General features: G+C 25.8%; 4 protein-coding genes across 6 annotated transcripts; 1 reads left to right on the forward strand and 3 right to left on the reverse strand.

The window, feature by feature from the left end:
* The first annotated feature begins 1,937 nt into the window (after nt 1-1,937).
* On the forward strand, nt 1,938-485,383 carry LOC122503861 (dachshund homolog 2-like). 3 transcript variants are annotated; one of them, XM_043614607.1, is made up of 12 exons: nt 1,938-3,597; nt 195,190-195,326; nt 230,654-230,861; nt 235,486-235,554; nt 278,884-278,960; nt 282,694-282,864; nt 294,429-294,644; nt 355,949-356,032; nt 469,415-469,561; nt 470,486-470,788; nt 479,763-479,849; nt 484,102-485,383. In XM_043614607.1, the coding sequence occupies exons 1-12, from the start codon at nt 2,846-2,848 to the stop codon at nt 484,152-484,154; spliced, it is 2,304 nt and encodes a 767-aa protein (XP_043470542.1). In that variant the 5' UTR covers nt 1,938-2,845; the 3' UTR covers nt 484,155-485,383. The 3 variants fall into 3 exon arrangements, with proteins under 3 accessions (XP_043470542.1, XP_043470544.1, XP_043470543.1); XM_043614608.1 differs by having other exon boundaries at nt 1,939-3,597; nt 195,196-195,326; XM_043614609.1 differs by lacking the exon at nt 479,763-479,849.
* LOC122503862 lies at nt 177,004-178,837 on the reverse strand. Its single transcript, XM_043614610.1, has 2 exons — nt 177,766-178,837; nt 177,004-177,683 (listed from the first exon to the last, which is right to left on the reverse strand). Exons 1-2 carry the CDS (start codon nt 178,556-178,558, stop codon nt 177,208-177,210), a joined length of 1,269 nt encoding a protein of 422 aa, XP_043470545.1. The 5' UTR covers nt 178,559-178,837; the 3' UTR covers nt 177,004-177,207.
* LOC122503858 (disintegrin and metalloproteinase domain-containing protein 7-like) lies at nt 402,411-409,513 on the reverse strand. The gene is made up of 24 exons (XM_043614605.1): nt 409,330-409,513; nt 408,956-408,992; nt 408,589-408,788; nt 408,399-408,491; nt 408,040-408,314; nt 407,828-407,957; nt 407,589-407,742; nt 407,383-407,503; nt 407,098-407,253; nt 406,891-407,023; nt 406,713-406,814; nt 406,476-406,631; nt 406,288-406,398; nt 406,123-406,209; nt 404,936-405,076; nt 404,447-404,566; nt 404,245-404,343; nt 404,040-404,177; nt 403,868-403,963; nt 403,654-403,803; nt 403,433-403,558; nt 403,036-403,117; nt 402,748-402,825; nt 402,411-402,671 (listed from the first exon to the last, which is right to left on the reverse strand). The coding sequence occupies exons 1-24, from the start codon at nt 409,387-409,389 to the stop codon at nt 402,610-402,612; spliced, it is 2,907 nt and encodes a 968-aa protein (XP_043470540.1). The 5' UTR covers nt 409,390-409,513; the 3' UTR covers nt 402,411-402,609.
* LOC122503859 (disintegrin and metalloproteinase domain-containing protein 7-like) lies at nt 410,117-416,906 on the reverse strand. The gene is made up of 22 exons (XM_043614606.1): nt 416,752-416,906; nt 416,266-416,302; nt 415,916-416,115; nt 415,732-415,824; nt 415,373-415,647; nt 415,152-415,281; nt 414,908-415,061; nt 414,698-414,818; nt 414,424-414,579; nt 414,199-414,331; nt 414,026-414,127; nt 413,749-413,904; nt 413,558-413,665; nt 413,392-413,478; nt 412,897-413,037; nt 412,658-412,795; nt 411,520-411,618; nt 411,325-411,450; nt 411,154-411,249; nt 410,950-411,090; nt 410,708-410,842; nt 410,117-410,386 (listed from the first exon to the last, which is right to left on the reverse strand). The coding sequence occupies exons 1-22, from the start codon at nt 416,839-416,841 to the stop codon at nt 410,282-410,284; spliced, it is 2,823 nt and encodes a 940-aa protein (XP_043470541.1). The 5' UTR covers nt 416,842-416,906; the 3' UTR covers nt 410,117-410,281.
* Nucleotides 485,384-576,716: the final 91,333 nt, after the last annotated feature.

A 576,716-nucleotide genomic window follows, 5' to 3' on the forward strand; every position in this document is an offset into this window, starting at 1 on the left:
GATCCTTAAAATAGAGGATTGAAAAATAAGATATTTTAATTATCTTAAAAGTATAACTACAATGTAATTTAAGATGCTTATATTTTTGCAGTGTGTTAATAAATAAACAAACTGTTTACTGTTGATTTAAAAGTATCAAATTATTGCTACGAATTGATAGCAAAAATGTGGATGAAATTAAACATTGACTTAAGCTTTCGATATCAATTTGATACATTAGTTTAGTTTCAATTTGATATACTTTTAAGAAAACTGTGTTATATATGACGAAATAAATCCAGACAAATATTTTCAACATTTCAAGATGTATATAAGTTTTTGCTTCAGTTCGAGTAATTTCAATTACAACTTTATGCCGCTTTAATGCTGCGCGAAGAGACGATGATCATGATGAGGGATTAATAATAAGGAAGTTGCGTGCTGAGATTTATCCGGTGGTACAAGAATCATTTCTGAATATTGAACGGTATATAGTGGTCAAGGTATATGTTAGGCCCAGGGGGGGGTCTCTTTCATTCGGGGTTGCACGAGGTCAAGGGATCAGCTGTCTGGGTTGTATAAGTGTACACGTATGTTGACCCTCACTCGTGATGAATCTAGGTCACGGGGCCGTTGTAGGGTTGACCAACCAAAAGAGAGGAGCATAGGGGGATTCTTGGGGCTCCCCCCGTATCACACTCCCGTGATTATCTAATCGAGGAGCAAATGCCGTCCCTCTTTATTTTAACTTTGTTTCCTTCTAATTGTCCGCGTTGTCCAAATATTCATTGTTGCTGTATATTTCTAATCTTTTGTTATACTTATTCTTGCGTTATGCTGCATATCAATCCGTTTGTTATTTCTTGTTGCTGCATATCAATCAGTTTGTTATTTCTTGTTGCTGCATATCAATCCGTTTGTTATTTCTTCCGTTTTTTAAGGATATCAAATTGAGAAAAAAACGAATCAAAACTAACGTTTTGATTCGTTTTTTGTATCAATTTGATATTCTTAGAAAAACTGTATTTGTGATGTTCATATCAATCCGTTTGTCATTTCTTTCTGCTCTACATTTCGGATTTTATAAATTGTACACACGATTAAAGTAGCATTTTTGAACGCCGCGCGCTATTCAGTATAGGTTAAACGACCTCTTTAGTTTCCTGTCAAATTTAATTTAACGCAGCTTTGATTCAGCTTAAAACCCGAAAATCTTGTTAACTTTGTTGAGATATTTTGTATAGCGCACTTTATATGTGGTACGTTTTCCTTTGTCATTTTTAACAAACAAAATACTATTCACAGGAAATTTTCTCAAATACACATATGAGGTTTACCCATTAAAGTTTACAGTTTAGAAAATGATTTTCGTTTGTGTGCTTCTGAAACTTCAAGTTCGACAGTTTATTTTCTCGATAAGTTAACGAACTTTGTAACTCTCTTGTCGTCTATATGCGGATATAAGTGTGTGTGTGGAAGTTTTTAAAGGGAAATTGGCTCCTTTCATGTGAATTAAAAAGGAAGAAATAAAAAGTGAGTTCTATATGTGAAGAACAAGGAGAAGGGTTGTTTTTTTGAAAGACTAGATTAACTGGAGAATTGGGTCTGGTGGTATGTCGTCTTCAGAAACAACGAGTAGATAATTCCTCTACTTTATTATCCGGCTATGGGGGGCAAAAAGTAGAAACAGCAATGCACAAGATGCCGAGTGCATGAACGATTCTTTTCGTGAGATACAACGATACCAAAGTTTGTAAGCAAGAAACTGCTCTTCGTTATACGTATATGTATATAGAGGAGAGAAGGACGCCTTGGGAGCCGCACAAAGATATTAAGTACCCATACCTATAGTAGGAGGATTGGGACGGAGAGACGAGGAAGAAAAGGAAAGGAGTGGAGAGTACGAGAGGAAGCGGAGTTACCTATAGAAGAAATAAGTGCGCGCGTGTAATGCTGATGGCGAATATGGTGGAGAGGTGCCAGGCCCCCGCGCGCGAGCGAACGATCGATTCGAACGCCGGCGACATTCTTCGCCGGCGCTCGTAGAGACAGAGAACAGTGAAGAGAGACGAGAGCAGAGAAGAGAAGTCGCGAGGAAAAAGAAGAAATCCCCACTTGGGTATACCTTCCAGTCGTACTGTCCTCAGTTCTTGTGTTTGTGTCGGTACGTCGTCGGGTTGGCGAGAACAGTAGTGGGGAATGTACATCAGCAGCCAGCGGTCGTAGGAAGGTTTCAAGGGCGTTACCAATGAGACTGCTCCAACCAGTACCAGGCATTCAAGCCTCGCTCGCTCCGCCAACCGGGTCGACGAGTGCGCGCACAACACGCCCATCCTCCCCGTCCATAGAGCTCCTACTGATGTTTTTATTTATTACATCTGTGACTGGGTAGGGAAATACTCCCAACTCGACCAAGAGAACGTTTGCCACTTTGAGAAGGAACGACGCGCGTCCCTGCGAGTTACCGCCGCAGCCGCCTCCGTCGTTTGCTTTGCTCGGCGTTAATACGTTTGTTCGTTCGGTAGTCGATATTATCGTTCCTTCCAATACGCGTTATCAGTGCAAGGAGAGATCAGATCATCGACCTCGTTATCGATGACCCCATAGTTAATCGGTTCCTCCAACGTTACCGCGATGTAAATACTCAATCATGAACAACAAACAGTGATACAGTGCGGAAGTTTCGTGACAGTGCAATTCGTATATACTAACAGTGAACGTGCGTTTTTGTGATCACAACTTTTTTTGATCCAATCGACGATTTTTTGTGTTTTCTTATATAGTATGCTTTGAAATTGCATTGGAATATTTATTAAAAAAGCTACTTTACCAGAAAGTGTATTAAAAGAACTGAAGGATTTACCTGATGGACCACGGAGCAATGGATAGCTCTTCTGAACACAGTAGTCGAGCCAGTCCAGTTACTGGTAGTCCAAAGAATCCACACAGTCCATCAGTTCAGCAGACTCCACAGCAGCAAATTCATAATTCCCATCAGACACCTTCTTCACATCAGCAACCTCACCCTAGAGATCAATTGCGCGATCATCATCGTCTGCCAACACCTCGATCACCAACAAGAGGATCACCACCTCAAAGTTTGCCACTAAGTCCACCGCCCTTATCGGCCGGTGTCGCTCCTCCAGGCATGGTACCACGTATGCCTGGTCTTCCGCCGCCAGGTTTGGGTCTATTGAGCCAACTTGGTGGCATGCTATCCGGCCATCATGGTTCTCCATTGGAACTTATGGCTGCACATCACGGTGTCTTGCCACCCAGGTCCTACAACAGTCCACCACCAATTAGTTCCAGTGATCCAACTGCTAACGAGTGCCAAATGGTTGAATATCGTGGTCGAAATGTTGCAGCCTTTATCATTAATGGTGACACCATGCTCTGTCTGCCACAAGCTTTTGACTTTTTCCTAAAGAATCTTGTGGGGGGTCTTCATACAGTGTACACTAAACTCAAGAGACTCGATATCGTGCCATTGGTGTGCAATGTGGAGCAAGTTAGGATCCTTCGCGGTCTCGGCGCTATTCAACCAGGAGTTAATCGGTGCAAACTGCTTAGCTGCAAGGATTTTGACGTTCTCTACAGGGACTGCACTACTGCCAGGTACAACCTTTAGATCTGTTTCTACATTCGGGACTATTTTAGGCCTATCGACAAAATTTGTTCTTGAAGAAAGATTTATGAATCTTCAGAAACGAATATTAAGAAAAGTGTATCTGGTTTTTTTCTAGTAACTATTTATACTTCTGTAATGCCCCATAAGGAAAAACTAGTATTTTGGTTTCAAAATCTTATGACCTAAGTGATTGACTATTATCTAGTTTTCCATTGTAGGGCAGTATGAGTATAGATAGTTCTAAATCCATAGTAATAGATAGTTCGTTGGTACCATTCGTATATTACTCTTTTGAAAATCGTGATAAAATCTAGATCATTAGGAGCATCCCTTTCTTCTACTGGACACACTGTACCCATTTTTGGTTCCCAAAAATGGGTACATTTTTGTGTCCAGCAGAAGAAACATTCGAACATTTTTCTTGTTCCCTTTCTACTGCTGGATCCCATTTTCAAAAATGGGTACAATTTTTGGGTTCAGCAGAAGAAAGGAACAAGAAAAATGTTCCAGTACGTTTAGTGCAATTGAAATACGCAAATAAGTAGATGTTAGAAGTATAGTAGAAGTAGATGTTAGGTGAATTGTTGCCTTCAAGTGAAATCAAGATCGTATTGTTGAAAGAGATGAATCGTGACTTCTGGTAGGACGTTGTGCCTCGTGGCAATCACGCGGAAATCAACATAAAAACACAAAATAAGTTGATGCTGACAATCGGCCCTCGACAATTCCAAAGTCGCGCACTGACAATGAATGCAATGCCGAATCGATCATCATCATAAAGATAAAGAACTGCAAACATGCATCTTCCTGGTTCGTTGACTTGTTTATAAAACGGAAGCTCGAATCCTCGCATACATTAATAACACAAGGTGTCGCCTCCGGGCAGCACTTCGTCTTAGCTGCTTTCGCTCTCCAGCTACCAGTGGGCCGAATAATATGCTTTAATTGTACACCACCTCCCGCTTCTTCAAAACTTAATCATCGAGAGAGAGCCCCCCACTTCAAAAAAAAAAAACCTGACCCACTTAATCTTTCTCACACTAGATATTTAAAAGCGATAGATCAATGTTAGTCTTATCGTTTGGAGCTATCTTGTTGGTCTGATCTTCCTCAAGGATATATACAGAAAGACACTCTTAATCCCTTTTCGTGGTTCTTTCCTTTTCTCTGCAGAAATCAGAACTAAGATTGATTTTGGCAGAAGGTTTTGTTAGTATTACAGAAAGACGGACTAATATTGTTAGAGCCTAATTAGTAAATAAATTTTTTATTTAAAAAGTGCGGTATTGTTGCTAAAACGTCTATATTTACGATGCTGATGTAACTCAAAGGGAACGTGAATTCACGGCACGTGCCAGTGTTTCTAGGATTGTCACCAGAATCCGGCGCCAACAGGTGTCCCTTTCACGGTTGTTTCTCTGAATGAATCAGTTTCACAGAGAGAGGAAGAGAAAGAGAGTGTTAGTGTATATGTGTTTGTGAGTGAGCCTGGTTGTTGTACAAGCTTATCCCACCCACACGCGAAACTACAGACGAAACGGAATGGTAAACGGAACGAGGGGATCTGCAATTGCCTGTGAAACTTTTGTCTTCTTTCTGTAACTTTCGATCTTGTTATTTCGTTGAAATTAAAATTATCCGTGGGTATAATGAATATTTTCGTGAATAATTTTTCCCACTTTTTGTTAGGTAGTGTTAGGTATAGTGTTTTTAAATTTTTAAGTTCGAAATCGTCCAAGTTTAATTGAACGGATTTGACGAAACTTGGAGTATTGGACAATAGTTTGTCAGTGGGCAACGCGCAGTGGCAGTCACAACGGAAACGGATTCAACGCGACACAGTGAGGGAGAGTGAAAGAGATGGCATGAGAGTGAGAAAAGCGTAGGGATAGAGATCCAAATAATCCAGAGTCATGAAATAGAACTCCGCGGGCCGTCGGCTCGTGCGGGTCTCGCTTTTTTAGAGTCGTTGTTCGTTTAGATCTCTGTGGAATTTTTTTTCCTTTGCTTAAAAATGTTGTAATTTGTTGAAGTTATATTTTAATACTATGCACTCGTAGAAAATGTTAGGAATTTTATTCTGATGAAGAAACATCAGCAGTTTTCGCATTTAAATTCACTGTTAATCTGAAAGTAACAAATTCATGTTAATTGATACCAAAAATATGGATGGAATCACGAAGTGCAACAAACTTTTTGTGGCAATTTTGATGTTGGTTTGTTACTTTCAAGAAAACTGATGGATACTATATGCAGCATTGCGTCAGCAATATGCGAATATTTTTCTTCTCTTTGATAATCAGAGGAACTTGCAGATTTCTAAAAAATCGAGATTCACTTCGTGGGGAAATTTTCATGATATAAATCAAAGCTGTAATTCAATTTAGAGAATGTTTCTTCTTTAGAATATGGATGATACAGATACGGATGATATGGTTATGGATGATATGGATGATACGGTTATGAATGATATGGATGATGCAAAAATTAAAGGAATATTCCAAAGGGTTGTTTTTTTTGTTCAACACCTTGTTTCGATGTATATATATTTATACGCTTCTGGCGATAATTATCGATTGGAAAAATGTTTGGACAGGCAATAAAAATTGGATGATGAAGAGGCTGTGGGTATATGGCCCTCGTGTGTGGTCCGGTCGCGTGTAAACGTTGGCATTGTTACATTCTGATAATGCACGGTAGCATAGCGTTTGAGCATGGTGCGCTTTATACTTTGGTTTTACCTACAAACTACACGGTGAATCTGCACGTTCTCTCATTGCTGCCCCACCCTGCTATATATGCTATATATATATGTACACACACTTTTACAACGATCCGCCGCTAACAGCGTGCAGCCGGAACCACAGCGATAATTCAGAGGATTTTTCTTGCGGTTTAGAACGCGGCGCCGGGTGCTGTATACTTCAACAACTCGAATCCAGTATCGGAACCGCTGTGTCACATGTTTTGCTCCGAAATAAAAAGAAAAAACTCGATTACTGCATGCGACTAAAATTATATCTGACAGAAAGAGCTATATAACATAATATTATGAAGTGCTAACCAAAAATACAAATACAGAAAAATAAATTATAAATTCATCAAAATTATGTCACTTTTGTGGCATAATTAATAATAATCCGGATTTTGATGAATAAGAAATAAGTATCGACAAATTCAAGTTTGAATTGCTATAAATTGAATGAGATTCAATTGATCTTGAGAGAGAACATGGACTGCTTTAATTATGCAAATAAAACTACAAGCAACCACCGCGCGCATCTTGATTATCTTGAATATATTCCAAAGAAATAAATGATACAAACGTTAGTAACTAACGTTCGTGTAAAAAGTTATATTTGAATACATATCCGCATAAGGAACTAATTGAAAGCCTGTTTAAAATAATAGTTGAGAATGTGAAATATTGGCACGCACATATGATAAGATAATTACATTAAGTAATTGATCATTGCGCCTTGTATTCATTAGACTGATAATCAAAATATACTCCGATGCTCTTGCAAATCAAGCAGATTATTATTAATTGAATACGACATTATTATTTTGTAAATAATAAATTTTCTGCACGATGACGTACCGTTGGAAAAAAGACATATTTTTATCTTTTTGTTTGTACTATATCTAATAAGTATTATAAAAACTTGTAAGTTATATAAAAAGATAGTATAAATAAAAAGATAGTATAGAAAAGATAGTATAAATAAAAAGATGGTACAAAAAGATGTAACATACATCGAAAAGAATTATATATATCAAAAAATGAAACCCTTTTTGTAACAATAATAATTTGTCCTATATGGCGCGCGCGTTATATCAAAGAAAAAGTATATCAGAAGATCAATTCTCCCCAATGAATAAACGGCCAATCAGACCGTAAGTTTCGGCGTGTTCGATAGGATGTAACTACATGCTTAATGTTATAAAGTGCATATCTGTATCAAAAGCCTATAGCCAACAATGGGAGCATATGAGCTCTTCTAATAATATCATGCGCCTAGAGCTCCGCACTCTCGCAATGGTCCACAAAAAAAAACCGGGGGCAGCTGCCATAACTGCGATATACACTCGCATCACAAAGAGAAAATATGAGATATCTGTTATGAACAAATATCTATATCCCGAAGGAATATTATATTCTTCTACTATGCGCGCCCATAATTTTGTCTCTTAAGAATTATCCGCATGTGGGGCCTGCGGAAAATTTATATCGAAATGGTGCAATAAAAGATAAAGTGGAGAAAAATTTGATTATGCTATGTTGATTATGTGAATGGTAATCTTGTATATTTTGATGATTTTAGATCATCAAGATATACAAGATTGTAATATATGTTCACAGTTTTTTTAAGGATATCAAATTGAGACAAAAGGATCAAAATTGTTGCAAAGCAACAATTTTGATCCTTTTGCCCAATTTAATATTCTTAGAAACACTGGGTTTTGATGATCTGAATAGTAATCTTGTGTCTTGATGATCTGATAGTTGTCTCGATGATTTGAATAGTATCTTATTTCTTGATGATTTGATAGTAATGTCTGAATGATTTGATAGTAGTGTAGTCTTGATGATTTGATAGTAATATCCTGATGATCTGAGTAGTAATCTTTTATGATATCTTGATGATCTGAATAGTAATCTTTTATATCTTGATGATCTTAACAAAAAGTATCGGCTAGGTTATTTCACAGACTTTCTTAAGCTTATCCGACGGCTACCGGAAATTAGCACGTCCGTTTTGTATATCCTTGTAGAATATTCCAATTTCCGGTAACTACTGGTCATCAGTGACAAACTGAACATACGGATGCTGTCGTATAGGAAAATCTTTAAAAATCGACGAAATGGGAATGAATCGTGAAACAAAATTTTTCGTGATAATTGTTATTACACTGCAAAACTAACTATTCTAATATACATTGTAGTCACTTTAAAATGTTTAAAACATTTATTTTTCCTACCATCTTAAAAATCAATGCATTTTAAGATACTTTTGATAACTTTCTAGAAACGACAAGTGCGTATCTTAAAATAAGATGCGCCTTCTTTTTGGTGCGTATATAGATTTAAATTTCAAAAAATAGGTTGTGAAAAAGTATACCAACTTAGTTAAAAATTTTAAAGAACGGTTGTGAAGAGGAGTAACAACTATATAGTTAAAAATTTAAAAAAACAGATTAGTAAGGGTACCAAACTATATTTAAACATTTTAAAGAACGGATCCTGAAGAAGAGTTTCAACTTAATTTTAAAGAATATGGATTGTTAAGAGCAACAACTATGTAGTTACAAAATTTAAAGAACGAATTTTTTTTAAAGAACCCATTTTTTAAAAAAATAGGTTTTGAAGAAGACTGACAACTTTGTTAATTTTAAAGAATGGATTATAAAGAAGAGTACCAACTTAGTTAAAACATTTGAAGAGTGGATTGATAATGTACCGATTATATGGTTAAAAATTTTGAAGAGTGGATTATTAAGGGTACCAACCGTATTTACAAATTTTAAAGAACAGATTTTGAAGAAGAGTACAACAACTTAGTTAACAATTTTAAAGACTGCGGATTGTGACAAGTGACAATTATATAGTTAAAAATTTTAAAGAACTATATATTTAAAAATTCTAAAGAACGGATTGTGAAGAAGACTATCAACTCTTCAACATTTTTAAAAATGTGTTTTGAAGAAGAGTGTGAACTTTAAAATTTTAAGGAATGGATCATATAAAGAAGAGTATCAACTTAGTTAAAAAAATTTAAAGAGTGGATTGTTAGTGTACCAACCATATAGTTCAAAATTTTAAACAGTGGATTATTAAGGGTACCAACCGTATTTACAAATTTTGAAGAAGATTATACCAACTTAGAAATTTTAAAGAATGGATTGTTATAAGAGTACCAAGTACATAGTTCAAAATTTTAAAAAACGGATTGTGAAGAAGAGTATGAACTTAAATATTTTTTAAAATGGGTTACCAACTTAGTTAAAAACTTAAAATAATGGTTTAAAAAGAAGAGTACCAACTTAATTGAAAAATTTAAAGAGTGGATTGTTAAGAGTACCAACTATTATATAGTTAAAAATTTTAAAGAACCGATTGTGAAGAAGAGTACCAACTTAAAAATTACACAGAATAGATTGTGAAGAAGAGTACCAACTAATATAGTTAAAAAATTTGAAAGAATGGATTGTTAAGAAGAGTATACAAAGTATATATACATATCAGAGTGCAGTAACTGTGAAGGTGGGCTGGAAATAAATATTAATAATAGCTTCTTTCTTTTTCTCTTTTACACTGTATATCGCAGGCGTGTGTGCATTGTTAGGGCCATTACGGGAGCCAATTAATCTATGCTCAATTTTATAATTAAATGGCTAATAGCGCATGGAATTACAGTCCAGGGCCGTGCACTCCCACGTATATATATACATATCCCTGTTCCGTTGTAAAAGAGCGCATCATTTTCTTTGAAAGAGGAAAAAGAATCCAGAGATTATTTAGAGAAAAGTGTACGTATAGCTCACTGCGGGAATCAGAAAAGGAAAGGAAACATTTTGCTATTATTCTTTTTACACACACTCATCACAAATCTTGAAAATCTACATTCATATCATACAGTATAGTATATATATGTATAGTCTGTATATACAGACATATTGTAATTAGAAAATTTTTGTTGCGACCGATTTATGATTGTTCATTTGACTTGGTTAGGCAAATTAATTAATATAATTGACTTCAACTCGTTAAGAGGAATACAAAAGACGCCGCATTGTTATCTTCAACGTGCGTATTATGTCGATGCACAGACGCGCAATTATTTTATACACACTCTTTTTGATATTTATCTCTATGCCATTTCACGCGTTTCTCATTATTTCGTATATATATCCTTGCGGAGAGTTTGTATAAAAATGTCTTTGTTTGGAATAACTTTTTTTTTGTAATTTATTTTTTCGTTGCCAATTTAAGAGAACGCGGAGATTCATTTATCGATCGTTAAATATAAACTCTCGAGATACGCCTGTAAACACTAATTCCTCCCTTACAATCGTTCTTAATTCTTGGAAAATTAATTGAAAACACAAATTTGAACGTTTTCTTTTTCGTTATAGCCGAGCAGTTCTGTTACCGCCTCTCCCTTGACTTACTGTAATTCCCGGTAATTAATAATCTGCAACAAGTAATAATAAAGCTATAGTAATCCGGCTGCTGCCTTGCCGCAGCGAGAGCGGTGTTCTTAATTCTGGATAATTAATGCAAAGACAAACAAGAACGAAACTTGGCTCTTTTTCTCTCGCTCATTTCAACATTATTATAAAGTTGTCTTTATCTTTCTTGTTCTTGTATTTTACTGTGGAAAATAAGGTATAGGCCTCTCGCGCCCCTCAAATCAAGCAGGAAATTCGATAAAGCTGTCGCACGATTCGTTGATCATTTTTTTCCGAAAAAAATCATAAATACGATTCATAAAAATCGTATGAACGAAGGGTTGTCACAAAAACTTAATTTTTTCCCCTGATTTCGAGACTCAACTTTTAACTTTTTCCCTGACCCTAAAGAATTGTAAACATTTTCGAAAACATCAATAACTTCATTTTTAAATAAATATTTAATTATTTTTTTTGCACAGGAATTAAAATTCTTCAAAACGTTCAAATAATTTCTTGTATGGAATTTAGTTAAATTTTTACAGAAATTTATTAAATTAAAGAATTTTATCACAATTTTTGAAAATAATTAAAAACTTTTGAAGAATTTGATTAAAATTTTTTAAAAATAATTTAATTCATGAGAAGAATAATTAAAAATACTAATTTCTGAAAATAATTGCATTAATGCGAAGAATTTTATAAAATTTTTTTTAAATAATTGAAATTTTGCCAAGAATTTTATTGCAATTTTTGAAAAAATAATTGACATCTTGAGAGAAGAATTTCGCTACTTGTTTATAAAAATAACTTAATTCTTGACAAGAATTTTTTAAAAATTTTGAAAATAATTTAATTTTTGCAAAGTATTTTATTACTTTTCAAAAGAATTAAATTCTTGTGATAGATTTTTATATTTATCAAAATAATTGAATTTTGGAAAAGAGTTTTATTAAAATTTCATAAAATAATTAATTTTATGGAAAAAATTTTGTTGTTTTCCAAGCTAATTGTCTGAATTAATTAAAAACTTTTAAAAATAATTGATTTTCTGCAACGAATTAAAATTTAATTATAAAAATAATTGAATTATTTCAAAGAATTTTATTATTTTATTGAATAATTGAATGTTTCTTAAAAATGATTTCTTTCGTCGAGTTTTAATAAAATTTTTAAGAATAATTGAATTTTTCGAGGAATTTATTAAAAATTATATTAAAAATATTTGAAATTCTGCAATGAAAATAATTGAATTTCTAAAAAAATTTTATTCTTTCTCAAAGTAATTGAATGTATTACATGTTTGTAAAAAAAACTTATAATTCTTGACGAGAATTTTAAAAAAATTTTGAAAATAATTTAATTTCTGCAATATTTTTTATTACTTTTCAAAAGAATTGAATTCTTGTGATAGATTTTGATATTTATCAAAATAATTGAATTTTAGAAAAGAATTTTCTAAAATTCCTTAAAATAATTGATTTATGGGAAGAATTTTGTTGTTTACCAAGATTATTGAATTCTTTTGTAAAATTACCTAAACATTTTTTAAAAATAATTAATTTCCTGCGACGACTTAAAAGTTAATTTATGAGAATAATTGAATTATTGCAGCGGATTTTATTGTGTTATTGAATAATTGAATGTTTCTTAAAATTGGATTCCCTTGTTGAGTTTCAATAAAATTTTTAAAAATAATTGTATTCTTGAGGAATTTTTTAAAAATTGTATTAAAAATAGTTGTAATTCTGCTATGAAAATAATTCAATTCCTACAAAAGAAATTTTATTCTTCATAAAAATAATTGAATATTTTCGTAGAATTGTATAAAAAAATTTTTTTCAATAATTAAATTTTGTGACAAATTTTATGAAAATAGTAAACATATTGAAAATAATTGAATTGCGGAAAAATTTGGAAAATAATTGTAGTTCGCAAAGAATTTTATTAAAATTCCTAAAAGTAATTGAATTTCAATGAAGAATTTTGTTATTTATGAAGATAATTGAGTTGAAACTTTGGAAATAATTAAATATAATATTAAAAAATTCTTTCTTGTCAGAAATAGAAAAATTTTTTGAAGGTTTTGTATTTGAATTCGTGATAAGTTCATAGTTTACGTGTCAAACAAAAAAAAAAAAACAAATTCGGAATTTTCTTACGAATTTTAAAAATTTAATTTTTTTCAGTACTTTTAATAAAAATCCCTGACATTTCCCTGATGACCAATTCTACTTTCCCTGACTTTTCACTAAATTCCCTGATTTCCCCGACTTGTGTCAACCTTGACAAAAAATGGCAATCGAAATTATATAGAAAGTGATATCATCTTCCTTTGAGTCAGTTCTTTGTCAGCAACCATACGAAGATATCATAATTTATTACAAATTTTATACTTTTTGCACTTGGATCTATAATTATATGCGGAAAAAAGATATAAACTAAAGAAAATGTTCTGAATTGTATTTTCTGAGGACGATTATGCCTATTAAATATAATTAAGTCTGTCAATCGTTTATAAAATCATGAGGGCAATAAATACAATCTTGCATATATGCAACAAAATGTTTCTTAAATGCTTATATGTACGCTTTTTTGTTTTCTTCAATTTTCTTTGCAATAATCAGGCAAAATGTTGTCATGATCCAGTATGCGAATGAAACATTCAAGAAGCCGGGACAGGATAAACGCCTAAGGTGGAAAAAAAAGGTGAAAAAGAAATGAAAAGAAAAAGAATAGGGATATAGAATCGAAGAGAGCGGCTATAATCACGAGATTCTTGATGGCGAGATACAAATGCAAGTCATTCGGCTCTGTATTGTATTGCAATGGCGCCAGGCTCCCGTTCTGCAGATTATTTTCTCCTTCCTCTTCATACCCAATACACATTTGTCTTATTGTACACGGTATACAAATACATATATACATTTAAATTTGTATACATATATATTCAAATACATTTAAATAATAATATAGATGAATTTACTACAGTAGCGAAGATTTTATCCTTCGAGAACAAATTGAACGGTGTTTGGTTTCTGGCAAATCTACAAATCACGTTTATGACTCTTCACCCGGTGAAAAATTTTATTTTAACTAAATATAATTTATTTGAGTTAAATAAAAGTATATTTGTCTCAGAGTCTACTTTTTGCTTTTGAATTAGTAAATTTTACTAATAAATTAGTAGAAATTACTATTTATTACTCAAATTTACTAATAAATTAGTAGAAATCACTATTTATTAGTAAAATTTACTAATTCAAATTTAGAAAGTGTAATATTTACTAAAATATAACTAAAAATATTTACTAATTAATTAGTAGAAATTACTATTTATAACTAAAATTTACTAATACATTAGTAGAAATTACTATTTATTAGTAAAAGATTTACTATAATAAATTAGCAGAAATTACTATCTATTATTAAAATATTTACTAATAAATTAGTAAAAATTACTATTTATTACTAAAATTGACTAATAACTTAGTAGAAATCGCTATTTATTAGTAAAATTTACTAATTCAAATTCAGAAACTGTTTTAAATAAAAAATTTCATTAATTAGAATTATATTTTTTTTAATCAAATGATATTTATTTGATAGGGTTGGCATAGGTCAGAGAAATTAGGGAAATGTCAGAAAAAGTCAAATTAATCAGGGAAACATCAGGAAATTTTATCAAAAGTACTGGAAAAAATATTTAATTTTTCGAATTCATATAAGAAAATTCTAAATCTTGTGTCCAGCATCTTTTAAAAATATTATAAAGACTTAATTTAATATTAAACTCTTTCTATTTGTATAACAATAATTGAACTTTTCAGATTTGAAATTGAACGAAAATTTTGAAAAATTCATCTTTAATAAAATTCTTTTAAACAATTCAATTATTTGAAAAAAATGTAATAAAATTCTTCTGACAAGATTCAATTATCTTTAATACAATTTTTTAAAAAATTTCTGGAAACAATTCTATTCTTTTTAATAAATTTAAATTAAATTCTAGATATGAATTGAATTATTTTCAATAAAATTTTAATTAAATTCGTTGAAAAAATTTGCAAGAATTCAATTATTTTCATACATATAACAAAAATTCTTTGCAGGAATTCAATTATTTTTAATATAATTTTAAATTGAATCGAATTGAATTTCTCAAAAAAAAAAAAAAATGTAATATTATTTTCACAAAATTGCCATAAAATTCTTTAAAACAATTAAATTATTTTCAAAAATTTTAATAAAATTCTATGTAAAAATTAAATTACATATTTCTAATTCAAAATTATAAAAAGTTAGAAAAATTACAAATGGTAGGTAATATAAAAGTTGATATAAAAATTTGTCAAAAATTTGAACCTTTAAAATTGAAAAAATTTGCAATTTGAACTAATTAGTACAAAAGTGATAGAATATTCTAAACATTTTTTTGTTTTATTCTACATTGAAGAAGATATTTAAATAAATGAAATTATTTTTTTTCTAAGAAAATAAATTTAAAAAAAACCATTTTGCATTATTATTAATTAATTTTTTTACAATAATTTGTAACCAAGTATTTTTATATTTTTGAATGTTTAATTAATATTACTAATAAAGATAGAATTTCAAAAAGTTTTAAATTGAAGTATCAGAAAATTTTAATTTTAAAAAATTTTAATTAAAAATCCTGTACTAGTTAGTTTTTTGAATCATTTTTTTATTCAATTTTTTTTTAAATTGAATTTTGAAGGAACTTTCTGAAAAATTATTAAAAATAATTGAATTTGTGAAGAATTTTAGTTTTAAATTCTAGAAAATAATTGATATTGTGAAAATTTTAGTTCTAAATTCTAGAAAATAATTGAATTGACATCTTGAAAATAATTTTCGAAAAATTACTGCAGCAATTCTCAATTCTTTCTTATAAATTACTGAATTTCAAAGGATTTGAAATTTGAAATTTTTCCAAATCTTAATTCCTATGGAAAAATAATAACAATGATTAAATATTTATTTGAAAAATAAAACTGATTATGTTGTGAATAATTTTACAATTAAAGATATTTAAAATTTGAATCAGTTAAAAGTAACTGATTTAGAAGCAAAAAGTCAGTCATTATAATTCAAATAGTAATGTTTCTACTGATATTTTGTTAAAAATTACTGATTTGCTTTTAAAAATAACTGATTTTTCTGTAGATTCTTTTAATCTAATTAAATTAGTAAAGTTTAACTAATTTTTCAGTTATTTTTTTTTTTTTTTTTTACTGAAAATGAGTATTTTTTCACTAAAAATCAGTTATTTTTAACTGATTTAAAAGAAAACAGTCAGTCACTGATTGTCAGGTAAAACTATGATTTTTAACTGATTAAAATTTAGAGAGTGAATTAAAATATTTTTGAGGTCAGGGAAAAGTGAAAGTTTTGTCTGGAAATTAGGAAAAAGTCAGGGAGAAATAAAGTTAAATTTTTTTGGCAACCCTGTTTGAAGCAAATAAAATTTATTAATACCAAATAAAATTTATTAATATCAAATAAAATATACTAACACCAAATAAAATTTATTTGAAAACAAATAAAAAGTTTAATTGGCTATGAGTCAAATAAATCTTTTTTTTTTCTAGAACCAAATGAAATTTATTTGAACGAATCAAAATTAATTTGAAAGTTCGAAAGAAATAAAAAAAAGGCTGTCTGAGTATAATAAATCTTTTCTCCGGGTGTTTATTAAAACGTTTGTTTTATTTAAAGAAATTGACTTTTCGATCGAGGATGAAATGATGATAAGCGTAGAGAATCGATTGTTTTTTATGGACATATATACCCAGTGACCTATTTTACAGCAGCTGACTAGTAGAGAGTAACCCTCGGATGTGAGATATCCCCTCTTATGTCATAGCGTCCCCCATGGAGATGAAAACACCCTCGCTCCAAACTATACACTAGGTCGCCCTTTTCATTTCTTCGGAGGACTATCATCATTACCCCAAAAATTTAATCCCTTCTTTACTTTGCTGCACTGTTATTTTTGTTGATGCAGTTTTCAATTTTCAAATTAAATTCATTGGCACGATACATACTAATCATTTTTTACTAATCGATTATTGACATTCGTCATTTTCATCCAGTGGGGGAAAAAAAGAAGATAAATTCACTCAGAGCAATAAAATTGTGTGGCGCGCGGGAATTTCAAACACACACACTCACACACAAACCGGACCAATCAGAGAGCAATTGGCCTCTCTTGCGCACACAGCTGTCTGCGATAACTATGGGAGGTCCATAAATCCTATCCAGCAACAATTTCATGCAAAGAGCAATTCAAAGAAATCGTTTTTGCAAACTGGTGCTGGATTCTGGTAAAACTCTTTTCTCTTTGCGCGCGCTCACGTATATAACATCAGGCACACTCGAGTTACAACCCTTATTATCAATCTATATGTACGTGTTTCCATACACGTGTGATTAGTCTGCATACATCAAGTGTATATTTCTCCTCACGGTCTAGAATCTCTCTTTCTCCTGTTGCTTATAGTTCGGCTCAAATTGATGGATCAAATTTAACATATTATTGTGGCGATGAAATATTTATTCGCGATTGTTTCTTGAGAATAATCATTCTTTAAATCTCTGAGAAAATATCTTGATGTCCACGTCGAGATATTTTCTCAGAGATTCATATGTTTATAAATACAATATAAAAGGGGGTGTGACAATCCATGAAGGTATTTTTAAAACTGCAGCTAGGCTTCGCACTCATCTACTAAAACCTACTATTTACTACTTTTTTTTAAAAGTTGATTAGTTTTGCTAATATTTCGGTTCTTTTTTAGATCTCAGCCACTAAAAGCTACTATTTCTGTTTTTTTTTTTTTTTTTTTTTTGAGAATTTCCACAACTTTAAATTCGCTAATACTAAAAATTAAAAAACTATTCCAAAAAAATTATAATCAAATTCTTTAAAACGATTCAATTATTTTCAAAAACTATTCGAAATTCATTATTTTCAATATCTAGTATTTTCATAAAATTTCGCAAAAGAATTCAATTATTTAAAGCAAAAATTGATCAAACTCATCCAAAATTCAATTATTTTTATAAAAAATAAAATTTCCAGAGGAATTCAATTAGTTTAGAATAGAATTTTCAAAAAAAAAAATTTCGAAACAATCAATTATTTAACAAAATTTTTATACAATCAGAATAATTCAATTATACTTTCACTAATAATAACATTTTTCATGAAAATAGAATTATTTAAACAAAATTTTGATAAAATTCTAAGGATGAATTAAATTATTTTCATAATTCATAAAACTCATAGAATAATTTCAATTTTTCTTAATACTACTTTAAATGAATTAATCGAAAAATTCAATTATTTTCATAAATAAAGTTTCCCAGAAGAATTCAATTATTTAAAATAAAATTTTCTTAATATTTACTAGATTTCGAAAGAATTAATTATTTAAAACAATTTTTATAAAATTCTTATAAAGAAATCAATTATTTTCAAAAATATCAAAAATTTTTCTCTGAAATTCAATTCTTTTTAAACATTTTTTAATAAAATTTTTTCGCAATAATTCAATTATTTTCATTAATAATGAAATTCTTCTCAGGAATTCAATTATTTTTGAAAATTTTAATAAAATTCTTAGCAACTGTTCAATTATTTGCATAAATAATAAAATTCATCGCAGGATTTCAATTATTTTTAATACAATTTTACAGGAATTGCTCAAAAAATGTAATTAATCTTAAAAATTTAATTTCAATTCCTTAAAAATTGATTATTTAAAAAAATATTAAAATTTTTAACAGGAATTCATTCATTTTTAAATATTTTAAATACAATTTTAATTATTTTTTTAAAAATAATGTAATTATTCTTAAGAATTCAATTATTTCCATAAATAACAAAATTATTCCCGAAAATTCAATTATATTTTGAGGCATTTTAACAAAATTCTTTGCAAAATTCAATTATCTTCATAAATCACAATATTCGTGACAAGAATTCAATTATTTTTAAAGGTAATAAATTTCTTCTAGGAAATTAAATTATTTAAAAAAATTCTAAAAAAAAATCGTTCGCATAAATTCAATTATTTTCATAAATAATGAAATGCTTTTTAGATATTCAATTATTTTCAAACAAAAATTAATAAAATACCACACAGACATTCAATTATTGTCAAAAATTTTAATAGAATTCTTTGTAAAATTTAATTGTTTTTAAACACTTTTCGCAATTCAATGTTGTTTAATATCAACTATTTTCATTAAATTTCCAAACAGAAATCAATTATTTAAAAAAATTTTTGTAAAAATCTTTGTGAGAATTCAATTCTTTTCATGAGTAATAAAAGTTTCTCAGAAATTCAATTATTTTAATTAGAATTTGCATAAAATTAGTCGAAAGAAATCAAGTATTTAAAAAATTTTATTGTTTCTTCGCAAAAATTAAAGTATTTTTACCTATAAATATTTAAATTCTTTCATGAATTATAAAATTCGTTGCAGGAATTCAATTTTTTAGCAGGATAAGAAAGAAGTAAATTTTTTCGATGAAAATTTGTAAGTCAGTAAAATAAAATATAGAATTGAATTTTAGTAAGTTTTGTGAAGTGTCTAAAACGAGTTATTTTGGTTGACAAGTTTAATTTTTCGATAGCTACTTTTTGATTACTTTTTTTTAGTTTGAAAGCTACTTTTTGCTACTTTTTTAAAATTAATTATCGAATGCGAAGTCTGAAAATGTTTTTGATGTATTTTTGGGCTCATTTTCTCCAACGTTTCTTTGATATCCTCAGAAAAACTGTGTTCGCAAAGGAAAATATACGTTCAAAGGCCTCATTGACACATTGCGCATATATATACATCAGGGTTCTCAACATTAACACAATTTACACGGATTATAGAAACCTTCTAACTTTTTCTGCCTGTTAACACATCATTCGTAAAAATATATCTAATAAAACTAATATGTTTTGTGTGTCTTTATTACCCCTAACAATGTCGAAAGACTTGAACATGTGTATTTAAAGAAATTAGGCATCAAAACATGAAAAGGACAATAATCATCCTTGCGTCCCGACAAACTCTATACTCGAAACTTTAATTTCTAGTGATTCGTGAACGTATGGCATATCACACCCCACGAAAAAGGGTTTCGTGTGCACGCCAGCCACTCCAACTCGTTACACACGATAATTAAACAACTCACGAGACCTCCAAAGCAGTCAGGTACGATCTTATATAGTTGCTGTTAGAACTTTGGAGGATTTCAACTGGGTAAATGTTACCGCGCATTTCCTGCTGTTATACTTTCGACATGAATACGATAGCATTTCATAAAAGCGAGTAAGAGCTTTTCTATATATACATATAGTCTTTATGGTTTATTTAATCCCATCTGCTTCAAAATCTGAATTTGAAGACAAACTGTTCTTGATTTTTTGTCGCATATTCCATTGCAGTGCGTTCATCGCAACCTAACTGGTTTTTTTTTTTATTTGGATAGTATTTTTTGTTGTGTGTTTCATTACAGTGTTTGTCACTTTGGATATTTCGAATGTTTCAAAGAAATTAGCATTTGGATATTTTATGGACGTTCTTTGGAAATTGTGATAACCGTAAGATGTCCCATAGGGATCCCAGATGTGAATTTAAATTTTTGGTTTTTGTTTGCACCACATTCTTTAAGCATGACAAATCTTTGTCACACTTTGCCAAACTTGGTGCCATATTTCGCCATCCATTACTTCCGTTTTCACGCGTGTATGATGTCCGCAGGATTTCCTGATGGAACATTCGTTGCTGTTAGGCAAATTCCACTATATACAGTTTAACATATTCCATTACACAGTTTGCCTTCCACTATACTGTGTAATAAAATATATTACAAGAGCCTAACAGATAGTTATATACAAATAGTGTAAAAACAAAACAAATATACAAGTTTCATGCGCACAAACATGCAGTTATTAGAAAAAAACTTAGTTTCCCTCTTGGGTGATAAATATTAGTTGTAATCTTCGTCCGACATGGGAGAGACTTGCTTTCTTGATATGTATATATACAAAATGGAGAGTAATCCAGAGTTTATTCAGTTTGCGTGTTGTGTGCTGAGTTTGGTGCAAAACGTCACGCGTCAATCAAAAAGCCCTAGGCTGTGCAGTAATGATCCATATATACATATTCTTGATGTCGAGGCGATCTTATATGTGGATATATACCCGATTTAGCCCTCGAATTGTATCTAAGTGAAGTCAACTGTGCAAGTAGTCAAGCAACCTTTTTTCCAAAACATCTTTACACGCGTGCGGTCCGTTCGCGTGACGCACGCATACGAATACACTTAATACACTTCATACACTTCATACACTTCATACACTTTATACACTTCATACAAATTTTATTTTCCTATTCACATTCGCGCAAAATCATTTTCCAACCATTCCCTTATATCGCAGAAAGGATATACCAGTGTACACATAAAATTGTCAATAAATAAAGAAATGGTGTACGAGAATTAAGTTGTAATTTAATGGCCGGATAAATTCTCACAGCCGGGAAGGGGAGAAAAAGAAGTGATATTATATTGCCGTCCACGCCACCGTCAAGGACGTGGACCACCATAGAATTAAAATCGTGAATCATTAACGCTCGTTAAAAAAGCACTATCACTGAACGAGCTAATAAAGAAAGAGAGAGAGAGAGAGAGAAAACAATCAATTCTTTTGATGCAAATGCAACCCCATATATACAGAAATGGAAAAAGAGAGTGATAGATTATGGGCGGCGTTAATTTCATTCGGATTGACCTTGGATCCACTAAATTGCCTCTCATCTCTATTAAAGCGAGTCCAGAAAGGTACAAGGCATTCCAAAAGTTGATATATATATATATGTATATATATATAGATACAGCATAAAATGGTACTATTCACAATCAGTGTGATGACTATAACAATATAGTGTATCGAATTGGACAAAGAAAGGCGGCGCGAGACAATCCGTCGAGCATAACAAACCTGTAAATAATACAAACTGATCCAAATCGATAGATACGGGTCCCTGAACCGCAAAAACGAAACATGTCCCTTTTTTGCATCAACTTTGCTTTTTAATGAATTTCTCCTATTGTATGATGAATTGTATAAATTTTGTACCATCTTCTCTTTCATATGAAAATTAGTAATGCAGCCAGAGAACTTGTTTCCAATTACCGAAAGTTGTGGTAAAAATGAAAAGAAGATAAGGATGAATGAAAAAATAATCTCTGCGTGTGAAGATTGTAACACACATAGATCATTTGGTAAACAGGACAAGCCTTGGGTGTTAACTTTTTTTTTGTAATTCAAGAGCAATCGAGATAATCGTGAACGATCTGTAATTATATCATTGTTTAAAATTACCCACCGACCGTTGTTACGGATGAGCTTTGTGGTGGTTGCAAAAGAAGAAGAGCCGAGGTGTTATTAGGACCTGACATTGATACATCCAATGCTGCGTTCCCAAACGGATTGTATTGAGTTCTATAATCCAGCTTTGATACATTATAGCCCTCTGCGTATATGGTTTGTACTTTTTTGTTAGTTTGAAAAAGAAAAGGGAAACGAAAAAAAGACTCGAGTGATATTTCATGTGTGCTGTATTCTTTATATTGACAGTCTATAATTTTTACAATTGGATGACTTGAGAGGATAAAATTTGTGCGCGTTGAGATTTATCACTTGAGCAGGATATTATTTGTAGCACTATAGTAATGTTGCAATTTGTAGTACTTGTAACATTGTAACTTTACTGAAAATAATTAAATAATTATTTAAATTTACTGGATTTACTGAAAATAATTTGTGGCGTTGGTAGGATTGTAAAGTGAGGCAATATTATTTGTATGGCATTAGGAACATTGCGACATTGCACAATATTATTAGTATAGCATTAGGAACATTGCAATATTATGCAGTATCATTAGTATAGCATTAGGAACATATGCCAAAAATTACAAATATCATTTGTAGCATTTGCAACATTACAAATAGCATTAGGAACATTTGCCACATTGCAAACAACATTTGTAGTATTTGCAACATTACAAATAGCAACATTACAATTAGGAACATTTGCTACAAATACAAACAACATTTGTTGACCAAAAAAAAATTAATTTTGTTCTTCCCCGACTTTCCCTTGAATTCCAGACAAAGTTCTTACTTTTCCTTGACACTAAAGAATATTTTGATTCAGTTAAAAACTTATGAATCAGAAAAATGTTCTATTACTTCTTTTTTTAAATAAATATTTAATTATTATTTTTCCATAGAAATTAAAATTCTTCAAAACATTGAAATTCGAACTTTTTTGAAATTAAATTTAAAAAAAATTTTATAAAACATGAAGAAATCGATCACTCCGAGTCTTCGACTCGGAGCAATCGATATCTTCATGTTTTATAGAATAATTAAAGAAAACAGTAGGTAATAAAATCATTATTTTATATTATACGAATATTGTTACTGTAACTTTATGAAAATTATTTCCATCATTGCAATTCAATTATTTTCTAAAATTTTTAACTAAAATTCATTTTTAAATCAATTATTCTTTTTAATAATTTTTGAAAAATTTCTTAGAAAATTTTCAAATCCTTTTGTTTACAATTCAATTTTACAAAATTTCATCGATTGTTCGAACTTCGAAAAGTCTTCAATATATCAAAATATAAAAACTTCAAATAATTTCAAAAAAGTTCTGTTAAACTTTTTTAAAAATATTAAATCTACACAATTTTCAGTTAAAAATATAAAAAATTCAAACTTTCAAATACTATAATTTGAAACCATTTCGAAATTCAATTATTTCTAAAAATTCAAGCTGTAATACTTTCTCTCTAAAAGTTGAATTAGTAAAAATGTTTATTAATTGGAATTAGTGAATGACTTTTTGCTTTGAAATTAGTAAATTTTACTAATTTAGTAGAAACGACTAATTATTAGTAAAATCTACTAATTTAAAAGCAAAAAGCACTAATTCAAATTAAAAAACATTTTCACTAATTCAAATTTAGAGAGTTGAATATTCAATTATTATCTAAAATTTTAACTGAAATTCATATTTAAATAAATTTTTAATAGAAAATTCTACGAGATTCCAATTATTTTAATACAAAAATAAATAATCTATTAAATAATTGAATGTTTTTTAAAATTGAACTCTCATAAAGAATTTTATCAATTTTACCAATTTCTAAATAATAAAAATTCTTTTTTCCAATTTTAATAAAATTTTTAAGAATAATTTCACTTTTCGAGAAATTAGATTAAAATATTGTATGAAAAGTAATTGAATCTCTGTAAAAAAAATTTGATTAAATTAAGAAAAGTTTTAAAAAGATTTTGAAAATAATTAAAATTTCGACAACAATTTTCTTAAAATTTTTGAAAATAATTGAATTTTAAAGAAGAATTTTATTATTTATAAAGATAATTGAAATTTTGACTGAAATTTTTTTTAAACTTTTGACCATAATTGAATTTCTGCGAAGAGTTTTATTACTTTTGAAAATAATTGAATTCTTTTCATGAATTTTAATAAAATTTTTAAGAATAATGACATTTTTCGAGAAAATCCATTATTTTTTAATTAAAAATACTTGATATTCTGTGATGATTTTTATTATTTATTAAAAGAATTGTAAACCTACAAAGAATTTTATTATTTATGCGCAAAATAATTGAATCCTTATAAACAATTTTATCATTTATATTATTGAAATAATGAAATTATTGCGAAGAAATTTATAAAAAAAATTTGTCAATAATAGAATTCTTGTGAAATTTTTATTATTAAATTCATTCATTTAAAATTGAAATTTTCTAAAATTTCCAATTGAAACCTTTTTTATTAAAATTTTTGAAAATAATTGAATTTTCAAGAAGAATTTTATTATTTATAAAGATAATTGAAATTTTGACTGGAATTGTTTTTAAACTTTTGACTATAATTGAATTTCTGCGAAGAATTATAGTACTTTTGAAAATAATTAAATTCTTGAGACGAATTTTTCTAATAATTCTTTTTAAATAATTGAATTCTTTTGTGAAATTTTACTGAAATAGTAAATATTAAAAATAACTGAATTTTGATAAATTATTGAATTTAATTAAATTTCTACAAAGAATTTAATTTAAATTTTTGAAAATAATTTAATTCTTTTAAGAATTTAATTAATTTTAATTAAAAATGTATTGACAATAATATTTAAATTCTAATAAATAAATTATAGAAACGCTTTTTCAAAGAATTGAATTCGTTTCATGAATTTTAATAAAATTTTAAGAATAATTACATTTTTCGAGAAATTCCATATTATTTTTTAATTGAAAATAAATTATATTTTGCGATAATTTTTATTATTTATTAAAAGAATTGTAAACCTACGAAGAATTTTATTATTTATGCGCAAAATAATTGAATCCTTGTAAACAATTTTATCATTTATAGAAATAATTTTATTGAATGCGAAGAAATTTATAAAAAATTTGTAAATAATGGAATTCTTGTGACATTTTTATTATTTAATTAATTCATTGAAATTTTTGTAAAATTTCAAATTTAAACCTTTTAAAGTTCATATCTATTTATGAAAATTGTAAACGCTACTCTTTTAAAATTGAATTAATTTTGAAATATTTAAGTAAAATTATATTATTTAATTAATTCATTGAAATTTTTGTAAAATTTCAAATTAAAACCTTTTAAAGTTCATATCTATTTATGAAAATTGTAAACGCTACTCTTTTAAAATTGAATTAATTTTTAAATATTTAAGTAAAATTAGATTTCAGGAATAATTACAAAAACTATTTAGAAAACAATAATTTTTCAGGAATCCGATCAGAATTCCCTGACTTTTACATGTTTTTTCAAGGTTTATAAAATTGCCTGACATTTCCAGGTTTTCAGGTTTGCGTGGCAACCCTGATTTGTAACTTTAGCAGCATTCCAACTTTATTATCATTTGTAGCATTTGAAGCATTACATATATACTATCATTTGTAGTATTAGTAACACTTCAAGCATTTTTAGTATTACTAACATTGCAGCATTTCGCAAAATCATTTGTAATCAGAAAATATGAAAATCTACTCTTAATAATTTGTGTCATTTCAAACATTGCAATACTTTATGCAATAGAATTTATAGCACTTGCAGTATTATGCAATATTGTAGCATAGCAGCATATTTACTCCGCAGTTAACGGAAACATTTCCAACTTATGTTTCAACAAAGTTAGAAACGCTAATCTCTCCACTTTCTTTTATTATCTTAATGTCTCAACTAAACAATAAGATTAAATGTTTCATGTCAGGGAAAATATCACGACACCATCTTCTAATGAGTTATTAAGAACAACTGTCACGCAATTCTTTTCGCAGAATGATGTTCTATGCGCTCTTTGCGTGTTTCAATTATCGAAATGTTCAATTTTATGCGATTATGCGTATATTTATTAGGATTGTTGGCACACGACATTCGCATATAAGGATTAGAAATATAGGATGAATATAACTATACGGAAAAATAAATTAATGTACGGAATATTTACAAGCCACTTATAAGTATATCCTATGCTTGTAATATTTACCTGATATAATGAGGTGCCACGTGACAGGTGACGGTTTGAACATTATGTAATATATTTCTCGCAGAGAAAGATATAGTGAATTTATCGAGAGCATATGTGATAGTTGGATATCGGTCTTTAAACTTCTCGCGCTAATTACACGCTTGCGGCGATGGATAACATTTTTAATCGTGACACGTCCAGATGCTTTGTGATTCATCTTTCAATAATCGATGCGGATAAATCTTTGAATTACGCGACCTGTGCGGTCCTTCGCTCGATGATTATCATATGTGACAGAAAAGTTTGGAACAACTTTGCTGTTCTAACACCAAAAGTTGTAACGAAAACAAAAAGATTGCAAAAGGACCACAAACAGAAAACAAAAAGGAACGTAAAAGTTAACAAAAGGAAACAAAAAGAAAACAAAAAGAAAACAAAAAGAAAACAAAAAGAAAATCAAAACAAAAGAAAAGATTAAAGAAAAAGCTACCAAAAGGAAACAAAACTGCAATATTGGACGCAGTTTTTTAATTTCATAGAATTTGCTTCGTTGAAAGGAACAATCATTCCGAAAAGGGGATTAAAAATTGGTTAAAGAGGTTGAATTTATACGAAAGGCTCAAATATCGTTTTATGATGAAAAAAAGGAGATAAAAGAAGAGAGATGAAGAATATCCAAGTGCATGGAATATGGTATATACCATTTTCGAGTTTAGTTACATATTTGCTGTCGGTTTTATCTGAGATCACCCTCGTGCGTTCCTTTGACGCGAGTGATTCGAGTCCGGTTATGAGTGTCCAACGAACGAGAAAGAATGGAAGAATCGAGGGATTCGCCTTGTTGGCGTGGGTATTTCATTTGTTAGTTTCATTGTACCCGCGATTGGAGTGAGTCGCCACACAAGGCATCATCCCTTTCTCTTATATGCACCAATAATAGCTGCGCCTCTTTCTTTTATCTTTTTAAGTATTGGCCCTCTCATCTTCTCAATCTTGTATATATAATATTGCGTCAAAACATATAATAATCTAGGGCTATTTCTTCCAAGTATTTTTATTCCCGCCTGAAAATGAAAGTATGATGAGTGAAAAGATGGCGAAATATGGCACAAAATTTTGCAAAGTATTGATAATCATGGTTAAAAGTGGAATATAATTCTTCGCAGAAATTTAATTATGGTCAAAAGTTTAAAAAAATTCCCGTCCAAATTTCAATTATCTTTATAAATAATTATATTCTTCTTTAAAATTCAATTATTTTTAAAAATTTTAATAAAAAAAAAGGTTTTAATTTGAAATTTTAGAAAAATTTCAATTTTTAAATGAATGAATTAAATAATAAAAATGTCACAAGAATTCTATTATTTAGAAATTTTTTATAAATTTCTTTTTCTATAAATGATAAAATTGTTCACAGGGATTCAATTATTTTGCGCATAATTAATAAAATTCTTTGTAGGTTTACAATTCATTTGATAAATAATAAAAATCATCGCAGAATATAAAATTACTTTTTAATTAAAAACTAATATGGAATTTCTCGAAAAATGTAATTATTCTTCAAAAATTTTATTAAAATTCATGAGAAGATGGCAATTATTTTCAAAAGCCTTCTTATAATTTATTTATTAGAATTTAAATATTATTGTCAAGACATTTTTAATTAAATTTAATTAAATTCTTAAAAGAATTAAATTATTTTCAAAAATTTTAATTAAAATCTTTGTAAAAATTTAATTGAATTCAATAATTTATCAAAATTCAGTTATTTTTAATATTTACTATTTCAGTAAAATTTCACAAAATAATTCAATTATTTAAAAAGAATTATTAATAAAATTCGTCTCAAGAATTTAATTATTTTCAAAAGTAATATAATTCTTCGCAGAAATTCAATTTATTATAATCTAAAGTTTAAAATAATTCCATTAAAAATTTCAATTATCTTTATAAATAATTATATTCTTCTTCAAAATTCAATTATTTTCAAAAATTTTAATAAAAAAAAAAGTTTTAATTTGAAATTTTAGAAAAATTTCAATTTTTAAATGAATGAATTAAATAATAAAAATGTCACAAGAATTCTATTATTTAGAAATTTTTTATAAATTTCTTTTTCTATAAATGATAAAATTGTTCACAGGGATTCAATTATTTTGCGCATAATTAATAAAATTCTTTGTAGGTTTACAATTCTTTTGATAAATAATAAAAATCATCGCAGAATATTAAATTTCCTTTTTAATTAAAAAATAATATGGAATTTCTCGAAAAATGTAATTATTCTTCAAAAATTTTATTAAAATTCATGAGAAGATGTCAATTATTTTCAAAAGCCTTCTTATAATTTATTTATTAGAATTTAAATATTATTGTCAAGACATTTTCAATTAAATTTAATTAAATTCTTAAAAGAATTAAATTATTTTCAAAAATTTTAATTAAAATCTTTGTAAAAATTTAATTGAATTCAATAATTTATCAAAATTCAGTTATTTTTAATATTTACTATTTCAGTAAAATTTCACAAAAGAATTTAATTATTTAAAAAGAATTATTAATAAAATTCGTCTCAAGAATTTAATTATTTTCAAAAGTAATATAATTCTTCGCAGAAATTCAATTTATTATAATCAAAAGTTTAAAATAATTCCATTAAAAATTTCAATTATCTTTATAAATAATAAAATTCTTCTTCAAAATTCAATTATTTTCAAAAATTTTAATAAAAAAGATTTCAATTGGAAATTCTAGAAAATGGCAATTTTAAATGAATGAATTAAATAATAAAAATTTCACAAGAATTCTATTATTTACAAATTTTTTTTATAAATTTCTTCGCAATAATTTCATTATTTCTATAAATGATAAAATTGTTTATAAGGATTCAATTATTTTGCGCATAAATAATAAAATTCTTTGTAAGTTTACAATTCTTTTAATAAATAATAAAAATCATCACAGAATATCAAGTATTTTTAATTAAAAAATAATGGATTTTCTCGAAAAATGTCATTATTCTTAAAAATTTTATTAAAATTCATGAAAAGAATTCAATTATTTTCAAAAGTAATAAAACACTTCGCAGAAATTCAATTATGGTCAAAAGTTTAAAAAAAATTCCAGTCAAAATTTCAATTATCTTTATAAATAATAAAATTCTTCTTTGAAATTCAATTATTTTCAAAAATTTTAAGAAAATTGTTGTCGAAATTTTAATTATTTTCAAAATCTTTTCAAAACTTTTCTTAATTTAATCAAATTTTTTTTTACAGAGATTCAATTACTTTTCATACAATATTTTAATCTAATTTCTCGAAAAGTGAAATTATTCTTAAAAATTTTATTAAAATTCGTAAAAAGAATTTTTATTATTTAAAAATTGGTAAAATTGATAAAATTCTTTATGAGAGTTCAATTTTAAAAAACATTCAATTATTTAATACATTATTTATTTTTGTATTAAAATAATTGGATTCTCGAAGAATTTTCTATTAAAAATTTATTTAAATATGAATTTCAGTTAAAATTTTACATAATAATTGAATATTAACTCTCTAGAATTAGTAAAAATTAGTATAATATAAAATAATTATTTTATTACCTACTGTTTTCTTTAATTATTCTATAAAACATGAAGATATCGATTGCTCCGAGTCGAAGACTCGGAGTGATCGTTTTCTTCATGTTTTATAAATTTTTTTTTTAATTTAATTTTAAAAAGGTTCGAATTTCAATGTTTTGAAGAATTTTAATTTGTACGAAAAAAAATAATGATTAAATATTTATTTAAAAAAGAAGTAATGGAACATTTTTCTGATTCATAAGTTTTGAACTGAATCAAAATATTCTTTACAGTGAAGGAAAAGTAAGAATTTTGTCTGGAATTCAAGGGAAAGTCGGGGAAAAACAAAATAGTTTAATATTCAATAATTATCTAAAATTTTAACTGAAATTCATATTTAAATAAATTTTTTTTTGGCAACAAATGTTTATGGATAGCACATTCAAGCTTAACACAAAAAAAAATGATTTCTTTTACTTTTTCAACTGTGGCCTTTATTTTATTTCACGTTGATGAATCAGTTTGCCGAGGTCGAGATTACTTTTGTGGGCGGATTTGCTTCTGTCATAGCTGCTGAGTTCCAGGTAGAAATCTCCGATGTTCTCTTCCCCTTTAAACACCGATATATTCCATATATGATATTCTCATCTTGATTTAAATTGGAATAAGAATTTCTCGTTCTAATTGGCCAAATTGACAATAATTTAAAATTTGATTGTTTCTCATCAAGTTATGCGAAATTTATGCAGAAAAAAAGTTGAAGTATATAGTAGTTTCTAAACTTTATGAAAAGTTGTGAAAGGTATTAAAATATAAAGAGGTAAAATATTATAAAAAGGTTAAAAAAATATAAATAGGTAAAAAAATACAGAGGTACAAAAATCTAAAAGAGTAAAAAAATATAGAGGTAAAAAAATATAAAAAGGTAAAAAAATAGAGGTAAAAAAATGCAAAAAGGTAAAAAATATAAAAAGGTAAAAATAATAGAAAAAGGGAAAAATATAAGAAGGTAAAAATTATAGAAAAAGGTAAAAAAGAAATGTAGAAATTGGTAGGAATTTGTAGGAATAAAGTAGGTGGACTTTTAAGTTTTTAAGTTTGCGTGTATTCGCTGTTGACCTCAAGTTTCTATATATAAAGTATCGAGTGCTTTTGATCCATCAAGTGGGGTAATCGTCGCCTGAGCTCAGTTTCAATGCAAAAGTGTGAGAAATAGGAACAATCTTTTGATATGTCATCTGAGTTTAATTTACTGACCCACTCGACATGCTACACCCTATATGATTGCGCCTTCGCTTGGCAATTACAATCAAACGTTGACTTAATCAGTCAACATCTTTTTATGAAAAAGAGTTGTTTATGGAAATAATGTTGCAGCTTAGGGGCAAATGCGCCTATCGAGTTCTTAATCTCCATTTGCGCTTATAGCGGTGAAATTTTCTTTTCCTATTTTTTTGTTTTTACTTTTATATAATATATATTTATAATATTAGTCGAACTTGTCGTACTAATCACATACAACATAGTTTTATAATTTACAATTTACAATTTACAATTTACAATTTACAATTTACAATTTACAATTTACAATTTACAATTTACAATTTACAATTTACAATTTAAAATTTACAATTTGCAAATTAAGATTTATAATTTAAAACTTACAATTTAAAATTTACAATTTAGTACTTAACAATTCTTTTCTTGAATAATTATTCAAGAAAAGAATTGTTAAGCACTAAATTGTAAGTATTCTTTTCTCCACATATTTTTTTTTTCTCTAAGAAAAGAATGAAGGAAAGAATTATAAGAGACGAATAAAGAAGAATTCTTTTCTTAATTCTTTTCTCTCTTTCTTGCTCTATTCTTTTCTCTAATGATATAGTGATTTATGCAATAATTCTTGTGCATATTCTATATTCTCTTTAATGATTCTCCTTTATGCAATAATTCTGTTATATATTCTTTTCTGTAATTATTTTTGAAAGTCATATATAATTAATGTTGATATTTAAACAATGTTGGGACATTTAAAAGGAATACATTTTGACCACCATAAGCATAAATTGACTTCAATTTTAAGTGGTTTGAAATACATTAAATGAGTGTAATTGTAAATCGATTTATGAAGAAAGATTATTATCTTATGTCGCCAACGAATCGAATCAGATCTATTTGGCAATTGTGACAATTAAGAGTCTGCCTCCTAATGTAATTATGATGTGATAAAGTTCTATTTGAAGTCATTTGAATAATATTTGATAGTTTTGAAGTTAGATTTATCCAGACTATATCAGTTACTTTTTCGATGATAAATGTCTTTTTTGTTTCTTTCTAATCTAAGTGATTATTATTAAACTTTAAAAAAAAGATCATGAGCCCCTTTCTTTAAAAAAAATTTACAAAAATTGTCATGTTTTGTAAGTTAGAAAATCTTTTAGTTATGCAGAAGAAAATATTTTCTACTTTTTGCAGACTTTGGAAAAAATTTACTTTTTTGAAACTTTAGAATCTTTTTATATTATTTTCGTAGAGTTTATAAACTTCGAAATTTTTTTTACGATATAACAAATTATAAAATAACTTTTACTACTCACAAAGTAAAATTCAAATTGTTTGTAACATTTATCAACTTGTATCTGCTTTTCAGATTTTTAATATAGTAAATTTTACCATTTCTAAAAAAGTTAACTTTTCTATACAAATTTTTTTCATTTTCTTCAAAGGTAGTAAAATTTGTTAACTTCACTACTATAATTTCCAGAGTAAATTTTACTATACCTGTACTTTAAAAGTATTTTCTAATTTTTATAAAGAAAGTTTCTGCGGAAATAGTAAAAGTTATTTTGGATGTAATTTTTCATAGTAAGAATAAAATAATAAATAATAATAAATTATTATTTAATATTTATTATAGAAGTAATTTAATAAAAATTTATTGTTTTTATTTTTTAATCTCTTGATAATAATTCTAATACTTTTTTCTTTTCCTTTTGTTTCAGGTGAGTTAAACAACATGGTTTCTGTCTATTTTATTTCGTAAGTAAATATATATTGAAATATATATAATTATATATTACAAGTAAAAAATAATTATCAAAGGAATAATTTAAAAATTTCGATACCAGCTCCATAGAGTGCTTTTCGAAATAATTACTGACAATGTCACTAAATTTTTGAACGTTAGAAAAAAATTGAATTTTTGTTATTAAAAAATACTGATATTACACTGAAAAAAAATTTAGTTTATTTAAGAAAACGATTATATTTCTTGTTTATTATCAATTGTATTTTTTGCTCTTTCTCGAAAAAAAAATTTTTCGAGAAATATTAAATTATTCAATAAATTATTTTTTTTTGTATTTAAAAGAAATTAGAGCATGAATTTTGAGAAATAATTAAATTTTGAATATTCAATTATTTTCAAAAGTAATAAAATTCTTCGCAGAAATTCAATTATCTTCAAAAATTAAAAAAAAACTCTTCAAAATTTCGATTATCTTTGTAATTAGTATAATTCTTCTTTAAAATTCAATTATTTTCCAAATTTTTAATAAAATTCTTTGCAAACTTTCAATTATTTACAAAAAATTTCGTCAATTTAATGATTTTCAATATCTACTATTTAAATTAAAATTTTCAAATGAATTTAATTACCTACTTATAAATAATTGTAATAAAATTCTACGCAAATATTTATTTATTTTCATAAATAATAAAATTCATCACAAGAATTAAATTATTTTTAATACAAGTTTAATTTAATTATTCAAAAAAAATTGAATTATACTTTTAAATTTCCATAAAATTATTCTCAAGAACTCAATTATTTTTATAAATAATAAAATTTTTGGGCAGGAATTCAATTATTTATAAAAATTTAATAAAATTCGTTGCAAGATTCAATCATTTTCATAAATAATAAAACTTTTAACAATAGATTTCAATTATTTTTAATAAAATTTTAAATGAATTCCTCCAAAAATGTAATTATTTTGAAAAGTTTTGATAAAATTCTTCAAAAAAAATCGACTGTTTTTAAAAATTTTGATAAAATTATTGATAAGTATTCAATTTTAAAAAACAATTAATTATTCTATCAATTACTTATTTTTGTATTTAAATAATTGAATTCCTGTAGAATTTTTTAATAAAAATTGATTTAAAAATAAATTTCATTTAACATTTTAGTCTATAATTTAAAATTAAATGCGTGACTAGTATAAATTTTTAGAAATAGTTAAATTTCAAAAAGCTTTTACATTAAAATTTATTTAAAATTTTCAATTCCTGTGGAAAAATAAATAAGTATTTATAAATATATTTATTTTTTATTGAACAAAAATTATTCAAATATAAATAATTTAATTTAAAAAGTATAAAATTAAAAAATTTTAATTAAAATTTTCCTAATATATAGTTAAATTCTTGTGAAAATAAAAAATATACATTTAAATTTTCAACTTATTGTACATTTTTTCAAGTTTAGTTAAAATAAATTTTGTTTTTAAAAAACTTTATTTTTTACATTTAATAAATTTATTTTTTACATTAAAAAAATAATTTTGAAATACAATCGAATTTTTTATGAATTCTAACTAAATGTTTGGAAAATAATTGAATTTTAAATGTAATAAAAATTTAGAATTGAAGTTATTACCAGGATAAGATAAAAGGTAAAAATTTTTTTATGGAAATCAGGAAAATGTCATCAGGGAAATACAGAACCAAATTTTTGGGATTTTTCTCAATCGACTAAAACGATTTTTCAGTCGTAGAATTTAATTTTTCAATAGATACTTTTTTACTATTTTTTGCAACCTTAAAGCTACTTTTTGCTACTTTTCTAAAATTAGTTATGGAGTGGGAAAGAAGTATTGGAAAAAAATTGGTCGATTATGATAATTATGTAGAAAATAGAAAAGTTGAATTTGTCTTCAGTTGAATACTAAACGTTGGAGGTCCGTATTCGTTTTGTGGTTGTAGATATTTGTCGAGGGCATGAAATCAGAATAAATCTTTTGGTCCAACGAGGTCGTAAGAAGCAAACGACCCTATACAATCTTGTTTGAGAATAAAGACTTGGTAATTACTAAACGGCGATTTCTCTCTCTCTCTCTTTCTCTCTCGTTCTCTCCTTTTCATTTTGAGTAGACAGTTTCACGTGTTTGAAATTACAATAAATATTAAGGGCCAATTACAAGTCATGTTTTTACAGATGACAAGCGAACGCGAGTGTATATATATGTATGGCGCCGCTCAAGAAATTCTCTTATGGGAGCATAATTTTTGCAATTGGCAATAAATATCAAGAGCGTCGCGACGTCTCGAGAAAGCATTTCACTGTTATGATTTTGGATGAGAGAGAAAAGGGAGAAAAATATAAACTTGAAACGAAAGCAGACTTTACTTGTTGTTTACTCAAATAACATATTCACGAATTTTCGTCTTGCTTTCAACGGAAGTATATATGCGCATATGTATAATATTGGTTTGAAAATATTTTTCCCACTTTATATATGTTAAAATTTGTGATGGTGAGATATAAATTAAAAAATAATTACCATTTTGCAATGTGTAATTTTTGTTGCGGCTGTTCTAAAAAGGCAATGAATGAGGTTCTTTAAATATCTCTTTAAAACTTTTATTTACACAATATAGAATGTAGCATAGTTCATTGTCCCAAGTTAACCAGTTTCTTTGTTGCATCAATTAATCGTCTCGTTAACTCAACTAAGTATCTGGCTAATGTAACAGTTAATTATATTAATTAATGTTCTGTTTTATATTTTATAACCTACCTACTTGAAATAATAATAAATGGCCTATTTTCTACGAGTTATTCTATTTGCTGGTTTGTCGATAAGATTTCAATTTGTTTTTAAATTGAAAGGAATCATGAAAGATTTGTACTGGACTATCTTTTTGGTTTAATCTTGAATTTACAGGCTTCGCATTCTTTTATACTGAAACCTACTATTTAGTATTTTCTTAACGATTAGCTACTATTTGGATACTTTTTTTTTTAAATTTTTGACACTAAAAGTTACTTTTTTCTCTTTTTTTTGAAAATTTTAACTACTTTGAATCCGCTAATAGATGAAAAACAAAAATTTTTTCTTATAAATTTTAATAAAATTCTTAAAAAGAATTCGAAAAAATTTTATAATGTTCCTTGAAATAATTCAATTATTTTCGAAAATTTTTAGAAAATCTTTTACAAGAATTCAATTATTTTTAATATCTACTATTTCAATAAAAATTTCTCAAAAGAATTCAATTATTTAAAAAAAAAATGATAATGTAATTAATAAAATTCAATTAATGTCATGAAAAATAAAATTATTCGAAGGAATTCAATTATTTGAAATACGATTTTCAAGAAAATTATTCGAAGGAAATCAATTATTTGAAATACGATTTTCAAGAAAATTTTTCGAAGGAAATCAATTATTTAAAATATTTTAATAAAATTGTTTGAAAGAAATTAATAATTTTCTAAAATTCCCGTAACATTTGTTTATAAGAATTCAATTATTTTCATAAATAATAAAATTCATCGCAAAAATACAGTTATTTTTAATACAATTTCAATTAGGTTATTCGAAATAATTTTATTATTCTACTTAATTTTCACACAATGATTGAAAAAAATCAATTATTTTCACAAATATAGTAAAATTTTTTACAGGAATTCAATAATTTATAAAAATTTAATAAAATTCTTTGTAGAATTCAATTATTTCATAAATAAAAAAATTCTTTATAAAATTTCAATTATTTTCAATTATGTATTTAAAAATTTCAATTATTTCCAAAAGTTTTAATAAAATCCTTCGCAAGAATTAAATTATTTATAAAAACTTATTAAAATTTGTTGCAAGAATTCAATTATTGCATAAATAATAATATTGTTCACATGATTTTAATTATTTTTAGTAGAATTTTAAATAAATGCTTCAAAAAATGTAATTAATTTCAAAGGTTTTTGTTAAAATTGTTCAAAAAAAATTATTTATTTAATTAAAAATAATAAAATTCTTCTGAGGAATTCAATTATTTTGATAAATAATAAAATAAAATTCTTCACAAAAATCTAATTATTTTTAATACATTTTTATTTAAATTATTCGATATAATTAAATTAATCTATTTAATTTTCATACAATGTTTCAAAAAAATTCAATTATTTCCAAAAATTTTAATATAATTGTTTGCAAGAATTCAATTAATTTCATAAATAATAACATTCTTCACAGAAATTCAAATTCAATTATTTAAAAAAATTTAATTAACTTCATTACAAGAATTCAATTATTTCATAAATAATAATTTTGTTCACATGATTTAAATTATTTTTTCTAGAATTTTAAATAAATTCTTTGAAAAATATAATTATTTTCAAAAGTTTTGTTAAAATTGTTCAAAAAAAAAAAAAAATTATTTTTAAAAATAATAAAATGTGTCTTAGGATTTCAATTTTTTAAAAATTTTAATATAATTTGTGGTAAAAATTCAATTATATTCATAATAAAATATTCTAATGAACTTTAATAAAATCATTTTAAAAAATTCAATTATTTCCAAAAGTTTTAATGAAATCCTTCGCAAGAATTCAATTATTTTTATAAATAATAAAGTTCTTCACATGATTTCAATTATTTTTAGTAAAATTTTAAATTAATTCCTTGAAAAATATAATTATTTTCAAAAGTTTTGCGTTAAAATTCTTCCAAAAACTTAATTATTTTTTAAAAAAATAAAATTCTTCCAAAAAATTAATTATTTTTAAAAATAATAACATTCTTCTTAGGAATTAAATTATATTCTAAAATTTCCAAACATTTATCTATAAATTATTATTCAAGTGTAAATAATTTAATTGTGAAATTATGAAAAAATTAGCTTTTTGTAAATGTTAATTAAAATTTTTTGAATATAGTTAAATTCTTGTAAAAATGGAATGTATATATTTATTTAAGTTTTCAATTAATTAAAAATTTTGACACGTTGAATTAAAGTAAATTTTAAGTTTAAAAATAATTTATGATTTTACTTTTAAAAATTATTTCTAAATATAATTGAATTTTTGAAGAATTCACACTAAAAGTTTGGATAGTAATTGAATTTCATAAAAATTAAGAATTGAATTTATTACTATAGGATAAGAAAAAAATATTTTTTTTTATATAAATCAGGAAAATGACAAGAAAATAAAGAATCAAATTTTTTTTGACTTTTCCGAATCTACTAAAACGAGTTTTTTAGTCGTGAAAAAATTTAATTTTTTGATAACTAACTTTTTTTACTGTTTTTTTCAGTCTCAAAGCTATTTTTCTAGAATTAATCATTGAGTGCAACTTGGCAATTTATTTTTTCCTTATTTAGATGTTTTCGCTTTCGTTTTTTTTTCTTTATGGAAGATTTTTACACTGAAAAAAAATTTATTTGATTCAAATAACCGATTAATTGACTATTATCAATTAAATATTTACTTGAATCAAATAATATTTTCTGGAGTCAATTAAATATTTACTTGAATCAAATAATATTTATTGAAGTCAATTAAATTTTATTTGAACCAATAATTTCAGTATTTGAAGTAAATATATGAATTGAACCATTTAATTGACTTCAATAAATATTATTTGATTCAATTAAATATTTAATTGACAATAGTCAATTAATCGGTTATTTGAATCAAATAAATTTTTTTTTCAGTGTAACAAATTAATTTAAAAATTTAAAGTTTGTTACTTCTATAATTAGTGGTTTACGGTTCGGTTATAATTTTTCCTTTCTTGTTGCGATTTTTAAAAAGTGCGGTTATTTGTTTCTTTTATTGAAATGAAACAAAAATGGTATTTGTTTCGAATTTTCTGCGTGGTGAAAGTGAATAGAAGAAAAAGGCAAATGTAGATGAAGCGTAGCGAATGACTTTAAGTATTTTGATACCCGCCAAGCTCGAAAAATCGAAAAACAAAAGAAAGAAAGCGGCAGCGAGAGACGATTTGTTCGCGCGCCATGGGGTCCGGACTTAACGAAAATAAGCCAACTTCTCACATAATTCACTAGTGAAAAAGAGAGAGAGAGAGAAACCCGCACCTTCGCCGCATATCGAACGAATACAAATAGAAATCATTAATGGTTTTTGTTTCAAGAGAGGTTCGGCCTCGGCGAAACAGTAATGATGCGTTAATGATTTCGCCTTCCTTGTTCAACTCGAGTTCTTCAGCTCTGATTTTCTCTATTTGCACAACGGATGGTGAGAATGAGATAAACGAAATCTCACTTGGGCGCAGCTGTCGAGAAGCTCCAATTTTTTTTTTTTTTTATCTTTCTTTCTTTCTCGTTTTCTCCTTCTCTTTTTATATTTTCAACAACTAAACACACGAATCATCTTGCAAAACGAAGAACGATTACTCGAAATCCACTCAGCATATATACATTTTAAAGTCACAGGGTGACGGAATACCTGAATCTTTTTTTTTTTTTTTTTTTAATTTTTTTTTACTCGCTAACCCAGCGGCGTATCGATCAATGACACAAACATTTCGAACAATAAGACCCTGTTTCTTTATTACAGTCATCAGTCATTCGGTATAAATATTAAATTCGCTAAAAAACTCGCAGTCGCCATATTTGGGGTCGAAGTTGCATCGTCAGGCACGTAAACAAAAGTTTATATAGACGGGCAGCTGACCGATACGTTGCGTTGTCGATTTCGAAGGGTTCCCGAAAAAGCCATTTCAAGTTTCTGATTCAAAGATCGATCGAATTGATAGTGAAGCTACTTTATATGTGTTGATTGAAATCGACTGCTGATTGGAATCGCACTTGTTTTATATGCAAAATATGTATATGCAAATTCCGCGACACATGTGTGTGTGTGTGTGAGTAAATTGCCTTTCAACAGCTTATTTTTCTTATTTTATGTATATATACGTATACATATTAGACTCACCAAGTGAAATCGATTTCCTGTCACAAATACTGATCGATTTTCCTCTATTAGATTTCTATCTGAAAATATGTGACATTTTCGATATTTTTAATTCCTTGATTTATATTGAGAGGTTTCACTCTTTACTAAAAAATGGGTTTATAAATTATTGTCGGGCTTGTAATTATTTCTTGTCATGTGTCTCTTTTTGAAAATGTCATTTCCTTTCACCTTGGGAAGAAATTATATGGTTCTCGTTAGTCAAACTTCGCGCCATTTACTCTCATATCTTTGCAATCTAAACTCTTTTTCTTCTGAGTTCGAAAATTTATCAGAAAATTCCGAATTTTGTTGTCCAGCAGCCTTTAAAATTATATTGAAAAGATTTAATTTAATTTTAAACTCTTTCTATCTCTACAAAAATAATTGAATTTTACAGATTTTAAATTGATTCAAAATTGAAAAAATCACTAATTCTAATCACTAATCACTAATTTAAAACTTAAAAGTAACGAATTGCAACGAATTGATACTAAAAATGTGGATCAAATTAAACGTTGATCAAAATTTTTTTATATAATTTCTATACAGTCAGGTGTCAATTTGATAGTTTGTGTTTTCAACTTTATTAAAATTGTTCAAAACAATTTATTAAATTATTTATTTTCAAACAATTTAATAAAATTCTATACAAAAATTAAATTCTTTCAGATTCAAAATTATAAAAAGTTACAAAAATTACAAGAGTAATATAAAAATTTATAAAAAAAATTTAGCTTTTAAAATATAGAAAAAATTTCACCTATCAATGCAAAATAAATAATTAAATTTTTAAGGAACTTTCTGAAAAATTATTAAAAATAATTGAATTTATGAAGAATTTCTAGTTCAAAATTCTAGAAAATTCGTCGAAAAAATAATGCAAGAATTTAATTATTTCCATACTCACAATAAAATGTTAAAATGTTTTAATAATAAAATTTCTTCGCAGAAATTCAATTATTTTCAATAGAACTTTAATTAAATTTCACAAAAAAATTCAATTATTTTTAAAAATTTGTATAAAGTTCTTTATAAGAATTCAATTATTCTCAATACACTTTTAATTGAATTCCTCAAAAGAATTTAATTATTTTCACAATATTTCAATAAAATTCTTTAAAGCAATGAAAAAAAATTTCAAAATTTCAAAAAATTTTTAATAAAATTCTATGCAAATTTTAAATTATTTCAGATTCAAAAGTAGAAAAAGTTACAAAAATTATATAAAGTATAATATAAGAATTAACTATAAGAATTAATTTTTTAATTAATTAATTTTTATTTAAATTTATAAAAAATTTTAGCTTTTAAGGGCATTTGAACCTTGATGACGTCACACATGCTTTGCACAAACTGTAACGTCATCAAGGTTCAAATACCCTTAAAATAGAAAAAATATCACCTATTGACCCAAAAAGGTGGTAAATAAATTAATTTCTAAATTCTTTTGCAATAATATCACAAAAATTTATTTTCCAAATTTGAATTAGTAAAAATTTAAACTATTCAGAACAGAAGTGATAATATAATTTTAAATAAATAATTTAATTTTTAAGGAACTTTTTGTCTTTAAAATTTAAATTTGTTATTAGTTGGAATAACAAATTATTTTCAAAAATTTTAATAAAATTCTTTGAATCGATTCGATTATTTTTAACATTTTTTTTTGGTTATAAAATTCTTTGCAAACATTCAATAATTTTCATAAATAATAAAATTTTCACAGGAATTCAACTATTTAAAATAGAATCTTCTTAAAAAACTTTCGAAAAAAATCAAATATTTGAAAAGTTTTTTATAAAATTCTTCTCATGATTTCAATTGTTTAAAAAAAAATTAATAATGTTCTTCCCAAGAATTCAATTATTTTTATAAATAAATAAAATTTATAAAAAATTTATAAATTAAATTCTTATCAGAAATTCAATTATTTTTAAAAATTTTAATGAAATTCGTTGCAAAAATTCAATTATTTTCATAAATAACAAAATGCTGACAGGAATTGAATTATTTTTAAAGATTTTTAATCAAATCGGTCGCAAGTTTTCAATTATTTTCATAATTTATAAAATTTTTCTCAAAGATTTAATTATTTTAAATAATTTTAATAAAATTCTTCGCAGAAATTTAATTATTTTCAAAAATAATAAAAATCATCGCAGGATTTCAATTATTTTTAATTTAATTTTAAATGAATTTTTCGTAAAAAGGAAATTATTTTTAAAAAATTATATTAATATTCTTTGAAAAAATTTAATAATTAAAAAAAAATTTGGTATAATTTAATCATTAGAATTTAATAATTATTTTTAATACATTTTTAATTAAATTTCTTAAAAGAATTGAATTAAAATTTACTAAAATTTTAATAAAATTCTTCATAACAATTCAATTATTTTAAAAAATTTTGATAAAGCTTTTTATAAGAGTTCAATTTTGAGAAATATTCCATTATTAAAATGTATAATATAATAATTATAAATGTTTTGAATAATTTTATTTAAAAAATTTCAACAACAAAATGATTGAACTTTGTAATTTTGTAATCTTTAGAAATAGTTCAATTTCAAAATATTACCTACTTTACATGGAAATCATTTAAAACATTTTCATTCCTATGTGGAAAAAACAAATAGGTATTTAAAAATGGTTTTGAAAAAAATTTTCTATTTTTGAGTGTAATTTAATTTAGAAATTATGGAAAAATTGAGTCAAGTTTAATTTTCCGATATCTACATTTTTTACTACTTTTTTCAGTCTTAATTGCTACTTTTTGCTACTTTTTTAAAATTATTACTATTGAATACGAAGCCTATGTTTCGAATAATTGCACAGTTAAAGATATTCAAAAATAAATGTAGTTCAAACATTTTCTTAAGTCTAATTTTTTTTAGAGTGAATTAAAACATTCTTTAAGATTCTGGAAAAAAGTCAAAATTCCAACTGGAAAATAGTGAAAAGTCGCAGGGAAAAATGTAGTCAAATTTTTGTGGCAACCATGCTTAAGTATACAACATTAATTTTTTATAAAAAAGAATAAATTTTTTTTTTTGAAAATTATAAAAAAATTTATGAACGAAACACATGTACATACTATAAGCTCTTTGAAAAAGTCCCCGCATGAAAATTAGCGTCAGTTTATATTTACTCTAGACTGCCCATCGCCATTAAACAAACCCTTTTATGTCTGAAATGTATGCTTCACAAACGATTTTCTATTCTACCCCCACCTGAAAAAAAATAAATGAAAACTCCGCCTCTAAATTCATAGTTACAATATATCTCTTGTCCGTGTTTGTGTGACCCTCGTCCGATATATGTATATGTGTGGACGAGTTGTAACACCAGACTTAAAAGGGACGAGACTGATGTTGAAAAACCCTTTAGATCGTTTCGTATCCAAAAAACGAAACATCGAACACACGCCTCTTGCAATTTCCCCCTCCTGCTCTCTCAATTTCTTTTCATGAAAGAATGTAGTCCTATCATTCAGTGTTATTTTGACAAACTTAAGTTGTATTGTTTTAACTATTAAACAACTAATATGAGTATACTTTCATTTTTTTGGCCGCCCTTTTCTACAGAGGGTCCTTGAGACCTTTCCTCAAGTGTATAGAGAAGAGACCGATCCTTGTCGTTTTCTTCCACGCTCCCTTCGTTTCAAGTTCAAAATGTACTTAATTAAGCGGTAAAGAGGCATTTTTTTCTTCACAATGAACTCTTTTTCGGTTCCAAGTATTTCTGTTTTCTACTCAATGGAATTATGTCTTTCATATATATATATATTGCTTTTGGTAACAAACCGTTGGACGATTCAACAGCTGGATAATCGTGCGTGCAATTAGTTTGGTTATTATAAAGCGGAGACGCTGTGTTTGCTCTTGAGATGAAATCTTATAACCAAAGGGTTATATTATTTGACGCCTTAGCGCCTGTCTATTCATCGGCGAGAAGTGCTTTCTTAGTTCTCAATTCATTGCCATTGATTTATTGTTGTGCCCCTTGAAAATTCGGTTGTGATACAGTCTTATAACAATACAGGTAAATAAGAAATATTATAACAATGCAGGTAAAGAACAATTATTATGGCAACAATTATAAAGATAATAATCATTATAGTTGCTATGGTTATATAAATCTATTTAGGATACTCGCATTGGTATCCTAAATGGAAAAAAGAACTTGAAGAAGTTCTTTAGTTTCTTTAAGTTTCTATAAGTTTTTTTTAACTTTCTTTAAGTTTTCTTTTCTTTTAGACAAATCTAATTGATGTGAATATTAAACGAGGTATAGTAAACAATAGTAACAATAAAATAACAATTAAAATAGTAACAATAGTATAGTGAAAACAATCCATTTGATGATAGTGGAAGAATCTTTTGAGCCGATTTCAATAATGATATTGCTATTGCCGTGTGAGAATACTTCAACTTATTGTTCCTTGAACTTCAGATTTTATGAGTGCTGCATTTGTTTTCCTGCTTCAGGTTCTTCGCTTCTTGTAAGTTCAAGGCTTTTTTCAATCAATGGAATAATTTAGGCAAAATTTTTTGCACGTTCTTTTCTTTATCTCCTACATAGAGAATTAAAGAGTCTATATTTTAGTGATACACTCACAGGCCTCAGACTCACGCGACTATATTGATACACTTTTCGACAATTATTTCTTTAAACAAAAGCCATTATTTAACCGAGAAATTTAATTATTAATTTATTTTGTAAACAAATTTATTCTACGATTAAGAATAAGCTGTTTGTAAGCTTTAAGACGATCCACTATAACTTTACATTTATTTGTTCCTTGTAAGTCATATATAAAAATTTCTAGAGCTTCATATTTATATCTATAGGTCCTATAGAAATGTTACTAGAGTTTCTTATTTATTTGTAAAACTTTATAAAAAATTACTAGCGTTTCATGTTTCTTTGTAAGTCTTATAAAAAATCATTAATTTCACATTTGTTTGTCAAGTTTGGTAAAAAATTTACTAGATTAATGATATAGTTTCTTTATAAGTCATATAACAATTTCTAGACTTTCACATTTCTTTGTAAGTCTTATAAGAAAACACTAGTGTTTCAGATTTGTTTTAAAGTTGTATAAAAAAGTTACTAGAGATTATTATTTTTTCGTAAGTTTAATAAAAAAATTACTAGAGTTTCATATTTATTTGTTAAGTTTGATTGAAAAAATTACTAGAGTTTCTTTTATAAGTCTAAAAAAAATTACCAGAGTTTCAAATTTATTTATAGGCCATTAAAAAAATTACTAGAGTATCATATTAATTTGTAAACCTTTTATGAAATTATTAGAATTAGATAATTATTTATTTGTAAGTCTCAGAAAAATTACTATAGTTTTTATAAAATATTATATAAAAATTACTAGAGTTTCATGTTTCTTTGTGAGTCTTATAAAAAATCACTGGAATTTCACATTTAATTATAAAGTCTTATAAAAAATCACTAGAATTTCACATTTATTTATAAAGTCTTCGAAAAAAGTTACTAGAGTTTCTTATGTTTTTGTAAGTCTAATAAAAGAACACTAGAGTTTCATATTAAAGTTATAAGCTTCTATAAAAAAATGGTAAGCTGTTTCAAATTTATTTGTAGGTCTTTTATAAAATTACTAGAGTTTCACATTTATTTATAAGTCCTATAAAAAAGTTACTAGAGTTCTATATTAATTTGTAGGTCTTCTAAGAAACTAGTAGAGTTTCATATTTATCTAGAGGTCTTATAAAAAAATTACTAGAGTTCCATATTAATTTGTATAGGTCCTCTAAGAAACTACTAGAGTTTCATATTTCTTTGTAGGTCTTTTTAAAGATTACTATATAGTTTTAAATTTATATATAGGTCCTATAGAAAATACTAGATTTTCTTATTTATTTGTAAAACTTGATAAAAAAATTACTAGAGTTTCATGTAAGGTTTATAAAAAATTCTTTGAATTTCACATTTATTTATAGGTTCAAAAAAAGTTACTAGAGATTCTTATTAACTTGTAAAACTTAAAAAAATTACTAGAATTTTATACATCTTGGTATGTCTTATAAAAATTACTAGAGTTTCACATTAATTTGTCAAGTTTGATTTAAAAAAATTACTAGAATTTTATATTTATTTGTCAAATTTGATTAAAAAAATTACTAGATGTTTAAATTTATTTTTAGGTCTTTTTAAAAAAAATTACTAGAGTATCATATTAATTTGTAGACGTTCTAAGAAATTACTAGTGTGTCATATTTATTTGTATAGGTCTTCTTAAAGATTAGGAATAGAGTTTAATTATCTAGGTCCTATAGAGAAGTTACTAGAGTTTCTTATTTATCAGTAGGACTTAATAAAAAATTACTAGAGTTTCTTACTTCTTTGAAATCCTTATAAAAAATTACTAGAATTTCACATTTATTTCTCAACTTTGATAGAAAAATTACTAGATTACTGATAGAGTTCCTTTGTAAGTCATAAAAAAATTACTAAAGTTTTTTTATTTCTTTGTAGGTCTTCTCAAAAATCTCTAGAGTTTCACATTTATGTATATAAGTTCTATAGAAAAGAGACTAGAGTTTCTTATTTATTAGTAAATCTTGATAAAAAATTACTAGAGTGTCATGTAAGGTTTATAAAAAATTCTTACTATTTCACATTTATTTATAAATTATATTAAAAAGTTACTAGAGATTCCCATTTCTTTGCAATTTTGACAAAAAATTACTAGAGTTTCATATTTATTTGTCTAGTTTAATTTAAAAAATTACTAGAATTTCTTTTATAAGTCTAAAAAAATTACCAGTGATTCAAATTTATTTATAGGCCATTAAAAAAATTACTAGAGTATCATATTAATTGGTAGGCCTTCTAAGAAATTACTAGAATTTTATTATTATTTATTTATTTTATTTTTTGTTTTTTTTATTTATTATTTACTTTTTTTTATTTTATTTATTTTATTTATTATTTATTTTTATTTTATTTTTATTATTATTTATTTTAGTCTCATAAAAATGATTACAGTTTCTTTAAAAATAATATAATAATTATTAGAGTTTCATGTTTCTTTATAAGTCTTATAAAAATTACTAGAGTTTCAAACTTGTTTGTCAAGTTTGATAAAAAAGGTACTAGATTAATAATAGAGTTTCTTTGTAAGTCACATAGAAAATTATTAGAGTTTCATATTTCTTGATATGTCTTATAAAAATTACTAGAGTTTCAAATTTGTTGGTGAAGTTGGGTAAAAAAGTTACTAGATTAATAATAGAGTTTCTTTGTAATATAAAAATGACTTAAGTTTGAAATTTCTTTGTAAGTGTTTTAAAAAGCCTCTAAAGCTTTACATTTATTTTTAGGTCTTGTATAAAAGTTACTAAAGTTTTCTATTTATTTGTAAAACTTAATAAAACGTTACTAGATCTTTTTTATAAGTATCTTATAAGAAATTACTAGAGTTCCCTATTTATTACTAAAATACATATTACTGAAACATATAGTAAAGATTAATTGTGCAAAAATTTGCATCAGAAAATACTGAGACGGTTTACAGAACCTCTTTTGAATATGGATGATAAAATCCATCTAAAAGTGGGTTGAAAGTAAAATTTATTTTTTAAATATATACAGTGAAGTTGGTATACTAGAGAATAGTATAGTTTCTTTAATTTAAGATTTGAATTATATTTTCCATTCAGATTCTTTTTTTTTTGCAATTCATTGAGAATTACTTTCTGCAAAAGTATAGCTGCTTTGTGCGCTTGACTGCGCTTTCTATACGCAGAGGTATAACAATCAACACGTTTCCCCTTGGTGGAACACTAAAGCCGCACACAGCACCAATTCCGTTATTTCTTCAAAATCAAAATGCAAATCAACAATTCTCGTTATACTTTCATACTTAATCAGCTTCATTAGCTGTAATGATTATGCAGTAAGAGCGTGATATAATTTTATGAATCTCACGATAACTAATTAGTATATACCACAATGCGAATAAAAAAAAGCATTGCAATAACTCACAGTCGAATTCTCTTATTTAATTCTCTATTCATTATTTTATCTTTGTTTCCTCGCTTCTCCCATCGCACTTCCTCATGTGCGGAAACTCTTTCATTTCTCAAAATATATGTAATCATCATAAAGAAAATTGTAAACAATTTGGTTTCAATTAAAATCATTATTCAAACCTATAAATAATAATTACAAATATTTTTAATATAGTTTAAATAATAATTCGAATGATGATACAAATAATGTTTGGAAGAATCAAGAGTAATAATTCTAGTTCAGAATAAATCGAATTATTCGCAAACAGTTTTTTGAAGGATATCAATAAATTGAGATAAGTTTGGAAAAAAGTTTGTTTGAATTGGAAAAAACGGATCTGGGAAAGATTTAAAATATGCAAGAAGCGAGTGTTTAATTTCCATTTAAAAGACGAATGAGAAATGAAATGGAAAGAAATGTAAAATTCATCAAATCATGTTGTGAATTTGTCCTCATCTGAATGGACTCTCGCGATTATAAGATGCGGGTATAAGAGGCTTTTGTTGCGCCTTTGATGGGTATATATGAGAATACAATGGAACTTGGCATTAATTAATAAAGAAATTAGCATCAGCGAGGTTACCAGGCAGCAGTGATTATGTTTTAATGATAGCAACGGCAGCGGCAAACTATTCCGCACAATGTCGGCTGCGTGTCGAGGCGGACAGGTATCCGAGTAAGATCTTCTTCTTCTTTTTCTACTATTTGTCTTTCCTTTTCTTGCGGATGATGAGCAAAGGGGAACTTCGTGAGTACCGGTACACTATATTCCTCCTCCTTCTTTATGCTTTTCGTTTCATTTTATCACAGACACTGAAAACTAAATTTTATTCCGGTACTTTAAATTCCCGCGCCTATTTAGTTCTTCAAATATCTCCAAAATTTAAACTGAATTTTTTTTCATGATCATTATTTATAATCTTCTGGAAATCATTGATAACTTAAAAGTATAAAATTGCAACGTACACGAAAAATGTGGATCTAAAAAATTGATCCAAATTTTTGGTATCAGTTTGATCTATACCATTCACTTTAGTATCAGTTTGATACTTTTAAGAAAACCGTGAAAAATAATGAATTATAAAATTTATTTTTATTCGAGCATTTTTATAAGCAAAGAATTTATAAAATACTAAGCGGATGGTACGTTCAGGTGCACTCTCGATATACTGGTTGGGTAAACCATGAGCGTAACTTTTATTGCAAATGTTTAGGTGACGATACCGCAGGTACAATTATGTATACACAATTTTCTTGTTATTATGATGAGCATATTACCGACCACACAAGTGGATTACAATGTAAGAAGTTGCTAATTAAAAGAAGAACGCGAAGTTCTGTATACATTATATTTGCCTTCCTGTGCATTTATGCAGTCACCTTGGCCTTCGTTTTTCATGCGCGCACCTTAGAAAAAGAAAAGAAAAAAAAATGAGTAAAATGCGTGCATGTCACGCAATGCTCATTTTCTTCATCAACAAGAACATAGTTGATGTGTTGACGCACTATATCGACTGCCTTGACGCGCTAATCGTTCGCTCGTGAATTGAAACATATTTTGCGCTCATCACGTGCCAAGAATGCAACAACGGAATGTCGCGCGCGCGAAACCATGACCGCTCGTAAGAATTATTATATGATTTAACTTTACAAGCAATAAAAAAAGAAATTCATCAGTTTATGACAACTAGCCTTTGGTATATTGCGCAACAATTATTGCGAGTCCTACGTAGGACTCAAACTATTACTTTTTTTCTAAAGTGTCAAATCAATACTAAATTGGATCAAATTGATAGAAAAAATTTTAATTAATTTTGTATTCGATCCATATTTTTGGTATCAATTCTTTTTCTTAAAGATTGTTGAGACAAAAAACGAATCAAAAGTGTTGCGAAGCAACATTGTTGCTTCGCAACACTTTTGATTCGTTTTTTGTCTCAATTTGATATCTTTAGAGAAACTGGGTTATTTTTAAAATTTAGTTGACAATGGCATTTATTTCGTTAAAAACGCTACTATTTCTTAAATTGAGATTTTAAATATCAATTTATTTAGAGAAAATTAATTCTTAAACTAATAGATTCTGATTGTAAATAATTATAAAATTATATACGAACAACTTGAGATTCAATATGGAAACGCTATTCTCCACGTGAGAACGCCAAGGTCACCGCAAGATGGCACTTCAGTTCTTTCTTGGAATTTCTCTTGCCACCTGGTGGCGAACTTGGCGTTCTCAAGTGGAAAAATTAAACCCCCAAAGATTTTTCTTTTAATTAAAAAATGTTATTATGAGAATAATTTTTTTTTCTCTCTCGCAATGAAAACTTAAAATTTTTAATTTCCTATAATAATGAAAAGAAAACTTACAGCTAAATATTTGTTTAATTTTAAATTTAAACGTAATATTTCGTATTTCTCTGTTGAAAAATTATTTGTTGCTCTTTATATTTTTATTGTTTCCTTATTTATTTGAATAGTACAGAAATGGTTTTCGCTTTATTACATTGTAAATTTTTCAATAAACAAGCAAATATTGTGAAATTTATAATTTTGCCGTTTATGATTGTTATTGGCGAACGAGAATTTATATACATATACTTTTTCCTTGCTTTCTCTAAACGACTGGAAGTGTTTTTTTTCTGGTTACGTAAACGCGACGTTTTCCTATTCCTTTCCATTTGACACGCATTTAAAACGCCTTGATTATAAATTTGCGCAAATGTTTATTTGACGAATTTTCTAATTACATACATACTTCTTGTTGAATTTATTTTTTGTATTTTCTTCGTGTATTTATTTCGTGTTTTTTTCGTGCATCACTAATTTATTAATATTTTCTGATTAATAAATTTTAAATTTCGCGCCTGAATTTTCGTTAGGAGAAATGAAAATTCTTGTCATTGCGATGATTCCGTATTTGAAGAGTTCTAACAAGTGACAAGTCGTGCAAATAAAAATAAAAACGAATGAAGATTTGATAGAATGCGGAAATTATGATATTTAAAAGTTTGAGTCACTAAAATTCTGTTAAATGACATTTGGACTAAATTAATTTTCAACAAGTTAAGATCTCTTATGAATGAAAAATCTTAGCCTCTAGTAAATATTAGATAGAAATTTACTAGGCAATTTACTTGCAATTTATAATTAAAATTTGTTTTAGATATAGATGTTAGTTTTATAGATATTAATTTATTGTATAAATTTTCCTTCGTTTTGAATTTCGCGCCAATGCAGTTCGTTAAATGTCCGCCTAGATGGCATGAAAATTCTCTCGTAAACGAAATAAAGCAGTGAATTCTTTTCGTCTGAGTCTAAATAATAATATTTAAGAATACACTTCTCATATGTATAACAATGTTTAAATTTTAAATAATTTCCGAATTATCAAAAAAACAGTATATTAGATTATGACACTGATTTCTTTTGCACTCGAAACATTATTCATTTGACATATATTATAAAAATGAATGCAAGAGAGCGTTAAATTCATTTTACATCTGCATAATCATAGACTTTTATTTAACTTCCTTTCTTGTGGGTATATGTTTGAGAATGTTCTCTTGGGCATATCATTATATATATATAGACGCTCAACACCAGTGGTCTAGAGTGTGAGGCGCACTCTTTTGTTGCGTTCTGGCATTTGATCGAGTGCAAGTAAAGATCTCATGTGATTCTTTTGTTTCTTTCTATATATGCCCGGTGAGGTACGTTACCCAGTAATTAGCGATTACATTAACTATCTCATCGACCAGTGTGTGTTTTTTTCTTTCGTCTCTCTCTCTCTCTCTTTTTCGCTGCAAATAACGACTTACATGCGGGAAACCTGTTTGTCATTGTAAGAGCTGTGAGCAGACCGGAATCGCATGTCAGCGATATTGCACTATGTATATATGCATTATGTATTATACAGTAAACTGTACAGTGAATAATTTTTTCTTTCGCGTTAACTGTTCTCCTGCGTTCTGTTAACGTTCTGCGCTCTGCCTTTCGTATACGTATATAACGTGCGAATGTGCATGATAAGAACGTGTCATGCAGACGCTTCAGTTTAAGTACCTATTTTACCTTCGGGTTGTTTTTCAAATTCATGGAATATCTCTACAAATTGAGTTATTTTTGTAGTTGTACTGTGTGGATGAATCTCCACGAAACGGTAACTTTTGACTACGGTATAACTTTTTTTTAAATTAATTTTTTTTTTTTTTTGAAAATTTCAATTGCTTGAAGATCCGAACTTTCAATGTATACGAAGAAGCCAAAACTGTAAAATAGGCTAATTTAGAATATCGTATTAGTTTATAGGCCTTCTAAGAAATTACTAGAGTTTTCTATTCCTTTATAAGCTTTTTGAAAAATCACTAGAATTTTATATTCATTTGTCAAGTTTGATAAAAAAATTACTAGGCTATTGATAGAGTTTCTTTGTAAGTTGTATAAAAATTACTAAAGTTCCATATTTCTTTGTAGGTCTTCGCAAAAATCTCTAGAGTTTCACAGTTATGTAAAGGTCTTATAGAAAAGTTACTAAACTTTTGGTAAAAATGATTACAATTACATGTTTCTTTGTAAGTCATAAAAAATCACTAGAGTTTCAGATTTATTTAATAACTCTTATAACAAATTTACTAGAGTTTCTTATTTTTTTGTAAGTCTAATAAAAAACACTAGAGTAACATATTAACTTGTAGGCCTTCTAAAAAATTACTAGAGTTTTATATATCTTTGTAAATCATAAAAATTACTACAGTTTCATATTTCTTTTTAGTCTTTTAAAACATTAGAGTTTCACATTTATATATACGTCTTATAGAAAAGTTACTAGAGTTTCTTTTTTAGGTATAAAAAAAATTTCTAAAGTTTCAAATTTATTAATAGTGGTCTTTAAAAAAATTACTAGAGCATAATATTAATTTGAAGACCTTCTAAGAAATTATTATAGTAAGATAATTATTTATTTGTAATTTTCAAAAAAATTACTACAGTTTTTTTTTAAATTACATAAAAAATAGTAGAGTTTCATGTTTCTTTGTGAGTCTTTTGAAAAATCTCTAGAGTTTCACATTTCTTTTAGATCTTATAGAAAAGTTACTAGAGTTTCTTATTTATTTGTAAGTCTAATAAGAAAAAATGCAGTTTCATATTAAAGTTGTAAGCTTTATAACAAAAGTTATAAGAGTTTTCTATTTCTTTGTAAGTCTTATAAAAAATTAGTAGAATTTTATATTTATTTGTCAAGTTTGATAAAAAAAAATACTAGGTCAATGATAGAGTTTCTTTGTAAGTTATATAAAAATGACTAGAGTTTTATATTTCTTTGTTAGTCTTCGCAAAAATCTCTAGAGTTTCACATTTATATATAGGTCCTACAGAAAAGTTACTAGAGTTTCTTATTAAATTGCAAAAGTAGATAAAAAATTATTGTAATTTCATGTTTCTTCGTAAGTCTTATAAAAAATCACTAGAGTTTCACGATTTATTTATAAGCCTTATAAAAAAGTTACTAGAGTTCTTATATTTTTGTAAGTCTAATAAAAACCACTAGAGTTTCATATTTATTTGTCAAGTTCGATTGAAAAAATTACTAGATCATCATATTAATTTGTAGACCTTCGAAGACATTATTAGAATTAGATAATTATTTATTTGTAAGTCTTAGAAAAATTACTACAGTTTTTTTAAATGATATAAAAATTACTAGAGTTTCATGTTTTTTTGTGAGTCTTTTGAAAAATTTCTAGAGTTTCACATTTCTTTTAGGTCTTATAGAAAAGTTACTAGAATTTCTTATTTATTTCTAAGTCTAATAAGAAAACTACAGTTTCACATTAAAGTTGTATAAGCTTTATAAAACAAGTTGTAAGAGTTTCAAATTTATTTGTAGAACTTTTAAAAAAATTATTAGAGAATCATATTAACTTCTAGGCCTTCTAAAAAATGACTAAAGTTTTATATATCTTTGTAAATCTTAAAAAAATTATTAGAATTTCACATTTGTATGTCAAGTTTGGTAAAAAATGTTACTAGATTAATGACAGTTTCTTTTTAAGTCGTATAAAAATTACTAGAGTTTCATATTTCTTTGCAAAGTCTTTTAAAAAATCTCTAGAGTTTCACATTTCTTTTAGGTCTTATAGAAAAGTTACTAGAGTTTCTTATTTATTTGTAAGCTTTCTATAAAATTATAAAAATTTCACATTTATTTGACAAGTTTGAAAAAAAATACTAGAGTTTCATATTTATTTGTAAATCTTTTTATAAATATCTAGAGTTTCACATTTATATATAGGTTGTTTAAAAAAGTTACTAGAATTTCTTATTTATTTGTAAAATCTAATAAAAAATTACTAGAGTTTCAGGTTTCTTTGTCATTCATAAAAAATCCTTAGAGTTTCATATTTATTTATAGATCTTATAGAAAAGTTAGTAGTACATATATAGTGACATACAGTGAACATTATTTCTGCAAAAGTTTGAAGCAGATTTGAAAGTAATTTTTAGTTATTAAACAGAGAACAATAGGGTAGCAAAAGTAACCATCACTGATTGTAGAATCGGCCGCTTAAACAAAAATAACTCAATTTATAAAATAAAAATTCGTTAACTTTCTTTTGAAATTGCATACAATTTGAAAATGAAAATTGATGATTTCCTTTTTAAAGTTGATATTTGGATTGAAAGATTGTATATCAGAACGGGAAATAATAATAATATAAGAGCAGTGATGATATAAATTCACGCGAGTATCGTTGCATGTGGATTTTTTTTGGTTCTCAGTGAGGCTGCGTGATACAAAGAAGAAACACGAAATCACATGTAAGAATAAATTGTTCGTTGTTACAAGTGTTTTGCCTGAATTTTCTCCGCAGGCCCAGCTCTTAATATCTTAACAGCAAGAGACCTCGGGAGTTATGGTTACCGTAAATAATGCTACGGCTGTATGGTAATGGCAAAATACCTGGCTGGAGATCGTGATTGCGTATGACGAAGAGATATATAGTTATAACGACTTTGCGACGGATCTGCAAAATTCCCCCAGTGCATATAACGCTAATGTTTTTAATGTTCATCCCTTCGAGCTCTTAGCATTGTTCTTCGTTTCATAATTCTCGTATGGAGAATAAAATTCCGCCATATGTCTCGCACTGTAATTGGTCTAAATCTGTTTGACAAAAAAATTGTATTGTATACAACTTTTAAAATTTTTATCGCTCCATAAGAATTATTTTCTAATAATTATTTTTAAAATTATTTCGTGGATGATTTCTCCTATACTGAAAGTTAATTTTGATATTTTAATTTTTTGATAATAATTACAATAGAAATACAATATTCTTCTCTTTTTGTTTCAGGTGAGTTGAACAACATGTTTCCTGTCTAGTTTATTTCGTAAGTAAATATATATTAAAATATCAAGGTTACCACAAAAACTTAACATTTGTTTCCCCTGATTTTTCTGACTTGTGGCAGCCCTGAATATTTATAATTACATATTATAAGTAAAATATAATTATCAAAGAAATAATTTAAAACTTCCGAAAATGGATGGTTAATTAGTGAAAGCAACTATTGGGAAATATATTTATAAATAACATGCAAAGGTGGATTATCAAAAATGAAAATTGGATAAAGATGGAAATTTCATCCTCATCTGGACCCTTTTTTCTCTCTCGTGATTATGATGATATAATGTGAAGAATCCCATGTCGGTAGGAATTCAAAAAGCGCCAATAATGGAGTCTTTTCTTTCATTCCCTGATGTACAATCGCGCCACGGGTGTCATTTTGTGTTTAAAAAAGGTGACCGATTTCTCACCCCCGTTTCACTCGACGGGTAGTCTTCATATATGAGAGAGAGACATTTTTACCAAATACGGTAGTGGTGCAAGTTACTAACGGCACTACTATATCTCTGAATTTCAAATGCTCCTCCTGTCTTTCTTTTTCTTTCTTTCTTTCTTTTTTTTTTATTACAAATTGTTTACGCCCCGATTATCGCGCTAAATAGGTATTTGGATTTTACGCATCCCCGAATTACTTGTACCATTATTCCAATAGAATTGCACGTAGGACCAAACGAAATGGGCCGGGGGTCTGTTATCCGGCGATGGTCGAGTGAGTATATACCTATTGCACAAGGGGCAAAATAAGAGAGGAAGATTTCATATATATATATATTATCCGGAACGCTACTGGTATCAAATGCTGAATTTAGAAAATTTTGTTTCTTTTCCAACTAAATGTAATTTAATATTTTTCGTTTTGAAATTTTTTTTAGCTTAAAAAACGGGGTTTGGGAATCTAATGGTTTAATTTTTAGAAAAAACTGGTCTTTAAGTCGAAAGTATCAAATTGCAACTGATACCACAAATATTAAATAAAAAAATTGAGTCTAATTTTTGGTATAAAAATTTGATCCAATTTTAAGAGTGCGCGTCATAAACATTCTTCGTGTAGGCAGTATAAAATTAACAAAAAGACAGTAGTGAACTTAAGATGCGGAAAATTGTGAAATCAAGATGGTGGTTGAAATACAAAGACAAATTAAGTGTCTTCTAGAATGGCAATATGAATGTTACGATTGCTATAAATGTAAATCAAGAGATAATGAAGGGAGCTTCCTCTTCCTGCTTCCTTTAATCGTGCTGTAAGTCTAACGCATTGTTAGTTTGTTATTGAATATACGAGAGACATAAAACGAAGAGGCAGAGCACTCGGCGTGCCATGCCATTATTTATTGCGCTAATCTCGAACAAACGCGTACCCACTTATAATACTCTCGTGCGAGCAGCACGCACGAGTACTCCGTTACGCGTTACCGGAAGTGACGATGCGATAGCGAAGGAGCAAATTTTTTTCAAGGAATTTAAATAATATGCGCAATATTTTGACATACGCTTTAAGGATTTATTATCCCTCTGGGAAAATGTTCAAGTTTGGTTCTAATCAGGAAAGATGAAACCGGATGAAACACACACAATGTGACTTGTAAGGAAATATAAAACTAGTGATTTTTTATACGACTCAACAAAGACATATAAAACTCTAGTAATTTTTTATTATACAAGAAAAACTAAAAATTTTTTTCTGTCTGACTTATACAAATAAACATGAAACTCTAGTAATTTTTTATTAGATCTACCAAAAATTAGGAAACTCTAATAATTTTCTTATAAAACCTACAAATGAATATGAAACTCTAATAATTTTTTATAAGACTTATAAAGAACTGTAGTAACTTTTCTTTAGGACCTATAAATGGATGTGAAACTCTAGTGATTTTTTGTAAGACTTACAAAAAAATAAGAAACTCTGGTAATTTTTTGTAGAACTTATAAATAAACTAGCCAAACTATCCGCGCGCAAGCGCGCGGGAATGTTGTATGGGGCTGCTTATTTTAAACAATTTAAAAAATTTTAAAGAAATAATTATTATAACCTAACAAAGAGATTTAACTAACTAAAATTCAAATAATTTCACTCAATGGTCTCAATTTAAATAGAATTTACATTACTAGACTTAAACTATGGCTAGAACAATTACAATTAGTATCTGGGTCATCTTTTGCATTGCTTATTTTATAAAGCCATTTTAAATTAAATACTTTTTAAAGAAATAATAATTATTACACACTGAAAAAAGTTTTACTTGAAATAGCGATAAGTTTCTCTAGAATAACGAAAGTATTAATTGAAGCACTGAAAAATTTCGCTACTAAAGTGAAATCTGTAGTTCATCCAGCTAAATATTTTTTGCCGTGCATAACGAAAAAAGAATTAAATTAACATCAGATTTTCTACATTAGAAAAAAAACGAATTCAAATAGAAATTAATCATTTTACAACTTAACCAAATTCACCCCAGAAATCACTGAATTCGATAATTTAGAAGAAAGTCAGACAAAAGCAGGGTTCCTACAGAATCTGGAAATCAGGGAAATCATGGAAAAGGCCTGGAATTTTTAAAAGTTTCTAAATTTTTTCAGTTTTCCATTTTTTCTCTTGACTAAAAATTCAAATAATAATAAAGCTAAATGGCATAAAAGAAAAGAAAAAATAAAGAATTTTGAGAAATTCGATTTTTCGGATTTTTGATAATTTTTGATAATTTTAGATTTTTTACCAAAAAGTCGAGACAATTTAATAAGTAAAGTATTTTCCAAAAGCACAAAAATAATGAAGCTAAATCCCATAAAAGAGAAGAAAAAATGTTGAATTTTAAGAAAATCGGATTTTTGAATTTTTTCGAATTTTTGATAATTTTAGATTTTTTACTAAAGAGTCGAACTATTAAATAAGTAAAGTATTTTCCAAAAGCACAAAAATAATGAAGCTAAATCCCGTAAAAGAGAAGAAAAAATGTTAAATTTTAAGAAAATCGGATTTTTGAATTTTTGATAATTTTCGATAATTTTAGATTTGTTACCAAAGAGTCGAGACAATTTAATAAGTAAAGTATTTTCCAAAAGCACAAAAATAATGAAGCTAAATCCCATAAAAAAGAAGAAAAAATGTTGAATTTTAAGAAAATCGGATTTTTGAATTTTTGATAATTTTCGATAATTTCACATTTTTTACCAAAGAGTCGAGACAATTTAATAAGTAAAGTATTTTCCAAAAGCACAAAAATAATGAAGCTAAATCCCATAAAAAAGAAGAAAAAATGTTGAATTTTAAGAAAATCGGATTTTTGAATTTTTGATAATTTTCGATAATTTCACATTTTTTACCAAAGAGTCGAGACAATTTAATAAGTAAAGTATTTTCCAAAAGCACAAAAATAATGAAGCTAAATCCCATAAAAGAGAAGAAAAAATGTTGAATTTTAAGAAAATCGGATTTTTGAATTTTTGATAATTTTCGATAATTTTAGATTTTTTACCAAAGAGTCGAGACAATTTAATAAGTAAAGTATTTTCCACATTAAAAAGTTTGACATTAAAAAATATATAAAAAATGACAATACTTAACCCACAAAATTAAATTTTCAAAACAAACAAATGAATGCAGATAATTTGCTAACGGAAAGGAAACTTACGATTATTATAATGTATGTATATGTATATGTATATTTCTATTTTCTATCAAAACGTATAAAAAACAAAAGAATAACTATAACTAACTTCAAGTGTGGACAGAGATCCGGAAATCTGGAATCACGACGATTATTATATATAATGTGAAACTCTAGTGATTTTTTATAAGAATCATAAAGAAATATGAAACTCCAGTAATTTTATATCAAGTTTTGCATATAAATAAGAAACTCTAGTAACTTTTCTTTAGGACCTATAAATGGATGTGAAACACTAGTGATTTTTTGTAAGGCTTACAAAAATAGAGAGAAACTCTAGTAATTTTTCGTAGAACTCATAAAAAATGTAAAACTCTAGTAACATTTTCATAGGTCCTATAAATAGATGTTAAACTCTAGTAATTTTTATATGACTTAAAGAAACAAAAGCAACTCTTGTTTTTTATTGTAGAACTTATAAATAAATGTGAAACTCTAGTAATTTTGTATCAAGCTTTACAAACAAATAAGAAACTCTAGTAACTTTTCTATAGAATCAGAACTAAATGTAAAAATCTAGTAATTTTTATATAACTTACAAAGAAACTTTTTTATTATTCTAGTAACTTTTTAAATAAGACTTGACAAAGAAATGTAGATCTTTAGTAATTTTTTATAAGACTTACAAAGAAATAAAAAACTCTAGTAATTTCTTGGAAGCCCTAAAAATTAACATGATACTCTAGTAATTTTTTAAAAGAACTACAAATAAATGTGAAGCTCTGGTAATTTTATTAAACGTTAACTACACAACATAGCAAAATATGAAACTAGTGATTTTTTTATTAAACTTACAAAAAATACGAATCTCTAGTTACTTTTTTATAGGACTTATAAATAAATGTAAAACTCTAAAGATTTTTTATAAGACTTACCAAGAAACATGAAATTCTAGTAGTTTTTTATCAAGTTTTACAAATAAATAAAAAAATCTAGTAACTTGAAAAGATTTACAATAAAATATGAAAATCTAGTAGTTTTGTATGATTTACAAATAAACTCTATTATTATTCTAGTAATTTTTTTATCAAACTTGACAAATCAATAGGGAATTCTAGTGATTTTTACAAAGCTTACAAAGAAATATGGAACTCTAGTAATTTTTATAATTCTAGCAATGAAACTCTAGTAACATTTTTATTAAACTTGACAAGCAAATGTGAAACTCTAGTGATTTTTTAAAAGATTTAACAAAGAAGTATGAAACTCTAGTAATTTTTTATTAGGCATACAAAGTAAAACTTAAATTTCTTTTTGTCTGACTTAAACAAATAAACATGAAACTCTAGTAATTTTTATTAGATCTATTAAAAATTAGGAAACACTAGTAATTTTCTGATAAAACTTACAAATGAACATAAAACTCTAATAATCTTTTATGTGACTTATAACGAAGCTCTAGTAATTTTTTATAATACTTATAAAGAAGCTCCAGTAATTTTTCATCAAAGCTTTACAAATAAATAAGAAACTCTAGTAACTTTTCTATAAGACCTATGAATAAGACTAATGAAAAAATATGAAACTCTAGTAAGTTTTTTTGTAGGACTTATAAATAAATGTAAATTGCATGAAAATATTGCAAATATTTCTCGGCAACGTTACATGGCAATATTACCAATGTTTCCTAATCAATTTTGTCTCAAGATTATGGTCAAATGTTGCGCTATTTGAATATTTATTTAAAATTGAATATATAATGAGCGAAAAAAGGAAAAAGTACTTTAAATCAGTCTGGGACAACTTAATTATTGTACAATGTATACATTTCGTGAAATACAAAAGAACTGAATGCTCAAGTGTTACATGGACGTTAAATTTAAATTTAATGGCTAAAAAGAAGAGTGGGAGAGGGGGGGGGGGGCAGAGAAGTTTCCCTGAGGCGTGGGACGGTAATAGTGTTTAAAACGCATTATTCGTTTCAATTTCTTCTCTACTTCTCTAACATCGTATGCGAGTCGCTTTTCTTTTCTCGCGAGAAATGAAATGGAAATGCAATAAAAAGTTGTAATCGAGCCTCTGAGCCGTTTTCGCGACGAGAAAAATGAGAGAAATGGAGTTTGCAAATGAAAAATATCAAGTATAAAACATAGATACACTTGGGAAAAGAATACAATTTTTAAAAGTTCCACAATTTTCAAAAAAATAATAATGCGAATTTGTAATTTGACTTTTGATTCGATTTTGACTTTGACATCACCTTTAACTTTCATTTTGATCTTCGATTTTGACTTTGAAGGTCAAGTGTAAGTTAAAGTTAAAATAAGGACAAAGTCAATGTGAAAGTCAGAATCGAATCGAAAGTCAAATTACAAAATGGCACCCCAAGTTTTAAAAATATTTTAAAAAATACTGGCAAAAAAAAAAGATTAAAGATGCAAATGACTTTGTAGTAGGAACTCGTTTTTTTATATTTAATGTAAAGCATTTATAAAATGAGAGGGAAAAAAGTAAATTTGGAAAGGCGCGTAAATCAGAGATCCGATGAAACGGACAATTTGTTGTGAGCGGACAGCGGCGCACTTTTCTCTTGCAGTTGATCGATTTCGGAAAATCATTTGGTCGACGTGAAAGTAGTCGAGGGTGAAAAAAAGTATAAGGGGGAGATTTGCGAAATATCGAACATCGAAACATGGACTTTCCTTTTTGATTCAATTTGTCAGTATGTCCGAGGGGTTTGACCACCAACAACCGAACCGTATAGAGAGAGAGAGAGAGAGAACGCGCCCACCATTGGATTGAAATATCTGCGACGATTTACTGGCAAGATATTGGAAATAAAATGCCGGACATATTTTCTACGAGTATAAATCCTATGGTTCACGATCAACTTCCCTATATTATAAATCTCTCTGCTTTCTGGATTTTATAAATCCAGAATTTCACTGTTCACTTCGCGTTTCTATATTAAAAAAGAAGAATTTTTTTAATTCTTCCTCCTACCCCCAGGGTTATGCAAAATTAATTCCCAGAGGAATAGGATTTCGAAAAATAATTCTAAAGACAATTAGTTGGTTTAATATTTATAAATTATTTTTGAATTACAGTCAAATGTAATCAAATAAATAATTAACAATATTTACTTTATTAATTTAAAAAATATTTTTTGCAAACCACTGATTCGTCTAAAATTAAAAAAGTTATAAGTATTTAAAAAAATGAAGTCAAGGTTGGACCTTATAGTCAGGGTTGGACCATATGTTTGAAAATCTCATAATCAAAATATCCGGTAAAGTGAAATGATGACATTTATAACGTTACTAAAAACGTTTTTTATCTTTCAGTTTCTAAGTCTCAAAAAAGGTAACTATAGTTTATCTTTGTAAATATTATAGAAAATTACTAGAGCTTCTTTTTTCGTAAGTCTAATAAAAAGTCTCTAGAGTTTCATATTAAAGTATGTCATAAAAAAATTGCAAGAGTTACATATTTATTTGTAGGTCTTTTTAAAAAATTACTAGATTATCATATTAATTTGTACGCCTTCTAAGAAATTACTAGAGTTTCATACTTATTTGCAAGTCTGTTAAAAATTACTAAAGTCTTATATTTCTTTGTAGGTCTTCTTTAAAATTACTAGAGTTTCATATTTATATATTATAAAAAATTACTAGACTTTCAAATTTTTTTCTTAAGTCCCATAAAAAAGTTACTAGAGTTTCATATTTATTTATAGGTCTTATAAGAAATTACTAGTTTCATACTTATTTGGAAGTCAATTAAAAAATTACTAGAGTCTCATATTTTTTTGTACGTCTTCTTAAAAATTACTAAAGTTTCATATTTCTTCGTATGCTTTGTAAAAAATTACTAGAGTTTTATATTTATATTTACAGATATTATAAAAAAGTTACTAGAGTTTCACATTTCTCTTATAATTCCTATAAAAAAGTTACTAGAGTTTCATATTTCTGCGTATATTTCGTAAAAAACTACTAGAGTTCCATACTTTTCTATTTGTTTTATAAAAAATTACTAGAGTTTTACATTTCTTTGTATGTCAGAAAATAAAATTTTAATTCATCATTGTGAGTCTATAATAAGAAATTACTAGAGTTTCATATTTATTTGTAAGTATCATAAAAAAATTACTTTGGAAGTGATAAAAAGAAATTTCTAGTTCTTCTTCTATAATAAGTTTAATAAAAAAATTACTAGAGTTTCATTTGTAACTCTGATAAGAAAAATTGTTTTTCTTTATAAATTCATTAAAAAATTACCAGTTTCGCCCTTTTTGTAACTGATAAAAAATCACTATACAGTTTTGTTTATCCCTCTAATAACTTTTCACTTATTTTAACACAAAACAGATATCTAAAATCATAAAAAAGAAAAGAAAAATGTGAAATCCATTTTTTCTTTTCTATCTTGTCATTTGATTTAGCTCGGAATATAACTGATGTTTCAAGAGCTCAACAAGTCGAATAAAAAGCTCATAAATAAAGAGGAGGAATTCTCTCCCCGCTTTGCGAGTATAACTTGCCGCCCTCTTACCCGGAAATAACCCTCCGCGTTTCTGCGAATGTGCCCGCGGACACCTGTTGCTTCCATGAAAACATCGGGGCGAAGAGAAATGAGAGAAAAAGAAAGAGAGAAATGTCTCTAACACAAACACACTCGAACACGAACACATTTATTTAAGTACACATAGTAAAAGTATAAATGCAGGAATGAAAAGAAGTGTGCGAATGAACGACAAAAAAAGAGAGAGAGAGGGATGAGGAAAAATACGAATTGCCTCCAAAGTGTCGCGATTGCCAGGACGTGACGTCTCCCCTTGTACTCATCTCCGGTACCCCATTTACTGCACGCGGGGGTAAGCGAGAAACCGTGAGTAATGTTTCTCCATTTGAGAGTGAGAATTTACAGAGACACGCTTTTTCCAGGACATTAAATGCCTACAGTTGATTTGCCCAAATATACAGAACCACAATCGTAAAACTTGTTCAACTTTGTATTTATGCCGAAGAAAAACTAATTGACTGTCTAATACGATTAATCCATTGAGAGTTTATTTTATTTTTTTCCATGCTTAGAACAACTTTTAAATTTATCAAAAATATTTTATTATTATAATTGTAATATAATATTAACTCATAACTCTTTGGATCCATAATGCTTTACAATTTGTAAACAATAAGTAACGTTAAAACAAAAAAATAAACACAGTTTTTCTAAGGAATACAAACTCTAGTAATTTTTTATTAGTCTGACAAAGAAACTCTAGTAATATTTATATGAGACTTACAAAGAAATATTAGACTCTAATAATTTTTTATAATAGGTACTTACAAAGAAACTTTAGTAACATTTTTATGAGACTCACAAAAATATATGAAATTCTAGTAATTTTTAATATGAAATACAAATAAAATTTGAACCTCTAGTAATTTTTAAGAAGTCCCACAAAGAAATATGAAACTCTAGTAATTTTTATGTAAGTGACTCAGGCTGGAGTCCCGTTTTGCGTTGCGTTTTGTAACTAGCCCATGAGTGCAAATATAGCGAACGTATATCTTCATCTCTTTCACACGCATGGCCTAGTTACAAAACGCAACCCAAAACGGTTCCATGGGACTCCACCCTTAGAAAGAAACTCTTTTATTAATCTATTAACATTTTTTTTTATCAAACTTGACAAACAAATGTGAAATTCTAGCCATTTTTTATAAGACTTATAAAGAAATAAGAAATTGTAATAATTTCTTAGAAAGCTAGTGAATTTTTATTAGAATCAGAAAAAAATAAGAATCACTAGTAACTTTTTTGTAGGACAAATAAATAAATGTCAAACTCTAGTGATTTTTTATAAGAGTTACAAAGAGACATGAAACTAGTAATTTTTTATTTTATTTACATGGAAGAATTGGAATTTTTTTAATAAGCCTTAAAAAGAAATATGAAACTCTAGTAATTTTTTTTGTTTTTACAAAAAAATATAAAACTCGAGTATTTTTTTTAAGTTTTACAAAAAAATATGAAACTCCAGTTTCATATTTATAATTTTGTAAAAGACCTACAAATAATTTTGAAACGCTTACAACTCTTTTTTAAAGCTTACAAAAAAACTTTATATTTCTTTGTCAAGTTTAATTAAAAGAATTACTAGAGTTTCTTTGCAAAATTAAAAAAAAATTACCAGAGTTTCAAATTTATTTTTAGGTCTTTTAAAAATTTCAACCGTATCATATGTAGGCCTTCTAAGAAATTACTAGAGTTTCATACTTTTTTGTAACACTTAATAAAAATTAACTAGATTTTCATAATTCTTTGTAATTCTTATTAAAAAATTTCAGTTTTTCCTTGTAATTTGAACTAAGAATTACTAGAGTTTCGTGTTTCTTTTTAAGTCATATAAATTCACTAGAGTTTCACATTTATAAGTCCTATAAAAAAATTACTAGAGTTTCAAACTTCATTGTAGGTCAGATAAAAAATTACTAGAGTTTCATATTTATTTCCGAGTATCATAACAAAGTTACTAGAATTTCATATTTTTTATAAGTCCTATAAAAAAGTTACTAGAGTTTCTTTGTTAATATTATAAAAAAATTACTAGAGTAGTTTCATATCTTTGTAAATCTGACTAAAATTTCTTTAAAACTAGACTTGGTTGTATATTTTTTAATGACTTTTACGAAAGTTAAAAACACATATGAAACTCTAGTAATTTTTTAGTAGACTTAAGGCCAAGAAAGTAGCTAAAACTATAAATCTACTAACATCTATATCGTAATTACAATTCCCCTAGTAAATTTTTGGTAACATTCAACACATTCAATCCTGAGCCTGTACTTCTAAATTTGTTACCTCATTGAATTAAATTTATCGATTCTATACATAGAAAATTTCAAGTTACAATATAAATCTACAATATAAATTCTCTCAATGAAAAGTTTCTTTTCGAAAAATATTCGATCATCAAAGAAGATAATTTTAACAGCTTCTTCGTTTTGTTCGCATTGAGTTTTGCGTGCGAAAATGGTTTTGAAATTGAAAGAAAAGTTTCCTTTTTGTATTTAAGAGTGAGAGAGTCACGAGTGGCATCAAAGAATTCGAGTACTGTATAAAGTTTCCAGAAGGAAACCGATCTCAGCCGTGCGTCGTCTTAGATCGTGCGACAGATATATACGCGAATTGGCATTTCGACGATGTAAGAATTGAAGATATATATATATATATTTTTTTTTTTGGTTTCTTTTTCTAAGAATAATAAACGAGTGTGTGCTTGAACAAATCCAAAGAGCCTGAGGTATTATAACACTTAGCAACCGTTACTTGTCGCCCTTCTATTTCAGGTAGCTGCGTATCCTTGAAGAGATAGATACGATTTGGGCGTAATCCGTCAAAGAGGTCTTTCAACGTCCGCCAGAGGGTTTTATCTAAGATCTCCATTAAAGTTCAGTTAACGCCCTCTTGTTTGGCTCTCTCTCTCTCTCTCTCTCTCTCTCTCTCTCTCTCTCTCTCTCTCTCTCTCTCTCTCTCTCATTTTTTACTTTCTTTCACCTACTGTCTTTTTTGCTTTCCCTAATTTTTCTCTCCTTCTCCTTTTTCTACTATAGTAGAGAGAAAAAGGATTCGCCGATTCTAAATATCAGTAAAAAATTTGTATACAAATTTGTATACAAATTTTTTACAGATATTTAGAATCGGCGGGTGTTTGATAAAAAAGAGAAGATTTAAGGTCGCAACTCTTTAAAATTCTTGGAAGCCTTATGATTCCCTTTTTTTGTTTGACATTGCGACTTTGGAAGAATCGAAAAGTCCTGTAGGTTTTAACATTTTTTTCTGCGCCCTTCTATCACTGGCTTTTCTCTCTCACTTTGTCTTCCACTTGAAGCTGCGAGAGTGGAGAGTGCGAAGCGTGAAGGGTGACATTCCGGAGATTTTGAGGATTTTCCGCGTGGATTTCACGCATCGACGGTGACCCCGGTGTATTTTTTTTCACCCCACGGTTGAATATATAGAAGCCACCCTCACTCAAGATTTCCTATTGTCGGTATAGGTACTTGTACCTATCGCTTATCTTGACGCCGGTTCTTATCTTGTATCTTCAATTTTTCGTTTCAATTCGATGGGACCCTTGAGACGCGATCCGTCATCAGGATCTGTTTTTCGCAAATTTTTTTTTTTTGTTTTTCTTCACTTTAATTTTCATCGCACAGTGTTTTTCTTAATTAACTAAAATGTGATAAATGTCTTAGGGCTGTTGTAGCAAAAAAGTTTAGAAAATGATTTAAAAAATTATAATGTAAAAGATAACATGATGTGATGAGAATGTAAAAATTACTATATTCTGAAAAAAAAAATCGTTTTAGAAGCAAATGAGTAAAAAAAAGAGTTGTAAGGGAAGGAAGAAGGAAAAGAATAGCGAAGGAGCAGAGAGAGAAAGAGGAAATTAAGGAAGCTCACGCATAGTAATTAAAACCTTTTGAATAAAGCAAACGCAATTTCCCAGCCCGACTACTCGCTAGGTTATATACGAAATATAGACTGTTTAATTTCGCGTGTACTTTCGCGTACGCGTACATGTATTACGTATATGCGGTACTCAATACAAGGGTAGTTGGCAACCCTTCCTTCTTAGATGTAAGCCCCCTCGAAGCTCGAGCCCCTATCTACTACCGGAACCCCACAGCACTAGAACGTATCGAGTTACTCTGGAATAATTCTGTTAATTATGATTTGGAGTATGATTTTCTCGTGGCACGAAATGTATGGCATGCTAGCGTATACGATCGTGCTCTTCTCAAGTACATAGGATTTACCTTTCATATCCTCTAGCTTTATGAGAATTTTCATCAATTTTATCTTATATATATGTATGTATTCTTTGATTAATATTTCTAGAAACTCGCCATTATAGCTACCTTTATATATTATAATGTACATAATTTTATAGAATATACCTACAATTTTATTAGAATATACCTACAATTATAAATTAAATTATACCTACAATCGTAAATTATATCACACCTCTACTATTTTAAAATATATATCATTTTAAAATAAATATTTACCTGCACAAATTGTATTACACCTTCCATTATAAATAAAAATTAATGTACAAAGAAAAAGCAAACTATGAAACCGTTTACACCCTAAACCACAAAAGTGATTGAAGAGTACCCTATTTTTAAAATTAGAACTATAGATTTAGTCAATTTTAGGACTTAAAGTCATAGTCAAAAGTGGGCTAGAAGTAAGAGGTTATATATAAAATTACTAGAGTTTCACATTTACTTATAAGTCCTATAAAAAGTTACTAGAGTTCCATATTAATTTGTAGGTCTTCTAAGGAACTACCTCTTTATAGGTTAGGATAAAAATTACTAGAGTTTTATATTTCTTTATAAGTCTTTCAAAAAATCTCTAGAGTTTTACATTTATTTATAGGTCTTATAGAAAAGTTACTAGAGTTTCTTATTCATTTGTAAAACTTGATAGAAAATTACTAGAGTTTCACATTTATTTATAACTTATAAGTCCTATAAAAAAGTTACTAGAGTTTCTTATTTCTTTGTAAGACTAATAAAAATTACTAGAGTTTCATATTTATCTCTCAAGTTTAATTAAAAAAAATGACTAGAGTTTCTTTGCAAGTTTTTTAAAACATTACCAAAGTTTCAAATTTATTTGTAGGCCTTCTAGAAAATTACTAGAGTTTCATATTTTTTTGTAAAACTTATAAAACATTACTAAAGTTTCATGTTTCTTTGAGTCTTATAAAAAAATTTCTGTTCTTCCTCGTAAATTTAATAAAGAATTACTAGAGTTTCGTGTTTCTTTGTAAGTTGTAAAAATTCACTAGAGTATCACATTTATTTATGATTCCTTTAAAAAAGTTACAAGAGTTTCTTATTAATTTTAGGTCTTCTAAGAAATTATTTCTATATAGGTTAGAATAAAAATTACTAGAGCTTCATATTTCTTTGTAAGTCTTTTAAAAAATCTCTAGAGTTTTACATTTATTTAAAGGTCCTATAGAAAAGTTACTAGAGTTTCTTATTTACTTACAAAACTTGATAAAAATTACTATAATTTCACATTTATTTATAAGTCCTATAACAAAGTTACTACAGTTTTTTATTTCTTTGTAAGTCTAATAGAAAATTACTAGAGTTTTAAATTGTTGTTTGCTGCTTAGTTAAAGATTAATAAAATTACCAGAGTTTATATTTATTTGTCGTTTAATTTAAAAAAATTACTAGAGTTTCTTTGAAAGTTTTAAAAAATAGTTACCAGAGTTTCAAATTTATTTGTGTCTTTTAAAAAATGTTATGAGTGTCATATTAATTTCTAGGCCTTCTAAGAAATTACTAGAGTTTTATATTTTTTTGTAAAACTTAATAAAACAAATTACTAGAGTTTCATGTTTCTTTGTAAGTCTTATAAAAAAATTTCAGTTCTTCCTTGTAATTTTAATAAAGAATAACTAGAGTTTCGTGTTTCTTTCTTAGAAATAAAAAATCACTAGAGTTTCACATTTATTTATAAGTCCTATAAAAAAGTTACTAGAGTTTCATATTTATTTTTAAGTCCTATTAAAAAGTTACTAGAGTTTCACATTTATTTATAAGTCCTATTAAAAAGTTACTAGAGTATAATATTAAGTTGTAATCCTAGGACTACAAATTAATTCTAATTTCTTTGTAAGTTTTATAAAAATTAGCTTCTTTATAAGTCTTATAAAAAATTATTAGTTTCTTCTTTCTTTGTAAGTCTCATAAAAAATCACTAGAGTTTTACATTTGTTTGTCAAGATTAATAAAAAAAAATTAGAGTTTATTATTTCCATGTAATTCTTATAAAAAATCACATTTATTTGTCAAGATTGGTAAAAAAGTTACTATATTAATAATAGAGTTTCTTTGTAAGTCATAAAATTACTAGTGTTTCATATTTCTTTGTAGGTTTTCTTAAACATTACTAGATTAAAAAAAATTACTATAGTTTCATATTTATTTGTAGGTCTTTTTAAAAATTACTAGAGGTACAAATTTTTATTTGAAGGTGTAATTAAAAATTACTAGAGTTTCATAGTTCTTTGTAGGTCTTCTTAAAAATTACTAGAATACCATACTTTTTTGTTAATTTTATAAAAAAATTACTAAATTTTGTTGAAAATTAGACTTGGTTGTGTGACACACTATAGCAATTTTATTTTGTTCCTATAAAAAATATGAAACTCTAGTAATTTTTTACCAAAGTTACAAAGAAATTTTAGGTCTTAAAAAAATTACTAGAGTTTCATATTTATTTGTAAATCTTATTAAAAATCACTAGAGTTTTATATTTATTCGCCAGTCCTATAAAAATTACTAGAGTTTCACAGTTTTTTGTAAGTTAACTAAAAAAATTACTAGTTCTTCTTTGTAAGTCTAATAAAAAATTGATAAATTTTAATAATTCTTTGTAAATTTGATAAAAAGTGGCTAGCCCTTCTTAGTAAGCCAATTTGAAAAATGACTGCAGTTTTTTTATAAAAAATTTTTTTAATGAAAATTTCACCTGGAATACTCCCATATATGGACTGGAATATTTTTTTTCCTTAAACAATTTTTTTTTTATTTTCACCGCGCAAATTATAAGTATTGTCTGCCGAAAAAAAGACAGTATTTCAGCAGGTTCAATCTAATATTTTTTGAGAGAAGGTGAACGAATATTGAGACACAAGTCGCTGTCATGAAGACTGTCAAGTTTTTCTTTTTTTTTCTGCGGCACAATGAATGCCTTGGAGAACCATCAATGCGTTCGTTGTAATTTCCATCGAAACTGAAACGAAACCCTGTAATTACACTCTCTTTAACATTGTACGTAACTCGCATTTAAAATTAAAATATCGTTTTAAATAACTTTTGCAAACAAAAGAGATATTCTTGTCATAAAACATAAGGAGAGAATTCTTTTTTCACTATTTTAAATATTTATTTTTTTATATTAAAATTTATTTATTTTTTTTTATATTAAAGTTCATAATTTTGTTATATTAAAAATATGAAAATAAAATTGAAGACTAGAAAGACTATATAGAGAATTTATAATGTAGGTTTGAGAGAATTAATAATAACGTTAGATGAGAATTCTATATATATAGGAGGTCGAGGAAAAATTATTCATCTCCAACTGGGCGTACAATTAGATGCTAATGTTACGGTTGAACGACAGTCGAAAGCCTAGATTTTCTTGAACATATATATATATGTATATTCACACAAAGGCACCAATTTAAATCTCATAAATGGAGAATCGCGCAATAATTGCAAAGTTCATAAAGGCTGCCGTGAGCCGCGTAACGTCTTCGCGGACCAGTTTCCTTCGCTGCTTATCCCACTGCACGAGCAAAACGAAGGGCGGAGGCAATTTACGTTGATATTTATGCCTTGTCATAACCGAGTCTTCTTGGGGGACGGATTCGTAATGCTAATCCCCCGCGTGCCAGGGGGTTGTTTTAATTGAAATCTTACTCTCTTACTCATATTCACGCATCTAAGGTAAAGCGATACGCGACTCTATTAAAATATATGTCTATGTGAAACGGTTAATAACTTAATTGGATTATTATTCTTTTTTCTTCATATATATTAAAATTAGAAATTTGTTATATTAAACTCCAAATTAACTTTGGAAAATCAATTTTTTACTGTATTAATTTGAATTAAATTGTAAAATTTTACAAATTTTTTGTTTGGTTTTTCTTCGGCTATCAGTGTATTTACTGTTTAGATCAGAAATTTTTGTAAGAAACAATTAAATAACTATGCTGCAGTTCAAATATCCTTGAATGTCGTGTAAAAAGTTACTAGAGTTTCATATTTATTTGTATTTTTGAGAAAAAATTACTAGAGTTTCACATTTCTCTTACAAGTTCAATAAAAAAGTTACTAGAGTTTCATATTTATTTATAGGTATTATAAAAGATTACTAGAGTTTCATACTTATTTGTAAGTCTGTTAAAAATTACTAGAGTCTCATATTTCTTTGTAGGTCTTCTTAAAAATTACTAGAGTTTCATTCATACTTCTTCGTATACTTTGTAAAAAATTACTAGAGTTTCATATCTATATCTACAGATATTATAAAAAATTACTAGAGCTTCACATTTCTATTCACATTTTTTCTATAAAAAAGTTACTAGAGTTTTATATTTATTTTTAGGCCTTTTAAAAAATTACTAGAGTTTCATATTTCTTGGTATACTTTGTAAAAAATTACTAGAGTTTCATATTTATATACTTGTAAGTCCTATAAAAAGTTACTAGAGTTCCATATTAATTTGTAAGTCTTCTAAGAAATTACTAGAGTTTTATATCTATCTAGAAATCTTTTTAAAAAATTACTAGAGTTTTATATTTATTTGTAAGTCTGTTAAAAAATTACTAGAGCTTCTTTATTAGTCTCATAAAAAATTACTGGAGTTTCCTTTTTAGTATTATTAAAAAATACTAGAGTTTTTTTTTACTCTTTTATTTGTAAGCCTCATAGACTTGTTTCTGTATCAATTTATAGTGATTTTTTATTAAAGTTACAAAAAAATATGAAACTCTAGTAATTATTTAATAGACTTACAAGAAACTAGTATTTTTTATTAGAGTTTTAAAGAAATGCGAGTCTAGTAATTTTGTATTAGACTTACTAGGAAGAAATAGTCTCATAAAGAATTACTAGATTTTCTCTATAGGTCTTATAGATAATTATCAGATTTTCATATTTATTTGTGAAGCTTATCACTAGAATTTCATATTTATTTATACGTCTTATAAAAAATTACTAGAGTTTCATATTTCTTTATAAGTCTTACCAAAAATTCACTAGAGTTTCAAGTTATTTTTGTAGATTTTATTAAAAAATTACTAGAGTTTTATATCTCTTTGTAAGTCAAAAAAAATATTTCCGGTTCTTCTTAGTAAGTCTAATAAAAAATTACTAGTTTCATGATAAACTCTGAGAAATAATTACGAACCGTTTAGTAGGTTTATTACAAAATTACTTGAGTTTCATATTTATTAGTAGGTCTATTAAAAAATGACTAAAAATTAAAAAGTAATTAAGAAATAAATATTAATTAAATTACAAGTGAAAATTAATAAGTAATAAGTAAAAAAAAAAATAAATAGTTAAATTTGATGGTAAATTTGAAAATTTTTCCTCTCGCGTTAGTTTACGGAACGACCACGTGTTTCTAAAATTATTAAAATTTTGTCATTTATACTTTATTAGAAACTAATTTATTATATATTTATTTAATATATAATACACATTACATATATTATTTTATTTCTTCAATAATATATAATTTAATATTCTTTCTAAATTTAATATACAAAATAATTAGATATTTGAAAATTAGAATTTTAATAATTGAAAATAAAAATGAGAGAGAGAAAAACCATCTCCCAAGTAGGTATCCCCACTCTGAGTCAGTCAATGGCTAGACTTTAGTCAGACAGGTCCAGACAGGTCGGCGCAAAATTTTCAAAATTTCCGTCGCCTCGCGCGTCTCGTTTGACCACGTGTTTCTAAATTTCCATTTTTTCAAACTTTTAATTTTTTACAATTCAGTGTTAGCTTCGGGAGTGTTTAAACTTTTTTAAATCACGAACGTTAAAATATTTAAAGCAAATTTTTTTCCAGTCAACACGTGTTTCGGGAGTGCTAGAAAATTTTGTGTTCAAAAACCTGACGTCGTATTGTAACATCAGATAAATGTAAAGGTTAGATTCAATTTTCTATTGTATAATTAATTTTCATTAGTGTTTATTAATTAATTATTTTGTTATTATTAAATTTTAAATTATAAACTATAATTATTATAAATTATAATTAATATAAATTGTAATTAATATTTATTAATAAATTAATATTAATTATATTTATTAAAAAAATTAGCAATCATTAATTTTGAATATTATTTTATATCAAGTGGCGTTTTTGCGAACTTTGGTAAAACAAGAAAAATTCTGTATTTGGCAGTAAAAAGAAAGTCTTATTTTTAAGGCTGCAAGGCAGTCTTAAATTGAGATGCATCTGTTCTTAAATTAAGATTTACTTTTTACTGTGTTACTGGATATTGCCATAAAAATTGCGAAACGAACAAAATATATATAGCTAATGGAAAAAAAACATCCAAGTCCATAAATCAAATAGAAAATTATCCAAAAAAAAAGTGTTAGTGTCATAAATAATTCAAGGCCTGATTCGCAGGAAATATGACACCCTTTTTTTTCTTAGTATCCCACTCGGCGACGGGGTTGAGGTTAAGAATCTAATCTTTCCGCAAAAGGGTTTCCCTGATAGCACCTGAATACTTCCTCGCACCCCTTTTAATACTTAATTCCATTTTCGGCTAATTGGACAGTTTTATTAAGGGATGCATATTTCAGATGGTCTTTTTATTATGTCTATTGGGAGTAAAATCCTCGGGATTTTTAAGGTTGTGCGCGAGTATAGAGAAGGCTTTAAAAAAATTAGGTTTTGACCCTTCGGAAAATATTAGCATGTCTCAGAAAACGTCAGAGGGGAAAGAAGAGTGAGAGAGGGAGAAGCAACAACCCTTTATACCCAAGGCAAAATTTTATCCCCTCTATTATTCCAAGGATTAAAAGTACGAAAGTGTAATTCCTCAGGGTTGAGGAGGAACGTTTCTTTTTAACATTTTTCTGAAACGACGAAAGACGGGGACGGATTGTCTCTTCACTTTGGGTATATTGTATATTGCAATTTTTATTTTCCATGATGGTTTGAGTCTGGTTTTATTTTTGTGTGTGTGAGTGTGTATGTGAGAGAGGGATGAAAGAGACAGTTTTGGATGAGCGCTCCGAAAAGAGCGTTGTATAAATTTTAATAAGCCTCGGTTTGCCAACCCTTTGAGTCGCTGGAAATTAACGAATTAAAAGTTTCACTCGTTTCGTGAGAAAGAAAATGGGAAATGACGAAAGGAACGAAAATTGGAATGGGGAAATGGATGAAATTTCGCGCTTTTAGTGGTCTCGCGGTTGACATTTCGACTCATTTTACACGATCTTCTCTCGCACAATTAGACAACTTCAAATGAAGCAATTTCGAAAAATTGAGCTCTCCCTCAACTAACATTTTTTTGAATGACTCATTTCAGAAGTAATATCGTGAAAATTTTGGTAATTCTTTAGAATTTTTATCATCTTTTGAGAGATAAATAAAATTAACATGTGTTAATTTTATTTATCTCTCAAAAGATGATAAAAATTAAACCGAACTCGAATTATTTTTATTTATCCAAATTTTAGTTAAAACTAGATTTGGTTTTGTAATATTCTTGTAATTATTTGATTTTTACTAGAAAACTTGTAAAAAAAATACAGAACCCTAGTGATTTTTTTTAATAGAGCTACAAAGAAGAATGAAACTCTAGTAATTTTTTATAAGGCCTAAAACTAAATTTGAAACTCTAGAAATTTTTTATCAGACTTATGAAGAAATATAAAACTCTAGTAACTTTTTTTATGAAACTTATAAAGAAATATGAAACTCTAGACATTTTTTATTAGAGTTACAAAGAAGAATGAAACTCTAGTACATAATTTTTTATGAAGCCTAAAAATAAATTTCAAAATCCAGTAATTATTTTTATTAGACTTACAAAAAAAGTGGAACTCTAGTAATTTATTATAGGACCTAAGAATAAATTTAAAACTAGTCATTTTGTAAGACTTTTCAAAAAATTTAAAACTCTAGTAAGTTTTTTAATCAAACTTATAAAGAAATATGAAACTCTAGTGATTTTTTATTAGAGTTACAAAAAAGGATGAAACTCTAGTAATTTTTTATAAAACCTAAAAATAAATCTGAAACTCCATTAATTATTATTATTAGACTTATAAAAAAATAAGAAACTCTAGTAATTTGTTATAGAACCTGAAACTAAATTTGAAACTCTAGTAATTTTTTAAGACAAAAAAATACTAAACTCTAGTAATTTCTTTACCAAACTTATAAAGAAATATGAAACTCTAGTGATTTTTTATTAGAGTTACAAAGAAGAATGAAACTCCAGTAATTATTTTTATTAGACCTACAAAAAAATAAGAAACTCTAGTAATTTATTATAGGACCTGAAAATAAATTGAAAACTAGTAATTTTTAAGACTTATAAAAAAATACTAAACTCTAGTAATTTTTTCGTCAGATTCATAAAGTAATATGAAACTCTAGTAATTTTTTTTGTTAGACTTACAAAAAAATATGGAACTATAGTAATTTTTTTATTAGGCTTACCAAGAAATATTAAACTCTAGTAATTTATTATAAGACTTAAAAATAAATTCAAAACTCTAGTAATTTTTATAAGGTTTAAAAAAACATGAAATTTTTTTTATAAAAGTTACAACGATTTTGTAACACTAGTTCTTTTTTAATAAGACCTAAAAATAAATATAAAACTCTAGTAATTTTTATAATACTTATAAAGGCTCTGTACTAATTTTTTACTAAGTTTTAAAAAGAAATAAGGAACTCTAGTAATTTTTTTTTTAAGTTTTACAAATAAATAAGAAACTCTAGTAACTTTTCTATAAGACGAATATGAGGCATTCTATGTGATGTAATTTTTTATATGACGTACAAAGAAATTTGTAACTATAGTAACTTTTTTTTATAAAAGCTTCAATGATTTTGAAGCTCTAGTGATTTTTTTATAAAATTGACGAAGTAATATGGAACTCTAGTAATTTTTTAGATGACGTACAAAGAAATTTGAAACTCTTGTATTTTTTTTGTCATACAAAGAATTTAAATCATTTGTTCTATCTGCTTATTAACAATAATACAATAACAATATTAATTTTAACGAATATTTTTAATTCTCCGCATATAATAGGAATTTCTGCAAATAAAAAGTAAACTTAACTGAAAAATCAATCCAAAGGGGGAAACAAATCATTGGGGCAGAAAAGAACACGATCGGTCATTTATAAAATTAAATCCTTGAAATATTTGAATCGTACAAAATCTGATCCCATGAATGCTGAAGGGGCAATTGTACAAAATTCCATTGGGGTGAGTTACATTAAAAACCTTCGTAATTGACTAATGGAATTTTAAATTTAATCCAAACAATTATCGCTACATATTTCGTTTTAGTAAAACTAAAAAAAAAAATTTAATTAAAAAAATCACATTTTTTTACACCTCTATTGTTTTTTAATATTTTTAAAATTACGGTATCACTTTTGTTATTAATAGTTAAAAATTTCTATATTTATTATAACCATACAGAGTGCGTTAATTTTGTTATATATTTTGGTCGAAATTTATATTTTCATTCTATGTAAAACATATTTTTGTTATATACACGTGTACAATGAATTTCATAACATTCATGAAAGTTAAAATTTGAAAATAATGAAAATATTTTAGAGTAGCATGCGTATATTATTCACTCTACCGCAAAATACATTGTTTTTTATTTTCCCTTTATTTCACCTTCTGTTACGTATTTTATGATCTATTATATTAAGCGGTTTCCTGAACAAAATCATGTTTTATGATTTTTTCGTTTTTTTTTTATTTTATGCCAGGACTTTTGCATTCATTGTTGATTATTAATTTAACATTTTACATCATACATGTTTAATGCTTATACATTGAATTAATTTACGTGAAAAAAAATATAATTCACCTGGGTTAGAGTTTATTGTATATAGAGGAGCAATATGTAAATAATTTAATTTAAAAAAAAAATTTTTTTCGACGGTTAACGGTTTTGTTTTTGTGTTTAATCAGGAGGAGGAGAAAAAAAATTGGTTTATTATTGAAATACATTTTGTTTTAATATTCCATATATACGTTCGTGTTTTGTAATATTAATATTTATTTATTTATTCTCCATTGTATACTTAATGCAATTTTGGATCCTACTATAATTTAAAATTGAAATAAAGAATTAATCGATATTAATTTTTGCAAAAATTCATATATTCCCGTTCGTGATGTTTGAAAATTATTTTTATTTGTTTTCTCGATTAATAAATAGAGTGAAATGTTGATTCTGAATTTTGTGGTTCGGCAGCATTTGAAAATATTGAAAAGATTCTATTTTTTTTTTTTTTTATTTTTTTTCTATTTTCTCTAAAAATAATTGAACTTTACAGATTTGTAATAGAATTTATTTTTTGGAAAACTATCGAAAATTTATTGTTTATAAATTATTTTGCGAATAATTTTTCTTTAAAAATTTTAAAAAATAATTGAAGTTTATAAAATTGAACATTGAGAGTATGAAATAAATATACGTGTGGTTGATAAAATGTTGCCCTGAACTTATAATTTTTTTTAGCGGTCGACGTTTTCTAACTGTGTAGCCAATTTGCTTTTCATGCCGATTTATTTTATATTCGCTTGGGCCAATGATGACCGAGCGCGTTTAGTCTAGTATATTCATGTTTACAACCGATTCAACGAGGCCGATCGATATATAAGAAAGATCGATCGGTTCTTCGCGCCTATTTACCTCGATTTACGATGGTCTAACGTTCTTTTCTTTATTCTTTTTGTTACAGGTAAGGACTACTTTTGATTTTGATCGGTAAACACAAGAGAGAAGCCACTTTGCTTCTTTATAAAGAACATCTATTTAAAGGTATTTATTATAAAAAAAAAAAAAAAAAAAAAAAAAAAATACATTTGAATTCTATCAATTTTACTCGGATTTTTTTTTAATCGAAGAAAAGTGTTAAACAAAATGCTCTATTTCGAATGCAAAAATTTAAGTAACTGAAGTAAAAGTTTATTTTAATTCTTTTAGACTAGAAAAAAATTTATTTGATTTGAGTAAACGATTACTATTGTTTTTTTTTATAAATCGAATGATTTGAAAATTTTTAAATAATACAAATGTATTATTTAAAAATTTTTAAATCATTCGTTTTGATTGGAACCAAGAATTTCAGTATTTGAGCGTAAATACGCTCAAATATTTTTCTTGGTTCCAATCAAAGTCTGAATTTTTTTAATTCTAGAAAACAAATAACTACGAAGTTAGTTATTAAATAAATTTTTTTTCAACGTAGAATATGAAAATTTAAAAATCAAAAGTTTGACTATATTTTCAATGAAAATAAGGGAATCATTACAAACATAACTTCAAATTTTTTTCTTCCTTAGGCACCTTTCTTCAGTGTGCCGAAGAATCAAATAAAAAAAAATTCTATTAGGGAAAAAGTCAGGGATTTTTATTAAAAGTACGGAAAAAAATTAAATTTTTAGAATTCATAAGAAAAATTTTGAATTTTGGTGCCTTTTTTGTTTGCCTCAAAATAATAAAATTCTTCACAGAAATTCAATTATCTTTAAAAATGTTTTTAAATTCTCGTGAAAATTTCAATTATCTTTATAATTAGTAAAATTCTTCTCTAAAATTCAATTATTTTCAAAAAAATTTTTAATAAAATTCTTGGCAAAATTTCATTCATCTTTATAATTAGTAAAATTCTTCTTCAAAATTCAATTATTTTCAAAAATTTTAATAAAATTCATGTCAAATTTTCAATTATTTTCAAATATTTTCCTCAATTCAATGATTTTCAATATTTGCTGTTTAAATTAAAATTTTCAAATGTATTCAATTACCTACTTAAAATAATTTTCATAAAATTCTACGCTAACATTTAATTATTTTCATAAATAATAAAAATTTCATAGGAATTCAATTATTTTCAAATTTTCTATTAATTTCTTTCATAAATAATAAAATTTTTTATAGGGATTAAATTATTTCTATATAAATAATAGAATTCTTTTTAGGAATTTAATTGTTTTCATAAATAATAAAATTCATCTCTGAATTTTAATTATTTTTTATACAATTTTAATTGCATTCCTCGAAAAATGTAATTATTCTTAAAAATTGTATTAAAATTCCTCGAAAGAATTAAATTACGTGTTTAAAAAATTAGTTGATAAAATTCTTATGAGAATTTACTTTTAAAAAACATTCAATTATTCAATGAACTATTTATTATTATATTTAAATTTTAAATAATTGAATTCTCGTAGAATTTTTGTAATAAAAATTTATTAAAAAATGAATTTTTCTTAAAATTTTATATAATAATTCAATATTGCAAGCATTATAGCTTGAATTTTTAGAAATAATTGAATTCTAATATGTTTTTTAAATTAAAATCTTGAAAAAATTTGTTTTTATTGTACTTTTAAGTTTTAACTGACAATTATGTAGAATTATTTTGTTTGAAAAAGTTTAATTTAAATTTTTTGTAAATTATTTGAAGTTTTTATTTTCAAAATTAATAAAATAATATAATTGACGATTTTCCGAATAATCGAAATTTCGTAAAATTAATTTGTAAACGTATTTAAAAATTCTCAATGCAGAACTTTTTCAAAAATTATTAAAAATTATTGATTTTAAGAAGAATTTTATTTAAAAAATGTAGAAAATAATAAATTGAATTGAAATGATGAAAATAATTTTGAAGAAGTTACAATAATAACAATATTCTTATATTATTAAGAATATTGTTCTTAATAATATTCTAAGGAATATTATTTATTATTATTATTTATTTATTTATTTATTTATTATTATTTATTATTATTATTCTTACAAAATAAAACAAAAATAAAACAACATTCAAACATTCATAAATGAAATCTCACTTTCCCTAATTTTTAACATTTCTATTATTATGTGTACTATTTTTCTAATCAAGGAGGGGTCATTTGAATTAAAATCTAAGAGCCATTTATCAGGTAAACCCGATGTATTATTGAAAATTTCTGTATGTTTATATCGAACTACATTATAAAGAGGACATAACGACAACATGTGTATTAAATTTTCTTCTTCTAATTTACAAAAGGGACAGAGATTATTTATTGGCACTGAATATTTAGTTTTTTTAACAATAATTCTTGGATTATATACATTTAAAAGCCTGATTTGTGCCCAGATTCGCCTATAAAAAAGTGGAATTCTCTTGTTAATATATGAGTCACCCGTTGCATGCAATGGCAAACATTTCCAAATTTGACAACAACTAGTTGTTTCAATATATTCTTTGTCTTCTCTTCTCAAATCGTCCCCAAACCTCTCGAGCATTAAATCCGCCATCTCGGCAATTTTTGTTAATGAATAAGTATTCCAAGTATTTTTGAAATCAGATTGGTCAAACGTTTCCGAAACCTTCAAGTACCAATTTAACTCTACGACATGTGATCCTGTCTTAGCAAATCTTATTAGTTCATCTGCGCATATCCTAGGGTATCTTGTCTGGTCCATTTTATTTAATTTTTTGAACCATGTTAAAATTGTTTTAAAAATTAGAAACTTCAATGGCATAGTATTTGTCTCAACTCGAACAACTTTGTTTGGACTGTTTCTTGGAATATTTAATAGTTTTTTTAAAAAAGAAATTTGTAACTGTTCTAAACTATCCAAGAAATCCAAACCCCAAACTAAGACACCATAGGACAACACATTTAAAACAAAACTTTGAAAAAGGTTCTTGTAGGTTTCCCAATTGTCCGCTTTCAGATTGTGAATAATTCCCAAACAAGATGAGATAGCCAGATTGGCTGTAGAACCTACTTTTTGGTTTTCAGGGTCAGGGAAAAAGTCAAACTCTTGTTTGAAAATCAGGGAAGAAATAAAATAAAATTTTTGTGGTGATATACATTTTTTCCTCTTCTTGAGAATATGAGGGAAAATGTGAAGAATTATTCTTATTTTGCGTGAAAAAAATAAGAATAATTCTTCATATTTTCCCTCTTGATGAATAAATAAGGGATATTTACATTATACATATAATAATAGACAGGAACTGGTGTTCGATCGATCTGTAATTGAATATCATCATATCAGGCAGATTCTTCTTCTACACGTATGACACGTATGTCTCGACATGAGTTGTTAAGAGTTGTATATATATATGTATATATATATATATATTTTTTTTATGTGTATGTATGTATATATGATGAACTCCCCCTATCGTTGAGCGTGCTATTTTCGATGGATGCTCACTCGATACGATACGAGACTGGGGATGAAGATAAAAGAACAGAGTGGGTAGGACGTGACGAGACAATGGATCACTGGTCCACTAGCCATAATACAATCGCATCAGCATCTCGCCGTATTGTTTGCCTTGCTTTGATATCAGCCTCTGAGCTTCGATCTCTCCTCTCCGGAACTTGAATCTTTTCGCGATCACCGTGAGGCTTCTGCCTCCCAACCACTCTCACCTCTCTTTCATTTTTTTCTCTTACTCACTTACTCCCTCTTACTCTTTATTTCTCTCTCTTCCTCTCTCTTTCTCTCTCTCTCTCTCTCTCTCTCTCTCTCTCTCTCTCTCTCTCTCTTGGCACTGAGGGTGACGTTTCTACCGCAAAAACAAGCCTTTTTCTTCGCCTTTATTAGAAAAAAAATCTAAAGCGCTTTTTGCATCCCGACCACTTGAAATCAGCCTACAGTGGAGAAAAAAAGAAAAATTAAAAACTGACTGTGAGCGAAAGAAACAGTTAAATACAAAAATTTACACTGTACTTTCACTCTCATTTTCACTTTCACTTTAAAACTTTGATTTTCACATTCATTGCAACAGATTTTTCATTATTTTCACTTTTATAAATTTTTACTTTTATTTTGATTTATTTTGATTTTTGTTTTTACTTTCACATTCACTTTGACTGATTTTTATTTTCACTTTTACTTTCACTTTGACAGATTTTTATTTTCACTTTTACTTTCACTTTGACAGATTTTTATTTTCACTTTTACTTTCACTTTGACAGATTTTTATTTTCACTTTTACTTTCACTTTGACTGATTTTTATTTTCACTTTTACTTTCACTTTGACAGATTTTTATTTTCACTTTTACTTTCACTTTGACAGATTTTTATTTTCACTTTCTAATCAATGTGAAAATGAAAACAAAGCAATTATAAAGCTGAAAGTGTATTAAAAATAAAATTCTATCAAAGTGACAGTGAAAATTAAATTATATCAAAATGAAAATAAAGGTGAAAAAAAATCTGTCAAAGTGAAAGTGAAAATAAATTTATAAAGCTGAAAGTGAAATTAAAAATAAGTCCATTAAAGTGACAGTGAAAATTAAATTATTTCAAAATAAAAATAGAAAAAAAATCTGTCAAAGTGAAAGTGAAAATGAAACTCGAAGGTAAAAAATAAAAATACATAATCAATCCCTGGAAAAATTTTCGAAAACCTAAAGAATTTGAATTTTGAAGTTTTATTCACATTATTTCTCATTTCAAAAAATAATTTAAAATTTTCATTTTTTTATTAATTAGTTAATTTTATAAAGATTTAAATTTAAAAATTTTTGTTAAAAATTTAAAGTTTTTAGAAAGTTATTTAAAATTCTAAAGAATTGTTTCTAAAACAATTATTTCAATTCTTTTTTTTCTAATTTCATTGAATTTTATTGAATAAATTATTTAATAATAGTATCTTCATTAATAACAAAATTCTTCACTGAAATGTAATTATTTTTAGGAATTTTAATAAAATTCTTTGCAAAATTCAATTATTTTCATAAAATTAACAATATTCATCACAACAATTTAATTATTTTCAAAAGTAATAGAATTACTTCGTAGAAATTCAATTTTTTTCAAAAATCCTAACGAATATCTCGTCAAAAATTCAATTTTCTTTATAAATAGCAAGATTTTTCACCAAAAATCAATTATTTTCAAAAATTTAAATAAAATTCTTTGCAAAATTTAATTATTTTCAAAAATTTTAACGAATATCTCGTCAAGAATTCAATTTTCTTTATAAATAGGAAAATTTTTCACCAAAAATTTAATTATTTTCCAAAAATTTAAATAAAATTCTTTGCAAAATTTAATTATTTTCAAAAATTTTAACGAATATCTCGTCAAGAATTCAATTTTCTTTATAAATAGGAAAATTTTTCACCAAAAATTCAATTATTTTCCAAAAATTTAAATAAAATTCTTTGCAAAATTCAATTATTTTTATAAATAATAATATTCATCACAAAAATTCAATTATTTTTAAAAGTAATAAAATTCTTTGTAGAAATTCAATTATTTTTAAAAATTTTAACGAATATCACGTCAAGGATTCTATTTTCTTTATAAATAGCGAAATTTTCCATAACAAATTTAATTATTTTCAAAAGTAATAAAATTCTTTGTAGAAATTCAATTATTTTCAAAAATTTCAACGAATATCTCGTCAAGAATTCAATTGGTTTTATAAATAGCGAAATTTTTATTATGAAATTTAATTATTTTCAAAAGTAATAAAATTCTTTGTAGAAATTCAATTATTTTCAAAAATTTCAACGAATATCTCATCAAGAATTCAATTTTCTTTATAAATAGGAAAATTTTTCACCAAAAATTTAATTATTTTCCAAAAATTTAAATAAAATTCTTTGCAAAATTTAATTATTTTCAAAAATTTTAACGAATATCTCGTCAAGAATTCAATTTTCTTTATAAATAGGAAAATTTTTCACCAAAAATTCAATTATTTTCCAAAAATTTAAACAAAATTCTTTGCAAAATTCAATTATTTTTATAAATAATAATATTCATCACAAAAATTCAATTATTTTTAAAAGTAATAAAATTCTTTGTAGAAATTCAATTATTTTTAAAAATTTTAACGAATATCTCGTCAAGAATTCAATTTTCTTTATAAATAGCAAAATTTTTCATGAAGAATTCAATTATTTTCAAAAGAAATAAAATTCCTTTGGAGAAATTCAATTATTTTCAAAAATTTTAACAAATATTTTGTCAAGAATTAAATTTTTTTTTATAAATAGCAAAATTTTTCACCAAAATTGCAATTATTTTCAAAAAATTTTAATAAAATTCTGTGGAAAACTTAAAAAACTTTAATTTTGATTTTTGATTCACATTATTTCTCATTTCAAAAAATAATTAAATTTATTTACAATTTTTTTGTTAATTAGTTAATTTTTTTATTTAATTTATTAATTTTTTATTAATTAGTACCTTAAGGGGATTTGAACCTTGATGACGTCACAGTTTGTGCAAAGCATTAGTTTTAAATCTGTGACGTCATCATGGTTCAAATGCCCTTAATTCTATAAAAATTTAAATTTAAAACTTTTTTTAAAATTACATGGAGAGAAAATAATGTTAGAATTTGTAAAAGTATTTCACAATTTGGGGAAAAATATGACAAAGCGAAATTTAGAATTAAAAAATACTAAACTTTAAAAAAAACTTATGTGAAATTTAATATAATTATATGAAATATAAGAGTTTTAGTAAAATTTTAATATAACTACTAAATTTCGTATTACTTCTTTAACTGTTTAATATTTTCTTTGTCAAAATTTCGGTTTGTTTCAGTTTTCCCAAATTGTGAAATACTTTTAGAAAATTTAATATAATTTTTTCTCTGCGTAGCTAATTTTATAAAAAAATTTTGTTTAACTGATTTAAACAAAAAATTATTTGCTTCATGAAAATTTTTATTTAATATCTAACAAGTAATCGGTTATTTGAATTAAATACATTTTTTTCATTCTGCGCATATGTCAGTGACAATAAACAAATAGCAAACAAAAAATATAAAACGCATATTCTTCTTGACTATACGGAAATATACATAATTATATTGAAGAATAACGACTCAGATAAACAAGTGAATGATAGCAACAAAAATGACATTTTAATGTAATATAAATTCTTATTGATAAGAATTGTTTGTTAAAATGTTACCATTATACAAAATATTTAAAAAAAAATAAACTGTTTTGCAGAATTTTTTTTTACCCTTTCAATTTCCATTTTAATGTATTCAATAAAGATTTTGTAATTGTATAGTATGTAAATGGATAATTTTTATAAATTTTTCTAAAGATAATTTTTATAATTTATAACTTATAATTAAATGTACAATATATTAAAAAAAAACACCACTAAAGAGAAACACTATTTCAAAATAATGGAATGCTTTCAACTATAGCTATATAGAGGGTAAAAAAATGAAACATAATTGAAATTAATTTTTTACCGTCGTTTAACAAAAAAAAAGTTGATGAAAAAGAATTATTGATTTAGTTTATTGATAATCTTAGGCATTAATTAGAACCTTTGCATTTCATAAAATTAACAGTCTGGCTTTTTTTTTAAAAATCGGAATAAAAAGTTGATATCAATTCACACCAATAGCAATTATATTATAATGAATATATTACATGTCTAGGAATTTGATTTTAGATACAATTTTTAATCCAATGATTGAAATAATTAAACATTAAAAAGATTTAATAATAGTTATTATTGTTTTTTTTATATTTTAACTAAGACGATCGAGTGAAAAATTCAAATATTTTTTATTATTATTATTACTACTTTTTTTCTATTATTAATTATAATTGCTATTGCTAATAATAACAATTTGATTATTTTTTAGTTATTTATTTACTAATAATTAATTATTTTTACTAAATTCTGAAAAGTCAGCCAAGATTTTACTAACTAGTTAAACAAAAATAATGTTTAGTGAATCTTAACTAAATTTTCAGCAGTTAGTAAAAACAACCAATTATTAGTAACTAATTAACTAAAATAGACTATTAAAATAATTAATTAGTAAATAAACATGTAAAAAAATAGTAAAATACTAATTGAATTAATTACAAAAAATTTTGTTGCTACAATAATAATATATGTAAAATTAAAAATAATATATGAAATAATAGGAATAATATGTGAAATAAATAAATTGATAAAAAATAAATAAGAATAGTGAAAAGAGGAAACAAAAGGAAACCAAAAAAGTAAAACAAAAAACCCAACAATGAACAAAAAAAAAGTGATCGACTTTGATAATGAAGACGCACAAGGAACGATTCGAGGAATCAATAATGAGAATTATTAGCTTACTCATGGCATGAAAGTTATTGATTTTTTTCTGACCTCTGAGAAATTGATATTTTTAAGCCCCCAATATTTCGAAGTATGTGTGTCTGTTTTTTTTTTTAATTGCAAATTAGATGACCATCGTAATCAAATATTAAATGACTATTCATAAAATAAATAAAGAAAAAAAGGAATTTTTTGCAACTTAATTATCTTCGTCGCTTAAAATAATACAAGGCAACATAAATGAAAGGAAATCGAGAGTATCGATTTATGAACTGTCATAATTTCTGTTTTTTTTTTTTTTTTTTTCAAGAATATCCTTTGCTGGAAATTTTCTTTTCATCGAGCAACTCCATTCTATTCACTCGACATTTTTTCCAGCATACAATTTGTAAAATCTATTGATTTTCAATAGATTAAAAATAAATTCTTTGAACATTCAATTATTTTTAATATTTTCTCTCAGTTTAATATTTCATTTTAAATTTCAATTATTTTGAAAAATTTCTATTATTTTTTATTTTTTTCCCAGCATACAATTTAAAAAATCTATTAATTTTTAATAAATTAAAAAAAATTCTTTGAAAATTCAATTATTTTAAATATTTTCTCTCAGTTTAAATATTTCATTTCATTATTTTAAAAAATTTCTATTAGGTTGTTTATAAAAATTCAATAAAATTAGAAAGAATGGAACTGAAATTATTTTAGAAACAATTCTTGAGAATTTTCAATAACTTTCTATAAACTTGAAATTTTAAACAAAATGTTTAATTTTTAAATCTTTATAAAATTAATTAAGTAATAAAAAACTAAAAATTTAAAATTATTTTTTGAAATGAGAAATAATGTGAATAAAAATTCAAATTTTTTAAGTTTTGCAAAGAATTGAATTTTTTATGAAAAATTTTGCTATTTATAAAGAAAATTGAATTCTTGACGAGATATTCGTTAAAATTTTTAAAAATAATTGAATTTCTACAAAGAATTTTATTACTTTTAAAAATAATTGAATTTTTGTGATGAATATTATTATTTATGAAAATAATTGAATTTTGCAAAGAATTTTATTTAAATTTTTCGAAAATAATTGAATTTTTGGTGAAAAATTTTGATATTTATAAAGAAAATTGAATTCTTGATAGAATTTTGGAGAGAATTGAAAATAGATTTTTTTCGACAAAGAAAAGAATTGTTTTAGAAGCAATTCTTGAAAATTTTAAATAACTTTCTAAAAACTTTAAATTGTAAACAAAATTTTAAATTTAAATCGTTATAAAATAAATAAAGTAATAAAAAACTGAAAATAAATTAAAATTATTTTTTTAAATGAAAAATAATATAAATAAAACTTTAAAATTCAAGTTTTTTAATTCGAAAATGTTTCTAGGGATCGAGTATGTATTTTCATTTTTTACTTTGACTTTCATTTTCACTTTCACTTTGATAGATTTTTTTTTCTATTTTTATTTTCATAGAATTTAATTTTCACTGACATTTTGATACTTATTTTTAATTTCACTTTCAGCTTTATTAATTTATTTTCACTTTTACTTTGACAGATTTTCTTTCACCTTCATTTTCATTTTGATAGAATTTAATTCTCACTGTCACTTTGAAAGACTTTTTTTTGAATTTCACTTTCACTTTGACATTTTTATTTTCACTTTCACTTCGATAGAAAGTAAAAACAAAAATATAAAAGTGAAAATAAAAATCCATTAAAATAAAAGTGAATGTGAAAATGAAAGTAAAAAGAAAAATTCAAAAATGTTAAGTTAAATGAAAAATCTGTCAAAATGAAAGTGGAAATTATAAATAATTTCAAAGTGAGAGTGAAAATGAAAGTGAAACTAGAAATTAAATTAGGTAATCTACCCCATGGTGAACAAAAAGTTTATGGTTAATTTTTTTTCGATACAGGATTAAAAAAAATTATTAAAAAAAATTAATTATTAAATTAAATAAATTATTAAAAAAAATTATTCTATCCAAATCTATTTTTTGAATGAAAATATTGTGGAGAATGCCCGATATAATTTAAATGTAGTTTATTTGTTTACTTTGTTCACTTACTAAAATTAAAGGGAAAACAAATATTTAATTTCTAGTTATCATTCTTAATTCTGTAAATTTCTCATGAAGTGCAAAAGGAGGGAAAGGTGGTGGGGAGGAGGGGGGGGGGGGTTGTTTGAAAGCTTTTAAAAGATCGGAGGCTTCATTTGAGAAATCTTACAGTGCTCGCGTATATACAGCAAAAACCCCGTTAGCTGATAGAAAGATTAATTACTTCCGAGTCTTGAAATGTAATCACGGAGTTTGAGGCTTTTGTCGACGAATTTTCAACCCCTTTTCTCTCTCTCACGCTAGGCTGAATTTTGTTATTTCGTAACTAATTCTCATCATCGAATATCTCTTAGCGATTTTGAATTCAATGTTGCTTTCATCATTTATTTCTCGCGTAAATTTTTGGGCCGATTTGGCAAAAGGAAAATTTTCCTTCAAACATATACTAAACATGAGACCAAAGTGGAAAATGGGGTGTTTTTTGGGGTGGGGGGAGGGGGGAAGAATTGATTTGTGTTTGGTTAAAGGCCAAGAAAGCAAAAGCAAGTCTTCGAGAGATTAAACGATAGAATTCCAGATTCTCCCCTTTTCAGAGATGAGGAGAGAGATTTGCTCCTTTCCTCTTTCTCTCTTATCCATGTTCCGGAAGCTGATCCCATCCGAACGGCTTCAAGACAAACAAATTAGTACAATTAGAATCCCTCAAAGAAAATTGATAAATTCCTTCGAAACAATTTCTCGACTCATTTCACTCGCCCTTTTGGTTCCTTGGTTGTCTTCACTTTTGGCAAATCGGAAAAGACGGCGAACCGTATAACGAATAAATATAGGAATGAAATTAGCGACAAATTGAGAGTTCATTTTTTATTTTTTCCAAACGTGTTGATTTTAACGGGGGGTTTTTTTTTTTACTGAAAACGGGGGGAAAAATTAATTTAAAAAAAAAATAATCATTGGCAAAAGTTACAGCTGGTGTAACAATTACTGTTGGGGTCCCGCAGTAATTGATACACTCGTAGTATAATTTCATACACTTAACAAAATTCAAAGTAAATTAAACGAATATCTTCGTTTAATTAAACGAAATTAATTTTTCTGGGAACAAAAGTTTCAAAAACGTTTGTTTTTGAAATTTTTTTTTTTTCAGAAAAATTAATTTTGTGTAATTTTGAAGAGCGGACGATTTAAGGGATGAAAGAACGTCCTTGCGCGTATATTATCGACGCATGTTATTCAAATTAGATTCCTTAAGGCAAAGGTATGGGCCTCTTGCAGGGCTTGATGTAAAGCTTGAATAATTTTCGACGAAACATTGGTATGTCGTAGGTACGTGAAACGCCGCGGGGGTAAATGCCCCCCCCCTCCCCCTCTGCCCCCTTCTCGATATCGCGGCGGGGACACGTTCTCATAACCAACGCGGCGTGGCGGTGTGTATCATCATCATCATCCAGAGAAAGTTCCTATACGAGATTACTATGTTGCAAGGGAAACCTCCTCTTTCTATATATCTATATGTATAACAAAACCCTATATTTAAGTTCGCGGCGGGAATTCTGAATTTCAATTTAAGCGTCAAATTAAGACGCTTAAAAGTTTACTTCAGTCAAACACACCAAACTCTCATGGTTAATTAATAACAATTCAGTGGGATTTTTTTTTTAACTAAAGACTTATGACTTTCCAGAAAATTTTAATTTATTTTCAAAAAAAATTCTACTAAATAAAAATTGGAGAAAAAATATGTTTGAAATTCTCTCCAAAATTATATCGACGAATAATTGCAACAAATAAGCTTTTTTCTTTTTTTTTGTGATTTATAAATAACAAAATGCTTCAATAAAATTCAATTATTTTTAAGTTTAATAAAATTCTTTGCAAAATTCAATTATTTTCGTAAATAACAATATTCGACAGGAGAATTCAATTATTTTCAAAAGTAATAAAATTGTTTGTAGAAATTCAATTACAATTTTCAAAAATTTTAACGAATATCTCGTCAAGAATTCAATTTTCTTTATAAATAACAAGATTTTTCACAAAAAATTCAATTATTTTCAAAAATTTAAATAAAATTCTTTGCAAAATTTCAATTATTTTCAAAAATTTCAACGAATATCTCGTCAAGAATTCAATTTTCATTATAAATAGCAAAATTTTTCATAAAAAATTCAATTATTTTCAAAAATTTAAATAAAATTCTTTGCAAAATTTCAATTATTTCTAAAAGTTTTTCGCAATTCAATGATTTTAAATATTTATTATTTTCACAAAATTTAATTAATTGAAAAAAATTTTTTGATACGATTTTACGAAGATATTAAATTATTTTCATAAAGAATAAAATTTCAATTATCTTGGAAAAGAACAAAATTCTTCCCATAAAATCAATTACTTTAAGGAATTTTAGTAAAATATTTTTCCAAAATTCAATTATTTTAATAAATATCAAAATCTATAGTAAGAATTCAATTCTTTTAAAAAGTAATAAAATACTTTGCAGAATTTAAATTATTTTCAAAATTTTTGAAATATTCTTGTCAAGAATTAAGTTATTTTTATAAATGGAAAGCGAAATTCTTCTCAAGAAGTCAATTATTTTAAAAAAATTTAATATAATTCTTGGCAGAAATTTCAATTATTTGAACAAAATTGAATAACATTCTTCACATGAAGAATTTTAAAATTATTTTTTTAAATTTTAATAAAATTCTTCAAAACTTTTCAATTATTTTTATAGATTGTGTTAAAATTCTTTAATTGAATAAATTTCTGTAAAATTTTAATTGAATTCCTTAAAAGAAATTAATTATTCTAAAAAGTTGTTAATAAAATTCATCATAAAACTTGAATTTTAAGAAACATTCAACTATTCAATAAATTATTTCTGTATATTTAAATAATTGAATTCTCGTAGAATTTTTCAATAAAAATTTATTTCAAAATGATTTTCGGTTATAATTTTAGATAATAATTGAATATTAAAAGCAATAGCGTGAATTTTTAGAAACAATTGAATTTTAAAAAGGTTTTAAATTAAAAACTTTGAAAATTTGGATTTTTCCTACTTTTAAATTAAAAATTCTGTTACTATTTTTTTCGAAAAATTTTAATTGAATTTTTCTTTTTTGATTTAGGTATTAGAAGTTTTTATTTTCTAATATCTATTGAAATGAAAAATTTCCGAATAATCGTAATTTATGGTAAATTTAAATTGTAAAGAAACGGATTTGAAAATTCCCAAAAAGAACTTTTTTCAAGAATTATTAAAAATAATTGATTTGAAGAAGAATTTTAGTTCAAAATTCTAGAAAATAATAATTAAATTTAAATGATGAAAATAAATTTGAAGAAGTTTGAGTAAGAATATTTTTATATAAAATAATAATTTTATCACTATGTTATTATTAATTATTATAAAAACATGAAGAAATTGATAGCTTTTTTTTTACGTTTTATAATAATATTCTTATAAGTTGTTGAATTTTAAATAAGTTTTAATTTAAATCCTTTGAAGAATTTTAATTTCTTCGGAAAAATAATAATGATAAATATTTATTTAAAAATGAAGTTATTCATGTTTTCGAATAATTTGATTTTTGAAGAAATTTGTAAATAAATGTAATAGAAATTTTTTTGAGTATCTAATAATTTTTAGAGTGAATCAGAAGATTCTTTAGGGACTTTTTAGGGGCAGGAAAAAATTAAAATTCTGCCTGGAAATCAGGGGAAAAAATTAAATTTTTGTCGTAACCCTGTAGTTTATAATTTTTTTTTTGTAGTTTATAAGTAAATGGTAACAAAAGTCGTAAGACTTTTGTTACCATTTACTTATAAACTACAAGAAAAAAATATTTATACAATTTTTAATTTATAAAATTGTTGCATCACTTGGGGGTGAATAAATTCCGACAATCATTTTCCCTCTTATCGTATTTCTTCTTTACGCATTCATATAAACAAACGTAATAATTTCGTACAACTAAAAAGGGGTTGTGTTTTGAGAGAGTAAGAGAGACTTTGGTATGCACGTAAATGTAGTTATAAATAAATCTAGGAGCTCTTAATGTTTGGCAGTCTAGTCCAATGGAGGGTGAAAGAAGAAAAGCCGAGGAAGAGAAACTGAGAATTGAGAATGAGTAAAAAGGGGGTCGCGAGAGAGAGCGAGAGAGAAGAGGTGAAAGACGAGGGTGAAGAAGAGTTGCTCTTGGGGGGATTCAACGCGTGTCGAGAATCCCATTCCCTGTGTTTGACTGCTCGTTTCTAGTTCTCTAATTCGCAAAGATGAAACCCCATATTTTTCATCCATTTCACTCACTACATAAAAGACAAGAGAAGAAAAAATTATTACCAAAAGCTTTTATGACTATTAATCATACTTTTTAAATCTTCTTACTTCTTACATTACACGAAAAATGGTAAACAAACATCGTGCAGAAAAATATTTATTTTAAAATAAACATAAGAAATTTTCTTTTTTCAAACTTTTTTTTTTAAAGTTCGAATATGAAAAATAATAAAAAATAATAAATTCAATAAAATTTTGATTTAGAATTTAAGAAAAGTGAATTTAAAAAAAAAAATTTGGTTTGTCTCAAACCAATCCTTTTTTTTTCTCTCGGCTGTATTTTAAAGACACTTGGAATAATTTTGAAACCGTGCGTGACTCGTCATACGAGGAAAATAATGAAATAATTTTTCAGTTACAGCAATAAGAAAAAATGAAGTAAAATTCTTTTTGTCGAGTAATTATACATTCTTCCATCATATGCAACTGCACGTTCGTAATACGTGTTGAAAAGCAAAAATTGTAATTAATATCCCAAGATTTTGGAATAGAAAACATTTCCTCAAAATTAGGTAAATTAAAAATTTTTAATTAAATATATATTTGAAAAATACAATCAATTTAAAAAAAAATTGCATAAAACTTCTTCAAAAAAATAACTTAGAAATTGATTCAAATTTTTTTTATATGACCCTTTTTGAATTTTTATTTTTTCTAAAAATGGATTTCAAAATCCACGAATTTTTAAGAAAAATAAAAATTCAAAAAGGGTCACAATAATTTCTGACCATTGAATTCCTCAGAAAAAATTAATTTAAAAATAATTTTGTTGAATGTTTAAATTATTTTTTTAATATAGTTAAAAATATTGGTGTCCCCTCTCCCCTTAAGAGGAGTAAACCTATATTTTCAACTATATGAAGAAAATATTTTAAATATTTTAAATATTTTAAATATTTAATAAAATTATTTTTATAGTAATTTTTTGAGAGGAATTCAATGGTCATAAAAAAATTGATCAGAAAATATTTTGACCTTTTGAATTTTCATTTTTTGAGAGAAATCGGGAATCAAAATTGATGACTGAGTGAAGAATCGCCTAATTATAAATTCTAAAATTCTAAAAAATAATTATTCTTCCACTTGGAAAATTATTAAAATTTTTGTAAGTAGTTAAAATGTTATAATTTTTTCATAAAAGATGCTTCTTAGCATTTTTTTTTTTGCTCGTTGGTAAATAACTTGTTTCTCGTTGATAATTATTTATAATCTTTAAAATTAATTGCCTTAGAGAAATTAGTGTGAGTTGAAGGTCCTTGGCGTTTTGTTGGTGAGGGCAGGGGGGGGAGAGGGGTGGTAAGGAGTAAAAGCTAGTTCTTGCTGACTATACAGTGAGGCTAAAGGCGAATGTGCGCTCGTTCAGCGCTCTTCTCGTAAGACGGCTTCGAATTGAATTTACAAACTTGCAGATTGGATTCCAACTTGCCTATTATAGGGTGCGTCTGTTCCGGTTAAAAGCTGGGGGCAAGGGAATTAATGTCGATACGCTACGCGGAAGGTCGGAGATTACTCTAAAGGCTCCTTTGCTCATTGTCTTAGGCGCACACCTTATGCCGATACAAACGATTTTCTGCTTGTGATGTAATTATTAATCATGTGCCGCTCTTATTCTTTCACTTGTTTTTTTTTATTTTTTCTCTCTATTTCTCCATTTTTCTATTTTTCTTTTTACTTTTTTTTTTGTCGAATGTCTGACTAAAATTGACTTTTACTACTGATTCCAAGTCTGACTGAAATAACTTTTTCTACTGATGCAAAAACAAATAAAATTTTTTTTTCCAAGTGATAGCAAGACTGACTAAAATTTGCCTTTACTACTAAAGCAAAGTCTGACTGAAATTTTTCTTTACTACTGATGTCAAGTCTGACTGAAATTTGCCTTTACTACTGATTCAAAAAATCTAAAATTGAAAACACTTTACAGTGTACTAAACAATAAAGGCAAAAAAAAGCTGTTAGTAAATTTCACTACTTGTATTAAATTTAGATTAAGTCTGACATAAATTTGCTTTTACTACTGATTCAAAAATTTTGAAAATTGAAAATTTCTTTCTTTCAAATTAAAATTTCTTCGGAAAATACTAAAACTAGAATTGAGATTTATCACTGATTCTGAAGTTTAAATAAAGTCTGACTGCAAATTTGCTTTTACTACTTATTCCAAGTCTGACTAAAATGTGCCTTTACTACTGATTTAAGAAAATAATTAAAATTTTGACATGAATTTTCTTAAAATTTTTGAAAATAATTGAATTTTGTAATGAATTTTATTAAAATTCCTAAAAATAATTGATTTTTATCGAAGAATTTTGCTATTCATTTATAAAGATAATTGAAATGTTGAAATTTTTTTTTTAGATTTTTTGAAAATAATTTTAATCGAATTCCTCGAAAAATGTAATCATTCTTAAAAATATTAATAAAATTCGCCGAAAGAATTCAATTTTAAGAATTATTTAATTATTCAATAAATTGTCCAGTATTCAATTATTTAAATAAAAAAGTATTTAAATAATTGAATTCTGCTCTCTAAATCTGAATATGTGAAAATTCACATATTTGTACGTTATAAGTCGTCTTCTCGATCAATAAGAGCATATACACTTATAATAAGTGAAATTTCACTCAGAATAAGTGAAAAATTGACTTATTTATAAGTGTATATGCACTTATTGATCGAGAGGACGACTTATAACGTACAATAAGTGAAATTTCACATATTCAGATTTAGAGAGTGGTAGAATTTTGTAATAAAAATTGATTTAAAAATTAATTTTAAATAAAGTTTTAGAAAATAATTGAATTTTGGAGAAGTTACTAATATAATTGAAATTTTTAGATATAATTCAATTTTGTAATGCCTTCAAATAAGAATCTTTGAAAATCAGCGAATTTATTTATACTTTTAATTAAAAATTCTATAAAACTATATTTTTGGCAAAAAGCTTAATCGAAATTTTTTAAAATTATTTCAAGTTTATTTTCTAATGTAAATTTAATTGAAATGTTTCCGAATAATTGAAATTTCACGTAAAATTGAATTTTTAGCAAATGAATTTAAAAATTCTTAAAGAAGAACTTTTTTAAAAATTAAAAAAAAAAAATTTATTTCAAGAAGAATTTTAATTGAAAATTGTAGAAAATAATAATTGATCAGTTAATGAATTTCAAAAGGTTTGAATTATAAATTTTGAAAATCTTAATTCCCATGGAAAAACAATAGATCAATAGTGATTGAATATTCATTTAAAAAAGAAGTTATTGACGTTTGCGAATAATTTGACCTTTAAAGAAATTTGTAAATAAATGTTATAGAAATTTTTTTGAGTTTCTAATAATTTTCAGAGTGAATTTAAATATTCTTTTGGGTTAGGGATAATGTCAAAATTTTGTCTGGAAATCAGGGAAAAAGAAAATTAAATTTTTGTGGCAACCCTGTAATATATTTTGTATATTTTTCGAGAATTGAAAATTAGCAAAACAAAAAAAATGCATCGAAAATATTATGTTGTTGAAGATCAACAGAATTCTTGGACTTGAAAAACAAGAAGAAGAAGAAAAAATTGTCGACCAAAGTTTCTTTTTGACCGTGGAGAAAAATATCATAATTTGGATGTGCGTAGATAATAATAGTGTATGCCGATGCGTCACGCCCACGTGGAGAGAGAGAGAGAGAGAGAGAGAGAGAGAGAGAGAGAGAGAGAGAGAGCGAATAACATGGGAGCGACTGTAACATACCTACGCAGAGAGTGCGGGCAAAGATGTGTAATTGCATTACCCATCGAATTCGGTTACAGTATGGCGAGTCTGATGCATAAAATGACGAAGAAAATTCAGTTATAGTTCCGCTTTACAAAGCGAACGCCGTTGATAATGTCGCGCACGCGGGTCACGCATTTCGCGGAGAAATTGACAGAGCTTCCACATCGAATTTCACTTTTGCCAGTTCTCGAGTTTTCTCCCCGAACCTTTTCCAATGGACCTGAAATCTAATTTTCCATACTCACAATACAGAGAGTTCTATATTCGTATATTTTAAGAGGAATATACTTTAACCACAATTAGAGGATAGTTGATGATGAAGGAGGATGAGAAAAATTACGAGGCATTGCTTCAGTGAATTTTCCCTTTACCACTTGTGGGATTTTTTTTTTAAAGTCTGACTGTTATTTACTTTTACCACTGAATGCAGAAAGGGAAAATTTTCTATTTCTTTAGCGTGTAATTGAGTGAAATTATTAATAAAGACTGAGAAAATAATAAACTGCCTCGCTGGAACTGACCTTTACTACTTTAAATTTTACATGTCTGACTAAAGTTTACTGTTACTACTGATCTAAAAAATTAAAATTTCGCCAGAGATTTTACTTGAAGAGAAAACGAGAAAAAAATAAAAAAAAGGCAATGTCTTGCTTGCGATTTACAACAGGTGCGAAATTTAGACAATGTCTGACTTAAATTTGCTTTTACTACTGAGTCAAAAATATAAAATTTAATTTTAGACAGTATTTATTTTTAGACCAGTAGTAGAAGTTAGTTCTAGTAAGAGATTTCCTACTTTTTATTTTCTTAAACTTGTAAACTAAAGAAATTTTAAATTTAAATTTTGGCATCAGTAGTAAAAGTACATTTAAGTCAGACGTCGAAATTTTACATCAATAGTAACAGAGAGTATCAGTCAGACTCTTTTTTTTAAACTTCGTATCAGACTGAAATTTTCTTTCACTTTTGTGAATTTTTACATTGTCTGACAGAGATTTCTTTTACTACTAATGCGAAATTTTGCAATGTCTGACTGAAATTTACTTATACTACTACTGTCAAAATTTAAAATTTAAACTTAAAAAAAGTAAAGAAGAAAAATACAAAACTTTGAAGGAAATTAATTACCAACGGGAAAAACACTTACGAGAACTTACTGTTACAACTTATGGGAAATTACTCAAACGTCTGACTGATATTTACTATCACTACTAATTCAAAAATCGAAAATTAGAATTTTCATGCAGTATACTTCAGGATGAAAAAAAAACTAAAGAACCAGTAGGAAAATGCGTTACTCTTGGTTTTTACTACTGCTTGGAAATTTAGAATTCAATTAAATAATTAATTTTTTTTTTTTTTTGAAGAAGAATTTTAACAAAACCTTTGAAATTAATTAGATTTTTTGAGCAATTTATTTAAAATTCTACTAAAAATAATTTAAATCATGCGAAGAATTTTATTATTTATGAAATAATTGAATTCTTGCAACGAATTTTAATAAATTAAAAAAAAATTGAATTCTTGCGAAGGATTTTATTAAAACTTTTGGAAAAAATTGAAATTTATAAATCATTTTATGAAAATTTAATAGAATTAATTAAAATAAAATTCTATTACAATTGGATTTTTGCAATGAAATTTATTTTATTATAAAAATAATTGAATTTTTGTAACAAATTTTATTAAAATATAAAAAAAAAATTGAATTCCAAAGAAGAATTTCATTTTTTTTTTAAATAAGTGATTTCTTTTTAGCAATTTTAACATTTTGGAAAATAATTTTATTTTTTGACGACTTAACTTAAAATTGTATTAAAAATAATTGAAATTCTCTGAAGAATTTTTTTATTTAGGAAATAATTGAATTATACGAAGAATTTTATTAAATTTTTATAAATAATTGAATTCATGTGAAAAATGTTACTATTTGTGAAAATATTTGATTTTTTTTAATCATTGTGTGAAAATTAAATAGAATAATACAATTATTTCGAATAATTTAATTAAAATTGTAATTAAAAATAGCTGTATTTTGGCGATGAATTTTATTATTTATGAAAATAATATTCTTATAAACAAATGTTACGAAAATTTTAGAAAATTATTAATTTATTTCAAATAATTGAATTCCTATGAAAAATTTTATTATTCTTATGACATTAATTGAATTTTTTTTGTTGAATTTTATTAATTAAATTATCATTTTTTTAAATAATTGAATTCTTTTGAGAAATTTTATTAAAGTATTAGATATTGAAAATAATTGAATTCTTTTGAAAGATTTTCCAAAAATTTTCGAAAATAATTGAATTTTTTCAAAGAACATTATAAAATTTTTTCAAATTCTTTCTTAGAAGCATTTTATTAAAATTTTTGGGAATATTGTTTTTATTTCTACTTTTGGCGGATTGGGAGTATAATTAAAATTTTGAAAAAAAGGAAAGAGAAGCGTTTAGTTTAGTTGATTACAAACGTTGATCCTACATTTGTTTTTTGATACATAAAAGTTGAAATATTTTGATACTCGTTTTTAATGCTGACGGATGTGGCGCGCAAAAGGTTTTTGGGCGTAACATTTCCTGTAAAGGATTTGGCCTGACATTATATGTGTATATATAGAGAAATTGACATGGATATCGCCCCCAAAGGGCGATAGAAAATAACACGCGGGACTTTACGGTCGAGCACCTGACCATTTCTCACGACACGTTTAGCACCGGTATTAATATTATCCTGCATCACTTGTACTTCAACAATGTACTTTTTCACAATATATAGCACAAACATATACATAAAAAAATATATATATAGATATATGTATGTGTATATAATATACAAAAGAAGGCGGGTGGTCGTTTGTTAAAATAATAAGCGTGCTTCGATGAATATAAAACCCTTTCGGAGAATGGCTCTTGTCGTTGGCATTGTCCTGTCTTGTGGGCAAAATTACGAACTGTAACTTCCTTCTAATACTCAAAGGATTACCATCGAGATCAGACATTTATGGAGATTTTCAAAGTCCTCTTATTTTTATTTTTCTCTCGCGCATGATAAGATGTAACGAAATACTGCAAAGCAGCCTCTCTATTTTATTGACAATTTATCGTCATATTACACTGACCTTTGAATGAATATTAAGTTTTTACTATAAATTTTTTTTTCATCTTTCTTTTTACAATTTTTTTTTTTTTAATATCTACACTCTTTTTATACTTTTGTATTTTTGGGAAATTTTTTTTAATTTACTATAATTATAGGGATTGTTACTTATATAGACACTAACCTGATGTTTTTCATTCACTGACTATTAAGAATTAAATCGAATAATAAATAATAAATAACTTAATCAGAATCTATTGATTCTGATTTGAATTTGAATATTGATTTGAAGAAATCTCTGTAAAACTCGGTTAAGAGATCAAAATTTTATTGGAAGTAGTTAAAGACAGTTCCAGTCAGCCAGAAAATTTTGTTATACTTTTTTAATAAGAATGTCGAAAAGAAAGTTAGAGACAAAAAATTACTGATTAGATTTTGGCATCAGTGGTAAAAGTAAATTTCAGTCAGACACTGTTAAAGTTTTTTTACGAAAAGTGAAAGAAAATTTCCGTCTGAAACAAAGCTTTACAAAAAGTCCGACTGAAATTCTCTGTTACTACTAGTATGGAATTTCGGCGTCCGACTGAAATGTACTTTTACTACTGATAACAAAATCTAAAATCAGTAGATAAAGAAAATTTATAGTCAGACTTTTTTAAAAATTTAGAATCAGTAGTAAAATCAATTTTAGTCCGACATTCTCAATATTTCAGTAGTAAATGTCAATTGGAGTTCAAGTATTTCTCAAGGGAATTTGAATTAAAAATTTTTGAATCAGTAGTAAAAGTAAGTTTAAGTCAGCCATTTTCTAAATTTCTTACCAGCAGTAATAATAAGTCAAAGTAAAATATTTGCACTACTGGTTCTTTATTTTTTCCTTATACTCAAGTATACTGCCGAAAATTCTAATGTTCGATTTTTAAATTAGTAGTAAAAGTAAATTTAAGTCAGACTTTTGTAGAAATTCGTGTCAATTCTAAAAGTCAGTTTCAGTAGATAATTTTCCCATTAATAATTATTTTAATTCAAAGCTTTACATTTTCCTTACTTTTTTAAAGAAGATTTAATTTTAAATTTTGACAGCAGTAGTAAAAGTAAATTTTAGTCAGACATTTTTAAAATAGGATAGGAAATTTTTAGTCTGACTGAAATTCACTTTTGCTACTGAAGCAAAAATCGAAAAGTTCAGCTTCTTTAGACTAAACTTGAAAAGGAAGAAATGAGAAAAATTATACGAAGATGTCTTACTATAATCGACTTTTACCACTGATGCGAATTTTTAACAAAGTCTGACTAAAATTTACTTCTACTACTGGTACGAATTTTTGACAAATTCTGACTGATATTTTCTCATAGTACTGATGCTAAATTTTATAATTTTTTCTTCAGAATATGATTAATAATTAAAAATGCAACTATTAGGAAATGTCTGACGGTATATTATTTCTACTACTGATGGCGAATTTTATGCCTGACTTGAATTTACTTTTACTACTGAGGCAAAAGTATAAAAATTAAACTTCTTTAGACTAAACTTAAAGAAGAAGGAGAAGAAAAGAAAAAAATAACAGGAAAATGTCTTACTATAATCGACTTTTACTACTGTTACTAATTTTTTACCAAAGTCTGACTTGTATTCACTTTTACTACTTTAACTTTTTACTATTTTTTTAAATTAAAATTTCTGTAAAAAAATGCATAAGGAAGCGAAAGATATAAGAGGAAAAGAAAAAAAAACCTGGATATATTACAGAAATTGACTTTTACTATACTGTTACGAATTTTTAACAAAGTCTTAACATTATTCCAAAAATTCAATTATTGGCAAAAGTTGTAACAAAATTCTTATCAAGAATTCAATTATCTTTAAAATAACAAAATTTTGTACAAAAATTTAATTATTTTCAAAAAATTTAATAAAATTCTTCGAAAGAATTCAATTATCTTCGTAATTCATAAATAAAGAAATTCTTCGCAGAAATTCAATTACGGTTAAAAGTTTAAAAAAATTCTCTTCAAAATTTCATTTATCTTTATAAATAATAAAATTTTTCTCCAAAATTCAATTATTTTCAAAAATGTTTCAAAAATGTTAATAAAATTTTTGTCAAAATTTCAATTATTTTAAAAGCTTTTCTCAATTCAATCAAATTTTTTACAGAGATTCAATTATTGTTAATACAATTTTAATTTAATTTCTCGAAAAATGAAATTATTCTTAAAAATGTTATTAAAATTCGTCAAAAGAATTTTAATTCCATTTTTTACAATTTGTTGATAAAATTCTTTATGAGAGTTGAATTTTAAAAAACATTTAATTCTTCAATAAATTATTTAGTTTTGTATTTAAATAATTGAATTCTCGTAGAATTTTCTAATAAAAATTGATTTAAATATGAAATGCAGTTAAAATTTTAGATAATTGAATATTCAACTCTCTAAATTTGAATTAGTAAAAATGTTTTCTAATTTGAATTAGTGACTGACTTTTTACTTTTCAATTAGCAGATTTTACTAATAAATAGTCGTTTCTACTAATTTAATGGTAAAATTTACTAATTCAAAAGCAAAAAGTCAGTCACTAATTTCAATTATTTAGTAAACATTTTTACAAATTCAAATTTATAGAGAAAGTTTCATAGCGCGAATTTTTAAAAATAATTGAATTTTGAAAAGGTTTCAAATTACAATCTTTGAATGTTTGAATTTTTCATACTTTTAATTGCAAATTGTGTAGATTTAATTTTTTTTAAGTTATTTGAAGTTTTTATTTTCTAATATATATTTGATTGAAAGAATTTCCGAATAATCGATAAAATTTCATAAAATTGAATTGCAAACAAAAGAATTTGAAAATTTTCAAAAATTATTAAAAATGAATGAATAATTAATTTAAAGAAGAATTTTAGTTAAAAATTTTTAAAAATAATAATTGAATTGAAATGATGAAAATAATTTTGAAGATGTTAGAGTAACAATATTCTTATAATATAAAATAATAATTTTATTAGTCGGTCATTTTTAATTATTATAAAACATATATTGATTGCTCCGAGTCGAAGACTCGGAGTGATCGATTTCTTCATGTTTTATAACAATTTTTTATAAATTGTTTAATTATTCAGAAAGGTCTGAATTTGTAATTTTTGAAAATCTTAATTCTTATGGAAAAATTATAATGACTAATTATTAAATTTTGTAGCATATAAATGTAGTTTTTAAAAACCTGGAAAAATTCCTTTTCTTAATTTGGAAAACCTGGAAAAGTCAGGGAATTTGTAATGAGCAAAACCGTGGCAACTCTGAAATATTGTCACTAATGAAAGAAACTAAACGTTGATGTAAAAGTTGAAAAAGAACTTGAAAAGACTAAGGCGGAGAATTTGTCTCCCTTTCTACGAGATGGTTTTTCACAGTCGGTAACAGCTTTCTCTTTTTCTCTTTCTCTCTCTGAATATGGTTGCGTCAACTGTGTAATGCATTTTATTTATTCACAAAGACAAATACTCATTTACCAAGAAGTGTCCAAGGCCTATGGTACGTTTCTCTTTCCAAGAAGAGAAAGAGGGTTCCATAAGGGTGAGAGGGGGGAGGGAAGTGAAATGAGAGCTTGTGTCAGGGGAGTATAGACAGACCCTTTCCCACTGGTTGGCACTCTGTTCCAAGCCGAGTGCCGCCGCGTCTTCCAGCTTCTAAACTGTAAAGCGTAATGCCACAATCCCTTTGATGGGGTTTCTGTAAATGGAGCTTGCAAGAGACAGAGAATGTCCACCAATGGGCTGCCGAGTGGAAACTGGAAAGGCTATGTAGCCAAGTCGCAGTCAGTAGTCTTTGAAACGTTTGAAACGCGGGCATTTTTAATTTCCGAGGATTAGCAGTTTTCTCTCTCTCTCTCTCTGTCTCTCTTTCTCTCTCCAAGGGGTTCGCTATCCGGTCGAGTTAAATAAAAAAAAAAAAAAAGATTGACTTTTTTTTCTTCTTTTTTCAAAGTTTTTACCGCTTCTCATATATGGTTCGTGTTCTTGTGCTAATCTTCTTGGTCCACAATTCGAAATGAAAGTTTCTCAAATGAGGTTTTTGGTGGAATGATTTTGAAAATTGAAGCGCGGGGAGAACCCCTGCTATACTGTCCCAGCGGCAGCCTTTCATCAAGACTTCATTAGGTCGCGGTAAATGTATTATGACTTCTGATTGAGTGGAGCCACAATATATGAGGGCCTTTGCACGTCAGCATTGTACAAATTTCTCTTCCATTCAACCTTTTTGTCTCCCTCTCTCTCTTTTCCACATAGAGTACATTATATAATTTTCCTCTATGCACTATTGCCTTTCATTTGCTCCTAATTATTGTGTTGTCAACATTCTTACATGTTTATACATATAGAAACTAATTGTTATTGGTCTTGAAAAGGAAATTCGCTTAATCATAGTTTTCATACATCTAACCTAATTTCAATTCTATTCATGTTTATTCAATGCGTCGAACAAATAAATTAATTGCTTTTAATGATAATAACCAAATAGCACAACATATGACAATAATTTGCGTCAATATTGCAATAGTTGACAATATTGCTCTGAAATATTTTTCGAGGAAATATTGATTGTTTTTTATCAGGAGGCAATATTAACTATAATCTGATAATTCTGTATTTCATTCACATCGTTTTTCTAAGGATATCAAATTGAGACAAAAAACGAATCAAAATTGTTGCGAAGCAACGTTTTGATTCGTTTTTTGTCTCAATTTGATATCTTTAGAAAAACGGAGCATTCATTCATTCTGTTCGTAGTTTAAAGTTAGTTTTCGTATACACTTTTGTTTTTTTGTTTTTTTTTTCTTAAAAAATATTAATAAATAATATTTTTTCGATTCAAGAAAGAAATTAAATTAAATGAAACAATAAATTTTCATTTTTTTTACAACTTTTCGATGGACGTTAAATTATTTTAAATTAAAAATTATTGTTTGACAAAAAATTTTAATCAAAAAAATGTTCTGTTACATTTATTCACGAATTTCTTTAATTGTAAAATTATTCGAAAACATCAATGACTTCTGTTTTAAAGAAATATTTAATTATTATTATTTTTCCACTAGAATTAAGATTTTCAAAAAATTTTAATTTAAACCACTTTCAAATTCAACAATTTATTAGAATATTATGAAAAAACATATGAAGATGACCGAGTAATAGATGGAATTTTTAACTAAAATTCTTTTCTAAATTAAGTTTTTTTTAAATAATTTTCGAAAAAGTTTTTTGAGAATTTTTAAATTCATTTGTTTACAATTAAATCAAATTTTCAAAGATTTTAATGTAAAACCTTTTCAAAATTCAATTATTTCTAAAAATTCATGCTATAATTGAATTTTAAAAAGGTTTCAAATTAAAATCTTAACTTATAATATAAAATTTTAATTAAAATTCATTTTTAAATAAATTTTTATTATAGAAAATTCAAAGAGAATTCAATTGTTTAAACTTAAAAATAAATAATTTATTGAATAATTGCATGCTTCTTATAAATGAATTCTCATAAGGAATTTTATGCAAAAATTTTCAAATAATTCAATTTTTTTGACGAAATTTAATAAAATTTATAAGAATTTTTATATTTTTTGAGGAATTTGATTAAAATTTGATTAAAAATCATTTGAATTCTGCGATGAGTTTTATTATTTATGAAAATAATTGAATTCTTAAAAAGAATGTATTATTTATGAAAATATGTAAAAAATTTAGATATTTATGAGAATAATTGAATTATTGTGAAGAAAATAAAAAATTTGTTATTTGAATTCATGTGAAATTTTTATTAATAATTAATAAATAATTCAATTCTTTTGACGAATTCCAATAAAATATTTAAGAATAATTACATTTTTCGAGGAATTTCATGAAAATTTGATTAAAAATAATTGAAATTCTCCGATGAGTTTTATTATTTGTGAAAATAATTAAATTCCTAAAAAAAATTATTATTTATGAAAATGTGTAAAAATTTAATTATTCATAAGAATAATTGAATTTTTGTGAAGAAATTTATAAAAAAAATTAATATTTGAATTCGGGTGAAATTTTTACTATTTTTGAAAATAATTAAATGTTTGCGTAGAAATTTATAAAAATTTTGTTTAAATAATTGAAATCTTTTGGAAAATTTTATTAAAATATTAGATATCGAAAATAATTGAATTTTAGAGAAGAATTTTATTATTTATAAAGATAATTGAAACTTTAATGAGAATTTTTTTAAATTTTAGAACATAATTGAATTTCTGCGAAGAATTTTATTATAAAAATAATATATAATTTATTTGTTCCTAATTAAGTTTACTTAATTTAATTAAATGATTTACTTGCCTATTATCCGTTAAATCATTATTTGAAAAAAGCAATAAATATTTACCTGAACCAAATAATTCATTTTTTCCATGGAAACTGAAAATAGTAATTTGCATAAAATTCAAATTATTTCACTAAGAAAAAAATATAATTGACTCAAAACTTACTAAAGTTTTTTCTCGGTACAAATAAAAATTTTCTTTGCTTCAAATAGAAATTTTATTCGATTCAAGAAAAAAAATTTATTCGGTTCAAATAAAAAATTTATTTGATTTAAATAAAAAAATTTTCTGTAAGGTTTAAATAAAAAATCCATTTGGTTCAAATAAATATTATATTTTATTTGTTTATTTTATTTATTATATAATATATATTATATTATTTATTTGATTCAAATAACTGATTACTTGACTTTTATTTATTAAATATTTACTTAATCAAATAAATTTTATTCGAGGCAATTAAATGGTACTTGCTTCAAATACTAAAATTATTAGTTCAATTACCATTTAATTGACTCAAAAATTATTTGATTCAAGTGAATATTTAATTGATAATCAAGTAATCGGTTTTTTTTTATCAAATAAATTTTTTTTTCCAGTGTAACTTGATATTACAGTAAAACTTTTTCAATAAATAAATTAGAAATTCGCTTTCTGATGTTGTTCTTAATATTGGTGCTAACCCGGCTCTGACTAGTAGCAGAAAAAAAACATCTAAAATGAAATTATCCTTTTTTCACTGCCACCAAAATAATATCATTGAAATTTCCCCTTCTGCATTAAATACATTTGTCAGTATAATTGTTTCTGTCTTTTATCCATTATAGATGTCATTAATTGAATTAAATTGCGAATTTAATGAAATTGAAACGAAATAAAATATCACGAAACGAAATATCGATTTCTAAAGTAAATTTTTGCCCATCTGCACTTTCATTCGCGATGCTTCTCATCGTTGGTATGATGGGAGAAAAATGGAGAGGGGGTTGGAGAATGAATAAAAAAAAAAGAGGAAGAAAAAAAAAGGTGAAGGTAGAGTAAAAGTATTCTTGGCAAATATTTCCGTTTTTACGTGTAGCGTTGTTCGGTTGGCCGATGAAGAGTGGGAGGTGGGGGGAGGGAAGAGAGAATGGAGATGAAGAGAAACACGAGCGAGAGAACGGCTTGGGGGAAGCGAGAGTTCTGATTTCATTAGGCCCCGTGTTATGCGATTAATTAAGTCGCGAGCTCCGAGGAAAAATAAGAGGAAAAAGAGAGTCATACCGCTTTTTCGCTCTTTTCTCTCATCCTTCTTTCTCTCTATCGCTTCGACATTGAAGGGAGAAAGAGAGAGAGATAGAGAGAGAGAGAGGGGGGGGGGGGGGTAGAAAAAAATTAACTCGAGACATTCCACGAAGGCAGCCCTGTCAGTATCAGAGGGTAAGAGAGAGGGTGTTATGAGCAGTCCAGGAACAGGAATAAGCCTCGGCGTTTACCCAACTCGGTGCGAATTAACGACCCGAGCACACCTTTATCCCCATGTTCAGAAATATCAATGTATATACAAACTCACATTGTTCAATTACAATTTTTTTTCTTTTTTTTTTTTTTTTTTTGCACAAAGAAAGTCGATAAATTTTTCGACTTGCGACATTTTATTAATTAACTGATTTTATAGTGAGGGAAAAATTTATTTGATTCAAATTTCAAATAAACGATTATATTTGTCTCTTAACAAGTAATTTTTTTTTAATATCAAATAAACGATTACTTTTTTATTATCAAGTAGATATTTATTTGATTCAAATAAAAGATTATTTGTTTATTAAGTAAATATTTATTTGATTCAAATAAACGATTGTTTTTTATCAAATAAATATTTATTTGTAGCAATTTTTTCTCACAGTTTTTCCAAGGATTGAAAATTGAGATAAAAAAACGTCTCAAAGTTGTTGCATTTCAATAATTTTGATGTTTTTTGTCTTAATTTGATATCCTTGGAAAAACTGTGAATTTATTTGATTCAAATAAACGAATGTTTTTTAGCAAATAAATATTTATTTGTATCAATTTTTACTCACAGTTTTTCCAAGGATATCAAATTAAGACAAAAAACGTCTCAAAATTATTCTTGATTCTTTGAATCAAGTAAATTTTTTTTCAGTGTATGTTGAGAATAATAATAAATAAAAAATAAATAAAGAGATTTCGTTTTACGCCCAAAAAAGATATACTTGACTCAAATAAATTATTTATTTATTGTAAAGAAATTTTAGTTGGTTCAAGTAAAATTTATTTTTGTCAGACAAATTTCATTTGGATTACCAAATTTTTATCCGAAAATAAATTTTATTTGTGCTCAATAAACTTTTTATTTGAAACAAATAAATAATTTAGTAGCTTTTGTGACAAATAAATCATTATTTGACTCAAATTATATTTGGTTTAAAGTTTAAACAAATTATGTTTGGATTAAAAAAATTATATTTTGTTTAAATAAATATTATTTGGTTTAAATAAATATTTGATTTAAACAAATTATATTTTGTTTAAATAAATATTATTTGATTTAAATAAATATTTGATTTAAACAAAACAAAGAAAAGGTCAGGGAAAAGTCAGGGAAAATAGAATTAATCCGGGAAATAAGGAAAAAACCAAGGATTCTTATTAAAGTACAAGAAAAAATTAAATTTGTAGGATTCATAAGAAAATTCTGAATTTCGTTGACTTTTTTGAAAATTTTATTAAAATGCGTCGAAAAAATTCAGTTATTATTGAAAAATTTTTTGACAAATTTCTTTATGAGAATTCAATTTTGAAAAATATTCATTTATTCAATAAATTATTTATTTTTCTATTTAAATAATTGAATTCTCAAAGAATTTTCGAATAAAAATTGATATAAAAATGAATTTCAGTTAAAATTTTAGATAATAATTTTAATTGAATTCTGTTTAAAATTATTTCAAGTTTTTATTTTCTAAATATTTAATTGAAGAATTGACGAATAATCAAAATTTCGTAGAATTGATTTGTAAACAAATGAATTTGAAAATTCTCTAAAGGAACTTTTCCAAAAGTTATTAAAATAATTTTTAAAGAATTTTAATAAAATATTTGAAATTAATTACAATTTTTGGAAGAATTTTAATACTTAAAATTATATTACAAATAATTGAACTCTTGTGAAGAATATTATTATTTATGAAAATAATTGAATTCTTGCAATGAATTTTTATTACATTTTTTTTAAATAATTTAGATTCTGTTAAGAATATTATTATTTACGAAAGTAATTGAATTCTTGCAACGAATTTTATTACATATTTTTTTTAATAATTGCATTCTTTTGAGAATTTTTATTATTTATGAAAATAATTGAATTTTTGCAACGAGTTTTATTACATTTATTTTTAAATAATTGAATTCTTTTCAAAAATTTTATTAAAATTGTAGATTTTGAAAATATTTGAATTTCAGGTAAGAATTTTCTTATTTGTAAAATGTAATTGAATTCTTGCAAAAAATTTTCGACATAAATTACATTTTTCGAGGAATTTTTTTTAAATTGTATTAAAAATAATTGAAAAGCTATGAAAAATTTTTATTATTTTTGAAAATAACTGAATTCTTACCATGAATTTTATTACATTTTTTTAAGTAATTGAATTGATGTGAAAAATTTTGTTACTTGTAAAAATAATTGAATTCTTGCCAAGGATTTTATTAATTTTTTTGTAAATAGTTTAATTTTTTTTTTAAATTTTATGGAAATTTAAATTATTATAAAACATGAAGATATCGAGCACTCCGAGTCGAAGACTTGGTGTGCTTGATATTTTCATGTTTTATAATAATATTCTTAAAAGCTATTGAATTTGAAAACGTTTAAACTTAAAATTTTTTGAAAATCTTAATTCCGATGGAAAAATAATGATTAAATATTTATTTTAAATAAAACTATTGATGTTTTTTGTGGCAACTCTGCAAATTATGTTTTGTTTAAATAAATATTATTTTGTTTGAACAAAAGATTATTTAGTTAAAATATTATTTAGTTTAACTTTAAATAAATATTATTTTGTTAAAACAAATATTTGGTTTGAACAAATTATATTTGATTTAAATAAACTATATTTGATTGAACAAAATATTGAACAAATATTTGCGATTTAAAAAAAAAAAACATTTCCCTAGAAGGCATTGCAGAGAGTTTTATCGACATTTTTCATGAATTTTTACAAGAAGGCCGTTTATAATATAACTAAATTTATGAACGAATAAAATTTCTGAACGCACTTAGAAGTGAGTCTATATAAGTTGCATTTACAGCGATAACTATAGCGATTACTGATAATAGCAGAAATGTTCGAGAGGTGGTAAACATAATATTCACTCTCTACCTATATTTATATAAATGTATGGAAGAATATTTTGCTATAATCGTGAAAAAAGAAGCCAATGAGAACTATCCAGGTGCAGCCAGAAGCGATAACCATACCGCTTATCACCTGTTATTACTTGTGTCGAATCAATTTAGCGTTTAACGTTTTCTCGGTTTCGATTCATTTTATGTACCGCGACAAATACACTTAGGGAAACTTTAATGTCGATAAGCTTTACTCACTATTTTTCTGTATATATCTCTACAGCTGTCAAAATGAGTTCATATTATCGTATTTCATTGAAGTAATTATTTACGTACGATTGGAATTTAATTAATTTTTTTGTAGGAAGTAGGAAAAGATTACTACTTGAAAAATTAGCAGTTTTTTTAATGAATAGGATACCAAATTTGAACCATTTTTGAACCAATATTAAACTAACACTGAACAAATACTGAACCAATACTAAACCAATACTAAACCAATAGTGAACCAATACTAAACCAGTACTGAACCAATATTAAACCAATACTGAACCAATATTAAACCAATACTGAACCAATATTAAATTAACACTGAACCAATACTGAACCAATACTAAACTAATATTGAATCAGTACTGGACAAATATTCAATCAACATTTAATCAACATTGAACCAATACTGAGCCTATATTGTATCTATATTAAACCAACTTTGAACCAATATTGAACCAATTTGGTACCAATACTAATCTAACACTACACTGAAAAACTGTTAGTACAGCAGTTCCGCTATTGATTGTTGTGCAGCGCTACTTAACTTTAAACTCACAGCTCTATCAAAATTAGGCTAGTTGCTCTCCTAAACTTGACTACCAATGGCGTTGGCGAGCGGCTGCTTGACAAAAAGGTCAGCAGCTCTATCAAAAAGGAGAGTTGCTCGCCCAAAAAGGAGAGTAACTCGCCCAAAAATAAAGTGAGCTGTGCGTTTCTTTTTAACGCAGCAGTTCACCGCATTGGGCGAACAGTTCTACCAACAGTTTTTCAGTGTAAATAAAAACTAATATTGATGCTGTCTCAGTATTGATTCAATGTTGCTTCAATATAGGTTCAGTATTAACTTAGTATTAATTCCTTCTGTATTGAAGCAACCTTGAACCAATATTGAACCATTATTGGAACAATATTGAACAAAAATTGTAATACTGAACCAATTCTGAATCAGGATTAAATCAATACTGTACTAATAATGGTATTGGTTAAATAATGGTTCAGTTAATTCATTGTTGGTTTTAACATAGGTTCAATATTGGTTCAGTATTGATTCAATATTTGTTAATTGTTCGTTCAGTGTTGTTGTTAATATTTAACCATTGTTAATCAAATATTAAAACAATACGAAACCATTGTTAATAAAATATTGAGAAAACATTGAACAGCATTGAACCAATATTAAACCAATACTGAGTCAATATTGAATCATCGTTAAATAAATATTGAACCATTATTATAACAATACTAAATCAATATTGAACTCATATTAATTCAATATTGAACCAATATTGAATGAATATTGAACAATTAGTAAGCCAATGATAAACCAATATTAAACCAATACTGAGCCAATATTGAACAGCATTGAACCATTATCAAACCAATACTGAGTCAATATTGAATCATCGTTAAATAAATATTGAACCATTACTAAAACAATACTTGAACCTATATTAATTCAATATTGATCCAACATTGAATAAATATTGAACAATTAGTAAGCCAATGATAAACCAATAATTAACCAATATTAAACCAATGCTGAGCCAATATTGAACAGCATTAATCCATTATCAAACCAATACTGAGTCAATATTGAATCATCTTTAAATAAATATTGAACCATTACTAAAACAATACTTGAACCTATATTAATTCAATATTGATCCAACATTGAATAAATATTGAACAATTAGTAAGCCAATGATAAACCAATAATTAACCAATATTAAACCAATGCTGAGCCAATATTGAACAGCATTAATCCATTATCAAACCAATACTGAGTCAATATTGAATCATCTTTAAATAAATATTGAACCATTACTAAAACAATACTGAACCAATAGTAAACCAATATTGAACCCATATTAATTCAATATTGAACCAACATTGAATCAATATTGAACAGCACTGAACCAATATTAAGCCAATACTGAGTCAATATTGAATCATCATTAAATCAATATTAAAACATTATTATAAAAATACTTAACCAATATTAAACCAATAACAAACCAATATTGAACCAACATTGAATTAATATTGAACCATTATTAGGCCAATGATAAACCAATATTAAACCAATACTGAGCCAATATTGAACTGCATTGAACCAATATTATACCAACACTGAGTTAATATTAAATCATCATTGAATCAATATAGAACCAATACTGTGCTAATATAATTAATCTAATATTGAACCAAAATTGAACCAATATCGAACCAATATTAAACCAATATTGAACCAATATTGGACCAATATTGATACAATATTAAGCCATCATAGAACCAATACTGAACCAAAATGAAACGAACAGAAAACCAATAATGAACCAATTCTCACCTAATACACAGTTTGCTACTTTTAAAAAAATGTATTCTTTAGCTATAAAAAAATAAACATCAAGATAAAAAATGAAAATTTATTCTCATCTATATTTATAAAAGAAATGCTCTCTTTTTCTCTGTTGTGTTGGCTTTTTCTTTTTATGCAGATAGAATGGTTACGCGCAGCTGCGCGTCTTTCTTGATGGCATATTTGACACTATACGAGGTTATACAGAACATAATTTTTATCAACTCTCGAGACCCAGATGCCGGAAAGCAAAGGCAAATGGAAGCCGCCAATTGACACGAGGCTAGCACTCTAAGTTTCTAAAAGAGAAAAAATTATTCATGACTCGCTTTTACAGACATTTAACCCTCACACGATGACTTCAGCCAAGTAAGTTTTAGTAAAGAAGAGAGAGAGAGAGGTCTTATTTTACGGTTGACATTAATCGACTTTGAAAAAAAGAAGTGCTCATGAAATTAAAATCGTTTTCATGATTAGATATATTAGAGAGAAAGAGAGAATATTTTCAAACTTGGACATTTATAGTTATGGATCTTTTTTTTTTCTTTCTCTGTATCAAAAGAATGATGAAATTTCCTTTTTGGCTATTCCTGGCGCCAAATATTTTACACGTCTGTGATTTATTCTTGTATATAAAAAATTGTCTGTTATTATTTTAGAATCTTTTTTATTATTTTGTTTTTTATTCAATTTGTCAAAAAGAGAGTTTCATTTTTCACCCTTGTTGTTTGATTCATGTTTTTTACTTTGTAACATGAAAAATGATTAGTAAAGAAAAAAATAGGAATTTAATAAAATTGTGAAAAATGGAGTGATGAAAATGAAAAGTACCCTCGATGTGAGAAAATTCACTTTTTCAGAATTGGCTCAATATTGGCAGATAATTTTGCTGTGAAAAAAGTCAATTGTTTGTTTTATTCTCAATTTCAATATCGATACAAAATTTATAAGATAATGTTGGTGGGATAAAATATGAATTATCGTTTTGTTACATTATTGGCACAATATTGGCTTAACATTGGCTGGTAATATTGATAAAATAAAATTTTATTGCTTGATATATTCTAAATTGGAAAATTCCTTTTATATTGACTTAATAATAATAATTTAATGTTTCTGTGGTAAAATGCAATTGTTTGTATTCTAAATTGCAATATTGGTTCAATTGTGGCTCAATATTGACAATTAATGTTGCTTGAACAAAAATTTTATTCTTTTGTTCTTCTATATTAGAATATTGGCACAATGTTGGCTCGATATTGTCAGATAATTTTGCTGGAATAAAATTTTACTGTTTGCATTCTTTTATTTTATAATATTTGCACAATATTGGCTCAATATTGGCAGATAATGTTACAGGGATAAAATTTAATTGCTTGTATTCAATATTGCTTTATTGGCTCGACTTTGGAATAGAATTATAATTTTTTTTTAATTTTTGGAAGAAAATTCAATTATTTTTGATTTTTATTGTAATATTGGCTCAATCTTGGCAGTTTTTTTTCTGCGTTACTATAATTATTGTTAAAGAACAATTAGATTAATACTGTCGGGCATTTTACTCTTAAAAACTGAAAATATTTACCAGTACAGTAAAATTGGTGCATTATTGGCTCTATACTGGCTCTATACTGGCTCTATACTGGCTCAGTACTGGAAAAAGATATTTTCGTAAAAAATGACCTCGGGGCTACAATTAAAGTTGGAGCAATATTGGCGCAATATGGTCCAACTGAATAAATGTAATTATTGAGAAAAAAATGGAACAGAATATTTTGCAATAAAAAAAAATGCGAGTGTACCTTGGATTTGAGGTTAAAATGGGCAAAATGAAAAAAAGGTTCTGATGAATAGAGTGGAATTCTGATATAGGGCTTTTTGCCTTTAATCAAATGAATTATCTATCAGTCTGCTTTTCTTTTTTTTATTTCTCTCTCTCTCTCTCTTTTATTCATTCACGCAGGCGCTTTTTTGCCAATTGCGTCCTTTATCTCGACTCTCTTTCACTGAGGTGATCTGATATCGGATCGAGACTGGAGGCAAAGTAATAGCAGGTGCGATTACGCAAAAGCGTGCGTACGCACCACTCACTAAAATGTCATTCCCACTGCAGCTATAGCTATATACGTGTATAAAGTGAACGACAGACGGACGTTCAACCAGGCTTAACGACTTGGCACGCACGAAATTTAATCCACGTACATATATGCGTCGATGTATTCGTATATATATATTAAATTCTGTTTTTATGCAAGTGTAAATACGTAGCAATTGGGAGTGCATATATCGCTCCTTCCAATTAGCAGGTCCGATTCGTTTCGTTTGTAGAAAAGGTCGCATTTTTGACGCGCACGCATTCGCGACACCCTCGAAGGCTTTCCTATCTTTACATGTTAAGGGAATGACTCAGTCAGTATTGCAAAAAAAAAATATATATATCGAACCCTTAAGGGAAGGGATTTTCGTTCTAAACCTGGGGAAAAACGTAAGGTTGTTTTCAGATTTTGTTCCCAAGGAAAAGTGATTCAAAGATTTTTTTTTAATTATAATTATAACAGTTATACAATTATAATTATAATTTTGTTATAATTATAATTATAGTTCCAATGTAACAGTAATTACTGTTACAATTCTAATTTATTTATAATTATAACGCTTATAATTGTTAACGTTTATATTTCTAATTTAGTTATAATTACAGTTACAATTATAATTATAATGATAACAGTAACAATAAAATTATAATTATAATAATTGTGATAATAATTTAATTCTAATAACAGTTACGATTATAATTATAATGTAATTAAACTAAAGTTCTAAATACAGTTGAAATTATAATTTAAAGCATAATTATAATTTATTATAACAGTTACAATTATAATTAGGTTCAGTAGGACCGCGGGTTTACTTATGTACAGAAATAAATAAATAAATAATTAAAGCAATTGTAATTATAATATAATTACAATTGTTATAATTAAAGTTAAAATTATAATGATAACAGTTATAATTACAATTGTACCTAATTATAATTTAAATATAATTACAATTACAACAGCTACAGTTTTAATTTTGTTATAATTATAACAGTAACAATTATAATTATAACAAATGTGATTATATTAATCATAATTGTTATAATTATTATAATAATTGTGATTATAATTTAATTATAATCCTAGCTACGATTATAATTCAATTATAATTATATTGTAATTTTAATTATAACAATTACGATTAGAATTTAATTACAATTAAGTTATAATTACAATTATAATTATAATGTAATTAAAATAAAGTTCTAATTACAGGTAAAATTATAATTTAAAGCATAATTATAATTATAACAGTTACAATTATAATGAAAACAGTTATAATTACAATTGTACCTAATTATAATTTAAATATAATTACAATTACAACAGCTACAGTTTATAATTTTGTTATGATTATAACAGTAATAATTATTATTATTTTGTTTTAGAAAAAGAAGAAAAATATTTGCACAATTTCTATTTTTAATCTTATTTTTGGAACAGGATTTTCCATAGGAATTAAGAAATTCAAAAATTTCAAATTTATCCCTTTTTTAAATTAAACAACTTATAAAAGTATTGTTATAAAACATGAAGATATCGATTGCTCCGAGTCGAAGACTCGGAGTGATTGATTTCTTCATGTTTTATAATAATTAAAGATGACCGAAAGTTAAAATCATTATTTTATATTATAAGAATATTATTACTCTAATATCTTCAAAATTATTTTCTTCATTTTAACTCAGTTATTATTTTCTAGAATTGCAAATTATTTTTTATGAAAATAATAATTGAATTCCTTCAAAAAATTTTATTATTTATGAAAATAATTGAATTTCTGTAAAATTTTTATTCTTTATGAATAGAATTAAATGTTTGCATACAATTTTATTAAAAATTTTTTAAATAATTGAATTCTTTTTGAGAAATTTTTTTAAAATAGTAGATATTGAAAATCATTGAAATTAGTATATTTTTTTAGTGTTTTCAACAAAACTTTAATGCGCGAATTATGTTTCTAGTTATAATTTAATTAAATTTAAGTTCAAATTACAGTTACAATTATAATTTAAAACATAATTATAATTATAACAGTTACAATTATAATTAAAACTATTGTAATTATAGTATACAATTACAATTGTTATAATCACTATTACAATTATAATTATATTGATAACAGTTATAATTACAATTGTACATAATTTTAATTAAGTATAATTATTATAATTACAATAGCTACAGTTATAATTTCATTATAATTGTGAAAGTTATAATTATAATTTATTTGTAATTATAACAATTGTGTTTTGAATTGAATTACAATTTAGTTGTAATTACAGTTAAAATTATAATTTAATGATGATTTAGTTGTAATTACACGTATACGATTATAAATTAATTATAATTATGACAGTTATAATTGTAATTTATTTGTAATTATAACAATTGTGTTTTGAATTGAATTACAGTTTAGTTTGTAATTATAGTTAGAATTACAATTTAATTATGATTTAGTTGTTATTACAGTTACGATTACAATTTAATTATAATTATAATAATTGTATTTAAATTAAAGGTAGAAGTTATCAAGTTATTCATTTTCTATAATTATAATAATTGTAATTATAACGTAATTATGAATATAACAGTTATAATTATAATTTATTTAAAATTATAACAGTCCTAGTTATAATTTATCCATAACTATATAACACTTCAGTAATTTAAATTTAAAAATCTATTAATTAAATTTAAAAAATTTAAACAAATGATTCACTTTTCAATCCGTTTGATTTATTTTCGTCATAAATAGGTACATAGTATTGTAATTTACAGTTCACACTAGAATATTAATGATTATTGGTTTGGTTTTTAAAACTCTATACGTGATTAGAAACTGGGTCATAATTTCTGGAGCAAGCACTTTGTTTGATACGTTCTGAAAAAATATAGTTTTGATTTAAACGATTTAGATTATATTGAATATATACTCGAAATTAATACTATTCATTTGACTTACGACAAATATTAACAGATGTAGGATTATTAACGGCTGCTCTAATTTCTTGAGACAGTGGATGTCTGTTTCCTCTTTCCTCCGACCAGATTACATCTATGAAAATATTTTCAATAAAAAAAATACGGGAAAAAAATGATAAAAAGTAAATTATATTTTCTTTATCATTATTCATTTTGCATTTTTTTGTATTTATCATTTTTCGAGTGTTTAATCAATGAAATTAATTTTTTTCAAAAATTTTGATTAAATTGGCTTTTTTTCATCAAATACTTTTAGTAGTAAATATTTATAGTTTAAATACTTTTAGCAGTATTTATTTTTATTAGTTTTTGTATTTTTTATTTTATTGCGAATTTAAAGGAAATTAGATTTCAATTTAATTATGAAACTTTTTTTTTATTTATAAAAACTCACCACAAATTGAATAGACTTTGTTCAGATATTCTTCTAATTTTGCTTTTTCATCGGCTGTAGAATCTAGAGTATCAAAAGAATTTTTGTTGTTATAATATTACTATTTTTTTATTATAATTGTATTATTTATTATAATTTTGTATTGTAGGAAAAATATTATACAAAAACGAAAAGAAAAAAAAATATTAAAAAATATCGAAAACGGTTTAACGAACAAATATTAATCAAAATTAATTTAAATAATAATAAATAAAATAAAATAAGTAATTTTGTGGCAATTAAATTTTCATGAAATATATTTTACCATTAATTATAAATGTTATAATTTTATATACTTCATTTTGCTAACAATATTAACAGTATTTGTATCATTATTTTTAATATTATTGTTAAAATTATTGTTAGCATCATTATTAATATTATTATTAACATTATTACTAACATTAGTATTACCATTGTTATTAACATAGTTTATTAACATTATTAAAATTATTACATTAATTATTATAATAAACATAATAAACACAATAATAATAAAAAAGGGTAGATTTTTTAAAAATAATTATAAAAAAAATTAAAATAAAAAAGGGGTAAAATTTAAAAAAATAATTATTATAAACACAATAATAATAAAAAAAACGAGTAAACTTTTTGCCAACAATTTTTTTTTTATAATTTTAGTTTATTCTTACTTTGTTCTCCAAGAGCTTGATTCGAGTAAAATACAGTCAGAAGAAGAAGAAGAAAAATTTGAAAATGACTCATGTCGATTGATTTATTTATTTACTTATTGTCCTTTCTTCGGTTATTATTTTGTATTTTTTTGTCGACGATTTTTTTCAAGCACCACACTATAAAAACCTATTTATATACCCAATTTTAAATGCCTCCATATGAAGGAACATCGATTAAGTATTCATGCTTTTATGTATACAGATGTTTCTGCTCCGAAATTGAAATTTATGTTCATTTTTTCTATTATTCACGATTAGTAGAACAAATATTACAAAATCAGTGTTGAAATTCAAAAAAATTAAAAATTTAAATTTCAGAAAAAGGAGATATTGCATATATATTTTGTTATTCACAACAATTGTTCTCTAGATTAAATTAATTTTTCTTTTGTTCAAAAATAGAGTAGAAAAAAAAAATTTGCCTTGCAATTTTTTTTTTTTTCTAAAAATATGGAATATGAAAATTATTTATTTTTGGAATAAATTATCTGAACTATAGGCACGTTTTTGAAATTAATATTTTAATTTAATTTAAAAGAATCTAAATAATATATTGATGTAATTTAACTAAATGAATTAGTAATGAAATGAGAGTATTTTTCGACTGTCAAATTTTTTTTCGCTTCTTCAATAAAATAAGAGAAAAATAAAAAAATGGTGAAAATTTATATCTGATGGTTTGCAATTAAAAAAAAAGGTGAAAAAGTTTTATCAGAATGAAGGGGAATTATTATTGGGACGTAATCCGAAATTCCAATGGCATGACGAATTGACAGCCACAAACGGGCATTTCCATGATTTCATGTGGAATTATTGTTCGAATTCAATTCACAGTGGTGTGGCATTCGACGTCTGGCAACTAGATTGGAAGGTGTGAGAGTGTGGCAAAATAAGCTGTCAAAGCTTTCAGCGAAAATTTCGCGGGGCATGAGAGAGAAAACTTTCACCCCTTTGGACACCGACTAACCCTCCACTCTTCTTTTCTATCTATATCTCTTTTTTCCGCACTCTCTGAAACACTCGAACAATTTAGGACTTTATTTTTTTTTCTGAATAATTGTTTTGAAACCCGAAAAATTGTTTATTTAATTATTTAGATTTATATTATTTTAATAATAATAATTTTTTATTTTTGGTCCAAACTCGATTTTTTTATTTTCAAACTGAAAAAGAGCCTTTAACCCCTAACGCGTGGTTTTTTTTATAATAATAATATTTATTAGAAAGATTCAATTATTTTCAAAATTAATAAAATTCTTCGCAGAAATTCAATTATTTTCAAAAAATCGAAAAAAATTTGTCGTCAACACTTCAATTATCTTTATAAGTGAATAGCAAAATTCTTCGACAAAATTCAATTATTTTCAGGAATTATAATAAAATTCATTACAAAATTCAATTATTTTCATAAACCATAAGAATTCATCACAAAAATTCAATTATTTTCAAAAATTTTAATAAAATTCATCATAAAATTTCAATTATTTTCAAAAATTTTTCTTAATGCAATTATTTTCAATATTCTACTATTTTAATAAAATTTTCCAAAAGAAGTCAATTATTATACAAAAATTTTGATAAATTTCACCACAAACATTCAATTATTTTCAAAAAATCGAAAAAAAATTGTCAACATTTAAATTATCTTTATAAATGAATACGCAAAATTCTTCGACCGAATTCAATTATTTTCAGGAATTTTAATAAAATTCATTACAAAATTCAATTATTTTCATAAATAATAGTATTCATCACAAGAATTCAATTATTTTCAAAAATTTTAATAAAATTCATCGTAAAATTTCAATTGTTTTCAAAAATTTGTCTTAATTCAATTATTTTCAATATTTTATTTTAATAAAATTTTCCAAAAGAATTCAATTATTATACAAAAATTTTGATAAAATTCTACACAAACATTCAATTCTTTCTCAAAAAAATAAAAAATCCACAGGAATTCAATTATTTAAAATAGAATTTGTATAAATTTTTTAGGTAGGTAATTGAATTTTTTTTATAAATTTTTAAATTTCTTACAGGGATTTAATTATTTTCATAAATAATAAAATCATTCGGAGGAAGTCAATTATTTTCATAAGTAACAATATTCATGACAAGATTCAATTATTTTAAAAAGTAATAAAATTCAATTATTTAAAAAAATTTTAATGAAATTCATTGCAAAATTTAACTTATTTTACACTAATATTCAATTATTTTTTAAATTAATGAAAATATCACGGGAATTCAATTATTAAAAATTGGATTTGCATAAATTTTTTCGAAAAAACCAATTGTTTTAAACTTTTTTTTATAAAATTCTTCGCAAAAATTCAATTATTTTCATAAATAATAAAACTCATTGCAGAATTTCAATTATTTTTAATAAAATTGTAATCGAATTTCTTAAAAAATATAATTATTCTTAAAAGTTTTATTAGAATTTGTCGAGAGAATTCAATTATTTGAAAATTTGTTTATAAAATTCTTTATAAGAATTCAATTTTGAGAAACATTCACTTATTCAATAATTTTTTCAATTTTAGATTTAATAATTGAATTCTCGTAAAATTTTATAATAAATATATTGATTTAAAAAAAATATCAGTTAAAGTTTTAGATAATAATTCAATTTTCGAGAATTTACTAATAATTGAAATTTTTAGAAATAATTCAATTTTGTAAAGGTTTCGAATTGAAATCTTTGAAAATCTGAATATTTTATATTTTTTATTAAAAATTCCATGAAACTAATTTTCTTCAAAAAGCTTAATCGACATTTTTTAAAATTATTTCTAGTTTTTATTTTCTAATGTATATTTAATTGAAGAATTGTCGAATAATCGAAATTTCACCTAAAATTTAATTGAATTGTAAACAAATGGATTTGAAAATTTTCAAAGAAGAACTTTTTCAAAAATTATTAAGAATAATTGATTTAAAGAAGAATTTTGGTTAAAAATTGTAGAAAATAATAATTGAATTGAAAATACTTTTAATAAAAAAAAAACGGATAAAAATTGATAAAAACTAAATTATAGTTTCTTTATCATTTCTCATTTTTTTGTAATTATTATTTTTCGAGTGTTTATAATAATCAATGAAATTAATTTATTCCCAAAATTCTTATTAATTAACCCTTTTTAATTGAATACAAATATTTGTTCAAATACTTTTATTGTTATTTATTTTTATAAGTTGATGTACTTTGTATTTTATTAATTTTTAGAAATAAATGAATTTTGTAAAGGTTTTAAATTGAAATCTTTGAAAATCGGAATTTTTTATACTTTTTGATTGAAAATTCTATATATGGAACATATTTTCTTCAAAAAGCTTAATCGACATTTTTTAAAATTATTTCAAGTTTTTATTTTAATCTTCAATTAAGTAAATATTTAATCATTATTATTTTTCCGTAGGAATTAAAATTCTTCAAAACATTCAAATTCAAACATTCAAACATTATCCGTTTCTTCATGTTTTACAATAATATTTTCATCAGTTATTGAATTTTAAAATGTTTGAATTTAAATGTTTTGAAGAATTTTAATTCCTACTGAAAAATAAAGATTAAATATTTATTTAAATAAGAAGTTATTGATGTTTTCGAATAATTTTACAATTAGAAAAATTCGTAAATAAATGTAATACAATATTTTTTTTTTTTTGAGTATTTTAAAAATAGAGTGAATCAAAATATTCTTTAGGATCAGCAAAAAAGTTATTGTCTGGAAATTAGGGAAAAGTCAGGGAAAAACAAAATTTAATTTTTGTGGCAACCCTGGTATGGAAAAAGAAAAACTATAAACAAAGCCTCCATATGTCCACCTTTAGGGACATAAAAATAATTTCTGTTACACCTTCTTTTTTTTATGAAGAGAGCCATATTCGTTCGCCACCCTAGGGCCACTTAAATACACGTCGACACACCGGTGATTTCGATCCGCGAAGCCGTAAATCCGGATTAAAGCGTGCTACAACTTCCGGAAATGACCCTTTTCCGAGTAGAAATATTCCCGAGTTGAAACGGTAATAGCTCATCTTTATCCTAAAAATATTGCCTGCAATTTACTTAATATACAAATAAACTTCTAACATACAAGAAGGAATTTTATTTTTCTCCATTGGAAAAATAAATCGAAAAAAAAATTGTTTCAAAAAAAAAAAAAAAAAAATGAACAACTGTTATATACATTATCAAGGGAGAAACAATTTGTAGCAAAATAAAATGTTGACATACAGTTGTGTTTTACGACAAAGCTTGGGATGGACATTCCATAGACCTATACCACACTTGTAATTTGTAGATGGGTTGTCGGACGGTTTTATTTGGGCATACGCGTATGGTAATTACGAAAATGCCCGATGCGACAATAAAATTCGTGTTATTAAAGCCGACTAAAAATTTAATAGATAGCATCACCATTTCGCGGTGGCGCGTGTTGTCGCTATAAAGAGGTGCCTTTTTTTTTTTTTTTTTTTTTTTTTTTTTGATCTCTTTATCAATTTTATTGTCTGCTATTAAATTTTCTTTTAAATTCTTAATTAACGGATTAGCCCAACAGGGTTGTCACGCTTTTGCTCTTTTCAAATTCCCTGACTTTTCCAGGTTTTCCAGGTGAGAAAACGAAATTTTTCCAGGTTTTTAAAATACATTTCTATTTTACCAAATTAAATAATTCCCTGCGATTTCCAGACAAAACTTTGACTTTTTCCCAGAACTTTATTTTTAAATAAATATTTAATCATTATTTTTTTTTTGCAAAAATTAAGATTTTCAAAAATTTTAAACTTTGCTACTGTAACTTGTTAAAAAATTATTTTCATTATTTTGATTATATTCATTTCTAGAATTTTCAACTAAAATTCTTCATTAAATCAATTTTTAAAAAAAAAATTTTTGTAAAAGATCTTTGAGAATTTTCAAATTCTTTTTTTTCAATTTAATTTTACAAAATTTTGATTATTCTAACATTCTTCAATTAAATATAATAAAAATTAAAAACTTGAAATAATTAAAAAAAAATTCCATTAAACTTTTTGAAAAAAAAATTAATTCTGCAAAATTCTTAATTAAAAAGTATTAAAAGTTTAAATTTTAACTGAAATTCATTTTTGAATCAATATTTATTAGAAAATTCTGGGAGAATTCAATTATTTAAATACGAAAATAAATATTTTGTTAAATAATTGAATGTATCTTAAAATTAAAATTTCATATAATGAATGCAATCAACAAATTTTTAAATAATTGAATTCTCTGGACAAATTTTAATAAAATGTTTAAGAATAATTTCATTTTTCGAGAAATTCAATGAAAATTGTATTAAAAATAATTGAAATTCTGACAAGAATTTTATTAAAATTTTTGAAGATAAAAAATTATTATCCGAGTCTTCGAAAAATAAAATAAAATCATTATTTTATATTACAATTTAAAAATATTGTTACTGTAACTTCTTCAAAATTATTTTCATCATTTCAATTCAATTATTATTTTCTACAATTTTCAACTAAAATTCTTCTTTAAATCAATTGTTTTTAATAATTTTTGAAAAAGTTCTTCCTTGAGAATTTTCAAATTCATTTGTTTACAATTCAATTGAATTTCAGGTGAAATTTCGATTATTCGGCAATTCTTCAATTAAATATACATTAGAAAATAAAAACTCGAAATAATTTTAAAAAATTTCGATTAAGCGTTTTGAAGAAAATTAGTTTCATAGAATTTTTCATCAAAAGTATTAAATATTCAGATTTTCAAAGATTTCAATTCGAAACCTTTACAAAATTGAAATATTTCTAAAAATTTCAATTATTAGTAAATTCTCGAAAATTTAATTATTATCTAAAACTTTAAATGATATATTATTTTTCAAATCTATATTTATTAGAAAATTCTAAGAGAATTCAATTATTTAAATACAAAATTGAAAAAATTATTGAATAAGTGAATGTTTCTCAAAATTGAATTCTTATAAAGAATTTTATAAACAAATTTTCAAATAAATTTTTTTGTAACGAATTTTATTAAAATTTTTGAAAATAATTGAATCTTGTGATGAATATTGTTATTTATGAAAATAATTGACTTCCTCCGAATGATTTTATTATTTATGAAAATAATTAAATCGCTGAAAGAAATTTAAAGATTTATGAAAAAATTGAATTATCTACTTAGAAAATTTATGCAAATTCTATTTTAAATAATTGAATTCCTGTGAAATTTTTATCTTTTTGAAAAATAATTGAATGTTAGTGTAGAATTTTAGCAAAATTTTTGTATAATAATTGAATTCTTTTGAAAAATTTTATTAAAATAGTAGAATATTGAGAATAATTGAATTAAGAAAAACTTTTGAAAATAATTGTAATTTTAAGATGAATTTTATTAAATTTTTGGAAAATAATCGAATTTTGTAATGAATTTTATTAAAACTCCTGAAAATCATAAAATTTTGTCGATGAATTTTCATATTTTTGAAAATATTTGAATTTTTGCGAAGATTTATATCACTTTTGAAAATAATTGAATTCTTGAGACGAATTTTTAAAAAAATTTCTTATTAAATAATTGAATTCTTTTGTGAAATTTTATTGAAATAGTGGACACTGAAAATAATTGAATTTTGACAAAATTTATTAAAATTATTTTGAAAGAAATTTAATTGTTACAAAGAATTTCATTAAAATTTTTGAAAATAGTTTAATTCTTTGAGAAAATTTAATTAAAAATGTATTGAAAATACATGCAAAGATTTTTAAAATAATTGAATTCTCTTGACAAATTTTAATAATATTTTTAAGAATAATTTTATTTTTCGAAAAATTTAATAAAAAATATATTAAAAATAATTGAAATTTTGCCAAGAATTTTATTAGAATTTTTGGAAAATAATTGAATTTCTAAAAAGAATTTTATTACTTTTGAAAATAATTGAATTTCTGAAAAGAATTTTATTACTTTTGAAAATAATTGAATTTCAGCAATAATTTGTAATTGTTTAAAAATTCAATTTGTTTTAGTGTTTTCAACTAAAATATCTACTTATGAAAATTGTAAACTCAACTCTTTTAAAATTGAATTAATTTTGAAATATTTAAGTACAATTAGATATCAAAAATAAACAGAATAACTTTAGAAAACAATTTTTCTGGATTTCGATCAAAATTCCCTGACATTTCCAGGTTTCCAGGTTGCGTGGAAAATTTTCAGTTTGCAACTGAAAATTTTGTTAAAATACTTTTTGATAATTAGGCCACAGAGAAAAATTAAGCAATGTTTCAAGAAAGGTGCGCGGCGTCTCTCAATTTCGAGAGGAAAATTTTCCAAAATCAGAAGAATGGGATAAAATTGAAAAAATGAAAAATCCTGAATTCTTCGTTTTTGAATTATATCTTGCGGTTTGAATGACAGTAATTAAAGTGATGATAGTCTCCTGCTAAAGTAAAGTGAGTTCATTGTGGTCAATGTTGAATTTAGAGACAAATTGAGGAGTGAGTGGATTCCTTAGACTTTAATTACATCCCTGACTAGTGAATCCTAGTAACAACCGGTTCTTCGCACGATTCTCGATGAATCTCAAGTTAACTAACGGTCGTTGCAAAGATAATTAATTGAAAGGGTCCTGTGAACTGTGGACTTGTAGGCGCTAGGAACGGGTTACTGGTCACCTCGGGCTAATCATAGACCTCGTCCCCTTGGCACCCGACTCTTCATCCCATGGCGACTCGTCGCACTGTAAAGCACCTCCACGGTACAAGGGTGTCTGATTGTAATTACTTTACTCAAGTGCGGTGATTAAAGTTCTCCAGTGACCAGTGTCGGACAAAACCCCCTATAACTACCACATCTCTCCCTCTCTCTCTATATTTTCTCAAATTTTATCTTCACAAACACTTTATTTCAATTACTTTACTTGGAGAAAGAATAATTATACGACGCCTACTCTATTTTTCATTCTTCTGAATTAAGAAGCGATGGTACTTTCTGATATAGACGCGAATAGTCCGCCTGTCGAATGGCAGAACAAATGATAAAACAATGGATCAGGTGTTGAAAGGATACGAATTGAAATTTAAATTGTAATGATGCGTAGGCGAATGGTGGTAATAAAGTCGTCGTCTGTTATTATTATTACCGTAAAATGGCTCAACTTACAGGTAATTTAAATCCTATCCTATGGACAGCGAAGAAATGTAAGGGCTATATATGTGTGTACGATCAGATTATCTGACGAAGCGAGTTTGTATTTGCATAAGTCAGCTTGTCAGTCAGACTGCATGGCAACGCGTTGACCCCCCTTGCTCTTTCGCTGCCCCTGGAAAAACCCTCATCACAATTTCACTAAATTTTACACACCTTTCTTTATTTTATATGATTTCTCACCTACAAACGCATCTTATTTACAAGGTTGCCACAAGTCAGGGAATTCAGGGAAAAGTCAGGGATTTTTAGTAAAAGTACTGGAAAAATTGAATTTTCAAAATTCATGAAAAAACTCTGAATTTTCATGTTTTTTTTGTCTGCCTCGTAAACTATGAAATTACTACGAATTTTAATACAAAACCTTGAATTTTTTCTATTTCAGACAATAATTTCTTGTTAAATAACTTAATTTTACAAGAACTATCATAAAATTATGACTTATAAATTATTTAATGAATCATTTTTACAATTTTCATAAATACTAGATTGATAAAAGAATTTTAGTTAAAAATACTAAAAAAAATTGAATTTTGAAAAAGTTACAAACAATTCCAGAAATTCAATTATTTTCAAAAGTAATAAAATTTTTCGCAGAAATTCAATTATATTCAAAAATTAAAAAAAAATTCTGTTCATTTCAATTATGTCTTTAAAAATAATAAAATTCTTCTCCAAAATGTAATTATGTTCAAAAATTTTTAAAAAATACTCTTCAAAATTTCAATTATCTTTATAAATAATACAATTCTTCTTCGAAACTCAATTATTTTTAAAAAGTTTAATAAAATTTTTTGCAAAATTTCACAGGAGTTCAATAATTTACAAGATTTTTAATAAATTTCTTCGAAATAAATCAATTATTTTCATAAATAATCAAATTTTCACAGGAATATTCAATTATTTAATATAAAAAATTTCAAAAAATTTTTCGAAAAATATCAATTATTTAAAAAGAATTTTATAAAATTCGTCGCACGAATTCAATTATTTTAAAAAAATTTAACAAACTTCTTTTCAAGTATTCAATTATTTTTACAAATATAGTAAAATTCTTTACTGAAATTCAATTATTTTTATAAACTTGAATAAAATTCGTTGGAAGAATTAAATTATTTTCAAAAATAATAAAATTCTTCGCAGAAATTCAATTATGTTCAAAAATTAAAAAAAAATTCTTGTCAAAATTTGAATTATCTTTATAAATAATAAAATTCTTTAATATTCAGTTATTTAAAAAAGTTTTTTTTTAATTCTCGTCAAAATTTCAATTATTTTTATAAATAATGAAATTCTTCACCGAAATTCAATTATTTTAGAAAAATTTGCATAAATAATAAAACTCATCGCAGGATTTCTTTTTTAATTTAAATAATTGAATTCTTCTAGAATTTTCTAATAAAAATTGATTAAAAAATGAATTACCGAATAATCGATTTATTATTTATGAAAATAATTAAATTATTGCAACGAATTTTATTACAATTTTTTCAAATAATTGAATTTTTTGAGAAAATTTACTACTTTTTAAAAATAATTGAATTCTTGCGAAGGATATTATTAGGATTTTTGTAAATAATTAAATTTTGTTTGAAAAATTTCATGGTAATTTAAATTATAACAAACCATGAAGAAGGAGATCGCCTTCTTTATGTTTTGTAATAATATTCTTATAAATTGTTGAATTTCAAAAAGGTTTGAATTTGAATGTATTGAAGAATACTTCGAAGAAATTCAATTACTTTTTAAAAATTTAAACGAATATCTCGTCAAGAATTTAATTATCATTATAAATAGCAAAATTTTTCGCCAAAAATTCAATTATTTTCAAAAATTTAAATAATATTCTTTGCGAAATTTCAACTATTTTCAAAAGATCTTCACAGTTCAGTGATTTTCAATATTTACTATTTTCATAAAATTTATCAAATAATTTAAGTATTGAAAAAAATTTTTGATAAAATTCTACAAAAACAATCAATTATTTTTATAAATAATAAAATTTTTATTTAGAAATTCAATTATTTTCATTGCAGAATTTCAAATATTTTTAATACAATTTTTAATAAATTTCTCGAAAAATGCAAGTATTCCTAAAAATTTTATTAAAGCTCGACTGAAGAATTCAAATTTAAGAAACATTCAATTATTCAATAGTAAAATAATAAAATTTGTTGCAATGATTTAATTATTATCATAAATAAAAATCTTCTAAGGAATTAAATTATTGTCAAAAATCTTAACAAAATTTTTCTCGAAAATTCAATTCTTGTCATAAATAATAAAATTCTTCCCAGAAATTTAATTATTTTCAATAAAATTTTAATAAAATTTTCAAAAGAATTCAATTATTTTCAAAAATTTTCAAATAAATTTTCAAATAATTCAATTTTTGCAAAGAATTATATTTTTTTTTTTTGAAAATAATTGAATTCTTTCGAAAATGTTATTAAAATCATATTGAAAATAATTAAATTCCTTTAAAAAATTTTATTATTTATAACAAGAATTGAATTTTTGATCAATTTTAAATAAATTCCTCGAAAACTGCAATTATTATTAAAAATTTTAATAAAACTTGACGAAAGAATTCAAATTTAAGAAAAATTCAATTATTCAATAAAATAATAAAATTCGTTACAATAATTCAATTATTTTCATAAATAACTTTTAATTCGTCTCAGAAAATCAATTCTTTTCAAAAATTTTTAAGTAAATATTCTGCAAAAGAATTCAATTATCTTCTTAAACAACGAAATTCTTCCCATAAAATCAATTATTTTTAAGGAATTTTAATAAAATTCTTTTCCAAAATTCAATTATTTCGATAAATATCAAAATTCATTGCAAGAATTCAATTCTTTTGAAAATTAATATAATACTTTGCAAAAATTAAATTATTTAAAAAAATTTTTTTTTTAATTCTCGTCAATAATTAAATTTTAATAAACATTCAATTATTGGATAAATTATTTATTTTTGCATTTAAATAATTGAATTTTCGTAGAATTTTCTAATAAAAATTAAGTTAAAAATGAATTTCGGTTGAAATTTTAGATAATAATTTAATATTAAAAGCATTATAGCATGGAGTTTTAGAATCTCGATCAATTCTTGTAAAATTGTGAAAAAAATAATTTACATCCTGCGATGAATTTTATTATTTATCTAAATAATTGAATAGTTGCTAAGAATGTTATTATTTATGAAAATAATTGAGTTATTGGGAAAAATTTTATTAAAATGTTCAAAAAGAATTTACTTTCTGTGAAAAATTTTGTTATTTTTGAAAATAATTGCATTTCCATGAAAAGTAATATTTATTGAAAGTAATTGAATTATTGTGCAGATATGAATAAAAATTTTGTTAAATAATTGATTTTTTCGAAATTTTTTTTTTTTGAAAATTCTATTCTAAATTAATTGAATTCCTGTGGATATTTTATTATTTATTAAAAATTTTAAATAATTGAATTTTGGATGAATTTTATCCATTTTCTTTTAAATAATTGATTTATTTTACGAAATTTTTTTAAAATACTATAGGTATTGAAAATAATTGAATTTCGAATATTTTTTGAATATAATTGAATTTCGAATATTTTTTGAAAATAATTGAATTTCGAATATTTTTCGAAAATAATTGAATCATTTCAAAGAATTTGATTATAATTTTTGAGAATAGTTTTTTTTTATTTCTAGTATTATAGCGAATTTAAAGTAGTGAAAATTCAAAAAAAAAAAAAAAAAAAAGAAATAGTAGCTTTTACTTTTTAGTGGATCAAATTTTGTTGGGGAAAAAAAAGTACAATTACTAACAATAACGAAAAATCGGAGGGGGAAATAAAATATATTTCATAATAGAAATGCCTTTTTTTTCGAGATGAGCCGATTAATCATACTTTAAAAAATTATCTGCTATATTAGAGGCCAGGTCGAAGGGTAGCCCTGAAAGCACGACCTGTTGTCTCACGCAACTACGATTATTACCAGACACGTGAATTACGTAACGGGCAAAAATGACGTCTGGAGATTACGATATTTTCTGATTGGAGTGCCTTGTCACGAGCAATTCTCCGACTATATGTATACTTACACACACTGTGTATAAGAGAAAGAGAGATAAAGAAATAGAGATGGCGAAAAAAAAGAGAAAAAAAAGAAAGAAAAAGGAAAGGAGCGGGAGGTTTCGACCCATGTCAGGAAGAAGTCAGTTGAGTCCGACATGCGAGTGCCAACACGCCACTCATAAAAATACATTCGCCTTGATATCTCGCTCGGTTTTCTGCCGAGCGATGATCGTCATGTCTATACACTGCGCTTCTTAAATGTGCACAGGTATCTTTCGCTGTGTGTATATGTGCGTTTACACTATTGTATATTTGTGAACAATTTGAGAAAATTCTCACATTCGAATTTTGCATTTTTGCAAAAATCTCTTTTTGGCTAAAAAAAGAAAAAAAAAACTTTCGTTTTACTACTTTATAGTAGGCAAATTTTTTCTCGAGACGATTAACAAATGTTCTGTTGTTTTGTACTCTTGACGATTATATTTACGGGTAAAAAAAAGTTGCAATTGTTGTCCCGGAAAATTGTCATTTTTTGCCCCGAATTTTCAAAAATGTTTAAATCAAAAAAAGATAATTAACATTACTGAACTAATTGTGAGACAACAGTTGTCTTTGTCTCCTTACTTTCTATCTTTGTAACAACTATTTTGGTCATTGTCGCTTTTTGTCCCGATTTTTCAAGAATTTTCAAATTTGAAAAAAGTAATATTTAACATCGAACTAATTGACAGAAGAAATTTTTTATGATTGTATTTTTTCTCTCTTCTATCACCTTTGTAGGCAAAGAAAATATTTCGACCCATTTGATGTTCGAGACCATTTTCAAAATATGCCCGGAATTTTTCAAAAATCTTCAAATTGAAAAAAATTCTATTAACAAAATAGTGGCAACACTAAATTTTCTACGGTTGTTCTTTTATTCATTGGCGTTTTCTTTTTGGTGTAAAAATAGATTCGGATAAAATTGGTGTCCAGGAACTTTGTCGTTTCTTGCCCGGAATTCCCAAAAATCTAGAAACAAAAAAAGATTGAAAGAAGAAAATAATTGTTATTACCAAACTAATTGAGAGGCTAACTTTTTATTTCTATTAGGTTATTTTTGTACTCTTTCCAATTACTTTCTAGTGTGGAAAAATTTTTGGCTCAATTGGTGCTTTAAATTTTTGTCAGTTTTTGCCCGAAATTTTTCCAAAAATCTAAAAAAAAGATTCTTAGCAAAATAATTGAGGGAGTAAATTTTTATGGTTGTTGTTTTTACTAATTTTCGATTACTCTTAGGTGCAAACGAAATTTTGTTCCTGGTGTCCCGGAACGTTGCCCATAATTTTCCAAAATGGTCAATTTTATGTGAAATAAAAATTGTCAATTTGAAATTAATTGCAAAAAAAACTACTTTATCACTTTTTAATCTTGGCGACTAGTTTCATGTGCAAAAAATAGTTTTGTCCCAATTGGTGTTCCGGGACATTGGTATTTCTTGCCCCGAATTTCCATTTTTTAAAAATGAAATCTTTAAGTGGGAAAAAAGTTTTAGCCCAAATTGGATGTCTCGGAACATTGTCAATTTTTTGCCCCGAATTTTCAAAAATGTTTAATTTAGAAAAAAAATTATCAATTCAGCAAATAAATAGCGAAAGTAAATTTTTAGTAAATGTTTCTTACTTTTTATTATCGCTTTTAAGTGGAAATAAAGTTTGCTCCAATTGGTGTCCCAGATTTTTTAAAGAAAAAAAAAAAAATAAAAATAATGGAGAAAAATTTGCTATTGTCAAACTAAGAGCGATACTAAATTTTTAATGGTTTTTTTTTAATTCTTTATAATTACCTTTAAGTGTAAAAAAATTTTTTCCGACCCTTTGGCTTTCCAAAATATTGTTGTTTTTGCCACGAATTTTTAAAAATATCAAATTAAAATAAAATTGGCTAAAAACTAAACTAATTAAAAATTTTTTGCTGATCTTTTTCTCTTTTAATGAAAAAATTCCAATTCTCTTGGTACTCAGAAAAATTGTCGTTTTTTTGGTTCCAAAATTTTCAAAAATTCATAATATTCGTTGAAAAAAAAAAATTATTACCAAACTAATCGCGAAAAAAGAGTAAAATTTCTTCTGTATTTTTAAGGACTTTGTTATGATCGCACAATAAACTTCTGTTTAGATTTGAATATTATGATTCCTCTAATATTCGCTATTATAAATAATGATTGTTACTTTTACAATTAGAGGAAAATTTATTATGAGTTTAAATACAATAATTAAATACTAGATTCTTTCCATTATATATATATATATATATATATATATAGTTTTAAGAGTGTAATATAAAAATGTGTAATTCCTCGGTTACCAGCTGTCGTGAAAAACAGATTGTCGACTTGTTTTAACAATCGTTTTAAACCTTCGTCTTTTGTGCTTCCTTACTGCAAATTGTCAGTGTCCTGGAGATATTATTTTATTAGAGGAAGAGAGCGAGGGAATATTTATTACTATCTTTTCACTTTGCATTTTCGTAAAGTGACTATTTTTTGATTTTATTTATCGTATTTAAAATAATTACGCACCCGCAGTAATTGATGCATCTACCCAAGAATTTTTGTTTTTTTATTTATTTTCTTCTTCTTTTTTTTTCTTTTTTAACCTTTCGGTTTAATTTAATTGGTAAAAAAGAAAAAATTAGATTAGAAACAAAAATCCTCGGGTAGGTGCATCAATTACTGCGGATTAAACGGATTAAATTTCGGTTTAATTTAATTTGTAAAAAGGAAAGAAAACAAAAATCTTTGAATAAATATAATAAATAATCATTTTTATTGAAAATAGTTGTTTGTTAGAAGTTGTTTGGGAGAAGGTAAATAGAGAGAAGAAATAAACGGAATGTTTTTAGCAATCGAAATGACATAAAGTTCTAGATGGACAATCTAATACAGAACTAAAGCCCCAGTATCCCCTGAGAGTATTACAAGGAAATAGAGTCGAGAGGATTCTCTTTTTTTTTCTCCTGATGATACTCGTAACATCGGGAAAAGTAGTTCTCGACTCGCTTCATGTCCAAAGAGAACTTAATCAACGGTCCGAGTGTTTATGATTTTTGTTATTGGTGTCATATCACGAGGTCTTACTTATATCCCCCTTTTTTTCTCCCTCTAAACGAAATCGTTCGTCGCGCGATAGAGATTTCGCGCCTTAAGTGCCTATTGCGGGGGGGAAAAAGGCAGAACTTTTTTTTAGGGGGATGAAATTGAGTCGGTCATGGATTACTGACACGATAAAAAAAAACTAAGTTCTGAAAATGTTTTTAACACTCTACCTTCTTATCTCTTCATTTTCGAAAAAGAGTATTGAAAAAAAAAATTTTTTAAACACGACCGATAAGCCTGTTACTAAAAAATACAAAAATATTAAAAAAAGATTCTTTTTTTTGTTTTAAGATAAAAAGATTCTTTTTTTTTGTTTTAAGATAAAAAGATAAAAGTCGGAATGAAAATGATTCGCAATGAAACGTCTTTGAACGTATATATATATATAAAACATAAGAGGCCTTGATGCAGAACCAGAACGACTTTAACCACTTCCTCCGGGCATTTGAATTCCTCGACTATTTACGAAGCGCGAGGAGAGGGGGGGGGGGGGAAGAAGAGGGATATCAAGTTGGAGAGAGAAGTGATCGAGCAAAGCAATCGTGTCGATGGCTTGGCAAATATCCTCTTTCTCTTTCTTTATGTCCCTTTTTTCGCTTCATTTTTTTTTTTTTTTTCTCTTCTGCGTTGTAGTTGGTTGCATCTCTTTCCCTCACTTGTGGTTTATACGGTTCTATGAACTATCTCCCATTCTGTATATATATATATATACATCGAATACAATCAGTAATCAGTCAGTCGCGGACAGTCAATACATATGTTGTCCATTTCGCGTTCAAACACCACAGAAACCACGAGCACGCGTTCTCTCAGGAATCCCTCCAAACGATATATTGACTTGCGGTACACGGAAACTAGAATTTCCAGGCTAATGCACTCTCTGAAGACGTTCATCGACATCGATAATTTCAGAAAAAAAAAAAAAAATAGAATTTAATATTAAAAGTTAGTAAATTTATCAATTCGCAAAAAAAAATACGAAATCTGTTATTAAATTATCAAGAAGCATTGATAAAAATCAGTTATTTTATCAACAAGCATTGCAAAAAATATCGAATTAGTTATTTTTGTCAAAAAAGTATTTAAAAAAGTATCAAATCAGTTATTAAATTATTAAAAAGCGTTGCAAATGATTTAGAAAAAAATTACAGCGAAAAAAATCAATTTTATTCAAATAACTGATTATTTGTCTAGTATTCAATGAATATTTACTTATAATTGTCGATGGTCACAGTCGTTAAGGCACGTGAGATAGTGAGTGTGGGACTTTGGGTTAATGGTTCGATCCCCAACGCCCAGAGATGGTTGTTAATTTTTACTTGAGTCAAATAATTTTTATTTACTTCATTTAAATTGTGCTTTAATAAATAATTTTAATATTTCAAGTAATTTAATTGATTTTAATAAAAATTTTTTAATAAAAATTATTTGAATCAAATAAATATTTATTTGATAATAGACAAGTAATCGGTTATTTGAATTAAATTTTTTTTCAGTCATTATTAACTTAAAAGCAATGCAAGAAAATATCAAATCAATTAATAAATATTCCCAGGAAATACTTTTTTTTACAATTTGTGTTCATCAAGAAAACAGTGGTTTGAGTTTTCGCTTGAGTTATAAAAATGGTTACAACGCGGAAACAATTTGTCTATACAAGATCCATGAGATGGGAGAGTAAATTTCTCATTACAAGTACTTGCCTATATTCTCAACTAGAACATAATCTGATAGTTGTCAAACAAACTCGAAATATTTGCAGCGTTGCTCTATGTTTTCATATATTTGTGCAAACATTTTGCTGAGTGCTGCAGAAACATGGTCATTATATGGGAATTTCTGCGTAAATGGATCTACATATATTGTTGGATAAAATATTCATGTTACATCCGTTAGAAAAATATAGGAATTAACACCGCGACTTTCAAGTGTTCGGTATTTTTTAATTCTAATTCCAAACTTAGGGGCAAATGTAAATTAATTCGAATTCGAATAAATAATAATTCGAACTTCTGAGGATTCGAACAAACAAGTTTTTGTTAAAATTATAGTCAAAGTCGAAGTAAAAGTCAAAATTAGTTAAAATAATGTTAATATAATGTTAAAGTAATGTTAAAGTAATGTTAAAGTAACGTTAAAGTAATGTTAAAGTAATGTTAAAGTAAAGTTAAAGTTAAATTGAAGTAAATTTAAAATAAAATAAAAGTAAAGTAAAGTGAAAGTAATGTTAAAGTAAAATTAAAAAAATGTTAATATAATGTTAAAGTAATGTTAAAGTAATGTTAAAGTTAAATTGAAGTAAAGTTAAAGTTAAATTGAAGTAAATTTAAAATAAAATAAAAGTAAAGTAAAGTGAAAGTAATGTTAAAGTAAAATTAAAAAAATGTTAATATAATGTTAAAGGAATGTTAAAGTAATGTTAAAGTAAAGTTAAAGTTAAATTGAAGTAAATTTAAAATAAAATAAAAGTAAAGTAAAGTGAAAGTAATGTTAAAGTAAAATTAAAAAAATGTTAATATAATGTTAAAGTAATGTTAAAGTAAAGTTAAAGTTAAATTGAAGTAAATTTAAAATAAAAATAAAGTAAAGTGAAAGTAATGTTAAAGTAAAATTTAAAAAATGTTAATATAATGTTAAAGTAATGTTAAAGTAATGTTAAATTAATGGTAAAATAAACCAAAAAATGTTATTCATTACAAATGAGATTCTTTTTACTGAGTTAATATACTCGACGATGATTTAATGAAAGACATTTTTATTTTCATAGATCGTTACTGTGAATGCCATTCGGTATCATTTCTCGGACACATACATAGTAATTCCGGATAGGGTGCCGAGAGAGAACATTGTGTACAGGACATATAAATAAACGGTTTATACGTCTGGGATCTTGAGGACCCTTTTGCGCTTTTCAAATTCCATCTCTCTCGCACCAACTCAAACTATCTCTTATCATATTTTTGTTATGACTCATAAAAGCAAAAGCAGCAATTGCAATCAACAGAAACGGTTCCGTACTTTTAGTATAAATTACTGGATTATCAAAAAAAAAATATATTTCCAAAAAGGTACTAACAAAAAAAAAAAAAGAAACAAGTTTACCAAAAAGAAAAACTAAATAACAGATTATTAGAGAAGCAGAAAGGGAAACGAAACGGAAGGTCGATCTTTAGAACGATTTTCCGGTGAATGAATATTACGGATGTGAAAGAGAACCCTTCTTTTCTATATCACTCGTTTGCATAGCTGCCAGGGCGAGTAATAAATAATGAAAAGAAACGAAATACAAATAGAGACAAGTTACATGGCACATACCTTGTGGGTGTTACCGCGTGTAAAGCACATACACCTACACATCGATTATTATTATTTGCTCATACACACGAGTCAGACTACAAAAAGCCATTTCAGAATGCTATGGGAGCAGTGATTTCCGTTCAAATATAGAGCTCATGCAGTTTATATAGACAAGAATAGCAGGTGTCGAGTTAAACACACTTTTTTTCAACGTTTCTGTAAATTTCTTTTATTTTTTTTTCTACCAAGGAGGAGAAAAATGTTCTTGTATCCTAAAATCGTAAAGAGAAAATTTTTTATAACATTTTCTAATTTATAGGGATTGATAATTATAATAGGAAAATAATTGTTTAGAATGGTAAATTATGAATAACAAATTTTTTTAGCAAACCTGTAGAGAAGTAAAATAATACACACTCGATAATTTCAAAAAGTGTCAATAAAATTCCTTCAAATAATTAAATTACCAGCAATAAATCGAGCGCTAAAACGCGTAGTTAATTTTTAATTTATATAATTTTAGGAACATTCAAATACTTCAAAAATTTCCAATTTTTTATTAAGATCCAATTATCTTATTTTAGAAAATAAAATAAATAATTTAAATTTTACAGAATTGAAATATTTTTGAAAATTTAATTTTTTGGAATATTTGAGCTCTCGAATATTTTAATTAATTATTATATTTTAATTTTTATAAATTTGATTTTTTCTAAAATTAACTGATTAAGAAAAATTTGAATTGTAATTCTTTTGGAATTAAATCATTTTTCATGTATACTTTTTATACTACTTCTCACACTAGCAAATATAAATAAATTTATTCGTTACTCTTTGTAATATTAATTTATTTATCATTATTTATTAATTATAAATAAATTAAAATTCTTTAAAAATTAAATTTCTTAATATTTAAATGCAATTCTTTATCAAATTTAATTATTTGCAATTTAATTTTTCAAAATTTCAATTGTAATTTGATAATTCTTTAATATAGATAGTACTTTTTTAAAATAATGATCTTTAAAAAATTGTTATTGTTATTGAAAACAATTAAGCTTGTTGAAGAATTCCATGACAGATTTAAAAAAAATGGAATTTTTAAAGAAATTTGATTTAATAATCAGTAAATCATTGAATTTTACAAAATTTTATTTCACAACTTTAGAATATTTTACGGTAATCATACTGTTTAAAATTGAGTTAATAAAAATGTTTAGTGACTGAATTTTTGCTTTTCAATTAGTAAATTTTAGTAATAGATTAATAGAAATGACTATTTATTAGTAAAATTTACTAATTTATAAGCAAAAAGTCAGTCACTAATTCAAATTCGTAAACATTTTTGCTAACTAGAATTTAGAGAGTAATTTAACGTTTTCATGTGTTCCTAGTCTAGTGTAAAAACACTATTAAAAGATCGAAAATTCATCTGGCATTTTAACTTCTATAAAGTTTTAATTAAAATTTGTTCTTAGTTAATTTTTAAAAGATTAAAATTTTCAATTTCTTGAAAAAATTGAAATTTAAAAATTTTATTTAAAATTCAGAAAAATTAGACACAAAAATATGGTCTAACCCTGACTAAAAGGTCCAACCGTGACTACTACCCTTTTATGGGGTGTAAATGTGCATCATCTTCTTTAACATTGTGACTTTTATTTAAATCAGATTCAAATAGAATTTTTTTAAATAGAAATAAAATAAATAGAATATATAGACTGAAAAATCTACAATGAAAATATAATCAACAGAGATTCTTGAAATGATTCGTGAATATGGAAAGGTAGAAAAGAGGGGTTTGAATTTATTGGAATCGATTGGAATGCATTTAATTGAATTTGTTCCAACAAAAGGTTTTGAGTGTTTAAAATGCCTGGACGTTTAGTGCGGCCTCGTATATATGGAGAGCAGAGAGCTCTATTTTTATATCCGTTCGTGCAGGAAGTTGGCGTCGATTTTATGAAGGGGACCCCCGGGTACACGATGCACGGGACCCCAATGAAAATAATTATTAAGATTAAGCGGACGTTGTTAGTGCATAGAGACAGAGAGAGCGAGAGAAAGAGAAAAAGAGACAACCGTGACAGACGAGCATCAGATTGGTTACGTCAAATCAGACCACAAACTCCGTAGGAGAATTCTCTGTTGCTCGTCCAGAGGATGCGGATTCATTGACTAGATAACCAGATTTTATTGCGTAATAGCATATATATCGCTGTTGTCCCGCTCATTCCAATTTGCATTATTGCCGTCGAGAGATTCAATTTAAAATCACGAACAATGCAATGAAACTGTATTCACCTATTTTATTATAATTACATCATTTTCTTCCTCTAGAACATCTCAATTAAATTGTATGCTTCTTTGTTTTTCTTCTTCTACTTCTTCTTCTTCTTCTTCTTTTCAATAAATAATCTTCTTTTTTAATTTAGTAAATTTTACTAATAAAATTTATTATTTTTCAAAATAATTGAATTTTTGTGAAGAATTTTTATAAAATACATGAAAATAATTAAACTTTTGCTAAAACAATTATTTATGAAAATAATTGAAATTTTGCTAAGAATTGAATTATTTTTGAAAATAATTGAATTTTTGTGAAGAATTTTGTCAAAATACTTGAAAATAATTGAAATTGTGCTAAGAATTGAAATATTTTTGAAAATAATTGAATTTCTGTGAAGAATTTTGTTAAAATACTTGAAAATAATTGAACTTGGTAATTATGCAAAAGGAGGACTTTTCCTCTCCCACCGAATTCTTCAAAAACTATCTAAATGTAAGTGTTTCCAAAAATGATTAATCATTTATCTTTATAAAATTGGGAAAAGTTCTTCTTTTGCATAATTACCAAAAATTCAATTAAACTTTTACAAAAAAAAATTTATTCCACAGAATTCTTAATTCTTTTCAAAATTCAATTATTTCTTAATATTTATGCTACATAATGATTTTAATATTCAATTATTATCTCAAATTTTAACTAAAAATAATTTTTAAATCAAATTTTATTAGTAAATTACTAAATTCTACGGGAATTCAATTATTTAAATGCAAAAATAAATAATTTATTAAATAATAAAAATAATCATAATAACTGAATAATAATAACTGAATGTTGTTTAGAATTGAATTTTAATTAAGAATTTTATCAACAAATATTTAAACAATTGAATTCTTTAGACAAATTTTAATAAAATTTTTAAGAATAATCACATTTTTCAAGAAATTCAATTAAAATTGTAGTGAAAATTGTCAAATTCGTGCGATGTATTTTATTATTTATTAAAATAATTGAATTCCTTAAAATAATTTTATTATTTATGAAAATAATGGAATTTTTGCGAAGAAAATAATAAAAAATTTGTAAATAATTGAATTCTTGGGAAATTTTTAATATTTATTTGAAAATATAATTAAACGTTTGCGTAGAATTTTATTACAATTTTTTGAAGTAATTGAATTTCAGACAAGAATTTTATTATTTATAAAGATAATTGAACATTTTTGACGAGGATTCAATTATTACAAAAAATAAACAATTTATTGAATAACTGAATGTTACTTCAAAATTGAATTATTCTCATGAAGAATTTTATGAAAACAAAATTTTTAAATAATTGAATTCATTCGTTAAATTTTAATTAAATTTCTAAGAATAATTACATTTTTCGAGAAATTCGATATTTTTATAACTATATCAAGAAAATAATTTAAATATTCTACAAAAATTATTTTTAATGCAATTTTTTTCTAAGGAATTCAATGATTATAAAATAAAATCCATCAGAAAATATTTCAACTCTTTTTTAATTTTTATTGTACTTAATAGTTGTTGGACTGGAAACAAAAGTTTGAGACTTTGTTAGTGATTTGAAATATTGAATAAAAATTAATTATCACTACAAGAAAATTAGAAAAGAATCCGTAAAATAATGACAAACATAACCTAAAATCTTTAGGTTCCTTTCACCCCACGTAATAGACACTATATATTTTTTTCCATATAATTTTATTGACACAAATGATTTACATTAAACAAAGGAAAATTTTTAATCACAGTAATAATTTAATTCGTGTATAATAAATCACTAATCCAATATAAAAATGGAGTATTTGTTTTAAGAAATAAATATAGAGTGAGTGAAAATTGAATTTCCGAATAAATGTCGAGGGGTGGATTTTGTACAATAATTGTTATTTACCGACGAGGAAAGAGAGAGAGAGAGAGAGAGAAAACACAGAAATAATCTCCAATAGAAAAACATTTCCAAAAGTCTTTCTTTCTATCTCCCGACATTTATAATCGGTGATATAAATTTTCCGGTTGGTTATCTCGAAAGAACGTTCACGCCACACGCGGTAACATTGGTCGTGACCGATCGTAATTCCATCCGATGTGCCGGGAAGAAGACAACAATTCAGGGCAGTGAGAGAAAAAGAGAGAGGGTGAAAAAACAATAGTGTGCTTTTCCGCAAATGTGTGAAGAATATAGAGAGAGGGATGATGATTCAAGGAGGAAAAAAAGAAGCATAGGGAGGGGGGAGAGGGTGAACGGGTCGTAAATTATTTAGGATAGTCCATTGGAGGTGTTTTTACCCCACGTCCAATCCAGGGGAAAATTAAATAACAACAAAACAATAAAAGACAATTGTTTCTAAGTTTTATGGCAGTGCTCGCGCCCTCCGACGAGCTGACGAGACGAGAGGACGCTTTATTGCCCTTGGGGTGGTCACACCCAGACCCTCGCGTGCTGGTCACTTTATTTGGGGAGTGTGATTTTCGACGCATCCCACACTATTCGTTTGTTCTCTTTTTTTTTGTTTTTTGTTTTATGGATTTTAGCTCTTTAACCCATCTTTTTTACTCTTGACATTTTCACAATTGGAAAATGAGATTTTTCACCACGCAAGTTTAGTTTGGATTTTACATGGTTTTTTTTTATTTTACTGTAGTTTTTACTGTATTTTTTACTGTACTTTTTATTGTACTTTTTACTGTATTTTTTAATGTTCTTTTTACTGTACTTTTTCTGTAATTTTTTCTTTACTTTTTACTTTACTTTTTACTCTCAAAAATTGAATTAGTAAAAATGTTTACTAATTCAAATTAGTGACTGACTTTTTGCTTTTGAATTAGTAAATTTTACTTATAAATAGTAATTTCTACTAATTTATTAGTACAATTAACTAATTTAAATGCAAAAAGTCAGTCAATAATTTTAATTAGTAAACAATTTTACTGATTCAAATTTAGAGAGTACTTTATATTTTACTTTATTTCTTACATTATATTTTACTTTATTTCTTACATTATATTTTACTTTACTTTTTCATTTACTTTTTACTTTACTTCCTACTTTATATTTTACTTTAATTTTTACTGTACTTTACTTCTTACTTTATTTTTTTACTTTAATTTTTACTGTACTTTATACTTTAATTTATTTTTTATCTCGTCTATAATGTTCTGTCTTCGAACATTTTCTCCAGATGTCAAAAATAAAATTTATGGCGAAAAAATTGTACCTTTATTTTTAAAAATAGAAAGCAGTAAATTGCAAATGGCGGTTGTGTATTTGGTTCGTAATGGTTCGTAACTATTTGGGCGGACTCGTAAAGATTCGCCACGACCCGAAAATCTTCGAATATAATACGAATTGAAAAAATTATATAATTTGTGTAACTTTTATAATTTTGAAATTAAAATAACTTAATTTTTGCATGGAATTTTATTTAAATTTTTGAAAATAATTGAATTTTTGACAAGAATTTTATTAAAAATTTTGAAAATAATTAAATTCCTGTGAAAATAGTATTCAAATTTTTTTAAATAATTAAATTCTTTAAAGAAATTTTGTTATTTATGAAAATAATTGAATTTTTGAGAAGTTTTTTCTTCAAGCTTTTGAAAATAATTGAATTTTGAAAAAGAATTTTATATGTTCTGGCAAATAATTGAATTCTTGAGAAGAATTTTAATATTTAATGGAAATAATTGAATTCTTGCGAAGAATTTTAATTTTTAATAAAAATAATTGAATTCTTGAGAAGAATTTTATATGTTTTGGCAAATAATTGAATTCTTGAGAAGAATTTTAATATTTAATGGAAATAATTGAATTTTTGACAAGAATTTTATTAAAAATTTTAAAAGTAATAATTATTGAATTCCTGTGAAAAATTTTATTCAAATTTTTTAAAATAATTGAATTATCCAAAAAAAATTTACTATTTATGAAAATAATTTAATTTTTTGGGAAAAATGTGTTATATATAGGTACAAAAATAATTGAATTCTTGAGAAGAATTTTAATATTTAAGGAAAATAATTGAATTGTTTGGAAGAATTTTGTTATTTATGAAAATAATTGAATTCTTGAGAAGTATTTTCTTAAATTTTTTAAAAATAATTAAATTCTTGCGAAGAATTTTATGTCCTGGAAAATAATTGAATTCTTGATAAGAATTTTAATTTTTAATCAAAATAATTGAATTCTTGGGAAGAATTTTATATGTTCTGGAAAATAATTGAATTCTTAAGAAGAATTTTAATATTCAATAAAAAAAAAATTGAATTCTTGAGAAGTATTCTTAAAAATTTTTTGAAAATAATTGAATTCCTGCGAAGAATTGTAATATTTCATGAAAATAATTGAATTCTTGAGAAGTATTCTTAAAAATTTTTTGAAAATAATTGAATTACTGCGAAGAATTTTATTATTTACACTAAAATAATTGAATTCTTGCGTAAAAATTTATAAGTTTTTGAAAATAATTGAACTTTTGAGAAGAATTTGATGTAAGTTATGGAAAAAAATATTTTTTATTTATAAAATCAGTAGAATTTTACTGAATTAGTTAATTATTTAATAATTGGTTGTTTTAAATTTTGCATATGAATTTAGCTATATTCAAAAAGTAAAGTTCATATTTAAAAATAAGAGAGTTTGAAATGTTTGTTGTAATAATAAATTAAGCGTAACATTTGCTCTTAAAATATTAATTATTTTTTATTTTCCATTATTATTATTATTATTATTGATTTTATTATCGCAACAATGAAACTAAATACGAAACAAGTGACGACTTTTTGGAGATGAGAGCTGTTGAGATCCTCTTGGCATTTTCGCCATCATCACAAGCGAGCAATAAGAGAGGAGCTTACGCCTTCATCCATATATTGCGGCCACATTTTTATTTTTTGACACTAATAGCCCGCGGTATCGGTCGATGCAGGACTTAAGTCTCTGCGATCGCGCTAATCCGCCAGTCTATATTGCCCATATAAATCCTAAGAACACCAGTGAGAGAGAGAGAGAGCAAAATGGAGGGGGGAACCACTCACTAAAATATTGTATTTTATTATATATGAAGTGATATTTTTGATTTATTTATCAATAACAAAAAAAAAATTGTTTTCCTTTATCTCATTGAATTCCAATATTAATTAATTGTTTTTTCTTTCTTTTTCAGGTAGGTATCGTGTAGAAATGTTAAGAATTTTTGGTACCATGAAAACGTTTTGAGAAAAGGTGTTCACTTTTATTGGCATAATTTATAATCGTCATTGGAGGAGGAAGAAAAAAAAGAGAGAGAGAAAGAGGTAAGACAACAATGATCATATCTCACGCTTACTATAAAAGTATAAAAATCAAAGTGCAGAAATTACATATGTAGATCCGCAATTATTGTTGATGTAATTTTTTTCCTTTCGATATATAAAAAATAAGAACGATTTTTATTTTGCTGCAATAAAATTCCGGTTTCTTTTGATATGATGAGTATTATGTGAAAAAAGACGTGACGTAAGATTCTTATTTTTTTTTCTCTTTAAAATCCGACCTTTTTTCTCGAGAGAGATTTTCTTTATTCCACTCGATACACGAAATATTGAATTCTGAATTAAAAATTTACAGGGTTGCCACGCAAATTTGATTTTATTTTTTCCTGATTTCCACACTTTTTTCCTGGCCTCAAGAATATTTTAATTCAGTCTAAAAATAATTAGAAAAAAAATGTTTAAAATTTATTTTTAAATATCTTAATTGTAAAATTATTGAGAACATCAACAATTTAATTTTTTAAATAAATATTTAATCACTTATTATTTATCGAAAGGAATTAAAATTTTGCAAAATTTCAAATTTCAAATATCAAATTCAAAAATTTTAATATTAAATTAAAATTCAAAGTCCTTTGAAATTCAATAATTTATAAGAGAATTGCTACTGTAATTTATCAAAAATTATTTTCAAGATTTCAATTAAATTATTTTCTAGAATTTTCAAATAAAATTCTTCACTAATTCAATTATTTTTAATAATTTTTGAAAAAGTTTCCTTAAAAATTCAATTATTTATTTAAAAAAAAGTTAACCTAAAATATTTCTGAAATCCATTTGTTTAAATTTCCTGAAATATCAAAAATTGAAAATTTTTCAAATATGTATTCAAAAATACAACTAATTTTTAAAAAAATTTGAATAAAAGTGCTTCAAAAAAGTAACTTTTACAGAGTTTTTATTTAGAAATTTTTTAATATTCAATTTTTCTGAAATTTTAATTGGAAACTTTTTAAAATTCTATCGATATTAATAATATTAATTTAACGTTCAAAAATATAAAAATAGTTGCTTGTAAATTATTAAAGAAAAAGTAATTAATATTAATGCAAAATACAGTTTTTTTCAATATATTTTCTAAGAAAAAAAAAAGAATTAAATAATTTTATAAAACATTTTAAAATTAATTGATTTCTTTACAGAAATTTTTTAAAAATTATGTTGAAAATAATATAATTCTTGCAAAGAATTTTGTTATATGTATGAAAAATAATTGTATTCATGCAAATTTTTTCGACGAATTTAATTAAAAATTTATTTTTAAAATAATTCAATTATTATATAGAATTTTAATTGAATTTATTAAAAATAATTGGATTCTTTACAAAATATTTTTTTCAAATTCTATTGAAAATAATTTAATTGTAAAATAAAATTTTATTTAAATTTATTAAAAATAATTGAATTCTTTCGAGAAATTTTATTAACATTGTATTGGAAATAATTGAATTCCTGCGAAGAGTTTTTCAACAAATTTTTTCAACGAATTCAATTAAAATTGCATTGAAAATAATTCTTATATCGAATTTTTATTAAATTTATTAAAAATAATTGAATTGTTTTGAGAAATTTTATTAAAATTGTATTAAAACTAAATTGAATCTCCCTCGAAAAATTTTTAAAAATTTTTTTCAAATATAATTTAATTATTTTAAAAAATTTTATTAAAGTAGAATTTTTGAAAATTTTGAATCAATTTTAAATCTGTAAAATGCAATTATTTTTATAGAAACAGAAAGAATTTAAAATTAAATTAAATCTTTAATTATATAAAGGTTGCTGGACAACAAAATTCAGAATTTTCTTATTAATTCTTGAAATTAAATATTTTTTTCCCTACTTTTGATAAAATTCCCTGTCTATTCCCTGACCTGTGGCAACCCAATATAATAATAAATAATAAATAATAGTAGGTTCTAAAAAATAGTCTGAAAAAATAGTCCCAAAAAATAGTTCTAAAAATAAAAAACCTAAAAGTTTTTTTTTAGAAATTAATTCTATTAATAAAAAATATTTTTCAATAAATTAATAATAATTTAATAAAATATTTTTAGGATTTTTATTTTCAGGATTATTTTTTAGTTCTATTTTTTAGGACTATTTTTTAGGTTTATTTTTTTAGAATATTTTTTTAGGACAGTTAATTATTTATTAGGATTATTATTTACTATTATTTTTAGAAAATTATTATTATTTAGAAAATACCTTTTTTTTGTATACATACATATATATATAAATTTTGCGAAGGGGAAATTTTCATTAAGACAATTTGAAAATGGTATTTCTTGGGGGAACAAAGCAAGTGGGCGAAGACTTACATTCCGCGAAACGTTGTCTGGACTTCGCGAGGAGATATATGAAACAATGACACGACAGTTTGAAGCTTATGGGACAATAGACAAGCTCGTAAACTACGTCCCCTTTTGTCCAATCATCTAAATTATTCCATAAGACGGGAACGGGTCCTCGATTTAGCTCATAAGAGAAAGAGAGAGTGAGAGAGAGAGAAATTTTGCAAGGGATCAATGATAAAGGGATGATAGTGGGAGTGGATGGCCAGAAAAGACAGTTTACTGCTTCATAACTCGATCCGTGCGAGGACAATCGCCCGTTATGATTTCGAATGCTATTTTGACTGCGCTCACTGGGTGGTCCACCAAACAGAACAGAAACAGAAATATGCTGCTAACTCGTAAAACCGACCCTTTATAGTGCAAACTTGCCCCGAATGTTGTTAAGTTTCTATCAAATGTTTACGCCATCGAAGCTATTTGGCCTCAGTACTTTACGTTTCCTTAGTGTGCATAACGGAAATAAGACGCGTGTGATTATCACTTTCGATGTATATAGTTTTGTAAATTCTTATTCGACTCTCGTTGGTAATAATTAATTTTTGAGTTTCTTTTTTTTTCTAAACCTAAATGTAAATATAAATTTTTTGAAAATGAAAAGCAGTATGGGGTGAATTGTGCAATTTTACAATTAGTCAATTCGAGAAAAATAGTTTGCAGAATGGCGGACGATTTTTTGGTTCGGAACTAATCGGGCAGAGTCGTGAAGATTCGTTCGCGAACCGAATGTGCACGAAGAAACACGAACTCGAAGTTGTAGATATTTTTCCCCCATTTGGAAGAAGAAAACTTGACGATTTGAGTGAAGAAAACTAATAATAATCTATATACGTGGCGGAAAATAAAAAATAGGAACAAATAAAAAATAGAGAAAAATAAGAAGACGAAAAAATAATAGAAAATAGGGAACAATAAAAAAAAATAAAAATAGGATGAAACGAAAAATAATGACTTCTAAAAACTAGAAAGAGATGAAAAGAAAATAGGAACAAATAAAAAATAGGGGAAAATAAAAATAAGAAGAAAGAAAAAAGAAAACAGAGAACAATAAAAAAATAAAAATATTATGAAAGGAAAAATAATAAGGAATACTGAAATTTAGGAAGAAATAAAGAGAAATGAAGATAAGAAGAAATAAAGAATGGGGAAAAATTGTGGAAAATAAAAAGTAGGAGTAAATAAAAATGGAAAAATGTAAATAATACGAAAAAGTACAAATTAAAAGAAATTAAAGGTAGAAAATAATAAGAAACTGGAAAAAATAAGGAACAATAAAAATAGGATAATGGAAAAATAAGAGAAAAAGAGAATAGGAGAAAATAAAAAAGGAGGAATAAAAAATAGGAAGAAATAATAAATACATGAAATTAAAAGTAGGTAGCGATAAAAAAGAAAGAAACAAGAAGAAATAAAAACTGGATTGAAGAAAAAAGAAGAAAAATTAATGAATAGGAAGAAATAACAAAAATAAAAGTAGGAAGAGATAAAAAAGTAAGAGAAGAAACAAATAAAAAATAAAATCATCAGGAAATTAAAAATAGAAAGGAGTAAAAAACAGAAAAAATAAGAAGAAATTAAAATTAGATGAAAGGGAAAAGAAAAAAGTAAATAAATAGGAAGAATTAACAAGAGAAATAAAAGTAGGAATAAGAAGTAAAAAATGTAAAGAATAGGAAAAAATTAAAATAAAATCATCATGAAATTAAAAATAGAAAGAAACAAAAACGAGGAAAAAAAAGAAATTAAAATTGGATAAACGAAAAAAGAAGAAAAAATAATAAATAGGAAGAAATAACAAAAGAATAAAAGTAGAAAAAGCAAAAAATAGGAAAAAATCAAAAATAGAAAGAAATAGAAAATAGGCAAAAATTGAAAATATGGAATATTAAAAATAGAGAGAAATAAAAACAGGAAAAAGTAAGAAAAAAAAGGAAAAATCAAAAGATATAAAAGTAGAATTAGATAAAAATAGGAAAAAATCAGAAAAAATAAAAGTAGGCAGACATAAAAATAGGAAAATGTCAGAAGATATAAAAGTAGGAAGACATAAAGAAAATAGAAAAAAATATAAAGTAGGTGAAAATAAAAATATAAATAATTAAAAAATAGGAAAATGTAAAAATAGGATAAAATTTAAAAAAGTATGAAGAAATCAGAAGAAGTAAAAGTAGGAAGCGAGAAAAAAACAAAAAATAAGAACAAATCGAAATAAATGAAATTAAGAAGAGAAAATTAATTAGAGAAAAAATAGAAAGAAATAAAAAATAGGAAAAAATAGGAAAAATAAAATATAGTGAAAAATATGAAAAATCAAAAAAAGTAGAAACAAATAAAAATCCGGAAAATATTTTTAAAAAATAAAAATAGAAAGAAATGGAAAGTAAGAAAAATGGAATTAAAAAATAGGAAGAAATAAAAAATAGGGGAAAATAAAAAGTAGGAAAATAAGAAATAGGAAGAAATCTCTAAATTACGCAAATTTTTCTCCTTTTTATTTATAAAAAATGTGAGAAAATTTGTTAATTGTTAAAAAAATTGTAATTAAGAAATAGGAAATACAACCGCATTTTATGTATTATTTATATTTCTTAATAACAATATTGTTCAGAAACTCATTCATTTCTTTTGGAAATGAATCATTTTACTCAAAAAAAAAATATTCTGTTACATTTATTTACGAATTTCTTTAATTTTAAAATTATTCGAAAACATCAATAACTTTTTTTTTTAAATAAATATTTAATCAATATTATTTTTCCATAGGAATTAAGAATTTAAAAAATTTCAAATTCAAATCTTTTTAAATTCAATAACTTATATAAGAATATTTTTATAAAACATGAAGACAGCGATTGCTCCGAGTCGAAGACTCGGAGTGATCGATTTCTTCATGTTTTATAATAAATTAAAGATTATCGAGTGATAAAATAATTGTTTTATATTATAAGAATATTATTACAGTAACTTTTTCAAAATTATTCTCATCATTTCAAATCAATTATTATTTTTTACAATTTTTAATTATTTTTTATGAAAATAATTGAATTCCTTAAAACGATTCAATTACTTCCTAAACATATTCGAAATTTAATTATTTTCAAAAAATTTCGCAAAAGAATTCAATTATTAAAAAAAATGGATAAACTTCATTCAAAATTCAATTATTTTCATAAATAATAGAATTTCCACAGGAATACAATTAATTTAGAATAAAATATTTTAACAAATTTCGAAAAAACTAATTATTTAACAAAATTTTTATGCAATTCTTCACAATAATTCAATTACTTTTACTAATAATAATATTTTTCATAAAAATTCAATTATTTAAAATTTTTTTTATAAAATTCTAAGCACGAATTCAATTATTCTCATAAACGATAAAATACTTCTCAGGAATTCAATTATTTTTGAAAATTTTAATAAAAATCTTAGCAACTATTCAATTATTTTCATAAATAATGAAATCCGTCGCAGGATTTAAATTATTTTTAATAAAATTTCTACAATTTTTAATTATTTTTTATGAAAATAATCGAATTCCTTAAAACGATTCAATTACTTTTTAAACGTACTCAAAATTCAATTATTTTCATAAATGGTGAAATTCATTGCAGGATTTAAATTATTTTTAATAAAATTTCTACAATTTTTAATTATTTTTTATGAAAATAATTGAATTCCTTAGAAAAAATTTTATTATTTATAAAAGAAATTGAATTATTGCAAAGGAATTTATAAAAAAAAAAATTTGTAAATAATTGAATTCTTGAGAAATTTTTATTATTTATGAAAATATAATGAAATGCCTGTGTACTATTTTTGGGAATTTGAAATTTAATTGAAAATAATTGAATTTTGGGGAAGAATTTTGTTATTTATTATGAAGATAATTGGGTTTTTGACGAGATTTTTTTTTTTTAATTCAAAAGATAATTGAATTTTATGAGAAGAAGAATTTTATCTCTCTTGAAAATAATTGACTTTCTGCAATTATTTGTAATTTTTCAAAATAGGATTTGTTTTAGTGTTTTCAACAAAAAGAATTACAAATCTTTAAATTCTATTATTTTTAAAATTGCTAATTTTATCCTAAAAAGTTAGAATTGTTGCTAGTAGATAAATACAGTAAAAATATAGAAAATCATATGAATAATAAGTCAAATTAAATATTATGTGGATATAAGAAGTAGGAAAAAAATGAGTTGTAATAAAAAGAATAAGAATTGGAAAGTAAAAATAAAAAGTAGGAAGAAATAAAAAACGGAGGAATAAAAAAATAAGAAAATTGAAAAATAAAAAGTAGGAAGAAATAAAATACGGAGGAATAAAAAAATAAGAAGTAGGAAGAAATAAAAAACGAAGGAATAAAAAAATAAGAAGTAGGAAGAAATAAAAAAACGGAGTGAAAAATAAAATAAAAATAAACTCGGTTGCTGTATAGAGAACATGTGAATTAATGAAGGCATTGTGAACGACTTCAATTCGGTGGTGCTTCGAGGGACATATGAAGCATTTAATAAGCGTTCGTGCAGCAAATTTCTTTTATTGCCAATTTCCTTTGACGCAATGCATCTCTCGACAATGAGTCTAGTGGTACCTCAACGAACTTTTTTCTTTTAAGTTTCTCATCCAAGGTACCTGTCAATTTTGCAAAAGTAACTCTCGCCGTAAATGGCATCGGAATAGTTATCTTGTATATTATAAGTAACCAACTGGACGGTACAAGAGAGATCCTTAGATTCGAACCTTACATATAGTAAGACGTCAGTAAATCACGACTTAACGTTTAACACTTGATGCTCAAGAATGGTCCGGTGACACGCCTCGTCCATAAACGACGACCCACGAATGGTCCACGCCTCACAGAATTCAATTTCCACTGACCATATTGACACAAAGAACGCAATTGATTCTCTCCTTTTTTTCAATTCACCAACAGAACTTTGTTAATGGCAATTTTTATTTCTCCAGTCAATTTCACTTTTTTTTTTTTTGTTTGAGTCAATTTTTCATGTTTGAGTGTATGGATAAAGTACACAATTTTATTCTTTACAAACAATGGAAAATTTTATGTTTTTATGTATATAGTTTATAAGAGATTCTTAAAATAATAGAGATATTTATTGTAGAGAGAGAGAGGTAAAGAGAAAGAGGAAATGAAACGATTAGTGCCTCGGGTGTATTTCGCTTTTAGGTATTGATGCAGAATTATGTTGGAAGCGAGAGGAAGATGTAAACAGACGCCTTCAGTCACTTTTTAAAAAAAAAAAAAACTCAATCGGGAGATATTTTAAGAATGAGAATCTCTTTCATCTAGCAACGAGAGAAATGCAAAACGAGATTTGTTTTAAGTATTCGAGTAAAAGTGTTTTTGTTTCATGACTTTCATGTGAATCGTATATAGAATCGTCTATTGAAAAAAAAAAACTAGAAAACAGACGGGAATTTAATTTGACCGGGAAAAACCGGAAACAAATCGCAGAAATTTTATGTCAAACCGGGAATTTTTTCACCAAAATTAAAAAAAAATTTTATTATTATTTGTTTTTAAAAAATCGCTTTTTATTTCAATTTTTATAGATATTTATACTGTTATCTAAACAATTAGTTAAAAATAATTAATTTGATAATAAAAAATCAGTCACTGATTGTATGTAAATATATTTTCCAAAAATTATCGAATTAATAGAAATTAATAGAAATTTTGTGAAATTCAACTGAAAGTAATTAAATTTATAAAACAATTTCATTAAAAACTTTTTAAAAAATCGAATTTTCAAAGTATTTTAATTTAATAATTGATAAATAATTGAATTTTATGAAGAGTCACATTCTAATGTATTCAAGTTTCTTAGTGCGAAGATTATTAATTAACATTTTTATTACTTAATTTAAAAAGAAATACACACTTCAAATTTTTTAATAAAATTGAATTTTCGCAAAATTTTTTTGAAAATTCGAAAAAAAAAGATTTTAAAAATTTTTTCAATTCTGTTGTTTCAAGATAATTGAATTTTCATAAACAAATAATTAAAAATTTTTTAAATAATTGAAATTTCTTTACATTCTATTAAAAATAATTAACTTCTATTAAAGAATTTTATTTAAATTTTTTGAAAATAATCAAGACAAGTTAGTCACCGTAATTATAATTTTATTTAATAATTAAAATTTTTATTAGTTAATTTAAAAAGAAATACACACTTCAAATTTTTTAATAAAATTGAATTTTCGCAAATTTTTTTTGGAAATTCGAAAAAAAAAGATTTTAAAAATTTTTTCAATTCTGTTGTTTCAAGATAATTGCATTTTCATAAACAAATAATTGGAAATTTTTGAAATAATTGAAATTTCTTTACATTCTATTAAAAATAATTAACTTCTTTTAAAGAATTTTATTTAATTTTTTTGAAAATAATCAAGACAAGTTAGTCACCGTAATTATAATTTTATTTAATAATTAAAATTTTTATTACTTAATTTAAAAAGAAATACACACTTCAAATTTTTTAATAAAATTGAATTTTCGCAAAATTTTTTTGAAAATTCGAAAAAAAAGATTTTAAAAATTTTTTCAATTCTGTTGTTTCAAGATAATTGAATTTTCATAAACAAATAATTGGAAATTTTTGAAATAATTGAAATTTCTTTACATTCTATTAAAAATAATTAACTTCTTTTAAAGAATTTTATTTAAATTTTTTGAAAATAATCAAGACAAGTTAGTCACCGTAATTATAATTTTATTTTTGAAATTTCTTCGCAATATGTATGTTCAATTATTTTCATAAATAGTAAAATTCCTTTGCAGAATTTCAAATATTTTTAATACAATTTTAATCGAATTCCTCGAAAAATGTAATTATTCTTAAAAATAATTGTATTAAAATTTGTCGAAAGAATATTCAATTATTTCTAGAAACTGTAAAAAAAATTTTCACAAGAATTCAATTATTTTCATAAATTTCCATAAAATTCTTTGTAAAAATTCAATTATGTTTAACAATTTTATTCAATTCTCCTTAAAATTTCAATTATCTTTATAAATAATTAAATTGGTCTCCACAATTCAATTATTTTCAAAAATTTTAATAAAATTCTACGCAAACATTTCAAAAATAAAGGGAAAAAATGTTTATACCTAAATTCTATTTGTCAATTAAAAATTTTAATTGCAAATGAAATTAAAAATTTTTGAATTTTTAGAAAATAAAGGACAAAATTTTACTCAAAAAAAAAAAATGTTCTGTTACATTGTTTTTCGAATTTCTTTAATTGCAAAATTATTCAAAAACATCAATAACTTCTTTCTTAAATAAATATTTAATTATTATTATTTTTCCATAGGAATTAAGATTTTCAAAAATTTCAAATTCAAACCTTTTTGAAATTAAACAAATTTAAAAACTTATTTATTTATTATTTTATTTATTTAAATATAAACGGGTGATAAACCCTTTACAAAGTATAAAGATATTGATATTAACAAAGAGAATAAAATATACTTTAGTTTAGAATTAAAAAAATGTTTAAAAGTTTATTTTTTAATAATTATTCAATAAATTGTTTGTAAACAATTTTTTTTATGTTGTATTGAATTACAAGATGTTCGTAATTTTATGACAAGTTTTAATAATTATAATTAAATGTAAAAGAAGTTATTAAGCTTTTAAAATTATTTATGATCAGACATTGAATGGAAATATTTAAATTAAAACTACGAAAAAAACGCGAAATATTCATATTATTTCCAAATTAGAAACATTTATTTTTTTCCACAATGGAAATATTTCAGGGAAATTAAAACTACGAAGAACGCGAAATATTTATATATTATTTTCAAATTGCACACATTTCGAATCGATAATACGGGAAATAAATTGAGAGACTATATATTGAAATTGTAGGTTTGTTTAATACAATACTTTTAAAGAGATCAAAATATTTTTAGGGTTCTTCTCGTGAGTTGAACAGTAGGGGAGAAAAAGCCCACTTGGCCACATGGGGGGACTTATAATCGTTCGTTCACTATACTCTGACCAATTACACTGACATGCAATAACTCACTACCACTATTTTAGCCGATACATCTGTAGCTGATGTCAAAAGAGTTTGGATTGAAAAAAGAAAGATAGCAAATCTACATATTGATTTCATGACTTCATGTATTTTATATAATCAACTTTTTATAAACACTTTTTACGATTTTTTTCCAAAACATTTATTTCCGAATGGCTTCTTCTCAATGAACGTTTTTTATAATGTTCATTTTACCCAATTGTCATATTTCCCCAAAAACAAATTTTTATCTAAATTTTCTTTTCTAATTTTTTTTCAAAAAATTTTTTTCGCAATGAAAAAAAGCAATTATACTGAAATATTGTAGTCTTGACTTATGACTCAACCTTCTTTCCCTATACAGTTGAAATTAACTTGACTGCCAACTATGGAATCTTTAGCGCTAACTTTTTCCTCACTTTTAAAAAAAAACTAACAATTTCAAAAATAATAGAATGTAAAAATTTTTAATTCAAATTTATTTTCTTAAAAATAAAATATGAATTGGATTATAGTTATTTAATATTATTATAACAAACTATAAAAGAATTATTTTTAAAAGTTTTGTTAAAATTCTTCAAAAGAAATAAATCATTTTTAAAAATTTCGATAAAATTCTTTAAAAGTATTCAATTTTACGAAATAGTCAATTATTCTACGAATTATTTATTTTTGTGTTTAAATAAATGTATTCTTGTAAAAAATTCCAATAAGAATTAATTTTCTTTTAGAAACATTTAAATTTAAAAAGAAGCTTTTAATTTAAAACTAAATTTTTAATTCCTGTGGAAAAATAAATAAGTTCTTAAATATTTATTAAACAGAAATTTTTTTCAATTTTTTTTTTAATAGAATTTTAATAGAATTTTTCGAAAAATGTAATTATTTTTACAATTTTTACTAAAATTTCACAAAAGAATTCATATTATTTAAAGAGAAATATTAAAATTCGTCTTAATAAGAATTAAATTATTTTTGAATTGAATTTCTGCAAACGTTTGGAAAAATTCTCTTCAAAATTTCAATTATCTTTATAAATAATAAAATTTTTCTCCAAAATTTTATTATTATTTATTTAATTTTAAAAATTATTTTTAATCATTTAGTCGAATTTTTGAAGAATTCTATTTTTTGAAGAATAACATCGTAATTCTATAACTAAAAGTTTGGAAAATATTTAAATTTCATAACGATTTAGAATTGAAGTTACAAAATTTTTGTAATTTTTCTGAATCGACTAAAACGAGTTTTTTAGTCGTTAAATTTTATTTTTCGATATCTACTTTTTTTACTACTTTTTGCACAGTCTTAAGGGTGGGCACCACCCTTAACTTTGACCCTTTTAAATTTTAATAAAAAAAGGTCGTATTTTTTTCTTTTATTTTTAAATTATTTTAAATTATTTTTAAAAACCATTCTGTTTTTTGGGTTGGTTAAAAAAAGCACAAAAAAATACAACCTTTTTTTGATAATTAAAAATTAAAATTTAAGGAGGTCGTGCCTACCCTTAAAGCTTCTTTTTGCTACGTTTCTAAAATTAATTTCTCAGTTGCGAAGCCTGAAATAATATAAATATTTCGCGTATTTTCATTATTTTAATTTTGAATAAAACATTTCCATATTGTGCAAAAAGTGTGTTGAATTTTGAATATAAATAAATACGGATTTAAATTTAAAAAAATAAATTTCAAAAATTTACTGGACATTTAAAATTTATTTAACAAAATTTGTTCCTCCAAAGTCAGTAATGAGATTTTCTTTCTCTCTTCTTCTTTTGACATTTCATATATTTTTGTCCACTCTTTAATGGAAGGGGAGAGAGGGTGATGGGGTGGTGGGTAGAGATGGAGAAAGCCTGGGGGGCTTGAAAATGAACGCTTAAAAATTGTAATAGCAAGTTAAAAGTCTCATGCAGAGCACAACGCTTTTCAGTACCTCGCCTCTTTATTTTCCCATTATTCAAATATAAATGTAAATGTTGATACAAACGGATAGGTAAATGGAAAGAGAGAATTCAATTGTTCGGCACGGGCGGTACGTAGTAAAATAAAGAAAAAAAAAAAAAGAAAAGTACAGTAGGAGGGGGGGAGAAAGGTCGTCGAGGATTGAGAGAGGAATGGTAGGAAATTAGTTTATAAGGAAGCGACGCGGGAAAAAAAAAGAAGCGACAACACGATCCTCTTGAACAAGCCTCGAAGCGGTACAGTACCCTTCAAGAATCTTCTGTCACCGAATCTAATCAACTTGAAAAGCAATTTGATAAAAAAAAAAGAGGAGAGTACACTTTTTGAAAGAATATGCACTTGATGAATTGTTTTCGATTTTCTAATCGTGTTTTATGTTTTTTGTTGATTTTTTTTTCAGCATGTCAAATTGAGACCCAAAACTGAATCAAAATTGTTTGCAAAACCATTGCAAACGACAAATATCAATATTTATTTATTTTTAAATTCAACTTTTTTTTTACAATGGAAATGTTTTAAGCAAAATTAAAACTATTTAAATACGCGAAATATTTATATTATTTCAGGCTTCGCACTAAGAAATTAATTTTAAAAAAGTAGCAAAAAGAAGCTTTTAAGGGTAGGCACGACCTCTATCTTTAACAACCTTAATTTTTAATTTTTAATTATCAAAAAATGTATTTTTTTTTTTGCTCCATTTTTGACCCAAGAAAAACATAGAATTGTAAAAAAAATTGAAAATTAAATTTAAAAATAGTGCGAGAAAGAAAATACAACCTTCTTTGATCATTAAAATTTAAAAGGGTCAAAGTTGAGGGTGTTGCCTCCCCTTAAGACTGCAAAAATTAGTAAAAAAAAGTAGCTATCGAAAAATTAAATTTGACGACTATAAAAAACTCGTTTTAGTCAATTCAGAAAAATCACCAAACATTTTGTAACTTTAATTCTAATCTTTTATGAAATTTAATTATTTTTCAAACTTTTGGTCAGAATTCTTCAAAAATTCGATTATATTTTAAAATAATTTTTAAAAGTAAAAAAAAAAACTTTTTTAAACTATAAAATTTTAGTTCAATTAAACTTGACAAAATTTCCAATTAATAGAAAATTTAAATAAATATATTTAATTTTTACGAGAATTTAACTGCAATCAAAAAATTTTAATTAAAATTTTTCAAATGACTAATTTTTTTTCATAGTTTTGAAATTGAATAAATTCTTACTTAAAAATAATTTTTGATCAATAAATATTTAAATACTTATTTATTTTTCCACAGGAATTAAAATTTTATTTTTAATATAAAAAATTTTGTTAAATTTAACTATTTCTAAAAAAAATTAATTCTTATTGGAAATTTCTACAAGAATACAATTATTTAAACACAAAAATAAATAATTCGTCATATAATTGACTATTTCGTAAAATTAAATACTTTTAAAGAATTTTATTCAAACTTTTAAAAATAATAATTTATTTCTTTTGAAGAATTTTAACAAAACTTTTGAAAATACTATTTTCGAGGAATTCTTTCAAAATTGTAATAAAAATAATTGAAATCTTGTGAAGATTTTTATTATTTATACAAATAATTGAATTCATGCAATAAGTTTTATAAAATTTTTTTAAATAATTAAATTCCTGTGGAAATTTTTATTATTTGTAAAAATAATTGAATTTTTTGCGAAAAATTTTATTAAAATTTTTGGAAATAATTGAATTTCTTTGAATCATTTTATGAAAATTTAATAAAAAAAAATAAAATTATTTCGAAAAATTCAAAATTTTCTAAAAATAATTCAATTCTTATATAGAATTTCATTAAAACGTATTAAACATAATTGAATCCTTGTGAAACATTGTTATGATAATTGTTTTGAAAATAATTGAATTCCTAAGAAAACAAGAAATTAAATAACAATTTTTGAAAATAATTGAATATCTGCAAAGTATTTCAATATTTACAAAAATAATTGAATTCTTGCGAAGAATTTTATAAAAATAATTGAAAATAATTCAATTTCTTAAAAGAATATTATTTTTTATGAAAATATATGGAGTTTTTCGAGAAATTTTAATAAAATTTGTTTTACAAATAATTGAATTCATGTGAAGAATTTTTTATATTTAATGGAAATAATCGAATTGTTTAGAATAATTTTGTTATTTACTACAATAATTAAATTCTTGCGAAGAATATTAAATATAAGTTTTAGAAAATAATTGAATTTCTTGCAAAGAATTTTAATATCTATTTAATGAAAATAATTGAATTCTTGAGATGAATTTTATAAAAATACTTGAAAAAGTAATTTGAATTCTTTAAAAGGACATTATTTTTTATGAAAATATATAAATTTTTCGAGAAATTTTATTATAATTACTTTACAAAGAATTGAATTTCGCAAGGAATTTTAATATTTAATGAAAATAATTGATTTATTTAGAAGAATTTTGTTATTTATTAAAATAATTAATTTTTTGCGAAGAATATTATAAGTTTTTGAAAATAATTGAATTTCTGAAAAAAATTTTAATATGTAATGAAAATAATTGAATTGTTTGAATAATTGAATTGAACATTATCAAAAAATTTTTGAATGGTTTCTAAAAGAAGAATTTGATTAAAATTTTCGAGTATAATTTTTTTTATTTTCGCAAAGAATTTTTATTTATTTTTGGGTCTCAATTTGAAACGATCGTTTTGCAAACAATTTTGATTAATTTTTGTGCCTCAATTTGAAACGATCGTTTCGCAAACAATTTTGATTAATTTTTTGATCTCAATTTGATATGCTGAAAAAAACTGCTGTTAAGGTACTAATGAGGTAATATTGAGGTATATTATTGAGGTACCATTTTCAATGTACAATATCGAAATGGTGTTTTTGAAGAGCACTGACTGATAAAAGTATAGATTGTCAGTTGGGTTGGATGTACATTCCGAAACGCGAGTTATATACAATCATAGAAAAGGGGGTTGAGGGTTTTGGTAATATTATCCGATATGTGTGTTCTCATGTTTCCCCCAAACATATGCATTGTTCTCGCCCTTCACCGTGTATTGTTACGAGGCCACGGGAGTTTAGGGTGTGGGTCTGCATGATGATGCAGGGTGCATATGCGCTGATAGCCCCATAATGCCATCTCTAATTCCGTACGAGCTGATTTGATTCCGGCATTAAGATAAAGCAACTATCTCTCTCGTGTTTATACTCTTTTGCCAATGACCTCTTTGTTTATCAAAACTCCCCCTCCCCTCTCTCTCTCTCTCTCTACTCTGTGTGTTTCGAATCGAAAACGATTCCTGCAGTCCTATTACCCTCGATAACGTTCTCTCATTATTTGCTCTGCACTTATATCTGTTATGATGAATTGTTGAATAACGTGCGCAAAAATTGATACATTGTCTGTACTGTGATTGTTAGTTTGAAAATGAAGTTGGAAATGTTGGTCTGAGCAAAATGGGGGTGCATTTTTGATAGCGTATCACATGCTGTACTGTGTGTACAATACGGTTCTATAAATACAACTTTGATTTTATTTACATAAAAGCAGGAAATTAGTTGGTACAATTTAATGCAAAGCGGAGAGAAAGGTTTTTGATTTTGAAGATGAAAAATAGTTCAGAGAAATCCTGACGATGAGACTAATTGACAAGGTGTGAAAGGAATGGAGAGAACTTGTGGGGAAAAATAAGTTAGATGAGACGCTGAAGATAGTGAGTCAAAACATCTTGTGAACGGTGCAAATGACGAATCGACTTCTTAATTCCTTTCGACTGGTCGCCTCGAGGGCGCGAAAATCTCCGCAATCGTATAATTCAGAAAGAAATCCGCTTTCCGCTCTGTTGAATACGTTCCTTATTCCTGTCACCCTTATTTTTCAACGCTGACGCAATTTCGATCCTTAGAATTAATTTTCACATACGATAGTTATTATAGTATTTGCCGTACCGAGAGTACCGAGAGTTCTTGTTACCAAGGAGTTTCGCAAATGTTCTTGAGATTATCATATGGCGCACATTGTTACAATGGATCTTTGTATTAGTTTGGGTGCGTCACGTCGGCATGACTACGACGACCACAGAGGTATCGGAGTGTGGCTTGGCACGGGTCAACCGCAAACCGACAACGTCCACGCGCTCTTGGTTCTGTATCAATATATATATATATATATGTGTGTTATGGAACTCGATTCGCATACGCGTGCCTCCGCACCCACGTGTATTTGTATGATGTGTTTGTAACACATCCAAAATGTCTCGCAATGATCAAACCCTCGTAAATCATGTTCGCTTCGAGGTGTGCGATCTTTGATATAAATGATCATTCTTCACTTTCAATGTCGCGTCTCTCAAAATATGTTAACGCAATATTCTAACGAGAGGATAATTAGCTACATGGAATTTGATTATCTGATCTGTCCACTCCATTTCTCTGGGAGTATTTCTAAAATACTTTTCGATCCTTTTCAGAACAGTTTTGTTTCAAGAATGATTTGTTATCCGAAGAGCAGAGGTCGTGATGCTGTTCCATCGTCTCGAAGTCTGTATTTAAGAGTACGGTAATTAGTTCTAGAACATTCGACCTTCCTTTGATGTATTCACCTACGAGGCTTCAGTAAATTAGCATCGAGCAAGAATATTTTCGTACCTGTTCAGTTCGAGTTATCAAAGTTCAATAATTCTTCCATATTTGAAAACTTTGAAGAAATTGGCGACAAATCTAGACAATAAAATCCCTAACCCCGAATACGTCGCGTTTCAAGAATCCCATTCATTTCGAATTCTACATACCATGCGATACCTAGGATCATAGTTTCAAGAATTAAGAAAAGAAAGGCAATGACTAAAAACGAAACTTCTGGCCTAAAGGTAAAAATAAAAAAAACTTTTACCAAAATGTGGAGATCGAGGCTCGAGCCTTAACGGGAATTGCAAATCCAGATGATCAAGATATACGCACTTAAGAAGACGGGGATCATCAACATGTATATTCAAAAGTAGATCGACTACTCCCTTGATTCAGAGCTCCTACCTATAAGGCAGGTGCGCTTGCAGCACGTAATTGCCAGCGTTTGATATTTAATTACAATTTATTCGCAACTCGCAGGAAACCTATTCACTGTCCGATGCGATCTTCAGATCTTCTTTGAAACAAATAATTCCCTAATTATTCCTCCCGCAGCCAGACGAATGACTCTGGCTTTGAGTTATGACATCAAGTTAATTACACCGTTAATTACTCGCCTCGCAAAAGGCAGAGGATTGTTCACACAGAAACCTTTGAATATTTTTCATCAAGCAATCATTAATTTTATTAGACAACATATTTTCCTTCCTACAGAAAAATCAATCTCTAGTTACAGTGCGGTGTTTGAACCCAAAAAAAGCAGTTACTCAAAATCTTCTTTCGAAAGAATGAAAAGAAAGAATAAAAAAATGCGTAAGGAAAGTTATTCCAGAAACGAAGAGTTAATCTTATTTTGCGAGGAGAGAGAAATGAAATAAAAGTCATTTTAGTCGTTACGACATTAAATTTTCTTTTCCAGAAAAAAATCTTGCACGTGACGAGAATGAGTATTACAATAATCGTAATGGCAAAATCGGAGCATAAATAAATAAGCGTCGAGCGTTGAAATCGTAATCCTCCCTCTCTCTCATTGCGCGAGTTGCGGCATAAAAATTAAAATTAGCTCCCGACGAGGTGCGCACCCCAGTGAATATTATGCTAACCCACAAGCAATAAAAATAACATATTGCAACCGAGAGAGGCATAAGTTTTAATCCAATATTACTAAGATAAGTCAGACTGAGCTCCGACTTCAAAACCTCCCTTCCACTGCTCTCCTTTTTTTTTCTCTTCTTCGTCTTCTTATTCTTTTTTTCGATACCCCACCAAGAAAGATTTCTTTTGTGTAACGCACCCCAACTTTACATTCTGCTTATTAGAAAATATTCTTTTCCGTAAGGCCACATCGCGGAGGGTTGCGTCGTTTTATAGTAGCGAGTAAAAGCAGCCGCAGGCTGAATAAATGACGTATCGTAACTTTTTTCTCCTCTTGGTCCACTTGGTTCTTGCGTCTGTGAAGCAAAACTAGCCTTTACGCTGAAAATTGGTGTCTAAATTCTTTCACAAAATGGAAATATTTTACTTCAATTTTGTGCTACTAAAGATTTTTTGCGGAATAATTAAAGGCCATCAGGGGTTAGCACCCAAAGTTTTTGGATATAATGAAATAAGTGGAAGATTCCATCCTTGGGAGGAAAAAAATACACTAAGTTATATGTCATCATTTTATTGTTGTCAGAAGATAAAAATATTCAGGGTTGCCACAGGTCAGGGAATTCAGGGAAAAGTCAGGAAAAGTAAAATTGGGCAGGAAAGTCAGGAAAAAGTCAGGGATTTTTAGTAAAAGTACTGGAAAAAATTGAATTTTAAAAATTCATGAAAAAACTCTGAATTTTGATGATTTTTTTTGTTTCCCTCGTAAACTATGAAATTGCCACGAATTTTAATACAAAACCTTGAATTTTTTCTATTTCAGACAATTATTTCTTTTTAAATAACTTAATTTTACAAAAACTATCATAAAATTATGACTTATAAATTATTTAATGAATCATTTTTACAATTTTCATAAATACTAGATTGATAAAAGAATTTTAGTTAAAAATACTAAAAAAATTGAATTTTGGAAAAATTACAAATAATTCCAGAAATTCAATTATTTTCAAAAGTAATAAAATTTTTAGCAGAAATTCAATTATATTCAAAAATTAAAAAAAATTCTGGTCATTTCAATTATATCTTTAAAAATAATAAAATTCTTTACCAAAATTCAATTATGTTCAACAATTTTTTAAAAGTTCTTGTCAAAATTTCAATCATCTTTATAAATAATACAATTTTTCTTCGAAATTCAATTATTTTTAAAAACTTTAATAAAATTCTTGGCAAAATTTCACAGCAATTCAATAATCTACAAGATTTTTAATAAATTTTTACGAAATAAATCAATTATTTTCATAAATAATAACATTTTCACAGGAATTCAATTATTTAATATAAAAGATTTCAAAAAATTTGTTGAAAAATAGCAATTATTTAAAAAGAATTTTATAAAATTCGTCGCAGGAATTCAATTATTTAAAAAAAATTTAAAAAACTTCTTTTCAAGTATTCAATTATTTTTAGAAATAGTAAAATTCTTCACCGAAATTCAATTATTTTTATAAACTTGAATAAAATTCGTTGGAAGAATTACATTATTTTCAAAAGTAATAAAATTCTTCGCAGAAATTCAATTATGTTCAAAAATTTTTTAAAAATTCTTGTCAAAATTTCAATTATCTTTATAAATAATAAAATTCTTTAATATTCAATTATTTAAAAAATTTTGTTTTAAATTTTCGTCAAAATTTCAATTATTGTTATAAATAATAAAATTCTTCTTCAAAATTCAATTATTTTTAAAAACTTGAATTTAATTCTTGTTAAAATTTTACAGGAATTCAAAAATTTATAAAATTTTTAATAAATTTCTTTGAAATAATTCAATTATTTTCATAAATAATAAAATTTTCACATAAGTTCAATTATTTAATATACAAAATTTCATAAAATTTTTCGAAAAATATTAATTATTTAAAAAGATTTTTATAAAATTCATCGCATGAATTCAATTATTTAAAAAAAAATTTAACAAAGTTCTTTTCAAGAATTCAATTATTTTTAGAAGTAGTAAAATTCTTCACCATAATTCAATTATTTTTATAAACTTGAATAAAATTCGTTGAAAGAATGAAATTATTTTCAAAAGTAATAAAATTCTTCGCACACGGAGAGACCCACATTCGTAAAAATTACTAAAAATGGTTGCAATGACCGGAAATAAGGGGACTTTTAGCATAATGTGCTACAGAATTAGATAAATTTACAAAAGAAATAGATAAATTTGCTACATTGAAATAGCAAGTTTTAATATTTTGTGTAAGAGTTGTAAATGTAGCAAAAATTGATTATAGTTTTCTCTAATTTAATTAGACAAAATCTGACAAATGAAAACATTTTCCACTAAAACCTACGATCCACTGTAGTAATTTTTGGTGAGCAAGTGTGGCTAGCGAGTGCAGTCATATGGCGCCTGCATTTCTATTGGTTGCTAACTTCGTCAATCTCCGTAAATGAGCCGATGCCATCCGATCATTGACAGTGACTATGTTTCGCGTATGTAAAATAAATTTGGATATTATCTACAATAATTAAATATAAAGTGAAACGTAGGTCGTTCGGTATCTCAGAAATTGACCATTATAAATTAATAAACTTTGCATTTATTCCTGTCCCAAGAACTATGTCTTATAGTAAGTTGTTAAAAGTAAATTGCTTTCTCGTAAGTGCTGTAAATTTTCATCATTCAATATATAAGGAAACAAAGATGTATACTTTCAGTGAAATTCGTTGTCGTGCGTGCAGTTGTGTATTAGTGTATTAATTAACCGCGTCTATATATATAAGTGAAATAAACATGTGTGTGTCTTCAAATATATAAGTGTGTGTGTGTCTGTGTATGTAAAAATCCTTCCAGTTTGTCTCCATTAGTCAAGAATTGACGGGAAACCGGCGACAAAAATCCGTATTTTTTCTTTCACTCTTTCTTTCTGCATTTACAAACGACTGTAGTAATTTTACGTACACAATGCTTCTGAGTTTACTACAGTTATTTGGAACTATTGGACGAAATAGTAAGAAACTTTGCTAATTTGGTGAACATTTGTCGGGATTAGTGACTTAGTGTAGAAAATAGTAAAAAATACAAAAAGTCCCCTTATTTCCGGTGGTTGCAATGTGAAAATAGTAAATTCTAGTGTGATTTTATACAAAAATTAGTAATCTCGGTCTCTCCGTGCAGAAATTCAATATGTTCAAAAATTTTTTAAAAATTTTTGTCAAAATTTCAATTATCATTTTCAATTATTATTATTTATTTTAATAATAAAATTCTTTAATATTCAATTATTTAAAATTTTTTTTTAAATTCTCGTCAAAATTTCAATTATTGTTATAAATAATAAAATTTTTCTTCAAAATTCAATTATTTTTAAAAACTTGAATATAATTCTTGTTAAAATTTCACAGGAATTCAATAATTTATAAAATTTTTAATAAATTTCTTAGAAATAATTCAATTATTTTCATAAATAATAAAATTTTCACATGAGTTCAATTATTTAATATACAAAATTTCATAAAATTTTTCGAAAAATATCAATTATTTAAAAAGATTTTTATAAAATTTTTCGAAAAATATCAATTATTTAAAAAGATTTTTATAAAATTCGTCGTATGAATTCAATTATTTAAAAAAAATTTAACAAAGTTTTTTTCAAGAATTCAATTATTTTTATAAATAATAAAATTCTTCACCGAAATAAATGTAATAAATGTAATAAATGTAATAGAACATTTTTTTGAGTTTCTAATAATTTTTAGAGTGAATCAGAATATTTTTTAGGGTCAGGGAAAAAGTGAGAATTTTGTCTGGAAATCAGGGAAAAGTCAGGGAAAAATAAAATTAAATATTTGTGGCAACCCTGAATATGGTTTGTCAAAGATAAGGTAGGTTAGATAGATAGATAGGTTTCAAAGTCATTCATGACAATATCTGCAAATATTTCAGAAATGGATGAACCCATTGGCTCGCCCATATGGGGTACCGTATTCTTGTTCATAGAACTTGGCATTAAATTCAAAGAAAGTCGTTATCAATTTGAAAATCAACTCTTTCAACAATTTCGCTATAAAATTAATTACCATATCTTGTGTTTAGATTATAAATGCAAGTCTGAAAATTTCTCATCAAGCTCATGAAAGTAACCACAACCCTGTCTTAAGGTATGTCTCCGAGCAGGTGCAGGCGCGGATGAGGAGAAAAATAAGCGAGCAATTACGGAGTGTTGCGAACAACATTGGCTTGTGGGGTTGTCTGCCATTAATCAAATTTACAAAGCTACACGCAGTTCGCGAGACAAAAGACGAGGAGAAAGACTATGGAGAGCAGAAAGAGAGAACTCGTTCCTCAAGGAAAGAAGAGCGAAACCTCGACTTTCGTTCTAATGAGTTATCGCGGTTCTCTCTTTCTTTTTTAGTCTTTACTGAATAGAAAAATCTTTTTTCTGTTATGAATATTGGAAGTGAAATAAAATATTGTCGGCTCGTAAAGCGTTTTCTCTCTCTTCTCGTCCATGGTGGTCGATTCTGGTGGTACCCAAAAAAATGGAGGGAAAGGTGGCTTACAAACACAAGGGTTTTTTTTTTTTTTTTTTGTTTTTTTTTTTTAAAGCGGGAGGGCAGTGTCTCTCATTTCAATATTTTCACAATAAATCCGGTCTGGTTTTTACGACTAGTGGAATAAATAATAAAGCAAGGCTTCCTACCTGCGGTGTTGTGCATCTCCGCGAAACTCTTTTACGAGCGCCACGAGCAATAGGTATGTCCAAGTGTCAGATCGAAATAATGAAAGAGGGACTCTGAATGAGTGTGAGTATATAGAAAAAGAGGGTGAAGGGGGGAAAGAACCAATGCCTATAAACTCGCGACAACTTATGGGGCTGGCCTTCAAGAGTCCTATTCCGCTTTATTAAATCGTTAAAAACGCGAATCGCATCCAAAGACTTACCGATTATTATATTGACCATTAAAAAAAAAAATCTTTTTGAATTGCGACTATTTTAAAAATTCTCTCCTTTTCAGAAGATCCTAAATTAAAAAATTTAACGTCATTTCGTCTGGTTTATATATTTTATCTTGGAGGGCATTTGAAGGACCATTATGACGTCACAATTAGTGTAAATTAAAACTTTTTCGTGGTTAGAAAAGTAATCAGAAAAAAAAACCATAAAAAAATATTTTGTCATGAATCATGTAATAAATCTTGACCGAAACTATTTTTTCAACTTGGAAAAAAATTCCCCCCTGCATAGTTTTTAGTACGTAGGTGTAACATCTCTATCATCTGGATACAAAACCCAGAAAATTCCAAACGCTCCACGTCTATACACGCAATGTTTGTAAAAAAAAAACCCCCCTGAAAAAAAGGAAAGAAAATAATAAAAACCTGATAGACTAATAAAAAGTAATTGAAATTCTGACCATTTTGTAGAGTTCTTTTTTTGAAAAGTTCTTTTTTTTATGGTAATGTTCGAAAAAAACTTCTGAAATAATTTATCGGAGTAGAAAAAAGTTTTTTCAACTTTTGCTTGCATTTTTTGATGATGAGTTATTTATTTATTTATTTTTTTATTTTGGGTGTAAATAAACACTCGATAACGCACACGCAATTTTCCCACGAATATGTAGAAGCGGTGATGGAGACATTTCGCTTGCGCCTAATCCCAACCAATCTAGAGGATGTAGACGAGTCTTAGGATTCGTAATCCTGACAATTTGGGTTGCGAGCAGTGCGCAGGATTATCTTGCAAGATTTCTGCGATATCGTCACACTTGATTTTGTTTTGTTTTCATTGGGAATTTTTCTCTTTTTCATTTTTTCTTTTTTTTTTATGAAAAACGAGGAGTCTTTATTCTTTCGGATTTTACTTTATTCTCATTTATTTCGTTTCGTAAATTTGCGCATCATTAATTTTGATTTCTAAAAAAAATTGAATGTTGGAGAAATTAAATTATTTTCAAAAATTTTAATAAAATTCTACGCCCAAACATTTAATTATTTTCATCAATAATAAAAATTATATTCTCTACCGTAAATTTTGATAACAAAAATATTAAATTAGTACAGTTTTTAGAATATCAAAATTGAGACAAAAAACGAGTTTTTTTTGTCTCAATTTTGATATTCTAAAAACTGTAAAAATTCGTTATAATTTAGAATATAATTAGAAAAAAATAATTCCCCTCGGGAAAAAAAAGATAAAAATTTGAACTCACTGCAAAAGTGTCCAGGCAGGCATTCCAATAAATGGCGGATGAAATCGGGACAAATCCAATCTGACTGGTGTTTTCAAATGGGGTGGCTGACACTGGCATATAAAACATAAAGCTCGTAGACTGTATCTATGGGAATTGTATTATCGTAAAAATTTATAATTTGGAAAATATCTTTTCCGAAAGTTGCATGAGAGGCCTTATTGGTGTGTGTGTGTGTGTGTGTGTATACATATATATAGAGAGAGAAGGCAACAATCAAGTTTATAAAGCGGGAAATCGAAAGAGAGGACCTTCAAACCAAAATCGTTGGCGGAAAAAAGAAAGGAGGGCGGGCGCAACACTGAGAAACGATAACGGTGAAAGACTTTTGACGAAAATTGAAGTCGTTGTTATGACGGGAATTGCACGTGACGGAGCTTTACGAGAGGGCGTTATATGCGAACGGTCGGAGACACTCTGACAGCCAGGACAGAAGGACAGAAGGAGAGAGAGAGAGAGAGAGAGAAAAGGAAAATAGTAACTAAAAGAGGATAATTTAACTATTTTTGAAATTTATCGCTGTTTTCATTATTAAGAATCAATAACTATACAGTAAATTTTTAAGTCCAACGTAGGGTTCGACTTTGGTCAAGGTTGGACCCCCGCTTATGCTAATTTCTAAATTATTTAAAATTCATGATTTATGCTTTTTTTCAATTATTTAAAACTCATGATTTATACTATTTTTAAAATTATTTTTAATAATTTATAAAAAAAAAGTTCCTTGAGAATTTTCAAATTCATTTGTTTACAATATGTTGATAAAATTCTTTACAAATAATTCAATTAGTTTCAGAACAATTTTAAATTGTCTAAATTCCACTAACAATTTAAATTTTTTTCAAAAAATTTTAATATCATTCAGCACAGAAATTCAATTATTTTTAAAAATTTTATTTACATTTTTGTAAAGAACTCATTTTTTTTTTTAAATTTTATTTACATTTTTGTAAAGAATTCAATTATTTTCAAAAATTTTATTTACATTTTTGTAAAGAACTCAATTTTTTTTAAAAAATTTTATTTACATTTTTGTAAAGAATTCAATTATTTTGAAAAAATTTTTATTTAAATTCTTGATTAGAATTTAATTATTTTTCAAAAATTTTTATTATGCATTCTTGGCCAGAATTCAATTTTGTAATATTCATAAATAACAAAATTTTTCGTAGAAATTCAATTATTTAAAAAAAAATAATAAAATTCTACGCAAACATTTAATTATTTTCATGAACAATTAAAAATTTAACAGGAATTCAATTATTTACAAAGATTTTAACGAATATATCTCGTCAAGAATTTAATTTTCTTTATAAATAGCGAAATTTTTCATAAAAAATTCAATTATTTTCAAAAATAATTAAATTCTTTGTAGAAATTCAATTATTTTCAAAAATTTTAGCAAATATTTCCTCAAGAATTCAATTTTCTTTATAAATAGTAAAATTTTACCAAAAAATTTTTAACCAAAAATTCAATTATTTTCCGAAAATTTAAATAAAATTCTTTGCAAAATTTAATTATTTTTATAAATAACAATATTCATCATACAAAAGTTAAATTTTTTTTTAAAGTAATAAAATTCTTTGTAGAAATTCAATTATTTTTAAAAAGTTTAACGAATATCTCGTCAAGTATTCAATTTTCTTTTTAAATAGCACAATTTTTTTTACCAAAAATTCAATTATTTTCAAAAAATTGAAATAAAATTCTTTGAAAAATTCAATTATTTTCATAAATAACAATATTCATTACAAAAATTCAATTATTTTTAAAAGTAATAAAATTCTTTCTTTGTGGAAATTCAATTAAATTCTTTGCAAAATTCTATTATTTTTATAAATATCAATATTCATCACAAGAATTTAATTATTTTTAAAAGTAATTTTCTTCATGGAAATTCAATTATTTTCATAAATAAAAAAATTTTTCTGAGAAATTCAATGATTTTCAAATATTTTAATAAAATTGTTCAAAAGGAATCGATTATTTTAAATACAATTTTAATTAAATTTCTTTGAAATAATTCAATTATTCTTTTAGATTTCAGTAAAATTCTTCGAAAGAATTAAATTATATACATAAATAATTCTTCGAAAGAATTCAATTATTTTAATAAATAACAAAATTCTTCTCTGGGATTCAATTATTTGCAAAAATTTTATTAAAATTCCTAATAAGAATTGAATTATTTTTTAACATTTTTGTATTCTCGGACAGAATTAAATTATTATCTTTATAAATAATAAAATTTTTCGTAGAAGTTAAATTATTATCATGATTTTTAGTAAAATTCTTCTCAAAAATTAAATTATTTTCAATATACAATTTTAATCAATTTTTTTGAAAAAATTCAATTATTTTTGAAAATTTTAATTAAATACTTCAAAACGTTTCAATTATTTTTAAATTATTAACTTTTTCCACCTTTAATAAATTTATTTCCTTTAATTGTTTTCAAAAGACTTTAATAAAAATCTTTATAAAGAATTATATTAGTTTAAATTTTCATCAAAATTCCTTTACAGAATTAAATTATTTTCAAGAATTTTAATATTTATTTAATATTATTTTCATATTATAATTCAACACAAAAATTCAATTATTAAAAAAATTTTTTAATAAAAATCTTCTAAATAATTAAATAATCTTCATAAATAATAAAATTCTTCACAGAAATTCAATTATTTTCACTTTATCAAAATTATTGTTAAGAATTCAATTATTTTAATGAATATTGAAATTTTTCTCTAGAATTCAATTATTATCATAATTTTTAGTAAAATTCTTCGCAAAAAATTAAATTATTTTCAGTACAATTTTAATAAAATTTCTCAAAAAGATTCAATTACTTTTAGAAATTTTAATATGAAGTTCTTCAAAACATTTCAATTATTTTCAAAAGACTTTAATAAAAATCTTTATAAAGTTTAAATCAGTTTCAATTTTCATCAAAATTTTTTTTTAGGGAATTGAATTATTTTCAAGAATTTTAAAATAATTCAACACAAAAATTCAATTATTATAAAAAATTTTAATAAAATTCTTCTAAAGAATTGAATAATCTTCATAAATAATGAAATTCTTTGCAGAAATTTTATTATTTTAAAGAATTTTAATAGAATTCTTATTAGTAATTCAATTATTTTCAATTCAAAAATTATGATTTTTAATCAATTAAAAAGAAATTTCCCTTTATGAGAATTCAATTTTAAGACACATTCAATTATTTATTTTCGACTTTTTGCTTTTATGTATAATTGAATTCTCGTAGAATTAGAATTAGTTTTTTTTTTGCTCATGTTAATCATGAAATTAAATTTCATATTTGTTATTATTCAAAATATAACGTTAAAAATTGATTTAATTTGGAAATGTAATTAGTGAAATTAATAAATTTAATCAATACGAAAATTCTAGTTACAAATTTTACTTGTTAAACTTTCATTTCAGTAATTGCTTGGACAATTACAAAAACTTTTACTTGGTGGAATGTTTTGCATCAAAGATGTTTTTGTTGTAATTTCTTTTTGCTTTGAAGAAAATTTTCCCAAGTTTCAATGGTAATTTTTGTTAAAGTTTTCGAAAAAAAAAATTCTTTCCTTGTTAAAATAAAAAGAGAGAGTGAGAGAGAGAGAGATTGAGCGCGAAAATCTCCGAGTATTAGAGCGATCATAAATTGTCAATTTCGAAGTCAATTTGCCCAGGCTTACCAATCGGCTGCTGGTTAATTTCAAGGTGAATTGTGTCCAATATGGGTATATTATTAATGGCCCAGCGAGGGTATATGTATAGGGAATTGGGGGGTGCGCGCAACTTGGACTGAGGGTTGCAACCCCGTTTTCGCGCGTTGCTCAAATCTATATATCGCTCTGGGCAGCGCTCGACGAACCGACCAGCCGTTCAACATTTGTATTTGGTATTCGCTGTGTACGGTACTCGATACTCGGGATTAAACGCTTCACATGCAACGAAAAGTACACTTTCCCTATTTACATTTTATTAATTTGCATAATTACAATATTTTTTTCTCCTTTTGCCTTCCTTTCTTTCTTCTTTACAAATTTACCCGCTCTATAATCAATATTTTATCAGTTGATTTTTCATTGTCAGTTGTATTTATTATTTATACATTTCTGCTTCTTCATTGCTTCTCTCTTTTATTTTCTGTATTTCTTCTCCATTCAGATCGAAAATGTTTCATTAAACTTCGCTCAAAAAAAAAAAAAAAAAAAAAAAATTATACTCCTTTCAACTATTTGCTTCGTTTGTGAGAGAATTTTCATGCCATCTAGGCGGCAATTTAATGAACTAAATTGGCGTGAAATTCAAAAGGGGAAAAATTTATTTGTAAAAAATTAATTAATTAAAAATAAATTTAAAAAAATAATTGTTACAGATAATATCTGGCCCCGGATACAGTAGAGGGGGAAGGAGTTGAAATTTTCCAGAAAAAGAGTCACTCAAAAAAAAATAATATTAATTCAGGAAAAATTGAAATAATTGTACGTTTTTTTACTCCATATTCGCTTCGTTTTTAAGCGACTTTCAGTCTAGACGGCAATTTAATGAACTAACCGCATTGGCGCGAAATTCAAAAAAGAAAACAATTTAATTGCTACTATTTTACTAACAAAAATATTAATAATTAAATAATATCAGGTCCAGGATACAGAAGAGGGGGAAGGGGGTTGAAATTTAAAAAAAGTTTTAGGTATTTTTTAAATGGCCCCCTTTGTAGAATAAGATTTTTTTTTAAATATGATGAGTGATTGATGGGAAAAAATCTAAGAAGTTCTTCAAGTAACCGAAAAATTGATGACGTAATATTTTACCATACCCTAAATATGAATTCCTTCTTTTTTTTTATTCACTTTTTGCACGCGATTCAATATTTTGGTTCGCGTGACACAACTGCGCGCTTGATCGTCATCGCCCTCTTGAGTCAAAATTCTCTCTTTCTTTATTCGTTTTCTCTAATGAGTTGAAGAGGTCTTTCAAAAATACGGTATAAATATTTACTTTAAATTTACGATCATTATTCCTTCAAGTTAATTATAGAATCGCATCAAATTAAATTCAAATCAGAAAATAAAAAATAGTTCCACTATTTTAATTTTATTTTTTATTGTAAAAAATAATTTTTTTTTTGGAAATTAAAATTTTGTTTAATTAAATTTGATTTTCTTTAAATTTATGATTTTTTAAAAATGTTTTTTAAAATGATTTTTTTCTTTCAAGTTAATTATAGAATCGCATCAAATAAAATTCAAATCAGAAAATTAAAAATAGTTCCACTATTTTAATTTTATTTTTTATTGTAAAAAATATTTTTTTTTGAAAAAAAAACTATTTTTTCCTTTTTTTGAAAATTTTAACTTCTTTAAATCCACTAATAGTTGAAATAAAAAGCTAATTACACTGTGCAACAGTGAAAAATTACTTTGTATCGGACCTAATACAACTTGTTCGTCTTGAAAAACTGAAGAAAATGGTATATAATAAATTGCTGAAACACCCCCAAAATTTCATTTTAGAGCAAAAAAACCAATTTTTTGCAGTTCAAGTATAAAATATCTTATAACTTTGTAATTTTTGGTCCGATTTCAACGATTTGTATATCATTTTAAAGCAGAATAACAGGGCTTTCCAATCATTATCGGTATTTTTTGTTATAGTTAAAAATGAATTCAAAAAATTAAGAAAAAGATCGAAAATAGTAATTTTTTAAATAATTTTTCAACTTTAGTACTAATTTTTTGCCTCAAATTTTATTTGAAGTAGTTTTTTTCAATCACATGTTTAAAGAGTATTTAATCCTGCGTCGAATGCAATATTGTATAAAAGAATTCGTTAAAAATTGACTGAGTTATTCCATTTTTTAGTTTTGCAGTCATATTATTGAATTTATGCTTAAGAGAGTATTTTCTTTTTTTCTTACCTATATTTGTTGCTTATTCTTTGTTATTGATTTCTGACAACATTTTTTCAAATTTTACAATGTAGTAAATTATGTTCTTAACATAAATATTAAGTATCTTGAAATCGTTTGTAAATTTTAACAATTTCATTAATTGTGAACTGAATATTTTAATCATAAGAAACAAAGTACAATCTGAATTAAAAATGCTTATTTTTTGTACTTCTTTTGAACAAAGAATCATCAGTGTCTCGTTTCAGAGACCAACAATATTCTGAAATCATGTTTACAGAACTTTTCCCTTGAAAGCGTTTTTCAATATGCTGAATTTCCTGATGGAATCTCTCCCCTTGTTCATCACTGAACTGACCAAGGTTGTCAGGAAAAAAATCCAAATGGGAGTGTAAATAATGGACCTTAATTGACATATTGCATCCCATTTCAGCATATGCTGTCAAAAATTCTTGGACAACATCAACATAGTTGTCACTCCTATGGTTTCCAAGAAAATTAATGCACAATGAAATAAAACTATCCCAGGCTCTTCTTTCTACATCATTTAATTAATCAGCAAACTCTTTGTCTCGCATAATCTTTCTTATTTGAGGTCCAACAAATACACCTACAAAGTATGAGAAAATTAGTTTTAAATATTAATATGTATGCTTACTTAGTATTAAGTCAACGAAGACCACGAATTCAGTTAATATCGTGATTAATGTAATTTATTTCAGCAAAATTGAGGCCTAAAAAAATATTTTACAACCTAATCTGCCGTACCTGCTTTAATTTTAGCGTCACTTAATTTAGGAAACACTTTCTGAAGATGTAGAAATGCTTCGCTATTCGAATTTAAAGCTTTAACAAATTGCTTCATGTAGCCAAGTTTCAAATGTAAGGGTGGTAATATAATATTTTCTGGTTGCACTAGAGGAATGTTTAAAACATTTTTCTTTCCAAGCTGAAACATTTTACGTGCTGGCCATTCTTTTCGATCATACTTGTTTGGTGCGCGACTATCCCATTCACAGAAATAACAAGGATATTTCGTATAACCACCTTGCATCCCTAACAAAATTGTTAAAACCTTTAAATCACTGACAATTTTCCATTCATGGGCAGCATAATTGATGGATTCAAGAATTTTTGCCAATGTCCCATATGTTTCCTTCAAATCAGTTGCATACGCTAAAGGAACTGATGGGAGTTTATTCTCATTATGCAACAATACAGCCTTCAAACCTAAAGAAAAAGAAGTATGTACATTCTAGCTAAATTATAAAAACAATTTATTTTCACCTTATTTTGTTGAAAAAATTCTTACTTTTGCATGATCCATCAATAAATAGTCGCCAGTCCTCTGGTATGTAATCGTGATTTAAAATTGAAAATAACTCTGGAATGTTCGAACAATACACGAGATTGCTACAGTCATTGGCAGTTTTAAAAATTTCTTTAAACAAATTTTTATCATTATTTCTGCAGGAAGTTACTTTAAAATCTCTTTCGACCAAATTCCACTGTTTTAATCTAGAACCAAGGACTTCAGACTGTCTTCCAGATAATTTTAGATCGCGTAAAAGATCGATAAAATCCAGATTTGAAACAAAATGTGGTTCCTTTGAACACGATGAGGGTGGAACATAATCTGTATCTTCAGAAATCTTTAGATCATTCATCTTTTGATCAAAATAATCAGGCAATTCCTCTTTTTCCGCTTTTTCAGTCTTAGAAGACTCAAGAAGTACTGGTTTTGTGATAGTCAAAACATCGGCATATTTTATTAACTTACGCGTTTTATATTGATGACCTACAATATTTGTTTGACAAAAGTAACAATCATCCGATTTATGATAAACTTGATAATGCCATGTCATTGGAACCGAGAAGGGCAAGGAAGTGTGCTTTTCGTTATTTTTGGATTTTCCTATTTTAAGTATTGTTAAACAAAGTAAACATATGTACTCCGGCTCATACCAAGAACTACCGTCATAAGAAGTATTAAATAATTTATTATATTCTTCAATGGCAACTTTGTTGCTTTCAAATTTGTACCGATGGCGATTGTCCACAAAATAGCCACATATATAACAAAAACTATTACGTTTATCGCACATTTTATCTTCTGCACATCAACAAGGAATACCAAATTTTATGAACGAACTATACGTACAATAAAACAATTTAAATGAAATCGAATAAATTCAAACTCTAACTCGATACGTACACAAAATAACCAGTAACCAAGGAAAGAACAATCTGTCATAAATGTCGTTTGCATTTGTTTCAATATTACATATCTAATAGACAACTTGTGGAAATCGTTAATAAAACAATAAATTGTTTTAAAAGAAACTATGTGTAATATAATTTTAGGAAAAAAGTTGTTTCAACAAAACTGAAAAAAAATTAATCGTTAATGAGTATATTTGAATTTTAAAATTTATCTTTTTGTGTTCTATCATTAATACTTAATATTTATATTAAGAACATAATTTACTGCATTGTTAAATTTAAGAAAATGTTGTACGAAATCAATAACAAAGAAAAAGCAACAAATATAGGTAAGAAAAAAAGAAAATACTCTCTTAAGCATAAATTCAATAATATGACTGCAAAACTAAAAAATGGAATAACTCAGTCAATTTTTAACGAATTCTCTTAAAAAATATTGCATTCGACGCAGGATTAAATACTCTTTAAACGTGTAATTGAAAGAAACTACTTCAAATAAAATTTGGGGCAGAAAATTAGTACTAAAGTTGAAAAATTATTTAAAAAAGTACTATTTTCGATCTTTTTCTTAATTTTCTAAATTCATATTTAACTATAACAAAAAATACCGATAATGATTGGAAAGCCCTGTTATTCAGCTTTAAAATCATATAAAAATCGTTGAAATCGGACCAAAAATTACAAAGTTATAAGATATTTTATACTTGAACTACAAAAAATTGGTTTTTTTGCTCTAAAATGAAATTTTGGGGGTGTTTCAGCAATTTATTATATACCATTTTCTTCAGTTTTTCAAGACGAACAAGTTGTATTAGGTCCGATTCAAAGTAATTTTATTTTTTCATTTTTTGTAACACAGTGTTATTCTTAAAAATTTTAATAAATTCTTTCAAACCATTTAATTATTTTCAAAAATTTTTGAAAAATCTTTTGCAAAAATTCAATTATTTTGAAAACTATTTTTAATAATATTTTAATAAAATTTCTCAAAATAATTGAATTATTTGGAAAAAAATTAATAGAATTCAATTAATATTATGAATAATAAAATTTTGCATAGAAATTCAATTATTTGAAATACAGTTTCCAAAGAAAATTTTGCGAATGAATTCAATTATTTGAAATATTTGAATAACATTTTTTAAAAGAAATTATTTTCTAAAATTAGTGATAACAATTGTTTATAAGAATTAAATTATTTTTAATAAATAATCAAATTCATTGCAAAAATTAAATTATTTTTAATACAATTTCGATTTAATTTTTACAAATAATTGATTTATTCCGTTAAATTTTCATAAAATGATTTAAAGAAATTCAATTATTTTTAATACTGAATTATTGAATACAATTATTTTTAATAATTAAATGAATTTCTCGAAAAATGTAATTATGTACAAAAGTTTTAATAAAATCTTTCGCAAGAATTCAATTATTTTTTCAAATAATTGAATTTTTTACAGCAATTCAATTATTTAAAAAAATTTAATTAATTTCGTTTGGAAGAATTGAATTATTTTCGTAAATTAGGTATAAAGATTTAAATTTTTATTTCATTAATTAATAGTTAAATAAATTCCTCGAAAAATGCAATTATTTTTAAAAGTTTTGTTAAAATTCTTCAAAATAAATTAATTATTATTAAAAATTTTGATAAAATTCTTTATTTTTTCAAGATTAATTGAAATAAATTTTATATTTTAAAAAAAAATATTTTTTTTTCTTTTAGAAAATTTATTTTAAATATAATAGAATTTATGAAGAATTCTAGCTAGAATTTCGGATAATAATCAAATTTCATAAAGATTTGTAATGAAGTTATTACCAGAATAAGAAAAAAAGTGAATTTTTTAATGGAAAAATTAGGAAAATGTAAATTTTATAAATTTTATTCGTTTTATTCAAAAATTAATTTCGTAATTTTATTTGTTTTTATTTTTTTAAGTTTATTTCGCAATTCTATTTGTTTTATTCGTAAATTTATTCGTTTCATTCGAAAATTAATTTCGTAATTTTATTCGTTTTATTTATAAAGTTTATTTCGTAATTTCATTCGTTTTATTCGTAAAATTTATTTCGTTTAATCCATCAATAATTATAATGTTCATCACTTAAAAAAATAGATAAAATACAAAATTTACAGCAAACTAATGCAATTTCGTATTTTTGCTAATGATAGAAATTAATTACAATTCCCTATCATCAAAATGCACGAGAAAAGAATTAAAAAAAAACTAAAGATGATTAATCGTGACTATTAATAAAATAAAGTTTGTATTAATTTTCTGCATTTGAGGTATATTTATACGAACACAGATTGGTGTCCGATTATAATGTTCCGCATGATGCAAATATAATTACAGTATAATTGACAGTGTAGGCGCTTTTTTGATTGATTGACTAATTAAAAATTATGTTTTCTCATGAATCTTTTAGTCTGAAAATCGTTTTAATTTTTTTGTTTTGTTTTTTTTTAGTTTTATAGAGAAGAATTTTAAAAAAAATCTTTCGGGGCAAAAGATCCTCGATCTTATATATATATGTATACATAAATCAGTTTGGCATCGAGCGCGCGGCCGTTCTCTTGGAACGCGTGTAGATCCTCGATCTGATATCAAGCTCTAAGTAGATGAGCACTGTGTGTGATTTATAGCGAGTAACTTAATTGTCTTAATTACGCGGTTGCTTCCGTGGAAAGCACGGTTATGCGTACACACTCATGCCATTTTGCTTCTTTTATCATTGAAACTACAATTCCCATTTTTTTTTTTATTTCCGACGATGTGAAAATTTACAACGAACAGAAAAATACTTTACAAGATTAAAATTCATCAAAATAGAGAAAAAAGTAATAGAGCAATAGATACCTTTCAATATGGAATAAGAGAATGTAAAGATAAGGAATTAAAGATTAAAGATAAGGGATGAGTTAAAAAAAAAGACTTCAGTATTAATTAATTTACGTCTTTTGGATTATTTAGCCATTATAATCTTTTCCAAATTATTAAATAATTTTAATTTAATTCAAAATTCATTTTAATAATCATAACCATTAATTTAATAAACACAATAATTTGCATCTTTTGGATTATTCAGCTAAAAATCTTTTCCAAACTGTTAAATAATTTAAATTTAATTCAAATTTAATTGAAGTTTAAATAAAAAAGTAAAAAATTATTTTGAAGCAGTAACAGAAAGTTATCGATCGAAGATAATACAGTCTCTGGTGTAGATGGCGCTTCCGTTGCTATTTCTAATCACCGGCGCTAAAATTTGAATCTCCATCACATAATATCGTGATTTTTCAATTAATTTCAAGAAAAAAAATTCATTCTTCCCTCTACAAATAAAACCAAATAAAACTTGATTATCGTAAATTTAATATTTATCGGAAAAAGCAAAAAAAAAAAAAAAAATTGAGCACCTCTGCATCGTAAGCGAGCAATCTCATAGTAGTCGGGACAGATTTGTAAATCTAATTTTTCATCCCGTCTTTCTATCTTGCTCTTCTCTCTCTCTCCGTTAACGCTCTCTCGCTCTCTCGACTTTTGCCACTCGAGTGCACTGACAGTGTTCGCTCTTTCCTCTCCTCGAAACCCACGAATAAGTTCGCGTTCTCTCTTTTCTTCACCGATTCTTCTCTCTCAGTCTCTCGCACACACATTTTCACACATACACACGCAACATTTCCAGACAATTCTCAGACGGCCGGTTATGCCAGCGTTGATCTCTTAAACCGCTTAGCTTCGAGTTACACCGAAAACAAGAACGCACTCAAACGCTTAACACGCATAATATACGCACTTGTTTGCGTTTGATTTTACACCAAAAGGAAAGAAAAAGAAATTTTTCACTGAATGGTCCACAACAGAATGCGATTTACCTCTCAAGTAATAATCAGGGTTGCCACGGTTTTGCTCTTTACGAATTCCCTGAGTTTTCCAGGTTAAAAAACGGAATTTTTTCTGGTTTTTATAACTACATTTATATGTTACAAAATTTAATAATTAGTCATTATAATTTTTCCGTAAGAATTAAGATTTTCGAAAATTTCAAATTCAAATCTTTCTGATATTAAACAATTTATAAAAAATTGTTATAAAACATGAAGAGATCGATCACTCCGAGTCTTCGACTCGGAGCAATCAATATCTTCATGTTTTATAATAATTAAAAATGACCGACTAATAAAATCATTATTTTATATTATAAGCTACTTCTTCAAAATTATTTTCATCATTTTAATTCAATTATTATTTTTAAGAATTTTTAACTAAAATTCTTCTTTAAATTAATTATTTTTAATAATTTCTGAAGAATTTTTTTGAAAATTTTCAAATTCTTTTGTTTGCAATTCAGTTTTATGTAATTTCATCGATTATTCGGAAATTCTTCAATCAAATATATATTAAAAAATAAAAACTTCAAATAACTTAAAAAAAATTAAATCTACACAATTTGCAATTAAAAGTATGAAAAATTCAAACATTCAAAGATTGCAATTTGAAACCTTTTCAAAATTGAATTATTTCTAAAAATTTACGCTATAATACTTTCTCTATAAATTTGAATTTGTAAAAATGTTTACTAAATAATTGAAATTAGTGACTGACTTTTTACTTTTCAATTAGTAAATTTTACCATTAAATTAGTAGAAACGACTATTTATTAGTAAAATCTGCTAATTGAAAAGCAAGAAGTCAGTCACTAATTAAAATTAGAAAACATTTTTACTAATTCAAATTTAGAGAGTTGAATATTCAATTAATATCTCGAATTTTAACTAGAACTCATATTTAAATCAATTTTTATTAAAAAATTCTACGAGAATTCAATTATTTAAATACAAATATAAATAATTGATTGAAGAATTATGTTAACGATTAAAAAGTTTTTGATGTTGAATTCGAGTTTTCGTTAAAAATTGTTTAATTTTATTATCTAGGTTCGTTTTGTATTACATTGTTTGTTTTATGTTGTTTCGTTATTCTCGCTGGTTCATTTTTGACCTGAACGATGGTTTATGGTACCTTGGCGCCGAAAAGGGTCGCTGCCCTTTGTGATAAATTTTCTTTTGCAGATTCTGGTGGAAAGGGAAATGGAAAGTGAGGGTAACACCTCGATTTGTATCCTTTCAGTTACGTTCGCACCATCTGATGTGAAGGATGACGTCCGCAGGGACATATGGGATATCCTAACAAGGGATGACGCCGCGTGGCATTTGAATATCCCTACAACTAATTTGTTACTATTTCAGTGGTTTTTTGTGTTAACAATTTAAATATAAATATTGTAAATTCAGAGTGAATAATAAACATTTTTTCTACCAAAGTTATCAATCAATTATTTGCCTCCTTATCCACCGACGAGCATTGACGGTCGTTAACAATTGGTGGAGGCGCCGGGTAAAGCTCGTTGCTCGGAGGAGGAGCAAATAAAGTTTAGTAGATTGAACTCGATTCTGTGTTAATTCGTTAAAAGTAAGTGTTAGTGATGGAAACCTCAAAAACGCAAGCACGTGGAGAGATGCCGCAAGACAAGGAGATCGATAAGGGACGGCCAGCTGCTGAGGAGGTGAGTCGCGCGAACAAGGAGTTGGTAAGTCAAAATAAGTTTATTAACACTAATCTTTCGTCGAGACCAACTCAGCCAGCTGCTGGGGCCGATACAGTTCGGGTTGGCCCGACAGAATCTCTTGATGCCCCGGATAACGACCTGACGGGACTTTCTCGATCGGGTAGTGTAAGTGATACACTTCGAGTTGGTTCAACGGTATCTCACTATGCGCGAAGTAACACGTCTTCGATTATGACTAATACTTCTCTAAAGAGAAAGAGAGAGTTAGAGTTAGAAGCGGCCAGAAAGCGATTAGCAGTCCAGAAACGCGTGTTAGAAGAAACGGCACGACTTGAAATTAACGTGATTGATGCGGAGTTAGCCGTTCAGTTGGCTGAGTCGGAGGAAGACACTTGTTCTAATGTTGATTCAACTGCTGTAATACGTCGGGATGAATCAATTCGCGCGTGGATAGAGAGTAACGAAGGAGATAACACTAGACCGAGACAAACAACCCGGGAAGGACAAAGAGTAGATGATCAGATTAGCGTCACTATTAGAGATAGCTTACGGGAATTCACACAAGAACTATCGCAAACCTTTAAAGAAGCGCGTACCAATGCCACTGGCGAAAGTACAACCCAAAATATAATTAAACGTATGTCCCTCGGAAAAAATTTACCCACGTTCGATGGAGATGTACTCGAGTGGCCGGGTTTTAAAAGGTTATTTGAGGAAACCACGTCGAAAATTGGTTATACCGAACAGGAGAATATGGTTAGGTTGAATGAATCCTTGAAGGGTGCCGCTAAAGAAGCGGTCGCATCGTTAATGTTAACGAGTAATCATACCCAACCCATAATGGAATTGTTGGATCTACGATTTGGAAATCCTGGTACAATAGCAGATCGTATAATAAAGGATTTGAAAAAATTACCCATAATACAAGGCGTTAACGGAGATCTAATTTCTTTCGCGACAATAGTTAAAAATTGCGTAGCCGCATTACAGGCAGCGAATCATGTAGGGTATTTGCACAGTCCGGAATTAGTTCGAGAAATAACCTACAAAATGCCAAGCACAATGGTCCACAATTACGCGCACTTCGTAAGCAAGAAGAGTGACTCTTTAGAACCGGCTATGGTAACGCTATCAGATTATTTATTTTACGAAGCTAAATTGGCCTGCAAGGCTGGCCTTGTTCAAATTACTCCGACACCGAGTCACAGTCGCGCCCGCGAGTCTAGTCCGGAAAGGAAGAATACCCGTAAACGAACTCGATGGGATCATAAACCAAATAAAGAAAGGGTTTACCTAACAAGTGAAGAGAACGTCGACACGAATGAAAGTAAGGCAAAATGTGGTTATTGCGAATCTGCTTCACACCGCGTGACTGACTGCGATAAATTTACTAAATTATCTATATCAGATCGATGGAATTGGGCGAGTGAGAATCGTGTTTGCTTTCGTTGTTTAATCAGTAACGAACATCGACAAGGTAAATGCCGCGAAATGGGTTGTAGTGTCGCTAAATGTAGGGGGACGCATCATCCTTTATTACACCGGGTGAAGAACAAATCGGTAGATTCTGAAACGTCAAAATTGCGCGAGGAGGCCTTAAATTCGTCGAGAACAAAACAGCCAGATATATGACTAGGCAATAATAAACGCGTACTCTTAAAAATAGGAAAGGTGCAGTTATATGGACCTCTAAAATCGATTAGTGTCTTTATGATCATGGACGAAGGATCAACGATAACCCTGTTAGATGCTCAGGTAGCAAAAACTGTTGGGATCAAAGGTTTAATTGAATCATTAGAATTAGTTACTGTCGACGATCTTAGAATTAAAGATAAAGAAAGCAAACGAGTTTCGTTTAAAATCAGTGCAGTGGGTAGCAATATTACTCACTCTATAACTAACGCCCGAACGTTAACAAACCTCAAACTCCCAAGTCAATCTTTGGGAAACGACATACTAAAACGATATCCGCATATATCAAGGTTGCCGATCGAATCATATCAAAACGCGGTACCGACACTCTTGATAGGTCAAGACCATTGGGACTTAATCGCACCCATTAAAATTGTTGCTAAAATGCGCCAATTACCTGCAGCCTCGCTTACCAAATTGGGGTGGGTAGTACACGGGCAAGTTCCAGAGAACGCTAATAATACTAGTACATGTTACACGATAAAAGAACTCGGGTTTAGAAAAGAGTCGGAAGTACAAGCAGATGATAAATTACATAAATTAGTAAAATCACATTTTAGTTTAGAGTGTATAGGAATTAGCGGTGCTACTCGCAGAAATAAGTTAGATATCAAAGCAGAAGAAATATTATTAAAAACCACTAAAAGGATAAACAAGGGTTGGGAAGCAGGGTTATTATGGAAGGACGAAAATACTCGAATGCCCAATAATAGAACGGTCGCTCTGAATAGGTTAATGTCGATAGAACGTAAGCTCGATCGGGATCCCGAATACGGAAAACGATACTGTCAACAGATGGAACATCTTTTAAATGCAGGATACGCGCGGAAACTCGAAAACAAAGAAAGCGAGAGTAAACGTATCTGGTATCTACCACATTTCGGTTCCGTTAATCCCAACAAACCTAAAAAGATCCGGCTGGTATTTGACGCAGCGGTTAAATTTGCAGAAACTTCATTGAACGGCAATTTACTATCAGGTCCAGCATTAGTTCCTTCATTAATAGGTGTGCTCATTAGATTCAGAAGAAAAAAAATCGCCTTTATGGGTGATATTCGTGAAATGTTTCTCCAAATTAAAATGCGTAAGGATGACCAAGATGCCCAACGGTTCCTGTGGCGCGGCATGGATCGGATAAACGAACCTGAGACATACGTTATGACTTCCCTTATATTTGGGTCTACCTCTTCCCCCTGCACGGCGCAGTATATTATGAATAGAAATGCTCAAGAGTATAAAAACAAATATCCCTCGGCTGTACACGCGATCCAAAATGATCATTACGTTGACGATTATTTGGACAGTGAGGACACGGTAGAGGAAGCAGTACAGAAGATAAGAGAAGTAATTGAGATACAAGAACAGGGGGGTTTTGAAATCAGAGGGTGGGTCAGTAATAGCGAGAAACTAATAAAGGCACTGGCAATCGAGAAAAATGTTTGTGCTACAGTCGACTTGACAAAGGATCATGTAGAGAGGGCCCTCGGGGTGAAGTGGGATTTAGATACTGACAAGATTTCATTTAATTTAAACACGCAGAAGTTGCCAATGACTACTGCCGAAAAAACGAGACGAGTAACCAAACGACAGATGTTAGCAGTTATAATGTCAATCTACGATCCTCTAGGTATATTATTACCCTTTACCATTAAAGGAAAGTTATTGCTTCAGAATGTTTGGCGTAGCAAAATAGGATGGGACGAAGAATTGCTCAAGAACGAATACGTCCAGTGGCAGGAATGGATTGCAGATTTGACGAAGATGGAAGACTACCGAATCCCAAGACACTACTTTAATACAATGAAAAATCCGGGAAATCTAGAGCTCCACGTGTTCAGCGATGCCAGTGATAAGGCATATTCAGCCGTGGCCTACTTACGATCGACTGATATAGGCGGTGAACACCACGTGTCATTTATTGTCGGAAAGGCCAGAGTAGGACCACTAAAACAAATGTCAATCCCAAGGATGGAATTACAAGGAGCCCTTATTGCTAGTCGGTTGGCGAAAACAATTACTGAAGAAATAAGATTGAACATAAAAAAACGTATTTTTTGGACTGACTCCCGCACTGTCCTTGCTTGGATTAAAACAGATCCCCTAAAATACGAAATGTTTGTTGCCCACCGTCTTGGTGAAATTGACGAAATTACAAATCCAAATGAATGGCGATGGGTGCCTTCTAGAGAAAACCCAGCAGATAGTTCGACTAAAGGTTCCGGAAAAATAGAAAGTCACATGAAAAGATGGATTAATGGTCCTTCATATCTACAAAAGGACGAAAGGTGCTGGCCGAAACAACAAGATATAAAACCCGATGAATCACGTACAGTAGAACTTAAACAAGAATTTTCTGCTGTTCTAAAATGTAACGATGATCGCATACTACCCAATATCAATCACATCTCAAAGTGGCTATGTCTAATACGTTGCACCGCGTGGATACTCCTTTCGCCCCGTATTTGGAAAGGCGAACGAAATCTTCATCTCGACCCAGAACACTTAGAGAAAGCTGAACTATTGTGGATAAAAGAAGTTCAACAAGTTTGTTTCGCTAAAGAATTGTACCAAACAAGAAACAAGATACCATTATCGAGAGATAGTCGGCTTGTTAATCTTACCCCTTTGATGGACGAAAGGGAAGGAATCCTTAGAGTGGATGGAAGAATAAATTCAGCTGAAGGAATACCTGAAAACGCGAAGTCACCAATCATATTAGACGGAAAGCACCGCTACTCCAGGTTGTTGATACAAAGTCATCACGAGAAGTTCGGTCATGCGAATCCTGAGATCGTAGTAAATGAACTAAGACAAAAATATTGGATTTTAGGGTTACGTGCAACTATTAGATCAGTAGTATCCCGATGTCAATGGTGCCGCGTCCGAAAATCGAAACCCCTGATACCTAGAATGGGTGACTTACCCGTAGAAAGGCTAAGGCATCACCACAGACCATTTAGTTTTTGCGGTCTAGACTACTTTGGGCCAATGACGGTTACTGTGGGTAGGCGACACGAAAAACGATGGGGAGTACTTGTCACATGCCTCACAACTAGAGCGATCCACGTAGAGATGGCTTCGTCGCTGTCCACGGACTCCGCCATATTGGCATTAAGACGTATGATGGCTAGGCGCGGAAATCCAAGTGAAATATTTTCAGATAACGGTACGAATATGGTCGGTGCTAATTCGGAACTGCAAAGGTCGGTTAAAGAGATCGATTATGAATTGTTCGAATATGAGATGACGAATCGGGGAATAAAATGGCGCTTCATACCTCCGGGAACGCCGCATATGGGAGGTGCATGGGAGAGGATGGTTAAAAGTGTAAAGATAGCGCTAAACGCTATACTTAATTCGAGGGCTCCGAAGGAGGAAGTGTTGAGCACGCTGCTGACGGAGGTAGAACATACAATTAATAGTCGACCTCTCACACATCTATCAATGGACCACCAAGACCATGAGAGCCTAACACCGAACCATTTTCTCCTCGGTTCCTCATCAGGAGTAACGGTACCTGGAAGGTTTTCTGATCACGATTTATATTCCCGAAAAACGTGGCGAATCTCCCAACGGTTGGCCGATATGTTCTGGGCCCGTTGGATAAGGGAGTATTTGCCCAACCTCGTTGCGAGAAAATGCTGGTCACAAGAGGTTCGAGCATTGGAAGTAGGTGACTTAGTGTTAATCGTCGATGCAACTTCGCCCAGGAATTCATGGCCCAGAGGAATAATAAGGAAGATTATTCCGGGCAAAGACGGGAGAATACGTTCGGCGGAAGTCGAATCAAGAGGTAAACGGATTAGGAGGTCAACCGCCAATCTCATTGTGATAGTTCCTGCTAAAAGTACAGAAAATGTGTCTTTCCGTACTGGGGGGGAGAATGTTAACGATTAAAAAGTTTTTGATGTTGAATTCGAGTTTTCGTTAAAAATTGTTTAATTTTATTATCTAGGTTCGTTTTGTATTACATTGTTTGTTTTATGTTGTTTCGTTATTCTCGCTGGTTCATTTTTGACCTGAACGATGGTTTATGGTACCTTGGCGCCGAAAAGGGTCGCTGCCCTTTGTGATAAATTTTCTTTTGCAGATTCTGGTGGAAAGGGAAATGGAAAGTGAGGGTAACACCTCGATTTGTATCCTTTCAGTTACGTTCGCACCATCTGATGTGAAGGATGACGTCCGCAGGGACATATGGGATATCCTAACAAGGGATGACGCCGCGTGGCATTTGAATATCCCTACAACTAATTTGTTACTATTTCAGTGGTTTTTTGTGTTAACAATTTAAATATAAATATTGTAAATTCAGAGTGAATAATAAACATTTTTTCTACCAAAGTTATCAATCAATTATTTGCCTCCTTATCCACCGACGAGCATTGACGGTCGTTAACAAATTAAATGTTTTTTAAAATTCAACTCTCATAAAGAATTTTATCAACAAATTTTTAAAATGGTATTTAATATTCTGTTGACGAATTTTAATAACATTTTTAAGAATAATTTTATTTTTCGAGAAATTAAATTAAAATTGTATTAAAAATAATTGAATCTCTGTAAAAAATTTGATTGAATTGAGAAAAGCTTTTAAAATAATTGAAATTTTGACAAAAATTTTATTAACATTTTTGAAATATATTTGAAAATAATTGAATTTTGGAGAAAAATTATTATTATTTATAAAGATAAATGAAATTTTGAAGAGAATTTTTTTAAACTTTTAACCGTAATTGAATTTCTGCGAAGAATTTTGTTATTTAAGAATTACGAAGATAATTGAATTCTTTCGAAGAATTTTATTAAATTTTTTGAAAATAATGTAATTTTTGCACAAAATTTTGTTATTTTAAAGATAATTGAATTCTTGATAAGAATTTTGTTATAACTTTTGCAAATAATTGAATTCTTTGAATCATTATATTAAAATTTTTAAGAAGAATTGATTTATTTTACAGAATTCTTTTTAGAACTTGTAAAAATAATTAAATTATTTCAAATAATTTAATTAAAATTGTATTGTAAAATGATTGAATTCTTGAGAAGAATTTTATTAAATTTTTTTTAAATTATTGAATTTCTGGAAAGAATTTTCTTATTTCCAAGATAATTGAATTTTGTTATTTCCAAGATAATTGAATTCTTGATAAGAATTTTGTTACAAAACTTTTGCAAATAATTGAATTTTTGCAATAATTTTATTAAAATTTTTAAGAAGAATTGATTTGTTTTGAAGACTTTTATTAAAGAACTTTTAAAAATAATTAAATTATTTCAAATAATTTAATTAAAATTGTATTGTAAAATGATTGAATTCTTGAGAAGAATTTTATTAAATTTTTTTTAAATTATTGAATTTCTGGATAGAATTTTATTATTTCCAAGATAATTGAATTCTTGATAAGAATTTTGTTACAAAACTTTTGCAAATAATTGAATTTTTGGAATAATTTTATTAAAATTTTTAAGAAAAATTGATTTCTATAGAAGATATTTATTAAGAACTTTTAAAAATAATTAAATTATTTCAAAAAATTTAATTAAAATTGTATTGAAAATAATTACATTCTTGCGAGGATCTTTAACAACAAATTCTTAAATAATTGAATTCCTTTGACGAATTTAAATAAAAGTTTTAAGAATAATTGCATTTTTCGATGAACTCGATTAAAATTGTATTAAAAATTATTGAAATTCTGCGATGAGTATTATTAATTATAAAAATAATTGAATCTGTTTAAAAAATTTGATTATTTATGAAAATAATTGAATTATATTAAAATTGAATTAATTTTGAAATATTTAAGAATAATTAGATTTCAAGAATAAGCACAATAACTTTAGAAAACAATAATTTATTTTCCAGGATCCCCATCAAAATTCTCTGACTTTTCCAGGTTTTTTCAACGTTTTTAAAATTCCCTGACATTTTCAGATTTTCCAGGTTTCCAGGTTGCGTGGCAACCCTGATAATCTTTTTAAAACTTTTTCCCAAAATTTCTCTTTATCAACTGCGGAAAATTTTTGATTAGTTCTAAAATCAACTAATAATAAAAAATTAAATAATAGAAATAAAAAATCCACATTAATAATCATTGTATTCCGGTATTCGGTTCACAGTTTAAAGTTAGTTGTTGTTTGTTTCCTAACTTTTTAAAATAATTTTTCTTTTTAAATATTTTCAATTTTTTAAATTAATATATTAAACATCATTGAATTCTTGCAAAGAATTTAATTAATAAAATAACTTTTTTGAAAAATTCGTAAAACTTTAAATTATTGTCCGACTGTAAATAACAAAAAAAAAAAAAAGAATGATGATGAATGAAATGAAGTTGAAAATTAAATGAAATAGGAATGATAAAGACACGGCACTTATTTTGTATTCAGCTTGTACGAATGTTTAAGATTATGATGAGAGATAAGAGTGAAACAAAATTCGATTCATCATTTATTAGAGCGCTAATTGCACAGAAATGATGTATAATTCTGACATTACTCGTCTCTTTGCTCACTTTTTTCACCATCTTTTTGAACGAGTCAAAGGCGCAAAATTGGTGGTCTCTTCGAATGTGCAACGTTCATTAGGGCGGGTTATGATCTGATCGAACCAGCACCTGTTGGATGAACTTCATAGTCCCACACACGCAACTGGTGCATAAACAGGAATCACAACTTTTTTTCTTTTTTTTTTTTTTATTGAATACGCACAAAAATTTTCCTTTTCTTTCGCGGCAAGAAATATTTTCAAAAAGAGTATTCAAGTATTTCTCGTAAAAATTTCAATTATCTTTATAAATAATAAACTTCTTCATCGAAATTCAATTATTTTCAAAAAATTTAATAAAATTCTTCGCAAAATTTCAATTATTTTCAAAAATTTTCCTCATTTCAATTCTTATTACATTTTTTTGATATCTAATAATTTTTAGAGTGAATCAGAATATTCTTTAGGGTCAGGAAAAAAGTCAAAATTTTGTCTGGAAATCAGAGAAAAACAAAATTAATTTTTTTGTGCCAACCCTGAAATGAATAATTATTATAATTATGTAAATTAAATTTTGAATTAAATTTGAATTATTTAGTGAATTTTGAATTAAATTTAAATTATTTAAATCAAGCTTGTATTAAATTTAAATTATTTAAATTAATTTTGAACTAAATTTAAATTCGATTTAAATTGATAAATTTATTTTTAATAAAAGGAAAAATAAATTTTTTGCGAAACTATTTAAAAAATTTGTGATGTGAGCACCTTGAGAGAGTGCAAGATCCAGAGCAGAGGAAGGTCTGAAAGATAGTTGCTGTTTTCTGAGCAAGGTGAAAGAGAGCTTTGTGTTGATGAGGACACAAATGAAAGTTGGGTATTCCTGTATATACATACAAGTGTGAGCGCCTCCCTGGCGCCTCCCGTTATGAAAAATGAACATCCCTTCCAACCACACAATCTTCTCATTGCCACTATATATACATATATATATATAGTGGAGATTATATTCAACACACCTTCTCACTTTCTTTTGATTTGCCGCTCCTTTGGTTAGATTCAAAAAATTTTAAAGAAGCATATCAAAGGTGTTAATTTCCAGACCCAAAAGAAAAAAGAAATTTATTAAATGGACTAATGATTGTAGTCTATTATTTCGGTATTTTAGATTTCATTTTATTCAATAAGTTTTGAGTTTTATTCTTACTTTTACTTTCCTATTCGTTTTCACTTTTTGACAAACTTTTTATTTTCACTTTCAATTTTATTTTCTCTAAGAATTTTTTATTGATTCACTTTCACTTTGACAGATTTTTATTTTCACTTTCACTTTCACTTCTCTTTGAAGGATTTTTATTTACACTTTCGTTTTTACTTTGACATTCATTTTCACTTTCACTTCTCTTTGAAGGATTTTTATTTACACTTTCGTTTTTACTTTGACATTCATTTTCACTTTCACTTCTCTTTGAAGGATTTTTATTTACACTTTCGTTTTTACTTTGACATTCATTTTCACTTTCACTTCTCTTTGAAGGATTTTTATTTACACTTTCGTTTTTACTTTGACATTCATTTTCACTTTCACTTCTCTTTGAAGGTTTTTTATTTACACTTTCGTTTTTACTTTGACATTCATTTTCACTTTCACTTCTCTTTGAAGGATTTTTATTTACACTTTCGTTTTTACTTTTACAGTCATTTTCACTTTCACTTTGAGAGAAAGTGAAAATAAAAACCCTTCAAAGAGAAGTGAACGTGGAAATAAAAATCCTTCAAAGAGAAGTGAAAGTGAAAATAAATGTCACCGTAAAAATGAAAGTGAAAATGTAAAAAAAAATAAATAAATAAAAAAGGGAAGGAAAAAAGAAAAAAAGAAATATTTAATAAGGAACTATAATAATTGATACAGTAAAGGATAATTTAACACATGTATGACTGCCATTTATTTTTATCCGTGCACTTTATCATACGTTTACCTAAGGACATGTCTAATTGCCTATTTACAGATAGTGAAAGGTACAAGCAATCTTCATGTATATCGGAAATTGTCCAATTAATTTTTCAGCTCATATTTCGAACAATCATTAATCAATTAACTGTGGCATTTGCAATAATAAATTTTGACATTTGCACAATTATTCCCATATATGCTCCCCCTCAGTAATTTATCAAAACCCGTTTTTGATTTATCATTAAAAATATAGAAGAGGCGTTGCCTGCGAGAGTTTATTAACATTTACTTATTGCTTTATCCCTTAGTCATGGAAAAGTCCTTTCTCGAAACGTTCGCACGATCCAAGTAGATTAGTATAATATATATAAAAAATATTTCTTAAAAGAGATTGTCGGCAGTTTTGAAGATCTTCTGCTAATGCCCTCGACATTCATCAGCTTCTCATTTCTATTTGTTGTTAAAATTTTGTCAATTGTAAATTACTTTTTCAATTTATAAACTGAATTGTGAATTATATTTATTTACAATGAGTAAATTAAATTTTACAATGAGAAAATTTGTTTATAAAAAATATACAAGGTTAAGATTTTTGTCTCAATTTGATATTCTTAGAAAAGCTGTGTGATTGTAAAGATTATGAATTTAATGAATTTTATAAAAGCTGATGATGAAGTAAAAAAAAAAAAAAAAAAAAATAGCTGATGAGTGTCGAGATGATAATTATAATCGCGATTCTCGGGGTAAAACTTTACCTCGATGACAGGTGTCTCTAACCACAGTAACTCTCTACCACTGTACAGCTCCAGGCCTGGAAGACCACCAAAGAGAGCCTCTGTTGGTCTCAGTTTGACGGCAAATCATCTCGCAGCGGCTGGTCATCATCAAATGAAGAAACATCGTCTGGACAACGGCGAGTACTACGAAAACGGACATCTCGGTGAGTTTACTCTTCTTCTATAATTTCTAATTTTTAACAAAAATATTCTTTACTTTTTGTTTATTATTATCGAGATAGGATCCACTGTAAAAAATTGTTGGAGAAAATTCCCCAAAATCTTGGTGATGCAATTTTAACTAAAAAAAGGTAAATTTCCACTAAGAAAACTTGGGGAATTTTCTCCAAGAAAAGTCGAGGAAATTTTCCTTTAAAATCTTGTGGAATTTTCCCTTTAGAATCTTGGGAATTTTTCCTTTTGAAATCCTGTGGAATTTTCCCTTTAAAACCTTTTGGGAATTTTCCCCAAAAAACTTGAGACAAATTTCCTTTTAAAATCTTGTGGAATTTTTCCTTTGAAACATTGGGGAATTTTCCCTTTAAAATCTTGGTGAATTTTACCTTAAAAACTTTAGGAAATTTCCCTTTAAAATCTTGTGAAATTTTCCTTTGCAACTTTAGGAAATTTTTCTTATAAATTCTTATGGAATTTCCCCTTTTAAAATCTTGAGGAACAAATTTTTTAAATAATGTTTAATTTTAAAATAAAAATTTAGAATTATTAATTATTAACTATAATAATTTAAATTAACTATAATAATTTGAATTAACTACAATAATTTGAATGTTCAAAAAGTAATTTTGAAGTAATTTTATACATTTTTTAAGGAATTCTTTGAAAATTGTAATAAAAATAATTGAAATCTTGTAAATAATTTTATTATTTATACAAATAATTAAATTCTTGCAATAAATTTTATTAAGTTTTTGTAAATAATTAAATTCCTGTGGAAAATTTTATTATTTGTAAAAATAATTTAATTCTTGCGATGAATTTTATTAAATTTTTTTGGAAATAATTGAATTTCCTTGAATCATTTTATGAAAATTTAATAGGAAAATTGAATTATTTAGAATAATTTAATCAAAATTGTTTTGAAAATAATTGAATTCCTCTGAAGAATTTTAATATTTAATGAAAATAATCAAATTTTTTGAAAGAATTTTATTATTTACGCAAATAATTGAATTCTTCACAAGAATTTAATATAAGTTTTTGAAAATAATTGAATATCTGCAAAGTATTTTAATATTTACAAAAATAATTGAATTCTTGCGAAGAATTAAAAAAAAACAAATACTTGAAAGTAATTAAATTCCTTGGAAAGAACATTATTTTTTATGAATATATATGAATTTTTTTGTGAAATTTTATTAGAATTGTTTTGAAAATAATTGAATTATTGCGAAGAATTTTATAAAAAAAAAACTTGAAAGTAATTTGAATTTCTTAAAAGAACATTATTTTTTATGAAAATATATGGATTTTTTCGAGAAATTTTATTAAAATTTGTTTTACAAATAATTGAATTCCTGCGAAGAATTTTAATATTAAATGAAAATAATTGAATTGTTTAGAATAATTTTATTATTTACTAAAATAATAATTAAATTCTTGCGAAGAATATTATATAAGTTTTTAAAAATAATTGAATTTCTGCAAAAATTTTAATATTTAATGAAAATAATTGAATTCATTAATTATAATAATTTGAATGTTCATTCATTCATTTACTTTTTCTGTCCCTCACACTCTGAAGAATATTATAAGAATATTGTTACTGTAACTTCATCAAAATGTTATTAAAATACTAGATATTGAAAATTATTGAAATTCGAAAAATTTTTGAAAATAATTGAAATTAGGACAAGAATTTTTTTTGACATTTATGAAAATAATTGAACTTTGGGTTTGGAGAAGAATTTTGTTATTTATAAAGATAATTGAGATTTTTACGAGAATTTTTTTTATATTTTGAACATAGTTGAATTTTATAAGAAGAACTTTATTTTTTTCAAAATAATTGAATTTCTGCAATTATTTGTAATTTCACAAAAATATACAAATTTCCCTATTAGATTGTTGAAATTTTCACTATTTTGTGAAAATTTGCACAAAATTGTAGTGAAAAATCTTTTCCCCTTCACTTTGTGGAAAATTTTTTTTATATTTTATCATCTTTCTTCAAGTTTGCAGAAAATTTCACTAATTTATGGAAAATTCCACAAAATCGTAGAAAAAATACATTTCCTCATCAATTTGTGGAATATTCCACAAGAAACCTCAGGGAAAAATCCCCAAATTTTTTACAGTGTCAACTGTTGATGATCGCAAAAAAACGTTGTAACAACTTCGTTAGGATACAAAAATATTTTTAAAAAAGGATTTAAGGGGGTATTTTTTAGTATCTAAATACGCCTTTAATCAAAAATTCCCCTGTGGGTACAAACTATATACAGTCTGCATATGGTCATTGATTAAAAACGAAAAAACGACATTAATTTCGAATATAAAAAAAGCAGAGTAATTTCCATGAATACGAAAGAAGATTGCAATGAATCTGGGATGAAAAAAAAGAATATATATATATATCGGCTTCGGGATTTAATTACCAAACATTGGCTCGTCAATTCGTTCACGTATATTGATGACATTACCGTTGGGTAATAGACGTTGTTCGCGACATAATCAGCCGTTTAACGAATGGGTTCCGCGAACATAAATCCGAAACAGGCTTTAGTCGACTTTTGGTTAAATTTGAATGTGTGTTGTATCATCCTGTATACGCACATTTATAAACACAAATTCACACTCTACGAAATACGTGTTTGTCAGTTATGTACGTTTGAGCGCGCACGTGGGCGGTGTGGGTTGGTCGGTAGTGACTAGGTCCTGGCCAAGCGCGAATGCTCATAAAAGCATTGATTAACTGTTGGTGGTCGTAGGTCAGCCAGACCATGGACTAATAAAACCATGAACTAATAGTACCTCGAACGTCGCCTCGATGTCGTTTGTCGGCTTTTACGTGAGAATAGTCCGTTTTGTCAACGATCACAAACCGTTTTCACTCCCTTTACATGCGAGCCATGAATTGCCATGAATTGCTTTATGGATTTCACGAAAATGAGCTGAAGATAGTAATTCCCTTTATTTTTTATTACTTTTACTATTGAAATGAAAGCGAAAAGCCCACATGGGGTTTTTTTGTTTCATTTCATGATGATTCAATACTGCACAACTAGAAAATTTTCCACTGGTAGTAAGTTTAGAAAAATAAAAGTCCTCAGAAGACTATTCAGTCTTCTGAGGACTTTTATTTTTCTAAACCTAACGTTAATTATTATTATTTTTAATTTATTTCGTCTTCAACAAACGAAAAAGAGGACAAAAGACAAGTCGAAAAAAAATTCTTCCTTCAAGAAATTGATGAACGAAGAAAAACGTAAAGCACTCGATATAATTACGCGTTAGTTAAGAAAACATACCGCACTATAAACGGATATAATAACCGTAAACGATAATTTTCAAAAAGCATTGTGAACGATGTCATACACGCGCCGATAACTAAACAATCCACCCTCAATCTTCTTACCCCGACTCACGATGGATATTTATTTTTCTCATCACTTTTAATTTCGTAAAGAGAGAGAGAGAGAAATAGAGAGACAGAGAGAGAGGACAACATAGATACGTATCATCGACAACGTATGGTCTATTGTATAGTCCATTGTACACCGAGTACCGAATGGATGTACGCGCTGATATCGAGATCGGATCTCGCTTATTGAGTTTATTAATTGCGTTATGGGAAATAGCGTTCACGCTGCCGGACAAAATTGAAAAAAAAACCGAAATTCCCCCCTTTTTTCATTGTGCCACGCGCCTCAACAGCTAATAAATAATTTTCCTTTTCAAAAAATAAAAAAAAACGTAAAAATTATACTACTCCCTATAGGGAATGTAAAATTCAAAATGGCGGATCAAACATGGCGGGTGATTTTGGAAAAGTCGACTTCGAAGCGCGTCACAAAAAATCTTGTTTATTTTATTTTAGTTAATTTATCTCAATCAAACAAGATTTTTTGTTGGGGAAATATTTTTTTTTTTTTTGAAGAAAAATTTATTAATAACGACTCTGATTAATAATGTGGTTAGCGAGATGAATAAGCTTGTTCACGATAGCACATAGTGTATATGCCAAACGTTAAAACAATTATACAATTACCGCCTGGTCGTAATTAACTGCCTACACAGTTTCAACATTTACCCCGCCAATGGTATTAAATTCGTGAGCATACACCAGGCGAATGTATATTTGTTCGCGTAAAATTAACAACAGTTCAAGATCTTCTTTTTCATTTCGTAAAGTAATATAATCAACTGTATATCTTAATCATTTATTACCCATTTGATTTTCATTAATTAATTTACCCATTAAGATAAATTTTAAATAATAAATAGTTATATAAATAAAATGAATCTTTTATTTATATAATTTTATGGATTTCAAAGATATTGAATTAATAAATAATAATAATTATAATAATAATAATAAAATAATAAAATAATAAAATAGTAATACATACTATAAAGAGAAGAATGAAAAAAGAATTTTTAATCAAGATAAATTTTCAGGGTTGTCTGGAAACCTGAAAAACCTGGAATTGTCAGGGAATTTTATAAACCTTGAAAAAACCTGGAAAAGTCAAGGAATTTTGATCGGAATCCTGGAAAATTATTGTTTTCTAAAGTTTGTGTGCTTATTCTTGAAATCTAATTATTCTTAAATATTTCAAAATTAATTCAATTTTAATATAATTCAATTATTTTCATAAATAATCAAATTTTTTAAACAGATTCAATTATTTTTATAATTAATAATACTCATCGCAGAATTTCAATTATTTTTAATACAATTTTAATGGAGTTCATCAAAAAATGCAATTATTCTTAAAACTTTTATTTAAATTCGTCAAAGGAATTCAATTATTTAAAAATTTGTTGTTAAAAATCTTCTCAAGAATGTAATCATTTCCAATACAATTTTAATTAAATTTCTTGAAATAATTTAATTATTTTTAAAAGTTTTTTAATAAAAGTCTTTAAAACAAATCAATTCTTCTTAAAAATTTTAATAAAATTATTGCAAAAATTCAATTATTTGCAAAAGTTGTAACAAGATTCTTATCAAGAATTCAATTATCTTAGAAATAACAAAATTCTTTCCAGAAATTCAATAATTTTAAAAAAATTTAATAAAATTCTTCTTAAGAATTCAAACATTTTACAATACAATTTGAATTAAATTATCTGAAATAATTTAATTATTTTTAAAAGTTACAAAAAAAATTCTGTAAAATAAATTAATTTTAAAAAATTTTAATATAGTGATTCCAAGAATTCAATTATTTGCAAAAGTAATAACAAAATTCTTATCAAGAATTCAATTATCTTCAGAATAACAAAATTTTGTGCAAAAATTACATTATTTTCAAAAAATTTAATAAAATTCTTCGAAAGAATTCAATTATCTTCGTAATTCATAAATAAAAAAATTCTTCGCAAAAATTCAATTACGGTTAAAAGTTTATAAAAATTCTCTTCAAAATTTCATTTATCTTTATAAATAATAAAATTTTTCTTCAAAATTCAATTATTTTCAAAAATTTTTCAAAAATGTTAATAAAATTTTTGTCAAAATTTCAATTATTTTAAAAGCTTTTCTCAATTCAATCAAATTTTGTACAAAGATTCAATTATTTTTAATATAATTTTAATTTAATTTCTCGAAAAATGAAATTATTCTTAAAAATGTTATTAAAATTCATCAAAAGAATTTTAAATACCATTTTAAAAATTTGTTGATAAAATTCTTTATGAGAGTTGAATTTTAAAAAACATTTAATTCTTGAATAAATTATTTATTTTTGTATTTAAATAATTGAATTCTCGAAGAATTTTCTAATAAAAATTGATTTAAATATGAATTTCAGTTAGAATTTTAGCTAATAATTGAATATTCAACTCTCTAAATTTGAATTAGTAAATGTTTTGAATTAGTAAATGTTTTCTAATATTTGAATTATTAATTGATTTTTTGCTCTTCAATTAGCAGATTTTACTAATAAATAGTCGTTTCTACTAATTTAATGGTAAAATTTACTAATTCAAAAGCAAAATGTCAGTCACTAATTTCAATTATTTAGTAAACATTTTTACAAATTCCAATTTATAGAGAAAGTATTATAGCGTGAATTTTTAGAAATAATTGAATTTTGAAAAGGTTTCAAATTACAATCTTTGAATGTTTGAATTTTTCATACTTTTAATTGCAAATTGTGTAGATTTAATTTTTTTTAAGTTATTTGAAGTTTTTATTTTCTAATATATATTTGATTGAAGAATTTCTGATTAATCGATAAAATTTCATAAAATTGAATTGCAAACAAAAGAATTTGAAAATTTTCAAAAAAATTCTTCAAAAATTATTAAAAATAATTAATTTAAAGAAGAATTTTAGTTAAAAATTCTTAAAAATAATAATTGAATTGAAATGATGAAAATAATTTTGAAGAAGTAGCTTATAATATAAAATAATGATTTTATCAGTCGGTCATTTTTAATTATTATAAAACATGAAGACATTGATTGCTCCGAGTCGGAGACTCGGAGTGATCGATTTCTTCATGTTTTATAACAATTTTTTATAAATTGTTTAATTTCAGAAAGGTTTGAATTTGAAATTTTTGAAAATCTTAATTCTTACGGAAAAATTATAATGACTAATTATTAAATTGTGTAACGTATATAAATGTAGTTTTTAAAAACCTGGAAAAATTCCGTTTTATAATCTGGTAAACCTGGAAAAGTCAGGGAATTAGTAATGAGCAAAACCGTGGCAACCCTGATTTTATAAAAACAATTTATAATTCGTTAGCTTCTTAGCGAGACAAAATATATAGAAATACAAAAATCGTTTGAAAATAGAAATATGTATGAAAAACCGTATTGAAAATATCCGTGTGCGATGAGTAAACAGACTGGAAAATTTACACGGCTGCATATCAAAATTGGAGTAAACAAATTTTGAGTGATTTAGCAGTTGATGTGCGGTGATTTTCAAAGAGAAAGCGGATAAAATTTGAAGTCTATTTATACTGTTTGATTAAATAACTCATTAATGGCAAAAGCGCAATGTTGTGGTTTGGCAACAAACTGGTAGTGTGTCATCTATGAATGAGAATTCCATGCTGGATGCTCGATCGCATATATCGAGTACCAAGTAACGCACACCGCAGGCCGCAACAGCGGAGAGTGCAATTGCAGTTAATTTGCTCACTCCAAGTGTGTTTGATTCCTCTAATTAATTGATTGCCGGGGTCACGTTGTGTCGGTGTGCCAATGTATATATACGGATGGTAGTAATCAAGAGGGTTTGCCATATCGCGTTACATTTACGTATATATATATACCTCTACGTTGTGCCTAATACTCCCCACGAAATCACAATTGCAACCCATGACATTCGTATACTACCGAAAAAAAAAATTGTTTGGTGGTACGGTTTAAATTAAAAAATTAAAAATTTTTGCCTAAGAGCTAAGAATTTCTGATTAGTTCTGATTAGGCAAAATCTTGGAAATCATGACCAAAGGCAATAATAGTTTAGGACCAAAGAATGTGGGGTTCTGCTGAACAAAATTGTACACTGAAAACTCAAATCTCAACTGATTTTAATGTTTTCTGTTTTAAAATTCTCAGGAAGGTTTACACTATCAGCCTAATGTGCCACTTTTTAAAAATTCTGTACTATAATCCTAACAATTTTGAAAACAAAAACATTAAAATCCATATTGATATTAGTATTGAGAAGCAGAATTTTGTCCAGCAGTTTGTCCAGAAAATTCAAGTAGATTAGCTATGGAATAGTATAACGATGTTCAATAAAGAATTCCACAATATTAAACATCGGAATGCTTGATCCAAAAAGAAGTAAGTGCCAGTAGGCAGTTGACAAGTCCCTGAAGTTTTAATGGAATTTCACCGCGCAAGGAATCAAGAGATCCGACCGAGCGAAATAGTCATTTATGTCCTTAAAATTGAATATAATCAACGATTTAAGTCTTAACTTGTTGTTGGAGGTATAAAATTAAAGAGGATGTTAAAATTAATTGTGATTACTGCTTTTGCAGAAAGTCTACTTATTACTAGCAGCAGCCAGGTAATGAACATATTTCATGCGCTTTGAAATATAGCTGAGCGAGTTAATTTCTGTTGCATTTCACTGGCGTCGTCATCAATCCACACAACTTGCGGTCATTTGTGCTCCTCTCTTTTTTAAAACGAAAAGAGAGAGAGAAAGAGAGAGAGACCCTGAAAATGATGATTCGTTAATAACGATCTTCTCATTGGCGTTGAGTCTTCGCGGTCTCGTTAAATGGCGCACAGACAGATAGTAAACGTCCTCGAGAGATTCCTATATACTTACTCCTCCAAGTGTGTTTCTTTGAGATCTTGTCTTTTGGAAAGAAGAAAAAAAAAGAATATTTTCTCGTTAACCGGATGAGAATCGCTGACGTGAAAATCAACTAATCAACGAAGTATATACTGGTAACCGGCGTGACGAAGCTGTTTGAAAAAAAAAGAAAATAGCGATTGGCGGGGAAAAAAAAAGGATTGAAAAGGAGAGTGAGTGGAATGGGTATATGGGATATAGAATAGTGAGGGATCCGTGTACTATGTAAACACGGCTTCCCGATGTGCGCGGCATAGCACACGCGCGTCATCGCTCGTCAGACAGCATGAAATTATAAGCGCATGTTTTTGTTGGACTCTGTTTTCAATAAAGGGGCCAAACATTATTTTGTCAGTTAATCATTGGAGGTTTGCTTTCCCGGTGGGCGGCAACTTTAACCACATTCATTCTTCACGTGTGTCGTATATAAAAGTAATTCTCAGAGCGACGCCGCGCCATGTTGCGGACAAAATTAGTACAAATGCGCATTTCATTTTCTTTCGAAAGGGGAGATTATTTTGAGATATGCATAGGTTGAGATTTACTAAACTATTTCAGGGTTGCCACAAGTCAGGGAAAAGTCAGGGATTTTTTATTAAAATCCCAGGTGGAAAAGTTAACGTTAGCTAATGCTACTAACGTTAGACTAACGTTAACGTTAGTTAGACTAACATTACACTAACGTTGACTAAAGTTAGATTAGTTAAATACTTATTTAAGAAATCATAGCGAATGACAAAAATATTTAAAAACCTAAGAATTTATATATTTTAACTGCAGTCAACATCTTCAAATAGAAAAATAGTGTGAGGCGAAGAAAACGAGAGAAAACGATTTGATTTGTAAAAAAAAACAAAAATTGTCTTTAGGCATTTTCATATATAACGAAACTTTTTTTTTTAATCCGGGACAATTTTAATTATGTGCATATCGCGGCCTTGAGGATGGCACGAGATCGTGTGGTTACGGGAGAGCCTCCTGTTTTCTAAATCAAGTTCATAATTGACGCGCGCGCGGTGAAAATAATTAATGAATTCACCGCGAAAGTCGAGATTGAAAAAATTCTTTGGATATTCCTCACGATTTCATGGAGTATATATAACATTGTGTATAAATACAATATAGAGAGAGATTGGGAAGGTCACGACGACTACTTTATACTATATATACATATATACGATTAAAGGTAACTTTGCGGCTAAAGATTAATGCAATATTAATGTTCTAAATGTCCAGCGTGACCGCCGGATTTCGAGATTAACCGCGCGGACAAAATCGTCTCGTATTCTCGTTTACACGGGCGAGAACTTTCAACCCTCATGGAATTTTCACCCTGTGGTTGTGCGGATTACGCGTTTCGCGATTCATCCCCTTAACACCCAAAATTTGCCCTATACACGCTTTTCAAAACAATATCATACATGCGGAATTTCTAGATGTAATTCTTTCATCAAGTGATGCACTGACAAAAAAATGTTATCGATTCAATGACATATTCGTTTGTCGCAATTGTAGTTTCAATGATCAAAAGAGTTGCTTTTCTAAAACAAATGTTTTAAGAAATAAAACATAATCTACTATAATAATCTACTAAAACCTACTATTTACTGTGAACATTTAGAGGTTCAGGTAACTTATCAGACACAACTTTTAAACCAGGGTTGCCACGGTTTTGCTCATTACAAATTCCCTGACTTTTCCAGGTTTTCCAAATTAAGAAAAGGAATTTTTCCAGGTTTTCAAAAACTACATTTATAAGCTACAAAATTTAATAATTAGTCATTATAATTTTTCCGTAAGAATTAAGATTTTCAAAAATTACAAATTCAAACCTTTCTGAATAATTAAACAATTTATAAAAAATTGTTATAAAACATGAAGAAATCGATCACTCCGAGTCTTCGACTCGGAGCAATCAATATCTTCATGTTTCATAATAATTAAAAATGACCGACTGATAAAATCATTATTTTACATTATAAGAATATTGTTACTCTAACATCTTCAAAATTATTTTCATCATTACAATTCAATTATTATTTTTAAAAATTTTTAACTAAAATTCTTCTTTAAATTAATTATTCATTCATTTTTAATAATTTGTGAAAATTTTTTTTGAAAATTTTTAAATTCTTTTGTTTGCAATTCAATTTTATGAAATTTCATCGATTATTCGGAAATTCTTCAATCACAAATATTATATTAGAGAATAAAAACTTCAAATAACTTAAAAAAAATTAAATCTACACAATTTGCAATTAAATGTATGAAAAATTCAAACATTCAAAGATTGTAATTTGAAACCTTTTCAAAATTCAATTATTTCTAAAAATTCACGCTATAATACTTTTTCTATAAATTTGAATTTGTAAAAATGTTTACTAAATAATTGGAATTAGTGACTGACTTTTTGCTTTTGAATTAGTAAATTTTACCATTAAATTAGTAGAAACGACTATTTATTAGTAAAATCTGCTAATTGAAAAGCAAAAAGTCAGTCACTAATTCAAATTAGAAAACATTTTTACTAATTCAAATTTAGAGAGTTGAATTTTCAATTATTATCTCAAATTTTAACTGAAATTCATATTTAAATCAATTTTTATTAAAAAAATTCTTCGAGAATTCAATTATTTAAATACAAAAATAAATAATGTATTGAAGAATTAAATGCTTTTTAAAATTCAACTCTCATAAAAAATTTTATCAACAAATTTTTAAAATGGTATTTAATATTCTGTTGACGAGTTTTAATAACATTTTTAAGAATAATTTCATTTTTCGCGAAATTAAATTAAAATTGTATTAAAAATAATTGAATCTCTGTAAAAAATTTGATTGAATTGAGAAAATCTTTTAAAATAATTGAAATTTTGACAAAAATTTTATTAACATTTTTGAAACATCTTTGAAAATAATTGAATTTTGGAGAAAAATTTTATTATTTATAAAGATAAATGAAATTTTGAAGAGAATTTTCTTAAACTTTTAACAGTAATTGAATTTCTGTGAAGAATTTTATTATTTATGAATTACGAAGATAATTGAATTCTTTCGAAGAATTTTATTAAATTTTTTGAAAATAATGTAATTTTTGCACAAAATTTTGTTATTTTGAAGATAATTGAATTCTTGATAAGAATGTTGTTATTACTTTTGCAAATAATTGAATTCTTGGAATCATTATATTAAAATTTTTAATAATTGATTTATTTTACAGAATTTTTTTTACAACTTTTAAAAATAATTAAATTATTTCTGATAATTTAATTAAAATTGTATTGTAAAATGATTGAATTCTTGAGAAGAATTTTATTAAATTTTTTTAAAATTATTTATTTTCTGGAAAGAATTATGTTATTTATAAGATAATTGAATTCTTGGAACGAATTTTGTTACAACTTTTGCAAATAATTGAATTTTTGGAATAATTTTATTAAAATTTTTAAGAAAAATTGATTTATTTTACAGAATTCTTTTTAGAATTTTTAAAAATAATTCAATTATTTCAAATAATTTAATTGAAATTGTATTGTAAAATGATAGAATTCTTGAGAAGAATTTTATTGAATTTTTTGAAAATTATTGAATTTCTGGAAAGTATTTTGTTATTTCTAAGATAATTGAATTTTTGATAAGAACTTTGTTACAAAACTTTTGCAAATAGAAATAATTGAATTTTTAATAATTAAAATTTTTAAGAAGAATTGATTTGTTTTGAAGATTTTTATTAAGAACTTTTAAAAATAATTAAATTATTTCAAAAAATTTAATTAAAATTGTATTGAAAATAATTACATTCTTGCGAAGATTTTTAACAACAAATTCTTAAATAATTGAATTCCTTTGACGAATTTAAATAAAAGTTTTAAGAATAATTGCATTTTTTGATGAACTCCATTAAAATTGTATTAAAAATAATTGAAATTCTGCGATGAGTATTATTAATTATAAAAATAATTGAATCTGTTTAAAAAATTTGATTATTTATGAAAATAATTGAATTATAGTAAAATTGAATTAATTTTGAAATATTTAAGAATAATTAGATTTCAAGAATAAGCACAATAACTTTAGAATACAATAATTTTCCAGGATTCCGATCAAAATTCCCTGACTTTTCCAGGTTTTTTCAAGGTTTATAAAATTCCCTGACATTTCCCGGTTTTTCAGGTTTCCAGGTTCCGTTGCAACCCTGCAAACTAATTATCGATAACATTCAGATATCTTTATGGAAAAAACGGTACTGCGACTAGAGTGTATCATATCCGAAATGATCTTTAGATTATGTTAAGGAGAATTCATTTAGTTTATGTATCAGAATCAGGTATGTGAAATAATCCCCTTTCAGTTATGAAAGCATTCGTGCTCATACTAATTCAGATAATCAACCATAAATAGAGTAATCCAATGTAAGTGCTTCGATTAATATGTGATATCATAATTTAATAGATAACCCAAAGTTGAAGTTAAGTGCGGGCATTCGCGATAAATCTCAATGAATAATACAGCTTAATCAAGTTATTAAAAGGAAATTTCTCTTTCCATGCGGATATATACAGCGAAGAAACGAAACAAAACTCAGAAATGTTTTCGCTATTATGTATTTCTTATTAAACACCCTTTTTTTTAGATTATCTTCAGGATAATTATATACAAGAGATTAAAATAAAAGAACCTAATCTGCAAAAATGGAGTTTTGTATAAAAAGCAGTGTACCTTCTAATCTGTATTTTTCATGATCCATTTTCGATCATCACCCCAGGCAACAAGATATTTGGTTCTGAATACCGAGAATACAGAAAAGATAAAGAATATCCTTGATGGCGATTTATGGTCGGTGCGATACTGTCCACCTGCAATTTCGTCGGATGAGAAAAAGAACTATAATAACAAGGTGAATTTTTATATTCGCGATGATTTTTGGCCTGGAGATACAACAAAAATTTGAATATTGGGAAAAGTTTAAAAATTTTTAATGATACAAGAAATAGAATGTGGATCAAAGATCTGCTTTTGAAACTCGGAATTGTTGGCCAATTTTTCATCTTCTTCTCTTGATCGACCATTGGTTAATCCGGTGCATAAACATTGTATTGTATTTCACAGGGGATGCTCCCATTATATCATATTTTGTTATTAATATCTTCCGACTGGCTTGGCCTGGTGAGCAGGTATGGGGGCACTTTTGTATATCAGAGCAGAGGCGAACGAACGAAACGACAGACAAAGATGGCTTCGGGTATACCGGTTTCTTTATCGTACAATGCCCACGGATTTTTTATTATCTCTTCGGGACGAGGGGCAGACGGCGCCTGATTTTGTTTCTTCGGTTCGATTGATCTCTTTCTCTCATAAAAAGATATATTTCATCCGATATATTGTGTATTGGACTTGAGACTGACGACCGCAAAAAATCTATTTTGGAAAAAAAATTTTTCTTCTTTTGGAAATAATTGTATTTAATGTCTCTTTCTATATTTGTGCTTTGGGATTTACTTTACTGGGACAAGAGAAAAGAGCTGGGTATACAGTTGAAGTATTTCTGATAATTGTTGCAAGGAGCAACTGCCATAAATAATATTTGATTTTTAATAGTTAAATATGACATAAAAGGGAAAAATATATGTAGAAGGTGAAATTTTGACTGATCTGAATACACTGTCAATCGTGTAATTATATTAACAAAAAAAAGTGTAATAGTACTTGTTGAGGGATAAAGAAAAATAATTCGAAAGATGAAGAGGGATCATTTATTTTCCACACCCTTTGGGTTCCTTTTATGAAAAAAAAACCCTTTTTACCTTTTTCGAAAGGTTGATGGGCAGTGGTGGAAAGTGAAAACTCCATGGGCAAGTGTTGGCAATTTCCTGTGATTAAAGCTCTCGACTAATTGGCCAAAAAATCTGTACAATTTTCATCCCCTTTGGGGGAACGACTCTCTCTCAGCAATTGTGCGGTGGCATAGTAGAGAGTCGACAATTTACTCATTAGCCGTTCGGCCGCGAGCCACCACTCAATTAACTAGTGAATTAACCACCCCTTCGAGTTACTTTATTTTTTCTGTAATTCACACTTTTTTTCTGCATTCCGTTATAAAAGCACGTTTGTAAAATTTGTCCCGGTTACTCTTCAGTAATTGGGAGAAAATAATTCTTTTTTTCATAAAGCGAAAACTTTTTACACTTTAATTTTTTTTTTTTTTTGACCAAAAAAGGTCAGTGGGTCAGTGGAAGAAAGATTTTTGTACCTATAGTGGAAAAATACAAATAAATCTATTTGAAATCTTTTTGTCCGGAAGTTGTGAATATACAAATGGGCGGAGAAAACGAGGCTCTCTTGCACTTTTATGTAGATACATTCTCTTTATTTTAATTACCGCATAAAACGATAAACAATGCCCGCAGATGCTCGGTTTACAAAATGTTAGTAGAGCACGTACGTGTGCTCTATCGTTGCTCTAAAATCGTCCAACAGTTGGACTCATGGCGCATCAAAGGACATAAAAAGTGTCCGTCATAAAAACTTCATAAACGTTCGCGCAAAAGCTTTTACTGCGTCTATACGTATACACGCAATTCTCCTACATATATATAACGCGAACGTTTCTTCATTTTATTTTCATCCTTGTTACTTTCCTCGGGTCGCAATCCGTTCATTTTAAGACAGCAATTCAGTAAAGAGGTTATATTACTTGTCCAATCAATTGTACCGTTGCGTTGGTTATCACCACGAAATAAACTCATATATACTTTGTAGGCCGTTTCGAAAAATTCTGTCCTCAGTTCGTTTTTTCTAACTTAATTGAAAAATTTCATTTTCTAACTTAATTGAAAAATTTCACACAGTCGATATTAACAACCCTCAAAAAATTGAAAATACATTTTCTAATTTTCAAATTCTACTATATTTTCATATTTAAATAAGATTTTCAAAAAATCGTCCGCCATATTGGATCTGCCATTTTGAATTTTTAAAAACTGACTTCAAATCAATAATCAGCGACACCAAAAACAGAGATACGAAGTAAGATTAAAATCCTTCATTCTAAATAATATCAGAGGGTTAAAAAAAATTCCTCACAATTGAACAGTTGAACAGTTGTCACAGTTTAGGGTGACATTTAATCAGGGAATTTAGGAAAAAGTCAGGTAAGGTAAAAGAGATGAGAGGAATCAGGAAAATTAAAAAAATATATAAAAATTTTTAGAATCTATATAAAAAAAATTCTGAATAGTATTCAGCTATTTAATAATAAAACTATGAAACCGAACAAAAATATTAAATTTTTCTCGAATTTTGAATATTTCCCTCCTTTATACTTTCCAACCACCACGAATTTTAAAGCTATTTAATACTATTTTTGACAATTTTACTAAAAAGATTTAAAAACTAGTGAAATTTAAAAATTTTTTAAATTTACTTGTTATCTAAACTAATTGAATAATTAATTAATATTTTGAAAAATTTTTCTAAAAAATATTCAAACAAATTCTATTATTTTTAAAAATTTTAATGAAATTCTTCGCAGAAATTTAATTTTCAGGACAATTTTAAATAAAATTTCTCAAATGAATTCAATTATTTTCATAAATTTTAATAAGATTCGTCGCAGGAGTTTAATTATTTTCAATAAAAATTTTATTAAAATTTCTCAAAAGAATTCAATTATTTACAAAAATTTTAATAAAGATCTTTAAAAAATTCAATTATTTTCATAAAATAATAAAATTTCTCGAAAGAAATTAATTATTTTAAAAAATTTAATAAAATTCTTCAAAAAAATTCAATTATTTTTGTAAATAATAAAATTTTTCTAAAGAATTCAATTATTTTCAATACATTTTTATTCTAATTTCTCAAAAAGATTTTATTATTTTCAAAAATTTTAATAAAATTCTTGCAAAAAATTGAATTATTTTCATCAAATAATAATTTTTTTTTTTTAAATTCAATTATTTTTGTAAATAATAAAATTTCCCTAAAGAATTCAATTATATTTAAATATTTTTGTAAAATTCTTCATTAATAATTCAATTATTTTAAAAACATTTTTATTTTAATTCCTCAAAAGGATTTAATTATTTTCAAAAATTTTAATAACATTCTTTAAAAAAATTCAACACGGAAAAAAACTTTACTTAGAATAGCGAAAGTTTTAACTGGAACAATTAAAAATTTCGCTAATTTAGTAAAATTTTTAGCTGTTTCAGGTGGAATATTTTCTTAGTGAATTATTTTAAAACTTTTATTATCGCAATTTTGAAACCAATTCATTATTTTCAAATTATTTTCAAAGATTTTAATAAAATTCTTAAAAAAATCCAATTATTTTCAAAAATTTTAATTCTTCTCAATAATTCAATTATTTCTATAAATAATAATATTTCTCCAAAGAATTCCACTTTTTTAGAATGTTTTGATAAAATTCTTTATAAGAATTGAATTATTTTTTAAAATTTTAATAAATTTTTTCGAAATCATTCGTCTCAAGAATTGAACTATTTTTAAAAATTTTAATAAAATTTATTCTTCTCAGTAATTTAATTATTTCTATAAATAATAATATTTATCTAATGAATTCAATAATTATTTTTAGAAATATTATTAAATTTCTTCAAAGCAATTTAACTATTTTTCAATATTTTGACAAAATTCTTTTAGAAGAATTGAATTATTTAAAAGAAATGATAGCAAAATTCTATGCAACAATTAAATTATTTCAGATTCAAAATTAGATTTTGATTTCTAATTGAAAAGCATTTTGATGAATTAATTTTTAATATAATTTCATCTGCCAAACATTAAATTAGAATTTCGTTAATTTAAAAATTTTAAATATTTAAAAGGAAAAATTATCAAACTAGTTTGGAAAAAAAATAAAATTTGCTAAATACAAATAATATCAAAAAATGTATAAAAAATAATTTTTATAAAATTAGTCAAAAGAAATCAATTAGTTTTATGAAAATCTTCGCAAAAATTAATTTATTTTTGTAAACATTTAAATTCTTTCATGAATAATAAAATTCATTGCAGGAATTCAGTTTATTAGCAGGATAAGAAGGAATTAAATATTTCAGATGAAAATTAGGAAAAAGTCAGGAAAATAAAGAATATGGAATGGAATTTTTGTAAGTTTATCGCATGATATTTTGCTATGAAATACAAATACAATTAAATAGTAAAAATATACTATTGAAAAATTAATTTCAACTAGACAATACCTGACATTAACAAAATTTTATTTAAAATAATGGCAGCACTTATAATTAATATTTGTATAAAATTGTGTCAACCCTACATCTCAACAATTTTACATATTTCATTAGACAACATTATGCTTCTAGTTCTAAATTATGAATTATATTTTAAGAAATATTTTCTTAATTCAATACAGAATTTATTTATTTATTAATTTATTTAATTAATTAATTAATTAATTAATTAATTAATTTATTAATTTATTATTATTATTATTATTTATTATTATTATTATTATTATTATTATTATTATTATTATTATTATTATTATTATTATTATTATTATTATTATTATTATTATTTATTATTATTATTATTATTATTATTATTATTTATTATTTATTTATTAATTTATTTATTTATTTAAAAAATTAAATTCATTAGCATTTGCGCTATTGGGCCAATATATTTTTTTTCTCAATGTGGATGATTTTACCTTTTTGTTATTTTTTGACGAGAGTTTGTTGTCTTTCCTCTTTTTTTCTCAATCAGCAATCAGGCGCACACTTTTTAGAAACAATAATTCGCCCCAAATGACTATTGTAAAAAATCAAGGAATTCTCGAAATTTCAGTTTCATTTATTGCACACAAGACTTGCGTACAGGAATTTTTTTTTTGAAGATCTCTTGGGTTTTTTTTCTCTTCTCTCATCAGTTATAATCAAGGTTTTAGTGTGTTGGTTGATTGTTTTTACGAGAGAGTCAAAGCCGCTGGTTCTGCGCGTGCATTAAACCTCTTCATTTTGGTAACACTGTTATATGGGCTTTAATGCTTTGGGCCCCGTAAATCAGGCCCGCGGGGAATTTTCGCATTTCACGCTTTTTATACCCTCTCCCTCTTTTTCTTTCTTTCTTTCTTTCTCTTGCACTAAAAGTAAAATGAAGATATCAAAAACTCTTGATGTCTTGTGTCGAGAAAGAGAGACATCGTTACGATCGCGCAGTTTTCTGATTCTGGGAAAAATATTATCCCTGAACCTAATTCGTTACACTGTGAAAGAAAAATGTATATTTTATTATTGATTCGAGGAATTTTTTTTCTTGTGCATTTTAAATTGACATTAACCAGAAAGAGTAAATTATTGTCAAAAGTTGAGTTTTTCTTACTGCGCAATAATATTATCGATTGTTCCGTATAATTGATTCTGTTCGTCCATTTTTCTCTGTAAACGCTAATTTAGGGTTGCCGCAAAAATTTGCTTCTGTTCTTCCCTGATTTCTAGACGAAATTTGAACCTTAAAGAATTTATTTTTCAAATAAATAAACAAAAAAATACGTTTTCAATTTATTTACTTGTGAATATCTTTAAATGTCAAATTATATTAGAAACATCAATTTTTGTTTAGATATAAACATTTAATAATTGTTATTATTTTTTCATAAGAATTAAGATTTTCAAAAATTTCGCTAACTTTTTGAAATTCAATAGTAATTTATAAGAAATATTTCTGTAAATTCTCGAAAATTATTTTTAAGAATTCAATTCAATTATAATTTAAATAATTGAATTCTTAAGAAATTTTTTTTATTCATGAAAAAAATTGAATTTTTATAAAAATAATTGAATTTTACAAAGAATTTTATTAAAATGACTCAAAATAATTGAATTTTCGGGAATAATTTTGTTATTTATCTTTAATAATTGAATTCTTTCGAAGAATTATTTATGTAAATATGTAATTGAATTCCTGGGAAGAATTTTCTTAAAATCTAAAAGAAGAATTGAATTATATCAAAAAATTTAATTAAAATTGTATTTAAAATAACAATTTTATGAAAATGTTTAAAAATAATTGAATTCCTGAGAAAATTTTAAATTTGTAAGAATAATTACATTTTTTAAGCAATTCCTGTAAAATTGTATTAAAAATAATTAAAATCCTGCGATGAAATTCATTATTTATGAAAATAATTGAATTTTACGAAGAATTTGATTAAATTGCCTTAAATTGAATTTTTGGGAATAATGTTTTTATTTATCTTTAATAATTGAATTCTTTCGAAGAATTATTTATGTAAATAATTGAATTCCTGGGAAGAATTTTCTTAAAATCTAAAAGAAGAATTGAATTATATCAAAAAAATTCAATTAAAATTGTATTTAAAATAACGATTTTATTGAAATATTTGAAAATAATTGAATTCTTGTGAAAATATTAAATTTATAAGAATAATTACATTTCTTAAGCAATTCCTGTAAAATTTTATTAAAAATAATTGAAATCCTGCGATAAATTTTATTATTTATGAAAATAATTGAATAGTTGCTAAGAATTGTTTTAAAATTTTCCAAAATAATTGAATTTCAGAGAAAAATTTTTTTATTTGTGAAAATAATTGAATTATCGCGAAAAATTTTATCAAATTTCTTTTTTGTTCAACAAAAAATTGAATTTATAGAAAAAAAATTTGTTATTTTTGAAAATAATTGAATTCTTCATAAGAATTTCATAAACCTAGCTTTTTTTTTAATAATTAATTTTTTCGAAATATAATAAATATAAAAAAAAATGTTTTAAGAAATAAACATATCTTTGCTCTTTGATACCTATTTCAAGCTACAGAAATAAACTTGTCACTCGGATCGTTTCAGAGTCCCTGAATACGAATTTGATATTAGATTTTCAAAATTCAAAATGGCGGATCCAATATGGCGACTGATTTTTTATAAAATCAACAAATACGCTTCAAACTTGTCACTTAGAGGTTTTCAGGGTCGCTGATTACGAATTTGATATTAGATTTTCAAAATTCAATATGGCGGATCCAATATGGTGGCTGATTTTTTAAAAACTCAATGAATTCGCTTGAAAATCATTACTCGGGGGTTTTAAGGGTCGCTGAAAACGAATCTGATGTTAATTTTCAAAAATTCAAAATGTCCGATCCAATATGGAGGAAGACTTTTTAAAAAATTCGTCGGATTTGCTTAAAATTCGTTGATCAGGGATTTTTGGAGTCGCTGAATACGAATTTGATGTCAGCATCAAAAATTCAAATTGTTCGTTTCAATGTGACGAACGCTTGAAAGTTATTCGCTTCAAACTTGTCACTCGGGGGTTTTCGAGGTCGCTGATTACGAATTTGATATCAGAATTTAAAAAATCAAAATGGCGGATCCAATATGGCGTCCGAGTTTTTGAAAATTTATCGAATTCGCTTCAAACTTGTCACTCGGGGGTTTTCGAAGTCGCTGATTACGAATTTGATATCAGAATTTAAAAATTCAAAATGGCGGATCCAATATGGTGGACGAATTTTTGAAAACTCGACAAATTCGATTGAAACTTGTCACTCGGGGGTTTTCGGGGTCGCTGATTACGAATTTCATGTCGGAATTTGAAAATTCAAAATGGCGGATTTAATATGGCGTCCGAGTTTTTGAAAACTCGACGAATTCGATTGAAACTTGTCACTCGGGGGTTTTCGGGGTCGCTGATTACGAATTTTATGTCGGAATTTAAAAATTCAAAATGGCGGATCAAATATGGCGTCCGAGTTTTTGAAAATTCGACGAATTCGATTGAAACTTGTCTCTCGGGGGTTTTCGGGGTCGCTGATTACGAATTTCATGTCAGAATTTAAAAATTCAAAATGGCGGATCAAATATGGTGGACGAATGAATGTGATTCGCTTGAAACTTGCTACTTGGGAGTTTTTTTTAGGTCGCTCACTGCGAATATGATACTGGATCTTGAAAAATCAAAATGGTAGATCTAAAATATTTGGACCAAATTATTTAGAAATTGTCAAGACTCAAAACTTGATGACAATTGACCATCTAATATAATTCAGTTGAATTTTTAATGCACAGTGATTTCCTTCCACTTTGAAAAGTACACTTGAAGAGTGAATAAAAATGACTGTAAGTACAAACGAAATGGAAGGGAAAAGGAGGAGGAGGAGGTGGGTTTGGGAAAGCAACGAGATGGCTGAGTACAAACTACGAAGAGTGTAAATAATACTAAGGCCGATTGTAGGCGTGGCTGACAGAACTCTAAAAACCTTCGACTATATATCAAAAGGTTTACTGCCCTTGGATGATGCTCGTGCAAGAGGATATGAGACTGTCTCGAAACGGCGGCGCTCGAGAAGAACAAATACTGCGTATGCGAAAGAATACATAAAAGGGTGGGGGGGGGAGGGAGGAGGTGAGGGACGAAGTAACAGATCATGTCGACTGTTATGTGTAGTGCGAAACACAACTTCTCGTACGTTATTGTCGTTATAAGGTTCAAGAAGAAGATTGGTTACTTCTTTTGGGTGAGTTCTTCGGTCAGTTCAGCTTCTATTTATCGGCCGTAAGGAGAACCTATGTCTCAATATTACGTTCGCCAATGAGGAAGGAGAGAGTTCTCTCTCTTTCTTTTACTCTTTCTTTCTCTCTCTCTCTCTCACTCTTTTATTCTCTCTCTTTCTCTCTTTTACTCTCTCTTTCTCTCTTTTTTTCTCTTTTTCACTCTCTCTCACTACCAAAATACATTAAAAAAAATAAAAGAGAGAGAGAGAGAGAGAAGAGGAAAGAAAGGGAGGGAGAAAGAAAGAAAGAGAGAGAGATAAGGAGAGAGAAAGAGATGGATAGATAACGGTGAGAACGGATGAAGTAAAGGATCCTTGCACATGCCCAAGGCATTGGACTTGACTCTCCACTTTCACAAGACTTGAAGAAGTTGGAGACTGTTTGTCTCTCTCTCTCTCTCTCTCGCTCATTTCGATGGCTGGCGTTGCTTGCTGCGGGGTTGTTGGCTGACTGGCCGCTCGGGGTCCCGATTACTTGAAAAACCGGATTCCTCGTGCGCGAAACTGTGTTTCCCGTGTTTATGTAGCAATACAAGACCGCCCCGACACAAAAGCAGCGACTCCTATTGCACGTGCATCCGCGATTTCTGTCTCGCGATATGCCCTCCTACTCCCTCTTTCACCATTTCTCTTTTCTTTCTCCAAATCATTCAAATATCAAAACACTTTTTCAAAATTAAGTGATTCATTTACTCATTCCTCAAATGCAAGACGAATATTCCATTCACATTCTATTCGGATATTTCATTGGAACATGATTACGAAATCAATATTCACTGGAATAATTTTTATTTAAATCAATTAAATTTCTTTTGCTTCAAATACTGAAATTATTTGTATCAAATACAATTTATTTGATTTTTAAAAATTATTTGATTCAAGTAAATTTGAATTTGATAAAAATAAGAACAAAAAGTCCAAACCAAAAAATTCAAAGTAAATGAAATCCAAAAAGGGAAAAACATAGTTTCATTTTGGACTTATTTTTTTGAATCTTTTGTCCTGGTGGAAAAGTCGAAAGAAATTAAAAATCCAATAAAAAAAAATTGAGATATAAAAATTCAAATGGTTGCCTTTAATGAAATTGTTCTTTTTTTTGAGTTGCTCATTTCGATGACTGCAAATAATTAAATTAATCGAGTAATTTAAATGGAATTATATATTGAAACAAAATAATTGAATTTTTGTTAAGAATTTTATTGAAATTGTTGATAATAATTGTATTTCTTGGAATAATTGTTTTAAAAATTTTACATAATAATTGAGATTTTTCTAGAAATTTTTTTATTTATAAAAATAATAGAATTTTTGTGAAGAATTCTTTTATTTATGAAAATAATTGAATTTTTGTGTAGAATCTTATTATTTATGTAAATAATTGAAATACTGTGATTTTAAAATTAACATTTTAAATTCCGCTAATATTTGGACTCGTTTTTTTAGATTTCTGACACTAAAACTACTTTTTTCTTTTTTTTTTTTTTAATATGCACTACTTTAAATTCACTAATAATGGGAATTAAAAAAATTATTCTCCAAAGTTTTAATAAAATTCTTAGAAACAATTTAAAAGTTTTCAAAACAAAATTTTTTCAAACAATTTATAATTATTTTCAAAAATTTTTTCGGAAATCAATTATTTTCAATATCTACTATTTTAATAAAAAATTTCTCAAAAGAATTCAATTAATTGAAAAATTTTAATATAATTTGTTTATTAAAATTTAATTATTATTTTCAGAACATTTTAAATTAAATTTCTTGAATGAATTTAATTATTTTCACCAATTGTAATTCAATTTTTCGTAACAATTTAATTATTTTTAAAAAGTACTTTTGATAGAATAATTCGTAAAAAATTTATTTAATTTAAAAAATTTGTCGAAATTTAATTATTTTTAATATCTACTATTTGAATAAAATTTCCCAAAATAATGCAATTACTGAAAAGAAAAATTTATAAAATTCAAAATTAATTATTTAAAAAAATTTTTCTAAACTTCTTCGAAAGAATTTAATTATTTTTATAAATTATAAAATTCTTCTCATAAATTAAAATATTTTTATAAATAATAAAATTCTTCTCGAGAATTTAATTGTTTTTAAAAATTTTAATAAAATTCGTTTCAAAAATTTAATTATTTTTAATAAAAAATTTAAAATGAATTCCTCGAAAAATACAATTATTCTCAAAAAATTTATTAAAATTCTTTAAAGCAATGCAATTAATTAAAAAAATTTTTTTAATATAATTTGTTTATTCGAATGTAATTATTATTTTCAGAACATTTTAAATTAAATTTCTTGAAAGTATTTAATTATTTTCACCAATTGTAATTAAATTCTTCGTAACAATTTAATTATTTTTAAAAAGAACTTTTAACGGAATAATTCGTAAAAAATTTATTTAATTTCAAAAATTTGTCGAAATTTAATTATTTTCAATATCTACAATTTCATTAAAATTTCCCAAAATTTTAGATGATAATAACTAATTCATTTAGTGAAATTTGACTATTTTTGTAGTTATTTATTTATACTAATAATTAGTAATCGTCAACTAATAAATAATTTTAGAAAGTATATTTGATAATAATAAACAAATAATCGTTTATTTGAATGAAAAGATTTTTTTTATATCTTAAAATAATAATGTTGTTATTTTGAAAATAAAAATATGAAGAAAAAGGGAATTTGACATAATTATCGATAAACTATAATTAAACATCGTAATTGATAAAATTGAACTTTAAGCTTCTTTACCTTGAGAGTAAATAAAGTTGTAAATATTAAATTGTATATACAATGAGATTAAAAATTTTGTACAAGGTTGATCGCAGTAAATCTTGTTAATAATCCTTATAAAATATTTAATGATGATTAGGATAATATTAATATATATATATATGAAAAAAAAAGATTTTAATAAGAAAAAAAAATGTTTGAATTTCCTCGCGGAAAGATAACACATGAAATTTTAATTAATTTCCAATTTTTTTTTTATTTACTTTTTTGGCCAAGAAGAAGATTTTAAATTTACAACTTCCTTAAGTAAATTCAATCATGTATTTTTTTGTATGAAGAAAAAAGAAATGATTTTTATGGAAAAAAAATATTTAACCGCCTTTAACTGATATATTAATTTATTAATATGTATATATACGTTACGACTTAATCAACTATGAAATACTAATTTAGCCCTCTGGTACAGAGTATAAAACGATCTTTATACTGCAATTTTATATCTTCCATGAAGCATAACGAAATCGTCTTTTAAACAGATATTAATTATCCACTTCAAGCTTCTGCTAATTATAATTTGATTGAGTAATTCTATTTTTTGAAAATAGTTCTTAATTTTTTTTTTTTTTTTTTGCAGTTATCATCATATTAAATATTAGTATCTTTTCACTGTTAACTTAAAAGTATCAAATTTCAACGAATTGATACCAAAAATGTGGATTAAATCAAAAATTGATCCAAATTTTCGGCGTCAAGTTGATGTAGGTACTTTAGTATCAATTTTATACTTTAAAGAAAACTGTGTCGGTGTTTGTCTTTGTTACAAAAAAGAATCCTAATAGTAGGAAATATTCCCTTGAGATTAATAATAATTTTATTCCGAATTATAATATTAGAAATAGTTACAATTTTCCAGTGATTTAATTGATTTAATTGATTTAATTTAAGGGTTGGAAAAAAAATTTTTTTTTCCGAGTAATTTCTTCTTTATTATATAGAGATTGATTTGTTGTATGTATATATATATACGATTAAGAGGCATTGGTGCAGGAAAAAAAAGTAGAGATTTTTTTTTCTCCTTCGGATTCTTACTTCATCGCATCCGAGAAAAAGGGAATGTAAGTTGAGTAAAGTGGCTAGCAGACGATGAATTTTAGGCAAAGGCTTACTCTTCATCCGTTCATCTCTCGACTCTTTCCTCTCTTTTCTCGGTTCGATGAGCCAGACTTAATCCCTTTAGGCTGTCCGAGCACCTACTTCTGTACGCTCCTATACGTAAGCTTTGTCGCTTTTAAAAAAACTTACGTAAAATATAAACATTTTTTTCCCCCAAATTCAAAATAAAAAAAAAAAGATTTTATCAATTTTGCCAATCAACAAGTTTTGATACTTTATATTCCATAACTTTAAAAACTTATTTATTTATTTAGTTACAAATATAAATGGAACATGTCCCTTCGTTGGTATAAATTAATTCAACCAATTTTAACATTTGCTTTTTGAAAAATTAATATTTTATTGTTATATTATATAAAGAGGAACATAGTCAGGGTTGGACCACCTTTTGAACATCGCTTAAAAATTAAAAAAAAAAAATTAATTTAGGTGGTCCAACCCTGACTACGTTCCCCTATATATTATTTATTTGTTCGTTATTTCATTAATTTTTTTATTTATCGTAAATACGGACAAGCCCCTCAAGAATAACCTTTTTTTTGTTTATTTATATTAATTTCAAACCATATTCATCATTTTGCAAAAAAGAAAACCAATTTGAACCTGAATAATTCGATCATGATTTGAAAATATTTTGCTATACAATAGAATATACGAGGAAAAATAGCGGAAATGTAGAAATTTTTTTTTTTTTTTTTTTTTTTTTTTGAAATCTGCATACAAATTTACGTCTCACTGGCACTCTAAGGGTGAAGGGACAAATTGCCGGTTTCGCTTTTAATAACGAACCTTTTGCGAAGAGCCACACGTAAGTTGAGTTCGGTTTAGAACCAATATACGTATTTCTCTTTGGAAAGAGAAAAAGGCGGGTGTGTTCACGCGATATGCCGCCGCATTTTGCGTTCACGACGCAGTTTTGCAATTTTTAACGGAGGGGTTATAAACGCACAGAACTCGAAATGAGCAGTATTACTAAATCTACAATCATCGTGGTATAAGGAACAAGAACAACAACAACAACAATAACCGGTAATAATTTTGCAAACAACTACATATACTTTAAATACGTTACATTTCTTCAAAGAGAAAATCTATTCTGATTATGCAAATATTTATGTAAAAATTGCAATGGGAATGCAAGAAAAATTTGCGATAAAAATTGTTTTTATCAAATTGAGAAAAATAAATAAGAGCAATTATACGTGGATTTTAAAGAATTTTTTGTGTACTTTTAAATTCAAAAACTCTTTCAAAAAAAAAATGTAACCCCCTTTTTTAGTAATAAATCTTATTTTTCAATTTTCACAAAAACTGACTTTTTTTTTATCATTTTCATTGGAAAGCTGAGATTTTTTCCAATAAGTTATGTATTATTATTATCATTAATTAATATAATTAATAGATAATATAATACATTAATAAAAGTGGGACAACAATGAACCTATTGTTGTCCCACTTTTAAAATTCAAGTTTTTAAGAAAATAAAATCAACTTTTGAAATACTTTTTATTCATTTTACTGAAAACCCACACGGAGAACAATATAAAGTAACTTTTACTACTTTTACACTAAAACCTAAACTGTCAGAAACTTTTGCGCATTTCGGGTAACTTTTATAATTTTCGGAGTAAATTTTGCTACGCTCGAAGTAAATTTTACTAATTTTTTACAAATATGTTTTCTGAACGTAGTAAAATTTACTTCGAATGTAGCAAAAAAAAAAATAAATAAATAAAAATAAAAAAAGAGGTAATTACTGTCAAAATGGAAAAATAAAGTTTATTTTTGAAAAAAGAGGGGTTGAATCATTTTTTTGAAAAAAAAGTTTTGGAATTTAAAAGCACACAAAAAATGCTTTAGAATTCACTATATAAAAATTAAATTCGACTAATTTTTCGAAAAGTTGTCAATTTGAATAAAATAATGTCCCTTAAAAACTAATTTTTTTTATTGGTTCGGTTCACGTGGAATTGGTCATAATTAGTTATTTTTTAAATAATTCAGGGGTGTGTTCACGTAATTTTTACTCTCACTTTTAATTTCCTACAATCAAATAAATATTTTCACTTTCAATTTCACCAAAAAATTCTCATAAGAATTTTTTCATGACTAGAATAATAATAAATAAACAAAATAATAAATTAATATTAGAAATAAGAACATTTAAAAAAATTATGATTAACAAATGAAAAATATACCCATTTTGTTTATTATATGCTTTTTTCTATAAAAAATTTCGTTTGACTGATCTAAATTCTGCAAAATTTTCTCCTTTTTATTTATAAAAAATAGAAAATTATTAAAAAATTAGTAGGAAATAGGAAAAAATACTCATTTTATGCATAATTTTTATTTCTCAATAACAATATTGTTCACAAATTCTTTTTTTTCTTTTGGAAAAATATTCCCGTTTCTTAATATTTTTGTAGAAAATTTTCAATTTTCATTAGGAAATATATTACATAATTTCCATTTCTTAAATTGTTAAAATTAAATTACAATTGTTATTAATAAAATTCAAAGTTTTTTAAAAATAAAGAAAAAAAAATATTTATAAATTCTATTTGTCAATTAGAAATTTTAATTGAAAATGAACTTGAAACTTTTAAAATTTTTAGAAACTAAAGGAAACAATTTTACTCAAAAAAAAAAAAATGTTCTGTTACATTTTTACGAATTTCTTTCATTATCAAATTATTATAATTACTATAATTATAATTATTCGCAAACATCAATAACTTCTTTTTTAAATTAAACCTTTAAATTATTACTATTTATCCACAGGAATTAAGACATTAAAAAATTTCAAATTTAAACCTTTTTCAAAATTAAACAACTTATAAAAGTATTTGTTATAAAACATGAAGAAATCGATTGCTCGGAGTCTTCGACTCGGAGTGATCGATTTCTTCATGTTTTATAAATAATTTATAATAATTAAAAATTTATGAAAATAATTGCATTATTGCGAAGAAATTTATAGAAAAAAAATTGAATTCCTGTGGAATTTTTATTATTTTTGAAAATAATTAAACGTTTGTGTTTACAATATTATTAAATTTTTTAAATAATTGAATTCTTTTCGGAAAATTTCATGAAAATAGTAAATATTGACAATAATTATTGAAATTAGGACAAGAATTTTGTTATTTTTGAAAATAAATGAACTTTGGGGAAAAAATTTGTTATTTGCAAAAATAATTGAGATTTTGACGAGAATTTTTTTTTGAAATTTTGAACAAAATTGAATTTTATGAGAAGAATTTTATTACTTTTTGAATAAAATAATTGAAATTCTGTAATTATTTGTAATTTCTTTAAAATTGAATTGAAAAAATGTGTTAAATTTGTTTTGCGTATAGTTTTCAGATGTTGTTGTTTTAACACAATTTTGGTGTTATTTTAACCCCATTAAAAATGTATATTAATTTAACACCCTCTAGTGTTAATTTAACACGCTCTAGAGTTATTTAACACCCTCTAGTGTTAATTTAACACGCTCTAGAGTTATTTTAACACCAATGAAGTATTAAAATCACACAGTATCGGCTAAAAATGTTGCGTGTTGTTTTAACACTACTTTTAGTGTTAAAATAACACTTCTTTTTTCCTCTGTTTTTGTAATGGTTTCAACAAGAATTTAAATTAAAATGTTTAAATTATATTATTTTTAAAAATACTAATTTTATTTAAAGATGAAAGTAAAAAGTTATTTGCTAGTATTAAATAAATTTTAAGTTATAATTTAGAATTTATAAATTAAATTTAAAATAAAAAAGATTGAACTAAAAAGATAATTTAAGATAATAGAGATGAAGATGCAAATAGACAAAAAGTATAGGGATAGAAGAAAGGGGATAAATATAGGATTGAAATTTAAAGATTCGTAAGTAGTTTATTTAACTGGAATGTTAATATTCTTTTAATTATAAAGCACGGGGGCCTATACCTTCCAAGAAAGGTGCTCGAAGCAATTTCGTGTAATATATTATGTGTGTATGACAGTTGAAACTATTGTCATTTGAAGCGAACGTGCCCCCCGGCAATTGTCCAGGTTGTCGTTTTTTTTCTATGTATATATATATATATACCTAAGCGAGAAATAGGTATATATATGAAACTCGGGATAGAGAAGGCGAGTGTGCCTATTCATTATAAATTATCTAAATAGCAGTGATTTCGGCGGACCGGCTGCGGCCGTTTGACGAATAAGTGGCGGGTTCGAGAACTTGCGGTCGTTGGCCAGTGGCTTTCAAAGTCGCAAAGTCCTCATGAAATCATTCATTTGAAAAAGTATCGAGAGTTTTTCTCTTGTGAACCACTGAGACATAGACGGCCCATGACCGACCCTAAAATTGGACTTATTACAACTTATAGAGCGCGATTTGAACGCTCTTCTCTCAATAACATACATTATCCCCAATCCATATGATTTAATGAAATCCCTCTAAACTCTCCACTTAGCTCGAGTTCTTTTCGCGTATATTGTATCATATATATATATATATGAGATGTTTGGTAGGTGCCTCTGTAGGTACGTGCCAAACGTTTACGTTTATGGCTCTTGCGAGCGAAACACCCACATATTATAAAAGCGGTCAGCAAAAATTGCATTTGATGGATCTTCTTCTTCTTCTTTTTTTTAACTATAGAAGAATATGATTAGAAATTCTGATTGCATCCTTTTTTTTTTACCTTCTTGACTACTCCATTTTTGGACTTGATTTCTTTGGGGCGTGTATCGTTTTGCGTTAAGATATCTCATCTCTGACTGGTTGGAATAAATCGCGGATGGGAATGAATTCCTTTAGGAGAAAAAAGAAATGTATATAAACACACTTGTTGAAATAAAAAGAAGAAGAAGAAGAACTTTGGGGCTCTCCAATCACTCTTCGAAAGTCTCAAAAGCCGAAAGCCAAATGCGAGCGATAAAATACAATTAAAGCTAAAGACTGACCCCCCCTGCGCCCCCCCCACTTTTTCTTTTTTCCACTGGCTGATCCCCTCTCCCCCTCACGCCTTGTAAAACCTCCCCCACCCCACCCTGCTAGCTGATGAGGTGACAACCCATAATTATACAAAACCGCTTTCTTGTCTGGCTTGACTGCAGTGGCATGCAGAGAACTCCAAGATGGGGCTTCCATCATCCTACGCGAAACCTCCACCGCATTATCTTCTCCTGTTTTTTCGTCCTTTCTTCTTTTCCCTATAGTCCCGCGATTCTTGTACATATACCTTCACGGTTCTCTGCCCTTAACCAATATCCTGAAGATGGAGAGTTTGCCATCATCACTCAATATAGTTACGCGTTGGATACGTGTCGAGAGTTCAAATTCAACACTCATTTTATAATAAAATTGTTATTTAATAAAATTTTTGACTTTTGATTTTAGTATTCAATTCTTGTTATTATAAAACAAATGAGAGATAAATAAAAATTTGAATAAAAAGAAATATCTTTTTATTCAACCGCTTTGAATTGTTCAAATCTAATTTTATTTTTGTATTCAGCGACCCTAAGAAGCGCCAAATATCTATACGAGTTTTAAGCGAATCGGATGAATTTCTAAAAAAGGCGATTGCCATTTTGAAATTTTGAAAACTACCATCAGATTAGTAATTAGTGACTCCAAAAACCCCAGAGTGACGAGTTTTCAGCGAATCCGATGAATTTTTGAAAAATTCGTCTGCCATATTAAATCCGCCATTTTGAATTTTTGAAAACTGTCACCTTCTAGTGGTAAACTATTCAAAACATAGCTGAAGTAAATTAAAACTTGACGAAAATTTAAAAAAAAAATACACCTGTAATAATTAAACGAAGAAAGGAAGAGAGCTTTTCTTCATCAATTTGGAGCTTTTTTTATTAAATAAGAGCTTTTTCCGAATCAGGAAAGTACTCTGAACTTGTTTAGAATTTATTTTCAATTCAGAAAAAATTTGAATCTTGAAAAATGACGTTGGTCTTGACAATTTTTGAAGTCAAATATTAACTTTCGGCTTTTTTCATAAAATTGGAGCTTTTTTTTATTAAAGAAGAGCTTTTTCTGAAATGCGGAGGTACTCAAAACTTTTTTAAAATTTATTTCGATTTTTCAATTTTTGGAGGCGATTCTTAAATTTAGTCTTTTGTGCATCAAATTGTAGCTTTTTTTTACTAAAAAAAGAGCTTTTTTCGAAATACGTAGGTACTCAGAACTTTTTTTGAATTTATTTCCGATTCAGAAAAAATTTGTGTTTTAAAAATCGACGCTGTTCTTGACAATTTATTTTCGCACAATGTTTAGAGTCGAGTATCAAATTTGGGCTTTTTTCAACAATTTGGAGCTTTTTTTTATTAAAGAAGAGCTTTTTCCGAAATACGTAGGTACTCAAAACTTTTTTAGAATTTATTTTCGATTCAAAAAAAATTTGTGTTTTAAAAAACGACGCTGGTCTCAACAATTTATTTTCACAATGTTTGGAGTCAAATATCAAATATAGGTTTTTTTCATTAAATTGGAGCTTTTTCTGCCATACGGAGGTACTCAAATCTTTTTTAGAATTTATTTCTGATTCAGAAAAGCTTTGTATTCTGAGAAACGAAGCTGTTCTTAATAATTTATTTTCACAATGTTTGGAGTCGAACATCAAATTTGGGTTTTTTTCATTATATTTGAGCTTTTTTTATTAAAGAAAAGCTTTTTCTCAAATAGGGAGGTACTCAAATCTTTTTTAGAATTTATTTCCGATTCAGAAAAAATTTGTGTCTTAAAAATCGACGCTGGTCTTGACAATTTATTTTCACAATGTTTAGAGTCGAATATCAAATTTAGGCTTTTTTCATCAATTTGGAGCTTTTTTTATTAAAGAAGAGCTTTTTTCGAAATACGTAGGTACTCAGAACTTTTTTAGAATTTATTTCCAATTCAGAAAAAATTTGTATTCTGAAAAACGACACTGGTCTTAATAATTTATTTTCACAATATTTGGAGTCGAATATCAAATTTGTGCTTTTTTCATCAAATTGGAGCTTTTGTTTTATTAAAGAAGAGCTTTTTCCGAAACACGTATTATTAAAATTAAAAAAAAATGACGCTGGTCTTGACAATTTATTTTCACAATGTTTAGAGTCGAATATTAAATTTGCGCTGTTTTCATCAAATTAGAGCTTTTTTTATTAAAGAAGAGCTTGTTCCGAGAAACGTTGGTACTCAGAACTTTTTAGAATTTGTTTCCGATTAAAAAAAAATTTGTGTCTTGAAATCGACGCTGGTCTCGACAATTTTTGGAGGCGATTCTCAAATTGCGGCTTTTTCCATTAAATTGGAGCTTTTTTTTATTAAACAAGAGCTTTTTCCGAAACGCAGAGGTACTATGAACTTTTTTAAAATTTATTTTCGATTCAGAAAAAATTTGTATCTTGAAAAAAGACGCTGGTCTTGACAATTTATTTTCACAATGTGTGGAGTCGAATATCAAATTTAAGCTTTTTTCAACCACTTTGAAGCTATATTTTTATTAAAGACGAGCTTTTTTCAAAACACGGAGGTACTCTGAAATTTTTTAAAATTTGTTTCCGATTCAGAAAAAATTTGTGTCTTGAAAAAAGACGCTGGTCGCCCAAGTCGAAAAATCCAATGGAAGTACTTCCTGGAAACTTTTAATTTGTTTTTTGTCTGAATTTGATATCCTTAGAAAAACTGTGAAAGTATAGAACGACTTGAAATTAAGGGTACTTGCATTTGTTCTCTGAATTAGTAAAAATTGATTTGAATTAGTTTTCAAATTAGTAAATTAGTGAAAATTAGTTTGAATTAGTTTTCATTGAATACTTTGAATATAAAGAAGAATTAAACTTCAATAAAATTTGTTCCCTTTCTGTATTTTTTCTTCAAAAATTAGACAGTCTAAAATTTTTTGCTTCTTAGGTACCTTTCTTACCATCTCGTTAAATAACAAATGTTATCATCCTCTTAATCTAAATTCCAAATTTTCTCTCTATTCAAACACACAAAAAACATGATTCAAAACAAATTTTAAAAAATGGTTTCTATAAATCGAGATATAGAATTGAAAAATGACAAAGGCGTGATATCATGTCTGTTTACAGGAGGGAATGTCGTGCCACCAAGTTCGTTCATCGATCAGAAAACGTGTCTTCGCATACATTATCACCGCGAATCTTCTCCTGTTACTTTAGTAGAAGACGATGACAACTCTCGTCATAAGAATGAAAAACAAATCGAATTTGGAATTTTAACTTTGGGAATAATATTCCTAGCACGTGGCATGGCGCAAAGACTTTTTGATTCTACCTTCCCCCCTTTTTTTGTTATACGTTTATTAGATATAGTTTCTCTCTCTCTCTCTCCCTCGACTTTATGCGGATCCATCAACGAAAGCGAAGCTTGCACACGGCTAAGTCGACTGGCAAACACGCGGGTTTTCGAAATCAGCGTGCAGATTATATGCAGAGACTGCGCGCTTTGTGATTGATATTTGGTTAAGCGGCTGGCGATCCATCAAGTCCACAAAAGCGCTCTTTATCCCCGACTCACCGCCCGATTTCACTGAAATCCGGAAACACTACCTCCCGGTCCGCCTATCGACCTTATACTTGTTCTGTCTGAAGAAAGGAAACGTGAGGGGCGCGTCGAAAATTCAATTCCTCCTGGCGTTATCTCAACTTTTTCAATCTTATCGCTGTAAATAATTCCCTTTTTTTTAATCTCTCTCTCTCTTTGATGAACCTTACTGCGGGTTTCTGCATGCATTTCCCGTTTTGCAACTGGATTCCCTATTTAAAAAAAAAAACCAAAGAATTAGTTTGGAAACGAGTTCTATCATCTACAATCTACTCTCTAAATTTAAATTAGTAGCATTTAATTCAATAAGTACATTTATTTTAAACTACAGAATCAGTTTATTTTTTGCAAAATTACTGATCCAATCACTGCTAACTTAAAAGTATCAAATTGTGCTACGAATTAATTTTTACAGAGAAACACTTGTATAGCTAGAGTATAAGACACTAAAGATGACTGTATAATTAAAACAAATAAAATTGAGTCACGATTATGTCCATTTTCGAATAAAAGAACAGAATTATCCATTTTCGGTGAATAATAAATTAATAACCGAGTATCAAGCTGAAAAAGCAGAAAGGTGCAAGAAAGTATATGTAAAATTCACTGATTATAGTGATTAGGAAAAATGTACATGATGTCCAATTAGTGTAAAGGGTACATCATGATAAATCAACTATAGTAGTCAATTATTAATTTTATTATTAATTTCGTTATTAATTTTATTATTAATATGCCATGTCTTTTTTTAAGAAAGGATTTGGTTTTTAATTTTATTATTAATTTTGCTATTAGAAGTAACTTCTGATTTTATGATATATTTGCAGTATTTTCTATCCTAATTTGGAATTTTAAGACAATAGTAGTGATGATAAGCTGATTAAATTGTTTTTAATTGAATTCCTGAATTTTTTTTGTTTACAGACATGCCCCGAATGGAGAAATCACCATTATTGGCGAACGGTTACAATCATCCACCAACGCACCTGACCCAAATGCAGTTCATGCAACTTGGCCATCCAATTGCCGGTCATGCAATTCTGTCATCGGCCAGCTTATCCCAGCAACTTCATTCCCGCGCTGAACAGGGCCTCAAGGTCAATCCGAACATACCCATGGAAGTATTTGCAAGGTAAGTTCTGACATTATTTTCCACTAATGCTAACTAATACAGACTTTGCACTCAATAATATTAATTTAAAAAAAAATAGCAAAAAGTAAAAAAAAAAACTTTAAGCTTACTGTTCAGCTTGAAAACTGAAAAAAGTATCTATCGAAAAATTAAATTTGATGACGATTTTAGTCGATTTGGAAAAATCTCAAAAAATTAATCCGGACTTCCCTGAAATTTTCCTGATTTCCAAAAAAGAAAATTATTTTTCTTCTTACCCTGGTAATAACTTCAATTCTAAATTATTATCAAAATTCAATTATTTTCCAAACTTTTAGTTAAAATTCTTCAAAAATTCGATTATTATTTAAATATAATTTTTAAAAGTAAAACAATAAATTTTTTTAAAATATAAAATTTATTTCAATTAAATTCGACAAAATTTCCAATTATTTGGAAATACAAATAAATATTCTTAATGTTTACGAAATTTTAACTATTCAACAAATTTTAATTAAAATTCTTTCAAAGACTATTTTTTCATAATTTCTACATTAAATTATTCATACTTTATTAATTTTTGTTCAATAAATTTATAAATACTTATTTAAATTTTCTACACTTAAAATTTTAAGTAATTTTAATGTAAAAGCTTTATGAACTTTGACTATTTTTAAGAATCTATGGAATAACGTATTTCATATTCAATTATAATCTAAAATTTTAACTAAAATAGATTTGAAATTAAATTCTTATTAAAAAGTTTTACAGGAATTCAATTATTTAATTATACAAAAATAAATAATTAATAGAATAAATAATTATTTCTTAAAATTGAATACTAAAAAAAATTTTATAAAAATTATTGAAAATAATTGATTTCTTTTGAAGAATTTTAATCAAAGTCTTGAAAAGAATTACATTTTTCGAGAAACTTATTTAAAACTTTATTAAAAATAATTGAATTCTTCCAACGAATTTTATTAAATTTTTTCAAATAATTGAATTTTTGTGAAAATTTTTTTTATTTGCAACAATAAATAATTAAATTCTTGCGATGATTTTCATTATTTCTGAAAATAATTTAATTCTTATAAACAAATATTATTAACATTTTACAAAATTATTAATTTCTTTCAAACAATTCTATTAAAATAATATTAATGAATTTATCGATCGAATTTTATTAAAATATTTTAAATGATAAATTAATATCTTTCGAAAAATATTGTTGATAATTGTATTTCAAACAATTTAATTTCTGTAAAAAAAGTTTATTATTTTTGATATTAATTGAATTCTCTTAAGAAATTTTATAAAAAATAGTAAATATTGAAAATAATTGAATTCTTGCAAAAGATTTTGCAAGAATTTTTGAAAAATTTAATTTGTTCCAAAGAATTTTATAAAAAAAAATTTTGTATTCTTTCTAAGAAGAATTTTAATAAAATTTTTGAAAGTAATTACATTTTTCGAAAAATTTACTTGAAATTTTATTTTAAAAAAATTGAATTCCTGTGAAAAAGCTTATTATTATTATTTTTAAAAATAATTGAATTTTTGCAACGAATTTTATTGAATTCTCTTAAATAATTGAATTTTTTTGTGAAAAATTTTTTATTCGTAAAAATAATTTAATTTAGGCGAAGGTTTTTATTGCAATTTTTGAAAATAATTGAATTTTTTTCAATTATTTTATAAAAATTTAAGAGAATATTTTAATTATTTAGAATAATTTAATTAAAATTGTATTAAAAGTAACTGAATTATCGAGAATGAATTTTATTATTTATAAAAAAAATTAAATTTTTATAAACAAATGTTTTCAACATTTTAGAAAATAATTAATTTCTTTCAAAGAATGTTATTAAAATATTTAAAATAATTGAATTCCTGTGAAAAATTTTCTTCGAAATTGTGTTTCAAATAATAAAATTCCTGCGAAAAATTTTATTATTTTTAATATTGATTGAATTTTATTTTTATTAAATAATTGATGTCTTTTGAAAAATTTTATTAAAATAGTAGATATTGAAAATAATTGAATTCTTACGACAGATTTTATAAAAATTCTTGGAAATAAAGGAATTGTTTCAAAGAATTTTATAAATAAACTTTGAATTCTTTCTAAGAAGAAGTTTTCTTAAATTTCTAAGAATAATTTTTTTATTACAACTATTAGCGGATTCAAAGTAGTTAAAATTTGCGAAAAAAGAAAAAAAATTGCTTCTAGTGTCACAAATTAAAAAAAAAGTAGTCAAATAGTATCTAATCGTAAAAAAAGTATTAAATATTAGGTTTCAGTATAGATAAGCGCGAAGCCTGCTAATATCTTTGAACCCTCGAATGGAATTTTGATAAAATCATTTGCAGATTGTCAAAAACGTCTTCAGTTTTCTGAAGACGAATTTCACTAGGATAAGTCCGGGGTATGTTAGGTTACGGTGGGAAAATTTTTTTTACTAAATGTACTTTTATTAAATACAAATGTATTTTTAAATACACTTTTTAAAACATGTAGGTTTTAAGATTGTTTATATGAAAATATTTTATTTTTTGCCATTTTTAAATTAAGGGTTCAATGTTTAATCGTCAATAAAAGTTCAGAAAAATTGTCTTTTTAATAATTTTTTACAATTCTTTAAAAAAAACAAACGGCATTTTCCGCCGGACTTACCCTACATTTTTTAAGTTATAAATTTTTTTTTTCGTTATCAAAAAACAATGATGGATTTATCATCTGGAGAAATGTGTGTATAAGACAAAATGCTGGATCATTTCAATGGAATGATCGGGGCGATAAATGTTGGGCTTGGCTAAAAAGATTTTAACGACGAAGAGAGAATCGTAAACGTCACAGATTTTATGGTTATTGTAGTGTGTGTATATATGTATTGAGAAATTGGATTTATTTGTTTTAACTTCTTTGTTCAGTCGACGTTAAGGCCTAACAACTGGGCAAAGAAGGGTCGTGTGTAAGTTCAGGGGGCGCTGTTAGGCGAGGCCAAAAGAATACAACTTTAAGAGGATTTCAAGAGACTGCGAAGCCGTGGAAATCCGAGGGGTCTTGGTAGCGCTTGATCTATCTTTCTCTTTTTGCTTCTAAGACTGTTTTCTTACATGTTCCTTGCTCTTGGCTCGTTTACGCGGGTTAGGTTACCTCACTCATGAACGTACACCTCACTCTCTTCGTTTATATTCTTTCACAAGAGGGGAAAAAAAACATCAGGACATGACATGTATATAGTACCAGCAGGACAACTCTTCTCTTGAAGAGCTTCAAATCCTCAACTATAAATCTTTCAACAACTGTATCGCACAATTTATCGATTAGATAATTTAAATTTTTATGATAATGTAGATCTTTTTACCGACTGTGCCTTAAGGGTAGTCTGGAAACTAATAAATGTTTCAATTTTTTACTCGGATTTCCACGGATTTCCTTTTTCCTCATGCGAAAAGATTCGATTTGTTGGAATCGTATTTTTAGTGTCACGCGTGTCTCTATTTGCGTGAAACTACGTGGTACGCGCTTACGTATATAATAATACGAAGAAGGCGGCACCGCACGTTCCGCATTATGATTTCAGCGCTTTGCTTTTAATTAAAATGCAAATCTATCGCTCCAGAGAAGCGAGAGATCGGGAGGTAAGACGGATTACGTCTGGGGGCGCCACGACAAACACCGGAATATGATTAATTCAACGCAACCCCATCCTGCCTCACTAACACACAAATGATGTTGCTATCGTCAAACCCGATTCCGCTTCGCCTTTCCTTTTTGCCGGAGCGATATGTGTGTCCACTTGCTTCTCCTCGTCATCCCTTTCTCGACGCCTCTTACTTACACGGTAAACAACCGAAGGCTTCCTCTGCGCCGACATTAATTTTCAAGAACTACTCAAAAGGATTTGGAGAAATCCTTTGAAATCCCGCATCACCCTTTTTTTCGAAAATTTTCGGCAAAAAAATATTAACGAATTTCCATTTAAGGTAATCAACGTTTCGAGATGAAAAGTCTTTTTTTTCATGTTACTTGTGTAAACGGTCTTAATGATCGTCCTCGAGTTTTTATTATAGATCAATGACACTCATACCCAGCCTCTTGACATTTTTTTAATCAAAGGACTTCAAAGCCTCTCCTCCAGTTGACAGTCTAGTCGAGACGATCGAATCAAAGGATACATCCGAAAGATGAGACTAAATACCGAAGAGATTCTTAATCAACTCTCGTTTCCTCTGCATTACTTCGCATCGTGTAAAGGACCTTAATTACTCATCTACCATATAATCAATGTATTCCCCTCTATTTATCTAATTCTTATCATCACAATCTTTTAAAAAAATGTCTTCTTACTCTGATTACATGAGGAGCGGTCTTATTTTTCAGCAATACTCAATTCCTCAAAGAGGAAGTATTTACCAGTTCCCCTTTCCCTTGGCGAAAAAGCCCAATGGTCTAAGAAAAGTATACTCCTAATTTCGAGATCTTCTGTAGAGGCAACATTTAGTATCATTTAGTATCAAATTAATGAAATAATTTGTTAATCCTGGCAATGACCCCACCCGATCTTTAATGAACAAAATTTATCAAATGATACAAATCTGGGATTTGGTAATCAAGAAATTTCTTTTCCTCTTTCAGGTCCGTTGGTGGTTTAACGTTGGACAACTGCAGGGGACTTTACGAGGACTTCGCTAAACATTACGAAAGGTAAGGAAAAAGAACACGATTGCTATTAATTTTTTTTTCTAATAGCAAATAAAAAACTAGAATTTAAATATCACAGTTGAATTAGAATGGACTTTGGGGAATTGCGATACGGAATTGTTCAGAGGTAAAAAAAATCGGTGCGATTAGTTTAAAAATGCAAAATGGGTGACACACGCAACTGCAGGGAATGACAACGATAGACTTCCGATAAATCAGCATTACCGTCAACATCGAGTTTCCGGTTGCATCGGCGAGTTGAGTCCCGCGTCCTGACGCACTAATTCCAACATGATTTGTATTGTGCGGGGAAACTAACACTATATATAGTCAGGCAACATCCACAATCATCCCCGTCGCATTCTATCCTTCGTGTGCGTCGCGAGTCCCGGGGTTTCCCTCTGATCCTGACCACTTGTCACTTTACGGAACGCAGATCATTGTCGCGACGGGCTCGTCCATCATTCTGGGATTAAATCATTTGAAACACTCTGACACCGGGCTTTACTGCTTTTTTTTAAAACAATTTTTGTTAAATACCCTTTTTTAGGTTCATTTTCTTCTCAATTCTTGCCATTTTAGAGAAATTTATTTTATAAATACAAGTAAAAAGTTGTTTATTATATATCTATAATTAAAAATTAATAGAGTTCTATCTAGAGATTCCTGCACCGACATTTTTAGCCTAGATTTAAACCAAACGGAAGGGGGCAAGTTTTATTCCGGATAAATCGTTTTCTGAATAAAACTTTCCACTCCGTCTTAAGGTTTGAGTCTGGGTTAAAAAGTGTCGGTAAATGCCGGTGCAGAAATCTGTAGATAGATAAAAATATCGTGACAGAACCACTTCGTCACAAAGGTCACAATTAAATTAATTGCAATTAGATGTAGAAGGAGGAAAATAAATCAATAACATAGAGTAGAAAATTGAAATTTGAGTGAGAAATAAGTCGACCCTTAATGCTACCCAGCCCTGTCATTGACGAAGTAAACTTTAACTGTAAAAACATAGTTATCGTTGTTTTTCCATTGAAACGCTACATTTACCAAAGCAAACACATCATTTAACTGAAAAATAACTGAGGGTTAAGATCGTCAAGCACAATAAAGGAACATTATGTTGTATAAAAGTCGAGGCACAGAATGAGTTGGCAAATTCAAAAGTCGAAAAAGCGAAGGGGGTGAAAGTTGACACTTGGGTCAAAATGTAATTTCCAATTCAAAGGCAATGACCACTGGCAAACGTTCTCCTCTCGAGCCTCCTCTCCCTGCTTGCTTTCTCTATTTGCTTTAATACCCCCGCGCTCTGGCTTCGTCAACCGGACAAACGCGTATTGTGATTTCAGCCTTTGACTGGTCGCCGTTCGATGAATCGGCTGAGGGTGGGCAGTACGATATGAGCGAAAGGGGTGCGAAGGGATGGACGAGTGAACACGGTGAATATTCATGCGAAGAGCCCTAGACGAAATCGGACTTGTTGCGACTGACACTGATGTAAACTTTTGTTTATCCGCTCCCCCTCTAACACCACCCACTCTGAATCAATCCCCCCCGCACATTCTCTCTCATTCCGATAGCTGTATTTCCAAAACCCTTAGTCGAAGGGGTATAACCCACTATTTAACTGTGAGTTAAATTCTGATTAATTGTCGGTCCTGGGGGTTATTAATTGTTTGTCCTTTTGATTTTACAAGCAACCGGAAACCCGCGTCAGTTTGAAACGATCCTTTTCCCTTGGTTTTGGGATTCGCTCGGGTTTCTTCACTACTCTAATCCCGATGATTTGTTCTTGTTAATCCAGTCGGAACCCCTTTTCTGCTTGCCTTCCATGTCGTATATACGAAACAGAATCGCGAGCCGGTTATTTATGACGTTTGCCTTTCGCGAGAAGTTCATTTAATTAAAGCTCACGGACAACAGCGGCTTCATTAAATTCGGATTCACGACACCGTGATATCTAAACAAATCGCTGGATAATCGAGGATAATTATTCTTCTCCTGCTTTGTACACAATAAACTCTATAGTTGAGATTGTTGGGGACTTTTACTTTTTTGTTCTTGAAATTGCGAAATTAATTTTTATCATGTAACGATGGGCTAGAATATAGCAATAGCATGCATTGTATAGTACTTGGTACTTTGACCAGAGATTGCTGCAACCAGAATAAGCTGAATTAAATTCCCTGAATTGAGGGGATCCTAACAGAAAGTCATCCCTACGGATGATAGCAGAACAATATGGACTATATCCAGATTGCAAGAAGACTTAATGCCCAATGAAATGGAGAAACAGTTAGTTGCATTCGTATACCGACAATAGCTATAACTATAATAAATTCGTAAAAAATTAGATATTCTCTCCTCGGCGATGAAATTTGTAAATAATTTCAGAACCCGTCATCCGGGGAGAGATTTTCTGTAACTAATATTAATGGCACGTCTCCTTGGCAGAATGGTCGGCATCAATGTACAACTTGGCTTCTAGGCTTTAAAATTACCTAGTCATTCTGGCATAATTCCCGCGCATTGTCGTTTTATCCCCCACCTACCCTATCATCAGCAAACCTTCCATTTTCTCTTATCTATATCACCCTTCGAATCCCGTGGTCTCCCCCCTTCTCTTTTACTTGACAGTTTCTTTGCTTATTCGCTCATCGTGTCCATATTCTCTCTTTTCAAGAATATCATTAATTACCCTCCTCGCGTCAACGTCGTCTTATCGCAAAAGACATCTGCCTTCCTCGCTGGAAAATAATATTCATAAAATTTGATCATTATTTTTAATCGATGCTTAATGTTTCAAATCTTTAGTACTGCATAATGAAGCATTAGGATCAACAAACTTTACATCTTTTATTAATCCTTTTATTCATCTAATGATTAATAAAAGATGAAAAGATTGTTGATCCTAATGTCTATAATTGTTCAAGTTATCGAACGTATTCCCCAAAAAGAAAAATACTTCGAATGAGAGAAAAAAAGGGAAAGTTTGGAATAACAGTGTGAAGAGATGTGAATACTAAAAATTTATTCGGCATGGTGGCTTATAGTACAGTAACACGGGAAATGCAGTTAATTTCATTCGGCGATCGCCCGTTTGATAACGCGGCAAACGGAGTCTACTATCAGCCGCGACGCTAATTGCGTTCAAACGAACTGTCGGCACTGACACGCACACCTTAGCATAACACGCTACATTTAAAACCTACGTGGACTCATGTTTATACGCTTGAGCTCAAGCCGTGAAGCAAATTCTCAACCTCGCGTACCTTCATTTGCTTTATGATTAATATACAACAAGTATTCGACTTCAACTTGTCAGCATTCAAAATGTGATTTAGTCTTCACCATCATTCCTTATCGCGGGGGCATACAAAATTTCCAGTGGAATAAAGTTATGAATCCGAAAATAATTTCTTTATATTCCTTTACGTGCTGATCATTAAGAACAATTCTGTTTTTTGATAATGAAAGTTCAAAAAATGGTCAAAATTCACAAATTTTTCTGTTGACGTTATAACCGTAATTGCTAATAATTCATGTTCATGTTCTTTAAAATTTTTCGTTTTGGATATGAGAAAGCACTTGTTACAAATTTTTGAAACGAACACATTATTAATTTTTTTTATTATTAATTACGAGGATATGGATTAACGCGTTAAATAATTTACAGATTCCTTTATCGACATTTACCGACTCTTTTTAGCCCAGACTCAAACCTTAAGGTGGGGGGGCAAGTTTTATTCAAAATACAATTTGGAAGCTTAAATAAATTGTTTAAAAAAATTTAATGTAAGATAACAAATCAAGAGACTAGATAACGAAAGAGTTGAATAATAAAAAAATAATTAAGGTTTTATTGTTGACAAGAATGTAGCTATAAATAGATAAAAAGGAAGAGTTCTATCTACAGATTCCTGTACCGACATTTACCGACATTCTTTAGCCCAGACTCAAACCTTAAAGTGATGGTCAAGTTTTATTCAAAATACCATTTGGAACCCTAAATAAATTGTTTAAACAAATTTAATGTAAAGTAATATATCAAGAGACTGAATAACAAAAGAGTTGAATAATAAGTTAAAAATTAAGGTTATATTGTTGACAAGAATGTAGCTACAAGTAGATATACAGGAAGAGTTCTATCTACAGATTTCTGCACCGACATTTACCGACATTCTTTAGCCCAGACTTAAACCTTAAGGTAGGACAAGATTTATTCAAGAAAAAATATTCGAAGTCTTGATAAATTATTTTAAAAAATTGCGAGATTTATTATAAAGTAACAAAAGCAACAATATGAAGAATAGATTGTCAGAATTTAAAAGACGTAAAGAAATAATGGAAGAATTCAGCTATTGTCAATCAGTCAATAGAGAAATTTAAACATAGTTATTAGGCCTACACTATTTTCTTTTTCAACTCGGTTAATTATAACATTTGGTATACACCAAAAATCTGCTTACTCTCAATTTCTTTCCTCTTCCCGAAAAAAAAAGAAAATTATTCAGACAGGGATAATATTAGCCCCCAAAGTTTTTGTTTAGCCTACAATGTAGACACGTTTGTTACAATTTTCACAATCCATATAATTATCGTACACTTTGTATAGAACCATATTCAACACAACAAAGTAGTGTTTTTATTAAGAAAAAAACAAATCGATTCAATATTTAATGAATCCCTTCACGCAATTCGCAAATTAACTCTCTAGGATTTTATTTTTTGAATGTAAATTTTTGTGTTAAAATTTATCCCTGATCGATTATGCAAAATATGTCGTGACCAGTGGACATCACATGCAACAGGCCTAAAAAAAATCTTTTTTCTTTTTGTCGAAGAAGATTGAAAGGAATTTTCCAAACTTTTATATGTATATATGTATACCCTTAATAAGTGAGGTCGTTTTTTGCGTATTGCAAAATGCTTTGTCTGGACTTGTGCCCTGTCAAAAAGAGGACGATTCGCGTGCTCGACGATCATTTTATGATTTATCGCGCGACAAGGGTGCCAAACGGTCCAATGAGGCCTAGAAACCTTCCTCGAAACGATTATTATCATCATCATTATCATCATCATCATCATAATTTTTTTTCAAAACATTTAGTCTATCCTTTTGTGATTATCTTTTCGAGGAAGTAGAGGTATTTTGTCTACGATTCTCTTACGTCATAATTGATCATTGATTGGTGCAGATGAATTAAGGATGATCCGTATTGTGTGCACGTTAATTGTCATCGGAATTTTTGGGAAGTATATATAAGAAAATTACTTTATTAGAATTTAATTTAAATTAAAAGAAACAATTCTTTGAAGGATAAAAAAATAGTTTGGGAAGATAATTAAACTTGACAAATTTTGAATCGTTTTTCATTTCGACTGAAGATTGTGGTGATTGAATTTTAGATTAGTCTTTTCTTTTGTATAGTCCCTCGCGTTAAATCAGAGCGATTGGAAGAAGTCTGCGGGGCAATAGCGCGGGACAGATTAATGTTCGTGGCTAATGAAAAGTGATATAAAACCAGGACCAGTAGCCCGGGCGGCTTCGTGAGGTGAGCGTTAACGCACTTGTTACATCAACGGTAAATCTTTCAACTCGTAAACTTCTCTCAGGGTGCAAGCCCAACGACTTGCCTCCCAGCATCACGACAGGGCGTCCTAGTTCATCTTTGCAACACTGTTTATTTTCTTCCTTTTAGCGCCAACAATAGACGATAGCCTTGTGTATTACCTTGCAGCACACAACATCCTCTAAGCGCCACCTGAAAATCCCATCTCCTTTTCTCATTTTGCACATTATTTTTCTATATTCCCACATTTTTTTCTGCCATTTCTAGATAGACTGAAAATATTTTCCACAATGTTTCTTATCGTAAATATTTTTATTTGACTGTATTTAAATTTTACTTAACTTTACTTAATTTCAATCTAAATTAGTAACATGTTACTAAAACGAATTTTTTAATTAATTTATTATAAGAAAAAGCTGAATAGTATTTAGGCCTTTTCAGTGTAAAATAATTAATAATTGATCGTAAAATGGTACTTGTAGTCAGGGTTGGACCTTTATATAGTCAAGGTTGGACCCCCTTTAAATATGAATTTGACTACATTTTTTAAAAATGTTTATCACTTTTTTAATTTAAGAAAAATAAATTTACGATGTTATTAAATGAAATAAATAATAATACTGAATAAAATAATAAAAAAAATATAAATAAAAACAAAATTCCAAAGGTGGTCCAACCCTTAGTATGTTCCCGTACAATTTGACTACATTTTTTTTATGTTTATCACTTTTTGAACTTTAGACAAATAAATTTACGACTTTATTAAATAAAATAAATAATAATATTAAATAAAATAATTAAAAAATATAAATAAAAACAAAATTCAAAATGTGGCCCAACCCTGACTATTTTTCCTTACAATTTATGCTTATCAGATATTTTCATTATTAAATTAAAAAAAAATAATAATAATAATTTATTTATTTATTTAAAAAATCAGATTTTTCTAAAAAATTGTGATTAAAAATCAAGAAATTAATCACATTTTTTTAAAAACATTTTAAAATTTAATACAAAATTAAAAATTTTATAAAAATACTTGCAGTTTTGTTAAATAATTTTCGAATTCTTTTTTGAAAGTAAATAAAAAAAATCCTGAGTAATTTCAATTTGACAAATAAATTTTTTTTATAAAGCTTTTTGACTTTTATGTAAAAAATGAAATTATTAATTATTATAATATTTAAAAAATTGTAATTTTTTCTGAAAGAAGGAAAAAAATTTGTAGAATTTCTCTTTCTCAATTCAAAACTTGGAGCGACAAAGTAAAATAAGTTAATAAATAAAATCAATAATTAATTCAGAATAATTATGAATTAATGCTTATTAAAAACCTGATATTGAGAATTTGTTAAAAAAAGATGAGAAAGAAGTAAAAATTATGCAAAAAAATACTAAACAATTGAATTAAAAAAAATATGATTGAAAAATTAAAATTATGAAAATTTTTTCTGATTATTTCATAAAATACTTTTGATATTATCAGTTTTATTTTCAATTAAAAATTGTAATTGACAAATCGAATTTAAAAGAAAATTTTTCCTTTATTTTTATTTCGAAATCACTCTTCTAAAATTCTCAGTTTTAATTTCAAAATTAAAAATTGTAATTTACAAATCGAATCATTCTAAAAAAATTTCTTTATTTTTAAAAATAATGAAGATTTAGTTAAAAAATTGTATTTTAGAATATAAATCGTCCAAATTTATGTCTTTTTTCTAAAAAAAAAGAAGAAAATTATAATTTTGTATAAAACTTGTGATTATGAAATCGAAAGTATTAAACTTATTTCTATTAATTTCTAAAAAAAAGTTATTGCGTTAAAAAAATATTTATAGAAATATTTTTCCATAAGAAACTAAAAATGTTGTAACAAAAAAATATGATTGACAAATCAAAATTATGACAATTTTTTTTCTTTACATTACAAAATTTTTTTTAGAACTCTCAATTTTATTATTATTTATTTCTATAATTTAGAAACTTTGATTGATAAAATCAATTTATAAAAAAATTCTCCTTTTTTTCAAAAAGAAAGTAATTGAAAAATAGAAAGGGTGCATATTAATTTCTTCAAGAAAGGCTGAGAATTTTCTATGCAAAAATTGTGATAAAAATATAGGAATTATACAAATTGTTCTTTTTTTTTTTAACAGAAACATAATTTTGTTAACGAAATTGTTATTGAGAAATTAAAAATCTGAAAAATGGGTACGGGGAAAAAATTTTATTCCAAAATTTAACAAATAGATTTGCGCTATTTGATTTTTGCTACAAAATTAAAAACTTTAAGGCCCTTTTTCAATCATGCTTTTGTGACAAAATTTTTTGTTTCTTATGGTAAAAATATTTCTTCTATTTTTCTAAATTAAGGAAAACATATCTATATAATTATTTCCCCCAAACTCCCAAAGTAACAGTTTTGAAATAATTTGATTTGAATTCAATTGTCCGACATATTGGATCCGCCATTTTGTATTTTTAAGAACCGCCATCGAGATTCGTAATCAGCGACCCCCAAACGCGCGTATTTTTGGTCGATTACATCCTTTTCACTGGCAACTTAATTGAAACCATATTGTTTGTGGAAGTAATGCGATATTAACGAGGTAAACTTGTCTAAGAGAGTGACAGTTGAGAATTAAAAGATAACAAGGTGAGATTTTTATTTTTAGCGAATGAGAATAGGAAATAAAAGGAGAGTGAGAGTGAGAGAGAGAGAGAGTGGGTGTGAATAAAGAAAAAAAGAGTGTCGGTAATAAAAAAAAAGAGTGGGTAAAAATTTGACGTTTCCGGATGATTTGCGGTGTGACGACTCTAACGAGAAAGGGAGGAAGAGTCGACAAGCAAATTATGCGAGAAGCTATATATATATATACGAAGGAAAGTCTTGTTGTGCCAGTGTGCATTATTAGAGCACGTCACTTTAGTAACAAGGCGTCGAGTAAACTTGGGCACGCGACGTGGCAGCAAATGTCTTATAGCTTTTACGCCTCTTTATATATGAGTCAAAAATTCAAGCAGAGCTCTCTCATCTTACACGAAGTGACAAAACGATAATTAATTAGGAAACACAAAAACCTAGTTTAATTTTCCAAAAATCCAAAGCTCCACCCATAAGACATAATTAATGTACCATAAAATTGTCTCAAACTTATCAGCACGTTAGGTTCATCTCCTCATTATTTTCATAGTTTTACTGACACTATTATAATTTTTTCAACTTATTTTCCAGTTCCGTGCCTTAATGAGCTTTAAGAAATGAATAGATGTAAATTTTCAACTAAAATTACACGATACACTTGTTTTTATCATGTTTATCTCGTGATTATTATTACTCCTAAAGTCTTATCAAGATGGCTTCCTTATTTCCATTAATGCAAATTATCATTCTTGAAGGAATAATCACCTTGAGATTATATCAAAGTTGTATAGGAAGAGAAGAAGCGGACCATATATAGAGAGAAAGAGAGAGAGGTACGAAATAGATGTCTCGGTAGAATTTAATTACGGCAGGTCGGTGTCTAGCTCTAAATCAAAGAAGACGCTTTTCTTAGACGTGAATGAGAGAGAGAAAGAGTGAGAGAGGGAATTTTCTCTTGTTCACATACGTCTTCTGTTCTCTTAGGTTTTTGGTCTGAATCTTTCGCGATGAGCTTGGGTGTATCCTGACTCGTAGTATTGTGGTGGCTAAGATATATTGTTATTAAATGGTCCCCCTTCGACGCAACGCACACGCCAGTATATTACTTGGGGGTCTTCTCGCCTGTCGCTATATACATGGGGCCAACTCTCTTATTTATACCTGCGCGACACGCGATTCTTCGCGAACCTCTCTCTCTCTCTCTCTCTCCTGGCGTCTACTTTCCTTTTGCGAATATGGTACTTAAGACTCGTCGGGAGGTCCTCTCGCGTTCTGAGGACGATCGATCCTTCAAGATTAATCACTGCCAATTATCCGTTTATATTCCTTCATTCAGGGACTAATCATCATTCTCTAGACAATCGAATGAAATTTCTTTTGTTTTTAATATTCGGATGAAATTTTGGCTATTATTATACTGTATTGGAAATTAGGAACTGTTGAATTGAGGTTGCAAAATTAGAGGTTCAGATGGGGGTTAAGTGCAAATTAGGTCAGATGTCCTTTCACTTAGCAGCGAAACTTGCAGGGTCACTAGCAGCAATATTGACAACATTTCCTCGTGAAATAGAAACTTTCTCCTTCGAGCTTTCTTCCTCTGGTGAGAAAATTTAGTAGACAAGTGGTCCAGCCAAATGGAAATACTCCTAATTTCTCTTTGCGACAAAGTTTTTCTCCGATTCGCCCCAAATCCTATTTTAGGATTAAGAACTCGTCCTATATATGCAGGGTTGCCACGGTTTTGCTCATTACAAATTCCCTGACTTTTCCTGGTTTTCCAGGTTAAAAAACGGAATTTTTCCAGATTTTTAAAACTACATTTTGTATGTTACAAAATTTAATAATTAGTCATTATAATTTTTCCGTAAGAATTAAGATTTTCAAAACATTCAAATTCAAACCTTTCTAAAATTAAATAATTTATAAAAAAATTGTTATAAAACATGAAAAAATCGATCACTCCGAGTCTTCGACTCGGAGCAATCAGTGTCTTCATGTTTTATAATAATTAAAAATGACCGACTGATAAAATCATTATTTTATATTATAAGAATATTGTTACTCTAACATCTTCAAAATTATTTTCATCATTTCAATTCAATTATTATTTTTAAAAATTTTTAACTAAAATTCTTCTTCAAATTAATTATTTGAAACCTTTTCAAAATTGAATTATTTCTAAAAATTCAAGCTATAATACTTTTTCTATAAATTTGAATTTGTAAAAATGTTTTCTAAATAATTGGAATTAGTGACTGACTTTTTGCTTTTGAATTAGTAAATTTTACCATTAAATTAGTGGAAACGACTATTTATTAGTAAAATCTGCTAATTGAAAAGCAAGTTAAGTCAGTCACTAATTCAAAATAGAAAACATTTTTACTAATTCAAATTTAGAGAGTTGAATATTCAATTATTATCTAAAATTTTAACTGACATTCATATTTAAATCAATTTTTATTAAAAAATTCTACGAGAATTCAATTATTTAAATACAAAAGTAAATAATTTATTGAAGAATTAAATGTTTTTTAAAATTCAACTCTCATAAAGAGTTTTATCAACAAATTTTAAAAATGGTATTTAAAATTCTTTTGACGAATTTTAATAACATTTTTAAGAATAATTTCATTTTTCGAGAAATTAAATTAAAATTGTATTAAAAATAATTGAATCTCTGTAAAAAATTTGATTGAATTGAGAAAAGCTTTTAAAATAATTGAAATTTTGACAAAAATTTTATTAACATTTTTGAAACATTTTTGAAAATAATTGAATTTTGGAGAAAAATTATTATTATTTATAAAGATAAATGAAATTTTGAAGAGAATTTTTTTAAATTTTTAACCGTAATTGAATTTTTGCGAAGAATTTTGTTATTTATGAATTACGAAGATAATTAAATTCTTTCGAAGAATTGTATTAAATTTTTTGAAAATTATATCATTTTTGCACAATTTTTGTTATTTTGAAGATAATAAAATTCTTGATAAGAATTTTGTTAAAACTTTTGCAAATAATTGAATTCTTGGAAACATAATATTAAAATTTTTAAGAAGAATTGATTTATTTTACAGAATTTTTTTTAGAACTTTTCAAAATAATTAAATTATTTCAAATAATTTAATTGAAATTGTATTGTAAAATGATTGAATTTTATTAAATTAGAAGAATTTTATTAAATTTTTTGAAAATTATTGAATTTTTGGAAAGAATTTTGTTATTTCCAAGATAATTGAATTCTTGATAAGAATTTTGTTACAACTTTTGCAAATAATTGAATTTTTGGAATAATTTAATTAAAATTTTTAAGAAGAATTGATTTGTTTTGAAGACTCTTATTAAAGAACTTTTAAAAATAATTAAATTATTTCAAAAAATTTAATTAAAATTGTATTGGAAATAATTTCATTCTTGAGAAGATTTTTAACAACAAATTCTTAAATAATTGAATTCTTTTAACGAATTTAAATAAAAATTTTAAGATGATGAACTCGATTAAAATTGTATTAAAAATAATTGAATCTCTGTAAAAAATTTGATTGAATTTAGAAAAACTTTTTAAATAATTGAAATATTGACAAAAATTTTATTAACATTTTTGAAACATTTTTGAGAATAATTGAATTTTGATGAAAAATTTTATTATTTATAAAGATAGATGAAATTTTAAAAGAGAATTTTTTTAAAACTTTTAACGGTAATTGAATTTCTGCGAAGAATTTTGATATTTATGAATTACGAAGATAATTGAATTCTTTCGAAGAATTTTATTAAATTTTTTTAAACTAATTGAATGTCTGGAAAAAATTTTGTTATTTCTAAGATAATTGAATTCTTGATAAGAATTTTGTTACAAAACCTTTGCAAATAATTAAATTTTTGGAATAATTTTATTAAAATTTTTAAGAAGAATTGATTTGTTTTAAAGATTTTTATTAAGAACTTTTAAAAATAATTAAATTATTTTAAAACATTTAATTAAAATTGTATTGAAAATAATAACATTCTTGAGGAGATTTTTAACAACAAATTCTTAAATAATTAAATTCCTTTGACGAATTTAAATAAAAGTTTTAAGAATAATTGCATTTTTCGATGAACTCGATGAAAATTGTATTAAAAATTCTGCGATGAGTATTATTAATTATAAAAATAATTGAATTATATAAAAATTGAATTAATTTTGAAATATTTAAGAATAATTAGATTTCAAGAATAAGTGCAATAACTTTAGAAAATAATAATTTTCCAGGATTCCGATCAAAATTCCCTGACTTTTTCAGGTTTTCCAGGTTGCGTGGCAACCTTGCTTTTGCATTTATTTTCATTTTATTTCATCCGTAAGTTACTTATACTAATAAAAAACTAAGAAAAAATTTTTTTCCTGTAAAATCTCAATTGTTGACTAATCACAATTTTAACGTCCACTTTTCATTAGCCGCGGAGTTTCAGCTTATAGTTGTGTGGGGGGGGGGGATTTATGGAATACATGGACTATGTAAATTGAAGAGGTTACACGATTTTACATATTTCAACAGGAGAATGAGAAGTAGAATGCCGTTGGGTGAGAACGGATGGAGGGTTTGGTGGCACAGCACTTGAAAAGTGCAGTCCTTGCGTTTTGCTATGGAGTGCTTTATGGAAAGTTTTAGAATTGTAGATTCCCTCCTAGCGACCGCAATTTATGATAACCGTTGGTGCGTAATGCGCGCGTGTGTGTGTGCCACGGACATTTGCGCCTCTCTCTTTTTCACAAACAAAAAAAAAACCCAGAGATATTATTTAAATTCTTTTAAATTTCTTCTCGCGAAATCTTTCCACAATGTAACTTTACCCTTAGTTTTCAAATTCACTATGGCAGACAAAAAAAAAGAGAGAGGGCGTCTTCTCTTGAAAGAATATAATATAACGTTCCTAGGTGTTGTCGATGTCAAAAACATTTTAGAATTGTGATGGATAGAGAACGTTTGGGGGGGAACCGAGATAAATTCGCGCTTGAGAGTTGCTATTGGATTTCAATTGGAAAACGATTATTCTTTTCGAGTGACCAATCCCCCTCTGTTTCAGATTTAGAGATCGTTTGTCACACACTGGAAAAAAAAGTTCTTCTCCTCTCGAGGTTCCTGTCATCAACAGAGGAAAAGTCTAAACATCCGATATTCTTTACAATGTGCATTTTTTGGAGCTATTGCTCTAAAAGTTTGGTAGAGAGATTCTTTTTTTTGTTGAAATGAAATAAATTATTTTGATTCTATATATTGTGTGTGGTTTGAGAATGTGGAAAGTTTGACCCTGGAGGGTAAACGCGTATTTGCTAAAGGGTCGCTGATAACACGCGGCCGATTGTGTACGCACCTAGCTATCCACCTGAATCGGAGAGGCCAGCACACGCAAACGCATCACTCCCCCTATTCCAAAAAAGGGAGGCGCCGTGTATGGACACTGCAAATATTAGTTCATTACCAAAAGTGCTAGTGAAACCCTCCCCATAGGTTCTCGTCAGTACGTTTATTTAATGGCACCACTGTGTTTCGACTGCCATTCAATTAACGGTTGTTTTTCTTAACAAGGTTTGCGCTTCCGGCCATGAGCCCATTTCCGGAACCTACTACAAAAAAGTCATCTTTCGTAATTAAATTGTTTTTTTTCTAGTTTCATTGAAACATTTTAATTCAATTTCTATAAATTTTTTTTTGTCCCCTTTCCACTCAACAATTTATTCTCTAAATGTTTTTATGCATGAAAGCAGAAAAAAAAGTGGATTCAAATTTGCTGAAACAGAGTTAATGTTTTTTATTTTCCTTTCGTAGCCCTTTCAACACGATTTACAAACGACAAACTACTGGTTATTTCGTAGCAAACGCTGAACAAACAAGCAGCGATAAAAGTATCGGGATAGTACATCTGGAAGTGGGGACCATCAGTCACGCCGCATCTGCAAAGCTCTCTCTCTCTCTCTCTCTCTCTTTCTCTCTCTCCTTTTTTCAACTTTCCTCTTTACTCTTTAGGCGCGTACAAGTTTCCACACATCCACCCACACCCAAGTTTCTTTCTTCCCAAGACAGACGGAAAGCTAAAAACCATTTGTCATCACTAACATGAATTTTGCCCCCGCTTGTATACGCGAACCTCGCCCTTTTCTCTTGTGTCATAACATGATTTTCAATCGGGAGAGACGAAAAAATAAATTTACTTCTTTGCTTTTATATTAGCCTTAAGTGTTTTGGGACTATCATGCAGATCACAATTGTGAAAACTACATTAATAATTCCGATGTCGTTTGCACAAACAAAACTGTATCCAATTTCACCACCGAATTCCAAAATCTATCCTAAATCCCTCTCTTAATTCGGGAACGGTTATTAAACCAAATTACAGGAATCTTCTACCAACAGTTACCGACATCGAATTTTTACAGTTGGGAATTGATCCCAAGACCTAAAATTGGATCTATGAAACGGAGGAAAACAAGCATTATAATTGACTTTCAATTGATTGTATAGAAGCCGATGGAATATGAAGAGAATACAAACAGAAAAAAAATAGTACAGAGCATCCCAAGCAGGTGCGTTATTCGAGAGAATAGTTTACGACAATTTTATTGGCGGCCCCCGGTGTTCAGCGGTCGTATTTAACGTTTTATCCCACCGCTGGACGCGCCACTTCCATCTCGCCCTTGCCAAAGGGTTAGGATTTTATTTTAACTACACCAAAAAAGGGTTATACCGGGCGCCTCGATCGTTTCATAAAAGTCGTCTGGCACATTTGTTTTACTATATTATGACCACTCACCGTGGTCCGTGTCCCGGATGGCTCTGGATATATTATTTTATTAACGTCTGACGCGCTGTTCCGACTCGGGATTACACTTCGTTTTAGGCCGCTCGCATAAATACTCTTCTTTCCTTATTTCACCACCTTTTGGGCTCCTCACAAAAAAAAGAAGAAGAAGAAGAAAAAAATATCTTTCCCTGGCACCGCTCTTAAATTCAAATAACTGGAAATACTGCTCAAACAACTCGTAAATGAGCTATATTTCATATTCTTTTTTTTACGTTCCTCTGACCCTCCTCTCGTTCAGGTACTCTGAATATTATACATTTTAATGTTGTTTTTTTCGGGGTAAACTTATCGAAAAAGAGTAAAAGCAATGTTCTAATTATTTTACATTCAGTATAGTAGCAGGTGCTTTGGATATTGCGTATTTCGTTCTTTTTACGACACATTGTGAGAAAATATTATTACTCTCATCTTGTGTTGGAAAAAAGAAATAATATATAAGATGAATTCTGGTAGGGGATCTGTTAAAATTAAAGTACAAATAGATTCGAGGGAGTCGGTTACAATTCGAAATCCGTAGGAGTCACAGCTGCCACATTGCGAAATTACGAGGTGCTGGGAAGGAGAGAGAGAGAGAGAGAGAGAGAGAGAGAGAGAGAATCCTTGTGTCTTGAGGAGGAGGCGTTGACAAATGACAGAAGGAGCTTTTATTATTTTAGATGTCTCCCATCATCCGCGGTTGTTTTGATCCTGATGCTTACATAAGAAGAGTGAGGCGCGTGATGTCTGATACGCTCCCTGACAAATGGCTCCCGTTTTATTAGACAAAGTTTTTAAGGTACTTCCCAAAGCGCGAGAACGTGTGGTTACACTAAATAAAGATAAGCCGCGCTCTGCATTTTTCCTCTCTCCAAGGACATTTTTCTTTTTCGCGAATTAAAAATGAAAGCTGGAAAATAAAAATAAATTAAACGGTCCTTGGGAGAAGCTAAATATTTATTTAAACCGTTTTTCTTTGTTTGTTAATACGTTAAATACTAATAAAATGAGGAACCACCTTTTGGGGGTTCATAAAAATTAGATAAACGTCGGTAACTATTGGTAGAAGATTTCTGTAATTTTTATTTTCAACGCGCGTTCGAAATTCTCTTTTTAGAGCACTTCTACTCCTTCTCATGCGTTAAAACTAGAAATGTCGGTAATTGTTGGTAGAAGATCCCTGTAATTTTTTATCATGCGTTATTTTATCCTTCTCATGCGTTACAATTAGGAATGTCGGTAATTGTTGGTAGAAGATCCCTGTAATTTTTTATCATACGTTATTTTATACTTCTCATGCGTTACAATGAGGAATGTCGGTAATTGTTGATAGAAGATCCCTGTAATTTTTTAAAAGATCGTTTCCAAACTACGTAAGTGTTTTTATTTTTCGAAATAAATTATTTCTATTTAGATATTTTTAATTATTTTTTCAAAAATGAATTTCACTGAATACTTTTCCAAATGTCAATCAAAATTGCCTATTGGAATTTGTGTAGACGTCATTGTAGAACGAACACTTTAAGGCGTTGATTGAACGCGTACGCGCTTACCAGGCATCGTGATTTTCTCTCGCATTGAGATTATTTTTTAAGTAACCCTTCACATTGCGCTAATGTATTTCTTTCAAGCCAACATTCATAAAAGGGTCGACGTTTCACTTTGACCTATTCAGCGACCTCCTGCGCCCCTTTATTTTTCTGCAAAAAAAAATGAAATAAAAAAAAAAACACTTGGCCGATCCATCTAATCTCGCGGGGAAAAAGAAATATTCACCCGCGAACCTTTGCGATCTCAATCGCAATATGAAATGACTTGGCAGATTTTCGAAATGCTCTCGAACAAACGATTGATCGCTCATCCGTAAACGAAAACTTCTCATTTATTTTGTACTGTGTATATATCTAAATCGCATGTTTTTCCAAACAGGAATTTACTATATTGATGTTGTTGAATGTCTTATCATTCATTTCTGTCCGCTAATATTTTAATGTGGGGAACCTTTTTTTTTTAGCTAGTCATTGATGCATCATTCTGAAACGTGTGAATTTACTTTTAAATATTTATGAAAGTAAATTTTTGCAAATATTTAAAAAGATGTTCGTTAATAAATAAATAAATAAATAAAAGTTAAATTTGTAAAACTTTGGAATGATTAATTTAAACATTTATAAAAAAAAATTTATAAACATTTATAACAAAAATAAATTTGTAAACTTTTATAACAAAAATAAATTTGTAAACTTTTATAACAAAAATAAGTTTTGTAAACATTTATAAGAAAAATAAATTTTTAAGCATTTATAACAAAAATAAATTTGTAAACATTTATAAAAAAAAATTTGTGAACATTTATAAAAACAATAAATTTTTAAACATTTATAACAAAAATAAATTTGTAGACATTTATTAAAAAAAAAATCAAATAAATTTGCAAATAATTTTGCATATTTGAAATTGTTTTTCGTTAGATTGAAAAATCTAATTAAAAGCATTGTCGAGTGTTTCACCTTCTAAAATCTATAAATGGCGAGGGGTTAGAGTGGAATGCAAAAAGGGCTGAAACGAAACAAAATAAAAGCCACTCTGCATTCGACATCATAATGCAACGTGTATTGGGGACACGTGGTGGTGACTCTCCCCCCCCCTCCCCTTTCTCTCTCAGCCCCTCCTACCCTAACTCTCTCTCACTCTCTTCGACTTCGGACTTTCACCGACAAAGCACCATCACGTGGGAGTGCGGATGGTTTTCGACCCTCGGGACGCATTCAACCCCTTGGATCACTAAATATTTCATTTCGTATCCCTCTAAACGTTTAATTTTGGTTCAGGTGTGTCACACATTTCTCTCTCTCTCTCTCTCTCTCTCTCTCTCGTTTTCTCTATAGGTAAAGTAAAAGAGAATACATTGAAAAAGCGTAAATCGCGTAAAAGAAGAGAAAATCCTGTAAAATTGAAAAGTTGTGAAAAAATAATTTTAGGTTCAATATTTATGTTCGAGTTTCATTTTCATTTTGACTTTCAGTTCGATTTTGACTTTGAGTTTGACTTTCATTTTCATTTTGACTTTCAGTTCGATTTTGACTTTGAGTTTGACTTTCATTTTCACTCTGATTTTGATTCTAATTTTGAATTTGACTTTCATTTTGAAAAATCAACATGAAAGTGAAAATGAAGATCAAAGTCAATGTCGTAGTTAAGGTCAAATACAAAGTCAGAGTGAAAATGAAAGTCAAAATCGAAATAAAATATAAATTTACGTAATTTGAATAAAAATTGTGAAAGTTTTCATTTTATTCCTCTTTAAATATATATATTATTCGTATAACGTTCCTTATCTCTGAAATTTCAACGACAAATATTAAATAACATTTTCTTAAATTTCTGTATTTACTCTTCTTTTGATGGGGAAAAAAAGAATTTCTAAATGTAAGTCATATCAGATTTGAATTTAAAGATTTAAGGATCTTGAATCAGAATAGGCTTTTCCTTTTGAATTTGTTCTTGGCCCGCTTATCTCGCTACTTATGCGCTTATTTCGACCTCCCCTTTTGTCAAACCTGATTAGGTCGAAGTAGTCCCTCGAAATATGTACGACGCAAGTAGCATCGAAAGAGTCAATAGAAGAAGAAGCCCCCAGGTAATTTCTTCTGATACTTTGGCAATGAAATTTTCAACATTGGGGGATGATTCATATATTATATATTCGTATATACATCAAGATCGTGAAGTGTAATTTTATTTTTTTTTTGCTCTTTATCGTAAATTGCTGATTTAATTATTATAATTCGAAAATAAGAGAAGTAATTTATTTTTTTCTCGTCTCTCAAAATTAATTTTTTTAGATATCAAATTGAGACAAAAAAAAGCATCAAAATTGTTGCTTAGCAACAAATGAAATCTTTAGTAGAAATTTTACTAATAATTAGTGGTCAACTTGTTACTTAGATTTGGAGAATAATTAATTATTTTCTATTTTTGAAAAAAAATTTTAAATGTTTCACTTTATGGGTGAAGAATAAACCTTGAGTTATATAGTTGATATTAGGAGAGTGAAACAGTTTTTTCGAACGATTTTTTATCCCTCTAATAAGAAGGAAAAAGGGCAGGGGGGGGAAGAAAACTCAATTTTCTCCGAATTGACGTGCTAGAAAGGAGAAAAAATGGATTTGAAAGAAAGTGTATTCTTTATATTCGATTTAGATTAACACATAACGTAGTACATAATATTTCTGTTGGGGAAGAAAAAAGGGAAAATTATTTCGTCATAAAAATTCTTATTCCAATAATCAACATCCGCATCTACGCTATTCTTATTCTTTCTTTCTTATTTTGTCGATTTTTTCGTATTTTCTATTATGGCTTCAATAAATCAAGTTTAGCATTAAAGAAAAAATTTATACCAACATTCGGGAATTATAAAGTCCCATTTTTAAGAGATGATTCAAGTTTCTTGTTTTTCCCGGGAGTAATCGAAATTAATAGTTGTAAGGAGTCAATGAGAGTTGAAATAGCAGGAAGGAGATCGTGTCTGAAATATTAAATTCAGACAGAATCCGTAACTTTTCAGCGGAGTATTATGAAACGCTATCGGGATGATGTAGTACCGAAGTTGGAAAGGCTGCTACCAAGCATCCACCAGTACCACCACCCCCTCCACCTTTCGTCTCATCCTTAACTTGATTCTTCCACCTTTCTCCCTTTCGCTCACAGCGTTCACTATCATTCTCTATCTCTCTTTTGACATTGCTTCCAGGGTAGCAATCTTTTATTATTAGCGCAGGCTTTAGCAGACAATGAAACGAAAGGAACGGAATATGATATTGTAGTATATAACGGTTGGGCGGAAAGGGAAGCTATTGTCGGTCTCTTTGAATTTTAAAGTCAACGATCGATACGGCTCAGGGGATGCGCCTTTAGCCATACGTCCCTGATGTTGGTCCTCACCCTCTTAATATATATACACATACATATACAGTGTTTATTTGGGACTAGGAATACGTGATCTCACGCTAACCCGATCGCAGGACCAGGAGACACGTTTAATTTCTTCTGGGGTATAATTGCGGTACGAATAATGTCACATTATGATTCTAGTATAGGTGAATTTCTTGGTAGTTATTGCTGAGTGCTTTTCCCAAATTCGAATTTCAAACCCTCTACTTGCCTCTTCGTGCATTTCACTTTTCACTTCTTGATGGTTGAGCCTGTAATTTGAACTAGTTTGAACCATTTTGTTACTTTTCACTTTCTGCTAGTTGAACCTACTAGTTTCATTTCTGTGCATACTGGGAATATTGCTGAGTACAATAACTAAATATTGATAAATATATTAACAATTATTGCCGAGTATATTAACTAAGTAATGACAGGTACATTACTGAGTACAATAACTAAATATTGCCAAGTATATTAAGTAATATTGCCAGGAATACTGACAAGTATATTAGATGAATATTGCAGAATATATTAATTAAATATTTCCAGTATATTAACTAATATTGATAGGTTTATTGACGAGTATATTAATTAAATATTGCCAAGTATATTAAGTAATATTGCCAGGTATATTGACCAGTATATTAGGTAACATTTTCGTGTATATTAATTAAATATTGCCAAGTAAATTGATAAGTATATTAACTAATATTGCCAAATATATAAGTTAAATATTGCAGAGTATATTAAATAATATTGCCAATTGTATTGCCGAGTATATGAACTTAATATTCCTAAGTATGTCAACATATATTGCGAAGTATATTGCCGAGTATATTAACTAAATATTTCCAAGAATATTAACTAATATTGATAGGTATATTGCCAAGTATATTATCTAATATTGACAGGTATATTGCCAAATATATTAACTAATCTTGCCAAGTATATTGCTAAGCATATTAATTAAATATTGCCAGATATATCGCTGAATATATTAGTTAAAATATTGCCTAGTATATTAATTAAACACTGGCAGGTATATTGCCAAGTATATTAACTAATATTGCCAGATATATTATCTAGTATATTTACTCATATTGCTAGTTATATTACCAAGTAAATTAGTTAAATATTGCCAAGTATATTGTAGAGTATGTTATTTGATATTGCCAGGTATATTGCCAAGTATATTAATTAAAAATTTCCAATATATTATTAACTAATATTGACAGTTATATTAACAAGTGTAATAGTTAAATATTTTTAAGTATATTAATGAATATTTTCAGGCATATTGACGAGTATATTAATTAAATATTGCCAAGTATATTAACTAATATTGTCAGGTATATCGCTGATAATATTAGTTAAATATTGCCAAGTATATTAACTAAACATTGCCAAGTGTATCAACTAATATTGCCAGGTATATTGACGAGTATATTAGTTAAATATTGCCGAGTATATTAACTAAATATTGCCCTGTATATTAACGAAAAGTACAATTTTCTGCAATGTATGTACAAAAAATTAATCAAAGTGCAGAAAATTCCACTTTTTTGTATAGTATAAACTTTTCTGCATTGTTTGCTGTAAAGCAATGAAAAATATGCAGAAAAGTCCTTCTTTGTGTATAGTTTGCAGAAAAATAATGAAATTGTGCAGAAAATTACATTTTTCTGCTTATTTTGCAGCAAAGCAATGAGAAGAGTGGAGAAAGTCTACTTTTCTGTAAAGTATGCGGCAAAATAACGGAAAGAGTAGAGAAAATTCCACTTTTCTTAAAAGTGTGCGGAAAAATAATAAAATTGAGCAGAAAAGTACAATTTTCTATCAAGCTTAAAAAAATAAATAAAATTGTGCTGAGAATAACAAAATTGACTGTATTTAAATTTTGTTATTTGGCGAATATGAGAAATAGGTTACGAAGTATAACAAAAAAGAAAAAAAAAATAGAATACAGATGAAGTTACATAATCAATCCCGTCAATATCCAACTTTGGAATTCACTAGAAACTTGAAATCCATCGAGCCAGAAATTTCGAAGGGTAAATTATCGATTCGAAAACTTGGACCATGGACGCGTATAAATAATTCCATTTCGATTTTACCCTTTTTCGTTTCTTAGCCTGCGGTGGTGTATTCGCGAACCATATTCCAATTGGAAAGTGTTATATTCAGAGTTGAACGATAAGTCTCTCGGACGATTCAATCCCCCTCCCCCTCCCCCGTCTCCTCTCCTTTTCCTCCCAACTTTGCCTTTTTGAACGCCTCGATGCACAGCTGCCAGGCAAAACGCAAATAAACTCTCCGCAAAACCTCTTTCTCTCTTTCTCTCTCTTCCTCCTCTTTTTCCCATCTCACCTCATCTCAATTCTTCCATTTCTCTCAACAATCTTGAATTGTAGATCAAAGAAAATATTCACTTGTGTCATAACAAAAATTCAAAATTTCATTTCCCACCTATCAAACGTTTCGAATATTATTCTTTGATATGGAAATATTTTTTCTATTCAAAAAATTTTATTATTTTGCGTTTCTGCAAATTTTATTTGCGATAAGAAAAAAAAAAGAAGAAGAGGAAAGAAAAGAAGAGGGTTATGCGTGCATGCGTGGAAAAATAACACGCGTAAAAAGCCTCTTATCGGGTTTGCGCAAGAATAGGATTCGACGACGCTTCCGAAAGCCATAACCGAAACGGTAACTGCCACCCCTCTGACTGATCGAACTTATTCTTTTCCTTCGGTTTTTTTTTTTTTTTTTTTTTTGATGCATCAAACCAAACCCCCCGCCCAACATCATCCTCTTCTATTCCTTTCCGATTCCATAGATCGTCAACTTCTTCGATTATATTCGACGAAGTGAAAGATAAATTTTATTTTTCTGCAAAAAAAAGAGAGAAATCTAATCATTATTTTGGATTACTGCAAATCCGCAACTAAATTTAAGACACAAGTGTTTTATTAAAAAATTTGTGTAATACGGACATGAAAAAAATAATTTTTTTATTTATTTTTATTTAATAAAAAAATAGGTTTAATATGAAAAAAAAAGTTCATATAGGGTAAGTGCGGGTATAGTCGGACAGTACTAGTAGTCGGACACTTTCGTGTTTTTTGGCAAATAAATAATAATGCATTGTGATAATTACTTTAAAAAGTATACTAGACGAATGTGTGAAGTTTATATTTTATTAAAATAGTGTTATTTTCGAAAATAATTAAACAATAAATATTTTATTTAATGTTTTAAAAATCATGGTGTCCGACTATAGATACAACCATTTTCGAGTAGCGCGATGAGTGGCACAAAGTTTTGTTGATAATTAATCATAAATATTAAAACTTATAGGGTTTAAATATTATATTAATAACTTCTAATATGCTTTAATTCCATTTTCCAGCAGATAGCAATTAAAAAATTATCTTTTTTACTTTATAAATTCTAAATATCTGACAGATGTCCGACTATAGAAACAAGGGGAAAAAGTGTCCGACTACTAAAGCATTCGTAATTTTTTATTAAAATGTTTATATTTTATTAAATACTCAACTATTTGTAACAAATTTATATGATTTTTAATCCTGAAGAACTCATTTAATTGATAATGTGCTTATAAACAGAGTGGATATTTGCTATTTCAAGAAAAAAAGCATAATTTAAGATTGTATCCTTAAGTGTCCGACTACTAGTGCATTTACCCTAGTTTCTAACACTTTACTTTTCTATTTTTATCTATTAAGGGGAATTCTTTACAGTTGATTTAATATTGTAATTTTTATTATACATTTTATAAATAAATATTTACAAGTATATTAACTGAGGTTGACAGATATATTGATGAGTATATAAACTGAATATTGCCAGGTATATTGCCGAGTATATTAACTAAATATTGTCAGAAATATTGTCAAGTATATTAACAAATATAATTGCTGAGTATATTAATTAAATGTTGTCAAGTATATAAACTAATATTGCCAGATATATCGCTGATAATATTAGTTACATATTGCCGAGTATATTAATTAAATATTGCCATGTATATTAACTAATAATGCCGAGTATATTAACTTAATAATGACAGGTATATTACTGAGTATATTAACTAAATATTGTCAAATATATTAACTAATATTGCCAGGTATATTAACGAGTATATTAGTTAAATATTGCCGAGTATAAAAATTAAAAATTGCCAGGTAAATTGATAAGTATATTAACTAAATAATGCCTGATAAATTGCTTAGTATATTCACTAATAATGCCAAGTATATTGACCAGTATATTAACCATAATATTGACAAGAATATTAACTAATATTGATAGGTATATTGCCAAGTATATTATCTAATATTGACAGGTATATTGCCAAATATATTAACTAATCTTGCCAAGTATATTGCTAAGCATATTAATTAAATATTGTCAGATATATCGCTGAATATATTAGTTAAAATATAGCCAAGTATATTAATTAAATATTAATAAGTATAGATAAATATTAAATATTGCGAAGTATATTGCCGAGAGTGTTAACTAATTACTGCCAAGAATATTAACTAATATTGACAGGTATATTGCCAAGTATATTAACTAATATTACCAGGTATATTATCTAGTATATTTACTCATATTGCTAGTTATATTACCAAGTAAATTAGTTAAATATTGCCAAGTATATTGTAGAGTATGTTATTTGATATTGCCAGGTATATTGCCAAGTATATTAATTAATATTGTCAGGTATTTTACCAAGTATATTAATTAAATATTGTCGAGTATATTAGCTAAATATTGTCAAGTATATTAACTAAATATTGCCAAGTATATTAACTAACATTGCTGGGTAAATTGACGAGTATATTAATTAAATATTGCCATGTATATTAACTAATAATGCCGAGTATATTAACTTAATAATGACAGGTATATTACTGAATATATTAACTAAATATTGTCAAATATATTAATTAATATTGCCAGGTATATTAACGAGTATATTAGTTAAATATTGCCGAGTATATAAATTAAAAATTGACAGGTAAAATGATATTAACTAAATAATGCCGTGTATATTGCCCAGTATATTAACTAAATAATGCCTAGTAAGTTGATTAGTATATTAACTAAAATTGCCAGGTATATTGCCGAATAGATAAGTTAAATATTGCAGAGTATATTAACTAATCTTGCCAAATGTATTGCCGAGTATATTAAATAAATATTGACAAGAATATTAATAATTATTGACAGATATATTGTCTTGTATATTAACTAATATTGGCAGGTATATTGTCAAGTATATTAACTAATATTGCCAGGTATAATGCCAGGTATATTAACTAATATTGTCAGGTATATTGCCGAGTATATTAACTAAATATTGCTAGGTATATTGCTGAGTATTTCAGTTAAATATTGACAGGTATATTGCTGAATATATTTGTTAAATATTTCCGCGCATGTTAAAGTAAATATTTTCAAGTATATTAACTGATATTGCCAGGTAAATTTCTAAGTTTATTAACCAACATTGTCAGGGATATTGCTGAGTATATTTTCTAAATATTTCCAAGTATATTATACAGTATTTGCGCGGAATATTGCGAGTATATTATCTTTATATTGTTCACTGTATATAGCCAAGAAAAATGTAATTGATACCTTTTTATATTCTTTAAATTCATATTTTCGATTCAAAATACTCCGTCTTGACTGAGATCGCACACTAATTGCCAACATTTACCCCAATTATAATTATAATTTAAATAATTATATTAAAGAACATTTATAATAAAAAAGGAAATTTAGAACAACCTCTAACGAGAAATCAGTTTGAATAATTTCTGTTTAATGAATTTTTGGTCTTTATTTCGATACGCAACATTTCAACCCCTTTTGCTCATCACACCTTCTGCGTATTCTCATCAAGTTTCAGTTATAAGCATTTCTAACCCTTCTCTTTGCTTTTTCGTGTGGGCGGCGAAAAGGAGGTGGTGGTGGTGTTGAAGAGCGAGCTTTGGGACGTGAGAGGGGGGAGAGGGTGACTAGGATCGCGAGAGTATATTAAACGACACTCGGAATTACAAATAACAAATTGCAATTTGATTCTCCCGCCGGCTTTCACACGAGGCGTCCCGAGTCAAGGGCCGTAATTTATCATTAGAGTCGACAATTTGGTGACAAGCTCTATTCCGTTTTGAAGCGGAATGGAAGGGAAATGCCAAGTAGAAATACCACCCTCAGGCACTTGTGTTTATGCGGAAAACGATTACTGCGTGGGGTGCTTGTCCACTCTCTCAATTCAAAATCCACTTCTATGTGCGTTTATACACCAAAATGGACAGATGGAGAGAGAGAGAGAGAGAGAGAGAAAAGTTTGACCCGATTACATCCATGTTGGCTCTTGACGAAAATTGACAAAGTAAACAGGAAAAATCTTTTGTTTTTCGACATTTTGTTGTTAAAGTGAAGGGAGAGGAGAATTTTTATTATTAGTTCAGTAGAATTTTTGGCTAATTCTGTTTTGTTTATTGCAATTCTCAAATATTAAACTTTTGATATTTGAGGTACTACTGGGGTAGGTATTACTGCGGAAACAGCAGTAATACAGCAGTTGTTTATCAGTTGTTTTTTAAACGATATCAGTTGTATTTTTTCAAAAAATATTATCTCTAGCCAAGTTATCACTCATTTATTATGCATATTTTTAGGTTAATATTCACTTATTTATTAACTTTTAGTTATTTATTCAGATTTAGTGAGAATTTGTCTTCAAAATCAATTTTAGATTTGAATTAATTACACCAACTAGGGGTAAATGTACCATAGAATAAAATAGGGATAAACGTACCCCTGTATGAATTAAATATAAGTTTTCTAAATGTCTCTTTTTTTTGTCTCTTTTTTGTTTTATAAAATTCTTTTCTTTTTCTAAAAGAAAAGAATTTTTTTCTGTAAAGAAATTTATCCTTTTCTTTACTACATAAAAAGTAGTGGAAAAATTTTTATTATTATCTAAAATGGAATTCTTCTTCTATTTGATAAGCAATTCTTGCGTTGGAAACTGGAACGAGTATATATAGAAATCTGAAAATCGCATCAAAAGGCTGACATAAAACGCATAAAAATCCATGGGGGAATAAGGGAGTTGAACTCGAGAGGGTTTAAAAAAAAAACCCCCACGATCCTGTGAAAGTGACTCCATTCGAGACCGCGATAAGCCGGTCCCCCACTTTCGCGAGCCAGAGCGTCCCGTAACGACCATCGATAGCCCTTAATCGAATCATTCAACGGACCCGCCACAATGCTGGAAAGTGATTTTTATTTTCGCCTGATTCTGATTTATTCCCACAGTGTACGATGTTTTGTTTTCAACACAAGTCTCGAATTTTTATTTCCTTTCGTACAAGAGACAGAGAGATAGAGATAGAGAGAGAGAAAGAGAGAGAAAATAATAAAAAGTAGAAAAGAATATTTAAATTTGTTGAATTGAAAATAAATTTTCTTTGTTTTATTAATTTTTTTTTGGGGTATTAGTGACATAACTTCCGCATGGGTGTGCTGTCCCCCACTTTGTGTGGGAGCTCTCTCTCTCTCTCTCTCTTGGGTTATCTTTCCGTTACGCGTTGGCAGGCATATGCCGTGCCTGTGCCGGATTGGAAGGGAGATTTGAGGACGAGGGCGAGGTCAGGAGGGGGAGGAGGTCATAATTTTCAGATTTATGTACAAATGTTTCTTCGGCCGCATTGCGCTTAGGGAAGATTCCTATCGTAAAGTTTCGCTGAATTGAAAAATGCTTTTCTACTCCTCGAGTATTATATGGGTAAAAAGGGAGGAGAGCCTACGGTGTCACTTTTTTCGTTATATTTGGATATAGGGATAAGTTGGCTATAAGGGGGAAAAAGACGACCATTACTATTCCACTAGCCCCCCTCCCCCTCCTCTTACTTTCTTCATGATCTATTATTATCTGGTACGATATCACCGACCTTATGTCTGCACTCGGAAAACGACTCTGCATCAACGCCATTTCGTACGTGTTTCATAATTCAAACCCTTTCTACTAGGCGACCCTGCTGCGCGTATCTCCCTTTACCGTCAACTGGCATGTATACAGATATATATCTACGAAAGCGTTAACTTTAACGTTACTATAGTTTACAACCCTGCAGCCTGCTGAGCGCCACACGACTGACGCTCTCGAAAAATTTTCTTCCTTTTTTGCAATTTTTGTTTTTGTTTTTTTCATTTTTCAAGAGATGAAAGTGCCTATGAGAAAATTGAGATCTTCAATCCTGGTTCAAATGTCTTTTTTTAAGCGTTTGTGTTCTTCATATACTTTAAAACTTATTTCGCGACAAGTTATCCCTTGTCTTTTCAGACATGCTTAGTTATATTTTTTTCAAACGAAATTCTAAGTTGTCTTTTTGAAGAATGTTGTCAGTTGACTTTTAAAGCGAGTATATTATCTAAATATTTCCAGGTAAATTAGCAGGTAATTTGCCGAGCATATTAACTTTATATTGCCTGGTATATTACGCAGAGCATTAACAAAATACTGCCAAGTATATTAACTAATATTGCCAGGTATATTACCACGTATATTACTTACATACTTCCAAGTATTTTAACTAAATATTGCCAAGCGTATCAACTAATATTGCCAGGTATATTGACGAGTATATTAGTTACATATTGCCGAGTATATTAAATAAATATTGCCAAGTATATTAACTAAATTTGCCAAGTGTATTGACAAGTATATTAACTAATATTACCAGTTATATTGGCGAGTTCATTAGTTCATTAGTTCATTAGTTAAATATTGCCGAATAAATGAACTAAATATTGCTAAGTATATTAATTAATATTGCGAGGTATATTTTCGAGTATATTAACTAAATATTGCCATGTATATATTGACTAATACTATCAAGTATATTACCAAGTATATTAACTAACAATGCCGAGTATATTGTCTAGTATATTAAATAAATATTGCTAAGTATTTTAACTAATATTGTCAGGAATATTGCTGAGTATAATAGTTAAATATTTCCGTGTATATTAATTAAATATTGCCAAGTACATTAACTACTATTGCTGGATATATTTATGAGTATATTAATTAAATATTGTCAAGTATATCTACTAATGTTGCCAAGAATATTGACGAGTACATTAGTTAAATATTGCCGAGTATATTATTTAAATATTGCCGAGTATATTAGTTAAATGTTGCCGAATATATATTAGTTCAATATTTCCGTTTATATTAACTAAATATTGCCAAGTATATTAGCTTAATTTTGTAAAGTATATTAACTAACATTGCTGGGTATATTGCTGAGTGTATTAGTCAAATATTTCGGAGTATATTAACCAATGTTTCCAGGTTTATTGTCAAGTATATTAACTAATATTACCTAGTATATTAACTTAATATTGCCAAGTATATTATGTAATATTGTCAGGTATATTAGTTAAATATTGCCGAGTATATTATCTAAATATTTCTTTGTATATTAACTAACATTGCCAAGTATATTGTCGAGTATATTAAGTAATTTTGCCAGTCATATTACCGAGTGTATTAGTTAAATATTGCGCTAGTATATTAGTTAAATATTTCCAATTATTTTAATTAAATATTGTCAAGTATATTGAGTAATATGACCTTGTAAATTGATAATTATATTAACTAATATTGCCAGGTATATTGCCAAGAATATAAATTAAATATTGTCAAGTATATATTAACAAATATTGCCTGGAATATTGATGAGTATATTAATTAGCTAAATATTGCCAAGTATATTAACTTATGTTGTCAGGTGTAATGCCGAGTATATTAATTAAATATAACTAATCTTGAGAGGTGTATTGCCAAGTATATTAATTAATATGGCCAGGTATATTAACTAATATTGATAGATATATTGCCGAGTGAATTATTTAAATATTGATGAGTATATTATCTAAATATTGCCAAGTATATTTTCGAGTATATTAACTAATAGTTCCGGGTAATGTGGTGAGTGAAAAATTGACAAGTATATTAATTAATATTGCCAGGAATATTGCCAAGTATATTGACAAATATTGCAAAGTATATTACCGAGTATATTAATTAAATATTGACAAGAACATTATCTATAATTGACTGGTATATTGCCATGTATATTGACTAACATTGCCAAGTATATTGCCGAATATATTAATTAAAGATTGCCAGGTAAATTGATAAGTATTTTAACTAACATTGACAGGTGTATTGCTGAGTCTATTAACAAAATACAGCCAAGTACATTAAGTAATATTTCCGAGTGTAGTAAATATTATTTCCATCTTTTTTTTAACTGATATACATGGCAGTAAACTCACGTTTCTATTGGTAGACACGCAAGTACAAATATCAAACGATATCATCAGTTGTTTTTCACCACAAATTCAGTGGCCAGACACTTGCCTATCAGTCGCCTTATCCAACAAATCTATCAGTTATTTTCTTTTTCAGAGAATTACAAAAAAAAAATAATAAAATCTCTAATAGGACACACCGTGGGGATTACATGAATAAACCCAGTATTAATAAAAACGAGAAGGAAGATGTTATAGCGTAGGTAGAGAATTAAAACAATGGCATTTGAATCGTTCGCTTAAACGGGCCGTTATCTTTCTGCCTAATCAGCATTGTCTTTCTCGGCGCATACATCCAAAGGCGTCTCATTTCTCTAATCCAGTCGTCCCAATGGAAGACAATTTAGTTCAATCAACATTTCTAGGCGAATCTTCGTCACCTAATTAAACCTCTGTCCTTACTTGGACATAAACTCGGGTTATCTCGGCCCTCGTATCTTCTCTGACTTAATCCAACTGTTTCCTAAAGTATTTTCAACATTGTTCATATATATATACATGTATATGAAACACAGCTAGAACTCTCATTTCCTGTCTGCGGGGGTCCCGCAGGGGATACATAATTAGCTGGTTCGCTTGTTCTAACGGCGTGTGCGGGTCGAGGGGGGGGGAGGAAGGCACAAGAAATCAGGGTGGAGTTTTGCTCGCAGTTTGCTCCTGGGTAACTTGGATGTTTATTGATTCGTTGGAATTATCGCAAGGAGAGAAAGTATATATCACAAGGTGTAGGGGGATTTGTCCCTTATTTCCGTAATTTAATTCTTGATTTTCAACTTATTGAAACTGTGAACTTATTGAATTATGGTTTAGGTTATTGACATTCTATTTTTCCAAAAACAAAAAATAAGTTTTGGAAGAATAATTGTTTTTTGTAATACATATTTCAGTGTGTCATGTGATTTTCTTTGACATTTCGACCCCTTTTTGGGAGAAGAAGAAGAAGAAGAAGAAGGGGGATTTGAGATATGGAAGGAGTGATTCAAAAGAACAGTCGCGAAATTAATCTCAATCGTCGTTCATCTTGGGATCATTTATCATGGACTCGTTATGGAAGGACCGACTCTTGTTGATTTGATATATAAAGTTTTAGTAACGGTAGTCTGTGTACGATTGTGTTTGGACTGCCTGCTGTAGTATATTAGTCAATAAAGTACATAAAGGAGGTGGAAAGGAGAGAAACAGGCCGAGACATCTCGAGGGAAGTCGACACAATTTCAAGGCACAAGTAATACCACACCGATGCGCGGTGCGGTTTACCATCTTTGCCAGCAGGTGGGCTTCCTTACATTCTACAATTACCAGTTTATAACTACCTGGTATGAGCTAATCTCCTTTAAACTTGCCGATTGTCCTGTCACCACTAATGTCAACTGCCTCTCGTCGAGTCTTATCCCTCGCAACATACGAATATTGAGGATATTTCTCGGCTGTCTTGAGATGTCCATTCGATTTCGTCGGTTAGGATAACCTTGGGCTGACCTCGGATGTTCATTTTCTTTTTTTGGTTAGGATATCTCTGGACTATCCATTGCCATCTCTAGGATAGCTTAGGGACATCCAAAGACATCCCAGGGGTATAATGGACAACTTAGATAAATGGACCTCAGAGAATTTAGGAAAAATTAAGAAAAGCAAAATTGGTCAGATAAATTTGGGAAAGGTCAGAGATTTTTATTAAAAGTACTGAAAAAAATTCAATTTTTAGAATTCATAAAAAAATTCTAAATTTTGGTGTATTAAATAATACAACCCAGAGGTGGAAAAGTTAACGTTAGTCAACGTTAGCTAATGCTACTAAAGTTAGACTAACGTTATAATCTGACATTAGTAACCAAAAAATGTCGTTAAATTAACGTTAGCCTGACGTTAGCCTAACATTAGCCTAACGTTACTCTAACGTTAGTAGCATTAGCGAACGTTAACTCTTCCACCTGAGAATGTAATTTTAACGTATTAAATAATATAAATAAATGTAATAGAACTTTTTTTGAGTATAGGTATCTTAATCATTTTCAGAGCGAATCAAAATATTCTTTAGGGTGACTTTCCCCTTTTTTTCTACTGTCCCCTGCGAAATTTCCCTTTCTCCTGTTTTTTTTTAATTTCTCTCGAGCAATTAATCAAAATGATGTTTTGCAGTATATTGACAATGATGAAGGGTGATATTTATATATATAAGAGAAAAAGGAGATTGGAATGAGAAATTGGAAATTAATTCCCTAAGTCGAAACGTCTTATTCGATTCGCCTTAGAGATGTTCGAGGAATGCCGGGCATTCGCTGATTGAATCCTCACTGCCCTTCGATACGCCGCACGCGTCTGTTTGATAAATGTGTCGGACTCGCGATATGTCCGATGATATTTTGTGTGAGAATCTCGCGGGAATCGCTTGCAATCTCTTCGCCTGTAATTCAATTTCTTCGATCATCATTCATAAAAAAATATTTTTCTTCAATATTACTTTGAATATTATTGCAAATTCTTCTTTAATTGTATCTTCAAAAAATTCTTATCACAAAATTCAATTATGTTTAAAATTTACAAAAAAAAAAAATCTCGACAAAATCCCAATTATTATCTTTATAAATAAAAAAATTTTTCTTTAAAATTCAATTATTTTTAAAAATTTTAATAAAATTTTTGTCAAAATTTCAATTATTTTCAAAATCTTCCTCATTTCAATGATTTTCAATATATACTATTTTAATAAAATTCTTTAAAAGAATTCAATTATTTAAAAACAATTTTAATAAAATTGTCCGCAAACATTTAATTATTTTCATAATTATTAAAAATTTCACAGTAATTCAAATGTTCAACAAAGTTTCTATAAATTTCTTTGCAATAATTCAATTATTTGTAAAATTATAAGATTCTTTTTAGAAATTCAATTATTTTCATAAATAATAACATTATTTTTAGGAATTCAATTATTTTTAAACTTTTGAATAAAATTCGTTAAAAAATTCAATTATTTTTTTAAATAATAAAACTCATCGCAGGATTTCAATTATTTCTAATGCAATTTAAAATAAACTACTGAAAAAATGCAATTATTCTTCAAAATTTCATTAAAATTCGTTTAAAAAAATTCTAAAATACTAAAAAAATTGACTTCTGAAGAAGTTACGAATTATTGTAGAAATTCAATTATTTTCAAAAGTAATAAAATTCTTATTACAAAATTCAATTATATTCAAAATTGACAAGATAATTTTGACCAAATTCCCAATAATTATCTTTATAAATAAAAAAAATTCTTCTTCAAATTTCAATTATTTTTATAAATTTTAATAAAATTCTTGTTAAAATTTCAATTATTTTCAAAAATATCCATCATTTCAATAATAATAATAATAATAATAATATTATTATCATATTATTATAATATTATTATTATTTAAAAACAATTTTAATAAAATTGTACGCAAACATTTCATTATTTTCATAAATAAAAAAAATTTCACATGAATTCAAATATTTACCAATTTTTTATAAATTTCTTCTCCAAAATTAAATTATTTTCAGGAATAATAAAACTCATCGCAGAATTTCAATTATTTTTAATACAATATTGTAAATAAATTCCTCAAAAAATGCAAATATTTTATGAAATTTTATTAAAATTCGTCAAACGAATTCAATTATTTTAAAATTTGTTAATAAAATTCTTTACAAGAATTAAGTTTCAAAAAACATTCAATTTTTTAATAAATAATTTACTTTTGTATTTTAATAATTGAATTCTTGTAAAATTTTCTAATAAAAATTGATTTGAAAATGAATTTTAGTTTAAATTTTAGATAATAGAATATGAAAATAATTTTTAGGAAGTTACAGTAATTCTTATAATATAAAATAATGATTTTAAAACTAGGTTAATTATTATAAAACATGAAGTCAACGATCACTCCGAGTCGAAGACTCGGAGTAATCGTTATCTTCATGTTTTATATCAATATTTTTAAAGTTGATTAATTTCAAAAAGGTTTGAATTTGAATGTTTCGAAGAATTTTAATTCCTACGAAAAACGAATAATGATTAAATATTTAAAATATTTAAAAAAGAAATTATTGTTTTCGAATAATTTTACAATTAAAGATATTCGTAAATAAATTTATCAGAACTTTTCTTGCAATAAAATTTTCTCCTTTTATTTTCTAAAAAATTTAAAAATTTTCAGCTTCACTTTGAATTAAATTTTCTAATTTAGAAATATAATTTATTTATCAACATTTTTTCCTTTATTTTTAAAAAAACTTTGAATTTTATTAAAACAATTGAAATAAAGAAATAGAATATTGATGCTAATTATTTTTTTATGAAAATTGAGAATTTTCTACAAAAATAATAAGAAACTGAAATATATTTTTTCCCAAAAACTTATTTTCCCAAAATTTGTGCAAGTGTTTTTCAATATTATTTTCGTAAATTATAAAATCCTGCTTGGGAATTTAATTATTTTCATAAATATTCAATAATTGATTTAATTTTGTATTTAAATAATTGAATTCTAGTACAATTCTCTAATAAAAATTGATTTAATAAAAATGAATTTTAGATAAAATTTTTGATAATAATTGAATATTAGAAGCTTTATAGAATGAATTTTTAGAAATAATTGAATTTTGAAAATATTAATTTTAATTAACAATTCTGTATAACTTATTTATTTTTTTTTTTTGACAAAATTGTATGGAAATTTTTTTTTGAAATTATTTCTAGTTTTTATTTTCTAATATATTTAATTGAAGAATTTCCGAATAATCGAAATTACGTAAAATTAAAATGTGTAAAAATAGATTTGAAAATTCTTAAAGAACTTTTTGTATATTAATATACTATATGTAAATAATTATTTATAATTTATAACAGAATATATTCTTTAAATTGTTGTTCTCAGATGTCTGAGAATTAATTCAAAAAGAAAAGAAAAGAAAAAAAAAGTTTGAAGATTTCAAACAGCGTCGTGTCTCTTCTCATCTTTTGGCTCTTCACTTCTCTCTCGACAATGAACTCATCTGGATTAAAAGATCCGTGCGGTTCTCTTCTTTCCGTGGTAACCGGATAGTCGACTGCTCGTCCCCGAACGCCTCCTAATTATTCGCATAACGCCGACTAGCACTTGGCAAACGGGCGCGCGGAACTCTTGTTCATCGGGCAAAGGAGAAGAGAGAAATGAGAGAGAGAGAAGGAGAGAGATCCTAAAGGATCGAGTCCTCTCGGCAACTCGTTATACGCGAGAAGCAACCCCTTTTGCCTCGAATGTCAGCAACTAGAAGGAACCGTAGAGTACTGAGAAGAAGGAGGAGGGGGTGGCAGAATTTTCAGTCAAAGTGCTGCTTCAAGTAGTCGTCGTTCTTCATATCACATTACAGAAACCCCTTGTCCTTATGGACGTTCGTTATTACGAATTTATATGTTCACATTTTCATATAATACTTTAAAAATGAAAACAGTATCACTCTATTCTTCAAAGTCTAAGCATCAATCTCTCAAAAGTAAAATGCCATCATTTTTCGTCACAATTATTCTGTTTGTCAAAAATGAAGCAGAATCAGATTTTGGTACAAAGACTGCAAAAATAGTTCAAAAAGTTACAAAATAAAAACGTAAAAAAGTAGAATTTAGATAAATAATAAAAATATAATAGAATAATGAAAAGGAAAAAAATAAAAACGTAAACAAGAATAAAATAAAATAGAAATGAAAAGGTAAAAAAAAAATAAAGTATCAGATAAATAATAAATATAATATAAAAAGTACAAAATAAAAATTCTGTACGGAATAAAAAAAAGATGTTTAAACGTTTTATAATTATCAAACAATGGAAATAGAATTCTTTTATATAATGGAAAATTAAGTTTTATGTGGTTGACGATATTTACCAAAAAGTTACAATGTATGCATAACACTCGTCAGTGGTAGGGAAAGGATTTTTTTTTTCAATGTCCGATATGTGCTTGCGCATACTTTATAGACATGAATGTATATAGACATGTGTATATATCTATATGTATATACGTGTATCAGCGCACGTGTTTCAAGGTACACATCGTTTATTGGAAAAGCTGCTGGTGTGGTCGACAATCGGTGGCATACCTTTACTGTACGAAAAGCCTTTGTTCCCAAGCAAAATTACAATTGTTGTCGTCATTATCAATATTCGCTATGCGGACGATGCTTTTGATTTTCGTCAGATTTCATCCATTGTATACGATGATCGTTGGGGACCGTAAAAGTTTCGAGAATTATAATATACATTTCAATTTCAAAGAGGAAATTTTTCACATTCTTCAGTATAGTGAAATATTATTATGTATTTTTGATATTATTTCTAAATACTGAATTGAACAAAACAAGTTAAAATATTTGCATTATTTGTTAAGTAATATTGTGCATTTTTTTATTTTGCTAATTTTTATATTTTTATTAATGTGTAATATTTTTGAGTTAATGTTGAAAAAATTGAGGTGTGTATTAATTAAATATTGCCAGGTATATTGCCGAGTATATTAACTAATATTGACAGGTATATTGCCAAGTATATTAACTAATATTGCCAAGTAAATTTCCAAGCATATTGCCAAGCACATTAATTAAATATTGACAGGTATATTGTCAAGTTTATTGCCAAGTATATTAACTAATATTGCCAAGTATATTGCCGAGTGTATTAATTAAATATTGCCAGACATATTGCTGAATATATTAGTTAATATATTGTCGAATATATTAATTAGATACTGACAGGCATATTGCCAAGTATATTAACTAGTACTGCCAAGTATATTGCCGAGTATATTAAGAAATATTGTCAAGTATATTGCCGAGTATATTAACTAAATATTGTCAGGTATATTGCCAAGCATATTAACTAATATTGCCAAGTATATTGCCAAGTATATTAACTAATATTGATGAGTATATTCTCAAGTATATTGCCAAGCATATTGCCAAGTATATTAACTAATATTGCCAAGTATATTGCCGAGTATATTAATTAAATATTCACAGGTATATTGCCAAGTATATTAACTAATATTGGTAAGTATATTGCCAAGCATATTGTCAAGAATATTAATTAAATATTCATAGGTATATTGCCAAGCATATTAACTAATATTGCCAAGTATATTGCCGAGTATATTAATTAAATATTCACAGGTATATTGCCAAGTATATTAACTAATATTGGTAAGTATATTGTCAAGCATATTGTCAAGAATATTAATTAAATATTCATAGGTATATTGCCAAGTATATTAACTAATATTGATGAGTATATTCTCAAGTATATTGCCAAGCATATTGCCAAGTATATTAACAAATATTGCCAAGTATATTAACTAAATATTGCCAAGTATATTGCCAAGCATATTAACTAATATTGCCAAGTATATTGCCAAGTATATTAACTAATATTGCCAAGTATATTGCCGAGTGTATTAATTAAATATTGCTAGACATATTGCTGAAAATATTAGTTAAAATATTGCCAAGTATATTAACTAAAAATTGGCAGGTATATTGTCGAGTATATGAACTAAATATTGAAAGGTATTTTAACTAAATATTATCAGGTATATTGCCAAAAAATATTTTTTTTAATATTGCTACAAGTAAATATTATTTATTTCATTACTAATTAACGATATTAAATCACAAAAATAACGATTTTTATTTTTTAACGAAGAATCTTATCGTAAAATAATTATAAATACTTTTTTCACTTATAACGTTGCGAATTCAAGAGCGTTGTTCGAATAAAAGAACGTTGCGAATGTTCCTGAATTGTGTATAAAAGAAAGAGGCAAAATAAACGTAATTGCGAGGAGAATAAAGTGTTATTTTCCTTAAATGCGTTGCATGTATAGACTATAGAGGAGTCTGATCTTTGGCAGAAGGTCACCATGTAGAAGGAAGAGAAAACGAAGGCGAAAATCTTGGACAATCGAAACCCTTTTTCGAAGTAACTCCGCCTTTTAATGAACTCCCGCATGGTTCGAATGCTTATTTCTTTTAGTGAGTGGGTGCACCCTGCAGGGCTCGCTATTAGCGTGGAATCAAAATTTAAACAACATAAGTGGGAAAGAAAAAAAAATTCTTTTTTCATAAATTATTGTCTCCCATAAAATATATTCAATGAATCATACACGTAAAAGTAATATAACCTCATACGTAATCTAAAAATCCTAAGTCTCGAAATATGTGTTACTTGAAAGATATGCTTTCAATGAAATGTTTAAAAAAGTCATTCTCAAGCGCAAGGGGAAAAGAAATAAAATAATTCGAAATAGCGATATGTTTTGGGATAATGGTCCGTGACACTTGCGGTGCCCATTTTCCCGGAGGTTGAATGAGGAAATGAGGGAAGTATAGAAGAAGTGGAAGCTTCCATTCTCTTTAACGCGACCGTAACTTATCGCTCGTAGACACTGTATTTCTCTCTGGCTCTTTGAAAGCATTCTCTCATTAAAAAATTAAAGCGCCAAAAGGGAAAAGAGAAAGAGAGTGGGAGGCAAGGGTGGGTGGCCCAGGGATAAGTAGGGGAACACGGTGCGACGCAGAATGGTTACGAGAAGTGAGAGAGGAGAGAATGAGAGGCCATGGTAAGTGCTCTGCGGCTCCCAGATGCGCTCAATATTATGTTTAATGATATTAACTTCTTACTTAATGGTCCGCGGTTCGATTCGAGGTGCGAAGGCTACAGAAAAAAAACCACCACTACCAGAAAAAAAGAAAAAAGAAAAGTATACCCTTGAGAATAATCTGTGAAGAAAAAATGGCAAGCCGGAGAAATGAAAATCTAATCATCGCCATCTTTTGACATTCTGTTTTTTAATTTATTCATTTTTAGGATAATTCTCGTTGCCAAGAGCGATGACCTCGAAAACTAAGAAGAGTGGAGGGGGGTAAAATTATTTCTTCAGATTTTTGCCTTGGGGCGTTTTAAAGGGGACCTCTCTCTCTCTCTCTCTCTCTCACTCTCTCTCTCTCCACAGAATTCACCTTCTCCCACGAGTTTGCGTACAACCACAACATTTCCGAGACAAAAATCTTAACGATTCTGGCTTAAAAGTTTGTCGATGTTGAAAAACTTCCCTTCTTTTATGAAATAGAGACTCAGATATGGGATTAAAAGTTTCTTCTAACTCGTTATGTTCTTGCTTTTTTATTTAATCTTTAAAAGAATACCGGCACGTTTTTCGCATCTTAGGAAATGTATTCCTTCGTCAGGGGTGACATTAGTTTTGGAGTATTATCTCATTGCATCAGAACAAATTCTCTTTGGTTTGGTTTTCTTTTTTTAAAAAAAAGGTAACGCCTTCGAGAATGAAGAAAAAAAAGGGTTGCTACGAAAATTTTTATTTGTTTTTAAATAAAATCTTCCTCTGGGTGTTGGATTTTAATTTAAGACTTTCTTTCTGTCTAAAAAATAAAAATAGAAAATTCTTTTCAGTTTGTGTTAGAAATGATAATTATAGATGTGCGAAGGGGGCGGGGGATGATTACAAATTTTAATTTCTACCTCTTGTATATTAAAGATTTTGACGTACTTAAAGCTTGAGAGTATAAATGAAAATGATTAGAATATCAGAGGGCGAGTCTAGCTAAGTTCCTTGAAGTTTGGTTCCAATCGAGACAGTATCGTGCGTCAGATTGTCGCGACAACTTAATTTTCAAGCGATAATTAAATTTTAATTGGTAATACGAGTCGATTAAGGTCACCGATGAATATCTTGGTTCGTCCCTAACGTTTCTCTTTGCCAACGTTTCTGCTCTCTGCAACCCTCAATTCTCTCTCTCTCTCTCTCGCATACATTCTCCAACACACACACATATATATACACCAAGAAGGAAATTTTACTCTTCAGGTCCGTCGTCTTCTCGAATCGGAACGCGCGTAGACGTCGCGGCGCTGCAATAACCGGCAACGAACCGGAGGTTATTAAATTTGTAATTAGTTGAATATTACGCCGAGCGTCGCGGCGCTCGCGCTAACCACGTTTCTCCAATGTGAACATGCGTATCCATTTATGTACCTATGAGCCCCACCGAGAGTCAGTATCATGTAAAGATAAGAGAGCCAAGACTACATGGTGTTAATACGTTACGGGTTTTCATTACGTTCTACGCCCTTTCTACTACGCTTCAGTCTTGTTTCTACAGGCGAATAATTAGAGACTCAAGATACGTACTCTCAAAGTCTCGATAGTAACGCATACGTATATACATTTACTCATTTACACATATGGCAATTGCTTTAAGAGTCTGTATATCGAAGTCGAGAAACTAATGAGATCTTTGCCTGGGATAAACTTACGGCAACTTTTTTAATTTATAAAATAACTGCATTCATATTATATTATACACAGTTTCAATATTATTTCCTTTTTTTTTATATTTATGTATTTTCATTTATCATTTTATTAATAGATTTCTAAATTAATAGACTAGTAATGAAATGGATTGAAAATTGACAAGTATTTTAACTAAATATTGCCAAGTATATTAATTAAATATTGCTAAGTATATTAACTAAATATGGCCCAGTATTTTTGTAAATATTGCCTAATATATTATCTAAATATTGCCCAGTATTTTTCTAAATGATACCAAGTATATAATTTAAATATTACCAAGCATATTAACTAAATATTGACAAATATATTATCTAAATCTTGCCAATTATATTAATTCAATATTGACAACTATATTAAGTAATTATGCCCCGTATTTTTGTAAATATTGCCAAGTATATTGCCAAGTATATTAACTAATTATGCCCAGTATTTTTCTAAATATTGCCCAATATATAATCTAAATATTGACAAGTATATTATCTAAATATTGCCAAGTATATTGCCAAGTATATTAACTAAATATTGCCAAGTATATTAACTAAATATTGCCAAGTATATTATTTAAATATTGCCAAGTATATTAACTAAATATTGCCAAGTATATTATCTATGTATTGCCAAGTATATTGCCAAGTATATTAACTAAATATTGCCAAGTATATTAACTAAATATTGTCAGGTACATTGTCGAGTATATTAACTTAATTTTGTCAGATATATTGCCGAGTATATTAACTAAATATTGTCAGGTATATTGCCGAGTATATTATCTAAATATTGTCAGGTATATTGCCGAGTATATTAAATAGAAAAAACACTGACAATATTCAGGTAATAGGCTTGGCAATACAGCTGGCAATCGTCCGATAATAAACTGAGTAATACACCTGGCAATATTTCGATAATACACTTGACAATATTCATGGCAATATGTAGATAATATACTGGGCAATATTTAGTTAATATACTTGGCAATATTTAGATAATATATTCTACAATATTTAGTAAATATACTTGGCAATATTTAATTAATGTACTTGGCAATATACTTGATAATATTTAAATAATATGCTTGGCAATATTAAAAATAATACTGGGTAATATTTAGATAATATATTGGGCAATATTTACTTATTATACTTTAAAATATTTAATTAACATACTTGACAATATTTAGAAAAATACTGGACAATTCTTAGTTAATACACTTGGTAATATGTTATTAATATGCTTGGCAATATTTAATTAATATACTTGTCAATATACTTGGCAATATTTAATAATATGCTTGGCAATATTTAATTAATATACTTGTCAATATACTTGGCAATATTTAATAATATGCTTGGCAATATACTTGGCAATATTAAGAAAAATACTGGGCAATATTTAGTTAATATACGTGGCAATATACTTGGCAATATTTAGATAATATATTGGGAAATATTTAGATAATATACTTGGCAGTATACTTAGAAATATTTAGAAAAATACTGGGCAATATTTATTTAATATACTTGACAATATTTAGATAATAAATATTGGTCAATATTTAGTTAATATGTTTGGAAATATTTAATTAAAGTACTTGGCAATATTAATTCAATATACTTGGCAATATTTAATTAATATACTTGGCAATATTAATTTACTATACTTGGTAATATTTAGTTGAAGAACTTGGCAATATTCATTTAATATACTTGGCAATATATAGTTAATATCCTTGGCAATATTTTGCCGTCTACTGCCAAGTATATTCTCCTAATATCGCCACTTGAATAAAAATATATTTTACAAATATCGAAACGCAGCTTTATATAATATTTCAATTTTTTATTTATTCTCCAATAAAGTTACGCAATTATTATTCGTTAAAGTAATTATTTATTTCCACGTATAATTATTAATTAAATACTCCCATTCCAATAATTTTTCTCCTTGCGTGTAATTTCAAATTCAAAAACAATTTCAATTTTTTTGCTTTCATCATTTTATATTCCTCCTTTCGTTATATTTGTTTGAATAGAAAATGAAAAAAATAACAATGTTTATCGAAAATGTTTTCGTATGCAAATGTCGTGTCATAAAATACCTTCCTGTATGATTAAGACTTTAAAAGCAATTAATTCTTTGACAATTAACATTTGCTATATCAATGAGACATAAAGTGTCATGCTTGGAAATTGTACATCTGATTTACTCACGACTTTCACGGTGGAATTTTTTTTTTTTCTCTTTTTCCGGGTTTTTTGTTTTTTTCATTATTATTATTATTATTATCATTTTCAAGCCTACAATGAAGTATTTTTTTCGTTGAATGCGATTCTCATGATATTTCAATCAACGCCTCTAAGAAGGGACAAAGAGACAATTGAGAAAGGCTGCACATATAATACAGCATGAGAGGAGAACGAATTCATCGTTGTTGGAGACCGTTACTTATCGTCCCACACACATTTCACGAATCTCAATTGATAGAATAATTATTTAATTAATAATTTTCGATGTTTATATCACGTTTCTTTATTTATCTGGTTTTTTCTCTTATTTTTGTTGCAGGCTGAAGGACGATCGAAGCGAAGGAGAAAGAGTATTAGCGTTAGATTGTAAACCACGAAATCCCAGTTCGCACAATGGTGAGTTTACTTTTTTCGCATAAATATTTCATAATAAATAATAATATTTTTCATATTTAATAATTTGATTTAATTTAATTAATTAATTAATTATTTAAAAAATGTATCGCATAAATATTAATTAATTTTTTTATTGAAAGGGGGAAAGTAGGGTAATAAACATTTTGAGATTACGTTTGTGTTATTTTTACCTTAATTAAATGTTTCCATTAATTAAAAGTTTGGTTTTTTGAAACTAAAATCCGTGTTTATTAATTATTTTCGATGTACTAAAGACTGGAAAATAAATCATTTATATTAAGACATGATTCCCTTTTTGTATTTTCATTCAAAAAATTACAAACATAACCTAAAATTAGTTGTGTCTTTTAGTACCTTTCTTAAAAGCTCGTCACAAACTTAATAATATTAATAATAATTAATAATAATAATTTAATTTGATATTTTTTCTACTTTTGAAAAATAAAATGGTTTTCTATTTTTATCATCGTCCATTAATAAATATGAGTGGAAAAAAGTGTTTTTGACAATGGAAATAATTGTAATTCGGTAACTGAAACGCAATAGATGTTGAGCTCCCCTTTTTGTTGGAATGAGGCAAACATACGGTCAGTTTGAATGCCACCACTGGTCAAACAAAATCCATCCATGTCAGGATTAAAATGCTAGGACATTAAATTCGCGAGGGAAAAGTGACGGTGAATTGGAAATAAGAGAGATCTGGAAAGTGGATGTAGTCAGTGTGTTCATTGTCTAAATAGGGATACTTTGAGGGGGTATAAATAAGATCCATCAACTTGTCAGCAGAAAACTCGTCTGCTTGTTGTGTTTCTAGATGGAATTCGAGATTTAGTTCATTTCCAAAAGAGAGACAGAGAGGAGGGAGGATTTGGCCACTAAAAAATCTTTTCTTATCCATCTTGGTGTCATAAAGAAAATTAAAATCGAATATGCAAATTTCATTTACATAAATTGAGAGGCTTTTTAATTACATAGTGAAAAAGTTTACTCTCTTGAATTTTTGTAATGTAATTTTTTTTTTTTTTTATAATTTAATTGATAATTTTTCTTTTCGAATGTTTTGAATTTTAAAATTAATGAAAATTCTAATTTATAATTGTTTTGAAGATTAAATAATAAAAATTTACTTATGAATAGAAAATGATAAATTAATTTTGCTAGTTTATTTTAACATTCTCAAACATGACAATTAATTATCAATTATTGCAGAAAAAATAATTTTTATTAGGTAATGCAAAATAAGATTAATATTATTTATTTAAAAATCTAGAAATTCCATAACACTTTTGTTCTAATTAGTTCAAATTCTTGATGATTTAGATTTAAAAATTTTTTGATAGTATCACTGTAAAAATTTTTGGAAATTTTTCTTACTAAACAGTTAGAAATAATTTGAAAAACGTTGAGAAAATGATTTTGAGCCACAAAGTTAGACATTTCTCCAGTTTTGCCAGAAAAAAATGTAGAAATTATTTTATTTTCCATAATTTTGGGTTAATAATGTGATTTTTTTAATTTTAGAAAACAACATTTTTTTTATAAATGTTATAATTTTGATTACTTTTGTAATTATGAATCTGAAATAATGAACTTGTTTCATAATTTTTTTTTTAAATTGGATTGAAAATAATTGAGTTCTCACAAAGAAATTTATCAACATTTTTAAAAATTAGAATTGAATTCTTTCGGAGAATTTTATCAAAATTATTGAATAAAATACCATTATTTCGATAAATTTTATTAAAATCTTATTAAAAATAATTAAATTCCAGCGAAGAACTTTATTGTTTACAAAAATAATTTAATTCTCGAGAAGCAAATTATTAATATTTTTAAAAGTAATTCAATTCTTGAAAGAATTTTATTATAATTTTTGAAAATAGTCGAATTGTTTTGAAGAATTTTATTAAAATTGGAATTAAAAATAATTGACTTGTTTCAAAAGATTTCATTGAATTTCTTTAAATTATTCAATTCTTTAAATTTCTTTAAATTTTTCAATTAAATTTGAGAAATTTTTAATCAAAATTATTGAATTGTTTTGACTTTTGAAGAATTTTATAAAATTTTTTGAAAGTAATTGAATTCTTGAGAAGAATTTTATTGAAATTTTTGAAAATATTTGAATTGTTTTAGAGAAATTTATTAAAATTGGAATTAAAAAATAACTAAATTGTTTCAAAAAATTAGAATAAAATTTTTTAAATAATTAAATTCTATTCAAAAATTTGAAATTCCAATAATTCTTTATTTTCAATTTTTCAATTTTTTTTCAATAATTGAATTGTTTCTAAAGATTTCATTAAAATTTTTTAAATAATTAAATTCTTTTGAGGAATTTGAAATTTGAAATTTAATTTTCAAATTTAATTCTTATAAAGAATTTTATCAAAATCTTTGGCAATAATTAAATTGTTCTGAAGAACTTTATTTAAATTCTATTAAAAATAATTGAATTATTTCAAAAAAATGTTTAAACAATTAAATTTTTTTCATAAATGTAATAAAATTATATTGAAAATAATTAAATTCTTATAAAGAATTTTACAAAATTTTTTTAAAATAATTGAAATTCTGTGTCAAGTTTGATTTTTAATGAACATAATTGAATTCTTGCGAAGAATTTTATTTAAGCTTTTGAAAATAATACAATTCATTGGCGAAAATTTTATCATAATTGAAAATAATGTAATGTCTGCGAAAAATTTAATTATTTATGATTAAAATTGAATTCTTGCGGAGAATTTTATTTAAATATTTGATAATAATTGAATGCTTTCAAAAAATTTTATTAAATTTTTTAAAAATTATAATTAATAATTAAAAATAATTGAATAATTATATGGAATAATTTTATTGCTTATAAATATAATTGAATTCATGCGAAGAATTTTATTTACATATTTGAAAATAATTGAATACCTTTAAGAAATTATATTAAAACTTTTAAAAATTATGAAAAATAAATAAATAATTGAAAATAATGACATTTCTGCAAAGAATTTAATTATTTATGAACAATTAAATAATTACGAAGAATTTTATTCAGATTTTTAAAAATAATTGAATTCCTAAAAAGAATTTTATTATTTACGAAAATAATTGAATTCCTGAATAGAATTTTATTATTTACGAAAATAATTGAATTCCTAAAAAGAATTTTATTATTTACAAAAATAATTGAATCCTTACGAAGAATTTTTTTTAAGCTTTTGAAAATAATTGATTTCATTCGAGAAAGTTTTACCATAATTTTTAAAAATTATAAATAATAATTAAAAATAATGAAATTTCTGCGAAGAATTTCATTATTTATGAATATAATTGAATTTTTGCCGAGAATTTTATTTAAATATTTGATAATAATTGAATGCTTTCAAAAAATGTCATCAATTTTTTTTTTTACTATTATAGATAATAATTGAAAATAATGGAATTTCTGCGAAGAATTTAATTATTTATGAATATAATTGAATTTTTGCGGAGAATTTTATTTAAATTTAAAAAAAAATTGAATTTTTGCTAATAATTTTATTACTTATGAATAATATAATTGAAGTCTTACAAAGAATTTTATATAAATATTTGAAAATAATTGAATTCATTCGAGAAAATTTCATCATAATTTTTAAAAATTATAAATAATAATTAATTATACCTACAAAATTAGTTGATTTTTGACCAAAAAAAAATTTTTTTTTTTTTGTTTTAGGTTCTTCGGTAGGTCACAGTCCAGTTTTGAACCTGTCGAAAACCGCATTAAGTGGAAGTGTGGGTGAGCATTCCGGAAGTGAAGCAGGAGCGTCACATCGGTCCCAAGATGACGAAGAGGAAGATGATAATTTGTCAGAGGACCTCGAGGAGGATAATCTTAAGGATGAAGGTAAGTTTTTCTTTTAATAATTTCATGTCTTAGTCAATTAAAATTTTTGTAAAAAATTATTTCAATTTTCTTTAATTTATATTAAATAAATCGAATTAATATTATTAATTAACATCGGCACGAATATTATTTAATTAAAATTGAATATTTATTATTACTTATATTTGTTTATTATTGCTTACTTAATTATTCCCCTTTTTAGGGGAAATTTCATGGCCAAGGGTCGACTTTGGTGTAACGGCCCCCACAGGGGCCGTTAGAAACTGTTTCTCTTACTGGTTTCTTAGTTTACAATTTTTATTTAATTTTCATTCAGTACCATCCGGATTATTATTAGTATTTTTATTTTTATTATTTTTATTATTATTATTATTATTATTATTATTATTATTATTATTTTTATTATTTTTATTATTTTTATTATTTTTATTATTATTTTTATTAAGTAACCGAATAGAATCGATAAAAAGGGAACAAAAAAATCGAGAGTTTATTTAATTCGCGCACAAGAAACAAACAGATCTGATGATTTACACGCTTGGCAGAATACATGCAGATGGAAAATAATTATATCGGTTTGACTGGACACGCCATATCTCTAAAGATGAGTTTCTTTGAGACGACTGGTTGGTGGTTCTGACCCTCTCATCGATCATCTCCGCATCCAGAGCGAAACGAAGTTCTGGAATTCCTTTTTTTCTTCTCGCTCCTTAGTGAATCGTTCTCTTGTAGAGGTTGTCACCTCCTGTGGCAAAATTAACAATTAAAAAAGAATATATTACACAAGTAATTTATATTCACCATAATTGAAAACACAAGGGGAAACTTATCCTTAAATACATTAAGGAACATTAAACATTATACAATTTATAATTTCTTACAAAGAAAATTTTTTTTCCAACTAAACCGAGTGACAATAGATAATATTAACCTCTAGAGGGCCGGGGTGGGCACTATAGTGCCCAACATTAATTTTAACGAATCTTTTTTATCGAATTGACTTCTTATTCATAACTTATTTTAAATAAAAAATGTTATTTTAACAAAAATGAAAAAGATTCGTAAAAATTAATGGTGGGCACTATAGTGCCCACCATTAATTTTTACGAATTTTTTTTATCGAATTGACTTCTAAATTCATAGATTATTTTAAATAAAAAAACTACTAAAATTTGTTGCAAATTTACCGGACATCTTAAAGGTTAACACTGATTCTAGATGCGGTATCAAATACTTTGCATCAAATTGATGCCAAAAATAACAAATTTTTTATTTGATCCACATTTTTCGTATTAATTCGTTGCAATTTGATGATACTATTAAGTTAGCAGTAAAAAGAAAAAATAATTTTTATTCATTTTTAATCGAAAAGCAATAAATTAATAAAAAAGTGGATTTATGTGTTGACATGTTCGATTAGAATATATTTGAACATTTATCAGGTATTGTTAATAAATTATGGTTTAATTAGAAAAAGATTGAAATGAAGCACCACTGAGAATGCGCGTAGAGACCATTAGACTCGCATCTTCGGTATTTAGTTTCGTTTTAATAATGAAAGATGGTTTTGAGATACGATCTCTTCTCTCTTTCTCTCTCGGGTCTTAGCAGTGCTATCTTCGAGCCTCACACTTGAATTCATCGAGGCAGAATAATCGCATTGATTTTTAATCGATTCTTCCATTGTAAGTTTTGATACGTTTTGATACGTTAATTGGGTTGACTGACTAAATGTATATCGAAGGGAACAAAAAATTCTTGTTTATCGAAGACTCCATTATATACTTTTAGTTTTTTTTCCATATCTGAATTATGTTTTTTTTTTTTTTGATAAATAGAAAAATGGCTGGTCTTAAAGTTTAATGTTGGAAAAAGTTAATTTTGTGCGGGAGACTTTTCTCTTTTATATTCTCTCTCTCTATATATATATATGAAAGTTGTGAGTAAATGCTCTCATCTTTGTTGTATCGGAGAACAACGTACCAGGTCAAGGGTTGATAGGAAAGTCGTTTGCCGCAAGTGCGGCTGCCATTATGGGGTACCACTAGACATTTATTGGATCGCAAGGAATATTGTCCAAAGTGCTTTACCAAGAATCTTCCTCAAAGATTGGTGAGATCAACGAATTAGTGCCAAAGATTACATTCAACAAAGAGGTATTTTGATAGAAAAAGGATTTGAAGAGTATAGGAGAGAAAAAGAGAGAAAGCAGATTGTTTATAACTCTTTTTAAAGAGTAATTGTTATATTTGATACGCAAAAGGGAATTCATCATCATTTGTTGTTAACCCTTAATATAAAACATTAAATTTCGTTAGGAAACACGAATTAATGGATATAAATCTGAAATTTCATCTGAAGCACCTTGTCTCTCAGCGTGTTGTATGCATTTCGTACAACTACCTATGGTGATCGAAGTAGAACCCCATCGAATGCCCGTGGGAGTATACACGTTCGTGGAATGCCGTTCTGATTTAATGAGACACACTCGTACCCTTTCTCGCAGCTTCTTGGAATTGTCTTACTATATTTTGTTTCTTTCATGTGCTACTTTTTTTTTTTTTTTTTGCGAAATTCGCTCAAATTTTTATCACTTTTGTTAATTTTCGGAAAATTCTTCTTTTTCGATATTTCTTATTAGGGGAACATTCTTATTAGGGGACATAGTCAAGGTTGGACCACTTTTTCAAGAAATTCGTTCAAATTTTCATCATTATGCTAATTTTTATAAAATTCTTCTGTTTTGATATTTCTTATTAGGGGAACATAGTCAGGGTTGGACCACTTTATCAAAACTTCGCTGAAATTTTTATCATTTCGTTGATTTTCATGAAATTTTTCTTTTTTCGATATTTCATATTAAGGGAATATAGTCAAGGTTGGACCACTTTTTCAAAAAATGCGCTCAAATTTTTATCATTTCGCTAATTTTCAGAAATTTTTCTTTTTTTGATATTTTATTAACTATAATAATAATCTGATAATTGTGTCTTTCATTCATTCATTCTGTCCGCAGTATGAAGTTAGTTTTTATGTACATGCTTTTGTTTTTATTTTCTTTAAAAAATATTGTTTGACAAATTGAAAATATGCAGGTATTTTTTCATGATTTATAATAAAATAATATTAGAAATTAAAAAATTAAAAAAAAATTAAGATTAACAAATAAAAAATTCACCCATTTTGTTTGTTATGTGCTTTTTCCTATAAATTTCCTTTGACTGATCTAAATTATGCAAATTATTCTCCTCTTGATTTATAAAAAATAGAAAATTGGTAATTGTTAAAAAATTATGACTAAGAAATAGAAAATATATCCATTTTATGCATAATTTTTATTTCTCCATAACAATATTGTCAACAAACTCATTCTTTTCTTTTGTGAAAAAAAAAACATTACATATTCCCGTTTCTTAATATTTTTGTAGAAAATTCTCAATTTTCATAAGGAATTAAAATAATTTGCATCATTTCTATTTCTTAATTATAATTGTTTTAATAAAATTTAAAGTTTTTTAAAAATAAGGGGAAAAAAAGGTTTATAAATTCTATTTGTCAATTGCAAATTTTAATTCAAAATGAAATTGAAGATTTTTGAATTTTTAGAAAATAAAGAAAAAAATTTTACTCAAAGAAATGTTCTGTTACATTTGTTTACGAATTTCTTTAATTGTAAAATTCTTCGAAAACATTAATAACTTCTTTCTTAAATAAATATTTATTATAATATTATTTTTAATAATTTTTGAAAAATTTTTTTTGAGAATTTTCAAATTTATTTGTTTACAATTAAATTTGAGCAAATTTAAATTATTCAGAAATGCTTCAATTAAATATAATATTAGAAAATAAAAACTTTAAATAATTTCAATAAAAATTTAATTAAACTGTTGTAAAAAAATTAATTCTACAAAATTGTTAATTAAAAATATGAAAAATTCAGATTTTCAAAGATTTTAATTTGAAACTTTTTCAAAATTCAATTATTTCTAAAAATTTGCTTTATAATGCTTTTAATATTCAATTATTATCTCAAATTATAACTGAAATTCATTTTAAAATAAATTTTTATTAGAAAATTCTACGAGAATTCAATTATTTAAACACAAAAATAAATAATTTATTGAATAATTGAATATTTCTTGAAACTGAATTTTTATGAAGAATTTTATTAATACATTTTTAAATAATTTAATTATTTTGACGAATTTTAATAAAATTTCTAAGAATAATTACATTTTTCGAGGAATTCGATTAAAATTGTATTAAAATTAATTGAAATTCTGCTATTAGTTTTATTATTTATGAAATTTATTGAATTTACAAAAAAGAAATTATTATTTAAAAAAATAATTGAATCTATGTAAAAAATTTTATTATTTATGAAAATAATTGAATTATCACAAAGAAATTTATAAAAAATTTGCCAGTTCAATTCCTGTGAAATTTTTGTTATTTTTAAAAGTAATTAAATATTTGCGTAGAATTTTATTAAATTTTTTTTGAAGTAATTGAATTCTTTTGGAAAATTTTTTTGAAATAGTAGATATTGAAAATCATTGAATTGAGGAAAATGTTTGAAAATAATTGAAATTTTGCCATAAATTTTATTAAAATTTTTGAAAATAATTGAATTTCTGAGAAGAATTTAATTACTTTTGAAAATAATTGAATTTCTGCAAAGAATTTAATTACTTTTGAAAATAATTAAATTTCTGCAAAGAATTCAATTACTTTTTAAAATAATTAAATTTCTGCAATAATTTGTAACTTCTCCAAAATTCAATTTTTTTTAGCGTTTTCAACTAAAATACTTCTATAAATCCATTATTTTTAATCATCAATTAAATATGTATTAAAAAATTGAACTAATTTTAGAAGAATTTGAATTATTAAAATTTTTCAAAAATCTAAGTTCTTTCAAATTTTTAATTAAATTCATTTCAAATTCAAATTTTTGTGAAAGTTAAAAATGAAATCTTTTAAAATTCAGTTAATTTTGAGATATTTAAATAAAATTTTTCTTTAAATAATTTTTAAGTAATAATTTTATGATAGTTTTTCAAGAATTAAGTTATTTGAAAAGAAATTATTGTCGGAAATAGAAAAAATTGAAGTTTTTATTATGAATTCGTGGTAATTTCGTATAGTTTGTAAGGCAAACAAAAAAAGACACCAAAATCCAGAATTTTCTCATGAATTCTAAAAATATAATTTTTTCCATTACTTTTAATAAAAATCCCTGACTCTTCATATTTTATTATTATGAAAAAAATTTGAATTAGAAATTTTTAAATTCTGTTATTTTTAAAATTGCTAATTTTATTTAAAAAAGTAAGAACTTAGCTGCGCGAATTGTTGTTAGTTTCATATTATAGGGAAATATAAATATAGTCATGATTGGACTACCTTTTCAAGACTTTTTTATGAAAATATAGTAAATTTCACTGGTTTTCAGTGACATATGACTGAATTTCAATGAAAATTTTACTGAAGTGCTTCGGTTGCTAAAAATTCCTGCTATTACACCAGTGAAATTTTACTGATTTAAATTTAAAAAGTGTAGATAATTAAATAATAATGAAACAACTAGATAAATAGATAATTAGAGAAATCGATATTTAGAGAAACAGATAATTAAATAAGTGAATAATTAGATAATATAATGCACATTTAGAAAATAAAGGGCAAAAGAAGAAGTAAGGAAGTAAAGAAAAGAAGAAGTAGAATAGGACGTATAAAAAGGATAATGGTTGGAGAGTTAGAAGAAGGGACGTTATCAAAAGGTGCCGGCGAATCGGTGTCGAAGGCGCGAGCATTAAATCGACGAATACCGCAATAAGTAACCGAATGCTGTTCCGCTGTAGTTGTGCAACGCTGATAATTAAAAGGCGATACAATAAACCACATATCATTGGCCATAAAGCAAGTGGCAATGCCTTGGCTCGCGATGTGGGCCAGCCAAGTGCAGTCACTTAAGGACTAACCCACGCGAGACATCTCGTCGTCTCTATTTCTCTCTCTCTCTCTCTCTCTTTTTTTTTCTCTCATGGAAATGCAATAACCATAAGACATCCCTTTTATTTTTCAAACGGGAATCTCGTCGATTCTTCCGATGGAATATCTTTCCTTGAGACCTCCATGCCAGTACAAAAGAACGTTTGTAAACATGCTAAGATTATTCCCACTTACAAAAGAGAATCTGCTCAGAGACATTAGTGGAATGTACTCATTATTCTCGGAAATGGCCTCAAGTTATTGCTCCTTTTCCTACATTGTTTGAGTCTCTACTATCATTACAAATGGCTTTTTTTTAAAACTATTTCCGAGAAACATTTCTTTGCTTTCTATTTTTTTTTCTACTACTTGTCAGATCTGGTTAATTTTTTTGTTTGTTAATATTTTAATTAATGTTGTCAAAGGTGGGACAAAATGATAGTAGAATATTGCTACAGTTTTTCGAAGTATTTTATCCGAATATTTCATTTGCATTTGCACAAATTTTAGTAGTGTTTTATTAAAAAAAAAAAAAAATTAAATTAGAAGTTGTCCAGTATAATGCTAGAATTTTGCCGAGTATATTGTCCTAATATACAATAGAATTTTGCCCAAATATTGCCAAGTTTATTCTTCTGATATTCTCCAATATTTACAATTTAAATATTTAACTTGAATATTGCTAAGAATATTATTAAAACTAGCAACAATTCTCGCGCCTTAGCGCGCTGTTAACTTCTTAATTACTTTTTAAAATAAAATTAGCAATTTTAAAAATAATAGAATTTAAAAAATTTTAATTCAAATTTTTTGTGAAAACACTAAAAAAAATTGAATTTTGGAGAAATTACGAATAATTGCAGAAATTCAATTGTATTTTCAAAAGTAATGAAATTTTTCTTATAAAATTCAATTATAAAAATTAAAGAAAGTCTTATAAAGTTTTTTAAAAAAATCCGAATTGTATTTTATAAATAACAAAATTCTTCTCCAAAGTTCAATTATTTTCAAAAATGTCAATAAAATTCTTATTCTAATTTCAATTATTTTCAAAAATTTTTCTCATTTGAATGATTTTCAATATCTACTATATTTTAATAAAATTTCACAAAAAGAATTTAATTATTTAAAGAAAATTTATTATAAAATTCTTTGCAAAAAATAAAAAGAAATTATTCAAAAAGATTATTCTGAAATTCTTTGCAAAAACTCAATTATTATTATAAATTATAAAATTCTTGGCAGGAATTTAATTACGTTTATAAATAATAAAATTCGTCTTAAGAATTCAATTATTTTTAAAAAATTTAATAAAATTCATTGCAAGACTTTAATTATTTTCATAAATAATAAAACTTATTGCAGGATTTCAATTATTTCTACACTGAGAAAACTGGAGTATTGGACTAAACATCTGGAGGGACAAATCGTTGATATTTGAGAGTTAGCTATTGGATAACAATCTAAATGTTCAAATACACCATTGACAGATATTCGTGCCATTTCTCTTGGAGGGAAAATGAGTTTATAACAGAGGGACAAATTAACCATCTTGAGAAATCCCTTCCTTATCCGGCGCGAAATGAATAAATATGGCAACCTAACCCCTAAATTAAATACATAAAATCCCAATGGGAAATGCCAGTGTAGTGCCGATGTTCACCACTGGCTTAGTACTCAGACGATTGTTCGGCGTAGTCTAGCCGAGCCTCGACAATTAGTGCTGGCGCAGTACAGAATTTTTGTTTCGCCAAAGCTTGGACAAGCCACGGCGGCAAGTGCTGGCTGAGTATAGAAAAATTGTTCACAACGCTCTTTGCCAACATTGCTTTTTTGACATAAACTTGAAAAAAATTATAAAAAAAGTTTATAAATGTTTATAAATATAAATTTATTGAAAAAAATTAATATTTTGCTTTTCAGTTGTTCATTTTTTATTCTTATTAAATTTAATAATAACAATTTAACACAATTGTCTAATTTTGTAAATAATAAATTATTTAAACAAATTAAAATTATAAACAAAATTTAAACTTTATTCTCAATAATAATTTGGTTCCTATTAAAATACTATTATACTTCTTACTATGAATAAAAAATTATTAAAAAATTACCACGTAATTTAAGAATTACGTAAAATGTTAAATGCAATAAATAAAGTAATTTAATTTAATTATTAAAAATTTAGTTTAACTTATTTTACTTCAATTTATTATTTCTAACGTATCCCTATTTTTTTTCTCATCTTTGACTCAATAATTTTATGTCTGAATGATACTGAGATATTAATAATTTTCTGTACACATGTGTCGTTAGCATAGTGGTTAGAGCGTTAGTCTGTTAGTCCGTAGGTCGTAGGTTCGATTCCCCTCGTGAGCAATTTTGTTTATTTTCATAGGTTTGCGATATTTCTAGATTCCAATCGTTAGGTACTAAAATATGAAAATCTAATGCACACTTACTGTAATTGTTTATTATTTAATTTTTAAATATTATAAACAATTTTTTTCTACTTCATTTACTATATCCATTGTTAGTCTCCATCTTTAATACAATTTCTTTAAGAAGAGAAATATTTTATGAATAATAACTATTTATTAATATTATTTACCATTTTGTTGTTAAATTATTTATAATTATGAATTTACGACTAATTAATAACAATACGGCATTTATTGCGGCAATATTCTCAGCCAGCACTGGTCCAGTGCTGCGCCAGCGCTGTCTGGCAGCACTGACAGACAGTACTTCGGCAGCGCCGGACGGCGTTATCATCCCAGTGCCATGCCAGTGCTGGCTCTCAGCCTTGCCGCCAGTGCTGGCGCAGTACTACGCCAGTTGTAAATTTCCCATTGGGATGTCAGAAAAATAATTTCGCGCGCATCAGATCGTACACATTTTCTGCGCAACTTTTAACCCTCAGATATAATGGGAGAGAATATACAAGTAGATTTCCATTATCAATTCAAAATTTATTTTAGAAGGACTATTTAACTCTCTTCATAAGCAAAGGAAACATACACTTTTCGAACCTCTGAATTTGACTCTCCAGTTTTCTCAGTGTAGTACAATTTTAATAGAATTTTTTGAAAATGCAATTATTTATGAAATTTTGATATAATTTACTTATTAGAATTGAATTATTATTTTCAATACATAAAAAATTAAATTTTTTGAAAGAATTCAATTATTTTCAACAATTTTAATGAAATTTTTCGTAACAATTTAATTATTTTCAAAAAATGGAAATAAAATTCCTCGTAGCGATTTATTTAAATTCAAAAATTTGTCAAAATTCAATTATTTCCAATATTTACTATTTCAATAAAATTATCCCAAGAGAATTAATTAATTTAAAAACAAAAATTTATTACAATTCGTCGCAATAATTATTTTTATAAGTTATAAAATTCTTCGGAAAAATTCAATTATTCTTAAAAATTTTATTAAAATTCTTCAAAAGATTTCAATTATTTATGAAATTTTGATGTAATTTGCTTATGAGATTTTAATCATTATTTTCAATACATTTTAGATTAAATTTCTTGAAAGAATTCAATTATTTTCAACAATTTCAATGAAATTCTTCGTAAAAATTCAATTATTTTCAAAAAATGTTAATAAAATTCTTCGTAGCAATTTATTTAAATTGAAAAATTTGTCGAAATTCAATTATTTTCAATATCTATACTATTTCAATGAAATTTCCCAAGAGAATTAATTAATTTAAAAACAAAAATTTTATACAATTCGTCGTAATAATTATTTTTATATGTTATAAAATTCTTTGAAAAAATTAAATTATTCTTAAGAATTTTATTAAAATTTTTGGAAAGAATTTAATTATTTTAAAAAAATTTCCATAAAGTTCTTCATAAGAATTCTATTTTAAAAAAAAATATTCAATTATTCAATAAGTTATTTATTTTTCTATTTAAATAATTGAATTCACAATGAATTTTCTGATAAAAATTAATTTAAAAATAACTTATAGTTAAAATTTTATATAATAATTGAATATTAAAATTATTATAGTCTGAATTTTTAGAAATAATTGAATTTTGAAAAGGTTTCAAATTAAAATCTTTGAAAATTTGAATTTTTCATACTTTTAAATTACAATTCTGTTGAATTAATTTTTTTTAAAAAGTTTAATTATTTTCAAAATAATAAAAATTTTACAGGTATTCAATTAACAAATTTTTTTTATAAATTTCTTTGCAATAATTCAATTATTTTCAGAAATACAAATTTTTACAGTGATTCAATTATTTTACAAAATAATAAAAAATTTTAGGAATTCAATAATTTTCATAAAAAATATTATTGAAAAATATTATTACCACGGATCTTAGAAAAAAACTGTAAATATTATAGTGTACAAGAAATTTTCTTCTGCCAAGCGATAAATTATTTTTTTATTGAAACCAGATCCAAATGAAGAATCACTCTCGTTTTTTTTCAAGGGAGAAAAAAAATAGTGAATGCTTTAAATTAAACAAAGTATAAAATGGCTACTAATGTTTGAAAGATGAAACGTTTAATTTAGGCGTTTAATTTGATTGTGTTTAAAGTTAAATCAAAGACTGCGATGGGCAACAAGTAGTCGTTCACGAGGTTACGACTGCGATACACGCACGCGATATAAAGTTCTCCCAACCGTTGGCGTTGGCGATGTTAGTCCAACATTTGCTTAATTTATTATTACGATTTTGCTCTTTTTCATCCACAAACCTTCCGGATAAACGTATATCAGCGAAAGAAAGGCGAACAAAATTTCTTTTTTATAAAAAATACTCCGCATTTTTCAATTTTTACATATATTAATTTTTCATAGAAAATTAAATGAAGGAAACAATTTTTTTGATAGTATTTTTTTGAAATGAGTTATTTAAACTTTATATTTTATTTACAATTTACATTCCATGGTTTGTGATATTAAATTAATCGAATGGGAAGGCAGATGCGATACTAGCGCCGAACGGTAGCGTCTGTGAACTAAAATCGATTGAAAGGCAGATGCGACACTAGCGTCGAACGGTAGCGTCTGTGAACTAAAAATCCAAACATTTTACTACTGTTTGCTAAATACCTTTAGAGTTATTAATTTATTATTAAATATTAATTAGAATTATTAATTTGAAAATTAGTTTAGAGTTAGAAATGAAAAAATTAGGTTAGAGAATATTATTTTTTGGAGAATTTTATTTTTTTGGTTATTAAAGAATTTTGTGAATGAATAGGCAGATGTGACACTAGCGCCAAACGGTAGCGTCTGTGAACTAAAATCGATTATAATATTAAATTAATCGAATGCGAAGGCAAATGCGACACTGGCGCCGAACGGTAGCGTCTGTGAACTAAAAATCCGAACATTTTGCTACATTTCGCTAAATACGCTTAGAGTTATTAATTTATTAGTAATATTAATTAGAGTTATTAATTGGAAAATTAGTTTAGAGTTATTATAATTGAAAAGAAATTAGGTTGGAAAATATTATTTTTTCAGTTAATTTAAATTTCTTTTGGTTATTAAAAAATTTGTGGGATTATTTTGAATGTTGCAGATCTTTCTGACGTTCCTGAGAATGTACCACTTCGGGCGCGAGGTTCAGAGAGTCCCCAAGCGTTGAATTATTCGCAGATTGCCTCGGCAGTATCGCAGAGCACGCAGGATCCCTCAGTTTCGTGCACTGAAACCATGCTCAGGAATATCCAGGGTCTACTAAAGATCGCGGCGGACAACGCACGGCAGCAGGAGAAGCAAATCAACTACGAGAAAGGTCAGTGGCAGGGCTTTCTTAAGACACTTGAGGGCGCTCTCCACAATTTCATTATCTTCCAACTCTCCCAGAATTACATTAAGAGGCATTAGTCCCCTTCGCTGGGCGCGCCTCTGTCTCATCGAAGTCCTCCTTGACCTCTTCTCCTTTTTCTCCTCTATACACTATTATACTCGAGCACCTTTTCTGCTTTTTTATTTCTCCTGCTGTCGTTTTCTATTATATAGCCCCTCTCCAACGCAACAGAGAAAAAAAGAAACATACATTTTCGTCGCATTATCTCTAAGGTACCTGTCGTCAATATTCGCAAAAATTAAAATATTATCCGTTTTGTTTGAAATCAATTTTATTGCCTTCGTTTTCATTCGAGGAAAACTTGAAAATTATCATTTTTGCTTTGATTAGTTTTAAAATCTGTTTGAATCAAATTTTTGACGCACTGAAGAAAGATAGTGCGAAAAATTTTAGGTTATGTTCGTAATTTTTTGAATCTCTTCACTAATCTTCATTAGATATTCGTTGAAAAATGACTGTAGTATTTAATTAATTAAATACACATTTTTTTATTATCGTGACAATAACACAAACATAACCTTAAAATTATTATCTTTCTTCACTGTGCGACACAATCTTCAATTCTTAACAAAAATTTTTTATCTTCGTAAATTTTATCGTAATTCTAAATAAATAAAAATAAATGTTGCAGCAGGTGCCTTATTTTTTAAACAAATTTTTTTAATTCCTTCAAGCAGAAGCGTTCGATAGACTGTACTTGTATTATTTTATAGTTATAAATGAAAACAAACGAGGTGATCCAATTCATCTCGACCGCATTTTGTAATATAAATTATGTAGTTGTTATTATTATATTTTAGAAGACACGTTTTGCACAGCAAATTTTTCATCCCAATTAACCAAAAAATATCGAAAAATTGTTTGGAAATGAATGCAAATTAAAATTTGTCTTCACATTTTCCATTCGTAACGCATTGGAATAAATGAATTCAAATTAAAATTTGTCTTCATATTTTCCATTCGTAACGCGTTGAGTGTTAGCGATTATTAAAAAAAAAAAATCTGTGACAACGTTAATCCGGAATTTTCACACAATATTATATGTAAATTTTTCATAATTATGGTTGTCAACAAAGAGTGAAAAGAAAAAATCGCCGAGAAAAAAATTATATTTTATTAAATATGAACCCAGTCAAAAGAAATTCCGTAGAATTTTTCTATTTTTCCAATATTCTTTAGAAATTCACTAAAAAAAATTTAATGAATATTTTTATTTGAATTCTAGTGAATATTAGGTATAAATTTACATAATTATTTTGTAGATTTTAATTAATTATGTATCATTAATATTAATGTGTTATTAATTAAATATTTTTTTTGAATTTCGCGCCAATTTTTCAAACTGCCGCCTAGATGGCGGTAGTTTTGCGAAAATTCGCTCACAAACGAAGTGAAGCGAACAGAGTACATGAATACTATTATAAATTACAATGATAAATAAATTGTGATCATTAAATAAATATTAAATTTTTCTAAAAAATATTTACTAGAATTTTTTTAGTGAAATTACATAGAATTATTCTAGTGAAATTCTATAGAATCATTTTAGTGAAATTCTACAGAATATTTAGTAGAATTTTTGTAGAATAATTTTATAGAATTATTCTAATAAAAGTCTAGAATTTTTTCGACTGGGTACAAAGTAAAAAAAAAAAAATATCGACAAGAAAGCGTTTCGAAAAAAATAATTGGATATAATTTTTATGTACACTAATTATTATATCTGAGTAATGAATATAATGTTTTGACTCTAGAATACACTGTGTGATATAATATAGTAGTTTTAATACTAACTTCCTAGTGAATGTTAACAAAAAAAAATGGTATTATAATAAAAAAAAGGTAGTTAAAGTAACAAAAAAAATCGTCAGTCATTAGTTTTTCCAAAAACTGTAATTTACACGATTTTTCAGTGACTTGACAAAATTAGAATTAAAAGAGAAATTGTATTTAAAAAAAAAAACAATTTTTAGTTTAAAAATCTCGATTCAAAATAGCAAATGAATATCAACTATTTATCTACTACGAATATTCATTTTGCAAAAAATAAACTAAAGAAGAAGAAAAAATTCACATTTCTTTTTCTTTCATTATCGTATTTAATAATTGGACATGACTCGAGTTCATGTCGCACAAATATTAGTTCAACGTAGCTTTTCAAAGTTGTAAATCTACGACGCATAAAAAAATTTTTTATGTAAATAAACGAGTCATTTTCTAGACATCGCTTTAAAGTTAAAAAAAAAAGAAAAGAAAAAAACTTTTCATGTCGAAATCGTTTGATATTAAATTATAAACTTGGAAAACTTTTTCCTGACATCAGGAAAATGAAAAAAAAAAAAAAAAAAAAAAAAGTTTGACACCAGGTGAATTTAATATTAAGAAAAATGCGAGGAAAGAAGAAAAAATAAAATAGATAAAAAAAATTAGTAAATGTGAATAATAATTATATCATAAGTGTAACTATTAAGTGCTAAGAGAATCGTTAAGTGAATAACGAAAAAAAAGTGTGAATACTAAATAAAAATGTAGAAAACTTTTTTGTTCAACAAAATTTTTTCTTTTTGAAAACTATACCAAAATTAATTATAAATAACTAAATGGAAAAAATTTGAAATATTTATAAAACTTTATGAAATTTTTACAATGAAACATAAATTAAAATTCAAAATCAAAATCGAATATTGATGAGTATTTAATAATTAATATTTTATAATTTATTTGAATGAAAATATTTTTTATCTTTTTAATTAATTTTCGATTTGAATAAATTACTTTTATTATGAACAATTCGAATTTTCTAATTTGAGAAAGACAATTTTTACAAAGTCAAAAAAGTAATTTTTAAAAATTATAATTTTTTAACTTTTCTCAATTTTGTTTTCATTATTTAAATCGAAAAAAAATTTTTTACTTTTTTGTAAATAAAAGAAGAGATTTTTAAATTATAGAGCGATATTGAGGAAATGGCACGCTTCGTCTATATGCATTATTTATAAAAATAAACATCGTTTTTTCATAGTCAATATATATATATATATATATATATATATATATATAAATAATTATCATCGATAATTCAATTTTAGTTTGTGCAAGATTTTAGCTAAAAGTTAAAAACAAAAAACAAAAAAAGTGTAACTGACTGTGTATATGTACGTTTGTTTACTGTTTAACCCACTTCTCGACGATTCTATACACAATTTTCACGTAAAACGATCAAAGTCGAAAAAGTGAAAAATAAAAATGCTTTTCTCAATAAAAGTAAATTGTAAACAACACGCTATATTGAACTGATTTCATACTCGAGCAACAGCAGTTCATCGAAAAATAGAACAAAAAAATAGAACAAACAATAAAAAAGAATAAGTTTTTATTACACTGAGAAAACTGGAGTATTGGACTAATCATCTTGAGGGACAAATCGTTCATATTTGAGAGTTAGCTATTGGATAACAATCTAAATGTTCAAATTCACCATTGACAGATATTCGTGCCATTTCTCTAACAGAGGGACAAATTAACCATCTTGAGAAATCCCTTCCTTATCCGGCGCGAAATGAATAAGCAAAGGAAACATACACTTTTTGAACCTCTGAATTTGACTCTCCAGTTTTCTCAGTGTATAGAAATATGAAAAAATTAATTGAATTTTGGTGAAAGTTGCCGTTGCTCGACTATAACAGCTTTTAATTCAACGAAAATTTAGTATCACTTTCTTTCATTATACTAATTTACCTAATAATTAATATTTTCCGAATTGAACCAAATTTTGGATATTTTTCTACTCTTTTATTTATTTTTTCTACTTTTTATTTTTTTTTCTGTTACCTTTTTTATTTTGTTTTTATTCTTTTATTTAACAATTAAAAATATTTTATCATACGAAAGATTTTAATATTTTAATATTTATTTTAATTTTTTTTTTTAAAAAGTTTTTCCTTCCATTATAATATTTATAAATAAATTTTTTTTCGATTTTTGGAAGATGATGAAAAATTAGAAAAGAAAAACAATTATCTTTTTTAATAAAACGACGTTTATTTTTTTTTATAATCTTATTTATTCAGGGCTCGAACTAAGTTTGTAAATCCCGTACAGGTCTGTAAATTTGCTTAAAATAATCAAGAAATTCAATTACGTTCAAAAATTTTTAAAAATTTTTGTCAACATTTCAATTATCTTTAGAAATAATAAAATTCTTCTCCGAAATTAAATTATTTTCGAAAATTTTTATAAAATTCTTGGAAAAATTTCAATTATTTTCAAAAATTTTCTTCAATTCAATAATTTTTAATATCTACTATTTTAATAAAATTTTTCAAAAGAATTCAATTATTTTAAAAAAATTTCATAAAATTCTACGCAAATCTTCAAGTATTTTCATAAAATAATAAAAATTTCACAGGAATTCAATTATTTACCAATTTTTTATAAATTTCTTCGCAATCATTCAATTATTTTCATAAAAAATAAAATTTTTACTCGAATTAAATTATTTTCGTAAATAATAAAATTCAATTATTTTCATAAATAATAAAACTCATTGCTGAATTTCAATTATTTTTAACACAATTTTAATCGAATTCCTCGAAAAATGTAATTATTCTTAAAAATTTTATTAAAACTTTACGATAGAAATCAATTTTAAGAAAAATTTTATTAATTCAATGAAATATTAAAATTCGTCGCAATAATTTAATTTTTTTCATAAATAACTTTTAATTCGTCGCAGAAAATTAATTATTTAAAAAAAATTTTAAGTAATTCTTCAAAAGAATTCAATTATCTTGGTGAAAAACAAAATTCTTTCCATAAATCAATTATTTTAATGAATTTTAATAAAATTCTTTTTCAAAATTCAATTATTTTGATAAATATCAAAATTTATTACAAGAATTTCATTCTTTTGAAAAGTAATCAAATACTTTGCAAAAACTAAATTAATTAAAAATTTTTGAAAAATTCTCGTCAAGAATTAAGTCACTTTTATAAATAGGTAGTGAAATTCTTCTCAAGAAGTCAATTATATTCAAAAATTTCAATAAAACTCTTGGCAAAATTTCAATTATTTAAACAAAATTTAATAACATTCTTCGCATAAATGCAATTATTTTCATAAATTATTATTTAAATTATTATCATGAATTCAATTATTTTTCAAAATTACAATAAAATTCGTTTCAAGAATTCAATTATTTTTATAAATAAAATTCTTCTTAGAAATTTAATTTTGTCAATACAATTGAAATAAAATTTCTCGACAACATTGTATTATTTTAAAAATTTTTAATAGAATTCTCCCATAGAATTCAATTATTTTGAAAAATTGTGATAAAATTCTTTAATTTAATAAATTTCTGTAAAATTTTTAATTAATTCCTTATAAGAAATTTATTCTTTTTAAAAATTTGTTAATAAAATTCTTCATAAAAGTTAAATTTTAAGTAGAATTAAAAATAAAGAATAGAATTTATTAGAATAGTAGAATTTTCTAATAAGAATTGATTTCAAAATGAATTTTCGTTAAAAATTTAGATAATTGAATATTAAAAGTGTCACAGCGCGAATTTTTAAAAATAATTGAATTTTGAAAAGGTTTCAAATTAAAATTTTTGAAAATCTGAATTTTTCATACTTTTAAATGAAAAATTCTGTGGAATTAATTTTTTTTTTTTGAAACTTTAATTGAGGATTTTTTTTAAATTATTTCAAGTTTTTATTTTTTAATTATATATTTAATTAAACAATTTACGAATACTTGAAATTTTGGAAAATTGAATTGTAAACAAATGAATTTAAAAAATTTAATTTTGGAAGAGTTACAAATTATTGCAGAAATTCAATTATTTTCAAGAGCGAAAATTAAATATTGTTCAAAAATAATAAAAATTTTTCTTCGGGATTCAATTATCTTCACAAATAATAAAAGTCATCGCAGAATTTCAATTATTTTTATAACAATTTTAATCAAATTTCACGAAAAATGAAAATATTTTTAAAATTTTTATTAAAATTCGTCGACTTAATTTAATTATTTAAATTGTTTAGAATAAAATTCTTTATGAGATTTGAATTTTAAGAAGCATTCAATTATTCAATAAATTATTTATTTTTGTATTTAAATAATTAAATTCTAGTAGAATTTTTTAATAAAAATTAATTTAAAAACTAATTTCAGTTAAAATTTTAGATAATAATAAAATTTTAAAAGCAATATAAAAGTGTAATTTTTTTTAGAAATAATTGAATTTTGAAATTAATTTTTTTGGAAATTTTAATATTGTGGTCCGTAATTGATCTGTAAATAGTCCGTAATTTTTCATTTTGGTGCATAAAGTCCGTATTTTTAAATACTTTCACTGGTTTGAGCCCTGTTTATTTCATTTTTATTCTTTTATTTAACAATTAAAAATATTTCATCGGACGAAATAGAGTTAACAATTTTGGAAATTAATTAATATTTCGAAAAATAAGTGAAATAAATAATAATTAGATAAATAAATGGGATAAATAATTAAAAATTAAATAAATAGAAAAATTTCGAAAGAAAGATTTTTAGGGCGTTATTCTTTTTACACTCTCAATTGTGCGGCGTACTTCTTCTTCGCAATCTAAAAAAGTGTCGCTTCATAAAATACATTTCGCGCTTTCGGCAAAGTCCTGTTGGTTATATGTATACTTATCCGAGATTTTGTACTTTTTAAGTGAATGGACCGACCCCTCAATAAAACTTTGGAACTGATAGTGAGCGCCGCGCATTGAGTAAGTTTCATAAATTTAGTCGAAACGTAAACGCTGAGACTTTAATTATCCATTAGCCGATATAGAGTGTGTCATTTTGGTGGAGCGTTAACTAATGCGTTTGCCGGTTCTCAACATTTTTTTTTTTTTTTTTGGTATGCGCCCGCATCCCAGAGGATCGTCAATCTGTTTCTGATTTCGGAATTAACCATTGGAGCTCATTATATCTCGCACCTTTTATAAGAGAAAATAAAAGCAAATTTCTTTTTTCTCTCACTCAATTTTAGGAATTTATTTCCTGAATGATAGTAATTTGAAGTTTTGGACAAATTTCGCTTCGTTGTTGATAATAAGAAGTTTATTATTTTAGCAGGTGAAATATTTTGAAAATTACTTTTTTAGAAGGGAAATTTTTTGTTTGGAATTTTTTTTTATATGATAAAAGCAATTTTGATTTTTATTTTTTAGTTTGGTTGACAAGTTGCAATTTTATTTCCAATTTCCAATTTTATTTATTTCTTTATTTACAAATAATTTATTTTAAATAAATTATTTAAATAATTAATTGCCAAATAAAATTATTTATTTTATATTGTAAATTTTATTTGTTATTGTTGCAAATATAGTTTAGAAAAAGGAAGATTTTTTTATTTGTTAAATTTCGTTTTCTAATTTTTACAGGTAAGGTAATTATGATTAAGTAATTAAAATCAAAATTAAAATAATTAAAAGCGCTTGAAGTCAAATTGCAAATGGCGTAATTCGTGTTTGATTCGGACAAGTTCGTGCCTTCTCGTGTAGATTCGTGTATATTATAAAAATATTGTATACTACTTTAAAATTATTTTCATCATTTCAATTAAATTATTATTTTCCACAATTTTTAACTAAAATTCTTCTTTAAATAAATTATTTTTAATAATTTTCGAAAAAGTTCTTTGTCAATTTTCAAATTCATTTCTTTACAATATTCAATTTTACGAAATTTCAATTACTCGTAAATTCTTCTGGAATTAAATATATAATAGAAAATAAAAACTTTAAATAATTTCGAAAAAATCAGCAATTAAACTTTTTCAAAAAAATTGATTTCAAAATTAAATTATTTATAAAAATTCACGGTATACTTCTTTTAATATTCAATTATTATCTAAAATTTTAACTGAAATAAATATTTAAATCAATTTTCATTAGAAAATTCAACGAGAATTCAATTATTTAAATACAAACATAAATAATTTATTGAATCATTGAATGTTTCTTGAAATTCAATTCTCATAAAGAATTTTATCAAGAAATTTTTAAATAATTAAATTCTTTGGACTAATTTTAATAAAATATTTAAAAATAATTACATTTTTCGAGGAATTCGATTAAAATTGCATTAAAAATAATTGAAATTCTGCAATGAGTTTTATTACTTTTGAAAATAATTAAATTCTTGTTATGAATATTGTTATTTATGAAAATAATTTACTTCCTCCGAATGATCTTATTATTTTTCAAAATAATAATTAAAACCCTGAAAATAATTTTAAAATTTATAAAAATAATTGAATTACTGTGAAGAATTTAATGACAAATTTTTAAACATTTAATGTTTCCGAAAATATTTATGCAAGTTCTATTTTAAATAATTGAATCCCTGTAAAAAATTTATTATTTATCAAAATAATTGAATTTTGGAAAAGAATTTTATTAAAATTCCTTAAAATAATTGATTTTATGGGAAGCATTTTTGTTGTTTACTAAGATAATTGAATTCTTTTGCAGAATTACTTAAAAATTTTTTTAAAAATAATTTATTTTCTGCGACGAATTAAAAGTTATTTATGAAAATAATTGAATTATTGCAACGAATTTTATTATTTTATGGAATTAATTGAATGTTTCTTTAAAATTCAATTCTTTCGTTAAGTTTCAATAAAATTTTTAAAAATAATTGCATTTTTCGAGGAATTTATTTAAAATTGTATTAAAAATATTTGAAATTCTGCGATGAAAATAATTTAATTCCAAAAAGAAATTTTATTCTTTATGAAAATAATTGAATGTACTTTAAATTCGCTAATAGTTGGAATAACAAAATTATTCTTCAAAATTTAAATAAAATTCTTAAAAAAAAATTTTTAAAAAACCAAAATTAAATTCTTTTCAACAATTTTAATAATTTCAAAAAAAAATTTTGTGAATAAATTATTTTCAATTTAAATAAAAAAAATTTCCAACAATTCAATTATTTACAAAAAAATTTATAAAATTCTTTACAAAAAATGAAAAGAAATTATTTAAAAAGATTTTTCTAAAATTCTTTATAAGAATTCAATTATTATTTTTATAAATTATAAAATTTTTTGCAAGGATTCAATTATTTTCATAAATAATAATTATAAATATTATAAATAATAAGAATTCTATTATTTTTTAAAATTTTAGTAAAATTTGTTGCAAAAATTTAATTATTTACGGACTTAGTTCGAGCCCTGCGAGTATAAGTTTTTATATGGTATTTACTATAATTTTCTATTATTTACTATAACTTTCTACCTTTTTACTATAATTTTCTACTATTATTTACTATCATTTTCTATAATTTTCTACTATTATTTTTTATTATTTACTATAAATTTCTACCTTTTTAGTTTTTACTATCATTTTCTACTATTATTTACTACCATTTGCTATCATTTGCTATTATTTACTATAATTTTTAATTATTTACTATAATTTTCTACTATTTACTATAATTTTTAATTATTTCCTATTATTTTCTATAACTTTCTACTATTATTTACTACCATTTTCTATTATTTACTATAATTTTCTACTATTATTTACTATCATTTTCTATAATTCTCTACTATTATTTTCTATTATTTACTATAACTTTCTACCTTTTTACTATCATTTTCTACTATTATTTACTACCATTTGCTATTATTAATTTGCTATCATTTGCTATTATTTACTATAATTTTTTATTATTTACTATAATTTTCTACTATTTACTATAATTTTTTATTATTTATTTTAACTTTCTACTATTATTTACTACCATTTTCTATTATTTACTATAATTTTCTACTATTATTTACTATCATTTTCTATTATTTACTATAATTTTCTACTATTATTTACTATCATTTTCTATAATTCTCTACTATTATTTTCTATTATTTACTATAACTTTCTACCTTTTTACTATCATTTTCTACTATTATTTACTACCATTTTCTATTATTTACTATAATTTTCTACTATTATTTACTATAATTTGCTATTATTTACTATAATTTTTTATTATTTACTATAATTTTCTACTATTTACTATAATTTTTTATTATTTCCTATTATTTACTATAACTTTCTACTATTATTTACTATCATTTTTTTACTATTTACCATAATTTTTTATTATTTACAATAATTATCTTTTATTTACTATAATTTTCTACTATTATTTTCCCTCAAAACCTTGATACAAAAGTTTCGAATATTTTCCCCCTTGGAACACTCTAATTTCATGTTTTGTAATTTAAACGACAAAAGGAAGCAAAACTAAATCACTTTCCAGTCAATACTTCTTGAAACAACAAAATCTCTTTTGTCTTTTGCATTAAATGAGGTGAAAATAATCGAAAGGGACAGTTGGGTTGGGTGGCGAGTACGAAGCCGTGGTGAATAAGTACCAACTCGGTGTTCTGGATGCGTAAACGTTAACGAGTTCATCGCAAGTTCGTTGCGACGTTAAGTTTTAAAGTAGGCCGCGATTCGTGGTTGGCAAACACTACTTTAGCAAAAACAAGAAGGGGGGAAAAAAAGAGAAAAAAGAAAAACCAATCAACAGCGAAATAAATCAGAATTATGACTAAGAGGAAAATCGGAAAAGACATAATATAAAAGCAGGGGGGCTTAAGGGGGGAAGGGGTTAAATTGTTCACTGAGAGAATAAGATAGGAAAAGGAGTTAAAAGGAAACGGGGAGGTGGAGGAGGAGGAGGTGTACGATTTAATACTCGAACGAGCCAGCAGCTCGTTTTACACCAGATGGTTTTACATACGGACACTATCGTGTTTCCTCCTATATACAGCCTCTCATCTCTATGTATATTTAATATATGCGTTGCAGCATTAAGCCAATCCACGTGAGTTGCCTTCAATATGGAATATTATCGATATTCGTCTTCCAAACATACTTTTTGGTATACTCTTTTCTTCCTTTAGAAAGAAAAGACGTTATTAAGATGATATTAAGAGGGGAATACAAGCACTGCAAGTTTATACTTTATTTATTTTCGTATATAACAGATTGAGTTTCATAAATACGTTATATTTTTTAAGATGACTGAGAGAAGTCGGATTATTATCCGGTAAGACTGTCTATATGAGCGACAAACAGGTATTATACAAAAAAAAAAAAAAAAAAAAAAACCCGTGCCACCATGGCGCGTGGGCACTTGTATTTTTCTTCTTCTTTTTTTTTGCTATTTCTTATTACACACGTTTGGTATCAAGTAGATTTAGTTTTTAAAAAATGGGGATAAAATCGATTTTGTGGCATTTCATATTCCTCTACATTTAAAGTTTAAAAAAAAAGTAAAGACCAAAATCGTAGCTGATCCTTTTTTAAACTCATTGTCGAATTTTTTTTTATTTTAACATTTTAAGGTAATTTATCCAATAGAATTCAGACTTTTGATCAGTCAAAATTTAAATAATTAAAATATTATTATTATTTTCTTTAATACACGCAGAAAAATATAAAATAACTTTTATACTACTTTCATAGTAAAACATTTCTGGTAAAGCATATGTTTGGTAACTTTTACTACTTTCGGAGTAAATTTTGCTACGTTCGAAGTAAATTTTATATACGTTCAAAGGACATATGTATTTGTAAAAAATTAGTAAAATTAACTCCGAAAGTAGTAAAAGTTACCAAACATGCTTTACAAGGAAAAATGTTGTTTGTTTAAATTTACAAATGATTCAAATTTTTTGACATAACGCTTTTTTAAAACTTTTTTTTTAAAAAATGATTCGATTTTAACGTAATGTGACAAATGATTCTCTACAATGTCACCGTTCAGATTATAAACTATATTATATTAAAATCGAATAATTTTTAAACAAATATTTTAAAAAAGATATAAAAAAAAATTTTGATTACAGTGAAACCTCGATTATCCGAAAGCTCTATTATCCAAGTTTCGTATTTATCTACTAAAACCTACTATTTACTACCTACTTTTTTTTAAGATCTGCTACTATTTGGATACTTTTTTAAGAATTGTGACACTAAAAGCTAATTTTTTGATATTTTTGAAAATTTGAACTACTTTAAATTCGCAAATAGTTGGAATAAAAAAATTATTCTTCAAGATTTAAATGAAATTCTTAGAAACAATTCAGAAAAAAATTCTAAAAGAATTTAATTATTTAAAAGAAATTGTATAAAATTCTTTGTAAAAATTGAAAAGAAATTATTTAAAAATTTTTTTATAAAATACTTCGCAAGAATTCAATTATTTTTATAATTATAAAATTCTTCGCAGGAATTAAATTATATTTTTAATAAATAATAAACTTCTTCTTGGAAATTAAATTATTTTAATAAAACTCGTTGTAAAAATTTAATTATTTTTTTATAAATAATAAAACTTAATGCAGGATTTCAATTATTTCTAGTACAATTTTAAATTAATTCCTCGAAAAATGCAATTATTCTTAAAAATTTTATCAAAATTCTTTAAAAGAATTCAATTATTTAAAAAAAATTTTGATGTAATTTGTTTATTAGAATTTAATCAATTATTTTCAATACATTTTAAATTAAATTTCTTCAATGAATTCAATTATTTTCAATAATTTTAATAAAATTCTTTATAACAATTCAATTCTATTTCCAAAAAATTTTAATAAAATTCGTCGTAGAAATTTATTTAATTTCAAAAATTTGTGAAAATTCAATTATTTTTAACATCTACTCCCAAATTTCACCAAAAATTTCCAAAAATAATTTAATTATTTAAGAAAAAATGTAATAAAATTTGTCGCAATAATTATTTTTATAAGTTATAAAATTCTTCGGAAAAATTCAATTATTCTTGCAATTTTTTAAAAAAAATTTTCGAAAAAATTCTTTATAAGAATTATTTTTTAAGAAATGTTTAATTGTTCAATAAATTATTTATTTTTCTATTTAAATAATTGAATTCTCATAGAACTTTGTAATAAGAATTGATTTAAAAGTAAATTTCAGTTACAATTTTAGATATTAATTTGAATATTAGAAGCGTTATGGTGTGAATTTTTAGAAATAATTAAATTTCAAGAGATTTGTCAAATTAAAATCTTTTAAAATTTCAATTGTTGTAAAACTAATAAAATTCAAACTTTTTTTTTTTAAATAAAATGATTAAAGTTTTGAATAATTTTATTTAAAAATTGCCAGAAAAAAATGATGGAACTTTGGAAGAATTACAGTTGTGTGTTTTAGAAATAGTTTTTCAAAAAGCCTTTACAATGAAATCATTTAAATTATTTTAATTCCTGGGGAAAAATAAATAGGTATTTAAATATTTAATTTGAAAAAAAAATTATTCTATTTTTGAATGTAAATTTAGTATAATAATTATATTAAAGATCTAGAATATTAATTACATTTTAATAATTTTATTAAAATCAATTTTCGATTTGATCCAGATTTTTATTATCAATTCGTTGCAATTTTATACTTTTTAGTTAATATAGTCTTGCTAAATGTTTATATTGATTACAATTTTTTTAAGTTGTTCATTTCTTTGACAGAACTTTTAATTTCCCACTGTTCCCTATGTAATATTATTTTAATATTATTTATTATTAGGTATTTAATAATTTTAAAAATTATTTTCAAATCTGCTTCAAAATTTTGCACAATTAATCTTCACTATGTTCTTTTAGTAATATCATAATCGAAAAAAATATATTTTTTTAAAACAAAAATTCCTCATAGAGGAAGTATTGTAATACCAAAAATTTTCGAGTTTAATTTTTGCAATCTTTATGCTATTTGACCTCAGGAGTTCAAAAATGATATTTTTAAAAAATGTCATTCCGTATGTGTGTGTGTGTAAACATTACATTTTCAAAAATATCTCAAGATTATGAAGAGCTTTAGTCATGGATTTTTTTAAATTGTTGGTCTCATGTGCGGACATAATATAAGAGTATTTTCAGTCTGATTCGTAAAGTATAACTATATTTTTCTTGGATTTTTAATTTTTTAAACAATCGTTTTTTGTCCATAACTTAAAAAAAATGTTAGAACACCTATAAATGTTTTCCTCTAATTTTGTAGAGTTTTTTTAAACGCATCTTTTGAGTCCTTATTGAACATTTTTCGTCCATATTAACCGGAGATATTAAACTTTTAAAAATCTAAAATTTTGGAAAATACTTTTGAAAATTTTATTGAAAAATGTAAAAGTAACTTTAAAAGTATCGTAACCAACTTGTATAGCATTAAAAAATGTTTCGATTGACCTAGTTTTGAACCTAATTCGATTATAAATTTCGAAATTATTGCGGTATTTTAGAAACCAAAAATTGTGGAAATAGTTATTTTCTCAACATTTTTGTTTAAAAACTTTTCCTTAACTATTAAACTATTATAACTGTCTTGTAGGATGTTTAAAAATAAATTGATTGACCCAAGATTCAATCACTTTTACCATATTTATAAAAAGTTATTCATATATTTCTATTATTATTGACTCTATGAGGAAGCAAAGTGTTCATGAAATGAGCACCAAAATTATAACTGCAGCGGTTTTTTTTATTTATTCAATTCGAAGCTTCATCTCCAAAACATAAGTTATTTGTGTTGTTTAGTTGTTTTTCAATTTTCATTGGATAAAATCTACTTGAGACCAAAGTGGGTGCAGGAAATTGAAAATTTTATCATTTTATCCTAAAATAAAAGTTGATCTCATCTCTCTAAGAATGGGGTTTTTTTTTTCTATTTAACTATTTAGTAGATAATTCATTGGCAGAATACGGAAGCAGAATAGAGAATACAAGCAATTTTCATTGTTGCATGTCAGAGAGTATAAGTATTAACGGGCCGTCAGGAAGAAAGGTGCAGTAAGAAAGGTACATGATCATACAGAATCTCGAAGAGTTCGACACCTCGTGTTGGGGTCGACACGCTCAATAAGAGAGAAAAAGAAGAGAAAGAGAGAGGAGGTAAAATGAAAGAAAGAAAGAAGTGAGGGAGGAAGGTTGGTAAGTTACTTAGCGTAGAAGGGACAATATGAGCTCGCAGCATCCTGCGAGGATCCTGCCGTGGAGCCACTGAGAGGACGCTATCTTCGATCATTCGAGAGATAAGGCCACCGCGCGCTGTGCAAAGTATTATTGTGCATCGCTAAGGCCCCGGAGGAAATATAAAGAGGGGATTGAGTTGTAGCCGCGAGTGGAGGATCTTATGTAGATTCCTTGTAGATCGTGCACCCGATTCGATCGCGATCGGCTACCCGGTACCGGGTTAATTAAAATTGTAGGGAGCACCAATCTTCTTTCTCTCTCTCTCTCTCTCTCTTTTCCTCTCTCTCTCTATATATATATACATCGTGCTGCTGTTTCTGCTACCGCTAAACCAATGCCTCCTCGCCATAAACTCCTCCGATTTTTGGTCACTGCTTGGGAGGCTGCTTACGTTAAGTCCTATTACCACAATGCAAAAGAACGCTCTTCGAAAAGACTCCAAATACCGATACCGAGACCAGGATGCTGAAAGAGAGAGAAAGAGAGCTCCCTGTGTGTACAAAACTCTTATGCAAGGTCCGAAGCAAATTTCAATTTCCAAGCAAACGCTAATGATCGCTAAATTACTACCTCACTGTTCGCTAATAAACATTCGGTCTTGTATTTTTAAAAATCTTTCTTTACCCCCCTCCTTTTCTTTTAACAGTTTTAACTAACCGGGGATTATTCTCTTATATATACTTAAGCCGCGATAAATCTTTCTTGCTCCTTTTTAGCGTTAGGCGTTTCTTCTTGCTATGGGTTTCACGACTCTTGCGAAATGAAAATGAAATTCAACATTTTCGATAACAAAGGAATGTTTATCTGATAATCTAATCTTTTATTCAGAAAATGAGTGCGACAATTATACTACTCTGCGAAAGTTGTCTATACTTTGTAAACGTGGAAAGTTTCTAATTAAATTCTTATGAATTCTATAAATTTAATTTTTTCTAGTATACTTCTAATAAAATTCCCTGACTTTTCCCTCATTTCCTTGACCAATTCTACTCACCCTGACTTTTCCCTAAATTCCCTAACCTGTGGCAACTCTAAAAAGTTGTACTTTCGAAAAAATTCCAAAATTTGATTATTTTCGCCAAAAAGATGTTGTTTTGAAAAAAAATTGTTATTTCTAAAAGATTCACCATCTTCTTGCATTTTCCTGGAAACGGAAAATAAAAACCGAGTGTAAATTGAATTAACGGCTGGTGTATAACTATATCGAATGGAGTTAATCCTATGCCTACGCTTAGAGGAGTCGTCAGTATCGGACTGATACTAACAATCAATGTTGGTTGTACAGTGATGGACCAGCGGTGATCGTAAATTTCCACACGAGACATTCAGAGAGAGGGAGAATATATAGGTGCAAGTGAACTAGTCGAGTCGAAGGCATAAACGTTGCAGCAAACAAACAGAAACGTCGATATAAACATCCAAACGTCCACCTACCGTATGTCGGACACTGTAGGTTGCCTTCTTCGAGTCTGCTCGAATGGGGTCTGATTGATTTATGGTTAACCCTGTCTCACTACGTCATACAAAACCCCCTCCAGCACACTACCACTGACGAAAATCAGTTTGGCTTATCTACATAGCATTCTCTATAGGTACTACCTTGTGGTGTCAAATCACTACTTTTTATTTTTTCACTACTTCTATTTTTACTTAACTATTTTTACCTCACTTTTGCTTCACTCTTACTTCACTCTTACTTCTATTTTCAGAGTTGCCACGCAACCTGGAAACCTGGAAAACCTGGAAATGTCAGGGAATTTTGATTGGAATCCTGAAAAATTATTGTTTTCTAAAGTTATTGTGCTTATTCTTGAAATCTAATTATTCTTAAATATTTCAAACTAAATTCAATTTTAATATAATTCAATTATTTTCATAAATAATCAAATTTTTTAAACAGATTCAATTATTTTTATTATTAATAATACTCATCGCAGAATTTCAATTATTTTTAATACAATTTTAATCGAGTTCATCGAAAAATGCAATTATTCTTAAAACTTTTATTTAAATTCGTCAAAGGAATTCAATTATTTACGAATTTGTTGTTAAAAATCTTCTCAAGAATGTAATTATTTTCAATACAGTTTTAATTAAATTTTTTGAAATAATTTAATTATTTTTAAAAGTTCTTTAATAAAAGTCTTCAAAACAAATCAATTTTTCTTAAAAATTGGAATAAAATTATTTCAAAAATTCAATTATTTGCAAAAGTTTTGTAACAAAATTCTTATCAAGAATTCAATTATCTTAGAAATAACAACATTTTGTCCAGAAATTCAATTATTATAAAAAAATTTAATTAAATTCTTCTCTAAAATTCAATCATTTTACAATACAATTTTAATTAAATTATATAAAATAATTTAATTATTTTTAAAAGTTGTAAAAAAATTCTGTAAAATAAATCAATTCTTGAAAATTTTAATATGATTCCAAGAATTCAATTATTTGCAAAAGTTATAACGAAATTCTTATCAAGAATTCAATTATCTTCATAATAACAAAATTTTATGCAAAAATTGCATTATTTTCAAAAAAATTTAATAAAATTCTTCGAAAGAATTCAATTATCTTCGTAATTCATAAATAACAAAATTCTTCGCAGAAATTCAATTACGGTTAAAAGTTTAAAAAAATTCTCTTCAAAATTTCATTTATCTTTATAAATAATAAAATTCTTCTCTAAAATTCAATTATTTTCAAAAATGTTTCAAAAATTTTAATAAAATTTTTGTCAAAATTTCAATTATTTTAAAAGCTTTTATCAATTTAATTAAATTTTTTACAGAGATTTAATTATTTTTAATACAATTTTAATCAAATTCATCGAAAAATGCAATTATTCTTAAAACTTTTATTTAAATTCGTCAATGGAATTCAATTATTTAAGAATTTGTTGTTAAAAATCTTCTCTGGAATGTAATTATTTTCAATACAATTTTAATTAAATTTTTTAAGATAATTTAAATATTTTTAAAAGTTATTTAATAAAAGTCTTCAAAACAAATCAATTTTTCTTAAAAATTTAAATAAAATTATTCGAAACATTCAATTATTTGCAAAAGTTTTGTAACAAAATTCTTATCAAGAATTCAATTATCTTAGAAATAACAAAATTTTTTCCAGAAATTCAATTATTTTCAAAAAAATTTAATAAAAATCTTCTTAAGAATTCAATTATTTTACAATAGAATTTTAATTAAATTATATATGAAATAATTTAATTATTTTTAAAAGCTCTAAAAAAAATTCTGTAAAATAAATCAATTCTTAAAAATGTTAATACAATAATTCAAAGAATTCAATTATTTGCAAAAGTTATAACAAAATTCTTATCAAGAATTCAATTATCTTCAAAATAACAAAATTTTGTGCAAAAATTACATTATTTTAAAAAAATTTAATAAAATTCTTCGAAAGAATTCAATTATCATTGTAATTCATAAATAATAAAATTCTTCGCAGAAATTCAATTATGGTTAAAAGTTTAAAAAAATTCTCTTAAAAATTTCATTTATCTTTATAAATAATAAAATTCTTCACCAAAATTCAATTATTTTTAAAAATGTTTCAAAAATGTTAATAAAATTTTTGTCAAAATTTTAATTATTTTAAAAGCTTTTCTTAATTCAATCAAATTTTGTACAGATATTCAATTATTTTTAATACAATTTTAATTTAATTTCTCGAAAAATGAAATTATTTTTAAAAATGTTATTAAAATTCGTGCAAAGAATTTTAAATACTATTTTAAAAATTTGTTGATAAAATTCTTTATGAGAGTTGGATTTTAAAAAAACATTTAATTCTTCAATAAATTATTTATTTGCATTTTATTTGTATTTAAATAATTTAATTCTCGTAGAATTTTTTAATAAAAATTGATTTAAATATGAATTTCAGTTAAAATTTTAGATAATAATTATATATTCAACTCTCTAAACTTGAATTAGTAAAAATGTTTTCTAATTTGAATTAGTGACTGACTTTTTGCGTTTCAATTAGCAGATTTTACTAATAAATAGTCGTTTCCACTAATTTAATGGTAAAATTTACTAATTCAAAAGCAAAAAGTCAGTCACTAATTTTAATTATTTAGTAAACATTTTTACAAATTCAAATTTATAGAGAAAGTATTATAGCGTGAATTTTTAGAAATAATTCAATTTTGAAAAGGTTTCAAATTACAATCTTTGAATGTTTGAATTTTTCATACATTTAATTGCAAATTGTGTAGATTTAATTTTTTTAAGTTATTTGAAGTTTTTATTTTCTAATATAATATTTGATTAAAGAATTTCCGAATAATCGATGAAATTTTATAAAATTGAATTGCAAACAAAAGAATTTGAAAATTTTTAAAATAGTTTTTTCAAAATTATTAAAAATAATTAATTTAAAGAAGAATTTTAGTTAAAAATTCTTAAAAATAATAATTGAATTGAAATGATGAAAATAATTTTGAATATGTAGCTTATAATATAAAATAATGATTTTATAAGTCGGTCATTTTTAATTATTATAAAACATGAAGATATTGATTGCTCCGAGTCGAAGACTCGGAGTGATCGATTTCTTCATGTTTTATAACAATTTTTTATAAATTGTTAAATTTCAGAAAGGTTTGAATTTGAAATTTTTGAAAATCTTAATTCTTGTAGAAAAATTATAATGACTAATTATTAAATTTTGTAACATATAAATGTAGTTTTAAAAACCTGGAAAAATTCCGTTTTTTAATTTTAGCATTTACTTTAATTTTTTTAATTCAATATTTTATTATTATTATCATTTTTAATTAACATTTAAATTTACATTTTTTCGATTGTGTAAAATTTGTTATAAATATGATAAAAATAGTGATTTAAAAATAAATATATTAGAATAAATACCTACATAAAAGTAAATATATAAAAATAAGAAAAACGTAAAAATAAGTATATGTATAAAAATAAATACGTAAAAATAAAGATTTAAGAATAAATATATAGAAACAAATAAACATGAAAAATAAGGTGAGAATTGTAAAAGCACAATTTTCTTGAAAGCACCAAAATGATATAAAAATGTATCAATTTGATACAAAAATTTAGATCAAATTTTGTTTTTTAATCCAGATTTTGTTATCAAACATTGATACACATTAGAATTAATTTGATACTTTCAAGAAAACTGTGAGCAAGAAAAAAAAGGATTAAACCTCAATTCACTCTGCGATTGCATGTGAAAAATTTTTATAAAATAAAAATAATCCAGAGAGAAGATATGCATATTATATGTACATACAGCTTTGTATAACTTTTTATCTAAAACCAAGTTATGTAAACATAATCTGATGAAAAAAATATACAATTTAATAAACGACCAGAAAGAAAAAGAGCAGAAGAATTAAGAGCAAAGTAGGAAAAAAATGTCTTCTGTAAGAAGAAATTTTTTTTTTTAAAAAGAAGGAAAAAAAGAATAGAGCTTTTTGAAAAAAGGAAAAATTCATAACAGAAGTGTAAGAGCTGGGAAAAATGATAAATATAACTTCGAGAATATAATGAAGAGATGCAAAAAGAGACAAAAACAAATACTCGTCTTTGTAAAGGAAAAAGAATATATAGAATTATACAAAACGAAATATTGTTTATTAAATATTTTCATAAATCGTACAAAGATAAAAAAAATTTGTTTCGCCTTTTTTTGAATATCGACTATAAAGTTGAAGTTACAAAAAAAAATTATTCACTTTTTATTTCAATGTCGACTATACAGTGGAAGTTACAAGTGGAATATAAAATGGTTATATAGAAGAAATAGAAGAAATACTAAAAATGAAAAAATAGAAATACCTACAGAGGACATTAAAGAAATACGAAAAATGAAAAAATCGAAATATTGAAGAAATAAAAAAAATTAAAAAAAAATGAAAAAAAGAAATATGGAAGAAACAGAATAAATACAAAAAATGTAAGAAATAGAAATATAAAAGAAGTAGAAGAAATACAAAAAATATAAATAAATATAAAAAAGAAATATAGAAGAAATACAAAATTTGAAAAATAGTAAAAATATAGAAGGAACAGAAGAAGTACAAAAAATGGTAAAAATTGAAATATGGAAGAAATGGAAGAAATACAAAAAATAAAAAAATAGAAGAATTAGAAAAAATGAAAGAAAAATAAAAATAGAAGGGAGTTAGAATCAAAAAAGAATTCTAGTAGCTCGAGATTGATGTCCAATATAAAGAAGACATTGAGTTAAACTCGTTTTTTTGATGATCATATAGCGCTTCTATTATCAACTATCCCCGGGACGAATCTTAGAGATTAACCTCGAAACTGCCGTTTTTTATAACCTATGCCATTGACTTTTACTCTTTTCTTCTTTTTTCTTCTCTTTTCTTCATCTTCCCTTCTTCTTCTTCTTCTTCCTTCTTCTTCTTTCTTCCTCCTCCTAACTCTTTTTTAATTCTTAGATCCAATTCTCGTTCGTCCAGGCAAGTTTTATTGTATAGGATGTTTACTTTAATTAGTGTCAAGATTGTCTTAGATTTAATTAAGACCAGAATTGCTTTATTAGCCTCGCGTAAAGGACAGACTTATATGTAGAAAACAAGAGCCATTTATATATATACGCACATATAGTGCGATGCCTCGCAATAAATACTTTTCACTTTTATTATTTTTCACCTCTCAATTTTTTTTCCCCCAACATTTCATTTTCTGAATTTTCAATATTTTCATTTTCTTTAATGTCAAACATTTATAATGTAATTTATGAAATTTATCATTTTTTTATTTTAACTATTTAAAATTTTATTATTTAAAAATTTAAAATATTATAAATTTTGACAAATTTTTATTTTCCCTTTTACTTTCACTTTCACTTTCATTTTTACTCTCTATCAAAAGGAATGTGAATGTGAAAATGAAATTGAAAGAGAAAATGAAAGTTTTCGATTACGTAATTTTATTTGTATACTTTTATTTTCACTTTAACTTTAACAGATTTTTATTTATTTTTTTTTTCATTTTCACTTTGATGAAATTTTTTTCATTTTCATTGTCACTTTCAATTTTAATTTATAATTTTTCTTTTCACTCTAGTAGACATTTTTTTCTCATTCATTTTTACTTCCGCTTTAATAGATTTTTTTCGTAAATTAAAAAAATTTTTTTTTAATTCAATATGTAGAAGTGAAAATAAAATTCTGTTTAAATCAAAGTTAAATTTGTAAATTGAAATCGAGAGTAAAAATGAAATTTAAAAAAAAAGATAATTTATGTGTTTTAAATAAAAATTTTATTCGAAATAAATAAAAATTTTCCTTGAAATGAATAAAATTTTTATTTGTTTAGAATTAAAATTCCAACCAAATAAAATTTTATTCAAAGCAAATAAAATTTACAGCAAAAGAAAAAAAAACAAGAAAAAAAAATGTACAGAAGATATTGAATTCAAAATTTGTAAGCTGAATATGACTGAATTATTATAGAGCGTAGAAATATTGTCTGAAGAAAAAAAAGAATTAAAAGCAGTTTAATGGCGCACGAACACGCTAGTCGGCCATATTTCTGTCGTTTTAAAAATATATGAGGATGTAAGGCTGATAATCAGTAAAAACAAACTATATAATCATAGGTATTTATACCAACATCTGCAGATACACCGCAGTAGAAAATGTATTTTCAAGTCAGACATTGTAAGTGATCTAGTGGTATGATTTCGTTTCTAGGGCGTTGGCATCAATTTTCGCCCTTTCAAATATTTATAATTGCGCAACTTTTTTTTTTTTTTTTCTTTTTCACACACAGCTTTTTATTTTTATTTATTATTCTTTTTCTCAACACTCTTGTTTTCTTTCGAAAATTTGGAAATATTATTTTAACATTAATGTTTTTAGTTGTATTCTCTTATATTTGTATTATATTTACAATAATTATTTTTTATTAATATTTTTGCTGGTTAATGAGAAATTAATTTTACTTTCACATACAATGTAAGTGGAAAATTCTTATTTCACAATTGTAATATTTGAAAGTTTTTTTGATTCTAAATTACGACTTCGATTCTCATTTTCAAATTTTGATTTTGTTTTATAATAATTGAAGAGTTTAGCAAGTAAATAGTATAGGTTTTACTATGTTTTTTGTATTTAGTATTTTTAGTACTTTTACTATCAAATTAGAGTTTTTCATTTTTTTTTTGCTAATTTGCTGAAAAAATTTGCTAATCTACAAATTTAACAAATTTTTTAGTAGTTTTACTATTAAATTCGTAGTTTTCTACTAATTAGAGAGGTGAATTTGTTTACCAATTAAATGGTAAAGATTTTACTAATTTTTAGTAGAAACCTACTAATTTTATATTTACAACTGCTAATTTGATAGAAAATATTTAAAAATTGCGATAATGAAACTTTACTGCTTTAATTAATAGATATTTTACTAAAAATGAAATCTGCACTTTTAAATTAGTAGAAAACTACTAATTAGTGAAACATTTATTAATTGTAATAGTTAAATTTCGCTGTTTCAATTAATAGTTATTTTAGAATCAAATTAGTCTTCTGCTATAAAATTAGTAGTTTTCTACTTTAAAATTAATTTTCTACAATTTTTCACTATTAAATAAGTACCTAATTTGTTAATATCAAATTAGTTTTCTACCATCACTTTTGATTTCTACTATTAAATTAGTAGTTTTCTACATTTATATTCGCTTTCTACTGTTAAAATAGTAATTTTATACTAAAAATTAGTAAAAATTTTAATTTATTTATTGATAGTCAAATGAGCATTCTTTAATTAGTAAACAAACTACTAAACCACATTTAGAGAGTACCAAAGACTATATTGAAATTTTTATTATTTAATTGACAAACAAATTCTCATTAATTAAATTAAATTGGTTGAAAACTACTAATTTGTATTCATAAATATCAATTAATTGTAATATTTAAGTTTCGCTATTTCAATTAATAATTATTTTACAATCAAATTAATTTTTAACTATTAAATTAGTAGTTTTCAACTTTAAAATTAGTTTTCTACTATCAATTTTTATTTCTACTTTAAAATTAGTGCTGTACCATTTAATTAGTAATTTGTTAATATCAAATAAGTTTTCTATCAATTTTGACGTCTGCTATTAAATTAGTAGATTTCTACTATTATATTCGCTTTCTACTATTAAATTAGTAATTTTCTTCTATAAATTAGTGACATTTTTCATTTTTTAATTGGTAGTCGAATAAGCACTCTTTAATTAGTAAAAATTACTAAACCACATTTAGAGAGTACCATAGAGTATATTAAAATTCTTATTATTTAATTGTCAACCAAATTCGCACTAATTAAATTTAATTAGTAGAAAACTACTAATTTAGATTAAGAGCGTAGCAAATGAGTAATTTAAATTGAAAAATATGAATTAATTGTAATAGTTATGTTTCGCGATTTCAATTAATAATTATTTTGCAATCAAAATAGTTTTCTACTATGAAATTAGTAGTTTTCAACTTTAAAATTAATTTTCTACTATCAATTTTGTTTTCTATTTTAAAATTAGTTTTCCACTATTTAATTAGTAACCTTCTACTATAAAATTAGTTTTCTACTATTAAATTAGTAGTGTTCTACTATCATATTAGTTTTCTGCCTTTAAATTAGTAGTTTTCTACTATTAAGTTAGCTTTCTACTATTAATTTAGTAGTTTTCTACTATTGAATTAGTAGATTTTTTACTATTTAATATTACTGTTAAATTAGTAGTTTCCTACTGCTAAATCAGTAGTTTTCTAATATCAAATTAGCTTTCCATTATTAAATTAGTATTTTTCTACTAAAAATTAATTAAATTTTTTACCATTTAATAAGTAGTTGAATCCGTACTCTTTAATTAGTAGAAAACAACTAATTAATTCAGAATTAGATATTAAAGAAATGATTGAAAAAATCCTATTAACAAACTGTACTAAGAAAATAAATATAATTTTCTGATTTTTGTGCGATAAAATATTTAACAAAAGGCACAAGAAAGCACAGCTAAAAAGGGACAAACTTTCATATATAAAATCAATAATGTTTGAAAGATGAAAGAAATATTTCTTTAAATTAAAAAAAAAAAAGTTTTGATACAAAATTAAATTTTCGGAGAAAATTAAAATAAAATGAGAACGCTGTAATTTAAGAAACTGCACATGCACGCAACAAATTAAGACAATTAACGCGGTCTTTTTCAAGAATTAATTGTTATTACACCCTCGACGCGAGATATATTCTTTTTATTTGAACCAAGTTTCGCGAACGAAGTAGACGAACGACTTCCTTTGCATACATCAATTACGCGCGCGGTTCCCATTATTAGCCTCCTATAATTTATTATATTTTTACTCTAATAAGCATAATAGTTCCCATCATATTCTTTTAGAAGAGAGAAAGAGAGAGAGAGAGAGAGAGAGAGAGAGAGAGAGAGAGAGAGAGAGAGAAAACAAAGTATAAAAGTAAAAATATACAAGTCGTGGTAGCGATATTATATTCCTCGCGGTGTGCGTGTGCGACCCTTGACCTAGAGACAATCGTTAAGGTAGCGCATTGGGCGGTGTACGAGGCTTGAGCATGGTCACGGGTATTTAATTGCCTCCAAAACGTTCGTAGCTCCAGTGGGGAAATAATGCTACGCGAGTTCAGTAAAAAAAAAATATATACACTCGCAAAAATGAACCAAAAACAAAGGAGGGGACGGCTTCTAAAAGGGGATACGCGTGGATTCTCGCGTTTAAGTTTTGTCCACTTGGTCAATTTTTGAAAGTATTACAAATTGCAATTTGAATTACCGAAGTTTGTGGAAAATGGAAAGGCGCATCTTTTTTCTTTAAGAAATAAATTTATATCTTTTTTAGTTTATAAAATAATGAGAAAAAACTAAATTTTTGAAAACCAAAAAATTTAAATGTTTTACGTCTTTAACTCGTGCTGGTGTTTTTGATTTTTCATATTTTGTAATCAAACAAAAACAAACTCACAGATTAAGGTTTCCTGAAACCAACTATATTTTTAAAACTTCTAAATCTTAATTAATAAAAAGTTTATTAATTTTTTCGAAAGACATTGCAAAAAATGTTTTTTTTCAACTTTCAACGCTTCGTTTATCTAGGAAATTTCAAGGTACGAAAAACTTTCAGTGAGAAAGTTTTTTATTACGATACGGACAAGTTTTTTCTAAAATTTTATTAAAATGATATGGATATTTACAAAGTTATTAATGTTTAAAGCGTATGGTGCGTCAGATTTCTTGCGCCTGGAACGCATTGAGTACCGAATTGTTTGTTTGCATGGAACATATTAAGACTATTTTAGTTTATTCATTTGTTTACTTAAAATAAATACAATTTTTATTAAAGTCACTGATAAATTTTTGCAATATTATTATTATTAAGAAGTAACCAATAATAATTAGCCAAAATCGTCTGGAAATAGTTAAAATTTACTGACATACAAATAATTAGTACACAGTTATTTTGACATAAATGTAATGTTAATTTAACTAATAAAAGTTTATTAAGAATAGTAAAAATATTATTATTTTAATTTTTGACTGGTTTTTTAATATCAAATTAATTATTTTTAAATAATATTTAACTATGGATTATGACGATTCATCTAACTTTATATAATAGTAGCATCAGTTTATTTATTCTAACATGTATTGTACGTAAAGACATATGAAATTATTTTTTAAAAAATATTGCAGAATTTTTCGCAAAATAAATTGTACAATAATTCCATATTGTATTTAATACTTGAAGTTAAAACAAATTTTATTTTATTTATATTTGTATTTTGGCAAACATTTTCATACAATAGATTTTTTTTTGTTATCATGTGCACTTCAAGGAAGTAACCCTTTTTTATATGCTATTTTTCTCAAAGTTGTCATTTGTTTCCACTCTACGGAAAAATATGGTGTCCAGATGAGTCGCGGTTGCCGTGACCGTTGACTGCAAAAAAAAATGGGTTCGGTAAAACCCAATACAATTTTCCCAGGATTTCGAGATTTTTTTATCACAATAAAGGAAATAGATATCTTTCTCCAAACGGACAGGAGTTTTTTAATAATTATTTTAAAAACATTAAATGTAGTAAACGAGATCATTTTGACGAAGAGTGGAAACCTTGAACTAAATGAAACAAGAAACTTAAAAATAATAAGAAATATTATTTTAGTTGACTTTTGTACATATAACAAAATAAAATATTTAGGTTAAAAATAAATTTCAATAAATTTTATTATATATATTGACAAAATATTTTTAACGCGTTGCAAACGAACAATTTGGGACTCAATGCGTTCCAGGCGCGAGAAATCTGACGTACCATATGCTTTAAACATTAATAACTTTGTAAATATCCATATCATTTTAATAAAATTTTAGAGAAAACTTGTCCGTATCGTAATAAAAAACTTTCTCACTGAAAGTTTTTCGTACCTTGAAATTTCCTAGATAAACGAAGCGTTGAAAGTTGAAAAAAAACATTTTTTGCAATGTCTTTCGAAAAAATTAATAAACTTTTTATTAATTAAGATTTTGAAGTTTTAAAAATATAGTTGGTTTCAGGAAACCTTAATCTGTGAGTTTGTTTTTGTTTGATTACAAAATATGAAAAATCAAAAACACCAGCACGAGTTAAAGACGTAAAACATTTAAATTTTTTGGTTTTCAAAAATTTAGTTTTTTCTCATTATTTCATAAACTAAAAAAGATATAAATTTATTTCTTAAAGAAAAAAGATGCGCATTTTCATTGTGTATAAATTTATTTCATTGAATTTGAAAATTGAAAATGTTTTAAAATTACACTATTCGTCAATACTTATACGTGAGAATCCACGCGTATCCCCTTTTAGAAGCCGTCCCCTCAAAGGAGCAGTTATTTTTACATATAGAGAGTATTTTTCAAGTATAATTTTCTCACTTTCCAAAATGTACTAAATATGCAAAATTTATATTTATATTCTTTAAATTTTAATTAGTTGAAAATGACTGTAATGAAAAAATTAGGAATTAAAATTTGAAAAAAATATTCATTCAATTATAAATAATTATATGATTTAGTTAATTAACAGTTTATTAATAGTTATTTCTTTAGTTATGCTTAATTATTTTCTTCTGATAATTAGATTTCATTCAATAATAATTAGTTATACTCTACTAATACTTTTCTACTAATTTTTTACTAATAATTATTTATTTAGTAGCATTGTGTTATTTTCTACTGATAATGATTTATTTACTAGTAATTTTTTATTTTTCACTAAAATTTATTATTTTCTACTAATACTTTTCTACTAGTTTTCTACTAATAATTATTTATTTAGTAGCATTGTGTTATTTTCTACTAATAATGATTTATTTACTAGTAATTTTTTATTTTTCACTAAAATTTATTATTTTCTACTAATACTTTTCTACTAGTTTTCTACTAATAATTATTTATTTACTAATTATTTGTTATTTTCTACTAAAAATTATTATTTTCTACTAATAATTATTTGTTTATTAATTATTAGTTGTTTTCTATTGGTAATTATTTATTTATTAGTAATTTGTTATTTTCCATTAAAATGTATTATTTTCTACTAAAAATTATTATTTTCTACTAATAATTATTTGTTTATTAATTATTAGTTGTTTTCTATTGGTAATTATTTATTTACTAGTAATTTTTTATTATAATTTAATTTATTATAATTTTTTGTTAATTATTAGTTGTTTTCTACTGGTAATTATTTATTTAGTAGTATTTTGTTATTTTCCATTAAAATGTATTATTTTCTACAAAAATTATTATTTTCTACTAATAATTATTTGTTTATTAATTATTAGTTGTTTTCTATTGGTAATTATTTATTTACTAGTAATTTTTTATTATAATTTAATTTATTATAATTTTTTATTAATTATTAGTTGTTTTCTACTGGTAATTATTTATTTAGTAGTAATTTGTTATCTTCCATTAAAATTTATTATTTTCTACTAAAAATTATTATTTTCTACTAATAATTATTTGTTTATTTATTATTATTTTTTTCTACTGGTAATTGTTTATTTTCTGCTAATAATTAGTTCATTATTTACTAGTAATTCGTTATTAAGTACAATTTATCCTTTTTTTTAATAATTGTTAGGTATTTTTTTTACCAATTGCTGACCACAGTAAATAATAACTAATTATTAGAAGAAAATAAATGTAGTCATTAGTAGAAAATAACTAATTTTTATTGGAGTAAGTGTTTATTAGTAAATAACTTACTAATTAGTAGTAGAAAATAATTAATTATTAGTAAATAACTAATTATTAGTAAATAACTAATTATTAGTAAATAAATAATTGTTACTAAATAAATAATTATTAGTAACTAAATAATTATTAGTAAAAAAATAATTAGGTTATTATCAGTAAATAAATAACTAATAATTAGTAGAAAATAACAAATTCAATTATTTGTTAATAAGTAACTAATAATTAGTAGAAAACAAGTAATTTAGTTAATAAATACCTGAGTTATAAAAAATCCAAATAATTTGTGAAAAAACTAAAATCACCTAATAACGTAATTTAGTATTAATTAATAATTAGTAATATTCGTATGTTTACAACTTCCTGAATATTTTTTTACTATTTTTTCCCCTAAATTTAATACTGAACTAAAATACTCAAAAATTCAAAAACAAATATTTTTAAAATAAAAACAAAAAGAATTTTTAACTGAAAGAAATTTTTTTTTTTTTAGTAGAAAAAAGTTTTGGACCTTTTTCTCTTTTATTTCAATTTTTTTTTTTGTTCTTTTCTTTTTAACTTGCGCATTAAGAGGAAGTAATTGCGCGAGCAATGAGCTTTTGCGCCTTGTATAAATTTGACCTTGATTCAACGATGAGAACAGTGGTGGTCGCGGATTTCCACCTGTATATAGAAATAAAGGAGGAAGGGTAAAAAGAAAATAAATAAAATAAAAAGAAGTCTTCGGCCACGAACTTAAAAGTAGAAGGTATCCTTTAATGGGACTCGTTGGCGCCCTGTCGAAAGGAGCCCTCGTCGTTACTTGTTAATTCTTGCATCGCGCAAAGGGCAATATGGACGTGCCTTATTTCTTTCCCACTCTTGGGTGTTTTATCTCTCCCTCCCTCCCTCTCGCACTTGTATCTCGAAAATCACACGTACATGTAAATAAATATATGCACATGTGAATATACATGTGCATATGTGAATAAATATGTGTATATGTGAATATATGTGTACATGTGTCTTTATATGTGAATATGTGAATTTATATGTGCATATGTGAATACTTATGTGTATATGTGCACATATGAATAAATAGGTGTATATGCGAATATATACACTCTCTAAATCTAAATATGTGAAAATTCACATATTTGTACGTTATAAGTCGTCCTCTCGATCAATAAGTGCATATACACTTTTATAATAAGTGAAATTTCACTCAGAATAAGTGAAAAATTCACTTATTTATAAGTGTATATGCACTTATTGATCGAGAGGACGACTTATAACGTACAATAAGTGAAATTTCACATATTCAGATTTAGAGAGCATGTGCACATGTGAATAAATATGTGTACATGTGAATATACATGTGCAAATGTGAATAAATATGTGTATATGTGCATGTTTGAGTAAAAATGTGTATATGTGTGTATATATGTGCACATGTGAATATAAAATGTGTATATGTGTATTTATAAGCAAGTATATGTGTGGATATAAAACTAAATATTTACGAAAGCACGTTTGGTATGCCTAGTTCCTAAGGAAAGTTGTGCATAAAAATTCCGAAACAATACAATGTTGGTGCGCCATGGTCGATGTTGGTTCCCACCTCGTATCCCAAGGGATTGTCAATTAAAGAAACAACGGGGCCCTTTTAGCATAAGGCACCACTCGTAAACGAAAGTCGAATGGATAAAAAGAAGCAGACAACGAGGAAGGATAAATAAACGGCAAGGGCGTGCGCCACTGCTTGCGAAACGACGCGGCTTTCAGATGAGAACCAAAAAGAAAACGAAAAATGAGGGAGACAACGAAGCAGAAAAAGAGAGAAAAAAGAAGGAAAAGAGGAAAATAAAGAAGGAAATTATTTTTCTTCTCTATTTCCCTCTTTCTTTTATTCTTTCTTCCTTATCTCCATAAGAAGAAAAAAAGGATAAAAAGAGAAATGAGAAGAGAAAAAGAGAGAAAGATAAATAATAAAAGAGGAAAAGAAGAAGAGAGAGAGATAACAAGAGAAATAAGAAGAGAAATTAAGAGAAAAAAGAGGAGAGAAATAAATAGAGAAAGAGAAATTAGAAGAAAAATAAAAAGAGAAAGAGAAAGAGAGAAAAATAAGAAGGAAAAAAGAGAAGGAAAAGGAAAAAAAGAAGAGAAAGTTAGGAGAAGAAGGAGAAATGAGAAGAAAATTGAGAAGAGATAAAGAGAAGGGATAGAGAATTAAGAAGAGGAATTAAAATTAAAAGAAAAATGAGAAGAGAAAAAGAAATAAAAAGAGAGGGGTAAGAAGAGAAAGTGAAATTAAAAGAAAAATAAGAAAAGAAAAAGAGAGATAAAAGAAGAGAAAGATGAAGAAAAAGAAAAATAAACAGAGAAAAAGAGATAAATAAGACGAGAAAGATAAAGAAATGGAAAAATGAAAAAAGAAAAAGAGAGAAAAAAGAAGAGAGAAATAAGTGGAGGATGATAAAGAAAAGGAAAAATGAGAAGAGACAAAGAGAGAAAAAAGAAGAGAGAGAGATAAGTAGAGAGAAAGAAATTAGAAGAAAAATATAAAGAGAGAGATAAGAAGAGAAAAATAAAAAGGCATAAAAAGAAAAGGGAAAAAAGGGGGAAAAAGGGGAGGAATAAGAAAAGAGAGAAATAAAAGAAAAAAAGAAAAAGAGAAAAAAAGAAAAAGAGAAAAAAAGAAAGAGAAATAGGAAAAGAAAGAGAAATAAAAATAGATATTAGAAAAAAGAAAGATAAAAATAGAAAGAGAAATAAAAAGAAATGAGTGATAAGAACAGAAAGAGAAATAAAAAGAGAAAGAGAAAAAAATGAGAAAGAGAAAAAATAAGAAAAAGATACAAATTAAAAACAGAAAAAATAAGAAAAAGAAAAAAATCAGAAAGTGAAATAATAAAGAAGAGAAAAAAAAATGAAAAAGAGAGAAATAGAAAAGAAGAGAAACAAAGAAATAAAGAAGTTACAGCAGAATGAGAAAAAGACAGAGAAAAAGAATGAGAAACAGAGGAACAGAAAGAAAAAGAAACAGAGAGAGAAAAAGAGAGAAACAGAGGGACAAAAAGAAAAAGAAACAGGGAGAGAAAAAGAGAGAGAAAAAGAGAAAGAAAGACAGAGAGAAGCAGAAAGAGAAGAAGAGAGGGAGAAAGAGAGAGAAAAGTGTGTGGATATGCGAGAGGGAATGGTTTCAGTGAGGGAGGATAATAAATTATCCCCAACATGGAAACAACCGGTTGATTATTTATTTAACAATAAAAGAAGACCCCGCGCCACGCAAAAGCACAGTCGATAAATTGTTCACGCTGTGTCGAATGAAGGGATACCATAGCTAAACGGTTTGCAATGCGTGAGAGTGGTTCCACGCATTTTGTTTCATTTTAACGACTGATATCAGCTGGAATTGTATATCCTTTAACGATTCACCTGAACAAAGATTCTTGATTTATTTTATCCATAATTTCACTCGAAACAATTGTTCTTATCTAGATACACAAATTTTGCGATTCAATTATATTATCAACTCGTTACAATCTGTACATTAGATTTTGGACCAAATCGACGAAAGTTCATTTTTAATTAATTACATTTTCACATTCACTTTTATTTTCGAATTCATTTTTAATTTAGTTTTCATTTTTACTGTCAATATTAACTTTAGTTTTCACTTTCATTTTCATTTTTACTTTGACTTTTACAGATTTTCATTTTCACTATCACTCTCACTCTAATTTACACTTTCACTTTCAGTGTTGCTATCATTTTCACTTTAGCTTTCACTTATATTCTCAATTTTTACTTTCATTTTTCCAGATTTTCATTGTTACTTTCGTTTTCACTTTGTAAGTAAAAATATAAATTATAATTGAAAAGAAAAATGAAAATTTATTTATTTACACTTTCGTTATCATTTTTACTATCATTTTCACTTTCATTCTCATTTTTATTTCCACTTTTACATATTTTCATTATCACTTTCATTTTCACTTTGGAAGTAAAATTATAAAAATAATAATTGGAAGAAAAAATTTAAATTTCTTCATTTATAAATTAAAATTTTTATTTTCACTTTATTTTCCACTTTCATTTTCAATTTCCCGTGTAGAAAAATTTCTTGGCGCTAGCTAGCAGTGCTAGATATATGGTAAATTTACATGCAGTCTAGCGCTGCTAGCTAGCGCCACGAAATTTTTCTACACGGGTTTGAAGTAAAAATAAAAATCCCTTTATTTTTACATTAAAATTTTTATTTTCACTTTAATTACCACTTTCACTTTCATTTTGACTTTCATTTTCACTTTAGAAGTAAAAATAAAAATTATTATTGAAAGTGAAAATAAAAATCTCTTTATTTTTACCAAAAAATTTTTATTTTTAATTTCACTTTCATTTTTACTTTCATTTTCATTTTAAAAGTAAAAATAAAAATTGTTATTGAAAGTGAAAATAAAAATCTCTTTATTTTCTTTGACTTTCATTTTTACATCCAAAGTAAAAATAAAAATTATAAATGAAAAGAAAAATGAGAATCCAATTATTTACACTTTCATTTTTACCATCATTTTCACTTTCATTCTCATTTCTTCTTACACTTTTACATATTTTCATTATCACTTTCATTTTCACTTTGGACGTAAAATTAAAAATTATAATTGGAAGAAAAAAATAAAAATCTTTTCATTTTTACATTAAAATTTTTGTTTTCACTTTAATTTCCACTTTCACTTTTATTTTTACATTCATTTTCACTGTGGAAGTAAAAATAAAAATTATTATTGAAAGTAAAAATAAAAATCCCTTTATTTTTACATTAAAATTTTTATTTTCACTTTAATTTCTCTTTTTTCTTTCATTTTTACTTTCATATTCACTTTAGAAGTAAAAATAAAAATTATTATTGAAGGTAAAAAAAAATCCCTTTATTTTCACTTTGACTTTCATTTTTACTTTGAAAGTAAAAAAATAGAAGTTAACTGAAACTAAAAATGAAAATTTGTCACCATTTTTTATTTAATAAATTTTTACTTCGATTTTTCTAATTTAGTTTTTATTTTGAAAGTGAACATAAACGTTAATTAACAGTGAAACTTTGTTACTAATTCTGAATTAGGAACTAATTGAGAATAATTTAGATTTCGACGAAGAGGAAAATTTAGAAAATTTCCTTGTCCCCTTTTCTAAAGAAGAAAAAATAATAAAAAATTACAGTAGAACGAAAAGAAGAAATGAAGTTATTACGAAAATCATAAATTCAATACCAGAAGCAGTGATATTGATCATTTTCACATCTCCATATAATCAAATAAAAAAAAATATAATTATCTCTGAATTATCTATAAAATCTTCAATCTATTCATTTTTCATATATATTAAAATACCAGTAATTTCCCCATTTTTTTTCTTACAAATAATAATATTAATAATTTTGCAAAAAAAAAAGTAGACAAGAACATTTCGAAAATCTTGATGAAAGATAAATGAAAATCGAATAAATCATAGTAATTAGAAATAATCATTGACATCCGGTATTAAATTTTTATTTTTACACACTCGTTCATCGACATCCAACTAATTTACTTCTATATATTCGATAATGAAATTCACTCATGATAAAACTTACATTACATCTAGATTGTAAAGCGGAATTTCTTTCGAACCCAAAGGGACGAATGGTGGATGTATATTTTCTTTTAAGAAAAAAAAAATTATTAAAAAAAATTCTAATCGAAACTAGAAAGCGTTCCGCGTAGCCAATCTTGAAGTGTGCAGGTGAGTAAATCGACACGATAACTGGTACTTTTAATGTCGTCTTTCAACTTCATTTCTTCTCTTCGTTTCTGTACTCGAAGTCAATTTTAATTCAGCTATTAATTTTTTTCTCAATTCTTTCTTGTTTTTTGGAAACTTTTATTATTTTTTTAATTATTTAAATATTTATTTAAATGCAGACGGTAAAAAAGTATTTATCAATAAGGTTCAGTGTATCAATTACTGCGGTCTTTCGATTATTTTCTGCAGAGAAAAAAATATATTTATGTCGATGGAATTGAACTTATAATTTTTGTTTTTATGTGGAACATAATCTAACGGCCCCTCTGGGGCCTTCTTTTGTCCTTTAGATCAAAATATTAAAATTTACCTAAAGTTTGACTTATATTTCAATTCAAAGGTTAAAAGGAGGCCCCATAGGGGCCGTTAGATTACGCCCTCCATAAGGACAAAATTTTAAGTTCAATTCCTTTGACGTAAATATCTTTTTTTTCTATGCAGAAAATAATTGAAAGGCCGCAGTATTTGATACACTGAACCTAATCGAGAAAAAGTATTTAAAAAAAATTTTTTTAGGGAAAATTCACTAAAATAGGGTTTTTTAAAGTATTTCGAAAAAGTTCAGATGATTTTTTTCCTTCTACTTTTCACAGTAGGTTTAGAAATGAGTGTATAATTTTTTGGTACAGCGAAAAGCTAATCTCGCAAGGGAAGCATTTTTTTTTTTTTTTTTTTTTTTTTTTGAGTCGCGATTAGACAAGTGCAAAGTTGGCCGCATTGAATGCGCCGCCTTATAGGAAAATTGTTTGGATATCTCATCGGGGGGGTCATGAGGGCTCGTGCGTTGTGTTCGTGGTGCATGACGGTGATTGGACTTATAGGAAGATACGGCGGAGAGCATTTTCGCGTTTTGCGATAACTTTGCACCGGGAAGAAATCCTCCATCCGGGTATCTACGGGAGTTTATTACCCTTTACAAATTTACAATTTACCATTCGAGAGCAATGCGTTGGATAAACTCGAACCGATTAAGAATTTTTATGTGTTTCAGCACTTAATATATTCTCCATCCACCAAAAAAAAAAAGAAAAAAAAAAGGATTATAAATACAAATTTAATTTTTTATTTTTGAATTAATACCCTGTTCGTCTTTAAAAATTAAAAAAAATATTCAAAATCACTGAAACGCCCGAAAAAATTTATTTTTGAACTAAAAAAAACTGTTTTTTGAAGTAATTGTATAAATAGCTTCTAACTTTGTCATTTCTGGTCTGAACTCAATGTTTTTTTTTCATTTTAAAACTAAAAAAGAGTCATTAAACCCTAACGCGTGCTTTTTGTTATAATTAAAAATTAGGACAAAAAAATGAAAAAAAAATTGTAAATTTTATATTTTTCAATTTTAAATCTAAATATCAGTCTCAATTTTAGTTCAAATATTTTTTTTCTGATAAGGGTTTTAAAGAGTATTGAATTCTGGGTCTAAAAATTATTTAGATCCTATAGAATTTTCTTTATAATTCTAAAAAAATTAGGTTTTTACGAAATCTTAATTAAATTGTTAAAAAAAAATTATTTTTTTTAAACTTTTAAAAATATTGCAGTAAAAAAATGTTGAAAACAATTGAATACTTTAAAAAAATAATAACAAAGTTTCGAAAAATAATTGGATTTTTGAAAAATGTTAGTTAAAAATTCTCATAAGAATTGAATGTTTTAAATAATAACACTGAAATTACGTAAAATAATTGAATTGTCGAGAAATTTTAGTTGGAAATTCAAAAAAATAATTGATTTTCTTATAAATTATATTAAAATTCATGTGAATAATATTAAATTTTCTAAGAAAATAATTCTACAACAAAAAAGTAAATCCTAGAAAATTTCATTATTCACAAAAATTTGAATATAATTTATAAGAAAATCAATTATTTTTTCGTATTTTTAACTAAAATTTTTGGACAATTCAATTATTTTACATTGTTTGGTATAATTATTTAAAACATTAAATTATTACAAGAATTTTTTATAATTCAAAATTCTTATAACAATCGAATACTTTGAAAAAATAACAAAATTTCGAAAACAATTGAAAATTCGAAAAAGTATAGTTCAAAAATCTCAAAATAATTGAATGATTTAAATATTTATACCAAAATCACAGAAAATAATTGAATTATTCAAAAATTTTAGTTGATAATTCGAAAACTAATTTATTTTTTTTAAATAATATTAAAATTAATGATTGTTAGATATTTAAATTTAAACATTTTTTCTTTTATATTTTATTTTAAAACTTGTTACAATTAAAAAAATTAATTCGATGATTTAACGTCATTATTTTTTATTCACAAGTTTTAATTTTTTAATTGCACTAAAAATTGGTTAGATTTTTAAATTTTCTGAAAATTCTTTTATGAAGTTTAATTATTTTCGATAATTCACTTTATAATATTTTTATCATAACTTTTCAAGATTCAATTATCTTCATAAAATTATATTAAAATTTTTCAAAAATCTACTTTTTTTATTTATATTTAATAATTTATTTTATTTAAAATATTTGGTGAAATTAATATATATTTTTTCATTTGCCATTAAAAATTCAATCTTGATTATTCTTTATACTTTTTTTTATTTTTATTTAATAATTTATTTTATTTAAAGTATTTGGCGAAATAATGTATTTTTATATTTATCATTAAAAATTCAAACTTGATTATTTTTTAAACTATTTGAAAAATTCAATTATTTTCGAAAGATTTTACCATTTTTTCAATTGTATATAATAAAAAATTTAACTCTTAAAAATTGTTTGCAAATTTTTAAAAAAATATTTAAAATTAATTTTAATAATATTTTTATAATACTTTTTAAAAAATAAATATATTTTTTCGGTTAAAAAATTTTTTGAATAATTCACATTTAAATCATTCGCGAAAATTGTCGAGAAAAAGAAAATAAAATGTAAATAAAACTAAAATAAAAATGTTTTATTCATTTTGAGAGGCAAAAAAGAAGTACTGATATCCTATGTGAGAATTTTCAGATTGAAACATAAGATTTAAGTTAAAGAATTCAGAACCTCGTGGATTAGAATCAAAAATGAAAATTGAAAATCGTAAAAAAGAAAGATAATCATCGAAATGAAATTAAAAAGTAAAATAAGAACAGAATTTGTAAGTTTTTCCATTGTGAAAAAGTAACGTTCTGTATAAGTGTAGAATTTTTCTTTTTCTTCATCTTCGGCAAAAAAAAAAAAAAAAAAAAAAAAAAAAAGAAGAGAAAAATAAAAAATAACTGAAAACTATGTAGCGTCTGAGTGAATGTAACAAAATATTTCCTCCTCGCGGCAATAAACGACGTCGTTAACGACACAAAGTCAACATTGCCCTCGCCAATGGTCTCTTCTCGTGCTTTTAAAAGTCTTTTATTGCCGGTAAATAACGAGTTTTATTCGAATCACACGACGAGCCAAAAGGCAAAATATGTGTGTATAATTGAACGGTAGTTAAAAAAATGCTGCGGTAGGTTCATCCCCTTCTCGTTAATTATACTTCACACGCAGTCTATTTGCCAAGTATTATTGAATTATCTCTATATACATTTTCAATTCCAAGAAACTCATTGGCCACCAGGACATATATTACTCTCTCTGGAAAGGACATTGGAACTGTCGGCAAAATGATACTTAAAAACCAGCGCGCGATAAAATTTGTGCGATCTATGCCGCAACTGCATTTACTTTTTTGGCAAAGGCCACATATATAGTTATATGTATATATATAATCGTTGAGTCGCCTTCTCTTGGAAAGGTATTTATTTTGTCGTGAACAAAAACTCAACGATCGTAAATTAACAGTTTACAATCGTCCTCCTTCAAAGCATATCTCAGGGTTCATCTTGTAAATACCAATGTGAGTACATTTGTAACTTTTCCATCGTTTTCAAAGTACCACTTATATGTGTGTTACTGAAAATACTTAAGCAAAAAAGGGGCGCACGAATATCCGGTATAAAAAAATTTAATATTTAGAATATTAATTTTTCAAGAGATTTTTATCTGAATTTTTATCTAGTATTTTTGTTCCAGTAGGGTTCGAAATGAAAAGCTCAATTTTTAAATTTTCTTCTTTTTCTTCTTCTTTCTTTTCTTCTTCTACAAACATTTTTAATTATATAATTTTTTTTCATTAAAAAAATTGTCACTTTCATTAAAAAAATTGTCACTTTCACTCAAAAAATTGTCACTTTCACATTCACTCAAAAAATTTTCACATTCCTTAAAAAAATTCTCATTTTCCCGAAAAATTATTCTTCTTCAAAAAGAAACAAAAAAAAAACCCAAATTATGATAAATTTTTTGTTTTTGTAAATTTTTTTCTGACTTTCACTTTCACTAACAAATTGACACTTTCACATTCACTTTGAAAATATTCACATTCCTTAAAAAAATTCCCACTTTCACTAAAAAAATGTTGACTTCACTCAAAAAATGTTCCCATTCACTTAAAAAACTTTACTTTCCCTAAAAAAATTTCTACTATCGCTTGAAAAATTTCCACTTTCATTAAAAAAAATTCCTATTTTCACTCAAAAAATTTTCTTCTTCTACTTCTTTTTCTTCATCATCTTCTACAAAAAATTTTAATTATATAAAATTTTCTTTCTTTAAAAAAATTGTCACTTTCACATTCACTCAAAAAATTGTCACATTCCTTAAAAAAATTTTCACTTTCGATAAAAATTTTTCTTTTCCAAAAAGAAACACAAAAAACTCAAATTATGATAAATTTTTTTGTTTTTGTACATTTTTTTCTTACTTTTACTTTTACTAAAAAATTGACACTTTCACATTCACTTCGAAAATATTCATATTCCTTAAAAAAATTCCCACTTTCACAAAAAAAAATATTCACATTCACTCAAGAAATTTTACTTTCCCTAAAAAATTCCTACAATCGCTAAAAATGTTTCCATTTTCATTTAAAAAAAATATCACTTTTACTTAAAAAAATTTTCACATTTACTAATCAAATTCTCACTTTTACTAAAAAAAATTCGACTTTACATGAAATAAACTCAGTTTTGTAAAAAATACCACTTTCCCTAAAAAAAGTCGTATTTTCACTTTCACTCAGAAAATATTTACAATCCTTAAAAAAATTCTCACTTTCACTAATAAAATATTCACATTCACTCAAGAAATTTTACATTCCCTAAAAAATATCTACTATCGCTCAAAAAAATTTCCACTTTCATTAAAAAAAATTCCTAGTTTCATTAAAAAAAAATTTTCTTTTCCTCTACTTCTTTTTCTTCATCTTCTTCTTCAAAAAATTTTAATTATATAAAATTTTTTTTCATAAAAAAATTCTTACTTTCACTTAAAAATTTGTCTCTTTCACATTCACTCAAAAAATGTTCACATACTTTTAAAAAATTCTCACTTTCCCGAAAAATTCTTCTTCTTTAAAAAGAAACAAAAAAAAAAAATCCTAATTTAAATTATGACAAATTTTTTGACAAATCATAACAGTATATATATATATATATATATAAGAAATTTTTTTTCGACTTGTGCTGTGTACATTCTTCTTAAAAGTTTCCGCCATATTTTATTGACGAGAAAAAATTTTTTGTGGAAGCATAATAGACTTGATTTCCATTTTGCACTTTCACTTTCACTTTGAAAAGTTTATTTTCACTTTCACGGAAAAAGTTGTCACTTTCATTCAAAAAATTTTCATGTTCACTAAAAAAAATGTTTATCTTTACCCAAAAAATTGTCACTTTCACATTCACTCAAAAAATTTTCACATTCCTTAAAAAAATTCTCTTTTTCCCGAAAAATTCTTCTTCTTCAAAAAGAAACAAAAAAAAACCCAAATTATGATAAATTTTTTGTTTTTGTAAATTTTTTTCTTACTTTCACTTTCACTAACAAATTGACATTTTCACATTCACTTTGAAAATATTCACATTCCTTAAAAAAATTCCCACTTTCACTAAAAAAAATGTTGACTTCATTAAAAAAATGTTCACATTAACTCAAAAAATTGTACTTTCCCTAAAAAAAATTCCTACTATCGCTCAAAAAATTTCCACTTTCATTAAAAAAAAATTTTCACTTTCACTCAAAAAATTGTCACTTTCACATTGACTTAAAAAATTTTCATCTTCAGTGGAAAAATTTTGAGTTTCATTCAAAAATCTCTTACTTTCACTCAAAAAATGAACACATTCATTAAGAAAATTCTCAATTTTAATAAAAAAATTTGACTTCAGTCAACAAAAATTTAGTTTCAGTAAAAAATATTCACTTTCCCTAAACAATTCTTACTTTCACGGAAAAAATTGTCACTTTCACTAAAAAAATTTTCATGTTCACTAAAAGAATGTTTATCTTTACCTAATGAATTATCACTTTCACATTCACTCAACAAATTTTCACATTCATTAAAAAGATTTTCACTTTTACTAAAAAAAATTTAGTTCTAGTAAAAAATTTTTACTTTCACTTTCACTAAAAAATTGCAACTTTCACATTCACTTTGAAAATATCCAAATTCCTTAAAAAAATCCCACTTTCACTAAAAAAATGTTGTCTTCACTCAAAAAATGTTCACATTCACTCAAAAAATTTTACTTTCTCTAAAAAAAATTCCTACTATCGCTCAAAAAATTTCCACTTTCATTAAAAAAAAATTTCTACTTTGACTTTGCATTTTTAGCCAAAAAATTCTCACTATCACTCAAAGAATTTTTACAAATTATTTTCCCTTTTACTTTAAATTTCAAAATTTTTTAAGTGAAAGTGAAAATCACTTTTGAAATTTGAAGTAAAAGGGAAAACTTTTTAAGTGAGAATTTTTGGGAAAAATTGAAAGTGAAAATATTGCCTTGGAGTGGATTATGTAATTTTATTTTACTTTAACTTTTATTTTCGCTTTCACTCTCATAGACTTTCACTTTTACATTAATTTTCACTTTCACTTCTGTAAATTTCCACTTTTACTTTTATTGTACTACACTGTAAAAAAAGGGAGTTAAATTTTAACTCCCCCGGGGGGTCTATAAAAGTCGCACCCATTGGGGAGTTAATGCCAGGGGAGTTAAATAAAGAGAGTTAAAATTTCACACCCAAATGCTAACTCCCCAAGGAAAAAATAACTCGCGCGGGTGTTGAATGAAGGGAGTTAGAAATTAACTCTCTTTTGGAGTTGATTTTTAACTTGAAAAATTTCACTCCCAACTCCCGAGTCCGTTAACTCCCTAAATTTTTTACAGTGTATAAATTAGTAATTTTCTGCTAAAAATCAGTAAAATTTATAAACGAATCCTTGTTCTTTAATTAATAAAAAAGGACCAAATTCAGATTTAGAGAATATAAATTTTTTTTTTTAAAAATGATTTTAAAGAGACAAATTATAAGTAGAAAATGTTGAATACATTGTGAATGCATTAGGGCATAATTTAATCGCATTAACTAAAGAATTGCGTGCAGAGGAAATAGCAATGAGTTTGAGAAATCAGGTATTCTTTTTTTTTTTTTTTTTTTTTTCTCTCAAAAAACTCTTCTCTCTCGCGTTAGCAGCTGTCTCCCCTTTTTCCACAGTGTTTCGCTTCCCTCGTGTCACTCGAGGCAGTAATTAACAATCGTTTTAATGAATTCGTCGTGTTTATCTCAATCTTTACACTTGGTGGTAACGGCTTTTGTGGCATTTAATTATATAAAAGCAACCTTTTGCTTTTCAAGTGCAATTGCCTTTGTTGCAACATTGTTTTCTCACTGAGATTTCCTTTTTTGAAAAATGTAGTGTGTGTATATATTTAGATATTTTTATTGACATGAAATATCCATATTATATGCGTATTTGTTGTAACAAAAAGGGTTTTTTGGACTCGTGGCGATTTAAGTTTATATACTTGCAGTTCCAACCCCCTCTTTGAATGTTCATTCCTCGTTCCTTGAGGCTTCAAGATCGTAAATAACCACCCAGTATAATAAGACATCAACGAATGGCTTTGCACCTACGCGCCGATACAATCTTTATGGACACGACAGTCGGAAGTTGTATATTTTTTCGCTTCGCCCTGCCAGCTAGCCAACCATATACTCGGATCACTGACGTGACTCTTTCAAATCGTTCTTTGTGAACTTTAGTACAAAAACAATTTCATCTCGATGCATCAATGGATTTTTTATGATTCATTTTAATTTGCTTTCCTTGGGCTTCTCAAGTTCCTCGCGAGTTTCTCAAAATCCTGACAGGAGTGTCTACTAATCGGAAAATATTCGGGAATTTAATTTGACCCGGAAAAACCGAGAATAAACCAGAAATTTTATTATTATTTCAATTTGTTTTTAAAAAATCGCTTTTTATTTCAATTTTTATAGGAGGCATTCCATTTTAAAACGACCCCCCTTGTAAACAATTGACATTTCAAGGCAATTTTTAAATAAATATTTCTCCTATTCAAAAAAACTATTCGAATTTTGTTACTAGCAGTTTTGAAAAATAAATTCTTGAACTTTATGATAGTAAAAAGATTTTTTCAAAAAAACAACGTAATTCTATAAAAAATTTGATTTGAAGATTAAACTTCTAAATATCTCAAACCACTTATTAAATAGAGAATTATTTGTTCTTTTTATTAACCTGAAATTGTTAATTAATAAGTTTTTTAATATTTAAACAATTATGGAATTAATTAATTAATTAATCAATGATAGAAGCTAAATTTTTAATATTGTAATTGATTATTTATTATTAATTAATTTTCTTTTATCATTATTTTAATTATTAAGCTAAACAATAAAAATTGTTCATTATTATCAAAATTTCATAAAAACAAAAGCCACAAAAGCCATTAATTTCTCAAAATCCACTGAAATGTCCCAAGATAATTTTTACGGGAATAAAAATAGAATATTTATTCTTTATTTTGCCAAGAATTTTATAAAAATCGGATATAACGTGTTTTGAGATATTTAGAAGTTTAACCATCAAATCAAATTTTCCATAGAATTACGTTATTTTTTTTTAAAAAAAGCTTTTTACTATCATAAAGTTCAAGAATCTTTCAAAACTGCTAGTGACAAAATTCAATGGGTTTATTTAAATAGGAGAATTTTCAAAGTATTTTAATTTAATAATTGATAAATAATTATAATTGAATTTTATAAAGAGTCACATTCTAATGTATTCATGTTTCTTTGTGCGAAGATTAATAATTAAAATTTTTATTAATTAATTTAAAAAAAATTTAATTTAAATTTAATTTAAATTTAAACACTTAAATTTTTTTAATAAAATTGAATTTTCGCAAAGTTTTTTTGAAAATTCTGAAAAATAAGATTTTTGGAATTTTTTAATTCTGTTGTTTCAAGATAATTGAATTTTTATAAACAAATAATTGAAATTTCTATACATTCTATTAAAAATAATTAACTTCTTTTAAAGAATTTTATTTAAATTTTTTGAAAATATTCAAGGGAAGATAGTCACCGTAATTATAATTTTACTTTTAAAATTTTTATTAAAATTCGTCGCAAGAATTAAATTATTTCTAGAAAATGAAAAATATCTTTTCAAGAATTTAATTATTTCCATAAATAGCAAAATTCTTTAAATTTACTAAATTATTTTAAATATCATTTTAAAAAAATATTCTTCACAAGAATGCAATTATTTTCATAAATTTCCATAATATTCTAAAAAATAATTTAATTATTTTCAAAAGTAATCAAATTCTTCGGAAAAATTCAATTATTTACTAAAATTTTTAAAACATCCTCGTCAAGATTTCAATTATTTCCATAAAAAGCAAAATTTTTCATATTTAGTTCTTTTTTTCTTTTGAATATTATTTTGAAAAAAATATTCTGCACAAGAATTTAATTATTTTCATAAATTTCCAGAAAATTTTAAGAAACAATTCAATTATTTTCAAAAGTAATTAAATTCTTTGGAAAAATTCAATTATTTACTAAAATTTTTAAAACATCCTCGTCAAGATTTCAATTATTTCCATAAATAGCAAAATTTTTCACTAAATTCTTTTGAATATTATTTTGAAAAAATATTCTGTACAAGAATTCAATTATTTTCATAAATTTCTAGAAAATTCTAAAAAACAATTCAATTATTTTCAAAAGTAATTAAATTCTTTGGAAAAATTGAATTATTTACTAAAATTTTTAAAACATCCTCGTCAAGATTTCAATTATTTCTATAAATAACAAAATTCTTCAAATTTACTAAATACTTTTAAATATTATTTTTTAAAAATATTCTTCACAAAATTTTTTATAAATTTCTATAAAATTTAAAAAAAAACAATTTAATTATTGTCAAAAGTAATAAAATTTTTCGCAGAAATTGAATTGTGTTTAAAATTTTTATTTAAATTCTCCTCAAAATTTCAATTATCTTTGTAAATAATTAAATTGTTCTTCACAATTCAATAATTTTCAAAAATTTTAATAAAATTCTACTTAAACATTTAATTATTTTCATTAATATGTAATAACATTCTTTGGAAGGATTCAATTACTTTTGTAAATAGTAAAATTCTTTGCAGAAATTCAATTAGTATCAATATATTTTAATAAAACTGAATTAATCAAATTTTCAATTATAATTATGAACAGACAAGATTTTTTTAAAAAGTTGAAAAAATTCTTTTGTTTAATTCAATTATTTTCAAAATTTTTAATTAAAATTATTAAAAAAAAACATTGTTTTCAAATTTAAAGAAACTTGTCAAAAGAATTTAATTGCTCGATAAAAACTCTAATAAAAAATTTGTAAGCAATTTGTAAATTTTAATTTAAATATATATTTAATTTAATCAAATTTGTAAATTTGATGTTTGAAATCAAATAAATTTAAATTGTTGAGAAAAAAAAACCGGGAAAAATTAGGACAAAGCCTGGAATTTTGTTGAACGAAAATAGTAGACACCCTACCTGAGTTCCTTTCTTTTTGTTTGGAAGAAATGAGATATTTAAAATAGAAGTCGTATTTTAAATAATAACCAAGTTTAATGATTAATTAATAATTATCCGATATCAATGAATCAGTCAGAAATTAAAAAAAAATCATAATATTGATTTTTATAATTATTAAAACTGCATAAGAAACCTGACGCAGTCGACCCATTGGATTGAGAACAGCATCAAAGTTTAGAACCAGAATCTCTTCAGCCAGCAACAAATTTAATCCTATTTTCGGCAGATCCGTTAATGGTTAATGGGAGGCAAAGTGGTCAGCGACCGGAACAAGGGCTAAGTCCGTCTTAAATCCCGACGGAGTGAACCCTTGTACAGCTCTTAGTCCTTAAGGTCTGTAATCCAAGTGGAATAACTATTGGCTTCGTATAAATGTCTATATGTATACACACGAACTGGAGGAAGTGAGATATTATATATATAGTGAAGACTATGATTCGCGAACAACTCGAGCAAAGTGAAAGGCGAACAGTGGTCTAAGACGAAGTCACGCTATTAGTCACAAAAGACAAAATTCACCGCAAATTTATTGTCATACTGTTGCTGCTCGTTAATTATCGATCAGTTAATCAATGTCATTGTCAATTAGTTGTAAGGAATTAAATTCAATCTGCTTATAAGAGTATGAAATATATTTTCAATCTCTTATTTCAATTTTTTTTTTCATTCCATCTATTTCGATTTCATTGCATTCGTTCCATTTGATATTGTGCCGAAATGTTTGGAGCATTTATCACTGAGTTTCAAGCGATTCTAGTCGATTTCTAAATATTAATAGAAATATTAATATTATTTCTAAATATTTCGAAATATTCCATCCGACATTTTAAATATTAAAAATCTGACGCTAGATTCGTGATCAGCGACCCCAAAAACCCCCGAGTGACAAGTTTCGAGCCAATAGGTCGACTTTTTAGAAATTTGTCCGCCATATTGGGTCCGCCATTTTAAATTTTGAAAATCCGATATCAGATTCTTAACCAGCAACCCCAAAAACCCCTGAGTGACAAGTTTCGAGCGAATACGTCGACTTCTTAGAAATTCGCCTGCCATATTGGAACCGCCATTTTGAATTTTGAAAATCTGATACCATATTCGTAATCAGCGACCCCAACAACCCCCGAGTGACAAGTTTCGAGCAAATAAGTCGAGTTTTTCAAAATTCGTCCGCCATATTGGAATCGCCATTTTGAATTTTGAAAATCTAAAGTCAGATTCGTAATCAGCGACCCCGAAAAAATTTACATGACATATTGAATCCGCCATTTTTATTATTGAAAATCTGATATCAAATTCTTCGAATAATAATATTCAAGCGAATCCATAGAGTTGTTAAATTTTTTCCCGCCATATTTAAACAGACATTTTGAATTTTGCACTTCAAGTCAAACTTGACGACTCAATTTTTTTATAATTTAACGTCTTTCTAAAAATTATAAAAGTAATTCTTTCAAAATGCAATCATTTTTTTGTTGAAATTTATAAATATCATTATTCAAAACTTTAATCATTTTATTTTATTCAATTCTAAATCAATTATTATTATTAGAAAGTTCTACGAGAATAATTCAATTATTTAAACAGAAAAATAAATACTCTATTGAATAATTGAATATTTCTTAAATTTGAATTCTTATAAAGAACTTTATCAACATTCTTTATAATAATTGAATTTTTACGAAGAATTGCATCAAAATTTTTTATTATAATTAAATTCATTCAAGAAATGTAATTAAAAATGAATTGAAAATTAATTGAAAATAATTATTACACTCTAAGAAACAAATTCCTGTGAAAATATTTTTACTTATGAAAATAATCCAATGTTTTCATATTCTATAAAAATCTAAATTTTCATAAAATTTAAAAAAAAATTAAATTATTTACAAAAATTTTAATAAAATTCGTTGCAGGAATTCAATTATTTTTACAAGTTAGAAAATTTTCCACATGAATTCAATTACTTTCATAAATAATAAAATTCTTTACAGGATTTAAATTATTTTTAAAAAATTTAATAAAATTCGTTGCAAGAATTTAATTATTTTCATAAATAATAAAATTCTTCGCAGTATTTCAATTATTTTTAATACAGTTTAAAATAAATTTATCGAAAAATGTAATTATTTTTATTTTTTTTATTTTATTACTATTTTAATAAAAATTCTCAATAGAATTCAATTATTTAAAAGAAATGTAATAAAATTCGATACCGGAATTCAATTATTTTCAAAAATAATAAAATTCTTTACAGGAATTAAATTTTAATAAAATTTTTAAGAATTAAATTTTAAATTACTTACATTTTTTGCGGAATTCATTTAAAATTGTATTAAAAATAATTGAAATCGTGCGATGAGTTTTAATATTTATGAAAATAATGTAATTCTTGCAACGATTAATATTAATTTTAAAAAAAATAATTCGAATTCCTGCGAAGAATTTTATAAAAATCATTCTTATAAAAATTTTTTTATTTATGAGCGAAGCCTTCATTAGGATGAAAATTTTTTTCTAGTGCTTTTTTGGAATCTCTGAACACAAATTTCATTTCAGATTTTCAAAATTCAAAATGGTGGATCCAATATGGCGGCTCAATTTTCAACAATCGAGGGGATTCTGTTAAAACTTTCTTCTTGAGGTTTTTGGGGTCTCTGAACCATTGTCATTTTTAGTTTCTGAAACTGGTAAATTTTCCACTATTCGAAAACTTCTCAGAATTGCAAAATTCAAAATGGCGGATACAATATGGCGGAAGAATATTTAAAACATAATTAAAAAAACGCAACAGCTGGAAACTTGCTGCTCGGGGGTTTTCGTGGTTGTTCATTATGATTCTGTCATCGGACCATCGGATTTTCAAAATTCAAAATGGCGGATCAAATATGTCGGAAGAATTTTTAAAAACGTATAAGATTTTACTTAAAAATTGTCACTTCTGGTTTCAAAAAGGGCTTTACATTTAATAAAGAGGTGAAATTCGTCAAAATGATTTTCGCATTTAGTTTTCAATTCCCTGGAAAGCTTAAAACATTTATTTATAATTAAAATTCTAGTTTGGAATACATTTATCAATTTTAACTTTACCAAAAAAATATTTATTTATTTGAATTGAATTCTCCCGCAAGACGAATCTTTTTTTTTTTTATAAAGAATGTAGAATAAAATCGGAGATGACGCGAAGCGAACCGCAGTAGACGATTCAAAGCCCAGCCAAGGACGATGCCTCGAGGGTAGGATACAAACTTCCCGGTACACTTAATCGTTATTCAACTATAATATGCAAGGGTAGAAACAATAATATTCCCGAAAGCGGCAGTCTCGCCTAGGCAAATAGTACAACATTAGGATTAGTTGGGATTAAGATTTTGTGATTGATGTTCCCACAAGTTATAGAAAGGAGGGGGTGGGTGAAGTTGTATGATTTATATATTATGTTTTGGGTGATTTCTCTATATTTAAATTTCCATCTTTTTTTTCTTCTTGCGCAAAGTTTTTTTTTTCCCCCGCAGTGAAAATATGAACGTCAGGTGCTAGGCTCAACATTGTTGAGAACACCTCTCACGGCTCCCTAGGTCCATGCCCGTAAAATCTCCAAGGAGGATTCATACCGTACGAAATAATTACTATAGGGATCCGGGTCGTCAGGGATGCCACGATGCAAATAAGAGAAGTAGGTGCTGCGCGAAGCAATCCCTACGGCTGTAAATTATAAAATAATCCCTCGGTTAATTCCTATCCGCGGTTTATTACCGCGCTTGATCCATCCGTTAAATTGAATTCATAAATACTAGTCAATTTTCCTACATCTTTCATATATAAATATATTTTCTCTTTTCAGTTATAAACATTTTTCAGATTATAAATACTTTCTGAATAATCTTTTTGTATATTCTTTTTTATTAAGTTTCCATTTGGTTATCAATTAGTTTTCATTTTGTTTTCATTTTGTTTTCGTTTTGCTTTCATTTTGTTTAAATTTTCTTTTCATTTCTTTTTCATTTCTCTTTGAAAAAAATGAATCTCGAAAGATTATGTAACGAAGAAAGGGAGATTTATATCACATCGTCGGAGGTCTTACAACAGTCGATCTCAAGTACCGATAAGATAATTAAATGTGGCTACTAGTTAAGTTTCATCGTTAAATGACGCTAGTAAGCAAAGTTATTAGCTATCTTGATCACTAAATCTCCGCAGTTCAATTGAGCATTCAATTTTTAGATTAAAATTAATCTTATATGCGTTTATTTTCCGTTTGACGAAATATTCCCCAACATTTTTTGGCGAAACTAATGGATCTGATCGTTTATACCTCAAACATTATCAATCTTTCTTTTTTTTTTTGACAGGAATACGACTTTCTTTACTGTAGGATAAAAGATGAAATCGTGGAATAAAAAAAAAAAAATTCTAAGGTACTCCTATTACTTGGAACACGAAAACTACATTATACTATTCAAATGATCGCAGGGAGTCGGGGGAGTAAGTTGACATTGTTGTTTCTGAGGGTGGCCTCAGGCCATGCGAATATCTTAGCCAATATGTATGTACCGCTCTGAGACTGTTGTGTGTATACGAAGAACACGCCCGCTGGGGCCATGAACGCTATATAATAACCGAGACCTCGGCTTCCGTCACCATACACTAATCAATAACCATGAATCGCTTCAGTAGCACTGCCACGCGTTTCATTGCATCATTATTATTGAAATTCTGCATTAAAATTTAGACAAGGGACAAATTTTTTTGAATAATAATCAAATATAAAGAAATCCTAAAGGTAAATATAGAAAAAAATATTATAGACAGATAAAAAACATTTAAATAAAGGGCAACTTAAAAAAAAGTATATTCGCCGAGTTTTTGCCCACCATATTCAGACCGCCATTTTGAATTTTGAAAATCTAATATCAGATTCTTAGTCAGCGACCCAAAAACCCCCGAGTGACAAGTTTGGGGCGAAAAAGCTAATTTTCTAAAAATTCGTCCGCCATATTGGGTCCGCCATTTTGAATTTTGAAAATCCGATATCAGATTCGTAATCAGCGACCCCAAAAACCCCCGAGTGACAAGTTTGGGGCGAAACAGCTAAGTTTCTAAAAATTCGTCCGCCATATTGGGTCCGCCATTTTGAATTTTGAAAATCCGATATCAGATTCGTAATCAGCGACCCCAAAAACCCCCGAGTGACAAGTTTGGGGCGAAACAGCTAAGTTTCTAAAAACTCGTCCGCCATTTTGGGTCCGCCATTTTGAATTTTGAAAATCCGATATCAGATTCGTAATTAGCGACCCCAAAAACCCCTGAGTGACAAGTTTAGAGCAAATACGTCCAGTTTTTAGAAATTCGTCCGCCATATTGGATCCGCCATTTTGAATTTTGAAGATCTGATGTCAGATTCCTAATCAGCGACCCCAAAAACCCTCGAGCGTTTTTGTTAATTTTCTAAAAATCCACCCGCCATATTGAATCCACCTTTTTGAATTTTGAAAATCTGACATCGGCGTCGTAATCAACAAATATAAAAATAAATTATTAAAGAATAAAAAAGCATATAAACAGTAGTCAATTTTCGAAAAAGAAAAAAGAAATAATGTCGAAGCGATAAAGAATGAATTTAAATTCACTCGATAGGCCATATGAAATTACCATGTAAATTTTCAATCGTCTCTAATGTTGTCTTAACGACTAATAAATTCAAACAGGATTCCTAAAGAGGATTGAAACGATTCGATAATCGATTTTGAAGATGGCACCTTTAAAGCAATAAACGAGCGAGAGTCACAATATTACACGCGCTTTATGGTGCGAGACACGATTAGGGTTCATCTAATTGAAATAAGAAAGACATGGCATCGTTTCGAGAAAATGAACCCCATTGGGTGCCATAACGGTGCATCGTTTAAGAATTAAGAATTATTTTCAACAGCTTTTTCAAGGTAATATTAAACATATAACGTTGTCTGATATTAATTCCTGCAATTTTAATCCTAACGATCCCGCACTCTAATTTCAATGTGCACATTTTCACTTCTTCTTCGTCTTCTTTTTTTTTTTTTTTTTTTTTTTTAATTTTTCTTCTTTGCTTTCCCCATCCTTTTTTTGTTATATCCATCCACGATTGCATAATTGATTTCATTTTCTTTCTCTGGCGACAAAATTCTCATTTTCATGCCAATGGGGGTAATTACTGTCTTTAATATTCCTCCGGTTGCAAATTAAAGTTGATTAATCTGTAAACAAAATACATTACACTTCAATTGAATAGGTGTGAAAATTGTTTTCGTCTCGGGGATGGAGAATAAATTTTGTTCTCAAATAAAAGAACCAGTTTTGTTGATAGTTAAAGAAAAGAGCCTCTAACATATTATTTTTATACCAATCAAAGAAAGAATTTATGTCGGTTTGTAAATTCAAACAATCATTAACATCATTAATTGGTTTAAAAATTTTATAAAAACAGGATTGCTACGAAAATTTAATTTTGTTTCTCCCTGACTTTTCCCTGATTTTCAGACAAAATTTTAACTTTCTCCCTGACATTTTTAAATAAATCATTATTATTTTTCTATAAGAATTAAGGATTTCAAATCCAAACTTTCTGAAATTAAACAACTTATAAAAAAAATTGTTATAAAACATAAAGAAATCGATCACTCCGAGTCGAAGACTCGGAGCAATCAATGTCTTCATGTTTTATAATAATTAAAAATGACTGACTGATAAAATCATTATTTTATATTATAAGAATATTGTACTTCTTCAAAATTATTTTCATTATTTCAATTCAATTATTATTTTCAAAAATTGTTAACTAAAATAAAATAATTTATTTTTTACCTAAAATTCTTCTTTAAATTTATGTATTTTTAATAATTTTGATAAAACTATTTTTAAAATTTTAAAATTCTTTTGTTTGCAATTCAATTTTATAAAAATTTTATCCATTATTCGGAAATTATGCTTTTAATACCTATTCAATTATAATTTTAAATTTTAAATCAAATTCATTTTTAATCAATTTTTATTGGAAAATTTTTTGAGAATTCAATTATTTAAATACAAAGATAAATTAAATAATTAAATATTTCTTAAAATTGAATTTTTTTAAAGAAATTTATAAAAAAAATTCTAAAAATAATTGAATTCCTTCGGCGATTTAAAAAAAATATATAAAGAATAAATGCAATTTTCTATCAGTTTATGTAAAATTGTACATAAAAAAAATAATTGAAACTTTGCTATAAATATTTTTATTTATAAAAGTAATTTAATTCTTGCACCAAATTTCATTAAAAAAATTTTAAATAATTAAATTCCGGAGAAAAATATTATTATTTATGATATTAATTGATTTCTTGTGAAGAATTTTATTCAAATTTTTTAAATAATTGAATTTCTCAGAATTTTTTATAACATATTAAAATCTGAGGAAGAATTTGATTAAATTTTTTTTTAAATAATTGAATTCTTGTGAAAAAGTTTTATTTTTGAAAAAAATTGAATTCTTGGAAAGAATTTAATTAAAATTTCTTAAATAATTGAATTGCTTCGAAGAATTTTATTTTTTAAGAAAATAATTGAATTGTTTCGAAGATCTTTACAAACATTTTTAAACAGTAAAATTGTAATTCCTATAAGGAATGTTATATTTTACGAAAATAATTGTATTCTATAGTCAATTTTATTATAATTTTTCAAATTTATAAAGTAATTTATCAAAATTTTTTAAATAATTGAATTCTCGAGAAAAATTTTATTATTTATGAAAATTATTGATTTCTTACGAAGAATTTTATTCAAATTTTTTTCAAATACTTGAATTACCATAAAAAAAATGTATTATTTGTAAAAATAATTCAATTCTTAAGAATAATTGTATTGAAAATAATTGAATTGAATAGGAAAATTTTATTAATATTGCAATTTTATTAACTAAATCTTGTAAAGAATTTTGTCAAAATTTTTTTAAAAAATAATAGAATTTTCAAAAGAATTTTATTTAAATTTTTCGAAATAATTGAATTTCTCAGAACTATTTTTTCTATTCTTTGAATGTATTTGAATTCTTTCGATAAACTTCATTAAAAAATTAAAAATAATTGAATTGGTGCGAAGAAATTTGTAAAAAAAAATTGAAAAGTAATTGAATTCCTGGGAAATTTTTATTAAAATTTCGTTTAAATAATTGAATTCTTTTGGAAAATTTTATTAAAATAGTAGATATTAAAAATAATTGAAATTTTTTGAAAATAATTGAAATTTTGACAAGAATTTTATTAAATTTTTTACGAAAATAATTGAATTTCGGAGGAGAATTGTATTTTATTTATAAAAATAATTGAATTTTCGACGAGAATGTTTATAAATTTTTGAAAATAATTGAATTTCTGTAATCAGTAATTGTTCTTAAAATTTCTATTTAAATTGATTAAAAATTGAAATTTTTGAAAAATTTCATATTGAAGCCTTTGAAGTTCATCGATTTATGCAGATTTTAAACGCAACTCTTTTGAAATGTACTTAATTTTAAAGTAAAATTATTCATTACCTAAATACTTTCTAAGTAATAATTTTATGATAGTTGTTGAAGAATTAAGTTATTAAAAAAGAAATTATTGTCAGAAACAGAAAAAATTGAAAGTTTTGTATTAAAATTCTTGTCAATTTCATAGTTTGTGAGGCAAACAAAAAAGACACCATAATTCAGAATTTTCTTATAAATTCTAAATCTTAAATTTTTTTCAGTACTTTTAATAAAAATCCCTGACTTTTTCCTGATTTTCCTGACCAATTCTGATTTCCCTGACTTCCCTGACTTGTGGCATACCTGAAAAAGAAAGGTAACTTTGGAATGTTTTTGCGATATCGGACTCATATACCTAAAGAGAGATGTTGCGTCAAGTATAAAAAGAAAAAAAAATTTAAACAAATCAGTTTGTGGCGTTTTCATTTGTAAAAAGACCGGTCAGCGTTTTGTAACAAAAAGCAATTAAGAAAAAATTATGTAGTGAAAATATTTTTTAGAAGTAACGAAGATCTTTTTCTATAGTGAAAAACACGTTAGCTATTAAACTTTATGTTCCTCCTCTATTTTCTCCTGCTTTCTTAACAGAATCTATTCAACCGAGGGAGGATATAAGATATTGTAATTTTCACTTGTCTCTAGCGTACCATATACTTGCTCTCATCAAACGGCAATCATACATGCATGTTCTACGAAACTGCACTTATAATAAATGAAGGCGTATCATGTTCGTGGAATCAGGTAGCTGAGGTCAGGTTAATTCGGCAATAAGAGTGGGAGAGACAGTGGAATATCGTACGCCTCACTGGTTCCGTGATTAAATTCAACAGCGATGGGCAGACCAGAGCGTGCATAGTTACCTCTAATAGAATTATATTAAGACATGAAGATCCCTTACGCGCGTAAATCGTCCCTTTCCTCCTCCTTCCTCCTCGTTCTTATGCTTTTCATTTCTCCTTTTCTTACTCGCGTCTCGGTTATCCTCCACTACCCTCTTGTTACATCTCCAGGGAGCCACCACGCTAAATTAGCCATTTCGAATCTCGTCAAGAGGGTCGTTAGTCCAGCATTGAATAGAAGACGTTCTATATACGCCTGTGTCGACCTTCGCCTTCAATATTGGCCTTTTGTTCAAGGACGTGTATATTGCACCCATCTTCGATCTGCATTCCATCTCATTTCGCATTTTCTGCGAAAATCATTTCGCAGGCAGGCAGTTGTGCACGATAACGTCGTTTCAATCCTGTTTTTAAATCAGGCGGACTAATTCTGTTTTTTTTTTTTTTTTTTTCTCTCTTTTATGTATGGAATGGGGTAATCGAAAGGGAGAACAAATTAGGCCCTATATAGAAGAGACAGCATACCAATTCTGTCCCGTCATGCTACGCTTGAAATTTTTAATAGTCAATTATAAACTCGAACCGTTTTCAGTTCGATGTTGGCTTTATTTTTTATTACTGGCCACAAAAGCGCACAGTAAGTATTTATTCAACGCTTAATATCCCTTTGATGTTTACAGAGAAAACAAAGTGGAAAAAAGAAAATTATTTAGTTTCATTGATTGAAAGGAAAGAAAAGGTGATCGAGTAAAATATAAAGTATATATAAGATCGAGTATGTAAAGATTATAAATAGATTGTAGGAAATATTTAGAAATTTTTGGTATGTTATCAGTTGGTTTTCGAGGGAGATTAGAGTTTGAGGCGTCTGCTAGCAATTTCAGAGCGTTTGCGAGGTCCATTAACGACGGTAACTCTTCACGACTGCCCGCCACGAAGATTCAATTTGAATGCTAACCAGAATAGGAAGTTCGCGCTGGGCCCTGGTGAATATCCTGTTATTGCCAATTTTGTGCGCGTTTCTGCAGCCCACTTTGCGATCGTTTAGATTATCATCTCTCTTTCGATGTATACCTCTTTCTATATATATATATATATATATACACCTCGTTTCCGGGGATAATTGAACTTTATTGACGATCGTCATCTAGAGAACGCCAGTTCCAACAAACACGCCCCAAGGCTATTCATTCAATTTGAATCACGTTCTCTTTATTTCTCAAAAAAAAAAAAATATTATTCTAATTTTTCCTACTTTATTACTTTTCTATTCTATTTTTCTTACTAGCTAAAACAGAAGGGCTCAAAATTTACATTTTTTACAGTTTCTTTACCAACACAGGGTTGCCACAAATATTTAATTTTATTTTTCCCTGACTTTTCCCTGATTTCCAAAAAAAAATTTCACTTTTTCCCTGACCCTAAAGAATATTCTGATTCACTCTAAAAATTATTAGATACTCAAAAAAAATGTTCTATTACATTTATTTACAAACTTCTTTAATTGTAAAATTATTTAAAAACATCAATAACTTCTTTCTTAAATAAATATTTAATCATTATTATTTTTCTGTAGGAATTAAAATTCTTCAAAATATTCAAATTTAAACCTTTTTGAAATTCAACAACTTATAAGAATATTATTACAAAACATGAAGAAGACGATCACTCCGGAGTGATCGTCTTCTTCATGTTTTGTAATAATTTAAATTGCCATAAAATTTTTTAAAATAAGTTAATTATTTACAAAAATCCTAAAAAAATCCTTCACAAGAATTCAATTATTTTTACAAGAAGTACAATTTCACAAAAAAATTCAATTATTAAAAAAAAAATGTAATAAAATTCGTTGCAATAATTCAATTATTTTTATAAATAATAATAAATCGATTATTCGTTTATTCATTTTTAAATCAACTTTTATTAGAAAATTCTAAAAAAAATTCAATTATTTAAATTAAAAAATAAATAATTTATTGAATTAATTGAATGTTTGTTAAAATTGAATTCTCATAAAGAATTTTATATAATAATGGAATTATTTTTAATTGATTTATTAAAAAAATTGAATAATTGAATTCCTTTGGAATTTTAACATGAATTTTATTAAAATTTTAAAAAATAATTGAATTTCGATGAAGAATTTTATTATTTATAAAGATAATTGAAATTTTGACAATATTTCTTTTTTAATTTTTGAACATAATTGAATTTCTGCTAAGAATTTTATTATTTTGAAAATAATTTAATTCTTCCAACGAATTTTATTCAAGTTTATATAAATAATTGAATTCTTACAACGAATTTTATTCAAGTTTATAAAAGTAATTGAATTTCGGTGAAGAATTTTATTATTTATAAAAATAATTGAATTCATTGAAAATATTTTATAAAAATCTTTTTATATAATTGATATTTTTCGAAAAATTTTATGAAATTTTGTATTTTAATTTTTAAATAATTGAATTCCTGTGAAAATTTTATTACTTATGAAAATAATTGAATTATTTCAAAGAAATTTATTAAATATTGAATAATTGAATTCCTGTGGAATTTTAACAAGAATTTTAATAAAATTTTAAAAAATAATTGAATTTCGATGAAGAATTTTATTATTTATAAAGATAATTGAAATTTTGACGAGAATTTTTTTTTTATTTTTGAACATAATTGAAATTTTGCGAAGAATGTTTGTAACTTTTAAAAATAATTGAATTTCTGTAATCATTTGTAACTTTTCCAAAATCAAATTTTTTTTTAGTATTTTTAACTGAAATTCTTCTATCAATCTAGTATTTATGAAAATTGTAAAAATTATTTATAAAATAATTTGTAAGTCATAATTTTATAAATAGTTTTTGAAAAATTAAGTTATTTAAAAAAAAATTATTGTCAGAAATTGAAGGTTTTGTATTAAAATTCGAGAAAATTTCATAATTTACGAAGCAAAAAGGAAAAAAATTCAAAGTTTTCTCATGAATTTTAAAAATTCAATTTTTTCCAGTATTTTTAGTAAAAATCCCTGACTTTTCCCTGACCAATTTTACTTTCCCTGACTTTTCCCTGATTTCCCTGACTTCCCTGACCTGTGGCAACCCTGCAATACAACAGTTTTTCAATCATTGAAATAACTTTTAATAAATTTTAAATTAATTAAAATTTAATAAAATTTTAAAATAACTATTTTAACACTGATAACTTTTCTAATCAGTATAATTTTTTTTTTACAATTCTTTAAAAATGTACCTTTTTTTTATTCCTTTTCACAATTTACACTTCATTGCTAAGTTCAATATGCCATAAAATTTTTCGGATGGTTTTCAACCACTTTGTAGTGGTTTTTAATAGGTTTTAACAAATTCAAAAATTGATAAATTTTTCCAAAATCCAAATATTTTTCCTGACCCTAAAAAATATTCTGATTCACTCTAAAAATGATTAGATACTCAAAAAAATTTCTATTACATTTATTTACAAATTTCATCAAAAGACAAATTATTCGGTAACATCAATAACTTCTTTTTTCGAAATCTAAATGATTTCCTCTTCAAGGAGTCTATCTAAAAAATATATTCAAAATTTGATATGAATAATAAATGAATAAATAATATATGAAAACAATTAAAAATCTTCAAATTAAATTTGGAGAATTTTATTTAAATTTTTAAAAATAATTGCATTCATGCGAAGAATTTTATTAAATTTTGTTTAAATAATTGAAATTTTGCCAAGAATTTTATTGCAATTTTTGAAAATAATTGACTTCTTGAGAAGAATTTCGCTGCCTATTTACAAAAATAACTTAATTCTTTACGAGAATTTTTCAAAAATTTTGTAAATCATTTAATTTTTGCAAAGTATTATATTACTTTTCAATAAAATTGAATTTTTGTATTAAACTTTGATATTTATCAAAATAATTGAATTTTGAAAAAGAATTTTATTAAAATTCCTTAAAATAATTGATTTTATAAGAAGAATTTTGTTGTTTTCCAAAATAATTGAATTCTTTTGCAGAAATTAAACGAATTAAAAGTTATTCATGAAAATAATTGAATTCTTGCAATGAATTTTATTATTTTATTGAATAATTGAATGTTTCTTAAAATTGAATTCTTTCGTTGAGTTTCAATAAAATTTTTAACAATAATTGCATTTTTCGATGAATTAATTTAAAATTGTATTAAAAATATTTGAAATTCTGCGATGAAAGTAATTCAATTCCTAAAATTCTTTATGAAAATAATTAAATGTTTATGTAGAATTGTATCAAAAATTTTTTTTCAACAATTTAATTTTGGGTTAAATTTTATGAAAATAGTAAATATTGAAAATCATTAAATTGCAAAGAATTTTTGAAAATAATTGAAATTTTTCAAAGAATTTCATATATAAATTTTTAAAAATAATTGAATTTTTGGCGAAAAATTTTGCTGTTTATAAAAGAAATTGAATTCCTGACGAGATATTCGTTAAAATTTTTGAAAATAATTGAATTTTTGGTGAAAAATTTTATTACTTTTAAAAATAATTGAATTCTTAAGATAAATATTGTTAGTTATGAAAATAATTGAATTTTGCAAAGAATTTCATATAAATTTTTGAAAATAGTTAAATTTTTGTTGAAAAATTTTGCTATTTATAAAGAAAATTGAATTCTTGACGAGATATTCGTTAAAATTTTTAAAAATAATTAAAATTCTACGAAGAATTTTATTACTTTTGAAAATAATTGAGTTCTTGTGATGAATATTGTTAGTTATGAAAATAATTACAATTTTTCAAAGAATTTCATATCAATTTTTGAAAATAATTGAATTTTTAGTGAAAAATTTTGCTATTTATAAAGAAAATTGAATTCTTGACGAGATATTCGTTAAAATTTTTAAAAATATTTAAAATTCTACGAAGAATTTTATTACTTTTAAAAATTATTGAATTCTTGTTATGAATATTGTTAGTTATGAAAATAATTGAAATTTTGCAAAGAATTTTATTAAAATTCCTAAAAAATAATAGAATTTTAGTGAAGAATTTTGTTATTTATGAACATAATTGAGTTGAAACTTTGGAAATATAGTTAAATAATGTTAAAAATTTATTCTTTGCAAAAATAGAAAAAAGTTGAAGGTTTTTAATTAGAGTTCGTGGTAACTTCATAGTTTATAAGGAAAACAAAAAATACACCAAAATTTAAAATTTTCTGAAGAATTCTAGAAACTTAATTTTTTCCAGTACTTTTAATAATAATCTCTGACTTTTCCCTGATTTCCCTGACCTGTGGCAACCCTGTATTTGCCTGGATTTTATCCAAAACCCACTCTCCAAATTTGAATTAGTAAAATTTTTTACTAATTTGAATTAGTGATTGACTGTTTGCATATATGAATTAGTCAATTTTACTAATAAATTAGTAAAAGAAATTACTATTTAGTAGTAAAATTTACTAATTTAAAAGAAAAAATTTAGTCACTAATTCAAATTAGTAAATATTTTTACTAATTCTAGAAAGTAAGAGCAATGTATGAATATTAGCCTTGGGTGCGTCTAGATTCTATAAGGCACCCAGGGCTAATGCTTCGATATCAGCCCTGGGTGCCTGGACCTAACAATGGTCCTTATTTAAAAACAGAATTAGTAAAGCAGAATTTTAATAAATTTTAAATTTTAACCCCATCTTGAAAATGATTCAATTCCCAAATGAATCTAATTTAATATTAAAAAATTATATTCTTTTTTTCAGCTGAATTGCAAATGGACGTGTTACGAGAGAGGCAAGTGAAGGACAGTCTAGAGCGACAACTCCAAGACGAGCAGAAAGTTCGAGGTGAGTGTTTTTGCAACAAATATTTTTATTCTAGCGTAAATCAAAAGCAATTTAAAAAAAAAAAAAAAAAAAAAACTGGGGGTTACATTGCGTGACGATATGCGTAGGCATAGAAGGTCGATTCGCGATATAATAATAGGTGGACGTGTATCGAATGTCTCGGGGAAGTTTCGAACCAAAGGGTTAACTTGATAATAAATCAAGAAGCCGTAGAGACACTACGCTATAAAGTCTGTGTGCTCATCCTATCCTATCCTGCGTATCCTATTATTCTATGTTGGGGGTCCTATATTTCCCCCCCCCCCACACTACTAATACCTGCTTCTTGTTCTTCAACCTTATACGTTCCTTCGCGTAATGGCAGGAAGACGCAGACCAAGCCAAAGGTTGTGATCGCTCAACCAAGTTTGGATCGGATGTCAGTTCGTAATAGAATAGTCCTCTCACGTTTATAGCTCGGTTCCTTTGACCACGACCTCTCTATCTTCTTACGTCACGTGGTATTCCCTTACTTTCTTGCATCAGCCATCGAACATGTCTTTAAATTCGAAAAGTTTTAATTGGATTTCTAGTCTTTTTTTTTTTTCTCCTGCTGGCGAAGAGAATATCACAGGAACAATAGAACGATAGTTGATGACTTTGCTGTCTACTGCAGATAGCCTCGCGAAAACTATCGATAGTTTCAACCCCTCCGCCCTTCGACAATATTATATTATAGTCTGCTTAAATTTACGATTAGTGCTGTTCCAAAACTGCTCAATGGGCACATATACATATACTTTTGCCTTTAATGTATATTTTTGTTATCACAAATATAAAAATATAAATAAAAATAAATTTGTTATCACAATCGAATGTGAAAAAAGAAAAAGAATTAATTAATTTGTTATAAAAACATAAGGCAACTAAAAATATTAATTTCAACTAATTTCAATTAATTTAAATGAAAAATATAATTGATTTCAGTTTGTGACAAAAAAAATCGAAATTGCCTACACTGTAAAAAATTTAGGGAGTTAACGGACTCGGGAGTTGGGAGTGAAATTTTTCGAGTTAAAAATCAACTCCAAAAGAGAGTTAATTTCTAACTCCCTTCATTCAACACCCGCGCGAGTTATTTTTTCCATGGGGAGTTAGCACTTGGGTGTTAAATTCTAACTCTCTTTATTTAACTCTCCTGGCATTAACTCTCCAATGGGTGCGACTTTTATAGAATCCCCTGGGGAGTTAAAATTTTACTCCCTTTTTTTACAGTGTACGAAATTTATTAATTGGAAAATATTAATGTTTATATTATTACAAAATAATTTAATTTATATTTCAATTGAAATAAAAGTGTATTCCTTATTTAAAAAGAAGAATAAATTTCAACAAAATTACTATATACTCTTCTCAGGAATTATTTTTCTTCGTGAATAAAGATCCTTCACGATCTTCCACGGAATAAAAATAAAAAAAAAAATCCAATTTCTTCAATTAATTTCAAAGAAATTATCTCTTGGTTAAACTTTTTAATTTATAATTAAACTTTTCCACGTGAATAAATAGAATAATAAATTCCAAGTTTGAATTTCTAATCCAATAGTTTTATTTATTAAACTTCAATTTTAGGGATAAGATTTGAAAATCTTCAAATAATTAAATATTCAGAGAAATTTTCATAACTATAAAACACAAAGATATCGATAACTCCGAGTCTTCGACTCGGAGTAATCGATTTCTTCATGTTTTATAATAATTAAAGATGACCGAGTGATAAAATCATTATCAATTCAATTACTATTATTAAGAATTTTCAACTAAAATTCTTCTTTAAATCGATTATTTTTAACAATTTTCAAAAAAGTTCTTTGACAATTTTTCAAATCCATTTATTTACAATATTCAATTTTACGAAATTTCAATTATTCGTAAATTCCCCAATTAAATAAATATTAGAAAATAAAAGCTTAAAATAATATAAAAAAATGCAATTAAACTTTTTTAAAAAAATGAATTTCAAAATTCAATTATTTCTAAAAATTCTCGCTAAATAGCTTTATATATTCAATTATTATCTAAAATTTAAACTAAAATTAATTTTTAAATCAATTTTTATTAGAAAATTCTATTAGAATTCAATTATTCAAATACAAAAAAAATAACTTATTCAATAATTGCCATATTTCTTAAAATTCAATTCCCAATTCCCATAAAGAATTTTATCAAGAAATTTTTAAATAATTGAATTATTTTGAGGAATTGTAATAAAATTTTTAAGAATAGTTACATTTTTCGAGAAATTCGATTAAAATTGTATTAAAAATAATTGAAATTCTGCGATTAGTTTTATTATTTGTAAAAATAATTGAATCCCAAAGAAGAATTTTATTATCTTTGAATAATATTTAATTTTTCCTAAGAATATTATTACTCTTGAAAATAATTGAATTTCTGCAATAGAAATGTAACTTTTCTAAAATTAAATTTTTTTTTTGTGTTTTTAACTAAAATTTTTCTAGAAATGCATTATTTTTAATAATTTTTGAAAAAGTTCTTTGAGAATTTTTCAAATCCATTTATTTACAACATTCAATTTTACAAAATTTCAATTATTCGTAAATTCTTTAATTATAAATATATATTAGAAAATAAAACTTCAAATAATTTCAAACAAAATAATAATATAATATAAATAATTGAATTCTTTTAGAAAATTTTATTAAAATTTTTGAAAATAATTGAATTTTGGAGAAGAATTTAATTTTCTTTAAGATAATTGAAATTTTGACAAGAATTTTTTTAAATTTTTGAACATAATTGAATTTTTGAGGAATTCGATTAAAATTGTATTAAGAATAATTGAAATTCTGCAATAAATTTCATTATTTACGAAAATAATTGAATCCCTGTATAAATTATATTATTTTATAAAATAATTGAATGATTGCGAAGAAATGTATAAAAAAATTTGTAAATAATGGAATTTTCTGTGAAATTTTTATTATTTTCTGAAAATAATTAAAGGTTTGTGCGTGATTTTATTACATTTTTTTTTAAAGAATTGAATTTTGGAAAAGAATTTAATTATTTTTGAAGATAATTGATAATTGAAATTTTGACGAGAATTTTTTATTAATTTTTGAACATAATTGGATTTTTGAGGAATTTGATTAAAATTGTATTAAGAATAATTGAAATTCTGCAATGAGTTTTATTATTTATGAAAATAATTGAATTCTTAAAAAAAAATTTTATTATTTACGAAAAATAATGAAATCCCTATAAAAATTTTATTATTTTTTAAAATAATTGAATGATTGCGAAGAAATTTATAAAAAAAATTTGTAAATTTTTGAATTCCTATTATTTTATGAAAGTAATTAAAGTTTTGGGCAGAATTTTATTAAATTTTTTTTTTAATAATTTAATTCTTTTGGAAAATTCAATTAAAATTTTTGAAAATAATTGATTTTTGGAAAAGAATTTAATTATTTCTAATGATAATTGTAATTTAGGTGAGAATTTTTAAAAATTTCCGAACATAATTGATATTCTGCAATCAGTTTTAATTTCTCTAAAATTATTCAAATTATATCGTGCAATTTATGAACTTTTCATCATTTTTAATCGAATTACGGACTTTACGGACCATTTCTTTTTTAAAAAAACTGACTGAGCGAAAGTCAAAGTGAAAGTGAAAGTCAAAATCGAAGCGATAGTCAAAGTGAGAGTAAATGAAATAGTCAAAGTCAAAATGAAAGTAAAAGTCAAAATCGAAGCGAGAGTCAAAGTGTAAATGAAAGTCAAAGTCAAAATTGAAGCAAAAGTCAAAGTCAAAGTCAAAATTGAAGCGATAGTCAAAGTGAGAGTAAATGTCAAAGTGAAAATGAAAGTAAAAATCGAAGCAAAAGTGAAAGTCAAAGTCAAAATTGAAGCGATAGTCAAAGTGAGAGTAAATGTCAAAGTGAAAATAAAAGTCAAAATCGAAACGAAAGTCAAAGTAAAATTATAAAAAATTCCCTGGAATGTCCGAACACAACAGCCGAGAGAATCTTTTCGGAAATTATCAATTCAGCTCCGAATTTGTAAGCCCAAAATTTCCACACAGATATTATGATATTTACTTTCTAAGGATTCATATTTCTCTCTGATGGGGATTCTTATTATCTCCTTTTTTTTTGTCGTGTAACCGAAGAAGAGAAATGGTTTGCTTACATTCATCGGGAACGCGTTTTCCATTCATCTTATTGTCAGTGATAACTGGCGAGAGATGGATTTATGTATAGAACACGGACTGCTTAAAGATAAAGTCCCAGATAGATGACAATACGAGAGGAGTTTTTCTGAATTCGTATGTATGCGATATCGACGTGTGTAATATAGTTGACATGGATGAGTGAAGTTGTAGCAAGCAGGGTGAGTGTCGCGTTCAGTAGCTAGCCGTCATATTTATGTATTGACACAGAGCTGGTTGACTAATGGACCGCTGTTGTCCCAGTCTCGTGTTACCACAAGGGCCTGGGAGTCGTTTTTTCCACTCAGTTCACTAAAACCTTTTGTCTATAACCAATCGTTGACAATTCACTGAATTCTCAGAATAAAAAAAGAGAGAGAGAGAGAGAGGAGGGAAAAAAATTGATGCAAATTGTAAATGTTTCAAATCGTTTGTTTTATTATTGCGGTTGCATTGAAGTAACTGACACTGTGTCTGTATTTTTATTAAATTATAATTTTAATTTTAATTACAATTTATTTTAATTTTAATTACAATTTATTCACAGTAAAACGTGAGGTGTTAAAATAACGCCAGAATTGATTAAAATAATCTGCAACACCAAAGTCAACGATTTATAAAAAATCAACGAATTTAGCTTCTCCAGGGAGAATAGTAACTTAGTAAGTTAATTACTAACTTAGTTACTAACTTACATACTAACTAACTTTGTAACATATTTACTAAATTCAATTGTGTTCAAAAATTTTTTAAAAATTCTCGTCAAAATTTCAATTCTCTTTATAAATAATAAAATTCTTCTCTGATATTCAATTATTTTACAAAATTTTAATCAAATTCTTGTCAAAATTAATTTTAGAAAACTTTTGAAAATAATTGAAATTTCAATTATTTTCAAAAGTTTTCTAAAATTCAATGATTTTTAATACCTACTTTTTCAATAACATTTTCCAAAAGAATTCCATTATTAAAAAAAATTTGAATAAAATTCTACGCAAACATTCAATTATTTTCATAAATAATAAAATTTTTTACAGGAATTCAATTATTTACAAATTTTTTTTTAAAATTTCTTCGCAATAATTCAATTATTTTCAAAAATAATAACTTTTTTACAGGGAATCAATTATTTTTGAAAACAATAAAATTCTTTTAGAAATTCAATTATTTTCATAAATAATAAAACTCATTGCTTAATTATAATTATTTTTAATGCAATTTTAATCGAATTCCTCGAAAAATGTAATTATTCTTCAAAATTTTATTAAAATTCGTCCAAAGAATTTCATGATTTAAAAAATTTGTTGATAACATTTTTTATGAGAATTTAATTTCAAGAAACATGAAATTAATAAATTATTTATTTTTGTATTCAAATAATTGAATTCTCGTAGAATTTACTTATAAAAATGGTTTTAAAAATGAATTTCAGTTAAAAATTTACATTATAATTAAATATTAAAAACATAACGTGGATTTTTAGAAATAATTAAATTTTTGAAAAAGTTTCAAATTAAAATCATTGAAATTCTTAATTTTTCATATTTTTGACAAACAATATTCTGTAGAATTAATTCTTTTTAAAAGTTTAATAGGATTTTTATTGAAATTATTTTAAGTTTTTATTTTTCATTAAATATTTAATTGCAGACTTTCCGAATAATTGAAATTTTGTAAAATTGAATTGTAAACGAATGAATTTGAAAATTCTCAAAGAACTTTTTTAAAAATTATTAAAAATAATGGATTTATTGAAGAATTTTAGTTACAAACACTAGAAAAAAATTTAATTTTAGAGAAGTCACAAATTATTGCAGTAATTCAATTATTTTCAAGAGTAATAAAATTCTTCTTAAGGATTCAATTATTTTTACTATTATTAAAACTCATCGCAGCGTTTCAATTATTTTTCATACAATTATAATTGAATTCCTTAAAAAAAAGTGATATTATGTTCATGCAAGTTTTAAATAAAATTCGACAAAAGAATTCAATTATTTAAAAATTTGTTACTAAAATTCTTTATGAGAATTGAATTTTGAGAAACATTCAATTATTCAATAAATTATTTAATTTTACATTTAAATAATTGAATTATCGTAGAATTTTCTAATAAAAATTGATTTTCATTTCATAAAAATGAATTTCATTTAAAATTTTAGATTATAATTGAATATTAAAAGCAATATAGCGTAGATTTTTAGAAATAATTGAATTTTGAAATTAATTTTTTTGAAATAGTTTAATTGAATTTTCTTTTATATGATTTGAAGGTTTTATTTTCTAATATGCATTTAATTAAAGAATTTAGGAATAATTGAAATTTCGTGAAATTGAATATTGTAAACAAATGGATTTGAAAATTGGCAAAGAACTTTTTCGAAAATTATTAAAAATAATTGATATGAAGTAAAATTTTTGAAAATAATATTTGAATTGAAATAATGAAAATAATTTTGAAGAAGTATAATATTCTTATAATATAAAATAATGATTTTATTACTTGGTCATCTTTAATTATTATAAAAAAATTTAATAAACTAAAATTTCATTCATTGTAAAAAATAACACCAAAATTGATTATTTTAATCTTTTTTGGTGTTAATTTAATCTGCAACACTTTTTAATACCTCACGATTTACTGTGTTATAATTTTTACAATTTATTTTAATTTTAATTACTATTTATTGTAATTTTGTGCAATTTTGCTGCAATCTTCCTGCAAGCTTAAAGGTTACTTAGAATAATTAGGTACAATAAATTTAAAAAATTTTTTTAAAATTTTTACTCGATAAATAAAGGTAAAAATTTCTATCTATCCAGTTGTAGCACTTTTTCGAAAAGCGGAAAATTGAGGGTTGAAAATATTTGAAAGTCACGACCGCTTTCTTTTTTTTTTTAATAAGCTAACTCACAGCTCCCTGTGGTTCCATTCGGTTGTCGGACTTAACATATTTATCGAATCTGCATTGTTCGCTTGTCAAGTAACGTCGTCTTTTAGGGCTGCAACCGCGTTATTGAATCGCTTGCGGATTTTCCGCATAAAAAAGAAATCCAATTTTTCGTCACTAAAAAAATAATACGTTTAGTTTCGATTTTAAGAAGTAGAGTTTTTTAAAATTAAATTTCTTATGCAAAAAGTCCTTCTTCTTGGTGGGAAAAATTCTCCTTTAGCTAAATTGTTAAATAACGAGCCACACAGAATCGGGATTTCCAAGAAAAAATTTTTACTTTTAAAAGTAATTAAATTCTTGTTATGAATATTGATATTTATAAAAATAATTGAATTTTGCAAACAATTTTATTCAAATGCCTCGAATTAATTGAATTTTTGGAATTAATTCTATTATTTATTGACATAATTGAATTCTTTCGAAGAATTATTTATGTAAATAATTGGATTTTTGAGAATAATTGATTTCTTTCGAATAATTTTATTAAAATATTTGAAAATAGTTGAATTCCTGTGAAAAATTCTAATATTTCTGAAAATAATTGAATTCTTCGAAAGAATTTTAAAAAATCATTTTTTTAAATCATTGATTTTTTCGACAAATCGAAATTGGATTTTTCGATTAATTAATTAAAAAAAGTATTAAAAATAATTGAAATTCTTCCATGAGTTTTATTATTTATGAAAATAATTGAATTTTTACTTGGAATTTCATCAAAAACTTTTTTTAAAAAATTGAATTTCCATGAAAAATTGTAATTATTATTGAAAATAATTGAATTCTTCTGATGAATACTATATTATTTTTGAAAATAATTGAATTCCTGTGAAAAATTCTAAAATTTTTTTAAAATAATTTAATTCTTCCAAAGAATTAAAAAAAAACATTTTTTAAAATATTTCCTTTCTTCGAGAAATAGAAATTAAATTTTTAAGAATAATTCAATTTCTCTATCAATTAATTTAAAATAGTATTAAAAATAATTGAAATCCTGCAATGCATTTTATTAATTATGAAAATAATTGAATAGTTGGAAAGAATTTTATTAAAATTTTCATAAATAATTGAATTCCAGAGAATAATTTTATTATTTATGAAAATAATTGAATTCCTAAGAAGAATTTTATTATTTATGAAAATAATTGAATTATAGCGAAAAATTTTATTAAAAGGTTAAAAAAGAATTAAAAAAATTTTCTTGACATTTTATATTATCTTTTACCGAGTGATAAACTCTAAAACTATTTGAAAAATTTTTGTTATTATTTAAAATAATTGAATTCTTCGTAAAATTGTTGTAAACATTGTTTTAAATAGTTAATTTTTTCCCAAATATGATAAATATTATGAAAATTTGATTTTAAATATATTGAATTCTTCAGAAAAACTTTATTTGTGAAAATAATTGAATTTTTTTAATTAATTAATTTAAATTTAAATTAATTTAAATTAATTTAAATTTCAATTATTAATTGAAATTCTTCGATGAGTTTTATTATTTATGAAAATAATTGAATTTTCTCTTTGAATTTAATCAAAATCTTTTTCAAAAAATTTAATTTTCATGAAAAATGTTATTATTAATGAAAGTAATTGAATTATTGTGAAGAATTGTATAAAAATTTTGTTTAATAATTTTTTTTTTTTTTGAAATTTCATAATTTATGAGAATAATTGAATTTTGGATGAATCTTATCAATTTTTTTTTAAACAATTAAATTCTTTAGCGAAATTTCATATGAAAATACTAGAATATTGAAAATAATTGAATTTCGAATATTTTTTGTAAATAATTGAATCGTTTTAAAGAATTTGATTATAATTTTTGAGAATAGTTTTTTTGATTTCTGGTATTAGCGAATTTAAAGTGAGTAGAAATTCGAAAAATAACAGAAATAGTAGCTTTTAGTGGCTGGATTCTAAAACAGGTACCCGAATTGTAGCATAACGTAAAAAAACTAAAAAGTAGTAAATAGTAGGTTTTAGTAGATGAGTGCGAAGCGTGGTAACAATTTTTTATTAAGGAGATAATAAATTGATGATAATAATAATTGCGCTATTTATATAGCAAAAGGAAACACTTCGTAGGAAAATTGAAAAAGGAAAAGAAGACAATGTGTATTAATTTAAATCCTCCTTTTCTTATGGCTTTCATAGACTATAATAACTATGATTAAAAGTGTGCGACAGAAATCTGTCTGAAATTATTATTCTTTTTTTTTTTTTTTTTTTTTTTTTCGTTGCTGTGTGTGAAGCATCGTTGGCCTAATGAAGATCGTGTCATGAACGAGCGTGCCGTAAAGTGGCTTGAAGCGCAAGTGTGAGGCGTGGATTTTAGAGCGAGTTAATTTCCTTGTAGGCGTCGTCGCAGAGAATTTCTTCTTTTCTTTTAACGACTCAAGAGTCACCGCATCAAAGGAAAATAAGAGAGGGGGGTAGGTGAGGGTGAATATTGTAAGCCGATATGTAATTTGTGCGCATCGTCGATCTCTGGGATCATATGTGACTATGATTGATGACCAGGGACCTAAAGCTATTTACGCACGCTCATCGGAATAACTCTCCTCATTCGACTAATGACTGTCTCTCGTAAGAGATATCGCGTCAACAAATAACCGCCCCACAATCGCCAATTGACAGTTCGCTAACAAGGGCGGTTACTTTTTTTTCAAAAATTCTTTTCTTTCTCGTCACGAAATATTCCTAAAAAAAATTCCATCTTGTTAAAATTAATATTTCGTGGTTCTTTTGAGTGAAGAACATTTCCGGTGATTAATAGAAATTAGAGTATTATTTCCATGAAGGCAACTCTAATTTCCAATCACTGATTTAATTCTTTGGTTGTAAAAGAAAAGAGAAAAATTGTAAGAAAAGGAAAAGATTTTTCCCTTTCCTTGAAAGAAAAGAGAAAAATTTTAGGAAAAGCAAGAAATTTTTGGTGAATTTTAAACAGACGCATAGACAGAATATTAGCCTATTTAGAAGACTGTTTGGCATTTCGTTAAAGGTCGAAATCCCCATTCCTGCGTTGTAACGGGTTTGTATTATGTTGCACAAGGGTCGAGGGAGAATAACCTCCCTCACAGTCATGGAGAAAGGAGGGTTAGGCTTTGACGTCTTTGGAACAATAAGATGACCTTTATTGCAATATGAGATTCATAATTTTCCTTCCTGTGAATAAATTCATTTTGAAAATTAATAAATTATATTTACTTTTTTCAATAATTGTTTACTTAATAATATTTCTTTCTCCTGGAAAAGTTTCTAGAGTTCCGAAAAAGATTTTTTTTACATTTTCTTCCTGAATTCTTATATTTTACTGATTTTATTTTCTTAAGTAAATTCGTCCTTTTCTAAATTCTCAAAAATAGTACAAAAATTTTTATAAAGATAATACAAAGATTTTTATAAAGATAATTGAATTTAGCGCAAACAATTGCATATTAAAATGCCTCGAATTAATTGAATTTTCGGGAGTAATTTTATTATTTATCTTTAATAATTGAATTCTTTCGAACAATTATTTATGAAAATAATTGAATTTTTGAGACGAAATTTATTAAAATCTAAAAGAATAATTGAATTATTTCAAAAAAAATTTAATTAAAATTGTATTTAAAATAATTGATTTCTTTCGAATAATTTTATTAAAATATTTTTAAAAAATTCATTTCCTGTTAAAAATTCTAATATTTCTGTAAATAATTAAATTCTTCAAAAAAAATTTTAAAAAAACGTTTTTTTAAATAATTGCTTTTTTCTAGAAATCGAAATTGGACTTTTAAGAATAATTACATTTTTTGAGCAATTCCTTAAAAATTGTATTAAAAATAATTGAAATTCTGCGATGAATTTTATTATTTATAAAAATTGAATAATTGCTAAGAATTTTTTAAAAATTTTCAAAAATAATTGAATTCCTGAAAAGAATTTTATTACTTATGAAAATAATAAATTGAGTTATAGCGAACAATTTTATTAAAGAGTTTAAAAAGAATTAAAAAAATTTTATTGTTTTTGAAAATAATTGAATTCTTCGTAAAAATTTTATAAACTATGTTTTGAATAATTAATTTTTCCGAAATATTATGAAAATGTTAATTTAATTAATTTAAAAAAGTATTAAAAATAATCGAATATGAGTATGAGTTTTATTATTTATGAAAATAATTAAATTTTAGCTTGGAATTTTGTCAAAAACTTTTTTAAAAAAATTGAATTTTGATTAAGCTTTATGAAAAAAATTATTTCAATAGAATTTTTAATTAAAAGTATAAAGAATTCCGATTTTCAAAGATTTAAATTTAAAACTTTTACAAAATTCAATTATTTCTTAACAAATTGCAATTATTAGTAACTTCTCAAAAATTCAATTATTATCTAAAGCTTTATTAAAATGTTATTAAAATAGTAGAATATTGAAAATAATGGAAATTTTGCCATGAATTTTATTAAAATTTTGGAAAATAATTGAATTTTAGAAGTTTTGAAAATAATTGAATTCTTGATAATTTACAAAAATAATTGAATTTTGCAATGAATTTTATTCCTGAAAAAGATTGAATTTTGGCGATGAATTTTACTATCTATTTATAAAAATAATTGAAATGTTGACAATTTTTTTTAGATTTTTTAAAAATATTTGAATTGCTGCGAAGAATTTTAAGAAAATTTTTGAAAATAATTGAAATTTTCTCACGAATTTTATTAAAATTTTTAAAAATAATTGAATTTCTGAGAAGAATTTTATTATATATAAAGATAATTAAAATATTGACGAGAATTTTTAAAAAATTTTGAGCATAATTGAATTTTTGCGCAGAATTTTATTACTTTTGAAAATAATTGAATTCTTGTAATGAATACTATTATTTATGAAAATAATTGAATTTTGCAATGCATTTTATTAAAATTCCTGAAAATAATTGAATTTTATCGAAGAATTTAGCTATTCATTTATAAAGATAATTGAAACGTTGACGACAATTTGTTTTAAAAATCTTTTGAAAGCAATTGAATTTCTGTAAATAATTTTATTAGTTTTAAAAATAATTGAATTCTTGTGATAAATATTGTTATATTTCAAAAAATAATTGAATTTTACAATGAATTCTATAAAAATTCCCGTATATAATTTAATTTCGGCGAAGAATTTTGCTACATATAAAGATAATTAAAATTTTGAGGAGAATTTTTTTAAAATCTTTTGTAAATAATTAAAATTTCCAAGAAAAATTTTTTACTTTTAAAAATAATTGAATTCTTGTAATGAATATTATTGTTTATAAAAATAATTGAATTTTGCAAACAATTTTATTAAATTGCCTCGAATTAATTGAATTTTTTCGAACAATTTTATTAACATATTTTAAAATAATTGAATTCCTGTGTAAAATTCTAATATTTCTGTAAATAATTGAATTCTTCCAAAGAAATAAAAAAAATATTTTTTTAAATAATTGATTTCTTCGAAGAATCGAAATTGAATTTTTAAAAATAATTTCATTTTTCGAGAAATTTATTTAAAATTGAATTAAAAATAATTGGAATCTTGCGATGAATTTTATTATATTTATGAAAATAATTGAATAGTTGCAAAAAATTTTATTAAAATTTTCAAAAATAATTGAATTATTGCAAAAAATTTTATTAAAATGTTTAAAAAGAATTAAAATTCAGTGAAAAATTTTGGTTTTTTTATATTTTACTGATTTTATTTTCTTATGTAAATTCGTCCTTTTCTAAATTCCCAAAAATAGTACAAAAATTTTTCAAAAATTTTTATAAAGATGATACAAAGATTTTTATAAAGTTGATACAAAGATTTTTAAAAAGTTGATAAAAAGATAATCCTACAAATCCTTGTTTAATGTTGATAGAAATCTTCGTACGAAGATGATCCTTTATAGAAATAACACAAAGTAAAGCTTTCTGATATTCATTTGCTTAATTGTTTTAATGATAAGAGTTTTTTTTTTTTTTTTTTTTTTTGAAAGGTATATCAAAGAAAAATTTTCAATCCGTAAACAATAACCACGGAAGTATGGGAACTGACAGCTGCCTTTACTGACGGTTTACATGAAGCTGCGGCTTCCTTGTAATTAGTAAAACCGTTTGCTGCAAAACTCGATACAAGAAACCTTCACACACTCGGCGACCCAACCTCCTTTTCACACGTGGCACCTGTCTGATAGTCTTACAAAGACACTGACAGCGACCCTTTACTACAAATTATCCAACACACTTGCAGTTTATAATTGCTCCTTTCGTTTAAAGCTGCGCGCGACGTAAATTATTAACAAACAAAAATAAAAGAAATCCATGTTTTCTCAACACTATATACTTTGTTTGACTTTCTGATTTTGTGGTTTCTTGAAGGTGATCCAGATTTTGGATTAGAATTCCTTATTTTCAGTTTTAGTGGAAATGGTTGCAAATGGATGATTCTCTTCTTTAAAATTCGTGATACAGTGAGTGCTGGATAACGCGGATAGCTATGGGTGCCAATTGTCACCCATGGACATTCCAAGGATCTGTGATCCAAAGTTTAACCAAACAAAGATTTTATGAATTTTAAAAGATGTTCCTAGGAAATTTGTCAACCGCAAGGCTGACCAAAGATTTTAAATTGGGAACCCAGGAATTTTAACAATCATAAGGCCAACCCAGCCTGTAGTTTGGACTACAGGCACCCAAACCAAACAAAGATTTTATGAATTTTAAAAGATGTTCCTAAAAGTTTTATCAACCGCAAGGCTGACCAAAGATTTTAAATTGGGAACCCAGGAATTTTAACAACCCTTAGGCCAACCCAGTCTGTAGTTTGGACTACCAAAGAGTCTTTTAAACCAGGAACCCAAAAATTTTAACAACCATCAGGCCAGCCATGACCTACAATTTGGTTGACCAAAGATTTTAAGTCTTTTAAACTAGGAACCCAGGAGTTTTAACAACTCTGGGGCCAAACCATGACTCAAAATTATGCTAGACAAAGATTTTACACCTTTTAAGCTACGAACCCAGGACTTTTAACAAACCTAAGGCCAACCATGGTCCATAGTTTGGTCTACCAAAGATTAAGATTTTAGGGCTTTCAAACTAGGAACCCAGGAGTTTTATCAACAGTCGAACCATGGCCATGGCCCAGAGTTTCCCTACCAAAAATTTTGAATCATTTAAACTAGGAACCCAGGAGTTTTAACAACTCTGGGGCCAAACAATGACTCAAAGTTATGTCGACCAAAGATTTTACATCTTTTAAGCTAAGAACCCAGAAGTTTTAACAATCCTCAGCCGAACCATGGTCCACAGTTTCCTCTACCAATTATTTTAAGGCTTTCAAACTAGGAATCCAGGAGTTTTATCAACAGTCGAACCAAGGTCATGGCCCAGTTTTTAACTTTTCCAATATAAGAACCCAGAAGTTTTAACCAAAATTCTTTAACCTGAGTGTCGGAAAAATTAACAAAATATCGTAAGGCAAAAAATTGTTTTGAATTTCAATCTTTTTTTTTTATCATAATGAAAAAAAAATGCTCTGGGTGCCACTGAAATTGATGTTAATTTAAAAATAGAAAAAAAGGATATACTCGAAGGGATTTAGCCACGTTCGACCTGGCAACTGTCGAGAAATCTTCAGAGGTGGAAAACCAATTTTCGAAAGAGTACACACACATTGGCATGAGTGGCCCTCGCGCGCGAAAGCACTTGGGTCACTTTGAACCGAGTGTGAAAATTCCTACTCGTTTATTAAGCGCACGAGGGTCAGAGGCAAAAGGACTGTTTTCGTTGAGCGATTCATATGAAATGACACGCACAAATTTCAACCCTTTTTCGTTTCAATGCCTCAGTATAGAGAAAGATAAATAATTCTTTTTCAATCAATTCTTTTCTGATTTTTCCTTTCTTTTCGATACGCTTTTTATGGAGAGACTAGATTTCCAGAGAAAATTTTGACTTTTTCCCTGACATTAAAGAATAATTTGATTCACTCTCAAAATGATTAGATACTGAAAAAAATTTTCTTTTACATTTATTTACGAATTTCCTTAATTGTAAATTTTTAATTTAAAAAAAATTTTTAATTAAAAATCACAAATAACTTTAGCTTTAAATGCATTTTTAATCATTATTATTTTTCCATACGAATTAAAATTCTTCAAAAGGTTCAAATTTGAACCTTTTTGAAATTCAATAACTTAAAAAATATTATTATGAAAAACATGAAGAAATCGATCACTCCGAGTCTTCGACTCGGAGCCATGGATTTCTTCATGTTTTATAATAATTAAAGTTAATTAATTAAAGATAAATAAAAACTTGAAATAATTTTTAAAAATTTAGATTGAGCTTTCTGAAAAAAATTATTTTCATAGAATTTTGAATTAAAAGTATAAAGAATTGAGATTTTGAAAGATTTTAATTTGAAACCTTTACAAAATTCAATTATTTTGTAAAAAATTGGAATTATTAGTAACTTCTCAAAAAATTCAATTATTATCTAAAACTATAACTGAAATTCATTTATAAATCAGTTTTTATTAGAAAATTCTAAGAGAATTTAATTATTTAAATACAAACATAGATAATTTATTGAATAATTGAATATTTCTTAAATTTGAATTCTCTTAAAAAATTTGAACAACAAATTTTTAAATAATTGAATTTTTTCGACGAATTTTAATAATATTTTTAAGAATAATTACATTTTTCGATGAATTCGATTAAAATTGTATTAAAAATAATTGAAATTCTCCAATGAGTTTCATTATTTATGAAAATAATTGAATTTTGGTGAAGAATTTTACTATTTATTTATAAAGATAATTGAAATGTTGACAATTCTTTTTTTAGATTTTTTGAAAATATTTGAATTACTGCGAAGAATTTTGTTACTTATTAAAATAATTTATTTTTTGGCAAGAAGTTAAATAAAATTTTTGAAAATAAGTAAAATTTTGCCTTATTAAAATTTTTGAAAATAATTGAATTTCGGAGGAGAATTTTATTATTTATATAGATAATTGAAATATTGACGAGAATTTTAAAAATTTTTGAACATAATTAAATTTTTACGCAGAGTTTTATTACTTTAGAAAATAATTGAATTCTTGTGATGAATACTATTATTTATGAAAATAATTGAATTTTGCAATGAATTTTATGAAAATTCCTGATAATAATTGAATTTTACCGATGAATTTTAACTATTCATTTATAAAGATAATTGAAACGTAGACAAAAATTTTTAAAAGTTTTTTTTGAAATTAATTGAATTTTTGCGAATAATTTTATTAGTTTTGAAAATAATTGAATTCTTGTGATGAATATTGTTATATTTATAAAAATAATTGAATTTTACAATGAATTCTATTAAAATCCCTGTATATAATTAAATTTCGGAGAAGAATTTTGCTATTTAGAAAGATAATTAAAATTTTGACAAGAATATTTTAAAAAAATTTTGTAAATAATTGAATTTTCAAGAAAAATTTTTTATTTTTAAAATTAATTGAATTCTTGTCATGAATATTGTTATTTATGAAAATAATTGAATTTTACAAACAATTTTATTAAAACGCCTCGAATTAATTGAATTTTCGTTAGTAATTTTATTATTTATCGACATAATTGAATTCTTTTGAACAATTTTATTAAAATATTTGAAAATAATTGAATTTCTGTGAAAATTTTTAATATTTCTGTAAATAATTGAATTTTTCCAACGAATTTAAAAAAACATTTTTTTAAATAATTGATTTTTTCGAGGAATCAAATTGAGTTTTTAAAAATAATTACATTTTTTGAGAAATTCCTGTAAAATTGTAGTGAAAATAATTGAAATCCTGCGATGAATTTTATTATTTATGAAAATAATTGAATAGTTGGAAAGAAGTTTATTAAAATTTTCAAACATAATTGAATTCCTGAGAAGAATTTTATTATTTATAAAAATAATTGAATTTCTGCGAATAATTTGATTAGTGTTAAAAATAATTGAATTCCTGAGAAGAATTTTATTATTTATGAAAATAATTGAATTTCTGCGAATAATTTGATTAGTGTTAAAAATAATTGAATTCCTGAGAAGAATTTTATTATTTATGAAAATAATTGAATTTCTGCGAATAATTTGATTAATGTTGAAAATAATTGAATTCTTATGATGAATATTGTTATTTATAAAAATAATTGATTTTTATACAATAAATTCTATAAAAATTCCTGAATATAATATTGGATTTCGGCGCAGAATTTTTCTATTTATAAAGATAATTAGAATCTTGACGAGAATTTTGTTTTAATTTTTTTAAATAATTGAATTTTTGAAAAGAATTAATTTTTTCCAGTACTTTTAATAAAAATCCCTGACATTTCCCTGATTTCCCTGACAAATTTTACTTTTCCTGACTTTTCCCAGAATTCCATCCTCAGCTAGAAGAAAAAAAATATTAGGAAGCATTTCCTTTTTGAAAAAGTCCCAAAAAGAATGATTAAGAATGTAGAGTCAACTGATTGGGAGGTATCAATCGAAAATGAGAGGAGTCATAAGGAATCGGAGAGACCAATATATATATATTCAACTCCCAACTAGAATGAGGAATGGATCGACAAACGCGAAGTAATGGCAAGGGGTCGAAAGAGAGAGGACACACGCTTACGGTTCACCCCCTTTGTGGCAGTTTAGCGTTTCATGTCGTATTCCAACTCATTGGAAATTGAGGAAAACAGACGAGGCGCAAAGGGAAACGGCTTTGAGATAAAAAGAACGAGAGACCGTCGCGACGCGCAAAATAAACCCTCGACAAGAGCTGGCCAACTATGTCAAAGGTGTCGCGTCTGTAAACCACCAACTCTCGCGTCAAGGGTAGTGAAGGAGACAAAGGGCGACAGGCAGTTTGTCGTCCACGGTCCAATGGCACCTGTACACTTTTCTTTGACGAATTCCCTTTTGCTCCGACATCTTCTCATTTCTCCCACCCTCCCCCTTCATCCCAGTCCCAAGAATCATTCTTTTTCAAACACCTGCGATGACAAATACTTTTGCATAAGCACAAACATATCTTTAGTCAAAAAAGAATTTTTCTTTACTAAAAATTGTCTTTGGTCAAAAAAGAATTTTTATTTACAAAAAATTATCTTTGGTCAAAAAAGAAGTTTTATTTACAAAAAATTATCTTTGGTCAAAAAAGAATTTTTATTTACAAAAAATTATCTTTGGTCAAAAAAGAATTTTTATTTACAAAACATTATCTTTGGTCAAAAAAGAAGTTTTATTAACAAAAAATTGTCTTTGGTCAAAAAATAAGTTTTATTTACAAAAAATTATCTTTGGTCAAAAAAAAATTTTTATTTACAAAAAATTATCTTTGGTCAAAAAAGAAGTTTTTTATTTACAAAAAATTATCTTTGGTCAAAAAAAAATTTTTATTTACAAAAAATTATCTTTGGTCAAAAAAGAAGTTTTATATACAATGAGAGAAATTAATTAATTAAACAACTATCTTTATGTTTAAGAAAGAATCTTTTTTTGCAAACAAAAATGTATCTTTATTCAACAAATAATTTTTATTTACAACAAATTATCTTTATTTGAAAGAAACATAGGGCTCGAACTAGGTCCGTTTCAAAAATTTTAATAGAATTTTCCAAAAGAATTCAATTATTATTGAAAAAAAAAATTTGTTAATTCTCGTCAAAATTTCAATTATCTTTAGAAATAATTAAATTCTTTTCCGAAATTCAATTATTTTAAAAAAAAACTTTAAAATAAATAAATAAATAAATAAAATTTTTCAAAAGAATTCAATTATGTAAAACAAGATTTAATAAAATTCTACACAAAATTTTAATTATTTTCATAAAATAATAAAAATTTTACAGGAATTACATTAGTTACAAATTTTTTTTTATACACTTCTTCGCAATAATTCAATTATTTTCAAAAATAATAAAACGCATTGGAGAATTTAAATTATTTTTAATACAATTTTAATCGAATTCTTCGAAAAATGTAATTATTTTTAAAAATTTTATTAAAATTCGTCGATAAAATTCAATTATTTAAAAATTTGTTGATTATTTTTGTTTTTAAATAATCATCATGGAATTCTCGTAGAATTTTCCAATAAAAATTGATTTTAAAATGGATTTCAGTTAAAATTTTATATTATAATTGAATATTAATAGCATTAGAGTGTGCATTTTTTTAAATAATTGAATTTTGAAAAGTTTTCCAATTAAAATCTTTGAAAATTTGAATTTTTCATATTTTTAACTAACAATTTTGTGCAATTAAGTTTTTCTGAGAAAGTTTAATTGCAGATTTTGTTTTTAAAATTGATTGAATTTTTATTTTCAAATATATATATGTTTAATTGAAGAATTTAAGAATAATTGAAATTTTGTTAAATGGAATTGTAAACAAATTATGTTCAAAAAAATTTTTAAATTCTCGTCAAAATTTCAACTATCTTTAGAAATAATTAAAGTTTTCTCTGAAATTCAATTATTGTCAATAATTTTAGTAAAATTTTCTAAAAGAATTTAATTATTTAAAAAAAAAAAATTAAATAAAAAGTAAAATTCTACAAAAAAATTTAATTATTTTGATAAAATAATTTAAATTTCATAAGAATTCCATTATTTACAAATTTTTAAATAAATTTCTTAGCAATAATTCAATTATTTTTATAAATAATAAAACTCATTGTAGAATTTCAATTATTTTTAATACCTACAATTATTTTAATCGAATTCTTCGAAAAATGTAATTTTTTTTTAAAAATGTTATTAAATTGAATTCTCCTAAAGAATTTTATCAACAAATTTTTAAATAATTGAATTCTTTCGACGAATTTAAATAAAATTTTTAAGAATAATTACATTTTTCGTGGAATTCGATTAAAATAATTGTTTAAAAAATAATTTAAATTCTTTGAAAAATTTTATTACTTATAAAAATAATAGAACAACTGTAAAGAAATTTATGAAAAGATTAAAAATAATTGAATTCCTGTGAAATTTTATTATTGATAAAATTTATTAAGTGTTTGCGTAGAATTTTATTAAATTATTAGTTAAATTCTGATATAATGCTTTAAAGAATAAAAAGTACCAAAAATTAATTAAAGCAAATTGTTTTTAATTCAAAATATTTCTTTTATAATTTTAAATCTGAAATAATTGAATTCCTATAAAGAAATTTATCCAAATTTTTCAATATACTTCAATTATCATAAACAATTTTACAAAAATTTTCCAAAGCAATTTATGCGAAGAATTTGAATAAAGTTTTCGAAAATAATTGAATTTTTTCTAGGAATTCAATTAAAATTAATTTGAAGATATTTCAATTTTCACAAAGAATTTAATCAAAAAAATTTTTTTTTTGTCAGTTATTGTTTCGTGATTTTTTATTTTTAGTCTGTAAACTCCGTATATTTTTAAATACTTTCACTGGTTCGAGTCCTGAAAATAAGAAAAATTTTTTTGTTCGCCTAAACAAACATGTGTTTGTATATATTTACAGAAAAAAAAATGAGGATTTTCATTTTCACTCAACTTATTTTGCAGTAATAAATTACTTTTCGAGTCCCGAAGCAATGATTCAAATCCCTCGGGACCCAATTACACCGACACTCGATCCTAGAATTACCACCCAGTTAATTCAGGGGAAAATTGTGTATAAATCTCGGTCGCTTGATCGTACGCTTTCAATTCCGTTTGTCAGTGAGAGAGGAATACGAAAAATTTGAAAGGGAGAGAAAGATGATAAGCTGGATTAGTCAGCAGGGATTGTCACTTTAAAAATATTAAAAAAAAACTAAACAAAATTTTAGCTTACTATCATTTTTTTTTCTTTTTACTGTATTACCAATTGAAAATCAGGTTTTTTTAAAAATCTGATATCAAATTTGTAATCAGCGATCACAAAAACCCAAACACAAATTTTCAAGCAAAATCGTGGAGATTTTAAAAAATCATCCGCCATGTTGGATCCGCCATTTTAAATTTTTCAATTCTGACAACAAATGCGAAAATCATTAATAAAAAAAAATTTTTAAATGGAATATTAACTCCAAACATGATGAGTTTGTAGTTATTTAATTCTATTACTATTTTTATTATTATTTTTATTATTATTTTTATTATTATTTTTTTATTATTGTTATTATTATTGTTATGCATATTAAAACAATAGGGGAACAAGTTAAACATTTATTTTAGTGAATATTTTCCCTCCTAGTGGTGTGTTTAAGTTATATATATACATATTCAGAAGAGGCGTGTGTTATTTTGAGAAATATGTTCTATTTAGGAGATTCCCATGGGCTTTTGTTACAGTCATACGTTTATAGTTGCCTTCCTAAGTAATGTCGACTATTTCATCTAAATTCCAACGAGAAATTTCTGGATTGCGCTCGATCACAAGGAGTTTAAAGTGTAAGGTCTCTCTATTCGCGCTTTCTCTATGTTACACATAATATCAGAAACAAGCGCGGTATTTCTTACTATATGCTCTTTGTTTATTATCCCCCCTAAAAGCGTTCCATGTGACATTATTATGAAATACGATTGTACCATACGCGAAACATTCACGATAAAGGTATTCTAAACATGTGATTATGAAAAGAGAATTCACAACAAGGTTATATATATATATATATTAGAACTTAGAAGTGAACAATTGCGAGCAAGAGATTTGGAAGAAGCTAAGGTCCCCCAGTAAGTTATAGTCTGTACCGCCCCCCCCTAACGCGCAGGCGTATAGTAGAAAATATTTTCAGGTTTTTTCTTTTTTTTCCGGTTTCGACTCTATATTATATTTCATTCATCACTTTAACTTTTTCCTAAATAAATAGGACAAAACCTTCAATTTTTTCTATTTCTGACAGTAATTTCTTTTTAAATAACTTTCTTGAGGAACTATCATAAAATTATGTATATTACTTATAAACTATTTAATGAATAATTTTACTTAAACATTTCAAAAATTAATTGAATTTTAAAAGAGTTGCGTTTAAAATTTTTAAAATAGATGAACTTTAAAAGGTTTTAATTTGAAATTTTATAAAACTTCAAATTTGAATCAATTTAAATAGAAATTTTAAAGAACTTAGATTAAAAAAAAAAAATTTAATAATTCTAATTTTTCTGAAATGAGTTAAATTTTTTAATATATATATATTTAATTAATTATTAAAAATATTTGAATTATAGAAGAATTTCTATAGTTAAAAACAATAAAAATAATTGAATTTTGGAGAAGTTACAAATTATTTGAGAAAATCAATTATTTCCAAATGTAATAAAATTCTTCTCCGAAATTCAATCATTTTTATAAATAATAAAATAACAGTCAGGAATTCAATTATTTTAAAAAATTTCAATAAAATTCGTTGCAAGAATTCAATAATTTTTATAAATAACAAAATTTTTCATGAATTCAATTTTTTCAATACAGTTTTAATAAAATTTCTCGACAAGATTCAATTATTTTGAAAAATTTTAATAAAATTCTCCGATAAAATTCAATTATTTAAAAAAATTTTTTAAAAAATTCTTTATAAAGAATTCAATTAGTTTAAAAACAATTTAAACAAAATTCCATTAAAGAAATGAATTATTTTTAAAAGTTTTATTAAAATTCTTGGCAAAATTTTAATTATTTTCGAGATTATTTTCTCAATAATTATAAAAATTTCACAGGAATTTAATTATTTAGAAATTTTTTATAAATTTCTTCGCAATAATTCAATTATATTAAAAAATTTTAATTAAATTCTTTATGAGAATTGAAAGATTTTCAATACTACAATTTTAATTAAATTCCAAGAAAAAGTTCAATTATTTCCGAAAATTTTATTCCAGATTCTTCGCAGAAATTAAATTATATTTTCTTATAAATTTTCGCATAAATTTAAATTATTCAATTATTTTAAAGAATTTTAATAAAATTCTTCAGAAAAGTCCTTGTTATTTTGAAAAATTGGAATAAAAATTTTTACAAAAAATAGTTTAACTAAATACTTTAAATAAAATTTAATTTTTTGCAGAAAATTGAATTATTTTGAAAAATTTTGATATATTTCTTTAAATAAGAATTCAATTATTACAGATTCAAAATTATAAAAGAAATATTTGTAATTGTAAACAATTTGGTTTAATTAATATTTGATACTTTTTACTCTTTAAGGGATTAATTAATAATTTCATATTCTTATAAGTTGTTGAATATCAAAATGGTTTGAATTTTAATGTTTTGAAGAATTTTAATTCCTACGGAAAAATAATAATGATTAAATAATTTATTTAAAAAAGATGTTAATGATATATTCGAATAATTTTACAATTCGTGAAATGTAATTAAATTTTTGCAAAACAATTTAAGAAAATAATTCCATTTTTCTAGGATTTTATTTATAAATTGTATTAAAAATAATTGAAATCCTGAGAAAAATTTTATAATTTATGAAAATAATGAAATTCTTATAACGAATTTTATTAAATTTCTTTTAAATAATTGAAATAATGTAAAGAATCTTATTATTTATGAAAATAATTGTATTTCTTCAACGAATTTTATTACATTTTATTTAAATAACTAAATTCTTTTGAGAACTTTTATTGAAATAGTAAATTTTGAATATTTTTGAATTTCAGCGAAGAATTTCATTATTTGTGAAATGTTAATTTAATGCTTGTAAAAAATTTTTCAAGATATTTTAATTTTTTGACAAATTTATTTAAAATTGGATTAAAAATAATTGATATCCTGCGAAGAATTTTATTTATTTATGAAAATAAATGAATTCTAGCAACGAATTTTTTTTTATAATTTTTGTAAATAATTTAATTTTTTTTTTGAAAAATTTGATGGAAATGTAAATTTTAAACTAAATTCTAAATTAAATTAAATTAATTAAATTAAAGTAAATAAATAAATATTAATATTAATTAAATTAATTCTAGTCTTCGACTCGGAGTAATGCATATCTTCATGTTTTATAATAATATTCTTATAAGTTGTTGAATTTTAAAAATGTTTGAATTTGAATGCTTTGATGAATTTTAATTCCCATGGGACAATAATAATTAAATATTTATTTAAAAATGAAGTTATTGATGTTTGCGAAGAATTTTAAAATTAAAGAAATTTGTAAATAATAGTAATAGAAAATTTTTTGTGTATCTCATAATTTTTAGAGTGAATCAAAATATTCTTTAGGGTCAGGGAAAAACTAAAAAAATATTGACTGGGAAATCAGGGAAAGTCAGGGAAAATTAAAATTTTATTGCAACCCTTCAGGAGTGAATCCACTGAACACAACAGACCCCAATTCTACTGCGCATGTCAACGAAGTTCTCGCCTCCGCTAATTATTATTTTTCCAGCGGAAATATATAATAATCCTGCGGTTAGAAAATGCAAACGTAAAGTAAAAAAAATAAAATGAAATTAACGGGGTAAAAATTCAAATTTGGCATAATTTTTGCCCACAAGAAAAGCGATAGGAGAAAAAGGAGGGGAATAAAAGTAGTGAAAATCGAGTCTCAGTGGCCGAAGGGTAATAAGAGTTAGTTTCTTTTGGGGAGTTTATTTTTCCAAGCTTTCACCCCGTATACTTGTGCCTTAGGCTTGTAACCTCAGCACGCGTATGAATTCGTTGGCGCATAACAGTGAGCTTCCGTAATATAATTGTTAATGCGCTGATGGGCCTCGGGCGTCGTTTATTCATTGTGTGAGCTCTCCGTACACAATGTACGGTTGGTAGCGCAGTTCTGTGGCACATACAAACCCCTTACGTAAAAATAGACGCACACCGCGTATTATCTACGCCTCGTTCGTTACTTCGCGTTATGGATAATCACTGATCACTGATGAAAATAAATGTAACAATACACACGCGCTGTCGCACTTTTATACACCTTAGTTCTCGTTAAACTTTTCCATCAAAAAAAAAAAAAAAAAAAAAAAAAAAAAACAACACAGAACTATCTTTTTTTGTCAGGGTTGCCACTAGTCAGGGAAATCAGGGAAATGTCAGGGAAAGTGGAATTGGTCAGGGAAAAGTCAGAGATTTTTATTAAAAATATTGAAAAAAATTAAGTTCTTAGAATTCTAAAGAAAATTCTGAATTTTTGTGTCTTTTTTGTTTGCCTTGTAAACTATGAACTTATCACGAATTCTAATACAAAACCTTCAATTTTTTTTATATTTTTGACAAAAATGAACTTTTTAATATTATTCAATTATTTCCAAATTTTTAACTCAATTATTATCTTCATAAATAACAAAATCCTTCACTGAAATTCAATTATTTTTTGGGAATTTTCATAAAATTCTTTGCAAAATTCAATTCTTTTCAAAATCAATAAAATTCTTCGAAGAAATTCAATTATTTTCGTAAATAATAAAACTCATCGCAGGATTTCAATTATTTTTTAATATAATTTTAAATTAAATCCTCGAAAAATGGAATTATTCTTAAACATTTGATAAAAATTTTTTAAAAAGAATTCAATTATTTTTAGAAAATTTTGATACAATTTGTTTATTAGAATTTAATAATGATTTTCAATTTATTTTTAATTAAATTTCTTGAAAGAATTTAATTATTTTCAAAAATTTTAATGAAATTCTTCGTAACAATTCAATTATTTAAAAAAAATTTGATAAAACTCTTTTTAATAAATCAATTTTAAGAATCATTCAATTTTTCAATAAATTTTCATATATTAAAAAATTTTTTAAGTAATTAAGCAAAAGAATTCGTTGCAAAATTCAATTATTTTCAAAAGTAATAAAATTCTTTGATGAAATTCAATTATTTTCATAAATAATAAAACTCATCGCAGAATTTCAATTATTTTTAATTTTTTAATACAATAAATTTTAATCGAATTCCTCGAAAAATGTAATTATTCTTAAAAAATGTTTTTAAATTTCGTCCAATGAATTCAATTATTTAAAAATTTGTTTATAAAATTATGTATAAGAAATTAAGAATTCTATTTTAATAAACATTCAGTTATTCAATAATATAATAAAAGTCATTACGATAATTCAATTATTTTCATAAATAACTGTTAATTCGTCGCAAAAAATCAAAAGAATTCAATTATTTTGGTAAACAAAAAAATTCTTTCCATAAAATCAGTTATTTTAAGGAATTTTAATAAAATTATTTTCCAAAATTCAATTATTTTGATAAATATTAAAATCTATCAGAAGAATTCAATTCTTTTGAAAACTAATAAAATACTTTGCAGAAATCAAATTTATTTCAAAATTTTTGAAAAATTCTCGTCAAGAATTAAGTTATTTTTTATAAACAGGTATAGCGAATTATTTTCTAAAATTGCAATAAAATTCTTGGCAAAATTTCAATTATTTAAACAAAATTTAATAAAATTCTTCTCATTAATGCAAATTTATTCATAAATTATTATTTAAATTCTTCTTATGAATTTAATTATTTTTAAAAATTTTAATAAAATTCTTCAAAACTTTTCAATTATTTTCTAAAATTTTAATAAAATTCTTAAGAAAAATTCAGTTCTAAGAAACATTCAATTATTCAATAAATTATTTATTTTTGTATTTAAATAATTGAATTTTCATTGAATTTTCCAATAAAAATTTATTTCAAAATGAATTTCTGTTCAAATTTAAGATAATAATTGAATATTTAAAACATTTATAGCGTAAATTGTTAGAAATAATTGAATTTTAAAAAGGATTTCAAATTAAAATCTTTGAAAATATGAATTTTTCATACTTTTAAATTAAAAATTCTGTTGAACTATAATTTTCTCGAAAAATTTTACTTGGTTTTTTTTTTTAATTATTAGAACTTTTTGTTTCCTTAATATCTTTAAATAAAGAATTTTCAAATAATTTAAATTTTTGGTAAAATTGAATTGTGAACAAATGGATTTGAAAATTAAAGAACTTTTTCGAGAATTATTTAAAATAATTGATTTAAAGAAGTATTTTAGTTGAAAATTCTAGAAAATGATAATTGAATTTAAATGATGAAAATAATTTCTAAGAAGTTAGAGTAACAATATTTTTATATAAAATAATAATTTTATCATCGGTTTATTTTTAATTATTATAAAGACAAATTTTAATTCGTATGGAAAAATAATAATGATTAAATATTTATTTAAAAATAAAGTTATTGTTGTTTTTGGAAAATTTCACAATTTTTTAGGGTCAGGGAAAATTTTTAAAATTCTGTCTGGAAATCAGGGCAAAAGAAAGTTAAGTTTTTGTGGCAACTACATTTAACAATTTCAAGAAAATCTTTTTTGAATGACACAAGGTAAAGTGGAAAATTAACACTAAAAAAAGAATGGTAAAGAAAATGAGAGAGAGAGACAGAAATTTTCTAAAGTCTTGATCCCCTTTTAGTCTTTAGTGTAATTAATAGACGTGGTACAAGGCACAAGAGGAAAAAGTGAATTTTTTACTGAAAGGTAGAAGAAGAAGAAGAAAAAAAAAATGTTTGTGTTTTAAGCAAAGGATCTGACTCGCTAGCTTAGGTTGAAACAAGGAAGGAGTAATATAACAACGGGTGGATGGTGAATTTACGAAGGCCAGTGTGGTGGTTGTATATGGCTAAAGAGTGAAGGGATAAGGGGGGGAGGGAGGTGAATCAAGTGAGTAGTCTAGGCAGGACTTAATTAAACAGTGAGCAAAGCCAGCTTAGTTCACAAAGTGACCACGGCAACTACCTACCCCTCGCGAACGTGTACAGTTCTCCCACATAGGTGTGAACATAGTCTTGTTATTGGGAACTCTGGTCACGATTTACAAGTCCTATCTCCGATAGCCAAATTATCTCTTGCTTTATCTACACTTCTGCAAATTCCATCATAGAAAATAATTGTTTATTCTATAAACTGAAAATTCATTTTATAGCATTATTTTTCAATTCTTTTTCGTTGGAAAAAAAAATTCTTATTTTTAACAGATTCACACACTGAGATTATAATCTCAAAAGAAAATCATATCTTTGTTATACACTGAAAAAAATATTTATTTGATTCAAATAACCGATTAATTGACTATTATATCAATTAAATATTTAATTGAATCAAATAATATTTATTGGAGTCAATTAAATGGTTCAGTTCATATTTGCTTCAAATATACTGAAATTATTGGTTCAAATATCCTTTAATTGACTCCAATAAATATTATTTGATTCAAGTAAATATTTAATTGATAATAGTCAATTAATTGATATTAGTCAATTAATTATTTGAATAAATTAAATTTTTTTTTCAGTGTACAATGAATTTAGTTAAAAAAATATTGCGACGAAGAATTTTCTGTTGAGAAATTCTAGGATATCTTTCGTCCAAACAAAAATTTAATTTTGTTTTTCCCTGATTTCTAAAAGAAATTTTTGACTTTTTCCCTGACTCTAAAAAATATTTTGATTCACTCTAAAAATTTTTAGATACTCAAAAAAAAGCATTCTATTACATTTACTTACAAATTTCTTTAATTGTAAAATTATTCGCAAACATTAATAACGTCATTTTTAAATAAGTATTTAATTATTATTGTTCCATGGGAATTAAAATTCTTAAAAACATTCAAATTCAAATATTTTTAAAATTCAACAACTTATAAGAATATTATTATAAAACATGAAGATATAAATCACTCCGAGTCTTCGACTCGGAGTAATTCATATCTTTATGTTTTATAAAAAACATTTCCATAAAATTTAAAAAAAAAATTAAATTATTTACAAAAATTATAATAAAATTCGTTGCGAGAATTCAATTATTTTCATAAATAAATAAAATTCTTCGGAGGGTATCAATTATTTTTAATTCAATTTTAAATAAATTTCTCGAAAAATGAAAATATCTTCAAAAATTTTTTACAAGCTTTAAATTAACATTTCACAAATAATGAAATTCTTCGCTAAAATTCAAAAATATTTAAAATTTACTATTTCAATAAAAGTTCTCAAAAGAATTTAGTTATTTAAATAAAATGTAATAAAATTCGTTGGAGAAATACAATTATTTTCATAAATAATAAGATTCTTTACATTATTTCAATTATTTAAAAGAAATTTAATAAAATTCGACTTCGTTATAAGAATTTCATTATTTTCATAAATTATAAAATTTTTCTAAGGATTTCAATTATTTTTTAATAGAATTGAAAATAAAATCCTAGAAAAATGTAATTATTTTCTTCAATTTTTTGCAAAAATTTAATTACATTTCACGAATATAATGGAATTCTTCGTTGAAATTGAAATTTTTTCAAAATCTACTATTTTAATAAAAGTCGTCAAAAGAATTCAATTATTTAAAAAAATGTTATTTTCTATAATTATTAAATAAATTCTTCTTTAAATCAATTATTTTTAATAATTTTTGAAAAAGTTATTCTTTGAAAATTTTTGAATCTAATTTGTTTACAATTTGTTTACAAACGGGCATGTCCAGTTTATAATTCAAATAAATAAATTCAATTTTACGTAAAATTTCAATTATTTGAAAATGCTTCAACTAAATATACATTAGAAAATAATAACTTGAAATAATTTTAAAAAATTTCGATACAGCTTTTTGCCTAAAAATTAGTTACATAGAATTTTTAATTAAAAGTACCTATAAAAAGTTTAATTTTTTTAAAAATGTTAATTTGAAACTTTTACAAAATTCAATTATTTCTAAAAATTGCAATTATTAGTAACTTCTCAAAAATTTTATTATTATCTAAAACTTTAATTAAAAATTAATTTAAAAATCAATTTTTATTAGAAAATTTTACGAGAATTCAAATATTTAAATACAAAATTAGATAATTTATTGAATAATTGAATGTTTCCTAAAATTGAATTCTTAATTTCTTATACATAATTTTATCAACAAATTTTTAAATAATTTAATTCATTCGACGAATTTTAATAAGATTTTTAAGAATAATAAAATTTTTCGAGGAATTCGATTAAAATTGTATAAAAAATAATTGAAATTCTGCAATGAGTTTTATTATTCATGAAAATAATTGAATTATTACGAAGAATTTTATAAAAACGTTTAAAAAATCAATTTTTTACAAAAAAATTTATGCAAATTCTATTTTTAATAATTGAATTCCTGTGAAATTTTCATTATTTTTGAAAATAATTGAATATTCGTCTAGAACTTTGTCAAAATTATTTTAAAATAATTGAATTTTCTGGGGAAATTTTATTAAAATAATAAATATATACAAATTATTGAATTAAGAAAATTTTTTGAAAATAATTGAAATTTTGCAATAATTTTTATTATTTATAAAAATAATTAAATCCTAAATAGAATTCAAAAAATTTATGAAAATAATTGAATTATTGCGAAGAATTTAATGCCAAATTTAGAAACATTTGATTTCTTCAAAAAAATTTATGGAGAAATTATATTTTAAATAATTGAATTCCTGAGAAATTGTTATTTTTTTGGAAAATAATTGAATGTTCGTGTAGAATATTATTAAAAGTTTCGTTTTATAATTGAATTTGTTTGGGAAATTTTATTACGATAGTAGAATATTGAAAATCATTGAATTAAGAAATACTTTTGAAAATAATTGGAATTTTTATATGAATTTTATTATTAAAAAATAATTGAATTTTGTTACTTTTGAAAATAATTGAATTCTTGTGATGAATACTATTATTTATAAAAATAATTGAATTTTGCAATAAATTTTATTAAAATTCCTGAAAATAATTGAATTTTGTCGAAAAATTTTGCTATTTATTTATAAAGATAATTGAAATGCTGACAATTTTTTTTAGATTTTTTAAAAATAATTAAATTTCTGCGAAGAATTTTATTAATTTTAAATATAATTGAATTTTTGTGGCGAATATTGTCATTTATGAAAATAATTGAATTTTACAATAAATTTTATGAAGTTTTTTGAAAATAATTGAATTTCTTCGAATAATTTTATTAATTTTAAAAATAATTGAATTTCTTCGAATAATTTTATTAATTTTAAAAATAATTGAATTTTTGTGATAAATATTTTTATTTATGAAAATAATTGAATTTTACAATGAATTTTATGAAATTTTTTGAAATTAATTGAATTTCAGCGAAGATTGAAAATTCCTTTTTGAAAATTTTTAAAAAGAATTTTAATATTAATTAAGTTAATTAAATTCTCTCAAAGAATTGCAAAAGACGAGTGTATAAATAAATAAATATTCTTATAAGTTGTAACAAATTTTTTAAATATTTTTTTTTAAATGACTACATAGATATTAATTTTTGATTTATTTGTTTGATTTTGTAATATTTTTAATTTTAATTTATTTGAAAATTAATAATTGTTAAAAAATATTTGATTGTTTTATAAAATTGAAACATTGACGGTCGGAAACAAAAACCTAACAGTAACAATCAACCTAACCAACTGAGCTAAACGACCAATTAAAAAAAACCAACTACCTACATTATATAATAAAAATAATAGTAATAATGATAATAAAAATATATAGTTCAATTTATCACTCGGTCAATAATTATATAGGTTGAAAAAAATAATAACAATAGTATTAATAATAATAGCAATAATACTAATAATAACTTTTACTAAAAAAAACAATTTTTACCTTTAATATAAAAAAAGATATGATCTGATAAATTTTCAAGGTTCTTTTGCATGAATGTAAAATCATTCCATTGTAATAAATTTTGCCTAGCAATTATATTCGTTCTAAATAATAGTAAGTAGAGTATAAAAGAGGACAGGAGAAAATAAAGTTCTAGTGTAATTGGAGACACAAGTAGTCAAACGTTTTGTGGTGTCGGGATCGGCATTTAAATAGGGTGACATTGCATGTAATAATGGGTTACTGGTTTACACACTGAGTTTATTTATTCACGCCTTTCGAAGCGCAATTTCTCGTAATTTTAGGTTTCGTTGTTACACGCACTGAAATCACTTTTAAATACCAAGAAGACGATACTTTACCGTGTAAAATTGCTTCAACTCGTCTATTATATATACTCTCCAACACTGATATAATGTATAACTATTTATTTCTTCAAGGCATTCTAAGAATATACTTTTTTCCATATATTCACGTTTATTCCACTTTTATGACATCAATATTCCTCAATGTCAATTGTGCAGATGTGCATCTTTTTTTATCACTAAAAATTGTGTAAGAAAATTGTTTTTGACAAAATACAACTCGCAGGGTTTTGCGTTTTTAGAAGCATTTTTAGAAAATAAGACGTAAAAATTCAAAAACAAGTCTTTATCACTTGATTAAGATTATTTATTTTTATTCTTATTTTGACGAAAAATCTATATTTTAATATAATAAATAAAATAAAATAACTTCATTTTATTGAAGAAATGCCATAAAGTTATTACTATAAAGAATTTTTCTTTTAAATTTTAATTTCAATTCCGTTGAAATTAGTTTCAATTTTAATAATTTTAAAGCAATTCTTTACAAGAATTCAACTAATTTAATTAAATATTAAATTTTTTTTTAGAAATTCAATTATTTTCAAAAAATTTCATAAAATTCGTTGTAAAATTCAATTATTTTCATAAATAACAATATTCGTCACAAAAATTCAACTATTTTTAAAATTAATAAAATTATTCGCAGAAATTCAATTATTTTCAAAAATTTTTATCAAATTCATTGTAAAATTCAATTATTTTCATAAATAACATTATTCGTCACAAAAATTCAATTATTTTCGTAAATAACAATATTCATCACAAGAATTCAATTATTTTTAAAATTAATAAAATTATTCGCAGAAATTCAATTATTTTCAAAAATTTTCATTAAATTCATTGTAAAATTCAATTATTTTCATAAATAACATTATTCGTCACAAAAATTCAATTATTTTTAAAATTAATAAAATTCTTCGCAGAAATTCAATTATTTTTAAAATTAATAAAATTCTTCGCAGAAATTCAATTATTTTTAAAATTAATAAAATTATTCGCAGAAATTAAATTATTTTTAAAAATTTTCATTAAATTCATTGTAAAATTCAATTATTTTCATAAATAACATTATTCGTCACAAAAATTCAATTATTTTTAAAATTAATAAAATTCTTCGCAGAAATTCAATTATTTTTAAAATTATTAAAATTATTCGCAGAAATTCAATTATTTTAAAAAATTTTCATTAAATTCATTGTAAAATTCAATTATTTTCATAAATAACATTATTCGTCACAAAAATTCAATTATTTTTAAAATTAATAAAATTCTTCGCAGAAATTCAATTATTTTTAAAATTAATAAAATTATTAGCAGAAATTCAATTATTTTCAAAAATTTTTATTAAATTCATTGTAAAATTCAATTATTTTCATAAATAACATTATTCGTCACAAAAATTTAATTATTTTTAAAATTAATAAAATTCTTGGCGGAAATTCAATTATTTTTAAAATTAATAAAATTATTCGCAGAAATTCACTTATTTTCAAAAATTTTCATCAAATTCATTGTAAAATTCAATTATTTTCATAAATAACATTATTCGTCACAAAAATTCAATTATTTTTAAAATTAATAAAATTCTTCGCAGAAATTCAATTATTTTTAAAATTAATAAAATTCTTCGCAGAAATTCAATTATTTTTAAAATTAATAAAATTATTCGCAGAAATTAAATTATTTTTAAAAATTTTCATTAAATTCATTGTAAAATTCAATTATTTTCATAAATAACATTATTCGTCACAAAAATTCAATTATTTTTAAAATTAATAAAATTCTTCGCAGAAATTCAATTATTTTTAAAATTATTAAAATTATTCGCAGAAATTCAATTATTTTCAAAAATTTTCATTAAATTCATTGTAAAATTCAATTATTTTCATAAATAACATTATTCGTCACAAAAATTCAATTATTTTTAAAATTAATAAAATTCTTCGCAGAAATTCAATTATTTTTAAAATTAATAAAATTATTAGCAGAAATTCAATTATTTTCAAAAATTTTTATTAAATTCATTGTAAAATTCAATTATTTTCATAAATAACATTATTCGTCACAAAAATTTAATTATTTTTAAAATTAATAAAATTCTTGGCGGAAATTCAATTATTTTTAAAATTAATAAAATTATTCGCAGAAATTCACTTATTTTCAAAAATTTTCATCAAATTCATTGTAAAATTCAATTATTTTCATAAATAACATTATTCGTCACAAAAATTCAATTATTTTTAAAACTAATAAAATTCTTCGCAGAAATTATTCAATTATTTTCAAAAAATCTGTAGAATAGAAAAATTCGTCGACAAAATTCAATTATTTTCAGGAATTTTAATAAAATGCATTGCAAAATTCAATTATTTTTAGAAATAATAGTATTCATCACGAGAATTCAATTATTTTCAAAAGCAACAAAATTCAATTATTTTTTAATAATAAAATTCACGAACATTCAATTATTCCATTATTTTTATAAATTATAACATTTTTCTGAGGATTTCAATTATTATTAATACAATTTAAAATAAAATCCTAGAAAAATGGAATTATTTTCTTAAATTGTTTGCAAGAATTTAATAACATTTCACGAATATAATGAAATTATTTGTTGAAATTCAAATATTTTCAAAATCTACTATTTTAATAAAAGTTCTCAAAAGAATTCAATAATTAAAAAAAAAAAAAATGTAATAAAATTCGTTGGAGAAATTTAATTATTTTCATAAATAATAAGATTCATTACATTATTTCAATTATTTAAAAAAAAATTCATAAAATTTCTTGCAAGAATTAAATTACTTTTATAAATTAATAAAATTCTTCACAGGATTTCAATTATTTTTAATACAATTTTAAGTAAATTCTTCGAAAATTGTAATTATTTTCAAAAAATTTATTAAAATTCTTCGAAAGAATTCAATTATCAATTATTTTTGAAAAATTCATGCTATAATGCTTTTGATATATTTATTAATATTCATTTTTAAATTAATTTTCATTTCAAAATTCTACGAGAATTCAATTATTTAAATACAAAAATAAATAATTTACTGAATAAATAAATAAATAAATAATAAATTGCGAAGTAATTTATAAAAAAAAATTTGTAAATAGTTGAATTCCTGTGTTATTATTTATGAAAATAATTTAATGTTTGCTTAGAATTTTATCAACATTTTTTTTTTTTAAATAATTGAATTCCTTTGAAAAATTTTATTAAAATGGATATTGAAAATCATTGAATTGAGGAAATTTTTTTGAAAATAATTGAAATTTTGCAAATTTTTATTAAAACTTTTGAAAATAATTGAAATTTGAAGAAGAATTTTATTATTTTTAAAGATAATTGAATTTTGACGCGAATTTTTTTTTTTTAATTTTTGCGAACATAATTGAATTTCTACGAAGAATTTTATTAATTTTGAAAATAATTGAATTTCTGCAATCATTTGTAACTTCTTCAAAATTCAATTTTCCCCAGTTCTTTAATCAAAATCCCTGACTTTTCCCTGATTTCTCTGACTAATTTTACTTTCCTTGACTTTTCCCTGACCACGTGGCAACCCTGATTATTACATTTTTATGAAAAGAGTCATGTGACAATAAAATAGCTGTGTCTAATAAATTATAAATAATGTTTTTTTTTGTTAAATTTGATGACCTAAAAAGTAATTGATAACTTGGTTTTCGGAACCAATTAGTTTTTATTTTTTATTATTATTATTATCTTAGAAATATTAATTATTGTCAAAAAATTATTTCAGTAGTCTTTAAGGTAAAAATCAAAATTAAAAATTAAAGTTTCAAGAGGGAAAATATTTGTGAAAAATAATGAATATTTAATAAAGGTTTATATTTTGTTTTTTAAACAGTTTTAATAACGAAGTTGGAAATCAAATGTCTGAGAGTTTACATCATCCCTTGCAGATTCAGTGCCATCTGAATGTTTCTATTATGCATGCCACCCTTATTGGCAGTAGGCCGGCTTACCCTTTCTCTTCAATTTTGTCTTTGGAATTACGATCCCAAGCATATTTCTAATTATTAACCAAGTTTGTGAATATTTCGCTCAACAAGTACGATTCAAGAGTGAAAGATGTTATTAAATATTTACCTCCTTCTCCAATGCTTAAAGTCAATTTTAAGTTTCATCAACTCTAATGCGCTATAAAAACCGTCTTCTCCCATTTTTCATTAATCTCCGTAATAATATTTTCCAAATTTCACTTTTGTTTGAAAAGGGTTTTTAAATTCTAATTTTATGTTATTTAGATTTCATTTTAGATTTTTGATTTTAGTTTAGATTTTATTTTAAAGTAGTTTTTACTTTAGAGTCGATTTTACTTTAGAGTAGATTTTATTTTACAGTAGATTTTATTGCAGATCGGATTTGACTTATTTTAGATTTTGTGGCGTGGAATATATTTTTCGTACCTATTTAGAAACCATCATGAGCATTAATATAATCATTGTCACCGTTGTCATTATTACGGCAATTGGTTTGTGAATATGGGCGGCATGAGGTGACATACGTACTAACCATTCGCCATTAGCAATTTGGCATTCGAGAATGGTTTGCATCGTCATTAAATGGGTCGTAGACGTTAACGATTATGTTTTTGGTTGTAATCATTGAATCGATTGTCAGTGATCGTTGTTTTAATAAAGCTCTCGATGCAAAATCACAATGACGATGATGGCACGACCATAATCACTTGATCCCATTCTGTCCGACACATTTTCAAACCTATTTTTTGATATTCCCCAAAAATATATCATTCAACATATCGTAAAAATTAAAAACAGTAATAAATTCGGGATTTTGTTTTATGCTACAAATTGGAAATGTTAAAATATAGTTTGAAAAATTTTTGTCAGACTTCAGAAAGAAAGACTTTAGATAGACTGGAGGTGGAGGAGGTGACTGGAGGTGTTAAAATATTTCTCTTAGCCAAAGTAATTATGGCATTCGGATGATTCGCGCAAGGTATCTGTAAAGGGAGGAAGGCGAAAATTACACAGATCGTCAAGGGGCAGGAATGTAGAACGTAAGACAGCTAGCTAAGACGTTCGCGGTTTCGCTTAAGTCTGCTGAAGGGGGTCCTTTCGTAATTACACCAACCACAACCGCCAAACACCACTACCGGTACGAAAGGGGTCCAAAAGTACCTCTACTATTCTATATCCCCTCTTCAAGAAACCATCCACTCCGGAATAACCTACCTTTGGGATCCAGGGCATTCCATTCATGACCAATTCACAACTTCCGATCACTCAATGAATTCACAATCAATCTTTTACTATTGCCATTCTTCCACTAATTATTATTCTCCCCAAAAATTCATCAGTGAAAAAAGAACAATAGTTTGCGGTGATACAATTCCAGAAAAAAAACCTGGACTCAATTTTGCTGCGTATCAAAAATTGGCACAACCTAAAATTTTTATTTGTGCTGCTTCTAAAAATAGGGATTATTTTTGTATCCCAAACTTCTTTTTGTGATTGCATTGCAAGTAATTAACAAAACAAAGTATAAGAAATAATACACGATCTTATTTTGGAAAGTGGGATTTACCAGTTCAGTCAGTAAGAACGATAATGGTGGCTATTAACGAACAGAACGGATGGGAAGGCACCTGAGCCCAAAATATCACCGCAATTAATGCAATTACAGTTTACAAGTCCCTTCGCTCTAACGTAAGACCACCGGTATTAGTAATTCAATAGTTAGTATATGCAGAGGAGGGAATCTTATATATATCTATAATACATACATTTCGGCAGAAGGGAATCTCTCCCTTCATATTGACTCAAAGGAAGCACGTGGGAAAAGCAGGAAATCCATAATATCAAGTCCATATCGCGAGAGTTTTGATATTTAATTACATTATCAGGAACAATGAACTCGAAGAGTTGATTTTCACATTATTCGAGAGTAAAATATAATTAATAGAGAAAGAATTTTTGTTAAAAAAAAGAAAATCATTAGGAACTGTCCAAAACTAGGGGATCTGCAGACCACCGAAAGAATAAAATTACAATTTACAAATAGAAAAAAAGAATTATTCAATGAATTTACTCCTTTGGTTCAAAATTCGGATAATTCAAATTTCAAACAAAAGGTTACAAAGAATAGAGAGCAGATCGGATAAACAATGACAATTAATTTGAGCCTGTAAAACAAGTGGTTTTCACTTACGGCTAACTTGGAGTTAATGATGGTCCAACCATCAATAATACTCAGTCGAAACTAGCCAATCACGACTAACCGGAAATTCAGGCAAGACGCCGAAAACAATCATAGATTCTTGATGATATCCTTTTGTTGCGGTTAAGAAGTGGCAATTTCGAGGACGAACAAGATTGTAGCCACATGTTCACCCCTAAGGTTTCAGCACATGTGGCTACAATCTTGTTTAACAGCAGCACTAATAATAAAATAATAATATTCAACAAAATTAGAAACCCAATTTTCTTTTTTTGAGTGAACCGTCTTATATTGTATTCAGTGATCGAAGGACTCGTGACGAATTCATGACGATGAGATGAAAAAGCAATTTCCAATGTATCGCCCTCGATATAGAAGAGGATCAGCTTCGTATGCGTTGTGCACGTTCAACACGGCCCTCTGGCGTATTCAAAGCGCGCAACGTCGCTTCATCTCGAGGAATGCGGCAATCGATTATCACGGTCCTGCATATCGATACTACCGAACGTATACATATATTTGTTCACATATACAAAGAGAGAGAGAGAGAGAGAGGAAAATCAACGACATCTTGCACCCTCACTCGTCCACTATACGCAAGTTCTTTCTCCTATACGAGTTATATATATACACAAACACCGACACACACCTACACATTATCACATAGAACCCAGACCGCGCACTAATGACATCGCTTCGTATAATACTCGTGCCTCGAATATCACCGGTGCGATATTGCCACCAAGAGAGATTAATGTTTCATCGTGCCATCTAGATTATTCCATTGTGACTGCGGTCAAGTTTCCAATTTCCCAGAAATGTAATACGGACGATTTTTCAAATTTGCTTTTGTTTTATGTGTAACGACTTTTTTTCTTGTGTTTGGAATAAAAGGAAAAGAAGAGAGTTGGAAAAATTCTAATTGTTTAGGTTTAAAGTACCACAGTTTATTTTCCCTACTTTTCCGGATTTAATTAAATTAGTATTCGGACGGGGTTCCAATGGTTTATTAATATTTGACTTCAGTTGTTAAAATAGTAAAGAATCCCAGGTGGAAAAGTTAACTTCAGCTAATGATACTGACGTTAACTAACGTTAATCTAACGTTAGTGACCAAAAAATATCGTTAGTCTAATGTTAGTCTAACGTTAATATCATTAGCTAATGTTAACCAACTTTAGATAATGCTACTAACGTTAACTAACGTTAGATTAATGTTAACTAACGTTATAATCTGATATTAGTGATCAAAAAATATCGTTAGACTAACGTTAGCCTAACGTTAGTTAACGTTAGTCTAACGATAAATTTTTCACCTGGGAAGCGTCATCACTATGATTTCTGACCAATAGCGACCGTCATGAGGCGCATGATTATTCCCCAAATGTCATTTGACCGAACTGTGATTTTACCAAATTGCATTTATCCTAACTGTTATTTTAATGGAATGTAACTTTTGCGAAACGTCATTTTTACGAATTGCCATTTTTGGGAAATATCATTTTTACGAATTGTCATTTATGCGAACTGCCATTTTTTCGAATTGTCATTTTTACGAAATGTCACTTTTGTGAATGGACATTGTTACAAATTGTCACTTCTGCCAAAAGTCATTTTTGCGAAATATTATTTTTACGAATTGTCATTTTTACGAATAGTTATTGTTCCGAAATGTCATTTTCTCGAATTGTCATTTTTACGAAATGTCACTTTTGTGAATCGACATTCTTACGAATTGTCATTTTTGTGATAAGTCATTTTTTCGAATAGTTATTGTTCCGAAATGTCATTTTCTCGAATTGTCATTTTTACGAAATGTCACTTTTGTGAATCGACATTCTTACGAATTGTCATTTTTGTGATAAGTCATTTTTTCGAATTGTCATATTTATGCGAACTTTTCGTTAAAATGTCAATTCGCATAAATGACAAGTCGCAAAAATGACTTTTCGCAAAAGTGACAATTCGTAAAAATGTCGATTCACAAAAGTGACATTTTCGTAAAAATGACAATTCGTAAAAACGACAATTCGAGAAAATGTCAGTTCGCGTAAATGACAATTCGCAAAAATGACTTTTCGCAAAAGTGACAATTCGTAAAAATGTCGATTCACAAAAGTGACATTTCGTAAAAATTACAATTTGTAAAAACGACAATTCGAAAAAATGTCAGTTCGCATAAATGACATTTCGCAAAAGTGACAATTCGTAAAAATGTCGATTTGCAAAAGTGACAAAATTTCGTATACAATATTCTTTTTTTGTTGAATTGGATGATCTGAAAAATAATTGATGAGTCTCTCCGATGAAGTCGGTTTTTGCTGCCAATTTGTAATAATTTTATTGTTATCGCTGAACGAGAAAATTAATAGAATTTTCATTTTCTACGGCGAATTGTAGTTTTTGATTATAAGAGTTAAAGATATTAGTGACCAAATTAACTTTTTCTTTTTTTACTGCTAAGATTGTGTCGTCCACATACCTAAAATAGAACAGGGGGACAGGGGCTTTTCTTTTAATTCTTTTAAACATTCAGTTTCCAGATTATCCATGATAATATCTGAGATGAAAGCTGATATTAGAGAACCCATCAGTATGCCATAAACTTGTCTGTAGAATTTTCCATCGAACGAAAAATACTTGTTGTTAAATACAAATTTAGTAAAATCAATAATATCGGAGAAAGGGCTTTTACATTTCTGGTTTATAAAGTTAAATAGTCGATCTAAACTCTGAATGGTCAATTTACAAGACACATTAGTAAACATAGAACTTACATACATTAAACTGTACAGTTCAATTTGTTGATCGATTATTAATTAAAATTAGATATTATTAATTATTAACTATTTTGATTGTTGTTATTAAAAATAAGTCACGATGACGTATGACAATAGTGAAGAAGAAAAAAATATCGGTAGTAATATGTTGAAAAGAAATTTTCGATATTATTTTTCTGATGACTGCTACCGTATATTGAAAGTCTTCTGTTTTACGAGCAAATCTTTCCAATAAGCACCTCATTTCGTCAAAAGCTATTCGCCGACACGGTGCGTTTTCTGCGCTATAAGTCCCGCAAAAGTATCATGCAAAAAGATATTCCCCTCCCCATTCATATTTTGTTGAGGCAGCGAATTGAATTTGAGAATTTATCGTAACGAACTTCCGTTTCTTCTTGACTGATGCGTAAAGAAGTTGGATTTACGAGGCAGTTACATATTCCAAAGTGCCCTTGAAAAGGAGTCGACGGTTAATTGGAAGAAGGGACTAATCGGCGCCAAAGAAGATTGGAAGAAAAAAAGAAGAAGATACTTTTTCAATTCATATATATGATGATCGAAGAAACCGACCTTTGCCCGAATTTCTCTCTCTCTATCTTCCGGATACGCTTACTAAGTTTTTGAAATATAGTATCCAATGGAATGAGGATTAAATTCTTTTTTTATTTTGACCGCTTGCCATTTTTTACGTAAATAAGTGGCCGCTGATCTTTGTCCTTAAATGTGAATAAGAGGAACAATTTATCTGATTAATGCCAATGTGAGGAATGAGGAATTTCGATTTTCTTTATAGTTGAAATATTTCTTAGGTCGGTGGGTCACTTCTTTTTCTCAATAGTTTATTATACTCCCTGGGTTGCCCTGGGTCCCATAGTGACCTATGGGTGCTCTGCCTCGTCAATGTAACTTGACGAACGATTTTCTAAAAACCAACTGAATTTTGGATCTAGGTATCTAAGAATTTCGGTTATTGAAACGTGGTTTCATTCGGGAAAAAATTACAGTGACCATTTACCGACATTTACCGACAGTTATCAATCTTTTTTTAGAGGCATTAAACATTTTTCTATTCATAATTAAAACCACTAGTTATTAGTGTATTGTAAAGAGAGTGGAAAACTATCTTCAGTGGAAATGTTGCGAGTGCATCAACGACATCAATGCAATGCGGCAGTTGCATCGGGTCGAGATAATTAGGTTTGAGTGCACTCTGGTCGCCGCAGTCGGTAACTCAGTTATCAGTGGACACCCCGCGCACAATGGCTATCACAGCGGCATCAAACATAACGCATCAATTAACGTGAACAATAACCAAGCTGTGAGAGTGAATGAGAGAGAGAGAGAGAGAAGGGGGTGTGGCTGGAAGAGAGAACTCTCGCCAAGAGTGAGCGAGGGTTAGAGGATAGAGTCCTGGTCAATTCACTTGTTTATTGTTATTGTCTATGAAATTCGATTGCAACCGATTTCTCCCATGTGCTTTGCCTCATCATTTAAATTTCAATACTCTCCCCGATCAATCTTGACATTATTCGCAAATATTTACATTTTTTTTTTTGAAGAATTTCGCCAGCTTTTGGCAAAATTTTCTCCTTTTTGGAATCTTTTAAAGATCAGGTTTTTATCAATAAAAAGCGATTATTCGGATAGAGGTGAAATTCGTTTGGATGTAGTAAAGACATCTCGAATGGTGGACACGCTGTTTTTTTCCCCTTGAGGAGAAATGATGATTATAAACTAAAATATAAAAAAAAGTAATGGCAAAGGAGTGGATGTGAACGATACTCGTTGAAGCGACAAAACGAGTCCGTTTTCCCCGCTCCTCTTCTCTCCAATCTTTCTCTCATCCTTGCTCACTCCCAATGTCTGTACACACATATCGTAGAAAATTACATTTTGTCGGTTGTAAAAGAAAGATCGTAAAAATCGTAACGCCAAACGACGACGAAGCTGACTGCGGTGCGCGGCGAAATTGCACTGGACCACCGCCTATCCGTTGGCCATCAACATTGCTCCACGCTTGATAGACCCTTTGTAAAACGTCCTTCTACATGGGGGCTTTTATACTCTTGCTCCTAGGCTAGAGTGAATGCTCTCTGCTCTCTCTTTCTCCTTCTCTCGTAGGTTGCCTCTCATTCTGGTTGCCTGCTACCGGGCACCGCGAAATAAACGAACTTGCACACGTGTGCCTCTTGAAATGGTGAACCAACTGCATCACTGTATACGAAAGAGTGCCAACATATATTGTATACACATGACAACCACTCACTTTGGGTTACATTGTGGTCAACAAGTCGATCCACATTTCAACTAAGAAACAAGTTGCCATTCAATCAACTTGAAAATTTAAGGATGCCTCCTGTAATGCGTAACGAAATATATAATGGTAGTTGTCCCATACATTTTCAATTTTAACCAATTTATCGACTTCTTCCTTTAAGAACAATTTTACCAAAAAGATGTATTTTTCTTCCTTTTTGTCTCTCAAACTCACTTTGTTAGCATGACTTCGAACAACATTTCTAAATACTCTACATTTCTTTGGTATTTAGTCCAAAGGAGTAAATTTAAGCCAATTCAGGATTGCCACTGGTTAGGGAAATCTGGGAATTCAGGGAAAGTAAAATTGGTCAGGGAAAAGTCAGGGATTTTTATTAGCCCTTTCAGTCACAGTGGTTAATAAATCGACCACCTTTTGAGATGGTTGAAAAAAATATAAACATCCATCAGATCTGCTTGAAACTTGTTACTCGGGAGTTTTTGAGGTCACTGATTACGAATCCACTATTAGTTTTCAAAAATTCAAAATGTCGGACGAATTTTAAAAAATTTAACGGATTTACTTGAAACTTGTTACTCGGGGAGTATCGGGGTCGCTGATTACGAATCTGAAGTCGGACTTTCATTATTCAAAATGGCGGGTCCAATATGGCCATATTGGCTCCCCTATTTTGAATTTTTAAAAACTAGTACCAGATTCGTTATCAGCGACCCCAATAACTCCCGAGTAACAAGTTTCAAGCGAATCCGATAAATTTTTAAAAATTCGTCCGCCATATTGGATCCGCCATTTTGAATTTTCAAAATTTTGCAAATCTGTCCCCGGATTCGTATTTAGCGACCCCACAAACCCTATTTACAATATGGTTTATAATGTTTTGTCTATTATCCTAATTGCGTGACTGAAAGGGTTAAAGTACTGGAAAAAATTGAATTTTGGAGAAGTTATCAATAATTGCAGAAATTCAATTATTTTCAAAAGTAATAAAATTCTTCGCAGAAATTCAATTATGTTCGCAAAATTTTTTTAAAAATTCGCGTCAAAATTCAATTATCTTTAAAAATAATGAAATTCTTCTCCGAATTTCAATTATTTTCAAAAATTTTAATAAAATTCTTTGCAAAATTTCAATTATTTTCAAAAAATTTCCCTCAATTCAATGATTTTCAATATCCATTTTCATAAAATTTTTCAAAGAAATTCAATTATTTAAAAAAAAGAAATGTTGACAAAATTCTAAGCAAACATTAAATTATTTTCATAAATAATAAAAATTTCACAGGAATTCAACTATTTACAAATTTTTTAAATAAATTTCTTCTCAATAATTCTGTTATTTTCATAAATAATGATATTTTTTTTACAAAAATTCAATTATTTTAATGAATAATAAAATTCATCATAAAATTTCAATTATTTTTAATACAATTCTAATCAAATTCCTCGAAAAATTTAATCATTCTTGAAAATATTATTAAAATTACTCGAAAAAATTCATGTTGATAAAATTCTTCATATGGTAATTCAATTTAGAGAAACATTTATTTATTCAGTAAATTATTTATTTTTGTATTTAAATAATTGAATTCTCATAGAATTTTGCAATAAAAATAAATTTAAAAATGGATATTAATAAATATATTAAAAGCATTATAGCATGAATTGTTACAAATAATTGATAATTGAATTTTTTCAAAGAATTTTAATAAATTAATAATAATAAATTATTTATTAATAAATAAATAATAAAAACTTTAATAAAGTTTTTGAAAATAATTGCTTTTTTCGAAGAATTTACTTAAAGTTGTATTAAAAATAATTAAAATCCTGGAAAGAATTTTTAGTAATTTATGAAAGTAATTGAATTCTTGCAAAAAAACTTATAAAATTTTTTTTTTAAATTAAAATAATATAAAGAATCTTATTATTTATAATAAAGATTAAATCCTGCAACGAATTTTATTACATTTTTTCTAAATTATCATAAATTCTTTTGAAAACTTTTATTAAAATAGTAGATTTTGAAAATATTTGAATATCAACGAAGAATTTCATTATATTCGTGAAATGTAATTAAATTTTTGCAAAAAATTTAAGAAAATAATTCCATTTTTCTAGGATTTTATTTTAAATTGTATTAAAAATAATTGAAATCCTCAGAAAAATTGTATAATTTATGAAAATAAATGGAATTATTATAACTTTTATTAAATTTTTATTAAATAATTGAATTCATGTGAAAAATTGTATTACTTGTAAAAAAAATTAAATTCCTGCAATGAATTTTATTACATTTTATTTAAATAACTAAATTCTTTTGAGAAACTTTTATTAAAATAGTAAATTTTGAATATTTTTGAATTTTAGTGGAAAATTTCATTATTTATGAAAATAATTGAATTCTTTCAATGCATTTTATTATAATTTTTGTAAATGATTTAATTTTTTTTTGAAAAATTTTATGGAAATGAAAATTTTTATAAAACATGAAGATATGAATTACTCCGAGTCGAAGACTCGGAGTGATTCATATCTTCATGTTTAATAATAATATTCTTATAAGTTGTTGAATTTTAAAAATGTTTGAATTTGAAAAAAAATAAAAAAAAGTCAGGGAAAAACAAAATTAATTTTTTGTGGTAACCCTGAAATTGAAATCATTTTTGAAAAGGCAAGTAAGCCGATAATATTCATTTGTTATTTTTTTGTTCTAGAACAGTTATATAACTATTCTATAACAGTGTTCACTGAGTTGCAATTTTCAGCTTCATCAAAAATTGTTAACTTTAAAATTTTATTTCCAAAATTTAATGGATGCCAGTTTCAGCTTCACCTTTCTCTATTTTATAAAACAATTACCATAAAATACAATAAATTTTAGTGAACAGAAAAGAGTGAAAAATAAAACATCGAAACTTTAGTAACTGTGCATTTATTAAAACACAAACTGAACTTTGTATTTTTTAACAATGTATCATCATTTACATGAACCATCATTTAAAAGCAAAATATTGCAAAAAATTTTAATTATTATTAGGAAATTATTAAATTAATTCATAATTATTTAAAACATTAATTTTCTCAGCTCCTCGAATTAAAATCACAAAAAAGTCTTCTAAAAATCAATACCTAAATCAGTTGCAAATGTTTTTACATCTTCGTCGACATTGGAGTAATCTAAAAATAAGAATGAATAAACTTGCGCCCTCTTCAAAAAATATTGTGAGATTTTAAGATTTATTTCAATACAAACCTTCATCAACATTCTCTTCTTCTTCGTTTATCAAGTCGAAAACTGGTTCTCTAATTTCCATTTCCCCTTTTCGAGGATCTGTAAATATATTTATAAACTATAAATAAATTTCCGCCTGTAAAAATTACAACTAATATTTGCAGAAGTACTGTTAACTTATTGCAGGATATTTCTGTAAATATTGTCGTGAATCTTTTCAAGTTGGGCATAGAATTTGGAAACGATTTTTGAAAATTATTTCATTACAAGATTTTAAAAATCATAATACGCATTAATTTGAATACTTTCCTATCAGTTCACCAACACTCCATTTGAAGGGGGCCGCATTAACATTTGCAGAACTTTTTATACATTCCCCATTTAAACAATACTGAAAGATTGTAAAATATTAGAAGATGATTTTACAACTTACACATAATAATTATTTTCACTAAATTAACAAATTTTACTTAAGAATGCAATTTAATATCGACAAGTCATTTCCCCAATTATTTTTGATCTGAATCCGAAATACTAGTTAGGAATTTTTTATCAAATTATAATTTTTGGAATTAATGAGTTCAAATGTAAAAAATTTGCAAAAACATGATTTTAGGGGATAGAAAACTTGTTAATATCAGATGAAGCCAAAAAAAAGGTTGTCCAAAAAATTATTTGAAATATTAAAAAATGTTTATTTTGTTACTCCATTAGTTTCGCAAGGATATCCATCTTCTGCTGTTAAATTTGGATTGACACTGTTTTTTTTATTTCCAAGTATTATTTCCAAATTCATCTCGATGCACTTGATTGTACATTTAGTCTCATCGTGCTAAAAATATGAGAAAATAAGAATAATTTACATGATTATTTGATAACATTAAAATATGTATTCAAAATAAAAAGAATGATCGTTTTAATACTAACATCATACGACAAAGCCATTCCAATTTTTTGACATCGTTTCCTGGGAGATTCAAAATCATCATGCAATCTAACTAAGGGAGTAGTTGAAGCAATAGTGTTGACAGTTCTTAAAGTTGTTATCGTATTAAAGCAAATACCATCACTACAGATCTAAAAAAGAAAATAAGCTTAGTTAATGGTGGTAAATTGTACATATTGGTAAAATGTCACTTACTCCATTATTATCGCAAGGATATCCATTTTCAGCAACTAAATGATCATCCGTTTTTTTAGTTTCATTTATGCAATAAGCTATACATCCTTCGTTATACTAAAAAGCAGAGAAAAAAAAGGAAAATATTGAAATAAACACACTAGATTAAAATTATTTTTCTTCCACTACTAACATTATCTGCCAGAGACATTCCAATCATCTTACATCGTTCACTAGGGGACTTAAAACCACGCCATTTATCTGAAGGTGCAGTTGATGGAATATTACTTGACACTATTGTCATATAGATACAGTTTCCATCTTCACAGGTCTAAAGAAGAAGACAAATAAAATTTTCGGTGACCAAATTTACATATATTTGTTTGAAAGTCCCTTACTCCATTATTATCACAAGGATATCCATTTTCAGCAACTAAATTTTCATCGATTTCCTTATTTTCTTCATTTTTGCAATAAGTTATACATCCGTCGTTAAACTAAAAATAAATTAAAATAAATAAACCAATAATTAAAATTGAAAATATTAAAATCAACAAATTAAAATGTAAATATTCAATCCACATTTGTTCCAATACTAACGTCATGCATCCAAGCCATTGAAATATCTTTACATCGTTCTTTAGGAGATTTATATTTATCATTAGTGTTGATATTAGTCGACATAATTGTCATATTAACACATTTACCAGCCTGACAGTACTGAAAATGAATAAAAGTTTTAAAAAGTTTATTTGTGCATCATTTACGTAGTCGTTATATTTAAATATTAAAATTTTATAACCACCAAGGACTGAGCATTACTTAAAAAATTACGTTTCGAAAACTAATTTTATTCTACTGAAAATTACGAAAAAAATTTTTTGAACACAAAAAATTATTTTTTTAAACGATTTTTTGTAATAAAACTCTAGAGTTGAATCACGGTCATCAAAACTAATTATTAACCGGACTCAAGTGACCTTAACCTCGATGATCGCAAGCCAAGGAGTTTTACCCCCTGACCTACAATATCAGTGTAAAAAATTTTATACATTTATATTTTATATAGTAAATTGTCAAATATCTTACTCCATCATTCTTGCAAGAAATTCCATCTGGAGCTGAAATTATCAACTTTTCTGTTGTCCTTTTGTAAGTGGCATTATTAAAATTCTCATGAAAATTGTAAATGAGTTTTAAGCAGACAATCTGACATTCAATTTCGGACATCTAATATATTAACAATTTAGGATTATTTAAATTATTGTAATCTTGTTCTAATAATAATAATATTAATAAGTATTTTATTAGAAGTAAGTAGATATTTCGATCCATGGAAGGTAAAAGTATAGACATATTGGTTTTATGACATATTTTTTATTGATGTCAAATAATATTATATTAATTAAATAATTTATTAAATAAACAAAATATATAACTATTCCTATTGTTAACAAATCCTTATGATCTATTGTCAAATTAGGCAAAGACCATTTAGAAAAATAGAAAGAAACGAATCTTGCTTAAAAATTTAATTGCAAAAAATTGTCCTGCGAATTATATTGGCAAATCAAAGCGTTCTCTAAAAACACGTATTAACGAACACAAAAATAATAAAAACATCACAAAAACTGTAGTCAAAGCGCATCATTCTGAATTCAATCATGAATTTGACTGGGAAAATGCAAAATATCTTGATCGTGAACCAAATTTCAATAAACGATGTTTTTCTGAAATGCTTCACATAAAAATTTTTAAACATACAATTAATAAAAAAGAATATATTTTATTCCTAAATAAAATTTATTTCCCCTTAATAAGCAAATTAAATTTATGATTGAATTTCTTTCTCAAAAATATTGTCATCTTGTCATCGCCACGTGTTGTTTACATCTCAGTTCATTGACTCCTCCAATTTATCTAGAGTTTTATTTTTATTGACAACGATTTTAGTCTTGACGAAACGCTTTTTAAAACTCGACGTGCCAGTAATAACCATTTTTTTCGTTTTTTATTTATGGTGTAAATTTATTGTTTATTTATTTAGTCTTAGCCTGATGATGATTCGCTATTATTTTAATTATTTGACATCAGTAAAAAATATAACATAAAACCAATATGTCTATACTTTCACCTTCCATGGATTGAATTATCTAATTATTTCTAATAAAAATTGTTAGAAGGGAATATCATCATTATATTAAATAATTATTATTAATTATTATTATTAATAAATAATAACCAAAAACATTGATTATTATTTGTGGAATACTAACAGATAAAAATATTCCTGCTCCAAAATTGATACACTGCTTTTCAGCAGACTGGGACATTTCATCGTAACATTCTCCATCCAGACAATACTAGAGAATTAAAAAGTATTGAATTCAATCGATTTTAACAGACAAATTTGTATAAAATTCAAAATTAATATGTCTTACTCCGTTATCATTACACATAATTCCGTTCTCAGCATTAAACGATTCCCTTATGAGCATTTCTCCATCAGAAGAAGTATATTCACAGTTAAGTTTACAATTTTTTATAATGGCCTAGAATAAATAAGAGTATAACATGTATTGTTGACTTCATCTGACTATTGTAAAATTTGTAATAAATTTCAACTAACATTTTCAACATTTAATACTCCCATTTTCTTACATTGCTCCTCGAGAGTTTTATTACTTTTATACGGTTCAAAATGTTTTGGGAATAATTCATCAAGAACTGAATTCCTATCATTTTTTTTAGATTGTACTTTTACACAGCTTCCCATTAAGCAGACCTATACGATGAATAGAATATTTTAGATGTAGTGTAAAAATGGGCAAAATAAGTTTAAACTAATATCAAACGAAGTTCTCACGCTTTCAAAGTCACAAGGCGTTCCCTCAAGTGCTGCAAACCATAAAACATGTGTGTCATTCTGAGTGTGGCATTCTAAATGTTGACAAATTCTTGGTGACACCTTATGAAAAATAATCTTTATCACATTCTACTTAAAATTAAATTCTATACTACTACAATATTAAACAATAACTTACAAGCGCTCTCTCAAATTCTCGGGATATGCATTGTTCATCTGCTGACATGTATTGTCCAGAAAAAGTTGCTAGCATTTGATCATCAGTTCTATCAAGAGCTGGATTATTCTGAACGCACTTGGCTTGTTTTGAACTATATTATAAAGTGTAATTTTGTTTTTACTAGTTTCTGAAGCATTAATAGGTAAAAATAAAAGTAATATAAACCTTAGAGTCAATGATATATTTTCCTTGGAACACGGAGAAAAGTTAAATTGATTGTTCCCAAATCTATGATAGCTCATTAAAAAACCTTTTTTGAAAGTACACTTTTCCATCTGTTGTTTACTCAAACTTTTGTTATCATCATGATTAGTTCCCAGTCTAAAAAAAAAAGTTTAAAATTATAAAAAACTTTTTTTTATTGAAAGTAAATTACAATTTTTAAAAAATATGTATTGTGACTATTTTTGAACTCAATGAATTTATTTAATTAACCATATTGCAACTTACAGATGACCTAATTCGTGTACAGCAAGTTGAATATTGAAAGATATCCCATCATCTCTGATAATTGCACTTGAAGTTATTTTTTCCTTGTCCTTTCGACAAATACCTCCTATATATGCTATACCTTTAAAGTTTTAAAGTTAATATTTTATTCTAGTGCACAGTTTCTGCAATTAAGAATCATTTTAAATGATTTAAAAAAATTTTACCTTCATAAGACTGAGGTTTTTCAGGGTTAACCAAAAGAACAGCAATATCGTAATTACGTGGAAATTGAAAATAATTTTGAGTAAACATAAAATTTGAATATCTATCCAAAGCGCTAACGCCAATAAAGAATTCATCCATAGGTTGTATTGGATCCTTTGTTTATAAAGAAACATTTTATAAAGTACAATGGAAAAGAAATAGATAATTTTTGTCACTAATAGTTATAAAAATAAAATACCTCACACACAACTATTCCAGCAATGCTTAGACGAATTAAAGGATTTTCTAATTCTCGAAAATAAAGATCTACTGTATTCCAATATATTAGAACATGAGCTACAGTTTTTCTGATATTACGATTGAAGTGCCTAAAAAGAAAGTAAACTTTTTTTACGTAGGTCTAATATAAAAGTTTATGTGTAAAATAAAAGAAACTAAATTGAAACTTACAGAAAGAGAGATTTATCTACATAAAGTAAAATTTCTGGATATACAATACTTGGAGTATTTAGAGTATGTTTTAGATTATCATAGCTATACGGATAATTTGTAGAATAACCAGTATTCCTGCTATTTGATAGCGATACTTCTCGTTTATAAAGTACGTGATAATTGTTGAAACTATTATTTTTTGATTCGTACAGTGATTTCGATGAAACATCACGGCGAAAGCGTTTGACATTATTTAACGAACGTATTACTTTGTCAGAATCAATAATACCATTCTAAAACAGATAAATTTTTATCCTTTGAAGCTGAAACTTTAAAAACAACCATAATGGGAATTAAAATTTTAGAAATATACTTACGAATTCTGAAACACCTTCTTCATTTACTGTATGAGCTATTACAGATCTCGTTCTTCGATTGTGATAAAATGTAAGGTTCACATTCTTCATAATCTGCATGGCATTAATAATTATGATTTGATTAATTATTATTTGAATTTGGTTTTATTAAATTCGTATTAAATACCTGAAGAAAAGAGATCTTACTTACATTATTTTTTAAAACATATGTAAAATTACTGCCTTTTTTCCTTGCCAACCATATTTTTGTCTTTTCACCAGCAAAAAATCCTTCTGATGATTGTAAAATATATTTTCTTTCGTAGCCATTTCTTTTTATATTAATTGAAAGTTCAGGAATACTTCTTTTATGAATTGAATGTTCAACAGAAATCACTTCTCCATCAGATTCTGAAAAATTCAAAATTGTAAAATTACTTCTTATATTAGTAAGAACTTCTTATTGAAATTGTTTAAAACATTTATTTACGTTAAATAAATAATTATCTACTATTAAATAATTGTTTACATGTTTAAAAAAAAGTACGACTAATGTTTTCAAAAATACTTATTAATACCTTCATTGGCTTTATAATCAGTAAAATATTGTCGGGCCTGAGAAAAAAAAAATTTTCTAATTACTTAATGAATGGTAATTATTAATTACTACTGATTACATTTGTAGGAAAATGTTGCTATATTTAGTTTCAATCTTAATATTTTAAATTGACGAAAAATATTGTACCAACATTATTAGTTAATCGAATGCGGACAAAATTTTAGGATGGGATTGTTAATTTTCATGTAGTAACTTTTGGATCTATAAACTATAAAAATTGTTTAATTATCAATCACAAATGGTCATAAATGAAAATTTTTTGCCGCGTAGGGTACCTTTTAGTTACAAATGTCACATATTGTCAAATTATAATTTAAAATAAAAAATATCTACCTTTTCTGTGTATGCGAATGGGACAGTGAATGCACAAAGTAAAACACAGGCGTAAATCATTTTCGGTTCACTACTAATTTTTGGAAACTTAATCTGGTGTTTATGAATTAACAAAGCGCCACGTATGAATAAGATTTTATTTCAAATATTTCAACATTTTCTAAAAATACATAAAATGTGTTTTAGTTATCTATATAGATTTTATTAGCTTCGAGCCAGTAAGAATGCTACAAGTTGACCATGTTAGTTGGAAGAAATAAAATTCTTTTATAGTTTAAACTTTAAAGATAATAAAAATATTTGCATTAAAAACGCATTTCAGTATGAAAATTATTTAAATAAAAATTGGAATAATCTTATCTTTATAGAATAATTTGACAATTCAATGAAAAAAATGCGTTTGAAAAAAGTTCACGTTTTATTTTTCAAAATGTAATCAATTTAGTCAACAGCTTTTTCAAATAAAAATTTCCTTTTTTATTTTCCTTTTATTTAACCAATATTTTAATATTTTTGTAGTTGTTTGAAAATCTTTTCTCCAATAAATAATTTTAAATAAATAAAATGATCTGTATTTGTATTATTGTAAAATTTTTATTGTCAAACATTATAAAACTTCATTAAGAAAAAAGAGTGAAGAGTAAAACACCGAAACTTTAGTTAAACTGCATTTATTAAAACAAAAACTAACCTTCATCTTCTTTAAAAATCATCGTTTACATACACCATCATTTAAAAACGAAACAATTCTAAATTTATATTGTATTTTGTAATTATTATTAGAAAATTTTTAAATTAATTTATATTTATTTAAAACATCGCAAAAGATTTTACAACTTTATTGACATTGAAGAAATTTAAAGATGAGAATAAATCAACTTATAATCTTTTCACAAAATATTGAGAGATTTTTGAAAATTACTCAGTTATATTTTAATAATCATAATGTGCATTATTTAAAATACTTTCCTCTCAGCTCATCATTATTCCAATTGATGAATTCCCTATTAACATCTTCAGAAATTTTTATATCCATACATTTTCCTTTTAGGCAAAACTGAAAAATTGTAAAGTAATAAGAGAAAAATATTACGTGGATGATGATTATTATTTTTAAATAATATGAAAATAATAATAATTATTTTCATTATAAACAATTAAAAATTATTATTATTATTATTATTATTATTATTATTATTTTACTAATTTTACTTAAAAATGAAATTTAAGATGGAGAGGTCATTTCCCACAGTTAATAAATCGAATCCGTAACACTCAACAAGAAAATTATATCAAATTATAATTTTTGGAAACAGTACTGTAAAAAGTAAAAAATTTTCAAATTCGCAAGAATAAAATATTAAAGAATTTTAGTTACTCCATCTGTTTCGCAAGGATATCCATCTTCTGCTGTTAAATTTTGAAAGACAATTTTCTCATCTATTTTAAATATATCTTTGATACTTAACGCATTTTTGCTAGTGCACACGATTGTACAGTTAGTTGTATCATGCTAAAAATGTTAAAAAGTAAAAATAAATTAAGGGATTATTTAAAAATAATATTTTTTATATAGATATATAAAAATAAAATAAAACGTTTCATCTTTATAATACTAACATTATACGATAAAAACATTTGAATTTTTAGACATCGATTCAAAGGAGATTCAAATCCATCGTACGATCTTTCTGTGGGAGTAGTTGAACGAATAGTACTTGTCATAAATGACATATTAATGCAAATACCATCGTCACAGATCTAAAAAGAAAACAAGCGAAGTTATTCGTAATGAATTGTACGTATTTTTACAATATCACTTACTCCATTATTATCGCAAGGATATCCATTTTCAGCAACTAAATGATCATCGAGTTTGTTAGTTTCATTTATGCAATATGCTATACATCCTTCGTTATACTAAAAAGCGGAGGAAAAAATGAAAATATTGAAATAAACACACAAAATTGGATTTATTTTTGTTCCAAAACTAACATTATCTGCCAGAGACATTCCAATGATGTTACAACGTTCACTAGGAGATTTAAAACCATGCCATTTATCTGAAGGAGTAGTTGATGGCACTATTGTCATATTCATACAGTTTCCATCTTCACAGGTCTAAAGAAGAAGACAAGTGAAATTTTCTGTGACCAAATTAATAAATATTTGTTTAAAAATGTCCCTTACTCCATTATTATCACAAGGATATCCATTTTCAGCAACTAAATTTTCATCGATTTCCTTATTTTCTTCATTTTCGCAATAAGTTATGCAACCGTCGTTAAACTAAAAATCAAGAAAAATAAATAAACTTGGGTAACCTGATTTGCAGACAGAACTTTAAATTTTTCCCTGACCTCAAGAATATTTTAATTCACTCTAAAAATAATTAAATACTCAAAAAAATATTTAAATTACATTTACTTTTCTATAACTTTAATTGTAAAATTTACTTGTAAAATTATTCGGAACATTAACATTTTCATTTTTTAAATAAATATTTAATCATTGTTATTATTCTTTCATAGGAATTAAATTCCACAATTTTAGTTTTGAACTAAACTACTATTCTAATTTAATTAATTTTAATAATTTTGTAGAAAGTTCCTTAAAAATTCAATTATTTATTTAAAGAATTAAAGTTAACCTAAAATATTTTTGAAATTGACTTTTGTTTACATTTCCTGAAATTTTATACCTAATATTTTGTAAAGTTTTTGAAATTCTATTTATATTAATAATATTAATTTAATATTACAAAAAGTCAAATATTTTATCACTTTTGTTCTTAATTAGTTCAAATTTTTACTAAATCAAATTTACAGAATAAGTTTTGTGATATTATTGCAAAAAAAAAATTTAGAACTTAATTTATTTACCAAAATTTTTACGTTAATGGGTGAAATTTTTTCTATTTTAAAACATAACATTTGTTAATACTTTCTATATTAATCTATATATATATATTACTTTTTGTATTTTTTTAACATTTTATAATTTTGAATCTAAAGTAATTTAAAATTTTCATAGAATTTTACTAAAATTTTTGAAAATAATTTACCTGTTTTGAAGAATTGTATATAAATTTTTTTGAAAATAATTGAATTCTTTCGATGAATTACATTAAAAATAATTAAATTTCTGCGAAGAATTTTATTATATGTATGAAAGTAATTGAATTCTTGATAAATTTTTTTTAATAAATGAACCTAAATCGATTTTACATGCTCACTTAGAAAAGGTTCAAACTAAAGAAATTTACAATATGAAAAAATTAAATAAATAAAAATGTAAATATTGAATCCACATTTGTTCTAATACTAACGTCATACATCCAAGCCATTGATATATCTTTACATCGTTCTATGGGAGATTTATATTTATCTGAGGGAGTAGTTGTTTCATTGGTGCTGACAGTAGTTGACGTAATTGTCGTATTGACACATTTTCCATTTTTACAGTACTGGAAAAGAAAAAAAAAATGTTAAAATTGTATATTTTATTATTTTGATTATAATTTTTATGCAATGCAGAAACAAATTATATATTAATCATATTTCTTACTCCATTATTATTGCACGGAAATCCATCTTGAGCTACTGCTGTCACTGTGGTTAAATTCTTGAAAAAAAATGGGCCACGGAATACATCAGAATATTTATAAAGTTTTTTAATGCAGACCAAGTGACATTCTCTTGAAGACTTCTGAAATATTAACAATTTAATATCATTTAACTTATTTTCAAAAATAATAAATAAATTCTCATCAAATTCGTTTTAATGATATTGCTCATTTTATAATTAAATATTTTTAAATCACTTAAATCTCTCTTCACTCTAAAAAGAGTGAAAGAGTGAAGAAGAAAAGAGTGAAACTTTTCTAAAGTGAAAATAAAATTCCAAATCTGTGAAAAATTAAAAATAAAAGTTTGTATGAAATCTGTGAAATTGAAAATAAAAATTAAATTAAAAATAAAAGTGAAGTTTTAAAATAAATTTCATAATAGATCCTCAAGTGACATAAAAAATGGAATATATTATTATTTGTCGAATACTAACTTTTGAAAATCTTGATGCTCCAGAATTTATACACTGCATTTCAGATAATTTGTAATTTTCATCGTAACATGTTCCATCCAGACAATACTATATAATTAAAAAAATTTTATTTAGCCAATATTAACAGCCTTATTTAAAAATTGTTTAAAATTCACATATATCTTACTCCATTATTATTACACACAGTTCCATCATTGGGTTTATAAAATGTATTTTCAAAGTATCCCGTACTTGTTATACCTTGACAGTTAAGACTACAATCACTTAAAGTAGCCTGGAATAAATTTTCAATAAATTTTCACAAGTTTTGTTGAATTCATATAAATATTGTAAAATTTGTAATAAATTTGAACTTACTTTTTCAACGTTTAATATTCCTCTTTCATTACATTGCTCCTCGAGAGATTTATTACTTTTATACGGTTCAAAATGTTGTGGGAATAATACATCTAGAACTGAATTCCTGCCATTTCTATCAGATTGTACTTTTACACACTTTCCCATTAAGCAGGCCTATGAGATGAATAAAAAATTTTAGATTTATATTGTAAAACTAGGGTAAATAAGTTTAATCTATTATTAAATGATCTATTATTAAATTATAAACACTAGTTGATATCATTAAATTTCTCACGCTTTCCACGTCACAAGGAGTTCCTTCAAGTGCTGGTTTATTTTGATAAACTCTTGAATTATTTTTGACGCATTCTAATTCTACACAAATTCTTGGAGATACCTTATTAAAAATAAACCTAAATTATTACACTTTTCTAAAAATGAAATTCGCGTATAACAATAATAGCTTACAAGCGCTCTCTCATATTTTCCGGATATGCATTGTTCATCTGCTGACATGTATTGTCCAGAAAAAGTTGATAGCATTTCATCATCAGTTCTACCAACAGCTGGATTATTTCGAACGCACTCGGTACGCTCTAAACTAGTTTGCAATGTGAATATGTTATTTAAAATTAGTAAAAACATCATTTGTATCACATATTTCGTTACATAGGTGAATAAAAATAATTTAACCTTAATGTAAATTTCATTTTTGCTTTGGAACACGGAGAAAAGTAAAATTGATTTTCATTTACTCTATGATAACTCATAACAAAACCGTTCTTAAAAGTACATCTTTCTATTTCTGCTGCACTTAAATTTTTGTTATCATCATGAGGAGCTCCCAATCTAATAAAATTAAATTATAATATAAAAAATTATTCTTTCAAAAGTTAACCATATTTTTTGAAGCGATAATAATTTGATTCGTTAATTTAATTATTATTATTTTCAATGCTACGCTTACATATGACCTATTTCATGTACACCAGTCGAAATTCTATGGAAGTTTCCTGAATCACTAATAATTGATACTGAGTATACATTTGGTTCTATCTTTCTACAAACAGTTCCTTCATATGAAATACCTTTAAAGTTTTTAAAGTTTATGTTAAATTTCATTAATACAAATATTTTGTACTTAAGTATCATTTTAAATAATTTTAAAAACTTTTACCTATTACTTTCTGAAATATTCTTGGTTTAACGAAAAACACAGCAATATCGTAATCAAGTGACAAATTGAAATTAGTTTGATTGAACATAAAATTTGAAAATCTCAGCAAAGTCCTTCCATTAATATTGTATGTATTCATCGGTTCTATTGGATCCTTTGGTTATAAAGAAAATTATATAAAGTACTATGGAAAAGATATAGATAATTTTTGTCACTAATTATTTCAGTTATAAAAATAAAATACCTCACACACAACAATTCCAGCTATACTTAAACGAACTGAAGGATCATCCATTTCTCTAAAGTAAAGAGCTACTGTATTCCAAAATATTAAAACATAAGTAATAGTTTTTTCTATACTGCTATTAAAGTGTCTAAAAAGATAAAAAGTTTCTATTGTTAACTCTAATTAAAAGTTAATAATTAAAATATATAATAAAATTTAAAAATTAAACTGTAACTTACAGAAAAAATGATGTATCTACATAAATTAAAATTTCTGGATATACTATTTCTGGAGTTTCGTTAATTATTTTCAAATCATCATAATCATGTGCGGGATTTGGAGAATAATTATTTTTCCTGCTATTTGGTGGAGATATTTCTCGTTTATAAAGTACGTGATAATTCTTGAAACTATTGTTTTTTGATTCGTACAGTGATTTCGATGAAACATCACGGCGAAAGCGTTTGACATTATTTAACGAACGTATTACTTTGTCAGAATCAATAATACCATTCTAAAACAGATAAATTTTTATCCTTTGGAGCTGAAACTTTAAGAACAACCATAATGGGAATTAAAATTTTAGAAATATACTTACGAATTCTGAAACACCTTCTTCATTTACTGTATGAGCTATGACAGACCTCGTTTTTCGGTTATGATAAAATGTAAGGTTCACCTTCTCCATAATCTGAATGGTATTATTAATTAAATTCGATCGAGTATTTAAATTATTTTTTTAATTTTGAATTAAATAGCATATGTACACAGATCTCACTTACATCTTTTTTTAAAACATATCTAAATTCTTCGCCAATTTTTTTTGCTACCCAGACTTTTGTTTTTTTACCAGCAAAAAATCCTTCTGATGACTGCAAAATAAATTTTCTATCATAGTTATGTTTTTTTATATAGAGAAAAAGTTCAGGAACACTTCTTTTATGAATTGAATGTTCAATCGAAATCACTTCCCCATCAGATTCTGAAAAAATTCAAATATGTAGAATTACTTCGTATTGCATACTTTCTTTAAAATTGTTTAAAAAATTTATTTACGTCAAGTAAATAATTGTCTGTCATTAGATAAATGTTTACATGTTTAAAAAAGATTTAAATGTTTAAAATTGAATACCTTCATTGGCTTCATGATCAGTAAAATACTGTTGGGCCTAATGGAAAAAATTTTCTGATTACTTTATGAATTAACAATAGTATTTATTAATTACTACTGATTACATTAGTGGGAAAATGTTGCTGTATCTAGTTTCAATTTTAATATTTTAGATATTGTATACTGTTATAAATAGTTAATCGAATGCGAGCAAAATTTTCTGATAGAATTGTTAATTTTCATGTGTTAATTTTGAAGAATTAAGTTTTAGTACAAACTAATGATATTAAAGTGATAACTAATGATATTAATCTAGAATATTAAAAATCTAGATATCTAGAATATTAAAGAAAACTCACTTTTTATTTTACAAACTATAAAAATTGTTTAATTCTAAATGGCAAATGGTCATAAATTTAAAATATAAATTATTTTGCTGCGTAGGGTACATTTGAGTGTCGAATGTCACATATTGTCAAATTATTATTTAAAATAACAAATATCTACCTTTACTGTGTATGCGAATGGGACAGTGAATGCACAAAGTAAAACACAGGCGTATATTATTTTCGGTTCACTACTAATTTTCGGAAACATAATCTGACGTTTATGAATTAACAAAGCGTCACGTATGAATAAGTTTTTATTTCAAATATTTCAACATTTTCTAAAAATATATAAAATGTGTTTTAGTTATCTATATAGATTTTATTAGTTTCGAGCCAGTAAGAATGCTACAGGTTGACCATGTTAGTTGGAAGAAATAAATTTTCTTTATGGTTTAAAGATAAAAAAAAAAATATTTGAAATAAAAATGAATTTAATTTTAAAAATTATTGAAATACAACTTGAAATATACTCACTTTTTCTAAAAAAAAATTCTTTTTCGTAGTTAGTATTAATTTTTCAATTGATATGTAATTAAATTAAATAATTTTCATTTTAACTAATAGCTCTAGTATAATTATTATTATTATTATTATTATTATTATTATTATTATTATTATTAGCAAGTATCATTTAATTGACATGAAGAAAACGTAGTATTTCCTCAAAGATTATACTTTAAAAAAAAAATTAAAATTCATTTAACTTCTGCTTTTAAAAAATTAATTATTTCTTTAATTAATTACAATAATGTAAAACATTGCAAAAAATTTTTTTAATACTGCTTGGTTATTTACGATAAATCAATTTCATAAATTAATAAAATTACATATTATTATATGATGATGTTTACGAAAATTTTTATTTTTAATTAAGATCAAGATATACATAACATACATAATAAATTTATCGGATAAGAGGTATTTTCCCTTTTAAACGTAAAGAAATGAAGATTTAATCATTTTTATCATTTGCTCTAAAGAGGACTTTCAAGTATAAAACCAGACAGTCGAATAATCGTTTATGCAAGTGGATAACATTGCAAGCTGTAGTTTTTTATACTCATAGTAAAATCCAAGGTAGGACAATTAAATATTCAAGAAACATTTTTTACTAATCTTTTAATTATCGTTTACTTATTATCGTTTAATATCTATTCTCATATAAATTGTAAAAGTTAATCGTGTTTTTAATTTGTTACATATTGCTTCCTCGTGAGGAAGCTTTGTAGTCGTTTAATTTACAAAATTTTTAAAAATCCTTTTAACAAATTTTCTTCTATATAGGACTATGTTTTTTTCCTTATTTTTGTTATTTTTATTAATATTTGTATTTTTCTTCTTTTCTTTTTATTAATATTTTTTTTATTTTTTGACTTATTGCTTTTATTTTTAGTATTATTTTTATTTTTTTTTACTTGTTTCTTTTATTTTTATTAATATTTCTTTTTAAATTAAACAATTATTTCCTATAATTAAATAGGAAAAATTTTTCGAAAGATTTTCTTTAGTGTATAATTTTAATTTAGTTAAAAATTAATAATGAGAATAAATAATTTTTTCACAGATAATTAACTATAATATTTATTTGCACTACGAATAAATTCATTAATTATAATTTATCCATTATAATTCTATAACAAATAATATTTTCTTGTAGATTGCATTAGAAAAATGCATATGAAAAAATTTTTTGCCTACTCTTTAATCTTCTGTGTGGTATTGTCACTACTCACGGAAACTGTCAATGCTGATCATCCTGCTCCCAATTCAGGCAGTATCACTGTAAATGGAACAGTTGATGGAAAAGATATCGTTAAAGGAGTTAAGAAAGTTGTAAAAGAGGGAGGAAGAGTTGTCAAGAAGATCAAGAAGAAGATTAAGAAAATTTTCGGTTGAAAAATGTTAATAATTAATAATCAGTTATTTTATAAGTAATAATTTTTAAATTCTTGTAAAATCCATTGTATAATTCTAAATATCGTTAAGTTAAAAATATATATTTTTGTTGATTAAAGATCTTGTGTATTTACAATTCTTTATTATTATTCCTTCAAATAAGTAAATAAATAAATAAACAATAAATAAATAAATAAATAATAAATACAATAAATAAATATTTATTAAATAAATATTTAGTTCATGCAGCGAAAATGTTTAACAGACATTAGAATTACTAGCGAAATTTTATTAAAAGTACTGGAATAAAATTAAATTTTTAGAATTCTTAAGAAAATTCTGAATTTTTATGTCTTCTTTGTTCTTCTCATAAACTATGAAATTACCACGAATTCTAATTAAAAAAACCTTCAAAATATTTCTATTTGACAATAATTTTTATTCAAATAACCTAATTCTTAAAGAACTATCTTAAAATTATTAGAAATTATTTCATGAAAAATTTTACTTAAATATTTTAAAATTAATTGAATTTTAAAACAGTTGCGTTTAAAATTTTCATAAATAAATGAATTTCAAAAGGTTTTAATTTCAAATTTAAGAAAATTTGAATTTTAAATGAATTCAATTAAAAATTCTATAAAGAACTTAATTTTTTGAAAAAGTTTATTTTAAAGTGAAATTAGTTGAATTTTTTTAATTTAGATTTAATATTATTACAAAAATTGTAACACAGTTCTTAAAAAAAATTTAATTATCCTAATAATTATCAAAATTCTTCGTAGAAATTAAATTATTTTCAAGGATTTTAATAAAATTCTTTGCAAAATTCAATTACTTTTAAAATAATTAAATTCTTCGGAAAAATTCAATTATTTACTGAAATTTTTAAAACATCCTCGTCGAGATTTAAATTATTTTTATAAATAGTAAAATTCTTTGCCGAAATTCAATTATTTTCAAAAATTTTATTAAAACTCTTGGCAAAATTTCAATTTAAAAATTTTTTTCAATTCAATGATTTTCAATATTTACTATTTTAATAAAATTTTCCAAACGAATTCAATTATTTAAAAAAAAATTTTCATAGAATGATACGCAAACATTCAATTATTTTCATAAATAATAAAAATTTCACAGGAATTCAATTATTTCGAATAGAATTTGCATTTGTCGAAAAAATCAATTATTTAAGAATTTTTTATAATATTCTTCGCAATAATTTAATTATTTTTAATAAAATCTTAATTGAATTCCTCGAAAAATGTATAATTATTCTTAAAAATTTTATTAAAATTCGTCGAAAGAATTCAATTATTTAAAAATTTGTTGACTAAGTTTTTTTATAAAAATTCAATTTTAAAAAACATTGAATTATTCACTACTTTTTTTTATTTAAATAATTGAATTCTCGTAGAATTTTCTCATAAAAATTGATTTAAAATTGCATTTCAGTTAAAGTTTTGAAAAGGTTTCTAATTAAAATCTTTGAAAACTTGAATTTTTCATACTTTTAATGGAAAATGCTGTAGAACTAATTTTTTCAAAAAGTCTATTTGAAATTTTTTTGAAATTATTTGAAGTTTTTAAATTTTAATTCACTGAAAAAAATTTGATTTAAATAACCGATTACTTGTTTATTATCAAATAAATATTTACTTGAATCGAATAAATTTTATTTAAGTCAAATAAATTGTTTATAATTTCAGTATTTGAAGCAAATACCATTTAATTAACTCAAAATACAAATTATTATTAAAACAAATACAATTTTTTTTATGAAAATACATTTATTGTGAAACAAATAAAACTTTTACTCAAACAAATAAAGTTTATTTTAAACCAAATAAATTTTTTTTTTTTTTTGAACCAAGTAGAATATTTTTTAAAGCCAATAAAAATTTTTTGAATTTAATAAAATATTTTTTCAAGAAAATAAAGTTTATTTTGAAACAAATAGAATTACTTTTGAACCAAATAAAACTATTTAAAGTAAATAAATCTTATTTAGAACCGAATAAAATTGTTTTTGAACCAAATAAAATAATTTTGAACCGAATAGAACATTTTCTGGACAAATTCAATTTTTATTTTTGAAACAAATACATTTTTTATTGAAATGAATAAAATTTTTATTGAAACATAAAGTTTATTTTGAACCAATTAGAATTTTTTTCAACCAAATAAAACATTTTTGAACTGAATAAAAAATTTTTCTAAAAAAATTTAATTTTCCTTTTCGAAACAAATAAAATTTTTATTGATACGAATTTGAAGTAATCGTTTATTTTGAATGGAATAAATTTTTTTTTCATCATGCTGGTCATGAGACTTTTAAATTTACTTCTACATTTTTAAAACAAAATTTTCAGAAAAATCTTATTTTTCAGTTTCAGATTTTTAAAAGTTTAATATCTCCGGCTAATCTGAACAAAAAATGTTCAGTAAGGAGTCAAAAGATGCGTTTGAAAAAATACTGTAAAATAAAAGAAAATTGATTATGTGTTTTAACATTTTTGAAAGTTATGGTCAAAAGACATTTTTTTTTACAAAATTTGGAAATGGAAAAAATAGTCCAACTTTATGAAATGGGCTGAAAATACCCTCATTTCATGTCCTCTAAGGAGACCTAAAATTAAAAAAAATTAAAGCCTTTAGCTTTTTCTGGTTCTGAGATAAAAAAAATACTTGATTCATGAAACGACATGATTAAAAGCATTTTTTAAACTGATACGTCTATAGCTGTACTTGAAATATAATCAGTAGCATTTGGTAATAATATACCATATATTTATATTTCGATAAAAAGAAGACATTAATCTACGATCGATAATCATTTTTTTTTATCAAACAATGACTATATTTAAATTGATATTTTTTTTATATATAAAAAGAATTACTGATACACCCACCTCCCTCTCTTTTTTTTACAATGTGCGTAAAACAACTCCACTGATACAATAAGGTATTTCCCTTTTTATATTTATTATGTATACGAAATTTTAGATAATCTCATCTAATCACCACAATTACTGGCAAAATTTTTAATATATAACGCCTGAGCAGTCTGTGAAGAAGACACAAAATGCAACAATTGTTTTTCTAAAGAGTTTACTTTCTTAAAGAACATTTTCACACTGTTTGATTTCAATTGGTAATTATTATTCATTTTTTATTCTCACAATTTTAATAAATAATTGTATCTAAATTTATATTCATATAAAATAATTTTTATTATTATTATTAATAATATTATTATTACAAATATTATTATTATTTCAGTTATTATTATTACTACCACTAGACCCAAAAAAAAAATATTTATTTGACTCAGAGACAACTAAACTTTTTATTTGATTTTTTTTTTTTTATTTGGCTGAAATAAATTTTATTTGGTTTAAATAAAATTTTTATTTAAGACAAATAAATAATCTAGTTGGTTCTGAGACAAATATATTTTTATTTAACTCAAATAAATTATATTATTAGGTTTAAATAAAATTTTTCTCTGGGTGTACTTTTTTTTTAAATTAAAACGTAAAAGTAAAAATTGCATCAACATTGTTTAATTAATAATATAATAATATGGACAATTATAACAATTATAACAATTAGTAATGTGGAATTATTATAAAAATAATAGTAATACAAATATTACTTATTAATTAAAATAATAATATTAACAATAACAAGAATATTAATAATTATAATAATTACAATAATACTAATAATTTTTTATGAAAAAAAAAAATTCTATAATTTTCTCTTTCTATTTTAAGACTAAAATAAAAATGACATGTGAATTAATTTCTGTTTATAGAACTCAATAAAAATGAATAGCAAAAAATTATTTGCTTACTCCCTGATATTTTCTGTGGTACTTGCTCTTTTGGTGGAGCATAGCAATGCAGTTAGTGTACCTCCTAATTCAGTCAGTGTCAGTGTAAATGGAACTATTGATGGAAAAGATGTCGTTAAAGTAGTAAAGAAAGTTGTCAAGGAAGGAGGAAGAGTGGTCAAAAAAGTTGGAAAGGAAGGAGGAAGAGTTATCAAAAAAGTTGGAAAAGAAGGAGGAAGAGTTATCAAAAAAGTTGGAAAGAAGATTAAAAAAATATTCGGTTGAATAAATTTATTTTTATTTTATAAATTATAAACAATAAATTTTATTGTTTATAATTTTGTCATCTAAGTCATTGTCGTGGTAATTAATTATTAATTACATATTAATTAACGTATTAATTGTTAATTATTTAGAAAAAACAGTTTATTGTTGATTGTTGAATTTGTAAATAATTATGTTAATAATTTTTATAATATTTATAGTTTTTAATTGAAATATATGTAAATAAATATTGGTGATATTTGTTTGAAAGATGCCACTCATTTCTTTTGTATAATGGAACAAGTTTTTCAAATAAAAATTTTATTACGTACAAATAAAGATTTGAAAAAAATAAAATTTTTTTTAACCGAATTAACGTTTTTTCTCGTATCCAGTAAAATATTATAAAATTGAAAAAAACATTTTTTTACAAATCCAATTTTTCTTTTTGCTAGAATTAAAATTTTTTTTTGAAACAAATAAAATGTTCATTGAAACAAATAAAATGTTCATTGAAACAAATAAAATTTTCATTAAAACGAATAACATTTTTTGTTGATGAAAATACAATTTTTGTGAAACAAAAACAATTTTTATTGAAATAAATAAAGTTTATTTTTAACCAAATAAAAGTTTTTTTTTTTGAATCAAGTAGAATATTTTTTTAGACCAAATAAAACATTTTTGAACCGAATAAAAAATTTTCTAAAAAAATTTAATTTTTCTTTTCGAAACAAATAAAATTTTTATTGATACAAACTTGTAGTTTTTTTGGCGCATTTTTCTTTTTGAAACAAATAAAATAAAAGAAATAGAATTTTTATTGAAATGAATAAAATTTTTTTTTGTGAAAAATACATTTTTTGTGAAAAAAAATAGAATTTTTATTGAAACAAATAAAGTTTATTTCGAATCAATTAAAATTTTTTTTTTGAACTAAATAAAACAGTTTTGAACCGAATAAAAAGTTTTCTAAAAAAATTTAATTTTTCTTTTCGAACCAAAGAGAATGTTTATTGATACGAATTTGTAGTTTTTTAGGCGCATGTTTCTTTTTAAAATAAATTAAATTCTTATTAAAAGGAATTTGAATTATCTTTTTTGGCGCAAATCCAATTTTTCTTTTTGAAACAAATAAAATTTTCATTGAAAACAAGTAAATTCTGTTTTGAACAAAAAATGAAAGTTTTATTGAACTAAATAATTCCTTTTTTTTGCATCGAATAAAATTACATTAGTAGCAAATAAAATTTTTTTTGAACCAAATAAAACATTTTTTTGCGAAATCGAATCATACATATTTTGAACCAAATAAAATATTTTTCGATCCAAATCAAATATCTTTTGAATAAAAAAAAAATCCTGTTTGTAATAAAAGAAAACAATTTTTGAACCAAATAAAACATTTTTAGAACCAAATAAAAATGATCAAAAAACAAATAATTATTTTTCAGTAGGTTTTTCCCAGTGTGTATAAAAATTTTATTGCATTAAAAAAAAAAAAAAAAAAAAAAATGAACTCTGTATAGAAATTTCACAAAGGCCAGAAGGTTTTGTATATATACGAATTCCTCTTTTGCTTTCTCTCTGTATATATAGTATAGAGGTGTTCTCTTACTTCATTACAGTCGGGTGCCGCTGGAGGGCAGCATCGAATAGTGGTCATCAACCACACATTGCAACGTCCCATTCGACGTAGTCCGGCCGGCCCAGTATATATTCGCAAAGCCCCGTAATTAAACTCGGCGAGCGTCTTAGATGCAAAACGTACTTAGTAAGCGGAGCTTACTCTCTGGTGCCAGGCACTGTGAGAGCTTTGTAACAGAGAAAACTCGTCTCGAGCTAGTGTTAGTCCGTTGTAAAGGGTAACAGGGCCAAAGGATCGAGATATCAGAGTCGCGTTGCCACCCCCCCCCCTCCCCTACACTCTACATCCACTCTCTGTATCTCTTCAGCGTTCGTTGATGGATTTTCCACTATCCAAGTTTCAAATAGCAACCCAAATGTATATATATGTACGTTGTAGCTGCTGTGAAGTCAATTTCCACTTTAAGTCAAAATTGTAACTATTCAATGCAGCGAAGTTTTGTTATAAACATTAGTATTTAATGAAGAATAAATATTTTTTGACAAATTTTTTTATTTTTTTCTCTCTCTCTCTCTCTTTCTTGTCTTTGAGATATTTTTTTTTTATTTGTAATTTTCTGTAAGTTTTCTAGACTGTCCCAGGAATTCTCCTGGGACAACCTAGAACTATCTAAACTATCCTTTGATGTCCCTGGGACACCAAAGAGAAATCCACAGCGCTAGATAAAAAAAAATTCCAGGAACGTTCCAAAAATATCATTAGACGTTCCTGGGACACCAAAAAGAAAAGCCAAAAAGTTGGATCGAAAAAGAAATTATTATAACTTTCCAAAAGTGTCTAGAACTTTCTGGGACATTCTAGAGAAAAAAAACGCTGGAAAAAACCAAAACGCTGGATCGAAAAAATGTTCCCAGGTCTTTCATGAATATCCCCAAAAGTCCTTAGGATACCCAAGGGACATAAAAATCATCGAATGAGATTTCTATTTTCATCTGGAGGATTAGATATCTCAAGGATGTCTGTGGGACAACTTAGGATTTCCAAGGGACAAATAATAAAATTCTTGAGATCCTCTACGAATATCCAAACCGACGGACGAAAAAAAAGATGTTTCTAGAACGTTCCAAAAATGCCCTTAAATATAACTGGGACATCCTAGGGATTACAAATATGCTGTATAGAAAAAAACCCCAGGGAGTTCTAGGAATGGTCTCAGTTTTCCGTAGGACATCTTTAGTACACTCAAATCACCGGATAGGGTATCATTTATCATCCGTACACACTAAAAAAAAAGTTTTACTTTCAGCCTCTTTTTGAGGCTGAATTTAAGGTGTAAACGGAGTCAGCCCCGTTAAACAAGGACAGACTTATGTGAAATACATGGGCTGAATTTAAGGTGTAAACGGAGTCAGACTTTTTTTTCCTGTGTAGCTTCAGATATCCCTAAGATGTTTATGGGACAACTCTGGAACATTTCTGGGACACCTTAGGAATATCCAAATTGTCGGATTAAAAAAATATCCATAAGACGTCCCAGGAATGTCCACAGTTGTTCCTGGGACATCCCAGGAGTATTTAAATCACTGGATGAAAAATTATATAACAGGGACGTTCCTGAGGTGACCATAGATTTTCCAGGGACACCCTAGGAATATAAATATCGTCAATGGGGAAATTTTTTCCATCCTGCTATTTGGTTATCCCTAAAATGTCTATGGGACAACTAAGGTCATCCTTGGGACACCCTACGAATATCAAAATCGCCGAATGAAAAAAGATGTTTGTTGAACTTTGACAGAATATCGTTAAGTGTCCCCGACACATTGTACGATTGAAAAAATTTCCAGATGGTAAAAAATATCCTAAAGAGTACTAGGAATATTCTCTGCTGTCCCTGGGACATCTTTTCCATCTTCAAATCACCGAATAGTGTATCATTTTTCATCCTTAGGTTCAGATATCCCTAAGATGTTTATGGGATAACTTTGAAACATTTCTGGGACACCTCAGCAATATCCAAATTGTCGGATTGAAAAAAATATCCGTAAGACGTCCCAGGAATGTCCATATTTATTCCTTGGACACCTTAGGAATATTCAAATCGACGGTTGGGATTTTCTTTTCCATCCGACTTTTTAGTTATCTCTAAAATATCTAGGGGACAACTAAAGACATACTTGGGACACTCTAGGGATATCCAAACTGCCGGGTGAAAAATATATTTCTAGAACGTTCTAAAAATGACTTTAAATGTGCCTGGGACATTCTAGGAATTACCAAAATTCCGGAAAGAAAAGAAACCTAAGGAATATTCTCAGCTGTCCCTGGGACATCTTTGGTACATTTAAATAGGGTATCATTATTCATTTTTCGTTTCAGATATCCCCAGGATATCTATGGAACAACTTTGGGACTTCCAAGGAATAGCCAAATGACTGAATGAAAAAATATATTCCTGGGACGTCCCAGAGATGACATTAGACGTCTCAGGGATATCCTGGTGCTGTGCTAACTTTTGAATGGAGAAAAATTTCCCAGAATTTTCTCAGAATGTCCTTAGATGTCTCCCTGGGACAGTCTAATGATATCCAAACAGCCGAATAAAGAAAATATACCCTAGGTTGTCCCAGAAATATATTTACTTATTCCTGGGACAATCTAGGACTGTTTCTCTAATAACCACACCCAATCGAAAAATAATTAACCCAAGTAAACAAAGGTAAAAAAAAGAAGAGGAAAATTTACATTTAAATGTAAAAAAAATGGGCGGGAGAATTTCTTATCTGGACTTTTGTTGACGCAATATCTTCGATGATTATTATTATCTATTTCATGAACGATTTCTGAATTCTTCTATAATTATTTCACAATCAGATGTACGTTCGTTTTCGAATAATTGGTAAATATTTTTTATAAACAAAAATCTTGCAGCTGATAAAATGAATTTTCCTCTTTCACTCATTTACGTTGTTTTAGATTATGTCATTTTATCGCTTCAATTATTAAGCATAATTTTTAGTATAAAAACAAAATGTTTTGAAGTTAAGGCATAAAATGATCTGAACGTTTATTTAAATACAATTCGGAGATTCTTTCGAGAAAAACCTTTTTCGAAAAGGTTTTTACTGAAACTCGTCGTTTAAAACGCGGTGGATGAAAAAACTGGGACATTTCAAAGGTTAAAAATATTGGTAATTATTTTTTATTTATACTATTTTTTTGTCTATATAAATCTATTTTATATTCTATTTTTTTGATAATTATTTGTTGTTTATTTAAATTTATTTTCATAAACAATAAAAATGCAAATAAATATTAATAATTAACAATAAATTTTGATTGTTAATTTTTAATATTTATTTATATTTTAAAATAAATATTAAAAACAAACAATAAAATTGTAAGTAAATAATGAAAGTTAAAATTAATAATAAACATGAAAATAAATAATAGAAATAAAAGTAAATATTAATAATCAAATAATAAAAGAAGCAATTCATTTAAATTCTGTAATTATTGTTCTAGAACTGATTTTTGGGCAAAATGAATAGTAAAAAATTATTAGCCTTCTCTTTGGTTGTTTGCGTGTTGCTGTCAATTTTGGTGGAAAATGTCAATTCTGCTAGACATCATCCCAAAACGATAAAAGTTCATGTAAATGCAACAATTGATGAAAAAGATGTTGTGAAAGTAGCGAAAAAAGTGGTAAAGGAGGGAGTAAAAATAGCTAATAAAGTTAAAAAGAACGGAGTAAAAGAAATTAAAAAAGAAGCAGAAAAATTTGTTAAAAAGAATAAAGGAAAGATAGCGAAAAAAGTTATAAAGGAAGGAGGAAAAATAGCCTTAAAAGTTATTGGAAAGAAATTTGGGAAAATATTGGGTTAAAAATAATGTCTCCCGAAAAAAAGGAAATAAGTAAAAAAAAAAAAATTACCATCAAGTGAAAGAAATGTATCTCCGAATGTAATTTTTTTACCAAAAACAAAATTATAAAATTGATTTTGAAATAAATCAGTAATTTTTAGTAAAAAACATTTATTTTTCTATAGAAATTATTCGTAATTTTTCTGAAAATTTAAAGATGGTTTTTCTTTTGAAAAAAATTGTTTTTTTTTCTTTTTTGGCATAAAAAAAATCATAAAATCTATTTTCTAAATAGAAGAAAAGAAAAATAAAAAAAAATTCAGAGCACAGAAGGTAAAAATTTTATTGACCCTCTGAAGGAATAATATCTATCAAAATATAAAACAAACGTTCAATCAACGCAGGTGTTTGCTGTATTTCCCTTTTGTCGACATTTTAATTCATTTTCGAAATGGATGTTTTATTTCTGAAAAGATATTAGCGCTGGATTGATTATTGAGTCTAAGGAAGATTTAGTACCAGGTGCTTCTTTGGTTTTCGACGCCCAAATAACACGCACCCTTAATATAGAGATACTCGTTTATTATTTTTTTTTTATTTATTTTTTTTTTTTTATAATAGAGAAGATAGACTCCTTTTCATTCGTTTGTGTTACAGGTCGATTTGTATTTTGTGCGATAAACTTGTGTGTGCGTATACCGGAAGGCGTTATGGGATTAAGTCGTTCAAGTAGAATATTCGTTCATTTATACCATAGCTGGGACCGCCCAGAGTGCCTCCTAGGGGACGAGAGCAATAAACTAATGGCCACCTTCCACTTCTTATCAACACAACTTTTTACTTGAATATTATTTTTTTTTTTTTTAGTTGTTTCTTGTAAATTATTTACATTTTTAACTTTTTACTTGATTTTTAATCAGTTTTCTTGAATATTATTTACAATTTTTATTAAATAACAAAGAATTTAATAAAAGTTGTTGACGCAGGGGAAAAAAAGGTCGCGCAGCCGCTACGCGCCTGCGCGACCATTTTTTCCCTTGTCAACAACTTTTTTTCCCTGCGCCACCTAACCTGCAAACTTCGAGTTCCAACCGCTTCATTCACAAGTAAACGAGATTTCTAACTTCTTTCGAAATTAAAAGTTTTGAATAATATTATTCGAAAAAAAAAATTAAAAAAAGTAATAATAATAAAAAATAATTTAATTTTGAAGACATTCAATTCAAATACTCGTAAAAAAATTTCAAACGGTTTTACATTGACAGTAATTCGAAATTTTAATTTTAAGCAAATAATGAACAATAATCATTTAAATATTTATTTTACAAAAATGATTGGAAAAATTTAATTTGGAAATTCTGAAAAAGTAGATTTTTTCAAGTATATTTTTTAAAAATACACTAGAATTCACGAAAATAATTTTTTTTTAAATTGAAATAATTGAAAATTTTATGAAAATAAATTTCACATTTTAAAGAATGTTATTTTTTCTATGTTTAAAAATTATTAAATCTATAAATAAAATTATATTTTTGAAAATCCAACATTATTTTATGATTTTATAAAAACTTATTCTATTTAAATAATTCAATTCTCGTAGATGAATTAGGATAGGAATTGATTTTAAAAAAATTTGTAGTTACAATTTTAGAAAATAATTGAATATTTAAAGCGTTATAACGTAGAAATTTTAGGAATTAATTAAGTTAATTAAATTTTAGAAGATTTTTTAATTAAATTCATTGAAAATTAAAGAGAAGGAAAAGTATAAAAATATAAAAATTTTTATTATAAAAAATAATGAATTACAATATTTTTTAGTTAAAAATTCTTAGTTTTGAATAATTTTATTCAAAAATTTAAAAAAAATTATTTTAAAATAATTGTAGTTGCAGTTTTTGGAAATAATAGTTAAAAAAAATATAATTTTGTCCCCCTTTTTTTTACGAAAGAAACTAAATTTTGTTAAAAATTTGTAATTGATAAAACAAATTTATAAACAATCTTTACTTTTATTTCTAAGAAATTAGAATTTTATTTACAAAATATTGTAATTGAGAAATAGAAATATTGTAAATTATTTCCTTTTTTTAAAAAAAGCAAAAAAATTTTTTCAAAAAATGTGATTAAAAAATAATTATCCAAACATTTTCCTTCTTTTTTTAAAACAAAATGATAATTTTATGAACAAAATTGTGATTGATAAACAGAAATAATACAAAATTGAAAATTTTGGCAAAGTAATAAAAATCCGCAAAATTTTGATTTGTCAAAAAACATTATTTAACAAAACTTTAGTCTTTTAATGAAAAGAAATAACAAAAATTGTGTTGATTTCTATTGGTCATCACAATTTTCGTTACAAAAGTTTTAATTTTTTAGAAAAAGGAAAAAAAAATTGCAGAATTTTTCTTTTTCAATGACATTTTTTAATATAAATTAAATTTATTGTAATAAAGGATTTGAATTACAATATTTTTCAATTAAAATTTCTTAGTTTTGAATACTTTTATTAAAAAATTATAGAATTATGGAAGAATTACAGTTGCAATTTTTGGAAATAATTACATTTCGAAATGTTCTTCAATTTGAAATTTTAATTCCTGTGGAAAAACAAAAAAGAATAAGTTTACAAATTTTTTTTATTTGTTTCTGAAAAAATTAAAATGTGATTCAAAAATATAAATTCTCCAAGATTTTTACTTCTTTTAAAAAAAATAGATGAAATTTTACAAAATGTGATTAATCGAGATTAAAAAATATAAATTTTTTTCTTTTTTTTTTTAACAAAAGAAACTAAATTTTGTTAAAAATTTGTAATTGATAAATGAAATTTGTAAACAAACTGCTCTTCTATTTTCAAAAAGTCCGAATTTTGTTTAGAAATATTATAATTGAGAAATAAAAATATTGCAAATTATTTTCTTTTAAAAAAACAATTTTTTTTAAAAATGTGATTAAAAAATAATTCAGGAAATATTTTTCTTCTTTTTCTAAAACAAAGATGATAATTTTACTAATAGAATTGTGATTGATAAACAGAAATAATGCAAAATGTGAATTTTCTACTTCATAATCATAATTGTTTAACAATTCTCTAATTTTGTTTATAGAAGGGAAGAAAAAAAATCTGCATAAATTCGATTTGTCAAAAAACATTATTTAAAACAAAACTGTAGCGTCTTTTAATTTAAAGAAATGAAAAATATTCTGATGATTTCTATTTTTCATTACCCTTTTTGTTACAAAATTTTGATTTTTTAGAAAAAGGAACAAAATGACAGAATTTTTCTTTTTCAATGACATTTTTTAACATAAATTTAACATAAATTAAATTTATTGTAATAAAGGATTTTTTAAATGCTATTTTTTACAAAAAAAGGGTTTTATATTTAAAAAAATTTTTTTTTTATTGAAAAAAATTACCTTTTATGACAAAATGATTACTATCAAGCAACAAATTGTAAAATGTTTAATAATAATATAATAATAAATATAGTAATAATAATAATAACAATAATAATAGTAAATATAAAATCTAATTTAAAAATGCCATACAAAAATGAATTGTTGAAGTGCTCTTATCGAGTAGACTGCAGTTGATTGTAATTACCCGGTGCGGAAGAGCACTGCTTTATGATGGATCACCCAATAATAATCGTGGTGTGTAACAAAAACTGTCATCGAATTTCATAACACTTTGTTTTAAAATCGTGTCAATCTTTTAACGCCGAGTCATTTTTTTTCCATTCTGTTTTTGATATTTTTTTGAACGTGTATTATGGTCAGGTAAACAAATTTTCACAAGTGTATTATTTCCCATATATATGTATGATTTTATCGCTGATTGTAAAGTATTAAAAATTTATTCGCAATATAAAAGATAATCAATCATCTATGTCATTTTATATGTTATGGAATAAAACGAAAATTTAGAGAAAAAGAAAAAATTAGGATTCAAGAAGAAAATCTAAAAGTGGAAAAAAATTGAAAATTAGGATTCGAGAATAAAATTTAAAAGGCGAAAATATAATGTTTAAAATGTTTTGGAAAAATTTTCGTAATTAAGAACAGTGGGAGAAGAGAATAATTCACACATTCGATTTAGAGTTCTTAAGGTTTGAACGGATGCAATGACAGTTGGTTTTGACACAAGAATTTTGATCTTGATGATGATCATTGATGAACAAGTCCGGTGAAACATTTTGTTCAATAAAGGGCTTCTTACTGCACCACACAGGTTTCATTTTAATAAAGAACCTTGGAATTTCGCATTTTCATGTATAAAACCTTTTCTTCGTTATTTCCATTTCATTTTTTCTTTTCTTTCTATTCCTCTATTTTTTTATTTCCTTTCATTTATTTTTTAATTTTAATTTTTTTTCAACTTAATTTTTACTCTGCTACTATTTATTTTTTTCTTTTCTATATTTGACGTTGAAAATAAAATTTTTCTCTTGAAAATTATTTTCAATATTTATGTTATAATTAAGAAAATTGTTAAAACTGTTTTTCGCTTTTGATTGAGAGTGACAATATCAAAGGAGAGTGAAATTCTTCGATGGGGTTTAGGTTAATATCTTTTGCAATAGATGTTGGAACGATCATATAATTGTGTCAAAGCGAATTTTCAAATTTCAATCACAAGCAGTTTATATATACGATGGGCTCCTTTTCCCTTCGTGGAAGAGCGCGCAAAATCATCGAGGCATTATGTATTTGCTCTTAAGTATAAATCAGTTCAAGGTTTACCCTCATGGCCGGGGCTTTTCCCAGTCTTTGAATCGCACTCTCGCCCTGTCGCCCCCGCCACAGTTATTAATATTTGCCGACAATCACCGAAGGGGCTGTTTTTCACCGTGCAGGTTACCCCTTTTATTCCAATTCTCTAAAATCAAGACACGTTTCTTGAAATTGTTTTTATATTTTATAGGAATTTTTTATCTTTAATTTTTTGATCATTACTAGGAATGGATACTTACTGGGAATTTGAATAATTATTACTTAGTCCTGAATAATATTTCCATTCTCTAATTTTTATTCAATTTGTAATATTTTATTTTAGAAACAAATATCTTAATTAATTATTACTATCTCTTGTCTAATCTTTACTTACTCTTGAATAATTATTACTTTTTTATTTGAAAAATATGAATCTGACCTTAAAATCGCTTAAGTTTGTTAATTTTTTGAAATACTCTAACATAAAAGTGCCACAGAAAAAGTTTCAAGTAAATCCGCAACGTTTTCAAAAATTCTCCCGCCATATTGGATCCGCCATTTTGAATTTTCAGAATCTGACATCATATTCGTAATCAGCGACCCCGAAAACCCCCGAGTGACAAGTTTCAAACGAAATCGTTGAGTTTTTAGAAATTCTTCCGCCATATTGGATCCGCCATTTTGAATTTTCAGAATCTGATATTAGATTCGTAATCAGCGACCCCGAAAACCCCCGAGTGACAAGTTTTGAGCGAACGCGTCGAGTTTTCAAAAATTCTTCCGCCATTTTGAATTTTGGAAATCCGACATTAGATTCGTAATCAGCGACCCCGAAAACCCCCGAGTGACAAGTTTTGAGCGAACGCGTCGAGTTTTCAAAAATTCTTCCGCCATATTGAATCCGCCATTTTGAATTTTGGAAATCCGACATTGGAATCGTATTCAGCGACCCCTAAAACCCCCGAGTGACAAGTTTCGAATGAATGCGTTAAGTTTTCAAAAATTAGTCTGCCATATTGGATCCGCCATTTTGAATTTTGCAATTCTGACGAGTCTTTGAATATGAACCAATAGATGAGTTTCAAAAAATTCAAATGACGATATTTCAGAGACAAATAAATATTTTTTCAAAATTCAAAAGAATTTCAAAATGGAACGAAAAGGACTTTCAGATGACACTAAGAAAAGAAATTTCTCTTTTGAGTAATTTAGATAGTTTATTTTACTTTAGTGATTGTTTACTTTTTTTTTTTTTTTTTGCTGCGTTTTGATGATGGTATTATGGAGTACACTTGAATGAAGCGGGTGAAATATGATACGCACGATATTTCCAAAGCTTAAGACACGCCGACCGCCGCGTCAGTCGGGGAGGTCAACCCGTCTTCCACCTGCCACCACTTCGTGATACTCTTTTTTTTTTTTTGGCCTGCGTTTTTCTCTCTACCGCATTTCAAAATACGTCGATGAGATTAAAAATGCGCTGAATAAGAATTCAGTAATGAAATAAAACATTGCAGTTTCTTTCTTTAGATCTTTTATTCCGCTTCGGTTGTTTAATGACAATTGACGTATCTATCATCGCTGCTGTATTCGAAACAAATTTTTTTCTTAATTTACCACAGTAAATCGTGAGGTGTTAAAATAACACCAGAATGGATTAAAATAATCTGCAACAGTTATTAAACTGTTGCAGATTATCTCTTTAGAATTTAATTAACATCAGAAGGGATTAAAATAATCCACTTTGGTGTTGTTTTTGACTAAGAATAAATTTTTGTTTAAATTAAAACCAAGTCAACGATTTGTGAAAGAAAGTGAATCAAAGTCTAAGTCAAAGTGTTAGTCTAAGTGTTAGACAAAGTGTTAGTCGGAGTGTTAGTCAAAGCCTCATTCAAAATCATAGTTAAAGTCTTAGTCGGAAACTAAGTTAAAATCTAAGTCAAAGACTAAGTCTAAGACTGAAACTTTGAATTAGACTGACTAAGACTTAGACTAAGACTTTGGTTATTACTTATACTTTAACTAAGGCTTAGACTTTGACTAAGACTTGGACTAAGACTTAGACTTGGTTTATTACTTAGACTTTAACAAAGGCTTAGACTGTGACTAAGACTTAGACTAAGACTTAGACTTTGTTTATTACTTAGACTTTAACTAAGGCTTAGACTGTGACTAAGGCTTAGACTTTGACTAAGACATGGACTAAGACTTAGACTTTAACTAAGGCTTAGACTGTGACTAAGACTTGGACTTTGACTGAGACTTGGACTAAGACTTAGACTTTAACTAAGGCTTAGACTTTGACTAAGACTTGGACTAAGACTTAGACTTGGTTTATTACTTAGACTTTAACTAAGGCTTAAACTTTTACTAGGACTTGGACTAAGACTTAGACTTTGGTTATTACTTAGACTTTAACTAAGGCTTAGACTTTGACTAAGACTTGGACTAAGACTTAGACTTTGTTTATTACTTAGACTTTAACTAAGGCTTAGACTGTGACTAAGACTTGGACTTTGACTGAGACTTGGACTAAGACTTAGACTTTAACTAAGGCTTAGACTTGGTTTATTGCTTAGACTTTAACTAAGGCTTAAACTTTTACTAGGACTTGGACTAAGACTTAGACTTTGGTTATTACTTAGACTTTAACTAAGGCTTAGACTTTGACTAAGACTTGGACTAAGACTTAGACTTTGTTTATTACTTAGACTTTGATTAAGACTTAGACTTTGACTATGATTTCGAATAAGACTTTGACTTAAACTTTGACTAAAAATTTACTATTGTTTGTCCATTATTTTGCCAAACTTCGAAAAAATAATTTTTTCTTGTTTAAAAATAAAAAAATTCGATTTTTCTTTCAATGGTTTGCCCATAGTTTGCCATCTTTTACCCATACTTCCATTTCCTAACGAATATGAATCAAAAGTTAAAAGCAATGAAGAGAAGACCAAAGTCTTTTCTCCATTGCTTTCAACTTTTTAATTCGTCTTTCATTTTCCATTTGCCCAAGTACAAAAATCCATTACTTGAAATAAAACAAAAAGAGATTTATATAAATTATATCGCGAATGGTTATAGGCAAAAGGGTTAAAGTAAACTGCAAATCGTAAACGGAGAATGAAAAAATATAATGGGAATCCTTTTCACTATTATATATATATATATAAGAAAAGAGAGTTCAGTGGTCACAGTGAGTGTTGCCAAAGGGGGTTGTGAATCGTGGTTCACGTCTTGTAAGGGTTGTAAATTCCCTTTGCTGGATGTTTAATGCGGCAATCTTGGGGCGTGATAAAGTGCGGTGCAAACGAGTGCCGAAAGGGAATCGCGAAGCAACTTCCCAAGTACTAGCACACAAAGCTGCCACACAAGCCATTACATTATATAAACACTGTGTCGAGTCGTTCTTTTGCGGTCCTTCTATTTAGAAACATATCAGTACAAATGAAAACATACCACACTGACAATAATTGAAATATCTTTCCCCCCCTTCAAAAAAAAAAAAAAAAGCTTGTTTCATTTTTCCCCGCAGTATTTACTCGACCACATTAAGACCATTCAGTCAATTCTCTCTGGAGTCGTCACCGGACCTCAAAAAATGTCCGATCTTGAGAAATCTCTCAACTCAAAAGAATTGGAAATTAAATACATTTCCAAAATATTTTTTTTTAATATAAAAAAATATGTATGTTAAAATTAAAAAAAAAATATTATTATAATTATAATAATCATATATTTTGACATAGGGAATTCAGGGAAAAGTCAGGAATTTTTATTAAAATTACAGAAAAAAATTAAATTTTTAGAATTCATAAGAAAATTTGGAATTTTTGGATCTTTTTTGTTTGACTTATAAACTATCAAATAAAAAAAAATTTCTGAAATCTTTTCGGACAATTAGAAGATTATTTACAAGCAAAACTCCTCTATAGGCAATGAAAGTTTGAATTTATTGGAAAAAGTCTTTGTCCATGACGAAACGAAGCGGTTCTTTTCTTTCTTTCTTTTTTGATTCTTGAATATTCTAGAGGACTTCTCTCTTTCGAGAAGAATAACGTTCTTTGCATACTTGGATTAAAAAGGCAAACACAGTTCGCCATGATGGAGAATAGAGCAAAAGTTGGTGGGGATATCCATTGCTCGTTGAAAAGGAAATTTATGGGAATTAATATTGGCTCCCCTGGGAAGAAAACCAAGGAGCGGAAGGTGCTCTCTCTCTCTCTCTCTCTCTTCGAATCTCCTGGAATGCGACTTTCCCGACATATATGAAGGGAACTTTAAGAATTTAATTCCTCCACTGTACAAACCTCCATCCACAATTTTCCTCATTCCATTTTCTTGCTTTTTTAAAGAGAGAGAGAGAGAGACTCCGCGTACGACATTCAAAAAACCATTGAGAGCACAGAATTTAAGACGCGGGTGTATCATGGGAGTCCGCCTTATCGTTTTGCAACCATCATGAGAGCTAATTTAAAATTTATGCTGACGAAAAAATTTTTTTATATTCACATTCTTTTGGGGAATTTTTTATTGTAGAGAATAAAAATTTTTTCTGTGTATAAATCAATGTTATTATTTTGTGGATGATTTCGGTGTATTTCAGACAACAGGCGGATATTTTATGCTTGGAAGCTTGCAACAAGCTTCCAAGGCAATATCGCCAAGCTTGCAGCAAGATTTAAACTTTCATTTTCACTTTCACTTCGATAGAATTTTTTTTCACTTTCATTTTCACTTTGACAAATTTTTATTCTTCCGTTCATTTTTATTTTGATAAATTTTTAATTTCACTTCGAATTTCACTTGGATATATTATTAATTACACTTTCACTTTCGCATTGATGAATTTATATTTTCACTTTCTGTCAAAGTGAAAGTGAAAATAAAAATTTACCATCGCGAAAGTAAAAGTAATATTAAAAATTTATCGAAGTAACAGTGAAAATAGAAATCTATCAAAGTTACAGTGTAAATAAAAATCTATAAAAGTCAAAGCAAAAATGAAAGTAAACAAAAAATTTATGAAAGTGAAGGTGAAAATGAAACTCACAGTAAAAGACATTTATTTTTAATTCAAGGAACATTTATTTTTTTACTTTCATTCTCACTTTCATTTTTATTGATTTTTGTTTTTACTTTTATTCCCACTCTCACTTTATAGATTTTTGTTTTCATTATCTCTTTTATTTTCACTCTCACTCTAATAGACTTTTGTTTTTACTTTCATTTTTATTTTCACATTCAACTTGATAAATTTTTATATTTACTTTCTTTCTATCAAAATAAAAGTGAAACTGAAAATAAAAATTTATCAAACTGAATATGAAAGTAAAAATAAAAATCTATCAAAGTGACAGTGAAAATAAAAGTGAAACTAAAAATCTACCAAAGTGATAGTGAAAATAATAGTAAAAATAAAAATTTATAGTTGTAAAAGTGAAAATGAAAGTAGAATAAAAAATGAAATTATACTTAATTGAACCCCTGGGGTGTGTTCACGTAACTTTCAGTTTTTTCCCAAAAAATTTTGACTTTCACTCAAAAAATCCTTACTTTCACTGAAAAAATGGAAAAACCTTAATTTCATTTGGAAAATTTTCACTTTTACTAAAAAATCTGACTTCAATCAAAAAAGTTGAATTTCAGAAAAAATTTAAATTATTCGTTTCCTAAACAATTCTTAATAATTTCACTAAAAAATTGTTACTTTCACATTTACTCAAAAAATTTTCACAATCGTTAAAAAAATTCTCACTTTCACTAAACAAAAAATGAGTTTCCTAAAATGAAATTTATATTCACTCAAAAAATATTATTTGCCCTACAAAATTTTTATTTACGGTCAGAAAATTTACACTTTCATTAAAAAAAATTTTACTTTCACTAAAAAAATAACCTTTACAAAAATATAATGTCAACTTCACTTTCACTCAAAAAATTTTTACATACATTAAAAAAATTCCTACTTTAACTAAAAATACGACTTCACTCAAAAAAATTCAGTTTTATAAAGAAATTTCACTTTTTCTGAAAAATTCTTACTTTCACTTTCACTCAAAAAACTGTCACTGTCACATTCATTCAGACAATGTACACAATTCTTAAAAAATTTTCACTTTCTCTAAAAAGTTGTTGACTTCACTCAAAAAATGTTTACATTTACTCAGAAATTTTACTTTCCTCAAAAAATTTTCACTATTGCTAAAAAAATTCTCACTTTCATATTCACTTAAAAAAATTTTAGATTCCTTAAACAAATTCTCACTTTCACTAAAAAAATGTTGACTACATTGAAAAAATTTCTACCTTCCCTAAAAAATTGACACTTTCACTCAACAAATTGACACTTCCACAATAACTCAAAAAATTTTTAGATTCCTTAAAAAAATTCTCACTTACACTTACAAAATGTTAACAACACTCAAAAAAATTCCAAGTTTCATAAAAAATTTTTACTTTCACTTTCACTCAAAAAAATTGACACTTTCACATTCACTCAGAAAATGTTCACATTTCTTTAAAAAATTCTTACTTTCACTAAAAAGTTGTTGACTTCACTCAAAAAAAATGTTTACATTTACTCAAAAATGTTATTTTTCCTAAAAAATTCTTATTTTTGATCAAAAAATTTACACTTTTATTAAAAAAATTCTCACTTTCACATTCACTTAAAAAATTTTTAGATTCCTTAAACAAATTCTCACTGTCACTAAAAAAAATGTTGACTACACTGAAAACATTTCCACCATCCCTAAAAAATTCTCACTTTCACTCAACAAATTGCCACTTTCACAATCACTAAAAAATTTTCAAATTTCTAACGAAAATTCTCACTATCACTAAAAAGTTGTTGACTTAACTCAAGAAAATGTTTGCATTTCCTTAAAAATTTTACTTTCCCCAAAAAATTTCCACTATTGCTAAAAAAATTTTCACTTTTATTAAAAAAATTCTCACTTTCACCCAAAAAATTGTCACTTTCACATTCAGTTAAAAATATTTTATGAATTTTTTCACTTTTACTAAAAAAAATGTTGACTACACTAATAAAATTTCTACCTTCCCTAAAACATTCTCACTTTCACTCAACAAACTGACACTTTCACAATCACTCAAAAAATTGTCAGATTCCTTAAAAAAATTTTCACTTTCACTTTGGCTCAAATACATACTTTCATTTTCACTCAGAAAATTCTCGTTATCACTGAAAGACAGTTTATTTTGACTCAAATTATTTTCACTTTCACTTGAAAAATTTTGAAATTTGAAGTGAAAGTGAAAAATTTTTGATTGACAGTGAGAATTTTAGAGAGCAATTGAAAGTGAAAATAATTTGGAGTGAAAGGAAAATAGTGAGAAATTTTAAAGAAATTTGAAGGAAGCTTTTATTGCAAGCTCACAGTAAGCTTTCTTCTGAGTTTTGGGTCAGAATTTCAGGAACCTTTTATTGCAAACTATCCGCAAGCTTCCCTACTACCTACTTGCATAAACTTTTATCCACTTTTATTCGTCAATTTGAATTTTTCAATTTCAAAATTTCTCCCTCTAGATTAGGATTTTTTTTTCAAATCTTATCAAAGGAAGATGTACATGAATTTAAATGCAATTCAATAAAGACAAATTGATAAAAGCTGACGACTTCCACAGTCACATTAAAATCCATTTACCTATGTCGAGGACTAGTTTTGACAGATCGAGCTTACTTGACAATAAGATCACGCTCGTAATAACGAACGAGAGAACAGAACAGAAAAGTAATTTTGTATTCTTCGAGAAAGAAGAGACATCTCTTCTTGTCTCCCTCACTTCTTCTTCTTCTTGCGATTCTATATCGCAACGAAGTGAAAACGCTCATGTAACGACAAAAAATCACCATTAAACGCCCGTATGTTTCCCGAGGGAAGGACCCTACACAGAAGCGTATTAAGCGCATAAACGTGATAAGCTAAAACACTCGTTGTCTGAACTCCGCGGGGTTCTCCCTCTCACTCTCTCTCTCACTCACTCTCTTTTTTTTTCTTTTACTTTATCTCGGTGTTTTTTTATTTACTGAGAAACTGGGGTAAAAAAAAATGAAATATCATCGACGAATATATTATTTCAACGATCCTGCTTGTCCTTGGATATGTGTGTATGGAATGCTCGTAGCGAGAAAGAAAATAGTTGGGGTGCTACTGTTGTTGCCACGGGACTTCGTGGTTGTAAAAAAAAGGAAGGAAAAAAAAAGAGACCATAACGTCGTTGGCTTTTAGTTGAATAAACATTGAGTGCTCGTGTTGTTAACGGTCGCATATTATAATCTATGCGTGACTGTATATCGAGAATTGATGCGATCGATATATGTTATATACTCATTAAATTATCTTGTGCTTCATTGCTGGAACATACTTTTGCAACAAACAAGAACAATGTAAGCGTATAAGTGTCATATTTATTTTCTGCTCAAAGCAAATTATTATCTTTTGTTTAAAAAAAGGAGAAAAAAACAATATGCACTATATAGTATAGGCATATTTTTTCGAATCATTGATCTACTGAAATTATCGTCATTTGTTATTTAAGTCGCGTGTTTGTTGAAGATTCGGTCCATTGTATACTCCGCTCTCACTTAGTGACGAATTTTTTCTCGATTTCACCCGAGCACTTACGAACTTGGCTATTTTTTGAATCAGAGGCAATCAAAACCGAAAGAAAGAAAGAATTATAAATATTAATATGAAAAAATATATTATAGAAAAATAAAATATAATATAAAAAGGAAATAATTTGCATCATTTCTATTTTTTAATTACAATTGCTTTAATAAAATTTAAAGTTATTTTAAAATAAAGGAAAAAAATGTTTATAAATAGAATTCTATTTGTCAATTGCAAATTTTAATTGAAAATTAAATTGAAAATTAAATTGAAAATTAAATTGAAAATTAAATTGAAAATTTTTTAATTTTTAGAAAATCAAGGAAAAAAGTTTACTGAAAAAAATAAAAAAATGTTCTGTTACATTTATTAACGAATTTCTTTAATTATGAAATTATTCGAAAACATCAATAAGTTCTTTTTTAAATAAATATTTAATTATTATTATTTTTGCACAAACCTTTTTGAAATTAAACAACTTATAAAAGTATTATCATTATTTTATATTAAGAATATTGTTACTGTAACTTCTTAAAAATTATTTTCATCATTTTAATTCGATTATTATTTTCTAAAATTTTTAACTAAAATTCTTCTTTAAATCAATTATTTTTAATAATTTTTGAAAAAGTTGTTCTTTGAGAATTTTCAAATCCGTTTGTTTACAATTCAATTTTACGTGAAATTTCGATTATTCGTAAATTCTTGAGTTAATTATATATTAGAAAATAAAAACTTCAAATTATTTTTAAAGAAAAATTAAATTAAACTTTTTCAAAAAATTAATTTTTCAGAATTGTCAGTTAAAAGTATAGAAAATTCATATTTTCAAATATTTTAATTTCAAACCTTTTCAAAATTATTCAATTATTTAAATACATAAATAAACTATTTATTGAATAATTGAATGTTTCTTCAAATTTAATTTTTATAAACAATTTTATTAACTAATTTTTAAATAATTGAATTCTTTTGACGAATTTTAATAAAATTTTTTAGAATAGCTACATTTTTCAAGAAATTCCATTAAAATTGTATTAAAAATAATTCGAAACTCTGCGATAAGTTTTATTATTTCTGAAAATAATTGAATTATTCAGAAGAAATTTACAAAAAATTTGTTAATAATTAAATTCCTGTGCAATTTTTATTATTTATGAAAATAATTAAATGTTGGAGTACAATTTTATTAAAATTGTTTTTAAATAGTTGAATTCTTTTGGATAATTTTATTAAAATATTAAGTATTGAAAATCATTTAAATGAGGAAAATTTTTTAAAATATTGAAGTTTTAACAAAAATTTTATTAAAATTTTTGAAAATAATTGAATTTTTGACAAAAATTTTTTTATAAGAATTTTATTACTTTTGAAAACAGTTGAATTTCTGCAATCATTTGTAACTTCTTCAAAATTCAATTATTTAAGTGTTTTGAACTAAAATTTTTTTATAAATCCATGATTTTTAATAATTAAAATTAAATACAAATATTATATTTCTATTTTAAAGTTTTTAATGTTTTTTTAAAATTGAATTTTCATAAAGAATTTTATAAAGAAATTTTTAAATAATTGAATTCTTTTGAAGACTTTTAATAAAATTTTTAAGAATTATTACATTTTTCGAAAAATAATTAAAATTCTTCGATGAGTTATTTCTTATTTCCCAAAAATAATAAAAATAATTGAATTCCTAAAAAAATTTCATATTTATGAAAATTATTGAATTATTGCGAAGAATTTTATTAAACAAATTTTTTAAATAAATTTCTTTCAAAAAAAAAATTTATGTCAATTCTTTTATAAATAATTGAATTCCTATTGAAGTTTTTATTCTTTATGAAAATCCTTGAATATTTGCTTAGAATTTTATCAAATTTTTTTTTAAATAATTGAATTCTTTGGATTTTATTAAATTAGCAAATAGTAGATTTTCAAATCATTGAATTAAGAGAAGTTTATGAAAATAATTAAATTCTTTCCGAATTTCTAGAAAGAAATTTGATTTTATAAAAAGAAATTTATAAAAAAATTGTTAACAATTGAATTCCTGTAAAATTTTTATTATTTATAAAAATAATTAAATGTTTGTGTACAATATTAAATTTTTTTTGTAAATAATTGAATTCTTTTGGGAAATTTATTAAAATAATAGATATTGAAAATCATTGAAATAAGGAAAATTTTTAAAATTGAGTTTTGGAAAAAAAATTTATTATTTAGGGACCATGGGGGAGGGGGGGGGGGTCTAAAAACCTGAAAAATATGCTTAAGTGAATGCTCACTTGAATGCTTACTTGAATGGCCCCTTATAAAGATAATTATGATTTTGAAGAGAATTTTTTTTTTAAATTTTGAACATAATTGAACTTTCTAAGAAGAATTGTATTACTTTTGAAAATAATTGAATTTCTACAATCATTTGTAACTTATCCAAAATTCAATTTTTTAAAATGTTTTTAACTGAAATTTTTCTATATTTTATTATTTTTCTATAAATCCATTATTTTTAATAATTAATTGAATATGTTGACAAATTTAACTAATTTCAAGAAAAATTTGAATTATTAACATTTTGCAAAAATCAAAGTTTTTTGAAATTTCTAATTAAATTCATTAAAAATTGAAATTTTATAAATTATTGTCAGAAAGAGAAAAAATTGAAGGATTTGTATCAGAATTCGTGGTTGATTTTATAGTTTACAAGGCAAACAAAAAAAGAAAAAAAATTCAGAATTTTCTTATGAATACAAAAATTTAATTTTTTCCAGTATTTTTTATAAAAATGTCTGACTTTTCCTTGAATCTTCTGTCTCAGAATATATTATTATTGTGACTATAATAGTAATAACCTATATTTCAATTCATATTTTATTGTTATGAAAAAAAATTTGATTTAAAAATTTTTAAATTGTTAATTTTATTTAAAAAACTATAGAAGAAGTTAGCCTCGAGCTTTAGCGCGCAAATTGTTGCTAGTAGAATAAAAATAAAATACATAAAAATGTAAATATAAAAAAATAAAAATAAAAAAAAAGTAGACAATTTGTCGAAAAATATCCATTAACGCAAAAAACAGAAAAAAAATAACGAGAAAGGGAAAAAAAATTAATAATACAGATATCTGAGTGGTGTTGAGGGAAACAAAAGTTCCGTTTAATAAAAAGTTACTACGGATGTATATATAAAGATTGCGAGGATAGAAGAGGAATAATAAAATGATTTATATATTCCGCGCGTCGAATGAACGTGTATGGTTGTGATGTGTCCAAGTCCGAAAAATAGCAGGTAGATGGTTATCGATATAATCATGCTTCGACCCGATAAAATAAAATGCAGGGCATCTAATGTCAGGTTATTTTTTTAATGGACCTTCAAAAAAAAAAAAAAAAAAAGAAAAAAAAAGAAACGAAAGTAAAGAAGACCAACTAAGTTTGAACGGATCCCCCGAAGCTCTCAAAGAGTCGATCGATCTGCAAAAGAAAGGAAATCCGATCGGTCAGCCGCTAAACAACGAAAAAAAAATTAGATCCCAAAGAATTGATTGAAAAGATTCTGCAAATCCTTTCCAAAAATTCTGAAATAATTCTACTGCAAAATTTTATATCTTTAGTTTTTTTCGCCTTTTTCTTATTAAATTCATACATTTAAAGATTTATTTAAGAAAGTTAAACTAATTTTATCCATTAATAAGAATTATTAATTATTAATTATAATTATTATTAATTATAATTATTATTAATTATTCTTATGATTAATGAAATTATTCATTTTGTAAAAGAAACAATTCAATTTTAATTCGTCACGATGCTTCAAGTACTCTGTTCGTTTCGTTTGTGAGCGAATTTTCATGCCATCTAGACGGCAATTTAATGAACTATTTTGGCGCGAAATTTAAAATCAAATTATTTATGGAAATTACAAACCCAACTCTTCCAAAATTAAAATATAATTTAATTTTGAAATTGTAAATTTCTAAGTCAAATAATAATAAAGAAATAAATAAAAAAAGGAAAATAAAATAAAATTATTCGCTAAATAATTAATAATTTTATAAAACTAAAATAAATTTTTAGGTTGTTTCTAACATTTCGAATTAAAATACACAAAAGGAGAACAACTCTTCATTTTTTTTCTTTAGGAAAAGAAATTTTTGTTTGTTTCAATTCAAAAATATATTTTTGTTTGTTTCAATTCAAAAATATATTTTTGAATTGAAACAAACAAAAATTCCTTTTTCTCAAGAAAAAAAAATACTGATGAAAAAAAGTACTAAATAAAAAAAACTACTGAATAAAATAGAATTAACTTGAATTTATGTCCATAAAAAATCTATAAACCAAAATTTTTCGGACACTAGATTTCTTGACTTCATATATATATATGTATATAAACTTTTATCTGTGTGAACAAATACATACAATGTTGACGCCCTGATATCAAATAATCCCGATATCTGTCGGTTTTCGGGCAATAAAACACGCTTTCTATACTGAAGGAACCCCAAAAATTGCTGCTGTCTCATGCTGATAAAGAAACATGTAAAGATACCGATTCCCTCGCGACTCTTTGTACAATAGTCATTATTTTTCCTTTTTTCTTTTTTCTGGTTTTATGTTCTTTTTTTTTACTCCCGTTTTTTCGATTTTTACTCTCCTTATATTATTTCATATTGTCAAAGAAATTTTTCATAAATTGCCATTTAAAGAGAAAAAATGAACTTATTTTTATTTCAAAAAATAAAACTTTTTTAAAATAATTTTTCTTTTTAAATATTTTCAATCTTAAAATTAATGTATTGAAAATCATCGAATTTTATTATTTAGGAAAATAATTGAATTCTCGCGGAAAAATTGTGTTAAAATTTTAATTAAATTCTTTTTGAAGAATTTCTTTGAATTTTTTTTTTAAATAATGGAGTTACTTTAATAATTTTTAATTAGAAATTTTGAAAATAATTGAATTTTATAAACAATTTCTTTCGAGTTTCTAAAATAATCGTGTTTGTTAAAAATTGAAATTAAACATTTATTTATTGAATTTTATTAAAATTTTTGGAAGTAATTGAATTCCTTTGAAGAATTTTATAACGAATTAAGAAAGAAATTCAATTCTTTCGTGAAATTTTTTTCGAAAATAATTCAATTTTTGACAAAAATTTTACTTTTTATAAATATAATTGAATTGTTCGAAGGATTTATTGAAATTTTTTGAAAATAATTGAATTTTTTCTCGAAAAATATTATTAAAATTTTTTTAAAAATTCAATTCTTTCATGAAATGTATTAATAAAATTGTATTAAAAATAATTAAATGTTTGCAAAAAATTTAACTATTTATAAATAAAATTGAATTGTTTCGCAGAATTTATTTAAATTTTAGAAAATAATTGAATTTTTTTTGAAATATTTTTAAAACGAATTAAAAAAAAATTGAATTCTTTTGTGAAATTTTCTTGAAAATAATTGAATTAATTGAATGTTTGCAAAAAATTTAACTATTTATAAATAAAATTGAATTGTTTCGCAGGATTTATTATAATCTATTATAATTTTAGAAAATAATGGAATTTTTTTGAAATATTTTCATAACGAATTAAAAAAAAAATTGAATTCTTTTGTGAAACTTTCTTGAAAATAATTGATTTTTTGCAAAGATTTTACTATTTAAAAAAATAATTGAATTGTTTCGAAGGATGTATTAAAATTGTAGAATATAATTGTATACGTTCGTGAAATTTTATTAAAATTTGTTTAAAAATAATTGAATTTTTGCAAAAAATTTTACTGTTTATATAAATAATTGAATTCTTGTGAAGAATTTTATTAAAAATTTTTTAAATTTATAAACAAGAATAATTGTTTAGTAAATTAGTTTTAATTGAATTTTTTTAAGTTTGAATCTGAAATTATTTTTGAGAAATAGTCATTTTAAAAAAATCTAATTTTTATTCGCAAATATTATTCATTTGTAACTAAATAAATAGAAAATACAATCTAACAGCAATTAGTTGAAGAAATAGTTCGAAGATAAAAAAAAAATTTGAATTAAAAAAAGTTAATATGTGCAATTAAAAATATAATGTAAAAGTTAAAATAAAATTATAATGTTAAGTGAATTAATATTGAGGAACGTCTGAAAACGTACTATATGGAATTAAATTTTTATTTAGTAACTAATTAGCTTAGGTAAATGTAATTACGAGTGAAATAAAAGTTAATAACGTCCATGAGAATTTATGTGAAAATATAATTCAACTTCTTAATCTAATTTTTCAGTGGTTAATTACCTGTGACTAATATTAACTATATATTTTGCGTATGGAAATGTAATGTATGCACTCAGGAAATGGTTTTCTTTTTTTCTTTCCTGACCCAAAAATTATAATTTATTATTAAAATCAATGGAAATTCGGTTTTATCATTGCGACAACGGAAAGAAATATTTCAATATAAAATATTTCACTAATTTGAAAATAAGTTTCTCAATGGACAAATATTCTCAACTTTTTTTCAAGTATCTTTCTACTATGAAAATATTTTTTCAACAATTTTTATTTTCGAAATTCACGAAATTCACGATTCAATTTTTTTTAATTTTTCTTCTTATTTACCGACTTTTTTTATTTGTTTTTATTTATTTTTATTTATTTTTTATTCATTGGGGGTTGTTCGTCTTTTTTTATAATGGAATCTTTGCTTAGTCGTCTGCCACCAGAGGAGATTCGACAATATTATTGTTTCTTAGAATAATTTTTGTAGTTTAAAAATACATGCAGGATTTTATTTTAAAAGAACTGTGTAATATGCAGTTTATGAGAAGTGAATATAATGAAATTTTCCTTGTTTGTAGAATTATATTTCTTCAAAACGATTAACAATATTATTCGATAAGAAAAAGAAAATTTCTAATATACGTAAGTCTTGAAAGGAAGTAATAAATTCCGTGGAAATTTAGTGCCTTTACTTTTGTTCAATTTTTTTTCCGTCCAACTGCTATAGACTATGATTTATGTATTTAGTTTTAAAGTTATTTAAATAGTATAGACATAATTGTAGAAAAGAGAAAGTTATAAGTATTATTCAATATAAGTTAAATTTAAATTCAAAATTAATGTCTCTCGAAATACTTTGCCAATAAATTATTTTTTTACATTCTCAAATTACATTCGAAGATTATTTTCCTGTACACTCAAATTTTTCCAAATGCATGTCAAGAAAAAGGAGAAAAAAATTAAATAGGAGACCATAGTCAAGGTTGGACCACTTTTCGAATTTTATAACTTTTTTTTGTAAAACAAATTCATTACTCGGGGGTTTTTTTTAGGTCTGACGTCAGAATTTAAAAATTCAAAATGGCCGATCCAATATGGCGGACAGTATTTTAAAAACCAATTTTAAATTGATTGAAATGAGTTTAGAATTGGTTGAAAAATTTAAATCGCATATACGATTTCGGATGGTGTTTGGTAAAATTTTTAAATGTAAGAGTTAAATTCTTAAGGTGTTGTATTTAATGTAAAATCTGCTAAATCCCACTGTCGCTACTGTATCGTGATTACAGACTTGGCTATTACGTTTCTTCGTAAGAGAGAAACGCGGGGTAACCAGATCGGGGGTTCTCGAATGACCCACGGTCACTCGGGGAGTAAATATTTTCGTATTGCTGTACTAACGCGTAATTCAACCGTCGCAAATCTGCTACGAAGTCAATTCACCCCTTTACCTTCAGGACCACACAGAAACTTTAATGCAGCCTCTCAATAATTTCAATTTAAATTCCTTTCAATCATATTACTGATTTTTCTTTTATATATATATTCATTTTGCTTTTTTTAACATTCGTTACTTAATGTCTTTAATTTTAATCTTAAAGTTAATTTTCATCTTAAAATTAAAAATTAAATTTTAATCTTAAAATTAAAACTTAAATTTCAATCTTAAAATTTTAAATTCAAATTTAAATTTTTTCCTTGGTCCTAAACTACGGCCTTTGGACATGTTTTCCTAGATTTTGCAAATTTTTCATTTTCACTCGTCTAATTAGTAAAAAAAATAGAATTTCATTCCCATATTGAATTTCTTTCTACATGGTTATTGACCTATAGAATAATATTATCGACTCCTCTCACTATTCGAAGATTGATGGAAAATCTTATTTAAAAGGACAACCCTGAGGGCGCACAAAAAAGAATCTATCTCTGATGTTTTTACACATTTGAAATATGGGATGAAGAAATAATACGTTTTCGAGTTTATACATGAAAATGTGTGTACGAGAAAAATGAAGAAGTGACAAAAGCTTGTCTGGCCTTTGGCGAATCTTTCCACTGAGGTAAACTAGATTTCCATTTCCATATGGAATGGACAAGTGGGGTCTTCTTAAGAGCAAGGAAAAAAGAAAAAAAAATATCTTGACATTTGGATGTCATTACCGTAAATAAAAAATTGGATTCCATAAAATTTTATGTTTACTTTTGGTTATTTTTTCTAAAACATTAAAAAATTATTGATAATTTCAACTTTATTATTATCTCAACAAAAACATCTTTAATGCAAAATGTTCAATAAAAGTAAATTTTTTTTTTTTGTTTACCAAGTAAAATTTATAACTAAAATTTTAATAATGGATTGATTTTATTAATATTGCTAATAACATATCCGAATTGAGTCAATATTTCTCGTTTTATTTTAAATTGTAACAAATATAAAATTTCATGATTAACATAAGCAAAAATTGAAATCTAATTATTTGTCTTAATACAAAAGTTTCTATTTAAGACAATTTTAAAATCTTGGCGTCGATAATTTTTTATTTGTGACGATTTGATTTTATTGACGCCAAGATTTTTAAAATAGAAAATTTTTATTAAGATAAATAAAATATAAAATATAAAATATTAAATATTAAATATCAAATAGGGTAAATGCACTAGTAGTCGGACACTTAAGGATACAATCTTAAATTATGCTTTTTTTCTTGAAATAGAAAATATCTACTGTGTTTATAAGCACATTAAAATTAAAGGAGTTCTTCAGGATTAAAAATCATATAAATTTGTTACAAATAGTTGAGTATTTAATAAAATATAAACATTTTAATAAAAAATTACGAATGCTTTAGTAGTCGGACACTTTTTCCCCTTGTTTCTATAGTCGGACATCTGTCAGATATTTTGGATTTATAAAGTAAAATAGATAATTTTTTAATTGCTATCGGCTGGAAAATGGAATTAAACCATACTAGAAGTTATTAATATAATATTTAAACCCTATAAGTTTTAATATTTATGATTAATTATCAACAAAACTTTGTGCCACTCATCGCGCTACTCGAAAATGGTTGTATCTATAGTCGGACACCATGATTTTTAAAACATTAAATAAAATATTTATTGTTTAATTATTTTCGAAAATAACACTATTTTAATAAAATATAAACTTCACACATTCGTCTAGTATACTTTTTAAAGTAATTATCACAATGCATTATTATTTATTTGCCAAAAAACACGAAAGTGTCCGACTACTAGTACTGTCCGACTATACCCGCACTTACCCTATTAAATATTAATAAATAATAAAAACTAAGATTTTTAATTAAGGAAGATTTCGACTATATCAGCAATTAGTGACATCTATTAGACGTCAATTGAACTCTTTGGTTTAGAGTCAGGTGTTATTCTTTAGATAATTATTCCGATATGGTTGTCGGTAAATAATTATTTTCTTGAATTTAATTTTTGATCTGAAAAAATAAGCTGCGTGAACGACTGCACTGTGCATCTGTGAGGACTCGAACCCCAGTTAATAGCTGCCTTTCGCGGGACTAACGCCTACCAATGCACCATGCCAACACAGCCTGGACGTTCACGTTTCTTATAATCTCAGATCAAGCCCATACACTAGTCGAAGAGCTGTATAGTTAATGTAGGAAATTATTTGCTGATTAAGAATTTTAATTAAGGAAGATTTCGACTATATCAGCAATTAGTGACATCTATTAGACGTCAATTGAACTCTTTGGTTTAGAGTCAGGTGTTATTCTTTAGATAATTATTCCGATATGGTTGTCGGTAAATAATTATTTTCTTGAATTTAATTTTTGATCTGAAAAAATAAGCTGCGTGAACGACTGCACTGTGCATCTGTGAGGACTCGAACCCCAGTTAATAGCTGCCTTTCGCGGGACTAACGCCTACCAATGCACCATGCCAACACAGCCTGGACGTTCACGTTTCTTATAATCTCAGATCAAGCCCATACACTAGTCGAAGAGCTGTATAGTTAATGTAGGAAATTATTTGCTGATTAAGAATTTTAATTAAGGAAGATTTCGACTATATCAGCAATTAGTGACATCTATTAGACGTCAATTGAACTCTTTGGTTTAGAGTCAGGTGTTATTCTTTAGATAATTATTCCGATATGGTTGTCGGTAAATAATTATTTTCTTGAATTTAATTTTTGATCTGAAAAAATAAGCTGCGTGAACGACTGCACTGTGCATCTGTGAGGACTCGAACCCCAGTTAATAGCTGCCTTTCGCGGGACTAACGCCTACCAATGCACCATGCCAACACAGCCTGGACGTTCACGTTTCTTATAATCTCAGATCAAGCCCATACACTAGTCGAAGAGCTGTATAGTTAATGTAGGAAATTATTTATTATTATTATTTATTATTATTTATTATTTATATTTTTTTTATTTCTTAATCAGCAAATAATTTCCTACATTAACTATACAGCTCTTCGACTAGTGTATGGGCTTGATCTGAGATTATAAGAAACGTGAACGTCCAGGCTGTGTTGGCATGGTGCATTGGTAGGCGTTAGTCCCGCGAAAGGCAGCTATTAACTGGGGTTCGAGTCCTCACAGATGCACAGTGCAGTCGTTCACGCAGCTTATTTTTTCAGATCAAAAATTAAATTCAAGAAAATAATTATTTACCGACAACCATATCGGAATAATTATCTAAAGAATAACACCTGACTCTAAACCAAAGAGTTCAATTGACGTCTAATAGATGTCACTAATTGCTGATATAGTCGAAATCTTCCTTAATTAAAATTCTTAATCAGCAAATAATTTCCTACATTAACTATACAGCTCTTCGACTAGTGTATGGGCTTGATCTGAGATTATAAGAAACGTGAACGTCCAGGCTGTGTTGGCATGGTGCATTGGTAGGCGTTAGTCCCGCGAAAGGCAGCTATTAACTGGGGTTCGAGTCCTCACAGATGCACAGTGCAGTCGTTCACGCAGCTTATTTTTTCAGATCAAAAATTAAATTCAAGAAAATAATTATTTACCGACAACCATATCGGAATAATTATCTAAAGAATAACACCTGACTCTAAACCAAAGAGTTCAATTGACGTCTAATAGATGTCACTAATTGCTGATATAGTCGAAATCTTCCTTAATTAAAATTCTTAATCAGCAAATAATTTCCTACATTAACTATACAGCTCTTCGACTAGTGTATGGGCTTGATCTGAGATTATAAGAAACGTGAACGTCCAGGCTGTGTTGGCATGGTGCATTGGTAGGCGTTAGTCCCGCGAAAGGCAGCTATTAACTGGGGTTCGAGTCCTCACAGATGCACAGTGCAGTCGTTCACGCAGCTTATTTTTTCAGATCAAAAATTAAATTCAAGAAAATAATTATTTACCGACAACCATATCGGAATAATTATCTAAAGAATAACACCTGACTCTAAACCAAAGAGTTCAATTGACGTCTAATAGATGTCACTAATTGCTGATATAGTCGAAATCTTCCTTAATTAAAATTCTTAATCAGCAAATAATTTCCTACATTAACTATACAGCTCTTCGACTAGTGTATGGGCTTGATCTGAGATTATAAGAAACGTGAACGTCCAGGCTGTGTTGGCATGGTGCATTGGTAGGCGTTAGTCCCGCGAAAGGCAGCTATTAACTGGGGTTCGAGTCCTCACAGATGCACAGTGCAGTCGTTCACGCAGCTTATTTTTTCAGATCAAAAATTAAATTCAAGAAAATAATTATTTACCGACAACCATATCGGAATAATTATCTAAAGAATAACACCTGACTCTAAACCAAAGAGTTCAATTGACGTCTAATAGATGTCACTAATTGCTGATATAGTCGAAATCTTCCTTAATTAAAATTCTTAATCAGCAAATAATTTCCTACATTAAAAACTAAGATTATTAAAATTAATCCATATTAAAATTTCAGTTATAAATTTTACTTGGTAAACAAAAAAAAATGTTTACTTGGCGGAACTTTTTGCATCAAAGATGTTTTTGTTGGGATTTTAAAACTTTTTGCGTTATCTCAATTTTTTAATAAATGCATGAAGTAATTAAGAGAGAAATTGTTCAGAAAATTATTTTTTTTTCAATTTTTTTTTTAAAGAAAAATCCAAATATTTAAAAAAATACGAAATTTATTGAAAATTCCAACAACATATATCGAGATTTGAACGCAATTAACTAAATTCCAAAATATTTTACAAATCCGTTAAGTAGTTTAGTCTCTACGTTTGTCTAAATTTCAAGAAAAATTAATTTTTTTCTGAAAAATCAAAAGATTTCAAAAAAAATACGAAATTTATTGCAAATTCCTGCAACATATATCGAGATTTTAACCCAATTAATTATATTCTAGAATATTTTACAAATCCGTTTAGAAGTTTAGTCTCTGCGTTTGTCTAAATTTCAAAAAATCCAATTTTTTTTGAAAAATTCAAATATTTCAAAAAATACGAAATGTAATAAAATTTCCGGAAATATTTACCGAGATTTTAACCCAATTAATTATATTTCAGAATATTTTACAAATCCGTTTAGAAGTTTACTCTCTACGTTTCTCTAATTTTCAAAAAATTTATTTTTTATTTATTTTTTTTTTAATTTTCTCTGCTTTTGTCTAAGTTTCAAAAAATCCAATTTTTTGAGGGAAAAATTCAAATATTTTAGAAAATACGAAATATATTGGAATTTCCTAAAATATATATATCGAAATTCCAGCCTTAATTATTAATATTCCAAAATATTTTACAATTCCGTTCAGAAATTTAGTCTTCACGTTTGTCTTAATTTAAAAAAATCAAATTTTTTTTTTTTTTTGAAGAATTCAAATATTTCAAAAAATACGAAATGTATTAAAATTTTCTGTAAAATATTTAGATATTTTAGCCCAATTAATAATATTCCAGAATATTTTACAAATCCGTTTATAGAAGTTTACACTCTACGTTTGTCTAATTTTCTAAAAAATTAATTTTTTCTGAAAAATCCAATTATTTCAAAAAAATACGAAATGTATTAAAATTTCCTGAAATGTATATTGAGATTTTAACCCAAATAATTATATTTAAGAATATTTTATAAATCCATAAAGTAGTTTAGTCTCTACGTTTGTCTAAATTTCAAAAAAAAATTAATTCTTTTCTAAAAAATTCAAACATTTCAAAAAATGCGAAATATATTGAAATTTTCTGAAATACTTATTGAGATTTTATCGTAATTAATAATATTTCAGAATATTTTACAAATCCGTTTAGAAGTTCAGTTTCTGCTTTTGTCTAAGTTTCAAAAAATCCAATTTTTTTGGGGAAAAATCCCCAAAAAAATTAAAAAATTAAAATTATTTCAAAAAATACGAAATGTATTAAAATTTTCTGAAATTTCTATCGAGTTTTTAGCCCAATTAATAATATTTCAGAATATTTTACAAATCTGTTTATGAGGTTTAGTCTCTACGTTTATTGTCTAAATCTCGAAAAGTTTTTGGGAAATTGAAAATTAAATATTAATTATCAAAAATTAGGGTCAATTTTTGAAATATTAAAAAATAAAAATTCACCATTGGAAAGTGGACGAGAAAACCTTTCAGAAACATATTCTACCAAATTTTTCTCATCACAAGTATGTTCAGAAAAAATTCAAAAAGTAACCGATGTTAGCAAAATTGGTAAAATTGACCCTCATCCAAATTTGTCGAAAAAGTCAAAAATGTTTTTTGGGTCACATTTCTACTTGATAGAACAACAAATTCCTCGAAATTCAATTTTTTTTCAAGAAGTTGAATTTTCAACTTAGAGCATGTCACGTAAAGTGCCTCATATTCGTTGTTAGTACTTTTTACTTGAACGGCGATTCTCTACCGCGAATCTTGATTAACGAATAAAATTTAACGAAGAAAAGTAAAAGAATAAAATCTTAAAATTGTTTCTTGATTCTATTTTCGTGCGATGTTCATCTGAAAATAGGGGAGCGATTTAGACACATACTTAAGAATCTGAATCAAAAAGTCGTCTTTTCGTTGAAAGAGAGAGAAAAAGAGAGAAAAAGAGAGAGAGAGAGTGCCGTCAGAATTAGCATTCGCACAGGATATACGCTCTAACTACTATCGACGTTGCTCCAACTATAATCATCCGAGTGGTACGGCTTAAGTGTAATATTATTCAGCAGACAGCTTTGTATGGATATTGAGAGCCGTAGAGCACAGATGCTGTCCGTCGGAGCTACGCAGAGCGTCGGGTTCTCTAGTGGGTGCCTAAGAACCCCTTTAAAACTAGATAACACGGCTAGCTGGCTAGCGATAGAGATTAGAGGGTCGTCTCCGGGATAGTTTGCTCGCAACTATGAATTATAATAGCAACATTTTCTTACCCAGCCTCCTTGCCTTCTATCAACTTCTCCCTCCCTCTCTTCTAATTACAAAACAAGAAATTATTTTCAAAAAAAAAATTTTCTCCTCCTTTAAAAAATACATCAATGTCCCACAATTTTTCCAAGGATATCAAATTGAGACAAAAAAAACGAATCAAAAGTGTTGCGAAGCAACTCTTTTGATTCGTTTTTTGTCTCAATTTTGATATCCTTAGAAAAACTTGAACTTCAAAAAAATAATTTAAATTTATTATTTCCAAAACAAAAAAATTATTACCAAAAAAAATCTTGAGTGAAAAATCAAATTTTAAACACACTGGTTTTTCTAAAACTATAAAAATTGAGATAAAAAAAATTGTTGCAAAGCAAAAATTTTAATGTCTGAGAAAAACTGTGATGAAGAGTTTGAGGAATTGATGACGAAAAATGCAGAGTTTTTTTTGGTATATATTGCCTTCTTGCACACTGTCGTTCATTTATAATTTTATATATCGAACTCGAGCGACGACAACGCGCAACGCTGATGTTATTAATTTTCCCTAAGAAAACCGGTCATTCTTAGTGAAGCCCGAGGCAAGTTGAGGAGAAGCGAGTTGCTGCAGGTGGCTGGAATGGTCAATATAACTTGAAAATGTAAATCATATTGCTAGTACCGAGTCTGCCGCCCTCTTGTATTAAATACAATACCGCTGGCGGTCTAAGATGGTCGCTATATTAGTTTTCGCGGGTTGCTTGATTCGATTTGCTTATTAATTTTAACTGGTAGCACTGAGAGTGTTTGTTTTCGAAACTAAATTTCAATTTCCGTTCTGTAATCAAATACGATACGGAGTATTATTATTGTAAACGATTTCTAGACCTGTATTCGATTTCTAGTTTGTATGACTATATAGTTTACATAATTTTTACTCCACGTGATATTAGAGTTTTCTTGAAAGTATCAAATTGATACGAAAATGGATCAAATTGATACTAAAGTGGATTAAATTGATGCCTAAATTTTGGATCAATTTTTTATTTGATCAAATTTTCGTTATCAATTCGTTGCCATTTGATACCATTAAGTTAAAAGTAGTCCTAGTGCCATATCTTTAGTTTCATTGTCAATAATTTAAGAATCAATGGGAAAATTTAGGTCAAAAGCGATTTTAATTATGAAAAATACAAATTATATTGGAAACTAAGAAAGAAAAATTTAAGTCGAACCAAATATAATTTATTTGAGTCAAGTAACTGATTATTTGAACATACGATATTATTTCTTTGATTTAAAGAACAATTTTATTTGTCAGACATAACATTTTTATTTGAGCCGAATAAAATTGGTTTGAAGGAAATTAAATTTATTGGAACTAACTAAAATTTGTTGGAACCAACTAAAATTTGTTGGAACCATCGAAAATTTATTGAAACCAATAAAAACTTATTTAAATCTTGTATAGTTTTAACTGTTTTAAAAAATAAAACTTTAAATACAGTATTTGAATGTTTTTTTTTAACCTGTATAAGTTTTCATACAAAGCTAAATAACAATAATAAAATACATACTTTTTATTTCACTAAACAACCTGATTAAATTCGGTAAATTTTTTTCTAAATAAAATTTAGAACTATTAATACTTTTCTCATATCGAAATTTTTATAGGCATTCAAAAATAATTTTTGCAAGAAAATTTTGTCTTATTATTTTTTGAAATTTTTACTTTTTTCAAATTTTTACAAAAATAAGTATAAAAGAATATACCTTAATACTTACGAATAAATTTTTTTATTAAATTTTTTTATAGTTAAGCAGATTAAAAAAAGCCTCTTATAAAGGACGCCGCAACTTATAGATTTTTCGTCAATTTTAATTTTATTTTAATATTGTTATTATGTAAAAAATAATTATTTAGATACTATTTAAAGCTCCGGATCTTAAAAGGGCACTTTCCGCATAGATTTTACATGGTGAAAGTGCCCTTTTAAGATTCGGAGCCTCATTTATGAAATATTTTTTATTTACAACTTCGGAGATTAAATATTTTTTTTTCATAAAAAGCTTTTTTCATTAAAAATTAAAAAAACCTGTTCTCTTTCTTAAAATCTATAAAAAAAATAATTTTTACTGTTTTTTTTAAATTTTAACAGGAAATTAATAATTTGATCAAAGTTTTGACTTTGAATTTGAAAAAAAAATTTAATTATTTTCATAATAACATTTTTTAGCTGGAAATTATTTTTTTCAAAACGGTGGTTTAATTTCTTCACTTGAGAACGTAAAGATCGTCACTAGATGGCGTGGAATCTAATTTTATCAACTGAACTGCCATCTAGCGGCGACCTTGGCGTTCGCAGGTGGAGAACTTAAGCTCCATATTGAATCTCAAGATTTTCGTAGGATAATTCTATAATTGTCAGCGATTCTGTAATTTTTTACGTTCAGAGATTGAAGCCATAAAGTTTGACAATTAATATACATGGATTTAAATTTTGCATACACGTTTTTTTTTTGCTATTTTTATAGTTTAATTTTTTTTCTTGTTTATCTTTAGTCATAGAATTAATTTTTTAACCAAAAACATTGATATTTAAAATCTCGGTTAAAATAATAATACCATTAGTTGTTTTTTTAACCAAATAAGTATCATTAGTAACTTACGTTAAAAAATAGTTTAATTTTAATTAAAAAATAGTTCGAAGTCTGAAAATAACAAAAAAAAAATTCCAGTTTTTGATCTTCAGAAAATTTTGAGAATATTAGAAACATTTAAATTCTTTTTTAACTATTTTTGTTTATAGTGTATAAATTTTGAAATCACGAATTTCAATACAAAACCCTTTTTCTTTTATTTCTGACAATAATTAACTTTTGTAATTTAGCATCGAAGCTAAGCGTCGAAAAACATTTTTTCTTTTCCAAAATGAAAAAGAAAACATTATTTTGAAGATTTTATGTCAAAAAAGCGTCTTGAAAATAATTTAACTCTATAAGTTCTTTAAATAATTGAACTTCAGAAGCATTAACACAAGAGAGTGTTAATTTAATACTCATTTCGTATTGGATGTTAAAATAACGCCAAAATTGTGTTAAAATAACATCATCTGAAGACTACACGCAACAAATTTTTAACTCTTATTTTTTTCTGTAAAAATATTTAAAGGGCTTTAGGAACTAATTTTATAACAACTAATATTTTTTCTATTATAATATGGCACTGTAATAGTTCAGTTTTCTTGAAAATATATCAATGTGATACCAAAGTGGATCAAGTCCCAAAAATCTGGATCAATTTTTGATTTTATCCAAACTTTTGATACTAATTCGTTGCAATTTGACACCATTAAGTTAACATTGAAGATATCGTGAATATCCGGATACTTTCAGGGTTTATAAATCATTCGGACCAGAACTCTTAAAAACTATACAGTTTATACGATATCTGCTCTTTTATCGATTTCTCTTGATATGTACTAAAAATTCGAATATTGAATTGAAATAATAGTGGAATTATCAAAGTCACATGAAAGAAAAGGAGAAAAATGGGTGAGCCAACGTGGGGAGTCTACGTTGAAAGCGGTCAGAAGGTTTCTGATTGAGTGCACAGCGGTAGCTGATGTATTTTGACGTGACCGATGCGAGGCCACTCTCTCCGTTGACTGCATTATCTAATGGACCAACTCCCTCTTCTCTTGAATGATGCACGATCATTTGCTTAGCCTATCTCTGCGATCAGCCACGTCCCGGTTAAAAGAAATCCCTCTCCCCCACACCATCTAGTCTCCAATTTCACAAAACCGACCGCAAAAATTCTTTTCTTCTTCTGTTTATTTATTCCTTTCGTCTTCTATGTGATACATCTTGACATTTCTTTCTAAATTTTGATCTAAAAGTTTGCAAGATAAGATTTAACCCATTGATTTTTTGCTCAGAACTATACACGTCAATTCTAATGCTAATCAATTTTAACTGAAGAAATATTCAGAGTTGAAAATGACGATTTTTGACGATAAGATTAAAAATCGTTAGCAAAGTGTTAAAGAATCTTCGAATTGGAAATATTGCTAATCAGTAGAATTGTTTTTCTAAATATAGAAGACTATGCAGTCTTCGAAGACTGCATAGTCTTCTATATTTAGAAAAACAATTCTACTGATGAGATGATATTCGATTATTTTTGGGTGATATGATCATGTAAAGAAACGGTACAAGCCGAATGAAATGTATTTGGTTATGAGTAGAGAGCTGAAGATATAGGGAAAGGTGGAAGTTCGTCGAGCGGTTTTTCGCCGGAGCTGGGCAATTCTTTGTCAGTTCGCGTGTATCCTTTAGTATGCAACGTATGCAGTCGGTTGTTACCGAAGGAGTGGTTTGCCGAGCGGCCAATGGCGAGTGCTCGGGCTAATTCTAGGGTGCCGCCACCGCGCCATCTTTGCATCATAATGTTGCGTTCGCGGTCCCCCCTCCCCTTCCCTCCCCCTTTCGTGCCACCCCTCCTCTCGCCATTCGTCGTATTCCCCCCTACCCTCTTCACCCCCCTTTTACCTTTACCCATGCCGCTGACGGGACTCCTCATATATATATACAACAATTCCGCAGTAGAGGTGGAGAACAAACTTGCTTCTTGAGTTTCTTATTCAAGAGTTGTATGTATAAGCGACAAAGAAAATTACAGCAAAAACCCGGAATGATTGAGGACACTTTATCATCATTCGCATCATCGTTTTTTGAATATTCGATTGTAGTTTCTTGTATTTAAAGTTACATTTAATGAAACTGAAAGGAAATTATAATATAGCAACAACTAACTGACATGTAATGGGAATTTCCCCACCAAATTTTCAATCAATAATTGCGCCGTAGATTGTCGTTACCTCTTGAATTTGTTAGACTTTCATCTATAGTCTCCCATGCGATTAAGGGAGAAAGAAAATATTACCTGGATTCTCGGAGTTAATTCCCATTTAGCAAAGGCTATTGTGAAATATGGTACCTCAACCATATCCAGGAGTACAGAAACAATAAATGAATACAGAATCCAAAAAAGAAATACAGAAACCAAAAAAAAGAAAAACTAACTAAAAAAGGAATAAATAATGAAGAGAATACTTTGCATCAAAAAGGAACGAACTTGCGATAAAGTATAAATGGAGAATAAAGTGAATTTTTGCAGATTTACGAATCCTTCGCCACGGTTGAAAACAGTGGAGGCACAATGGCCGGACGCCAGTTCACAATGATGGAAAATAATTAAACTGAGCAAAAGAAGAGCGGATCAAAAGGACCGACTATATATATGAAGGCGAAAGAGTTGGGGGGAGGGAGGTGGAGTTGGAGGAAACTTTAGCCAATTAAACTGATCGGTGCGGTATGCATAAGAAAACAAGAGAGGCATCTATATGTCACACATATTCAACCCATCAATGTATTGCAATTGTGCAACGATCAACACACACGCGCGGCTAAATCCAGTGAACGGTTCAAGTGATTGAGAGACTGGGAAGGAGGCAAAGAGATGGTTATAGAGACAGGCAGAATAGGCAGGAGGGATGCGAGACACTAAAGTGAAACGGCGGACAATGCAACGCCCCCGTTCCATATCGACGTATTGTTACTGAATTGCATCGCTACGGCAGACCTTGCCCAGCGCTACGATGCAGAAGCTCAATCGTTTACAATAGAGTCATTTTCAATATATGTCTAATACCATTCAGAAATATCAGAATAAATCAGATTTCGTTTTTTTATCATAGTTGATTGATTACAAGTCATGTAATTTAACTTTGCTAATTAAACAGACCCTGAAAATCCAAAAAGAACAATCCCTGCAAAAAAAGGGACGCAAAAATTTTTTTTCTCAAGTAGCACCTTCATTTGTATATAGAAAAACTTTGACACACTTTTTGATATCTGTATTCAACTAAATAAATGTTTCATAAACAATGATTTAACAGTTTCTTTAAAGTATATGAGGGGCTGAGAGCAAAAGTGGTATGACCAAACAGTGGAAGCAAAAGTGAGTTACGTTTTCTTTTTCGTGGAAAAGCGAAACGAATTATACGCTGCGAGCAAAAATGGGTTGAGAAAGTATTAGAGCAAAAGCGGGATAGGATTTCTGTGGGCGCAAAAGCGGGATATAGATATAATGAGTTGTTGCTCCCCCACCATGCGTCTACTTACACACTCTCGCTGCGAGCTGAGATCTCGTCAGTGAGCCAGATTTTCGTTTTCTTCTAAAATTTATCGAGAAATGCTTTACAGGGCTACCGATGCACTTGAAAGTACACGCGTAAAGCGTGAGTTTTGCATAGTAAATAAATTTGTTTACTCATTAATTTATAAATAAATAATTAATAAAAACCGCTGACTAGTTAAAATATGCATTTTTAGTGTTTATATATTTTAATTAACACCTCGCTTCCTCATGAAGATGTTCTTTATTTAAATCGATATTTTAAAACTTTTATAAAATTTTTTAATGTAATATTAAAATTTTGCACAAAAATTTAATATATATTATAATTTTGTTCGTTATTTTTTATTTTTGAAACATTAATAATCCCGATATATTTCAAAATAAAAGTTTTACAAATAGGTCAATCGATGAAGTTTCAAACATTGTTTTAGTTAGTTAGGGTTATTTTAAAGTTGCATAAATATTTATTTATTTATTGTAATATAAAAATGCTCAAAAACTTTTAAATAATGAAATATATACTTTCATTATTTAAAATTTTTTTAGAATTTTTTATATTACAATAAATGTAAACAAATAAATAAAAACATTTATTAATATAAAATTCATATTTATTTACATAATATCTATTATAAAAATTTTATTAATTTAATTGTAAAAATATATTTTAAACAATATTTCAAAATAATAGTAACTATTATTCTAAGTTAATAAGCTGATGAGAATATTATGAGAAATAAAGGGTTTTAAGGTAAAAAGAAACTATGCATTTTTGTTAAAATACCAAAATATTATTAGTTATTTAAGCTAGTAAATAATTTTAAAAAAATTTTTTTATGGTGAGAATTGATTGTCCAAAAATTTTATGCAAGTGATTTCTTTAAGACTTAATCGCTGTCGTCACTGACGAAATCATAGTCTTTAGAGGAATCGTTAGTCCTTAAATTTTGATAGAAATGCCTATACCTTTGTGGAATAAATTCCATTAACGCCATGAGATCATTGAATTTTTGTTTGGTTATTGTCCTACCGTTTGGGAATAATAGGGACAACTCAATGTCCCTAAAATCCTCTTCGGTTACATGTTTCCGTCCAATGTCCACTCTCTGTACAGTTTCGTCGTCGTACGTCATAAACAAGTAAAAAGGTTGTTCTTTGTCGTGCTTCAACGATCTTGCTTTTAACCAGTTAATATTGTCTTTATTGACATCTTTTTTTCTGTTAGTAATGTGCTCCTCTAACTCCTGTGAAGTAAAGAAATCACTTGTTTCCATTTTTGTGACAATGAACTTTGGCTCGTTCTTTCTTGTATTTTTTATTATATGAATCCAGTGATCGGGGTCATTAACAGCTTCAATATTTCGTCTTTCTTTTTCAATGTAACCGAAATTTCGGTCACAACCGTTGTAGCTATGTCCTGACATATAAAACTTATGTTCAATCAATTCAATGTTGCTCGAAGCAAGAAAATGCTTCAACATCAATGAAACTTTAATATTTCTGTTTTGACCACCGCAAGAATCCGAATATAGAATTACATGTTTGGTCGTTTCCTTGATGTGATTTTTCAAATGTTTTAGTAAGCAGGATCCAACTTCTTGTCCACCTCTGGAAGCTACATTTTCCGACCACACGTACATATATGCTACAACAATACAAAAAAATTCGAGAAAATATAAATGGCCATATGTTTAATTTTTTATTACAATTAAAATAAATGTTTGATATTAAAAGTCTTAATTATTTTATATATATAAATAAAACAAATTCAATTTATATGTTAATATAAAATATATTATTAAAAATTATTTTTAAAATTTTTTTTCCTAAAGTATTTATGTACTTAATTGAAGAAAAAATGTGTGTCTAAAATATATTTATTAGTATTACCTCGTTGATCCGTTTCATCATAAATACACAGATTGTATGTAGATAACTGCCGTTTATAAAAGGCAATTCCAGTTGTAAGCGATGGTGTTTCTAAAACTTTCTGTAGGTCGAATGTCAAAACAACCGTATCTTCTGACGCATCCAGGACATCATTCTTAAATTCTTCTTTAATTTTTTTATCCAAAAACTGGTGGTTTTCCTTTGTTTTTAATATTTCCTCCTTTTTTTCGGCAGACAAAGTATCATTTTGTAATTGAGCTTTAAAACTATCGCAAGTTTTGCAAGTGTCGGAATGCGGTCTTTTAAAGCTGAGATTGAAGTCTTCATTAAAAATCTCGCGAAATATGGTTTCAGATACCGGTTGGATATTTTCGTTATCACATTGCTCTTTATACATTCTATACATTTGAGCTAGGTTCAAATTAGGATTTAAGTACTTCTTTTGGGAAGAAGAACGACCGTAATGCGACTCGTAAGCCGGAAACCGATTAATAAATGACCTCACAGCAGATCTAGCAAAATCAGGAGTTCTATTCGCTGAAGAACTTTTTCCACGTTTTTCAGTGCCACTTGGGTTAGATGTTGAAGAATTGATTGCTCGATGTAATGCAGATTTTGAAATTTGAATACATTTATAGAAAAACGATGTACACACTTTATTTCTCACACCCAAACTGTCAGTTAAGTAATATTCAAAGTTAAAATCATGCCTCTTTATGGGAATAATAAGCCTATTCGTTTCATTTCTGCATTTTACTAGAACTTTATCGACAAATGAACGTAATAATAAAACTTTTTGAGCCCTATTCGAATCTTGATAATAGCTGTTAAAAATTTCTTCTTGTCGAAGAGGATCTATTTTTGTTGGACAGTCCAACTTGCATTGACACAATGTCTGGCTAATGAATTTCTTTGCTTTAATTATTTTTCCTGATGATGTAATTCGCTCTCGTCCTCTTTCGACGTTTTCTTTTGATATAAACCTTTTGTGTAAATGTGGTTGCCTCATTCTTTTTCGGCAAACTTTTTTTTTTCGTGGTGACGAAAGATCTATAAAAAAATATTAATAAAAAAATTTGAAAAATATCATATATAAATAGAGAAAGGTCGATTATGCGACTGCATAATTGCATAATTTTTTAAAATCAAGTAGAAACATTATAATATTAAGTTAATTCATGTTTTAAACCTTTTACAACATGTTTCTAGAGCGCATAATATTGCATAGATTTTTACTTACAGTATAATTTTACTCTTTTTGCATAATGACCGCATAATAGGCTCCAAATTTTCAAAATAGTGCTTTTTTAACTAAGAACCATGAAAACTTTTTTCAGTTTCTTTATTTAAAAATATTTGTTTGTAAATTAAATAATAAATAAGTTTTTAAACTGTTATATAACTTTTTAAATGTTATTTTTAAAATTTAAGATTTATTAAATTTTTGGAAATTTTTCCCAAAAAATAAAAATTTTAAACTGAGTAGAATGAACACATATAGAGTAGAATTACACGACAAGTAGTAGACAAAAAAACTTACTTTTTTCCAAAAAAACGGGCAAAACTTTTTAAAAAAGGCAATTTTCTCAAACTTCGAATGCAAAACAAAAATAAAAGTTCATATTTTATTTTTAAACAATGCACAGAAAAGTTGTTTGTATACTAACAAAGAATACAAAAAAAAATTGTGAGACCGTTCGCGAAAACCAAAAAACTTACTTTTTTCCAAAAAAACGGGCAAAACTTTTAAAAAAAGGCAATTTTCTCAAACTTCGAATGCAAAACAAAAATAAAAGTTCATATTTAATTTTTAAACAATGCACAGAAAAGTTGTTTGTATACTAACAAAGAATACAAAAAAAATTGTGAGACCGTATCGCGAAAACCAAAAAACTTACTTTTTTCCAAAAAAAACGGGCAAAACTTTTAAAGGAAGGCAATTTTCTTAAACTTCGAATGCAAAAAAATATTAAAAGTTCATATTTTATTTTAAAACAATGTACACAAAAGTTGTTTGTATACTAACAAAGAATACAAAAAAAATTGTGAGACCGTTCGCGAAAACCAAAAAAATTATTTTTTTCCAAAAAAACGGGCAAAACCTAATAAAAGGCAATTTTCTCAAACTCCGAATGCAAAAAGATATTAAAAGTTCATATTTTATTTTAAAACAATGTACGGTTTTGTATTTTACATAAATAAACAAACAATTTTTCGATACATTATTTCAAAATAAAATATGAACTTTTTATAGATTTTTTGAGTTAAAAGTTGAAAAATAGTAATTTTCACAACTTTTTCCCGTTTTTTGGAAAAATAATAAGTTTTTTGGTTTTCACGAACGGCCTCAAAATTTTTTTTGTATTCTTTATCAACATAAATTTAACATAACTTTAACTTATAAACTATTTAACTATTTATTATTATTATTATTATTATTATTTATTTTTTTTAACTATTTGAAATTCGGATTCATTTAACTTTTGTATACATTATTTCAAAATAAAATATGAACTTTTTATAGATTTTTGGAGTTAAAAGTTGAAAAATAGTAATTTTCACAACTTTTTCCCGTTTTTTGGAAAAATAATAAGTTTTTTGGTTTTCACGAACGGCCTCACAATTTTTTTTGTATTCTTTATCAACATACAAACAACTTTTGTATACATTATTTCAAAATAAAATATGAACTTTTTATAGATTTTTGGAGTTGAAAGTTGAAAAATAGTAATTTTTACAACTTTTTCCTGTCCTGTTTTCTAAAAAATATTTTTTTTGTAGTTATTAAGTATCGGGGATAGTGCTTCTTTTCGAAAATATATAAAATTGTGTTTTTTGTCGTAAAACAGGCCTGCATACGGCAATAGTTAGCGAGTAAGGGGAAAGGAGTGGGGCACATTACTTTGCGGGTTTTCCTTCTTTCTCTTTGTCCCTCGGCCTGCTTCACAAGCCTATATGTTGGGATGGTGGGGGCTGTTACTGGTTTCCCCTTAGTCACTGTCTGCTCCCGTGTGCCGGCCTGTATTAGAGTGATCGCATGGCGCGGGCCTTTTCGTTCACTGAACGTTCGTATCTTCAAGTTAATTTGAAATTCGGATTCAGCGGGAAAAAAACAAGGAAATATACTATTGTTGTTGGACCTTTTTTTGGGAAAAAGTCGGAAATTTTGTTTTTGCCGAAGGTTCTAACTATTTTGTTTAAATTCTAGATGAATAAACAAACAAATTTGCTGTGGACAACTTTTAAATAAAATATAGGCATCAAGAAGTTTTTTCGCTTTGAAGTTGGAGAAAATCGCTATTTTAATGGCAGATCAAAAATTTAAGCACATCATATTTTGGAAAAATATTATTGAATATCATAACTTTTAGAAAAAATTGATAAAGTACCAGTTTTCATGTATTAATCAATTGTTTTCGTATTGAAAAAATGAGAAGCAATTAGATGACAGGTTAAAAGATCGATTTTGTAAAGGTAAAATTATAAAACAATACATTAAACAATATGACTTGGTATTTTCCCAAATGATTATAATTATCTTATTTGGAGTGAAAAAATTTATATTCAGCTTACCTTCGATTTCTTTACCTTCTTCGGATGTTTCACTACTGATTAAATTACTCGTATCCGAGTCTGTTGATATATTATATATATCTTCATTGGCTTCTGCAAAGGAAATTACAATTAAAAATTTTTCTAACAAAAAACTTAATGAAAAAAAAATTTTTTTCATTTATTTAAAATATTATTTTTCTTACCTTCTGGTTGAGAATTCATTTTAAAATTAAAACGTATACACAAAATAATTTCAATATACACTAAAATTAAAATGTCTTTACAAATTTTAGAGAACTTTTTTAAGTGTATAAAAATGAACCACTTTCTGATAAATTTGAAAAATTCTGAAACTGCAAACTGCACTTGTGCTCAGGTTCAAAGCGGGGAAAAGACTGAATTCTAAAATGGCTTTTTCAAGCTTCAGAAAATATTCAACTGAAAATAATAAGCACAAAATCATAAAATTTCGACAAGGTGCAAAATGTACATAGTACCTGAGTACCTAGAGCGCATTCAATTTGCCCTCGCTGAGCCGATTTTTATTATCTGCGGACGGTAGGTATCGAGACAAAGTATCTGACGACCGCCAGGCAAGAAAATGTTTGAGAAAATATTATAGATGTTTTCCAGTAAAAATTATTACATAGAAAAATTGAAAAGTCTTAGACAATTTTCCAGCAATAAGCACAAATAAAAATACATTAAAATAAACATTTAACATATTGTTTTGTTATAATTGTTTTTAATTATTATTAATCATTGTTTTTTATCCAGAGTTATAAACATTAAAATATTTTTAAATTACGGACTTTTGTGCACTAATTGTTTAAAAATCTTTTATGCAACTTTAAAATTACCATAACTAACTAAAATAATGCTTAAAACTTCAACGATTGACCTATTTGTGAAAAATTTTATTTAAAAACATCGGGATTATTAATGTTTCAAAAATCAAAAATAACGAATAAAATTATAATAAGTATTTAATTTTTATGCAAAGTTTTAATATAATATTAAATTTATTTTATAAAAGCTTAAAAAGACATTTACGCTTTTATACGCGTGTATTTTCAAGTGCATCGGTAGCCCTGTAAAGGCTATCTCGAGAAATTTTAGAAGAAAAAGAAAATATGTCTCACTGACGGGATCTCAGTTCGCAGCGAGAGTGTGTATGTGGTCGCATGGTATGACATGGTGGGGGAGCTACGAGCAAAAGTGATTTAAGTTTTGACTGGGAGCAAAAATGGGTTAGACCCTTAACCCGCTTTTGCTCCCAAATAAAAGTAAATCCACTTTTCCACGCAGCATTTGTTTAACCCATTCTTACGCCCAAGAAAACTCAACTCACTTTTGCTCACACTGTTTGGTCATCCCGCTTTTGCTCTCAGCCCCTCATATATCCTGTGGTGATTGGTGCGAAACCCCCTGTGGTAAAATGATACGCAGGTCCAGATAATTCCACTGGACCTTGGTCTCGCCAGGGTTCCGCCACCTGGGGACCATGACAGTTCTTTGATTACGGCACGTGCCACACGTCCATCTCAATTGAAAACTACTTCTTTTTTTTATTAAAAATTTCTACTTAAGAAGAAGAACTTCGGTATAAATTTAGGTTTAATGATTTTAATCTCTTTTGAAAAATAAGCACTATTAAAGGGTAAAATTTTCTTTTCCAGTGGCGTACCAAAAACGGCTAAAGAAGGAACGGAGAGCAAGAAGACGACTTCAGGATCAGCTGGATCTGGAAGTTAAGAGGCGCAATCAATTAGAGGATGCACTGAAGGCCACCGGTGCCTCGACAGAACAAGTCAGATCCATAACCGGTGAGTGTTTCTATAACAAGTAGAGAGGTCCGAATTTTGGGGACTCTAAATATTTTGTAGCTAATACCGAATATCCTAGTTTTAATAATCAGTTTGTTAAATTATTGAACAAACATTGTTGCTAAATGTGGCTAAGGAGGTAGAAATGGATTAAAATTTATACTATCTATTCCCCGACAGCTTCTAAACTTGACAGGCATGGTTTACAACATTGCCTTAATATTCTAAAACTTGAAGACAACATTTATAACATTGCCTTAATATTGTAAAGCTTGCAGGCAACATTTACAACCTTGCCACAGTATCGTAAAGCTTGCAGGCAACATTTACAACCTTGCCACAGTATTGTAAAACTTGCAGTAATGTTGTCAATGTTGCGCCTACAAGTTTAGATCCCAAGGGGAGTCTTAAGTCTCTGACCAGGAATCTTAATCTGAGAATAAATTAATTCATATAATTCTTGAATAAACAAACTTACACCCGACAGAATATGATTCCTTACTTATCGACCCTCTTCCTACATTCAATGAAATCTCCGTTCTTGTTTAAATGCTTAAATTCCAATTCGCTTCTTCGTTTCAGAAGTAAGTTCTACATCCGACAGCAACACCCCACCCCCATCTGTCACAACCAAAACTCAAACATGAAACCCTTTAAGTGAAATCTCTTATTCTGATATAACGTTTCATGCCTCCTTGCCATTTTCGCAGTTTGCTGTTGATTAACCCTGTCAGTCACAGAGAGAGAGAGTGAGTCGCGATATTAATTTCAAATCAAAAAAAATTACCCACGAATATTACACATGTACTGTTTTCTCAAAGTGAAAAGTCATTACTAAACGAAATTCTTTTTTTCTCTTAGTAGATAATTTGCTTTGTGACCTAAATAGTAGATTCTAGTAAAACTGTCTTTTATTTTTTGCAGAAAATGTCAAAACAGAGACTCGAACGAGTGTAGAACAATCTGAGGAGAATTCGATACACTCTCAATCACAGCAATCGAATAATCAACAGCCAAATTCTCAAACACCTGTTAAACAATCCCAACAACAGCAGCAACAACAATCTCAACAACAGCAGCAGCAGCAACAACAAAAACAACAAACACAACAATACCGAGAGGCACAAGTCTCACGTCCACCTCAACAACCACCAACACCTGAGAAACCAGGTTGGGGATACAGTGGACTCGATCTCATTAGCAATCAATTCTGGCAAAATTACCAAGGTCAGTATATATATAAATTATCATTCCTATCATGCTTTTCTTGGGGAAAAAAAAGTCAAACAAAAAACTTTTTAATCCCGCGTGAGACTCGGATTGCCGAAAGAGATAATCGGATTCGTGTATTAGAACCCACTCAATTTTTTCAGATCTTCCAATCGAGTTGGCTCGATCCCAGATTTATCCGAAAAATCAACCAAGTTCGTAATAGTTCTCCCCCTTAAACATATTCTCGTTATTGGAGAGAATACCTGCATATGTATATATGCAATATTCTATATGGTTTTCAAGCCGCAGACATGCGAAAATTTGAAAGTAAATTATTCGAAAGATTTTGTACGGGAGCAATCGGCGGTAATAACGATCCTGCGAACAGGGAATGGAGATAGAGAGAGAGAGAGAGAATGAGAGTGAGTGAGAGAGTGAGAATGTCTGTTTGACGTGGTAGGAGAAGGTATCTCTCAAATAGGGTCCCAAGAGCCACCCCGGCATCGTGATGCGGAATCCATTTGCAATAAACAACCAAGATTTAGTCAGGAGAGGGGAGGGCTAACTTCGTCCAAGGTAGGTACTTACGTCCCTGATGTGAGAGGGGACCTCTGAGCCGACGCGTCTTCCAGCTATGCATTCTATACGAGAAGTGATTTTCTCTCTTGAATTTCAGGACAGTTTAAGATTTTACTAACTTTTGTATGTATGCTTCATTTTTTATTCTAAATTGGATCTTCTTTTTCACCTCTTTCACTTCGTGTCACCTCACAGTTTTTAGTTCAGTATATTATTTCAAGAATGAACTATTGATAAGAAATATTATTTATTACCACAAACAATATGAACAATAGCCTTTGTAAATGAGGATTAACCTCAAAAACACAGGTAATATTTTCTTTCTCCCTTAATCGCATGGAAGACTATTGATACAAATCTAATACAAAGTGAAGAGGTAACGACAATCTTTCCTTTTCACACCAAGGCAATATTCCAAACGACATAAGACATTGCTTTAATATTGTAAATCTTGTCAGCAACATTTACAACTTTGCCTTAATAGTGTAAAGCTTGCAGGCAACATTTACAACCTTGCCTTAATAGTGTAAAGCTTGCAGACAACATTAAGAACATTGACATAATATTGTAAAGCATGCAGGCAACATTTACAACATTGCGATAATATTGTAAAGATTGTCGGCAACATTTAGAACATTGATTTAATATTCTAAAACTTGCAGGCAACATTTACAACATTGTCTTAATATTGTAAAGCTTGCAGGGAACATTTACAACCTTGCCTTAATAGTGTAAAGCTTCCAGCAATGTTGTCAATGTTGCCTGCAAGTTTAGATCCCGAGGGGAGTCTTAAGTCTCTGACCAGCAGAAGTAAAACCATAGATTTAATTTTATTAACAACATTGTTAGGAATCGATTTTTAATACTAATATAAATTGTAAATCTTATTTATTATTAATTTAAAATGAACTCTTAGTAACGAAAAGAATATGCTCTTCAGCAAATTAAATTTGAACAAGGTAATAGGTTTCTTCTCTTTACAATTATTATTTCAACTGTAAGTTTAATGTGCAAACATATTTTGAAAAGGTTCAAACCCAAAAAAATCTCATTCACCAATTAGTATTATGATTTATTTATATTCTAATAAAAATACAATTTCATTACTTGAATGTGTGTATTAATGTCGTGTCTGTGTTTTAGTTTTTTTCTACTTACAATTTCTGTTTATGATATTCTGCTAGGTATAATCCTCAATTATTTTCTCTATTTATCTAAATACACAATTATCTTTTAATAGTCGTGAGTAGACTTTGCTTGTAGGGAAACCGTGCCCTTAGGTCTACACTTGTGACCAAAATCGTTGACTTTATTCTCAAAAACAAACTGGCTAAAAAGCCTAACTTAGTCTCGCCAAGTTTAACGAGCTACTACTGCCTTACTTAGTTTCGCCAAGTTTACGCGGGCGACTGTCCGCAGATTTCTCCATGTCAATTGTTTTTATAGAATGACAATTAAGTGGGGAAATCCTCATTAAAGTTTATTGCACATATTTCAATAAAATGTTGTTGTAAGATGTTTTGTGTGTTTTTAGGTTACAGAAGATTGATTTTTAAATTGATTCGATATAATAGAAATGTTACGAAGTCATACGTATAACAGACATAATCGTTAATGTAGATAGTAAAGGGAGAGGAACTTTGAGGAACACATTTTTTGGTTACAAGACCCTAGACAAGAAGTTTTCTAATCCCTTCCAAAATGGTTGATATTTTGATTTAGATTTAGAAAAAGAAGTCGAAAATATTCATGCTGAAGTGAAGTATCTTGCAAGTTATCCAATTTACCCGACGACAGGTCGCATGCTCTATATTTTAGAGTTGATAAAAATTCGAAGAGCACTGTAGGTAATGCAAAGCTTATGTATCCATGCGTCCTTCTCTCGTTCTGTAGTTTTCTCTCTCTCCGTCTTTCTCTTCCTCTTTGCCGCGAGTATAAGCAAGGAATTGTAATTTCCCCGGCGGCCACCATAGTTCTCGATGGCGTTACCTGTCTTTCCTCTACAACCCACCACCCTTTCTCCCTCTTATATGATTCCTCCACGTCCAACCATCCACCCTGAGTGAGTACGACGAAGCACTCCACCACGCTTTAATATTCAGACTATATGCAATAATTTCGCAGCGACCATAACCTCTCTCTTTCTCTGAAACGCGTCCCCAGCGACCCCTACCTCCTTTCTTCTTCTCGAAAGGTAGTTGCGCCTTTCCTGCGAATAGATGGATACATGAAGACAACAAGAGGGATAAGTGATCAGGAAGCTGAGACACAAAAAGGGACAGAGAAAAAACTTTGTCTCGTTTTTAGTTTATACTCAAGACTCAACGTATAGCAGCCGCAAACATTCGAATTCGACGATTTTTATTTATTCCCGAAAGTGGTGCATTTTGGCTTACTCTCAATTATTTTTTCTACTGCGGTGAATTCGACATAATGAAAAGTTAAAAAACTTCAACAATAGACAATTTTATTTCAATATATTTATAACCCGTGGAGTTGAGTTAAAATCGAAGTATACCTCATTCACTGTATAGTCGGATTGGTCAACACTTTAACAGTTATTTTTGAAATTTATAATAATCAAGTTTCAGAGATAATATATATTGCAAAGTGTTCTCTATCATCCACTGTAATTCCATCATCATATTGATTTTCTAAAATGGAAAATTTCATGAACGATCAAGTGCAGAGTGCAATGAACAGTCAACAGTAGATAATTCTATGCATACCCATATATGAAAATCAGTAATTAAATTCACAACTTTTCTCCTTTGGAAATATATTGTCCGCACATAAAAAGTGGAAATAATATACGCAGGAAAAATAGGACTTCATGATGCTTTACAATTTTTAAACAATAAGTTAAAAATGAAAACATCTTATATGCAAGTATTTGGTAACTCTAACTTATACATATTATATGATTGATGTGAATAGAAAGAATGCTTTTGTTCAAATTTTGTTTCCTTTAAAGATCCTCTTACAGTGGGGCACGCGTCAAACTATATCAACTGATATAAGATCTTGTTTTCAAAATATTGAAATAAAATAAATAATGGAGTGTCGACGCTAACTTTAGGAATTATTAGCATAGCTTAACTGGCCATTCAGCTGAGAACTAATTTCTCCATGATAAAATTTAAAGAAACTTCATTTTCAAGAAATTGGTTATTACCAGAAATTATTTGGGTTTAATGAAACAATTGTGGATTATAAAAGGAATTATTACGCATTGAAGAAATATGTTAGAGAGAGTGATAAAGTGTAACGCGTGAGTACTGGTAATATAAACTCCATACTGAGGAAGCGGCAACCGAAAGGGGTGGGGAGGGGGAGTGGAATACATCCCCTGCATGGTGCATGCGACCGTCGGGAATATATCTACGAGACACGACGAGGTTTTCCGGTGAACGAGCCACCTTGGCTAGAAGCTCTATTTATACTCGATGATGGCAAAGAGGGTATACACCTTCGACCCCTCTTTCAAGGACTAGAATTGATCGTGTAATGATAACGACTCACAATTTCGTCATTTTTCTATTGCCTCCCTCAATGTGATGCCTTAGCGGTGGGGGAAAGGATAAAGGAGGCTGGTTTTTAGGCGTTTTTCGTTGAATTCTTTATAAAAGAAAAAATATCGAAGAAGTACGATCTGGGAACCTAAGAATGCAAAAAAAAATTTGTATGCACTTTTTTAAAGTTCTGTAATATCAAACGAAAATTTTTTTTTCTAAAAGTCCGTTACCTTATCTAAAAATACTATTTTCCTGCTTTAAAATGTCTTTTGAAACTTGAAAAAATCTTCATCTGTCTCTGAGATATCGTCTTTTGAAGTTTTCGAAACTGGGAAGTCACAATTGCAAAATTCAAAATGGCGGATTCAATATGGCGGATGAATTTTTGAAACTTCAATGGATTTGTTTCAAATTTGTCACATAGGGAGTTTTCGGGGTCGATGATTACGAAACTGAAATCGGATTTCCAAAATTCAAAATGGCGGATCCAATATGGAGGCGGAGTTTTTGAAATTTCAACGAATTCGCTTAAAACTTGTCACAAGAGGGACGGAATTTAGGAAACTTCAATGAATTTGGTCCAAACTTGTCACTTTGGGTTTTCGGAGTCGTTGATTACGAAAATGCCATCAGATTCTCAAAATTAAAAATGGCGGATCCAATATGGCGGCCGAATTTTTGAAAGTTTAACGGATTCGCTTGAAATTTGTCACTCGGGGGTTTTCGGGGTCGCTGATTACGAATGTGACACTAGATTTTTAAAATTAAAAAGGACGGATCTAATATGTCGGTTAAAATGTTTTTAAAATTGAACGAATTGAATAATGAAATTCAAAATAGTTTTCATCGAGATAGACAGCAATTTTTTCCACATTCTTTTTTTTACATTGATCGAAACATTGAATACATTGTCCATAACCATTTACATTTGCTCGTGAACGAAAAAAGGGAAATCGGTACGGCGCACAGGTCTCGGGAGATAAAAAGCTATTCCCACCTCCCGGAGGCACGATTTTACAATAGACGGGAAAAGAAAGTCTGTGAGTAAGACAGAGAGAAAGAGAAAATGTATAGAAGTGATACGCTAACGTTGGAGATGGAGTATCGTCGCCTACGGAAATTTGAAATTATATTAAGATAGGGATTTGAAAGCGAGAGGGCACACGCGGGGTGTGTCTCCGCTTCTGTACTTCCTTTTTTCCATCTTTCTCTCTCTCTCTCTCTCTCGATTCATACAATTTCACGGTTGGCTTGAAGCACGAGCGCTCGCGCCCCGTTGCCACTTCACTGTTTTACATAAAGATCAAGAGCATTAAAAACGCACGTTAGACGAAATCAACCCTCAGGTGTACACGTTTCACAAATATCTCGATCCCTTTTTACTTTTTTCGAGTATTTCACCAATTACTGTTCTCTGATATGATATTTTTTAAATTGCTTTTTTGTCTTTATCTTGAGTGCACTTGGATCTTTTCTTTTATCGTTCAAATTCGTATAATTTGTAAAGATTGTAAAAAATTTATGTAACATACAAAAGTTGTTTTCTTTTTTACAAAAAGGAAGAAATGAAGAAACTTTTTTTTTTATTGTCTTGTATTCGAAGCATGTTTTTTTTTTTGAGATGCATTGTGGTCAAGTTAATTATCAAATAAACGCAGAGTCATAGTCATTCTTGAACGAGGGGGGATCTGAGAAAAAATTGAGCTCTGAATTCAGCATCATCTTGCAACAATACATACCGTTTAGTTCTCCAAGTCTCGTTCGAAGTGTTCTCGAAATTATTTTCATTGTCTGCTCGATTTGTCAAGGTGTGTAAGACGGGTAGCGAAACTATTAGTCTTGATCTCCTTTGATGAGCGTGCTATGCGTTCCTATACATAACATGCACACTCCAAAAGAAGCGATTTCTAACTTTTTAGTTTGCCACACTGATTCGAGATGCATCATTCTTTGAAGAAACGTGATCGTTGAGGACAAAATGTCTTTTAAGTTTGGAAACATTCCAAAGTTATTTTAATTTTTTGCTTAAATAAATATTTATTTGAAAAAATGTCATCTAGTGTTGAAAAGTGTTGCAAAGACATTACATGTGCTATTCCTAAAATCTAGGAAGTATAATCTTCCTTATCATCCTAGCTGTGCATTACAACTTTCTACTTTTCCTAATGGGTCGTTTGCTAGGTGCTGTAAACTTTCATCGTCGTCTTCAACTAATTCAAAATTCTTACAGACTTCTGTCCACTTAGATAGTATTTTAAGAGTAATTGAGGATCTATCAACAACAATGTCTGACAACTTTTCTACTATGACTGAAAATATGCTAGACACCAACAACAAACTTGATGATACGTTGTCTAGGATTACAAATAAGCAGAGTTTAATTTGTAGCTTTAACTTTTAAAGCGCCAACCTAGATTTATTTTTTAGTATTGTTACCTGTGTAATTAATTAGATTTAGAAGTACTATGTACGAAAGGATTTGATGTCCTATCAAATAAATAAATTTCTCAAGATGGTTTTTCTCTCTAAACGATTCATTGTTCCCTTTTTGGATGACAAAAGAGAAATAACATATCTTGCAAGCATTTAAATTGTCATTTAGATATCAAAGGGAATGAAACACCCGGCGCGTGGATAAGGGCGCGAAAGGTAATTTGGCTCAGTGAAACGCAAACATTGCGACAAGCGTACGAGCTTAGCCTTGACGAACTCTCAACGATTCACACCCACGTACCACGAAACAGCCCTCAGCTATTGTTGCTCAAAGCATAATGGAATCTCGGTCCCGTCTAGTTACGCTACAGCCGTTCCTCCAAGCTCTGCCAGTTAACCAAGGCTTAATGGCCTTGCAATTGGATTTTACCATTGGTCTTTGCCTAAGGAGGCACCATTTCACGCTTCTCGATCCGATCTTCTCCTTCACCCTTCAGTACCTCACTGAATTTCTCCCTCTCCACAATAGCTCGTCTCATCGCTAATCACCTTCATCTTGTGCATCATCTTCAATGCGGATTTGAGCCGAGTATTTTGTGATTTAACAAAAGCAAATCTTAATCCGTTTTCTATGCATTATGTTTCCTTTTATTGTTAAGGTATTTTTCTCTCTCCTGATGGAAAGTTTTATAGACAAATTTATGTAACCCCGATGGGATACCCAATTTATTTCAGATATTGTTATGGATCATCTGGAAACTGATTTTAATGTTTAAAAACATTAAAAGAAAATTACAATTGGGACACAAGTCTAATTGTGAAATATGTAAAGAAATTAAAGAAAATTAGATTATGCGTAATGCTATGATAAATTTAAGATGGAATATAAAGATATATTTGGCCGTAATAATGCGTGTAGTATTAGTTATGTTGATGTGACGATGGGAGATCCTAGGCGGTAGGTAATCTTGAGGTCTTTTTCTCCTCGGGAGGCTCTTGTCAATAGCTCCTTTTTGGCACGTTCGTATTCTGATTGTTGGTGTTTGGTTCTGTCGGGGGCAATTGAAATCTGCATATTCTGGGAGTATAGTTGCTTTGTTTTTTTGAGAGTAATGAATGAGCTGTGTACCTGTGAAGGTATAGTGTCGTTTGTAAAGATAACTTTTGTTGGTATGTGCTTGGTTTGAGTAACAGAAGATTTGCCAATTCGACAAATTTTAGTAGCATTAATTGCTAAATTGGGTAATATAAGGGAAAATAGAGGTTCTAGAGCATACTAGTTTTTATTTTTTGTGCAGGCTTTTAAATTTTGTATAGTATCCAATTTTTTGTGTTTATACATTTTGTACATAGTGGTTTTCATTCTTTGTAGAGATTTTTACTTCCTGTACAACTTTTTATTTCTTGTTACGCTTTTTACTTCTTGTGCGCAGGTTTCTTTTATTTCTAGATAGGGTGAATATAAAGATAAACCAGGCGTGAATTAATTTTGATGCGATATCATTAAAGGGACATTTTCCACTTTTCACCCTAATCTATGTGGAATTCAGTGAGGTCGTTTCTCGATCGCGTTTACGCCTTTCTTGGTCCGTTATCCCACTCATCCCTTTCATGCTTCTTCTACTAAGGCTTCTGCTAATTACTGTTTCGTACTTTCACGCGCCGCTGAAACCGCCGTTCTTTGGACCAAAGAATTAAATTCTGGTTCCTTTTTTTTGTTCAAGTATTTTTTTTTATGTTGTTGTTATTTCTATACTTATCTAAAAATAGAAACGAGATAAAAAATTATTCCTTTTAGCAGTCAGTGTTATTTTTCCTTCGCTATGATCTTAAAATGATCTCGAACCAGATTAAGATAGTAGGACTAGGGTTAAGGTTGATTGTTCGGATAGAGTTAGGGATGCCTGGGCTATTGATTAATAATGATCAAATTTATGATTCTATTGTTACAGCTCATGCATTTATTATAATTTTTTAATAGTTAGACAAAGTATTAAAGAAACTAGATAATTACCAAACTAAAGTGGATCAAATTTTTCTTATCGCCAAATCGAACTAAGGTGGGGATAAAAGAATTATTTTATTTTACCATCACTTGAAAGGACGATTCGAACAAACTTTCTTCTTACAAAAGGAGTTAAATGATTTCATCCCTCAGCATCAGGGTGTTTATAATCCTCGTCGTCGCGAGTAAGGTCACTTAGCGAAAGGGTTCCCTAAATGAATTAAGCATTGAACTTGGAGTAAGCAGGAAGATCGGGTATTTTGATAATCATTCCACCGAAAAAAAGGGTTGAAACTTGAATAAACAAAAAACCTACTGATTCTACTATTTTTCTCCATCTTTCTGTTTACTTTTACAAAAACCCACACTTGATAAATCCTTACTATACATAATCATTAAAAATTATAATTTCACATACAGTATCCTTTTTAAAAGTTTTGTCTTTTTTTTGTCCCAGAATCGATGCCACCCGACTTCGAACTGGAGAGAAAGACACGTCAGCATCAGACCTCCGAAAGGGACCAGGTCAAGTCTCCTCTTCAAGGTGCGTCGATCGAAAACTTTTGTCTAGTATATCTATTGTCATTTAATGATTAAACGAATTTTTGAATTGATCGTTAATAGTGATTCTCTTTTGCATTTGAGTGGTACCTCTTATAGGAGTGAAACTTTTCCCACCGGGGGGTGGAAAAGGGTGGTTAAAGTCTCGAAAATGCCATCTAAAGTTGAAACTCAGCGTCTGCAGTCATTTTCAAGTGTATTTGTGTGTGTGTGTGTTGCCAGTTTCTTACGATCGCGAATAAACTTCGATCTTTAATTAGAAACTCAGTGGAGGGAGAGGAATTGAGGGGTCTATAGTTGCGCCTGGTGGGTTTCTTGTAGCGGCGTCAGCGGCACTACTATCGGCAGATTTCGAAACTTGGTCCTGAGAAACTTGCAAACGAAGAGCGGTCAAAACTTTTCTCAGCAAAAAGCTATCGAGAAACGCGACTTAAACGTTTTAGCGTCAAGCCAAGGCTGTGTGTGGATGTAAATAATTGTTTTCCCATCGCGAATTAATTTCTCCTAGAGGAAAACTTTTTTTTTTTGGTTTAGAAAAAAAAATTCAATAGGGAATTCATATTTGTTTTTTTGGATATTTTATAAATAAAATAATTTACGAACTAAAAAATTGATTTGTGCCAAATCACCGGGAAGATATTATCAAATAAATTGAATGGGTCCTTTAGAAGAAATTGAGCAGAGAAACCGGATTTTTTTCTTTTGGAGAGAGCGGGAGGGGAGGAAGAAGGAAATGAGGGATTGAAGGGATTATTAGTGTAATCTTTTTCAATCATAAGCGACAGTTCGATAAAAAGTCGAAAGGCGGCGAGAGCACTCAAAGAAGAGAGCGAAACGGAATGACTCGACTGGCCCCCGATTTACGAGGTCTTCTACTTTGCTTTTTGACGATAGCCACCCTCTTCTTTCTTCGCACTCTCTCGTGACTCTTATCGCTTCTTTTTCTTTTTTCCCTCCCTCCCCCCCCCTCTCTCTCTCCTTCACTCACTCGTGCCGCTAACCTACGCAGCCAGCGATAATTAGTGAGCGGCGTCTTTTCTGAATAAACGAACAAGACGCCATCAAATGATCCCCAAGTCTCTCAGTCAGATCGTCACAAATCGTGATCATTCATATACATATCTTAATCAATATGTTGCTAAAAAGAAAATATTAATTTTAAAAAAATTTTAATTAATCGAAAAAACTTGTACTGATCAATTAAAATAAATTTGACACGCTCTGAAGAAAGGTGCATAGAAAGTTAATATTTTTAGGTTATGATTGTAATTTTTAAAATGAAACTATACAAAGAGGATCAACTCTCAATATATAAACTATACTGATTTTCAAATCTTTATTAATTTTTTTCATAATTTCTGAATTAAATTATTTATACTTGAATAGTTTTAGTTCGATACACAATAAATGGATAAACAAATGAGCACTTATATTATATATAAATTTATTTTTTCACAGGAATTAAATTTTTTAATAATTTTTATATAAAAGCTTTTTAAAATTAAACTAGTTCTAAACATTCATACTATAACGCCTTTAGTATTCAATTATAATATAAAATTTTATCAAAAAATTCATTTCTAAATCAATTATAAATTTTATAATTAGAAAGTTCTACAAGAAATCAATTATTTAAATATAAATAATTGATAGAATAATTGATTATTTCTTAAAATTGAATACTTATAAAGAATTTTATCAAAATTTTTGAAAATAATTGATTTCTTTCCAAGAATTTCAATAAAACTTGGGAAAATAATTTAATTTTTAGAATTTTATTAAATTTTTATAAATAATTGTAATCCTGTAAAAAATTTTACTATTTGTAAAAATAATTAAAATCTTACAATGATATTTTATTAACATTTTTGGAAATAGTTAAATTTCTTAAAATCATTTTGTGAAAATTTAGAACATTTCAAATATTTCGAATAATTTGATTAAAATTCTATAAAAAATTAATTAAATTCTTGCAAAGAATTTAATTGGATTTTTTTAATTAATGGAAGTCCTGTGGAAAATTTTATTACATATTATTTTATTTTGTAAAAATAATTGAATTTTTGCAATGAATTTAATTAAACTTTTTTAAATTATTGAATTCCTGTGGAAAATTTTATTATTTGTAAAAATAATTCAATTCTTCTGAAGGATTTTATTAACATTTTTGGAAATAATTGAATTTTTTTGAATTATTGTATGAAAATTTAAAAGAACATTTAAATTATTTCAAATAATTTAATTAAAATGTAATTAAAAATAATTGAATTTTTTGCAATGAGTTTTATTAAACTTTTTTAAATTATTGAATTCCTCTGAAAAATTTTCTTTATTTGTAAAAATAATTAAATTCTTGCGATGAATTTTATTAACATTTATGAAAATAATTGGGATTTTTTAAATCATTTTATGAAAATTTAAAAGAATAATTGAATTATTTTCTAAGTTTTAACTAAAATTGTATTAAAAATAATTGAAATACTGCGACGAATTTTATTATTTGTAAAAATAATTTAATTTTTGCAGAGAATTTTATTAAATTTTTTGAAATACTTGAATTCCTGTGAAAAATTTTATTACTTGTAAAAAGAAAAAATTGAATTCTTGTAAAGGATTTTCTTAACATTTTTGGAAGTAATTGAGTTTTGTTAAATCATTTTATAAAAATTTAAAAGAATAATTTAATTATTTCGATTAATATAATTAAAATTGTGTTAAAAATAATTGATTTTTTGTGATGAATTTTATTCTTTATAAAAATAATTTAATTCTTATAAACAAATGTTATCAAAATTTTCGAAAATAATAATTTCTTTAAAGATTTTTTTGAAAATATATTAAATAATATTGATTTCTTTCGAAAAATTTTTTTGAAAATCGTAATTCAAATAATTGAATTCCTGTGGAAATTTTATTATTCATGATATTAATTAAATTTTTTCCAAGAATTTTATTAATTTTTTTTAGAATAATTGAAAAACTTTTTAAAGTAATTTTTAATGGTTTAAAATACAATTAATGTAATTTATTTTATAAGAAATCTTACAATTTTTTTTATTGTAATGTTTTGTTTAAAATATTTTTTATAATTTTTTTAACTGAAATATTTCAGTGATTGCTTGGAGTTTAATTAAATTGCATTTAAAATAATTAAATTTTTGAAAATAATTGAATTTATGCATCGAATTTTATTATTTGTAAAAATAATTTAACTCTTGCCGAGAATTTGTTTAAAAATTTTTTTAAATAATTGAATTTTTGACAAAAATTCTTGAAAATAATAAAATTCTTTTAAGGAATTTAATTAAAATTATAATTTTAAAGTACCTTATTTAATTCTTCTAAAGAATTTTATGAAAATTTTTGGAAATAATTGTCATTCTTTTAAAGAATGTCATTATAATTTTAAAAAACAATTGAATTATGTCGAGAAATTCAAATTTTTATGAAAACAATGGAATTCTTAGGAAGAATTTTATTAAAATTCCTAAAGATAATTGAGTTCGTGGTGCGAAGAATTTGGTTATTTATGAAAATAATTGAATTTTTGCTAACAATTTTACTAAAAAAATTTAATAATAATTAAATTCGAAGAATTTCATTATTTCTCACAATAATTATTGAATTGTTTCAAAGAAATTTATAACACATTTTTGAATTTATTGTTTCGAAAAAGAATTATATTGAAATTTTTAATATTAACCGATTTATTATTGCAAATTTTCAAAGAAGAAAAGAAAAAAGAAATTCAAATTTTAATGAAAACAATTAAATTCTTAGGAAGAATTTTATGAAAATTATTGAAGATTTAAGAAAAAAGTAAAAAGAAGAAAGTTTTTAGTGTCATAAATTTAAAAAAGTATCGAAATATTTAGTAGCAAATAGTAAAAAAAAAGTTAAATTTTGTAAAAGTATTTTACAAATTGGGGAAAAAATGCAGCAAAGAGAAATATTAAAAAAAAATACTAAACTTTACTAAAACTTATGTGAAGTTTAGAATATTAATTAAATTTTAGTATAAATTTAGTAAATGTCCTATAACTTTTTTTAAAGTTTAGTATTTGTTATTTCAAAATTTCGCTTTGTCGCATTTTTTCACCAATTTGTAAAATACTTTTAAAGATAAACACAAGTGCAGAGAATTGCTTGTTTGGTACTTTTTCTTCAGAGAGCGTCTCAAAAAAATAAAAAAAAATTCTCCAATTTCTACATAACATTTTTTTTCTCTGTTACAGATTCCCGTGCGGGTTATTACAAAAATTCCGTTCTCTTTACAAGTGCAACTTAGAAAAACTTGGAGGACAGGCGATAAAAAAAAAAAAAAAAAAAGAAAACAAGGACAATCGCAAATTATCGGAATTTCGAGTGACCAAAGGATCCCTTTTTGGAAGGGATGAAAATAAAGTCGATCTTCTCACGTATAGTAGAGATCAAGATGACTGGACAAAAAAAATGAAGACGATAAAAAAGAAAAAGAAGAGGCTGAATTGCTGCTTTTCAGTGATATAAATAATAACATTCGTGCAACTATTCTATATAAAGAAAAATAAAACCGACCTTTAAAAAAAAAAAAAAGACGAAAAAAAGAACAAATTATAGACTTCCAGTGGCGAAGCGATTAACACAAAACACGAGAGGTGTCTTTCGTGTTGCATCATGAAGAGGAAAAATAAAAGAAGCAATGAAATCGTGCATTATAAAAGGCCCGCGCTTGAAAAGCTGTAGGTCGTGACTTCAAGAGCATAGAAATCTCAACTCGTGCGTCAAAAATCATTTTTTTTTTTCATTAATCACAAAAGTGAAAACTTATATTATATTGACAAAAAATAATGTGGAATTTTTGTGAGGAAAAAAATATGAGTCGCATAAAATAGACATATCAATGGCGCACACATTTAAAAACAAAAAAGAATTCGCTACGAATTTTGCGATTTTTTTTTCTTTTTATTATAGCTTTAGATCATTTGCAGATGACAGAGAGAAAAAAACAAAAAACTCAACGCTTGGAAAGCGTTTGATCACGTGGCCATAGGTAAAGTTAAATGAAGAAATGGACTTGTCATATATAAACAAAGCTTCGCCTCTCTTCCATGAAAAAATATTAACTTTCGTAATATCGTACTATACATTATATTATAAATATATAAATACATACGCGTTAAAAATTATATAGAAAATGAAAGCGAGATGAGAAGAAAAAAGAAGAAAAAAAAAAGAGAAGAATATTGGAAAAGAGGCGAAGCGACTAAAGAGATATTTATAAAGACTGTTTGAGAGTGCGTGTGTGATGCGTGCATGTGTTCCTAGAGACATACCTATCCCCAGCATTGAGCGGTAACTAGTTAATTATTAATTTTAAGTGAATGACGATCCACTTTATCGACCATCTCTCTCACTCCCCAACGAATATTGCATTAAGAATATTTCTGAAAATTTTAAATTTCTGAACTAAAGAAATTTTCAACAAATATTTAAATTTCTAAAATTTCCAAATGTCTTAAGTATTGAAAATTTTCCAAAATTTCAAATTTCTAAAGTAGAAAAATTTTCAAAGCATGAAAAATTTAAAAAAAAATTTATTTTCTTTTTTTATTTTCGTTTATTTATATTATATTTTAATACCAAAATTGTTTCGAGCAAAAGTAAAAATTAAAAAAATGTACCAATTAAGAAAAAAGTTTCCTAATAGAATAAAAAAGAGAAGAAACAACAATTTTATGGAATCTAAAATCGATTTTTGAAAATTAAAACATTTCAAGATTGCCACAAGTCAGGAAAATCGCAGAGAATTTAGGGAAAAATCAGAGAATGTAAAATTGGTGAGGAAAGTCAGAGAATTTTATCAAAAGTACTGCAAAAAATAATTAATTTCTACAATTAATAAGAAAATTCAGAAATTTGTTGTCTGGCAAATCTTTAAAAATATTAAAAAGATTTAATTTAATTTTCAATTCTTTCTATTTCTAACAATAATTGAACTTTACAGATTTAAATTTGATTCAAAATTTACAGAAATTCAACTTTAATAAAATTCCTCATAAAAATTAAATTATTCGAAAAAAATTTAATAAAATTCTTCGCACAAGATTCAATTATTTTCAATGCAATTTTAATAAAATTTCTCGAAACAATTCAATTATTTTTTAATAAATTTACATAAAGTACAAAGAATTCAATTCTTTTCACTTCAAATTTCAATTAAATTCGTCGAAAAAATTCATTTATTTTTAATAAATTTAAATATAATTCTAACAATTGGATTATTTGCAATAAAATTTTACTTAAATTCGTTGAAAAAATTAGCAAAAATTCAATTATTTTCATACTTATAAATAAAATTTTTTGCCGAAATTCAATTATTTTCAATTAAATTTTAATTAAATTCCTCGAGACAATTAAATTATTTTTAATAAATTAAAAAAAATTCAATGTAAGAATTGAATTATTTTCAATAAAATTTTCATTAAATTCGAAAAAAATTGCTAGAATTCAATTATTTTTATACATATATAATAAAATTCTTCACAGAAATTCAATTATTTTAAAAATAATTTTAATAAAATTTCTGGAAAGAAATGAATTATTTTTAAACAGTTTTATAAAATTCTTTATAAAAGAATTCAATTATTTTCAATACCAATTTAATAAAATTTAACGAAACAATTCAATTATTTTTAATAAATTTACATAAAATACTGAAAATTCAATTCTTTTCACTCAAATTTTAATTAAATTCGTCGAAAAAATTGAATTATTTATACTAAAATTTAAATATAATTCTAAGAATTAAATTATTTTCGATAAAATTTTAATTAAATTTTTTGAAAAGATTGTCAAAGATTCAATTATTTTCATACTTATAAATGAAATTTTTCGCAGAAATTCAATTATTTTCAATTAAATTTTAATTTTTCTCAAAACAATTCAATTACTTTTTAATAAATTTAAATATAATTCTAAGAATTTCTTCACAGAAATTCAATTATTTTCATACATAATAAAATTCTTCACTCAAATTCAATTATTTTCAAAATAATTTTAATAAAATTTCTCAAAAAAATTCAATTGTTTTTAAACAATTTTCTAATGTTCTTTAGAAGATTTCAATTAATCTGAATACAGTTTTAAAAAATTCCTCAAGAAATTTAAATTATTTCCAAAATTCCCATAAGATTCATCAAAACAATTAAATTATTTTTAAAAATTTCAATAAAATTCTATTCAACATTTTAAATATTACAGATTCAAACGTATAAAAAGTTACAAAAATTTAAAAAATTTACGAAAAATTTTAGTTTTTAAAATAGAAAAAATTTCACCTATTAACACAAAATTGTGGAAGAAAAGTTAATTTAAAAATTTTTTTTTCAATTATTTTATCACAAAACTTGTTTTCTAAAGACTTTTGTAAAAATGTGAACTAATTTTAATTAAAAATTCTGTAAAATTTAGTTTTTTAAAATTATTTTTATTCAAATTTTTTTTAAATTTGTCATATTTTTCAATATATATTTAATTGAAAAATTTTCAATTTATGGAAGTTTCAGGAAATCCAAACAAGTGGATTTCAAAAATATTTTATGTTAATTTTGTTTCTTCAAATAAATAATTGATTTTTTAAGGAACTTTCTCAAGAAATTATTAAAAATAATTGAATTGGTGAAGAATTTCAGTTTGAAAATTCTAGAAAATAACTGAATTGAAATCATGAAAATAATTTTTGATAAATTACAGTAGCCTAACAGTTCTTGAAAATTATTCAATTTCAAAGGATTTGAAATTTTTCAAAATCTTAATTCCTTTGGAAAAATAATAACAATGATTAAATATTTATTTAAAAAATAAAACTGTTGATGTTCTGAATAGTTTTACATAATATTAAAGATATTCAAAAATAAATGTTATCCAATAATTTTTTTTGAGCATCTAATTATTTTTAGATTGAATTAAAATATTCTTGATGGTCAGGGATAAACCTATAATTTTTTTTGTCCTTGGTTCTTTTAATTTCAATTATAATTATTAAATAGTTGACTTCAGTAGTTAATTATAATTATATTAAAATATATAATAGTTGCTCAAATATTTCGATGGAAATTATATTTTTTTAAATTGTTAATTAGGTATTTTTAATTTTATGTTTGGTCCACCAAGTTTTATCGTCCATTTTGGATTTTTAGAATTAAACATGAAAAATTCTCCAAGGATAAAACAAAAATTAAAAAATTCTTTCATTTATGTGCAACATTCGTTTTGGAGAAAGTCGAAGCGAGGGGACGATTCGATCTTCCTAAACTAAAAGCTTTTTGTATAGTAGCATCCAAAGTAAAAAAAAAAAAAATGGTCCCCTCGCTGCAAAAAAAGTGTGAACGTCATTCGTAAATTTCGCGATTCTCGAAAAAAAAATTGTATTATAGAAAACGGAAGAAGACTTTTAGCTTCTCGAAACCTAACAATTTTATTTATATAAATAACAACTTAGTTATTTACCAAGCGACAAAGTCTAATTCATGTGCGTGTGTCTCGCGTTATCATTTACATATATTATGTACGATTGCCTCGTGGTAAAATATTTTCGTGTCTCAAAAAAAAAAAATCAATCAAAAAAAAAAAGAAAAAAAAAACTAAAACAAGTTTTTTTTTGATAAACAAAAAGAAAAACTGAAGCGAAATTTTCCACGAAAATTTTATTAGTCTGAGGCGCTTGCATATGTAAGATCCGTGTACAAAGTCTTTTACCCGTAAGTTTTTTGTGTTGTAAAGTTCACATAATCATAGTGTCTAGGTACTGGCTAAGTCTATTACAAGAAGTTAACCGTAGAGTCATGAATTTAACCACCGATAGCTGATCCGTATTTGCCATCATCACACATGTAAAACACACAAACACAAAATAAAAAAATATAAAATAAATAAATAAATAAATAATAAATACAGCAACACGCCTATAAAACACAAACTACGGAGTATATCGTACTATTTTCCACGTATGGCAAGATCAATCGCCGAGGGGGAAAGGAAACGCAAAAAATTATATTTCTTAATTTATTTACGTTTCTTTTTTCACGATACCGCGCAAAATTTTTTAGGGACTCAAAAGCAAATGAAAAAAAACGAAACAAATTTTAATCGCAGTTTTTACTTTCTAGCGGATGGATCGAAGAAAGAAGACTGAATTTATAATATAAAGTCAAAAATACTATTCAAGAAATAATTGATAAAAAAAAGTTACTTTCTTTGGTCCATAAAATCGTGATTTTGTGATTGGATAACTTGTACGAGATAGTATCGAGACACGAAGTGTACTCATGTAATTCAGCATTACTACCTATAATTAAATAGTTGTTATTGTAAAATCTTTGGTCTATTATTTAATAATTTACCCTCTCCTCAAATGTTTTCCTGAAATACATTTTTTGCCTAACTTCTTTTCCTCAATATTATTCAATTTCAATTCATATTCACTTATTTTCAATTGAATCTATTTAAAAAATATGGAAATAAAAAAATGTAAAATAAATTTTTGTTATTAAATTAAGAGTTAAATTTTGTTATCAAGTTTAATCCATATTCAATTATTTTCAAAATTATTTTCAAAACTTTTTTTTAATTTATGAAACTGAACGCTACTTTTTTCTTTTTTTTTTAATTTTCACTACTTTAAATTTGCTAGTAGTTGAAATAAAAATATTATTCTTAAACATTTTAATAAAATACTTTGAAACAGTTCAATTATTTTCAAAAATGTTTTAAAATCCTTCGTGGGAATTCAATTATTTTCAATTTTCTCAAAAAGAATTCAATTATTTTTAATACATTTTCAATTAAAGTATTCGAAATAATTGAATTATTCTATTAAATTACCATAAAATGATTCAAAAAATTTAATTATTTCCAAAAATTTTTAATAAAATTCTTCGCGAGAATACAATTTTTTTTAAAATAATAAAATTTTTCACAGAAATTCAATTATTTGAAATATGATTTTTGAGAAAATTTTTTAATAGAAATTAATTATTGTCTTTTTTTAAAAGATTCTTTAAAATAAATTAATTCTTTTCAAAAGTTTCGGTAACATTTGTTTGACATTCATTGCAAGTATTCGATTATTTTTAATACACTTTTAATTAAATTATTTGAAATAATTGAAAAGTTCTTTTAAATTTTAACAAAATGATTCAAAAAAATTCAATTATTTAAAAAAAATTTCATAAAATCCTTCACGAGAATTCAATTATTTTTACAAATTAAAAACTTGATAACAAGAATTCAATAATTTAAAAAAGTTTAATAAAAATCGTTGCAATAATTCAATTATTTTTAATTAAAATTAAATTAAATTATTCGAAATAATTGAAATGTTCTTTTAAATTTTCATACAATGATTCAGAACATTTAATTATTTCCAAAAATTTTAATGAAATCCTTCACAAAAATTTAATTATTTTTACAAGTAATAAAATTCTTTACAGGAATTCAAATATTGCAAAAAATTTGGCAATAACATTCATTGCAAAAATTCAATTTTTTAAAATTACAATTTAATTGAATTATTCGAAATAATTGAATTGTTCTTTTAAATTTTCATACAATGATTCAGAACATTTAATTATTTCCAAAAATTTTAATGAAATCCTTCACAAAAATTTAATTATTTTTACAAGTAATAAAATTCTTTACAGGAATTCAAATATTGCAAAAAATTTGGCAATAACATTCATTGCAAAAATTCAATTTTTTAAAATTACAATTTAATTGAATTATTCGAAATAATTGAATTGTTCTTTTAAATTTTCATACAATGATTCAAAATAATTGAAATTTTCTTTTTAATTTGTCTACAATAATTTAAAAATATTCAATTAGTTTTAAAAATTTTAATTAAATCCTTCGCAAGAATTCAATTATTTTTACAAATTAAAAAAGTGTTAAAAGAAATTCAATAATTTAAAAAATGTAATAAAATTCATTACAAAATTCAATTATTTTTATGAATAATAAAAATCATAGCAAGAATTGATTTCTTTTTAATACAATTAATTAAATTATTCTAATTAATTGAAATACCCTTTTACATTTTAAAAAATGATTTAAAAGAATCAAATTATTTTAAAAAAATTTTATTTAATTCTTTGCAAGAATTCAATTACTTTTATAAATTATGAAATTTTTGACAGGAATTCAATTATTTTAAAAAGTTTAATAAAATTTGTTGCAAGAATTCAATTATTTTTAATATAATTTTAATTAAATTTTTTGAAATAATTGAAATGTTCTTTTAAATTTTCATAAAATGATTAAAAAATATTAAATTATTTTCAAAAATTTTAATTAAATTCTTTTCAAGAATTCAATTATTTTTATAAACTATGTATAAAATTTTTCACAGGAATTTAATTATTCAAAAAAATTCAATAAAATTTGTTGCGAAAATTCTATTGTTTTATAATACATAAATTTTATTCCAAGAACTTAATTAATTTGAATACAATTTTAATTAGTTGGAAATTTTATCAAAAATTGAAATAAAATACATACATTTTAGAAAAAAATTTGATTTAAAACTTTTAAAAAATTATTTTTAAATATACCTAATGGAATCTTTGAAAAATTTTAACTTAAAGTTTGAAAAATAATTTGAATTTCATAAAAATTTAAAATTAATTTTATATTACTCGGATAAGAAAAAATGGGAATATTTTTTCATGTAAATCAGGAAAATATCAGGGAAATACAGAATTAATTTCTTGTAGGTAAAAATTAACTAAAACTAGTTTTTTTAGTTGTAAAATTTAATTTTTCGATAGAAACTTTTTTACTAGGTACTTTTTCAGTCTTATTGTTATAAAATTAATTATTAAGTGCAAAGCTTCTGCATTCAACAAAATGGAAATAGAAATAATTAAAAAAAAATTTTTGCAGATAAATTAAATGAAAATTAAGTTATGAATTAAATTTTTTTCTCAATTTCAATTTTTTTTCACTTATTTTCAATTCAATGTATTCAAAAAAACTGGAAATAGAAAATAAATATTTTTGGATCATTTAAATGAAAATTAAATTAATTACGAATTTTATTTTTTAATTCAATCCATTTATGTAACAAAATGGAAATAAAAATATATAAAATATATTTTAATGGTTAAACAAAATCAAAATTAAATTAATTACCAATTACACTTTTTTCAATTCAATCTAGATATATAATTTAACAAACTGGAAATAAAAATAAATAAAATAAATTTTCTTTTTACTAAAATAATTTGTTGTGAATAAAAATAAAAATTTTAAGGTGTGATCAAATTTTCCCAACAACAACAATAGCAACAAAAAATCCATATTATATGTATTTTCTCTCTCTAAAAAAAAAGAAAAAAACAGAAGGAAAACAAGAGAGATAAAAGATCAGAGAAGAAATTTAACTGGGACCAAGTTTCGTGCCTTGTATATATGTGATATTTTCTTTCGAAACTCGTGAAACCGAGCCATCGCGAATTGCATGTGCGTGCTTTGTGCGCACCGGCGATGAATTCTTATCAATTTGTAGTGTCGTAACGACGTCAGGCACGCGACGCCACCTCATTGGCTGTCCAAAGCTCCTCCCTTCAGGTGAATATTTTAATAAATAATAACGATAATCCCTCCGAACAATTATTGGTGCCACTTATAAAATACTGTTTCTCCAACGAAAACAACGAAAAATTTTTTTTTTAATGATTTAATTGTTTTTTTAATAATAATAATTGAAATAATAAAGATCTTAAACTTCTTTGTTTGGCCATTAAGCCAAACAAATAAGTTTAAAATCTTTATTATTTTATTTTTAGAATTTTATTTATTAGCCTTTATTATTTGACTTAATGCCAAACAAATATTATTAGGGGAACATAGTCTAGGTCGGCCACCTTTTTGACTTTTGTTTATAACTTTTTTTAAAAAATGAATTTGGACAATTGAAGTATATGGTTGGAAAGTCCTGTTTAATAGGAACATTTTTTCTGTACAAAGTAAATTGACAGGTTTAAAAATGAAAAAGTTATAAAGATTTAAAAAAAAAAAAATTTGTAGTCCAGGTTGGCCATTACAGTCAAGGTCGGCCATGTTTAAAATTTAAAGAGCATTAATCTTTAAAAAATTAAATAACATGTTTGGAGTTACGGAAAATTGATTCTTTATTGTTTACAGTTTGTAACTTAATGAAATAACAAAATAATAAAAATAAACAATATAAAAAAATAAATATAAATAAAAAAAAGTTTTGCACTAAAATATTAATAAAATTAAATAAAAATATTAATAAGATGATCAATTATATTATGAGTTATACAGAATTGCAGTTTTTGCAAATGAAGTAGCTCGTCCTCATCTTTGCGCATTTTAAACACATAGTGGCCGACCTTGACAGTAAGTAACATTACCGAATTGTTGTAACCATAAAGAAATACGTTTCGGGATTCGTTCTTTTACTTTGTTTTTCTTTCAACCATGAGTCCCACAAATGTTCTGCATACTTGCCTTGACGATTCAATTTGTTTTTTATCTTTTATTAATGGTTTTTCACATTATGCACAAAACTTTTTTTGAGCTTTTTTTGTACCGACGTCACAGAAAACACAATTTTCGATCCTCCGAAAATGTAATTGAACAAAAAGTTAGGTTTTACTAAGACAAGCTTCGACAAGCATGCGCGTAGGTGGCGCTAGTGAACTTGACAAAAAAACGCGAGTGGCCTACCTAGACAGTAGACCAACCTTGACTACATTCCCCTATAAATATTAATAAATATTATTATTTTTAAAATTTTATTTATTAGCATTTATTATTTGGCCTAAAATGTCCAAACACATAAATTTAAGATCTTTATTATTTGAATTATAAGGCTTTTGAAATTTTTTCTATGAATAATAATTATTATTATAGTATTCTTTACTAATCTAGTTGTTAATTGCTTTTTATTTCAATTTACGAGGTTTATTTTTTTCTTCCTCATTTTAAATTACTTTAGGCAGCGCTAATTGTCATCAGAAACACTATAGGGATTTATTTTTCAATTTAATTTTATTTATTTAATTTTTAATTTTCTTTCTTTTGGTTAATTTTGGTTGACAATGAAAGTTTTGACAATGCGCATGCTCCGATTTCTGCGCGCGCATTCAATGACTGTAGATTCGAACTGCGCATGCTTCAATATCTGCGCGCGCATTCAGTGGCGTCTGTAAATTCGAACTGCGCAGGTCGGCACTTGCGCACGCATCTCGTCCTAACCTAAATTGTCATTATTCTTCAAAAAATCGTAACTAACTTTTCTTTTCATGAACTGGATTTATCTCTTGTTTATTAACGTCGCAAAAAATCTAAATAGTCACTTTTTACAACAGCAAAAAACTGTTTTAATTTTTTTCTATGGTAAAAACTATTTAAAAAAATGATAAATTTAATTTAAAGTTAATTATAATTCATTCTTTGGTATAAAATTAAATATATACAAGTACAGCATCAATTTGTAAAAATTCTGCCCTTCGGTAAAAAATTAAGTCTACAGCGAGTATAATTTCCCCCCTACCATAATTTTTTTTTTTTTTTGATTCCTAAGAAAACGAATATTAGTAGCATAATTTTTTCCTTCTTTTTGTCATCTCCTTAACCGCGAATCGATGTAAAAAAATGTAAAACGCGACGGGAAGCGCTGTCAGCATATTTGTGTGTAAGAAAAAAAAATGAACGTTTCGATGCAAATGAAGGGCTTGACTCTCAACTCCCCATTCTAGAGAGACGAGAAACAACCCCAAAGTCAAAGTCCTCTTTCTTTTTTCACGCGCCCCAGAATCATAAAGATAACCAAATCGCTACTCTCCACTTTCATTCGAAGGACACATTGCCCGACAATCATTCTTACATTTACATAATTATCGAATAAAACGAGACAACGATGGGCACACACACAGGGGACAAGTGGAATGAGAGAGAGAGAGAGAGACGAACCCCCAAAAAGTCACTTAACTACTATTGCGGGATAATCTTCAGACTTTACGTCTGTTTCTCAAGCTCTACATGGTATAAAAAAAAATCGGGGATTCCCGTTTAATATTACTCCAAAAGTGAGGCTAATGGCAGTTATTTCTTCGTTCTTTGGGAGAATGAAACTTTTAATTGGAAGTAATTTTAAAAATTGAGGGTCGCTATTCATTTTGTCAACTAATTGCAAGATGGAGTAGAAATATTTTTTTTTTTAAATCAAAGTAATAAATTTTGGAATTTATTTTAATACTAGCAAATTTTAATCGCGTGGAACGTGACGATGTTCAATTTATTTTTATTATGCAAAATACAAAATTTTTTATTTTCAAAATAAATTTTTGAATAATTTCATAATCAAAATTTAAAAAATTCACTTAGTACATAATTAATTATTTTTGTTAATATTTTTAATAAATAAAAATAATTCGTCGCGAGAATTAAATTATTTTTATAAATAATAACATATTCTTTGGAAGAATTGAATTATTTTTTTTAAAGTAATAAAATCTTTGCATAAATTCAATTATTTTCAATAAAATTTCACGAAAAAATTCAATTATTTTCTAAAATTTTAATAAAGTTCTTCGCAAGAATTCAATTATTTTTATAAAATTGCAGGAAAAAATCAATTATTTTCAAAAATTTTAATAAAAACTTCGAAACAATTCAAATTATTTTTTTAAATAATAATATCTTTGCAAAAATTCAATTATTTTTATAAAATTTCAGGAAAAAATCAATTATTTTCAAAATTTTTAATAAAAACTTCAAAACAATTTAATTATTTTTTAAAGGAGGTAATAAAATCTTTGAAAAAATTTAATTTATTTTCAATAAAATTTCACGAAAGAATTCAATTATTTTCTGAAATTTTAATAAAGTTCTTTGCAAGAATTCAATTATTTTTTTAAATAATAAAATCTTTGCAAAAATTCAATTATTTTTATAAAATTGCAGGAAAAAATCAATTACTTTAAAAAATTTTAATAAAAACTTCGAAACAATTCAAATTATTTTTTTTTAAATAATAATATCTTTGCAAAAATTCAATTATTTTTATAATATTTCAGGAAAAAATCAATTATTTTCAAAAATTTTAATAAAAACTTCGAAACAATTTAATTATTTTTTAAAGTAATAAAATCTTTGAAAAAATTCAAATATTTTCAATAAAATTTCACGAAAGAATTCAATTATTTTCTGAAATTTTAATAAAGTTCTTCTCAAGAATTCAATTATTTTTTTAAATAATAAAATCTTTGCAAAAATTCAATTATTTTTATAAAATTTCAGGAAAAAATCAATTATTTTCAAAAATTTTAATAAAAACTTTGAAACAATTTAATTATTTTTTAAAGTAATAAAATCTTTGAAAAAATTTAATTTATTTTCAATAAATTTTCACGAAAGAATTTATTAATTTTTTTAAATAATAAAGTTCTTCGCAAAAATTCAATTATTTTTTTAAAAAATAAAATCGTTGCAAAAATTCAATTAATTTTAAAAAATTTCCAGAAAAAATCAATTATTTTTAAAAATTTTAATAAAGTTCTTCTCAAGAATTCAATTATTTTCAATAAAATTTGACTGAAGTATTCAATTATTTTCTAAAATTCTAAAAAGTCTTTCGCAAGAATTCAATTATTTTAAATACAATTTTCAAGATAATTTTTTGAAAGAAATCAATTATTTGAAATATTTTCAAAAGATTCTTTAAAAGAAATAGATTATTTTTTAAAGTTTGGTACCATTTGTTTAACATTCATTGCAAGACTTCAATTACTTTCAATACAATTTTAATTAAATTATTCGTAGGTAAGAATTGAAATATTTATTAATATTTTCGTAAAATTATTCAAAAAATTCATTTATTTACAATTATTTAAATAAAATCCTTTTCAAGAGTTCAATTCTTTTTTCAAAAAATACAATTTTTACAGGAAAATGCATTGCAAAAATTCGTTTTAAGAATTAAATTATTTTCATAAATAATAAAATTTTTCGCAGAAATTCAATTATTTAAAAATTTTTAGTAAAATTTGTGCAAAAAATTAAATTATTTTCATAAATAGTAAAATTCTTTGCAATAATTAAATTATTATTAATAGAATTTTAATCAAATTTACTGAGAGAATTTAGTTTTTTTTATTTTAAATAATATATATTTTTTAAAAAAGTTCAATTATTTTCTAAAATTTTAATAAATCCTTCGAAACAATTCAATTATTTTTGTAAGTTGTAAAATTCATTGCAAGAATTAAAGTATTTTTTATGAATAATAAAATTCTTTTCAGAATTTCAATTATTTTTAATAAAATTTCAAATAGTTCAAAAGTCTGATTTTTAATTATATTATTAACTAACACGATTCTTTTAAGAAGGTAAAAAATATCTATTCTCTGTTTAATTCAATTTTTAAAAATTTTCTATTAAAATTATTCAAAAAAAACTACATTATTTTTATAAAAACTTAAAGAAATTCTTCAAATAATTTAATTATTTACAAAAACTCTAATAAAATTGTTTAAAAGAATTTAATTTTCTATCAATGATTTTAATAACATTTTCTTTGTAAAATTATTAATTACAATTATTAACAAAATCGATTATACTCAATGAACTAAAAAAATTTTTTGAAACAATTCAATATTATTGTGAAAAACTTTAATAGTTGTATTTTTCGAAAGAATTTAATTACATTCTATTTTTAATAAAATTCCTTGAGTGAATTAAATTATTTTAGAAAAATTTTAGAGAAAATCAAATTCAATCAATATCAAATTTTTTTTATAAAATTTTTTGCAAGAATTCAATAATATTCAATACTTTTAAAATTTTAAATTATTAGAAAAGTTAGGAATAAAAAAAAACAAACAACAACTAACTTTAAACTGCGAACAGATTTCGATTTGGTACTAAAATTTTTATTTTGTTTGAATTTTAATTTTATTTGGTTCAAATAAATTTTATTCGGTTCAAAATAATTTTACTTTGCTCAAATTATAATTTTAATTGTGTGGAATAAAATTTTTATTTAAGACAAGTAAATATTTTATAAAATATACTGGGTATTATATATTATATAATACATTATAAAGATAATTTTATTTAACTTTTATTTAAATCAAGTAAATCATATATTTGATAAAAATAAAATGTTCCTCTTAGTGCAAATAGTTACTTAGTTAATGAACGATAATATCACTACTTATAAATAATAAATGAAGTTCACAAAGTTAAAATGAAATTATATCCAAATTTCAAACGGAAGGAGTCTGTTCTGTTAGCTCTTTAAATCCACTTAAACTTCCAGACGACATCCATTTAAGGGAAATGTTTCCAAAAATATCACGAGCTCCATTTGAAATTGATAAATTCAAAACTAAAATTTTCATCCAAAAAAAGAAATTCAAAATTTATTCTATCCGCATCCTAAAAAAATTACTTTTATATTTATTTATTTATAAAAGCAAACTGAAAATTGAAATTAAAATAATTCTTTTACTACAATTTTAATTTCGATTTTCGTAAATAATTCAATATTTTTTGTATATTTTATTAAAAATGAAATTCAAAAAATTAAAAAAAAATGTGTAATATGTTATAATAATTTTAATAAGCATTTCATTTCCGGAAGAAAAAAAAATTAGAATTTTGATTGAAAATGAATAATTTAAATTATTTTTCTATACATATAATTCTTTTATGAAGTAAATTACTCGAGCAATTATAAAATGAACTTTAAATTCATTCTATTAGATATATTTTGATAACGAAATTTAATTAATTATTTATCAACTGTGTGTGGCAATTTTAATCAAGATTCAACTTTCCATAATAGTCTTTCAATTTTAATTTTTCGTAGATTTTGTATTATTAATTCAAGATTAATAAGATTTATATGTACTTTAAAAGACGAAAGCAAACAGATAATATTTTTAGTCCCTTTATGGAATTGTAATTACCAGTATATAATTACTTTCAAAAATGTTACAAACCTATAATTATAACAATTAACACACTATCTACATTCACATGTTATTTTAACTAATAATGTTATTAATTTTAATTTTTCGTCAGAATAAAAAATGTTTTTATAAAGTTATTCATTTTTCATGCGTATTTAAGAGGAATTATAATTTTGTATTAAACTTATAATTATGATTTAATATTTAAATACAAATAAATAATAATTTTATAAATAAATTATTATTATAAATTAAAAAAAGAATTAATATTATAATTAAATAGATTTTGTAGTAGTAAATAAATAAATAAAAATAAATAATATTATTATTATAAATAAATAAATAAATTTTATGTTTAAAAATAAATAAATAAAGTAGACAATTGGAAATTATGATGATATTGTAATTTCTGTTTCGAGTTTAATGTCAAAAAAAAAAAAATGTCCGCGTAATCTCAGTACATAAAGGAAGAGCCATCAAATCTAATTTGACACTTTCTTTAGTCTTAATGTATATTTCTCTCATTTTTTTCCCCCTTACATCAAAACCATCTCGGTCATTAGCCAGAGGCGTCTAATTTGGACCAGGCAATCCGATCTGACGATATTCGCTTTAATTAGAATTGTAATGATGAGGTTTATGGGCCGTACTTACTTCCACTCTAGACATCCGTTCTTTTTACGCACAAGAAAGTATTTATATTGCTATGAGAACTTTTGTAAAACATCTTTTTGTCTCTTACGTTAAGAATTATAGCGTTACAGTTTATTTCCGACTAAAAAATACTCTCTGAAAAAAGTGGAAAATTATAATGAAATTTCATTTATATAGAGAATTTTGCAAGGGGATTTTTTTTTACCAAAGTCGTAAATTGCGGTTAATTTTTAAAAACAAACAAAACCCTGGCCATCGAAATACACGGATATCAAATTGATGATAAAAACGTATCAAAATGTTGACCCGCAAAAATTTTGATACGTTTTTTGTCTCAATTTGATATTAAACAAAAATAAATAATAAATAAATGCCGATAAATAATAATAAATGCAGATTTCGCACTCAATAATTAATTTTTTTTTTTAAATATAAAAAAGTAGCTTAGAGACGGAAAAAAGGAATAAAAAACTTGCTATCGAAAAAAAATTTAACGAAGCTAAAAAACTCGTTTTATTCGCTTTAAATTTAATTCTGTATTTCCCTGACATTTTTCTGATTTTCATAAAAAATAATTAACATTTTTTCTTATCCTGGTGATAACTATAATTCTATAAATTTTTATAAAATTATAACTTTGTAAACACGTTTATAATTTAAATAAAAAAAAAAAATTCGATTATATTTTGAAATAATTTTTAAAAGTTGAAAATTTAATTTTTTTAAAATACAAATTTTATTTTAATTAAACTTGATAATATTTTCCAATTAATTGGAAATTTAAATAAATATATATTTACTTTTTACGAGAATTTGAATATATTGAATAATTTTTTAAAAAGACATAAATATTTCTAAAAATTAATACTAGAACGCATTTAATTTAAATTAAAGACTGAAATTTAAACTAAAATTCATTTTTGAATCAATTCTAATTAAAAAGTTTTTCAAGAATATTTAATTATCTAAATATATAAAAAAAATTGATAGTATAATTGATTATTTCTTAAAATTGAATACTTATAAAGAAATTTATTGAAATTTTTTGAAATTAGTTGATTTCTTTTGTAGAATTTTAATAAAACTTTTGAAAATAATTACACTTTTTGAATAATTAATTTAAAATTAAATTAAAAATAATTGGAATCCTATACGAAAAAATTATTACGATTATTATTATTATTACGATTATTTATAAAAATAATTGAATTCTTGCAACGAATTTTATTAAACTATTTCAAAAAAATGAAATGAATTCCTTTAAAAAAATTCATTTATTTGTAAAAATAATTAAATTATTGCGAAAAATTTTATTAAAATTGTTGGAAATAACAGACTAAATTTTTTTGAATTATTTTAGAAAAAATTAAATATTATTTTAATTATTTCGAAGAATTAAATTAAATGTAATTAAAATTGTATTAAAAATAATTGAATTTTTGCTATAAATTTTATTAATGAAAATAATTTAATTTACATAAATAAATGTTATCAAAATTTTAGACAATAATTAAATTCTCAAAAAGAATTTGTTGAAAATATTTTAAGTAATTGATTTCTCTCGAAAAATTTTCTTGAAAATTCATATAAATTTAAATTTTATATAATTGAATTCTTGTCAAATTTTTATTATTTACGATACTAAATGAATGTTTGCGATGAATTTTACTATCTATTTTTTAAATTATTTAAAATTTTTTTTGTGAATTCAACTATTTTAAAAAAATTTGAATTACGATTTTTTAAAAACCTCATTTTTCAGAGTTTCTAAATAAAATTTTTCAAATTTAATTAATTTTTGTGTGGTTTTATTTTGATTATAAATTTAATAAATATTAATTAATTTTTGTTTAATAAATATTTAAGTACTTATTGCTAACCAGGAATTAAAATTTTTTAATATTTTCATTTAAAACCTTTTGAAATTTATTTATTTCAAAAAAATCGAACTGCAATTTTTTCAACAGTAAATTATTTTTTAGAATTTTTGAATAAAATTATTCAAAAGTCTAATAATTTTTAAAGGAAAATAATATATTAATATTTTTTTTTAAAATAAACATTTAAATATTACAATTTCCCGACAATTAAAATGTTAACAAGATTTCAATTTAAAAATCTTTTAGAATTTAATTATTTCTTAAAATTCCTTTTATAATGCTTCTAATGTTCAATTATTTTTCAGAAAATCAGAAACCTTAACTGAAATTATTTTTTTAATCAATTCTTATAAGATTTCAACGATATAATTGAATTATTTAAATACAAAATTGTTTTTAAATTTAATTATTCTCCAAATTTTTAATTATAATTCTTCAAAATAAGTATAATAATACCTATTTAAAAATAATTTTTTAATAGTGAGAAACTAAAATTCTTTTGAAATATAAAATTTAAAATTATTTTCGAGTATTCAAATATTTTCAAAAAATTTGAATTACGATTTTTTGAAAAATCCCATTTTTTCAAAATTTCTAAATACTTTGTTGCCACAAAATGATAAATATAAAATTCAAGGCTTTTTCCATGGTTTCCAGGTCAATACTTATGAAATTCCAGTCAAAAATTTAAAAAAATTCTGACATAATAACACAGGATTAGCTATAAATTTTTTTTAAAATTTCCAAATACCAAAAACTTATAAAGAATTAAAAACCAAAAATTTTTCTTCCCTAGAGATTTTTATTTGGCAATGAGTTAAAAACATTCTTTAATTTTTATGTTAAAATTTTCTTAAAAATCTTTAAACACATGCAAAATTAAAAAAATTAATTTAATTCACAATATAATTGAAAGTAACCACAGCCGATAATCAGCAGAAGATGAAAAACTATTTTTTGAGCGAACTTTATCTTCTGTTTAATAATTGTTAGTGAAAAAATTTTTTACTGGTCGTAAACTATTACTTGAACAATTCCAATTTATATCTGGGTCATCAAAATTAATTTTATTCACTCAGCAGAAGATGAAAAAAAAATTTTCTTTTTTTAATTATTCTATAAAAATTAGAGCTGAAATTATTAGAATTCTTAAAATATTTTCTAAAATTCTAACTGAAATTCTTTTTCAAATCAATTTTCATCAAAAAGTTCTACTGGAAATCAATTATTTAAAATTTTAAATACAAAAATAAATGATAAAATAATTGTATTATTTCTAAAAATTGCAACTGTATCTCAAACTTACGGATTTTTTTTTTCAATTTGAGAAAGAAAATTTATTGACTATTTAAGATTTTTAATAATTTGATATTTGTTTAATTGTTTGTATAAAATTTTCTATTAATTTACTCAATTTCATGTCCTGTGAAAATCATCTTGTTGTCAAAAAATTTTAGGGGAATTAATTTCACAACTATTCGCTTTATCGCGCACTTAAAACGATATTTTCAGGCAAAAATCGGATCAGATAGTTTTTGGTAACGATCAACTATATATATGTATAGGTAATGGTTTGATTCGAACGATTTGAATGCAATATACATACACGTATAGGAACCGATGCGATGTCAAACCAGACGATATTCCAGTGCACTTTTCATGTTTACCGCTTTAGTAACGAGTGCGCGATGCGACCCAGGATCGTAAAATGCAATTACACGACGTCACCGAGAAGCTAATCGATGCAAATGAGATTCCAATACTCTCCCTCTCTCTCACTCTCAAGCACACTCAACCCGGAGGGCGAAACAACCTTCCACATTGGAAAAGGAACAACTTTTCGTAGTTTTGTAAGTTCACTTTTGCGCAGTGAAGGGAGAAACAGCCCTAACAAGAAAACCAGTTTTATAATTTATAATAATATCGTTCAAGAAAAGAAAGACGGAAATAAAAAAAAAAAAATAATAATGTCATACCAACTCTCAAGTTCACAAGAATATTTCATGTAAATTCATCAATTTATGTTTATAGATTCAGATGAATATTTTCAACGACTCAGTGGAGAAATTATTATTTCCAGGAACGAATTATACTGTCTTTAAAATGAAAGAGAAGGTCTGGTTATTTTTTTTTTTATGTAAAAAAACGAATCTGATACCAGTTTATAAAAATTCAAAATGGTGGATCCAATATGGCGGACGAATTTTTGAAACGTTAACGAATTCGCTAGAAACTTGTCACTCGGAGGTTTTTAGAGTCGCTGATTACGAATCTGATAATAGATTTTCAAAATTCAACATGGCGGATCTACTATTTCTATACCAAAATTTGTATATATTTTTCGAAATTAAAAATTTGATCCAAAGGAAGGTAATAAATTTATGTAATTTGCACAACTTTAAATTTGCTATTGGTTAAAATAAAAAAATTATTATTAGAGATTTTTTTAAAATTCTTTGGAACAATTCAATTATTTTCAGAAATTTTTAGAAAATCTTTCAAGAGAATTCAATTATTCTCGTAAATAATTAAATTCTTCGATAGAAATCAATTATTGAAAATATTTGCAAAAAATTCTTTGAAAAAAATTTAAAATTTATAATAAAACACTTGTTTACATAAATTAAATTATATTAATAATGAATTAAATTCATCGCAAAGAATTCAATTATTTTTAATACAATTCTAATTAAATAATTCGAAATAATTGAAATGTTCTTTTAAATTTTCATAAAATGATTCAAAAAATTCAATAGGTATTTCCAAAGAATAAAATTCTTCGCAAGAATTTAATTATTTTTACAAATTATATATCACTGGATGTACGAATGTTTATATTTACAAATTATACAATTTTTCACATGAATTCGATTATTTAAAAAATTTTAACAAAATTTGTTTCAAGAATTAAATTATTTTCATAATTAATAAAATTTTTCGAAGGAGTTCAATTATTTTGAAATATTTTATTAAATTTGTTCGAAAGAAGTCAATAATTCTTTTAGATTTTAATCAAATTCTTTCTAAGAATTCAATTATTTACATAAGTAATTTTTCGAAAGAATTCAATTATGTCTATAAATAACAAAATTATTCCCTAAAATTCAATTATTTTGAGGCTTTTTAATAAAATTCTTTGCAAAATTTAATTATTTACAAAAATATTAGAATTTTTCACAGGAATTCAAATTATTTTCCAATATTTTAATAACATTGTTTAAAAGAAATCAATTATTTTCATTAATAACACAATTTTTTAAAAAAATCAATTCTTTTTAAACATTGTAATAAAGTTTTTGCCAATAATTTCATTATTTTCATAAATAATAAAATACTTCTCAGGAATTCAATTATTTTGAAATATTTTATTAAATTTGTTCGAAAGAAGTCAATAATTCTTTTAGATTTTAATAAAATTCTTCCCAACAATTCAATTATTAAATAAATAATTCTTCGAAAGAATTCAATTATTAAAGATAAATAACAAAATTATTCCCAAAAAATCAATTATTTTGAGGCTTTTTAATAAAATGCTTTGCAAAATTCAATTATTTACAAAAATATTAGAATTTTTCACAGGAATTCAATTATTTTCCAAATATTTTAATAAAGTTGTTCGAACGAAATAAATTATTTTTAATACAATTTTAATTAAATAATTCGAAATAATTGAAATGGTCTTGTAAATTTTCATAAAATGATTCAAAAAATTAAATTAGGTGTTTCCAAAAATTTTAATAAAATTCTTCGCAAGAACTCAATTATTTTTACAAATTAAAAAATTTTTCACAGGAATTCAAATATTTAAAAAAGTTTAATAAAATTCGTTCCAAGAATTCAATTATTTTCATAAATAATAATGAAATTGTTCAAAGGATTTCAATTATTTTTAACATAATTATTCGAGGAGTACAATTATTTTCAAAAATTTAATAAAATTCTTCTTAGAAACAATTCAAACATTTTTTATAAAATTTTCTAAAACAATTCAATTATTTTTAGAAATTTTTACATAATCTTTCTCAAGAATTCAATTATTTTCACAAATAATGAAATACTTCGCTAAAATTCAAATATTTTTAATATCTACTATTTTTATAAAATTTCTCAAAAGAAATCAAATATTAAAACTGAATAATAATAATTTTCTCAAATTTCATTAAAATAAATTTTATATTTCAAAGAATATAATTCTCTCAAATTAAAAAATTATTTTTAAATATATTGTGTTACTTTTTGAAGAATTGTAACTAAAATTTTGGAAAATAATTAGTTTTCACAAAAAATTTATATTTAAATATTTCAATTATCGTTAAATTTTAATAAGAATTGATTCTAAAAAGTAATTGACTTTTGGAAAAATTGCAGTTGTAATTTTTGAAACAATTTAATTTCAAAATGAATTCCATTTGAAATTTTTTGTAATTTCAATTAAAATAAGTTTTTAAATATTTCTTTAGCAAAACTGATTTATGTTTTTAGTTTATAATCTTTAACGTCCGAGATCCTTTATGAAAAAAATTTTTTAAATTAAATTTTTTATAATTTATTTATGTTTTTAATAATGTAAAATATAGAAATTCTAAAATAAGAATAAGATTTTTTAAAAATTGTAGGTAAATAAAATTTTTTGAAGATAACTGAATTCCGGAAAAAATTTAAAAATTAAAACAATTAAAAATCAAATTTCATTGAAATAAATTTTATGTTTGAAAGAATTTAATTTTATTACTTTTAAATATTGTTTTGAAATATAATCGTATTTTTGTATGCCATCCTAAATAGTATTTGATTAATAAGCAATATATTTAATATATTTAATATTGTAAACAAAATAATAAAAATAATAATAAAAGAAAAATTTTTAATTAATAAATAAAATATAATATAGGTAATAAATAAAATAATTTTCATTAACAAAAAAAAATTCTCTTTTTCCTCTACATAATAGAATTTCTAATGTATTCAACGAGCATTATTTAGGCCATTTTCAGAAGAGGTGTTAAAGCTCTTGGTGTGTAATTATTTGAAATTTAGCTTCATGAATTCAAAAGTGATTTGAACAGAGTAGTTTGCATATCTCTTTGTAATATCGGATCGTAGTAAAATGTCGATGAAATTGGTAGTGAAAAAAAATTTGCAAAGCGCGTTGTAAAAATTTTTTTTCCCTCTCGGATATTTATATATTTGTTACTAAAGTTTAAATTTTTTGATATTTAAAATTATTATGATAAACTTTCAAATACACTTTTTAAATTTTTATATTTTTAAAAAATTTTAAATAATTGAATTTTGAAGCGCACTTGGAAACAGTTTCAAAAATATCTGTTATACAGAGGTAGTAACTGCATATATACAACAGTTATAAAGAATTATAATAATTTTTACCTACTAAAAATATTTCTAACATATGTTATATTACAGTAATGTAGAAAAAACTTGCAAAAAAAAAATGTAACTTTGTCGTAAGTGAGCGTTGATTCTAAAGAAGTAAATTCATATAATTTAAATCATTTCACATACAACATATGTTCTATAGTTTTATTTATATGATATATTATTATTTATATGATATATATAATTTATTTAATTGCCCTTTGTCATTCCTTATCATTCTTTATTTTTCTCTTCTTTTTAATTGTTTTTAATTGTCTTTTAATCTTTTATTTTATTTTTTTTTATTTTCTTTTATTTTTCGTATCAATTAGACTACAGTTGCGTTCTTTATAGCGGAACTTTTGTTACTTTATTAAATTCCTTTTCCCATCACAATTTACACTTTTAATTCGTTAAATTCCTTTATTGGGACATTATTTGAATATTTTTGAATAATAAAAATAAGAAAAGTAAGAAAAGTATAGAATAGGAAGAAATTGTTTCCACGTCATTCGGAAATATCTCTTGGGAGTTGAGTTATTTTTTTCCGTTCTTATTTTATTCGCTTCGTTCGTCAAAATGTCACCATCGCTAATGAGGGTGAGTTAAGCAACCCCACGGACGTATATAGCAAAACAACGTATTTTCTTCTATCAATATATTTTTCTCAACAAAAGGTGGAGCCCCCCCTCTCCCTAAAAAATCCCCCATTGTAAATTATGTTAATAATTTCAAACTTTTGTCATTTAAGTCAATCGTTATATTGAAAAATATAACAATATAATAAAAATATATATATAAATAATAAATATATAAATAATAAATGGATAAATAATAAAAAATAAAAATAATAAAAAAAATATATATATATAATAAAAAAAATAATAAAAATAAATAAATCCTTCTAAATAAATCAATTATTTTTTTAAATAGTAAAATCTTTAAAAAAATTCAATGATTTTCAAAACAATTATTTTAATTGAATTCCTCGGATGAATTCAAATATTTTTAAATATTTCCATAAATTTCAATTATTTCCTAAAATTTTTAATAAATTCTTCGAAACAATTCAACTGTTTTTATAAATGTACATTTTTTTACATTCATTTTTTGCAGGAATTAAATTATTTTTAATCAAATTTAAATAAAATTACATAAAAGAATTGAATTTTATAACAATTTCCATAAAATGCAATTTCAACAAGAATTTAAAATTCTCTAAAAATAATGCAATTATTTTCAAAATATTTTTAAAAAATTCTATATAAAAATTACATTACATTCAATGCAATTTTTAAATATATTCGTCAAAAAAATTGAAAGAATTCAATTATTTTCAAAAAATAATAAAATTCTTGTGATGAATTCGAAAAAATTTCATTATTTTCAAATATTTCTATAAAATTCTTCATAAAAATTTAATTATTTCTTAAAATTTTTAAAAATTCTTCGAAACATTTTAATTATTTTTATAAATAGTAAAATCCTTTCAAGGATTTCAATTATTTTCAAAACAATTTAATTGAATTCCTCGGATGAATTCAAATATTTTTCAATATTTTCATAAATTTTAATTGTGTCCTAAAATTTTAATTAATTCTTCGAAATAATTCGAACTATTTTTATAAATAGTCAAATTCTTTGCAAGAATTCAATTATTTTCAATTCACTTTTAATAAAATTCTTCTTCATAAAATTCATATTGCTTTCAAGATTTTCAATTAAAAATTAAAATTATTAAAAAGAACTCCATTAGTTTAAAAAAAATTCAAAGAAATTCTTCAAAAGAATTTAATTAGGATTTTTAATAATTTTAATAAAATTCTTTGCAAGAATTCAGTTATTTTTCTAAATAATAAAATTTTTTGAAGGAATTCTATTATTATTAAATTTTTTTATAAAATTCTTTGCAACAATTTGATGATTTTCAATATATATTAATTTTAAAATTGAAAATATTTGAAAAGAAAAATTATAAAAAAGTTAAGAAACAAAAAGCAAACAACATTTAAGTTCAAACTGCGAACATATTACCGGAACATGTACTTTATTATTATTAATTAATTAATTAATTAATGTTATAATTATTTTTATTTTATAATTAATTCGAAATTGTAATGAATTGTTACTGTAACTTCATCAAAATTATTTTTATCATTTTAATTCAATTATTATTGTCTAGAATTTTAAATTATTTTTTATAAAAATAATAATTGAATTCCTTAAAAAAATTTTATTATTTATGAAAATAATGGAATTCCTTGTGAAGTTTTTATTATTTATGAAAATAATTAAACGTTTGCATTCAATTTTATTAAAAAAATGTTTAAATTATTGAATTCTTTTTAGGAAATTTTATTAAAATAGTAGATATTGAAAATCATTGAAATTAGAAAAATGCATTTTATTTTTGAAAATAATTGAAATTCGGACAAGAATTTTTTTGACATTTATGAAAATAATTGAACTTTGGAGAAGAATTTTGTTATTTATAAAGATAATTTTGACTTTAACGAATTTTTTTTTTCAAATTTTGTACATAGTTGAATTTTATAAGAAGAGTTTTATTTTTTTAAAAAGATAATTAAATTTTTGCAATTATTTGTAATTTCTCCAAAATTGGATTTTTTTAGTGTTTTCAACAAAAATTTAAATTGGAAAATTTTCAAATTCTATTATTTTTAAAATTGCTAATTTTATTTAAAAAAAGGTAGTAAAAGAAGTTGCTAGTAAATGTATAAACAATAAATATGTAAATAATATATGTGTAAATAACAAATTTACAAATAACATAATAAAATAAAAATAAAAAAAATAAATATAATATAAAAAAAATAAAATAAATCAAAAAGGTTCAAAATTGTCCTTTTCTGAATAAAGTAAATAATTTAAAAAAATTGTAATCGTATCGTATCGAAATATTGGGGCATGAGTAGCGTGTTGCAAAATTAGATATGGTCAGCTTCCTTCTCTTATTTTTCTTTTATTCTGCTTTTAATGAATATACAAATAAAATGAGAAAAAGAGGTTTCACTAGACATGCGAAATTGCCACAATTTCAGCGAAATTCGCCAGAATTGCAGTTGGAAATTACCTCAATTTCACGGTGATTTTAAGATCGGTATGTCTGACTGGAACGATTTTTACTACTTATAGCTGCGCGTTTCACAATAATTTCCGATGACTACCACTTCTTTCTCCAAATTATATCAAACGCATATATTTATAAAATATTATAGTTTTGCAAATAAAATTATTAATCGAATTCTCGACCAAAGTTTCGATATTGTGTTCTCAATTTTTCTCAATATTTTCGCTAAAATATGTTTTACAAAAAATATTTTTTAATAAAATATATTTCATCAAATACAGCTTTTGAAAAATATATTTTATAAAGAATTTTTCTTAGAAAAATATATTTTATAAAACATATTTCTTAGGAAAATATATTTTAATAAACACAGCTTTAGAAAAATATATTTGTTTACTAAAAAAGTATTTTTTTTCTTTGTGGAAAATACTCGTTAGTAAATTATTTTTTTTTTGCTAAAATATTTTCTTGATTGGAAATACTTGTTAGCAGAATATGTTTTTTGGAAAAATATACTTTAGAAAAATATATTTTTTGCTAAAGTATTTTTTTGTTGAAAAATACTTAATGCTAAATTATGCTTTTTGCTAAAATATTGTAATTTTCAAAAATGTACAGTTAGTAAATTATAGTTTTTGGTAAAATATATTTTTTGCGAAAGTATTTTTGATTAGATTATTTCTCATAAAAAATGGTAAAGTATAGTATTTTTTTTTGCTAAAGTATATATATTCTAGCAAAAATATTATGAATAAAATATTTTTTTTTTGCTAAAATATATTTCACCAAAAAACAATATTTACGAATAAATATTTTTTTACAAAAGAAATACATTAGCAAACATATATATTTTAGTAATATTATATATTCTAATGCTATTTTGCTAAAACATATTTTACTAAGAAAGTAGGTAATTTTAACCAAGATAAATATTTTAGCAAAAAACATAATTTTCTGAGACGTATTTTTAACAAAAAAAAATTTTAGAAAAAAATATATATTTAAAGAATACTATTTTAACTAAAATTTATTTTATAAAAAAGAAAAAATTGAGTTATTTTTCGTAAAATATATTTTACAATGAATATTTTTTAGTAAAATTTGTTTTAGAAAATACAACTTTTAGAAAAATATGTTATTTATTAATCTTGTTTATTAGAAAATATATGTTTTGCTAAAGTATTTTTTTGCTAAAAAATACTTGATGCTAAACTATTCTTTTTGCTCAAATATTGTCATTTTTAAAAATGTACAGTTAGTAAAGTATTTATGGAAAAATTTTTTTTTTGCTAAAGTATTTTTGATGAGAAATAATTAGTAATTTTTTTTGGTAAAGTATATATATTTTAGCAAAAATATTATAAATAAAATATATTGTTTGCTAAAATATATTTCACCAATAAACATCATTCACTTAATAAATGTTTTTTACAAAGTAAATACATCAGCAAACATATATATTTTAGCAATATTATGTTTTTTAATACTATTTTGCTAATAAATATATTTTACTAAAAAAGTAGGTAGTTTTAACCAAAATCAATATTTTAGCAAAAAACATAATTTTCCAAGAAGTTTTTGTAATAAAACAAATTTGAGAATAAAAATATATTTAACCAAAGGCTATTTTTGCTGAAATATATTTTACAAAAAAAAAATATGTTATTTTTCCTAAAATATATTTTACAAATAATATTCTTTTGGTAAAATTTGTTCCAGTAACTACAACTTTAAAAAAGAAAAATTTGTTTATTATAAAATATATTTTTTGCTAAAGTATTTTTTTGCTAAAAAATACTTGATCCTAAATTATACTTTTTGCTAAAATATTGTCATTTTAAAAAATGTACAGTTAGTAAAGTGTAGTTTTTAGTAAATTTTTTTCTATAAAGTATTTTTGATGAGAAATAATTAGTAATTTTTTTTAGTAAAATATATTTCACCAAAAAACATAATTTACTTAATAAATATTTTTTACAAAATAAATACATCAGCAAACATATATATTTTAGTAATATTATATTTTTTAATGCTATTTTGCTAAAATATATTTCACTAAAAAAGTACTAAAATTTTCTTAAAAAAATATTTATTTTAACAAAAAACATAATTTTCTAAGAAGTATTTTTAACCAAAGAAAAATATATTTAACGAATGCTATTTTTGCTAGAATATATTATACAAAATATGAAAAAAATATGTTATTTTTCGTAAAATATATTTTACAAAGAATATTTTTTTGGTAAAATTTGTTTTAGAAAATACAACTTTTAGAAAAATATATTTGTTTACTAAAAAATACTACATTTTTTGCTAAATTATTTTTTTTGTGAAAAATACTTGTCAGTAAATTACTCTTTTTGCTGTAATATTTTCTCGATTGAAAATACTTGTTAGTAAAGTATTTTTCTTTGGTAAAATATACTTTAGAAAAGTAGCACTCAGTAAAATATATTTTTTTGCAAAAATATTTTTCTCCCATTTTTTTTTTGGTGAAAAATACTTAATGACAATATTTATTACTTTTTTTTATTTTAATTATATTATTTTTTATTTTTACTGTTAAAAATGTTTTGCTAGTAAAGTATAGTTTTTGGTGAAAAATATCTTTTTCTATAAAGTATTTTTGAAGAGAAATATTGATAGTAATTATTTTTTTGGTAAAGTAAAGGTAGTTTATCAAAAAATATTATAAATTAAATGAAGGTATTTTTTCGATAACAAATTTTTTTGGGACTTTAAATAAATGAAAAAAAAAAAATTTTTGAACTACAAGAAGATCGTCAAAATGTCATTGATCTACAAGCTACTCAATGAAATTTGTACTTCATTAAGAAAAATTTCACACATCTAGGTCTCTATTTATAAGATGAATATTCTTTTGTTATTTCCAGATACGATCTATAGAAAACCTGTCTATAAAAATCACACGTACTTTAAATGTTAAACATCATACTTGAGAAAATTCACTAATGAACAACGATCTCACATGTAATTCTCAATAATTATCTCTCAATAATTGTTACATTGTAACACTTATTTTTAGAAAAGAAACAAATTATTTTCTAAATTTGGAAAAATTTGTTTTCTAATATTATTCAAATTTTCCATATTTTTTTTTACAATTTTCCCTCAAATTTTTGTTTGAAAAATTGTTTCTTTTTTTTATAAATTACTGCGCGCGAGGATAAATAAAGTGACGTTTAATAACATAGAAGTTTTAATTTAGGGGTCAAAACACCTATTCCATAAAGTGTATATAATAATTACAAGTTGTCTCGTGAATGATCCTTCTGGTTTCCCACAGAATGAAGCAGCCAATCGGTGAGTTGAGTTTACTATATGCCCGTGAGCAATTCAGTAGTCGAGAGTTCCGTCCAATTAAGGATTGAAATTATTTAACGATTTTGTATCTGCATATAATGTTTCTTGGTTAAGTTTTTGTTCATACCGAGTATATATAATATACAAGTGGGCAGTAAATATTTTATTGAAGAGAAGAGGCACGCTTTGAAAATATTCTGACATCAAATTCGCATATCATATAAGTTTGCAAAATACGCGCAATTTTTCGTTTTGAAAAACAGGGACAAAATTATGCTGTCCTTTCATTTGACCCCCGAGGGGCTTTTGTCAGTCAAGATTGATTTCCATTAAAAAAAAAAAAAAATAAATAAAAAAAAAAGTATAAATGTCCTGACACTGAAGTTGAATCGCAAAATACGAATCTGTATATAAGTGTGTGTGTGTGTGATGGGCACGAACGTTGCTTGTGACGAGGTGCATCTTGCATATACAGCGATTCATCTCGTCCGATCGGACACTTTGATTACTGGTTTCGTCTCCTTGCGAGAATTGCATATCCCTTCTTAGATATATCTTTTCCAACGTACCACACATTCTTCTTTCCATAATGAGGATTTCCTCTCTCGTCATTTTATATCTCCTTTGTACTGTTTTCTCATTATTCTATTTTTCCATCGCAAGACATATTCTGTTAGGCTGATATGTTCATTAACCTTGATATTATCCCATCAGGATTTTTTTTTCATTAATTTTCTATGACAGGATTGTCACACTGTTGTAGAGAAATAAAAACTGAAACACTTTAATATTTAGGTAGCAACAAGTTTTGCTAACTTCTTACTCACTTTTTTTTAAAATAAAATTTGCAATTTTAAAAATAATGCAATGTTAAAATTTTTTATTCAAATTTTTTTTTTCCATTAAAATACAATATAAATTGGAAAACAGTTTTAATATTTTATAAAATATTTTAATAATATTAAAACTTTATTAATATTTTATTTAAAATATTTTATAATATTAAAACTATATTCCAATTTATATTTTATTTTAATGAACAAAAATTTGAATTAAAAATTTTTACATTCTATTATTTTTAAAATTACCTACTAATTTTATTTTTAAAATTACCTACTAATTTTATTTTAAAAAAAATTAGTAAGAAGTTAGCAAGAATTAAGGCCAGTTAAATATTAAAGTATTCAGTTTTTATTTCTTAAATAAAATTCTGTGTCAGAATATATGATTATAATCATTTATTCTGACACAGAGAATTCAGGGAAAAGTCAGGGATTTTTATTAAAAGTACTGAAAAAAATTAAATTTATAGAATTTATAAGAAAATTCGTAATTTTTGTGTCTCTTTTAGATTGCCTCGTAAACTATGAAATTACCACGAATTCTAAGACAAAAACTTCAATTTATAGTAGAACTTTAGTTAAAACCACTAAAAAAAAAATTGAATTTTGAAGAAGTTACAAATAATTGCAGAAATTCAATTATTTTCAAAAAGTATAATAAAATTCTTATCACAAAATGCAATTATGTTCAAAATTTTTAAAAAATCTCGTCAAAATCCCAAGAATTATTTATGTAAATAATTGAATTCTTGGGAAAAATTTTAATTTAAAAGAATATTTGAATTATTTCAAAAAAATGTAATTAAAATTGTAGGTATTTAAAATAATTGATTTCTTGCGAACAATTTTATTAAAATGTTTGAAAATAATTGAATTCCTGTGAAAAATTCTAATATTTCTGTAAAATAATTGAATTCTTTCGAAGAATAAAAAAAAACATTTTTTTAAATAATTGATTTTTTCGAAGAATCAAAATTGAATTTTTAAAAATATTTACATTTTTTGAGCAATTCCTGTAAAATTGTATCAAAAATAATTAAAATCCTGCGATGAACTTTATTATTTGTCAAAATAATTGAATCATAAAATAAGTAAATTATTATTTAATGAATAATTTTACTTGAATATTTCGAAATTAATTCAATTTTAAAAGAGTAGTTACATTTACAATTTTCATAAATAGATTTTTATGAGCTTCAAATGGTTTCAATTTGAAATTTTATCTTAATTTTGAATGAATTTAATTAGAAAAAAGAAATTAGATTTTTGAAAATTTTAATAATTGAATTTCTTCGGAAATTACTTAAATTTTTTTATATATATTTAATTAATTATTAAAAATCAAAGATTTATAGAAGAATTTTAGTTAAAAACACTATAAAAAATTTAATTTTAGAGAAGTTACAAATGATTGCAGAAATTCAATTATTTTCAAAATTATAATAGAATTCTTATCACAAAATGCAATTATGTTCAAAATTTAAAAAAAAAACTCGTAAAAATCCCAAGAATTATTTATGTAAATAATTGACTTCTTGGGAAAAATGTAATTAAAATCTAAAAGAATATTTGAATTATTTTGAAAAAATTTAACTAAAATGTTGTATTTAAAATAATTGATTTCTTTTGAACAATTTTATTAAAATATTTGAAAATAATTTAATTCCTGTGAAAAATTCTAATATTTTTGTAAAATAATTTAATTCTTTCAAAGAATTAAAAAAGAAATATTTTTTTACATAATTGATTTTTTTGCGGAATCAAAATTGAATTTTTAAAAATATTTACATTTATTGAGCAATTCCTGTAAAATTGTATTAAAAATAATTAAAGTCTTGCGATGAATTTTATTATTTATCAAAATAATTGAATCATAAAATAAGTAAATTATTAATTAATGAATAATTTTACTTGAATATTTCGAAATTAATTCAATTTTTAAAGAGTTGCGTTTATAATTTTCGTAAATAAATGAACTTCAAATGGTTTCAATTTGAAATTTTATAAAATTTCAATCATGAATTGAATTTAATTAGAAATTTTAATTAACTTAAATTTTTGAAAAATTTTAATAATTCAAAATCTTTGAAAATTAGTTAAATTTAGCAAAATATATTTAATTAATTATTAAAAATAATGGATTTATAGAAGAATTTTAGTTAGAAACACTATAAAAAAATTGAATTTTGAAGAAGTTACAAATGATATGCAGAAATTCAATTATTTTCAAAAGTAATAAAATTCTTATCACAAAATTCAATTATGTTCAAAATTAACAAGAAAATCTCGACAAAATCCCAATTATTATTTTTATAAATAAAAAAATTCTTCTTCAAAATTCAATTACATATTTTCAAAAATTTTAATAAAATTCTTGTCCTAATGACAATTATTTTCAAAAATTTTTCTAATTTCAATTATTTTCAATATCTACTATTTTAATAAAATCATCCAAAAACAATTTAATTATTTAAAAACAATTTGAATAAAATTGTACGCAAACATTTAATTATTTTCATATAAATAATAAAAAAACTTCACAGGAACTGAAATATTTACAAATTTTTTATAAGTTTTTTCTCAATAATTCAATTATTTTCAGAAATAATAAAATTCATCGCAGAATTTCAATTATTTTTAATAAAATTTTAATCAAATTCTTTGAAAAATGTATAACTATTCTAAAAAATTTTATTCAAATATGTCAAAAGAATTCAATTATTTAAAAATTAGTTAATAAAATTCTTTATAAGAATTAAATTTTAAAAATGATGATCCAATAAATTTTGTATTTGAATTAAATGCTATTTAATTGATTTCAATTAAAAATTATTTGATTCAAGTAAATATTTATTTGATAGACTATTATTTTTTTACTGACAAATAATCGTTTATTTGAATAAAATAATTTTTTTTTCTCAATGAACAATCGTCAGATTTTCTCGTTTATTCTATATTCCAACATATATTCCAATATATATTCAATATCCAGTGGAAAAATTTCTATAGAATTTTACTAGAATTCAATTTTTCTTGTTTTGAATTTCGCGCCAATATAGTTCATTAAATTGCCGCCTAGATGGCATGAAAGTTCTCTCACAACCGAAATGAAACGAAATGTAAATAAATATATTATGTATAAAAAGTTATGATATTGTTCAAATAAAAACAAGCAAAAAATTTTTCTTTGCATAATAATCATATTAATAAATTATATTAGTTGATCATATTAATAAAGATTGTTATTAAATTTATTTTAAGTTTATTTTTTTTTTAAATAATGTAATATATAAATATTATAAAAATAATAAACCTTAAAGTATTCTAATTACAAAATAAAGAGATTTAATAGTAAAAAAAAATATTTTACAGTAAAATAAATGACAATATTATTAATTATTAATTAAGAACTTCAATTCAAAAAAGCGACTACAAAGAAGATTGTGGAATTTAAAATTTATAAAAGAAGTTAAAAGATAATAGGCCTCATAGTTGTTAAATATTTTTTACATTCTCATTTATTTATAGTTTTTGTATATTTTTTGTTTTTCTAGTAATCTAGTTTTTGCATATTTTTTATTTTTCCAGTTTTCGCACATTTTTTGTTTCTATAATTCTTGTATATTTTTTGTTCCTATACAATTTTTCCTTATTGTAATTCTTTATCGCCGAATATATTTTATAGGAGACTAATTTCCTAATATGGAACAATTATTATTATTATTATCATCATCATCATCGTGATAATAGTGATTAATTTGAAAAAAGGGATCTATAGAATTTGGTATTTTAGTAAAATTTCTAAAACAGGTTCTTGCGAGTGTTTATAGGCATAGTCGTTCACCAGCCTCCTCCTCGTTATCACAATCTGGGTGAAAACAAGTGGGAAGAGACGACGTTATTTCGTTTTTCCCTGTTCGAGTGGGTTTCAAAGTTTCTGACCTGCTGTTTGTATATGGACGCACTTTTTTTTGGAAAGAGAGTTTAAGGAAGGGGGGGGGAGGGAGTACGCGGGTAAGGAACCATCATTCAGCCCCGGGTAATTACACCTTGCGCATCGCTGTGATCTTGAGCTCAACACTCTCAAAAAAGGTCTAGACTATCAGCAGACAAGAATTTTAGAGTTTGATTTACAGCTTACCCGGTCCGCAGTCATCGTTTGTTCATCGGACCATTTTGATTGCGCTTGCCTCTAATGGAGGGTAATTGCCAGCGGAGTTCATGAATTTGTATTAGACAATCGTCTCTCTTGGAAACGATTCTTGAGAATAAAAAAATAAAACAAAAAAAAAACAAAAACAAAAATGTTAAAATTCTCTCGTCCTCGAATTCTCGAATTCTCGTCTCGAAATTCTCTCGAGTGCGTTCAAGTAACTTTAATTTTTTACACAAAAAAATTTTCACACTTGTACGCGGAAAAATTTTACTTTTAATTCCACTCAAAAAAAGTCAATTTCACCCAAAAATTGTTCACTCTCGATTTCACCATAAAAATATTCACTTTCAATTTTACCAAAAAAAAAAATTCTTTAAATTACACTTGTAATGTTTTCACTTTCAAACAAAAAATTTTTAAATTAAAAATTTTTAATCGTAATTGACAATTTTTTGGAATTTAAAAGTGAAAATTTTTATTCTAATTTTCACTCTGAATTTCACAAAAAAAAAATTTTATTTTCTATTTCAACAAAAAAATGTTCACTATTACGCGAAAAATTTTTACTTTTAATTTGAACAAAAAAAATCACTTTCATTCCGAAATTGTTCACTCTCGATTTCACCAAATTTTTTACTTTCAAATTTACCAAAAAAAATTTCACTTTAAATAACACCTGAAATATTTGCTATTTCAAATTTTCGTGAAATTGCAAGAAAAAATATTTTTGGTGAAATTAAAAATGAAAGTTTGTTGGTAAAATTGAAATTAAGAATCTTTTAGAAGTTAAAATTCTTTGGGTGAAATTGTGAGTAAAAATTTGTTAATTGACAGTAAAAGTGGAAAATTTTTTTGGTGAAAGAGAAAATATTTAGAGTGTAATTGCAAATTTTTTTATTTGAATTGAAAATTTTTTGGGTGAATTTTAAAGTGAAAATTTTTAATTTTAATTTTCACTCTTAATTTCATCAAAAAAAATTTTCATTTTCACTTAAAAAAGTTTTACCTCCACTCAAAAAAATTGTCACTTTTAATTTTGGGAAAAAAACATTTCACTTTCGATTAAAACATATTTGATGAAATTGTAAGTTGAAATTTTTTCATAGAGGGTGAAAGTGCAAATATTTTTTCGTGAAATTGAAAGTAAAAATATTTTAAGTGAAATTGAAAATAAAAAAATTTGTTGGAAAAATTGAAATTAAGAATCTTTTAGAAGTTAAAATTCTTTGGGTGAAATTGTGAGTAAAAATTTGCTAATTGACAGTAAAAGTGAAAAATTTTTTTGGTGAAAGAGAAAATATTTTGAATGAAATTGCAAATTTTATTACTTGAATTGAAAATTTTTTGGGTAAATTTGAATGTAAAAATTTTTACTTTTAATTTTCACTCGTAAGTTTCACCAAAAAAAAAATATTTACTTTCTATTTAATAAAAAAAAAGTTCACTTTTACAGGAAAAATTTTCACTTTAAATTACACTTAAATTATTTTCTCTTTTACTTAAAAAATTTTCACCTTCACTCAAAAAATTCCCATTTTCTATTTTTTCGCCAAAAATCATTTCACTTTCAATCAAAAAAGTTGTTTGTGAAATTGTAATTGGAAATTTTTTGAGTGGAGGTAAAAATTTTTTTAGTGGAGGTGAAAATATTTTGCCTGAAATTCAAAGTGGAAATTTTTTGATTGATATTGTGAAAATATTTTCGGTAAAATTGAAAGTAAAAAGTTTTTCATTGAAAATGAAAATATTTTTTGTGAAATTATTCATTTAGAAGAAAGTGTCAATTTTCAGATTTAAGTATAGCAAGTGAAAATTGTTTTTAAGAAAGTGAAAGTATTTTGTGAAAATATTTTTGGTGAAATTGAACATTTTGTAATTAAAAGTGATAATTTTTTGAATAAAGGTGAAATTTTGTGTGTTAAAACAAAAATTTTCTAAGTGAAAGTGACAATTTCTGCATGAAAGTGAAAACTTTTTGGGTGAAAGTGAAAACTTTTTGTGTGAATGTGAAAATTTTTTGAGTGAAAGTGAAACTTACGTAGACCCCTGCAGTTCTGAATATAAGATACGATTTTTAAACTGTTCTTCATTCATAGAAGAATTATTTTCCAGAGGAAAAAAATTTTTTTTCAGAATTTTTCAATTTCCAATGAGAGCTAATTTTGAAAATTGGCTTTTAAAGAAAAAAAAAAGATTCTTTAGGTGGTGTGTTTTGTAGATGTAGGGCTAATCTGTTTAAATAAGGAAACATCCTCTTGAGACGATGGGCACGAAGGGTTCCAGAGGGATTGAAGGCTAAGGAGGATAAACGAAAATCAATGCACCCAATACTAAAGTGAACACAGTCTTGAATTCTCAGCAACACTCATGAGATAATTTTCTTTATTTCCCAAATTTTTTCCATACGACAACTTCTAATAACTAAAAATCTTTTTGATTTTTTAAAATTTTTCCACTCTTGAGTTTCAAAAAAAAAAGAATTTTAAAAATCACTTTTTTTAAAATATAGTAAAATATTATGGACTATAATTAAAATTGAGAAATTTAAATTAGTGGCGGTACACAATAAAAAAGGGAAATAAAAGAAAAGCACGACATAACAAAACGTGGATTTACACAAAGAAATTTTTTGAAATTCGACCCAGTTTCTACTGGGATAGCGAGAAAATTCGAATACACAACTTGTATAGAGAGCTTATCAGATTGGAGTATAAAAAAAATTGCCTCAAGGGCACAGCGACTGTAATTTCTCCGGTATGTGAAATAAAACTTTCGTTTATAACTCACATTCACAAAAACATGGAACAGAGAAAAGAATTAGAAGAAAAATTTTTCGCAAGTTCACAATAAAAGAAAATTCATCACACACATACAGACAAAAAAATATAGGGGTCACAGGAGAAATATTACACACAATTGGACTAAAAATATCTCAACCGAGACCATTTTTTCCAATTGAAATATCAAGGAATCAAATTCCAAAACGATATAATTTAATAGGTATGCTTTTTGCCCTACGGTATTCATCTTTCTTCTTCTTCTTGGTGCGCTCGAGCGAAAAATTAGTTTTATGCGACAGTGAATTAAATTGAAAATTTAATAATAAAAAAAAGAGTATGCGAAACTTTAATGATAGTGTGTTCAAAAGAAAGCATTCAATTCATATTTAAACGGCAAATAAAAAATTTCTAGTCTAGTACATTATTGAAAAAAAAATCGTTTCATTTAGAGTATAGTTTTTATAAAAGGAAATTTTATTTTAAAAAAAATAAAATTTATCAAAATTTGAAACCTCATTGTCACCTTTTTACTTACAGTAAAAATTTTCCACAGTTTTCCTAAGGATATCACATTGAGACAAAAAACGAATCAAAAAAGTTGCAAAGCAACATTTTGATTCGTTTTTTGTTTCAATTTGATATCCTTAGAAGAATTGCAAAAAATGGAAAAAAACTTAAGCAGTAGAAAATTGGAAAAAAAATTGAAAAATTTAACAAAGAAATAGAAAGTTCTAAAATGACAAAAATTTAAAGAACTAAAATTAAAAAATTAAAATTAAAATTCCAATTTGAATTTTACGTAGGTGTTCGCAATTTTCACACCTATTTTGACGACTTTTAAAGTATATCAGCGAGGGGAATTATTTCGTCCTTTTTTTCCCCTCTACTTTATAATGATTCCTAAGTTTAAATGCTCAACGAAACCATATGATTAAAGGATTAAAATTCAAGTTCCACTTAAAATTTTAAGTAGAGTCATTTCAACTAAAAGACTACAATTTAGAATCAGGTTTAGAACTGACAATATATTAGGAGTCTATTATTAAACTAACCACTCTTTTGGTCCCAAAAACATTTCTAGTATTCTTTAATAAGGAGTCTAAAATCGATTTTAGAGTAGTTGAAATATATCTCTTCGTTGTTATTAACACTTTAACTTCTATCTCATTTTGACTAGGATTCACTGGAAATTTATCAAAACATTCAATTAATGGAGTGATTTAAAGTATTTTTTTCAAAAAAAAAAAAAATGTTATAATCAGCAAATTGTGCATGAATTCTCCTTTTTCTATTTCAGTTAAAGACTAAGATTTAAATTAAGGTGCAAAAAATAAAAAGAAAACAAAAAGAGCAAAAAGAATAGGAAAAAGAAAACAAAAATGCAAAAAGAAAACAAGAAAAAAACAAAAAGAAAACCAAAAACCAAAAGAAAACGAAAAAAAGAAAAACAAAAAAGCAAAAAGAAAAAAAAACGAAAAAAGCAAAGAAATAAGAAAAAAAGAAAACAAATAAAAAAAGAGAGAGAAAAAGCAAAAAAAAAAAAACACAGAAACAAGAAAAAAAACAAAAAGAGAAATAAAGCAAAAAGAAAACAAAAGAAATGGGAAAAAAGAAAAAAAAACGAAAAAAAAACAAATAAGCAAAAAGAAAAGAGAAAAACAAAAATAAGACGAAGAAACAAGAAAAAAGAAAAAAAATAAAACAAGAAAACTAAAAAGCAAAAAGTTAACAAAAAAAAGAAAAAAATAAAAGCAAAAAAGCAAAAAGAAAACTAAAAAACGAAAAAAAGAAAAATAAAAAAGCAAAAAGAAAAAAAACGAAAAAAAAGAAAACAAAGAAATAAGAAAAAAAGAAAATAAATAAAAAAAGAGAAAGAAAAAGCAAAAAAAAATACAGAAACAAGCAAAAAACAAAAAGAAAAATAAAGCAAAAAGAAAACAAAAGAAATGGGAAAAAAGAAAAAAAAACGAAAAAAAACAAATCAGCAAAAAGAAAAGAGAAAATAAAACAATAAAACTAAAAAGTAAAAAGTTACCAAAAAAAAGAAAAAAATAAAAGCAAAAAAGCAAAAAGAAAACTAAAAAACGAAAAAAAAGAAAAATAAAAAAGCAAAAAGAAAAAAAACGAAAAAAAAGAAAACAAAGAAATAAGAAAAAAAGAAAATAAATAAAAAAAGAGAAAGAAAAAGCAAAAAAAAATACAGAAACAAGCAAAAAAACAAAAAGAAAAATAAAGCAAAAAGAAAACAAAAGAAATGGGAAAAAAAGAAAACGAAAAAAATAAAATAAATAAGCAAAACGAAAAGAGTAAAACAAAAAGAAGACGAAGAAACAAGAAAAAAGGAAAAAAAGAAATCTAAAAAGCAAAAAGAAAATAAAAAAAACGAAAAAAAGAAAAGCAAAATAGCAAAAAGAAAACAAATAAGCATTAAAAGAAAATAGAAAAACAGAAAGAAAACGAACAAACAAGAAAAAAGGGAAAAAATAAAACATGAAAACTAAAAAGCAAAAAGAAAACAAAAAAAAGAAAAAAAGAAAAATTAAAAAGCAAAAAAAAAAAAAACGAAAAAAAGAAAACAAAGAAATAAGAAAAATGAAAACAAATAAAAAAAAGAGAAAGAAAAAGCAAAAAAAATACAGAAACAAGCAAAAAAACAAAAACAAAAATAAAGCGAAAAGAAAACAAAATAAATAGGAAAAAAAGAAAACAAATAAGCAAAAAAAGAGAAAAACAAAAAGAAGACGAAGAAACAAAAAAAAGGAAAAAAATAAAACAAGAAAACTAAAAAGCAAAAAGAAAATAAAAAAAAGAAAAAAAGAAAAGCAAAAAAGCAAAAAGAAAACAAAGAAACAAGAAAAAACAAAAAGTAAACTAAAAAGCTAAAAGAAAAAAACAAAAACAAAAAAGCAAAAAGAAAACAAAAAAAACAAAAAGTAATCTAAAAAGCAAAAAGAAAAAAAAACGAAAACAAAGAAATAAGATAACGAGGAAACAAATAAAAAAAAGAAAAGAGAAATAGCAAAAAAACACGGAAACTAGCAAAAAAAACGGAAAGAAAAATAAAATCAAAAGAAAACAAAAGAAATGTGAAAAAAAGAAAACAAATAAGTAAAAAGAAAAGAGAAAAACAAAAAGAAGACGAAGAAACAAGAAAAAAGGAAAAAAATAAAACAAGAAAACTAAAAAGCAAAAAGAAAAGCAAAAAAGCAAAAAGAAAACAAAGAAACAAGAAAAAAACAAAAAGTAAACTAAAAAGCTAAAAGAAAACGAAAAAAAACAAAAAGAAAACAAAAAAAACAAAAAGTAATCTAAAAAGCAAAAAGAAAAAAAAACGAAAACAAAGAAATATGATAACGAGAAAGCAAATAAAAAAAAGAAAAGAGAAAAAGCAAAAAAACACGGAAACCAGCAAAAAAATGGAAAGAAGAATAAAATCAAAAGAAAACAAAAGAAATGTGAAAAAAGATAACAAATAAGTAAAAAGAAAAGAGAAAAACAAAAAGAAGACGAAGAAACAAGAAAAAAGGAAAAAAATAAAACAAGAAAACTAAAAAGCAAAAAGAAATTAAAAAAACGAAAAAAAGAAAATCAAAAAAGCAAAAAGAAAACAAAGAAACAAGAAAAAACAAAAAGTAAACTGAAAAGCAAAAAGAAAACAAAGAAATAAGAAAAACAAAAAAAAGAAAACAAATAAGCAAAAAAACAAAGAAACAAGCAAAAAAAGAAAACTAAATAGCAAAAAGAAATTAAAGAAATGAGAAAAAAAGATAAAATATAAGCAAAAAAAAAAAGAAAACAAAAAAGTAAGAAGAAAACAGAAAAATATAAAGCGAAGAAAGTAAAAAGAAAATAGCGAAACAAGAAAAAAAGGTTATCAAAAAAAAACCAAAAGAAAACTAAAAAGCAAAAAGAAAGCAAAAAACGAAAAAGAAAAAATTGATCAAAAAATCAAAAAGAAAAGAAGAAAACAAAAAAATTAAGAAGAAAGGAAAAAAAAATAAAACAAAATAGCAAAAAAAAGCGAATAGAAAACTAAGAAACAAAAAAACGAAAAAAAGCAAACATAAAAGCAAAAATAAAACAGAAAAACGAATAATAAAAAAGCAAAAAGAAAACAAAAAATCGAAGAATAAGAAAAGTAATCAAAAAGCAGAAAGAAATCAAAAGAGCGAAAAGAAAGCAAAAAGAAAACAAAGAAACAAGAAAAAATGGAAAAAAAACAAAAAGAAAACTAAACAGCACAAAGAAAACCAAAAATAAAAAAATAAAAAAAGAAATCAAAAAGCAAAAAGAAAACAAAATAGCGAAAAGAAAACAAAAAAGCAAAAAGAAAACAGAAAAACAAAAATAAAAAAGGGAGGAAAAAATAGCAAGAATAACCTAGGACAACTATAATGTATTTCGATGAGATTAATACAGAGTTCTCACGGAAGAAATTTTTCCGACTAGTTCGATTAAATTCTGACCACATCCGGTGATCGTTATAAAACCCCGTTCGGTACAGATGTTGCTTCTCCTCTGGCATGTAACAACTATCTCTTCTTGTCTCAAGTTATCCTTTTCTCCTTCTTTATAATATAACTATATATGTATATACATAAGAAGGGAGAAAAAAAAGAAAGATAAAATTTACCCGTATATACAACGATCAATCTGGCTACAAACGTTGAACGCCTTGTCAATCTTTTGGCGCCACGAGTCGACATTATGATTGTAGCAAAAAGAAAAAGAAAATACATATTCAACAATTGCCAAACATACCGGATGAAACATGTATTTTCTTTCTTTCTTTATTTTTTTTTTTATTATATATTTATAATCTTTTATGGTCACGCTTTTAAAACTACAAAATAGACAATTTATTTTCTGAAAAGAAGAAAAAAAAATTCAACCGAAACAATTCTACATTCCAAGTAATGAAAATCATGTATTTCCTTTCACTTGTTCTGACATTATAAAAATGATTTATTTCAGCACAAGAAATTTTCTCTCCCTTCTCGACAAAACGTTCTTACATAGAAATGATTCTTTTAACATGAAATATGAGTTTCTCTGTTGATGATAAAAAATTAGATAGAAATCCCTTTCATTTGCACTGGGCAGAGAAATTAGAAAATTTGTTGGTGCCACTATACATTTAAATCAGTTAAACATAATTAATTTGGAAATAAAAATTTAGTCACTGATTTAAATAATTATTTTCCAGATGATTTTTTTTATTATTAGTGTTTTACTATTATTATTATCATGATTATTAATTTCTGCTATTGTTAATTAGCATAATCATTAATTTCAGCTATTATTAATTATCATAATCATTAATTTCTTCTATTATTAATTATTTGTATTACTAACTTTCGAGGTTTTGAATTTTCGGAGAGTTGAACTTTCGAGGTTTTGAATATTCGAAGTAATGAACTTTCGAGGTTTTGGATTTTTTAGGTTTCAAACATTCTGAGAGTTGAGCTTTCGAGATTTTAAACTTTTCAGGTTTTGAACATTCAGCGAAATGAACTTTCTAGGTTCTAAACATTTTGTGAGTTAAATTTTCGAAGTTTGAACATTCAATGAGTTTAACTTTCGATGTTTTTAATTTTCGAGTTTTCGAGCTTTTAAACATTCAGCTAGACATTTTCAATTATTAATAAATTTTTGCTTACTCATTGCGAGAATGGATAAATTTTTAGTTTTTCTTTCTAAAAAAACTATTCTTTTTAAGAATAGTTTAAAACGATATTAATTTATCATATACGGTTATATTAGACTACCATAAACGTCAAAGTAATATAATTTCGTAATTACGCAAATGATGAATATTTATTATTTCTAATTATAAAGATATAAATATATAATTAATGATGTAATTTATTATTTTACGATCAAAGTTTTTACAAAAAAACGTAGATATATATATTCAACAAAAAAGGACTTTAATTTTTTCCAAATACAACGAGAATTAAATATGAATAAAAAGAGTTTTTTGTCCTTTTTTTTTGTTTCAAGATAACTCACTGGTATTAGATTTTATATGTGCAATAAGTACGTAAATAAAAAATAAGGGAAAAAATACTGAATTTTCAATTTTTTTTTTATTTTACGTAACTATTTTTTATTTATTTATTTTATTTATTTAAATTTTTTTATTTTTTATTTATGAGATTGTAATTTAATTCAAATCTTCCCGGAATTATTCACGAAAAAATATAATTTTAATTCTAGTAAATATTGGGTAGAAAATAATTATAATTATGATAATTTTTATTCATCTTTTTTATGGTGTTTAATTTAATGTGCAACGGTTTTTAATACCTCTTAGCTTACTGTGAGATGGTAAAAATACTAAATAGTTAAAAAAGAACTAATGTTAAAAATTCTAATGTTAAAAATCCTAATATGTTAAAAATGCTACTGTTAAAAAATTCTAATATTAAAAAAAATGCTGCCAAATAATTTCGAAATAAGTAACAAACATGTTTTTTTTCCCCGCATCGCAGAGATTTTATACAAAAGGAAAATATTAATATCCCAAAAGAAACAGTAAGAACCAATAAAAAGGCAAATAAAAAGTGCGCCTCTAAAAAAACATTAAAAACTGTATTACCAGCAATTTACACATTTCGTTATTCAAATGTAACGATTTTCTATTCATGTAATAGCCATTTGCCACTTTTCTCGCAGTATTTTGAATAGTATCGCATATCACAGTATATCGTTTGCATGTTAACGTCATTACAAAGGCGTAAACGGATCTCCCACGAAGAACGTGTGCCTCAATATGGTAAAATTATTTCCCGCACGTAGGTTCTCTCCCATAATTGCACAAAATGTTCGCAATATATATATATAATATGTTCGAGAAAGCACACGATATAGCGATTTCAGCAGAAGAAACTTTAGTAACGACAAAAAAAGAAAAAAAAGAAAAAAAATAACTGAGAAAAAAAGGCGAGAAAATATTTTCTATATAGTGATTACGCAAAAAAGAAGAAAAAAAAAATTACGAAACGGTAAATTTATTAGCCCTCAGGAGTGTTTATATACTTAAAAGTTATTTTCGAGAAAATTAGTCTACACAGTTTAATTATTCTCTAAAAAGATTTCTTTTTCCAAAAATCTTATTGCCATGACATAAAAGTTTGTTCCAGGAGGAGAAGAAATTTTCTGTGTGTGTATATAAATTTTTCACGTTAGTGCAAATAATATAGTAATATAAGTGGGCTTTTTGTGAAGCAAATAAGCTTGAAAACTACTTGGATAAGTGGAACCGGATGCAACATAAAATTCACGTAGAAAAAAAAAATCTTTAATGAGAGATAAACTTCCTTTCCTGCGAAGAAAATTGCGTTATTGGATCTTTAGCATATAGTTAAAAAAAATTATTTTTCCTTTTCAACTTAAATTTCAAATACTTTGAAAATAATAAATAAGTAATTTTTTTTTAATGCATAGATTTTTTCAGTAAATGATAAATAGGCAAATTGTAACTCTAACCACTTATCAAATTATATATATTAAAATCGAAAATAGAAAAATTAGATTATTATTTAATAATTTTTGTCCTAAAAAAAAATATTGTGACTATAATATTGTCATCGAGATGGTTGTCGTTCGAAACGAAATGATCTAGATGATCTGGAAGAGCTGGCGCGGTTAATGGAATAACCACAGGGACGACGAGTAATTGTAAAGAATTAACTAATAACACGTCGGCGATGGTCGTGCGAAACCCCATATCTATGACCCGAAACCTGTCATTCCCCGAGCCCTTCTCTCTATAACCTCCTTCGAGGAATCTATCAATTACACGCCTAAGTGGTTCCTAGATCGACAATGGAATTATATAGACAATAGATAAAATCCGACCTCCCAACGAATTTTCTCGTAAAAACTCTTCCTTCGTTTATTTGCATACACAATTAATTGAATTTATTTTGAAGAAAAAAATTACACGTTCAAAACGTGTCATTCAACCCTAATAGACAAAATCTTTTCTCAAAGATTTTATTTTTGTTTGTTAATTTAATCACATCAAACAAAGTAAATCAAAAATTAAGAAAATAAATTTCAGATCATTTAAAAATGAAAAAATAAATTATAATTAATTACATTAGATAATAATGTTGATGATTCTATCAATCAGTCGTCAAATAATTAAAAATTATAATTTAGAATTTTTACTTTGCAGATTATTTTAATCCATTTTTGTGTTAAAAGAATACGCAACAATTACTGTAATTAGTATTTTAAGCTGTAGTATTTTTTAAAATTAGTATTTTTAACATTAGTATTTTTTTAACTGTATAGTATTTTATAAGATTAGTATATTTTTAACTGTAGAATTTTTGACGATTAATATTTTTTATTATTAGTACTTTTAACTTTAGTATTTTTTAACATTAGTATTTTTAACATTAGTATTTTTTAACTGTAGTATTTTATAAGATTAGTATATTTTTAACTGTAGAATTTTTGACGATTAATATTTTTTATTTTTAGTACTTTTAACTTTAGTATTTTTTAACATTAGTATTTTTAACTACAGTATTTTTTAACATTAGTATTTTACAACATTAATATTTATAACTGCAGTATTTATTAACATTAGTATTTTTAACTATAGTATTTTTGACGATTAAAATTTTTTAACTTTAGTATTTAATAAAATTAGTATTTTTAACTACAGTTTTTTTAACATTAGTATTTTTAACTCAAGTATTTTATAACATTAGTATTTTTAATTCCAGTATTTTTTAATATTAGTATTTTTCAGTTTAACATTAGTACTTTTTAACTTTAGTATTTTTAACATAAGTATTTTTTCACTTTAGTATTTTATAACATTAGTATATTTTCAACCTGTAGAATTTTTGACGATTAAAATTTTTAACATTACTACTTTTAAACTTATTAGTATTTTACAACATTAGTATTTTTAACTGCAGTATTTATTAACATTAATATTTTTAAGTTTAACATTAGTATTTTTTAACTTAATGGTATTTTTACTACTCGTATTTTTAACTGTAGCATTTTATACAATTAATATTTTCTAACTTTAGTTTTTTTTAACATTAGTATTTTTAACTCAAGTATTTTATGACATTAGTATTTTTAACTGTAACATTTTTGACGATTAGTATTTTTAACAGCAGTATTTTTTAACATTATTACTTTTTAAATTTAGTATTTTACAACATTAGTATTTTTAAGCGCAGTATTTTATAACATTAGTATTTTTAACTGTAGCATTTTTTATAATTAAAATTTTTTAACTTTAGTATTTAATAAAATTAGTATTTTTAACTACAGTTTTCTTAACACTAGTATTTTATAACATTAGTATTTTTAACTGTAGCATTTTTTATGATTAAAATTTTTTAACTTTAGTATTTAATAAAATTAGTATTTTTAACTACAGTTTTCTTAACACTAGTATTTTATAACATTAGTCTTTTTAACTGTAGCATTTTTTATGATTAAAATTTTTTAACTTTAGTATTTAATAAAATTATTATTTTTAACTACAGTTTTCTTAACACTAGTATTTTATAACATTAGTATTTTTAACTACAGTATTTTTTAACATTGGTATTTTACAACATTAATATTTATAACTGCAGTATTTATTAACATTAGTATTTTTAACTGTAGCATTTTTATGATTAAAATTTTTTAACTTTAGTATTTAATAAAATTAGTATTTTTAACTACAGTCTTCTTAACACTAGTATTTTATAACATTGGTATTTTTAACTGTAGCATTTTTTATAATTAAAATTTTTTAACTTTAGTATTTAATAAAATTAATATTTTTAACTACAGTTTTCTTAACACTAGTATTTTATAACATTAGTATTTTTAACTGTAGCATTTTTTATGATTAAAATTTTTTAACTTTAGTATTTAATAAAATTAGTATTTTTAACTACAGTTTTCTTAACACTAGTATTTTATAACATTAGTATTTTTAACTACAGTATTTTTTAACATTGGTATTTTACAACATTAATATTTATAACTGCAGTATTTATTAACATTAGTATTTTTAACTGTAGCATTTTTATGATTAAAATTTTTTAACTTTAGTATTTAATAAAATTAGTATTTTTAACTACAGTTTTCTTAACACTAGTATTTTATAACATTAGTATTTTTAACTGTAGCATTTTTTATGATTAAAATTCTTTAACTTTAGTATTTAATAAAATTAGTATTTTTAACTACAGTTTTCTTAACACTAGTATTTTATAACATTAGTATTTTTAACATTAGTGCTTTTCAAGTTTAGTATTTTTACCACAAGTACTTTTAACTGTAGCATTTTTGACGATTAATATTTTCCAACTTTAGTATTTTTTAATATTAGTATTTCATAACATTGATATTTTTAATTGTAGTATTTTTTAACATTACTATTTATAATTCTGAAGTATGAAAAATAAAAAAAGAGGTAGTGTCTGTAAAAATTGACAATTAAGGTTTATTTTTGAGATATGTTAATTCTCTTATAATTAAAACTTAACTGAAAAAATTAATATTTTTTTGACATTAATACCTGCTTTTTAATCGAATTTAAAAATTGCAATTCGATCGTGAAAAAAAATAAAACGTGTACGTATAAATAACTCATGGGCAATTTGAAATCTATCAAGGAAATTTAATTGATTGAAGAGGGAAGTTGAAAAGCGCTTCCGTTTACAATTTTTCATTCGTACAATTTTTAACCCGCGGCACACACACAATATATATATATATATAGTTTCATGAGCGTACAATGTTCCTTTTTTTGTGCTGCTGCTCGTCCCTAGAGAATGGTTACAACGGTGGATAACGTAAGTGCATTATTTTCCAATATTCGTCGGTAAAACGGCAAATGGGGATTGGCTTGGATCACGCGTGGTTGAATTTCTCAGTCAGGGTTCGAATCAGAGGGTTTTTTTTTCTCTCTTCCTTTAAAAAAAAAAAAAGACTAAGCGATCCCAAGGGACAGCAGAGTAACGGACAGCGCGAGTTTCAAACACTCCTTAATCGATCAGGACCTTTTTTTCTTTTACCCCACATTTATAAACAATAAATATAAGGAATCAAAAATATTCATGAGATTGATATATTATGGCAATTTTATTTTATTTCCTTTTCCGAATAGTTCCATTTAACCCCGAGTCAAGTAGGGGTAAATTATTATTTTCAAAAATTTTAATAAAATTCAGTCATTTTCAAAAACTTTAATAAATTTCTTTATAAAGAATTCAATTAGTTTTAAAACTATTTTAATTAAATTCCATTAAAGAATTAAATTATTTTCAAAAATTTTAATATAATTCGAGACACAAATTCAAAATTATATTTCAAAATTTTTATCAGATTCTTAACCAGAATTCAATTATCTTCAGAAATTTTTTAAAAGTTCTCGTCTAAGAATTAAGTTATTTTTATAAATAGGTATAGCAAAATTCTTCTCAAGAAAACAATTATTTTTAAAAAATTTCATATAATTCTTTGGCAAAATTTCAATTATTTAAACAAACGTTAATAAAATTTTTAAATAGGTAGCAAAACTCTTCTCAAGAAGTCAATTATTTCAAAAAATTTTCATAAAACTCTTTGGCAAAATTTCAATTATTTAAACAAAGTTTAATAAAATTCTTCGCATTAATGCAATTATTTTCATAAATTATAATTTAAATTCTTCTCATGAATTCAATTATTTAAAAAAATTTCCATGAAATTCGTTGCAAGAATTCAATTAGTTTTATAAATGAAAAAATTCTTCTTGAAAATTCAATTTTTTCAATTCAATTTTAATAAAATTTCTCGATGAATCTCGAGATTCAATTATTTTTAAAAATTTTAATAAAATTCTCCGATAAAATTCAATTCTTTTGAAACATTTCGATAAAATTCTTTATAAAGAATTCAATTAGTTTTAAAACAATGTTAACTAAATTCCATTAAAGAATTGAATTATTTTCAAAAAATTTAATATAATTTAGCTCAGAAATTCAATTATTTTCAAAAAATTTATTAAAATTCTTGTCAAGAATTTAATTATTTTAATAAATAATAAAATTTTTCTCTGGAATTCAATTATTTTCAAAAATTTTTTTTAAATTCTTGGCTAAAATTCAATTATTTTTCAAATTTTTATTAGATTCTTATCCAGAATTCAATTATCTTCAGAAATAAAAAAAAAATTCTTCGCAGAAATTCAATTATTATTATAATTTTTAGTAAAATTCTTCACAAAAATTCAATTATTATTATAATTTTTAGTAAAATTCTTCACAAAAATTCAATTATTTTTAATACAATTTTAATAAAATTCTTCGCAGAAATTCAATTATTATCATATTTTTTAGTAAAGTTTTTCTCAAAAATTCAATTGTTTTCAATACAATTTTAATAAAATCTCTCGACAATATTCAATTATTATTTTTAATAAGTTTAATGAAATTTTCGGAAACAATTCAATTACTTTCAAAAGACTGTAATAAAAATCTTTATAGAGAATTTAATCAGTTTCAATTTGAATAAAATTCCATTAAAGAATTGAATTATTTTCTAGAATTTTATTATAATTCAACGCAGAAATTCATTTTTTATCAAAAATTTATATAAAAATTTATATAATTTATTTATATTAATTTATATAAAAAAATTGATTTATATAAAATAATGAATTTCGTCGCAAGAATTCAGTTACCTTCATAAATAACAAAATTCTTCGCACGAATTCAATTATTTTCAGTTTAAAAATTTACCAATTAAATTATGATAAATTATAATTTTTAATCAATTAAAAAACATTTCTCTTCATAAAAATTCAATTTTAAGAAACATTAAATTTTTCAATAAATTACAAATATTTGTGTATTTAAAAAGATACCTAATTAAATTCTTGTAGAATTTTCAAATAAAAATTCATTAAAAAATGAACTCTAGTTAAAATTGTAGATAATATTTAAGTATTAAATGAATTATAACATGAATTTTTACAAATAATTGAATTATGGAAAGGATTCAAATTAAAATCTTTGAAAATTTGAATTTTTCATACTTTTGAAAAATGAAAATTTTAATTCCTATGGAAAAAAAATAATAATAATAAAAAAAAAATATGATAATTTTTTATTTTAATGACACAAACCATTAAAAAAAATGCCAACTGGTTGTAAATCGGGGAAAGCAGTGATTTTGATTTTTTAATAAATGAAATTCCGGGATTTTTGGAAGATCTTCCAAAAAGTCACTGCTTTCCCCGCCTTGAAATCACTTTGTTTTTTTCAATAGCCTGTGAAATTCAAATAAATAATTATCAAAAGAAAAAAATTGCTACCGAGACGAGGAATTATTAATTTAGTTAAAATTTCGTGTTTTTGGGAAAATCCATGAAAAAAAAAAATAAAAACTACTGTTTCCCCACTTTTTTTAATTTTTGGATTTGGATGGTTTACTTTCTAAAAATAAACAAAAATTTGTATCCTGTACATTTTAGTGAAAATTTTTTTAAAAATTTCTTCGTTGAATCAACGTTGGTAACTTAAGTTTCTAACGTTAAAATAGTATTTTTAACATATTTTCTCTGAATTCAATACAGAAATTATTGCTTCAAAAAAAAAAAATTGAATTCAACAGCATTGACGCTATTGGGCCAATAATTTTTTTTCTCCCTGCATTTTTCAAGTTTCGATTTTTTTTCATTTTTATTTATTCTTTTTTTTTGACTTACTCTTTCACTTGACAATAAAAAAATGTTGACGGAAAAAGTGAAAAAGAATTGTTAAAACAATCGTTAATGCCTGGGGGGATAAAGGGAAAAACAATTCTCGGCCCAAATAACAATCGATTTGGAAAATGGAAAAGCCGTTTATATTTTACCGTTTGCGAGAGTGGATTCTCTTTGTGACTGGGCAATGACAATTTTACGGCATTTAGGTGCAACAGAGTCTGTCGGTCGGTCGGCCAAAAACCTATGCGATGGGACAAAATATGCGCGGGACAACGTTCGATTCTCTCGCGTTCGTTTATTTTTATTCGTTCGCTTACTCCAAGGGGACTACTTTGTTTTTTTTCCTTCCCCTTCTATTCTTTTTTTTTTTTTGTTAATCGTAAACAAAAGCGTTATTGCGGAAATTAAATGACACAGTCTATAAAGAATTTAAAAAAAAAATTTTTTCAAATTTTGTTTACAATCCTAGAAATTTCTCTTTATTAGTTTATTTCAGAACTTTTGTCAGTTATTGAAAGAAGAATAGTTTTTTTTTATTGAATTCTTTTTCCAACAAATGAAAATTGTTTTTTTTTTGTGTGTGGCAGATTTTATTGTTTGTTAGCGGAATTTTTTTTCCAACCGTGACAAATTGTTTGTCTAACGTTCTTTTAATGTGAAAATAGAAGAGTGGGATCGTTAATTTAAATATATTGTTTTCTCCGGCAAAAATCAATTAAAGTAATAAGAGTATAAAAGAATGAATTTGCATGAATCTTTAATTACTGTAATTAATTCAAGTAGAGGAATTATACAAAGTTGCAGTACAATTTTTTTTTTTTTTTAATGAAAATTAGATTAATCGCGTTGTGTTTCACACGATTCGTGTATGAAGCTTGTTATCATAACCAATTTAATTTCCATGCAAATATTTTTACCCTGCAAATCTGCAATGTGTGAACAGTTCACTATCATCATTGTTTTCAAATTAGTCATTTTTTTTTTTTTTGTTGTTGTCGAACTCGAATGATTTTTGAAATTATTTTTCCATAGTTTCATTTGGGGATTAGTAAATCTACTTAGATTATTATAAAAAAAATTTATTAATTTCTATAGAAATTTTTAGATTTTTGTAAAAAATAAAAAGTGCACCCAGGGTGCACCCAGGGTACCAGTGCTTTTATTTGGATCAAATACTATTTATTTTAGTTAGACAAAAATACACACTTTTTTATAGTCTACTAAATAATTTATTTGAACCAATAAAAACAAAAATTTCGATTGGCTCTGAGTGAAATTTTTTTCCTGGGTGCAATTTTGTTGAAATGCTTGAAAATTGTTGCGAATGTATAAAAAGTGTTGAAAAAAATGATAATTTGAATAAACTAGGAGGAGTATTTTACATAAATGAAGAAAAAAAAATCAGTCAAGGATCGGTACTCGTATGCAAGTGTGTAATGGGCTCAAGAAAAGAAGACGCGGAGGCGATATCAAGTTGGTATCCACGGATGATGAAAACCAGAGGGCAATTAAAGGAGGAGTTAACAAGGTGGAATCGCACTATCGTTTCCTTTTCATCTAGCAGTTAAAATGATTCTTTCGTGTAATAAGGTACGCACGCCGATTTAAACCTCTTAATGAGTGTATATGTATCCTACTATCCCCCAATAATAATTAGGTCTCGATTTCAACATTTTAAACAAGAATCTCAAGGTCAACATCATGGGAATTTTTTTACACTCTCCGGAAATCATTTTCCCGCAGGTAAATTAGTCTTTCCCCGCACCCATAATCTCTTCTTATACATACCCTTATATATATATGACAATCTTAAATCTTTTTTTTCCCTTTTTTAAAGAACCGTACATTAAAAGCCATTACAACGCATGTATATCCATGTTGAAATTTCTCTAAGTTTTTTTTATCAATGATTATAAAAAAAATGAATTCCAGTAAAATTCTTGTAATTTTTTAGAAAGTAAAAATTTTTTCAAAATTTTTATTTAAAATGAAAAATTGATTTTTAATTAAAAATTTAATTTTATTAAAATTTTAAATTAAAAATTTTATTGTACCTATTTAAAATTAAAAATTAAAAACTGAAAATCACAGTTTATCTAGGGATACAAATTGAGACAAAAAAATGAATCAAAATGTTACTTCGCAACACTTTTGATTCGTTCTTTGTCTCAATTTGATATCCTTTCTTGATACCATTTTTACCTAATCCTCTTTTTTCCGCACTTTAGCCCTTTTTTACCCCCCTAAATTAATTAAATCCCCTAAAACACCTAAATTCATCAATTTTCTCCCCCTTTCCCCTTATTTTTAAGAAAAACTAGTAAAAATTATCATTTTTCGTATAAGTTAAAAAATTTTTTAGTTATACTTGAAGAAAAAATTTTTACTTTTCACAAACTTTGGAAAAATTTTATTATTTTGAAACTTAAAAAATGTTTTTATATTATTTCTCAGTCTTTATGGTGAGACTTCGACTATATTTTTTACTATATCAAGAAAATGATTTAAAACTTCCATAAAATTATCTGTTTAGTAATTTGTAAAGAGGAAATCAATGATCAGAAAATATTCTGAGAATTTCTGATTCTTTTTAGATTGTTATTTTTCTTAAAAATAGATCAATTTTAAAATCCATTTGTAATTTTGTAGAAAATATGTGTCTGTACTAACAAAAAAATTGCCGAATGAAAAAAAATTATTTTTATTATTATTTTATTTATTATTATATTATTATATTTATTTTGAAGCATTTTTTTTTTGAAAAAAAACATTGTTTTTATATTGAAAACGCTAAAAAAACCATTGTTATTCAATTTTTTTGTATGAAAATTTAATTGTTTATTTTTCTAACTAACTTTAAATCATTATTTTATCATAATTTTTTAGTATTTTATACTTTTTATTTGAAAAAATTATGATTTGAAATTAGTTAGAAAAATAGACAAGTAAATTTTTATATAAAAAAACTTGACTAACAATGTTTTTTAGCATTTTCAACCTGAAAACAATGTTTTTTTTTTAAAAATGCTTCAAAAATAATAAAAATAATTGTTTTCCATTCGGCAAGTTTTTTGTAAATACAGAAACATATTTTCTACAAAATTACGGATAGATTTTGAAATCTATCAATTTTTTGAAAAAAAAAATTCAAAAAGGGGCAGAATATGTTTTGACCGATTTTATTTTCTGACCATTGATTTCCTCTCTAAAAATTACTATAAAAATAATTTTATGCAAGATTTAAATAATTTTTTTGATATAGTTAAAAATGTAGTCGAAATTCTCCCTTAAACTTAGAAATTTTTTTTATAAACGGTAACAAATATAAAATAAATTTTACTTCTAAGAAAAATCTAAATTGTTTGGAATTTTTAAAAATTGCATTAATTTCAGAATAAATTTTATTAAACTCAAAGTATATTTTACTAATTTTCTATAAAATTTACTATTTTTATTAAAAAATTTACTCTGGAAATAATGATTTTTAATAACAAAATTTACTATTTTCAATGTCAACAAATTTTTTTATAAAAATTATTTAAATTTTCCTCGAACATTACAATATTATCTATTAAATATTTTTATTTTTAGAGTAAATTTTACTGTTTTTGAAATAAATTTGTCTAATTTTTATAAAAATAATTGTCTTTGAAAATAGTAACGGTTATTCTGAAAATAATTTTCAACATTAAATTTTAATATTCTTGAAGATAATTTTTTCAAGTGCCAAGTTAATTTTACTAATTTTTTTTTCTAAAATTTTCTTCGTATATCGTAAAATTCATGTAATTTTAAAACAAAAGTATCGTTGTAATAAAAATTTTAATTAAAAATTTAAAAATATGTAGTAATGAATTACGGAAGAAGATAAAAAAAATACCATCAATAATTAACAGAAAAAGTTTATCAAAAAGAACAACAAATAATTTGATTTAAAAAAGCTGAGAAGTTAAAGGAAAAAGTAAAAAAAAATGTTTAAAATAAATTTTAAGCGTTTTTAATACAATGAAATATGTTGTTTTTACAAAAGCAATTAATCAACGACTCAGATTTTAAAAATTCAAAATGGCGGATCAAATATGGCGGACGAGAAACTTATCTCTCGGATTGTTATAAACTTTGTGGTTTTCTAATTTTCTTTTTTCTAATAATGGTCATTTTTTAAAAATTTATTTCTCTAATAAAGGTAATTTTCTTAAAAAAATTTTTCTCTAACAATTTTTTGTAATTACGATCAATAAGTATATGATTAAAAAATGAAATTTACGAAAATTATTTAATTTAATAAAAAAATACTTGAGATTTTGTTGAAAAAAATTATAATAATAAATAGAAATTATGCAAATTTTTTAACAAAATTTTAAAATATTCTAGTTAAAAATCGTAAAATTGTAAATAACAAATGGAAATTATAGGGATTTTTTTCCTTAAGATATTTTGAATTTTCTAAAAACGTGTTTAATAAATAAATTAATTTTGGAAATTTTGGTATAAAAATGATGCGAATTATTATTTCTATTTTTCAAAGAAGAACAGAATTTTGTTAACAAATTGTGATAATTTTGTAAACAGAATTGTAATTGAGAAGCAAAATAGTTTCTATTTCTTAATTTTAGTTTTTTTTAACAATTTTTTAACATTTATCAAAATTATTATGGAATTTTACAAATTTCAGGAAAATACACAGAGAAAAAAGAATTGTTAATATAGAACGACCAAATCTCTTTCGTTTGTTATTGTTACAATATTTTTTGTTACTTCAACAAATTTATTGTTTTTAGAAAAAAAATTTGAATTGTTAGGACAACAAAATAAATTTATTAGTTCTGTGTTAACAATTTTTTTGTCAACGTAAAAATCCTTTTTCTCCGTGTAAATATTAGAAATCATAACTTGTTAGAAAAAGTTTTTTTTTTAAATTTTTTTTATTAATGCTTTATTAAACATCTAAAGATGCTTATTAGCTACACATACAGTTATTCAAATTTTTTAATTTTAGCAAAAAAAAAAAATATACAAGTGATGTAAATACACAGAGAAAAAAGAATTGTTAATATAGAACTAACAAATTTTTGTTGTTGTTGTTACAAAATTTTTTGTTAACCTCAACAGATTTATTGTTATTTGAAAAAATTTGAATTGTTAGGATAACAAAGTAAATTTGTTAGTTCTAAATTTGTTAGAACTAACAAATTTTTGTTGTTGTTGTTGTTACAAAATTTTTTGTTACCTCAACAGATTTATTGTTATTTGAAAAAATTTGAATTGTTAGGATAACAAAATAAATTCGTTAGTTCTATATTAACAATTTTTTTGTCAACGTAACAATCCTTTTTTTCCGTGTATATTGAGTAATTATATTTTCAAGTTTGATTCCTTGATGAAGATACTTATGGCTCTAATAGCTGCAGGATTTATCTCGTAAATGATACTTGCGACATTTATTGGTAATTGATAGAATTTTTTCAGTTTTTTCATCATTTTAGTTCTTGTGTTGTCATACTTCGGACACATAAAACAGTATTCATAAAATTTGCAGAAGCGAATAAAACAATTTTTTTAGAAATCAATTCTAGGGATACAGGTTGATGATACGTTTTATATTTTTAAAGATGTTTATTGAGTCGATAGAGGAAAATAAATATGCAAGCTGCAAAATATGGTTTCAGCACTGTTGAGAGAAAATACATATATAAATATATATATAGATGTATGGTATAATAATTTCTCGATATCAGGTGGCTTTAATCACCTTAAATCCACAGCCTCGGCACACCCCGTGTTCACTTAACTTGAGGGTTATCTTAATCTTTCGACAGCTGCCCAGCGCCTCCTCAATCGTTTTCTGCTCTCCTTTGCCCTCGCCTCATACTATCCAGGTACTTCTTATTCTTTCCTGCCTCGTGGCCGTGAGTTCCGCGCGAGCGCTCTCCATACATACAATCGCGACTTTTCTGCCTCTTTCTCTCTCTCTATATGTATACACGGGGAGGTGTCGGCAGCCATGTTGAAAGCCATGCTTCCAATTCTCCTTACTGTAAGTGTAAGTACACCTTATATACTTGTAGCAACGTACAAACGCAAATGGGTGTCTCCTTCTTTGGCAGTCCAACTCTTTTATGAGTCAGACCAAGAAAGATGGCGATCACTTGAGAAAAGGAACGCCCTTGCGGTCATTTGTTTCTACTATTCGACAATTTGCATGACAATATTATCATTTCTTTCTTGATAATTTTAACATTTTACGATTCTCCTATGCGCCTTTCACTTAATCTGAATTTCGTGAGGTTTTCCTCGTATTTTTATACGAGAAACTAATCAAAAACTTAAATTTTCTGCGACTCCCTTCTCAGACATTTCGCTTACAAGAAAGTGTCGCGAGAACCCTACGCAAACCTCGCAAGAACAGATTTAAAATTACTAAACACAATAAGGGTTAAAAACTTAACTTTGCACTGAGAAAACGATTTATTTGATTCAAACAAATTTTGGTTAAATCAAACTTAAAATATCTTTGCTATACAGAAAAAAAAATTAAGGTTAAATTCAAACAAATTTTTTTACTCATTTATAGAAATAATATATTTAATATTTAATATAATATACAGACAAAAAAATTTAAGTTTCATTCAAACATATTTTTTTATTCATTTATAGAAATAATATATTTAATTCAAACATAATTTATGATTGATTTAAAATTATTTATCAGCTTTTAAGTTTGAATCAAACATAAAATTTTTAAACCTATTTTTTGTTTAAACCAAAACGGAAAATATGTTTGAATTAAACATAATTATTCAAACAAATATTAATTTTAAATCGAAGCAGTAGATATTTTCTATATATTGAGATTTAGCTTACAAACTAATTTCAAAATTGCACTTAAAATTATTTCTTTACTTGAATCCAATATAATAATAAAAAAAAAATATATTTAATCTAATATATTATTATTTTATTATTATTTTTTTTATTTATTATTATTATTTTTATTTTTTTTAATATTTTTTTTTCTCATTGTGTTCTTCCCTGACTTTTTCCTGATTTCCAGTCAGAATTTTAACTTTTTCCCTGATCCTAAAGAAGTTTGTATAAAATTATTCAAAAACATCAATAAATTCATTTTTAAATAAATATTAAATCATTATTATTTTTCCATACGAATTGAAATTCTTCAAAAGATTGAAATTCAAACCTTTTTGAAATTCAATTTATTAAGAATATTATTATAAACAAGAAGATATCGATATCTCCGAGTCTTCGACTCAGAGTGATCGATTATTTCATGTTTTTATAATAATTTAAAATAACCGAATGATAAAATTACTATTTTATATAAAAATATTGTTACAAGTTCTTTGAAATTATTTTCATCATTTATATTCAATTATTACTATTTTCTAGAATTTTTTTACATAAATTCTTCTATAAATTAATTATTTTTAGTAATTTTTTAAAATGTTCTTTCATTTTCAAATTCATTTGTTTACAATTTAATTTTACCATGAATTCCGATTATTCACAAATTCATTTAAATAGATATTAGAAAATAAAAACTTCTAATAATTTAAAAAAATATTCAAATAAAACTTTTTGAGAAAATTATTTTAACAAACTTTTTAATTTAAAAGTATGAAAAATTCAGATTTTCAAAGAATTTAATTTGAAACCTTCTCAAAATTCAACTATTTCTAAAAATCCAGGAAATAATGCGCTTTTAATATTCAATTATTATCTAAAAATTTAACTGAAATTCGATTTTAAATCAATTCTTATTAGAAAATTCTACAACAATTCAATTATTTAAAAACAAAAATAAATAATTTATTGAATAATTGAATATTTCTTAAAATTCATTTTTTATGAAGAGAAATTCTTGCCAAGTATCTAATAAAAATTTTTGAAAATAATTGAATTCTAGAGAATAATTTTGTTATTTATTAAAATAATTGAATTCTGAACAAGAATTTTAATAAAATTTTTGAAAATAATTGAATTTCTGCGCTAAATTATATTACAATTTTTGAAAATAATTCAATTCTTTAAAATAATTTTGTTAAAATTAAAACTGATTTGAACATTTATACATTTTTTTATTAAAGTAAATTGAATGTAATTGAGTTGTTTCAAAGAATTTCATTAGAATTTTTAAAAACAATTGAATCTTGTCGAGAAATTTTATTAAAATTGTATTTGAAAATAATTGAATTTTTGCGAAGAATTTATTTTACTAAAAATTATGATAATAATTGAATTTCTGCAAAGAATTTGATTTATTTCTGAAAATAATTGAATTCTGGTCAAGAATCTAATAAAAAATTTTGAAAAATAATTAAATTTTAACCAAGAATTTTAATAAAATTTTTGAAAATAATTGAATTCCAGAGAAGAATTTTGTTATTTATTAAAATAATTTCAATTCTTGACAAGAATTTTAATTTTGAAAATAATTGAATTTCTGCGCTAAATTATATTAAATTTTTTGAAAATAATTCAATTCTTTAATGGAATTTAATTAACATTGTTTTAAAAGTAATTGAATTCTTTATAAAGAATTTTATCGAAATGTTTGAAAAGAATTGAATTTTATCGGAGAATTTTATTAAAATTTTTAAAAATAATTGAATCTTGAGATTCATCGAGAAATTTTATTAAAATTGTATTAAAATAATTGAATTCCCAAGAAGAATTTTGTTATTTATAAAACTAATTCAATTCTCGCAACGAATTTTATTGAAACTTTTCAAAATAATTGAATAGGTACATGAGAATAATTTAAATAATAATTTATGAAAATTATATTGCATTCATGCGATTTTGTTTGAATAATTGAAATTTTGCTAAGAATTTTATTGCAATTATTAAAAATAATTGACTTTTTGAGAAGAATTTCGCTAGCTATTTATAAAAATAACTTTATTCTTGACGAGAATTTTTCAATAATTTTAAAAATAATTTAATTTCTGCAAAGTATTTTATTACTTTTCAAAAGAATTGATCTCTTGTGATAGATTTTGATATTTATCAAAATAATTGAATTTTGGAAAAGAATTTTATTAAAAATTCCTTAAAATAATTGATTTTATGGTAAGAATTTATTTTTTTCACTAAGAGAATTGTATTCTTTTGCAGAATTACTTAAAATTTTTTTTAAATAATTGATTTTCTGTGACTAATTAAAAGTTATTTATGAAAACAATTGAATTATTGCAACGAATTTTATTATTTTATTGAATAATTGAACGTTTCTTAAAATTGAATTCTTTCGTCGAGTTTTAATAAAATTTTAAAAAATAATTGCATTTTTTGAGGAATTAATTTAAAATTGTATTAAAAATATTTAAAATTCTGCGATGAAAATAATTGAATTCCTAAAAAGAAATTTTATTCTTTATGAAAATAATTGAATGTTTTCGTAGAATTGTATAAACAAAATTTTTTCAATGATTAAATTTTGTGATAAATTTTATGAAAATAGTAATTATTAAAAATCATTGAATTGCGAAAAACTTTTGAAAATAATTGAATTTTGCAAAGAATTTTATTAAAATTCCTCAAAATAATTGAATTTCAGTGAAGACTTTTGTTATTTATAAAGATAATTGAGTTAAAAGTTTGGAAACAATTAAATAATATAAAAAACTTCATTTTTGTCAAAAATAGAAAAAAATTAAAAAGATTTTGTATTAGAATTCGTGGTAACCTCTTAGTTTATGAGGTAAACAAAAAAGACACCAAAATTAAGAATTTTCTTATTCTAGAAATTAAATTTTTTCCGGTACTTTTATTAAAAATCCCTGACTTTTTTTCTGATTTCCCTGACGAATTCTACTTTCTGTGACTTTTCCCTGAATTTCCTGACTTGTGTAAAAAATCAAGGAAAAGTAGAAATAAAATAAATAAAAAAAAAAAAATAGGAAAACACTCTGAAGGCAAAAAAATATAAATGTTCGAGGGGGGTCGCATTCCGGAAGAATTGCTGAGAAACTGAAAGAATCAAGGGTAACTATCTTCTACAACTTCGTGACTTAGTATTTGCTCAACGATATTTTAGCCTCTCTTTCTGTTTTCATCGATATCGAGGATACATAATTATATTATAATAAACTATAACGATATGACCGTGGCTCTTGAACTCTCTCTCTCTCTCTCCCTTTCTCTCGTTCGCCAATTTTTTTTTTTTTTTTTAAATACGAGGAAAAATATCCCCTCTTACGCCTTCGTTTAGATTCTCTCTCAACGAAAAGAGAAAGACAAGCGCGAGAGAAATTGCGAGAGTGATGATATTTCCTTCTTATGAAGAAAACTAGTTGAGAGAAGTTTATAAGGATGAGACCCCAATGTCAAGAGGGTCGAGTTTATCACTGTCATCTATTGACGCCGCGCATGAGCTTTTTCCACAGTCTTAATAGGTTTAATGCTCGATTATGTTTCCGAGCATCGTATATATCGCCAACAACAATCCACAGGCCATTTCATCGTGCCATTATTGTCGCATTTCTGCACGATAGACGGCAAACACATATCTATCGCGGCTGATAAAATACGAACTCGATTCTTCCATTTCCAATATATAAAACTCTATTGTAAATTGCAAAGTGGTCAATTAAATGTTGTGAGCTTATACAATAATGAACGTTATTTCTAGGAACTCGCACGAGAATAGTTATTATCGTATCAAGGGCGCAAAATAGGTGATTGCGGCGATGGCGAGATGAAGGGACCGAGGGGACATTTTCGCGCCCGAGGCGAAGCCGAGGGTGCGAAAGTGTCCCCGAGGTCCCGAAATCTCGCCAAAGTCGTAATCACCTTTGCGCCCATGTTGCGAACATAATTTTTTGTCCTAACTGCATGAAAAGTATGGCATTGAGGGCACGAGCGAAGCGGGCGCTAAAGTACAGCAAGCGGGCGTAAAAGTACTTTTGCGCCCGCTCGGGCTAGATGAAGCGGGCGCAAAAGTACTTTTGCGCCCGCTTGTGTGACGTCAGCGGGCGTAAAAGAACATTTGCGCCCGCTTCCCCGGCCCCGGGCGAGAATCAGTTACTTTGCGCCCACTTTAAGTGCCCGAAATGACATACTTTTCGTGCAGCTAGGACAAAAATAAATATTTATAAAAATACTTTTGGGTGGATTTCTAATGAAATCTGTTTTTTAGAAAAAAATTTTCTATAACAAGTTTTGATTTCTAAAAATAGTTTTTCGTTTTTCCCAAAAGTTATCATTTCTAATATTTATTTTTCTGAAATTTTTAGAAATCTATAATTTTGATAAAAGTTAGAAAACTGTGAAAAAAGATTAGGGAATAGAAACATATTTTCTGCTTCTCCATCACAATTCTTTCCGCAAAATTATGAATTTCTTTTTGAAAAAGAAGAAAAGTTTTTATAAAATTCCTATTTCTTATCACAATTTTTTTTTAAACAAAATTCTGTTCTTCTTTGAAAAATAAAAATATTTGCATCATTTTTATACAAAAATTTCCAAAATTAATATCGTTCTCGGACATTGTCCTTTGTCCCGAATCAATTTTACCGAAATTTTACAAAATTTCGCAAAGTTACGAAAAAAAAAATCGAGTGGTTCTAACATTTATAGAATTTTATGTATACATTTTATTTATTTATATATGGAACTATAAAAGCATGAGAGTTTAATTAAAAATTTGATGTGAAATGCAAAAATTTTGAAACTATATATGAATGATAGAACTTCCATCGAGGGATTGAATTCCATTATTATTTTCGGATATAAATCGTTCGGATTTGAGTTTATCGTCAGAACATCTTTAGGAGCAGAAGTGATTTCATTTGACATTTATTTAAAGCGAACATCACGGACCGCTGCCTCATCGATGCGATAATCGTTGTACGAATAAACCAATGGGGTTGGTCCAACTTTATATATGTCATGCAACGATAAAGAGTCGTAAAAAATAATGACCGGAAAATTAATCGAATTCGACGTTGTTCCCGTCGCCTTGTGTTTTCCAAGATCGTCAATTCAAGGAACAGAAAGAGAGAGAGAGAGGCAGGAAAACGCCGATATAAATTCAAGAAGAAATAATCTTTTTGAATTTGTGGTAATATTTTTTCAGAGAATTATTATTATTATTATATAATATATAATAATAATAATTCTGTAAAAAATTTAGGAGAAATTTTAGTATGATTCTCATGGTGGGCTTGTAAACTTATCTTTTTATCTATCTGAATCTTGTAAAGAAAAATACAAGGAACTGGTCAGAACCTTAAAGGCATTTTTATTGAAAAGCTGAGATTTTTTCCAGTAAATTATGTAAAGTTAAATAATGGGACAACAATGGGTTTCAAGAAAATAAAAAAGAAACTATTTGAATACTTTTTGTTTATTTTATTGAAAACACATTGCTGTCCCAATATTCTAGTAAATTATGTAAATTTAAAAAATGGGACAACAATAGGTTTTCAAGAAAATATTAAAACTCTTTTTGTTAATTTTATTGAAAAAACATTGTTGTCCCATTTTTCAACTTTACATAATTTCCTGGTAAAAATCTCAGCTTCTTTAACAATTTTTTTTGGAATGCAGAGATTTTTTTTTTCAGTAAATTATGTAAAGTTAAAAAATGGGACAACAATAAAAAATTAAAAACACAACTATTTAAACACTTTTTGTTTATTTTATTAAAAATAAATTGTTGTCCCATTTTTTCAGTAAATTATATAATACTTAAAAATAGGACAACAATTTCAAGAAAATAAAAAAATACAATTATTTAAACACTTTTTGCTTATTTTATTGAAATCACATTGTTGTCCCATTTTTTAACTTTACATAATTTACTGGAAAAAATCTCAGAATTTTTATCATTTTTATTCGAAAGCTGAGATTTTTTCCAGTAAATTGTGTAAAGATAAAAAATGTGACAACAATGGGTTTTCAAAAAAATAAATAAAACCAACTATTTAAATACTTTCTCTTTATTTTCTTGAAAACACATTGTTGTCCTATTTTTTAACTTTATATAACTTACTGGAAAAAATCTCATCTTTGTTGTCATTTTTATTAAAAAGCTGAGATTTTTTTTCAGTAAATTATGTGAAGTTAAAAAATGGGACAACAAAGGGTTTTCAATAAAATAAACAAAAGTGTATAAAAATTGGCTTTTATATTTTCTTGAAAACTTACTGTTGTCCCATTTAAAAAATTTACATTTAATTTATTGGAAAAAATAAGGAAATGTCGTTTATGAATTGAAAAGTACATAAAAAAATACTTTAAAATTCGCTATAAAAAATTAAAATTTGTTAAGTTGTGTTGAAATTATACAATTAATTTTTATTAAAGTTAATATTTTAAGATTTTATTCCTTTTATTAAGAACAAAAATTTTTACTTTACACTGTCACGTGGAATTGAGGAAGCATTTATTAATTAGTAGTTTAAATTCATTTGATAATGATATTTAATAACGTTTCAAATTCAATAGTAATATAAATTTTGTGATATCTAATAAAAAATATACAACTATTTAAACACTTTCTCTTTATTTTCTTGAAAACACATTGTTGTCCCATTTTTTAAGTTTACATAATTAACGAGAATAAATTCCAGTTTTTTCATCATTTTTATTGAAAAGCTGAGATTTTTCCCAGTAATTTATGTAAAGTTAAAAAAGTAGGACAACAATGTTTTTTCAATAAAATTGACAAAAAGTGTTGAAATAGTTGGGTTTTTTATTTTCTTGAAAACCCATTGTTGTCCCATGTTTTAAATTTACATAGTTTAATGGAAAATGGGACAACAATTTGTTTTGAATAAAATAAAAAAAGTGTTTAAATAGTTGTTTTTATTATTTAATTGAAAACCCTTTTTTGTCCCATTTTTTAACTTTACATAATTTACTGTAAAAAATGTCAGCTTTTCAATAAAAATGATAATAAAATTTACACTTTTTCTATTAAATTATGTAAAGTTAAATAATGGGACAACAATGTGTTTTCAAAAAAATAAACAAAAGGGTATAAAAATTTGCTTTTTTATTTAATAAAATTAATAAAATTAATTAAATTTTTATTAAAGTTAATATTTTAAGATTTTATTCCTTCTATACAGAACAAAAATTTATCTCGGAAAATTTTTTAGCTATTTTGTCATTTTTATTATAAAGCTGAGATTTTTTCAATCAATCATGCAAAGTTAAAAAATGTGATAACAATGGGTTTTTAAGAAAATAAGAGAAAACCAACTATTTAAACATTTTCTCTTTATTTTATTGAAAACACATTGTTGTCCCACTTTTTAACTTTGCATAATTTACTAGAAAAAAGCAAAGTTTCATTATCATTTTTATTGGAAAGTTAGAATTTTTTCCAGTAAATTATGTAAAGTTGAAAAATGGGACATCAAAGGGTTTTCAGTAAAATATACAAAAGTGTATAAAAATTGGTTTTTTTTTTATTTTCTTGAAAACTTATTATTGTCCCATTTTTAAGATTTACATTTTATTTATTTGAAAAAATATGCGAATGTCTATTTTAATTTGAAAAGTACACAACAAATGCTTTAAAATTTACTATAAAAAATTGAAATTTATCAAGTTCTGTTCAAATTATACTGATTTGAAATTAACAATTTCGCTGAAAATGAGATAAAATGTTGCTTCGCAACACTTTTGATTCGTTTATCGTCTCAATTTGCTATCCTTAGAAAAACAGTGTGATCCAAGCATCATCGAAAATCCCGGGACAGAACCATTTCTTTACAGTTGTTAGAAAAATATATATTCTTGTAAGGAATTACAAGAATTCTATTAGAATTCAATTTTTAATAAGAAAACTATAGAATTTTTTGAATTTAAAAGAATTTTCTCAATCGAAAATGAATAATGACAAAATTTTCAGATAATTTTCGTGTTTAAATAGCAGGAGGGAGAGAATTGGAGAGTTTGGTATTGTCATATTGGGTAAGAAGGGTCAAATGGATCCGGGAGGATGATGGTGTATAAGAAAAGGGTTGAGTTTACGCAAGAGTTATTCGCGATTCTGTTGCGCAACGAGTGCTTACCAAATCACTTAAATGATTAAGGAAAAGGGTTGTTTGGACAACGCTTTTGAATCCCGGGCCATTTGGTAGTTTTCCCTCCTCTTTCTCTTCTCTACGTCTCGTCTCTCAACTACAGCATCTTGGACGATGTCGTGACGACTTAGCGTAATCCGTTTTGTCAACGACTACCAACGCTCTGTCGGCTCATTATCTTCGCTTTCTTATTATATACCTCCTCACCTTTCTGGCTTCTCGTGACTCTCATCTTTTTATCTCGCATCGCACAAAATGAATAATTCCTTTATCATTAAAAACGAAAATTACTTTAGAGAAAAATATACATACCAAAAACTTATGGTAGTGTCCTTTTAATAATATCATTAGTACCTAATTATAAAAATTATCTAAATTATTTTCTTTAGGTCTTTCATAACGAAATCTGTAGGTATCTAATCACCCAAATCTGTTTAAAATTAACTGAAATATATTTAAAAATTATTTAAATAAGAAATAACAAATACTTTGACGTTGGGACGTAAAACTAAAACGTACAAAGTTGAAGGCACGACATTGCTTATCTCTAGCAGCAACCGCTTATTATTAGAAAATTTTCTATACAATAAACTCGACAAATACCATCACGATTTATTTATTTAATGAGAAGAAAATTGAAGTTAGTGTATAAATAGAGGAAGAAAATTGTTCTGGGAAACTGGGAATTTTTGTAAGGTATCTAAATGCAATTATATCATAAAAATAAGAGCATGAAACAATTATCCTGAATTTTCAAGGTCGTTTAGATTTGAAGAATAGAACGATTTACACCCGCTCCTTTGGCTCGTGGTCGCGATTCTTATTCACAGGTCAGGGAGGGGCCCAGATTTCGCTGGGCGGAGCTTCAACGAACTGCAAAATACCATCCGACTGACTTCGCGGCTCACGGCTACTATTAATTATTTATGCTGAAAGCGTTGAGCGTCGCGCACTAAACTTGATGCACCAGGGGTCCCCCTCAATAACTTGGGTCCAGACGCGAACCAATCCTATCGCGAGTCACGATCGATTCCACGGGAAATAATTATAATTGGATTCCTCGATTTTTTGGAAGGGATGTGTTACACCATACGAGAAGAATTTGTTTCTCTTTTTTTTTGCAACAGGAAACTTTCGATTTTAAAGAATTGAATAGGATTATTTAAAATGTTACGAGGGAATTTTTAATAAGGGTACATAGTCAAGGTTGGCCCCCCGCTATTTTTTAAATAAGAACACTGGCGCCACCTACGTAGGCGTCACTAATAATTTGACTAATTTGCATTAGTCTTTTTGCTTTTGAAATAGTAAAGTTTAGTAAAAATTATTAAAAATGACTATTGATTAGTAAAATTTACTAATTCAAAAGCAAAATAATTTTTATTAATTCAAATTTAGTGAGTTAACACATACAACCAAAAAAATTTAATTTTGTTTTTCCCTGTTTTCCAGACAAAATTTTGACTTTTTCCTTGATCCTAAAGAATATTTTGATTCACTCTAAAAATTATTAGATACTCAAAAAAGTGTTCTATTACATTTCTTAGGAAATTTCTTTCATTGTAATATTTTGTAAAATTATTCGAAAACATAAATAACTTCATTTTTAAATAAATATTTATAATTTATATATTTATAATTTAATTGGTAAATTTTTGAACTGAAAATAATTGAATTCCTGCAAACAGTTTTGTTATTTATAAAGATAACTGAATTCTTGCGACGAAGTTCGTAAACATTTTTGAAAAGTAATTGAACTTTTACGCTGAATTTTATTAAAATTTTTGATAATAATAGAATGTCTGCCTTGAATTTTATTAAAAGTCTTAAAAATAATTCGATTCTTTAAAGGAATTTTGTTAAAATTGAAACTGATTTAATTCTTTATAAAGATTTTTATTAAAGTCTTTTGAAAGTACAAATTGAATTGTTTCGAAGAGTTTCATTAAATTTTTTAAAAATAATTGAATCTTGTCGAGAAATTTTATTAAAATTGTATTGAAAATAATTGAATTTTTGCGAAGAATTTTATTAAAAATTATGATAATAATTGAATTTCTGTTAGAAAATTGTTTTTATTTCTAAAGATAATTGAATTCTAGCCAAGAATTTTAAGAAAAATTTTGAAAATAATTTAATTCCAGCAAAAAATTTTGTTACTTATTAAAATAATTGAATTCTTGATAAGAATTTTATGAAAAAATTTTAAAGTAATTGAATTCTTGACAAGAATTTTATTAAAACATTGGAAAATAATTTAATTTCTGCGCTGAATTAAATTTGAATTTTTAAAAATAATTCGATTCTTTAATATAATTCAGTTTTAATTGTATTATTACTAATTGAATTCTTTATAAACAATTTTATCAAAATTTGTAAAAATAATTCAATTTCATGGGAGAATTTTATTAAAATAGCGTAGATAGTAAAAATTCTTGATAATAATTGAAATTTTGACAAAAACTTTATTAAATTTTTAAAAATAATTGAATTTAGAGAAGAATTTAATTAAATTTTTGTAAATAATTGAATTTAGGAGAAGAATTTTATTATTCATGAAGATAATTGAAATTTTGAAAAGAATTAAAAAAAAACTTGAACATATTTGAATTGTTTCGAAGAAATTTACTAAAAACTATGATAATAATTGAATTTCTACGAAGAATTCTTTTATTTATAAAGATATTTGAATTCTCTCCAAGAATGTAATAAAAATTTGGAAAAATAATTTAATTTTAGCCAAGAATTTTAAGAAAAATTTTTGATAATAATTGAATTCCAGCGAAAAATTTTGTTACTTATTAAAATAATTGAATTCTTGACAAGAATTTTATTAAAAATTTTAAAAATAATTGAATTTCTGCGCTAAATTATATTAAAATTTTTGAAAATAATTCAATTCTTTAATGGAATTTAGTTAACATTGTTTTAAAACTAATTGAATTCTTTTTAAAGAATTTTATCAAAATTTTTGAAAAGAATTCAATTTTATGGAAGAATTTTATTAAAATAGTGTAGATAGTAAAAATTCTTGAAAATAATTGAAATTTTTGCCAAGAATTTTATTAAATTTTTGAAAATAATTGAATTTCGGGAAGAATTTTATTATTCATAAAGATAAATAATTGAAATGTTAAAAGGAATTTTTAAAAATTGTTGAACATAATTGAATTTTTGCAAAGAATTTTATTACTTTTGAAAATAATTGAACTTCTGAATTTATTTGTAACTTTTCAAAAATTCAATTTTTTTACTGTTTTTAACAAAAATACTTTTAAAAATCCATTATTTTTAATAGGTAATTAATTTAATATATATTAAAAAAATTAACTAATTTCAAAGGAATTTGAATCATTAAAATATTTCAAAACTCTGAGTTCTTTAAAATTTTTAATGGAATTCATTTAAAATTATAATTTTATAAATTTTTAAATGAAAACCTTTTGAAGTTCATCTATTTATGAAAATTGTAAACGCAATTTTTTTAGAGTTCAATGAATTTTGAAATATTTAAGTAAAATTATTCATTAAATAATTTATATAAGTAATAATTTTATGATAGCTCTTCATGATAATTAAGATATTTGAAAAGAAATTGCTGTCATAAATAGAAAATTTTTAAGGATTTGTATTAGAATTTGTGGTAATTTATTCTTTATGACACAAAAATTTAGAATTTTTTTATGAATTCTAAAAATTTAATTTTTTCCAGTACTTTTAATAAAATTCCCTTACTTTTCTCTGACATCAATGACAAATTCTATTATTTCTGAATTTTCCCTGAATTCCCTGAAAAGCTGACAAACTTCGAGTATACAATATGATAAATGTCGAATCTTCGGCAGTTGCAAAATTAAAAATTTCAGTAAAGATTGGAATAATTTTCATACAGACAAAATTCTCTGCCCATTGATTGATTCCAGTGGAATGAACAATTGTCAAACACAATTGGCTACCAGCTCTCAACAATAAACGTCTCGATCAGAAAACCGAAGATGAAAAAAGACAAGAGCGAGGTTGTTGACTTTAATTTACGAGAGCAAAATCGATTAGACAATAAAAAGTCTCATCCGTAGTTTTCAGCGCAATACGGGAGGAGCGATATTAATAAAGTTATTTAAATGAGACCAAAATGAAGGGAACTGTCCTTTGTCGTTCGTATAATTTCTTAATACAATCTCTAATATAAAAACAGAATTAAAAAATGTTTTTATTATAAACACAAATAATTTCCAAGTAAATAAAAAAAAACCTACTGTTGGAAACAATATTAAACTTTGTTTTCAATTTTTTTTCCTAATTCTAAATTTTCAAGTGCTAATTTTTAAGCAAAACGGAATCTAATTTTTCCGCGAAGTATTTTAAAAGTTGGACATAAAATAAAATAGACAATGGTTGGTTTTTTCTTCTTTTGTAAATTAATAAATTCCTTGCGCAATATAATTAGAATATTACAGAGACCAAAAACGAGAGTAAATGTGGAAAAGAAATAATATATTTTTTAACGTCAAGGTGCAATTAGATATTCATTGAAACAAAACTGGAGCTATGTTGGAACTAATAAATTATGTTTTACATATACAATTATAATTACTATATAGAGTCATAAATATATTCTTAAATTATACAGTAGCTATTTATGAGAAAATTATAATTAATTGCTTCTATGAGTCAAACTCTACTCCATGTAGCAATGTTCTCAATCCTCGGACCTTAAGTTGTCTATAGTATTCTCAATGATTAGTAGTTTCTCTTTTTTTCTCTTCTAGCATTGAGAAATTTTTCCGTTTTTGCTGATTATTATTCTATTTTGTAAATTTCTATTCTGCAAAATGTAGAAATTGCAATAGAATTTTAGTAGGGGTATTGTAAAATTTCCTTTTTAGCTATTTTAATCTCGTGAGGAAAAATATAAGGAAGCGATCAGGACCTTGGATTTTCAGTGACGCTAGGATCTTGTCAGACATTTTTTACAAGGAAGTTCCGTTTTTGAATTAAAAAGTATTTACAAAGAATGCTTTGAAATTTACTATAAAAAATTGAAACTTGTCATGTTCAGTGGAAATTATACTGATATGTAATTAACAATTTCGCTAAAAACGGCATCACTTTCGTTTTCAAAACTCTTTTATCAAAAAATATTATTTAACCCCTCTTTTTTAAAAAATAAACCATATTTTTCAATCATTACAGAAACTTGGTCTGTTTTAATCATTTTGATTGGAAAGTAAAGATTTTTTCCAGTAAATTATGTAAAGTTAAAAAATGGGACAACAATAGTCAAGAAAATGGAAAAGACCAACTATTTAAACACTTTTGTTTATATTTTGAAAACACATTGTTGTCCCACTTTTTAACTTTACATGATTTAAAAGAAAAAATCTAAATTTTATTATCATTTTTATTCAAAAGCTCAGATTTTTTACAGTAAATTATGTAAAGTTAAAAAATGGGACAAAAAAGGATTTTCAATTAAATAATAAAAACAACTATTTAAACACTTTTTTAATTTTATTTAAAACAAATTCATGTCCCATTTTCCATTAAACTATGTACATTTAAAACATGGGACAACAATGGGTTTTTAAGAAAATAAAAAAACCCAACTATTTCACCACTCTTTGTTAATTTTATTAAAAAAACATTGTTGTCCCACTTTTTTAACTTTACATAAATTACTGGAAAAAATCTTAGCTTTTCAATAAAAAATGGCAAAAAGTTGAAATGTTTTCCAGTAAGTTATGTAAAGTTTAAAAATGGGACAACAATGTGTTTTCAATAAAATAGAGAAAAAGTGTTATAATAGTTTGTCTTCTTTTTTTTTTGAAAACTCATTATTGTTCTATTTTTCAACTTTATACAATTTACTGAAAAAATCTTAGCTTTCCAATAAAAATGACAAAATAGCTGAAAATTTTTCCAGTAAATTATGTAAAGTAAAAAATGGGACAGTAATGTTTTTTCCATAAAATTAACAAAAAGTGTTGGACAACAATGGGTTTTCAAGAAAATAAAAAAAAACAAACTATTTCAACTCTTTTTGTTAATTTTATTAAAAAAAACATTGTTGTCCCAATTTTTAAACTTTACATAATTTACTGGAAAAAATCTCAGTTTTTTTATCATTTTTATTAGAAAATTAGGATTCTTTCCAGTAAATTATGTAAAGTTAAAAAATAGGACAACAATAGCCAAGAAAATAAAAAAAAAATTGTTAACACTTTAGTTTACTTTTTTTGAAAACACAATGTTGTCCCACTTTTTAACTCTGCATAATTTCTTTCTCTTTATTTTATCGAAAACAAATTGTTGTCCCATTTTCCAGAAAACTGTGTAAAGTTTAAATATGGGACAACAATGGGTTTTCAAGAAAATAAAAAAACCAACTATTTAAACACTTTTTGTTTATTTTATTGGAAAGTTAGGATTTTTTCCAGTAAATCATGTAAAGTTAGAGAATGGAGCAACAAAGGGTTTTCAAGAAAATAAAAGAAAACTATTTCAACTCTTTTTGTTAATTTTATTGAAAAAACATTGTTGTCCCATTTTTTAAACTTTACATAATTTACTGGAAAAAATCTCAGGTTTTTTATCATTTTTATTGGAAAATCAGGATTCTTTCCAGTAAATTATGTAAAGTTAAAAAATAGGACAACAATAGCCAAGAAAATAAAAAAAAAATTTTAACACTTTTGTTTACTTTTTTTTAAAACACATTGTTGTCCCACTTTTTAACTCTGCATAATTTCTTTCTCTTTATTTTATCGAAAACAAATTGTTGTCCCATTTTTCAGAAAACTGTGTAAAGTTTAAATATGGGACAACAATGGGTTTTCAAGAAAATAAAAAAACCAACTATTTAAACACTTTTTGTTAATTTTATTAGAAAGTTAGGATTTTTTCCATTAAATTATGTAAAGTTAAAGAATGGAGCAACAAAGGGTTTTCAAGAAAATAAAAGAAAACCAACTATTTATTTTAAATCCCTTCTCTTCATTTATTGAAAATACATTATTGTTCCATTTTATAACTATACATAACTTACTGGAGAAAATCTCAGCTTTTTTGTCATTTTTATTGAAAAGCTGAAATTTTTCTAGTAAATTATGTAAAGTTAAAAAATGGGACAGCAATGTGTGTTCAAGAAAATAAAAAAACCAACTATTGAAACACTTTTTGTTTATTTTATTTAAAACTCACTGTTGTCCCACTTTTTTAACCTTACATAATTTACTAGAAAAAACCTCAGTTTTTTTATTATTTTAATTCGAAAGTTAGGATTCTTTCCAGTAAATTATGTAAAGTTAAAAAATAGGACAACAATAGCCAAGAAAATAAAAAAGACCAACTATTTAAACACTTTTGTTTACTTTTTTTGAAAACACATTGTTGTCCCACTTTTTAACTTTGCATAATTTAATAGAAAAAAGCTAAGTTTCATTATCATTTTTATTGTAAAGCTGAGTTTTTTTGCTGTAAATAATGTAAAGGTAAAAATGGAACAACAACGGTTTTTAAATTAAATAAGAAAACCAACTATTTCAACACTTTCTTTTTATTTTATTAAAAACACATTGTTGTCCCATCTTTTAACTTTACATAACTCACTGGAAAAAATCTCAGCTTTTTTTGTCATTTTTATTGAAAAAAGCTGAGATTTTTTTAAGTAAATTATGTGAAGTTAAAAAATGGGACAACAACGGGTTTTCAGTAAAATATACAAAAGTGTATAAAAATTGTTTTTTTTTATTTTCTTGAAAACTTTATTATTGTCCCATTTTTGAAATTTATATTTTTTTTATTGGAAAAAATATGCGAATAAATGATAATATGCGAATAAACGAATCAAAATGTTGCTTCGCAATACTTTCGATTCGCTTTTTGTCTCAATTTGATATCCTTAGGAAAAACTATGATTCGAGTGTCACAAAAAATTCCGGTACCAATATTTTTCTTTACAAAAATCCTACTGAAATTTCATTTTTTAATAAGAAAACTTAGAGAATTGACATATTTTGCAAAAGCGATGGAAATAATCTGATTACTAATTTTATAAATATAATAGATTTTCATTTTTTTTTAAATATTTGAGAGCAGTAATTTGGACCACCCATCTATCGGATTAATCATAATGGCGTTTTTTGGGGAATCCTTTTTTTTCTGTTCTCTTTTTTTTTAAGTTAAAAGATCATCCTCGTCTTTCTCGACCGAGTTATGAGAGTATACAATATATTTATATATATACGGAAAGGGGTTTTTTTTGGGGGGAGAGTACCCGAAGCCCGAAGTAGTTGGTCAGACCTTGGGATACTGTTCGGCCATGTAATAATCGCCCAGAACCATTAAACTAAACCGGGAATAATATTATATTAAGCTATATGGCGCGCGGGAGAGTAAAGAGTCGATCAGAAAGGTTCACGAGGACGACGAGGGGAAGGAAAAAAAGGAGAGAAAGAAAGAAAGAATGAAGAAGAAGAAGAAGAAAAAGACTGGGGGGATGGATGCGCAGACAAGGTACCTTGCTTTCTAAGAACTAAGTAGATTCGAATTTCGATACGGATGATCGAGCTGAATACAAATTACTCATATATGCCCCCCACCCTCCCCTCCAAGTAATCACACGGTGGCTGCTTCGTGGACCAAAAGAAAACAAAAAAAATTTCTGTCCGATACTTTCCATTTTTTTCCTGTCCTTTCACTTTTTTTTCTGCGTTCGCAAATGATTTCTAATATATGGAAGAAATTTTTTGAAAATTTGCATTCGGTTCCATTCAATAAAAGAATTTATTCTTTAGTTTAATATTTATAATTAATAATTAGAATATTTATAATTAATAATTAGAATATTTATAATTAATAATTATAATATTTATAATTAATAATTAAGAATTAAAATCGATTTTTAGAATCAAAATTTTAGCAATAAATAGTGTTTTGTTTGACTGTGAAGAGTTTACGAAAATTGAGTTTAGAATTTGGTTGTGTGTGTGTTGTGAACCTGATCTGTCATTAGATGGAAAGAGCGGGGAAGGCTTAATTCACTTGTTTCTTCGGTTTTCACTTGGATGAAATTAGAGCCGCGTCTCTTATGCCCGTTGAATGTCATTAGGAGCCTTTTAAATCGCCCTTAAGATCCGCGATGCCATTAAGGACCCGGAGGACAAACCTTGTATATAGTATTTTTTTTCCTTATTCATTTTGCTTACTTCATTTTTGTCCCCGACACTAACACCTTTTAGTTTAACGGCTGACTCCCAAGGCAAAAAACTTACCAGCTAACTGCAGACTTACGGATTCAAGTAACTATTTTTTCCCCCAGCATACCAGCAGACTTAATGACCATCGCTTCTAAAATCTGTTTTTCAAACAATAAACCTCTTTTTCTATAAACGACAATAAATCTACAGTAGTTTGAATTAAATTAACTATTAATTAACTACAATTAATCAATTAATTAATTAACTATCTGATAATTATGTCTTTCATACGTACATTCATTCATTCTGTCTGAAATTTGAAGTTAGTTCTTGTACATGCTTTTGTTTTCTATTCTTTAAAAAAATATTCTTTGTTAAATTGAAAAATATGCAGGTTTATAATAAAATAATATTAGAAATTAGAAAATTTAAAAATAATTATGATTCACAAGAAAAATATACCCATTTTGTTTATTATATGCTTTTCTTTATAACAAATTTCATTTATTTAATCTAAATTCTTTGAGAATTTTCAAATGCTTCAAATTAAATATATATTAGAAAATAAAAAGTTTAAATAATTTCAAAAAAATTTAATCAAACTTTTTCAAATAAAAAGCTAAAAGTGAGAAAAATTTAAAATTCTACGAGAAATTGAATTATTTAAATACAAACATAAATAAGTTATATTGAATAATTGAATGTTTCTTAAAATTCAATTTTCATGAAAATAAAATGTTTTTTAATTGATGAAAAATCATAATTTATCATAATTTAAATGGTAAATTTTTTTAACTGAAAATAATAGAATTATTTGCGAAGAATATTGTTATTTATGAAGATAACTGAATTCTTGCGATATTAACTGAATTTCTGCCTTAAATTATAATAAAATTCTTGAAAATAATTCAATTCTTTAAAGGAATTTTGTTAAAAATTTTCTATTTATGAAGATAATTGAATTCTGGCCAAAAACCAATAAAAATTTTGAAAATAATTGAATTCCAGCAAAGAATTTTGTTATTTATTAAAATAATTGAATTCTTGACAAGAATTTTAATAAAATTTATTAAAGTAATTAAATTCTTGACAAGAATTTTAATAACATTTTTAAAAATAATTGAATTTATGCGTTGAAATATATTAAAATTCTTGAAAATAATTCAATTTTTAAAGGAATTTTGTTAAAATTAAAACTGATTTGATTTATTTATAAAGATTTTTATTGAAGTCTTTTGAAAGTAATTGAAATGTTTCGAAGAATTTTATTAATATTTTAAAAAATAATTGAATCTTGTCGAGAAATTTTATTAAAATTGTATTGAAAATAATAGAATTTTTGAGATGAATTTTACTAAAAAATATAATAATATTTTAATTTCTGCAAATAATTTTTTTAATTATGAAGATAATTGAATTCTGGCAAAAAATCCAATAAAAATATTAAAAATAATTGAATTCCAGCGAAGAATTTTGTTATTTATTAAAATAATTGAATTCTTGACAAGAATTTTAATAAAATTTTTAAAAATAATTGAATTTCTGTGTTGAAATATATTAAAATTCTTGAAAATAATTCAATTCTTTAAAAGAATTTTGTTAAAATTAAAACTGATTTGATGCTTTATAAAGATTGTTATTAAAGTCTTTTGAAACTAATTGAATTGTTTCGAAGAATTTCATTAATATTTAAAAAAATAATTGAATCCTGTCGAGAAATTTTATTAAAATTGTATTAAAAATAATTGAATTTTTGGGAAGAATTTTACTAAAAATTATAATAATAATTGAATTTCTGCAATGAATTTTTTTATTTATGAAAATAATTGAATTCTGGCCAAAAACCAATAAAAATTTTGAAAATAATTGAATTCCAGCGAAGAATTTTATTATTTATTAAAATAATTGAATTCTTGACAAGATTTTTAAAAAAACTTATTAAAATAAATAAGTAATTGAATTCTTTACAAGAATTTTAATAAAAATTTTAAAAATAATTAAATTGTTTCGAAGAATTTTATCAAAATTTAAAAAAATAATTGAATCTTTTCGAGAAATTTTATTAAAATTGTATTAAAAGTAATTGAATTTTTGCAAAGAATTTTACTAAAAATTATGATAATAATTGAATTTTTGTGAAGATTTCTTTATTTATGAAGATAATTAAATTATAGCCAAGAATCTAATAAAAATTTTGAAAATAATTGAATTCCAGCAAAGAATTTTGTTATTTATTAAAATAATTGATTTCTTGCCAAGAATTTTTTTTGAATTTTTTTTTTGAATTTTTAAAATTGTTTTAAAACTAATTTAATTCTTTATAAAATTATATTAAAATTTTTAAAAAGAAGAAAAAACTGAATTTTATAGAAAAATTTTATTAAAATTTTATTGAAAAAATTGAATTTCCATGAAGAATTATGTTATTTATAAAACTGATTGGATTCTTGCAACGAATTTTTATGGAAATTTTAAAAAATAATTGAATTCCTGACTATTATTTGATTATTTATGAGAATAATTAAATTATTGATAAGAAATTTTTTAGAAATTTGTTATTAATTGAATTCCTTTGGAAAATTTTATGAAAATAATTTATACTAAAAATCCCAAGCAAAAATTTCTGTTAAATGACAGTATTCACAACAGGAGCAGTATTGCACCAGTATCATTGAATTGTGGAAAATTTTCTAAAATAATTGAAAGTTTAAGTAAAATTATTTATTAAAAATAATTTTGGTATAAGATAATAATTTTCTGATAGCTCTTCAAGAATTAAGTTATTTGAAAAGAAATTGTTGTCAAAAAAGAGAAAAATTTGAAGGTTTTGTATTAGAATTCGTAGTAATTTTTATAGTTTATGAGACAAATAAAAAAAAATACAAAAAATTAATATTTTTCTTATAAATTCTAAAAATTTAATTTTTTCCAGTACTTTTAATAAAAATCCCTTACTTTTTCCTGAAATCTCTGTCTCGGAATATATAATTATTACAATTATAATAGTATTAAGACTAGATTACTTACTTTGTACCATCACATGAATACGAAAATATTTCGAAAATTATACGAAAATATTACGAAAATAATACGAAAAGAAGAAAATATTTTCTTTTATTTTCTTTGGAAACAATCAATTTGTGCGCATAGTTCGTATATACCAGCGGGAACAACGAAGATGTATCTTCTGAAGTTAACCTTTTGTGAAAATAAATGAAACTGAAAAAAATATGAACAGAATTTTAGCCCGAGGTAAAAGTGTTATTTTCTGCTAGGCCTGTGTTTATTATAAAGGCACACGATTCAACTAGCTTCTGCTTCCTCAAAAGAGTTCGCTAACGAAGTCTTATGTAGATACTCAAAGAGCGATTAGCGCGTGAGTAAATACGTGCGATTCGCGATAGGTCGGAGAGAAGCAGAGGTTAAAACCACGATGCTTCCGATAACCTATCTTCAAGTTTACAGTAAATCATACAAGACCTCAAGGCATGAAGGTCCAATAAGGAGCGTTTTGATATTCATGCGCATTATTACACCTTTATGAAAAGATTATTAAAAACAAACATTCATGACGTTCACAATGTCACTTTTCATTATTTAAATCTGAATAATATAATATCACTCTTTTAATTGTGTAATTAAATACTAAATTAAATATTTTGATTAATTCATAACATTTTTTTTTAATTCTGAAAATAATGTGCTTAATTTCTCCACTTGAGAACGAAGAGATCGTCACTAGGTGGCGTGGAAATCGAACTGCCATCTAGCGGTGACCTTGGCGTTCGCAGGTGGAGAATAGCAGCTTCATTGATTTTCAATTTGTTCCTAATTTTATAATTAGTAGGTAGAATTAAAAAAAATACAATATTTATTATTAAATAATAAAAAAAAATATTGAATTATTTAATTTTTACAAATGTTGTATTTTTTTATGAAAAATTGGGAAACAATTTTTTTAAATATATATACCAGTAATTAAGAAAGAAAGATGGTTGGAGAATCGAAGAAGAGAGAATGGAGGAGGAAAGTTCTGCTATCAAGGAAGACAAAAGCAACAATAACGAGAATACTCCGCAGGAACCATCTTTTGTTTCTTGAGTTTTGAAGCTCTCAGGCAAACAGAGGTGCGCTATTGTCAGCGATTTACAAGCGACTATCATAAGCAATCTCAAAATCATTAAACTCAACTTCAATACTTTTTAGCATCATAATTAACATTTTACTTTGATTTTTCTTTCTTTTCATTAAAATTTACCATTTTTTTTTTTGGTTAATTACATTAATTACTTCTAACATTTAGGGCAAATCATTTCTTTGCATAACAATAAAAATTCTATTACAGACTTCATACTCAATAATTAATTTTAGAAAAATTAGCGAAAAGTAGCTTTTAAACTAAAAAAAAAAAGTAGTAAAAAAGTAACTATTGAAAAATAAAACATGACAAACAAAAACACTTGTTTTTAGACACTTCACAAAACTGACAAAAATTCCATTCTACATTTTATTGTCCTGACTTTTTTTTCCTAATTTTCATCAAAAATATTAACTTTTTTCTTATCCTGCTAATAAATTGAATTCCAGCAATGTATTTTATTATTCATGAAAATAAATATTTATAGAAATAATTTAATTGTTGAGAAGAATTTTATAAAAATTTTTAAATAATTGATTTCTTTTGATTAATTTTATGCAAATTCTAATTTAAATAATTGAATTTCTAAGAAATTGTTTGTTATTATTCATGAAAAGAATTGAATTCTTTTCCGATTTTTGAAGAAAGATGAAGATTTTTGAGAAAAAATATGTAAATAATTGAATACTGTTTGGATTTAGAAATGATATGAAAATAGTATAAGTTTTTAAAAACAATTAAATTTTACAAAGAATTCTATAAAATTTTTTAAGAATAATTGAATGTCTGTATGGCATTTTACTAATTTTTTTTGGAAATAATTGAGGGGCTGGATGCTATAAGGTGTTACGCGCCATGTTAAGTAAATGGCGCGTAACACCTTATAGCATCCAGCCCCTCAATTAAATTCTTAAAAAGCATTTTATTATTTATGAAAATAATTGAATTCTTGCAAACGGTTTTATTAAAACATTTGTTTAATAATTGAATTCATGAGAAGAAATTCATTACGTTTAAAAATAATTGAATTCTTGTGATAAATATCGTTATTTATGAAAATAATTGGATTCTTCTGATGAATACTGTTATTTATGAAAATAATTGAATTTTGCAAAGAATTTTATTAAAATGCCTCAAAATAATTGAATTTTTGGAACCAATTTTGTTATTCATTGACATAATTGAATTTTTAGGAAAAATTTTATCAAAATACAAAAGAATAATCAAATTATTTCAAAAAATTTTAATTGAAATTGTATTTAAAATAATTGATTTCTTTTAAACAATTTTATTAAAATATTTGAAAATAATTAACATCCTACGAACAATTTTATTAGAATTTTTGTAAATAATTGAATTTTGCAAAGAATTTTATTAAAAAGCCTCAAAATAATTGAATTTTAGGGAATTATTCTGTTATTTATAGACATAATTGAATTCTTTCGAAAAATTATTTGTTTAATAATTGAATTCTTGGGAAGAATTTTATTAAAATCTAAAAGAATAATTGATTTCTTTCGAACAATTTTATTAAAACATTTATTTAATAATTGAATTCCTGAAAAGAATTTTATTATTTATAAAAATAATTGAATTATTGGAAAAATTTTATTACAATGTTTAAGAAGAATTGAATTTTCAAGAATAAATGTATCATTTTTAAACATAATTGAATTATTGTGATCAATATTGTTATTTATGGGAATAATTAAATTTTGCAAAGAATTTTATTAAAATGCCTCAAAATAATTGAATTTTCGGGAATAATTTTGTTATTTATCTTTAATAATTGAATTATCTCGATGAATTATTTATGTAAATAATTGAATACTTAGGAACAATTTTATTCAAATCTAAATGAATAATTAAATTATTTCAAACAAATTTAATTAAAATTGTATTTAAAATAATTTATTTCTTTCGAACAAATTTATTAAAATATTTTAAAATAATTGAATTCCTGTGAACAATTTAATTAGAATTTTTTTATACATTTGAATTTTTCAAAGAATTTTATTAAAAATCCTCAAAATAATTGAATTTTAGTAAATAATTTTGTTATCTATATCGACATAATAAAATTCTTGGGAAAAATTTTATTAAAATCTAAAAGAATAATTGATTTCTTTCGAACAATTTTATTAAAATATTTGAAAATATTTGAATTCCTTTGAAGAATTTTATTATTTAAAATTTTTTTTTAAATAATTGGGAAAAATTTTATTACAATCTTTAAAAAGAATTGAATTTTTCTGTAAAAATTGTGTTATTTTTTAAAATAATTGAATTCTTCATAAGAATTTTATAAACATTGTTTTAAATAATTAATTTTTTCGAAATATAATAAATATTATAAAATTTTTATTTTAAATAATTGAATTTTGTGGAAAATTTTGTTTCTGAAAATAATTGAATTTTTCTATTAATTAATTTAAAATAGTATTAAAAATAATTAAAATTCTACGATGAGTTTTATTATTTATAATTTTAATTTTTAAATAATTGAATTTGCATGAAAAATGTTATTATTAGTGAAAGTAATTGAATTATTCATTATTGTGAAGAATTATATAAAAATTTTGTTAAATAATTGATTTTTTCGAAATTTTTTTTGAAAATGATATTATCTAAATTAATTGAATTCCTGTGGAAATTTTATTATTTATGAAAATAATTGAATTTTATCAATTTTTGCTTGAAATAATTGAATTCTTTTGCGAAATTTTATGAAAATACTATAGATATTGAAAATTATTGAATTTTGAATATTTTTTGAAAAGAATTGAATAATTTTAAAGAATTTGATTATAAATTTTGAGAATAGTTTTTTGATTTCATAGTATATTAGCGAATTTAAAGTAGTGGAAATTTAAAAAAAAGAGAAATAGTAGCTTTTAGTGGCTGAAGTAGCATAACAATAAGGAATCTGTTATAGAATAGCATGAGAATAACGATTCTATTTTAAAATAGCATGACAATAACAATTCTGTTATTAAACTGTATAACAGAATGATTCTGTTATAGAAAGCATTAATAAGAATATATATTAATAAAAGGAACGAAATAATTAACAAATTCTTTCAATATTTAATGTCGCGAATTAAAAAAGGAAAAATATTTAAAAGCAAAATATTCGTATCGAAAATCGACATAATTATTGTACTCTATATGTAAAACATGGCGCGTGTTGGGTATCTTGAGAGTTTTGAACGAGTTATGACGCAGTTACCGCCTTCGTCATGCAAACGAACGGACCGCTTGTCGAATCGCTTATCTTTTATACTCTTACTTGGTATGGTAGCTTTCAAGTCCCTTAACTAAGTGAAATTAATCGTGAAAATAACATATCCATCATTCAATCTCAAGTACAATTTGCACTTCAAACTTTCAACTAGACAATAACGAAAAATCTAAATTCAAAAAAGTTTAATTAAAATATATATTCACTTAATTACTTACTACAATTACTTGTAAAATTGTAAATATTCTATAAATTATATACTACTATAATATTTTTTTTATTTTATTCAAATATATTACAATAGAATATTATTTATAGCATTTATGCTATTAAAAATAATATGTACCTATTAATTAATTCTTAAATAATTTTTTTATTACCTTAGTAGGTACTAATTAAGGCATCAGATTTTAAAAAATCACGCACTCTATTTTCTAACTTATTATTTCTGAATAGTATAAAAAATTTAATTTTAATTTAATTTAAAATCCAATTCCAAAATTTATTTGATTCAAACAACTATCTACTTGACTATTATCAATTAAATATTTAATTGAATCAAATAATATTGATTGGAGTCAATTAAATAATATTTGAACCAATAATCTCTGTATTTTAAGCAAATATAAATTGAACCAATTAATTAACTCCAATAAATATTATTTGATTCAATTTAATATTTAATTGATAAAAAATAGTCAAGTAATTCGGTTATTTGAATTAAATAAATTTTTTTTCCAGTGCAAATTTTAAGAATAAAAAAAAATTGTTCAAATTAAGAATTAACCCCTTGTTTTGCAAAAATCGGAATCGATGAATAATAATGGACTCGAATGTCAACCAGGAAACCGAATTCCATTCAGTGTCACACAATATTTTGTCAAAACAGACCCAAGACTCATTCAAGTCTTTTGTTTCGCAAAATAATGCGGGTCTCACAGGTGGGTCCAAGTACCTTTCCAAGCATAAGGGTAGTGTCATGTGACCTATTGTCTGATAAATGAATTCATTTTACACTGACATGTCAGAGAAATTTCATATTAAGATATCCTCTTCAATTTGTATTTAAGAAGAAAAAAATTAAATGGTCGCAATGTATCTATACACATTTCTGCTAGACTAGAAACAAAAAAAAATCTAAATTAGGTTATAGCCCAACATGAATTTGATTTTAAACATAAAAAAAACTCGATTTCGAACGCGATTGAAAAAAGAACGTTTTTAATTATTAATAACGCACAGGTTTACAATATTTTTTGCTACTTTCAAGCAATTTTTACTGAAAATCGAAATATTGACTTGAAAAAAAACAGTCGAGAGACTTTCTTAAAGTTTTTGAAGTCAGATTTAAAAAATTCAAAATGGCGGATCTAATATGGCGGCCAAAAGAAATTAAAAATCAAATAGATTTGACAATTTAAATTTGTAAAAATATGATATCATTTTCGTCATCGTTGACCCCAAAGAACCTCTTGTATAATAAGTTTCAAGCTAATTAAATTGAATTTTTAATTTTTTTCCCCGCAATATTGGATCCGCCATTTTGAAATTTGTCATGTTAAAGAAAATCTAACGACAGATTCGATTCGAAAGAGAAGATATTGAAAATTAAAAAAAATTGTTTGCCTTTAGAAAAAAGGATTTCTTAATTAATTAAAAAAACCTCTTTTACTAGGCGAAAAATTTTTTAAGGGTTTTTTTAATCTTCAAAAAGTATCAAACATTCGACCTAAATAATTTCTAAAAATGATTGATACACTTGAGAAGTAAAATTGAAAATGGATAACCTCTGTATTGACCACCTGTCTTGAATTCTTTTTCCCTATAGAGAACGTTCTACTCTTATTTTCAAAGTCATTCGATATAAAACTTGTGCATCAGAATTTCAGACTTTCAGACACTTTCTAGAAAAGCAATTTTAACCACTTTCGTAGGGTTTCTTAAGTGCATGCGGCATTTTGCTTCTAGTCCAGTTTGACCTATAAAAATACAGAGGAAGCAAACGTCTTGACCGGTTTTTAATTTTTATTCCTAAAACTAACTAAAAAAACTGTAGGACTTTAAAAAAAAAAAAAAACCACTTTAGTTGATTTTTGAGGAATTTTGTGTCACTGATTATGAATTTGACATTAAACTCGAAAATCGGGATTACTTGGGGATTTTGGAATCGTACATCATGAAATTAACGTTAGATTTTAAAAATCCAAAATGGCGAATCCAATATGGTGGACTGAAATAACCAAATCAGCTTCTTTTATTATTCGGGTGCTTTTTGCGTCATCGAATATGAATCTAACGTTACATTTAAAGAAATTGAAAATTGTGGTTGAAAAAAATTCAAAAAGTGATCATAAAAATAAATTAATTCCATAGAATTGTCAGTTAAAAGTATGAATAATTGAATGTTTCTTAAAATTCAATTTTCATAAAGAAAAATGATTTTTAACTGATTAAAGATTGAGGAGAAATTTATTTAAATTTTCAAAAAATAATTCAATTTTTACTTTGAATTATATTAAAATTCTTGAAAATAATTCAATTCTTTAAAGGAATTTTGTTAAAATTAAAATTGATTTCATTCTTTAAAAAGATTTTTATTAAAATCTTTTGAAAGTAATTGTGTTGTTTAAAAGAGTTTCATTAAAATTTTTAAAAATAATTAAATCTTATCGAGAAATTTTATTAAAATTGTATTAAAAATAATTGAATTTTTGCGAAAAAATATACTAAAAATTATGATAATAATTAAATTTCTCAGAAAATTTTTTTATTTCTGTAGATAATTAAATTTTAGCCAAGAATTTTAATAAAAATTTTTGAAAATAATTAAATTTCCGAGAAGAATTTTGTTATTTATAAAACTAATTGAATTCTTGCAACGAATTTTATTGAAAGTTTTTTAAAATAATTGAATTCCTGACTATTATTTTATTATTTTTGAAATTAATTGAATTTTTTCAAAAAAATTTACTAAAAATTATTATAATAATTGAATTTCTCCGAAGAATTTTTTTTATTTCTGAAGATAATTAAATTCTTGACAAGAATTTTAATAAAGTTTTTGAATATAATTGAATTTCTGCGCTGAATTATATTAAAATTTTTGAAAATAATTTAATTCTTCAAAGGAATATTGTTAATATGGAAACTGATTTGATTCTTTAAAAAGATTTTTATTAAAGTCCTTTGGAAGTAATTATTTTTTTTTCGAAGAGTTTCATTAACATTTTTAAAAATAATTGAATCTTATAGAGAAATTTTATTAAAATTGTATTGAAAATAATTGAATTTCTCCAAAGAATTTTTTATTTCTAAAGATAATTCAATTCTAGCCAAGAATTTTAATAAAATTTTTGAAAATAATTAAATTCCAGAGAAGAATTTTGTTATTTATTAAAATAATTGAATTTTGGACAAGAATAATTTTAATAATAATTTGATAATAATAGGGTGGATAAATTTTTACAGTGATTTAAGTAGCTTGAAACTTGCTAATCGGGGTTTTTTTGGAGTCGTTGATTACAAATCTAATATTAGATTTAAAAAATTCAAAATGGCTAACAAATTTTTAAAAAGGCGTCGAATTAGCTTAAAAGTCTGTGATTTTTGGACTCGCTGAATATGAATCATAGTTTCCGGATATCCTTAAGAAGTCCTTAAAATATCCTAAATATCCGAATGCTGTGAGGACGCAAAATTAGTGAAATTTCGTATCATGCCGTTATTTTGTCTCGGAGGTAAAAAAAAATTGTTGTCTAGAGGAGAGTGGAAATTTCAGCAGAAAAGAAATTAGGGAAAATTTGATACTAAAGGAACGAGTACACTGAACGGGCAATAAATCGTTCTCTATAGCCCGAGGTGGGGATTATTCTTTATCTTCCTTTCGACACTGCACGAAATTAGATCCAGCTGCATAACAGCAAGGTGAACAGGAAGTATCGTGTTGAGGTTAACATATAAGCAGACGATTTCTTCAATTGAATATTGAACAACAAATTTTTGATATATTATTAATAATTACATCTATCTTGACCAAAAAGTATCAAGTTGCAATCTACAATTAACAATTATGTCAAAAAATCTTGATAAAATTAGAAATTGATCTAAATTTTAGGTTTTTAATTTGATCCCCTTTAGTATCAATTTACTTTTTTTTTAGATGAATTTTTATATAGAAATCTATTTGGAAATCATGGTAAAGTCAGAAAAAGAAAAAAATCGAATTTTTGTGTCAATCCTGATATATTTTTCAATATAAATAGTTCTACAAAGTTTTCTCCAAGCGGAAAGATCTACAGGCCTTAGAAAAATGGAAGATTTCTCTAGGTGTTCATGAAAATTGCGGTGTATACAATTTATGGATCAATATTCTAATTCATCAATTAATTATTATTGTAAAGAACACAGGAAGCAGGGTTTTAAATAAAATGTAACTGTTAAATTAAAGTTATGTTATTAAAGTTTTTATTTGAATTCTATACAATTAGAATCAGAGAGAAAGAGTAGAACCAGATGTCTTCAGAGACAATGAAACAAAATTAGAACTTTCTGGAATCAATCGAGAATTTAAATGAGGACAAAATTTAAGAGCATTAGTTACTTAACTTTTAAAATTATTCTTAGATTCGTAGACCCAACAAGCGATACCTCCTTCAGTGTGAGATCGAAGAAATGACGTTGTCTAGCGAAAACAGAATATGCAGTAGATTTCCCTCGAATTGTTTTCGGGCCAGCCAAACTGAAAGTCCGGAGTCCAGGTGTCGAATTATTGATTTGACGTTGAAGTCGAAATAATGCAGTCCTTAGAAAAATAGAAATGTGTCTCGCAGTAGAAATTATCTCCTTGAATGAATTTGACCAAGACGAGACTTGAAGAATGCACTTGGTACTTGAAGAGATTTTTGGAACTGGAGTCGAAGAATAAACTCGATGACAATACACAACTTGTTAACTTGATCGCGGTTTCTGGACTGACACGAATGTTTCAACTGTTCAACCATTTCTTTTCTTATCTTTCCGAATGCCCAAACAATTCCGACAATTAAATTCAAAGAACCAACCACTAATTTACAAACAATTAATAAAAAACTATAAACTACATAATAACAAATTAAATTCCGTTTTATTCTATTTTCTACAATTATAAATAAAAAACTGACATCATAAAATTGTATTGTATATTATTACCAACCTAATAACGATAATTTCCTCGATAATTTTTCCCTGACAATTTTATTGGTGTACATAATCTTCATCAAGAATCGAATTAATGACGGTCATGGAAGAGCCATGTCATCCATAACATAAGCATTGTCGTTGCTCAGCAAAATCGAAAGGCTCGTGAGATTGAAGCTACCAGTAAAATACACTCGATCTAGAGGGACAAAGTTATACATACCGCGATAGTTCCTAAGCGTTATATATACTCACAAACAGTATATATATATGTGAGTGTCGCCAACACACTTGTACTTTAGCGTTGTCAGTGTCGTCGTCGACGTCGTTGTTGTTGTCGTTTCTCTTGTCCCCTTCCACAGTTACTCGGCGTGCACAACGCATAACGTCAACAACAATAGATTATGCTCTAACATAGAATCGACGCATATGCACTCACACACATACTGAATTTGCGTTACACTACCCGGCTAGGGCAACATAACGTCATCCCATCCCGCTTCAACGATCAAGTCCAATGAGATTCCATTGTCTCGAGTAATTAATATTGATTACAATAGGTTATACCTGGCTTCGCGTTGCCACTCCTGACCGTGCTTATGGCTTACCTAGGTTCATTCGCTGCCTGAATATTAGGATTTCCTAATCGCGCTGTTTCGTTACCGCACTCTTGTTGTTTTGCACATCATCATCATCATTATCATCATATCTAGAGGTGTATATGCGCATTTTGTTTCGTGTGTGTCTGCCAGAATGACAGGCAATCAAATCAACTATGGGCTCATGCTCTTTGGAATAACAGTGTATACATGGGAGTATAAAAGTTCGCCGCTAATTCGGGAAGCTCAGCATAAAATAAATCTAAAAGACAAACAAGTCTTATTTTGTTTGTGGTTGAAACAGGTGCGCCTTTGGGTTCTTGAGCACCAAGATTTCTTGACTAGTTTCCAACTTTTTTAGACACAGTTGCTTAATGTCATCGATGTATTTATTATGACGAGAATTAACTATGAGAAAATAAAGAAAAGATAACTGTTGAATTAGTTATAGCTTTTTCTAAAACAGTTCTCGAATTTCTTCCAAACATTCATTGAATACTATTGAATATTCTAGATTATTTCAGAATTTTTACAACGTTTCTGAGAGTTAAGTAATAGTTCCCAAAATACCGAAGAACAATGCTCTACAACTTTCCAATGTAGTACATTAATCGAAATTCCAAATTGGAGAACATTTTTTCTGAATTGAAGAAGAATCCAAAACAGCAACGAAAGTTGCACCAAAATTAACAACATTTCTTAAATGTTTCTAAAAATATATAAATATCGAAGAAATTTCTAATAAATTTGGTGAAATTCACGCCAAACTGCAATTAGTTCCAAATTGATTCAAACTGGTACCGAATTGATTCAAATTGGTACCAAATTCATAAGAAATTGAATCCAACGAATATCAAATTAAATTCAACTGATACCAATCTGAATCGAATTGATATCAAATACAATACAATTTATAATTGGAATCAAAATGGTACCAAATCGAATTAAATTGATTCAGAATTGAACGAAACTGTTACAAAAATTTATTTTACGAGCTTCAAAAAATTTTTGGCAGATCTCTATAATGAGAATCTTATTTATATCATTGGTACGTCCGCTTCTGAATATGCATCAATAATCTGGAATCCGTATTTTAAAGTACAGAAGTATTTAATGGAAGACATTTAGAAAAGTTGAAATGGTACCACATTGACAAATGGTACCACATTAAATTGAACCAAACTGTTACCAAATTGAAAAGAAGTGATATTAAATTCTATGAATTTGGTACCAAATTGAATCGAAGTGATATCAAATATAATTAAATTGATAATTGAATCAAAATGGTACCAAATTAAAAAAAAAATAATTCCGAAATTATTGAAACTGGTACCAAATTGAGACCAAATTGAATCCAACCGATCTCAGATCGAATTAAATTAATAGTTGAATTAAAATGGTGCCATATCAAATCACACTGATAATCAATTGAACCAAACTGGTATTAAATTCTATCAAGTTGACACAAAATTGAATCGAACTGATATATCAAATTGAACTCAAATTGATAATTGAATCAAAATGGTACTGAATCGAATCAAATTGATACCAAATTAATTGCAACTGGTACTAAATTAATACGAAATTGAATCGAACTAATATTAAATTAAATTAATAATTGAATCTAAATGGTTTCATGAATAATATCAAATTAAATAAAATTAATAAAACTGGTATCAAATGAAGTTGATACTGATTCGCATCAAACTGATCTAAAATTTTATTAAACTAAATCAAACAGTTACCGAATTTTATATAATTCATTATAAAAGTGGTAATAAGTTGCTACCATATTTAATCAGACTAATTCCAGTTTCTATAAAATTTACACAAAATTGAATCAAACTAATACCATAAAGAATAAAATTGATACCAAATTGAATGTAATTGATATCGAATTGAATTAAACGATTCCAAATTGAATAAAACTGATACCATATTGACTTCCAAATTAAGTGGAATTAATATCAAATTAACTCCAATTGTTACAAAACTTAATTAAACTGGTACCTTGGATACAAAATGTAATCAATCTATTACAAAAATGTATCAAATTGATACCAAATTAAATCCAACTGGTTCCAAATTAAACCGAACTAATTTGAAATATGAAATCAAACTGAACCAAATTGTTCTCAAGTTTAATCAATGTGATACCAAATTGATTTTAGTTGTATACCCAATTAAATCTGATTGGTACTAAGTTGAATTATGCTGTAAAAAATAGATTGCAACCAAATTTAAACTATTTGATACTAAAATGAATTTAACTGGTACTTTCGGATACCAGATTGAATCCACCTGATACCAAATTGACACCTGATACCATTCTCATCGACATGAAATTTCATGTCGATGAGAATGGAATTGAATGGGTCAATTGCAAACTTTGTGCAAACATCATCATCAAACTTCTTCAACATAATTACATTTATTTAAATTATTAAAAAATTCCGAACAGTGAAAAAATAAGATCGAAAGCATCATCATCATGTCCATCATCATCATCATCTCCTTTAACGAAATTACGACATTTATTTAAATTATTAAAAAATTCCGAACAGTAGAAAAATAAGCTCGAAAAGTAGTTGTCAGGTTTGTGGTATTAAAATGCTCTCTCCAAACAGTCGACGTTTTAAAATGGTGGAAGATGAATGAAGAAAGGTATCCAAATATGGCACGCAAGGTTAGGAATTTTCTAACAATTTCTCCATATCTTTCGTACCTGAAGATGAGCGTATTTTTTTCTCGCAGTTCTTTGACCGTTAGAAAGCATCGAAACCGTTTGAATGATAGATCAATCAGATCTTTAATGGGAGTGAATTCCTAAGTTACTTCCTCTCTTTATCAAAACATAAACCTCGCAATACTGAATTAACAAAATGTTAATCCCCTATATACTAAACGCTCCACCTTTATACTAGCACAGTTTTTCTAAGGATATCAAATTGAGACAAAAAGCGAATCAAAAGTGTTGCGAAGCAACATTTTTTATTCGTATTTTGTCTCAATTTGATATCCTTAGAAAAACAGTGAAAGTATAGAAAGAAAGAGAAAAAAGTTGGTGTCAAAATAGTTGTTTATAAAACAATTTTTTTTTTGTTATCAGTGAACAATTTAACAGTAATTGAAGAAATTATAAATTTGACGGTTCAAGTGAATGTGTATCAGCTTGACTAGAACTGGCCCTGAAGTAAATTGCTTCATTACCCGAGCGTATATACATACAGTGAGCGTATAGATGAGAGCAAGAGAGAGAGAGAGAGAGACACTTCGATAACGGTACACCGGTTACGGATAAGCCCGGTTGTTTAGGGAATCCGATGATGTTGTTACCACGCCGGACGGTACACACAAGCTACAGGGACGAAGAGAAAGGAACGAGTAACACGTTTATAGGAGAGGTTTACATACGTGCACGCGTTTCCTCTCTCTCTCTCTCTCTCTCTGTATGTTTATATATGTGACCCAATGTACGTTTACCTTAGCGAAAATAAAGGGCGCAAGCGCAAAATATACGCATACGAACCCCCCTTGCAACCCCCTCTTCTCTAACCAGAATCTAGTCTCTGCCGCAGCGACAATAATTACAAAATCGACGCCATACTCATCAAACAATCAGAATTGCCTCAGTCATGCTGATACCCTCTGAAATTTCATGTCAGTAGTCTAAACCTCAATTATTACACTGTCTACGTTAATAAGCAATTAATTAATTCATGTTATTAAAGAAGAAAGGTGGTAAAAATCACTATTTTTTGTTTTGTTTAGTTCTATCTATTCTGATATTGGCAAAATCGTCTCAGTTCATTGAAAGGAAAAAAATAGCTAGAAGCCTAAACAGTCCCAACATGAGGTTCAGATCTGCACTTTTATTGTGAAGGTACAGCGATAGTGAGGATTAGTCTTAGTTGCTTTAACAAATTGTAGTGATGCGACGATTTCTACTACGATTTCCCTTCTCGATTTGTAATTTTTTACACCTGTCTTCTTCGTGTCAGGCTAGAAATCACCCTTTAAGCAGCTACTTGCGTTCTTCGCGTCAGTCCAGAAACCGCGACCAAGTTAACAAGTTGTGTATTGTCATCGAGTTTATTCTTCGACTCCAGTTCCAAAAATCTCTTCAAGTACCAAGTGCATTCTTCAAGTCTCGTCTTGGTCAAATTCATTCAAGGAGATAATTTCCACTGCGAGACACATTTCTATTTTTCTAAGGACTGAATTATTTCGACTTCAACGTCAATTCAATAATTCGACACCTGGACTCCGGACTTTCAGTTTGGCTGGCCCGAAAAAAAATCGAGGGAAATCTACTGCATTCTCTGTTTCCGCTAGACAACGTCATTTCTTCAACCTCACACTGAAAAAGGTATCGCTTGTTGGGTCTACGACTCTAAGAATGATTTTAAAAGGTTTGTAACTAATACTCTTAAATTTTGTTCTTATTTAAATTCTCAAATGATTGCACAAAGTTCTAATTTTGTTTCAGTATCCCTGAAGATATCTGGATCTACTCTTTCCCTCTGATTCAAATTGTAAAGGATTCAAATAAAAACTTTAATAATATAACTTCAATTAAACAGTAACTCTTTCTTAAAACCTGTCCCTTAATACCAGAGCCTT

This window comes from Leptopilina heterotoma, unplaced genomic scaffold, assembly GCF_015476425.1.
Source record: "Leptopilina heterotoma isolate Lh14 unplaced genomic scaffold, ASM1547642v1 Lhet_270, whole genome shotgun sequence".
Taxonomy (NCBI): Eukaryota; Metazoa; Arthropoda; class Insecta; order Hymenoptera; family Figitidae; genus Leptopilina; species Leptopilina heterotoma.

Coding starts and splice junctions, on each gene's coding strand:
- LOC122503861 (XM_043614607.1), top strand. CDS start 2,846: ATGGACCACGGAGCAATGGATAGCTCTTCTGAACACAGTAGTCGAGCC. Junction 282,865..294,428: donor GGATAATCTTAAGGATGAAG/GTAAGTTTTTCT, acceptor TGAATGTTGCAG/ATCTTTCTGACGTTCCTGAG. Junction 469,562..470,485: donor ACAAGTCAGATCCATAACCG/GTGAGTGTTTCT, acceptor TATTTTTTGCAG/AAAATGTCAAAACAGAGACT.
- LOC122503862 (XM_043614610.1), bottom strand. CDS start 178,558: ATGTGCGATAAACGTAATAGTTTTTGTTATATATGTGGCTATTTTGTG. Junction 177,684..177,765: donor TATTGATGGATCATGCAAAA/GTAAGAATTTTT, acceptor CTTTTTCTTTAG/GTTTGAAGGCTGTATTGTTG.
- LOC122503858 (XM_043614605.1), bottom strand. CDS start 409,389: ATGATTTACGCCTGTGTTTTACTTTGTGCATTCACTGTCCCATTCGCA. Junction 408,993..409,329: donor CATTCGCATACACAGAAAAG/GTAGATATTTTT, acceptor TTTTTTTCTCAG/GCCCGACAATATTTTACTGA. Junction 403,804..403,867: donor ATCCTTGCGATAATAATGGA/GTAAGTGACATT, acceptor TTTCTTTTTTAG/ATCTGTAGTGATGGTATTTG.
- LOC122503859 (XM_043614606.1), bottom strand. CDS start 416,841: ATGTTTCCGAAAATTAGTAGTGAACCGAAAATAATATACGCCTGTGTT. Junction 415,825..415,915: donor GATATGTTTTAAAAAAAGAT/GTAAGTGAGATC, acceptor AATACCATTCAG/ATTATGGAGAAGGTGAACCT. Junction 415,062..415,151: donor CTGGAATTGTTGTGTGTGAG/GTATTTTATTTT, acceptor TTATAACCAAAG/GATCCAATAGAACCGATGAA.